At 36.8% G+C, this 576,716-nt stretch overlaps 2 protein-coding genes and 1 pseudogene across 2 annotated transcripts; 1 reads left to right on the forward strand and 2 right to left on the reverse strand.

Annotated features, from left to right (window-relative positions):
• Nucleotides 1-56,799: 56,799 nt before the first annotated feature.
• LOC114086287 (MORN repeat-containing protein 4 pseudogene) lies at nucleotides 56,800-57,239 on the reverse strand (annotated as a pseudogene).
• Nucleotides 57,240-213,241: 156,002 nt separating this feature from the next.
• Kctd16 (potassium channel tetramerization domain containing 16) lies at nucleotides 213,242-479,384 on the reverse strand. Its single transcript, XM_027927857.2, has 2 exons — nucleotides 478,553-479,384; nucleotides 213,242-213,693 (listed from the first exon to the last, which is right to left on the reverse strand). Exons 1-2 carry the CDS (start codon nucleotides 479,382-479,384, stop codon nucleotides 213,242-213,244), a joined length of 1,284 nt encoding a protein of 427 aa, XP_027783658.1.
• A 34,958-nt stretch (nucleotides 479,385-514,342) lies between these two features.
• On the forward strand, nucleotides 514,343-527,478 carry Yipf5 (Yip1 domain family member 5). The gene is made up of 6 exons (XM_027927885.2): nucleotides 514,343-514,479; nucleotides 514,986-515,105; nucleotides 521,512-521,684; nucleotides 522,803-522,948; nucleotides 524,957-525,138; nucleotides 526,506-527,478. The coding sequence occupies exons 2-6, from the start codon at nucleotides 514,996-514,998 to the stop codon at nucleotides 526,666-526,668; spliced, it is 774 nt and encodes a 257-aa protein (XP_027783686.2). The 5' UTR covers nucleotides 514,343-514,479; nucleotides 514,986-514,995; the 3' UTR covers nucleotides 526,669-527,478.
• Nucleotides 527,479-576,716: the final 49,238 nt, after the last annotated feature.

Consider the following 576,716-nt stretch of genomic DNA (forward strand, 5'->3'; position numbering starts at 1 on the left):
GAAGTGTACCACTATTACAAGGGCATGTTGAAATGGCTGTTCTCATGCTTTCCCTCTTGTGGACCTTGACTGTCCTTTCCTTCCCCATGCTCCACTGCCTATCCTATACTATCTCATTGCTGTCAGTCAAAAGTCACCAGGTGGACTTGGGCAAGACTCTCTGGAAACTTCTCTGGGAGAGATGAGCTTTCCCTCTCTTCTACTCCCTCTCTTCAGAGTGTCCCCTTGCTCCTTTCCTATCCCTTCAATAAACTCATGCCTGCTATTCTGAGCAACACCTGAAATCTTCCTGGCGTAATCACAAGAACTGGTGAGAGAGGACCTTCTTGGCTGCCTAACTTCTGCAACAGGTTGTTGCCCTATAACAATGGGGCAAAGGAGAGGTGACAAAGCTAGAAGTCATTGTCAACTTAATAACAACTATTTAACTTTCTGGACAAAAATCTTACTGGATTAGAAGGAGAAGAGAGGGGAAAGAGAGGGAGCCAGCACTGTGCAAATGAGCATCCACATAAGATTGCCGTGTTTATCTTCTTCATTGCCTGTTTTCTCTGTAGGGCAAATCTAGTCTGATCTTAAAAGGATTTTTGATAGGAAAGGGAACAGAAAAATTATGGCATAGTACTTGAAGGTTTAATTTTTTACTTTAAAATTGATATTAAAATGTTTGTTTGCCTATGGAATTTCTGATAATGATAAAAATAAGCTTCATTGCAATGGGTTGCTATGCTTTGAATGTCAGTGAAATCCTGGATAAAACTTCTCAAAAGTTCAGTAAGCACACTTCATAATTAAAAAGTTAGGCTAAATAGGAATCTTGACCCTGTCCAAAGTAAACCTAGACACATTAGTTAAACTTTCTGAGTCATTGTTTTTTCATACATTAAATGGCATGATAATGGGATTTTTAAGGGCAGAAAAGTGATAATATACATAAACCATATGGAAGCCTCCTAGACATACTAAGCATTCAATAATTGAGAGGAATTATTACCATTGCTATTTAGTATTTGACTGTTAATACTGTTAATACCTTCTTCCCTCAGTGGGGTGGCCTATTAGGATTTCAGCTGCACCAAAGAGAAACATTTCTGTCTTGACTTTGTCCTTATTTGTGTGCCTCTAGTTCCCAGCCAGACCCTAATGCCCTTTCCCATTTCAAAGCACTACAGGGGATATAGCCAGGGGGATGGAACAGCTGTGTGCCTGGCCTCACACAGAAACCTATTGAGTTAATGTCATTTTAAACATAGTTTTCTTTTGTGTAAATTAGCTTGCAGATTTTCAAGCTTCCTACCACTAATTACTAGATTAGCTGGAGTTACCCTGCAGGGAAAGCAGCAATGCGGAAGACAAACACGGCATTCTTATGTGAATGCTCATTTGCATAGTGCACATAACTCTGTGCTTACAGGAAGACAGCACCCTGCTTCTCCCAGTTATATCTAACATGGCATTTACAGTTACACACAAGAATATTAGGCAACAAATTAGCCCAAAGCTACAATTAATCATAATCCAGAGTCAACCCAAGGGAATAGAGAACTAAACAAATAAATCTTTTAACATTTAGCGTTCTTCTTGACCCATACAATCTGGCAAGATAATTTTCTGACTCATGAAATGCTGACTAAAATTTCAACCAAGAAGCTTTGACAAGAACGTGGTGTCATGCACAATTTCAGATATACAATCACGTGAAATCAGTACCTAACTTCAAATCTCAACTCCCACAAACTGACTTTTTACATTGACTGAATCTATTAGCAGGGCAAGCTTTTATGCAAGGAAGAACAAAAGTTCAATTCAAACAGCATAAGCCATGGTACACTTAAAAGGGAAAGGTGAGAGGAAAAAGGACTTTGGGCTTGACTGGATTGCAAGGGCTCCAGGGATATTATTGACAGCAGGCTTCTCTCTCCCTTGGCTCTGCTTTCTTCTGTATACAATGTCATTACTACTACCAGTCTCAGCAAGAAAACAGATCTTTCTATCTTCGCAGCATAAAAGTGTTGCCAGAATTGAGTCATATGCCCAGCTCTGCACTAGTCACAGTGGCCTGTGTTGTGCCATTGACCAGCCAGGCCTGGGTCACATGCCTAACACTTAAAGACAAAGGTGAAGTTGTTATGCCAGATTCATGGGACCTCCAAGAACCGAATCCAATGCAATCACACAAGAGTTATTATTGCAAGCTCGAGCCTGGACTCACAACTGTTCCTGACGCAGTGGTCCCAGGGAGTGAGTCCAGGTCCTTTGTTCAGTGAGATTTTATAGGTTTTGGGGGGATACTCTATGCGTCACAACATCACACAGCAAATCATTCCATACCTCGGGAAAATCAAACAACAACTCTTAACATTGATTAGCACATTCACTGGAGGGAACAAGTTGGGTAAGGGTGATTGGTTAGTACAAGAAGGGGGTTCATTTGAATTGATTGGTTTAGGCCACGAGGGGTGTATGTGCTAAACTACATAGTTTCCCAACATGTTATCAACCACCATAAACTACTTGGGGGTCATCTGGCATTCCAGATATTTTCCCTGTCTCATGCTGATTGGAGGTTGCTAGGGGGGTTGCTGTGGGTCCTCACCTAGCCTAACTGAGTCAGGGACACCTGGCGCCTCAGACCTCTACTGTTATCAACAAACAACTCATCAGGGTGGGTATGTGCTTAGGAGTGGTGCTCTGTGGGTCTTTCCAAGGACAAGGGTCATGCCCCCTTCCTTAGGACAGGCCTTGAGGTAGAAGCTGCTGTTATTTATTTATTTTTAAAAATGGAGTCACATCAGTTTCTCAAAGTCACCTGCACCACAGGGAGGGTGCTAATGTTTTTTGCCACAGGTGGAAAAATCAAGATGTTGTTATAACCCCAAGAAAAAAAGGGTAAGTTGAGGCTAGGAAGGAAAAATACACAAAAAGTTTTCACTGTTGCAAACAATTTAATTGTTCCAAGTTTTAGTTTTCATATTTGTACAAATAGGAATAATTATTATTATAATAGCACCAACCTTAGTCCATTTTGTGCTGTTATAATCTAATACCAGGGACTATAATTTATAAAAGAGTAGGCACATATTTCTCATAATTCTAGAGACTGGGAAAACCAAGACCTAGGAACTGGCATCTGGTGAAAGCCTTTGTGCTGCACCCTCACATGATAAAAGAGCAGAGGAGAGCAAACCGGCCCCTGAGGGCACTACATCATTCATGAAGGCTTCATTCCACCTCCTACTAGTCACTGCCTCTTGACACTATTGATTAGGGGATTAAATTTTCAACACATGAATTGAGGGAGAAACATTCAGATTGTGCTACCTTTTGGGGTAAGAGCATTTGGCAAACATTAAAAGCTAAGTAACTGTATTTGATTCACACTGCTTTCTCAAAGTTATTATGTGTTTGTATTGTTTGTATTGTTATGTGTTTCAATTGCTCTAGCAACTGATTTTGCTCTATCTTTTCATTACTTTAATTACATATTACATTCTGGGTTATAAATTAATTGTTATCCTGTTTCACAGGCATAAAAGGTAAGGTAATTTTCAAGGCCACACATCATATTGAAAGCATGGTTAGTGTTAAGCCTTCTAGTCCATCAAGCTCACTCTATTCTTTCTCTTCTTAGATGAGTCAAGAGAATTTTGTTGAAATCAGGGAGATCAAACACTAGGTCCCATCATCTATAAAATCCCTGATGATTCAGCCCACATAAGGGAATCATATATTTTATTTTTCATTGAAGCACTACCCACATAGGTACCATATATTTTGTTTTGATTTTCAATGTTTGGTAGGCCTTATATATAAACAAAAAGTAGAACTGCATGAAAGGGATGTTCTCTGTACAGATTGGGGTGGTATCTTTAAAAGGAGCAGAAAAACTCAATTCATATTGGCATTAGTAATAAAGAGAATTCATTGACCCACATACCTAGATAATCCAAAGGAAAGGTAAGATTAAGGATCAGTTTGAATGGGTTCCTGTCCCATTTCTCTGCAAATGACTTGGCTTCTCTCTCCTCCATTTTTCATTTTCTGAACCGACTGGCAGATTGAGACATACGTCCACATATTGGGCCTCACATCCACATATGCACCATCAACAGACAGAGAGGGCAATGATCATCAATGATCAAGAGATGAAAAACAAGAAAGCAGAGGCTGGATTATTAAAACTCCGGTTCAGAAACCATGACAAACATGGTTTTGGTGTGTCCTTGGTCTTCAAATGACCTCATATCCTTCCCAGGTGGAAGCATGTGCCGATTGGCTTAGGTTATTCAGGTTCCATCTGTGATGTTGCCCTAGAGGAATGCAAGCCAATTGGAGATGGAATCAGCAATTAAAGTAAAATCAGAGCACTGTGACCAGAAAAAGACAGAAGATTGAGTGGTAAATACTTTCCATTAGGAGTCTCATAGGAGAACAAACAAATAAAACACATGCTTTCTCAGGATTACTAAGCTATTACTAAAATGCCAGAAGTAAGGTTCTATGGGTTACCAGTCAGTATTACAAAAATCTTCTTGTTTACCTTTTACATTCCATTTTAAGATTATTTTTAATTTACATACAATGAAATTCCTTTTTAGATGGAGTACAGTTTTATGACACAAACTTCGATTCAGATAACCATGATCACAAACAACATTCAGAACAACTACTTCACTGTCAAATATTCCCTCAGGCGGGCCCTTTTTTGCAAACTCTCCTTTCCTGTTTAATCCCAGGCAATCACTGATCTTTTTTCCATACCCAGAGTTTTACCTTATCTGCTCTATCATATAAAGCGAACCATAGAGTATGTAGCTCTTTGAGGCTGCTTTATTGTTCTTTTTGTTCAACAAAATCCATAAAACTGTCATCTATTGTTGTTTGTATCAATGTCTAATTTCATTTTATCTCTGAGTAATATTTGAGTAAAGAATGTATGAGATGTTATCAGTTTTTAGTAATTATGAATCATGAACTTATTTTTTTATAAGCATGTGTTTTTATTTTTCTAGAAGTAGGATTACTAAATCATATGGTAAGTGTATCTGTAACTTTATAAGAAACTGTCAAAACTATTATAATATTTTGCTTCTTCAGTAGCAATGTGCAAGGCTTCTAGTTGTTCTACTTTCTGCTCAAAACAGGATAATGTCATCTTTCATGGTTATTACTGCTCCCATCGTGTATTTTAGGCAGTGTTAACTCTTGGAATTACCTTCAGCTTCCTTAGTAACTAATGACATTGAATAGTTTCCATGTACTTATTTGCCAGGTAATTTTCTTTGGTGAAATTTTTGCATTTCACCCCCTTTTTAAATTTGTTGGCTGTTTTTTTTTTTTTTCTTTTGCTAAATTTTGAGGGGTTTTGGTTAACATATGATTTGCAAATATTTTCTCACAACCTATGGCATGTCTTTCCATTTTTAATCAGGGTCTTTATAGCTAAAATGATTTAATTCAGTTTATCTTTTTTTAAAAATATTTTGTGACTCATAATTTTTATGTTATACATAAGAACTCAAGTCATGAAAACTATAAAATAAGACTTTTGTAGTTTTTATTTTATATTTAAGTATGCAATCCATTTTAAGTTTTATTTTAGTGATTTATTAATATCAAAGTTAACCATTTTAAAGTGTATAATTCAGTGGGATTGAATATATTCACAACGTCCTGACAAAACAACATCCATCCAGTTCTACGGCATTTCCATCACTCCATAGAAAACAACTTTTCTATTAAGGAATTTTTTTCCATTTCCTTCTCCCTTAATGTCTATAAAACATCAATCTGTATTTGGTCTATATGGATATATCTGTTCTGAATATTTCATATAAATGGATTTGTATCATATGCCACCTCTTAAGTCTATATTCTTTCACTTAGCATAATGTATTGGAGATTTATCCACATTAGAGCATGCATCAGTACTTCATTTCTTTTCATGGTTGAATAATTCCATTGCTTTTATATATCACATCTTGTTTATCGATTCCTCCATTGTTAGCATTTAGATTGTTTCCATCTTTTTTTTTTTTTTTTTTAAAGAGAGAGCGAGAGTGGGGGGAGAGAGAGAGAGAGAAGTTTAATATTTATTTTTTAGTTATCGGCGGACACAACATCTTTGTTTGTATGTGGTGCTGAGGATCGAACTCGGGCCGCACGCATGCCAGGCGAGCACGCTACCGCTTGAGCCACATCCCCAGCCCCTCCATCTTTTAATTTCAGTGAATATTGATACTTTTATCATGCCTTCATATGTACTTATTGGAATACTGACTTTTAATTATTTGGAGTATATAGCTGGGAGTAGAACCACAGAGTCATATAGTATGCTTATGCTTATTTCTTTGAGGAACTGCCACGCTGTTTTACACATTGGGTGAATCATTTGTATTACCACCAATAACTCACAAGGTGCCAATATCTCCACCTCCTTGCCAATGCATGTTATCTTCTATGGGTAGCCCTCCTAATAGATGTAAAGTGATATTCTATTGTCTGTTTTACACTTTCCTAGTGACTAAAGACGTCAAGCATCTCTTCATGTATTTGTTAACCATTTGTATATCTTCTCTGTAGGAATACCTATTGAAGTCCTTCGCATATTGTTTTTCCTTTTGTTGTTGAGTCATAAAGTTCTTTGTATATTTTGGATCACAGGCCAGATATATGATTAAATATATGATTTGCAAACAGTTTTATGTATTCTATAGGTTGTCTTTTTATGTTTTTGATAATCCTTTGATGCACAAAAGTTCTTATTTTAACATAGTCAAATTGAGTCTATTTTTTTCTTTTGTTGCTCTTAGTGTCATAACTAAAATTCTACTGCCAAATCCAAGGTCATGAATATTCAAATTTATGCTTTTTTCTAGGATTTTCATGTTTTAGCTCTTATGTTAGGTAACAACCATTTTGAGCTAATTTTTGTGTACGGTAGAGGTTCAGTTTCATTCTTTTACATAGGTATCTTAGCATTTGTTGAAAGATTATGCTTTCTTCATTGAATGGTCCTGATTCTCTTGTCAAAAATCAACTGGCCATAGATGTATAGATTTATTTCTGGACTCTCAAATATATACCAGTAGTTTGCCTCACTATGCTTATAACAGTACCATGCTGTTTTGCTTTTTTACTATCGCTTTGTGGTAAGTTTTAAAACCAGCAATTTTTAGTCTTCCAACTTTGTTTTTCTTTTCTTTTTTAGATTTTCTTTGGGAGAGGGCTATTTTTCACCCTTTGCAATTCCATTTGAAATTTTGAATCAAAACACTTCCATTGCTCTCAAAAAGATAGTTGGAATTTTGACGGAACTTGCCTTAAATCTGCTGATTAAATTTTCCAATTTATGATCATGGACTATCTTCCCATTTATTTAGATCTTATAAAGTTTCTTTCAGAATAACCTTTGCTATACTGAGCCTAGTCAGTTATGTGGATGAACAGCACATCAACTTTAGACACAAATTTACAGGATCCTTTTCTCTAACTCCATCTTCTTCATGGTTTCCTGCAATTGTCCTGGCTCTCAGAATCATTTTCTTAGTGCCCTGGCTAAAGAGCTTATCTCTGAGATTCAATGTGCTGTAGTGTAGTTCCCAAAATTGTGATAGCCTCTGGGCATAGCAGAAAGAAAAAGGAGCCAGTGGGGCCGGTGTTCTCACTGTTGCCAATCTCTGTGCCAACAACTGCTGCCACCTACAGAGATGAAACTTCATCATAGGCTTTGCCTGGGATTAGTCTGGGATCGTTAAAAAAAATTCCATCCAAAACAGACACCCTTTCCTTGGTCTTCTGGTGTTAGAGAAATTGGTTTTGTTTTGTTCTTTTTTTAGTGGTGGTGGTGGGAGCTATTTTTATACTTTCTGTGCAGTTTCAGGGCTCTGGCTGTCCTAGAGTCTACTTCAAGATCTATAGAAATGAAGAATAACTGCGGGCTTTTGATTTCAGCTCTGAAAAATAGTTTGAAAGTTGTCATTCCCAGCCTCAAAATAAGCAAAATTCTGACAAACAAAGTATGTGACTTTTTTTGGCCCTGTATTTTATTAGCATTTACTATTTCTATTAGCATTTCCTTGACTGTGTATTTTACTAGTAAATTTGATCAGTTTTTGGAGGCTGAATGCCACCTAGCACAAGAACTTGAAACTCCCAAGAGCAATAACCATAGGGAACTTCTCCATCTTTTGTGAATTTTATTTTCAGGAACTCTACCAGCTTTTCCTGGAATACATCTGAGAAAATCTTGCTTCCCTGGCAGAGGAAAGAAATCCATCCTGAAACACTTTTCAGATTCTTCTCTACAACAAAGGCCTGGACTTTAGTGTGAAGAATTCATTCATAAGCAATTCTGAATTCCACCTCAATCTAGTATGCTACAGACTAGAAGTTAATAGTCAACAGGGCTTCAAGGAAATGGATTGAAGATTGTGCCGCTAGAAAAGGAAGGAGGCAGGGAGAGAAGAGCTCTTCACACTTGTGAAAGCCACATTGCTGTATCATAGGTCCACTAAAAGACAACTTAATGCAATTATTGAATATTATGCTTCTCCCTTACAATTCAACTATGCCAACCAGTATGATGACTATGGATTAATGACTAAAATATCTCACTTAAGGAATTATTCTATTTTCTTTTTCATTTACTATAAATATGGGATTGCTTCTTTTTTCTTTGATAGATGATTAATTACTAAGAACAAAAGACAACAAATGGTGGGTTGAGGAGGCAGAAGAGAATGACATTTATTTTAATTAACTGAGATCATTAAAAAAATTTAAATATTTTTGAAACATTTCACGTATCCTGCATTTCTTATAGGAATTATTTAACTCATAGAAATAGGTCTTCTTTAGATTTCTAGAATGCAAATAGCACTATGTATCTATTCTTTATTATACTTATTACAGTAATGTACGTGAAATGTTTCAAAAATATTTAAATTTTTTAATGGCAGCAAATCAAATGGATAATAGCCAAATGATGTTTATCTCATAAAGGCAAGTTTGCTTCAATCTTTGAAAATCAATCAATGTAATTTGTCCCAGTAAAGAATAAGAGAGGAAAATTATATAATGATCTTAATGCATGCAGGAAAATAATTTGAAAATTTGCAAGTTCAAAGCTAGGAAAAGCAAGGCACTAAGCAACTCAGTGAGACTGTCTGTAAATAAATTTTAAAAAGTACAAAATAGAGCTGGGGATATGGCTCAATGGTGGAGTGCCCTTGAGTTCAATCCCCTGCGCATGCATACACACACACACACACACACACACACAAATCAATCTAAAGTCTCTCTGCAAAATAAGAATCAAAAGAAACCTGCTCACCTCATTAGCATCATCTAAAAAGTTCTGAAGGTTGTCATCATATTTAATAGTAAGAAGGAATAAGGCAAGAAAGTCTGTTAAAATGACTTCTAGACAACATTGTTCTGGTGGTTCTTGCCCAGAACAATAAACTTATAGATTAGAAAGAAAGGAGTTAAAAACATTTTTTTAAAAAATTGGTTGCAAATGACATGATTGTTTAGGTAAAAGACTGAATGTAAGAAAACTGTAACCAACATACGACTTTGGAAAAGATGAAAGACACATGACTCATATACAAAAATAATGTTTCTTTATATTAGCAAAAATAATTACAAAATCAAATGAAACAATACTATTTACAATAAGGCCTAAAACATAATATATCAGGGAAAATTGTAACAAATGCGCAAAACTTCTAAAAATTATTAAAAATTCCTACAAGCAATTTAAACAAGTTCTAAATTAAGTGAATAAAAATACAATATTCATGAAATGAAAGACTCAATATTTTTGGCATGTCTAGTCCTCTTAAACTGATTAGATTCAACACAATTCCCTTCTAAATTACAACAGGCCTTAATGAAGAAATTAACAAACTGATCTTAAAATACATATGGAAATGTAAATGATCTTGAAGAGCTAAAATAATTTTTAAAAAAGAAATCAAGATGGACAACTTACATTATTTGATTTAATGATTTAACATAAAACTACAAAATAAAAACCAGTTGAACTAGCCTAAAGACACAGATATATATATATATAAAGTTTATAAATAGAGTGTCACTATATGGTCAATATAGTTTCTAACAGTGTAAACTCAATTCCTTTTTGTTCTATTGGAAGTGGGTGGGGGATACTCTTAGGTTTAAAGAAAGGTTGTGGACAGCACAAAGAATTCATGCATATTCTTCACTCCATTACTTCTTGTTTTGGCATCTTTCACAATGATGCTACATTTGTCAAAACTTACAAAAAGAAAACAATATTGGTGCATTTTTAACTGAACTATAGTCATTACTTGGCTTCCACTAGTTTTTAATACTCCTTTTGATAATTTTACTATTGTTTCAGTACTTAGTCCAGGATGTCTGACTGGGTTTAGCCATGCTGTCTCCTTACTCTCCTCTGGTTTATGATCCTTTATCTTCATTTTTTAAATGATAGTTTTGAGTACTAGTCAGTTATTTCATAGAAAGTCTTACCATTAAAATTTGTCTTTTTTTTTTTTTTTTTTTTTGCGTGTGTGTCGGGGGAAGTTCAGCTGAGGTTATGGGCATCTAGGAAGAATACCACAGAAATAAATTGCCCTTTTCCTTGAATATCTGGAATACCTGTTGTTGATATGACCGTGGCAACAATCACCAGCCAAGGTCTTGCTAGGCTTCTCTGCTGCATGCTGTCAGTTTCCGGACATGAGTCACTAAGTGTAGACCACACTCCATGGTGTGGAAAGATTCTTTTTACTACCTGGAAGAGGGCATTTCTACATAAGTTATTTGGAATTCAGCAGTTCTCAAACATTTATGACTTTGTTCAATCACCTACCTTTATTTTGTGCTAGGATCCAATATTGCACTATTAACTTTTTTTGCCTCAATTGTTTCAGTTTGAACCAAGGGGTTCTCCTTTCAGTCTGGCTTCTCTATCATTTTGGTAAGCCCCATCCTTTTGATTTTTGAGCACTTTCTTTTAAGCACTAGAAGAAGCTTTTTAGGTTCAAGTTGTAGTTTTGTCTTCCTTGGCCCCAGAAGCAATGAGTTTCCCAAAAGTCCATATGCCTTTTATTGAAGGAGGATATCTAGAAACCAAAATTTGGGTGCTGAGTATGCTCAGTACTACTGGGATAATCACTGCTTCTCAGCTCTCATGTTGGGCAGAACTAAGAAATTTATATATGTATACCAACTGAAGTACACACATATATCTATAATTATTTTTGGGTGTCTCCATCTGTATTTATGCTAAACTAAACATATGTCAGTGCAAATGCCTCAACTCTAATCTAGGAACATATAGTTTATTCTAGCCTTTCCCCTCTTCTTATCTATAAAGTTTCTTTTCAACAAGGAGTAGCCTGTGTCCTACCATAATTCATATCTATTTATTTATTTGACCCCAGTATACAAATAAGGCATTTTCAAAATTGCTAACCTGTCCTCCCATGATAAACTTTACCAATTAAAGTACAAACTTTATGTTCAGTTCATTTTTTCTCTTTAGCCTTACACTTTCTATTTAAAACAAACAAGCAAACAAACCAACCAACCTGTCTTCTGAAGCTACTTAGGTCAAGTCCTTTCGTCTTACTTCCTATAGTGGGGTTATGCCATACCTTGCAATTCAGATAGATTCTTCTGGCACAGTCTACATTTCTTCTTGGGATTTCCCCCAAGAAATCTGCTGGTTGATTTCTCAAGTTAATTTTTATATACTGAAGTTTTTTCTCTGCTTTGTAAAGTTTAACAAATCTTCACCATCCCAGCACCACAGAGAGTGGATTTATCACCTAAATCCCCCTCTTCCCCCCACATTATGTCCTTTTTGTAATCAACCACTCTCTCCTCCCACAACTCCTGGAAACTTCTGATCTGTCTTTTGCTATTTCAGTTTTTCCTTTTTATCAAAATGTCATGTGAATGGAATCATAAGAAATGGATTTGGGTTCTTTGACTTAGTATTTAAGATTAATCCATGTTATATAGCAATAGTTTATTCCTTTCACTGGTCACTAAAATTCCATTGTATATCCAGTCACCTATTGAAGATATTTTTATTCATAATTTCCTTGAGATTGAAGAAATTATGAATAAAGCATTTATAAACATTCACACATAGGTTTCTGTATGAATATTTTCTGTTCAAGTTGGTGAACACTGAGAAGGGTGTTAGCTGGGTCATATGGTGAATCTGTTTGCTTTTATAAGAACCAAAGCATCTACCAAAGTGGCTACACCATTGTGCATTCTGATCCACAATAAATCACGGTTCATTAGGCTCTGCTGCCTCACCAGCATTTGACACTGTGTTTTTAAAAATGTTTTCACCCATTATAGGGATCTGCTTACAGAAAACACGAGTAAATATAATTCCCATGACTTGGCGTAAGTCAAACTGTTTTGACCAGGGCTAATTAGGAAAATACCAGTCTAAATAGCTTTGAAAAGATTCACTTTATAAATATTTTAAGAAGTTACATATCATGAAGAAGAAAAAGTAAAACAGGAAAATAGTTCATCTCACATGACCATCATGATTAGTTTTTAGAGGTATGCTTGCAAATTTCTAAGGATTCTGAGACTACATGTGACCTCACTCAGAAAAAAATGCTGTAAACAATTAGCAGTGTTTGGTATAAATAAAACAGCAGGCACTAGAACTCAGCACAGTTTCTAAGATCTGGGCTAATTCTAGTGTTAATCTAATAAAGATGCCTGCAAAGACCCATTATGGTAGACAGATTAATGGCCTCCAAAGATATTCATGTCCTAATGCCCAAAACCTGAAAATATGCGATGTTACATATTCAAACAATATTTATGGCAAGGGGAAAATAGGACAGAATATGGAATAAAAGTGTGCTAATCACCTGATTCTCCACTGCGGAGATTATTCTGGATTATCCATGTGCTCCCTAAGAGACTTACAGTGCCGAAGAAAAAAGCAGAAAAGCCAGTGGGAGAGTGAGGGGATGTGACAAAGAGTTGACTGGCCCTTGCTGGCTTTGAAGATGCAGATGCTAGGAGCCAAGGAATGTGGTGAACTTCCAGAAGCTTGGAGAGGCAAGAGCATGGGTCCTGTCGTACAGCCACCAGACAGGAATGCAGCCCTGGTTATTCAACTAAAAATACCCACATGAGAACTCTGACTTTTAGAACCTCAAGATAATAAATGTGTGTTGTTTGAAGATACCAACTTTCTGGTAATATGTCATAGCAGTCATAAAATACTAATAGATCTACTACATAAATACCAATAGATAATTAGAAAAAGAGGTTGAAGATTATAGTGTTAACCGTTTAGCTAAAAACAGGAAAAGTTAAAAGGTTAAAGTCCTTAAAATTTCTAGTCAGTTTAGACAGTTTCTCAGCAACTTATTCCTTTCTTAAAAGATTATTTTAAAAGTAAGTTTCAGATGTATTTCTTTCCATTTATCTCTAATTTGAAAGTGGTTATGTATACACTAATGGGGTTTTCTTCTACTGCAAATAAGCCATCTTGGGGCCACTTAAAACTTATAGTATCATTCTGTCACAGTATCTGCAAAAATGGCCAAATGTCATATGAGGATCACTTGAAAGATGAACATGGCTATTAGTGCTCCTCTGTGTTGGGTGGGACCCAGTCTTGGCTTTTACACCCAGCCCCCAGAGTAAGAACAGCATACAGTTACAATTTAGACAAAATCTGCCATTCTCATGATAATCTCTACATCTTATTTATGATCCTGGGTTTGTGTCAACACATAATGAATGCTGCTACTAATTTCCTATGTGTCCCTGGGGGTTTACGGGTTTCATTTGCTTTATATTAGTGATGGATTCGCCATCCTCCCTCACCTCCCATTCCACACCTCCTTTTTTCCCCTTCAGATGGCATTGGAGGTGAGGGGAGAGTGAGATCATGCTGTAAGCACAGCTGTGTTTGCTCATAGCTGTGAGCCGTATCCTTTTTATTAAATTCAAAACTGCACCTAAGGGAACAAAGGCTGCATCTTGGATGATGAAGGGAGGGCTGCTTACTTCATAGTAATAGAAAATAAAGTCCACCAGCTATGCACACCACTAACAGGGCATCTTTATGGAAATATTTAAAAACCCAAAACAATCTCAATATCATAGCTGCAGGCTATGCCAAAGAAAAATAAGTTATTAAATAGGTATCTAAAATTTTAAATTGAAAGAGGTAACTATAAAAAAGGAGGGAACTTTTTGTTGTTGTTCTTTATTTATTTGTTTTTCCCCACAACAAGGCTAAAAGAATCTTTTCCAGCTCCAAAAAGGAAACAATCAAGACTAACAGGAACATTAACACAGGAGAAGCATCAGGGGAACTGTTCGCATGCCCTTCTAGGAGGCAGGTAGGAGGGAGAAGGCCCAAGGGCTAGAGGAACGTCCCACAGAGCAGTTAAAAGCTGCCTGAGAAGAAAAAACATCCTCTTATGAATTTAGGGCTCATATCCAAAGAGGCACTTCCTGTTATTGAAACTTTTTTTTGTATGCTGTTTTGCTTTATTTATTTATTTAGCCAAAAGTATTCATGGAAAACAGTTACTATAACTGCTACCTTGAGTTCTCAAGGATTCTGTTTTTCATCCTTAGAAGAAATGACTGATATTACAACTGGTAAAAATGTGGTAAAATACAAATTGTTGCCAAGATACCTAGAGATAATGTTTGTCCCACACTGAAAGCTTAATATTTTGGAAGCCTAGGGGTGCTTTGATACATCTAAACAGCAGAATACCCCTTCATTGCCTAGAGATATCAATGAGATATTCTAAGGGTCTTGAAAAATAAAGAGGATAAATACAAGAGTGTTCCTTGTATTCACAGAAAGAGTAGGTAGGACATGGCAAAAAAGAAAAAAAAGTTTAACTTACAAATAAAGTAACATATTATCTGGTTATTTAAGAACATATAAGTAAAACAGCATCAATTTTTTTTCATTTTTCTGATTCTGTTATTGTGTTAAAACCACATGTGGCAGGTTACAGAGGATCCAGGGAAAAACATAGAAGACTCAGACTGAAATGATGATGTTACTGTTTACTACCAGGATGAACTTTGACAAATGGCTTGAATTCTGTGCCTGTTTCCTCATCTGCAATGTGTGTGTGTGTGTGTGTGTGTGTGTGTGTGTGTGTGTGTGTGAGAGAGAGAGAGAGAGAGAGAGAGAGAGAGGTGGTGGTGGTAAGAGCTAACTAATGAAGCCTGGCTCATTATAGGCACTTAATAGTTACTGAATAACTGAAAATGAATGAATGAATAAATGAATGAATTTAGGGAATTCCAGATGTTCTTCTCCAAACAATTCCACCCACAGCTTTCTCTGTCTCAGTAGATAACCACCCTGTTAAGCATATTTCACTTTTAATCTGTCAGGAAATCCTGGGGATCCACCCAGAACGTGGCCTCTCTTCACCATCTCCATTGACACTACCAGATCTAATTAGTGTAGATTTCTGTAATAATTGACTAATAGATATTCTTCCTTCCACCTTTGTCACCTGACAGTCTAATCTCAGAAGAATTCTTTCAGAATAAAGGATATACCAAGGCCGTCTCTGCTCAAAAATTTACTTTGATCAAAATAAAAATCAAGGTTCTTATAATGTCCTACAAACCCTATGGGATCTAGCTCACAGCTTTTTTTCTAGCCTTATCTCCTTCCGGTCTCCCTCTCTCTCCTTTGTTGGCTTCTGTCACATTGGTCATTTTGCTAACCTCAAACTTGCTGAGCACCTGTCTGCTTCAGGGTCTTTGCACCAACTGACCCTCTGCCTGGAACATTCTTCTTTTAGTTGTACACTTGCAATTTCATCACTTCCATCCCTGATCTTTATGCTTACACTTACCACCCCAGTAATATAACAGCATCCCCTACCCCACATTTCCCACTTCCTTCCTTTTCCTTCTAAATAGCCTTATTACTAAGCAATACACTATTCTATTATTTACTTTTATGTTTACTGTTTATCATTTCTTGTTTTTCTCCCCCTGCTAGAATAAAAGCTCTCTGAAGATTGGGCTTATAAAGATGCATTCTAAGAGTCTGGGACATAGGATATGCTCAATAAATTCTTCTTGAATTAATATATACCGTTATTATTGTGCTCGATTTTTATTGTGGATAATTTTGTCACATAGTTGTCACACACACAGTGGTATACTATACTTCCTAAATTTCTTAAGGACATCAGTGACAAAAATAAATAAATAAAAACAAGATGCTTGAAGCATGGAACTTTTGGCACCAGAAGTTCTGTCCCTGGGGGATGGAGAGCTATTTTCTTTTTCCTGACATGTGAAAATCAAGCCGTTTTCTTTGATGCATATCCCCAGGGTTTTAGACTCAGTACCAATCAAGGAGCCAGGGAAACTCCTGATAATGGAATCAAATCACATATCAGTATCAAAGTCATCTCCAGGAAGAGAAAATAAACAAGGAGGAAAACATCAAACTTTTGGCATCAGGGGAGAAATCTAATAAAGAAAAACCAGTGAAAAGCTCAGGGCAAAATGAAAATCCATATAGCTCTCACTTTTTTTTTTCCAAGTTAAGAAACAATTTATAGTATTTCTACTATAGAAATAGTAGGGATGGGGAAGGAATTACTCATATTTTTTTTGTTTTCAATGATCCTCTGATCAGCAGTGATGAGTACAAGTTCTTGGGTCAGACTCTCTGCGTGATTTTAGGAAATCACAGAGATAGGGTTGTTTCTTGTGAGGATTGTGTTATATTCATGAAGCTGTTAGCATGGTGTTCAACACATGGCAAATTTTCAGTTCTAATTTGTATTATAACAGCTCATGTTTTGTACAGGTATGGCTCAGGGTCTTCAGTCACAGGCTGTCAGTCTGTGGACACTGGTCCCACGGAATCTTTCTGCAATGAAAGAAGAAGGGGCTTAGTAACCAGACACCATGCCCTGGGCAAGCAATGCAAGTGTGAAGAGTTTCTTTACAAATCAAATGGGGATAACAATCCCTCCCCAATGTAGTCTAGAGTGGAGACAATGCACAAGGACAGTGCCTCGTACACATGAAGCGTTCATTATTATTATTACTTTTATTGTGATGATCATGCCCACCAAAAGAATATTCCTGTGATGCCCTCCCCACCTGTTTATAAATATAGATCTCCCTTCTTTCCTCTTTTTACTCCTCTGAGTTGTCGCTGGTCTTTTCCATTGGACTCACTCCCTGCTGTTCAAGAAACAATCTGCCCTTCTTGGTACCCTCACCAATGTTAATGCTACTGGCAGATCCCCATCTCTTGTCTGACCTTCACTCTGTCCCCACTCAGAAGGCTCATGGCCCCTAATTCCAAGTCATCCTAATCAGATGTCAAGAAGCACAAAGACCTTCATCTGTTTTACCTCTGGGGAAACAAGGATGCCACTTTATACTGCTGTCCATATGAAGATTCATTGTTAGCATTTCCAGCACACGTCTGTCATATTTGTCTATCCAGCCTCAATTTTCCTTTACTTTGGTAATAGGGGTTCTTCCTGGAGCTACCCATACCCCACTCAAAGCCTTGTGCTGTGAGGTGGCCATTATTTCATTCCCTGTGTCAAGAGGGGATATGTGACTGCTTTAGTATCCAAACAGAGAAGTTTGAAAAGAAGATGCAGAACAGGCTGAGAAGGAGAATAGAGCAAGAGTCAGAGTCAGTTGGCAGTCTTTTTAATTTTTTTTGTACCAGGGATAGAGCCCAGGGGCAGTTAACGACTGAACCACATCACCAGTCCTTTTATTTTATTTTGAGACAGACATTAAGTTGCCTAAGGCTGGCTTTGAATTTGCTATCCTCCTGCCTCAGACTTCTAGCCACTGGGATTACAGGTATTCGCCACCACGCACAGGTTACAAGTCATTTTTAATGACATTGTTTGAGCCCTTAATTAGACCAACCCTCAATTTGTCAAATGTATCAGCCAATTCAGTATGTTCTTCATTTTGCTGCTTAACCCATGAAAAGTGAATTTTCTGCCCTTTGCAAGTGGATCTTAGTACTTGATCTACAGGTGATCATTTTTTAATTTAACATTTTTCAGTACATCTCAATTATTAGAATCACAGGTTTCCTTATGACATATTTATGCACACAAAAAGTATAGTTTGATCAGTGTCACTCCCCAGTACCCTCTCACCTTCCCCCATCCATCCCCTCATCCTCCTTCCCCTAGCATAAGGTGATCCTTCTACTTTCATGGTGTCACATTTTTTGGCCCCTGTTTTTAAATTTCCCATTAGCTTTCACATAAGAGGGAAAACAAGAGTCTGCCTTAATTTGCTCAAAATTATGGTTTCTAGTTCCATCCATTTTATGTAAATGATATTATTTTGTTCTTCCTTATGACTAAATAATACTCCATTATGTATATCTGTACACCAGATTTTCATTATCCATTAATTAATTGACAGACGCCTAGGTTGATTCCATAACTTGGTAACTGTGAATTGTGCTGTAATAAACATGGGTGAGTTAGTCGACTTTACGTTGCTGTGACCAAAAGAGAGAGATGACTCATAAAATTAGAGATGAAATGGAGATAGTACAACAGACATGACTAAAATTCAGAGTATCACTAGCGACTATTTTTAAATTTTTATATTTCAGTAAATTAGAAAATTTAGAATAAATAGCTGTTTCTAGACACATACTATCAAAACTGAACAAAGAGGATATAGAAAACCTAAACAGACCAATAACAAGCAATGAGATTGAAATAGTAATAAAAAGCCTTGCAACTAAGAAAACTCAGGACCAGATGGATTCACAGATTACCAGATGTTTACATAGGAACTAATATCAGTATTCCTCAAATTGGTCCATAAAATTAAAAGAGATGAAATGCTTCCAAACTGGAAGCAGACAAGTAAAGAAAGCTATGAACTCATGAACATAGATGCAAAAAAATTCAATAAAATATTAACATACAGCTAGCTGTATACTTGAGTTGAATATAGGAAATAGTGTGTAGCTTTGTGTCACTATGACTAAAAGACATAATGAGAACAACTTAGAGGAAGAGAAGTTTATTTTGGCTCATGGTTTCAGAGGTTTAGTCCGTGGTCAGCTAAATGTGCTGTTCTGGGTCCAAGGTGAGGCAGAACATAGTGCTGGCAAGGTGTGGGGAGGAACACTGCTTACTTAACGGCAGTGGAGAAACAGAGAGAGAGAGAGAAAGAGGGTAAGGGGTTGCAGGGACAGTGAGCCTTTCTAGGGCATGCCTCCTAGTGACCTACCTCCTTCAGCCACACTCCACTTGCCTAAACTTACCACCCAGTCACTCTGGATAGACTGATAAGGTCACAGCTCTGATAATCTAATCGTTGTACTTCTGAGTATTTCTGCATTAACCCAGGGACATTTGGGGGGCTCCTCATATCCAAACCATAACAGAGAGAAGAAAATTGACACTGCCAATCAGTTCTCCAATCAGTCAATTAAGATAGGAAAGTTCCAATAGTGTGCTGATTTTAGTTCTTTTTGGGTAAATACCAAGGAGTGGAATCTCTGGATCATATGATAGTTCCATTCCTAGCCTTTTGAGGAATCTCCATACTGATTTCCATAGTGAATATACTAATTTGTAGTCACAAACAATATATAAATGTTCCTTTCTCCCCACATACTTGCCAGCATTTATTGTTATTTATACTCTTGACACTCGCCATTCTCACTGGGGTAAGAGGAAAACTCAGTGTCATTTTTTGAATTTTCCTGATTGCTAAGGATGTTGAACATTTTTAAAAATATATATATGTATTTGTTGGTCATTAGTACTTCTTTTGATAAATGTCTGTTTAGTTCATTTGTGCATTTATTAATTGCTTATTACTTCTTGTGTACATGTGTGTGTTTGTATTTGTGTTTGTGTCCGTAAAAGTTTCTTGAGTTTTTGGCAAGTTCTGGATATGAATTCTCTGAAGAAGAGTACCTGGCAAAGATTTTCTCCTGTTCTATAGGCTCACTTTTCGTGTACTTAATTTCCTTAGCTGCAGAAAAGTTTTAAACTTGATGTCATCAAACTTATTAGCTCTTGGTTTTATTTTTTTTAAGTTTTAGAAGTCTTACTAAAGAAAGTGGTGCCTAAGCCTATATGCTGAATTGTGGACTGTATTATTTCTCCTAGGTGTTGAAAATTTTCTGGTCTAAATCCTATGGTTTTGATCCACTTTTAGTTGACTTTTGCACAGAATGGTAGAGAAGAGTAGACTTTTACTCTTCTACATATGGCTATCCTGTTTTCCCAGTACATTTGTTTAAAAGATTGCATTTTCTTCAAGGCATATTTTTGTTAACTTTGTCAAAGATTAGATGACTATATCTGTGTGGATTTTTCTCCATTTCTTATATTCAGTTCCACTGGTCTTAGTGTCTGTTTTTATGCCAATACCATGTTGTTTTTGTTACTATAGCTCTGTACTAAAATTTGAGATCAGGTATTATGATGCCTCCTGCCCTATTATTACTCATAATTACTTTGGCTATTCTGAGTTTTGTATTCTTCCATATGAATTTTATGCTTGTTTCCTTCTAGTTCTGTGAAAAACAACATTGGTATTTTGATGGGAATTGCACAGAGTTTGTAGATCAGTATACAATAGTGATACGTACATTCTAATGTTTATAGCAGTACAACTCACAATAGCCAAGTTAAGGAACCAACCTAGGCATCCATCAACAGGCAATAGATTAAAAAAATGTGATATATATATATATATATATATATATATATATATATATATATATATATATAAATAAAATAGAGGTTTACTCCACCCTAAAGATGAAAGCAGTGTCCTTTTCTGGTAAATTGATGCAGCCAGAGAATATCATGTCGGTGAAATAAGCCAGTCTCAGAAAATCAAGGGTGGAATGTTTATAGTCATGTGTAGAAGCCAGAGAGATAAAAGGAATTTTTTAAAAAGGTATCACATGAAGTTAGAAGGGAGACCAGTAGAGTAGAGAATGGGAGCAGGCAGGTAGGGAAGAAGGAAGGAAAAAGGAAGATTCAGGAGAATGAAATGATGCTATATGCAAGTATGGTTATAGCAAAGAGAATCTTGCTTTTATGTCTAATAATGATGCACCAATAAATAAATAAAAGTGAGGATGGGGATCAGGGTGAAGAAGGAGAAGAGGTAAAGAGGAGGAGTTAGAGAATTAAATGGAGCAGATGATGTTATATGCATGTATGAATATACAGTGAATCCTACTATATGTAGAATTTCAATGCACCAATAAAACATTTCTAAAAGGCCAATTTTTATAAAGATATGAAAATTCATATTGTCAAATCAATTTGTTATAAACATTTCTTATTGTTCTTGATTTTATTTAATTTTAAAGGAAAGTTTCAAACACATACAAAATAGACAAACTAGTATAGTGGACCTCCTGTACCCATCAGCCAGTTTCAACAATTATCAAAAATATCCAATATTGTTTCATCTATATCACTTCCTTTAATTTTTTAATATTTTTTTTTAAGTTCAGATGAAGTTGACATAGTGTAAAAATCAACTATCTCACTGTGAAAATTTCAGTAGCATATTCACAATATTTTCCAACTACCACCTCTAGTTCTAAAACACTTTCATCACCCTTGAAGAAACACCACACTTTTTAAAGAGGTCCTCTCCATTCTGCTCTCTTCCCAGCTGTTGGCAACCACCAACCAGTATTCTGTCTCTATGAATTTATTTATTCTGATATTTCATAAACATTGAATATTGTCATTTGTAACATTTCTCTGGCTTCTTTTACTTAACATAATGTTTTCAAGGTCATTCACATTGTAGCATATATGAATTCCTCATTTACTTTTGTGACCATATTATTTTGTTGCATGAATACAATACCATTTGCTTATCCATTCATCATTGGAGAACTGTGCAATTTCCACTTTTTGTTTATTATGAATAATGCCACTGTGAATATGTATTTGAATGTACTTTTTTGAGTACCTCTTTTCAATTATTTTGGGTATATGGTAATTCTGTGTTTGGCATAATTCTTTGAGTGAGTTTGCTGGGTTAAATTGTGATTCTGTGATTACCTTTTTGTTTTCTTATTTTTTTTTTCTTTTTTAACAGTCTGGGGATTGAACCCAGGGGTGCTTTATCACTGAGGTACAATATCCCCAGTCCTTTTTATTTTTTGAGACAATGTCTTGCTAATTTGCCCAGGCTACTCTTGAACTTTGATTCTCCTCCATTAGCCTCCCGAGTACCTAGGATTATAGACATGCACCACAATGCTCAGCTTGTGTTTAGATTTTTGAGGAACTATCAAACTGTTTTCACAGTGGCTAAGCCATCTTATATACCCATTAGCAATGTATGAGGGTTCCAATTTCTCCACATCCTCACCAACACAGCATTGTTTTATTGTTGACATTCTGGTGGCTGTGATGTGGGACCCCACTGTGGGTTTGATTTTTCTTTGTCTAGTGAGCATCTAATGATTTTGAACATCTTTTCATATGCTTATTTGTCATTTGTATATCTTATTTGAAGAAAGGACTATGAAAGTCTTTTACTCATTTCTAAATGAGTTGTTTATTCTTTTGTAATTGAATTATAAGAGTTCTTATAATTTCTTTACACACTAGAACTTGATAAAATATATAATATGCAAACAATTTCATCATCTAGGTTGAATTCATTTTTTTGACAATGTCCTTTAATAAAAAAGCACTTTAATTTTGATATAATCAAATGCATTCCTCTTATCTTTTGTTGCTCAAGGTTTTGGTGATGTACCTAAGAATACATTGTCAAATCCAAAGGCATCAAGATTTGACCAGGTTTTCTTTCAATAGTCCTATGGATTTAGCTCTTACATTTAGGTCACTGGTTCATTTTGCAGCTAATATTTTTGAGCATTTGTTATGTAGCTAGAACTTCACATAAATAATCTCATTTAATCCTTACAAGAATGCTTTGAGTTAGGTTTTATTATTTCCATTTTACACACAAAGAAATTGTGGTTTAGAGAGTTTAAGAAATTTACTCAAGCTCTCTTAGCTAGTAAGTAGGAGAGAGCAGTTGAACACAACTTTTAACTCCAGAGTCTGAGTTATTTATCAATTTTCAAAAGAAGTGGAAAAGGGAAGCATTGGTTGGGAAAATACGTTTATTCGTGGCCACTGACTCTTTGAAATGTGTTGTGCTCCTCTCAGGTTTATATGCTGAGTTAAGTGATAAGGATGCACAGAGAACTTTAAGATGTCCCCAGAATAGAGCGAAAGTCATTCTGGGCACCCACTGAAGACTAGGACTAGAAATGTTTTTACATTTTTTAATGATATGAATCCTTATGCTCCCGACTCTTTACAGTCTCTCATTGTGTGTGATGTTGATTGTGCTCTTTGATTACTGACATCCCTCCCTACACTTCTCCTGCCCTGGGGGCAGAACTCTATGCATAACATCATCTGAGATCTTTTGTCCTCTGGATTCCATAGGCCAATGAGAGAAAATGACAGACTCAGAGGATGAGCTTGAGAGAAGTCTTCCTGTGTTCTCTTTGCTTCTGTACTGGGCTATGAAAGAGGCTGTGCTTCTTTGTGACCATGGCTCCTTTGGGTGACCTGACCTTTATATATTGTACTACTCATAGGACACTGAGAATGTTTTTTCCTTTCCCACCTCTTCAGGCCTAGATATGGGAGTGGGAAATATAGAACTCTAAATGCAATGTGATTTGTTCTATGATGCAAATAAAACAGGGTTGGTGAGATGTAAGAGAAGCTAATCATCATTTATAATATTGTTTATATGGAAACTGATTTTTTGAATCTCAAACAAAAAACATACAAGTTAGTTTCTGGAAAGAAACCTGTTTGTTGGATTGCGGTTCCTCTGTTATTTGTCTGCCTCTTTCTCTCAGCAGCCTGCAGGAAAGAGTACAACACATTACCTCCTATAAGGAATTGCCTTTCAAAAAATGAGCTTGAAATGCATTCTGAATTTATGGAGTTAGAAGAGGCCCTGATTAGCACAACTATTAACTTTGAAAGATTAGCTAGTTCTAAAATGAATAGAAGTAGAAGGAAAGCTCATTCATTCTATAAATTCTATGACGAGGGTCAACCTTTTAAAAAGACATAAAAGAAAAAAAATAGAAATGCATTTAAACTTTTGCATGGAAAATAAAACACCACAAGTAATTTTGGGGGAAAAAATGACAAATGGGAGAACAAGAAAACCACAATTTATACTATGTATAAAGAACTAATCTCTCTAATATACAAAAAGCTCCAAGCTAAAATCAAGAAACAAATACTGACAATCTAAAAGAAAAATGGGTAAGAGATATGAACAGATCATAGGCAAAAATGTTCTACCTCATTCATAATAAGAGAAATGCAAATTAAAACCCACTCAATGCCTTATACCAAAAGGTTCAGAAATCCATAGTTGCAACAACATTCTATTTTGTCAAGACTATAGGAAATTAGTTATATTATTTGTAAAAATGGCCTTGATTATTCCCCTTCCTCTAGACACTCTCCTTGCAAATGTGACTTTGCAACTTCTCCCAGAAAGATGTAGAATCCATTCCCCCAATATAGGCTGCCATTGTGACTATCTGGAAAATAGAATACAGCAGATGCAGTATCAGGCCAGGTCTGTGGAAGGACACCTGCATACTTCCACTTGTTCTCTTTTAATTCTACCCACTCCTGATATGAACATGCTTGGGTTTTTGTTCTGGATAATGAGAAACACCTAGCTTGGTCACCCTGCTTCAACCCAAAGGAATGGCCAGCTAGCCACAAAGCTTGACCTGCTGTTAACCGCAGATCCATTGCAGTGCTGAACTGAAAACAACAGAAAAAAAATTAGTGTTTTAAGCAAATAAATTTTGAAATGGCACTTTATACAGCACTAGACAATTACAAAAAAATAGGTAATCTTGGTCATAGTTTGTAGGAGTATATAGTTTCCCTATGAAGGGAAACCTGACAATGTCTATCAAAACTACATATGAATTTACCCTTTGACCAACAATTCTACTTATAAAAGTCTATCTTAAATTAAAGGTGTATCTGTAAAAGTATGAAACGGATTATGTGGCAGGTTATTCTTGTGACATTATAATAGCAAATGATTAGGAAGAACACAAATATTCATCAATAGAAAATTGGTTGAATAAATGATGGAAGAAGCACACATCACAGTGATATCTGGTTGTAAATATACCATGAAGGCCTCTGTGTACAGATATGATGTAAACTCCATATATATAGTTAAGTGAAAAATGCAAGATACAAAAGAAGGGCTCAGCCAAACAGTTCATTAGGCTGCATTTTGTGTAAAAAGAGAGAGAGAAAATTATACATATGTATATATGCTTCTGCTTAAAAAATTACTGGCAAAAGTGAATCAAAAGATAATAAAAAGGTAATGGAAGAGTTAGGGTAAAGGAAACAGGAAAAACATGAGAGCTACCTAATTGTACCATCTCATATAAACTTTATTCTTAAACCAAGTAGGCATTCTATAAATTTTTAAAAAATCAGCAGATATATAATAACAGAAAAATAATTATTTGTGTGCTTTTAAAGTATAGAGTTTTGACTAAATATATATATATATATATATATATATATATATATATATATATATATACACATATATATGATGAGATATATACAGAAGACAAAAATAACTATAGGAATAATAGCTTGTTCAATATTTTTAAATGTAATCTAAGACTATTTTATAGATATGGCAGTGTTGAGAGCCACAGCCGAAGGGGCCCCAGCAAACTTCCAGCTGCCGGCTGATGATTGGCTCACAGCGGCCCCAGCAACATCTAGCTGATTGGCTCCTCGGCCCCAGCAACATTTAGCTGATTGGCTCCTCTGCGGTGATGCTCATTGGACTGTTTCCCTGCCCTTTCAGACCACGGAGCTGCTCATTGGGGGACTTTTTTGGCTCCACCCACGTGACCCAGCCAATCGGCCTCAAGAGCAGGAGGATTGGGGGAGGTGGAGAGAAGCTTGTGAGGGGAGAGACAGGCTTGTGGAAAGCCGGTGGTGGCAGTTGAGGCTCTGAGGATTTTTCCTGAGAGGCTGTTTTGTTTGGCGTGTGTGGTTCTAAAAATAAAGTTACTTTCTTTTGACAAGTGGCTTCTGATTGTGCCCAGCCAGACTGCGGCATTTGGTGGCCCGTACGGGGAACGAACCCGCGACCTTGGCGTTATCAGCATGGCAGAAAAATATAAATGAACAATACGCTAATATTATTAGAACTTATGTATTTTCAAACTAAGAAAGTATAAAATAAAGATGTTGAATATAAACTTAAAGTCAATATGATTTTATGATTTTTACACATATACGCACATGCATGTCTCAGCTTGGTCTTTTAAGATTCTGAAGGCAATATCATCTCAGTCCTGGATTTTTGTCTCTAAACATCATTTGTATTTATAGAACTTGAGCTCTTGTGAGAAAGAGTTGATTATGGGCCTGAAGAAGGGAGGGTAACAGATGTACCTGGGTCTTTTGTCTGAAAACAGAAAGCTTTGAGAGTCTAATTGAATTGTTTTAAAAGGACAGAGGAGGTAAATGGAATAAAATAACTTAACTTGGATCCTGAGCATTAAGAAGAAAACTAATTGGTTAGAAATATTGATATACACATATATACAGGAATATACGGCAAATGTACACACAAATAGCAAAGTATTAAGAATTGTTCAATATAGTGTGTGAATATATGAATGATCATTTTATTACCTCTACTTCTCTGTATTAAAATATCTACAATATGTGTGTGAGTGAAAAAAAAAAAATAACAGAGCCTTCTACCAGCACTAATTCTACTATGGTTTACACTCCTGTAAAATTCTACTTCTAAGAAGATCACATAGTAGAGTGACCTATGATCTTACTTATCCCTATATCTACTCATGAGTAAATTAAATTTTTGATAAGTGGTATCTCAGTTTGAATAGGATACATTAGAGTTAAATGAGATAATACCGTGTGCTTAGTAACTGGCAACCATTCAATACACTTTAGCTATAATTGTTATCACCTTCATAATCATCATAATGCCAATAGCACTTTCCATGAAATATGCTATTTCACATAACAAATAGGTAACTTAATCCTGCTGCCATTTTTCAAAGGAGGATGAATTTGTCAAATGGGTAAATTGAATTCTTTCTAATTCTCTAAGTCATTGCTTCTCAAATTGTATTCTATATAAATCTCATTTTAGGAGATATTAGCATACACATCATCAAACAAAACAATTCTACAACAAACACCACAAGATATTCAAATTAGTTTGGGAAAAGAATACCTCCAGAAATGAATAACAAGATGAACTTTGGAAACTATGCAAACGTGGAAATTTAACAACATACTTCTGAATAACCAATGAAGAAATTAAGAAGGAAATTTTAAATTTTCTTGGAACAAATGAAAATGAAAACACAACATAAAAATGCATAGGATACAGCAAGAGCAGCAGTTTGAGGGAAGTTTATAGCAATTAGCACCTGCAGCCAGGAAACAGAAAGAGTTTAAATTAAAAAAAAGAATCAAAAAGGAAAAAAAAACCAACAACCTATCATCATATCTAAAAGAATAAGAAAGACTTGAACAAACCAAACTTAATACAGGGAAAAATTAATAAATATTGGACATAAATCAATGAAACAAATTATAAAAAATAAAAATTAACAAAATGAATAGTTGTATTTGTTTTTCAAGAAGATAAATAAAATTGACAAGCCCTAACTAGACTAAAAAGAGGACAAGAATTTCAATAAATTAAATGGGGGATGAAAAAGACACACTGACAGCACAGATGAGATATATGAAGGATTATTAGAGATTATAATGAATAACTACACATCACAAAAACGATGACTTCAAAGAACTGAAGAAGTTCCTAGACACAAACACCTTGGTAAAGAAATAGAAATGCTGAATAGACCAATAATGAGTAAATTAATAATAATGTTTTTAAAAAGTCCAGGACCAGATGTCTTCACTGATGATTTCTATAAAACACTTAAAGAAGAATTAATAACAATTCTTTGTAAATTGTTTCAAAATACTAAAAAGAAAGGAATTCTTGCAAACTCATTCTACAATGCCACAAAATTACCCTGATGCCAAAACCAGATAAGGACACAACAACAACAAAACAATACAACTGCAGGACAATATCCTTGAACAAAGAGGCAAAAAATCTTTAATAGGATGGTGTCCGAACTGAATCCAATAGCACATTAAAAAGAGTATTTTCCAGGATCAAATGAGGTTCATGCCAGGGTGCAGGGATGATTCAAATCAATAAATGTAAATTTATGCAAATCAATAAATGTTGATTTATGCAAATTAATAAATGTTGACACCTCATATCAACAGAATGAAGAACAAAAACCATATTATCATCTCAATAGAATCAGAAAAAGTATTTGGTAAAATTCAACATACTTCATGAGAACAAATCTGGGTAGCATAGCAAGACCTCATCTTTAAAAAAAAAAAAAAAGAGAGAGAGAGAAAGGAGGGGAGGAAAAGAAAAGAAAGAGACATTTCTTTTAAGAAGTAGGCTCTGGGTTCAATCTCTAATATGACCAAAAAAAGAAAGGAAGAAAAGCAGACATACAAATGGTCAACAGGCATATGAAAAGATGTTCATAGTCACTAATCTCCAGGGAAGTGAAAATCAAAACCATACTGAGATATCACCGCACCCCAGTAAGAATCAGGATTATCGAAAAGATAAAAGGTAACAATTGCAGGTAAGGATGTAGAGAAAAGAGGATCTTTGCACAATGTTAGGGAAAAAAAGTTGTGTAGTCATTATTGAAAGCAGCATGAAGGTCCTTCAAAATTAAAAATAGAGCTACACACAGTGGCACATGCATGTAATTCCAGCTACCCTGGAGGCTCAGGAGCATTCCAATTTTGAGGCCAGCCTGGGCAACTTAGAATACCTTGCCTCACAATTTAAAAAAAGACTGGTATTATAGCTCCTTGGTAGAGTACCTCTGTGTTTAATCCCCAATACTATAAAAAAATAAATAAATAAAAAGTGCTATATGATGCAGCAATCCCTCTATTAGGTATATACTCAAAGAAAATTAAATCAACATATTGAAAAGATATTGTCACTCTCATGTTTATTACAGCACTATTATTTTTTTCAATAGCCAAAAACCCCAAACAATCTGTGTCTATGAACTAACAAATGTATTAATATGTATACACACATGTGTATATTAATTCTGTTAATGCTAATATGAAATACTCTTACATTAAGTGAAATAAGCCAGGCACAAAAGGACAAGTGGACCACATTGTCTCACTCATTCATGGATTCCAAACAATTTGATTTCATAGAAGTTGAGAGTCAAATATTGACCTCAGGAGGCTGAGGAGAGCAGCAGGGAGGAAGGCATGGCGATATGTTGTTCCACAGGTACTAAGTCATAGTTGCACAGGGTGAGTAAGTTCTCGTGTTTTATTACACGGTAGGGTGACAACGGATAACGGGAATGTTCTCTGTACTTCAACAAAGCTAGAAGAAAGGATTTTGAAAGTTTTCACCACAAATAAGTGATAAATATTTGAGGAGATACCTACATTTACCTGGACTTGAATCTTACACACTGTAGGGCTATCGAAACATCACATGGTACCCCATAAATACATACAATATTTACCTTCAAATTAAAGTATAAATAAACCATCCACATGCACAGAAATAAAGATCAGAACTTGTTCCAGCCTCAAATATGACTTTAATATTGAACCAATATTAAAAAATGAATAAGGTAGTTCATTTTATGTTTGGGAATTTTTCCCCAAAACATTATGAGTATTTTCACAACGTGTAATACACTCCCAAATGTTCTGTTGAATACAACAAAAGGAGACTATATCTCCTTGCTGAATTCCAAGCTCAAAAATAAATCCTTGAATGGTTCAGCTTTCAATCAACAAGGAAAAAAAAAAAAAAGAAAAGATGATAGAAAGGTTACTTTTAAGTTGTCCCTAAAGTTCAGTGGTGTTCTCTCACTGGTGTGTGATTATAGGTTATTGAAAAAACTGGGAATAGACAAGTTTGAGTTTTAAAACTCTATATGAATCCTATGTTATTTCAGAGAAACCATTTCCTCTCTCTGTATTTCTCAGTATAGTCAAAGAATTGATAGAATCCAAAACTATTTTGAGAAAAAAATTGCAGCCCACTGAATTTTCTGGGGAGATGTCTGCTGTAATAGTCTAAATCTTCCATTGGATTCACAATAGTAATGATCTTACGGTAATAATCGAGTTATTTTGCATTCAATCTAATTCTATTGGTGCTGAGCTCCACTGACAGTGGCTACTTAATGAATTCTCTCTGAATGAAACATTTCATTGGAGACAGAAGCTTCTTGATTTTTAATCTAAATTTAAATGCTTCATCCCCAGAGTTAAGAGATGATAGTAAAAGCTGGTTGTGAAATAAAATCATAATTGGATTCAAGATAGACAGCCTTCTCATCAGCCAAATGTTTTATGCACTATTCAAATATAAAAAAAATCATCAACGAACAGTTTAATTTTCATCATAATATAGTGTACATCAGGTACTCATGCCCTAAACATCTGGATAATACGAGTCTAGCTGACATAAATTTTTATGTATATCTTACCTTCAGAAAATATGTTTTGAGTAAATTGGGGGTTTTCTTTTCCCTTTCCCAATTAGGAAAGGGAATGTTCAAGTTGTGGGAAGTTATGAGAAGAGGATTGGTACACAAGTAAGAAAAATCTCTATAAAGATGAAACATATTGGAGTTTTCAGTCTAGAAGTTCTCATCTCCCTCCTGTAATAATTATGAAAATTGTCCGGTATAAAACCCAGAGTGAAACACTTGCTTTGGTAAATACAGTTTTACCTGCAAACTGGATCACAAGTACCATAAATTTTATCACAGAACATATAGGGAAAAGAGGGTATCCATTCACTAAGGTCTTACCACATGCTACAGTGGACTATGTGTTCTACCCTCATCCCACCTGAAGGACACTTCATATATCATGAAGATAAATAACATGATATTTTCCTTTGTGTTCTCACAATGTTATTCTTATCAATTACACACACACACACACACAAACACACATATATATTAATCTTGGTGATACTTACAATTCTCCTTGTCATTGGTAGGATTTTCTGGATAGACTTCAAGGGACTAACAAGATATTTGAGAAATTAGACTAGGATATATGTAAGTTTAATGTGATACCACTAAAAAAAAAAACTTAGAGGAAAATTTTCAAAGATTCATAGTAGTCCAAATATGTTTAGAATAAATATCATCATATACTATGAAAGATGACATTTAAGAAAGGAATATTGACTGCTTTCCATGAAGTGCACATAAATTGGGGTGTCTGATTGTTGTATAAAATTTCCAAACCTGCTAGACTCCATTCCCTATCACCACTTTTTTCTATTAATATATCCCAAAGGCTTGTTAGAGAGGAGGATATTGACCCAAGCTGACAGCATAATGATACATCCCTCCTTCCCTCACCACAGTTCCTGGTCCAATGTGTGAGAAGGCAACCTAAACAGCACCATTCAGACTCCTTGCTCAGGAGTTTCCAGAATCAAGCTATGCCTGGAGAAACTTCCTAAACTAATGAAAGCATGTGGTCATGGGCCATGGTGCATGGAAAAGACCTATCCATAGTAGAAGTGCGGAGATCATCAGACAAGGGAGAGAGAGATGGGAAGAATGTTGATCAAGTCCTACTTCTCCTTGATTTTGATGACCCCTCCATGAACCTAATCTTTTGTTTCTGTCACCTGCATCCAATTATGTCAAGGACATAATAGTCACTTAATAACAACTGAGCAAGAGAAAGAGTCATTGAATGAATGGATTTAGGGGAAGATGAGAGTGCAGAATAAGGAGTGTGTGAGCTCCTGAGTCACAGGACCTGTGAAATCTGTGAGAGCATGGAGGAAAATTCAGTTCTTCTCAAGAAGAACCTGACAGCATTGCATTGCCCCATCAGTAGTTCCACTGCAGTCTACTTGGTGGGTCAGCCGCCATCCTCTTTGGGAAGTTGAAAGGCATTAGAGGCATCACATTCTCACCTTGCCCTTCCTGGCCCCAGAACATCTTTTGGAAGAAATAGCTATGAGGATGCAGGTGCCTGTTTTCGAGACCACTCTGGCTTCCTAGCTGTAATCCTCCCAAGATTAGCTGGCCACCTGCACATTTAATGAAGCCCACAGGCACACAGAAGAGCAGCACAGAAAGCAGGGCAGACCAAGATCCTTTCTTGTTCCCTATGCCATAGTGTGTTTTAACAAGAGCCAAGAGACAAGCAAGACAGAAGTTCAGGATCCTTCTGTTTCCCTTTCTTAGCTTCATTGCCAAAGGTCACTGCCAAAGCTCTCTCTCTCTCTCTCTTTGCTTGTCACTGCTCAGACTATGAAGATTCACATGCAGCCTATAAAGGAAAGATTAAGTGGGAAATCGGGTCATTGTGCCTACTCATCTTCACTCATACACACTACCTTTTGCTTTTGAATTCATGAGACCTAGATACAGATGATGAAATGATGCCTATTTATGGGAAAGTATTATAGCAGTCACTGTGATACTTACAGCTAATTGAGCACTTAAGTCTGTTCTAAGTGCTCTATATACAATGTATAATAAATACTATTGTAAATTTCATTTCATAAATGAGGAAGTAGAATTTTTAAAAGTTATTTAATACCTCAAGGGCATGTAGCTCCATAGTAGTTAATTTAGGAACGAAATCCAGGTTTCTTTGACATACAAAAACCATGTTTTCAATCAATGTGTGTAATCACTCTGCATGTTATAAAATGTTAACCAGAGACTAGTGTCTTTTGTAATCTTTTATTAATGATTTCTGGGAGCCTTCTCAACAATACTTCTACAAAGACATCGAGCGTGACAGTTATTATTTAAGACTCAACATATGTGAACACATAAAATATACACATTCAGCAAGTTTCCAATAATAATTTTAGCATGATTATTTACCAGTTTGGTAATTGTTTTTACTATGATATATTTGATCGAATTGCCAACAACTTCAAGTTGAATTTTAAATGGGTTTTTGCAGAGCTGTCAGTTGTAGGATATCACTTTATATGTGGCCAGATTTCTTGGGCTAGGCAGAAGTCTTTGAACACCACAAGTTTAGATGACAATCCAGAGTACGAAAATGCCTACCTCTGTACCATTTAGGATCTTAGAAAGAAACAGATGGCAAACACAAATTGGGTAACTTAAGAAGAGCAATACATTTAGGCAGGGTAAGAAAAAAAAAGTTTGAGGTATTTCATCATTAACATCTCTGGGCATAAAAGGGAGAGGTAATGGAGCTATGCCAGAAACTAGAGACAGAGCTGGGTAGAAATGGTCACGTGAATGTAGCATAAGCTTTGGGTAAGGGAAGCAGGTCTGGTGATGTGGCAGGGATGGACCCAGGGAGACCAGTACCAGCACCACACTCTTCCCTCACATATGTCAGGGGGAAAGAGATCCCCCCTTCCAAGGCACACAGTTTGGTGGGGAAGGACAGAGGATATCTCTAGAAAGGCCACTGGAGACCCTCAGCACACACATTGGACAGCAATACTACTAGGATTTTCCAGGCCACAAATCAGGGCAAGCCATTAAGAAACCTGCATTTAACTGGGGAAAAAAATCTGAAATAATAAAAAAAGATTTTCACAGAATATTAACAGAGGAAGTAAGATCATAGATGACATATATTAAGTCTACATTCTTGACTTACTAACGGTAGAGTGGGGGAGGAAATAATGAATTATTCAGGGCTTAATGAAGTATCCAGTTTGGAGATAGGTGAAGGGGGTGGGAGATTTTCCCCATCTGCACCATCTGGATTTAGAGTCAGAGAGAACTGGTCTCAAAGACAAATCAGAGTAATGTCCACCCAAGAGGGGAAATTGGTATTGAGTAGGCAAAAAAGACATTCACCATACTGGGTATTGTGCACATACTTGCAATCCCAGCAATGAGGGAAAATGAGGCAGGAGGATTTCAAGTTTGATATCAGCCTAGGCCACACACACACAAAAGGCCCACCGCATCACATTAGAAAATTCTTCTAAAATCTGCTCCATGCTCATATGCCTTTGTCTTAACTTGGCCTTCAGAGTCACCTGGAGATCATCTCCCTCCACTGCACAAATCCCTTCACGTACCTGAAAACATCTCTCATAGTCCTAGGTCATACCAAGCCTTCAGAGTCAGCATTAGCTTTTATAGTCTTCATGGGACATTTCTAGACCTTATGTTCTTCTAGATACTTTCCTCTCTTATGGGCAGCTTGTCAATGACTTTCTCAAGGAATAGTGCCCACAGAAGAACACCAAGTGAGAAACTCACAGAGGAATTAAAAAGTGAACATTTGTTGACTATTCCAGAAATGTTACATATCATCAATCTTCTGAAGCAGTTGCTATTATTATTGCTATTTCATGAAGTACGAAGAGATTTAGTAATTAGCAAAAGGTCACTCAAGTAATAAGAGGAATGTCATAAGTTCAAACGCAAACAATTTTGCTCCCAACCATGTAGCTGTGATCTATTAGAAGAACTGAAAGGCCCATCAAAGGTACATACACCTGTGAGGGATAATTTTCAATTATCTTAGTAAACAAACAAATGAAAATTCTTCTAATGTAAGCGACCACTTTTAACTACCAAATCATGGTAATGTTTTAATAATAATAACAGCCGAAATTGGTTGGTAGGAAGCACAAGCTCTTTTATGCTGCTAAGGGAAGTCATTTAACAGTTTTTCAAAGCAATTTGGCATGATGTAATTAGAATCTCAGGAGCATATTTTTTAGAAATAGCCTATGGAAGTATTAAAGTCTATAACTACAACAATGCATAATGGTATGAATAACAAACATCCAAACAATACAACATTTAGCTCTTGGGGATTGGTTAAATAATTATAATGATTTTTAAATAAGAAAAAAATATTGTTCAGGGAAAAAAAGAATTAAATCTCTGAACCTGTGAAAGCTGAGGACTAGACAACCTAAATAAATTGTATCACATGAGTACTCTAGTAGCTAGTTGGCTAATGTTGCCTCATTAGGCAATTTCTATGACTTCTATGCCTGAGGAAGTCTTTCTTTGAAGCACTTACATTACTTATTAAAAATAAGAATATTAAAATAAAGAAGTTTGAGGCATTCACAAATGGAATTCAGAGCAGCCACTGAAATGCTGATGTACAACAGTAAATAATACACAAATGTGAACTTTTCTGGTCCCCTTAGTCATGTGGCTTTAAGAAGTCCAGATGCCTGGCCTTGAGAAGTGAGGTTTTCTGACAGCCTTCAGAGAAACTGAATAAAACAGGCCGCCACACAAGACCCCTGGCCCAGCCACCACTATGCAGGACCTCTGCTTCCAGCTCCCCATCTACCAATGAGGATTCACCTGGACACCTCCATCTTGGGACATTGCAATCACTGTCATAGCCCCCTCGTCCTGGTAGCCTCTACCTTGAGACACAGAACAGAGCCTGAAAGCAGCCACGGGCAATAGCACTGCCTACCACAATGCAGCATCTCCAAACAGGCCACTCAATGCCACCACATGGCCTGGTATTGCTGCCCCATATCTGAAAGTGGTCGCCTCCATCTTGGGAAGCCTCTGATGCCATCTTGGGTTACCTCTGCAGCTGACATCACCATGTTTAGTGGGGAAACTTCCATCTTGGGACACTGACCAGGGACTGGAAGCCCAATATCAAGGTACCTTACAAGTTAGCTGCTGCAACCACCATCAACTAGGGACACAGCTACTTCCATCTAGGGACAACAGTCAGGGCCTGGTAGACCATCACCAATGCTCTGCAGGCTTGGTTACATCTAAGTCTCCCTTCTAGGTGTATAAATAGCCACCAACTTGTTGCAAAGGCAGGAGAGAAGTTTGCACAGGGTTGGTATGTTGTAAGAGGGTGTGAGGGCATCTTGATTGCAGCTTTCCCCCCCAACTAGCCAGGCACCAATAGGGTTCTGAGGGCTAATTTGGGCCACATTTGATGGCACTCGATACCAGCCCAGTCCCCAATTCCCTCCCCAAACCGCATCTACACATCACCCAGTCCTCTGATTTGGCAATCACAGGGTCCCCTGGCTCACCAATATCCAGTTTCCCAAACCCCCCAGCCACCAACCCAACCCAACACTTGCAGCTATATGGCTCGCCTGCAGCTCTCAATGCCTGGTCTGATCTGCCCCATATAAAAGAGCTCTCTACGACAGGTGCACAGGTCCCAAGGCTCAGCCCTCAGGACCTCCAGAGAGAGAGGTTCCTGACTGGTAAATCAAAAGGGTGGGGGCGAGAGAGATACATTTTAGGAACTAAAGTAGAGACCAGAAATTGTGGGGCCCACAGGTGATGTAAATGGCTAAGACCAGGCTCCCACATCACACAAATGGATCCCAAAGGAGATTCCTGGGGTGCAGTCTTCTAATGGGTACTGGCAACTTCCATACCCTGCCTCCAGGAAGGAGTTCTACCTCCAAGACTAATCCACCAGCCTAGTAACCTTCACCACCTGAGGGTGGAGACATCAGCAAACTCCAGACAACCCCACCTATTGGATGAAAAGGGAAACAGGGAAGATACTACCCCAACAAAATAATTGTTCAATTTTCCTTCGAGATTTTTTTTTCTTTTCCCTCCCTCACATCCCCAACATTGTGAAACTAAGTACTTTTCATGTATCATGCTACTGAGTTCTAGAATGTCTGTATAGTATATTACAAGTTTATTGTATATTCTTTTATTTTTTTACATTTTTTCTTTTTCTTTTTTTAATTTTACTGTCTTTATATATTTTCCTCCTACTTATATGTCTCCCCAGAGTCTCTCTCTCTTTTTTCCTGCTAATAGCCAACTTCTGATTCCTCCTTCACTCTTCTATGATCTAATACCCCTATATTCTCACTTCCTACCTCATTCACATCTCATCCTACACCTTCCCAGTTCTCTTTGTCCACCATTAGAAACTGTATATCCTTTCTCAAACCTACTATTTATATTGAAGATAATAATCAAACCCATCATTGCTGTTTACTGTGACAAAACTGTAAATGGGTTAATAGGAGCTATTTGGTTTAAGGCTACATATTGTTTGCATTGGGTGCTATTAATATTGATCTTCCCTTTAAAGGTGAGGTATTGGAAACAAACTGCATGTACACTATAATTCTATAGGGTAGAAATTGTTATAAATCAGATCCACACTGCTGGAGGAGAAGACACATGAACAATATGAAAAAAAAAAAAAAAAAAAAAACAAGGGAAGAAAGTGCCCCAAACATACCAAGATACCACAATAATAGAATCTATTGACAGCACAATAGAAGAAATGTCAGAAAAGGAGTTCAGAATGTACATAATTAAAATGATCTATGAAGTAAAGGATGATATAAGAGCAAAAATAGGCAGCAAAAAATCACTTCAATAAAGAGATAAGAGTAAATGCAGGAAGGAAAATATCACTTCAGTAAAGAAATAGAGATTCTAAAACAAACAAACAAAAACAAAATGGAAATCCTTGAAATGAAGGAAACAATAAACCAAATTAAAAACTCAATAGAAAACATCACCAACAGACTAGACCACTTGGAAGACAGAACTTCAGGTAATGAAGACAAAAATATATAATCTTGAAAATAAAGTTGACTGCACAACGAAGATGTAAGAAATCATGAACAGAACTTCCAAGAATTATGGGATAACATGAAAAGATCAGATTTAAGAATTATCAGGATAGAGGAAGGCAGAGAGATAAAATCCAAAAGAATGAACAATCTTTTTTAATGAAATAATATTAAAATTCCCAAACCTGAAAAATGAAATTGAAAATTCAGTACAGGACATCAAATATACAAAATTACAAGACATCTACACTAAGGCACATTATAATGAAAATGCCTAGCACACAGAATAAGGATATAATTTTAAAGGCCACAAGAGAAAAGTATCAGATTACATATAGGGGAAAAACAATTTGGATTTCATCAGATTTCTCAAACCCAGACCCTCAAGGCTAGGAGATCCTGGAACAATGTATACAAAGCTGTAAAAGACAATGGATGCCAACCAAGAATCTTATATGCAGCAAAATTAAGCTTCAGATTTGATGACGAAATAAAAATCTTCCATGATAAACAAAAGTTAAAAGAATTTACAATTAGAAAGCGTACACTGCAGAACATCCTTAGCAAAATATTACATGAGGAGGAAATGAAAAACAATGAAAATCAGCAAAGGGTGGAACTACACTAAAGGAAAAGAAAATCAAAGGAGAAACCAAGTCAAGTTGAAAACCAAAAATAAAACAAAATGACCAGGAAGACAAATCATGTCTCAATAATAACCTGAATGTTAATGGCCTAAACTCATCAATCAAAAGACTGGCAGATTGGATTTTAAAAAAAGCCAACAGTATGCTGCCTTCAAGAGACTCATCTCATAGGGAAAGACATCCACAGACTTAAGGTGAAAGGTGGGGGAAAAATTACAACACTCACATGGACTGTCTGAACAAGCAGGGGTTTCCATCTTCATATCAGATAAAGTGGACTTCAAGCCAAAGTTTGTTAGAAGGGATACAGAAGGACATTCACACTGCTTAAGGGAATAACACCTCAACATAATAATACTGGGTGGTTTTAACAAACCTCTCTCACCACTGAATAGATATTGCAAACAAATCTAAACAAAGAAACTGTAGAACTCAATAATATAATCAATAATTTTGACTTAATATATATATATATATATATATATATATATATATATATATATATATATAATATTCCATCCATCAACAAATGAACACACTTTCTTCTCAAGAGCACATGGATGCTTCTCTAAGATAGACTGTATGTTATACTTCAAAACAACTCTCAATAAATACAAAAAATAGAGATACTACCCTGCATTCTATCAGATCATAATGGATGAAATTAGAAATCAATGATAAGATAAAAAATAGAAGCTACTTCAAAATCTGGAGTCTAAATAAAATGCTATCGAATGAACAATGGATAGCAAAAGACATCAGGGAGGAGATTTAAAAAAATTCTCAGAGGTAAATGAGAACATTGATACAATATATCAAAATCTCTAGGACAAGATTAAGGCAGTGCTAAGAGGAAAGTTCATTGCATTGAGTTCATTCATTAAAAGAATAAAATCAACAAATAAATGACCTATATTACACCTCAAAGCCCTAAAAAAGGGGGAACAAATCAACACCAAAGTAGTAGAAGACAGAAAATAATTAAAATCAGAACTGAAATCAATGAAATTGAAACAAAAGAAACAATTAAAAAAATTGACAAAACAAAAAATTGGTTCTTTGAAAAAGTAAATAAAATTGATAAACCCTTAGCCACATTAACAAAGAGAAGAAGAGAGAGAAAATTCAAATTACTAAAATTTGTGGATGAAAAAGAAGATATCACAATGGGCACTGTTGAAAAACAGAGGATAATTAGAAAATATTTTGAAATTTATACTCCCCCCCCAAAAAATATAAAATCTCAAAGAAATCCATGAATTTCTAGAAACATGATCTACTCAAACTGAATCAAAAGGACATACACAATTTAAACAGATCAATTTCAAGCAGTGAAATAGAAGACACCATCAAAAACCTACCAACAAAGGAAAGCCCTGGACCAGATGGATTCTCAGCTGAGCTCTACAAGGCCTTCAAAGAAGAACTAATAGCAATACTCCTCAAATTATTCCATGAAATAGAAAAGGAGGGAACACTTCCAAATTCATTCTATGAGGCTAGTATCACCCGCATACCAAATTCAGTCAAAGCACATGTGACTAATATCCCCAATGAACATAGATGCAAAAATTCTCAATAAAATTCTGACAAATCACAAATAAAACATATTGAAAACATAGTGCACCATGATCAAGTGTGGTTCATCCCAGGGATGCAAAGTTGGTTCAACATATGGAAATCAGTAAAAATAATTCATCACATTAATAGACTTAAAGATAAGAAACATATGATCATCTCAATAGATGCAGAAGAAGCATTTAACAATATATAGCACACTTTCATGTTCAAAACACTAGAAAAACTGGGGATAACAGGAACATACCTCAATATTATAAAAGCTATCTATGCTAAACCCAAGGCAACATCATTCTAAATGGAGAAAAATTGAAAGCATTCACCCTAAAAACTGAAACAAGACAGGGATACCCTCTTTCACCACTTCTATTCAACATAGTCCTTGAACCCCTAGCCAGAGCAATTAGACAGATGAAAAAAATTAAAGGAATACAAATAGGAAAAGAAGAACTCAACTATCATTATTTGCTGATGACATGATTATTTACTTACAGGATCCAAAAAATTTCACCAGAAAACTTCCAGAACTAATAAATGAATTCAGCAAAGTAGCAAAATATAAAATCAACACCTATAAATCAAATACATTCCTGTACATTGGTGATGAATAATCTGAAAGAGAAATTAGGAAAACTACATCATTTACAATAGCTTCAAAATAAATAAATAAAATGCTTGGGAATCAACCTAACAAAAACAGTGAAAAGCCTCTATTATGAAAACTATAGAACACTAAAAATATAAATTAAAGAAGAAATCAGAAGACGGAATGATCTCCCTTGTTCTTGGATAGGCAGAATTAATATTGTCAAAATGGTCATACTACCAAAAATATTATACAGTTTTAATGCAATTCCAATTAAAATCCCATGACATTTCTCATAGAAATGGAAAAAGCAATCATGAAATTCACCTAGAATAATAAGAGACCCAGAATAGCTAAAGCAATCTTTAGCAAGAAGTGTAGAGCAGCAAGCATCACCATACCACACCTTAAACTATACTACAGAGCAATAGTAACAAAAAAAGTTCTACTTTTGGCACCAAAACAGACACAGAGGCCAATGGTATAAAATAAAGGACACAGAGACAATCCACATAAATATGGTTATCTCATACTAGACAAAGGCACCAAAAAGATACATTGGAGAAAAGATAGCCTCAACAAATGGTGCTGAGAAAACTGGAACTCCATATGCAGCAAAATGAAATTAATCCCTTGTCTCTCACCCTGCACAAAACTCAACTCAAAATGTATCAAGAACCTAGGAATTATACCAGAAACCCTATGCCTAATAGAAGAAAAAGTAAGCCCAAATCTTCATCATGTCAGCATGGGTCCTGACTTTCTTGACAAGAATCCTAAAGTACAAGAAATAAGTTCAAGAATCAATAAATGGGATGGATTCAAATTAAAAAGCTCCTTCTCAGCAAAGAAATAACGTGAAGAGAGAGCATACAGAATGGGAGAAAATCTTTACCACATGCACATCAGATAGAGCACTAATTTCTATGCTATATAAAGAACTCAAAAAACTTAACACCAAAAAAACAAATAACCCTATCAAGAAATGGTTCACAGAACTGAACAGACACTTCTCAGAAGATATACAATTGACCATCAAATATAAAAAATGTTCAACATCTCTAGTAATTAGAGAAACACAAATCAAAATTACTCTAAGATTTCATCTTGCTCCAGTCAGAATGGCAATTATCAAGAATACAAGCAACGTAACTATTAGCTAGGAATTTTGGAAAAAAGTACCCTCATACATTGCTGGTGGCACTGCAAATTGGTGCAACCACTATGGAAAGCAGTATGAAGATTCTTCAGAAAACTTGGAATGGAACCACCATTTGACCCAGCTATTCCATCCTTAGTCTATAACCAAAGGACTTAAAATCAGAATACTATAGCAACGCAGCCATGTCAATGTTTATATCAGCTCAATTTACAATAGTTAAACTGTGCAACCAACCTAGATACCCTTTAATAGATGAATGGATAAAGAAACTATGGTAATATACACAATGGAATATTACTCATCATTAAAAGAGAATAAAATTATGCCATATGCAGGTAAATTGATGGATTGTAGAATATCATGTTAAATGAAGTAAGCCAAACCTGAAGACCAAAGACCAAATGTTTTCTCTGGTAAGTAGATATTGATCTATGATGGGGGGGAAGGGGTATGGGAAGAATGGAGGAACTTTGGATTGGGTAAAGGGGAGAAAGGGGAAGGGAAGGAGTATGGAGGCAGGAAAGATGGTGCAGTGTGAAGGATACCATTACCTTAGGTATATGTATGATTTCACAAATGGTGCGACTCTATATAATATACAACCAAAGAAATGGAAAGCTTTCCTACCTTTGTGTACAATGAAACAAAATGCATTCTGCTGTCATGTATAACTAATAATAATAAATAAACAAATAAATAAATAAGTAGAATACGAGCAACAATAAGGATTGGCAAGGACATGGGGGAAAATGTATACTCATTCACTGTTGGTGGGACTGCAAATTGTTGCAACAACTGTGGAAGGCAGTATGGAGATTCCTTAGAAAACTATGGAACCACCATTTGACCCAGCTATTCCACTCCTCAGTCCATACCCAAAGGACTTAAAATCAGCAAACTATAGTGACGCAGCCACATCGACGTTTATAATAGTTCAATTCACAATAACTAAACTGTAGAACCAACCTAGGTGCCCTGCAACATTTGAATGGATAAAGAAACTGCAGTGTAGATATACACGATGGACTTTTACTCAGCTTTAAAGAAGAAGGAAATTATGGCATTTTCAAGTAAATGGATGGAGTTGGAGAATATCCTGCTAAGAGAAGTAAGCAAATCCCAATAAACCAAAGGCCAAATGTTTTCTCTAATAAGTAGATGGCAAGGGAAGAATGGAGGAACTTTGGTTTCAGCAGAGAGGAGTGAGGGGAGAGAAGGGGGTATGGGAGTGGGAAAGATGGTGGAATGAGACAGACATTATTACCCTATATATATGTATGATTGCATGAATGGTGTGACTCTACATCATATACAGCCAGAGAAATGAGAAGTTGTGCTCCATTTGTGTACAATGAGTCAAGATGCATTCTGCTACCATGTATGACTAATTAGAACAAATAAAAAAACACAAATGTGTTCATTCTATGTTGTTGAACAAGCTGAAAGAATATTCCTCAAAAAGTAAACTGAGATTGGCCTGAGGCAGGATGATCACAAGTTCAAAGCCAGCCTTAGAAACTTAGTGAGGCTCTGAGCAACTTAGTGAGACCCTGTCTCAAAAAAAAAAAAAAAAAAAAAAAACAGGCTGGGGATGTGGCTCAGTGGTAAGTACCCATGAGTTCAGTTGATGTGGCTCTATGGTTGAGTGTCCCTGAGTTCAATCCCTGGTACCCTGAAACAATAACAAAACAAATCCTTAAGAGGTGGAAATAGGTGGGAATTTGTGTATACTTTTCTGGAAACCCCAATAAAACTGGAGTGCAGGAGAGGCACAAGTTCTCTGCTCTCTGAGAAGAACCGCTCTCTCCCTTGAGAGTGTCTCTTTCCATTTTTCTCTGTCTTCAATAAACTTATGCCTCTGACTTTGTAAAACTAAAAAATAAGAAAAGTAAACTGAGAAAACGTGGAAAGAGGAGGAAGAACTAATTACACAGAATAGCTAATATCTTACACAGATTCTCAACAGAATTACTTCATATAGCAAGATTCCTTAATAATTCAATTCATAGAAATGTGAGTCCTACAAATATTTCTTTACATATAAGTCTGTTACAGAAGGTTCATTTATCTGAACTGAAGATTATTCATGCCTGTACTCTACCTTAGCAATGGTCCTTATTTACCAGGCTCTTATGCTTTGGTGTTTACCATAGTCAGAAATAAAGAAAAATGAGTTCTCTGCCTTCCTTCACTGTGAGAGGAAATCTCTGGTAGGACCTCACATGCCACATTTGAACTTAGTTTCTAGACGAGGATCTCTAGTACTTTTAGAAGAAGATTTGGAGAGGTAGAAATAAAAGTATTTGTGTCTTTGCTCCACTGAGATCTTCCTCATTTTGTTTCTGAATGAAATTGAAAACAGAAGTCTTGATCCTACCCAGGGAGACTTCCCTGCTCACCTTCTTTATTCTAGTCAAGCCATACAAAATGAGGCATAATATTTTTATATAGAAAATAATTCCATGTTTATTGTAGAAAACATTAAAGACAAGGATAGTGTTCTAAAAAATGAAAGAAAGTTATTCACAATCCTATTAGCCGTGCTGCTTTTAATGTTCTGTGCATATATTTCTAGAATTTTCCCCCTGGTAGTATGTACTTTTTTGTTTTACAAACATGAACTCACACTCTGCTTCTTCTGCTATATTCCTTTACACTTACTAAATAGGATAAATATCCTTACACTATCACATATTCTAAAGCAGTTTATTTACCACATAGATGCAAGTCTATTTGTAGAAAAGCTAAGCATTCACAAGTGAAGAAATCAAGACTCCTTTGATACCTTTGGGATGTGTTAATATTATAATTGCCACAAAAAGCAATTGTGAATGAGGGATAAGGAAAGAACAAGAAGAGATCTGATATTTATTACAAATAGGACCTTTTACTAAGTACTTTACCTTCATTGACTCATCTCAATCATAACAACTTGAGGTAGGAGTGTTTATTCCCTATTTCCCACATGAAGAAAGTGATGCTTTAAAAGGTTATGCAACTTGCCCAAGGTTATGTTACTACCAAATGCAGAATTTGCTGTGCCTGACTTCAATTCTGTTTCTATAAAATGGAAGGACAAGAATATAAATTTGGTTGGCTCTCATTCAGCACCTTTATGTCATTTCACTTATCACTGCTTCCTAGAAATTCTTTGTAGACAAAGGCATTTTGTTGTTGTGGCTGGACAAATATCTATTAAGTGCCTACTATTTCCAGGCACTGTGTTACGAACTGTACAAGCAAAACTAACATGCTGAAAAAAGTTCTTTGATGAATCTTACATGCTAGAGAGGGCGATAGGAAATAGGCAGGTGGATACCTAAGCCACTGATACAGCAAATAGATGCTCCCACCCCAGTGCTCCCAGGGTCAGGAGGCCCGAGATTTCAGCCTTCCTACAGGTTGTCTAGTCTGGTGTGGTGGTGCAGTCCTGTAATCCCAGCAGCTTGGGAGGCTGAAGTAGGAAGATCACCAGTTCAAAGCCAGCCTCAGCAACTTAGGGAGGTCCTAAGCAACTCAGCAAGACCCTCTAAATAAAATACAAACAAGGGCTGGAGATGTGACTCAGTGGTTCAGTGCCCCTGGGTTCAATCCCCAGTATGAAAAAAAGTACTTAGAAATTGTATAAATCAAAGAACTATGTTCTGAAACTATTAGCATCTGGTTAGTTCAGCATCCAACCATGATCAAGCCCTTAAATGTTTCACCACCAAATCCTTTGACTTAGTAATGGATGACAATGTGGTGAAGCCCCAGTGGAGTTCATATCAGGGAAAGTTTTCCTTCTAAATCAACATTCATAGAACTTTATGATCAAGAGAAAGAAAAACAACAGTCTAAATCATTAGACTGTATTGCATACTGCTCAGCCACATAAGTTCTGGAGACCAAATGCTTAGGTTCAAAGCCTTTAGAGTCTTTATTTGGGAAAACTTGAGCAAGCTATTGAGTAATCTGAGACTTGATGTTCTCTATTTGTCAAGAAGGAAATAATAAAAGACCTTATTTCATAGGTTATTGTAAACATAAAAACATGTAGAGAAACTTGAACAGTGCCAGGTACATAATAAATGCCTTTGAAATTCCATTACCATAGCATCAAGTTATGATCGTCCTGGGACACAGGACACTGGAGGCACACCCCAATATTAGGAGCAATGGAGTACTCTTCAGCTTGACATGAATGCAGGCCCTGCCACTCATCATCTGAGCAACACTGAACACAGTACTTAATTTCTCTAAATTTTATTTTACCCATCTTGAACATGGAGATTTTCATAGTACCTATGTAAGGAGATTTTTTTGAAAATTTAATGAGATAATGTGAAAAAAAAACTGAATTAACATCCTACTAAATGTTAACTGCAATTAAACTTACAGTCCCTTCTGTTCCCACAGCCCCATTGTACTCAGAAGAAAAATATCTCACCTTCTGTCAGGAAAAGTGTTTCCTAAATAAGCTAAATCTGAAAGTTAAGGTATAACAGTAAGTGTATGTGGATGCACATGTCTGTATATATTAAAGAAATGGATGATCATTATAGTCTGAGAGTGTCCCTTTCTGCTTGTAGATCACAGCAGACTCGCCTTACAGTGTGTTCTTTGTTGTCATCATTTCTAATATTTCAGAGCAAAATATAGCATCAGAATCACTTTCTTCTTATGACACTATGGAAATACTACCTAAAAGAAGAAAAGAAATGGTTGTGCCTTGGGATTTGATGTGCTCTTGTGGAATCCCCATAACACTGTATCATGCTAACAAAAGTAGCATATTGTATTAGTCAGCTTTCTGTCACTGTGAGAAAATTCAACTTAAAGGGAAATATTTATTTGGGTTCAAGGTTTCAGAGTTTCCAGCCTATGGTCAACTGACTCTATTGTTATTGGCCTGTGGCAAGACAGAACATCATAGTAGGTAGCACAAGGAAAAATTAAGCTGTTCACTTCACAGTAACTAGGAGGCAGAGTGACAGTGTTGGGGGCAAAAGGAGAAAATATATCCTTCAAGAGCATATTCCCAATGACCTACCTCTTCCAACTAGGACTCACCATCTAGACTTCCCTCCACCTTCCAGTAGCCTATTTAGCTATCAGTTATCAGGCCAGAGCCCTCACAATCAAAGGCCCTAACTCTGAACACTACTATACTGGGAAGGAAGTCTTCAACACATGAGCTTTGGGGGTTACTTGAGGTTCAAACCAGAAAACACGTGTTACTGTTGTCAAGTGACAGTACCAGGCAGTTTCAGATAATCAAGTAAACTCTGCCTCTTTACCTTTCTTATGCTTCATATGCGGCTCTTGGCTGGGTGCAGTGGTGCACACTGGTTTAGGAGGCTGAGGCAGGAAGATTGCGAATTCAAAGCCAGCCTCAGCAATGGTGAGGTGCTAAGGAACTCAGCGAGACCCTGTCTCTAAATAAAATACGAAATAGGGCTGGGGAGGTGGCTCGGTTGTTGAGTGCTCTTGAGTTCAATCCTTGGTACTAAAAAGTAATTCTGCCTCTGGTTTTGCCTTTTTACAATTTGCATGTCCAAGCTATGATTCTCAGGCATGGATACCATGGATATAATAGAATCTTATTTTGCATGGAGGCACTAAAAGCAACTTCTCTTGTAATATTTTTCTCCATTGCAATATCCATCTGGATATCTAACAAGGTTTTACTAAAGTAAGGTTTACTGTACAGTGCACTAGGGATTCAACATTGAACAAGAGGAGTGTGAGTTCCCCACCTTACTAATTACACATTCCAGTGGAGGATATAGGTAATTCATAAAAACAAACATAAATGCGAAAAATGCTATCCAGAAAATGCAAAGTGGGAGTGAACAGAGTTGCTGACTTTGAGTGAGAGACACAGTAGCATAGACTTCCCCAGGGAGGCAATTCCTGAACGAATGACATTCAAGAGAGAGAGACAGTAGCAAAGACTTCCTCAGGGAGGTAATTCCTGAATACAACATTCAAGAAAGAGACAATAGTGAAAAACTGAAGGAAACAGCGAAAAAAAAAAAAAAGCAAGTGCAGTATCCTTGAGGTGGGAACAAGTTTATCTTATTAAGGCACAAAACGAAGACCTGTGTGTTTGAGCATAGTTAGCAATGGAGGGAAAGTATACTGGTTCATGATGTCATCTTTTTCTTATTTGTTAACCTTTCAGTAAAGTATCTGGAGGTGAGAGAAAGACATCCTCAATGAGACAGGTGCATGATTGTCCTATCACTACTATATAAACCATGCAATGCCATTTTCTACAACTTTGTGAAATAAGCATGTATCAATCTTTATTTGAGTCCACATCACAATCTCACACTGTGATCTTCAAAGGCAGGAAACAGGAACCCTCCACTTCAATGGGTTTGTCTAAGCCTTAGGTTCATCATCTGCAGAATGGGGCTAACAGTAACATCATATCATTATGAGCACATAACATCCACAGCATCAAGCTGCAACGTACTGATAAACACATTAAAACCTGCATTTCCGAGATAGCAGGGTGTTAATCTTTATTTTGGTTTCTGCACTTACACAGCAGCTGAGAAAACTGCCTTCCTAGAAATCCAGTGTTGTGCTCATGGGCATGAATGACTCCACAATTCATATTCAAGGAATAAATCATTTCTCTTTACCTTTTTTATGCTTCATAATGATGCTAATGGCTGAAAGGTCACCAGTTTCCTGGATGTTTATAGTCAGCAGGGTTAATTTTTTCAAGTGGTCAGAAAATGTCAAGCCAATCAGTAGCATTATTCACTTCATTAGCTAATGGAGTATAATTTAATATTTGGGGGAATCAAAGAAAAAGACACATTGGAAGAATACCTTGGAATAAGACCAAGCATATTACTCAGAAGAGAAATCCTTTCCTTAAATTACCATCATCACTGCAGCTGATTATCTTTTCTCAGAAAATGACCTCATATGTCTGTATGTCAAATAACTGCATATATCATTTTCCAAATAGCCCTGAGCCAAGCTTAAAAAAACCTTTAGTACCATTATATAATCATTCTAATAGAAAATATTTATTAAGCTTTTAATATGTGCAATGCTCTGAGATATGCATTTTAAATAAATTGCCTCACAGAATACTCTGGCATTGTCATGAGAAGAAACTATTGCTCCCATTTTGTAAATGAGGAAATGGATGCTTTGAAAGTCTAGCTGGGGGAAGGTCACTATGCCTTTAAAGACTCACTGATGGAGGCTTAAGGTGAAGTATGGGCTCCGGCCTTGCCTGGCCAAAATAAAGAGAAATGGTTTTCAAGGTTTTGATAGTCATGAAAGAGCATGTTATCCCTTTCAGATTTGTATACAACTCTGTACCAGCTTTTCCCCCAGCTTTCTCCTTTTCAACCAAATCAATTTTACAGGAAAGGTAACTATTGAGAGAAGAAGACATCACTGCCCTGGGATATACCCATATCATCTGCCATAATCTAGTCCATGGCTACATCTTGGGACATGTTTTCTAATCCCTTTCTCTTTCCACATCTTGCTTCCGTCACCCTAGTTTCTATTCTTAGCATGTGATATAATACTAGCACATAGTAGGTACTCAAAAAAAAAATCCTGTTAAATGCATCATTAAATCCTACAGTGGGAAAAGATAATGCATAAAGGCACTTATGATCCTTTAATTATAACACAGTTTTTAAAATTTTATTTTTATCCCTCCTTGAACATTACATCCAGGGCACAGAAATTAATACAAAGGCAAAGCAAGGTGCAGAATTTGCTCAGGTGCTGAAGTACAGATTGTCATCTGACACTCTAATTGAAAACGTATTCTTGGCATAATATGATAGCAATGAAAGCAATAGTATTGACTTTGACTCAAAAAGAAAGAGACCTGCAGGTGAGAAATCCTCCAGTATAGCATGATACAAACTAAAACCAGCTGAAAAAAAAAGTTAAGTCATTTTTACTGCTTTTACATAAGATTTCCAAAATATCCTAACAAGGAAAAAAAATCATTCTGATAGCATAATTCCATGCAGGAAAAGTAAACCAAAAATAAAATGGTAACAGTGTTAGACAGTGGTATCATTTTAACGATTCTTTAAATAGGTTAGGTGGATACTCCAGCAACATTTGTCCCATTTTTTTTTCTTATTTTGGTAATTATTTTCTTTTTCTGTTATGCGCTAAATTGTTGAAAAATAATTTTGTTGTGTTTTTAATCAGTGTTGTTTATAGCCCAGTAAATCTAATACCCCAGAGGTGTCACTGAAATATTGGTCCCAACCACCCAAGTAAATTCTCACCTTTCCTATTCCTGTTCTGTGAGCAGGGGAAATCTACCTTAAGCACTCAGAGATGGTAAACCTTACAGGATGAGATGAACGACTGGATAGCCACGAGTATGCAAGGAGGTATGGAATGAGAAACTCTGCAATCTTACAGTTTTTTCAAGCTTTGTAAAATGGATAAAAAAAGAGGTTTATTATTAGATTTAATAATACTTCACATTAAAAGCAAAAGGGGATTACCTGAAAAAAAGAAAGGAACAAGAGAAAGAAGAGGGGCAGGGAAAAGAGAGGGATGGAAAGCAAGCAAGGAGGAAGGAAGCAAACTTGCACCATGATCCACTGGCCTAGATGAGTTGTCCAGAGCTCAAGACTTGAATTTGTGGTAGCTCAGACACCTGCCAAGTTTAAGGCTTAGGAACAGCTTAAACACTATGGACCCAAGCTTTCTCCTTTTTAAAATGGAATAGTAACAATTTCTATTTCAGGAACATTTTAATGATAAGAGAAACAAAGACTATTTACAAAGAAAGAGCTTTGTATGATAAAATGTGCCCTCTGAAGCAGATTCTATCCTGGTTAAGAATGATGGAATTAGTCCATTCTGGCTGAAATTCCAACAGGTGAGCTCCTCTCCAGTGACTCTTGCTCTCTCAGAATCTTAGTTTCCTTACCTTACAATGGGAAGAGCCACTGTGGTCTCCAGGCTGCCTATTTCTATTTGTCCCCCACCATCACACCCCATGCATGCCCACCCTGCCCTCTGTTCTGGACATGGCCTCTGTGAAGTGAATCAGTAGGTTGTCTGCTATCTGACAGGATGAATGTGGCCCATGGGAAGCAGAGATGAGCAGAAAGTGGGCAGAAAGTGTGGGGTGAGTATATTGATCCCTTTGGATCTCTTCCTATCAGTTTCCAATGGTTTAGCTGCAACTTTCTACCCAACCCAAAGCTCTAGTTAAATGTTCTTCTCTTATAACTCTATCCATTCTCTCTGGATTCTGTAGTGACTTCTGACCTTTGCCCTTTCCGCTTAGAGGTGGAAACAGGTGACAACAGGTCAGACTAGACCATATCTATTATCTTCCCTCAACTATGACCACAGTATTGTAAATTGTCCTTTTATTCAAACCTCCTAAATTACCTCCATGTAAATGTCTCATTTGTTTCCTGCTAAGATCACAACTACCACAATAGGAAGAGCATGAGGGATGCAGACCATCAGATGGAATTCTGAGGATAGGGTGGAAATATTATTTGAAATGTACAGATAGTAGATATTCTCCTTGTAGGTCAATGGGGCACCAATATTCCATGAAATTGGTGTGAAAATGACTTGAGCTATCACTGAATGAGGGCTGGGATGAAGCCCAGAATGGAAAGCAAGAAATGAAGAGATAAGTGGCTGTGGCACTGAGTTTCTGTGGTGACAGGATTTATCAAAACATTTAGGAGTTAGTGAGCTGCCTCAGGAATCCTTGGAGAACTGATCAATCCCCAGAAAGAGGGAGAGTTGAAGCCTTTCACTTCCCAGCTCATATCTTCTGAAAAATAAGAAAGCCTTGGAGATAACTTTGCAGTAGCCTCATTTCCCCTGTAGTCACCAGGCTGTTTGTCCATGAAGGAACCCAGGGCCTAACTGCAAGCGATGCTGAGTCTGGATAATAAGCGAGTGCTTGAACTGCCAGGTCATTTATGCAATGGCACTGATGATAGAGGGAGGGTGCTTGGGACATGAGATGGCTGCCTTTGGGCAGAACCCAGATGAGCTGAGAGCCTGGCATTCCTAAATCTCCCTGACAGAGGCAGAAAGACTGAATACCAAAAGAAGACTTCAGTCCTTATAAATTGCCCCTTTTTTATATTTTTTATTTATTCTTTTTAGATATACATGATAGTAGAATATATTTTGACATATTATACATATGGGGAGTATAACTTATTTTAATTAGGATCCCATCCTTGTGGTTATACGTGATGTGGAGTTACACTGGTCATGTATGAACATAGGAAAGTTATGTCCAATTCATTCTACTATCTTAACTATTCCCATTTACCATCCCTTCCCTTCATTCCCCTTTGTCCAATCCAATGAACTTCTATTCTACTCCCCTCCCCCTAATTGTGTGTTGGCATCCACATATCAGAGAGAACATTTAGCCTTTGATTGTTTGGTGGTGGGGGGTGTTGGCTTATTTCACTTAGCAATTCCATCTTTTACTGGCAAATGCCATAATGTCATTCTTCTTTATGGCTGAGTAGTATCCCATTGTGTATACATATCACAGTTTCTTTATCCATTCATCTGTTGAAGGACACCCCAACTATTGTGAATTGAGCTGCTATAAATATTGTTATTGCTGTCCCACTATAGTATGCTGACTTTAAATCCTTTGGGTATATGCCCAGCAGTGGGATGTCTGGGTCAAATGGTGGCTCCATACTAAGTTTTCTGAGGAATTTACATACTCCTTTCCAGAGTGGTTGAACCAATTTGCAGCAATGTATGAGCGTATCTTTTCCCCCAAACCCTCACTAACATTTATTTTAAATTGTCTCTTTTATAAACTTTATGTTTTTGTATTTGAGAAGACCTTTACAGAATGGTAAATCCTAGCATAGCCAAGGCAGAGAACTGTGACACTTGTCCTGGATGGATAAAGTGTGTATGCCCAAAGAGCTGTGGGACATTGCCAACTGGCATCAGGAGGAGGGACTGAGGCTACCATGCATGGGAGAGGACTCCAAGGCTGTTAGATCAGTGATGGCAAATAATATGATTGCATAATGAGTCCATTGTATTGGTATGAGTCCACTTACCTCACTAGGAATGGAATTTAAATAGTCTACTTGGTTGGCTACTTAAAATTGAAGTCAGTAATGTTCCAAAGCCAATGAGGTTGAAATTTCAGAAATTCCGTGTCATAATTACAGGGAAAAATGTCAGAAGATTCAGGGAGATGGTAATGGTAGGATGGATCTCATATGTGTATCTAACCCAGCTACCGGACCACCTCAACTCCAGGAGAACCCAGAGGACACTCGCTTTACCAAAATCTCAAAATGAGGAATATTTGGCCTCTTTTGAAAACTACATGTTGTCTATGTTCTTTGTCTAGGCACAACTGAAGGTATTGCAAGAAAAAATTTTTTTTTTCCTGTTTTCAACAGGAAAATGGGATCCTGGAGTCTTAAGTCCAACTAGGACTTGAACATTGAGGATGAAGGTTTTGGATCACCCCACCAGGTACAGAATTTGTCCAGCCAAAGTGCAGGCAGAAGGGAAGCATATAATGGCTGGTAAAATAGAAAGTCTTGATGCCAAGCCTAGACATCATATTCAATCATAGCAGCCGAGATTATAGCAGCTGTACTTGTTCATAAATACACCTTTTTTCATTCTGTCTCATAGAGAGCTTTCTATCCAATGTGTTCTTCCAAGGACACAATTCTATTTGAGAAGCCCTCTGGCCTAGCTGTAGCTACTCTGTCTTGATTCTAATGATTTCTCCATTTTGGGACCCCACGAGCCAGTGATGGGTCTATCTTCTTGACCACCACCTGCTGATTTTTCTTAAGCTGTCCACACCTTTGTAAGTGGTCTGACTTATAAACTCTTGTTATTTGTCTAATTTGAATATACTGTTTCTTTTTCTTTTTTTTAAATTATTTTTATCTTTAAATTTTTTAAAATTTATTTTTATTCTAATTTGTTATATATGACAACAGAATGAGAATATAGTGTTTCTTTCTGAGACTTTGTCATAATATCTCCCTAGGCTATTGTGAAGATCAAATTATTAATAAATAATGTCCTATGGTGTCTGGCACTATTGATACTATTATTGCAACTTCTTGTTTAATATTATTGTTATTATATTTGAAGGAGTTAGATAATCTATTGACAAGATCTCATGACAGCATAGAGGATTAATGTGATGCCTGATAAAAAGAAACACTACACAGATTTTAATAATATTAAATTTTTAGTATTTACAAAGGTTCTACTAATAGTCATTGAAACAATGAGCCTCCCTCCCATAAAACCTCTTTCTCCTATTATAAATGTTCATTCTCACCAATTAGCTGATCGAACCACATGACTTTATAAGGAGCTCTTTAGACTTTAGTTCTGACACTGACAACCCAATTTCCCCAGGGCCGCCTGTCTCAGAAAAATCTAGGTGGCTCCCTAACAATGTGTTGGCTGAGGAATTGTAAGTTAGAAAGACATGCAAACAAACTGTGTCTCAAGTAAAATAATATTTAAAATTCACAAGCCTGTGTAGGTCTGGCACCATAAAATTATAGCAGCAATAACAATCATATAAAATTGATATAGCTTTTCTACACCATCACAGACGAGCCATAACTTGGGTCAGTGTAGAAAAGAAATCGAATATAGAAAAGAAATTCAATCCGCCAGTTGAATAGAGGCTTATATTGTGGAGGGAGGATTGGAAAAAAAATGTATTTTCAAGATCTCTTTAAATAATACGGACAAGTTTGTGACCAGGATCGATAAAAGAAAGCTCCACTTACATCACTAAGCCCAGCAACTACCATCAAAGGCTCGTCCCTAAACAGATCACTTACCCCATGATCTAATTTAGTTCTTAGTATTAAACAGGAAACCTAAGGGAGAAAGCAATGATTTTAGATAGATTAAGTGTCCTGTCATTTAATGTAATTCTGAATTTTTTTCCCCTTTTGCCCAGTGAGATGCCTAGGAACCCTGATGCTGGAGATCTATCAATATTACATAAAATGGCCCACCTGAATTTGGAGTGGAGAGTTTCATTAATAATCTAAAGCCTACCAATGTCTTCTCCTCTTTGCCCTGAGATTTTTATTAGAAAATTTTCTTTGATACAAAATGGAAATGAGATATGTATCCCCCTCCTTAGTTTCTAACACAGATTGATAATTTTTTTTCAGTTGATATTTGGAATAATCAGTGAGGATGTTTTGTTTTGTTTTGTTTTGTTTTGTTTCTGAACTTCATCTCCCTAGAAGACTGCTTGGTTACTGCTGCCTGGGCCCTCCCACACAAGTCAAAGAGGCTCAGAACACTTGGCCTATTTCTGTGAAGTTGAGGTTTCCAGTAAGTTCTCTGGGAACAGAGCCCAACATCATTTGGAATGTCTCTGAAAGTACATATTCTGTTAGATAATCTATGGTAAGTCCCAGGTGTACCAAGAGTCAAAAAGGAGGGCGTCTTCGCTGGAAGAGAAATACAAAATAAAAAAGAAACCAAAGCACTCAGAGTCCCAGAGCTAACCCTTCCAAGGTTATAAATGAATGTAAGTTTTAGGTATCAGGCAATTTGTCCCAGTTGCTGAAAGGCACAGAACTTTAAAATCACAGGTGATTGTTTTAGAAGTTGACCTGAAAATAGAATAGTGATTGCTAGGAATTGGAAAGGGTGCTGGGGATTGTGGGGACAGGAGGCAAGAAGGATAGTTGAATATGATAAAGGGATGCTTGTCTCAGTGTATGGAAATATCACACTGAATCTCATTAAATGCATATAATTGATTTGTGAAAATTAGAAAAAAAAAAACAAGAACTCAAGGTAAACCTTTTTTTTAGGCAGATCTGGTGATTTGTTTATTCTATGAACACTTGATTCTACAATACAGTTCACAGAATAAATAGAGGCACACAGTTATAATTTCCACCACAGTCTGCTGTTGAGGGAGATTCAGTGTGAGAGGATGGGAGCTGGGAGTGTGTCTGGGTCCTGCAGTAACTGGAGGCCTCATGATGAACTGTACAGGGATTCCACCTGCCAAGAACTGACCAAGGCCTGAAGATCAAGGCTCTTGGTGGGAGAGTCATAGCAAGCCAAATGCGAGGAACAGCCAATGCTTTTAGTTCACCGCAGTCCCAGGGTGGGTGTGAGTCTACCTCCACCCAGGGGTGTAGGTGAGTCTGATCTACCACCAACAGGGAAAGAACTGTGTTGATGCAGGCCTTCCCCAACACTCAGTCCACTCCCTAGGAAGGCCTTGAGGCTGGATATGTCTGCCCCTTAACCTGGAGTGAGAAACGAATACAATTTACAAGGTTACATCAGTTTCTTTCTTGATTATGCCACAAAGGGATTATGTCTGATAGACTAAGGATGGAGAGACACAAATGGGGATTGGATTATATGCCCTAACTCAAGTAAGGAACATGACTTGTAAAGTCAAGGAAGAAGAAAACAACACTCTTACCAGATCTTTCACAGGGAAAATAAGCAGACACAAAGACTACTCTGATCAGACAAAGTGGGAGCCTGGAGCCAGGATTCAAACTGCACTGAATGGGGGGCTCTGGCCCAACTTTCACTGGGTCACTGTACTGTCTATCTTGTTCCTCATTTTTCCAGGGCAGCACACAGCATTGGCCCTAGGGGGTTAGGATCATGTGCCCCAAACATAGGCAGAATGAGGAGATTCTGAACCACTTGGCAGTAAATGGAATGAAGGCCGCAGCCAGTCTGTACTGGGTAACCCCAGGTCTCAGGAACAGGGAATGTCGGAAAGTAAGAAAACTCAGCTCCTGTCTTTAGCAAATAAGCATCAGGAAAAGGCAGAACTGCTAACCACTGTGGGGTCTTTGGGCCCAAATCCTTAGCACTTTCTGTGATCAAATTGCTGATTGGCAGGTGATAGGGTATATCACAGGCTTCGGAGCTGTGATCATCCTCATCTCATCTGAGATCTGGCTCATTCTGTTCATCTCAGGTGGTCATGGGCTTTACTGACACTTGCCCCATCAAGCAGTAAGGTTTCTGGCGGACTTGGAGGCACTCTGGTCCGCTGAACCACCGTGGAACACTTCTCCCACCGCAGCAGCTTATTGTTCTCAAATAGACCTTGGTTGCGGGGTATTCCATGAAAACCATCAGGGAAAGTCAGCAGGCCAAAACCATCTACTCTGCCATTTTTAAATTCCCCCTCAAAGATCATGCTGTCATGCCGAACGAAGACTCCGACGCCATTAAACTTGCCCTGGGCAAACTCCCCCTCATACCTTGAACCATCTGAAAAGGTCAGTACCCCAAAGCCATTAAAGAGCCCATTCTCAAAAAGACCCAGATAAGTGCCACCATCTGCAAACAGTAATTGACCAAAACCATGCCTGCGGCCCTCCTTCCACTCGCCACGATATTCCTCCCCACTGGAGTAGGTGTAAGAACCTTTTGTCAGGGTCATGGTGACAGCTTACAGAAGAAAAAGATGAAATTTTTCCTAAAGGCTACATGAAACTTCCAGAGTGGTATCCCATCTTGTTCCAGAGAAACTAGTATAAGGTCCCTGGGTTTGCTCTCCAGCCCCGCAGGTTTCTTCTGTTCACACAGTTCTCTGCCGCGGAAGCCCAGCGTTGGGGTGCGACAGTAGTCCCTAAAGGCTGAGCCCCGGTTGGCTGGCAGCACGGGTGAGAGGGGGCTGCGAGAGAATGGTCAGCCAGGTAGGGACAGAGGAGCCAAGCAGATGACCCAGGCTGGGGAGCGTGGCTTCATCCTGATGCCCTGACCCGAGGCGGCTGCCTGGGGAGGGTACCAAGCCCAGCACTCGAGTTTAGACCACTCATCGAGACTCTGTAGAGCGCGCAGCACCCGGGTTAGCTAGCTGTCAGAGCATGAGGGGCTACGTCTGGAAGGAATGACAGAACTGTGTGAACAGAAGGTAAACCTTTTTGTTTAAAGAGTTTTGAATAAAATCCTGAAGGCAGGTATATCACAAAATGCCTTTTCTGTAATAATCAAGCAATTTTTAAAACCTATAACATAGACCCCATCAGAAATCAGGAGAGGAGTGAAAGAAATCATTTACATAAAGAAAAAAATGGGGGGCAGAAGAGGAGCAGCGGCCTGCTGAGAGGCAGAGCCGCCCCCTCCCCCTGCGCCGGCAAGGTATACGGAACTGTGACCACCCACAGAGCAGGCCCAGCGGCCTGCTGAGGGGCAGAGCCGCCCCCCACCCCCCGCGCCTGCCAGGTAAGCAGAACTGTGACCACCGACAGAAAAGGCCCAGTGGCCCGCGGAGGGGCAGAGCTTCCAATCACTCCTGTAAGGTAGGCGGGCCTGCGACCAAACGGCAAAAGAGGAGCAGCGGCCTGCTGAGAGGCAGAGCCGCCCCCTCCCCCTGTGCCGGCAAGGTAGACGGAACTGTGACCACCAACAGAACACGCCAGACCTGCAACTGACAGACAGAACAGGCCCAGTGGCCTGAGGAAGGGTAGAGCCGCCCTCCCCCCGCGCCTGCAAGGTAGGCGGACCTGCGACCCACTGGCAGAACAGCCCCAGAGGCCTGCAGAGGGGCAGTGCCACTGCCTGCGCCTGCAAAGTAGGCAGAACTGCGACCACTGACAGAACAAGCCTAGCGGCCCGCAGAGGGACAGAGCCGCCACCTGCGCCTGCAAGGTAGGTGGACCTGCTACCGACCGGCAGAGCAGGCCCAGCGGCCTGCCGGCGTGGTAGGCACATTGCCCCAATTGGAGGAGGGGCAGAGCCGCCGCCCGTGCCTGCAAGGGAGACTTTGCAACTATACAAGACCAATATAAATATATAGGGGGAAAATTCAATAGCACAGCAGTTTCACCAAGTAGAAAGGAACGCGAACAGTATGAAGAGACAAGGAAAGAAAGGTCCACAAGCAATGCAGGTCAACTCAACGTTAGAAGAGGTAATAGCTGCAGCTGATGGAATGTCAGATAAAGAATTCAGGATATACATGCTTCAGATGATCTGGAGTCTCAAGGAAGACATCAGACAGCAAAATCAGACAATGAAAGATCACTTCAACAATGAATTACATAAACAAATCCAAGAAGCAAAAGATCAACTATACAGGGAGATAGAGGTTATAAAAAACAAACAAACAGAAATCCTAGAAATGCAGGAAGCAATAAACCAACTTAAAAACTCAATTGAGAATACTACCAGCAGAGTAGAACACTTAGAAGATAGAACATCAGACAATGAAGATAAAGTATTTCAACTTGAAAAGAACATAGACAGCTCAGCAAGACTGTTAAGAAACCATGAGCAGAACATCCAAGAAATATGGGATAACATCAAGAGACCAAATTTAAGAGTCATTGGGATACAGGAAGGGACAGAGTTTCAAACCAAAGGAATGAGCAATCTATTCAATGAAATAATTCGAGAAAACTTCCCAGACTTGAAGAATGAGACAGAATCCCAAATCCTAGAAGCCTACAGGACGCCGAATGTGCAAAATCATAAGAGACCCACACCTAGACACATTATAATGAAGATGCCCAACATACAGAATAAGGAGAGAATTTTAAAAGCTACAAGAGAAAGGAAGCAGATCACATTTAGGGGTAAGCCAATCAGGATAACAGCTGATCTTTCAACACAGACTCTGAAAGCTAGAAGATCCTGGAATAACATATTTCAAACACTGAAAGAAAATGGGTTCCAACCAAGAATTGTGTTTCCAGGTAAATTAAGCTTCAGGATGGAAGATGAAATTAAAACCTTCCATGATAAACAAAAGTTAAAAGAATTTGCAGCTAGAAAACCATCTCTTCAAAACATCCTTGGCAAAACATTACAGGAAGACGAAATGGAAAATAACAATGAAAACCAACAGTGGGAGGTAGGACAGTAAAGGGGGGAAAATAATCAAAGAGGAAAACAAACCATGTTTAGTAACATAAATAAACAAATATGGCTGGAAGAACAACCCATATCTCAATAATAACCCTAAATGTTAATGGCTTAAACTTACCAATCAAGAGACACAGGCTAGTAGAATGGATCACAAAACAAGACCCAACAATATGCTGCCTACAGGAGACGCATTTGATAGGAAAAGACATACATAGGCTGAAGGTGAAAGGTTGGGAAAAATCATATCACTCATATGGACTTCGGAAACAAGCAGGAGTGTCCATACTCATATCAAATAAAATAGATTTCAAGCCAAAGTTAATCCAAAGGGATAAAGAGGGACACTACATACTGCTTAAGGGAACCATACACCAACAAGACATAACAATCATAAATATATATGCCCCAAACAATGGTGCAGCTATGTTCATCAAACAAACTCTTCTCAAGTTCAAGAGTCTAATAGACCACCATACAATAATCATGGGAGACTTCAACACACCTCTCTCGCCACTGGACAGATCTTCCAAACAAAAGTTGAATAAAGAAACTATAGAACTCAATAACACAATTAATAACCTAGACTTAACTGACATATATAGAATATACCACCCAACATCAAGCAGTTACACTTTTTTCTCAGCAGCACATGGATCCTTCTCAAAAATAGATCATATATTATGTCACAGGGCAACTCTTAGACAATATAAAGGAGTGGAGATAATACCATGCATCCTATCTGATCATAATGGAATGGAACTGAAAATCAATGATAAAAGAAGGAAGGAAAAAGAATATATCACTTGGAGAATGAACAATAGGTTACTGAATGATCAATGGGTTATAGAAGACATCAAGGAGGAAATTAAAAAATTCTTAGAGATTAATGAAAACACAGACACAACATATCGGAATCTATGGGACACATTGAAAGCAGTTCTAAGAGGAAAATTCATTGCTTGGAGTTCATTCCTTAAAAAAAGAAAAAAACAACAAATAAATGATCTCATACTTCATCTCAAAATCCTAGAAAAAGAAGAGCAAAACAACAGCAAAAGAAGTAGAAGGCAAGAAATAATGAAAATCAGAGCTGAAATTAATGAAATCGAAACAAAAGAAACAATTGAAAAAATTGACAAAACTAAAAGTTGGTTCTTTGAAAAAATAAACAAAATCGACAGACCCTTAGCCATGCTAGCGAAGAGAAGAAGAGAGAGAACTCAAATTACTAGCATACGGGATGAAAAAGGCAATATCACAACAGACACTTCAGATATACAGAAGATAATCAAAAATTATTTTGAATCCTTATACTCCAATAAATTAGAAGATAGTGAAGGCATCGATAAATTTCTTAAGTCATATGATCTGCCCAGATTGAGTCAGGAGGATATAGACAACCTTAACAGACCAATATCAATTGAGGAAATAGAAGAAACCATCAAAAGACTACCAACTAAGAAAAGCCCAGGACTGGATGGGTATACAGCAGAGTTTTACAAAACCTTTAAAGAGGAACTAATACCAATACTTTTCAAGCTACTTCAGGAAATAGAAAAAGAGGGAGAACTTCCAAATTCATTCTGTGAGGCCAACATCACCCTGATACCTAAACCAGATAAAGACACTTCAAAGAAAGAAAACTACAGACCAATATCTCTAATGAACCTAGATGCAAAAATCCTCAATAAAATTCTGGCGAATCGGATACAAAAACATATCAAAAAAATTGTGCACCATGATCAAGTAGGATTCATCCCTGGGATGCAAGGCTGGTTCAATATACGGAAATCAATAAATGTTATTCACCACATCAATAGACTTAAAAATAAGAACCATATGATCATCTCGATAGATGCGGAAAAAGCATTCGACAAAGTACAGCATCCCTTTATGTTCAAAACTCTAGAAAAACTAGGGATAACAGGAACATACCTCAATATTGTAAAAGCAATCTATGCTAAGCCTCAGGCTAGCATCATTCTGAATGGAGAAAAATTGAAGGCATTCCCTCTAAAATCTGGAACAAGACAGGGATGCCCTCTCTCACCACTTCTGTTCAACATAGTTCTTGAAACACTGGCCAGAGCAATTAGACAGACTAAAGAAATTAAAGGCATCAAAATAGGAAAAGAAGAACTTAAATTATCACTATTTGCAGATGATATGATTCTATACCTAGCAGACCCAAAAGGGTCTACAAAGAAATTATTAGAGCTAATAAATGAATTCAGCAAAGTGTCAGGATATAAAATCAACACGCATAAATCAAAGGCATTCCTGTATATCAGCAACAAATCCTCTGAAATGGAAATGAGGACAACCACTCCATTCACAATATCTTCAAAAAAAATAAAATACTTGGGAATCAACCTAACAAAAGAGGTGAAAGACTTATACAATGAAAACTACAGAACCCTAAAGAGAGAAATAGAAGAAGATCTTAGAAGATGGAAAAATATACCCTGTTCATGGATAGGCAGAACTAACATCATCAAAATGGCGATATTACCAAAAGTTCTCTATAGGTTTAATGCAATGCCAATCAAAATCCCAACGGCATTTCTTGTAGAAATAGAGAAAGCAATCATGAAATTCATATGGAAAAATAAAAGACCCAGAATAGCAAAAACAATGCTAAGCAGGAAGTGTGAATCAGGCGGTACAGCGATACCAGACTTCAAACTATACTGCAGAGCAATAGTAACAAAAACAGCATGATACTGGTACCAAAACAGGCGGGTGGACCAATGGTACAGAATAGAGGACACAGAAACCAATCCACAAAACTACAACTATCTTATATTTGATAAAGGGGCTAAAAGCATGCAATGGAGGAAGGATAGCATCTTCAACAAATGGTGCTGGGAAAACTGGAAATCCATATGCAACAAAATGAAACTGAATCCCTTTCTCTCGCCATGCACAAAAGTGAATTCAAAATGGATCAAGGAGCTTGATATCAAATCAGAGACACGCCGTCTGATAGAAGAAAAAGTTGGCTACAATCTACATAATGTGGGGTCGGGCTCCAAATTCCTCAATAGGACACCCATAGCACAAAAGTTAATAACTAGAATCAACAAATGGGACTTACTCAAACTAAAAAGTTTTTTCTCAGCAAAAGAAACAATAAGAGAGGTAAATAGAGAGCCTACATCCTGGGAACAAATCTTTACTCCTCACACTTCAGATAGAGCCCTAATATCCAGAGTATACAAAGAACTCAAAAAATTAGACAATAAGAGAACAAACAACCCAATCAACAAATGGGCCAAGGACCTGAACAGACACTTCTCAGAGGAGGACATACAATCAATCAACAAGTACATGAAAAAATGCTCACCATCTCTAGCAGTCAGAGAAATGCAAATCAAAACCACCCTAAGATACCATCTCACTCCAGTTAGATTGGCAGCCATTATGAAGTCAAACAACAACAAGTGCTGGCGAGGATGTGGGGAAAAGGGTACACTTGTACATTGCTGGTGGGACTGCAAATTGGTGCAGCCAATTTGGAAAGCAGTATGGAGATTTCTTGGAAGGCTGGGAATGGAGCCACCATTTGACCCAGCTATTTCCCTTCTCGGTCTATTCCCTAAAGACCTAAAAAGAGCACGCTACAGGGACACTGCTACATCGATGTTCATAGCAGCACAATTCACAATAGCAAGACTGTGGAACCAACCTAGATGCCCTTCAATAGATGAATGGATAAAAAAATGTGGCATTTATACACAATGGAGTATTACTCTGCATTAAAAAATGACAAAATCATAAATTTACAGGGAAATGGATGGCATTAGAGCAGATTATGCTAAGTGAAGCTAGCCAATCCCTAAAAAACAAATGCCAAATGTCTTCTTTGATATAAGGAGAGTAACTAAGAACAGAGTAGGGTCGAAGAGCATGAGAAGAAGATTAACATTAAACAGGGATGAGAGGTGGGAGGGAAAGGGAGAGAGAAGGGAAATTGCATGGAAATGGAAGGAGACCCTCAGAGTTATACAAAAGTACATACAAGAGGAAGTGAGGGGAAAGGGAAAAATAATACAAGGGGGACAAATGAATGTCAGTAGAGGGGGCAGAGAGAGAAGAGGGGAGGGGAGGGGAGGGGAGGGGGGATAGTAGAGGATAGGAAAGGCAGCAGAACACAACAGACACTAGTATGGCAATATGTAAATCAATGGATGTGTAACTGATGTGATTCTGCAATCTGTATATGGGGTAAAAACGGGAGCTCATAACCCACTTGAAACAAAATGTGAAATATGATATAGCAAGAACTATGTAATGTTTTGAACAGCCAACAATAAAAAATTATAAAAAAAAAGAAAAAAATGGGGCCAGGTTAGGACAGAGGAGAGGGTTATCTTCTTGCTACGGTATCCATGGCCAGTGCCCAGGAGATGCTTGACATACAGCAGGTGTCTGATCCCACCTTTTGAATGAATACACAGAGAGAAGAGGGAGAATTGGCTGAATATTTTTGGAAGACAATCCCACCAATATTATTCATCATCTCTAAACAAGCTGAGGTTCAAGGCATCATAAAGTCTTTCTCTGGGATAGTATAGTTCTTTGAGAACGCTTTTTAATTTTGCTTATAGCCTAAATGGAAACAAAAAAGGTCAGTTACTATTTCTCAGTTTTTCTTAAAACAACTATTTCTCCACAACCTCTCCAGGATTTCATCCAAGAGGTCGTTTGATTGTATAATATATTATTCTACTCTCCAGGAAAAAAATTTGTGGAAATAAATACCCCTTACCAAGGGTTCCAATTATATTCCTCTGTATATTCAAATAAATGTCTCGTACCCTCTTTCCTATCTGTCTCCCTTCCCTTTTCCTGTCCTTATTTTCCTTCAACAATTCGTTCATGTCAAGCATTTCTCTCCCTACATTGTAATAAAATATTCCCTATCTCCTCTGATTCTTTTATTTAAATATCATTCAGGTTTCTTTGATGTAATGGTTTAATTACTCTTTCTAGAAAAGGCTGTATCTAATCTTAATTTTTCTCCCTTTCTCATAATAGGATAATTACACATTTGGTAGCTTAATCAGTTAATTGTGCATGCTCAAAAAATGTTTTAATATTTTAAAGACACTGTGTTATTTAGTTGTTAGCAAAAGGGATTAATGTTTGGTTTTAGAGGATTTGTGAGTAGATTATTTTATAGCTTCCACATACTGTTAGCAGCAACTGGGGTAAAACACGACTTCTATTTTTAATGAGGTGATGACTTGTTATATAGACTTTGGAAATACAAGAAAAATTGAATGGAGCATATTTCTTAAAAATTTGTGTTTTTCCTGGCATTGGGGTATCATGGTTGTTTAATTGATTTCTAAATCAGTCACAACCCCTTTGTGGAAATGGTAGAAAGTGTATAGAACCCAGGGCATTCCTAGAAAAGGTCAGAGAGCTTGTTTGGGAACTGAATTTGTAAGGTTTCTCTGCTAAAAATTCATGATTGAACACCCTTGGATCTAGAAGTTAATTGATTTTTTTTCCCTCACCATGGATAAAACATACTGTCAAAAAAAATTAAAAGGTGTCCTTCCAACACTAATCTTGGATCATTGGGAAAGTTCCCAATGGAGAATGGACTTGAAAGGAACCATTTGTTACTTGACCTCTGCTGTGGTTAGATGTTTTTAAAAGTGAATTCAGGGCTAGGGAGGTTGCTCAGCAGTAGAGCATGTGCACACTTGCCTTGTATGTATAAGACTCTGGGTTTCATTCCCAACCCTGAAATGATAGATGATAGATAGACAGGTAGATAGATAGATAGAGGTAAATTCATCTTATGAGTATCAGGTGGGTTAGATGACATCCTGTTACTTTTATAGCCCTGTTAAGGCTTTAAAAGTCTGTCCCCTCCTTTTCTATCATCTGCTCAGAGATGGTGAAGAGGAATGGGTCAGTTTCTGGATCCCTGTAAATACTCCAGAACACAATAAAGGCAATTCTACCTGCCCCAAAGCACAGTCAGCCTTGCTAAATGCTGCACACCCATTAGGGTAGTGCCTTTGACTTATCCAACTTGGTGCCTCTAGTGCTCAGCAAAGGACACACTGTGACCAAGGATCACGTAACAAAAGAAGCTAAAAACCAGATGGGGAGAAGCAAAGATGGAAGGAAATAAGGAAAGAAGAGAAGGAAATAAAGATGAAAGGATACAGGTGAGGTAGAAAGAGGCAGAAAGAAGGCAAAAGAAAGATTAAAAAGTGAAAAATCTGGTATGAAAGAAGTGCTTAAACTTAGAAATAAGATATACCTGGTCGCATTTTTTCTTCATCTGAAAGCTGGGACTGAAACTATCTATTGTACAAGTTTTGAGTATGGGAAATCATTTCTCACAAAAGCCTACCTATGTCTCAGTTCATTTCCATGCTGGTCAGGGATGAGACTTTTGCTCCTTTAATTTATTTCTCCTCAATGAATCTGAGACTCGAATAGGGAAGCAGAAAGCATTTAGTAATCTTCTGGCTATAAAAAAGGAGATTGTCCAAAGGAGATGTGTTAGAGCTAAGACAGTTTAGGGACAAAATTAAGCAGATGACTGGTGGTTACAATTGGACCTGAATGGAGGGCCACAAGAAAGAGCTTTGTACAAATACACTTCTCTTTAAGAGTCTCTTGCAGGAACAGTCCTTGCTCCAGAAAGGTAAAGTTTCAAAATTTCACCCTCTATTTCCACAGGATTCTTCTTCCCCTCCATCTTGAATTTAAATCTCTCTGTCCTTGCTTAACCTAAGGAGTTTTGCTTACTTCTTGGTTGTTTCGTAGTTTCATATCTGCAGATTTGACTTCTGCTTGCTAGTGAGTGCTTGCCTGTAACTGGTGACTGAGAGAAACAGAAAATGTGTCAGGGTATAAGAACTGCAGAGGCCTGAGAGAAGCTGGGAAGAAATTGACACATTAATACTTTAAAATGTTTCCCTGTGTCTTATTTCTAGAAGCAGGCACATGGGAGATGCTCAAAGATAGCTATTCTGATTCACCAAAATAAGATGGACCTGGTGTTCAGTGAACTGATAATATATTAAGAGAATACTCAAATGCAAGAATAGCTATTAAGGTCAACTGTAAAGGTGAATGGATCACTACTCAAAGATAGTTCCATTGTCAAGACTTAAGACATCACATGTGCACAAGAGCATATGAGAGTTCATCAGTTACATAATTGAGTCTACAAGTGGGCTTCACAGGAACGTTCAAAATGGTTTGAGAGAGCAAGGGAACGTGAATGGCTCAGAGGCCGATACTGCAGATATACAACTTGGGTTGTGTATCTTCAGAATTTATTGCCTCTGAAGATTATAAAGATAACCCAGTTTAGATAAATATAAAATACTGCCAAAGAAGACCTAGAATACATGGTATGGGGAATAACTGCTGTAGCAATTCAAAGAAGTTAGCATTTCCAAACAAACTGGAATTTTCAGGAGAGATACTACATTAAATAATATGGATTAGATGCATTTATTTCAAAATCATATGTTGAGTCAAGCATTATGGATAGAAAGTTAAATATGACATTGGTTTCCTTCTGAAGGAACCCAAAGGCCAGTGTTGGATAGAAAAAATACACAAATAACTATAATAGATACACCTTATTTAATAAGCACAATTGAAGTATTTCAATGTTGCTGTACAGAATCCTAGAGAGGTGAATGATTAATTCTCTCATTTGTGTGTTAGAAAGATTTCTTTATCCATTAGAAGAGAGGAAAAAAGGAAAGAACTGGTGAGAGACTGACTGAGCTGAGGTCCATGACAATGGAAGGCTTTGGTGGAGCAAAACACCTTTGCTGAGCCCCGTGGTCTCTCTGTCCACTTGGGCAACTCCTTATAATAGCCACTTACAGCCTCTTGGACAGAGCTACGTCTGGGCATATGCAAAAGGAAAACCCTAAACTTCTCTCAAAACAAAAACAAAAACAAGCTGCATATGGACACCTTAGAACCTTCTTCTTATAGAATAAATACAAGTTCATTGGAAATATTCTTTAATTTATCAGAGAGATTAAATGCTATCTATTAAAAACCTCTATACCTTAGATTCTAACATGGTCATTTTTGTGTGTTCCTATCTTCTTATCAAGTCAACCAGGTGCTCTTTATCACTAAAGGTGATCAAAAACCAAAAAGCCATATTGTAAAATGTCTTCACAATTTTTAATCTAAGCTCTTTCAGATACAGACATGGTTGCAGAGTACTATTTTAGGACTTTGTTCACTTTAAAATCTTGTAGTAGTATCATACGTTACAAACCAGTATCAAAAAAAGTCTAAAACAAAAGAACCCCCCCTCCCACTACACACACACACACACACACACACACACAGTTCAATTCTAAAAATAATATGTATCCACATATTCTCAAATAAAACTTAGATCAAATACCCCAACATCCATAGGCATAAGAAATAAAAAATGAATAAAGATAGCTACAAAATAGTTCAGTGTACTAGACATTTTAATTTAACAGCATGAATCTGACAATAATGTCTCTTAGATTGAAGCAGAAAGAAATCCAGTATGAGACCAAAGCTAAGTTCCCTTGAGCATCCCATTATTTATAAGCAAAGAGACAAAGATCAAGAGAAATAATTGTTCATTGAGCTGAACACTAATTGGTCTCAATCAGTCAAGTTTTGCCTAGGGCAATGGAAATCACTTTGCCAACTATACTGAAGTAAAAATGGTTGCTGATAGTTTTTCTTGAGTTCTCTCATGTTACCACACCCTCCCTTCAGTTCAAACAAGAGCAAATCCACTTATAGACAGATCATCAATGGGCCAAGATTCTTGGTCTTTTGATGGACCATCAAATGTCTACTGTTCTGCAGTGGCTTCTGAAGAATGGCAATACAAATAAACCAGTTTCAGATTACACCCAGCATGGGACTGGCACTCATGGCCCCAGGTTTCAGGACCCCCAAAACCAAATCACCCCTGTAGCACCAGTCAGATTATCACTAGCCCAGACTCTAAACTAATCTCAGGTCTCAGGCTCCAGGTCTTCCCCAGATTCCTGACCAGTCCAGAGTCAGGTGAGCCCATACAGCACCAGTTTCTAGCCCTTCCCCCAAACCTGGTTGGCACCTGTGTCCTCCAGCACCAGGCCAGCATTCACAGATACAGGCTCCAGTGCTTCATGGCCTCAAGCTAAAGCCATTCATGGAGACACCAAGTTCAGGCAGACCCCAGGTATAGGCCTGCTCAAGCAGAACCAGGGTCTTATCTTTCTCCCACTGACCCAAGCTCTATACCACTTCTGAGTCTGAGGGAGCACCTAAGCCTTAGTCCTCAAGGACCTAGTCTTCAGTATCCCTAAGCACCACACACTTAGTTTCTAACCAAAGAATATAGGGTGGTGGTTGCCTATAAGAGACTCACTTCACCTTTAATGACACACATAAATTTAAAGTGAAAGTTCAGAAAAAGATATTCTATGTAAATGGAAACAAAAACAGGGATAGTTATCTCATGGAAGTTAGACTTTATAAAATGAATGGGCAACTTCATCAAGAGAATGTAACAATTGTAAATAATATATACACCCAACTTTAAAGTACCTAAATATATGAAACAAATATTAACAGATCTGAAGATATAGGTCTAATAATAGCAAGAGACTTCAGTACCTCATTTTTAGCAATGGGCAGATTGTTCAATGGAAAATCCAATAAGAAAACATCAGCTATAAACTGTTCTGTATATCAAGTAGAAAAAAATGTATGTACAGAACATCTCATCCAACAGCAACAAAATACAAATTCTTCTAAAGCAAACATGGAGATCCTTCAGGAGAGAGTATACATTAGGTTACAAAACAAAGTCTTAACAAATATAAGAAGATTTAAATTATGTAAAGCATCTTTTATGATCACAATAGTTGGTGTTTTAGTTGGCTAAGCTTCACTGTGACTAGAACGCCCAACAAGAATAACTTGAGGGAAAAAAGTTTATTTGGGCTCACGGTTTCAAAAGGTCAGTCCAAGGTCAGCTGACTGCATAGCTCTGGGCCCAAGATGAGGCAGAGCATCACGGTGGAAATGTGTGATGGAGGAAAATAGCACAGGACATGGCAACCAGGAAGCAGAGAGTTCTACTCACCAGAAAGAGAATATATATTCAAAAACCACATCCCAGTGACCTATTTTTTTTTTCCAAATACACCCTATTTGTCTACAGTTACAACCCGGTTAATTTGTATGAAAAGGATTAATCCACCAATTATGTTTCAACTCTCAGAAACTATTCAATTCATCTCTGAACATCCTTGCATTGTCTCACAGGTGAGCTTTGGAAGGATACCTAATATCAAAATCATAGCATTCCACTCCTGGTCCCCCCAAAATTCATGTCCATCTCATAATACAAGATACATTTAGTCAATTTCCTAGAGTCCTCATAGTCTTAAGAGTTCCAGAATTGTCCCAAAGTCCAAGTCCAAAATATTATCTGAGACTCAAGACAAACTATTGTATGTTTTCCCCTGTAAATATCAAAAGCAAGTTGGCAAGATAAGCATCAGAAAGTCCAAAATACAAGATGGACTCTTCTAGGGTTCAAGACTAAGCATAAGGGGGCATTGCACCATCCATGTGATCTAGTTCGAGGAAATGTAAAGACATCAGTGAAACCAAAGATTGACTTGGCACACACACTAACAAAATAGGAGCTGTGCCCCCAGGAGAGACATGGAGGAGGATGAGGTTGAAAGTGATGGATTTGGGATTAGAACTGGGAGTTGAGGCTAGCTGGGCTGGGTTTAGATTAAAGAATTCTGTCCTTGTTTTCTGCTTCAGTAACCAAACTTCAAGCCTCTTCAAGTGTCACTGTTTATGTTGACACTTAGAGCATATACCAAATATATCATGACACAAAGTAAACATTTCCATTTTACAAGGGAAAAATAGGGGCATGAAAAAGGGATAGAACAAAATCCAGCTAGGGAAATAAGTCCTGTAGCTCCAAGTCCAACATCTGGGGCATATGACATCATAATGTTCTTTGCAAAGGGCTGGCAGACCTCTGTCTCCACAGCCTTGCAGTCTGCAGGCCTTGTAGTTTCTTGTTTGGCTAGTCTTCACTTGCTTCCTTCTGCTTTCCTAACAAATGCTCCGTATTACTGGCATCTCTTAATCTCAGGGGTCTCCACCACAGCTTTGATTTCCTTCTCATATTTTATGCATCACCTTCACCAGGGATCTGCCTGCAGGGATCCCACTGATGCTATACTTTTCTTGGCCTCCCAGGTCTTCCTTATTAATCTCAGTGAAAATCTCGAAGACCTCCAAACTCCAGCATCATAAGTTCCTGCATACCAGTACTACATGGTTGATACCAAGGTCTACTGACATATTAAGCAGTAGCTAATATGGTTACCACCCAATTAATCCAAACCTCCTGGGATCATGACTATGCAGCCTCTGAGTGCCTAGTTGGATAAGCATGATGAAAAAAACTTCCTAGGACTTTCTGTGCATGCAGGATACATGCATGGTTTCTTCTCAAATGATTTTTTTTACTTCTACACCCTTAAACCTGAGATGGGTATGGTCTTGCCCATTCTTGAGATGCCCTCAAACTATAATTTCTATTGTTTCTGGCTAAAGTACTTAGCAGTTCTTTAGTGGCTATCCTCTCTTTAACAAGCATAACACACTTACACACTTTGTCCCAGTTTTACTCACACTGTTGTGGCCAAACTACAACCTTCTCAGATCTTTTTTTCTTTTGCTTTCTACCCCTGATTATTACAGTTAACTTTGCTTAAAAGTTTCCATACCACTTCCTGAATGCTGTTCTGCCTTGAAATTTCCTTCACCAGTTTAATTAGTCCATCACTTTTAAATTCAGTCTCTCAGAAATTCTCAGAACTTGGGAAAAATGTAGACAGATTCTTTTCCAGAATGTAACATGAATGGTCAATTTTCAATAGAGTCCTCCTGTCATAAATCCAGTCTTTATGGTACACAGTCCTATTGGCATTCTGGTCTTCTAAATTCACACTAGAATTTCCCGTTAAACTCTGCTTACAACTTTCTAGAGATTTTCCAGCTTATATCTGTGAACTTTTCAAAATTTCTTACTCTACAAACTAGTTCCAAAGGCTTTTGAATCACGTGTTCAAGTTAGTCACAGCAATGACCCTGCTTCTTGGTATTACTTTTTATTTTAGTCAGCTTTGTATCAGTGTGACCAAAAGACCAAACAAGGATAATTTAAAGGAGGGAAAGTTCATTTTGTCTCATTGTTTCAGAAGTCTCAACCCATGGCCATCTGACTCCCTAACTCTGAACATGCAGTGGGGAAGAACATCACAGCAGAAGGATGTGTCAGAGGAAAGCAGCTCAGAGTGTGGCAACCAGGAAGCAAAGAGAACTCAGCTCACCATGGAGAAAACATACACCCCAAAAGCACACCTCCAGTGACCAACTTCTTCCACTCACATCCCACCTGCCTATGGTTACCACCCAATTAATCCATATCAGTGGATTAATCCACTGATTAGTTGACAACTCTCATAATCTAATCATTTCATCTATGAATATTCTTACATTTTTCTCACACAGGAATTTTTAGTGACACTTCATATCTAAACCATAACAGCATAAAACTAGAAATCAATTAACAGGAAGAATTCAGGAAAGGTTGAATATACATGGAAGGCAAGCAACGATGCTTATGAAAAACCAAAGTATCAAAAAATAAATTAAAATAGTAATTAAAAAAATACACTGAGACAAACAAAAATGGACACATAATGTTCTAAAACATGTGGGATATGGCCAAAGCAATTCTAGGATGGAGGTTCATGTAATAAATAATTAATTTAAAAAGAGAAAAAAAATCTCAAAAACTCATATTACAAATCAACTAAAAAAATGAGAACAAACAAAACCCCAAACCAGTAAAAGGAAGGAAATAATAGAAATCAGAGTAGAGATAAATAAACTAGAGCCTAATAATAATAATAATAAATAAATAAAACAATAGAAAGAAATAACAAATCTGATTTGGTTCTCTAAAATGATAAATGAAATTGAATACTCTTTCATCAGACTGAGAAAAACAAGGAAAACCTCTAAAATAAAATTGGAAAAGAAAGAGGAAGAATTTTACAAAATTTACAAAAAAGGAAAGGATCATAAGAGACTATGATGAGCTATAATTCCCCCCTAAGGTGGATAACTGAAGAGAAATGTATAAGTTTATATATATATATATATATATATATATATATATATATATATATATATATATATTCTACCAAACCTCAATAATGAAGAGGAAGAAAATATGACAAAACCAATTACAATTAAAAACACTGACTCAACAATGAAAGAAGAAAGAAAAAACCTTCTCATTAAAGAAAATCTCAAGAACTGATGGCTTCACTGCTGACTTCCACCAAACACTTAAAAAACAAATACCAACGTTTCTCAAAGTATTCCAAAAAAATTGAAGGGGAGAAAATAATTCCAAACTCATTTTATAAGATCAGTGTTACTCTGATAATAAAGCTAGATGAGGACACAACAATATCTACCAATATCCATGATGAACATAGATGTGAAAATCCTCAACAAAATATTAGCAGACTGGATTCAAAATTAAAAAAAAAAAAATCAAAAGAATTGTTCATTTTGTTAAAGTCAGATATATCCCAAGAAGCAAAGATGTTTCAATATGAACAAACCATGAGTATGATATACCACATTACCCAAAACGATATGATCATCTCAATAGATGCAGAAAGAGCATTTGACAACATCTGTATCTTTTTGTAATAACAACTCACAACCCATTAAGTATTCAGTATGAAAAAAATGTGCCTCAACACAATACAGGGTATGTATGGAAAACACAGCTAACCTAATCAACTGTGTAGAGTTCAAAGCTTTTCCTCTAAGATTATGACAACAGCGATGCCTACTCTTGCTACGTTTATTAGTTATACTAACTGGAAACCTATCTAAAGCAATAAATTACACGAGAGAAATAAAAGGCATCCAAACTGGAAAGGAAAATTTAAGTTGTGCCTATCTGCAGGTAATCTTATCTTCTATATGGAAAACCCTAAAAATTTCACCGAAAACAAATTAGAAATAATTTAAAAATTCAGTAATTACAAGATGCACAATTAGCAAAGACTACTAGTGTTTTTATACCCTGGCAACAAAGTATCCCAAACAAAAAACAATCATTTATTGCCGTAGTCCGGCTGGGCTAAATAACCGAGAGGTGACAAGCAACTTGAAGGTTGAAGGGGGAACTACTTTATTGCGAGTAAACTCAGCAGGAACTGAGCGAGAACTCAAAGTAGCAGGCACCCGAGGTAGCAGGAGCCACTTCTCTGCCGGACAGCAGAGGTATATATACTTAACTAATTACACATAGCCTAACTTAATTAACATCATCTAGATACAGAAGTCAGCCAAAAAGGAATCCTCATCATCTCAATGGCTCACTGGCCTTGCTTCACAAACCACTCCTCCTGGCAAAGTGCCAGGCGCCATCTTGACTTGATTTGCATTCCCAACAATTTATAACAACTACAAAACTACCATGTTTTTAGTCAGCTTTTTTTTTTTTTTGACTTTTATTTGTCTTATTTTAGGTTTGGCTAAAAACAGAGCTTGGCACATAGTAGGGGCTAAATAATTCTTGATTAAATGATGTATAGGTACACATATTTTGGTGCTTTGGCAATTAACACTCTCTCACGGAATCCAAACAAAGACAATCACATATGAAAATCTTCTTTTTATCAGTTGCTCAAAACATTACAATGATCTTGACATATCATATATCATACATTTGATTCCAATGGGGTATGAATTCTTATTTTTTCCACGTGTACAGACTGCAGGATCACTGATGTGATTGAAAGACGCAGCTGGAACAACTGTAGCGGAGGAAAGGTTTGTTTGGGGGCTCATGGTTTCAGAGATCTCAATCCATAGACAGCAGACTTCACTCTTTGGGACTAAAGGTAAGCTGAACATCATGGCAGAAGAGTGTGGCAGAGGGAAGCAGCTCACATGATGATCAAGAAGCAGAGAAAGATTCCACTTGCCAGATACAAATATATACCCCAAAGTCACACCCCCAATTAACCACTTCCTCTAGCTACACCCCACCTGCCTCCAGTTACCACTCAGTTAATCCATAAGGGATTGCTTACACAATTAGGTTAAGGCTATAAGTCAATTATGTCTCCTCCAAACCTTCTTGCATTGTTAACATGTTAGCATTTAGGAGACACCATATCTAAACCATAACAAACCATATAGATATAAATTTAACCAAAAAACTGAAAAATCTGTACAATGAAAGCTGTAAAATGCTGATGGAAAAAAATTTAAAAGACAAATAATTTGAAAGATATTCCATGTATATAGATTGGAAAAAATAATATTGTTGCAATGTAAAGTAACAAAAGTAAATTATAGATTCAATGCAATTTCTATCAAAATTTTAATAATATTTTTTCTCAGATATAGAAAAAATATCCTAAGACTCATATCAAACCAAAAAAGACCTGAAATAGTCAAAGTGATTTTGAGAAAAAAGAACAAACTTAGAGACATCTTACCACATGACTTCAATATATATGACAAAGCTATATCAACAAAAATGGCATGATACTTGCCTAAAAACAGATACATAGACCAATGTGACAGAAATAAAGAGCTTACAAATATGTCCACCCATTTACTGTCACTTGATTTTTTTTATTGCCAGTTGATTTTTTGACAGATGCCAAGAACACTTACCATCGCTTCCATAAATGATGTTGGGGAAATTGTACAGCCACATTCAGAATGAAATTACACCCTTCTCTCACACCATACACAAAAAAGCAACTCAAAAATGGATTAAAGACTAAAATATATGACTTGGAATTATAAAAGTACTAGAACAATATTAAGAAAAAGCCCCATAATATTGAGCTGGACAATCATTTTTTAGATATGATTCTAGAGGAACAGGTAACAAAAGCAAAAATAAACATATGAGATTACATCAAACTGAAAACCTTTTTCATGGACAAGGGAACAGTCAAAAAAGTGACAAGATAATCTACAGAATATAAGAAAATATCTGTAAACCATATATCTGGTAAGCAGTCAATATCTAAAATATATGTGAAACTCAACTCAATAACATGAAAGTAAAGAGCCTGATTAAAAAACAGGGAAAAGTGCTGAAGACATATTTCTCCAAAAAAAAAAAAAGACCTTAAATTATCACTATGAAAAAAAAGGTTCAACATTACTACTTATCAGGGAAACAAATTAAAACCACAATGAGATAGATGTTTTCTACACCTGTGAGAATGACTGTTAATCAAAAGACATGTGGTAAGTGTTGGTGAAGGAGGAGAAAGGAGAACACCTGCACACTGTTGGTGGAAGGTCATTCAGAACAGCCATTAGGGGAAAAAAGTCTGAAGCTTCTGCAATTTGTATTTGGGGTAAAAATGGGAGTTCATAACCCACGTGAATCAAATGTATGAAAGATGATATGTCATGAGCTTTGTAATGTTTTGAACAACCAATTAAAAAAAAAAACTAAAAATAGATCTAACCATAGGATCTCATATTCCCTGTACTGGGTTTTACTCAAATTAAATGAAATCAGTGTCTCAAAAAGATATTCACACTACTATGTTCACTGCAGCATTGCTTACTCTAGCCAAGATATGCAATCAACCTCAGTGTCCATCAATAGAGGAATGGATGAAGAAATTGTGGTATATGCACACAATGGAAAACTATTCAGCCTACAGTAAAAGAAATGTTGTCATTTGCAGGAATGTGAATGAACTTGGAGGACATTTTTTTAATATATTTTTTATTGTTGGTTGTTCAAAACATTACATAGTTCTTGATATATCATATTTCACATTTTGATTCAAGTGGGTTATGAACTCCCATTTTTACCCCGTATACAGATTGCAGAATCACATCGGTTACACATCCACTGATTTACATATTGTGGAGGACATTTTTATAAGTGAAATAAGCCAGACACAGAAGGACCAAATCTACATGCTCTCACTTAATATATGGAATCTAGGCAAGTTGAACTCACTGAAGCCGAGAATAGAATGGTAATTTCTTCCACATGGGGTGGATAGTTGAGCAGATGTTGGTTAAAGGATCTGAAATTATAATTGGAGAAATAAGTTCAAGATATCTATTGTATACACAGTGACAACCTTTTGTTCTTGAGAACTCCTGAGTGAATTTTAAGTATTTTCCCCATAAAAAAATAGTAGCATGAATTAGTAGATGTGTAAATTAATTCAATTTAGTCATTCCACAATGTTACATATTTCAAAAGATCATCTTGAAGATAAAAAATGTATACAATTTTTATTTCCCCCATTTAAATAAGTAAATATAATAGGAAAATAGTCAAGCCAGGCATGGTAGCACACACCTGCAATCCCATTATCTTAGGAGGCTGAGCCAGTGGTGGTATCTCAGGTTTGAAGGCAGCCTCAGCAATTTAGCAAGGCTTAAAGCAACCTAGTGAGATTTAAAACATTTAAAAAAGGGCTGGGGATGTGGCTCAGTGGTTAAATTCCCTTAGGTTCTACCCCTGGTACCAAAACTAACCTAAATTAAACTAGCCAAATTATAGGATCAGAAAGACTAAAGATGTTTACCAAGAGCTAGAGGGAAGAAAAGGCAGAATTAGAGTTCTTAAATTAATTAATTTTATTCATTATCTTTATTTATATATACAATTAGGATTAGTTCATCAAAATTATAAAAATAGAATATAATTTTTCTAATTTAGTCCACAGTACTTCCCCTTTCCCTTCTCTCCATCCTTCCTTTCTCTCTTTCCCTCTGCTGATCTTTCTGCTGTTTACATATTTATGTCTGTGTGTGTATGAATATATGTAAATTAGCACCTTGTGGGTATGCATAATGGTGAAGCTCATAGTGGTATTTTCAAATATGTACTCAGAAAAGTTAGGCCAGATCACAGAATTAGAGTTTTAATGTTGCAAGATGAAAAATTTCTAGAAAACTATCATAGAATAGTGTACACATTCTCAACAGACTAAACTGGGCACTTAAAAATAGTTCAAGTTTACTCTAGATAGGGCAAAGAGGAGGAAGGGGAAAGGAGGGGGTATGGGGGTAGTAAAAATAGCGAAATGAGATGGACATCATCACCTATATGAAGACATGAATGATGTGATTTTACTTTGTGTATAACCAGAGATATGAAAAATTGTGCTCTATATGTATAATATGAATTATAATGTGTTGGGGGCCGCAATCAAGTCAAGATGGCGCCTGGCAGTTTGCCAAGAGGAGTGGTTTGTGAGGCAACACCACCGAGCCATTAAGATGGTGGGGATTCCTTATTGGATGAATGCTGTACCTAGATGATGCTAATTGAGTCAAGCTATGTGTAATCAGTTAGGTATATATACCTCTGCTGTTACGCAATAAAGCAGTTCCCGCTTCAACCTTCAAGTTGCTTGTCACCTCCTGGTTATTTTGCCCAGCCGGACTGCAGCAATAATGAATTCTGCTATCATATATAACAAATTAAAATTTAAAAAAGGAGAAAATAGTTCAGGTGATAAATTTAATGCTATATGATTTTTAGCACAATAAAAAAATCCCATTAGAAAATAGGCAATCAAAAGAGTGAAAAGATAAGACAAAAACTGGGAGAAAATATTTTCAAGATATCCTATCTGAAAAGAACCATTATCCAAAATACACAAAGGACACTTTTTTTTTGGTCAAGAATAGAAAGCCAAATAATCTAATTTACAAAATGGGCCAAAGGCCTCAGTAGATTCTTCATCAAAGAAGATAAACAGATGGCATGTAAGCATACAAAATGAAGTTCTATGTGAGTGATCAGGAAATGCAAATTAAAACTACAATGAGATACTATTATGCATTTATTAGAATGACTAAAATGTAGAACATGAACAGCAAATACAGATGTTGAGCAACAAGTTCAAATTCCGATGTTGAGCAACAAGTTCAAATTCCGATGTTGAGCAACACGTTCAAATTAACTGCATTCAAAGTGCAATACAAAATGGTACAGCCACTTTAGAAGACATTTTAACAGTTTCTTTCAAAACTGATCACACTTTTACCATCAATCTGTCAGTGCTGCTCCTTAGTATTTATCCAGAGGAGCTGAAACTTGTGATCATACAAAGTAGGGATGTTTATAACAGATATATTCATAATTGCCAAAACTAGGATGCCTTTTGTCCTTTGGCAGGTGAATAGATATACTGTAGTACATCTCTACAGCTGAATATTATTGGACAGGAATGAACTACCAACCCCTGAAAAGACATAAAAGAAATTAAATGTTCATTATTAAGATAGAGAATTTGAAAGGCTACCTACTGCATGATTCCAAGTCTATGACTTTCTGGAAAAGGCAAAACGATAGAGATAATAAGGAGATTGATGGCTTCCAAGAGTTAAGTGGATGGGAGGAATGAATAGGAGATTCTTAGGGGAGTAATTATTAAAATGTTGACTATATGGCATTATTAGTATATCCAAACCTACAGATTATCTAACACCCAAAGTAGACCTTAAAATAAACTATGGACTATTAAGTGATATGCCAATGTAAGTTCATCAACTGTAATCAATATGCCACTGTAGTAGGGAATGTTGGCAATGGGGGAGTCTGTGCATGTCTTAGGGCAGGTGGCATGAGAAAGATTGTGCAGAGATCTTTTATTCAATCTTGCTGTGAACCAAATTTTTCTTAAAAAATAAAATATAGAAAATAAAGAAAATGGAAATAATATAGGAAGAAACATTTTGTTATATAGGATACATAGATGACAAATAAACACATAAAATATCTGATATCAATAGTGATTTGGAAGTGCAACTTAAATCTACAGTGGTATAATAATGTATAGCCATCAGAGTGGCTAATGTAAGTTGTAACAACACCAAATTCTGGCAAGGATGTACAGAAACTGATTCATTCATACATTACTGGTAGAAGTGTAAAATCATATAATAACTATGGAAAATAGTTTCAGAGTACATTTTAAACATAATGAATCCACCATAAAGACTAACAATTGCACTCTTAGGCACGTGTCCCAGAGAAATGAAATTTGTTTCATGCAGAAACTTGTACTCAATTATTTGTAGTAGCTGTATTTCTAATAATCAAAACCAGGAAACTAACTAAATATCCTTCAGTGGGTAAATGGTTAAACAAAATGTGATAATAATCCATACCACAAAATACTGCTTTAGTTAAAAAAAAAACCCACACTATTTATATATACAATATATTGGATGAAACTTGAGGAAATTATACAAAATGAAAAAAGTCAATATCAAAAGGCACTATTCTGCACAATTCCTTATATAATATTTATGAAAAAACACAATTATAGAAATGTGTTGGTGATTGCTATGAATTAGGAATAGAGAAGAAGAGAGGTATATGACTAGAAAGGGTAGAAATGAGAGTCTGGTTATGATGATTAAGTGTCTTTATTGATGTAGTGGTTACACAAAGGTACAAAAGGATAAAATAGCATACAACTATACATACATTCACATGCATACATGCACACATACCACATATCAAGCCTGCACACAAATGAGTGTGTGTGTGTGTGTGTGTGTGTGTGTTTATCTCATTGGTAGTGTCTGAATAAGAGTTACAGTTTGTACCCAGGTCATTTTCCTGACTTTGCTATTGTACTATAGTCAAGCCAGGGAGTGGCATCAAGGAAGGATGCACATAGGATATACAGAATCTTCCTGCACCTGCCTTTATAACTTTCTGTGAATCTTCAATTATTTTGAAATACTCTTCTTGTATTGAGTAAATTAAAACTTTTCAATCTAGGCAAGGTGATGTAGATCTATTTTTACTGCCCTTTTCTAGTAACTACAGCTATAAATCTTGAAAATGATGAGAGACAATGGAGTTTGAAAGGTGTTAAAAAGGGGAAGTGGTTTAGGAGCATAGGTATTGAAGAATAGCACAGTGGGGGATATCTTGGTTCTGACACCAGACAGATTGCTTCACAGGGCTGGGGTTTCCCCCATACTTAGCAACAGAAGGTAGCCATGTGGGCTCATTCCTCTCCCAATAGAACAAAGGTTCCTCTGACAACATCAGGCAAGCCTGATACAAAAGGCAATAGGGATTCATTAACAGCCTTAACCAAAACTAGGCATCCAGGAAAAGCACTCTCCTCTATTGGTATTAAACTCCCACTTTATGCCAAGAGACACCCAGGTGGGCAAGCAGAACTCACAAGAGACACGCAGAAGCTCAGTCTGAGGAGCCACTTTGCCTTGAGGGATCAAAGCTCTCCTACACCATCCAGATACACGAAGGTAAAGGACAGAACAGTCAAAGTAGATCCAGCTACAGCTTTCTGATCTGGGAAACCTCAGCTGTATGAAAAACAAAATAAATAAACAAAATACCTAACAATGGCAAAAATAATACATCTAGAAGGCGGGGAAAGGAATGAACAGACCTTTCTGTGAAGAGAACACACATGCCAAATAAGTTCATGGAAGATGTTCAGCATCATTAGCCATCAGGTAAATGCAAATTAAAACTTCTAAAATATATGAGAATGTCTTATATATAATATATAAGATATCAGAATGACTAAAGCAAAAAAATAATAATAATAACATCAAGGATGTAAAGAAAGTGACTCATTCATGGATTGCTGATGGGAATATAAAAAGGCTATACCAGCTGTAGAAAACAGGTTGTTACATTCTTACAAAACAAAATATGAAACTATCATAGGTTCTAGCAATTGCATCCTTAGGTATTTGTCTCAGAGAAATGAAAACCTATTATTTTATATAAAAAAGTAGACACTAATGTTCATAACAGTTTTATTTATAATTGTCCCAAACTGGAATCAGCCCATGTATCTTTCAGCCGGTGAAAATAAACAAACAATGGTATATCTATAGCATGCATTATCACTTAGCAATAAAAATTATTTATACATGCAAGAACTATTTAATTTCCCAGTAGTTGTGTTGAGTGGAAAACCAATCACCAAAGGTCACTTATTGAATGATTTCCCTTATATAATAGTTGTTAAGTGACAAAAACTTATAAATGGAGGACACATTCATGGCTTTAATACATGGGGAAAGAGTAAGGAGAGTGGTTGTATGGTTTTAAGTGGGGAACTTTTATGTTAGAACTGTTTAATATATTGATTATGGTGATGGATATAGTAACCTACACATGTGAAAATGGCATATACTTAATGAACACATGTGATTACAAGTAAAAATGGGGAAATCTGAATAAGATCAGTTCATTGTATCAGTATCAGAATCTTATAATTTAATATCACAAAATATTGCCATTGAGAAAAATGGGCAAAATATATGTGATTTCTCCACAATTTCTTAAAATCACATGTGAGCACACAAAAAATTAAACTGAAAAGAGAGAAATCAAAGTTATATGATTATAGAATTAGAAACAAATTGTAATGGAAACTTTCAATCTGTCACCCCAGAGTCGGAGCCTGACAAGCTCTCCAAGGCAAGGAGATCCTCAATGGCCAGCATCTGACAATAAATTTCTTTTGTCCATTTCCATCTCTTTAAGTTATAAAATGTCTACCCAGTAAACAGACCTTTAGACTCTGCCTCCATTTTACATCAGTCTCCTTACTCATTCTGTTCCAACAACCTTGACTACTTTATAAATTCCCATTTCATCTGACTCCAATTAGAACAGCAATCATCAAGAATACAAGCAAAAATAAGTGTTGGCGAGGATGCAGGGGAAAAGTACACTCATGCATTGCTGGTGGAACTGCAAATTGGTGCAACCACTATGGAAGGCAGTATGAGATTCCTTAAAAAACTTGAAATGGAATCACCCTTTGACCCAGCTATCCCACTCCTCAGTCTATACCCAAAGAACTTAAAATCAGCATACTATAATAATGCAGCCACATCAATGTTTATAGCAGCTCAATTTGTAATAGCTAAACTATGGAGCCAATCTAGGTGTCCCTCAATAGATGAATGGATAAAGAAATACACACACACACACACACACACACACACACACTAGAATACTATTCAGCCTTAAAGGAGAATTAAAATATAGCATTTGCAGGTAAATGGATGAAGCTGGAGAATAACATGCTAAGTGAAGTTAGCAAATCCCCAAACACCTAAGGCCAAATGTTTTCTCTAATAAGTGGATGGTGATCCATAAAGGGATGAGGGAACAAGGGAAAATAGTGGAACTTTGGATAGGGCAGAGAGGAGTGAGGGGAGGGGAGGGGGTTTGTGGATGGGAAAGATGGTGGAATGAGACAGACAGTATTACCCTATGTATGTGTATGATTGCACAAATGGTGTAACTCTGCATCATGTACATCCAGAGAAATGAATAGTTGAGCTCCATTTGTGTACGATGAGTTGAAATGCATCCCATTGTCATGTATAAATAATTTGAACAAAAAAAAAAGAAAGAAAAAGAAAAGGAATCCCTGAAAAGTAATACTTTCCCACCACAGGGTCTGCATTTGCTCTTCCACCTGGTTACTTCGTCCCTTGGTCATCTATCTGCATAGCATGATCATTTATTTTCCTTCAAATCTCTGCTCAAAAACCATCTGATCAAAGAGGCTTTCCCTAACTATGCTAAATAAAACAGCACCAGTTCTCCCCAGGCAATGTGGTCTCCTGTATTCTGCTTTATTGTGCTTTACAACACTTATAATGCCAGAAATGCTGGACATCTGTTTTCTGTCTGTCTCCCCATGTTAGAATATGTTCTCAAAGTCAGGAACTTCGAATTCACTAGAGTCTAGGAAATGTTGGGGGAAAGGACAAGAGATTCAATATTAGAACTGCAGCCATACATTTTTCTGAGCACGTGGAACAGAGTTGGGTACAGAGTTCGAACTAGTAAATTTCTATTGAATAAAATATTGAGCAAATAACATCCCCTTCTCACTGCTAGGATCCTTAAGGATATGAGTGACTCATCATTAGATTGTATGTAGGGGAGGGAACTGGTGGGAAAATTCTTCAGATTTTATTGTCATCTTGTAACTTAAGATTTTTTTAAACTTCATTTTTTTCTTAATCAAAGATCACTCATTGTTTTGTTTACTTACATTGTGCTAGTACAGCAATAAATAGGAAACATCTACAAAGATTCTTGGGGTTTACATTATTAGTTTTAGATATACAAAGAAGTGCTAATTTAGCTGATTTACATTGTCCTAGGATCCATGTAGTATAATTGCAGGCAGCTAGTGGCAGGGTGTGGGTATAGAATCCTGACAGTTGACTCGGTGGCTAAATCATTATCAGAACTAAGGTTTCAGCAACAATATTGCATACTATTGTATGATCAGCTTGTATTTTTCTCTACTGTACTTTATCACAAACTAAAGCATGTCCTGTTTTAGTTTGAGACTATGTAACTTAATAACATGTAAAAAAGAACATTTCAGACAACTCCTAATTGCTCCTGTATTGAACCTTCCAAATCATTGTTTTCTTCCTCCTTCTCTACAAAACTAAAATTCAAAAGCAAATTGCTTTTCCTGGTATTACCTTTCCACTTACCACTTAACTTTTCTTCTCGCTCTCCATCATGCAACAACTCAGATAAATGTAAGGCTGCAGTTCTTATGTTGACTCTCATGTCCTTCCCCGCCCCCCAACATTTCCTAGACTCCAGTTTTGTCCTCTTATTAAGGACCCTGCTCTGTTCTCTGCTATTTTCTGCACAAAACAACCCTTTATCTTCTGCAGCCTCTCATTTCAGGAGATTTTTATGAATGTTATTATCAGATGCCAATGATGTGAAAGGTGAAGACATTCTATTGATGTTCTCTTGGCTTATATACATGTGTCCCCTGGCGAAGATTTTTCTTATCAAATTGCTTCTCTTGTGCCTTTAAAGGACAAATGAAATGAGTTGAAACAATTATTCAGAAACTCTAGGCTTAAAGAGCAACAGCTGCTACTGATAATGAAGTAGGATTTTGTTCTGAACTATGTCACCATTAATCACATCTCCTAGATAAGTTCTTGACCCTCTACTTGGCCTCAATGGAAGAAACAGTGAGTAGGACACTAGAGCTGGGAACGGGAACGTAGAAAAGAGTTAACTCAGTAACTTAACAAATCAATTGTAGTTGCTTTTGAATTTTAACCTCTGAATACAGTAATTTAATTGATTACATAGAGAAATAAGCTCTTAAAATTCTGACAAACCTAAATGATAGCTATGTCTCTCCCCTGTATTTTATTGGTCTTTTTGTTAAGCTGCATGAAACAAGAGTTTCAAAAAGTAAAGTAGGTTCTTGCTTCAGGAGCACCTTGGAACAATACAGAGTAGATTTATACTGCTCTGTACAAATGACCTGCAAATTCATGAAATAGTCTATGTTTTCCTAAGAGGTATCAATGACACAGGACTTTTTACAAAGAAGACGACATGTCAAAAGACATCTTTACAGAAGACAAAGAGGAATCTATCTCAAGAGATGAACAAGTCCAAGATCTTTAAAATCCTGAGGAAACAGGCAGATAAGGCTCCTTGCAAAAGTTACAATCTCCCAACAAAAGAACATACAGACATAAAAGTGAATGAAATTCCAGAGAAAAAATTTAAGACATTGATTATTACAGTGATTGATGAGTTCAAAGAAGATCTAAGAAACAAATTAAGGAATAAATGAAGAGAGTGCTTATAGGAGGTGAAAGACCATTTCAATAAAGAAATATAGATTCTGAAAATAGAAATGAAATGAATAGAAATGAAAGATACAGTAAAGCAAATTAAAAAAAATTCACTTGGAAAACATCACCAACTGACTAAGTAGAAAACAGAACCTCAGGTGTTGAATACAGGATATTTGAGCTGGGATACTCAGTAGGCAGTAAGAAAAAAAAACAGAAAGATCATCATCAAAACATACAAGAACTCTTGAGACAATATTAAGCAACAAACTTAAGAGTTCTTGGCATAGATATAGACACAGAAATATGGGCCAGTGGCATTAAGAATCTTTGCCATGAAGTAATAGCCAAAAATTGCCCAAAGCATAGGAACAAGATGGATATCCAGATGTAGTAATCATATAGAACCCCAAATAGACAAGATCAAAAAAGAACCTGAGACACATCATAATCAAGATGCCCAACATAGAGAATAAAGAATAAACATAAAAATCCATAAGAAGTCATATTTACAAGTAGACCAGTAACACTCACTTCAGACTTCTCAACTCAGTATGTAAAAGTCAGAACGGTTGGAATGATATAATCCAAGCTCTAAAAAACATAACTGCCAGCCAAGGTTGCTACATCTAGCAAAGCTATCATTCAAAATTGAAGAAGAAATAAAACTTTCCATGATAAGAATAAACTGAAAGAATTCATGACCATTAAGCTACACTTAAGAAATACTATACCAAGAACTCAAAAACAAACTCAGAGCTCTCAAAAGGATAAGACTCTCTAGAAGACTAATTAAGCAAATGAAAATTAAGTGCAAATTAAATCTATGAAACCATCCAAAATGACTGGAATAAACATCTTTTCATAATTCTGACTGCAAATGGTCTCAACTCTCCAATTAAAAGACACAGACTGCCAGAATGAATTAAAAAGAAAAAAAAAACAACCATATGCTGTTAGCAAGTGTTAGCAAGAAAGTCATCTTATACATAAAGATCCACAGATTGAAAGTAAAGGGATGGGGAAGACATTCCATGATAACAGTTTAAAAACAAGCAGGAGTGGCTATTCTTATATCTGACAAAGGAGATTTCAAGCAAAACTTAATCAGAAGAGACAAGGAAAGGCATCATATACTGTTAAAGAGAACATTCCAACAAAAAGATATAATGTTAGTAGATATTTATGCCCCAAATGTTGGTCATCCTGATTACATAAAACAAACACTTCTGACTTTAAGTCCCAGATAGATCCAATGCAGTCATACTTGGTGATTTCAACACAACACTCTCAATAGTCAAAGCAATTCTGAGCAACAAGAGCAAGACTGGAGGCATTGCAATACTTGATCTCAAATTATGCTATAGTGCTACGGAAACATAAACAGCATGGTATTTGCACAAAAACATAAATGACACCAATGATATAGTCTAGAAGACAGACAAATACAGTCCTCTGGTCTTTCACAAAACTGCCAAAAGAATATGTTGGAAAAAGATAGGCTTTTAAATAAATAGATCTAGGAAAACAGGACAACTATATGTAGAAGAATGAAATGAAATCACTTCCTATCACCATGTACAAAAGTCAACCCAAAAGGGATAAAAGAGACCTAGGAATTAGACCAGAAACAGTAAAACTCTAGACAAAAATGTAGAAGCAAAATTCCAAAATATTGGTGCAGGCACCAACTTCCTTAACAGTGTGAGAAATAAAACCAAGAATTAATAGGTGAGATATGATTAAATGTAAGAGTTTCTGCGCAGCAAAGAAAACAAGAGTATAAAGAGAGAGCCTGTAATTAAGATCTTTGCCAACTCCTCTACTGACAGGGGATTAATAACCAGAATATATTAAAAATTCAAAAATTTATCAACAACAACAACAAAAAAATTCACTCAATAAATGGGCAAAAATCTAATGAGAAATTTCTCAAAAGAAGAAATACAAAATGACCAACAAATATATGAAAGAAAAGTCAAATATCCTTAGTAATCAAAGAAATGCAAATCAAAACTACACTGATTTCATCTCATCCCAGTTAGACTGGCGGTCTTCAAGAATAAAAATAACAATACTGCTGGTGAGGATGTGGGGGAAATTACATTTATACATTGTTAGTGGGATTGTAAATTAGTACAATCACTTTAGAAAGCAGTAGGGATATTCCTCAGAAGACTAGGAATGCAACCATGATATGACCCAGCTATCCTATACCTTGGTATTTGTTCAAAAGAACTAAAATCAGCATATACTAAGGATGCATGCATAGTGATGTTATAGCAGCACAATCCACAATAGCCAAGTTATGGAACCAACCTAGTTGCCCCTCAACAGACAAATGGATAAAGAAAATGTGATACACACACACAGACACACACACACACACACACACAATGGAGTTCTATTCATCCACAAAGAAAAATGAAATTATATAATATGCTGGATAGAACTGGAGAACATCATGCTAAATAAAATAAGATAGACTCAAATTGTCAAGGATGGAATGTGTTTTTTTAATATGTGGAAATGAAACACAAGAAAGGAAATAAGAAAGGAGACCTCATGGAAATAGAAAAGGGATGAGTAGAGCAGAAGCAGTGTACAAAAGGGAGGGAGGAGGGTGTGGAAGGGGGAAAACTGGTGTATGAATTTCACCAAATTTATTCTAGTTGTGTGTATAAATATACCACAATACATTCAAATTTTATATATAATTATAACACTCAATTAAAAAGTAAAAAGAAAAAAATGAATGCCTAGAAGGTAGACCAGTAGAAGAGAGAAAGGGGATCTGGGGGAGGCAGGAGGAGAGGGAAGGGGTTAGTACAGGGCATTGAAATGGAAACCACTGTGCTATATGCACATATGAATATGTCATAATCAACCCCACTCTGTGTATAAAATTTTTAAAAATTAAAAGAAGAACCACAAAAATAGTAAAGTATAAGCGAAGGTGTTTGTAAAGCTCTTCTCACCTGAGTTCATTATTTAGCAATTTCAGTGAAAGTGTTTTAGGGACTTGGGATTGCTTGCTTTCTACACTTGAGATGACTAGAAACAACCTGTGCCTGAAACAAATCTCCATCAGCATCTGCTGCAGCAAAAAGCAGACTGTACATGCTGCTTTCCTAATAGGTGGACCCAAGTGCCCCCTAGTAAGAAGATTTCAGCTTGGAGTCACTTGCGTATCCGCCACTTGCTGATAAAATTCATGTTTCAACAGTGGGAGAAATTGCTGTGGTCACAACTGCCAAATCAACAACTTCTGGGCCAGTTTGCTGAAGCTGAGCTGCTAATAAACTCCCCTTGCTTCCGCAATGATAAAAGGCAAGGATGGGCCTGTGGCAACAACATTGTCCAACCATCAATTAAGGCAGATAGAGGGGAAAAAATGGAATATATATGAGTTTTGTTTAGTTATTTTTAAAATAAAAATATAAGAAGCTGAGCAGAGTGGTTCATGCCTGTAAACCCAGCTACTTGGGAGGCTGAGGTAGGAGGATTGCAAGTTTGAGGCCAGCTTGGGAAACTTAGTAAGACCCTGTCTCAAATTTTTGAAAAGTGGGGCTGCGGGATGCAGCTCAATGGCAAAGCACCCCCGGATTCAATATCCTGTAACGATAGATAGATAGATAGATAGATAGATAGATAGATAGATAGATAGGCAAGCAAGCAAGCAAGCAGAGCCCAGAGAAAGAAAGTATCAAACTTTGATAAAAATATTTTGAGCACTTACTAAATATCAGGCACTTTTCAGGGGCTGGGTGAGGAACCAGTAACAGGCTCTGCTGCATGAAGCTCATATACAGGTGACTAAAAGCAAATATGCAAGTAAATAACACATAAGTGAGAAAATTTCAGATCATGATTAATATTACAGAGTTCATAAAACAGGATGATGCAACTGAGGATGAGTATGGTGAGAAAGGCAGCAGGAAAGAGTAAGCATGAAAGACAGCTAAGGTGATGCCTGAGCCAAGCTCTTACTGAGCAGGATATTACTGTGGGTGGCCACAGGAATGCAGCACTCCTAATAAAGGGAACAGCAGGTAAGGACAACTTGAGTGGAAACAAGCTAGGATCAGAAAGGTCAGACTACCTAAGGGGTACTGTCAAAGTAAAAATTTTACCAGTCAAAAGTAAACAGATAAGGAAGACATTATTTAAGGCTCTTATAATAAGGAATAGAGACCAGAAGGCAATCTGAATTCAATTCCACTGAAAAAGGAATAGGAAATAAAAAAAAAAAAAAACTGGCCTGGGGAAGTTGTAGGTCACCTGTATTTGCTAACTGATCTTTCCCAAAGGGAAAAATAAACTTAAAAATGTGTTTATGACAGAAGATAATTTTCCATCTTGCCGCAAAGCACCCAGGAAGGTAAGTGCCCAACTTCCCACAGAAACTGGGAGATAGTGAACTTCTTCTGGATTACACTACAAAGGCATGGCTCCAGGGTCCTTGAAAAGTCAGTCCTGAGCTGTAGAACTAGCAAGAGGCTTTCAAACAGATTTACATTTACAGTGTCAAAGAAATAATTTACAATGAGATTGTTTTCTAAGGAATACACTCTAAGAAACAGGAGAGTAAGGCCTCAGGATCAGAAACAACCTGGCCTAAAGCTTGGTCTAGCTGAGGATAGTGTTAAGCCATCCTGATCAATAAAAAATAGGGGATGAGTGGAGGGATGAGAAGAAGTTATACAGACAGGCAGGACAACACTGAACACCGTGGTAGTCATAGAGAGGCCAATTTTATTCCACATGTACAGGAAGCCATTTGATGGTGTTAATCAGAACAACAAAAAAAATTTACTCTTGGCTACTCTCGTTTTTACAGATATTTGGTGTAAAGAGAATTAATATACATCAAGTGCTTATGAAGTCTGGCACAGGCATTATTTTCTTTGATCCTTGTAACCTTGGTGATATATTGAAAAGATAAGCCTAGATAACTTTAAGAGTTGGGGGTTGATCTCATAGAAACATGTCAATTTAAATGTCATCCCCATTTTAAAGTTGAAAGAATGGAAACTCAGAAAGGTTAAGCAACTTGTTCAAAATTAGCAAGCTACTAAGTGTCATCTCATTTCCCCACCGCTTAATGATGAAGAACCAGGTGATTCCTATCATTTTAAAAAAATCAACATGTAGTTCATTAGCAAGTTCATGCAATCTCATGACTTTAAATGGCATCCATATGCTAATGACTCAAAGTTTTTACCTCCAGTTCAGGGATCTCTCTTTTGGCTAGGTGATATCATGTGATGTAGGTGCAGACACTGAGAATGAATTCTTCTGTGGGTGAGCGGTTCTGAAAAATAATTTCCACTCTAATAAAAAGAAAAAAGAAAGATGCATGAGGACAACTTTCTGGGCCAACCCATTAAAAATATATTGTTGGCCAAGGATGTGAGGGGAACTATTATGTGACCCTGTTAGCATAAGGTTGAAGGAGATAAAAAATGGGGACACCTTAGGTCTTTGATGATTAGTGAAGCAATAAAGCCTTCCATGACCATTGTCTTGATTCATTTTTATTATGGTAGAGACTATTAAATCCCAGTTGCTTAAGTCTCATTTGCTTGGGTAATCTAGCACTTGCACCTGAAAGCAACCTAGACTTTAGGCCATAATTAGAGCCTGTGATCTAGCCAATCCAGCTGTCTCACTATTCAGTATGATTATTGTCATATGTTTACTTCCTGAGGCATATTCCAAAAAAGTCCAAGTCATTGCCACCCTAAGTCTCTTCTATAGTAAATACCTTGAAATGAATTTTTTTCTGTTTTCATTCAACAAATATTCAACTTCTTTTATGGCCAAGTATTAGTAAAGTCTCTCAGACTGCAATAGCAATGAATAAATGACAAATGTCCTGGATTTCAAAGTCACCTCATGAAGAACAATAGTCCCAGAGAATCAGTCCATATATTTTCTATTTTGCATGAGAGAGAGAGAAAAAAGCTTTATTATTCTCAACTCCTGAGATTTTGTAGTTGAATTTTTATTTTCTACCCTAATTAATACAATGTGTTAGATGGCACATTTCATTATAAACCTTTTTTTTAAAAATACTATTTTCTTATATAAATGTATGTTTCTCTGCAAAATTTACAACTTATCTTCTCTAAACATAATACATTATTTTAGTTTCAGTGTGTGTGATACACAGACACACACATACTGAACAAAATGATTATAAGTCAAGTCAGATTCTGATTCTTATGTCATTGGCTACAACTTCCTACAGAATACATTTGCTCCTGTTCTGAAAACCAGAAAGTAATGGCCATAGAATCTATGCATTTAAAATATTTCAGGGCACTGGGGACAGAAAAAAAATTTAGACCAGATTAGTTGATATTTAGAATAGAAATTGAAACCAGAGAGAATAGTGAATTTAGTTAATTTCTGTAGAATAATGAGTGACAAGTGACTCTCTACCATGTCTCCCCCTGCCAGGGCTTTTTAATAGGACTCTCTGAATGTCCCAGGAAACTAAGCGCCCATCTGTCATTCCAGGACATTATTCTGTTGTGAACAGTCCTTCATTTCAGCTATTTTTTAAAAAGCTTTTCCTCCATGATTTTTTTCCACTCCTAATTATTTACTACTTTAGCCTTTCTGCAAAATTTCAAGGACTAAATTCATCATGTCATAACATGTTTTTGAAATAAAATAGATTAACTCTCAATATAACATGCAACATCATTTTTCTTATACCAATAACCAGTATTTCCTTCTTTCTCCAGAGAGTCTCGAGGGGAGACTTTTTTGTTTCAAAATGGATAAAATTTTTCTAAAATCCTCAAAACAGGAAGTCCCTTTGGAAGGCTCCATGAACACAGGGAACAAACCTGCATCATCCACTGCTGCGTCTCCAGGGCCTAGGGAAGCATTTGTACAGAATGGAAATTCAGTAAAACTCTAAAACAATGAATTAATATATAAATTCAGATGACTCTCTGATTGGAACTCTATTGTCCTTAGTTTGATTTTATGTCATCCTGGCCCCATTTTTCAAAATTATCAGTACTTTTAAAAAGTTGAAATAAGAATCGTGTTCCACACCACTGTAAAGATTATGCCAGAGAAGCCTATCGAAATACAGCTTTATTAACTCAACTTTATTTGTTCATGCATCTGTCCTTTTTCTGTGTATGTGTTGTGAGTGTGTTTTTCTGAAGTAACAAAGCGAGAGAAGGCTGGGGAGATTGCTGACAATTAATGAATCTATAGTGGGTCACGAATGTGTTTGGTATCCTACTATGGTGCACAGAATAAGGGATCCTGAAGATGACCATGACCCGATTCCCAGAACTTGTAAATGTGTTATCTTACCCGGCATGGCAAAGGATATGACAATGCAGTTAAGGGTCTTGAGGTGGGGGAGATGAACCTGGAAAATCCGAGTAAGCCCAATGCATTCACAAGCATCCCTAAAATGGAAACAGGGAGGCAAGAGATTCAGAGAAGATGTGAGGGTAGAAGCAAGAGTCAGAGCAGAGATAGATACAAAGTTGAAGATGAAAGAAGAGTCCATGAGCCAAAGAATAAAGGTGGCTTTTAAAAGTAGAAAAAAAGACAAAGAAACAGATTCTCTCCTGGAGTCTCCTAACAAAACACAGTTCTGTTGACTCATTTAAAAGACTCTGTCCTTCAAAACTGTAAGGTAATATATTTGTTAAGCCACTAAGTTTGTGTCATTGTGTTACAGTTGCAGTAGAAAACTAGTACAACTACTATTTTAAGTCTTCCACCAATTTAAAATTTTTCAAAATTTAAAATTGGGGAAAATATTGACTTTAACATAACAGCTTCACCAGTCATTTTGGGCAACTCTTCCAATACTTTTTGCTAATTTGAGATATAATTTACATAAAATAAAACAGATTATAGCTATTCCATCTGATGATCTTTGACAATATATAAATTTGTGCACTCGTCACTCAAAGAATAAAACTTGCTAGATAACTCAAGAAGTTCCCTGTGCTGCTTTCCAGTTAAGGTTCATAGGAACAGCTACTCTTAGTTTTTTTTTTCCTTCATTTCATATTACATCTCATTTTATAATTTATGTAAACATAATTAGACTCTTTTGTATCTGATATCTTTTGTTCAACAAAATTACTTTGAGATTCATCCACGTTATCACACATACAAGTAGTTTATTTTTTGCAGACTAGTTTTTATCATATAAAAGAAATTATAATTTGTTTCTCCATCCACCTTCTAGTAAGCCATTCCATTGTTTGAGGTACTAAGTTAAAAGTGGAATTGCTATGAACAAATCTTGCAGAACAAATTGTGCGCATGCACACACACACACATATTCACACACACTTGGTAGTCTGCCATTGTATTTATTTAATAGCATCTTTTGGTGGGCAGACACATTTCATTTTAATGATGTTCCATTCACAATTTATTTTATGGTTTGTGTTTTTGAGAGCTTTTAAACATATCCTTCACTACATCAATGTTGAAGTTTCTTTTTTTACTTTATGTTCTTCTAAAGGAACACATAGTTTTAAATTTTACACTCAGGCCTATGTTCCAGTTTAAATTTGATTTTGTTTATATATTAATAGGGTCACATTTCAATTTTTCCTATAAGACCATCTAGTTTTTTCATTTTTGTTGACTGTAAATATTGCCTGTTCACAGATGACATGGGTGTTGTATTCTGTCACATGATTGTTGTATATTTTTTGAAATAATCATGAAATCGTTTGTGTTTTTTCTGTTATTATACTGAATTACATTATTGGATTCTTCCCCTGTCCCCAGTGTTGGACCAACTCTGAATTCTTCTGATAAAATCCACTGGGACATAATATATTTTTCCAATTTTTATATATTGCTGTTTTTTTTTCTTGCCAACATTTTGATGAAGTTCTTTGTGTTCATGTTCATGAGCAATTTTAGTCAGTAATTTTATTCTCTTTTTTTTCTTTCCTCATTTTCTTTCTCTCCTCTCACCTGCCCTCTTCTTTTACTTCTTGAGATCTAAACTTGGTGTTGACAAATAAATAAGTTATAAAATATTCTCTACAAAGGCAGGAAATATAATTCATTGGTATAGTGTACAATTAGCTTGTGTAAGGTCCTGGGTTCAATCAGTAGCACCACCCCACCTGGCCCCCCAAAATAAAAATCCCTTCATGATTTTTATTATGGAGAAGTCTGTATATGGGTTTTTTTTCTGGGCACAGTGCAAATCACCTGTAATTCCAGCTACTCAGGAGGCTAAAGCAGGAGGTTTGCAAGTTTGAGGCCAGCCTGGGCAACTTAGTAAAATCCTGTCTCAAAATAAAAAAATAAAAATGGGAATGTAGCTCAGTAGTAGAGTGTCCCTGTGTTCAATCCTCAGTAATATAAGAACAAGGGGAAAAAAAAAAAAAAGATGGGTCTTATTTTTTTTCCTTTGAAATTCAAGAGTATTTACCAATAAAACCATTTTGGGCCTTGTTTCATTTTTGTTGAAATCACAAGCTCAATTTTTTAATAGATATAAACTAACAATATTTCATATTTCTTCTACAATAAGTTTAGATAAGTTTGGTTTTCCAAAATACCCAATTATTTCCTCACAGTTGTGAAATTTATAAGCATAAACTCATTCATAATATTTCATTATAATTGTTTTAATACATGGTAGAGCTACCCTTTTTTTATTTTTGGTACTTGTAATATGGCTGTTTTTGTTATTTTCTTGCTTAGTTTTGCCAGATATTTAGAAATTGTGTACTTATGTAAATTTTTTCCTACAGTTTGACTTTTTAAAATTTCATTTATATTTGCTTTTATTTATATTCATTTTCTACCATATAAGTTGAGTTTAATTTTTGATACTTAACCTTTTATAACTATAAAATTCTCCTCTTTATATAAGGTGATATTTCTTGGTTTAAACACAGTTTTTAATGATATAAAAAGATCCATGTTAGATTTTTTTATGATTCAAGTTTATACATTATCTCTTTATCTCTTTGTTTTCAAATTATGTATTTACATTTAAAGTTTCTTTTTTACAGATCACACACACACACACACATACACACACACACATACACACACACTTTTTTAGCCATTCTAACAATTTCTTTTTACATGGAAGTGTCCAGTCTAATTTTCACCTAATAAAATTATTGATATGATTGGGTTTCAAGCTCTCATCTTTGTGTATTAAACTATTATATTTTCCTTTTTTAAAAAAAATCTTTATTTTTATTCAAGTATCTGCTAGCTTTGTGTCCCTCTCCCATGCTTTCAAATAGCAATTTTATATGTCTCCTTTGACCTTTATAATTTCTAATAGCAGAACTGTTAGTCAAATAAAATCAGTACTACCAATTATTCAAAGAATTCCTAGAAAAACATTTTAGATAAGTCCCTGAAATATAAAACTTACGCAAAAATAAATTACAGACACTACAAATGAAGAGATTCTCAATTTAGTCAATCATTTCCATCTACCTGTAAGCTTATAGGAAAAGCAAAATTAAGATAAACCAAACCACTCAGCAAAAGTAAGTTCAGAATGTGCAATTAGCATTCTACAGGAAAAGTGACTAATTTCTCCAGGTAAGTAAGAGCATAGTTATATAGGATAAAACTGACAATGATACATAGCAATCAAATGTATAACTGGTCCTAGTTTATAGTTTGATTTTTTAAAGTAAATTATAAAAGGACACATTTTAGATAATGAAAGAAATTTGCAAATGGACTGAGAATTAGATAAAACTGGGGAACTATTATTTTTTTTTTAAATATGCAACAATAGCATTGTGGTGATGCTAGCATAATCTTATCAGCTAAAGATATGGGAATTTTAGTAGTAAGATGATACAATGTCTGGACCATATTCTAAACCTTAACAGGAAAAGCAGATGGTGAGTGGAATGAAAGAGCATTAGCAAAATATCGAAGTTTTAGAATAGGTATGTAAAAGTTGATTTTACCATTCTTTTTAATTTTAGGTATATTTGACATTTTTATCCTGAACATAGTTCAAAGTAGCAAATGCATAATGTACTCAAGGTTTTTACTTAAGCCAGAAATAGCAAAAATGTGGTATGTGTGCAGTCATTCCTGCCTTCTGTGCCCAGGAAAGACAGTGTGAGATGGAGAAGGCATTTCCCCAGTGAGGAAGATGAACTCCCAGCCAAGCTCACTGGATGGCTTCAAAGAAACAATAAGGCAAAACATCTTTGCAAGTGTCCTTTAATTCTATATTATTTTCTCTTTCTCTCTTTATGAGCCAACATTTCTCTGATGTTTTCATGAGGTTTTTGCTCTGCATACCCAAGAGTCTTCTGGGGAGGAGACTGGAGAAGATATTATTGGAACTGACCACACCATTTTCCACTTGTGGGTCCACATAAATATTTTCTTGAATTGTTAAGAACAAAAACAAATGTAACTTGTATTTCTGAATGACAAGATAGAGGACAGTTGGCCTGATACATTGTTTGGAACCACAGAAGTCTTGGGGTCGACAAGAAATAGCATTTAGTCCAGGCGTGGTGGCACACACCTGTAATCCCAGCGGCTTGGGAGACGGAGGCAGGAGGATGGTCAGTTGAGAGCTATCTTCAGCAACTTACTGAGGCCCTAAGCAACTCAGTAAGACGGACCTCTAAATAAAATATATGAACAAAGGACTAGGGATGTGGTTAAGTGCCCCTGGACTCAACCTTAAGTACCAAATAATAATAATAATAATAATAATAATAATAATAATAATTAATTATGTTTACCACTGATATTTGAAAGGGTGGTGTTGTTACTGATCCACCTACAAAGAAAGACTAACTTATTTAATAAGTGAGTAAGTAGAAATGGTAATATTCATCATTGGTATGGAATGATCAAAAATGGGGTATTTTAAAATTGTATAGTATTTTTATTAATATACTATATAGTTATTAACTAATGCTATTAATTAGGTGCTGATTATGTGTTACACATTTCACTTTGTGTTTTTTAAGAATTTATTTTCACATGGAAACAAGGAAAGCATTACATTTTACACACAAGTAATTTGAGGCTCAGAAAATAATAATATAAATAATTTTTTCATGTTCATCTAGCTAGAAATTAAAGATTCCAGAATTTGAAACTAAATCTATATAATTTTGAAGCCCATGCTCTTACCACAGTACTGTAGGCTCTTTGCAGTTAAATGTGGAGCCTATATTTTTATTGTATCCCCTAGTATACTTGATAAAAATACTAAGTCCACATTTTATTCAGCACAAGTCAACTACAATGAACAAATGCATTTTTAAAATTCATTTTTTATTGGTGCCAGATAATTATACATAGTGGGATTCATTATGCCATATTTGTATAACACATTACATAATTTCCTCCATCTCCTTGGCCAATACCTTCCCTTTCACTCCTCTCCTCCCTTCCCAGGGTTCATTTGATCTACTCTACAGATTTCCCTATCATCATCATCATCATCATCATCATCATCATCAGGGCATTATCATTATATGTATAAGTGGGATTTGTTGTGGTATATTTGCACACAGACATAACGTAGTTTAGTAATTTTGTTACCAGTTCTTTCCCATAACCTCCTCTACTCTCTCCTTCTTGATACCTTTTCTCTACTCTATTGGTCCCCCTTCTATTTTCTTGAGATATTCCTACTTTTTAATATTCCTTCTTATTTTTTTCCTCTCTCTCTTTCCCTCCTTCTCCCTCTCTTTATTGCTTCTGCAATGGAAACATTCCATCCTTGATTATCAAGTCTAGCTTATTTCACTTAGCATGTTGTTCTCCAGCTCCATCCATTTACCAGCAAAGGGCACAATTTTCTTCTTCTTTATAGCTAAATAAAATTCTATTATATGTAAATACCACATTTTATTTACCTGTTCATATGTTGATGGGCACCTAGACTGAGTCCATAATTTGGCTACTGTGGATTATGCGTGCATGCCAACGTTTATAGCAGAGCAATTCACAACAGCCCCAAACAAATACAATTAACTACAGGAAATAAACAAGTTTTAGAAAATCGATTGGGAGAAGGAAGTTCACTAACTAATTAGAAGTTGTCTCTGTTCCATATTTTAAACCAATCATTACTGGGTGGAAGATCCTGTATGGTACATTGCTAAGTATACCTAGTTTTTTAAGAATTCACAGTTTAAACAAACAAGTTGCATGTAAGGTTGGGAATATTAAAGGAATCTCTCTCATATGCTGTTTACAAACATACATTGAGAGTTACAAGTACTACAGCAACAGAGTCATGGCTAATATTTACCACTTGATAATGAACCAGACATGGTGATAACTGCTTTTTATATATCACTTCATTTAACACTCAAGTAGGACTGTGCTACTAGTACTACAATTATTCACACAGACAGGTCAGAAAAACTAGACTCAGGAGAGTCAAAAGACTTGCCCAACATTACACATGAGTTAAGTGGTCCAAGCACTGCTCTGAGTCTAGAGCATACCTTCTTATTTACAAACACCCTCATTCAGCATTACTCATTCTGTTTCCCTATGCAGTCTAAATCCATGCAAAGACACTTTGGTAAAATGAGATCTTTGGTAGAAGTTGGAATGCTGGTGAAAACCACAAAAGTTTTGATTTATTTCTGTTTAGAAATGTTTTACTTTTATTCATATGAAAGCCACTTCTTGAATTTTCTCTTAGGCAAAATTTGTGACTTATCCAAGAATTCCTAAAAGTACGACTAAATTCATAGGAGCACCTCAATGGAGATAAACAAATATGAATAAGGATCCCACGTGACTTAGAGAATGTGGGGCTGCTTATGCAAACAAGTCAGCAAGATCAAGACCTAAATTAACACAGACATTACTTTCCCATTCAACTCAAACTTTGGCCACCCCCTTCTCTAGCATTGATTGTCCATTTCTGAGCTTTAGAAAAAGTAGTTGGAAACAAAAATAAAAGATTTAAATGTAATACTGATGAATCATATTACATCCTAGACTTAGAATATAGTTAATGTTATCATGTAGTTCAACTCCCTCATTAAACAAATGAGAAGAGGGGTCTTGTGACCAAATAATTATACGAAGTCATTATTTTCAGAAGATGTAGTGTATGCAACAAGCTTCAATTTAAACATGGCAAGGTTGTGACTAGGTGGGAAATCCTACTAGAAGTACTTAAAGAAAAGAATAGAAAATAATTTCAGGGATTCCTCCTCTATAAGTCTGAAAAATCCAAGTGATTTTCACCAACATGAAATGACAACCATACAGTCCACATTATAGCCAATCAATACTCATTCATTTTTTAAACATATGTCTATGGAATGCTTCTAAGTGACCCAAGTGATGTTTTACTTTAAAGTAACAAATAATATAATAAATGTACCTGTTATTGCGAAGTTTATATTTTAATGAGATCACTTAAAATTTTAACTTTAACTATTAAATATTATATTAAGTGTTAAATTTAGATAACTTTAAATCACTAGATTAATCCATTTTTTGAATGGACTAACTGGGTGTAACAAAGGCACATAGTGTATGACTGGAAGAAGTAGGTCACTGGGGTGTCCCTTGGGTTTTATATTTCATCCTTGGTGCTCTTTCTCTGCTTCTTGCCACTGTGGCCTGAGTGGCCTTCCTCTGCTACACTCTTCTTCCATGATGTTTTGCCTTCTCTCAGGCTCAGAGCACCATTCTAGATTGTGAGTGACACAAATCCATGGTCAACTATGGATTGAATCTCTGAAATAGTGAGCCAAGATGAACTTTTCTTTCACTAAGTTGTTCTTGTCAGATATTTTGGCCACAGAGAAAAACACACACACACACACACACACACACACATTAATATTAATAAATTAATTAATTTGGATGCAAATAAGCTTCATGGTCATCTGAGCAATGAAATATATTTTTCATCTTTACTTACCATGTCTTGATACTCTCACCCTTGTCTTTCAATTTCTCTACCATTATCTTCTTAAGCATTTTAATTTTCTTTTTTCACTCTAATTTCTTTAGTGCTTTTATGGGGATGTCCATCTGGCCCAACTTAAAAATCTATAAGGAGATTCTAATCTTTTAATAACCAACCACTAGAGGTATTCTCTATACACATTCAATTTCAGTACTGCTATAATTATCAATCTGATTTCTGATACAGGCAAAGAACCAACATCTCCATGTGTGTAGACAGATGGAAAAGAAATGTCTAATACCCTATCCCACAGAGAGTCTCTTCAATAATTCCCTGACCACCATACCCATGGGACAAAGGGAGTAAAGACTTCATGATTTAAGACCTATGGTGATAGAGCCTACTGATTAGCATTGTTAGTGTGCATTGCCAGCATGCCAGCCTCGAGTTTCTACCCTCTTATGTACCATGAATGGACCTGTTCTAGGTGCCATAGAGATTACAAATTAAAACCAAAATGATGTCCCTCTCTTGCTTTAAAATTGTAATATTGTTCTTATCTGAAGGTAGAAAACAGATTTTATACTCTTTATAGCATTCTATACATTCAATAATTTCTTTATTAGCATATAAGTTATAGCTAAATATCCATGTAAAAAAAATAATATCCTGTACTAAATGTTAAGTTCTTCGGTGTCAATAAACATCTCTCACAATGACACCTACTAGGTGCCAATCAAAACTCTTAGAGAAGTGAAAAAATTAAATACACATGCTTGTGTCACTCACATCTAGAATGTTGCTAGTCTCTTTGGATTTGGAAAAGGACGTGAATAGATAGGAGGTGAGGCAGTATTAATTTACTCACCAAATGTTTGAGTAACTGTTGTGTTCAGCAGTGTGTTAGGAATACAATAGTGAGCAAAGTCAGAAAAGGTCTCCTTTAATCTAATCTGACTGTGGAACTAGACACCAATCAAATAATCATGCTAACAAATAGAACAGCACAACTTAGGAAAAATGCCATGAAGTTTCTGAATGAAGACTGATTTATGTTTCAGGAGCTCTAAGGAAGAGATTGCCAATGTAAAAGTCAGGTCAGTTGCCACTCCACAGCTATGCAGATAGAGCTTTGATTTGTCTCCTGAATTCTTTTCAGTCAATGGCCAAAGGCAATGTAGAACCCATTACTATATTTTTTAGCAAGCAAGACACTCTGCAAGCTTTGCATTCCACCACCCTTTGAAATCTTTCTTCCTGATTTCTATCAAACATCATCATGTCTGGATCCTATATCTTTTCTTGGTCCCTCTGATTGGACATCACAATTTTGGGCACTTTACCTTGCTTTCAGTTTAGGTCAGACTTTAGGTCTTGGTTTCTTCCTCCCCATCTTTGCTTGGCAGCTGTGTAGACCAGTCTTAGATAATCCCAGCAACCAATCTGTACCTCAGAATCCCAATACTAAGCTCTTATTTGTACTGGAGGGGAGTCATGACTTCTTGTGTCATATTCTTTGCTGCCTCCATATCTGTATGTACCCTCCATTCCTCTCAGCTTCTCCAAAACTAATTCAATTTGCTCAAGTCTAATCTGTTTCCGGTTTTTGATAACTCCCTAAAATATGGACTGTAGCTTCGCTCAGCAATAAAAGTACTACTTTAAAAATGTAAAGCACTCAATGTCATTTCCTGCTTCAAACTCTCTCATGGATCCACTTTCTACTCAAAACAAAGTCCAAACCCCTTATCATCCCCTACAGGATCCTACTTGATTTGCCACTCCTGTCTTCTCTGATGACATCCACTATTACTTCATCACTTCCATTACTAAGTTTCTACAATTGGCTTTCTTTAGTTTTTTTGAAATATGTCAACCTTATTTTCATCCAATGGCACTGGAATGTGCTGTTCCTTTTGCCTGCAAAACTTTCTCAATCTCCAGATCATTGCCTGTTGGCTACTTTTGTCAATCTACTATTTTTTTTCTGCTCTGAGGGTCCAACCCTGAGCATTCACTCCCAATTTACTCTTGGGGGTTTGTTCTTACCCTAGTCACACTCTATTAAGTGGTCCATATTGTTTTACTCATGATCTTATCGCTCTTTCAAATTAACCTATTTACTTACAGAAGTATAAGCGGACATTCTAATGAGATTGTAAGGTGGCCAGCCAATCTTGGTTACTGAGAAGGATGAATGCTTCTTATTGTGGTTGGTCACTTACATCTTCCTTGGACACAGGCATCAGGCATCCGTTGATACACAAGTTCTTTCAGCTAAGATCTGTTCAAACTTCCCTGTAGCCTCCTAGTTAGGAATTAATTCATCACACCCCCGCCCCACACTTCCTTGCACATTGGATCCATGGGAATATTCAAGTGTTATGAACTTCCCTGTACTTGAAAAATGAGGGCTACTCAATGCTCTGTCAGTTCACTGTCACAGCAGTTGCCAACCACATCATTCACTTTTGGGTTTTCCAGGAGGAATCAGACACCAGTGTACTGTGTTCCTCAAACATTTAGAAACCATATGAATCTCTGGTTTCCTTTAAACCACTCTTAACATTAGATGAAGAGGGAAGCAACCTCACCTCTCCCTGAGGAAGAGGAGGAGAACAGAGAAACCCAAATACCCTTGCTAAAAATATCTCTTCTTTGGCTTCAGATGATGTCATTTAGGTGTGCTCATTTCACATCTCACTAAGGGATGTAGAGAAATGCATTTAATATACCATTTAATATACCACATTTGAAATGTTTGTGTCATGGCCTTGCATTTCACTTTGGAAAACAGCACTTATTATCATAGTGCTTCATTCAAAACTTTCATTTCAACATTGCTAATTAATTATCTATCTCCATAATTACACTCAAGATCTTTAACCGCAAAAATAGCACAGAAACCTACAAATGGAACTGACTGAAAACAATCAGTACAACTATAATATTTCATAGTAAATGTTAACAACCCTCTCTGCCTCCTGCTACTAAAATCTATGCTCCATGAAAGTAAGAGGTTTTTCTGTCTTATTCACCACTGTATATTCATTGAGTCCAAAACAATAGTTGAGGGACTGGAAATATAGCTCAGTTGGTAGAATGGTTGCCTCACATGCACCTCAGTTGGTAGAATGCTTGCCTCTTAGCATCACACACACACACACACACACACACACAATAGTTGAAACAGACTACCTATTCATATCTGTAAAATGAATTGAATGAATAAACCTTTAATTTGTGCCAGGCAACAATGATGAAAATCTTACATTAAAATACATAAATAAAGGTAGCTATTGTTCTTTTAAGTGACATGTCTGAGGTTATGTATGTAAAAATGTATAAGTTTAGGCAATCTAACTCAAGAACTTTTCACTTATTCTGTTAGACTCTTAGGTGAAAATCTACTAGCACAGTGTACTATTAACCTTCCAGGCCTGGAACTGAGCCTGGTACTTCTTATATTTTAACTTGAAATGGGACACCAATAACTACCATATAATGTGGAATTCACATGCTGCAAGACTCTAGGAGGCATAATCACACTTCACTGGGCAGGTATACTTTCAGAACAGATTCTGAAAGATTGTGGCTTCCTGGATTTATCTGAGAAGATGTTTTCAATTTCAGTAGCTGTAGAGAGAAAGGAAAAGCATTCTAGGAGAATGAAATGCCAAGATTATGATAAGAACAGAAGGAAGAGAATCAGAAAAGCCTTGCAGACTACTCTATCATACTCAGTGACTGATCCAATGCTGCAGACAAGGAAAGAGTAATTGATTACAGATGTAAGGACTTAAGAGCTCCAATTAGAAATAGGGAACCAGAAAGAAAATGTGACTATTAAGAGAAATACAGCCTTGATGATAATTTGGAATAAAAGCTAAAGGAGTCCTTAGGACCAAATACCTAAATAAAAGGATAATCTAAAATCTTTGGGGGTTTACCCAAAGCACTGGATTAACAAATATATAATGGACCTAAATAGCATCTTTCAAGAGTTACAGCTTTAATTTTAGAAAATGGAGAAATTGGTTAATCAAGCAATTTTTTTCCATATAAAGATAAGAGATGGTAATGGGGCCAAAATTTTCTTTGTGAATCCTGAAAAGTCTTGACCATTTCTGTTTTTTTTTCAATGTTTGGCAGATGTACACAGATGATGTTTAATTTTCTGGTTGCCTCAAGGTTGTACATGACCTTGGCTTTTTATGTGTGATCACAGGATAGGTTTGATAATTGCCTTCCCACCAAGAACAACCTGGAATAAACAAAGGGAAAACTGTAAGTTCCCATATAACATCAAAAATTTCACATTAGAATAATTATGCAGAAGTGTTTACAACTGAGTTTATAGTAAAAAAAATTGTCAGGTATTTGTAAACTTTCATATATTAATCTATATTTATAAGTATAGGTAAGTTTATACTGTATCTATTATTCCTTTTCCAAAATAACAAACAGGGCTTTATTCCTGAAAGTACTTGAGTCATGTGAATATGACAAATTAGAGAAAGGTCTCCTATCACCCAGGACATGCTGAAATTGATAAATATCACTGGATTTTAGTTCTGGATTTCCTTTAGGATCCTTAGATACCGCCATAAAGTAGTGTGTGTTGGTGGAGGGTTCTCAGCTCATATGGTGACTGTCTAAATGGGAACGGCTGCCCTTCCCCAAGTTACCCTTCCCTCGTCATGCTTGCAGTTTATTTGAATGATGAAAGTTAAAACAACTTGGGGATTTTATTGTCATTGTTGGCCTGATCTTGGCAATCAGCAAAAATTGGTTCAATGTTTCAAGTGACTTCTGTGAAAACAACAAGAATATATGGGGAATAATCACTGAACCCAGGGTTGAGCCCTATATAATTTTTGCCATGTAAGAAAGATGGGGTGGATAAAGCAAAATCCATAACCAGAAAATGAAAGTTCCAGTTTCACACCTGCAGGTTTGAAATAATATTTTTCTCTGCCAACTTCCCAAGGTTGTTCTGGAGGGGAAATGTTATAGTGCATACAAAACTTTGCAATGAAATCATTTTATCCACCCATCTTTAAATGTTTTTATTGAACAGATATTTACTGAGATTCATTTTTGCCCAGTATTATACTAGTCTCTAGGTGTACATTGGTGGGAAAACCAGAAATTGTTCCTGATCTTATGACTCTTCCTTGCTAACAGTGGTCTAGCCACCTAAAACTAGAGCATTACTATGTCATGCATAAGCCTTATCCTAATCTGAAAATCATGTACATAATTATGAAATACATAGCTCTGTTCAGGGGTTGTTCTTTGGGAGGTAAGATTGGAGACAAGCAGACCTGTGTATGTAAGCAGGCTCCATCACTTACTAGAATGACCTGGAAATTTTACTCAATTTATACAATGCTTTGGAGTCTTAATACATACAATTGAGATTGCTCATAATAATGATTGCTTAGAGTTACTAGAATATAATGTATTAAAGTTTATTAAGCACTCTATATATCAACTGGCACACATAGCTTAATATCAACTTCACATTTTTACTTGGTTGAAATACTCCAGTCACAAAAAGAGAAATATTATATGATGCACTTATATGAGGTACTTAGCATAGTAACTAATCATAGAGACAGGGAGTATAAGGGTGGTTGCCAGTGGTAGGGGGCTGGAGGGAGGAATGTTTAGTTAATGTATAATGAGCAGAGTTTTAATTTTTCAAGATGAAGTTCCAGTTTCGGAAATGAGTAGTGGTCACTGTTGTCCATTATGAAAGTATTTAATACTACTGTCCTGTAGACTCAAAAATTATTAAGATAGTAAATGTTATGTATATTTTACCACAGTTATAAAAAATGAAAAAAAATACTGACTAGAAGATGCTCTCTTCTGAACACAATCACAGTCAGGTGGACTGTCTCCTCTCCCAGCTCTCTAGCTGAAGCTTGTCACCAAGGATTACTCTAAAGGATCACTCAATAATTCACATGGCCAGAGGCAGGCTCAGACACAGGCACAGAAACTATTTCAGCCTGCCTGATTTCAATTCATTCCTAGGCAGGATTCTAAGGATCTGACACCCCCATAAATAACCTAAAGCTGCCAAGGTACATACATCCACTCCCAGATCCCCTGGCCAGCTCCACGGGGTGCTCCCCTGCAGTAGCCTGAAATTGAGTCAAATGGGTCAAATTCCACCTCCAGTGGAGAAGCCACTCCAGGGGAGTGACTGCTTCTCTTCCATGGGGGAATGGCTACCTCCCACAGGCCAATGGACAGGACCAAAAAGAGAAAGCTAACTGTCCTGCCAGCCTACCTTGGAGGCTGTCCTGAGCCTGACAGCCTGCCCGTGCTGCTGCTGCTGAGGTCCCTCCTCTGGTGTAGCAGCCTTTCACACCCCATCTCCGACAGCCAATAAGAAAACCACCAAGGTTTGGTGAGGGGAGACTGAAGGAAGTAAACCTGCCAGAGTGTCAGGGGCAGCAGGGTCTCATGAAGAGTGTCACACTCTGTCAGCTCCTGCCGCTTGAAAGCCATTGAAGCAGGCCCTACATTAATGTGCATTGTTCCTCCTTTAAACTGCATTGATCTAAGAGTGGAAAACGCCACAACCACGGGAGCTTTTCATGAACTTATTCTCCAGAGTTTTGCCTCTCTCAGGGACACCCACTACCAAAAACCTGGAGGCTGGGATTTCCAGGTAATTTGCAGAGGTTTTGAATGATAAGGGCACAGATGATGAAATGTTCTTTTCTCATAGGTGTATCTGGAATTCTTTTCTTTTGGATTATAGCAATAATACTATTTTAAAGTACTCAGGGTGGGTACTAAATGACTAGGGCTGCTGTAACAAAGTGCCACAAACAGGGCAGCTTTAAACAAGAGAAATTAGGGCTGGAGACGTGACATGGTGGTAGAGTGCTTGCCTAGCATGCGTGAGGCCCTGGGTTGGATCCTCAGAACTGAGGGGGAAAAAAAGAAAAGAAAAGAACACCACATACTCAGAGAAATTTATTTTTTCACACCTCTGAGATGAGCAGTCTGAAATCAAGGTATGTGCAAGTGGTTTCCTTCTGGGGCTATGAGGGGAAATCTGCTCTGTGGAGCTCCCCAAGCTTCTGTGGTTGCAAACAATGCTTGGGTTAGCTGCTTTATAATAGGGAAATACCAGTCTCTGCCTGGATCTTCATGTGACCTTGTTTTCTAAGTGACTCCTGGATGTCTCCATGTTTCCAAGTTTCCCTTTCTTATAAGGACAATAGTCAATGGAGTGAGGGTCCTCTGTATCCATCATCACCTCTTAATTACATCTGCAAAGACCTGTTTCCAAATAGAGGCACATTCATATGGACTGAGAATTAGGACTGCAATCATCTTTTCGAGGGACCCATGGGAACCCACTCAGGGTAGGAGAGAGGACTATCCAGAGGTCAGTTCCATCCTCAGAGCTGCCTCCTCAGGAAGGTCCCTTGTTTTCATCCAAAAAGCTCCTGGTGAAATTGATGCCAGAATTCAGGTTCATGGCTGTCTACCTCATAACCAGAGAAAGGCACAGGCAAATGCTATGGCAATTTTCATTATTTGTAGTACTTCTTTCTTAAAAAGATATCTTGAACATAGAGGTAGCAATTACTATTCTGCTGCTGCTGGGGGCAGGGGTGGGGGGAACAGGAATTTTCCTGTAATCTTCTGGTCACATTCTTTGTCAATTGATCGATATATAGCTTTGTTTTGTGTATTTCTAGTTAAAGACACCTTACTTAATATATATTGTTGATTCTGTAACATTGAACTTATGGTAGACAACTCTGCAACCAGTACCTGAAAGAAGCTTACCTAACAGGCATCTTATTTCCATAAGATACATCACATCTCATACTTATGAGCACTAGAGAGCACCATGCGTGGATGTCATTTCATACAGTAAAATCGCCAGTAAAAATATTTTATTTAAAAATAATTTTAAAAAATCAGCACCAAACTTACCCCCAAATGATACTTGCTTAGCACATTAGAGCAGAGAGGAGCACTGCCTGAGTGGGTTTCCATGGGTCCCTTGGAAAGATACTGCAGTTCTAATTCTCAGTCCATATGAATGCGCCTTTATTTGGAAACAGGGTCTTTGCAGATAAATCTTTGCATTGACCTGAGCTGAGCTGGGAACATGCTTATCAGGGAACTCATTTTGTTGTTGTTGTTGTTGTTACTCTGAGGACATCTGGATGTGACCACAAAAGCACCATGACTATTTATTTTAGAATCAGAAATAAATTATACGTAGTAGAAAAATTTACAAATATAGACTCTTTAAATAACGAGGATTGACAGATATTGCAGCCATTCCCAGCAGGTTCCCAGCACAGGTGCTCCCATCTCAGCTGCAGATGCCATCCTGAATGGAGGCAGGCTGTCTGCCAGTGTGATAGTATTATCACATCTTGGTGGTGCCCAGAGTAGATCTATGCAAACCAAACAACAGGACACACATTCTCACAATACTGCAATCATAAATAACCTGTCAATGATAAAATCTATACAAGGGAAGAGGATGGGGTGGGGAGGACTCTGAATTTGATGACTCCACGTATAAGTGTAAAAATTACAGAGTTGCTTGAAATCAACCAGAGTTATTTCTTTCTGTCATCGGGTAAAAGGGAGACATGAGTGAGAGGTTGAGTCACAGAAAAATAGTTAAAACGTGTTGTCACTCATTCTGGGGACTGTGAAACATACACAATACACAACAAATATTTATATTGAATGCCTTTTATGAAGCAGGGAATATGCAGAATACTAAGGACATAAGAGTGAATAATATAGATATAGGCACCAAAAAAGCTGTGATGTATCTATGGGGAAAATATGGGTAGAGGGAACTAAGTGAGTTAGAAGAAAGAAAAATTTAATGGGACTGCAGAATAGGTTTGAGGAGGGGAACAGTTCAAAATAGGCCATGAGAGGCATAAAATTTAAAAGAAAGGGCTGGGGAGATAGCTTAGTTGGTAGAGTTCTTGTCTTGCATGCATAAGGCTGGGGGTTCCATCCCTAACACCAAAAACAAACAAACAAACAAACAAAAGAATGCTAACAACCTTAAGAAGTTTGGCATTAGAAGTGTTTACTTTAAAATGTAGTTTAGGTATCAGAAAGATCAGTAGAACAGAGGGAAGGGAACAGGGCAAGGGAAATGGGAAGTAGTAGAGACCGTATTAGAAAAATTATATTCCATACTTTTATAATTATGTCACAATAAATCCTAATGTTATGTATATCTAATAAGAACCAATAATAATAAGAAAAAAAGAATAGGTTCAATATAAAGAAAAAAAAAAAGGAATGTAGGATCAACGTCAAATGCCTCTACAACAGGAAAAGGCAGCTTGCTGTAGACTAGCAATTCTTTTGTGAACACCCAAGTCCCCCACAGATCCATGAGATCAACACTGTTCATAACAATAAGATATGACTTGCTTTTGTCGTGCGTTGACATGTGTAGTGATGAGATAAAAGCATTGGTGGGTAGAACTGCTGGTTCCTTTGTATAAATCAAGAGAGGAACACCACACTGTACTAGTTGGTAACCACGGCATCCTTCACCACTGTGCACTTTCACTAGAAACAAACAATGTCACCAGAGAATATCCTTGTTGGAGCAGTATAAGGGAACCAAACCTCAGTCTTGATGTCATGTCTTTTTAGTATTTCACACGATGAAAGGATGAAGTGGGGAGTGTACAAAAGGCTCGAGGCCTTTCTGCAGCTCACCTGAAGTAGGAAGACTATCTCCAAGGAAAAGACGGGTGAGCATTTCAGCTGCAAGCTGAGCTAACTAATTTATGCATTTTTTTCATGATATGTAAATTCTGGTAGTTTAGAAATTTGGCATACAGATATTTTCTTTAGAATAATGAAGTAAACCCAAACCTTCAAAGAAAGCAAATGACAACTTTATGGTTAAAGATGAAATTTGAACAGAAAATGAGAGTTTTGAAAACTGGCTGCAGCCACAGATTTGACAGCTTCCTACCACATAAAGACTTTTGAGGATATTAGTGGTGCCATTAACTAATGTGATTTTTATACTATATAATGAGATGTGGTGACATTTAGATATTCAAAACTCAGGGAATCAATATTTTCCAGATGACCATAGTATATTGTCATAAAATCATTCATTGATAAAATATTCATTCAAAATATAAGATAACTAATGTTTTTAGTGTAACAGCATTTAAAAAGTGTACAGATTCAATACCACAATTGACCTTTGAGAAACCGTTCTTTGTTGAATTTTGGTATAGTATCAAAGAAAAATATCAATAATTATATGTTAAGGTTATTAATATATGCGAACTTTTCCAACTATATATCTTATTAGTTCAAATTTTCTTCACACAGTTCATTCAATACATCATATTGTAACAGGCTGAATACAGACAAAAATATGACATTCTAGTTTTCTTCTTTCTTTTAAACCAAGCATTAAAGAGATACTTAAAATGCAAATAAACATCCCTGTTCTCACTTTTTTGTTTTGGAAAACATTGTTTTTAAAATATAATAATGTACAAAAATGTTATTTATATTCTCATGTAATTACTTTCCTGGTAAATACTATTATTTAATGTGAAATAAAAATAATATTTTAAAATTTTATCAGTTTTAAAATTTACTATTTTTTCCAGGACTTATATCTATAGGTCTTTGGGATCCTCAATAACTGGGAATCCCCAGGCAAATATGTTTAAGAACCACAGATATAAGGGAAAGAACACGGACTCTTAAAGTCAAGGGCCAGAACCCACTTCTTCTAACTAACTAGTAGACAGACCCAAGATAAGTCACTGAACTTTTCACATCAGGTTCTTCATCTGCAAAATGAGGGTAAAAATTATCATAAATGCTCACAGGGTCACTACTAGAAGAGAAAGTGTACCCATAGAGGTAGAGGTACTTTTTACTCTTCAAATCACTGCACAAAGGTTATTTACTTATCATTATCTATGACGATGAGAATTTGTGCTAAAATTTAATGAATCATATCAATAATAATTACCTTCCTGTGATAAAGTTGAAAGCATACTAATGGATCAACCACATCACGATGCCAGAATGTTTTTATCTCATCCCAAACACAGGCTTGTTTATTTGGTTTTCATTATGTTTTCAAAGTCTTTAGAAACCTCAGAAATTCTGGTGATAGATAAAGCTAATTTAGGAAATGGTTTTTTGAATATCTATTTGGATGGACATGTGGGTATTTCAGCAAAACTCAGGAAAAGATTCACAATGTTTAGAAAGTATGTGGCTACATAGACTATCTAGGAGATGCAAACTGAGAGATCCTCCAATTGCTTATTTCTCACTACTTGGAGCAAATGTTAGCATCAGAAGCAACATTCAGCAGCTTTATACAATGCCTTATCTAAAGCAAGAATCTCTTCTAATAACCTCAGATATGTGATCCTAACTCTATTTAATATTTCTAGTTGTTGGACACATAAAGCCTCAGAAGGCAGTTCATTTTGTGTGGTAGGCTTTTTTTTTTCATTATACACATCTAATAATACAAAAAAGGAATGATTTATTTGTTTTTTCAGTAAGTTTCCAGGTCCTGCTACTGATAATCAAGGAGTGCATTTTGAGGACCTCTGGTCCAGGCATCTGACTGCAATTCCTCACAAACCTTGTTGGAGAACATGTTCTGAGTTCCATGTGATTAACTTGCAACAGTGCTCATTCACGTATTGAAGCTAACTGTGTAGTGAACTATGAGTAACGTTTTGTTAATAGGAGAGCAGTGGTGTGAATAATCCACTACTGTGGATAATCCAAAAGCCATTTCAGTTTGGTTTTGGAAAGTGTTCAAGTTGGATTTTAATTTTGCAGTAGTGCTGGATTTGCCTTCATAAATAGGTTTTGCTGAGGCCAATGTTAAAACTGAGTGACTGTTTCCTGGGTAAACACATGCTTTCCACAGTGAGGGAAGCAAGAAGGCTAGCGTGCTAGTTGTGGAGACCAACCCAGCCTTCATAATTCACAAAGCAGGTTGCCTCCCAAAAGGAAAGTAAAAGCTGAGTAAGGGTAGAACACTTCAAAAGCTGTAGTTCCTACAAATATGCATGGAAGTTGGAAAAACTCACCAGTTTTTTTTTTTTTTTTCTATACATTGCCCTATTAATTAAACTCATGTAGCCTAATGGCATTTTAATTATTACCCTGTATCCTCTGCCTAATGCAAAAACAAACAAATTACAAAAAAAAAATTATAAATAAAACAAAACAATAAACAATCAAGCAAGAACAAAAAATACAAAGGAAGAAAAGAAAAACCTATGTGTGAGTGGTGTGTGTGTATCTTTGTGTCTGAGAATGTGAGTGTATTTAAATACATTCTTATGATTTCAGCTTTATAAAGGTCATAAGAAAACTGCTACCCCAAAGATCATCAATCCTGTTGTTATGACACTTGTGGTTACATGTCATTATAGTCTATAAAATCATTTTTCAAATGTCAGTTTGTGGATGGTTTGTATAAAAATAAACTGGGAACGTAGAAACAGATTCCTCCCCTGCTACCCCATGGCTGAGACTGTGTTAGTAGGTGTCTTTATCTGCCCCTCTTCTGACAGCCTAGTTCTTTCTCTTCCATTTCAGTGATTCATCTCTAACACAGAAAGAATCAGTTAAAGCTTCACCAACATGTGGATATTTTGAACAGAATTTATTGGAAATAAAACCTTGACCACACAGAGATGTAGAATAATCCTCAGAAATGGGAAAAATACTAATATTACTGTTATGGTTTGGATGTGAGGTGTCCTCCAAAAGCTCATGTGTGAGATAATACAAGAAGATTTGAAGGAGAAATGATTTGGTTATAGGCTTAATCTAACCAGTGAATTGATGTCTGATGGGATTAACTGGGTGGTGGCTGGAGGCAGGTGGGAGTTTGGCTAGAGGAAGTAATTCATTGGGGGCATGGCTATGGGGTATATATTTTGAATCTAGAGAATGGAGTCTTTCTCTCTGCTCTCTGATCATCATGTGAGCTGTTTCCCTCTGCTACACGGCTCTGCCATGATGTCCTGCTTCACCTTGAGCCCCAAGGAAGGCAGCTGGCTTTTTATGTACTAAAGACCTCCAAAACTGTTAGCCCCTCTATAAACCTTTCCTCCTTTATAGTTGTTCTGGTATGTTCCTCTAGTTGCAGCAGTGAAAAAGCTGACTACAACAATTACCTACCAATTTCTGAGTCCTTATTGTAGGTCATATACTGTACTCAATGTCACATAGCCTCAAAAACCCCTATAATGTAAACCCCTTTCTTAGCCTAGTTTAATAGGTGAGAAGACTGTAGCCCAAGTTACACTGCTGGGGAATGGCTGAGGTAGGATTAGAAACCTCCTTTGCCAGACTCAAAACCTATTCTATTTACCACTGTGCAATATCCCTGCCCAAGTGGACTGTAAATTATGGTATATTTATTTTTAAAAATGCCTCCTTATAAATTAACTTGTATACTAAACACCTCTTACATACTGCTTTAGATTTTCTTGGTCTCATCTGGCTATTGTCCCAGCCCCAGTTACCTGACCACCTGGACCCAACTTCCCAACAGCATCACATCTTGACTGTGCACTGTGTGCTGCTTACCTGTGTTCTGGGGTCTCTCCCTTGGATGCTGAAGTGATAGATGCTGCTGAGAAGTGTGAAGGAATTAGTCCTCCACAGCAGTGAAAGTTGGACCAATGGTAATCTACGGGGATCAGATAAATGCTTTTTTTGTCCCTTTGAATAAACTGCTCTGAGCAGCTGTCTATAAACTTCTCTAAAGACAGCCCTTTGTGTTGGAGCTATCTGTTCCACTTGATACAAAGAGGTTGGTAACTAGATAACATATGTTCATATTAGATCAGTAATTCTCATTCCTTCCTTGCTTTATACTCCTTCTCCTTCAATAATGCTCCACAGAACTGCATCCCCTCAAATAATAATACTCTAAAAGTCCTTGTTCAGGTTCTCCCTGACCCCTTGGAAACTCAGGCTAAGTCAATTAGGAATTTCCTAGTATCTCAGTGTATGCAAGGCAGTTTTGCTTTTAGCCCTGTTGGAGAGATGGGGCAGAAGAAGCACAGTGGGGAAAAATGGAAAAAAAAAAAAATGAATTATCGGACTGCAGTTTGCCTCTTTCAAAACTATTTCTGAAAAAAAGGATTTCTCTGCTTTAAGCCATTCAACAAAAATATTGCCACAGCTTTGTAAGCAAGGAGGGACACAATTGCAAATAGGCAAATAGTGAATGCCTTGTTTTTCTTTTGTTACAGAGAGGTTCCTACTCATTGCCTCTAGTCCTGCATAAAATTCTTTGTCCTGGGAATCCCGTATATTTTGGCAATGCCTTGTAAAAGGCCCTCCCAGTGAAAGGAAAGAGATGAGCCTCCTGAAATGAACATCAGCAACTAAAATGACCCTTTTAAGATGAGATTGAAAAACATGGCTATTTCCCCCAAATTAAGCAATCTGTAGAAAGTATGAGCCAGAGCTAGAAATGAACAAGTGTGCCTCAGGAGACAGTTCTCCGCACCTTCCCTAGGTGAACAACTGTAACATGTGTTTCCTATCTCCTCTGTACTAGGAAAACCTGTCCAATGGACCCAGAAAAAGAAAAAAAAGATAAAGGAAAGGAAAATAGTTATTTTAGAAATCCTTAGAAAGCATGTACTGATAGGCTCAATGAAATGTAGAGCTGAAACATGTTTCTAAATAACCAAGTTCCAAATATATTGGCCTGGCCTGACTTTTCAGATATGAAAGTGTTGGATAATTGTGTTCTTTATTGCATGTTCCTTTACTTAATGCATTTTGATAGGATATTTAAATTCACCAGAGTTTCTCATAACCAGAATGACCCAAGTTCTGAGCAATAGATCAGATAAGTGAATAGTTACCAATGTGATCTGGTCAGGAATAGAATAATAATGTAAGTGTGTGTGTGTGTGTGTGTGTTTTAAATTCAATACATATTTTCTGAATAAATATTGGATTTAAAAATGGATGGTAGGCTATTATGATACTATGATTCAGAAAATATATAGTAAGTTTGGATAACATGGCATGTTCTATGCTAGGATTACTTTATAATAATAAACACACATAAAGAATGATCCCAGAATTAAATAAAGTCAATGAATTAACACACATAAAATATAATCCTAGCAGTCAATGAACTCATAGGCTAACAGAATATGATGGTTATTAGTACTGCTATGAGATTGTTTGGTACATTTATTGAATACTTACAATGGTATTATATTTCTTTGGCTATATTTTCTTACTCCTCTCATTTTACAATAAAGAAACAAAGAGGTTAAATGACCCAATTCTGTTTGCCCAGTTAATGGGGGAACTATTACTTAAACTTTTGTTCCCTTTGATCTCAAGTTTAGAGCTTTTTCTCCCACCAAGTATGGTCCCCTGTAGTCTGGAGTTCCTTATTCCACTTTTATAATCAGTACCTTTGACATCAAGTAGCTCTGGAGCTTGATCTTCCCTTCACTAAAGATTGTGGGAGATGTTGTCATGGAAATCTGCAAGGTGTCAGTCATGGTAGACTAAACATCTACCCTCCTCCTTTGCAAGTGTACATTTAACATGCTCCAACCCCTATGTCTATAGCTGATTAATCCGTAGGTAAGCAACTAACTCAAGATACAATGACCACCTCCATTCCCTGAAACTTGTGCACTTGGGACTACAGACAGAGTCTGGGACTTTTCTTTCTGGAGACTGAAGCCATATAGATTCAGAACTCAAAAGCTGCTGGTTCCAGTCTACGACAGAGAATGAATCTAACCCCCTTAGAAAGAAGCAGTTTTGGGAGTCAGAGGAAAGATGTTGGTAGTCCTTGAGTTCCTGGGTCCATTTGTTCCTGCAGAGTAGTTGTTTTTCTGTCTTTTGTGCTTATTCAACCTTTCCTTTAATCATGTGAGTTAACAAATTTCCCTCTTGGACCAAGCTTAATTCAAGTTTTGTGTCTCTTATAACAAAAAATGTCTCATCCAATGAAACATTTGAGATCCAATGAGAAAAGAAGATTTAAAAATCCACTTAAAAATCTCCAAATTAATTATGAAAGTTCATGATTATTATATTGGGTCCCATCTTTGTGACCGAATTGGACCCTCACTTACTGTCTGACTCACCCAGTCTCAGCCCCTCTAGTCCTTCAGAGCCCACATGCTTTGTCCATGTGTGTGCGCGTGTGCGGCACCATCAGGCAACCAGAGGATAGCACTCCCTGCTCCCATGCCACCTTGCACATAGTGCCATTTTAGAGCCATCATTTTCCACTTTGTAATGACAGGTTACGTATCAACTGTTGCCATCCCTGATGGTTACTTCCTAGGGGATTCAAATGTAAACTTTGGAGCATGGAGATCTATATCCTATACTTGTGGAATGACGAAGGCCTGCACAGTAGAGTTCTGAAGCTGGAGGGTGGAAATGGGATTATCTTTTTTGGGTCCCCTGGATATGAACCTGAGATAAGAGGTTTGAAGTGCATATTTTATGGAGGAAATACTTTAGTATTTCCAGGGCCACACTCCTTCTCCATTAGGTCCTGCCATGGCAAAGGTGAATTGCCTAGGCTGAAAGTTTCAGCTTTCACTGAAGTTTTGCTAACATTCCAGTTATGTCCCTTTTATGGTCTTCAGTTCCTCTATCCTACCGCTGTGGGTGATGTGGGTCTCTCTGCTGCCAAGGAGGACCTTTGATCCTCCAGTTTTATTTTAAGTTGGTTATCCATGTCTGAGTTTGACATTTTCTCTCTTCAAAGCATCAATGACAGTCATAAATAATTAGCAATAATTTTCATGTTATTAATGTTTTCCTACATCTTTCAAATTCTACAGGTGTTGCATGAGTCAGTGAGCTCCTTCCCCCTGTGTCCTGTGCTGAGTCACCCCAGCTGCACTGCTCACCAGGTGCACTGCAACCTCATATGGAGCCTGCTGCTGCTCCATCTGCTTCAGTGACACCATCCTCACTACCAACTGACTGGTGGGTTATCAAACTGCAAAATTACATGCTATGGAGATGCTTCCCAGGACTACTTGTGGTACCAACTCTTGTTGGTACAGGTACTCACCTGTAAAACTCAGGATTCCTAGTGGCAGAAACAAAGATAAGAACTCAGGTCTCAAGGGAATACTCTCTTGGTTGCCTTTTTTCTAGCATCCCATGATTCTGTGCTGGTGCTTCTCTCTGTATATCTACTTGACTGCCCCCATCCGTAATCCTCCCTTCTCCCTCTTCTTCCTTTCTCTCACTTTCAAGGCAAATTTCTGAAATTCTCAAGTGCACAGAGCCAAGAATAACAGTCTAAAACCAGTTTAAACCTCTTCTCTTCCAACAGGAAAAAGTCTTTTCTGTATCTCTAATTTCTAATTATAAACTCTAGATTGAGAAAAATAATCCAATTGACCTAGCTACTTTAGGAATCAATCAGCCCTGACCATGAAGTTGAGAGGGTGATATGGCTAGTAAAGACACAAGCTGGGCCTGTTCTTGTGGACAGGTGGAACTTGGAGAAGAGAACCAAAGGTTAGGGGACTCACTAAACTTTCCTATTAAAGTGTCCTTCTCTAGCAATATACCAGCCTGAAGACTAACATGAACGTTAGAGTGCTTACACAGAATGAAGTGCACCAGAATTATTTGGCAAAATGTCTCTCTAGAGACCATGCTGTCTTGAGTAAAGACTAGTTGAATGGAAGCTCCCTGAAGGCAGAAACTTTGTTCAATAATGTATTCCCAGCACTGACATAATTATCTAGGTCACAGTTGTCAGTAAGTTTCTCAGATGAGTGAATAAATGAATAAATGCCTAATGACATAAAGATCTGTTTTATAATCCTCAGTGCACACATTGAATTCTGACTCAGTTTTCTTTTCTCACCTGTAAAACAGGGATAACAACAGTACCTATTTTATGAGGTTCCTGTGAGGGTTCTGTTAATATGGACTCTAACATAAGGACCACAGTTGCAAGTACATAGTAACTACTCATTAAATGATAGCTAGCATGAACAGAGAGTCAGGATACAATAATGCCTTCTACAATGAAGTAAAGCTATAGAATGTCGGGTAAATTACATTTTCCCTAGAGGGAGATGTGTTTCCCTTTTTAGGTGTGTTGAGATAATAAGATGGATAAGTAATTGGAGCAGAATCAAAGGCAGTCATCCCTGACAAAGTGATCCTTCCAATTGGTCAGAGAAAATTAACTAAAAATAACAGCAGCTCCAAACAACAGTAAAACTGTTTGCATTAAGTCTCTTCTGAGGGTTCTGCCTCTGCCTCTGAAGAACCAGTGGTCTTTGTCTGGCGTCCTCCACAAAAACTGTTAGATGTGCCTGTGGGAGTGAAGAGAAAAGCGGGTGTACTACACATGCTGCCTATACTGTGTAAGCAGGCGGCTTTCTGTGTACAGCTCAGAGAGCCTAATTTTGAGCTAATCGTTGCTAGAATGAAGAACATGTCTCTCTTCAACCTGCCTTTTTTTTTTCTTTTTCTCTCTGCCCCTTGAAACAGCACAGATGGGGAATAGAAAAGCAGACGATTCAAACTGGTACATTACGTGGGCACAAACAAGTTAGGGAAAAACATCTTTACATGGTGAGAAAAATTCCACTCCTTTCTTGGACAATTTCTGAACTATTGGAAACCATGGCAACTAATATAAATGTAGCCAGCGCATTGTACATTCTCAGTCTGAACAATAAAAAACAAACTTAATCTGTTAAAAAAAAAGTTAAAAATAAACATAACTTGGACAACAGACTTCAACAAGCTTCTTATTCCCTCTGATGAAAACTTATGAAGAGTGGGCATTTTGAAAGAAAAAGAGCTATTTATACTTGACTTTTCAATCTAAAAATTACATGTCCTTACATAATATATATATATATATATATATATATATATATATATATGATGCATATATTATTATATATGTATATATAATAATATGTAAAGATATAATGTTGTGTATATATAATAATGCATACATGATATATATGCAGATAGTATGTGTATGTGTGCATATATATATTTTATATATATAATTTATATATATGATTTATATATATTGTTTATATATATATAAAATATGCTCATGCACAACACCAGGGTTAAGAATATTACTAAATCATAGCATTGTTGAATAATAATTATTACACATTAGTAAATGTAGTATATAATTACATTGAAAAGGATATATACTATGTAATTAATATTACTCACCAATATCATATATTGGAAAAAAAATTGACAATGAGAACATAGGAATTATCAAATATGGTTCCTGGACTCTTAATGTATACAGACTAGTGAGAGGAAATATTCATTAGTTACATAATCAAAAGAACAAATTCATAATTAAAAACAACAGTGAATTCAGGGAAGAGAAAACTCATGGTAACATAAACGTCACATGTGATCTAATTTAAGTGGGGGTTTAGAAAATTTGTTTAGAAAAGTTAGGTACTAATTTTTGGAAGTATGAAAAAAAACACTGTACATTGTTTTGGACACAGTTGTAATCATCTCATGATGCAGAAGAAAAGATATTTAATTAGTAAAAGAGTAAAGAGAGACTGGCCCCTGGCTGGCTCTCATTAGAGAAAGCTAACAGAGGGATCAATTAATTTCATTAGAGGAAAGAAAAAAGTTGTTAGGTCTGTGTTGCAGCATGGAAAATTCTACCTAAATGCTTGAAAAACATCATCAGAATCATTTGGTGATGGAACAGTTGATGATGGAATCAACTTCTCTGGGGAAGCCAGAGGTGGTGGAAGGAGCAAACGTTACTTAAAGAATTTAATTTTTCAAAGATCATGAAAAGACAATTTCTATGCCCTCAGGGATCATGTAAGTCATGTCATAAAATTTTGTGTTTCATTATATTGGATGGGCCCATCTTGCTTTTATCTATATCTTGGTTTTGGACCTCAAAGATCAGTAGGTAGTTTAGTCAAAATTCCTCTCTTACCAGGAGGTATTATTAAATATATTTTTCTAAACAGTAAATGAAACAAGTGATTTCCTTTGGGTCTTTCAACAGAGTTGTTGATTGGCCCAGGAATAGAGTTCATATATTTGGACTCTGACTTTTGTGTATTCACGAGGACTATGTTTCTTGCCCTACATTGGGAACTGAAAACTTAATGCTGGCTTGAGAAATAAAATAAAAACAGCAAGTAAACCATACACTTGAGAAATTATCTTCACATTATGTTGAGTTTTTCACATCCTGAAACAGCCTGTTTCCTACCTTTAACAAGTTTAAGTTTGCTGTGCTCAGCATAATTGGACACAGCTGCCTGCATGTTCTGCCTGGGTGTGAGAGAAAATGGAGTTATTATTAGCGCTTGGTAAAGCAACCTGCCTGGTCAATGTAAATCTTAAGATTCAAGTGTTTATTGGTTGTGAATTTTCCATTGTAAGGGCACCTAGGAAATCTCATCACTAATAGGAATCTGGAGGAGCAGGTTGAAAAGCACCGAGTATCCAATCAGAAAATTAATTGGTTGACCCATCCATAATGTCAGAGTCAACAATAGAGACATCAGACCACACAAAATTGGGCTATCCTCAAAATGAATAACTGCAGGCAGCAATTTCTAGGGCTTACAAGGGAAGTTGGCAATGCTTTAAGTTAGAGGCCTTTAGAAAAGTATTGCTTTCATGGAGGAATAGGTCTGAAATCAGTCTTGGCTTGAAATGCCCCAGAAGCACACTCTGAGACAATGATTCAAGTACAAGTAACTTCTTTGGGGAATGCAGCAAACATTAGGGAAGAGAATAGTGGGAATGGAAAGCAGTCAATAAAGGGAGCTACCACAATGAGCAAATTGAGGTTGAGGTCACTAAAGGTGACTCATAATGAACCTACCCAAAAGGCAAGGGAGCAAGGGTATTTATATACCAACTCCTGAGCCTTCTCCTAGGAGTGTTAATTCCTTGGCATTTCTGGCCTGCCATGTATGGAGGGGGCCATTTTTAGTTTTGGGAAAGCCCTCAGGTAAAAAGATAGGTGGATACTGGCAGTGGAAGTGAAATAGAACACACTAGAAGGCTGGAAAAATAGAATTGGTGGACATGAGCAGAATGCCTCAAACACTCTTCTAACTGTGAAGACGTACAGTCAAAAATTTCGGCTCCACTAGATTGATAGTAACTTTTAGGATCACTATGTTGATGGAATTCTAAGGCAGATGGAAAAGGATTCTTCTTTTAAATCATTAAAGATATCTCCTGTGGGCAGGATAGGGTAGAAGTCAGCATATATGCCATGCATTTGTTACCCTTCATCTAGATTAGGAATTGGCCGATTCTCTGTAAAGGGTCAGATAGTCAATATTGTAGGCATTGCAGCTTACCTTTCACCCTGTCATACATGCTTGTTTTCTGTTTTACAAGTCACATAAAAAATGGGAAACGTATCTCAGCTTGCAGGGCATACAAAAAACAGGCTGATGTCTGGTTTGTACCATTGGTCAGTTTTATAACCTCTGATCTATAAATTAATATTTCCCTGGCCTTTTCCTGTATGAATACTACTTTTTATTGTCAAAAATGTCTTTAAAGCAAGATTTCTACAAAATAGCCTGTGAGTTTTACATATTTTTCTTTAAAATTATATTCTAAACATGAATGTTTAGATCTTGGGAACCACAGCTGTTCCTCCACTGTGCCAGTATGGCACTCTGCACCCAGGCCGAAGTCCACTGACCTGGCTCACATGCCTGCATTTACAGTAGAGGAGACTGAGACCTAGTCCTTTACAGAAGGAAAAAAAGGACTTGTCTAAGCTTAAATGCTTAGTAGTTCATCCGCCAAATAATGTTTAGTGGGAGACAAGGTCCTTATCAACCCAGAACACCATGAAGCTATGTAAAAAATCCTAATTTTATATTCCATATGGTGCAAATTTGAGCCATCTAGGTCTAGAGGAAAAATACATAGGGTTGAAATACTAAGGGAAGGGCTCATGAATAAAGACTTTCACAGGAAAGGGTAAAATAGTCATGTTTCACATTCATCCGAGTAGAAGTATGAATTGAGTTCCAAAACTGTGTCAAGGAATATATAAACAGCACAGAGCTCCAGGATACAGGTACTATGAAAAATAAGAGTCACATAAATTGAATGTAGTGTGTTTCTGGCTCAGGTATTATTTATTGAAAAAATATCTTTTTTTTTTGCTTCTGGACAACTTGTTGGCACCAGACAAGAAGTGAAGACAGTGAAAGAGCAACACAAAAGACATCTATGAGGAAGCAGTGGAAAACAGCACTGGGGAGCTGTGTGGGAAGCAGGTAGAATAAAAACAAGCTACTTAAGACTTTGATGTTTGGTGGCAAAGATGTTAAGGTTGCCCAGGCAGGATGCACACACTATAATCTCAGCTACTTGGGAGGCTGAGGCAAGAGGATTGTAGGTTCAAGGCAGATCTCAGCAAATTAGTGAGACCCTGCCTCAAAAGTAAAAAGGATTGGGGATGCTGGGATGTAGCTCACTGGTAAGGCACCCCTGGGTTCAATGCCCAGTATTTGGGGAGAGGGTGAAAAGGAGGGACGGGACGGAGGGTGAGAAAGAAAGGGGGAGGGAAAGGAGGAAGGGAGGGAAGGAAGGAGGGAGGGAAAAAGGAGAGAGAGAAAAGACGTTATAGCTGCACTAAATCTCATTGAAGTCTTAATTACTGGAAGATATTGGTAAACACTTTTACTTTGACTAATGGCTTAGAAAAATGAGACAAAACCTACATGCAGGCAAAGTTAAGATCGTCACTGGCAGTGGTTTTCTGCTCTGTAAGTAGCAAAAATATTAGTTTCTACCTTATGAAGATAGATTTATGAGGATAGATTTAAATATATTGCACAATATTTGTCATATCATAGGTTCAAATATATCTAAAAGAACAAATCAAGTCACATAAATTAAGCATTTAGAAATATCAATTTATAATAGCTAACATTATGATGTATATGTATATCTATGTATTTATGACAGATACATTACATATAATAATGTTATATATAGTTATATTCTTTTTTTTTTTTGTACTGCTGGGTATTGAACCTAGGGCTTTGTACATGCAAGGCAAGCAAGCACTTTACCAAGTGAGCTATATCCCCAGCACATAGCTATATTCTATATAGGCACTATGCAGCAAACTACATTTTGTATGTATGTATATTTATTTGTATACTATATTTTGTATTTAAGAAGGAAAAATTGAACAGTATTGCCTAGTGATAAATATGGAGAATAAAAGGCAAAACGTGAAGTAGTGGGAAATAGATGCATCTACTATTGCTTGCAAAGCACAAAATCAATCATTTATATATCACAAACCCAGGAAAGGTAAATTCCTATTTCCATTTTACAGAAGCATGATCTGAAATCTTTCCCCACAGATTCCATGGAAAATGGGGTCAGATTACTTTGTTTGCTATCATATTATCAACATCTAGCTGGAAGAATACTTTGCATATGAACCCCAGTTAATGATTTTTCAATACATAAAGTGTTTAAACAGCAATTTTGGTTCAGAGAAAACATCACAATTGCAATTACTCATATCATTAACAATAGGGTCCTTTCTTACTTTTTATGCATCCATATTTTATAAATTTGTTAAGAATGGGTTCTTAGCATCTGGAGGAGCAAACTGATGTTCCTAGTCTATGACATGTATCCTGGCTCAGGAAGAGCCTCAACTAATGTTAATCATTCTTTATTTTCTGTGTATTTGGCCAGTCCTTGGCAAATATAGGAATAAAAAAGGATTACATTGGTCAAGAAAACCAACCCAAACATCCAGTGATGTGGAGAATAATATCTCAGTACAGCAGCAGTACCTGGTTGCCAAATAATTAGGGGGGGGGCAGGTAGGGAATGACATGGTTGCCAAGATTTGTTGGGCAAGAAGCCAAGAACAAATACACAACACACTGAGCTCAGCAGAATACTAATGAGAGATTCCATAATCCTGTGGTTTTCCTTAAAGTGAAGAGCTGTCCAAGGGGCCAAACCCTTTAAGCATTTCAGTCAGCTAATGCACAGCACCCACAGGTGTGAGATGTGACATACATGTGATTTTTAAACCAAACAACACTGTAGTATTATTCTATATATTTAGAAAGCAAGTGGCCTCAGGAAATGGGTTTATTAAACTATAATTAAATCCCATTATTCTAGTTATTTTTGGATATAAATCAACAACATTTGTTATGCTCACAGACTGTGAATCAAAAGACAGACAAGGCACAGTAGGGATATTTGGGTCCTCATCTGGGAACACTAGCATGGCATTCCACTAGGACACCTGAGATAGGAATCTTTTAGAGGATTGAGTCTTCATCTACATGTCTAACAGCAGGGCTGAAATACTTGAACTGCAACAACTTGAACACTCCCATCAGCTGGGACTGTCAACCAGGACTGCTTACATGTGGCCTCTCCAGATGGCTTGGGTTTTCTCACAGCATGGCATCCTCAAGTTATTTGGACTTCCCTCATGGCAGTCCAGGGCTCTATGAGCAGATTGTCCATACGGCAGGGAAGCATGGCCTTTTATGCCTCAGTTTTGGAAGTCACATGTATCAATTTCACCATCCTCCCCAGATTCAACTGAAGGTTATATCCCACACTTTTCCATGAGGGACTGTTGGTATCTTGTGGCCATGTTTTCAAATGACCACGCCCGTTGATATCTGATATAAAATGGACTCTGATTCTAGTATAGCAAAGTGGCTAAATGACTGTTGGGTCAGTGTCACTTCTACCACTTACTGGCTCTGTAGACAGGAATGGTAATCACCAGACTAACTCATAGGGCATTACATGAATTACTGCAAAAATTATTCAGACAGTAACCAAGACAAGGAAGCCCAGTAAATTTAGCTACTATTGGCTAGTGATTTGTTTGTTAAAATATCAACATAGTGGACAGCTTACTCTGTGCCACTGATCATGACAGTTTCCAGGACTACAAGGATGAATAATACAAAGATGAGATCACTGATGCTGAGACCTGATAATCAAATTAGGAGATTCCTTAAAATTACAAGAACACGTAATATGCATCTATCAAAGATAAGGTTGAATAAGGAGGGAAATGAAAGAGGAGTCAGAAGATTCAGTATCAGAATCCGACACTTTCAGGTTGTGTTTTGCCTTCTCAATCCACTCAGCCTTTTCAAACTTTATTTTTCCTCACCTATGAAGGAGAACAGTGCAGCATTTCAAAGTTAGTGTGAAGATTAGTGGAATAGTGCTTATTAGAGACTCCTAAACTCAACCACGTGTGCAGCTGGGAGCCACCATCCTTGCCTAGGCTTCCCACTGAGCCTATCTGTGGGGACTTGATTACCTGAAACCCAGTTCTTTGAGGAGCTCCTGAGAATCTGTTTCAGTTCAGTAGTTCAAGTCTTTTGTTCATACTGTTTCAAAGTACTTTTTAGCCAAATATTGACAAACTTTTTCTTCTGCCATGCACCAAGCAGATAATTTGGTGGGCAGCAGAGGCGTTAGAAGAAATTACACAAATCACTTGAGAAACCATAAGTGTCATTTTGCACTTGTGATCAGTATTAAGAAAGAGGTAAATGCCAGAATGTGGTACACTGGGAGTGATTACAAATAAAAATATTAAGATTTACATCTTTATACTGTTTAAATACTTACAACATCACTAACCTAGAGTGGAAAGAGATGGTAGTTGAAAGAAATATACTGTCACCATGCAAAGTAGGTATTTTGTGTTATGAAATGTCTATGTAATATGTAAATATGAATAGTGCCTTCAGAATGTTTACACAAAGTGGAAATCGGCCTTGAATAGGCTTGTCCATATCATTGCTAATGAGAAAGCAATTGCAGTAGGTTCATGTCCCATCAGATAGATGGGAGAGAATACTACATGGGATGGTTTTTATTAAGGAGAGACTAGGCCCAAGGTAGAGATGACAGAGAACCCTGAAAGAATGCCAAAATCATGAATGGCAAAATTGATGGCATTTGGCTACTGGTGGATATGGAAAGAGAAAAAAAAAGATTCTAAGATATGGGGCATCTCTACCAGGAGTCTTATGAATAGTGTCTATCAAGTAGTTGAAGGAAAAGTTGAGATCTCAGAAGGAAGTGCTCAAAGTGAAAAATGAAGGTTCAAGGGTCATCAGTATGGCACAGTGACAAGTACTGAACCTCTTCCATCAGGGAGAACATAAGGAAGCAGTTTCTGGAAGCACCAAAGACCTTGGAGAGAGGAAGGAATCTGAGGAGCTAAGAGAACTGGAAAACAATTAATTAGAAAATAAGGGCAGTGAATAGGAACTCAAAGGCAGAAAGGGTTTCCAGAATGCAGAAGGATTGTGTAATAATGCCATAGGATACCAGAAGGGGCATAATTAAAGCTTTGAAGAGCACTAGGTGTGGTACTTTCTAAAGAAGGTGTTCATAGAAAAAGCTTGGCAGTTGAGGGTTGAGGTGAGGATAATAAAGATACACCAGGCATCCTTTCTCAAAGGAAGAATTTTCAAGAAAGGGGTACATGGGTAAAATTTCTATCTGAGGAAAAGGAATGAGTGGGAAAAAGGACCCAGAGAAACAGGACATTGGATAGAGATTCCTTATTAGGAAAAACAGTAAGGAGGAACAGAAAGAAAAGTGAGAGTAAAAGTTTGAATGTAGATAAAGGGAAACTGGAGGAAATCATGGAATTCATACTGAATTGACTTGGTCTTCTTCGTAAAGTGTTCCGTGGTCCTGTGATAGTTAGAAAAGACCTGAGATGGATGCTAAACATACCATAATAGGAAGTTGACTAGAAAAATAACAAAATTATATATTTCTGTAAAACATGTGGTATGGGTAGCATATGTGGTGTAATAACATGCTAAGTATATATATAATTTGTAGCATATTACAAAATACATGAGATTGAGCGTGGTGGCTCACCCTGTAATCCAAGGGGCTCAGGAGGTGTAGGCCAGAGGACTGGGAGTTCAAAGTCAGCCTCAGCAACAGTAAGTCGATAAGCAATTCAGTGAGACCCTGTTTCTAAATAAAATACAAAATAGGGCTGGAGATGTGGCTCAGCAGTTGAGTGCCCCTGGGTTCAGTCACCGGTACCCCTTAAAACTATATACATGTATGTGATAACAGGTAATCCTTGAATAAGGTTATTTCCCTGCTTCAACAAAAAATGTCATGTGGGTGTTTTACTAAAAAAAAAAAAAAAAAAAAAAAAAAAAAATCCTCATCAGCAATTTAAATAAGAAGGATGCCAGAGATGTCAAAGGGTTTCTGCTAAGTGATCTGCAGGAAGGAATGGAAGACAACAAGGAATGGAGGACCTCTCTGTGAGGAAGAAGGCTTCCTGAAGAAGGGAGGGTCTTCTCCACTAAATCCGATGTGTCCCATAAATGAGAGAGGAGCAACCTTAGTGCTGCAGTATGCAACAGTGACAGACTGCAGGAGGCAGGACTTCCTTCCAGAGAAGGGACATCACCTGAGACTCTCCTCTCTAGCCAAACAGAAGAACTACTGTATACCTAAAATGCAGTTCAGGAAAGAGTATTTTTGTGAAGACAAGGAAAAGAAAATAAATCAAAGGAGATTCTCACATAGGTCAGTGGTAAAAATTGGCAAGAGCATTTTAAAGAATTTCTAGTGTGTACTTCCAAAAAGATTCTAGAGAACATTTGAAACTGAAGCTATGAATTTATTTTGAAAGAAACATTCTAAAATTAGTAAAGATTACATAAAAATTTTAAAAAGAATATTGGCATACTACACGGCAAGTTGGACACCCCATATGAATTTAGTTAATGTACATGATAAACTCAAGAAAGTCATAAATGATATGAAAAATATTAAGATGATAAAAAAATGAGAGAAAAGATAAATGTATAACAAAAGTCCCCAAAGAGAGAAGAGAAATATATAATAATAAATAATACAATAAAGTAAAAAATAAAATTTTGCTGAGGGCAGGAAAGACAGAAGTTTGCAATCTGCACAGCCAGTTTAAGTACAATAAAGTAATGAATATATAAAAAAAATTGTGATACTTTTAATTCCAAGGATGAAAAAAAACCCTCATACATAAGAAAAGGCATTTGCTAAAATAGAATCCATAAACTCTTCTCAAAAAATAAATTACTTGGTGATATATAGAAACTTTCTACAGATGAATCAAAAAATACATCTCTCGGAGGGACTCGTTATTACATAAGGCTTAACTGTGAGCAATGAAACTAAATTAAATAAAGGAACAGTGATATGATTTTTGTCAGTATGGTTTTAAAATACAATGCATGAGTCCAATAGTTTTAGGTTTGACACATAATTTAGCAAATCGCAAATAACTAGTAATAATTCGCTGTTAAAAATCTGATTTGTAAAAAACCAGGAGAGTGAGTTGAAGTTAGAAATAAGAACTGAACTAAAATTTCTACCTTACACTGTCAAATCAATTTTTTATTTCAGTATAGATCTTGTGAAATGAAAATAAATTTGAACACTTTTAAAATTAGAAGTAACCACAATTAGAATAAAAGTATGATATATATATATATATATATATATATATATATATATATATATATATATATATATATATATATTGTTCCACAAACTCAGGGTTTTAAACACAGTTACATCTCTTTATTTTCCTATTTAATTGGTCTAACCAAAAAAATGCCCACTGACAGGAGGTTTGATAGTTCCCTCTCGAATCTTGCTCTCCTGGGAATCCAGGAGCCATCTGGGTTGTGCAGATACAAGGGGGTGAGTGTGCAGGACCTGCAGGATAGAGAATGCCATAGACAAGTGTGCACCACCACTGTTCCTTCCCATTTGCACAAGGGGTTGCCATTGAACAGTAGCTATCCACAAAGTAAAAAGTATTCTGGCTCGCCCCCAGGAGGATTATTCACTGACTCACAATGCTGTGACAACTGTCTTGATGCCCCTAGAAGCATGATCAAGGAAGGACTGGGCATGGGAATCCAGGTTTGATCTTCTAGGGCTACAGCTTTAGAGCTCAATGGTGAGCTCCAGGCCACCACCTCTCGGGCTCAGAAGCACGCCCCTCTTCCTAGAGTGTATTATTTTAAATTGTTCAAAGAATGTTCTGGTAACACCCAGCCTCTGATAAATGAGCTTCTCATCTGATCCCCTATGAAAGACTCCCTCAGCATCTCCTGGGAGGGCAAATAATTCTGAGGGAGCCCAGGATAAGATCAACCTTTGTGTACTTCTAAGCATGCCCCTCCAAGGGATTAGATTGAGACGAAGCTTTTTGTTCTATTGTTTAAAAATAAAACACAAATGTATGCTGATAAATCTCTACTGTAAAGAGCTTAACTATCAAATCACTAATAAAAAAGTAAAACACTGCATGTATGTTATTTGTTTGTGGGTACTATCAAGGAGTACCCAATAAAAACATTTCAAGGAAAAAATTGGGCTAGAAAATTTATCAAACTGTGAATAAAATAAAAGTCTAAATAAAATAAAGCCATTAATGTTAATAAAAGTAAATAAAAAATAAAATATTTTAAAAGGCAAATTATGAATGTTCCAGTAGAAAATAACATGTTGAAATACAGTAATCAAGAACTACAAGAATTACAGAAAGAATGAGATTGTCAGAAATACAATAAAGTGGGAAAATTTAACAAACCATTTTTAGCTTTTGACAGAACAAACCCAAAGGTCTATATGCAAACAGTATATAAAGGTTTCAAATATAATGCATGATTATGTATAGAATAGCTTTTGCATGACAAGTATCCATCTGATTTTGCAATGATTACAGAACATTTACCAAAATTGCGTTATATTCTGTGGCAATAGGACTTGCATTAATTCTCAAAGGTAGAAATTATACACCACTTTATCTAATAACAATCCAATAAAGGGAGAATTAAACCATAAAAGTATACTTTTAAACCTACCTAAGGAAATTTTTTGAAAGAGGAAAATCAAAACTATAATTACAAGCTATTTAGAAAATAATGACAATGAGATTACTATAATATGGAAAATAGCCAGAGCTAAAAGAAATTCATACCTTTGAATTAGACCAGTATTTTAAATGAAAGAAAATATACTAGATTTTTAACTTCAAGATTTAGAAAAGAAACATTAAAATGTGTTTGACCATGTTTTAGTCAGCTTATTCATTGCCATGACCAAAAGACTTGAAAAGAACAATTTTAGAAGAGGAAAAGTTTATTTGGCTCTCATGGTTTCAGAGGATTCAAGTCCATAGACAATGAACTCCAATGCTCTGGCCCCAAGGTGAGGCAGAACAACATGGTGGAAGAGTATAGTAGAGGAAAACAGCTCTGGACATAGCACCAGCAAACAGAGAGAGTATTCTGCTCAACAAAGACAAAATATATACTTCAAAGGCACAACACAGTGATACACCTCTAGTCATGCTCTATCTACAGCTACCACCCACTTAATCCATTCAAGTTGATTATTTCACTAATTAGGTTAATGCTCTCATAATCCAATTGTTTTACCTCTACACTTTCCCATTGTCTCACACATGAGATTTGGGGTGCCACCTCATACATAAATCATAACAGAGGAAAACTGAAAGGAAATAACTCATTAAAAACTAAATAATCACAAAAATGCATTCATTCAAACAAACAAACAAAATGATATATGAGTCTAAAGGGTAGTTTTGAGTGAGGTACAGGGGATCTGATGAAAGAAAAGCACCCCCCCAAAAAAAAAAAAAAGAGAATGAAGAAAATAAAAATGAAGAAAAAATAAAACATAGGACAATACATTTAATATTTCTATTTTTATCTATCTGCTTATCTGGATATATGTCATACAGGTAGGTCTGTACGTATGCATTAACATACATATGCAGTGCATAGCTGGGCATGGTGAGGCATACCTGAAATCCCAGTGGCTCTGGAAGCTGAGGCAGTAGAATCTCAAATTCAAAGCCAATCTCAGCAACTCAGCGAGGACCCAGGTAACTTAAAAAGATCCTAACTCAAAATGAAAAATAAAAAGGAAATGGAGTGTGGCTCAATGGTTAAGCGTTACTGGGTTTAATCCCTAGTACAACAACAACAACAAAAGACTATATAAATTAAAAGAGGACAAGTTCTAGAAAAACAAAATGAGCAATACCTCATTTAAAAATAGAAAACTTGAAATCAATGTCAACATTGGAAACAATAGGAAAATATGCTGAAGACTTGCTTCTAAACTAACTGCTGTGTTAAAATAACTTTGTAAGGTACAGTTGTTGATAATAAGTGAAGTATAACTTCTGTTCTCCATCCCCTCTCTAAAATGACATGGGGGAAAGTTTAAACTCTCTATTCCATTTTATGAAGCCAAAGTAACTATTACACCAAAATTTATGGATGTATTGAAAAAGGTTTCAGCGATCTGTCAGGGAACTAAACCTATTATAAAATAGTGGGTTAAGAGTACCCTTAGCTGGGTTCAGTGGTGCATGCCTATAATCCCAGCATCTCAGGAGGCTGACACAGGAGGATTGCAAAGCCAGCCTCAGCAAAAGCAAGGCACTAAGTAACTCAGTGAGACCCTGTCTCTAATAAAATACAACAATTGGACTGGGGATGTGGCTCAGTTGTTGAGTTCAATCCCTGGTAACAACCCCCACCCTGAAAAAAAGAGTACCCTGAAACTGGGCACAGTGGCACACACCTGTAATCCCAGGAGACTCAGGAGGCTGAGGCAGGAGGATCATGAGTTCAAAGCCAGACTCCGTAAAAGCAAGGTACTTAGTAACTCAGTGAGACCCTGTCTCTAATTAAAATAAAAATAGGGCTGGGGAAGTGACTCTGTGGTCAAGTGAACCTGAGTTCAATCCCTGGTATATCCCCCTCCCCCAAAAAGAATACACTTAACCCATAAAAAGGCAAATTTCCCATGTACACTACTTTTGAACTTCAACAACTGAACCTGCACAAGTCTCCTTTTCCTCAACTTCAAAATATTAGTATCACTAAATTCATAGTATTGTGCTGTGAGTTGAAAAAGATAACATATATAAAATATTTAATAATATCTATTGAGTGTTTACCAACAAATAGACTGGTAGACTCTCAAAAAGTATAACTTTTCTTATTTTAATTTTAGCTTATCAGAAATTTGTTTAAGAAATATGTGGAGAGTGTGACTGGGATCATGGTCTCTGAATGCCTCATGGCAGCCCTTGTGCTGGGAACTTCCTGTGTAAAGGTATAGGTCAAGATTGCCCAGTTGCTATGGTGATGCCCTGCCCGAGGGGGCTCTGTACAAAAGCATGAAGCTATATCAGTCTGAATCTTGAGGTCAGATACCAGCTGCCAGGGATAGAGAGTTCTGGGCACAATACGATTACCACAATGTCTTGCAAGTGACCATGACCTTCAAGGCTGTTTTGCAGATACTTTCCCACACATAACGTTTTGATGATAAAACCTATATAATGAATGTGCTGTGTTAGCTCTGGGCCATTGTTCCTCCATCAGAGGATGATGTCCCACTTGGTTCCAGCTTTCTCTCTATAAAGGTTTGTGTGTCCTTTTAACCACCCCCATCAACCCTCACCAGTTTTCTAAAGTTAGACAGTGCAGGTCACAGCAGTTGGCACCTGAACAGGGTCTGGACAAGTGAATTAGATGAGTGGATACTCCTGAGGATGCTTTAGATAAAGAAAGGTAAGGAGTACAGAATGGCCAGGTTAAACATGGGACATGCAGGATACAAAAAATGAGATCTCTATGTTGCTATGCTTAGAGTAACACTTAAAGCTGGAGGAGTAAAGTAAAAGAAATAATGGTTAAAATGCTCTATACGTGAGATTTTGCCTCTCAAGATCAAAACAGAAGTTTTCCTTACTTTTTAGCTTCTGCCAGATCTCTTTTAGGCTTACATTTAAAATGTAAATTGCAGAGGCAATTATTCAAAACCAGTTTGAGACCAAAGGAAAAAAAGGTGCCACTTTTAAATCTAAGACTTTCGTGACATTTATGTCTGGCTATCTTATCTGCTCTCATACTCTACCACCATGCTTTCTTACTAAGTTCCTTCCTAAACACTACAGCACAGGGAAAAACAAGTAGAATAATCTTATATACACAAGGTTTTTTTACTTTAAAATTTTTTACCTGAGAATTTCTTTAGATATCTAAACTGACTCTAATCTAAGCCAAAAGTAAACTCTGATCTGATAAAGACTATTATCTTCTGATATCCTGGTTTTTGAAGTTAAAATGAGTAAATTAGCCTTAATATAAATGAGATTAATCTTCATAAATGTGTTTGTTAAAGGGGACATCTGATTAATTTACGAAGTTAAAGTGCTAAAATATCAACTGCTAAATATAAAATTAAGTACTCTTAGCTTCTTAAATTCCATAAGGTAATATATTTAAACATAAGGTAGTATATTTAAATGCAATTGTAAGTGAAAAAAGGTTTGAGATCACTTTGTTTCTATATCTTCACTAAAAACAAGGTTACTAAGAGTTAAGATTCTATCAAGTATAATTCTACATAAAAAGAGTACAAAAGACTGTTAGGCTTCAATTAAATAACCATTAAAAGACACAAAGTATTCCATCTTATTAAAGTGGAGTAATTTGTCTAAAATGAGAAAATTTCATAAGGGTTGTTTCAGAATGTAAATTTAAAAAGAGGTCAGCAGCTAGAAAAGAGATATAAGAAAGTTCTAGGTATGGAAATATATTCTGGCATAAAAAGTAAAAGAAAAAAGGAAATGTTTCTGGATTTAAAAAAAAAAGTCTTTTGTATACTAAAGTAAAAAGTTGTAGAGTGTCTACGTAAGTTATAGTAGATTTGTAAAGGGAAAATTTCAAAAATTTGATTTATTTCAGGGCATTAATATTTGATCTTAGGAAAAAGCCTTGAATAACTTTAACTGATTTTTGTAACTATACATAGCCAACTTAGTTCATAACTATATACAAACTCAATATGTTTTTACTCTTGTTAATTTCAGTTTGTATTTTCCTTATAAATTTTATCATTATAGTCTGTTAATCCCTTAAAGAAACAATTTCTTATCTCTTACACCTCCTGACTAAAAAAAAAAAAATATGCTGGTCGCTATGGTCATCATCATATTTATTTATTTTGTATTAATCTCATGCCAGTGCTCATGTCTTCTTGTTTCTCTCATAGAATGACCCATCTCTGAGATGACTTTACAACCTGTTTTTTTCTGAACCAGACTTTTACCATGTACCCCTCGAGTGACCAAAACATTTCTAAAAGAAAGCCCAGCTGCTTGCTTTCCCTCTGTCGTGCCCTCTCAGCTGGAAACAGCCAGAGTAGTCAAGTGGTCATCATACATTTTCCCTTATAATAGTAAGGGTTCCCTTGCTCAGAGGGGAAAATGAGACGAGGACACAAGACAGGTAGCTAATTGTTAAAAAAAAAAAAAAAAAAAAAAAGAAGAAGAAGGAAGGAACTGGGTAGAGAGCACCCTATTCAGCAATGCTTTTGCACAGAATACTTCAAGAGCCCTCTGAAATCAGGAAGCTATTGATAAAAAACTTAAGGCTAAGCCAAATACCTTAGAGGCTACTGTAATGGGCTTGGGTGATCAGATACAAAGTCTAAAGGTCAGACAAGAATTGCAATGTCATGTTGCTTATCAATTTATTTGTGCAACACTTATTTTATATAGTTTCCAATGGGACTGGGAAAAGATAAGATGCATCTATTAGAAATTTGGAGTTCTAATCCATTGTTAGGATTATTTTACAACTATACTGTTACATCCAAATCATATAAAAAAGTAAGATTCCCAGGTTATCTCCTGCCAGTTTTACAAAAAAGCTATTAGAACACCTAAATGGTTTCAATCCTTAAAACATACTACATGATATCTCTTAGGACTTATTTCCTTGCTCTTAATTCTGTGTTGTTTTCTCCAGGTCAGCTGCAAGTTCATCTGATACAAGTTTCGGCACTTCAGATTAAACATGCATCAGTCACATTTAAAAAATAAAAAAAAAGGAGAAGATGTGGAGAGCAGTGACTTGGGCCATGGTCTCTGTCTACCTCATGGCATTTGTGCTAGGAACTTCCCATGCAAAGGTATAGGTCAAGATTGCCCAGTTGCTATGATGATGCCTTGCCTGAGGAGGCTCTGTGAAAAGGCATAGAGGTATCTAAGTCTGGACCTTGAGCTCAGACACTAGCTGCCAGGATAGAGAATTTTGAGCATAATAAGATAACCACAGTGTCTTGCAAGTGACTAGGACCTTCAAGCCTGTCTGCCTTACAGAAACTTTCCAATAAATAACATTTTGATGATAAAATCTGTATAATAAACATGCTGTGCTAGCTCTGGGTCATGTTCCTCCATCATGATGTCCTACCTGGTTCCAGCTTTCTCTCTGTAAATGTTGGTGTGTCCTTGGTAATCCCTCATCACCCCTTGCCAGTTTTCTAAGGGTTGGCTGTGCAGGTCATGGCAGAAATGCAAGGAAGATGTCATAGTAAATGTGTACTAATATATTTTATTTTACAACAATAGGTCAAAGCACTAAAAATGTGTGAACTTTTTAGTATATTCCAAATAGCATTACTAAAATTTAGTATGTATTCTTCTTAAAATGATAGGTTTAAAAAATGAGAACTGTACAATAAGCATTGGACAAATTGAAAATTTATTCTTGGAATCCAAAAATACTGAATATGCTTCATCACCAACTTTCAGTTTGAAAATGAAGCCATTAAGTGAACATTCCAACATTTCTCTTCCAATAAGTCATCTAAAAGCAACAAAGAAAGCATACACATTCCATTTCAGTTAAATCAAGAGACAGAAAGCCTCACATCATAAGATATGTCAGAGGACTCCCTAAAGCCATGGAGGGAAAGCAGGAACTCACATAGGTTCCTTCTAATCATGAACTCCAATAAATAGCTTGTTCAGGAAAAAAAATCACTGTATGAAAAATGAGTAATCAAAAAAAGAAACATCCCCAAATTGGTACAAGAACTGAGGAGGGGCAAACTTAAATAAATAAATAGATAGATTATAGATAGATAGATAGATTGCCAGCCAGCCAGCTGGCTGGTTAAGAAAAATGCAGTAGAAAATGTGGCCATAAATCTATCATGAATACTAAAAAATTAAATGTAACCAGAACTATGAAATATTAACACAAAGCAAAGTCCCAGGAGCTCAGAAAACTCATGTTAAGGAAACAAAGAAATGAAACACGAGCTGGCACAATTCAGGGGGAAAGAAGGAAGAACAACTAAAACTATATCTAATGACAGTGCAATCAGGAAAAACACTGGGAAATTGCTTATAGATGATAAAAGACGTGAGTGAAGCAGTATACACAATTAACACAAGGAATCCATAGTTGCCATATATACAAAAAACAAGTTACGACTAAAACCCATTTAAAGTTGAAATTCCCCTCCCTGCACCAAAACCACATAGTACCTAGGAAATACATCAACTAGAAAATGAAAAGGATCTCAACTAAGTGGAGTTATCCAGCAATGCAAGTTTAAGGGATCCTGAAGGTTGTAAAAGAGGATTTTAAGTTAAAAACATGCCATGTTCTATGATAGGAAGATTCAACATTATAAAAATTCAGTTCTATCTAAAGTAATCTATACATTTAACCAAATCCTAAAACAAAAAACAAAAGCATACTAAATTTTAAAATATTTAATAAAATATTCACTGAGAGAATTCAGTAATATTTTCAAATGATTAGTTTTTTCGTTAAACTAATACTAAAGGAAAAATAAGGAAGCCAGAATATTTAGGAAATTTTTGTAAAAGAAAAATAATAAATAAAACTAATTAAAACAAATAAAAAAATTAAAAAATAATAAGTGAGATGGGCTTGATAGTGCATGAAAGTTTTCTTTAAATATGTAATAATTAAAATACTATTTTGGTTCATGGATACAAAAAAAAATTGACAGTACTCTGTCAAATGACCAAAGTATTATTTACTAAAAAATTGCAAATTGAAAATCACAGATAGTGTTTAACAGTAGGTAATTATTCAAGAAAAAAATAACACTTGTTATGGTTTGGATATGATGTATCTCCTCACAAAATTTCTGTTAATGCAGGAATATTGAGGTAAAAAGATTGGAATGTAAGAGCTGTAACCTAATGAGTCCATACTAGTTGGAATGGACTGAGTTGGTAGTAACTATAGACAGATGGGTATTTCTGGAGGAGATGGGTATAGCCAAATGGGTTATGGTGGACGAAGTGGGTCATTTGGAGTAATGCACCTAGAAGGGTGCACCTTCCCTGTGGCTCTTTCTCAGCTTTCTCTTTTCTTCCTGACCCTGCCAATACCTGAGCAACTTTCCTCTACAAAGCTCTTCCCAGCATGATATACAGCCTCACCTTGGAACCCAAGAAATGGAGTCTACTGTCTATGGACTGAAACCTCTGAAACTGTAAACCCCAAATAAACTTTTCCTTCTCTCAGTTGTTTTTGCCAGGTATTTTGGTCACAGTCATAAAAATCTGACTAAACTAACACTTAAGACTGGCAAAAGTTTAGTGAAATAGGAAATCTCAGGCACTAGGTAAATTGATACAAAAATTTAGGAACTGAGTAATTTATTACCTACCTAACATTTTAAACAAATTCCTACTGTTGAATTGCAACACTTCAATTTCTTTAAAAAAGAGAGTTTTAAGAACGCAGTAAATAATCATTGAACCATAATTTAAAACTAATAGAGGATAAGTCAAATAAACTTTAATTCTTTCAAAAAATGGAACATTTTGTTGTCCTCTTTGTGTAAGAAATTATATCTATATTTCTGAATATTATATTTCTCATGTAAATGAGAAAAGAACAAAAATCAGATTAAAAATGTACACAGGGTATGAACAAGAAACTTGTAGAAAGGAACTCATAGATGTATAATCAGCATATAAAGACTTTCTCAAATTCACCAGCATCAAGAAATACAAATTAGAATTAAATCTAACATTTTTAAATTTCAAAAAGTTTCAACAAATCTGAATCATACCTATATTTAGTATAAATATGGTGAAATAAATGTCCTTCAAGCACTACTTATAAGAGGCTGAACTAGTTAGTCCACATACGCCCCAAAACTATCTGACATTACTTGTAGAAATTCAATTTGTTCCTGCCTTATGACTGATAGATCGTACTCTATGTACAGAGTCCAGGGTAATTCTCACTGGAGTCCTTAAAGGAACATGTTCAACATTATTCTTCACATCATTGTTTATATTGTTTCCAACTATAAAGTTCTACTAGTTAAATACCATCTGATGAGTTATCAGTAGGAGTGCTATGAAGTGGTTAAATATAGTTAGAAAAAACTGATGGTAGATGTATACATATATACATACATCTTAAAAATACAGTATGACGGGGCTGGGGTTGTAGTTTAGTGGCAGAGTGCTTGCCTAACATGTGTGAGGCATTGAGTTTGATCCTCAGCACCACATAAAAATAAATTGAAACTAGGTACCCTGGTTAAAATCATGTATACAGTATGAGTGAAAAATACTAGAAACAAGTCTGGCCTTTAGCATAATTTAAGAATTTGGGAAACATTTAATATTTTATTTGTAACATTAATTTTATAAGAACAGCCACATATCCAGGGTGTTTACAAGACACACAAGAATGGGTATTTATGTGAGTAGGTGGAAAAGGGTGTTGAACAGAAATCAGCAATGAAGAAGACCCGATAAACTGAAAATGAGCATGTTCCTTGAAATCTCAGCACCAGAGGTTTAGAACAATGGGAAATCATGATTTAAAGGTAATGTATTGCTTAGAATATGTATATAATTAAATTAAAGTGAGTAAAATCATTAAGCAGAATTCTATATATGGATTATCCCACTCAAACATACATACACACTCACATACTCATACCCAATACACTCACATATATAGACTTACACACTCATACATGAATACTGTCAGACATGATCACTCAAACACACTCAAACATACACATACAAATCAACACACATTATATATGTATAACCTCTCACACATTCACACATATACTCTCACACATACACTCACAATGCATACTCACAATTAATCACACACATTCACACTCACATACACACTCACACTAAGAAGACACATTCATGCTTGTACACACATAGACACAAACTTTCACAGTCACACAAATACACTCAAACCTACAATCAAATATATACACTCCCACATTCACACACACTTACATATATATACAGTCACGCTCACTCTCACGTATACATACAGTCACACACATATAATTCAACATACACACATAAACAAATACACTCACATGCATATAAAATCACACACACTCATACACATAAACATACACATACACACAATTACATACATACTAACACACATTACACACAATTACACTCAACAAACATTCACACTTGCCGCAGTCCGGCTGCAGCAAAATAACCGGGGGGTGACGAACAACTTGTGTACATTGATACAGCAGGAGTGGAAGCCCTTTATTGTAGGACAGGAGCGGTGTTTATACATTCCACACAGCTTATCTTAATTAGCATAAACTAGATACATCAGTCAACCAATAAGGAATCTCCACACTTAATGGCTCGCTGGCTTTACTTCACAAACCACTCCCTCTGGCAAAATGCCAGGCACCATCCAGACTTGTTTACAGACCTTAACACACACTCAAATATATATGCACACTCACATACAAATTCACACATACATATTCACACTCACGTTCACACTCACACACTCACACTCTCAAGCTTACACACTCACAAACCCTTCCACCTAGTCCTACTGATAGACCCAATCTGATCTTTTCTTAAAATTGGGAGCCATCTTGCCACAAAGCCATGAAAAGATAATTTCAGCTTTACTATAAATTACTGCAAATTCTGAACCTGCTTGGAATGCCTGCCCGTGCCTTGAACTCACCCATGCCTGGCTCTCTTACCAGATAGCAGCCCTCTCTGAAACTTTAGTGACGCCTCACAAATCTTGGCCTTCCCTGGCCAGACAACGACCCTCTCTGAGGCTCTAATGGTCCTCATAAATTCTGATGTTGGGGCCAGCAAAAAATGTAAACTACCATCAGTGTTATGCTCGTCAGAGTTCTGTTATCTGTAACCCCCCTTTGTGTAACTTTCTGGGCTATAAAGCTGGGCTGCAGGAAAGCTGGGGCTGCTATCTTGTTCCCGCCATTTGGGGAGGGAGAGGCAGCCTGGCTGGTCAAAATAATAGAGAGGCAGCCTGGCCGGTCGAAATAATAAGCTTGCTTTAATTTGATTTTAATTGGAGTCAGTGGTTTTTTCTTGCGTCCTGGTCTAACACCACACATAACACACATGCTCAGACACAACCACACACACACTCAAACACACACATACACTCACACTTTCACACACTTGCTCACACTAACAGCCTCATGCATATTCCCACACAATTACACACTCACATATGCTTCACACAATTAACTACCACACATTCACATATATACACACATATACAATCACACTCACCCATTCAATCCCACACATTCACACAGCCATGTGTATGCTGCATGTATTATATATGATTTATGCACATTGCAAATTGTGCTTGTATGTATTTTATATGTATGTGACATGTGTGTTATGTGAATGTTGTTTGTCTCCTGCATGTTATGTATTGTGATTTATATATGTTGTATGCTAAAGGCATGCAAGGTGTAGGTTGTACGTCAAATGTGTTGCATGTATGTCTCATGTGTGTTGTATATTATGTATATGTTGTACATTAAATTGTGTTGTATGCATGTTATATGCATTGCATATTGTGTGCCGCAGTCTGGCTAGGCACAAAATAACCGAGCCACCACAAAAGCCTTGTAGATTCAAACAGCAACTCTTTATTCCCGAACTCTCACTGACACTCTACATGCATGTTCTGGGAAAATACACTCCCTCCACCGGGCTCTGCATACCAATACTCTCAGAACCCCGCGAGAACTCAACTGGAACTCAAGGATTGGGCGCCTGAGGCGGCAGGATACGCCCTATTCCCAGCAGGATCCACCCTAAACCTGGAACCACCCTAATCCAGCAGGATCCACCCTAAACCTGGAGCCACCCTAATCCAGCAGGATCCACCCTAAACCCGAAGCCACCCTAATCCCTGAGCAGGGTCACCTTTCAACCAAAAATGCCATGAGTCATGGCTCTCAGCAATTGTGAGCAGGTTGTATTGCATGTATCTTATGTGCTGTGTGTTATGTGTATGTTGCATGTTTATTGTGTGTGTAGGTTAAATGCATGTTGTGTTTCCTCCTTGCATAGCCTCAGTCTGAAAACAAAACTGTTCAACGTGCACATGTACACACAAATACAGGTACATGCACACACAAACAGGCACACAAATTCATGCACACACATAATAAACATGAAGACATGCTTGCCCACTTAGGCACACCAAAAAAAGTACACACATACAAACGCTGCAAACAAACAAAAACACACAGAGAAACACACATTTGCAAAAGCATACACCCACTTGCACATGCACACACTAATAAAGCTGCACTCAAACACTAACACACACAAATATGCAACATGAACACATGTGCACAAACATGAACACACATTACTACACATATGATCACAGTAATGCACACACATATGCAAACACACAGATTCAAATTCACTCACATGTGCAAACATGCACAAAATCACAAGCACACACATGCACATGCACAAATACAAACACATGCATTCACAAACATACACTCAAAGACATATGCAAAATACACAAACTCTCATATACATACACCAGAACACACTGACACATACAAACATGTGCAAACATAGTGAAAGATACATCCACAAACATACAAACATGCATGGATACACAAATACACACAGAAACACAAACAGGGGCATACACACATAAAAACGTACATACACATATAAATACTTCACACATGCACAAACAAACAAGCATACACACAAACACAAAAGCATACATGTGCACTCACACAGGCATAACAAACACACACAAATAGACAAATGGACACACACAAACACAAATACAAACACAAAAATACCCAATTGCATGCATATGCACACACCCACAAAAGAAGAACATGCACATGCACATACCCACAAAAACAAACACACAAGCACATGCACACAAACACACACAAAATCACAAACAAGTACAAAAAACCAACATATAGACACACACATAAGTGACCACATACACAAACCTCCGACTCACACACAGAAGCACACTTGAGCACATACATAAACAGACCACAAATACACATACTACACAAAAATGCACAAAGGCAGAAATACTTGCACACACAAAACACACACAAACATGTGCATACATGCGCAAGTACACACAGGTACACAAGCATACACATATGTGAGCACTCACAATACACATGCACACATATACATAAACATGTGTGTCCAGAAAATAAATTGTATATAAATACACACAGGCACAAATATACAAACACATGTGCATGCACACTCAAAACAATGTGCACCAAAACAAACAGGCAAACTCACATTCATGTGCACACACACAAACACACACACAAACACCAGAGGAGGCAAAAACAAAAACATTCACACAAACACTAACACATGCACATGTACATAAGCACACACAAAGAAACACACATGCACACAAAACCAAACAACATGTAAGTCATGCACACACACAAATATGCATGCATGCACACATATGCACAAATGCTTACACACTAACATCTTTTCACACTGATTCACTTTCACTGATGTACATGTTTACACATTCTTACATATCTGCTCACTTTCTTTATTACAGATTTATATGCTTACACACTCATACATGCTTGCATGGTAACATGGTTTCACAGTTATATGCTTATACACTTAAATGCCTGCACTCATACTCACATATGCACATACATGCTCACACACACAAGATCATATTCATATACACACACACTAACATTCTCACAATTACCAGTATGATTTCTTACATGTTGCACACTAATGGATGCTTGCATGCTTCCATACTTACACCCTTATTTGCTTGGAAACTCCCACATGCTTACAGACTTAAAAACTTACATGCTTACACATTTATATGTTTATGCAGTAACACAGATCGTCTTGAATTTTTAGGCACTTACATGATTACAAATGCATACATACTTATATTCTCATGCACTTACATATACATTTACATGCTTAAACAAGTGCAATGTCAAACACATGTTGCACAACTTAAACCTTACATGTCTACACTCTTGCACACTCATACATGCTTGCACACTCACATACCCACACATTTATGCCTTACTACACATAAACACACACAAAATTGTCCACAACCCAAAACTCCACAAACACAAAAACACGTGCACAATTACAAACAGATCCAGACTCATAAACAGACACAGAAACGCAAAACACTGCACACACCCACAAACACATGTGCATTCATGTGCATATGCATATACTCACATTCTCTGTGAAAACACAAACTCACACAAACTCACATAAATATGTGTACTTTATAAAAAGTACAAACACATAGATGTAAGCAAACACAGAAACTATACACATATGCACACACCAAAAACCAGTGGCATGCACACACAAATACAATCACACATACAAACATGTGAATGCATGCACAAACAGGGGCTAGCACACAACCATACATAAATACACTCACACTCGAACACATACCAGTAGACACAAACAAAAACATTTGGACATGTCCACACAAACACACAGGCACACAGCAACACACACAACCACAACCACATATGCACATGCATGCAGCACAGAACAAACACAAAGATACACACATGCATATCCATTCACACCAATAAACTCATGCACAAACACAAATATGCAAACAAGCTCATTCACATGCACACACAAACATATGAAAACAAACACTCATACAAACCACATAAACATACACATGCATACACACAAACATATATTCATGTGCACACTCACAAGCATACATGTGCAGAAACACACACAAACACGTGCACCCACAAAACCACACACACACGAGTTTGCACACATACAACACACACATCTACATAAACACACAAACGTACGCAAGCATACACATGCACACAGATAAAGCTCATGCACACAGATAAAGCACAGAAACATACATGCAGATGCACTCACACAGAAATATTACAAAAAACACATGCACACAAACAAGAACATAAACACACACACATTTGCCAACACAAACACACATACTCAGACACACCACAAAAATACACATAGAAAATGCACGCAAACGTGTACACATGCCCACACAACTGTGTGCACAAATACACACACACATGTTTGTCTACATGCACACTCATACCCACTAACAGCTTCACATATACATTAACACTCACACTTGTATAAATATATACTCATATGCTCACATGTATACACACATACACTTGGAAACTCACAAACACACATAAATGCACAGAAAAAGAGAGGATATTTACACCAATTTATATCTGAGTTGTGAGAAGCTTTGATTTTTTTCTTTTTACTTTTGAGAAATTTCATTTTGTATTAAAACCTTTGATTTTATAATAAAATTAATAGTAACTGTTAAAGGAAAAATTGTGAAAGAGCACTAGAGAACTAAAGAATGCCTATTTTTAAATCCAAGCTCTCTGATTCATCACCCTGTAGCTCTGCCTTTGCATCTGAAAACTGGGTGCAGCAGCAATGCACTCATCACATCCCAGGATTATTGGGAAAATTACTCAAGGTTATACAAGGAATTATTTAGAAATCAAAAGTTACATCCACAAAAAATTTTATATGAGACATTTGAAGCTAAACATGCTTCAGAATTCAGAATTTTTCTGTTTTAGTCCTATAATATATAGGAATAACATATGTGTCATCCCAAAACAGGTCAAGGGAACTAGCTGGTAAATATATATGTCTTCAATAGAATATTAATATGTTCATTATGCAGAATGGGTAAATAATATCCCTAGATCAATTCAGGTTAAGATTTTCTGTAAAAAGCTATTTTAAGACATACTGAATCTGCACCAACTAAATTAGAAATCATTTAATTTTGAGAACATTTTTAATATCATATTTGCAGATAAGAGATTCAGACTAATAATCTTATTGGTCTGTCTATGAAATTAGAAAAGATCAACCCATCTTCTTCACATAAATTAATATACCAATAAACATCTAGGTTGTTTCAATAAAATTGAGAATGTAAGTTATTTAGAATTGGACATCAAGTTTTTTAGTCAACTTTTTTGCTGCTTCAACTAAAAGGCCCAACCAGCCCAATTGTAGGGGAGGGAAAGTTTATTCGAGGGCACAGGGTTTTAGAGGTCTTAGTCCATACAAGGCTGGCTCCATTCCTCAAGACTCCAGGTGAGGCAGGACTTCATGGTGGAAGAGTGTGGCAGAGGGAAGCAGCTCACATTATGATCCGAAGCAGAGAGAGAGAGACTCCACTCTCCAGATACACATATATGCCCAAAGTCATGCCCCAATACCACTACTCCAGCCATACCCTAACCACTTCAGTTAACACTCAGTTAATCCTTACCAGGGGATTAATTCACTGATTGGGTCAAGGCTCTCACAACCCAACCATTTCTCTCTGAACCTTCTTGCACTGTCTCACATGTGAGCTTCTGGGGGATACCTCACATCCAAACCATAATATCAAATGATTAAAGGGATCCAGCTGAGTGGGCGTGAGCACCCAGACAAGAAAGGCTTGAGGCTTTGAGGTTGTAGTGAGTCCCAAGATCAGGTTTATATACAGTGAAGACAAGTGAGAAGATGGTGCTGGAGAGGGGTTCCGAGTTTCAAACCTTGCATAGACATAAAATACAACCACTGTTCACAAGCTCTCCAGCCATACTCAACTGTGCATTTATCCTCTGTAAAGTAAATCCTGGCTCCTCCACTGAGCAATGTTGTCAACTCTCACAGTTGCCAAGCCAACAGATGGTGTGGACCTGTGTCACCAGCAGTTTCCAAATGCAAAAATATAGTCATTTAGATGTTTTCTGTGTACCACCATTTCCTCATTAATCTTCTAAGCGCAGCTGCAAAGGGATAATTTCCGTGTGAAGCATAGTGGTATTCTGGTACCTTCATTCACATACTTTCAGACCACCTGCCATATCTCCAGAACAATGCTAGAACTAGAGGTGTGCAAAGAACACAGGACAAAGTCCCTCTTGTATTTCTCTCTGTCTAGTGAATATCTCCCCAGCTATACTTAAATGTCTTTGCACAGAGGGCCCATTTACTTCTTTTTGTTCTGTTTTTGTTTTACTCCCAGGTAGCATAGGGCAGCACTTACAAGTTAGTGAATAATTTTAAAATTGATTCCAAATCAAATCTAATTTGAAAGAAGTGACTATGGCAAGAAAAAGAAGCATGTGTGCACACACACACTAAAAAAAAAAAAAAAAAAAAAAAAAAAAACTAGATCAATCTAAAAAAATTTACAAATTGTAAAGCCAAATACAAATGATATGAATCACTGCTTTGGGTTTGTAATCACTATTAGAAGAAATAATTGGAAGTTATTAATCCATCGATTCCCTCCCACCTTGAGGCTAGTAAGAGTCTCATTAGAATCTATGCCAGTAATGCTTCCCTTCTCCAATTCGTCTTTAAATTCTGACCAAAGTGATCTCTTCGAAGCACATATCCAATTTTTCTAGCTTAGACCTCTAAAGATTTTCTATTATCCACCGAAAAGCATTCCAAACCCTTTCCCTAGCAGTTTTTCAATATTGGAACCCATACTGAATTTTCAATAACATCTTTTTTACTCTTCTAGTTGAAAACTGGGCACCTTGGGTGAAAAATGCTTAAAAATATCCCTATCACCATGTGTATGTTGAAATCTTTCATGCAGTTTGTTAACACCTCAAAATGCACTCAGTTGTTTTCTCTCACTTTGAAGTTGTTTACCTCATGAAGAAGGAAAGAAAAAACTGGTAAGAGAACTAAGGAATAAAACAGGAAAATAATATTAAGCCAAAGATTGTACTTAAGGAAACCACAGAGAGTATTCTTAATTGCCTATTGAGACAGCCAATATAAATGGTAGTATAAAGAAAATGACTCCAGTATTTTTTAAATAGATATTACAAAAATAAGCCAAGGGCTGGGAGCAGTGGCACTTGTCTGTAATCCCAGCAGCTCAGGAGGCTGAGGCAGGAAGATTGTGAGTTCAAAGCCAGCCTCAACAATTTAGCAAGGCCCTAAACAACTCAGTAAGACCCTGTCTCAACATAAAATGTAAAACAGGGCTGGGGCGCCCCTGGGTTCAATCACTGGTACAAAATAAACAAATAAATAAACAAACAAACCAAGTACCATAATCACTGTTGTCACATAATATTTTCCAGCCCATACCCTGTCCTTTGTCAAAAGTTCAAGGAATTATATTCAAATGCCTTCTGGAAAGATTCATTTGTTTATTCATATAGGCACTTCAAATTGAACACAGTCTAAACAAACCCAGGATCATTGTATCCACAGACATATGCTACTGACTCCTAATTTCTATTTCAGTTATTAAAACCAGACTCCAATCAGTTGCCCCAGTCAGAAATCCTTAAGTTGTCTCTCATCATCCTCATTCAGAGAGTTACTAAGTCCTGCAGATTCAAACCCAGGTCATAAATTGTCAACTCTTATCCTGGGGATTATATTCTGTCTAGAGATGCGCAATTGTGTGTTTTGTTGACCCATTAGCATTAGTCCACACAGTATTACAGGTTTAAAATTTGAGAGATTTTACATAAAATTTAAGCTTTTGGGCTTTTTTTCTGGAAAAATCAGCTGACAATGCTGGGGCCACAGTCTCACAAAGCAATAATTGTTTAGAAATGAGTGTGCGTGGGATCTTGACATAGAGGAACAATGTTACAGTACTTACATTGCCCAGCTTCCTCTGATCCTATGCTCAAGCTGCTCTCACCTTGGCATGGTATGATTGTGTGTGTGGGCAGCATGGGCATGGAGTGCAGACACCTGTTATGAATCCTCATGCATTTTCTCCTTGTCATCCCCTTGCCCCTGGAAGTCCCCTGCCCATGAGGAACTAATATTGCTCTCTTTTTTGGTGTTATATTTTATTGTTACATTTGCTAAAATTTAATATATATAAATTGTATAGTAAGTGCAATTTTATTTTACTTCCTTTGCACAGTAAAAGGTTCGTGATTCATCTTTGGTGCTTTTTATTGCAGGCTAAGTTCCATTGAACCAAATATACTAAAATTTGTTTACCACTCTTGTTGATGAATATTTGAGTTGTGTTCAGTCTTGATCTACCATAGAGCTCTTTGAACATCATGTACAAATATTCATGTAAATACATACTTTAATTTGTCTTGCATTTATATCTATCTGTTGAATCACTGGTTCTTATTATATATTTATTTTTACACACACAGGAAGCCATTAAACTGTTTTCCAAAATGGTTGTCCAATTTTGAGAAATGGACGGCCGATCCGGGTGTTCTACATTCTCAACCATACTTGGTATTGTTAGTTGGCCATTCTATTGGTACATAGGATTAGCCAATGATTATTTTATTTTGTATTTCCTGATGGCTAATGATGATAACTAATTTCTCAGGTAATTATTGGTCGTTCACATATTTTTTTTCATAAAGAATCTGTCAAAAATTGCATCCATTATTAACAGTCAATTGTCTTATGAAACTTGTTAGAGTTTAAATACTGTGAATACTCAGTGGTAGCATAAAAATTCACTGATGAATATATTTTAGCAAATATGTATTTTCCATACTGAAGTTAATTGCCACATTTGTTGAAAATCAATTAATCAGGTATATGTGGGTATATTCATAAAGTATCAATTCTATCTGTATGTCTATTATAATACCAATATAATACCTTTTAATTGATTACTATAGCTCCCCCCCCTTTTTTAACCTTTTCTTTCTTTCCTTCCTTCCTTCCTTCCTTCCTTCCTTCCTTCCTTCCTTCCTTCCTTCCTTTCTTTCTTTCTTTCTTTCTTTCTTTAAAGCAGGTCTTGCCATATTTTCCAGGCTTGCCCTGAACAAACCTCTTGCTAGCTGGGACTGCAGGTGTGTACCACCACACCCTGTGGTTACTTGGCTTATATAGATTATCCTGAAACCAGATAATAGAAGCTACTCAAATTAACTCTTGCCTTTAAAAATCATTTTGACTATTCTAGGCCAATATACTTCTTAAAGTCACCTTGTCTTTTTCTACAAAGATACCTACTGGGATTTAAATTATTATTTCTTTGATTCTGTAATTCAATTTTGGGAAAAATGGTATCTAACAATATTGAGCCTCCAAATTCATGAAAACATTATCACTCTATAATTGTGATGTTATTATTTGTGCCTCCTTTAACATTTCTTAGAAATGTTTTATAATTTTCAGTAAATAGAACTCACATATTTGGTGAAGTTATTTTTTTAGTATTTCAATTTTGACGTTAATTTAAATATTATTTTTATTTTGTATTCTGATAATTTGTTGCTACTATATAGAGATACAATTTCCTGTATTTGAATTTAGATTACTTTTGTGGAAAATTTTTATTTATGAATATATTATCCTAATAAGATATAATGTTAGACAGTTCTACTTATGTTCAGGTCAGTTTGAATAATTTGTAGCTTTCAAGAAATGTGTCATTTCATTTATGCTCTCAAAGTAGCACGAAATTGTTCTCTTATTTTCCCTTCATGTCTTAGGATATATAGTGACGCCTCGTCTTTTACCCTGTTATTTGCTCTTTATGCCACCTTCTTTTATTCTGTAAAGTGTGAGGTTTGTCAATTATACTGATTATTTCAAAGAACTGGTTTTTTTTTTCATTTCATTTTTTTTGTATTATCTACTAATTAATTTTTACCTTTTATTGTTTTATTCCTTTCTTTTATATTATTTTATTCTCCTTTTTCTAGAGTCTAAAAGTATAAATATAAACCACTGAGGTTTACCTTTCCCTATTCTTATTTTGTTTTCAAACTTACTGTCGTTTCCTTCTGGTTTTGCGGTTTTTAATCTACCACACACCCTTCCTGTAAATTTCTCATTGCAGATACTATATTTCTTTACCTTGAAAAGTGTAAGGCTTTTATATAATCTTTAGTTGATGGGTCCACAGGAGCCTTTCTCTGGTATTAAATTACCATTCCCCTGAAATTGTGCCCTTTGTTTCTCTACTGAATGCTCAGGGTGTTCAACAAGGTATCTGCTTTGAGACTGATGTGTGTTCTGGAAATTTTTGGTTTGCTCAGCCTTGTGAAGTTGTCCTTAAGCCCTGTTATAGTTTAGATGTGGTGTTCTCCCAAAGCTCACATGTGACAATGCAAGAAGGCACGGAGGAGAAATGATTGGATTATACCCTCAGCCTAGTCGTTTGATTAATCCCTGATGGGATTGACTGAGTGGCAGCTGGAGGCAGTGGTTTAGTGGGGGCTTTGAGGAATATATTTTGTATCTGGAGAGTGGAATCTTCCTCTCTGTTTTCTGATCACCATGTGAGCTGCTTCCTTCTGCCACACTCTTCCACCATGATGTTTGGCCTCACCTTGAGCCCCAAGAAATGGAGGCTGCTGTCTGTGGATTGAGACCTCTGAATAAATAACTCCAAATAAACTTTTCCTCTTCTACAATTGGGTTAATCAGGTCTTTAAGTCACAGTGGTGAAAAAGCTGACTAAAACAGCCAGCACCATTTATTGGTTAGAAACAAACCCAAAGGTACCATTATGTAGATTTCTGGATCTCTGTATTCTGTATAGCTCCTTCCTCTCCAACAGTTTTCTCGCAAATGTCAGCTGCCCAATCGCCAAACCTCTCAAATCTCTGTGTTCTCAGCCTTGTGGGGCTATTCTACTTTGCTTGTGTTCCCTGAGCATGGTAATTTAACATGGGACTCCAGGCAGAAAGCCAGGTTAATTGTAGAGCTCCCCTCATCTGTGTTGTTATTTCATGGATCACAGTCCTATGCTGATTGTGGCACAATGAGAGAAAACAGCTATTTTGTGTATTTTTTCCAGTTTTCTGTTGTTTATAGTGAAAGTGGAAGTCTGCCACCACCTAGTAGGTCATTGACAGAGGCAAAAGAGTCATTAAATATCTTATACATAGCTCATTACAGCGTTTATCATATTGATTGACAATTATTGTTTCACCTTCTGTCTCTTCTATTAGCCTTGGGCTTCCAGAGGGCAGAAGTACCTCAGAACCCCCAGGTTAGCCTTTGAAACATAAAGGTGTTGAGTGTCTGTGACTGTATGAATGATGGACAGAGCAAGCATATATTGTTTCAAAAATGTCCCCAGTTGTCCACAGGGAGATTTATTTAATATTCTGACCACTCTTCATTGAAATCAAATAGACTTATTAAGAAGTGTCTATCAAGGAAAGGACAACAGTTACCTCACAAAGTGGGTAAGTTCTCATAGTGAGAGTCTAGTCTCCCACCAGTTCAAAGCACAGGTCAAAACTGCTTCCTTTAACCCTATGTAAAAATGAGCAAAGGTACGTTCTCCTCTGTATTACAGAGAAAATTCACTCTCATTTGTTTGTATGGAATCCCTCTGTTTATTTTTAAAATCTCTCTCTCTCTCTCTCTCTCTCTCTCTCTCTCTCTCTCTCTCTCTGTCAGGGTTTCTCTATGCTCCCAGGTTGACCTCAAACTCCTGGGCTCAAGGGACCCATCTGCCTCAAGTAGTCAGGACTACAGGAAAGCATCACTAGGCCTGTCTATTTCTTTACTTTGGAATTTTGCAAGTTAAAACACTTTTATAAAAATATACAGAAAAATAAGTCACCTAAAACCTCAAGCCATGATTAAGAACTTCATTTTGTGCTACATATGTAGCACTGTAAAATTACACAAATAATAAATAAATGCAGTCTCATTAGAGAAAATTTTGATGATTAAAAAATAGTTAAAAATCCTCCCCCTTAAACTGACCTAATCTTAATTATGAATTTAGTATAAGCTTCCTTTTTATATTACACACACTTGTACAAATGAGTGTCTGGGTATATCTTTTAGTACTGACTATATTATTTTCTGCTCTACATATTTACATAATTAGTATTATGCTACTTATTTTTCTTGGATTGTGTTGGTATTTGACCCACATGGTTTTATAGATCTATATATTCCTTTTTTATATACATAATTTACTACATATATTTTTATCCATTCCCCTATTTATAACAATTTATATCAAAGCCCTTCTTGCACTTGTTGGCTATGAATATGGATATATATCTCTCTGTATTACCAAGCACACCTAAGTTATCCCATCAATACCCAAAAAATATTGGGCTCATGGCTACATAGATGTTTTCTCTCCTAACAGTGCATGAGAACCCAGTTTTCCCACACTCTGGTGTAGAAGTCCTCTTCTGTATAGGACAAATGAGTCCCCTTCCCCTTCTACCAGCTATAAAACCAGAAAGGTGGGGAGCCCAATTTGAAAGACCAAAGCATCAAATCATAGAATCCTGAACTGTCTTTTTATGCATCTTCCAGTATCTCTTCTAAACTGTGTCCCCACAGAGAAAGATATCAAGACACAAACACACACCCCCCCACACACATACACACACACACACACACACACACACCAAACATGTCTTGATTGACAGCTTCAGTCATGTGTTATGACTTTCAAGTTATCTTGCCCTTAGGCTTGATTTTAGGACTTTGAATCTATTCCTTGTTCTCTAACTCTGGGTTTAGATTTTTTTTTATTCTGTCACATATTCTGGCCTACATGACCTATAATCTAGTTTACCTGCCAACGAAGTTGCTACATAAAAATATCTATAAGTAAAGGTATATCTCTGGCCAAATGTTTACCGTATTTTCAGTCTACTCTCCTTAATTCTGGCAGCACAAACTTTCTTCATCATGTTCTAGTCAAATGCCTTTTTTCCCCCTCTATTACAGCCATAAACAAAATTCCCAAGATTTTAAGTCAGCATCTGAAACAACATATCTTGGATTCAATTTCAGCTCATAAGTCCCCTTTCCTCCCAGTCCCATCTCTTGGAAAAAACTTGTATCCTCTTGACATGGACATATCTGGCCAATTTATTTTAAAAAGTCAGCTGAAATCTTTTTTCATCGGTGGTGGTAGAATGTAGATTGAAACAAAGAGTGAACTTACTTTTTAAAAATATTTATTTATTTTTTAGTTGTGGTTGGACACAATCCCTTTAGATTATTTATTTATTTATTTGTTTGTTTGTTTGTTTATTTATTTATTTTTTGTGATGCTGAGGATCAAACCCAGGGTCTCGCACTTGCTAGGCAAGCACTCTACTGCTGAGCCACAACCCCAGCCCAGGAACTCACTGTTCACATTCAACTGTTTCCTCTCTGAGTATATAGATTCAACCTTTTATCATTTATTTATTATACAATGATTGAGTATGTAGATTCAAACTTTCATCATTTATTTACTATACAATAATTTTTTTAAAATGCTTTGGTATATAATTACGGCCTACCATGTCTTTCTTAGAGGTGCCAGGAGAAGGGCTGGGTTAGGGCGGGGTGGGACAGAGGTGTTTTGGCAAGAGACAATGACTATCGACAGCTGGTTGAAGAGGGAGATGCTGCCCAGTTGGCAGTGTTTGAATGGACAGGTGGGTGGGTCTGGCTGTTGTCACCAGAGCTTGTTGGATCTTGGCCAGAAAACTGGGTAGATTTAATACCATAAGATGGCAGCCAAGGAGGTGAGCTACAGATACAGAGAGTTGAACTGAAGCCAAGCATAGGTTCTGCCAAACTCAGTGGGCTTAAAATGAACAGGAACAGGTGGTCAGAAGGGAAAGGAAGATGAATGGAGCTTGCCTGTGAAGAGCCATTATGGAGGCATATTGGTGCCTACGAAATAGGGAAATGGGAAGAGCACACCTGGGTGTAGTAGGAAACATAAGACTTGAACAAACCCAAGTTCAGTGCCTTTACCAATTTAAACTTTGTGAGAGTTATTGAATTTTTTTATTGTTATTTTCTTCAACTATTAATAATGGGGTAAATAATGGTACTTCTTCAGTTTGCTGTGAAAGTTCAGGGACAAATAATTTATAAAGATTATGTTAATTATAAAATGTTGCAAATAATATTAGCTATTATGTTTTGTCATAGATGAAGGTGTCCTTTGAAGTACAGTACTAGGAAAAAGAGACAGTTGAACAATAATAACTAAATATATCAACACCCCACCTTCAATAATAGGTAGGACTGCTAGATTAAAGATGAGCAAGGAAATACAAAACTTGAACAGCATTTTTAGCCAGGCATCTATTGAGCACACCACCGACAAAAGCAAAATAAAACATAAGACTGTTTAGGACAAATCACATTTCCAGCCACAAAATAAGTGAATAAGTCTCAATAAATTTGAAATCATATAAAGTATATTCTCTGACCACAATGGAATGATATTAGACATAGACATCAATAACAAAAAGAGAATTTGGAAATTTCACAACATGTGGTAATAAACAACACACTCCTACATAACCATTAGATCAAAAAAAGAAATCACAAGGGAAATTAGGAAATACTTTGAAATGATTGACAATGAAAACATAACATACCACAGCTTATAGGATGTAGGGAAAGCAGTTCTCAGAGAGAAATTTCTTGCTATAAAAACCTACAGTAAAACAAGAAAAATATCTCAAATTAATAAGCTAACCTTCCACCTTAAGAAACTAAGAACAGAAAGGAAACAAAGCTCTCAGGATGCATAAGGAAAGCAATAAGTTTAGAGTAAAAATAAATGAAATAGAGGATAGGAAAAAAAAAAAAAAACAGAATCAACAAAACAGAAAGTTGGTCCTTTTCCCCCAAAGATTAATGAATTTGGCAAATCATTAGCTAGACTGATTAAAGAGAAAAACAACAAAGAGGACACAAATCACAAAAATTGGGAATGAAAGTGGAGATACTATTCTTGATCATAGAGAAAAAAAGCAAAAGTTCTAATCACCAGTGTGAGGACATTCAGGATTATTGTAACATACCCCACCTTCAATAATAGGTAGGACTGCTAGCTTAAAGATGAGCAAGGAAATATAAAACTTGAACATTTTTAGCCAGGTTGGTAAATCCTACTGTACATGAATTTACTGAATTAAAATGTGCTTCCACTAAGCTTTATAGTCCTTCCCTTGGTTTATAAATTTATATTTTATCTACCAAAGAGGTATCATTCTAAAAAAAAATCTGGAAAAGAATTAGACTTAAACCTTGGTACTAGGCAAAAACGTTTTTCTACATGTGTTCTTGGTACAATTTATAGCCAGTCATAACAATATTTTCTTGAAATAGTAATTTCTGAGCATCCTGATATTTATAGTTTATATAAGTGTATAAAATATCTAAATTTGGATCTATCCATGAAGAGAAGACAAAACAAAACTGGAAGTGCCTAATAAAGAAGAATATTTGCTCCCAAAGGAACAAATGTCAATTCTTTTTGTCTGAACCTATTGAGATAATCATGTGGTTTCTATTTCTCCACTATTACTGTGCTATGTTGCCATGATTGGTGTATTTTGAACAGGCCTTGCATACCTGGGATAAATCTACTTTGTCATGATGTATAATCATTTTAATGGGCCTCTGAAGTTTTTGATGGTATTTTATTGAAGAACTTCGCATTTATGTTCATCAGTAATGACTTGTAATTTTCTTCCTTAGGGTGTCATTATCTGGTTTTGGTATTCAGGTAATGCTAGACTCATAGAATAAATTTGGAATTGTTTCCTCTTCCATTTTCTTGGAAGATTCTAAGAAGGATTAGTACTAATTCTTCTTTGGATATTAGGTAAAATTTTCCTGTGAGCCCATCTTGTTCTAGAATTTACCTTGTTGGGAGTTTGTTAATAACTCTTATCATTATTATTATTACTATTATTATTATTTGTTATTGCTCTGGTATTGCTCTGTTTCACAAAAGATTCCAAATAATCAAACTAGTCTTGTCTCAGAGGTAGAAAACTAGAGGCATCACACTTCTTGATTTCAAAATAGATTACAAATCTACAGTAATCCAAATAGTCTGGTACTCGCATAAAAACAGACACAAAGAACAATGGAACAGAGTTAAAAGATCAGAAATAAATATACATGTTTGTGATTAACAGATCTTTGATATGGGATCTGAGACCACACAATGGTAAGAGGATAGTCTCGTAAATAAATTATGTTAGGGAGACTAGGTATCTACACAAGGTTAGAACTAGATGATTATCTCACACCATTTACAAAAATGACCTCAAATGAATTAAAGACTTAAATTCAAGGCACCAAACTGTAGAACTACTGAAAGTAATAGGGAAAAGGCTCTGACCTCAGTCTGGACAGTGAGTTATTGAATGACACTAAAATTACAGATAACAAAAGTAAAAATAGACACATTTGGTCTGATTGCATCAGGCCAAAAACGCTTCTGTACAGTGAAGGACACAGTTAACAGAGTAAAGGGGCAGTATACAGAATGGGAGAAAATATTGTCAAACCATTCGTCCAATAAGGAGTTCATATATAAAATGCATAATGATCTCAATCAATGCATCAGCAAAATAAAAAGAAATCACCAGTTCTTAAAAAATGGTTGAAGGACTTAAAGAGATTTTTTTTTCAAAAGAAGACATATGAATGGCTACCAAGCACATGAAAATGCTTTCAACATCACTAGTCATCAGAGAAATGCAAGTCAAAACCACAGTATCACATTATACCTGTAAAAATGGTTATTACCAGAAAGACAAAGACAAGGAATGTCGGTAAGGTTGTAAAAAAAAAAAAAAAAAGAGAGAACCCTTGTAAACTGTAAACTGTTTCTAGGGACTTAAATTAATTAAGTCATTACAGAAAATAGTATGTAGGTACCTTAAAAAATTAAAAATATACCTATCTTATGATCCAATGTCTAGATAAGTATCCAAATGAAATTAAAACAGTACAGTATGACAAATGTATATCTGCACATGTTCATTATAGAATTTTTCACAATATCCAAGTATTCATAAAGATGAATAGATGCCAGGCATGGTGGCCCACATCTATAATCCCAGCTACTTGGGAGTCTGAGGCAAGAGGATAGCAAGTACAAGGTTATCCTTGGTAACTTAGAAACATCCTGTCTCAAAAATGGAATTTAAAAATGGCTGGGGATTTAACTTAATGTAGAGCACTAGTCTAGCATGTGTGAGGCCCAAAATGAATAGAGAATGAAAATTTCTCTCCCCCTGCCCCCCCCAACACAGGATCATTCAGTCCTTAAAAAGGATGATCTCCTGTCATTTACAACAAAATTAATGAACCAGAAGGACATGATGTTAAGTGAAAAAAGTTAGAAAAAGACAAATACTACATAAAGATAAATACTGCACAGTCTCATTTATGTGGGAAATTTTAAAAGGTCAAGCTCATATAAACAGAAAGTAAAAAAGTAGTTACTAGGGTCAGGATCTGGGGAAAATGAGTTTTCAAAAGAAACAAACTTTCAGTTATAAGATGAATAGGTTTTGGAGACCTAATTACAGCATGGTGACTCCACTTGAGAACAATGCATGATGCACTTGAAATTTGCTGAAAGGATAGATCTTAAGTGTTCTTACTACAGAAAAGAAAGAAAAAATAAAGCAACAGTATGAGCAGATGAAAAACACAATGGTTAACTATGTTAGGTAATAGACATGTTAATTAGATTTATTTCACAATGAAAATGCATCAAGTTGTATACCTTAAATATGTACAGTTTTGTCTCAACAAAGCTTTTAAAGAAGATAAAATACTAATCTTTTAAAACACATTGATTATATTTTTTTTTATTTCATAATCATAAAAGAGAGATGTCTTTGCAACATTAAAACATCCTGTCCTCTGGGAGACTAACTCTGTTACTTCACACACAGAATGTCCACATTCACAAAAGCAACCCTGACTAAACAATATTTTGCCATCACAGCAATGATGATTATGTAATAGTTGAATATAACTGAAAAGTACAGAACAATTTCTGGGTGCTTTTGCTAGAAAATTCATGTACTCATAAATCATCATTTATGTTACAATAATTGAAAGACTATGTTTTCACTGGAAGTAGGGTAAGAGAAGAAATGAACACTCTCATTTTTGCAATGCAGGAACATCCAATGCACAGCAAATCAGTACTCCTTACATTTTTTTTTTTGAGTGGAATTGAATACTGTCAATGAGATAAGATATAGATTTTATAAATGCAGGAATTTAGGTAGTCCAGAAGAGCTTATCCAGCCCATGAAAGATTCAAATTGGACTTGAAAAAACTCAGACACTTTAGGTAGGTAAATAGAAATGGCAAAGATACAAGAGAAGTTTGAGCGGACACTCAATAGGGAAATAAAAAGGAAAGAGTGGACTTCAACTACAATCTGTACCAAGTGGACCTGTAGACATACAGAGAACATACCATCCAACTGCTGTGCATCCAACAGAATGCCCATTCTTCTCCACCACACATGGGATATTCTTCAGGAAAGATCAGGGAGCAATATCACCTTAAATGCCTTGCGCTGAGACCTAGGGAGTGGCCTCATCATGGCCTTCAATAGACACGCAGGAACTTTAAGAATTCCTCATCCTTCTCGATAGAGGTGTAACAAGGTGCAGGTGGTGAGTCACTCATAGTTCTCCCCACTTGCCCATCTCCTTCTTTTTGGAATGCTGTTTCTTAGTCACCCTCAAAATTCCCCTCAGAGAGAAGGCAGTATCTATGAAAGAAGCCTTAAAAAAAACTAAAGAACCCTAGAAATCTTGTCAATGCAATCAGCAGCTTACATGTCCTGAACTTTATCCTAAATAAACATATGAGGTTGATGTGCAGCAACTTGGAAAATGTCCGATCTTAAGTCCACAGACTGCAAGAAGAAATTTGTTCAGAATCAAGCTCCTTACAAAGGAACACATTTTACCCCAAATCACCAACTACTTCCCTCTCATGCACAACAAGAAATGTACCTTTTAATGTCAGTCTTTCCAGGGTCCTATGTTCTTTATTATATTCATGAAAACCAGCTCTAGTCATTTCTAACATTGTTAGTGAAAAGATCATGAAGTTCATGCCTTTGAAGACCTCAAATTGTCTAATTTCCATAGAACAGAACAGAAACCAGATTCCCTTGAGGGTCATGAAAAACTTTAGGCAACAAAGATAAGGAGAATTAACTGGAATGTCTTAAAACAATTATCAAGATGAATAGAATGAGCAAAGGGAAGGTTTATAAGTATATTTCTTGGCATTCATCTTATCAGACTTTAAAATAATTTCCAAGCCCATAAAAAAAAGGGGAGGGTAGAAGAGAATTTATAAAGGCTTCAGTTGACCTACGTGATTTACTTCATTCTGTCACTGTAAAAGCTTTTGTCACTTCAACATGTGTGAACTCGTGTGTTGTGCAAGGAGCACCCACAGGCCCTCAAACAAAAAGCAGGGAAGTCCCTGGGGGTTTCAAATTCAAAGACCAATAGGGCTCAAGGTCTGTCTTTCAAGCAGCTCACCATGTACCACACGAGACAAACAAGTAGGTCCTGGATTTTGAAGCAGAGGGGTGAGGGTCTTTCTAGCACCAGAGGACATGAGAACACACATGAGCTAGATAGGGAGGAGAAGTTGGATAGTGAAGGGAAATGTTATCTGAGATGAATCTTGCATATAGCATGTACACTAACCAAAGGAAGACACGAGGAGTGAGAAGGAACTATATCAGGCAGGCAGAAGAAACAGCATGTGAAAGTAACCTTGGCAATTGTGAACAGGTTGCACGGAGAGAGATGTAGGAGTTTTGGAAGGCTAGATGGTAGTTGCCAGGAGAAGTGTGGGAGATGAAAGCCTGGTGCATAATGGAGTCATTCACAGCCATAGGGAACGTGAGAGGAGGCGCAAGTTGGGAGGAAGGTGGGTGGCATTGTAAGTCAGAAGGGTTTGATATCAATGAATATCATTGAACAACAAGATTTTAATGTAAAACATCTTTCTTGGGGCAAGATTTAGACTATATTTGTTTTATAGCAAAGCAACTTCATATATTCCTCAGGATTGTTGATTTAGACACCTTAAATGTATTAATTCATTTAAAAAGTACAAGTACAGCATGGACCATTATTGTAAATTCCCTCTTCTGCTTCTATTAGCAAACTGTTTTACAACCATGTTGACTTTTAAGAAGTAATTATTACCTGCTCCTCGTGGGGTTTGTTAATTGAATTATTGAATACTGCTGCACACAAAGGTCAAAGGCAGGATTTGCTATGCATGACATGCTCTACTTTCCATTGCTTGAGTAGGACAGAATTATTTAGGTGGCCCTTACTGCAGCAAAGGGATACCAATGAACAGCAACTTATAAAAGAAAAGCAACTAATAATTCAAGTATTCTTATTCACATTTCCAAAACAGACACAAAAAGCACAGAGAAAAAAGTCATCATGACAAAAACGAGACACATTGAAAATGTGGAACAGAATCAATATTCTCAGAGTTTATGGAGTTGTCATACTGCACCAAAGTAGATAAGATGAGAAGGTCACATGATCCTTATGACAAAATTCTGTTAGAGTTGATTGAATATACAAATGTCTCTCCTCTACAGATACTCTATGACGAGAGTATCTACCCGTCATGTATAAAACAAAGGTCATTGTCCAACAGATTCCAAGCTAATCATTATCCCTCAAGAGACAATTTTGCACTGTCTTTTAGAGAAAAAATGGACTCAATTCATTGGTTTTTTAACATAAAAATGTTAAGTCACACTTGTCTTTTGGTTAATCTTAAATTTGTCTGAATAAAAGCAATCCTTCCAACATATTTAAAGCATTTTGCAGTATCAGATGTTGCTTCCAGCTGCAAGAAAATTTATCCTTTATGCTTCTTTATACTCTAAACAATTTGGAATGTTTACATCTGCACAAACATTAGCTCCATGTGGAGCCCAGCACCCAAGACTTGGTGTTTCTATATGTTATTGGACTTGATCAAAGACAGCATTGTCAAGTACTTAATGACTGGCTTTTCATGTGGGTCCCAACATTTCAACAGTCTTTATTATTCATACCAATCTGGCTTTAGTTCATCTTCCATAGATACTCCAGATTACATTTTCTTCATTATCATTACAGAACTAGATGAATAAGTGGCACATCTGTTCATGAAGTGGTTTATTATCTGTTCAGATGAGGTTTGGGATGAATAGAAAAATAACTATGGAGGAGACAAATGCAACTAGGTTTATGCCCGCTATGAAATTCAAGGCCAGCCATGTTATCTCAGAAAATTCTTCAGTATTCCCCTTCCACTGAATAGGAAATTATTAGCTAATGAGCTGATACCATTTGTCATGAGAAAAAATGCAAAGCAAATAGGAACCAAACCCAAACAAATGTACGGAAACCTGGCAAGGGACAAAGGCCTAATGAAGACCTCACATTGTTTCATGGAATTTCTAGCCCATCCTTCCAAAAGAAAATTTGAAGATCTGTAAATATTTTACCAACAATCCCATATAAGATATTTCTCATGCAAAACAAGACTGTATAAATAAATCTGTTGATTATGAAGACATCAACACATTACAGCTGTGCCATTCACATGGGCTTACAGCCAAATATTTTCTATTGCTATTAGGCCTATATCTTCCATTGCAGAACCATACCAGATCTAGACAGTCTGAAGAACTTGTATCAGCCCTGAGCAAGCCTCCATTCAGATGTTTGTCTATAATAAAGCTCAACCATAATCTACAATTTGCTGGAGCTCAGCCATAGAGGATAAAGTGGTTGAAGAAATAGGTGTGAATGGTTCATTTCTGCAAATTCTAGAATAACAATAACTTCCACATCTAAAGCAAATCACTTGAGAATCTTAAAATACAGATTTTGATTTAGTAGGTATGGGGTGAGCCTTATGATTGCATTTTTCACAAATTTCTAAACTTACTGATGCTGCTGCCCCTAAGAGCATATCAGCAAGGGAACAGAACAATGATGTGTAATAATGCTAGTCAGTGCTGGCTACTGAGCTCTCAAGCTGCAGCTACTCAAATATAGATGTGCCAAAAGTACAAAATACACATCAGATTTCAAAGACTAAGAAAAAAAAGAAAAATAGAAAAATAGGTCAATAGTCTTATACTGGTTAATTATTAAGTTTTAGATGTATAAGGTTAAATTAGACACATTGTTAAGATTGATCTTACCTACTTATTTCCACATCACATTTACACATGACTATTTGAAAATTTTTAATTCTCTCTCTCTCTCTCTCTCTCTCTCTCTCTCTCTATATATATATATATATATATATATATATATTACACATTTTTACATTACTGAAATAGACAATTCATGGTTTTGTTTTACCATGTATATAAATGTTTTATTTTAGCATGTATATATATAATATATATATTATACATATATCACCACACCTGATAAAATATCTCTTGAACATGCATGCATGAAGGTATGAAGTTTAACTATTTTTACTCCAACTGAGTATATGAATCCATTAAAATTCTCTCCTCAGTAAGGAAAACCAAACTGTATTAAGCTATCAGGAAAAGTATTTCTTAGGTAATTCTGGAATGCATAATTTGGGAAATCTGTCTCCATTTTTTTTTCACTTTTGTTAAGTGTGATTCTGTGCTCAGACCAAATGGCCCATCTGCAACTGGTAAAAACTAATCCAGAGAAAGAAGAGATGACTTCCTCTCTAAATCTCTATTTTAACAGCCAGGAAATGTTCAAAATCCACCAGTAAACATTGCCCACATACTATTACTTCAAGCCAATTCAGCTTTCCATTGTGCACCTAACCCTATGGCCTAAAATTTGACATGTCCCCTGGCTGGAGCTGGAGCTGAATGGCAGAGCTTGCCTAGCATGCGTGAGGCACTGGGTTTGATCCTCAGCACCACATAAAAATAAACAAGTAAAATAAAGGCATTCTGTCCATCTACATATACAAAATTTTTTTTAATTATTATTATTATTATTTATAATTATTATTACCTTATTATTATTACATTATTATTATTATTATTATTATTATTATTATTATACCTTATTATTATTACCTTAAGCAGAATTTTCTGAATCAATCACTGGTTTTAAAAAAAGATGGAATTAACAAAATTAGAAGGAACAAATTTAATATTCAAATTTAAATTCAAATTCAAATATAAATATATATACATACATATATATAAATATATATACACACATATATATCACTCAAAATAGCACTCAAATAGAACTCAAAATCCCATCACTTAATAATAATAATAATAATAATAATAATATATCAGCGACTCCCCTTCTAGACAGCATTTTTGGCATGCACATATGCATACATTTTTTAGGCTATGTGTAGTTAATTATTATAATCATTTTCATGTTCAACTTTTTAATGCTAATACATTTAGATATACACCATCATTTTGCCAGCTAAAATAGCTCCATTATGTGTACATACCATCATTCAGAAATTTCCAGTCACTGATCCATGAACAGACTTGAGGTATGCCTCAAGATTTTGATCTACTGAGTCCTCGGGGAGGCAAGGTGGAGCCAGAGACTCCTCTGTGTACAATTGTATCAGAGAAAGATTCTGATGAATCTTGATATTATCCTTGATGATAAAATTCGTGAAGGATAGCCATTCACTACTACTATTTTTGGATGTTTATATTGTCTTGAGTTTTTCATTAATAAAATAAATTATTACAAACATTGTTATATATATATTACAGTTATAGAATATAATAAAATATTAGACACTTGCATCTCAGCAGGTTCTTAAGGCTACAAGAAAAAATACATGAATAATGCTACTCAAGCTTATAAATATTCGTTGTTGAGTTATGAGGAAATGTAAGGAAATCATGGCTATATCCCTGTCAGTTGTCCATAAAGTTCTCCATCAAATTCACTTGCTATCATTTAGGATAACAACTAAAACTGTCCCATTTCTCTAGATTTAGCAATATTTCTATATCCTAAACCAGTTATTGCAAAACCAAAACGGAGGAGGCTGGCTTTCCTCATGCTCTGCTAACTTGTGGTTGCTTTGATCCAGTACTTGCTCCATGGATAGCAGAGGTGGTTTCATTCACATTCCCCATTGCTGTGTGTTTATGTATATGTATGTGTATGCAAGTGTTTATGTTGCATGAATACATGAGAGAGGAAGGAAAAAACAGACAGGCAGGTAGGCCAACAACACTGACAAGCAACACTTTATAATGAAATGGCCTGTGGTTAAAATTCGTTATAAAAAGTTGGAAAACTAAAGCAATATTCTTCCAAACGTAGGTATTATGACCTCCATTTTACAATAAATGTAAGTGAGGTTCTGAGAGTAATAAACCCAGAAAGTTTTGAGAAGAATCTTTGATTCAAAATTCGATATTCAATTCAAGGCCTATATGGGTGCCATTGGGGAAATTGTGGTAAAACGTGCCTGTTGATTTGGATGGAACTTGACCTTGATAGGGTAGACCAATGTGGCAAGTTCATATTCAGTGAGCTATGAGATGCAGATGCCAGACCCACTTCATCACAGCACAGTCAGAGTGCTACCATAGTCCTCTGTGGAAAATGGCTGTGCTAGTGATTGCCTAGGGAGACTTGGTGGGAACGTCCCTGGGAGACCTGAACAGCTCAGCACTGGGTAAGCCAGTCTTCTTTTGTGGTACACATCATTGTCTTATATATTTAGACAACAGAAATTTTGCCAATAAGCAGGTATAAAATTACCTGGGCAAGTCATGGTGCTCCCTAACTCAGATTGAGGAATAATAGCTAACTCGCTTGGACTAAAGAATTAGTAAAAATAAAGAACAGCCTGTGAAGTGGGCCAGGGAGTAAGAGAAAGCCTAAGCTCAGGGAACTGCAAAGTTTCTGGGGTGGAGGTAATGTAAAGTCTAAGAAGAGGTCAAAGAAATAAACTGTCAGCATATCACAAGCACTAAAGCAAGTTAAGGAATTTGGACATTATTCTGAGGGCAATCGAAGTAGGTAGGCAGATAAAACACAGGAGGCCCCGCTAAACTTGAACTTCAAATGAAAAATGAATTATTTTTTAGGATGTTTTAAATATCGCCTGGAACATGCTTATACTAAAATGGAAAATAATTGTTTATCTGAAATGCAAATTTGCCTAGGTATTTGGCATTTTATTCATTTAATATGACAACCTTGTTGGGAAGCCAGGACAGGTGTTCAAGCAGGAGAGCAAGGTGATGTAACTTGAGCTTTAGAAAGATCCCCCCCAAAACAAATGCTGAATGTTTTCTTTGATATAAGGAGGCTGACTCATAGTGGGGTAGGGAGGGGGAGCATGGGAGAAATAGATAAATTCTAGATAGGGCAGAGGGGTGGGAGGGAAAGGGAAGAGGCAGGGGATTAGCAAGGATGGTGGAATGGATAGACATCATTATCCAAAGTTCATGTATAAAGACATGAATTGGGGTCAACATACTTTATATACAATCAGAGATATGAAAAATTGTGCTATATACATGTAATAAGAATTTTAATGCATCCTACTGTCATTTATTTTTTTTTAAAAATCAATATTAAAAAGTCATTCACCTGTTCACTTATAATATTATTTCTAACAGCCACCTTATGTACTAGACCAAGGTTTAGATAAGAAACAAGTGTCATGATTTCAAGTAAAATTAGGGTAGTGTCTCTGGAGTGGTGTCCTCTCTATTTATGCCATAGCATCTCTTCTGTATTGACAGTTAAGAGGTATTATAGTAGATAGATTAGTGAAGTACATGATTATGGAGCCAGAGAATCTGGATTCAGCCTGTGACTTCTACTACTCATGAAACATGCAACAGTGACATCTAAACACATGTCTCAGTGTCCACACTGGGAAATGGGAATATAACAATATTTTCCGAAAATTGTGAGGATCAAATGAGCTAATGTATGTAAAGAACCTAGAAAAATGACTGATAGAATAAATGTCATGAAGACATTTAACCCTACTGTATCTATTGCCTCTTTTTTTCTTCAAGTGGAATCATTCTCACTTAAATAAACTTACCTTAAAGCAAAACCTTATATCATTATGATAATGAAAAACCAATTTCATCTGCCATGATTATAAGGTAGTTTAAAAAATAAATATGATAATAACAACAAAACAATCACACCAGATTTACTCTTTTACAAAATAGCAATGAGCCATACTTTTTTAAGTCTAACCAACACAATTTATGGAAGAGGGAAATGGGGCTCTGAAGGAAAGAGAATTAACACACACTTGGGGTTTGTGCCTGTGCTCATTAATTACTACAACAGGGCTTTCTCCAGTATACCTATGCTGCCCTATCAGATGGCTTTAGCATACATACCTCCAGAGCTACATAGGCTCAGACCTCCAATTATCCTGAAAATCTTGTCGTCTAGTCTCACTGCCACCTCCAAGCCTTCCTGTTGCTGACTGCCTCCCTCTTCTCCCTCCCTCCTTCCCTCCCACCCCCTTTCTTCCTCTCTCTTTCGTTCTTTCTAAAGATTGCTTTCTTTCTGTTCTTAAGGGAGAGCACACTGGGTCAGCAGATTATGTCTCTAGACAAAATTCCAAGTTCCAAGTCAGGGAATATAGGCACTCCTTGAGTGGAAAAGATTCTGGGAAGCTACTCTATAAATGTAGACACATGCACACCTACATCCATGACTCCTTACATTCAGGAGCTTCCCAGGCTCTGATGTCTTTCTTTCAATATTAGATCCCTTCTTCCTCCTCCTCTTCCTCCTCCTCTTCTTCTTCTCCTTCTCCTTCTTCTTTCACTTACATTGACTTGTCTCATTTTTACTCCCCATTTTATTCCCTTTCCCTGCTTCTGTACCTCTGAAGGCAAGGAAAGTAGGAAGGAGGTAGCCCAGCACATGCCTGTAATTCCAACGACTCGAAGGCTGAGTCGGATCACAAGTTCAAGGACAACTTTCACAACTTAGTGAGGCTCTGAGAAACTTAGTGAGATACTGTTTTCAAATAAAAATAAATACATAAATAAAAAAGCCTGTGGATGTAGCTCAGTGGTAAAGGGCCCCTGAGTTCAATCCTCAGTACGCCTACCCTTAAAAAAAAAAATGAAAGTAGAAAATAAACTACTTCTGCAGGCTTAATGCAAAGATGCACAAAAATTACAGATGCCCAAATCAAAATATTCACTTCTGTACTGTCAAAAATCACCTTGGATAACATACTTCAGAAAACCCTGCTGCGAAGAATTCTGTTCTGAAATTCAGGCAAACAAGGAGTGAACGGTTGAAGCCTCCTTTGTCTGACACAGAGAAAGCAACACCTCTCCAAGCAGCTATGCTGATGACCAAGGACGAACCTTTTATTTTTCCATGGCAGGTCTTTTCACACGAAGTGATGATTTATGAGCTTCCAGAATATACAATATCCCAATAACGCCAAGTACACATGCCTAGCATCATCTGGTTTTCTGTATCTATTTGCTAGATTTTACAAGTCAAGGCAGTCCTCATAATGATTCTGATAAAGAAACGTGATTCATACCTGGATGGCTGCAAAGAGCATTTAAAATATAAAATCCATTTAGTACCGATTAGCCTTAGAACATTATTTATGTAATCTGTCACAATGGCAGATATTAGAAAGAACATTTTTCTCTTTCCGTTCATACAGTTTATCAATCACCCTTGCTCCTGACAAGCCCTTAGGAGGAGAACATTTATCAGAGTATATTAGAAGACTCTAAAAATAAAGGCTGAAACTGGTGTTTATAAGGAGAATACAGGCTGATTGCAGAGACTTGAGAAAAGACTGTTTAGTCTCTGAGTCACTTCAGGCAACAGGAAAAGTCAAGCTTGCAGAGATGCATTGGTAGTGCTCTGGAGGAGGAGGAAGAAGTCTACTGGGGGACTCTTACAATTTGTAATGTACAGAGATGAGGGAGTTATACAATACAGTGATTAATACCTAGTTTCCAACAAGTTACATGAAATGTATTGATAATTTGGTGCTTTTGAAATTTGCAAATGTCACAGAATTCAGGTTACCCAGTGGAATCAAACAAGTAATAAAAGCTTTGTCTGAAGAATGATAATACTCAATTATTGCACGTTATTGAGCTATTCATCTTGAAAATGGGAAGTGAACAACACCTCACAGAGCAGCAATCTAGAAGTCTTCCACTAAAGTCACATTCCTCTTTGCAGTCACTTAACTTCTTTAAGACCTCTATTCCAGTTTTGCTACAACAACTTCTAGACATGACCTCCAGGGACCCAAATTTAAAGGTTTTCTAAAATGGAAGCAAATTAGAATGACTTAGGAATCTATAAAAAAGAACAACTAAACACCACTCCAAACTGACTAAGAAAGATTCTTCAATGGTGAAGTCTGAATATCTTTTTATTGTTGTTGGACTTAAACATCTCAAGTGAGAATAATGTCCAATTAAAGTTGAGAATCGTTGTCTTGGAATAGTGGTTCTCAAGATCATAGCTGGGCATGATGGCACACTCCTAATCCCAACACCTCAGAAGGCTCAGCCAAGAGGATTACAGGTTTGAGGCCAGCCTCAGGAACTTAGAGAGGCCCTATGAAACTTAGTGAGATCCTGTCTTAAAATAAAATATAAAATAAAAAGGGCTTGAGATGTCACTAAGAGGTAAAGCACTCTGGGTTCAATCCCCATGCTACCACCAACCCTCAAAAGAAAAAAAGAAAGAAAACACATTTGCTACATACTGAGACATTGTAAAAATTCAAATAATCAGGTCACAATATAAATTAGAGTTTCTATGACAGACTCAAACATTAGTATTTCATAAAGCTTCTCTAAGTGATTTCCATGTATAGCCCACTATGAGCCAGTCTAGATTATTACATCTCAAACTTTAAATTGTAATGGATATCTAGGAAAACAAGCCTAACTTGTTCCATAGTTGATGCATATTCTTTGCACTTCTCAACCACTTCCCCAAGGACCTAGCTTTTGCTGCTTTGTGGACTGTATTTGAGGTAGCAAAGGAATTCCTGGAACATCAACTGCAAACATCTTACAGAAATAGAAAAGTCATCCATGTTCATAAGGAACCTCATGTGAACAGCTCTGGACGAAGACCCAAACGCTTTTACATAGTACCTTCTCGCCCTCACAAAATCTACAAGCGTATTTTTCCAGTATTTGTTTACATCCCTTCTCTTAGAAGATACAGGTAATGGGGAAACAAAGGAAGAGTACTATAAGAGTCGTTTGAAACTATCCTTGGGTATCTGGTCACACCTCTGGCCTGGATCCATCCACTGCCTGAAGAGAATTAGCACAATGTCATTTGTAACTCAAGTGTTAAGCTGTGTGCAAGTCACCCTTGAGTCTTGTGCCCCAAGCCCTATGACCTACACTCTGAATCTCCCATTATAAATGAGGGTTGGACAGAGGTTCATAGCTCTTGCAACTTGTGTATTTCAGAAACAATAGAACTCAGCATGAGAAAAGTCCTTAAAATGTAAAACAATGGCAGGAAGTAGCTGAGAAAATACACAAGACTTTCAATAGATTATCTTATATGTTATCCTTCCTTTGATTTTTATAATAATCACTTTTGTGCAGACTTTTCTAACTGGCTTTCCCATCTCCAATTGTTTACCTACTCCATTGCATTGCCCAGACTGCTATGCCAGTAATATTGCTAAAATACTGCTTTTATTTTCATACTACACCTAAAATTAGTCAGTAGTCTCCATTGTCAATCAGGTGACCATTGTTGGAGGACTGCATTGGAAGAAGATCTGAGGACCCCACAATCATGTTCCCAGAGAGAAAAGCCAGCTAGCAAGCTTCCAAAGCACAGAGGATCTGATGCCAGATTAAAACTATACCATCTACTGAGTGTCCTGGAATCTCTGACGCCCCAATGGCAATAATCATGATGGGTGACTAGATTCTGATTTCCAATATCATCTCTAGTCATAGGAACCAGGGCTCCTGTGGAAATGGCTGATTATCAGGGATAATACAAATATGAGTTTAAAGCATTTAGTAGTGTATAAAATAAGGAAGCACACAAAAATCAAAAGGATGGGGTTTCTCAAGAGACACAGGACACATACAACCTGCTGAAGTTCCCAATGCAAAGGTAGAACAATTCAAAATAAAATAACATATATAGTATTGGAGAATAACTCACAGTGTATAGTAAATATGCATCTCCATTCTCATATAAGTAAGGGATGGTTTAGAGATTTAATATACACATATAGATAGATAGAATTTCAAATATTTATGTATACATGCCAAGAGGTGAAGCTTAGTTCCCCTCCCCACTTTTGAATGTAGGTTGCACTTAGTATGTAGCTTCAAGAATACAGTAATGATCAAGGTTAACATCACCAATAATGTCTTGTTCACATGTTCTTAACTTGCACTCAGAGGTAATATAACGTCAAAGACACTTTGCCTCTGCGATCTTTATAAAAACTCATAATCCCAGTCTAATGAGCACAATATCAGATGCATCTAAGTTAAGGGAGATTCTACAAAATGATTAGTAGATCTTAAAACTGTTAAGGTCAGAAATAACAAGGAAAGGCTCAGAAACTTTCTCAGGCCAGAGGAGGTGAAGAAGACATAACAAATAAATGTGCATGGTGTGTCAGATGTGAACCAAAAACAGGTGAATAGATTTTAGTGGGGAACTTGAAAATCTGAATAAAGTGTAGAATCTGTTTAGGTTATGTGACAGTGTTGGTTTCTTAATTATAACAGATGCAATGGATCATTCAAGTAAGAGGTTAACCTTAGGGAAAACTGAATTAAGTGTATGCGAGAACTATCTTACTATCTTTGCAACTCTTCTGGAAATGAAACTTTTAAATAAAATGTTTACTTAAAGCATACTAATTATGTAAGATTTCACCCTTTTTCCTCTTAATTACTCTCTGTTCCATCTTGGATCTGACCCAAGTCAATAGATGTGTGTGTGTGGGGGGGGGGGAGGGTGGAGCGGGGAGAAGGAACAAAAAGGAGAATAAGTTTTGCAGCTACACAGAGCCTGGCACATAGAAACCACTTGAATTTTTATTAAAGAAGAGATTTTTTAAAAATTTAGATTATACCCACAGTTATGAAAGGATGGTTTAGAGATTCAATATACACATGAACTGATGTCTTGTGTGGTCTGCCAGAGAAGATAAGGTACAGGGATCAGGAAGAACACCCTAGAAAGGGGGTGAGTTGTGCCATCAGCATTCTGTGAACATCTAGAAGCATCTGTCCTAACTGCAGGGTCCACAGCCACCATCTCATCAGACTCACAAGAGTATGTGGACAGACTTGAGTATTTTCATTTCATAGTTGAGGAGACGCAGACAAAGGAAGGTTAAGTGCTTTGCGTGAGGTCTCCTGGTATCCTTCACCAAGGATTTCAGCAAACTTCAGTGAAGGTGAATTTGTCCTAGGCCCTTATCAAGCTCATGGAATGTAAATGACATAAAATCGCCCATCTCTAACACCTAAGAGTTTCTTAATTAGCAAGTGTAAAAGCTGCCAGATTGTGTTGATCAAATAACAATGGGCAGAGTCTATGAGTTATACTAACCAGCAGAGAGTGTTAGCCCAGTCCAGGCTTTTGAAGTATAGGAATTCATGTGTGACTTGTACAAATGTGAACATGAGTCCCAAGTAAGATAATCTGACTCCCCAGAGTTATTTCCAACCATTGTGCAAAATTTTGAACCTTCTCCAGATCACAACTCAAACTCAAACATTAATTAGGCAAGTTGAGGGTACCGTAACCAAAATGCTTGGGGTCAGAGGGTTTCAGATTTCAGATTCAAATTGAAACTTAAAAATATGAAGTTCTCGGGGCTGGGGATGTGGCTCAAGTGATAGCACGCTCGCCTGGCACGCGTGGGGTGCTAGGTTCGATTCTCAGCACCACATAAAAATAAAGATGTTGTGTCCACTGAAAACTAAAAAATAAATATTAAAAAATTCTCTCTCTCTCTCTTCAAAAAAAAATCAGAAGTTCTCAAACTTCTTGAGCATTGAACTGATCCTCATTTTTTTTTGGGGGGGGGCGATGGGGGGCTAGATTTTTGGATGAGGGATCCTCAATATGAGCCATCTTCTTTCCCAGCTAGCATCTCACTAACAGGCTTTAGGCTCTCTCACAGGTATGACTCACCACCTTTGAAGGGTAAAGAAGGGCAGTGAAGGGGCAGAAGGAAAGCCACCTTTGCTGGTAAACGACATTTTCGCCACCCTGCTGTCCCCCACGCAGTGTCTTGTCTGTATAGGCCCAGTCCTGGCCAAGGACCTGCAGAGATCACTTCAAGGAAAGAGACTGCATAGTTGTCATCACTGACTTTGAAAACTCTTCAGGTTATTGGAAGCCTAGTGTCATCTTTTTAGAAACAAAAACCAAACCAACATAATACCAAACTCTTTTTAGATCAGGAGCACTTCCTATAGAAAAGAGTCCTGGGTTCTAAAGTTAAGAATTGTCCTGCCTCAGATCTTTTTCTCCTGTCAGAGTGAAATGTTGCCTCCTTTATTGCTATGATAATTGTCTATATCCTATTATCATCATCACAATTAATAATTGCAACCTTTTGGAGGAGTCTTTGTTCCATGCAATCTGTGTGCATTATATCCTTCAGTCTTAAAAATAATGACCCTATGTGGTAAGTGCTATTACTACTAACCCCATTTTACAAAGGACAAATTTATCCTAACTCCAGGAAATGGTAGAACCCTGATATAAACACCAATTCAGAGCCCAAGCTCTTACCACTTGGGCAATATGTTTTCACAGACTAGGGGGAAAAAAAGATACAGTAAGTTTCCCACCTGTATTAGGTTAGATTCTTTCTCAATGCCTTTCTAACTTTGGTAGCAAAATACTGTCATATTCATCATCTTCTTTTTCTTTTTCTTTCTTTCTCATTGCTGTGTTCCCAGTGCTGGAGAAATGCTGGACACTAAACAGGTTCTTAATAACTCTTTATTGTATCAACAATTAAAAACACTCTATGGAGGCAGTAGACTATATTTCAAAACCTGGAAACTTGGAGTCAGACAAACTTTTATATTTCCAGAGTAAATTACTTTTAGGTAGAGCCAGAAAAATAAGCATTGCACAATCATGCAATTCTTAATGTTGACAACATATTCTGAGAAATCATTAGATGAATTAATTGTGCAAACCCTCACAGACTGCACCTATTCAAATCTAGATGGTCTACATGGGGTAGCCTATTGTTCCTAGGTTACAAACCTTTACACCATGTCACTGTACTGAACACCATAGGCAATTGCAACACAATGGAAAGTATCTGTGTATCTAAATGTATGTAAACATGGAAAAAATACAGTAAAAATTCTAGGTAGTAGGACTTTTTCAGCTCCATTGTAAATCTTATGGAACCACTGTTATGTATACATCATTATATAGTGCATGGCTGTAATTCCATACAGGTAACTCTCAAAGAATGATGAGAAATATAAGTAAAATACCACAGAACTGGGACACTGTTAGCCTTACTGTTGTTGCATGTGAACAGAAATTTCCTTTCATTTCCTGTTTCTATCTTCTAACTAGTTTTATTATTAGAAATCATATATGCAAATTTTAATATGCCCCTTGATAAAATCTGGCTTCCTCATTCACTGGTCAAAGCCCATCTGTGAATATTTTAAAGATGATTTTGGATTCTGGCTTCACAAACAAAAATACCCTCGCCAGAATCATCAATGGAATCTGTCTGAATGCAGATGATAAGCCAGTGTGATGACTCTGATCAGTGAAGAGCAAAGATGGGTTGGCTTTCATTTGAGGCAAGAAGAGACAAGTGCATTCATGGGAAACAGAAGTTATTGGTCTGAAGGAAAAAGATATTGCAACAAAAGAGGCTATTATGGTTGATGACATGTATCTCCTATAAAGTACCTCAGAGAGTAGACTTTTTTTCATTCCTTGAAAATAAAGCAGCATGTGCCAGTTGGAACTCTCAGCAGAAATGTGTCTATGTCCAACCTAAGCTTTTGACAAATGAAGAAAAACAGCTTCAGCACAGATTACGAGACCATGTCTTCTAAGGAAGGGAAAGAAAGCTGAGGTTTGCCCCAAAATCTTTTTTATTGACAAGCATCCACAACTTTTTGCCTTTTCTCTCTTATTTCCTATGTTCTTCTGGGTACCAGCTCAGTAGATCTGGAAGCCAGTTTCTCCTTGGTGGAAACTGGCACTATAGCTGATCCGTGTGCTCCAGGCTGCACAGCACCAGGCAGTTTGTCTACCCCCAGCAGATGTTGCAAAAGGCAGTCCAGATTCGCCATCCTTTTTTGCTGGCAGCTTTTCTGCTTTCCTTTCTGTGGTCTGATGTTTCCTTGCAGGACACAGTGAACATGTGAGGAGCAGATATAATTCACAGGGTTCTTTTTCTAAGTCATTTTCCACTATTGTTTGCTGATTAAACCCCAGAATGGTCACTGAACAGATTCGGCACAAATGGGAGGGAACAGGATTTATTCAAAACTATCATCTGACAACTGAAAATTATGTAATTGCTTTCCATGAAAAAAATTAATAACATCTTATTTCATAAGTAAAGCTGTTCTCGAAGGAGATGCAAGAGAGGATATAAAATGCTCTTTATATGATGAAAAACACTAAAATTAGTCTTAACTATCTTTAAAGGTAACTTTTGGGGTCCAAAAAATACACTGGGTATGCTAAGTACAAAAAATATATGGTAGCCAGGTGTGGCCATGCATGCCTGTAATCCCAGTGGTTCAGTGGGAGGCTGAAGCAGGAGGATTTGGAGTTTAAAGCCAGCCTCAGTGATGGTGAGGCACTAAGCAACTCAGTGAGACCCTCTCTCTAAATAATACAAAATAGGACTGGGGATGTGACTCAGTGGTAGAGTGCCCCTGAGTTCAATTTCTGGTTCTCGGGGGAAAATTATATATCTCCAGATATAGATGCAAATTTATCAAAACACTAGTTCTCTGTGCTGTTCTCCTTCTGTGTTGTCTTCTAGTCTCTTGACTATGATAGCAAATCAAAAATGCAACTATATAATTTCCCGGGAAGGTGTACTATGGAGAGCATTTTTTACAGGTGCTCTATTTACCATTCACAAGCATTTTTATGGATGCAAGACAAATCTTGGAGGAAAAAAATCAAGAAACAATGACTTCTCCATTTCATGCAGTACTCTGGATAATTGCAGTCACGGTGAACAAGAGAGCCATTCAGGTTCCTTCAAAGGAGGGAGCGTGCACCGTAAGGACAGACACAAACTGCAGGGCAGAAGAGTAGAGTGACCCAGATCCAAGCCAGCCTGAGGGACTGCCTATTCTCCTGTCTCCTCTCAGGGCTCCACGGCTTCTCCATCAGGATAATTCTGCTTCTCTCTGCATGAATTCTGCATTTTCTCCCTCTACTGGCTTGCTCCCCTCTTCTCTAGCCTGGTGTGAAATTATGTGTGGATTTATCTTATGCATATTCATCTTAAAGTGCTTCTCACATACACACAGAAGTGAGCATAGGAAGGGTGTCCTGAAACTGCTGTTTTCTTAGTCACTTTCAGTTTCCAGGTGCCTCCCATACTGTGATCATCTCACTTCACTGAGTGTAATTCTGGTATTAAAAGATACATATTTTCATTAAAGCATGGCCCTTTAACGCAAGCCAACTACTTTATCTGGCACTCCAAGGAAGAAGCAATACTCTTTTTCAAATTTGTTGGAAAACCATACTATGTTGAGTTTACCAGAATGCAATATGCTTGTCCCCAAAGTGACACGTTATAAGGAAATTTTAAGGGCAAATTTGGCTGCCTGTAATACCAACTGTTTTTGGAACCAACCTCCAAACACACAACTCCGCGTTCTCAAAACTTTGGGACCCAGCACTTGTATAACATTCTCTTTTTCCTTTTTGCCTTCCATATCACATCTCAGTCTCACAGTTTCCAAATTCCAAGTTCTAGAGAATCTGATCAGCTTACCTCACTTTTTATTCCAGGAAAGTCCAACATTTACCAGTCATTTACTGACCAATCTCTAGAATTGTTGTTTATCAAGTGTTCATAGGAGTCCCATTTCCTCAGGTACAGGAGAGAGGGGTGGAGATGGCTGTCACAGATTGGAAATTGCAGCCAGTGCCATTTTCTATAAAAACATTAAGAAAGGCACATGTGATAGTAACCAAAATGTTTAGTGTGTAGAGGCTTTAACCAAACGGCAATAAATCTACCTTTAGAGATAAGTGAATGCTTATTTCATAAGAAGGTAAGCAGCTCAAATCATCTTTTCCAATGGTTCTAAAAAAAAAGAAGAAGAAGAATAGAAAAAAGAAGAAGAAGAAATTCAGGGAAAGAGCGAAGTTATTTTCCTCCTTAAATGCAAATTCATTTATGGGCTAACGATTTAATTAACAAGCTAAAACCAGATGCCACTGGAAGTATATCACATGGTAGACATGGAACACACCCACAAGGCTTTCCTTTCTTCAGAATTTTCAAAGAATGATCAAGCACGTATTAGAGATCACCTCTAATGCAAAATACAACCCAATGACTGTGTGAACAGAGATATAAAACAGGTGCTTTGGGAAACTGGGACTTTGAATATACGAAGTCCAGATGGGAAGAATTTGTGAAGGAAGCAATAATTGAACCAGATTTAGAAGGTAAGTAGGAATCATACTTGAAAAAGTGGAGGAGAAAGAGATTCCAGGTTAATGCTAGAGCACTGAGTAAGTAAAAGAGAACTCAGTGAAATAAGTTTGAGCTGAAAGAGCATGAAATTTTGAAATTCAGAAAAGGAAATGAATTTATGTTTTATTCAACAAGTCAAGGCAAGGCCAGAGGCGAGGACAGGTGGGATCACACTTGTGCCATGGTGTTAAATCATCAAAGAATAAGAAGAAAGACATGAAGGGCAGAAGTAGGCAAACAAGTTAGGCACCCATTGCAATTTCACTTAAAACGAAAATGTATCCGACAGAAATACAAACACAACCATACAAAAATGTTAGTTGTAAAATGGAAAAAAAATCACTTAGCTATCAATTCATAGGGAATTTTTAACTGAATAATTATCTATCTGATTTGCACAAAATACCATATGACCATTTAAAAGAATGAGATACTTTGCTATAAGAACAAATATTCAGTGATTCAGTGGGGGTGCAGTGGCACACACCTTAATTCCCTGCAACTTGGGAGGATGAGGCAGGAGGATTGCAAATCTGAGGCCAGCCTCAAGAACTTAGGGAGACCCTAAGCAACTTAGTGAGAACCTGTGCCAATATAAAATAAATACATAAATAAATAGAGTTGGGAATATAGCTCAGTGGTAAAGTACTCACGGATTTATTTCCAAGTACAAAACAAAAAACAAAAGAAATAATAAATCTAATATTTTCTTGAATAAAAGGAAAGAATTTGCAAAAGTGTATATAATTGTATTTTTATTTTAGAAATCAAATAATGCTTTCTATGTAGAGTAGGGACAGAATTTGAAGATATAAAGTTAAATCCGTTGACATCAGAATTCTTATTCAACTTCTTATCTGCTAGTACATTAAAGATAATAAAAATATATATTTTAAAGAGATGACATGAAAAAATATGTAAATACTTAACACATTACTTCTGGATTAAATTAATTGATCTATAAATATTAGCTAATATTCTGACTCTGATTCAGACACTTATATGGATATAGGATACTAATACATGAAGATATATAAAAATAATATAGGGGAATAATAAAATCAGGAAATAACCACTATTACTAATTACAACAATTAGGAAGTGAGATTAACAGAAACAAACTCTTCTATTTTTATTCTGAGCACTTCTGTTTGATATGAATTCATTTCCAAAAAAAAGTATGCATTACTCTTACACTTAAAATGAATTTGAACCCCTTCTTTAAAGAAAAGAAATTATCTGATATGAAACTGAACTTCAGGTGAAGAGAAAAAGAATAGACAATAGAAAGCCTAAAGTTGACTCAACAGAATGCACTTACCCACTGATAGGAATCAAAGGCAAAGAAGAAGAAAAAATTAAAGATAATACGGATACTTGGAGTCTCGATGACCAGAAGAACAGCTAAAATTCCCAACAGCAACAGAGGAGGAAGAGTTTGGGAGCAAAGCCCATGAGTTTTGCGTGTCATTTATTGATGAGACTGTAATGATTACATAGTCATTCATTCCTTTTAAATAAATAAAATTGTCCTAATGGAATTTTTACTCTGCCTGATGAGAAAGCTGAAGTGGAGATGTAATTTTAAGGTTAGTCTTTTATAATGTAAATTCTCTCATTTTTTCTGCAAATATTTTTACAAAACTAAAATCTGATTTTCCAAGTCCCAATTCTTACAAGTGGTTTCTGTGTTAATCAAGTCAATGTGACATCAAACATCTAAATGTTTAAAAGGAGGTGCTGTCAATGGTCCAGATGTTTCCAAGTGATCAGTTACTTGGCATTGTGTGTACAGCTGGTTCCAGAAACATTTAATTGATTGATAGAGCTTTTTAATTTTTCATCCACATGTCCTGGATCAGATAAACACATCTACCTTCACTTTAACATCTTTATCCATTCGATGCTTATAATAAAACATATGAACACTAAAGTTTCAGATTCAACAATGCTGCGGTGATTGTGAGTGAATGCAGATGCTACTTTAAGCCTGTTAACTAAAATTATATTGGGTGAAAGAATATATTCTTCTAGGTAGAAGCAATAAGAAATCTAATTATTGACTGTGTTGAGTTTCTTTTTTTGTAATGCTGTCATTATAGTTTTACCTTCTCCAAGTCTGTATTCAGATTTTGAATCTTATTTATGAAGTAGTTTCTTGACATAACAGATAAGAGAACAATTTCAGTAGAAATTTTTTTGGCTCCAGATTTTTAGAGCTTAAATTTATACAATAGCAGAGCTTCATAGATAATCTAATACTGCTAAGAAGAATTGTGTGGAAAAGCTGGCTTATTGAGAATGAAATTGATGTTTAAGGATGATCAGATTATCAATTGTTTTAACATGTGTACAGTATATACTTTGTGCCAAGCTATTACTGCAACGTACCCAGAGGTACGAAGCTATAGTTGGTGTGCCAGAGTCAACTATAATGCAGTTGAGCTATGAGTGGTCTTTCTAGTGCAATAGAATACAATTCAGTTGACCTATGGAGCTGTAGTGCTTATACTGAAGCTCATTACAATATGCTTGACCTATGGAACTGTAAACCTTACAATAAAGTAAATTAGAACACAGTTGACATATAGAGTAGTAATCCTTGCAGTAGAGTACACTACAATTCAGTTGACCTATGAAGCTAGTTTTTGCATGACATTAGTTTACAGTAAAGATGAAAGGATTAGACATTATGTGAGAAAATATAAGCAATTGTGTAAGGATAAAGTCTGACCCCTATGTAAGAACTGAATAAAGTTATTGAGAATTCTATCAATTCAGATTGGAAAGGTCGGAACACGGTTGGAGATTAGAAATATGGAGAGGTATAAAGGACAAAATTATTTTAAGAAGAAGGTGAACTACTACTGAAATCTCAAGGGAAGTTTTTTCACCTCTCTCTTCTAGCTGTAGAATATAATTGGAAAATGAGGGATGAAATTACTGTACAAAAGGCCCAATTCTAGGATGACTGGCTCTTGGTTCACCTACATACTGTACTTTCCCTGACAAATCAAAGAACAGAGAGTATGTGCAGTTGCCCCTGACTCCTCAATAATTTCATACTACTTTTGCACTTAGGTCCCTGTAGTTTAGTTTCTACAGTGTGAAACTAACTTTAATCAATATAACTTTGCTGCCTTTCAGATAGACACTGCTATAACTTCCTTATAATTCATCCTGAATTGGATAGCTACAAACACCATAGCATTAGCAGGACTAAGCTATAGAAAGTCACCACCTTTCCCAATGTTCTGACCTTTGGGAGGGCTACTGCTAGCATTAGCTTTCATGGGGCACTACTGATAATGACAGTCAAGTTTACCAACAGAACCAGGAGCATTTCCAATAAATTTAAGTTACATCCATCCCTGGAGATTTGGGCCTTCTAGTCTGACTTTCCCAGTGCAATCAGGAGCAGCCACAAAGAGCAATGAGCCAACACTGTCCTCATACTGAGCACAGTGAGGAAGACAGATTATTATCAGCATACATATACCCCAGACAAGCAGAAAGGAGTCATCTTGTATGGAGTGACTATAACATAACAATGCATCAAGCAGATCATGCATTCTTTTGTACAAAGCATAACCATATAGAGATTAGAATATTATTCTTTCCAGGTGTCTACAGCTGCAGGTTAGTGAACATGCTTTATCCTCCAGGAACCACTATATTGGAGAATAGACAATTACCATTTCAGTGTGAATAGACCCCCTCTGAATGCATGGATCAGCCTTCTCAAGAACAACCTTTGAAAGCATAATACCTTATGCCTGAATGTTTGCTTAATTAAGGTTGACACAACCTCAAAAAATATCTCAAGGGCAAAGAAAAGCAGATTAATGGGGACAGTCATAGAAGGGCACATATAGCCACTGACAAGAGAATATATATGTGAAAATAAAAATAACAGTTTTGAGCTCTTACCATGCATGAGGCACTGTGAAAAAATGTTTTACATAAAGCACATTATATAATCTTTCAAATAATGCTACAATGCAATTACCATTATTATGTCCCCTTTTATAGATAAAAAACGATACACAGACAGTTTAAGTAATTTACATAAGGTCACTCAGAATGCTGGTTTTGTGCTGTGTTCATTTAGTTAACCTGGAAGTGCATTTTCCATAATTCTTTTCCACATATAGCTCCAGGTTAGGATTATTCACAAGAGATATTAGTCTTAATTGGGGGTGGGGACATGAATCAGCAGCCAGTTTACTTTGAAGTTCCTTATTGGTTGAGAGAAATTCAAAGCATTCCTTTATTTTTCTCCAGTCTGAGTCCAGTTTTTCCTCTTGACTGAGGTTCAACGGCAACCCCAGGCCTACTGCTTCTTTGAAAGTAGCTGAACTAGCTGCTTCTCTGAAATCCTGCTGAAGCAATCCCACAAAGATCCAGCAACCTGTCACAGACTTCTACTCTCAGCCCCGTGCCAGTTCTGCTGCCAGAAGCTAGATGTGCTGTCTCACAGGTTCCAGCTTATCCACTTACTCCACACTGGCCTGCTGTGCCAGTGACATTTCTCTCCTTTTTTTTTTTTTTTTTTTTTTGACCTCTTGACCCATATTTACCTACAATAGGGTCAAAGTGATTCTGTATCCCTAATTAGCTATAACTGAAACAGAGAATTAACAAGTAATGGAGCTAGGATCCTGATATCAAGATGTTTTCATGGATAGGCTCCCAAATCATCCACTGTCCACTATCTAAAACAGTATTAGGACTTATTTGTTAAAACTGTCCTTTATTTTGCCGAGAAAAGTGTGCAAAGTATTACATGGATTACTCCTATGGATATCTTATTATATAGAATACCTCCTGATGTTTCCAATAATCTCAAGGATAAGAGCAAAATACTGCTAAATAATGACGTACACATTTAAGTGAGATTCTATTGGTTAACTGCATCTTATTATTAAACTTTCCTTAAATGTCATAAATGGAAATAGTGTGCCCACAAAAGAGCTAGCCTATATACTTCATTTTATGTAATTCAAACTTATTTTATCCCAGAGAATTCATGAAGATCTCATGCCTGAAATTATAATATCTATATGAGCACAGGCCACCCTTCTGGGCATGACAGAGGTCCCTGATACTACTGGAGCTTGATGGGTGCTGGTAGACAATGTGAAGTTTGTTCATCATTCTCAGTATTCCCATGATTGCTCAGGATGATTTTTCCAATGACAATACATTTCTTGTATCCCTCCCTCCCTTTCTTTACTGGGTCTGAATCATAAGAAGCTATCCCCTCTGAGTTTTAGCGACATGCCTTCAAAGACAATTGTATTTTTAGCTCAAATTTGGGGTAATTTTCTTTATCCCTAACAGAGTCAAAGCCATAAACATTATTTTGAAAAATGAGTGTATCACCTCTTCAGGCAGACATAGGAATACTGAGGAGAATACAAAACTAAAAGAGATTGGAGATAAGGTACAAAGAGGATTTCAGTCAAATGTTCACTGTATATGAGGAAATATTTTGATTTGAGAAGTTATTGTACCCTTATTCATCTTCTCAGGGATTGAATTCTATTGTTGAGTACCTCTGGCAGGTATGCATAGCCAGAATCATCTAAATGGACACTTGATGGAGCAAGGATTCTTGCATACATGACATAAAGTCAATCTGGAGGACTTGAACTAGAATAATAAATGTATAGCTTGGTGTTCCAGGCTTTAAGAGAGAACTTCCAAAGCTCATCATTAGAACTTTTATGTTTGAAATTACTATAACAGCTATCACTTAGGAAGGTTCCAGTCTTTTGCTACACACTCCATGAGGTGCTGGGCATTAGCATTGTATAAGACTTTTGTATTTGGAAAAAAAGTAAAACCAGGATGAGCTCAATTAAAAAATAGCAGTAAGAATATTTTCCATAACATCCTCCTCACAAGGATGTAATCACCTGGAAGATAGACATTACTATTGTTATTTTCTCCACTTTACAGGGGAAGAAATTAAAATCGAAACTCAGGGAGATTTATTGAGCTTTCAGGGCACCAAAACTCAGTGATAAAGACTTGATCAGATCTACCTTCCTTGACTACCAATTCTATACTTTTTCCATTCTTCTACCCTATTCTTCTAGAAATGCACTTACTACTTTGGGTCCTCAAAGACTCAAGCTTCAGATAAGACACATTATCTGAAAAAATAAAACTTGCAAACTCCTGTCAGCTTCAAGTAATAGTCTATACTCTGTTGATTATTCTAATGTTAAAATCTATAGAGAAAAATATTGATGTTCTTTAGCTTGAGAAATTCCTGGAAGGATATTCAGGCACAAGGATGAACAATAAGCTTTGCAATAATAAACATATTGGGGGATTATCTGTGCAAACAATATCATGTTGTCTCTTTTTTCCAAAACTCTCTCCCTTAATTATCTGATGCAGTCCATTTTGGCTAACCATTATGTTTAGATTAGCTGCACCAGTGAAACTCATGAAAACTATTGCACTAGATTATATGCTAATAACTATGCAAATATTCCCTCATCCAGATAATAAAATTCTCATGAAGATTTAGGAGAGAACCATTATAAAACAAAATTTGGAGAAAATTAAGATCATTTAACTGCAAGGTAGTATAGCAATATTTTCTATCATTTAAATACCTGATCTGGGATTTATTAAGGCATAACAAAAGAGGCTATTAGTCATATATCAACAGTGCAATTAAAAGCAAAAATAATAATTGTAGCACTCCATAAAACATACATATTGTGCGTGTGTGTGTGTGTGTGTGTGTGTGTATTATAATGACAAAAGGCCATGACATTTTAAATTGGTTTTGGGCATACATCAGCAAACTATGAGATTCATAAATATAAGTATCCTTCCTTATCTTTGTATCCCCAGATATATGAAAAATATTTTATAGATGTTTAATAAATAAATAAGTGAGAATTCATTTCATGTATGTATCTACTTTTTGAGATGAGGGTTCTCACTATATATCCAAGCCAGTCTCAAACTCAGGGACTCAGAAGACACTTCCCTCAGCCTCCCAAGTAATAAATAAGATTTTAAATCAAGACATTAACATTTACAAGAGAGAGAAAATTTAGAGTACAAAAACTAAACTTTGTCATATGAAATAGATTGAACCTTAGGAATACTGATCTTCTTATTTAGGTCATAGGAAATTTAAGATATCATTCCAAGTAAGAATTTAAACTTTGGACACTGAAAGAACTGGATTCAAATTTCAGTATCCCCACTTAGTATATCTGATTTCAAACAAACCAACTGTATATAGATTTCATCATGAATAAAATGAGAAAATAGTACCTGTTTGGTCATCTATAGTGCAAAACAGATTATTGCAATATATGATAATAATATATAAAAATATGTAATAATAATGATAATTATTTGTTATTTCTAACACTTTCTGTGGGTCAGAAATAAGGGAGTAGGTTGGCTCTGTAGTTCCGTTTTGGTTCTAATCTCAGAATGTGACTGCATTTGGGGACAGGATCCTTAAAGAGGTCATTAAGGTTATAAGAGAAAGGCCCTAAGCCATCCAATTGTAGTATTTTGCCATGGCAACCCTAGTGAACTAACATACGCATCATTGGTATAATTTGCATTTTCTTGGCTATTAGTGATTTTGCTGTTGACTCCCTGAAACACTGAAAGAAACTAGATTGTTTTTGTATACATATATCCAGAATTATTATATGTGTAATTCTCTGTCCTATTACTTAGAGCCTTTCCTTTAAAGACACCTTAATACCTCTTGTAGTTCTGTCCATCTAACATTAATATTATAAGAACTGTATTGAGGTCAGCTGTGCACAAAGCTATATGCTCAAAGCCATCCTCAGATGACCAACAAATACTAGCTGCCCATATCTAAAACTGTGTAGACTGGATTACCTTGGAAAAACCACTGACTTAATTCCCAATTGGAAAAGAAACTACACAGGACTACTTTATTATTCCTGGAAATCAAAATTTGATGAAAAGTAAGCCAACTACCTTGTATCACTCTGTGACTGTCATACCAATAGGCAAACAGAAGCCAATTGGCTTTGGAGTTATAAATGATACAATTGGAAACAAGAGCTTTCCCTAGTTGCATTGAGTAACAGTTTATAGATCACTTCAGTTCATTTGTTTTCCAATACACTCATTCCCAATGCAATGTCTCATTAAAGCAGATTCCACTTTAATCTAGAATTTGGTATAACCTAGGTCTTGGACTTTATCTGATTCCATTTTTATCATTAAAATTATCCAAAGACCTTATTGTAAGGTGACTTTATTTTCTCCTGTAAAATGGTACTACTGTAGAGATGACCCTTAAAGATTTTATAGACCTATTACTGAAAAAGGAATTGATTTCTAAGACACACAGCCAAACCACAAATGCCATACACAAAATAACCTCAAAAACAATAGCCAATGGAGCTAAGGACATTTAGACAAGCTAGGGAAAAGGATTTCTATAAATTCAGCAAGATATCTTCCTGTTTCTATTAGATCTATCGGAGAGAAAGAGTATTCCCTGCAGTATCCTAGAAAATAGTGGCTATAAACAAAGAGATAGGGCAGATTGAAATTGGACTCTCCGGAAATTCATTTAATGACACTTCGAGTTATTTTCAGTAAATTGGCAAATGTGTGAGTTCAATCAATTCTTAACAGGGGACCCGATCAAATAAGGAAATAGCAGTTTCTTGACTTTCATTTCACTCATCAGAAAGCATTTCAGTGGAACTGACTACTTCTAAGTCTTTGCCTTACTGACAGAGATTTATTCTGCTTTTTCTTTATCATAACACTATGAATTAGCACTTGTTGAGACAGATTCTCCCTGGGCCTAAGCTATTTTCCTCAAAAAGAAAATTGGGGTGGGATGTCTGGGATACTGCCAAGCTAGCATCCAAGGAGAACAGCTGAATCCAGGATTCTGGTTGCCAGTGGCTCCTGTGGCTGCCTTCACAGTTTGATCAGAGCCACTGATCACTTAGGTTATGCACTGTGTACACAGCTGATGGGGGGAACTTCTGGATTGGGCTGCCTGGAAATGAATACCAACCAATTCTGCTCCTTCCTGGGGAAACAAAATGAATTATTATTTTTTTTAACCCAGAGAGTGTTTTCATTTTTCCCTCTATAACATAGGGAGTTTTAACATTTTCAGGTCGGGTGGTTGCAAGAATTAGATTAATACCTCCCACAGCCTGGCATAGTGTGTGGTGCACTACAGGGACTCACGGAAGGTCAGATGCTTACAGAAGTAGTCTTTGTGATGGTAGAACTGATGTGGGGGAGGAAGTGTTCATGGTGGAGGCCTTGGTGGGGTTGATGCTGGTGTGACAGGAGTAGTAGTAGCGATGTTATTGAAGTGCTGTGATTCAGCACTGAATATGATGAAAAGAGTGAAGATTGAACAAGAATGAGGATCCAATGCTCCATTCATACAACCTCTTAAAAGCATCAAGCATTTTAAGTAATGACTACTGAGATCTTCATAGCAGACCTTAGTACATATCTCAGAATCTTCTAAAGATGAATTCATTGATTACCTGTTACATGCCTCATATTTTTGACATATTGCTTAATGTAATCCCTACTAGAATTCATCAAGGTATTGTTTTAACTTTACAAATGAGGAAACTGAGGCTCAGAGAGCGTAAGTGATTATCCCAGAGTCAATAGAGTAGGATATAGTTAAGGCAGTTTTTAAACTTCAAAATGACCTGCATTCACATCCTGAACTCTTACCAACTGCTACTCACAATCTTTTATGGACATAAGAGTATGTAGTATACTGGGCGCGGTGGCACAAGCCTGTAACCCCAGTGGATGGGGAGGCTGAGACAGGATGATTGTGATTTCAAATCCAGCCTCAGCAATAGAGAGGCACTAGCAACTCAGTGAGACCCTGTCTCTAAGTAAAATACAAAATAGGGCTGAGGATGTGATTCACTGGCTGAATGCCCCTGAGATCATTCCAGGTACCCACCTCCCAAAAAAACAGTGTGTTATAATATAGTACTTGGCTCATAGAGATGAGTTATTTTTTAACTCTATAACACCATGGGAATATGTGTCCGTAGAAGACTTACAGAACATCCAGAATCACTCAGTACTGCTTATTAAACTATCTTTTTTCTCTACATGTCACCTGTTACATACAACCTGATATTGTTTTTATATTTATTAATTTTTTTGTCTCAACATCATACTAAAATGTCAGCTCCATAAAGGAAAGAGTTTCTGGTTCTCATTTATATGACCACTGTTTAACACAGTGCAGGTCATAGAGCTGATTTTGGCTGGATGAGTGATATATTTATTTATTTATTTTTAAATAGAAACAGCATTTATAGACAATGGCAATCCTTTTTGCAGGTGAACATTTTGCAACACTCTAGCTTGGCTGAATATGCACCACAATCTTAAAACTACTGTTGTTCAAAGGTTATGTAACTTACTTAAAACGCTTAGTGATTTTGAAGAGGATATTGGATCTTCATCTGACTGACCAAATCTTTACTCCTTTCCTTAGATTTAGTGCTATATTGCAGCTCTTCAGTGTTTACCTCAAATAGGAACTGGTGAGGGAAGTACTGTAGTGTGCTTATAAAACATTGCTTTAAATAAAATCTCTCCACCTTGATCATGGCTTTTTCAAACTAAGAGCAAACCTTCATCTTCTCATTAAGGTCTTTGCCCATCTAGCACTGCACAACAGACAGTGCTCGCGCTCATTGTTAAGGTCAATGAGCAAGAATTATTCAAACAAGGCCCACCCCAAATTCACTCTTTCCTGTTATTAACCTGTTTTTCAGTCTTTGGCCTTTCAGGGGGAAAAAACAATTCTTTATCCTCAGCAAAGGGGACTGTATAGACATGGGGAACATCTCATGTCTGTGGACGTTCTTTCCACCTGGATCTGTCTTCACTCCCTACAGGCAGTTTACTGTTTATTTCACTCAACTTGATAGAGTGTGAGTAGGTGAGTATTTTCAGATGATTTGTCAATATCAACTGATGTTTTCTTGTCACAGATAAACAGCCCTTGCCATGAATCAATAGTGTGTCAGCAACACTGTCACCATCCCCCCTAATGTGTGTGCGGTGTATTGACAGCTGATACATTACTGTGAATGTCGGCAAATGTTAAACAGCTCAGCTATGTGTGTGCCACCACCACTCTTTACAAAGTGCCTCTTTACAAAGTAGGGCATTTGTTTCATAGGCGGCCAGGGAACGTGACCACGGCTGTTCCGCCAGCACAATGGCAGACGGCTCCATTCTGTCCTGTTCCAGCTGTAAGTTTCCACTGAACCAATTAGCTGAACTCCATCTAGGCTGTGTGGCTTTGATTACACAGCTGTGCCCAAACAGCACACTGATCTTTTTGTTTACATCAAAGTTATATAGTATACTAAACCAGAGTCCTCAGAATCAGCACTCTGTGTATCCACTACAACAAGGGTCATGAAAATCAGGACAGGGTGCTCTCAACTCAGAATTCTGAGTTAGATAGATTTTCTCTAAAGTAGAGCTCAAGTGCAGGGCTCCTGATCCCAGAGCCATCAATATCACTAATTCAGACGGAGAAATCAATGCCAGATGAGTCCATCCTGAAATGTGCGTTGGCATCTTCAACAATGTCTGTGGTAGACAGCGTAATACTTTAGAATGTGTGCTTTAAAATTTGACTAATCTTTTATTTCCCTTCACTCACTACCTATATGATCCTGGGCAAATTGTTTCATCTCCGTTTTCTTATTTCACAATAGTTATCATACAAATAGAACCTGCTTATCATGAGGACTAAATGAGATACTGTATGTAAAAATTTAGCCCATAGCCTGGCACTAACTAAGCATATTCTTAAAACTCAGAAAACATTACCCAGAAAATAAATGAATAAATAAATAAATAAACAAACAAACAAGCTAAAAGGATGTGATGGCAAGAGTTTAGTGCATGTCCTTAGAAAATGGAACTGAAAGTGTGGCCCTCATGTGCAAATGAGAGACCAATATTTTATGATGACTTTGTTAAATTAATGCCCTTTTCATTTCACTTCATACATGTATTAAAATTTTAACATGCTTTAGGAGATCAGAAAGGCAAAGAAGAAAACATTTTTAGAATCCTATTCTTGGAGGCTTATTTTTTTTAATATTTATTTTTTAGTTGTAGTTGGACACAATACCTTTATTTCACTTGTTTATTTTTATGTGGTGCTGAGGATCAAACCCAGGGTCTCGCATGTGTGAGGCGAGTGCTCTACCGCTGAGCCAGCTCCAGCCCCTAGAGGCTTATCTTAATAGAGTTTCCTAGCTACTTGTAATTGATATGTGGTGATAGCAATATATCCTCTTATTCACACTTTGATTCCTTTATTAATACACACACACACACAAGAAACCAACCCAGGCAAACAAGACACTCTATTTTTGCAGGTTTTTTTGCTCCTTTAATATCAAGCTTTTATCCAAATTATGAATATATACTGAAAAGATAATATAATCTTACTGTTTTGTTTTCCTTAAGAATATTATATGTATTTAAGAGGTAATGTTCCCATTTATCAAGTAAGATATGCAATGACAAAGTCATATATACAACACTGTCCTTACTCCCAGTCGAGAAGGAACCGTGCTTTGGGTTCCATGCATGGGAGAGACCTGCATATCACAAGCACAAAGCAAATTTAATGCAGCACTCAGACCTGGCACAGCTAGAACCCAAATCTTAAACATCCACTCTCCCACCTAACATTCTGCAGGCCAAAGAAACAAGTCTCCACCTTTCTTGCCCTGAATCCTCTAAAAAGATAATTATGTCTAAAAGCTGAATGTTTGTGGTTGCTGGTGTTGGAGACAGGTGCTGCTTCAGAGAAAGGGCAGGATTTGAGAAGCAAAACCACTTAGGTTTGACAAACTGATTGACTTCTGGAATCCTTGTTCTCAGATAGTATGAAAGCAATAGATTTCAGGTTAACAAAGTATCCTTTCCCCAGAGTGTGTCCCTTTTTCTGTTTCTGTTTGTTTTCCAATTCATAATTCCAGAGGGTCTATGAATGAGAGAAGGATTTGCAATGTGGTCACTGAGGGTCATTCTGAAATATCAAACAACTCATACTACTCTTAAATTCCTACTGATACCATGCCATTTAGATGACTGAATGACAGAATTTTTATGTTAATAAAACTATTTGATAAGAGGTAATTAAATTTTCAAAATATAATCTGATTTAAAAGATTATTTACTTAAAATTATTTTTCAGTGTTGAGGTTCATTATTGATATTTTGAGCTCTCCCTTTTAATTTTTGCAATTTAGAAAATCATAACTTTTTCAAAACATATGAAAACATATGACATATTACATTTATTGTAATTTACATATTCTGGAAAAATATAATCAAATTGTAGAAAAATACATTGGATAAAATTATATTTTTAGGCTTTAGAAGTTACTGTTAATAAAGCCAAATTATTTGAAAAAAAATCTTGATTATAAGAATTGTTACTGCTTTGGTTGATATAAAGAAAAATTGGATAAATGAGTATAAAATAGCTTATTAGTTGTGCATAGATTTATTACTCATTTAAATTTTGCCAACCTATTAGCAAAACATCCAGATATACCTCATAGTAATTAAATCTTTAAACATGTAGACATGGCATGCTGACTTCCATGTACTCCTGTACAGGCCCTATAAATGTTAGGGCTGGGTCTGAGCACACAGTAAGGAGCTGCCTTGAAAGAAACCTCAAATCCCTCCTTTTAGGAACCCATGTGTTTCTTCTGTGTGCTAGGCCTCCCCGTGATGGTTCTTTTTAGACTTTTTCTCAGGCAAAAGTCATTGATATTTTGTCATGTAGGCATGAGATGAAATCTTAACATAGTTTTGATTGGCATTTCTCTAGAAATGCTAGAGATGTTGAACATTTTTCATATATTTGTTGATCAATTACATTTCTTCTTCTGAGAAGTATCTGTTCAGCTCCTTAGCCCATTTATTGATTGGGTTTTTTTTATTATTTTTTTGGTGTTTTTTGAGTTTTGTCTTTTAAGTTCTTTATATATTCTGGAGATTAGTGCTCTATCTGACTGCATGTGGCAAAAATTTGCTCTGAAAATGTAGGTTCTCTCTTCACCTCATTGATAGTTTCTTTTGCAGAGAAGAAGATTTTTAATTTGAATCCATCCAATTTATTGATTCTTGATTTTACCTCTTATGCTTTAGGAGTCTTGTTAAGAAAGTCGGGGCCTAACCTGATGTGATGAAGATTTGGGCCTACTTTTTTCTCTGTTAAGCACAGGGTCTCTGGTTTAATTCCTAGGTCCTTGATCCACTTTGAGTTGAGTTTTATGCATGGTGAGAGATAGAGGTTTAGTTTCATTTTGCTGTATATGGATTCCTGGTTCTCCCAGCAGTTATTAGGAATACAAACAACAATAAATGTTGGTGAGGATGTGGGGGCGGGGAGGGAAGACATACCCATACATTGCTGGTGCGACTGAAAATTGGTGCAACCAATCTGGTAAGCAGTATGGAGATTCCTTAGAAAAGTTGGAATGGAACCACCACTTGACCCAGCTATCCCACTCCTTGTACTATACCCAAAGGACTTAAAATCAGCATACTACAGTAACACAGCCATGTTAATGTTTATAGCATCACAATTCACAATAGCTAAACTGTGGAAGCAACCTAGATGCCTTTCAATGGATAAAGATCACTCAACATTAAAAGAGAATAAAATTATGGCATCTGAAGGTAGATAAATTGAGATGGAGAATATCATGCTAAGCAAAGTAAGCCAATCCCCAAAATCAAAGGCTGAATGTTCTCTCTGATAAGTGGATGCTAATCCATAATGGAGGGGAGGGGCAGGGGGAAAAGGGAGAAATTTGGGGGGGGGGAGAGGGGAGGGACATGGGGGCAGGAAAGGTGGTGGAATGAGATGGACATCATGACCCTAGGTAGATGTGACTACACATATGGTGCAATGCTATATCCTGTACAATCAGAGAAATGAAAAGTTGTGCTTCAGTTGTGTACAATGAATCAAAGTGCATTCTGCTGTCATATATACCTAACTAAAATAAATAAGTAAGTCTAAAAAAAAAGTCCCACTCCCCCTGTCTGTGAGAGGGTGGCAGCAAAGGACAAAGAGAAAGATTCAAAGCACGCTCTGTTCCAGTGGCAGGAAATAAAGTCATGGTTGGTCCTAGCAGAAGGACCCCCCTCCTCCACCACACACAGACACACAAGCAGGCACACACACTTGCCCATCTCACCCTCTGAAGAGCACCATCACACCATCACAATAACCTCTCAGTCTTCCTTCAAACCAAAAAAAAAAAAAAAAAATATATATATATATATATATATATATATATATATATATATATATATATATATATAAAATCTTGTTAAACTCAAACTTTTAATTTCAACACAGAAGCTCGTGCTGTTCTTTACCATGGCTTTTGGACACCCTGCCTCTGCTAACAGGTTACCTGCTGGCATGGAATTCAGACTTAGAACTCTTATCTTCAGCTGAGTCCCTGCCCTTTACTAGTTCTGCAACCTCAAGCCAGTTACTAAGCTCTCTGGGCTTGGCTTCTTGCCAAGTCTGGAGTGAGTGTGTAAATATCAGAGCTGCGATAACCTGAGAAGGTGAAAGTAGTTTGATAATTCTTGTGGAAGTAGAGACCAAATCTTGCTGAGTGGTGTGTCTCTACCCCTAATACAAATCCAAAATAACACCCACCCAACCACCCCTTCCTCTAATCTGATAAACAAACACAGTGTTAATATGGGCTAATATATTCATGCATTGGTTGCTCCCAAGTACATTTGCATTTTAACAAGAGTCATTCACTCTTGACAAGGGGTGTGATTGTGAAGATAGGGCTTGCTGGTGGGCTTATTGGTGCAACCCAGTGTACTGGGTTACAGATGTCTGAAACCATAGGTTGCAAGGGGCTGCCTCTAAACACATTAATATGTGTCTCCCACACTTACAACTCCCTCAAATTTACTGCTAACATCAAATTATTCATCCTCCCAGACTGAGATCATTTACTATAATGGTTGAAAATCCCTGGAGAGTTATTTTGAGAGCCTAATAACCAAGTGAGACAGACTCCTGGGCTCTTGGCCCAGCACTTAGCTCAGTGGCATTACTAGCTGCTCCACTTACCACCCACCTGTCTTACAGAAGGTTGGTTGGGAAAAGGGCCACTCAAGCCTGGGTTAGCCTCTTTTCCATCTCTAGGCCAGGATTTCACGTCCTCTGTCTCTGTTGATCCAGCCAGAAAAATAAAAATCAGGGAGTTTGTATTCCAAAGGAACATTATCCATTTGCTTGTAAATTAGTACCCAATAATGACTTGGTGTCATTTCTATGCAGCTATTTCTTGCAAATAAAAGGGTATTTATTTTTTTACATTTCAAAATAAAAAATGATAAAAATGATACTCAGCATTTATGAAATGTCTATTGATTTTCTTAGTCTGTGTGCCTTAAATAAATCTTCACAGAAAACCCATGTATCATCTCTATTTTACAGATAGAGGAAATAGGATCTATGGGAAGATAAAAAATGAAAGAAATCAGGTCACTTACGTTGAAATTCTGACTCTCCTACTATCATGCTGACACTGGTAGGGTAAATTAACCTCTCCGAGTCTCGCATGTAATATAGAGGTACTGATACCTACTTGCAGCTATGATGAGGACTAAATAAAAGAAAGATATGGAAGTATCTAGCAAATAAGAGAGTGTTCATTTTCTTCCCTTTTCCTTTGTTTTATAGATAATAGAGGAAGAGTTCTGGAGCTGTTCGATGGTCTGTCCAGGGTTCCCAGTGAGTTCCATATGTCAGAACAAGACAGGATCCTCACCATCAGACAGGATCCCTACTGCTCCTATCCATTCAGCTGAGTGGCTCTTTTTCACAAGGAGCTTGGGTGGGTGTTTGTCTAACTGCCCATTTGGGATAATTAACTTACCAGTTTTTTACATCTAAATTTCTTTAGAACTAATTGTATCGTACCCTAACTGTTTTATAGGTATGTTCCCACTCTGCAACATAGTCTATTTGAATGGTATGGACCTTTGTGCTGCAAAAGGAAGTTTTGTGTTGCAAATCATGGTGAACCAAACTAAGACATCATCTGTGCTCACACACACACACACACACACACACACACATATACACACATAACTACCTGCTCACAGTTGTGATGTCACCCTTGGCACTGTTGGCATTCTTTGCTATGGGGGACTGTCTCATCCACTGCAGACTGTTGAGAAGCACCCCTGGCTCCTATCTATAGGACACCAGTAGTATCTCTACCTGACCCATAAAGACTACAGGCCCCTCCAGACATGAATGCCTCCAGGAAGCAGATGGCTGTAATTTATAACCACTGGCTTGCATGATTTCAAAGGGCTTCTGAGTGCCAGTTTTTTCAGAGTCTACCTCAGAGTCTACTTCAGCACAAGGTGGCAGACAGATGAGGTCTGGTGTCACCAGTTATTTCCTTCTCTCCTAGATTTCTGTAACAGACTGTTCTGAGGCTTGGAATGGCATCAAGAATTCAAAGGATGACTCCTGGCCTTTGTAGGAGGTAATCAAGTGATTGCCAGTCAGGAGCATGACACCACAGACAGCCTCCTTTAAGGCAACCTGTGAGGTCCCAGTCAAAGCTAATTTCCCTTTTCTAATTTACAAAGAAACATTTCACACAGTAGCAAAAGGTGGGAGGAAGTAGGGTAAGTCACTTTCATTTCTTGAATACAGTTAATATATGGGGAAATAAGGGAAAGAAATTTAGTAAAGCCAAGGGAGGAGGAGGAGAAAGAGAAGGAGGAGGAGGAGGAGGAGGAGGAGGAGGAGGAGGAGGAGGAGGAGGAGGAGGAGGAGGAGACATTTCAAAGAAAGCCAGGGTTAGCAAAACACCATTTATGCAATACAACTATAAAAAGATCCACTTTTAAAACAAACTCTTTAAGCACTAAATTTTACAGAATTGATCTCGGTGGAATGGAAATGCAGTAGTCCATCATCTTTTTCTAGTTTGCACATTTTGATCTTCTGGGATTTTTATTTTAACAAATATATATTATATTGGTTAAGAATGGAGAAAGGCCATTTTAAAAAGAAACAAAACATTTAGGGAGACATATATAGTAAAAGGATAATAGTAATTGACACTCTGTAGTTTCCAAAATTTTAATACTGTAAGGTGTTTCAACTTAAGATGGAGTTACAATCAGATGAATGTATTATAGATTTGAAATGTCAAAAAAGCTGAAAATGTATTTGACACACTTAAACATCATAGGTTGGCACTGGTTGCTCTAGAATAGTAACGACAGTTCTTATTTCTAACAGCCTCACCTAGTTCTGCTTGTTTTGAACATTGCCTTAACAGAAACGTCAAGTGGGCATTTCATTTGTATCTAGTCTACTCTTGAATAGCATTTAGGATGGTTTCCAGTGTGAAACTCTCATTGAAATCTCCCGATAATGCTGAACAGATTTTGAAAGTAACTATATTTCTTCATTCATCCACCAGCATTGTCTGCAAGTTCTCATTGCTCTGCATCATTGCCAACGTTTGGCATAGTGAATCTTTTCATTTTTTTTTTTGGAAACAGGATCTCACTAAGTTGCCCAGGCTGACCTTGAACTTGTGATCCTCCTGCCTCCAGCCACCCAAGTAGTTGGATTATAGCTGTGTGTCTAGTCAAATAATATTTTTAAAAACCACTATTATTAATTTTTAAAAAACTTCCTAAAATTTACTTGTATAAAAAGTCAAATATGTTGTAACCAGTAAACAAATGTTACAACAGATCATTTACATTCCCATCAATATATAATAAATCCATTATTATCTATAAATCATAGAGTATATTAATATTAATTGCTTGTCATTTATGCATATGCTTTGTGGCTAATTAATATGCTAAAAATAAATATTTTACCTAATTGAATAGAGTATATATTGGGAAAGTAGACAACATAGGGTGAAATATTAACTATAATAATGTCTGTTTGTTGTAATTATAGTTTATTATCTTATTTTTATTTATAGTTGACTGCCAAACTTTTTCATTGGAACAAAGTGTGTGACTCCATCCACCAGTGGTGTCTCATCCACTGCAGACTATTTTGCCCATATGACAACCTCCAGAAATTACCTGATGCCCTCTCAGAACACTTCTCCACCCCTTATACACCTGCTCCTCAACCTCTTCTTTTTGCCTTTGGGGCTATCAGTATTCATTTTGCCATTCTGCGTAGACTGATGTTTCTCAAACTTTAATGTGTATGCGACACTCCTGAGTTCTATTAAAACTCAGATTCTGGTCCAGTAGGTCTTGGTAGGACATTGGTCCTGATACAACTGCAATTTTATGCTGTTTATTCACAAAGTGGGATTCAAGGAGCATGGCACTAGACCTTCTTTTTCCTTTTCTTTTCGGAAGTTATTCATCCCTACTCCTTGCTGCCCATTTTCTGCCTCTTTTCTAGGGTTACTTTAGGAAATTTCACTAAGATAATCAAAGAAGAAACAGCAATGGCCTCAGAGAGAGGGAAACTCTGGAGGAAGAAGAAACTTGGGCTAGGTCAATGAAGCTGGGTCCATGAAAAGTAGTAGCTAGTGGGGTATAATTGTCAGTGCTTGTCGTTTTTTCCCCCTCTATCTTTCCTATATTTTAGAAAGATAATCCTCAGAACTCTGCACTTATGTTGAGACTTCTTCCAGCTTAGCCCTTGAGATTGATGGACTACTTAAAGGAGTATTTGGATCCAAGTTGGAGACCTCTTTCTGTTTGGGTGTTTTCACTATTTTGAAATGAAAAGGATCTCTATTGACTATGTGTCATAAACCAGAAAATAATTAATTTTCTCCATTCAATCAAGAAGACAGCTTTTGTATGTTTTTGTAGCTGGTTGACATTTATTTATTAACAAAGAGTATTATCAAATATGGAGAACATCTGGCATGGGGATGTTTCTATATAATTTTTTTTAACATTTAATCTTCTATGTTTCTAGCATTTCCTCAAAGTATCACACATATCAATGCAAGATACTTGATAGCTGTACAGACCCATGACAAGTTATGTTATGAGAAATATGATGCAATTCTGTCCAAATCTCAAGCTTTCTATTCAGCTTTCAAAAACTTTAGTTGAACAAACAAGCTCTCTGCAAAATTTAAGGTGTCAGTCAGAAGATATTGTGGACTTCATCCCATTGTGAGCATAGAGCCTGGGTTTTGCAAAGGAACCTCCAGCATCCCTCTAAAGATAATTCAAGGAAATCATCAAGTTATTCATTTGCATTAACAAGGAAAATCTCATGCCTCAGGTAGGTAGACCTGATTGACACTAACATCTCTCTTTCCTTCTCATACTGTCTCACATTTATTAATTTCATGTGCAGAGAGAATAGGTCATTTATCTCCTTAGTTTAAAAAAAATATGACAGTTTATTATTTTTAGGCACTCAGGGCTACTCTACCCAGGGGCAAGAGGTAAAAAGTAATTTGCTTTCAATTAAAAACAGTTCTCATCTCAAGCTAAGCTTATTACCTTCACACCCTTCCTAAACCCTTCCTTTCTACTTGTGTTGAAGATAAAATGGAAACTGATGCTAGACTTTCTGAAACAAAAGGTGGAGCTCTGGGAAATGCCAAAAATGAGTCATTCAACCTGTGCTTGTAGAAATTAGCAGAGTAAGGTCTTGCGTGTCCACTTCACCCAGGAGGGAAGAGTTCACAATAACTGTGAAATTACATAATTTTAAAGGATCTAGGATCTAACCACATCAAATTCAATTCCACTTAATTCTTCATTTCCTGTTAGGTAAACCTCAGACTAAAACAATTTGGTCAACCAAAGCCTCCTCTGTTCTTCCTCCAAGTTGGAGACCAGCCATGGCCTGGGTGAAAATTAGTAAAGAGGAGAGATAGCAAAATAACGGGCAAGGAACATCTCCTTCAAAGTCCTCATTTACAGATCAGATGAGGATACTAAGGCCTAGAGAGAATGGTGTGGGGGGTGTGCTGTGACTTATTATTGTACTGGATGCAGAAAGAACAGGAGGAAGAGAGAGAAATAGAAATGAACAGATACAAGTGGAGAGTCCAGGAGGATGAAGAAAAGAAAGGCTTTATTGTGCCATGAGATACATGTAGGTTGGTTAGTTTAGGTCTCTGACATACTGGAGTTCATTGATTCATATCCACCAGGGAGCAGATTGGCTCCCTGAGAGCTCAGACCTAGTCACAGAGGAGGAGCAATCCTGTTTCAATGCACCAGCTATCTTCAGGGCATGCAGGACATTTTGTTTCCTGTTACCCTAAAAAATAGAGCATGTAGTAGGGTAGAAGAAAGAAAAACAAAGTGAGGACCAAGCTTCATACCCAGATTTTTCTTTCATGACATAGTTGCTAAGAACAAGTAATGGCTCTGTGGGGTGCAAGCGGAGATTTCTGGTATATGGACATTTGAAAAACAGTGCCCTTCTTGGCCTTTGCTGCTGAGGTATTGTGACTTTTAAGCCTGGCAAGGTGAGGCTGACTTATTTAAGGCAGAAGCTGTTCTGCCTGGCTAGGAGACTTTGCCAGCCCCCTACTGGGCTAACCACCTATTGTGACCTGTTTCAAGGCAGCTGCCAGGGTGTGGAGATTGATGGGCACTCTCAATGCTGTGCAGGCATGGGAAGGAATGCTGCCTTTGGACTGAAACTGGAGGGGAGGAGAAGCATTGTCTGAGAAGGTTGTGGTTTTGCATATCTCACCCTCCTCATTCCACAAACTATGATTTTTCTGAGCAAGTCCTGTTCAACTCACTTTGTCAGGATAGGTTTTTTTGGACAGTGGCCGTGTACAGGCACCAGCTCGTTGTAATACTCTGTTGAGGTGAATAAGAAATATTCCATCCAAATATCTCCAAACAGCACAAGTGGGAAGCATTATGCAGATCCACATCGGTATATTACTGGCTGGGATCATGGGTAAGTCCACAGAGTAACCTGTGTACTAATCACCCATGTCACAGTGACTCTAGAGTGTCCTCATGACCCTCAATTTGTGGAAAAAACTCACTTCTGTACTAGGTGGAAGAATAGTGACAAATTCCTTGCTCGTGCTCATCTTTGAAGGCTCTAATCCATTATCTGCATCCACATTTTCCTCTTGATGTTGATCCTTTTCCTTCTGATTTGGTGGAGGCAAAGTCTTTCCTTGTGATCTGAATCTAATGAAATTGTGGCTCTCTTTAAGCAATTTCTGGAACTTTGGGCATCATTAAGATCACAATTTCCCAATAGGGGTTTTCTCTGTCATCTTTTCAGTGGAAAGCCCCTTTCTCCCTACTTAAGAATTCATAGAAGGGCTGGGGTTGTGGCTCAGTGGTAGAGTACTTGTCTAGCACTGGGGTTGATGCTCAGCACCACATTAAAAATTTTTTTTCATCGGAAATTTCACTTTCACCACTTTGGTCTGTGTGGGCTCTTATTTCACCACTGGGCTGAGGTTCAGCATGGTCTAGCATCTGTGTCATCCTATGAAGGCAAAGCAGAACCAACCCCATTCCTAAGGCAATTCAGTGGTGTCTGAATCTGAAGGATTCCTGCACACTGGATCCTTACCTTTCTCCTGCTTGGTTTTTAGAACTCATGTAACCCTAAAATTGATCTGTGCAGGGAAGATGCTCTAGATGCTCTTCTGACTCTAGAATAGATTTCAGAATAACCCCATTACTATTGCTTGTCATTTACATGAGAATGGTTCAGGAGAGACTTCCCTAGCCTGAGTCACAACCCAGGACTGAGTTCCCAACCTGAGTCCAAACCCAGGATTTTCATACTTACAACATATCCCATCCCCTTTTTGGATCTCAGCTTGTCCCTCCTGTACAAGGAAGGTACTGGACTAGATCAGCACTTCCCCAACTGTGTACCTCAAAGTTACAAGTATCTTTGGTGAGAGAAGTCTGGGAGATGCTAGGTTAAAATTTAAAAGTTCCTTTACTATAAAAATCTAGAGGGCTTTAAATATGATAAAGAGTATTTAAAAATTACAAAGTGGTATTTGTAAAACAGGTTATATTTCTCAAACTGTACATCATCCAATTCCTTCCATCTTTTGAGTACACATTATGGGAGAAGTGTTCTCTGGAAAACACTTCACAGTAGCAAAAGGCCAAATTATTTCTAAGCTCTTCCAAATTGAATGATCATTTTTTTTCTATATATAATTTATCCTTTTGATTAAAAAAACCTTACTGAATATCTAGTTCTATAGGCAATGTCATTAATGGGTAAGGAGAAAAAAATAAATAAACTTAGATATTTAGAGTGTTGAAGCCACACTAAAGTTTACGTATTTGGGTAACAGTAATTAGTAGATGCAAATTATTAAGCATCTGTTTAATGTGCTATACACTGTGATAAATGCATTACTTTGATTATCTAATTTAATTCTCATAGGAATCTTAAGATCTATTATTTTTTATTTCCTATTTACAGATGAAGAAACTAGGACTTAAAGAGTTTTGATAAATAACAAATAAATAGTGCAAAGCTACCAGTTAACAAGAGGCAGATGTAGTACCTTCACCCACTGCAGTTTCATTCTAAGTATATTAAAAAATCCATTTATCAAGTTTCCTCCCTTTTTATGCCAAAATTCAGCAAGCTGCCCCCAGCTAATTAGAAATAAACTAATTGCAACACCAATTATCTTTCATATAAAGTTCTTGAGTTAGCATGAAATAATGTTGCACCATCAGTCTCATGCATACTGAAAATAAATATTATATATATGTATATATAACAGCTAAATGTTACCAAATGATTTATTATGATTGGTGCTAAATTACAATGTATATGAAATGGAGTCATTTATGGAAACACATAAAAAATAGTTACCTATTTCTGTAATTATATTCACACAAGAATCTGAAATATAGTTTCTGTTCTGCCTTTTAAAATATATCCATAGAATGACTTTTGTAGTTTTCACCACACAATGTTACAATACTGGTACTACACCTGTATCATCTACCATACTATAAGAACTAAGCAGAATATGAAAGCAGTTAATAGCAAATTAATTTTTTTTCATATCAATCAGTGATTTCAAAGAAAATAGTTGTTTACATTGGCAGTAAAGATAGATGGTAGTAATTAGCAGTGTAGATACTGCATACATAAATGTGTATATATGTATATATATATGTTGCTTGGGGCTGTTGTTCCATCTATACGCATTTGCCTTTTGAGTGGCCCAATGATTGCCAAAGTGGTGTGCAAATCCATTGGGACATTATAGTACTATTTTTTTATCATTTTCTCTCGCAAAAACAAATAGGTAAGAAAGAAATACAGCAGGCTAAGATCTACAGTATTACATACCAAGGTAAAACAGTTAATGAGTTCTTAGAGTCACAGTAGTTTATGTATATTTCCCATTCACAGACTGCAGACTTTTTGCTGAATAACCGAGTTGCCGGGAATTGACAACGTGTAGACATGCATTCATGTGAGTCCATAATTAATGATGTTTATACTGTAATAAGCACATTCATTTTAACACCATTCAGTAAACAGATTCCTTTAAAGTTTAAGCTAAGTCTGCTATCACAATTATACACAAAAAGAACCTGTAAACAATTTGACATTACACTTATGTACAAGCAAACTGCATTGGAAAAGAGAAGAGGTAATTTCAATGGGTGTCACTTGGTATACATCAATGTGCAACAAACTGACCCAATTCATCAAGTGCTTCAATGAGGTCAGGAAAAAGTAACATGAGCAAGGCCCCAGTAAATCACCACCCAGTGTTAGTTCCAGCAAAACTCAACACTTCTCTGTCTGTGGTGACACCACATTCAAAGCATTAGAGACATGTAAAGAGGATCTTGGTAATCCCTGGCAAAATGTATTTGGAGATCTCCAGGTAACCTAAGCAACAGCGCCCTTCACTTCAAAAGTGCTGATATTGTTTAAACATGACAATATATTTGGGACAAATTATTTTGTTTCTCAAGTTCTACCCAGTGTTCTGCTGGTTGTGAAAGATGTGGGAAACAAGAATTCTACTAAGGTTTTTATTTAGGTTTCTTCAGCCAACACAAAGATTATTTATTTTCCAGACTAGGCTGAACCCTATTACCAGTCAAAGGAGTGACTCACTTAAAGCAGATCCCATTAATAATTTTCCATGGGATTTTCTGAAAAGCAGATCCCCTAAGTCAATACTTTGATGTTTTGAATAGGATACCTTTCCAATAATGCGTGAGTCCATTTCCTTAGAGCAGAAAAAGGGTCATGAAGGGTTTGGCACCCCTACCCCTCAAAATTTAAGAAAAATAGATTAATCTGTTTTTAATATAAATTAAGCAGCATATTTTAAGAAAACCTCTCTTGATTCAACTTGTTCCTTTGGAATTAAAAAATATGTAAATGAAAGAAAATAGCATGGGAACTTAAAGCCAGATGATGTAAAATATCCTGTGTCCCAATTTTGGGGGGGAAACAATCACTTCTTTTAGTGTCCTTAAACTTAATTAGAAAATTTAATTACTAATATATATTTAATTACTATGTTTTATATATATATATATATATATATATATATATATGTGTGTGTGTGTGTGTGTGTGTGTATATATATATTTCACTAATGAATATATATATATATCTTTCTCATGTTTTTAAGACCACATTGACAGGAGGCCTATGGAAGAAGTAAATGACCTTATTTGATTAGTTCACAAGTGCTTCTGGTTGTGTGCACACCCTGATGAGTCCCTGGGAGGAAGAATCTGTGCTTGGTTTGTCAGCCTAGACTGAGCTGGGAGCCAGGCTAAGTATCTGGAGGGATAGGGTTGTGTGCATGATCCCAGGGAGCACCAGGGAAGATCTGTTTGCATAGGTTGACTTCAATCACTTTTCACATTCTCCAGTGGAAAATACATGGCTATGAAGTGAGAACACAACTTACTGTACCCTGAATAATGTCCAAAATGCAGTCGTTTGGTTGTTTGTCTAGAGGATGCCAAAACAGGCAAGTAATGTTTTCTTCCATTTCACTATATTTTGTTCCTTCTTTGAGCAACTGTTTTGGTATTTGTATAAACAGACTGGAAGGGCTATTTTCAGGGGACAGGAGAGTGTTTGGTTAATATTCAATGTACCCTTGAGCTTTAGTATCTATTTACAATATGCATATTATAAATTATTTACTGTACCTTCAAAGTAATTAAACAGATAATAAACTCTACCTACAAATCATATAAGCCACAGAAACTCCCATGAATGATAAACTGAAATCAACCAGGAGATAGTAAATTAACCAATAGGCAAGTGAAATACCTACATTTTCTTTTTTCTTTTCTTCCTAAATATTATCACTGTTCATTTGGTGGATGTTTTTAATGAACAGGTTTGAAAACACATAATTTAAAATTCCAACAAATGGTTTGATAAGAAAGCCAGTTTTTACACGTTTGGCATTTTGTTTGGTTTTGTATTCATACATGTTAAATCTAGGAATTTTGATCATTTTTCTGCACATAAATACATACAAACATTCATAGTGGGAGAGATTTTAGAAATCAAAACTATATTACACCTTCTAGGAAACCAAATAAAAATTATAATAATAATAAATTTCCCAAACTCAGAATTTCAAACTATGAGTTTTCTTTATGAGTGTATATATATGAAGATATTTATATGCATATATATATATATATATATATATATATATATATACACACACACACATTTAGATAGATGTACACACATATATACATATATACATGTAATTTTATACACAAACAAAACACACATATATGCATTCTCACACCCCCTCACATATTTCAATGCAGTTTCTTCTCTGCAGCTGCCTTTCTTTTCCCCCCAACTTAGAAAAGTAATCATGAGATTTTGGAGGCAGCTGACTCATTTTTGAATTTCTGATTTGAATTGAATAAAAACCCGATCTTTTTATAAAAGTCCAAACATGAAGAGAAGATACATAGATGCATGTAAGTATCAATACATGTACCATCCATGGGTATACACCATTGGTGCTTCTCCCAAAACTCTCCCTGGTGACCTAGTGCAGCAGAGCATGCAGTCCAGGTGCCATTCTCCTGATATGGAAGCTAGCTTACCACTTTGGGTTTGGGAGGAATCAGTACTTGCCAGACACCTGTTCTACTTGTTTCCTGCCCCTTGGTAGGGTTTGTGGCATAAATGACAGCTGGTTGCAAGAACAACTACCCCTCCAAATTTGCCTTTTCTTTATCTCTTCTGCAGATGCATATCTATTAGGATTTGCAATTTAAAATAGCCAATGACTTCCAGTAAGGGTGTCAGGTGGAGTTTACCCTGGCTACCCTTTACTTAAGAGTAGAAGAGATGAGAAAGTGGCAAGGTCCAGAGAATAAAGAGGATATACAATGAGATGGTTAAGCCATCAGCCTTTATGTGCTATTTTCTTTTTCTGAACGTCACAACCTCATTTATAAGGAGGATGGTGGCAAACCCTACTTCATTGGGTTATCATAGGATTAAATGAGAAAAGGTATGCGAAACACTGTAGAGGTTTCTGGCATGTAACAATAAATCTTTAATAAATGTTATTTATAACAATATTTAAACCACAATTATAGAATGTTGATCATAGCTACATACAGAAATAATGTTAGTCTAGAATTTGGATGACACGAATTCAACCTCTTTATTCCAAATTTGATTCCCTAGGGGATTATAAAGTTCATTATAGTGCTCTGTCCATGGTATGTACTCAATACATCATTGATGAACACATACATGAAACAAATAAATGAATGAATGAATGACTTAAATTCTTGGTTCTTAGATTCCCTTATTAAAAAAAAAAATAGGAATAAAATGCTCTGGCCTTTTATCCATCCTTTGGATGTGGGTAGATGAATTAAAAGAAAAACATCCAATTATCTGAGATTGCAAATGTGCTTTGTGTCCTAATAAAGTCAGCATATTCATACCAAATAATAAGGGTCAGCAGCCAGGGGTTGTGCTCAGACTTGTTGCACCTTTGAAAACAGGGTGTGGCAGCCACCCCAGGTGCATCTGAGAAACATATTCTCCAAGATTGAAGTGCCTCTTTAGTGAGTCGCTGTTCGACCCCAAGGAAATAAAGTAAACAATGAGCATTAAGAATGATGAAATCATTGGCCTACTCTAAAACTTTTCTCTTTCTTACTGGCTTCATTTCTGAGAGCATTTTGTTGCCTACTATTGATCAGCTTGAAAACATGTTCAACAAGGTTATGTAAACTGAAAATGCTCCCAAAGTGCTTCCCAACAAACATAGTTGGCTGTTCTGAGGTTGACAACATCAATGAAGTATGATTTTTCTCAGGCAGAAAGATTGAAGTAGAAGACAGACACCTAAACTATAGGACTGCCCCATCACTAACAGAATCCTAGAAAAAGTTACATATTTTTCTCCCAAAAATATCAGCCTCCACAAAGAGATAACTGTATCTAAATTCAAATAAACAGTGTCTACATTTGAGTTGGCAACTATTATTTTTATATTTTATCCTATCTTCAGGACGTGATACAGAAAGAATACCTCAGAAAACTTACACCAACACTTAATTTAGAGTGTCTCAACCTAAGCACTATTGACATTGGGGCAGAATAGTTCTTTGTTTTGAGGGGCATTCCTATGCATTGCAGGATTTTTAGCAGCATCTCTCCCCTATACCCATTAGATATCAGCAATACACCTTTATCATGACACTCAGAGATATCTCAGGCATTGCCAAAATATCTCTAGGTCACAAAACCACCCCTGGTTTAGAACCAAATGTTTTACATGCATTGAACCCATGCAAAATAAAGAAAAGATTTTCTGAAAGTGTTTCTGTTTCTCTCAAAGAAGGAAACCATTGACCATTGGTCACACACAGTTCAGAAAAACTGATAATGAACAATGGGAATTCTATGTAAATTTTAGCTTTCAAAAAAATGCATTTTTAGGGGCTGGAGGTACAGATTGGTGGTAGAGCATTTCCCTACTATGTGTAAGGGTCTGTGTTTAATCCCCAGGATCACATTCTTTTTCTTTCCTTTATACATTTATGTGTGTGTGTGTGTGTGTGTGTGTGTGTGTGTGTGTGAGAGAGAGAGAGAGAGAGAGAGAGAGAGAGAGAGAGAGATGCCACTCTTGACCATATAGATTGAAAGGACTTTAATTTTGCCCCAGAAATCTGTCATGTTTGGATTTCATATCAGAACAGCTTTACTCAACATTCTCAAGGACTGATACCCACAGTAAAAGTCAACTATTTTTCACAACTAAAAAGCTATTAAACTTTGTAACCAAACACTTTTTTCCAAGCACTCAGATAACACACACATGGACATTAACCACTGACCCAACACTAACCTAAAAATTGCACATGGCCTTATGCACAAACATATATAGTCACAACAGAAATGCAGCTTTGAAACAACTCTGCACTACTTCATGCTACATCAATTTTCTTCCATTTGTGATGGATAGAACCAGCATCTACAAGAAGAGAATCTGAAGTTATGTTGATTTTTATTGTGCAAATGCAGATAAAGGGATTATATTTGAAAGGCAGATAAAATGGCAAAGGAATCATGGAAATCTACTGTGCATTAGCCCTAGATGTTTTTCTTTAGGCCCTTTTTCTTAAAGTGATGAAAATACATGCTTTGACTTATTTGTAGTGGGAAGAAAATGAGAAGACATGCCACTAGGAGGTGAGAGAAATGTTGATCTAACACTAAACAATAGTTTCTCAATGTAAGGTCCATAGACCAATCTCACCAAAATCATTAAGAATAAACTGATAAGACAGAGCAGATCACTGGGAGAGACTTACTAAATCTTTAGTTGGCTCATAAGTGCTTTTATAAAGCTGATTAACAGGAAAAGTATTCCCCACCCTTCTCCCAAGACAAACCCCTTGATAATTGCTGGGCAAGGGCATGATTTTGTTTATCCTTTTAAAAGTAGCTTCCCTAAATAATGCAAAGATGACAGTCTGGGCCATAAAATTCATTGCCCAACTAACAATACAATTTGTTCACAAACAAGATAAAATTTTTTTAAAGCTTAGAAAGTTGGGGTAGAAGGAAGTGTAGGAAAGCAGGAAACAAACTGAATCATATTGAACCATTTTGTTTTTATATTGACCAAATCTTAATTAGCTGCTCAAGTTCATCAATTCCATTAACTATTCATCAATTAACTATTTCCTTTGGCAGTAATCTTTGCTTAAATATTCACAGACAATCATGATTAGCCATTCTTTCCCTCTTTAAGTCATTCATTCTCTATTTCTTATAAAATGGGAATTTAGCATCTATTCAGTTATTTTATTATATGGATAGGGCTAACTGGGTCTATAATTGTAACCTTCCAGATTTTTTTTTTTTTTTTTTTTTTTTTTTTGCTAAATAATCATTGTATTGGCATCTCCACTGGTCAGAGAGACTAGAAAATTGCAGGACTTCATTTCCCTTTATATCATTACATGTGCATTGTTACCATTTTAAAATTCACTCCTTATTTCTTTCTTTTGCATTTATTCTCATACATGAGCTTTTGCTTTGAGATTTTAGTTGGTGTTAGAGGTCAGGAATGTCATTATCTGAGAGCTTCATAGTCCTGCTTGAATTAAATTGGGCAAACTAAGTAGTTCAATGGCTCAGGACTTTATTGATGTGAAGCAGCTGAATTCATTCACCACTTCCATATTCACTATGATGATATTTGTACATACCATCAATAGAACCACCTTTGGGGCCATACACATCATTAAATTATAGAACACTCTCAGTTCTCTGACTTGCACTGAGCAAGGAAACGAATAGTTCTCCTTGAGAAAGGTCAATATTCTTATTCCTTATTGGGTGTCATAAGGATACATCTCACTCAGAGACATGTTCCCTTCTACCCAGGGATAAAACTTAAATGATACAAGCTTGTGATTTGGGGAAAAAAGGCACACACCAAACCTTCTAAGGAAGGGATTATATTTGGAAGGCAGATAAAATGGCAAAGGAATCATGGAAATCTACTGTGCATTAGCCCTAGATGTTTTTCTTTAGGCCCTTTTTCTTAAGGTGATGAAAATATATGCTTTGACTTATTTGTAGTGGGAAGAAAATGAGAAGACATGCCACTAGGAGGTGAGAGAAATGTTGATCTAACACTAAACAATAGTTTCTCAATGTAAGGTCCATAGACCAATCTCACCAAAATCATGAAGAATACAAGCTGAAATGCTGATTCCTTGGCTCTGCTCTTTGGATTTAGGGTGAAGGAAATCTGGAAAAAGTGCTACAAATGATTTTTTGTGCATACTATATATTGAGAATTGCTGCTAAATTGTTTGCTATGGAGGTCACCGGGTAAAGAATCTCCACTCCAATGTATACAGCAAGAAGAGAAAAACAGGCATTTCAAACAAATAAGCTCTGTGGTTGTATCACAAGGCTATGATTATTAAAGTTTAAGACTCTTTTTCGTTTAGCAGGGGTGGAGAGCAATAACCATTTCATCTAGAACCAGAATGATGAAGGCAATATAAATCAAACCCATTCCAGCAGGTTTCATTTGGTCTAATTTCTCTAAAGATATTAATCATTGTACAGTCCTGTACAAATGACAACTAACTCCATTGTAACTTCAAATACAGAATGCTCAGTCTAAATCTTTCTCTAGTGTGTTATTTTGACAATGTAAAAGAAAATAAATAAATTGGAACAGTGGGCCATCAAGATTACAAGACACCAACAATACCAAGACATTAAGGAAAGAAATGGCCCATGCTAAACCTATAAGCCAGCATGCAAATTGGCAAAACATTGATCTGCCACAGAGGCACCAGGGGAAAAAAATAACTCCCTTCATTTTTCCTTAGAAAATTGCTATGTCAAGTGGAGTTGACAAAGAATTCTTCCTGAAAGTTCATGGAAAACGTCTTATTAATTCTAGCAAAGATCATCTAGAAAGCCAAAGTTAGTCAAACTCCACAGCATTGTATCTAGTGGCAAAAACAAACAAACAAACAAACAAAAAACAGCACTCAAATGCTTTGGGTTAATCCACGCTAGTGGATAAGAAATTGGAAGAATAAAATGGTAGCCAAGGAAGACAGGTGAGAATCAATGTCTGACTTCCACTGTGAAAACTGGTGTCAAACAATTTTGTGAAACACCACATATGCCTTTCCTTTTTCTCAATAGAGCATGTTTTACTTGGCATATACAAAGGATACTCAGAGTGGCATATAAAGCCCAGAGAAGCAAAAGTAATCCAGAAGCATGAGCAGTGGTAAATAAGAAAAATCCAGAATGAGCTACACACCTCCGAGTATGGATAAACCTGCCTCAAAATCAAACAAGCCCGATAGAAAAGTGAAAAATTCTATGGCCGACCCCTTTAATCAATGTATGTCCCCCAAATGAATCCACTGGAACAGATTTCACTATGGAGGGATAAAGAACAAAGGGAATGCTTGTGGATTGTGCTCCCCCTGCCCTTTTATTTTAAATCACCATGCGTGCATTTCCTGGAAGGTATCTGTGACTGTAATTACAAAGGAAAACACCACTGCATACTTTGGGAGCCACCTTACTTGGTTGTTTCCATGACCACATCTCAGTGTGATTTTTTTTTTTTTTTGAGGAAGAGGAGAAAGAGCACACTGCTTCAATGAGTCAGTGTTTTTATTTCCTGTCTTCCTCTTTTCCTTCTGAATGTAGAGCACTCCTATTAGATAGAGGATAGAGAACTTTGTAAGTGTTTCTGACTTGGGGACACCCACGTGCCTTTAGGGAATGACCTCTCCCACCTCATTGAATTTAGCATTGCCAGATTTTCCAGGACACAGCCTAAGTTGGGAGTCTACACATATGATCTCCTACTCATTGACCCATCAGTTACCATTAGTTTTGTCATATCAATACTTTATGGCCCTTATCTAACCAATCTTCAATAGTCAACCACATATGTTGTTCTGTCCAAAATTGAACTAAAAGTTCCGAAAACTATTTTAACTTCAGTGAAAGAGACCTGACTTCCAGGACTTTTAGAGCATTTAATTTTGTCATTCACTTACCCCAAACTTATTTCCAGTACTACATGCCACCTGGACCCTGTGTGGTGATAACTACACTCACAGTAGGACTGAAGACTTTCATGTTTCCTTACACCCTTTTACTAACCCAGTCTACATTCATCTCTATACCAAGACCCACACAAATGAACACCATGTTGTTGTCTTAAATATTTAAGACTTTTTTTTTTTTAAACCGTGGAATGGGTGCCAATTTAGAACCAACCCAGAATAAAAATGTTGTGTCATTGTTTTTAACAGATTTCCTGCTAGTAGTTTTACTCATTGGAGGTATAAAGAATGCCTGCACAGAAAAAGAAATCACAACAGTTCAGGGAGTAGAGGAATAGTGCTATGAATTCCTTTTTTTTTTTTTAATCTTTCTTTCTTTTTTCAGCATTTAATTTTCTATTTGAAGTATACTGTTGAAGCAGTGGGTTGACTGCCAGGCCAGTTCTTCAATTCTTATCAGGGCATCTCTCTATCTTGATGTCGTTACAGTTAGGTCTGACATTTAAGGAAGTCAGGATTTTGGCCAATTTACTTAGGCCCCCAATTTTTTTGACAGCCCTTCCAGAGTGACCCCAACAATCATTTGACTGACATGGACATTAAATGCAACTTCTTCTTGACCCATTGATCTCTGTAATTCTTTGCAATATGTTCTCTTATTAGAATGATGGTATTTTGATGCACCATCAAGAAACATTGAAAAGAATGAAGACATATTGGTAGGTTTTACAAACAAAGCTATGTTGTAGTTAAGATCAAATATATGCTAATATATTAACACATAAAAGAACACCATTTGAATTCATAAATTATAGTTCTCTTGACATCTCAACTTCCAAAATAAACTTTCTTTTTCACTTAAGTAAAACTTAAACTCCATTTGAACCATTAGAACAAGAAAACATTGGCTAAGTCTATTGCCCGGGTGTGAAGGCAAGAGTTACAAAAATTCAGAAAGATATCCAGATACTAATGGGCACTAACAGAAATCAATACAGAACCTCTTACATAGTAAATGCACATCAGTGAAAGATTTCCAAGAGAAGAAATTGATCATAGTTTTTCCCTCCTAGAGACATCCAGTTGCCTTTATTACCTATGATTACACACACACACACACACACACACACACACACACACACAATGAAAAAAATTAGAAGTGCTTGGCACACAATTAATAATCAATAAATTATTTTTCAGTTACTACTGAAATGCATAAGAAATGCTGAAAATTAAAACTGTTCTGTTAACCTTCATTAAGCACAAGTCTACAAAGGAGCTATTGGTACATTAATAGAATACAGAGTCACATGAATGGGTGGCTATTAAGTTTCTTTTTGGCTGTGTCTGTACAGGTAAAGGATGTGATTTGTAAAGATAGCTTAGAAAGCCAACATCTTAGTTTCAGATCCCCAATTGCCTACTTGGGTTATGATTAATAGAAATGACAACTAAATCTGAGTACAGACACAGCCAATCCCAGAAACACAAAGGCAACCAAAACTAGCCCTAAGCAATAACAGTGTAGCACTGTCCTTTAAAATCCTTATGAGAAATTATTGGGAGAATGTGTGGAATGCAATTCTAAAACAAACAAATGAAAGGCCGGGCCCTTACTCAAATTCTGTCTGTTTTTCTTAGCTCCACAGCTGTACAGGAGTACAGAGAACTTTGGGTGAATTATGTGGAAAGACCACAGCATGAAAGTGTTGGTATTGAGAGGAGGGTGATAATCCAACTCAGGGTAGAGAAGGCTGAGTGTGGGATCATTTAGTAGTTTTTTTTTTTCCCCCTGTGGCTATGAGTGTTTCTTTTTTTTTTTTTTTTCTAATACAAAAAGAAGGTTGTACTAGCTCTTCTCACCTTTTCCAAATACGGAGAAAGAACAAAACAGGAAAGTGGAGCCTGAAGGTATTAATTTCAAAATAAGGAAGACAATTTGTTGATGATGAAGGTTATTCAATGTTTGAAAGTGTTGCCAAGAGTTGCTGGGAAATCTGCCCAGGAGGGTTTTAAGAAAGAGGCAGAGGTGCATCCGTGTCAAGTGCTTTAGGAGGGACTGCTGGCAGCAGGGCACAGCCCTTAGGATGCCCAGGCCCTGGGTCATGTGCATTGTGTCTATATACAGACTTAGTTGTGCTTGTGTGGCACAAATACTCATGCATACGGAGTCAATATAAACTGGCACATAGAGATTTAAGTGAAAAGTCATATAAATCTGCCATTCCCCCCTAACCCCTTAAACAAAGGAAAAGGAAAATTTTAAAAATCCAAACCTATGCCATTGGGCCAGATCTCACTCTACCATGTATCCTTGATCAAAGGAGGGAGGTAGAAGATGAGAGGAAAAAACCCAGTTTGGGATAGATGACTCCCAAAGCCTGTCAGCCCCTCTGCTGTAGCTGGTTTTCATCATGTGTAAGATACCCAGCACACGGGACCAAGTTAACAAACAAACAAATGAACAACAACAAGAGTTTTCATGTGTTTCCACATCTGGAAAGAAATCTACCCTGTGGATTTACACGTTAAGGTGAACTAGGTAAAGTAGGCAGTAGTTTATTAATGGACTATCGTGTTCTAACAAATGTGTGTCATTACTTGTTCTTTTCCTTTAAAATATGCTTTTTTAGGAGGTTTATTTTAAAATGGTGACTCATTTTCTGTTCTTTTCTTCTCCTACCCCCCTGCCCTCCCCTATAGATGATACTTCCGTAAAAGTTCAGACTGCCAAGGGTGCTTTCTCTCAGGGAACCGATCTGGAATTTTGATCTTTAGGAAATCCTGGATGCATTTCTCTAGCTCCTCCTCAATGGAGAGCTTTTCCTTAACAGCTTTTTTTTTGCTGCTCATGTTCGACTCCCTAGAGCCCGAAGTCAGAGTCCGGAGCAGATCACTTTTCCGTCGCATCTCTGACTGTTGGATCAGCTGGACTGGGCCCTTCTTGATGGGACGGTCCAGAGTCTGGATGTTGGTCTGGCGTGTCACGGGCCCACAGATGACCGTCTCCTGGGGAGAGCTGGCCTCAGACTGGCTGTCACAGCTGGAGGTGGAGAGGTCGTTGCAGGACGTGCCGCTCTCCCCTTCTTTGTCACCCTTGCCGTTCTTACAGCAGCAATCACAATGCGAGGACCACCGGGAAGGCTCACCTGCAAGGGAAGCACAGACCACGGGATGAGTGCCAGGCAGCTCAGTTGAGCGGCAAGCACAGCGCTCAAACACAGCGGTGTCACCAGCAATGCTTCCAGAAGTGGGTGGCACACAGGTGAGTGGCAGCAACGGCACCCAGAAGCCATGTCCACCAGGGGAGGCGGTGAGTGATAGTGCCCCGTGGAAAATATAATATGAATGACACTCAGGCCCACGGGCACCAGGGTCAGGCAGCCCTAGGGTGGAACATCCAGCACACCATCTAGTGACACTGTCACCTTGGCAGACCCCCTGAATTTCTAAAGCTCCAGTTCCCTCATCAATGAGATGCTAACAACTTTCCTGCTCTATAGAGGGAGGATTTAGGAAGGTCAAGTGAGAGGTACTCTGTGACACACAGGAAGTATGCAGTAAGTGCCAGTCTGCTTTCCCTGGCTGATGCTGACCCCTAACCCAAAACTTGACCTTCAGGTACAGCAGGGGGAGGTGATGACTCTGGGGTGACAGCAACCAGTGAGGAAGGGCTTACTTTCTGCCAGCCCCGTCTACTCCCTAGATACCCATCCTCTCACTGGCTCTTAAGATAATTCCATGGACTCTATAGTTCCAATTCCAATTTCCACACATGGAAATGAAGACCCTGGAAGTTTAAGAAACTTGCCACGGCTTGTGCAGTTCTTAACTGACAGAGCTGAGATCTGAATAAAGATCTCCTAAAAGTCATAACCAAGGCAATGAACTCTATCTTCTCTTTAATTTACCTATCTGTAAAATTCTTACTTGTTTTTCAAAAAAATGTTTAAACTCTATGTTTCCTCTGAAGTCTTTGTCCACCTCCTCAGAAATAGTTGCCTTTCCCCTCTCTGAGTCAGGGTTATATTTTTGTAAGTGCTTCTATTATTGCATATAATACATTCTAATTCATTTTACTGTATGCATCTCAGTTCCCTGATGTGGAGATAGTGAAATATTCATTGCTATAATCCCAGAAAAGAGCCCAAGGAAAAGTATAGAATTCAGTAAAAGACTGCATCCTAATAATAATTTCTAAGTACCTGGATCTAGCCATACCTGAAGCTAGTCTTGTCAGTGGGTGTTTCAGTTATATGATCCACTAAACTCTTTTTTCTTTCTTAAGGCAGTGTGTCCTTCTGTCCCTATTCCCTTAAGTCTTGATGCATAGAACTGCATTCAGCAATTTTGAAACAGAGTGAATTTTCAGATACACAGTTGGTGACTTAGTGAACCAGAAAACCCCACAATTATGGCACAAAGGAACTTTCTAAACATAAGTCACTGCTCTTAACCTTCCACCCTCTGAAGATTCAGTCTTCCCAGATTCATGAACTCAATGCTACTTACTGATCACTGGGCATTTCATACAGTTCATTGTACTGAAGCCGTAAAATAAATAAATAAATAAACAAACAAACAATTCCTTTTTTTATATACTAATACTAAAGACAAGGATAATGTAGTATCTCCATATGTTTTGGAGAAGACCCAGTTTTGTTTTCACTGTGTCTTATTCTCATTAGTAATAGGTCACATTACAACATGATCCTAATTTATTATGATTTCTAATATGGTCAGGGTAGGGAAAAAACATGCAAACTACTAGGTTAAAAAAAAGACAGGACGGAATTTCCCTATCTAAGTGATTTGATTATTTATTGATCTTATTTTGATACAGTGTCCCAGGAATTGAAAAAAAAAAAGTCCCGGTAAATCACATCTCCAGAAGTATCTCTAACATGTGCCCCCTTTCCAAGTTCCTTTCCAAAATGGGATTGAAAAATCCTTGTATTATATAGTCATTAAATTAGAAGCAGCAGTCCAATGGGCAACAATAGAAACCTCCTAGTTATCCTAGGCCATTACAAATAAATATCTCCCATGCAACATAAAAACAGTTTGACATGGAGCAGCTGGGGACTGAAAACATCAGCAATGGAAAATAGCTTCTGTCTGCTAGCATGGACTTCAGGGGGTCCATCTCTCACCTTTGGCAGGCAGAATCTGCCTCTGCCCCACCCCCTAAACTCAGCCAGCCCTGTGCTAATATGACTCAACTGAGAAAGGGTTCTAATGAATTGGGCTAGAGCACAGTAATAACATCAGACCAGAGCAGATGTAATTTGGTCCTTTCTGGAAAAGTTCTGAAATTGAATTTTGCCTTGAAGAAAAGAAAAAGGAGGAGGAAAGGAAGTACAGAAAGATATATACATGCATATATCTCCAAGACCTACTTGCCCATTACCTTTAAGCAAGATGATAAATATTTTGTCCACAAACCCTGCTGGACCCGTAGAAGTGCAAGCCCTGAGTCTTTCTGCCCAAGAGTTCCCTTCCCAGTTGAAGTCACTCCATTCAGTGGACTCCAGAGGAAATGGGAGTCTTCTCTAAAGCTCATCTTAACAATGTGACTCCGAGGCATGAGGGATCCCTCTATATTCCCATGGAAAGCTCCTACAACCTTCCACTGTACAGCAAGCCAGGAACCTGGCTCTGCTGCAGTTCTGCTCCCTGAGCTGCTGGGACCGTCATGTACTTAAATGTCAGCTGGATCCTCCTGCTTCAGGGCAAATAGAAATCTTACTTTTCACTTATTCAAAGCACTATCACTATTAAAGGGAAACTGAACAACTTAATTTGAGTGTAGCCTGCCATGCTACCACATGTTTCAATATTTTATGAGAATATTTGAATGCTTTACCATTTTGGCAAGATCATTTACAAGATGGCTTTTGAAGTCTATATATTATTTCAAAATCAAGTAAGAAAATAGGTTTAATCCAGTCCAGCTAAAGCACTATGTGAAGAGTCATTGTGAAATCTGAAAAATAATCAAGGGTGAGAAGAAAACCACTCCATCTCTCTTTTGGAAGCATTGTCTGCTTTGATACCCTCTTCCCAAGAACTTAACCACAAGCAAAGAGGTTCTAAATCAAACATGAATGTGGTATAAGTACCAGGCCCCTTCGCCCTTGCAGTCCCGCTGATATATGCTCACAGGTCCCATAAAAGAGACCCATGAAAGATCAACTATGTAACTGAAGGTATTCTAGTATCCCCACTCCCTAATCACAGCAAACAGTGATTTGATAAATGCCTTAGTGCTTCAAATTGCAACATACTTTGACTTCTAATTTGCTGAGGTTTCAATACTGGCTGGAATAATAATTCTCTCCATTTTGGGGGAAAAATAGGTTGCAATTGATTAGCCATATGTGGGAAGAAAACTATTTCATTCTAAGAAAAGTCTGATTTATTGACATTTTAAAAAGCAGAAAACCTATTCCCTTTTGGTAGAGTTATTAACTACTTGCTGGTCAAAAAGTCTAATAGTTCCACCTTATTTCTGAATAAGCCATTGCTGAATTTGTTGGATATTATAGCATTTTTTTTTTTTTTTGGTGTCTGGCACATAGAGAAGGTTTGCTAAATGTCTGATGAATGAATGAATGAACTAAACACATATATTGAATTATTTAAGTTGACAAAAAACACGGCAGAGCAAATCTCAAGTTCCACAGTCAAGTCTCACAATTTGTCAGCTGTGGTATACTGGAGAAAAAAATCTGAGACTCTGTTTCCTTATCTGAAAAATAAGGTGAATAGTCTCTTCTTCACCGATCTTTTAAGAAAATTAAATGAAGTAGTTAATATATATGATGTTTCATAGTTTGTGTAATACAACAAGCATTCTGTTCATTCAAACTCTTCATGGTAGTCCTTACTGAGAAGAAGTAAAAGAAGAAAGATGACAGAATATTTCTCCCCTATGAAAAATTCAAGCCCAGCTGAGTGAACATGACTTAGCAAACTCACAAAGTGCTTATGCATTTTTAAAAGAGGCAGCTCTGCAATCTACCCACACTTCAAACTCTCCACCTGCTAATGGCTGTGCGCACAATGCACATCATTTACAGCAACAGCTGGGAAAACTGCTTTCTCCTGTCTTTTCTGTCAATGATGTAGGAGCCTTCCAGTCTGGGAACTAGGTGGCCAGATCTAATTTATCAGGGCTGCTGAAAGACTTTCTTGGTATCCCAGTTGAAAAGTCAATAATGGCCAAATTGATGTTTTTATAATTCTGCTAACCTTGGAAAAGATATTGCAAAGTGGAGATTGGTAATAGGCAGACTGTGTAAGCTTCTGGAAAAAGGAATGCACCTTCAAGTTTGGCAGCCTTTCTTATTTGTGGATGATCTTTTCCACTCACGGCCATTTGGCCTAGGAAGGGCCCAGCTGGGGTTCCTCATCAGGAGGTGGTATGCATGGACAGGAGCAGCTAAACCACCCATATCTCAGTCAGAACCAGTCAGAAAGATAGACACCCTACCAGTTATTTTAACAGGGGGAAATTAATATCAGAAATTGGTTAAACAGAGATTGGAGGAGTGAACACACAAAAAGGTGATACGAAAGAGAAAAAGATAGTGACTGCAGGGTGATAGAGAATGCAGTTATTAGAGCCCCAAAGCTTAGGAGAAGCATCCTGTGGAGGAGGGACCCAGGCATCTGAGAAAAGCATGCTGCTCTGCTGGTGCTGGTACCTCTGAAATGGGAGCGGAGAAAAGAAAACTGAAGCCAACTGCTTTGGGAGTAAAGAAAAGCTGGGTTGATGCTCACAGGCACAAGGAACAAACTAGAAGCCTTCCTTCCCCTCCTGTCTCACAGGCTTCCTCTAGCAGCCCCTACTGACAGAACTTCTTGGGAAGCCAGCTGGGCAAAGGAGCAGTGGCCAGTGCAGTGCACCTGGATCCCACGCCTGACATCACACAGAAGAGTGCATGGGGTGGATTTGGAGCTGAGACACACCCTAATAACCAACACACTAAAGCTGCAAGGGATTAAAAAAAAATGGAAGACTGCTCTTGATCTGCTAGAATGTTTCATCTCATAGAGGAGTTAGGAAATGGAAATAAAAGAAAGCCATGACCTCAGTTCAGATCCTGCCCTGCTGCCTGGTCGTACCTCGGAGTTTTAGATTTCCTCTTCTTTTGTCAGCACTGCATACCTACCGATTGTCACCTGCATAATTCTACCTCAACCTCATGAACTCAGCCAAAATATAACTTCTCGAAGTGATCTTACCTGTTCATCCCCCCAGTTTAAGCTTCCACTAATCCCCTGGCCTTTGCTTTCAAAACACTATAATGTATAATTATGGTTGTTTCTAGGTTTATTGCTTTGATGTCTGTTTTCCACACTGGGCTGTAGGGGCTGTGCTCATTTCCTTCTGAATTCTAGTGCACACTGCCAGGCACACACAGGTCAGGCTGTCAAGGCAGGTGGTAGTAGGTGCTCAGTAAATACCTACAGAATAAATGAATGGAACAGAAGACTAACTGAAGCTCTATATGGAAAGTTTAGTTGTGTGTGTGTGTGTGTGTGTGTGTGTGTGTGTGTACCCAAGAAATTAAAACTTTCACCATAAAAAAGGATAGAAAATTCAGATATGCTAAGGTTATTAGAATAAAAGATATTTAGGTATATCACTAGACATTAAGTGACAAAAACATGCTAACAAAAATAATGGCAATTCCACAGGCCTATCCAAAAATTTGAAAGCATATGTTTGCATCTGCATGCATGTATATGTGTAAATTAATCATCACCTATAATTATTTATTAATGTAAAAATCCCTAATATATTACATGCTTTAAATAAAAATTAACTTTTCTAAGCACTCCAATTTTAAACACTCTATTTTTCACAGTTTTCATATTTTGAAATACTCAGACATACCCTCCCAGTTCAGATTTTTTTACCTGCAAGGTTTTACAGCAATGCAATGATTTGCATAAAGCATGAAATCCTAAATTTTCACTCCCTGGTATATTGTCCTGTTCTTTCAGGCATCCCTTGACAACAGCATATTTATTCCATTTTCCAAGTCATTATGTTCTTTTCTTGTTTCCTTTCTCATTTTATTTCTTCATCTTAGCATTAGCTTTTTTTAACAACAACTTGGCTATCGCTACCCTAAATGTCCTGATTTGATTGCTTCAAATTCTTTAGCCCATCTTCACCTGTTTTCCCTAGTTTCCTCTTTATTATAAAGATTCCCTTTTTCTTTGTTCTTCACCATTTTGTGTAAACTGGAATGAAGTCCCCCAATGCTTCATTTCTCTCAGTCAATATCTAGGCATCTTCTCTCAATCCCCAGTTCATATGCGAAAGAGCCCTCCCAACCACAATGGGTGATTCAGGTGCAAGCATTGGTTCTCTGTGAGACCATGGGGGGCCAAGTTGGGGAGCTGAAAGTGTGATATCCATCTTCAGTAAGAGCTGGAGAAGACACTGGTGTAGCAGTAAGCAGAACAAGGTAGGAACAGCCCAGCAATGGTGAAGAGAAAGAGCCCTACTTCTAGGAGCACATCAAGTTGACCCACTCCTACAGTTATAGTTTTATAAGCCTAAAAACTCTCTTTTTGCTTAATCTAGTGAGTATTAATTTTATGTTATTTACAAGAGTCCTGAACACTATGTCAAATTCATATAAACATACTTTTTTTTTTTTTTTAATTTTTTATTGTGGGTTGTTCAAAACATTACAAATTTCTTGACATATCATATTCCACACTTTGATTCAAGTGGGTTATGAACTCCCACCTTCACCCCATACACAGATTGCAGAATCACATCAGTTACACATCCATTGATTTACAAATTGCCATACTAGTGTCTGTTGTGCTCCACTGCCTTTCCCATCCTCCACCCTCCCCCCTCCCCACCTCTCCCCTCCCCTCCCCTCCTCTCTCTCTACCTCCTCCACTGTATAACCCTGAGGGTCTCCTTCCATTACCATGCAATTTCCCTTCTCTCTCCCTTTCCCTCCCACCTCTCATCCCTGTTAAATGTTAATCTTCTTCTCCTGTTCTTCGTCCCTACACTGTTCTTAGTTACTCTCCTTATATCAAAGAAGACATTTGGCATTTGTTTTTTAGGGATTGGCTAGCTTCACTTAGCATAATCTGCTCTAATGCCATCCATTTCCCTGTAAATTCTATGATTTTGTCATTTTTTAATGCAGAGTAATACTCCATTGTGTATAAATGCCACATTTTTTTTATCCATTCGTCTATTGAAGGGCATCTAGGTTGGTTCCACAGTCTTGCTATTGTGAACTGTGCTGCTATGAACATCGATGTAGCAGTGTCCCTGTAGCATGCTCTTTTTAGGTCTTTAGGGAATAGACCAAGAAGGGGAATAGCTGGGTCAAATGGTGGCTCCATTCCCAGTTTTCCAAGAAATCTCCATACTGCTTTCCAAATTGGCTGCACCAATCTGCAGTCCCACCAGCAATGTACAAGTGTACCCTTTTCCCCACATCCTCGCCAGCACTTGTTGTTGTTTGACTTCCTAATGGCTGACAATCTTACTGGAGTGAGATGGTATCTTAGGGTGGTTTTGATTTGCATTTCTCTGACAGCTAGAGATGTTGAGCATTTTTTCATGTACTTGTTGATTGACTGTATGTCCTCCTCTGAGAAGTGTCTGTTCAGGTCCTTGGCCCATTTGTTGATTGGGTTGTTTGTTTTCTTATTGTCTAATTTTTTGAGTTCTTTGTATACTCTGGATATTAGGGCTCTATCTGAAGTGTGAGGAGTAAAGATTTGTTCCCAGGGTGTAGGCTCCCTATTTACCTCTCTTATTGTTTCTTTTGCTGAGAAAAAACTTTTTAGTTTGAGTAAGTCCCATTTGTTGATTCTAGTTATTAACTTTTGTGCTATGGGTGTCCTATTGAGGAATTTGGAGCCCGACCCCACCGACTGTAGATCGTAGCCAACTTTTTCTTCTATCAGACGGCGCGTCTCTGATTTGATATCAAGCTCCTTGATCCATTTTGAATTCACTTTTGTGCATGGCGAGAGAAAGGGATTTAGTTTCATTTTGTTGCATATGGATTTCCAGTTTTCCCAGCACCATTTGTTGAAGATGCTATCCTTCCTCCATTGCATGCTTTTAGCCCCTTTATCAAATATAAGATAGTTGTAGTTTTGTGGATTGGTTTCTGTGTCCTCTATTCTGTACCATTGGTCCACCCGCCTGTTTTGGTACCAGTACCATGCTGTTTTTGTTACTATTGCTCTGTAGTATAGTTTGAAGTCTGGTATCGCTATACCGCCTGATTCGCACTTCCTGCTTAGCATTGTTTTTGCTATTCTGGGTCTTTTATTTTTCCATATGAATTTCATGATTGCTTTCTCTATTTCTACAAGAAATGCCGTTGGGATTTTGATTGGCATTGCATTAAACCTATAGAGAACTTTTGGTAATATCGCCATTTTGATGATGTTAGTTCTGCCTATCCATGAACAGGGTATATTTTTCCATCTTCTAAGATCTTCTTCTATTTCTCTCTTTAGGGTTCTGTAGTTTTCATTGTATAAGTCTTTCACCTCTTTTGTTAGGTTGATTCCCAAGTATTTTATTTTTTTTGAAGATATTGTGAATGGAGTGGTTGTCCTCATTTCCAATTCAGAGGATTTGTCGCTGATATACAGGAATGCCTTTGATTTATGTGTGTTGATTTTATATCCTGCCACTTTGCTGAATTCATTTATTAGCTCTAATATTTTCTTTGTAGAGCCTTTTGGGTCTGCTAGGTATAGAATCATATCATCTGCAAATAGTGATAATTTAAGTTCTTCTTTTCCTATTTTTATGCCTTTAATTTCTTTCGTCTGTCTAATTGCTCTGGCCAGTGTTTCGAGAACTATGTTGAACAGAAGTGGAGAGAGAGGGCATCCCTGTCTAGTTCCAGATTTTAGAGGGAATGCCTTCAGTTTTTCTCCATTCAGAATGATGCTAGCCTGAGGCTTAGCATAGATTGCTTTTACAATATTGAGGTATGTTCCTGTTATCCCTAGTTTTTCTAGAGTTTTGAACATAAAGGGATGCTGTACTTTGTCAAATGCTTTTTCCGCATCTATCGAGATGATCATATGGTTCTTATTTTTAAGTCTATTGATGTGGTGAATAACATTTATTGATTTCCGTATATTGAACCAGCCTTGCATCCCAGGGATGAATCCTACTTGATCATGGTGTACAATTTTTTTGATATGTTTTTGTATCCGATTCGCCAGAATTTTATTGAGGATTTTTGCATCTAGGTTCATTAGAGATATTGGTCTGTAGTTTTCTTTCTTTGAAGTGTCTTTGTCTGGTTTAGGTATCAGGGTGATGTTGGCCTCATAGAATGAATTTGGAAGTTCTCCCTCCTTTTCTATTTCCTGAAGTAGCTTGAAAAGTATTGGTATTAGTTCTTCTTTAAAGGTTTTGTAAAATTCTGCTGTATACCCATCTGGACCTGGGCTTTTCTTAGTTGGTAGTCTTTTTATGGTTTCTTCTATTTCCTCAATTGATATTGGTCTGTTTAGGTTTTCTATATCCTCCTGACTCAATCTGGGCAGATCATATGACTTAAGAAATTTATCTATGCCTTCACTATCTTCTAATTTATTGGAGTATAAGGATTCAAAATAGTTTTTGATTATCTTCTGTATTTCTGAAGTGTCTGTTGTGATATTGCCTTTTTCATCCCGTATGCTAGTAATTTGAGTTCTCTCTCTTCTTCTCTTCGCTAGCATCGCTAAGGGTCTGTCGATTTTGTTTATTTTTTCAAAGAACCAACTTTTAGTTTTGTCAATTTTTTCAATTGTTTCTTTTGTTTCGATTTCATTAATTTCAGCTCTGATTTTAATTATTTCTTGCCTTCTACTTCTTTTGCTGTTGTTTTGCTCTTCATTTTCCAGGATTTTGAGATGAAGTATGAGATCATTTATTTGTTGGTTTTTTCTTTTTTTAAGGAATGAACTCCAAGCAATGAATTTTCCTCTTAGAACTGCTTTCAATGTGTCCCATAGATTCCGATATGTTGTGTCTGTGTTTTCATTTATCTCTAAGAATTTTTTGATTTCCTTGTTGATGTCTTCTATAACCCATTGATCGTTCAGTAACCTATTGTTCATTCTCCAAGTGATGTATGCTTTTTCCTTCCTTCTTTTATCGTTGATTTTCAGTTTCATTCCATTATGATCAGATAAGATGCATGGTATTATCTCTACTCCTTTATATTGTCTAAGAGTTGCCCTGTGACATAATATATGATCTATTTTTGAGAAGGATCCATGTGCTGCTGAGAAAAAAGTGTAACTGCTTGATGTTGGGTGGTATATTCTATATATGTCAATTAGGTCTAGGTTATTAATAGTGTTATTGAGTTCTATAGTTTCCTTATTCAACTTTTGTTTGGAAGATCTGTCCAGTGGCGAGAGAGGTGTGTTGAAATCTCCCATGATTATGGTATGGTGGTCTATTAGACTCTTGAACTTGAGAAGAGTTTGTTTGACGAATATAGCTGCACCATTGTTTGGGGCATAAATATTTATGATTGTTATGTCTTGTTGGTGTATGGTTCCCTTAAGCAGTATGTAGTGTCCCTCTTTATCTCTTTTGATTAACTTTGGCTTGAAATCTATTTTATTTGATATGAGTATGGACACTCCTGCTTGTTTCCGAAGTCCATATGAGTGATATGATTTTTCCCAACCTTTCACCTTCAGCCTATGTATGTCCTTTCCTATCAAATGCGTCTCCTGTAGGCAGCATATTGTTGGGTCTTGTTTTGTGATCCATTCTACTAGCCTGTGTCTCTTAATTGGTGAGTTTAAGCCATTAACATTTAGGGTTATTATTGAGATATGGGTTGTTCTTCCAGCCATATTTGTTTATTTCTGTTACTAAACATGGTTTGTTTTCCTCTTTGATTATCCCCCCCCCTTTACTGTCCTACCTCCCACTGTTGGTTTTCATTGTTATTTTCCATTTCCTCTTCCTGTAATGCTTTGGCGAGGATGTTTTGAAGAGATGGTTTTCTAGCTGCGAATTCTTTAAACTTTTGTTTATCGTGGAAGGTTTTAATTTCATCCTCCATCCTGAAGCTTAATTTCGCTGGATACACAATTCTTGGTTGGAACCCATTTTCTTTCAGTGTTTGAAATATGTTATTCCAGGATCTTCTAGCTTTCAGAGTCTGTGTTGACAGATCAGCTGTTATCCTGATTGGCTTACCCCTAAATGTAATCTGCTTCCTTTCTCTTGTAGCTTTTAAAATTCTCTCCTTATTCTGTATGTTGGGCATCTTCATTATAATGTGTCTAGGTGTGGATCTCTTATGATTTTGCACATTCGGCGTCCTGTAGGCTTCTAGGATTTGGGATTCTGTCTCATTCTTCAAGTCTGGGAAGTTTTCTTGTATTATTTCATTGAATAGACTTCTCATTCCTTTGGTTTGGAGCTCTGTACCTTCCTGTATCCCAATGACTCTTAAATTTGATCTCTTAATGTTATCCCATATTTCTTGGATGTTCTGCTCATGGTTTCTTAACAGTCTTGCTGAGCTGTCTATGTTCTTTTCCAGTTGAAATACTTTGTCTTCATTGTCTGATGTTCTATCTTCTAAGTGTTCTACTCTGCTGGTAGTATTCTCCATTGAGTTTTTAAGTTGGTTTATTGCTTCCTGCATTTCTAGGATTTCTGTTTGTTTGTTTTTTATAACCTCTATCTCCCTGTATAGTTGATCCTTTGCTTCCTGGATTTGTTTGCGTAATTCGTTGTCGAAGTGATCTTTCATTGTCTGATTTTGCTGTTTAATGTCTTCCTTGATACTCCAGATCATCTGAAGCATGTATATCCTGAATTCTTTATCTGACATTCCATCTGCTGCAGCTGTTACCTCTTCTAAAGTTGCGTTGACCTGCATTGCTTGTGGTCCTTTCTTTCCTTGTCTTTTCATACTGCTTGCGTATCTTTCCTGCAGGTGCGGACGGCGGCTCTGCTCTCTTCTTATTCCAATTGGGGTGTCGTGGCTACCACGCCGGCAGGTCACTGGGCCTGTTCTGGGAGCTGGCGGCGGCTCTGTTCTGCCCCTACTCCAATTGGGGTGACGAGTGTACCACGCCGGCAGGCCACTGGGCCTGATCCGCCGGTCGGTTGCAGGTTTGCCTACCCTGCAGGCGCGGGCGGCGGCTCTACTCTGCCCCTACTGCAAATGGGGTGACGTGTCTGTCGTACCGGCAGGCCACTGGGCCTGTCCCGCTGGTCGGTCGCAGATCTGCCCACCTTTCGGGCACGGGTGAAGGCTCTGCTCTGCCCCTACTCCAATTGGGGTGTCGTGACTACCCCACCTGCAGGACACTGGGCCTGTTCCTGGCACGGGCGGCGACTCTGCTCTGCCACTACTCCAATTAGGGTGGTGTTTGTACCACGCCGGCAGGCTCCTGGGCCTGATCCGCAGGTCTGTTGTAGGTCTGCCTACCTTGGAGGCGCGGGCGGCGGATCTGCCCTGCCCCTCCTACCACGCCTGCGGACCCCTGGGCCTGATCTACAGGTTGATCACTGGTCTGCTCACCCTGCGGGCACGGGTGGCGGTTCTGCTCCGCCCCCGATTGGGGTCACGTGACCACCACACCGGCAGGGCCTGATCCGGGCGTGGGAGAAGGATCTGCTCTGCCCCTACTCCAGTTGGGGTGACGTGTGTACCACACTGGCAGGCCACTGGGCCTGACCCGCCAGGCTGTCACAGGTCTGTTTACCTTGCACGCTCATTCGTCACAGCGCGAACCGTGGCTCTGCCCTGCCCCTCCTACCACGCCCATGTACCACTGGGTCGCGGGTCTGCCCACCTTGCGGTTGCGGGTGGCGGCTCCGCTCCGCCCCCTCTCCAATTGGGGTCACCCGGTCACCACGCTGGCAAGCCGCTGGGCCTGCTCCGGGCGCTGGCGGCGGCCCGGCTCCTTCCCTCTGGCTCGACGACAAATTGAGGAGACTCGGGTGACTGTGCCTCACCCCCCCTACCAGGAGACCAACTGCTTATGTCACCACTGGTATTGATGAAGTTCCCTCCTCCGCCGCTTTCTGCAGACATCAGATCTCTGCCATGTTGGTATCCTATGCGAATGGCAGCATTTCGTTCCCCTTGCCGGGCAACCAAAGCACCGGGTGAGTCCTGACCGGCCCTCAGCAGGACCCGGACCGAGAAGCAGTTTCCGCGGGCTCCTAGCCCCGGGCCAGGGAAGTTCCGGGAGCCGGAACTCGGCCACTCCGTGCTCGGTGTAAGCTCCTATAAATGTAAGCTCCAAGAAGCAGTCCCCGCGGGCTCAGTTCCGGGAGCCGTAATTCGGCTGCTTAGTGCTTGTTGTATGCTCTGGTAGGCGCAGGGTCCAAGAAGCAGCCTCCGCGGGCTCAGCAGCCGCTCCGCGCTGGGTATTCACTCCGATAAGATCAGTTTCTAAGAAGCACCCAGGCGCTGAGCCCTAGCAATCTGTCTGCAAGCCGCAGGCGAATTGCAGCCTGAAATTACCTGTTCTATGGCTGAATGAGCTGCGGTCAGTCGAAAACAGCGGTGGTGACGTCAGTTTACCAACATGGTGGCTGCTGGCCTCCTCTGTGGTCTGACCGGTGTGGAGAACCGAGATGGACCGCTTCCTTCCCCCGTCTCGAACCCAGAATTTAGCCCTGAGTACGGTGCTTGCGCGGCTGGCAGAAACTGCAGCGCTGTAACCCTGTGTCTCTATCCCAGCGCACGCTGCAGATTCTAGCCTCGGGCCGATTTGCTGAATAAGCAGTGCGACAAACCTCTCGCGTTTGAGTCCCCGTAGCTGATCCTCGTGCGATGGAAATCCTTCCTCCAGGTTCCGGAGCACCCCACTATTGCTGGAAATTCCTAACAAGATATCCTTTAGCCGTCCTGACTTGTCATACTCCCACACAGTGAAGCAGCACACGGGGGCAATGCACTCCCCTCGCCGCCATCTTCCATATAAACATACTTAATATCTGCTCAGTTTGTCCTTTTCATCCTCTATTATGGTTTAGATTATTTGTCCCTCAAAAGCTCATGTGTCAGATAATGCAAGATGGTTTAGAAGTGAAATGATTGGGTTTTGAGAACCTTAACCCAATCCATGAATTAATCCCCTGACAAAAATAAATTGGATGGTAACTGTAGCCAGGTAGAGTGTGGTTGAAGTTTGTGGGTCATTGGGGGCATGCCTTGGGGGATATATTTTGTATGAGGTGAGCGGAGACTCTCTCCTTCTGCTTCCTGGTGTGACGTCTTGAGCTACATCTACCCCCCGCCCCCCAAACACACACACTCTTCCACCATGATGTTCAGCCTTACCTCAAGCCCCAAGGAATGGTCTGGCTCCATGGGCTGAGATCTCTGAAACTGTGAGCCCCCAAATAAACTTTTCTTCCTCTAAAATTGTTGTCAGGTCTTTTGGTCACAGCAGTGAGAAAAAAAACTGATGAAAATACCCTCTAGGCTCATATAACTCCAGAATTAAGGCTTTAGGGAACAAGCACTACTATTGTTAAGCTACTTATTTATAATGTTTCTCCTCTAGAATGGCAGCCTCTTTGATACACTACTCCAAACAAATTGACTAACATCTAAAAAGGGATATTGGGGTTCTCTTGCCACCTGTTGTACATAGAGATTCCAATAGTGAATAATGTCATAGTTATCCCTCCAAAATAAGAAACATAGTAATATAATAATAATACATATAATTTATCAATGATGCCCTGTTTGCCTGTTATTATGCTCAGCAATTGCCATGAGTTAGTCTTCACAATAATTTTCTCAGGTGATATTATTGTTTATTTCTTTCCACAGAGGAGGAAACCATAGCTGAATGAGGTGAATTGCCTGACTCAAGTTATAAAGTAGACAAATGGTAAGAATTCAAACCCAGATCTATTTAAATGCAAAGCTTCTGCTCATTTTGGTGGATACGTGATCCAATATCATGGAAATTTTCTGTAAGAGATATTTAAAAGTACTGACATCCTGAAAAGGTTAGAGTTGATTTTAAGACCTGACCATCCAACTGATTCCAACCCTTCAGCAATTTCTAAAAGTAATCAACTAAGAACAACTTGAAAGTCCAGGCTTTCTTAGGTCTTTTATCTTTATATATGTAAGAGATTTCAATTCCCTTCCCCCAGTTCATTGGAAATAATTGAAAATGACTGAAGGAAGCATGAAGCATCCCTGATGCTTTCTCTGATGTGGGTGCATCACACACATCCTTCCACCTTTAGTCAGTTTTACTAGGGCTGCTCTGGTAGCAATCAGTGGTGTTTGAAGTGTGCACTTAATTATCTCATGAAAAAATCCCTTTGCCAGTTAACGAAGATATAATATTTGCTAATACTGCTTAATGAATATTCAACAATGAACTAGCATGTGATATCTCCTTAAAGGGAGAAAAAAGCAAACACAACAATCTATGTTTATTGGCAAATGCAAACTTAAACTTCTATTGATCCTCCTGATGAAAAAAAAAAGTCAAATTACCCCAGAGCAATTGTTCAAGAGCTAGAGAACCCTATGAATTTTATGAGACACAGAGATGAAATAAAAGAACTGTCTTAAAATATTTATGAGTCATAAATTACTTTGAAGGAAGTTGGGCTGACCAGAAAATTTTGAATGCATGAGACTCATGGCAATAAGAAGGCCAACTGGGATTGCAATGCAGAACAGTACTGTTGGTGGACCCAGATGCCACAGCAGTGGTTTGGAAACAGAATTGTAGTGAGTCATGGAAGGGACCTGGAAGCCACTGACTGCCTCATTTTATAATGAGGAATCCCATAGCAGTGTGCATGCCCAGTTCCTTTCTGGAACTGTTTGGGACTATTCCAGGGACACAGCTGGGAAGGTGTGGAGCCATGTGAGTAAAAGGTAGATAAATCATACCCAGATGGAGGATTTCCCATCTGACAGTCTATCGTTTGGGTGTGTGGCTCTTAGAAAGAGACTATTTTTTTTTGTTGAGTACAGTGACGTTAAATACATGACAGGGGAGTTTGGAGTAAGAAGTTTCCTGCAACGTGACTGTACATCTAATCCAGAGAGAGGGAGAAGCTACGTGAGGATAACACTGACCTACATTTGTGCAGCAGCTCCCTATGTTAGACACTGGGCTGCTCACTTCACCTGCACCATCTTGTGGGATCCTCACTGCCAGGGAAGGGGGGTGGAACTATGATGCCTGATTCCTACTCCCTAGGGTAAATAGGTAGCTAGAGAGGACACATGGTTCCTAGGTACCAGGAAAGCTGACATTCTATCAGAGAGCTACTCATAATTAATATTTTTAAAACCTTTCTTTTTTAATTGCATATGCCCTTTAAAGAAGTCCAAATCTCAGACACTGCCATGTGAATTAATTTACTGCACTGCTTGTACCCCACCCAGGAGGAAGCCTCGGAGCTCACATTAGTGAGCTGTCATAGTCTGGATCTAAAAGTGTCCCCCCCAAAGAACTCAAGTGTTAGGCAATGCAAGAAAGTTCAGAGGTGAAATTATTAGATTATAAGAGCTGTAACCACATAAGTGAATTAATCCAGCCATTGAATTTACTACTGAGTGATAAATGAAGGCAGATAGGATGTGACTGGAGGAAGTCACTAAGGCAGGGGTAGCCTGGATAATATCATCCACAGCTCTTTACTCTCTTGCCATCTCTGCTCCCTAGCTGCCATGAGCCAAGAAGCTTTATTCCACCACATCATTCTACCATGTTCTGTGTCACCTCAGGCCCAGAGCATAGGAGTTGGTTGACCATGGACTGAGACGTCTGAAGCTATGAGTATTTTGGTCACAGCAATTAAAAACAGGCTAACATGGGGGCAGTGCCTGGAAAATGGTACTTAGAATTACTTGCTGAGTTAATGAACTGCAAACACCTGTTATGTGCCATGTGTGATGCTAAGTGATGTACAAATATTTCATTTATTCTAACACTGAGTCAGGGTGTCTCAACCTCAGCACTATTGGAGTTTGGGATCCATAATTTCACATGGGAGACTGTTCTGTGCACTGGGGCATACGTGGCAGCATTCCCACTCTCCATTCACTGGTTACCAGTAGACCCCCTCCTCTCTTCAGTCAAGGCAATAGAAAATCTCTCCTGACACTGCTGGGGGTTGGGGGGTGGCAAAATCACCTCTAGTTGAGAACTGTTCTTCTGAAATAAATATTATTATTTTATGGATGAGTAAACTAAATTTCATAAACTTTTACTAAATGGTTCACTGTTTGCAAAGCTAATAAAAGGCGAAACTAGGATTTGACCTTTGGTTAACTCTGCCTGTTCCAATACTATTTTGATGCTCCAGTAAAACACTGCTTTTCTCTCAGAAGCTTCTCGAGTAAAGACCCAACCATGCCATTTCCAATAAGTTCCCAAAGAAGCTCAGTACAAAACGATGAAGGGAATTGAATTGTCCTTTCACTTTTCACAAAATGGGAAGAATGCTTCATTTTCACCAGGCTGTCTTCAGATGATAACAGAGTAGAAAGACTTACAGAATTTAGCAGCTCTGCCTAAGCAAGTATCTCTGCTTATTGGCCACTAATTAAATGCTAGTCTTTTAATTAGGATTTCAAAATAGGACAAAAGTAGAGCTAAGTAAAATTTTTTCCCATATAGCCAACAACTATATTATGCAACAATAATGGTCAACATTAATTGTTAACTGCCTTGACACACGTTATTGTCTGCACTTTCCTCTCAGAGGCTCATTTGAGATAGACAGCATCCCTGTGAAGAGGCTCTGATGACATTCACATTTTGCAAGAAAGCAAACTGAGGCACAGAGAGCTTAAGTAACTAATGCAACATCTTAGTCATCTTTTAAGATGGAGCTATGATGCAGACTCAGGCAGTCTGAACCCAGAATCTCCACAGAGAGGCAGGCAGCAATGTGCACTACTTCAGACTTTTTGCTTCAACTCAAAGAAATAGGAATGGAGCACAGTTCTGCTGACGTCTTGCAGTTTCTTCTTTGGAAAATGTTGGGGAAAAAACAATACTTTTCCGGTAAAAGAGTGAGAACTGGATGATCTGATTTATCTACAGAGTGGTTACAATGCCTAGAACATAATGATGCTCGTTGAACAATGTTTTTTAAAAGGCAGTACATTACTTTTTATACTTTACTTGGCAATGTTAATATTAATCACCATGTTTGAATACTTAAAAAAACACAATGAAGATAACTAAATAGATAATTTCTTGTTTCTTCTACTTTTTTTTTTTGAACATATATATGTCTACCCAAAGCATCTTTCATATTACTTAACCAGTATCTCTGCTTTGTACTCTCATCATGGGATATCTACCAAAGAATTGATTTCATTTGCATAGATTGATAATATTGGAGGAAACATCACTTAGGCACAAAGCAATTTACGTAGAAATCTTCCTCCTCTTGGCACAGTGGGAGAAAGTTAGCAATATTTGACCTACAGTGACTGACGCTATGGATGAGAATGCTTGAAAGAGGTGCTAAATTGTGCATTATGAGGAAGATCTGTTGTTAACCCTTTATATGGATTTCCCTGTCATTACTACATCATATCAGTATGATGTATCAAATCTTTGGGAGATTGCTTGATTCCTGCCAGAGGAGGAGAAATATTCTTCAAGCATGGAACCCACCATTACCTACATGATTGATTCACTTAAAAAGAGTCTTTGAAGTAGTTTGCTGATGTATTCTATGAGAAATGAAAACCAAGGAGTGTAGCCAAAATAAATTAGCACTAATAATATTCAGACTAGGGGGGATAGAAAATAAATAATATGAGCCCGTGATAACCATGGGGAAGATGGAGAGATATTTCAGTTCTATCTTGTTTGATCTCTATTTATTAAACATATTCTTCTACCTATGTTGATAATTAAACCCTTGGCAATACACTCTTAGTCATTAACATTTAGAAAATAGATGGAAAAGACATTAAAACGAAGAGAGAGAAGGATTCCAGATTCTGGTGACTGGACTTTTCACTCTACTTTTCTTCAGACAGAAAATGTGCTCTTTATCATCACCTTTCATTGATCCTAAGGGAGACAAGATTTCCTGAAGGGGGGGGACACGTTTAATTCTAATTAAAAGCTCCAAAGTTAAGCAAATGCTTCATCAGATTATTGAGTTGACAGTTACTGAATCATTTGATTTAGAAATGTTCTAAATTCTATTTCATAACGTTGGTTACCTTGGCCTAGCGTGAGAGGACTTGGAGACTGGAGAGGAGGGAAGGGAAGAGAGTAAGAGGAGGAACAGAAATACAAATAGTAGCATCAGAGACAAAGAAATACAAATACTGGCACCAAAGTGAAGATTAAGGAAGTAAATATGAGATAGTAAAGGAAGCTAGAAGGAGGCAGCAATGGAAGAAACATGGAGGTAAAATAAGAAATGCCAGGGCAGGCCACGGACGCCTAATCAATTCCCAAGAAGATTCTGGAAAACAGATGACATGACCCAGAGTTGCATTCGAGAAAAGTAAAATTCAGTTGCCAAGACAATAGTGCCAGGGCTCCCAGTGTGACTTCGGGGAGTTAGCCAAGTTCCCGCAGTCTTGCTGGAGGAAATGTCATCTGGTTTCAGACAAGAATGAGGAATAAATAGAGTTTAGTTAAGGAGAAAAGACTTGTAAAGATTGTGTGAGATATCAAAAATAGTGTTCGCTAAGCCAGGGGTGAGAGAAGCATGCCGCATTCGGGATGCGAGAGCAGTTCGCTGGTGGCTGAGGTGCAAAGGTTGGTTGGCAAAGGCAGGAGATAGGTAGAGCTGGATCAATCTTTTAGGAACCACTGGAGAGTGACCAGATTATCAGTGTGGTTTAAAAGGGTGGAGAATGGATAGCTATAAGAAAAGATGGGGGTTGGAGATGAGTTAGGAGACTTAAAATAATCTAGGTTAAGCAAAAGTCATAGCAAAAGCTATTGGTACACAACAGTGGAAAGAATCAGCCAGACCCCAGAGCTTTCTAAGAGGTAGTGGTTACTGATGTGGGTGAGAGGAGGAGAGAGGGCAAGGAGTGCTCCCAGAGGTTCTTGGCTTGGGTGGTGGTACATGGTGCTTTCATTCTCTGAGGCAGACACCTGGGAAGAGGAAGAGGTTGTGGGAGAATAAAGATAGGAAGATCAGTCATCGGGGACTGTAGAGCACCTAAGTTGATACATCCTAGACTCTTGTCTTGAAGACACTATTGTAAATTCTTTCTTCTCCTGGAATTCCATAAAGATCTATGTTTTGATAATTCTGTGCAACATGCATGTAATCACACCAATGTAAGCTCAGCATAAGGCAAAACAGAAAACTAAATTCACAAAATGAATGCTGGGTAGCTTACTTTTTTCCTTTTGTGGTAAGAGAATTAATCTTACTCTTGTTCTAAACTTGTCTGTCATGAGACTATTAGTTATAAACTTCTGAAAAGTAAGTTCCCTTTGAAGGAGAGTGCCTGGCTGAAAATTAGGCTCATTTCACTTTAGCAAAGATTCGAGAAGAGCCACAACTTAGCAGAAGATGAGAAATCATAACACCTGGTATTTGTATTCATTGTACCTCATTTGATCTCACATTTGTTCACTCAGCACCCAACTAATACTTGTTTGCTCTCTGCCAAACACTCTGTGGGTATACAGCTGGCCACATGGAGTTGATATTCTAGTAAAAAGTTAAGCAAATAAACAAATGAGAGGTAAAATTTCAAGTACTCTTGAGGGCTGTGAAGAAAATAAAACAGGATATTATATGGTGGAGTAAGTTGAGGTGAGGTAGCTGTAGTCAATAGGCTGGTGGTCAGATGACATCTACAGGTAAATTGATATTTGTATGAAGACCAAATGTCTAAAAGAAGCCGCCTATGATGATCATATAGAAGCCATTACTGGTAAAAAGAACAGCATATGCAAAGTCCTGAGGTGAACTAAAATGATAGTGCAAGAAATAGAAAGGAGGCCTGCATGACCTAGAGCATGATTAAAGGGGAGGAATATTAAAAGATGAGATTAAAAAGGGAGGCAGGAGCCAAATCATGTAGGGCTTCAAAGGCTGCACTATGGAGGTAGAATTTTGAATGAGGGCAAAAAGGATGTTTTCACCAAAGAAGTTACATTATATAACTGTGCTAATCATAAGCTTCCTCTGGTTGCTATCTAGAAAATAGATTATGGGTGAGTGAGAATTGAGGTAGGAGGGCCAAATTGGAGGCCATTACGGACATCCAGGTGAAAGAAGATGGTGACTCCTAAGAGTGAAGAGGGGAGCGAAGAATATATGATGTAGATTTCCTGGTTCCCCTTTTATGGATGAGGAAAGTGAGGCTCGTGGATTAGTTATCTCAATATCCTGGTGATTTACAAGAAGATGCACTCTCTGTCTCCAGCTCCTGAATACCAAGCATTTACTTGGTTAGTCCTTTTGCTGATCTGCACCTGTTGGGGTTGCTTGATTGACTTTGCAAACTAGAGCCTGGAGTTTAATTCTACAATCAGGAATCATTATATTGTTTGTAAACAATGACAGACTATGATAAATATGCATTCTGGTTAATTACTGCCTTCCCATGTGCCGTCTTCCCTTGCTCATTTCCATCATCCTGTCACATCTTAATACCTGAGTGTGTGTTCTCTACAACAGGGAGAGAGAAAATAGCTGCAAACACATTGAAATGCAAGAAGACAGCCATGTGCCCTGATAGCTTCTTAGGAACAGGAGGCAAACCTAAAGTTCAAACTCTACCAAAAACCAACAGGCTTTCAGTACGTTCAACTTGATGTCATTCCTTTGGCTTGTATATTAGGGCTTTATTCAAGGGACAGAGTTTCCGTTAGATTTCCATGACAGCCAGCCCTTGGAGCTAAATTAATAGCAAATAATAAACCCAGTTCCATTAGAAAATAAGACACTTGTTCTTTCTTCTTCTATTTCTTTTTCTTTTCTTCTTTCTCTTTTTTTTACATAGCAGGACCAGAGAGCAGTTAGTAACATTCCGGGATGGAGTCCCTTTATCTATAGAACAGCACCCTCCTCCCTGGAATTCTTAAAACAGAGGTATAATTCTCCATGTGGCTTATTAAGCACCAACAATTCACATATGGTGCAGTACAGGTGTTACATAACCTGAGGGGCAGTACATGGGAAAGGCAATGCTTCAGATGCTGAAGAACACAAACTGTGAGGTCAGAGGAACATCGGAATGAATCACCTCTGTTACCCATCACTTGGGTGAAGTGAGCAAGCTACGGAATCTCAGTCTAGTCAGCTGTGGGGGCAATAGCAAAATCTGCCACAGGGGTTGTTTGAGAAGTAAATGCAAAGTTTTCTGCTTGGTACTAGGCTTCTGAATACTGTACTCATTACCAGTGTCTCTTATGACTATTACTAAACTGTCAGTTTCCCAAGGATTTTTCCTTATTCTGTCTCTCTCACTTGAAAAAAAAATGAGTTTTCACATAAAGTAGGTGCTTTTTCCCCATCTATGGGCTTGGATTTCTTATACTCCAAGCCCCTCTACAAAGTGATGGTCCTTCCGACCACTCCAAGTGTGAGAAGATGGCTGGCCTGGGATTAGTGAAGGCCTCAAGCAAAGGTATTTCTTTTGCACAGTGGGTAGTTATACTGTACCAGTCTTGGCATAAGGCCTGCATCCTGGGCCCAGTTTGTATAACTAACAAGTTATACAGCATTTACTAAATTCCTAATATCCCTAATTTTTTTCTCGTCCCTAGTTTTGACAATCTTTATGGCTTGCTTTAAACCTACCATAGTTTATGTCAAATAAGGAAGTTATTGAAGCATTCTGCAAAATAATAATAACATTGCAACATATATACTTGAGATGGAATTCAAATCCTTGGTATTATTACCATAGCTATTGTCAGTCTTCACTTTGGTCTCATTGACACTGGATTACTCTCCTTAGCCGTAGAGAAGAGACTCTTAAACAGTATTTTATTCTATTATTAATCATGTCTCCTTGCCTTCCCTGTATCACTCCTTAATGTTTGTATATTAGGTTTCTAGCCTCATTGACTTTATTCAGATTGTTCTTTTTGTCTAAAATGTTCTTCCCTTTGTCTGGCTAACTCATTAATGAAGAGTCAGCTTAGTTACTCTTTCCAGGGTATCTCTTGATTTCCATCATGCTCAACCTCATGACCCTGGATGCCAAATCTGTGACTGCTTCTTTGCCCTCCCATCCACGTGGGGCACATCTCTCTTGCATATTCAACATTGCTTGTAAGTGCAGCCTGTGTTAGACTGTAAGCCTCTTACCAGCAGAGAGCATGCTTGTCCATCTTCTGTCTCTACAGCAAAGCAGATATCAGTCTCCCCAGTCATTTGAGTGAGCAAATCAGTGAAACATTTTAATTGATTAAGTTACCTGATCACAGATTTCTTTAGTACTCATTACATTTAAATACATGTAGACCAGTAATAATCACTTTTCCATACAAGTTTGTGTTTCATCTAAGTTCATTTTAATTTGTTTCCTCCACTATAACAGTTGAAGTTTAAAATTCATCTTCCTTCAATGGTTAGGTGGATGTTTTATTTAGAATGTTTCTGTATTCCCCCTTTCTCAGACCTTCACAACTTCTCAATAAGAGCACTCCATAAAATGTAAGATGTGACAATATTAAGGGAAAGACAATTTCAAAGGGTTTGTCTTTTTAAATGCTCATATTTATAGTCATTACAAGAGAATTGTTATTGTTTGTTTATTTTTATACCCATCAGGGGGAAAGAGAGCTTGTGGCATAGTATTAAAGACAGTGTTTCCCATGTACAATTATTATGTGTCAATCAAAAAATAAAATGAGAAAAAAAGATAGTGTTGTCAACTGAATTCAAAAACCTAGATCTACCCAAACATAAATTTATCAGTCAAAAATACATTCACCAGTTAAATGAAGTCATTGAATCATGCATTAAGGAAATGAATAGTAAACCCGAGACCATGACAATTTACTTTCCTCAACTGAATGAAAAATAGGCTGAAGTTTGATATCCAAATTGCTTTATAATATGTGCCTAATGAGTCTAGTCTGGGATAAATGGTGTGTGTGTGTGTGTGTGTGTGTGTGTGTGTGTGTGTGTGTAGGGAGCATGTAGAAGAACAAAGTGAAAGAACAATTCAGAGGAAAAAGAAGTACATAGTGAGAACTATTATTTTCACTCATAGTTGACTTTACTTTTGAAAAAGCATATATGGTTTTGTTGCATATTTTAAATTAAAATGTTAGGGCTGATGAAATTTCAGTCCCAAATTTATGCCAGTCTAAAATCAATCGAGTAGGCAGCTACTACAGGATTTAATATTAGAATTTTTATAGAGGCAGCCCTTTTTCTCTGTCAAAAAAAGAACACTTCTTTTTAGGGGCAGACCAAGAATTCCACCATGATAAAAATCATAATGCTAAAAGCAATTATTCAATGTTGAAGTTTATTACTGGATTTTTATAGGTATAATAATATCTTACTTATCCTGTGGAAATAAATAATATTTCTTCCATTTACCAAACGAATAAATTGAGATTCACATTACTAAAGAACTTTCAAGATGGGTTCCAAGATTGGTTAATTAATGTGAACTCAAACTGGGGGTTCTAACACTCATTCCATCATCATTTCTTTCAAGACATTTCGTCCTCCAGACTCTCCTATCAAAATCCATGTGGATCAGAAAGACATCTCCAAGTGATGAGGAGAGACTGACAACTCAGGGTGAAGGAGCTGCTTTCCAGCACTAAGGTGAGAGGAAGCCTAGAGTAATGGGGTGTATTTCAGACCACTGTTGATAGGGGGAAAGCTGATCAGACTCAGAAGTCCATGCAGGCTCGTTGGGAAATTTCAGAAGAGGACTCTGAGACACCAAAGGCGACCAGGGACACTAGGAGCCTCAAGAACAAAGGAATATGAACACTAGCGGGTAGGGATGCCAGGATGAAGGGATGAATCACTGCCCTTTATACTCTGCCTAGGTCAGTTCTAATTATAAATAATTGTACCAACAGTGCACCAGTGATGCACTTAGCTACATCTTCAGGGAAGACAGGCTAGAAGGACCACACTTCTGCATGATGGACACATTCCTCATTTCCTCCCAAGCCTTCTACTGTTGTCTCTATGGTCACACTAGGCTGAATGATTTTACCACCCAATTCTCCATCTCAGGTATGATTGGTGAGACATGCTTCAGATATCCTATATTATCCTTCAAATAATGGGCTATGAAACACCTGGAACTTCAGAGAAATGCAGCTTGATCTCAGTCCACTGATGTAAGCACATGGGGAAAGTCCAGGGAATTCTCTGTACTTCTTTTTGTTGTGCTATATTTTTCTTTCTTTTTCTCACTCAGCCTTTGTGCTCTATCTTCACAGTGATGAAAGACTATTTCATTTTGATCCAGATTTGGCAGCCAATTTGGCAAATGATCCAGTTCCTCTGGTCATTTTCAAATGCTCAAAGTGGATGTCCCAGAATAACTCCCATATTTTTAAACTTAGGTACTCTACTTTCCTCTTCCAAAGCTCTTTCTCTCTGCTCTCCCTCCTCCCCTCCCTCAATCTCTTCTGTATTAACATTAATCAGGCACATTTTCTGTGTGATCCACATTCTCTCTCTCCCCTCCTCTGCCATGGACAAGGATTATTCTGTGTCACTGGACAGTGTCACTCTTGAATCTGTACTTCACTTAGGGTTCATTCTTTTTCTTGATTTACCAATCTTATTAGTTAAAAATGGATTAAATATTATATAGTGTGTTTAAATGCAGATTATCCTGAGAATTTATCACATGTTAAGTCTCAGGATTATGCTAGATTCAATGTTTCCCAATATTAAATTACCTCTTAGAAGGTGAAATATATATATATATATATATATATATATATATATATATATATATATATATATATATATTATAATGTGGAGGAAAATGGTGCATGTTTCTACTCATTATGGCCAATGAGGAAGTATTTAGAATCTGTTAAAGGTTTAGATAGAAGAGAGAAGTGTCCATTTGAGTGCCAAAAAGAATCGACCAAGAGAAATTAATATGCTATGACTAACCCAGTTCCATCTTAACTGCAACCTCTCTCCCTCTCACTCCCTCTTGAATATTCACACTGCCAAGGGAGATATCTGAGGCCCTTCTTGCAGTTAATGAGTAAGGATGCTCAAGAGAAGTTTCTCAGAATACCTGCTTCTGAGCCAGGGCGTTCAAGTGATGAAACCCCAGTTCTAAATTGCCTCGGGAAATGCAGCACATTCATGTTCCAAGTTCAAAGCCCCTCAGACTCACTTTGAAAGTTTGCTTAGAGTCTAAATAAATCAAACTGAAAGACTTAATTATAAAATCCCAGAGTTGGTCATGAGGATAATAAAGTGCCTGAATCTTTGTTTCAATAGAAGTGTTAATATTTTAGCAGCTCCTAACTGCCAGTGTGCTATTTCACAATTCATGATTAAAGTTTGATTTTAGCTGAGCTTCCACAGAAAGTGTGACTTGTGCTTCAGTCCTTATTATAGCACTGGTTGTCTCCCTCTTAGCCATTATCTCTTGGTGGGGCAGAAGCAGCATAATCAAAGCTGAACCCTAGGGGGCAACCTGGGCCACATCACACAAAAACAAAGGACCAGCAGTTGTTCTCCCCAGAGTCTCCAGTGCCACCTATCCCAGGTAGAGGTTTGAGAATAAAAACAATTTTAATCAACTGACTATGCTGCTTTAAAAAAATGTATTCTCTAATTAGGAATTGTGACTTGAGACTTCTACAGAATTGAAGAGTGAAGGGAGGCAGGCTAAATTGTGCTAACATAGTCATCAGATTCTTCAATTCAGATGAAAAGTACGAAAAGGATAATATATTCTAACATTTTCTCAATGGAGTATTTTAATAGTTTCACTAAATGATAATTGACATAAAATACTGCACATGCTTAATGCACACAGTTTGATGAGTTTGGACTGTTGCATGCATCTGATGTTCTACCACAACCAAAGTATTAGCACACCCCATCACCTCCCCAAGTCATTTTGCATAACTTTGTTGTTTGTCCTTGTTTTGTGAACACTTAAGATGAATTCTACCCTCTTAACAAAATTCAAGTACTGAGATGCTATGTTGTTTTGCTTATGGCGTAGAGCAGATTTCTAAAACTAATTCATTCTGCGTTAACTAAAACTTTGATTCTGAGTATCAGCTCCTTGTTTCCCCATCTTCCCAATCCCTGGAAACCACTGTTGAATGATCTATTTCTGGAATTTGACTCTTGCACATCATATTTAGATGGCATTACACAGTATCTGTTCTTCCATTACTGTCATTTTTTTTCCCTCAGTATAAAGTCCTCCAGATTCATCTACAATGTTCCAAGTGGCAGGATATCCTTCCACTTTAAAGACTGAATAATTCCACTATGTGTGTATTCAGTCTAAAGACTGAATAATTCCACATTATTTTTAATCCATCCCCTATATTAGTGGGCATTTTTATTTCCATATGTTGACTATCGTGCATAGTGTTGTAATAAATACAGGAATATGGATCTCTTTTGGAGATCTTAATTTCAATTCTTTTGGATTACACTCAGAAGTGGGGTTTCTAGATCATATGGTAGCTCTATTTTTAAGAAAAATCCACACTGTTTTCTATAACTTGCACCATTTTACGATCCTACCAACAGTGTACAATGGTTGCAATTTCTCCACATCCATGCCAACACTTTATTTTTTGTTCTGTTTTATAATAGCTATCCTAAAAGGTGTGAGATCATATCTAATTTTTGCTGTGACTTATAATTCTTTGATTATTAGTGATGGTGAGCCCCTCTTTTATGCCAGGTAGCAATTTATATATCTTATTTGGTGAAATACACACACACACACACACACACACACACACACACACACCACATATTCCTTTGCCCATTTTAAAACTGGCTTACTCATTTTCTTGTTATTGAGTTGTAGGATTCTCTTATATATTTTAGATATTAATCCCTTAATCACTAAAATGGTCTGCAAATATTTTCTCTCATTATGTAGCTTATCTTTTTCTCTCTGTTCATTGTTTCTTTTGATGATCCTACTTGTCTATTTTTACTTTGGTTGCCTGTGTGTTCAGTGCCACATCCAAGAAAGTATTGCCAAGACCAATATCAAGAAGATTCACACACACACTTCTTAAGTGTTTTAAAATTCTTGTCTCATGTTTAAGTCTTTAATCCATTTTGAGTTGATTTTTGTCTGTGATGTGTAATTCTTTTGCATGTGATATCTGGTTTTCCCAACTTCATTTATTGAAGAGATTATCCTTTTCTCCATTATGTATTCTTGGCATTCTTGTGGAAGATTAGTTAACCATACATGCCTGGATATTTCTGGATTCTATTCTCTTTCCTTGGTCTGTATGTCTGTCTCTAAGCCAGGACCAAACTGTTTTTATTACTATGGATCTGCATCTATTTTTAAGTTAAGAAGTATGATGTTTCCAGGCTTGATCTCTCACAAAATTACTTTAGCTATTCTGGATCTTTCTGTGGGGCCATATGAGTTTTAGTACTTTTATTGTATTTCTATAAAAAATGTCATCAAAATTTTGATGGAGGTAACACTGAATCTGTAGATTTCTTTGGGTAGTATAAAAATTTTAACAATATAAGATTTTCAATCCATAAACACAACATCTTTCAATTTGTTTGTTTCTTCTTTAATTTCTTTCACCAATGTTTTATAATTTTCAGTACACAAGATTTCCTTGGTTAAACTTATTCCTAAGTCTTGAAAATGGCAACTTCTACTATCTTGGAGGAATACTCTCTAAGAAGACCTAATTTCCTTATAGGTGTGTGTGTGTGTGTGTGTGTGTGTGTGTGTGTGTGTGTGTGTAGATAGATAACAGATAGGCAAATAGATAGGATGTAAGAAAATCACAAAAGTTGGATAAGAGCATTGAAAAAAAAAGTAAAGCCCCCTTACTCCTATAATAGAGGTAACTATTTTTGTGTGAATACTTCAGACATCATTTCCTCTGTCCCCAAGTGTTTTAAAGATGAATTTCTGACATTATTTTTAACAGCTTCCTGGTGATTCTCTGGTTGTCCTGAAAGTTTATCTTATTTCAAACCAAGATGAGTTGCTTAGTGTCTATTGGGACCTAATGCAATACAATAAAAGCCATTAGGAAAAAGTGGTTTCTCATTTTTCCTGAGGGTGGAAGCATTAAGAAAAGAAGATTTGATTAAGAGAATATGGAGACAAATCAAAATCTTTAATCCAGGGCTTAGCCTTTGGAATCATGATTTAATCTAAAACAGGAAGCCTCCTTAGAACTGTCATTTAAAAAATATGCTAGCTCTTGTCTCTGATGCTGTTTTAATGCAACTGCTGATAAGAATCCACTCCTCACAAGACCAGTGCCAGGCCAAGCATACTTTAAAGTGGCAGATCTAATTTCCAACTTCAGGCTCAGTGTTATGAATATAAATCATCGGCTAGAGAAGTAAACTACCCTATGGATATACTGGTGAGAAACTTGTTCTTCTCAAGAAACCTTCCAAAGACCAACATTTAGTCTGCATAGATCCATGGAGATACCTAGGAAGAGCTGAAGCCTCACCTCCAAGCAGGAGTTGACTTATATACTCACATAATTAGGGTTCACACTGGGCCCAGTACAGAAAAAAACAAACGAACAACAACAACAACAAAAATAATAATAAATTTCAAACAGATTGGTCATTTTCCCTGCCTGTGATAGAAGAAAATAATTGTTATAGTCTTCAGATCCACTACCCATAATTTATATGATGATTATCAAGTAAACAGTCATTTTGGGAGAAAGAAGTAATTCCAAGTAGAAATAAAATATTATATGCAAAGAAACAAGAGATAACCAGGGTAGTGAATTTTAGTAACTACAAAATGTATGATGTGATTGAAGCATGTATTGCCCCTGAGTTTGTCAGAAAGCAACAGGATAGAAGAAGTAGACAGAAGCCAGATAGGTTGTAAATGCCTACTAGTCAGAGGTCTCAATCACTGGAATTACCTGGGGAGCTTTAAAAACTACTGCCATCCAGCCTCATCTCAGAACTGCTAATTTAATGGATCAGGATTGTGAAAAGTACTCTAAGTCATTCTAATAGAAAACAAAGGCTGTAAACCACTCCTTTAGGCCATTATAAGAAGGCTGGGCTTCATCTGAGAATAATAAAAATATGTAGAAGCATTATTTTTAAAGTAAGAAAGTGTCATATTTGGATGTTATATTTTTAAAATATTACTTTGCAGGACTTGGGAGTACATGGCAGGAATGGCACCATTATTTTCAATCACTTCATATACCCACATCAAAACAAAACCATTCACCAAAGCAAAACTCATGGATAACATTTTGACAAAATTAGCTGACATGATATGCTCACAAATACTAAAACACAGGAAGAAAGAAGAAATCACCTTCATCGCAATACTTACATGTTAAGGGTATCTGGTAGAAAAGGAAGAAAGCAACATGGTGGGACTTAAAGGACTTAAGGACCAAAGCACCCCAAAATAGCCAAAATATGTACTGGAAAGTACAGTCAGCCAATCTGAGACCTGAAGCACAGAATGCGAGAACTAGTTCCTCCTCTCCTAACATAAGGGAGCAAACTAAAGACTGAGAGGACTGAGCAGTCCAGCCCTCTAAACCCTGAGTACTCACCTATCATACTCCTTTCTAAGATAGGGCCACACATTGAGAAGAAAGCCCTGGCATTAGTCTACAATTTGGACAAGACAGGGAGAACATATAGGAAAGAAAAAGGAGATCTAGGCCAAAATGAGAAAAAGGAAACTGAGAGGTCTCAGAAAGTAACCAACCATGTTTCTGAACATTATAGCAGAACAATAGAAGAGGGAGTTGTGTGGAATGAGAAGAAAATTCCTGAACTCCATTTCATTTTAAAAGTTCAGAAAAGATAGGCATAAATAAGCAACATAAAACTATTGAACTCAAATTCTGTGCAAAGGTACAATAAAAAAGAGACTATGACAGAAAAACAATTTCCATACAAAGATATAATAAAGAAAAGAATAAAAGGAGCAGAATAATAGCCCTACAATGAATTCATGCTCTAGTAACATTCACATAAAAAGGACTAAAAATGTAATTCACTACTCCAAACTAAGATCAAATATACTAACCAATTGATACAAAACATTGAAGAATAACACAAATTGGAACTAGAAAAGACTCAGAATTTAGATGAAAATATTTATAAAAGAATTATAAAATAATTAACAATTTAAAAATAAATAAAAGTAGAAAAATGCAAAAAATCATAAATATGTCTTAGACATAAAGGATGAAAAGGTATAATTTTAAAATGAAAATTAAGTGAATAAGAAGGTTCTAGAAAAATTGACAAAAGAACACCCAAATTCAATAAGAGTCCCCAAGTAAAAAAATAAGAGAACAAAGGAAATGCCAAAATCTAGAAATCAAGAAAAATTTAATTGTCTCATGTATATGTTTATGTGTATATATGAAATATCTAATATATGTAATACAATGACATTATAAAATACAGATTTTATATATTTTATATTATATATTTAAAAATCATATGTTGAAAGACCATACATACCATGAAGATCAGAATAACAAGATATAATGGACAATGTCAATACATTTCTAGAAAAATTCCTAAAAAATGACTTACTAGTGAAAGAATATTAGGTTGTCATCAGAGTTTTGGGAAGTAAGATTTTATTCCAAAAGAAAATATAGCATCATATTAAGATATTTGATTGAAGAAAGTGGAAGCCAACAATTTTATATTTAATAAAAATAACATGTTCAAATGACACAAACTGTTATCAACTGTCAGTAAATATACATTCTTTAAAGAATACTTTGAGATATGATTGACATACAAAAAGTTGAACATATTTAATGTATACAACTTGAGAAATTTAGCTTGAAAGCTTTTTTTGGAAATCCATAATAGAACAAGATTTAGCTTTTCAAAATAAGCATTAAATACATATTTTCTCGAAATGGTAGCTAATTACTGAAAACCATGATTTTCAATGTGAAAGAAAGAAGTTCAAATGTAATTTAGAAGAGTTTAAAATAAAAACCAGTGGCTTTTCAGTTGACTTGGAAGTACCTTCGTGAATTTATGAATTGTTTTACCTTTGTGTGTATATTTATGCATTTGGCTTTGTCCCCTGAAAAGTCATAGAAACAATGGCTACCCCAGTACTGGTAAGTATCCCTAAAATTCAGACTGTGATCTTGAAATACCATGTCACAGGAAGATCAATGAGACCTTCTTAGAGAAGATTAACTCTAGATCTATGCTAGCAAATTTACAAGATGAGCCTGGAATACTCTAGCATACCCATTAGCAAAGTGACTGTCAACAACTACTGAAGCTATATCAAATAGACTTAGAAGCAATCTGAAGCAGCTCTCAGTGGCCAAAGATAGAACCAGAGATTTAAAACCATCAAACCTATTTAAATTCATGAGTTCATGATGATAACAAGAAAAAAAGTAACTCATTTTACATGGAGCATTGACAGAAAACCAAACCATTGTCTTGAATACCATCTATTTAATAAAAATATCAAATTGTCATCTTCTGGGCTGGGGTTGTGGCTCAGAGGTAGAGTGCTCACCTAGCATGCATGAGGCACTAGGTTGATCCTCAGCCCCACATAAAGTAAAATAAAGACATTGTGTTCACCTATAACTAAAAAATAAATATTAAAAAAAGTCATCATCCTTCTTAATGTAAACAATATCACTAAGTAAATATATAGTAAATAAAGGAAGTATATCTTTATAAATATACAAATGAATAATATAGTAGGAAGATTTCTTAGAATAATGGAGTTAGAAGATTGTCAGACTCTCCAGTAAAGTAATAACTTAACTGGTACATAATTAATTAAAATTAATTATTAAAATATCTAGATATTGTCATGATTACATACAGCAAATGAAGAAACATTGATTCATTAAAAATTTACTAAATTTTATAAGAACAATGGCATTTGAGCCATGAACCTCCCAAATATATCCCCTCCATCCTAAAATCTTGGAGTAATGGAAGTACTACATACACTAAATGTGTGCAACCTAGAAGATGCATTATTTATATCGCAGTTTACAGTTACAGTTTTATTTAAAGGTACAGACTACCAGAATTTCTCATACTCTCTCCCATAGACCTCTAAAGTAAAAGTTAAATTCTAGGTGAAATGGTCAAGAGAATCTTGTCTCTCTTTCTCCATCAAGTTCTTTCTTGTATAGAGGAAGTTCCACTCGAGTCAAACAAGGCTGGGATTACTGGGGCCACAATTGCTTCATAACCATCTTGCTCAGGTTGTGGAAGTTCTTTGCCAGAAGTGAAAAGCCAAGAAAAGCAAGTGCTGGAAACTTCCCCCTCCCTACTCATTAAGAAGAGTATTATCCTTGGCTATGTTCCGTAAAGACTAAGCCCCACAACTATCCCTGATAGAACTGAATTTATGTGGAATAGAGAATGGAGAATTCCATGCCTAGGAGAATTAGCAAAAGCAATAGAGACTTTGGAGGAGAGCAATTCAGAAGGGCAGTAGTTCCAATACAAGCAAAATGGCACAGCAGCCATGAGTTTTAGAGAGAACCCCCCCCCCCACACACACACACACAAAAGGAGCCAAGAGGGTCCTCCTTATTTTTCCATCAGAAAGGCTATGGTGTATGCTAGGAAGCACCTAATCAAGAGCAATCAGAGCGAAACCTGGGACTATGTATTCAAAGCATGTCCCAAAACTTCATTCAGACACATCAACAAAGCTAAAGCCTCACAGTCACAAAGCACCTGAACACAACTGCTACTTTGATCCAGGGGCAACTCCAAGGAAGTCAGACTTTAAAATATTACAACCATTTCTAGAAGTTTAGAAGCCTGTATGCATATTCAAGGCAGGTTCCTCACAGAAATCATCAAAGAAAACACCTGTAAATTACTAATCCCTGGCTGAACATGAAGCAAAAAGACTGTAAACTCCATACATAAACTATAGTAATGGCCTACAGATAACTTATAAATGTAATGTTAATGAGTTGCAAATCTGGGTAATGATGTTTAAGCACAAAATTTAAACAGTATGTTACTCTTGGCAAACTTAGATTAATCCCTAGGTTTCTAGGCAAAATGAAAATATGAGGAAGAAACAGAAGAAATTTTTGATATGACAATTTTATATTTTTATATCATACACTCTGAGGGAAATAAATTTCATAGTATTACTTCAGTGAAGTGAATAAATAAATAAATTTAAATGTCTAAGCAAAAAAAAAGCCACAAAAACTTATGTAGAAGGTAGACCCAACTATATACTTTCTACAAGAGACTTACTACTATATTATCTAAAATAACCAGATTTCAAAATATTATAAGGCATATAAATAAATAAATAGGAAAGTATGATCTATGTACAGGATTTTTTTTTTAAATCAGGCAAAAGAAACTGCCTTTGAGGGGTTCAGAGAGTGGACTTAGTATACTAAGATTTCAAAACTGCTATTATCAATATGCTCAAAGAACTAAAGGAAAACACTAAAAAGAAGAAAATGAAGTATGACAATAATGTCTTATCAAATAGAAAGTATCAAAGAGTTAAAAATTATTTAAAAGAAGAGCCAAAGGAAAATTCTAGGGTGGAAAGATATAATAGACAAAAGAAAAAATTTACCATGGAGATTCAACAGTAATTTGGAACCAACAGAAGACTGAAAAATCTTCAAAAAACGTCAATAGAGATTATTGAATCTAAAGGAAAGAGAAGGGGAGAAAATAAGAAAACTATAACCTCAGAGAAATATAAAATATAATTAAGCACATAAAAATATATTTAATAGAAGTAACCAAAGAGTCAAACAAAGGGACAGAAAAATAGCTGAAGAAACAATTATTGATTTCAATTTTGATAGAAAACATTAATTTACATATTCAAGAACCTTAATAAACTCAAAATATTATAAATGCAAACACATTCACATCAAAATACATTTTAATAAAATTGTTGAAAGACAAAGAAAAAAATTTCAAAAGCAGCATAAGAATAATGACTCATGATGTACAAAGAACTCCAATAAGGTTAACAGCTGATTTTCTATTAGAAACAATGGTGGCCGGAAAGGCATGGGATAACATAGTTAAAGTGATGAAAGCAGGAAAAAACAAAGTTAGCAAAGACTCCTAGATCCAGCAAAACAGTTTTAAAAATAATAGCGAAATAAATATTTACAGACAGACAAAAAAACTGAGAGACTTTGTTGTTATAATACCTGTCTTACCAAAAAACTAGAGAAAGTTCTTCATGCTGAAAGAAAATAATACCAGATGGTTATTTGAATCCACAAGGAAAAAAAAAAGTGTCGTTAAAGGTAATTATATAGGTAATTACAAAGACAGTGTAATTACATATCTCATTTTCTCTGTTCCCTTTACTAATTTGAAAAACAATAACATCAAACAATATGAACATAATTATAATGTTGGGCCTATAACATACAAAAATATAACATATTTGGCAATAACAACACAATGGAGACTAGTTGGAACAAAGTTTTATTGAAGTAAGGAAATGAACCAGATGGTAACTCAAATCAAAGGAAAGAAATGAAGAGAATCAATAAGCATAAATAAGAAGGTTAATATAACAAATTTTATAAATGTATACATGATTTCTTTTATTATATCAGCTTTTTAAAAGATGTAATATACAGAGTAAAAAAATACAATATATTTTTTTGATTTATAACATGGACATACGCATAATAGTAATTGCAAAAAATGGTAAGAAGAAAATTAAGCCATAAAAAAGCAAAATTTCTATATTTTTCTTGAACTAGGAATATAGTGAAATAGATTCTGGTAAGTTAAAATTTATATTAAGTCCTAGATAAAAAAATAATCAAGTAGTTGGAATATTATATTTACTACAAAAATATTACAGTGAATATACAGAAAGCAATGAAGGAGAAAAATGATTTTTAAATAAATACAAGATGCATATAAAGAACAAAAAGAAAAATGGCAGATGTGAACCTACCCATGTAGGTGTTTAATGATCCAATTTAAAGGCAGAGATTGGGAAATTGGGTAGAAAAACAAGGTGTAGCTATATGGCTTCTATAGGATACACATCTTTGGTGAAAAATACAAAAAGCACAGGTGAAAAAGATGGACCATGTAAACATAATACATAAAAATGCTCAACATTATTAGTCTAGAGAAATGAAAATCAAGACATTGATGATATATTACTTTATACCCAGTAGTTAGCTTACTAAAAAGCCAGATACCTTAAGTATTGGTGAAGTTATGGAGAAATTAGTCCCCTCATGTATTGGGAGTGAAAATAAAAGTGGTACTGCTCATTTAGAAGTTAGTCTTAGTAGGCCGTCAAAAAGTTACACAAAAAATTGCCATATGACATAGCAAATTCACTCCTAGTTAGATACCCAAAATACAATGTTTCCACATAAAACCTTGTACACAAATATGTATAGCAACATTATTCCTAACAGCCAAAAAGAAGGAACTCAAATATCCATCATCTGATGAATAAACAAAATAGATTATATCCATACAATGAAATGTTATTCATTGTTAAAACAAAACAAGAACCATACATGCTCCAGTGTGGATATACCTTTAAAACATTATGCTAAATGAAAGAAAAGAGTTACAAAAGACCACAAACTGTATTATTCTATTTGTATGAAATTTTCAGAATAGGCAAATCTATGGAAAGAGAAAATCGACTGAGAATATAAAGTAACTCCTTTTGATCACAGGGTTTCTTTCTGGAGGAACAAAATATTCTAAAATCAGCAATGACAGCTGCACAACTATGTGACTATATTATACAGTTTGAGTTGGTGACTTGTATGTGAATTATATCTCAATATTGGATACAAATAATGTAACAATGGAAAATTACTGAATAAGCCTGTCACCCATTTTATAATTCACAATGAATTAATAGATATAGGGACTAAACGTTATTGACTACTAATCGCCAAAAGAGATACAAGACATGTGTTTCCATAATCTAGCCAAAGCATCTCCTGTGAGTCAGATCCAGTCTCTGAATCCAGCTAATATATTTGAATAAAATACAGAGAAGAGTAGAGCATATTGAATTGTGCCAATCACATGCAACCAGCCACATCTGAACTGTGAGTAACATCACAGTTCAAATAGCATGCACTTTCTCTCCCTTCCTTCCATGCCAGGGATTGAAATTGGGAACTTGTACATGCTAAATATACACTACCTACCTATACCTACCACTGAGCTATATCTCAGTCCAGTCTGCATTTTGAACAAGTAAAGTGAAAGAAAGAAGAAATGGAGGAATAACCAAAAAAATGTCAAGGAAATGCTTAGGGGTTGTGTTTGGGATGGGGCAGCTAGAAGGGGTACCTCTGGCAGTGTTCTTTATCTTGACCTAGTTGTATTAGGTTATAAGAATGTGACCTAATGTTTGCTCTCTGAACAATTTAGTCATGCATTGTGTTTTGGGCAGTTTTATGCACCTGTTATTTTTATTAAAATATTTTAATAAAATAAATACTCTGGAAGTAGTATGAAGAAGAAATTTTTTTAATTGTAGCAAGATGAGATTAGAATCAGAGAGAATAGATGGGGAGCATGTGCAAGACTCAAGGGAATCTGGGGTATTTATGAAACTGAAAAGCAAATTAATAGGATTTCGTGACAACTGGATTAAGTATGTAAAGATAGAGTAAGATGAGTTATGTGTTTTTGCTCAGGTGAGCGTGAGATAAAGAACAAAGGAAAAGGAGCCTAGTTTCTCCCACCTCTGATAGGCTTTTATTATTTTTTCCTGCTCAGAAATCATTCTTCCTTGTTCTGGTAAAAGAATGGACACTTTCCTTGGTGACCCTCATTCTCAGTCCATGGACTTTGAACAGCTGACTCTGCGAGTGCTCTAGGGAGCATTAGGAATCCAGGCAGGCGGGGCTGATCTAAGCATCATATTCCATGACACAGTGATTGGTGCAAGTGTGGGAAGAACCTGAGCTAAGTTAAGACTGGAGGCCTGAGATCATTGGCCACCCTAAGAGGCATAAAGCTATACAGACTTACAATTACTGTGGTTCCTACGAAGTGAGAACTTGCCTGGGAGTGAACAGAGCAGATATGGACACCCAAAGTCCACATGTACACTCACAGAGTGTTAAAAACCATTTAGCTCCTGGATCCAGTCAAGCCTGGATTCTTGCACTTTTCAACTATGTGTGAGCCATTATATTTCAATTACCTTATTTTTTAAAGAAGGGGTTGAGGATGATTTATGTCAATTAAAAAATGTAAGTATCTTGATTAATACAGAGATGAAGGAAGTTTAACTGCTTCAAAACTACTCACCTGGGCTGGGGAGGTGGCTCAGTGGTAGCGCACTTGCCTGGCATGTGTGAGGCACTGAGTTCGATTCTCAGCACCACATATTAATAAATAAAATAAAGGTCTATAAACAACTAAAAATATTAAAAAAAAAAAACTACTCAGCTACATAGGTACTATAACCCCGCACCAGCCAATAGAAATGTAATATGAACCACATATCATCTTAAGTTTTCTAGAACCACATGAAAAAAAGAAGAAATGGGTGAAATTGATTTTAATTAAAATTTTAATTTGTACATATTATTTAACCTAATATCTACAAATCATTTCAATATGTAATCAAAATTTTAATATTATTACTAGGTTACTTTAGACTCTTACTTTTTGTACTAATTCTTTGCAATGGAGTGCATTTAAGCTTACTGTACATCTCAATTTGAACTAGCTTTATCAAGTGCTCAGTGTCCACTTATGGCCAATGGCAAGCTGCAGGCCATTGCCTGCCTTTTTTTTTTTTTTTTTCTGGAAGAGTCTACCTTCTTCTGAGTCTCCTTCACAGCATCTTAGAATTTTAAGATACCTTAAAATTCACGTGGTCCACATCTCTCATCTTATAGAAGAAGAAAGCAATAATAGCCCATCTTGATGAAAGCAAGTTAGTGTCTGAGCTGGAATTCTGAAAAAGCCATAAGAAAAACTATCAGATACATGGGGCTAGAGGAATGGCTCAGTGGTAGAGAACTAGCATGTATGAGGTTCTGGATTCAACCTCTAGCACTGCAAAAATAAATATATAAATAAACAATCAGGTACTCAATGCTTACCATGATTCAGTATTGATATTAATTTTTTGTAAGTTTTATGTATGGCTATCCAGAATTAAGTCCTCCCTTTGTGGAAAATTTAATATTAAGAGAGAACATCTATTAAATTTATAATATGTCAGATATTGTTCTAAGAACTTCATGCATTCCAATTTATTTGATGCTCAAAATAACCCTAATGAGTTATGTAACTTAACCATCCCCATTTCACCCATAAAAACAAATGGATAAGTAGCAGGCTGGTAGTAGAACTCAGGGTGCCTGGATCCTGAATCCACATGGTAATCATTCTGCCATTGTTGTTTTGCAGGCTCATTGTAGGCCACATTATGTTTTCCATTGTGGAAGACAAATGACAGGGTTACTCATTCCCTTGTCCTCTGGAAGCCCAGTATGGATACTTAACTCAGCTTGGACAATGTATTACTCATGCTCCAAAATTTAAAGTTTGGGGGAATGCTACAAACACACAGGATGTGTGAGAATTTATTCAGTGTAGAGGCCAAGGGCAGCAGGCAAGACACTCTAGCCAGATCAAGTCTGTGGCCTAGCTTCCTGAAGAAATGAATTCCTGCCTGATTTACAAAATTTAGCCTATAGCCTTCTGTTTATCTGTGAAGTCCTGATATCCTTAAAATAAACAACATTTGCCTAAAACATCCAGAGTCAATATTTATTATCTACAAGTAAGAATGTGAATGGACACCAGTAGGAAGTATTACAAGCATTTATACAGGAAGAAACTAAAGTTTCCACAAGTTGACAAATTTCCCCAGAATTACCAAAGGAAGAAATCTGAACACAGGCCTCTAATCTGTAATTATTTTCTATCTATGGACTAAAATTTAAGTCTTTTGAATCCAAGATCAGTTTTCTTTCCATGATTCTAATCCCCCAAGCCACAAACAATTAAATTTTTTGAACGGCAGCCGAGGACTAAAATAAATTATGCAGTTTTATTATATTGTCCCTAAAAGTTAAATCTATAGGTAAGAATATTCAATACTATAGCAAACCTGTGCAAGAGATATTTAAGAAGCCAGATACTCATAATGAGTAGCTGGCCATCAACTCTATTTACTGCCACACCAGGTCTGCCTACCCAAAACTACAAACATTCATTTGGTCCACAGGATTTTAGCTTCATCCTAAGAGAGAGGAAGAATAGAGTTGAGACTTAGCTTCCACCTTGTGGTCACATCTGCACAACAGGTCACCTAGTTAAAACTCAAGTGGTTTCCATTGGAAGCTTGACAGAGCACTTCTATAAATACATTCGTATAAACACAGCTGTACCTTGCCCATTTGGTGTGTGGATGGCGAAAAGCAATGTGGCAGAGAATGCTGGAGAGATGGGACTCAAGGCCAGTGAAATAGCAGCACAATACTAATGTACTAGCACTAAGTGTAGGAGAGAAAATACAAGTTACAGAATTCTTAGAGAACACGTTTAGAATGAAACTATGTATGTGTGTATACACACACACACACACACACACACACACACATGCCCTGCAGAACATGCAAGAGTACACATCTGGGGGAAAAAGAAAAACTCTGCAAAACAAAATCAACATCATCTATATTGAAAAAAAAAATGTTAGGAAAACAAAATTCTGAAATCCTGTTAAGTATAAATAAGTTCAAATTATTAAAATATAAATATATGAATCCTTTATTTTAACAATCTCATTTGTGGTAATGTGGAATATGTCCAAGGACATTTATTGTAGAATTTTTTTATAATATCTAATTATGGAAATAAGGTAAATGCCCATTAGAAGTGGACTGATAAGTACAGTACATTCACATAATGGAATATAAAACAGACCTTAAAAGAATGGGGTAGCTCTACATGTAGGACATGAAGGGTATTCATGATAAACTGGTATAGGGAAAGGAAGCAGAGAAGAATGTAGGGAGTTAGATCAATAGACAGGTAAGCTGACCTGGAAAGACATTGCCATAAGTGGTTTCCATATGTTAATTCATTTAAATCTCACAAGAAATTTATGAAGGTGATATCATTGTTACCTTTGATAGATAAAGAAAGAAAGCAAGCTAAGAGAGATAAAATACCTTAACCAAGTTCATATTTACTCAATAGAATGGAGATCATAAGGAGCCAATTATCAGTTTTTCCTTTTCTTAGTTCCATATTGCTTATTTTTTTCTTAAAAAAGCTAACTTTTTAAATGAAGCTTTAGAAACACCATGGAAATCCTTCAAAAAATCATAAAACTATGGACCTCCAGATTCTTCCCATTTATTCTGGACCAGAAGTTTCCTTAGCTCCCTTCTTCATTGTGTTTCTCTCCTCCACTTTAAAATGAGGAACACTGATGCTCTTATTTCCCCTGAGAGAGCATTCCACCATCTAATAGCTGTGATTGTTAGAAAATATGTGTTAATATTCAGACTAAAGGCTCCTTGGTTTGGTTGTGCCAAGGCGTCCCCTGATGTCGTGGCTGTATTTATAATATATTAGAAATGGAGAACAAAGCTTTTGTGTACCATTCAGTGATAACAACCACCACTATGATCCAACTGTGCCATGACACATATTTTAGATAGTGGGTTAGGCTAATATTCTAATCATCCCAATTAAAATGAAGGAATTGACTTTGGTTAATTGTTTCAAAATGTTATCGGCTTTACCTTGTTGCAATCTATTCCTTGTACCATATCCAAAAGGATGTGATATACAACATTACATTAACTGATGAAAACATGGGTGTAAGTAAATGAGGTGAAGTTTGGGGCAATGGGGTTTAATCTTCCTCCCTCTGGCCTTTTAAGAGGATTACCATAATCTACATCAGCAGTACTATCCCATGATATACACCCTCCTCATTTAAGATCTACATTCTGAATATTATGATATCCCTCTGTGGAATACAATTAATTTAGCTTTTAATTCTGGAACCAACTATAAGCGCATGACTACCTCTGATACCAAATAAGAGGAAATCACTTCTGTAGTTGGGGAGTGGACATCAGATTTTAAAACAGTTGACAAGCTCACCAGGAAGGTAAAGTACTTATGTGGTCAGCTTACTCACTAAGGTTAATAATGTCCAAACAATAAACATTTAACCACCCTAGGGATAAGCGGGCTGTCACAGTCGAGTAATCTCCCAGCTCCACAAACTGGCTCAGTGGATAGTTTTGTTTCATTAAGAAAGCAATTAGCTTTCAGCGTGCTGGAAAGTGGGAAACAATTTCACAGATTAGTAGAGCCAAGGGCTCTGTCTGCCGGTGAAGTTAGTATAAGGCAAGAACACTTCCCAGGTTCTTTCTGGGCCAGTATAATCAGTTGATGATAACAGAACACACAGGAGTAGCTGCTCCACTCATAGGGTCCTCACCAACAGAATGCATTATCTGAAAACCTGATGGCAATAACTGTAATATCACATTTGTTTTCCCAAGTAAAAGGATGAGATGCAGAATTTACAGCAAGAAAAACAAAGTGTTAAGCACTATCAGCCTTGTCATTATTGGAGAAATGCTAGCTCTACCAGGCCTTTAAGAAGGAACACAGAGATATAGTAATGCATGTAAGAGGAGCTTATCCCAGCCTACCTGGAAATTCAGAAAAGGTAGATGCTCTGTCATATGCTGACTTTCTATATGTTTTCAAATATCAAATAAATGATAATGCTAGAGGTAGAAAAGCAGTTATATAGAAATTTCATTGGGCTTCAAACATGTTTTATTTAGCTGATAATTTGTTTAAAAATTATAAACCAATTTTTTAAATTAGATGTTAAATAAAAATATGAGTTCCAGCTTTCTTTGAAGAAAAATCAGAAAATGTGATTCATGTCGTAGTTGTCTTAAGTGATGTAATGTCTGAGACCCAGTTCACTTTTGTGTGCACCACATACTTTGACACCAGGGTTGAGCACCAGTTCCAATTTATCACTGTGCTTGACCTGTCATTTTATAATAGCAAAGAAATCTTTCTCTGTACTCAGGTCTGTAGCCAAAGTGGGAAAAGAAGATAGTCAAGTATTTAAGTCTTACTCCTGGTTGCTGTACTCCTCTTCATGACCAGTCTGCTTCTGTGATGAGTTTTTGAGGCCTACTCTAGAAGACAGGAAGCTACAGGATCAAACTTTCCAAGACAGACTTGGATGCCAGCTCGGGTACTGCCATTCATATTGTTGACTTTGAATAGTCATTTATGCTCTCTACAAATCTGTTTTTTCATGAGTAAAATGAGAATAATTATGTCAATAATGTCTATCTCCTGTGTCAATTGTGAAGATTACACATATAAAATTGGTGGTTAGAACATAAGAACATAAAAAATATTAGAGAAGAAAGGCTATTAAGATTTAAGGAAATGTCATCTGGACAAGAGATGATAAAATCAGATTAGCAGAGGCAAGCAATTTGTTTGTGTAAACTGAATAGTTTTTTCAGTACCCTATTTTTTCCTTCCAAAATATCCAGTACACACTTATGTAATATACACTTATATAATCAGGGCTTTGTTTTGTGCTTTGCCACTGAGGTATGAATCTAATCCAATAAGAAATCTAATCTATTTTCTCTGGCCCAGGAATATTATTGATACTATAGTCATTGATATCTGAAGGTTTTATTTCAAGGTATCATTTCAGTAACTCCTGGGAACATGTGTGCTGGTAAAGAGTTATTTAACATGTGAGGTAAGTCAGTTCCAGCTCTACTATCTACGAACTAAGTCACTTTGAGAAATGTATTTCTCCAGATCTGTCCCTTCATACATAAAATGGGTGCAGCAATTGCTTTGCAAAGTGCTGTGGTGGGGCCTACTCAGCAAAGTGACTGTAAAGCTCCTGTCATGTTCCCAGCATAAAAAGGATCTGAACTCTTGATAATTCCCTTTATCTTTCTCCTGCTGATTACTCTGGAAAGCATTCTACTTAGATTATAAAGAAAGATGGTGACAATTTTATTTTTAAATGAAAACCAGAGTAATTTCAAAAATAGATGAAATGGCATTAAGATGACCTAAATGTACATATTATCAAACAGCATCTGTTTACCAAGTGCATTAGAATAATAAAAGGATGATCCCCATTATCTATTTCATCTTGAATTATAGAACATACATAGCTTCTTTCATCATATTAGAAAATGAGCAGCTTAAAATGATCAACATATTGAAAAAACAGAGTATATGAAATTTAGTTGTGACTCTTAAGACATATGGTTTGGTGTTAACATTTTCCATAACTTCATGTATTATGGTGTGCAATGCTCTGCAAAATGTTTCTAAACCCAGCCAATTCTCCTGTGACGCACTAAAGCAGGAATAATTCAAGTTATTGAATGAACTTATTAAGTATCTATTTTGTATCAGAATAAAACCAAGTCTGATATGATCTTTGGCTCACACTAGCAAACCTTCCATTGCAATGCTTTTTAAAGTATAATCTGGGAAACACCTGTATGAGAATCACCAGAAGGAGTTTTTTTGTTTTGTTTTGTTTTTTGTTTTAATGCAAATTTCTTGGCTTCTCTCACAGACTCAGAGATACAAAATTTTTCAACTTGGACCTGGCAATCTGTAGTCAAACACACCTCAAGCAATTTATACACATTCTAAGATTTAAAGCCACTCATTCTATTAAAACTGAGTTAAAGAGCTAAACATGATTCCATTAGTAAGTGGTACACTAATGAATTATTTAACTATATACTAGAATACCAAAAGCATTACAACTGTCACAGACCTTAACAAGTAATTCATACAATCACTTTATTGTGAGGAAATTAATGCAGGTATCTTTATCTATCTAAAACAACTGGCTATGTAACTCAATTACTATCATACTTAAGTGAAACAACCAATTAGTAATTTAAGAAAGAAATATCCCCTGATTTTTAATGGACTAAACATGTTACATGTATAAGCAAGTGGGCTGCTAGTTTTAACAGAGGCAACTTTATTTAAGTAAGTAATGAGATTTGTTTTCTAACTTCTCAATTTTTATTAGGAATATCCTAACATACCAATAAGGTGACATTACATTTAATACTAAGGGTACTTATTTTGGAATCCATGACCTCCAGAGCTTCCTTATGGATACCAGTTTGGTATTCAGAAGGACTATGAACGTCCTGATGTTCTTTGCTAAGCATGGTGTATTGACGATCTTTGAGAGATGTCTGTGGCTATTATTAGATTCTCAAGGACTATGCAACAAAAATAGCTGCAAACCACTACAAAAAGTTGAAAAAGTACGAAAGCAATGGGCAGAAAACTCATTTCAGGGACATTGTCAGTGAAGACTGAGAGACCATCTATCTGGTTGGAGAGATGGGAGACTGAACCAGCTTCCTCAGATTTCCCCAGGGGGAAATGCCTCATCTGTCACATGAAAAAATCCCTGCAAACAAATTCCCACCAAAGCACTATGATAGATGATGGTTTAACACACCACCTAGCTCACTGCTGGATGTCCTTCCCATGGAATCCAGACACACCCGGCTCACTGCTGATTGATCAGAATTGGTACACACAATGGAACAATTTGCCATCCCTGATGTAATTCAGTCTTTCTCATTTTGGAGATAAAAAAAATTGAGATCCAGGGAGAAGAAATGATGTTTGAGCAAGGTGGCACCCTAGCCTGGTCTAGACACCAGCCCTGAGGACTCTATTGATTAAAGTATCTGCTACAGACAAGCTGACAGGCACACAGCCCCATTGTTCCTCCACTGCCTGGACTTTGCCCATCTTTCCTTTATCCTTCTCTCCTGGGTGTTTTCTGCTGCTTTAGTTTGACAGAAATTCCTGTTCCAATTTTTTTTACATTTTTGAGTTTTGTCTATGGAATATAAAATTTAACTGGAAGATAAGCATATTTATAAAGTTAGAAGAGAAAACAAGGCCTCTGATATTGCTTTCTATGTTAAAAATAATTTTTAAAATGAACACCCAAGGAGCTTGTAGAGGGACCATGTCCACTGGGGTACTATACGTAGACAGGGGAGCTTGCACATCTGGTGTCATATCTCCTGCTCTTCCTGTGGCTATCACCTTTGTCATCATTAACCTCGTCAATTTGTCGTCCCATGAAATTAGACCTATCTGATCTCTTTGCAATCGGTTTCCTTCTTTTCCTTTTTTTCTCCTTCTTTCTTTCTTTTCAAAAAAACATATTTCCACTGTTTGCTTCAATCTCTAGGTATAAAGGTATTTGTGCACACCTCTTGGTTCCCTGAGAGGACATACGTGCCTTGAGGGCAGTGTATATCCCTGTCTGCCTGATTTAACTTTGTATCCCTCATTTCAGTTCCCTCCAGTTTTTGTTCAGAGAAAGCTTGCCCGATATCACTCCCCATTACTACTCCCAGCCTTTTCAGGGACTGTTTCAGGGAACAGCTTCTTTATGACTCAAAACGTGGTTCTCTTGGTAACAGTCAATAAAGGTACCCTGCTACCACCAACAATGGGTGTATGAAGAGAGCTTGCCCCTCTCAGCCTACCATTCCCACATGCATGGTCAGTTAAGGGAAGGTACACGACTCAAGCTGGGCCAGAATTCTTCCCAAGACTGTTAAAGTTGAGCATTCTGAGAAAACTCTGCATTCTGAGTTATTCAAATAAAATGGTGTTTCCTTCGGACGGAGGCTGTAGCTCAGTGGTAGAGCACTTGCCCAGCATATGTGAGGCACCGGGTTCAATCCGCAGCACAACATAAAAATAAATAAATAAATAAATAAATAAATGTATTGCATCCGTCTACAACAATAATTTTTTTTAAATAATGTTGGTTCACTCCCTCATTCCATGTTGCTCCGGTAAGTACTTCCTGGTAGAAAGAAGGAATGCAATTTGCAGAGAGAAGAAAGAACCAGCTGTCCTCTCTTCTCTATTCTGTAAGCTACACCAGTATCCTTTTCAATAAATTCATTATTTTGTTAAGCTTCCCCAAGGTGGAATTTTGACACCTTCACCAAAACATCCTAACAAATACATTCACAGTGATTTGCCCTAAATGAGAACTCAATAAAGAATTACTGAAGTTTTTTTCTTTTGAGTTAATTTCTTCCATTCTCTCATCTCTACTTCTTTAGATTTCACCTTCTTTCCTGCCTACCCTTATCTTCTTTTCTATTTTCTCCTCCAGGAGTAGCTCTTTTGCTGCCCCCCTGCTGCAGGTATTTTTATACAAGCTGTCAGTGGGTGGGTACCAAGCAGCAGAACAGACAATTCTGAAAGACATTTCAGGAAAAAAGGAAATATTACTCTTGTCACATGATGTTGGCTAAAGCAAAAGTTGAGGGGAGAGGGAAATACATTGTGTTCAGCTTTGAAACATCCAAAATCAATCCTTTAGGAAACAGCATCTGCTCTCCTCCCTGGGCACCTTTTCTTCTTGAACTTGACTGTTGCTTACTCAACTTTTCACTGTGCTCATGTCATTGGAGTGTTTATTCCAACTCCACAAACACCTGGGAGATTGCTTCCTTTTGGAGAGCACCACCTTTGGCTTCAGCTTCCTAGACCTATTATTTCTCATGCTGTATCCCAATAATGGAGCAGCAGGGCTTGAAAATCATATTGCTTATTATTCACAGAGTACATAAAGAATGGCTTGGCTTGAAGTTTAGAGATAAGGTAATCCTTGTAAAATGACAATTTGATTTAAGTCATTCACTCAGGCAAACATGGTTCCTGGAACACCCTGCCAAAACCACACAAAAATTAAAGGTCTTGTGATGGATGAGGGAGCAGGGTCTAATTGGTGTTTTAATAAATGTATTCTGACTTGGAAATCCACCTAGATTTATCAACAGAAAATGCCCCTGTCTAAATCAAATTACCAAGTTATGGTATAAAAACAATGACAAATGCCTTGTAATTGGCTGTTATACAAGTACTGGCATCAGGAAAACAAACAGGATATCGGTGTCTGGAATTGTTTTCAAGAAGCTGAGCAACAGGCTCACAGCAGCAAAGGAGGGTTGACTGCCATTTTATCTATTTCAGAAGGTCTTGAGCTAGAACATGTACCAATGCAGACTCCAAGTGAGGAAGCTTACCTGGAATACAGAGCTTGGGGGATACTGCCAAATACGTGGTCATCCTTCTGTGGGGTGTTAGGAGGGAAGAAGGACCCACAACAATGAATAGAGAAACCATGCCTTTTCTGCTGCCACACGTCAGGGGCTGGGGAGGGAAAGCCAGTATTCCTTGAACTCTTTTCTGTGCCATGTACTGGCCCAGGCTATTTCAGTCACTACAACCATTGCTGGAATAGCTATTATTACCTTAATTTTATTGATGAATGAACTACAGGTTAAGAATGGGTAATTTGACCAAATTTACAAACTAGGAAATGGAAAAACATCTCCATCTGGGGAATATTCCAAAGCTGAAAGCAGATTTATCTAATTACAAAGTTTGTATGATTTCCATTTCAATTTTATATCTTAGCTACAGAAGTATAATCTGAGATATTGTTTCTCAAACTTGACTGTACCTTAGAATCACCTGGGAAGTTTCCAGACTGTGTTCCTTCTACCAAGTATACTCTGCTACACACTCACTTTGTACAACTGCTAAACTCTTTATAAATTAGTTCAAAGTGTTTCCGGAACAGGGACTCAAGAATGCAGAAAACTTACTGGGAACAAATCTGGCATATACATGGAAAAGAAAATGGTCAATGTATTCAGAGACTACTCCTCAAGGCAGAGAACAGTCCCTGCTGAGGCTGGAGGGATGAGCACAGCCAGTACAAACTGGGCATTGAGGACCAAGGCCTTTGGATTTGTTCTATGTAGCTGGGTAGCCAGTGGAGGGTTTTATAGTCGCTTATTTAGTAAAAATTTGAAGAATGTGCATCAAACTCACTCACTTCCACATTCAGTGCATGAATATCCCTATAAGTAGCTGTTTAAATTTCTCAAGATCATTGATTATCCCGTTAAACAATCCTAGCTGGCTCTATAAGCGACCAGATATTAACTTAATTATGTTTCATTGGCCACTTTGATGTTTCTCAGAGCAACAGAGTAAACAAAAAGATCAGGGTTTAGGTCAGTAAATATTGAAATGGATAACTCTGAGCTTAACTTCTATAATTTTCACAGAAGCTCAATGTTGTGAAGGGTCCTGGATTCCCTGTTCTGTCATGTAACTATGGATCCTTATTCAGGCTTTCTTACCTCACTATGAAGCAAGATTCCCAGAGAATGGCTCTTTATTCCTTTCTTCTTCTCACCTTTTCATCCAATCTCTTAGCAAGGCCTGTTCACTTTATCTGCAGAACGTGTTCAAAATTTACCACTTCTCTCATTCCCACTGGGAATGCTCCAGCCCAGGGTTTCTCAATCTGGGCACTATCAACATTTTGTGCTTGATAATTCTTTGTTGCAAGGGACTGCCCTGTGCATTGTGAAATGCTTAGTAGCATTCCTGGTCTCTGCCTATTAAATGCCAGCCCTTCCTGCATAACAAAAGAATGTCTGAAGACATTGTCAAGTGCCCGGGTCAGTGATCTAGGTTAAGGAACCACTATCTTTCTCCCCCAGGATTGTTATATCTTCTAACAGGCCTGATTGTCTCTATACCTCTTCCGGACAGTTTATTCTATATATAGTAGCCAGAGTGCTATTTCAAGAGCATAAATTAAATCATGTTACTCCCTTGCTTAAAGCTGGCTTTCTATGTTCCCACAAAGGAATTCCAGCCTAACTTTACCTGATTAGATGCCTCCCTCCTTTCTTATCTTCTACCCTTCTACCCTTGGCCACCTCACTCTAGCAGTCCTCCTGTTCCTTAAGAACACCGAGTTCCCTCCCACCTCAGGTCATTTGCATTCAGTGTTCTCTGTGCAGAGAATGCTATTCTTTCATTTTCACTGGCTCCACCAGTGGAGCTGGCTCAAATGTCACAATCTTAAGTGAATGTTCATTATGTGCTTGATTATTATCTGTCTCTTCCACTCAACTCTTATGAAAAAAGTTTTTGCCAGTCTTTACCTTGTAGGTGCTCATATAAATGAACATATGGATGAAATATGGGATACAGTTACTTTCACCTCCAAATATTTTGTACAGAAGTTCTTACTGATGGCTGTAATCTACTGTTTTCACTTAGCACTGGAATATGATTATCTCCCCATGTCACTAGATAATCTTTCTAAACATAGTCTTCTACAGAATACCATAGTATACTTAACAGATTATCTAGTGTTGAGTATTCTTCTTTTTAAAAATTCCCTGATTATATACATACTTTTATCATCTATTTAGTAGACAAAGAAGACAGAAGAATTTGACTTTTGATGTTTCCTAATAGTATCACACATTTCACCAACCAGACAGTAAAGTCGGACACACAGAACTGTATTATTTGGAGACAGAGTGGAGATGGATCTGTACCAAGCAACGAGAATAAATAGCACTTGGTGAAATTTTTCAGTACAGCATGTCGTATTTTTCACGGAAATAGGGGAGCATAAATACTTCCACTTGTGGATCTGTTTGAAATTTTTAAAATGTAGATGTTCTAACTTTCAAGCTGCCTAAGTAAGTGGGAAGATGAGTACATAGCATACCACTTCAATTCCCAAATCAACACACGATCAAATAGAAACAGTAGATGGAAATCAACAGCTCAGAAAGCCTGATCCTAGTCTCTCTTTGACAAACACTAGACCAGAGCTTTGATGATTATCAGCTCAGCAAAGTTAATGACACTCTCAGGTCTTACATGCTGAGCAGCCCAGAGTCTACCCAGACAATCTGTTTCCAGTCTCACATTCTCTGCTTTATCACTCAAAAAGCAGAGATTTTAGATGACATTTACAAGTCAGAGAATGTGATAAATAGATGAGGGGCAATGAGAGAAATTCTACCAGGAAACCCATGCCAGGCTTTTTGATTAATGTTCCACCACACATGTAGACAAATATTTTCCTATTCAGGACCTTCATGGCCAACCTGATACCCCAAGCCCAATCATTTCAGTACCTATCAGATAACATGATCAAATCCCTATGCAAGTTTCATCTACTAAATATGCAAAGCTTCAGGTCTTGCTCATCAAAGAGTGTCCCAGTTTCTTCCTGGCATCCCCATGATTGACAGGTTGCTTAAGTGCAAGTTTCCTTGAATTGCTCCTCTTTATCATCATTCCTACAGTGTCCAGGGCCATGCTTTGCAAGTGCTCAAGGCTGCAGTCCTAGAGTGGTCAGAGTAACTGTAATGTCTATATGACAGTTGAAACTGACTGAGGTCCTGTCCCTGTATCTCTGCAACATTCTCTCACCTATGCCTTTGAAAAACAAATTCTTTTGGTTCTGGCTCACCCTCTGACTCTACTGGCATCTACACCCAGTCCAATGAACCAGGTGGAATACTGGCAGGATGTCATTCTGTCTTGTTTCAGGCCCCAGACACATACAAAATGATTCTTCCTACTCCTTTATCCAACACAGCAGCCTGTTACAGTCAAATGGATGCCTGGATGGATTCCTAGGTCAACAGATGCACACACAGACCAATTATAGGTTTGGGCCCAAGGGAACATCTCTTTCATGCAAATCATAAATCACCTTCTCTCAGGGAGAAATGTTGCTTGAGAGTCTCACTTGATTTCACTTGAGATCCTTTTAAAAAATGTTTTGATATGATTTTAAGGATCTTAGGAAATATCCACATTAAGCCATTCGAAATTAAGGATAAAAAATTCATATATGTTCTGCATTAGATATCACAATTATAAAAGCAGCCAACAGGTCTTGCCCTGAGGCCTGCCACACCACAGCTGGGGAGAGATCTGGGAACTGGAATAACGAAGTGGAGATTAACCCCTCAACACCCTCCCAGGTGGATAGAGGGAGAGCACAGAGATGCTTGAGATGCTGGAATAGAGAAGATACCAGAGCAGATTACACTAATCTCTTTTCCTCTGCCCAAATTCCTCCCATGGGTTTTGAGATGGCTTACATCAAGCGTGAAATTCACATTCAGAGGGCAATCTGAACTGGATCCATGAGTGAAGTTACTTCGAGGGTTATCTGTGAGCACAAGTCAGCCCTATTTGTTTCAGTCTCTCTCCTTTGACAGGATCTCCAAGAATGTTATCCTCTAGAGTGTGTTAAGGCTAATTTAATTGTGTTTTCTTTTAGTCTTACCAGTCTTCAAGCAAAAGCTTGGACCCACATGAATGCATCCATACATGTTGCATCAGGTTCTTCAAATAAAGCCACTCCCCAAAGAAAAATTAAAGGCAGTTCTCCTCCCTGAGAATATCCAAATGTGCATTTGGTCCTCAGCCTGTTCAAGAAAACTATGGCTGCCCTATTTTTACCACAGTCTCTTGGGAAGCAGAACACACACACACACACACACACACACACACACACTTTATGAAGTCCTTCCTTCCTTCCTTCCTTCCTTCCTTCCTTTCTTTCTTTCTTTCTTTCTTTCTTTCTATGTAATGCTGAGGATTGAACCCAGTGCCTTACATGTGCTAGGCAAGGGCTCTACTACTGAGCCACAACCCAGGCTTATGAAGTCCTTTGAAGTCATCTTTTATTCCTCCTTCTTTTTTACTACCCTTCCCCATCTAATCACTTACCAAGTTTTATCAGTGTCATTTTCTAAATATCTAAACATCTTCCTGGATTACTTCATACATAATGCTACTCATTTATTAGCTATTCTCGTTGCTTTGACCTATCCTGTGTATTTTGTAGCACCATTCCTACTTTTTATCTAGTTCAGGGATCATAATTGCAAAAGTTGGAGCTACCCTATTTAATATGGTAGTTACAAAACACATTTTCAGTTACTATTTAAATTACTTAAAATGAAATAAAATTAAAACTCCAGGCAGTTCTTCATCATGATATTATTTTGAGTACTCAATAATCACACCTTATTAGGATTTCTGCAAAATGTTCTATTGAACAGTGCTGGCCTGTAGAGATCTGGTAGGTTATTCTTTCCTGGTCTCCATGGGTAACAACTGGGAATAAAGTGCATCCTACCTCTGCCCTCAGAATATTCCCAGTCTTGATCAAAAAAAAAAAAGGATTAAAAACATGTTTAGCAACCATGGAAGAAACATTTTCATTCAAATTAGACACACAGGAGAGAAATGTTGTTGAGTCGGCAACGGTTTACCTTGTTGCCAAAGGAGTATTTCACTGGTTGACCGGGAGGGAAATGTTACTTTGCAGCACAATTTCTTACTTATTTTGTTAGTTCGATAATAAGAGAAAGCAGGTAAAGTAGGCTAAATGGTCAACTAAGCAACAGAATTCAGAAAATGCATGTCACAAAGAATCCCATTAACTTTTCAAAGGTTATTTGAAAAAGTAATGAGGTCTAGGCATATGAATCAAGGTGGAAAATTGCATCAGTGCAGGGTCTTCCTCCAAAATACATTGGAGACTGAGCAAAAAACATACATTGAATTGGCACAATGGTAAACAAAACAAGACAAAAAAACAAATAAAAAAAACTAACCAAGATCAAAAGAGCAGTACTGTAAGCAACAAAGTGTCTTGATAAGACTGTGTTTTAGGAAGAATCCTCCAACTACCTTAAGGAGTACAGCAGGGGAAAGGAGACAGAGGGATGATGAGTTGTATAGCTAAGTACATTGTGGTGCAATGGAATGAGCAGGGCTTTGCAGGATGAGAGTTCAAAACATAACTGCAATATTAATGGGTTGCAGGAGGTTTGGTGTGCTTTATCTTAACGGCATGTCTTCTCTACAATGGAGTAAAAAATTTGTGGGATTATTATATGACTCAGAAATCGTAGATACATCTCCTCTCACACAGTGTGCTACCCAGAAGGTCTGTTGGTAAATAGAAGATATTTTTTTTTATTGGTGTATTAACCTCCATGGTTCAGACTCCATTTCTCTACTTATAAACAATAACTGGTTCCCTCTGTTCCTCTAGGTCTGGGAAAAGCAAGTAATAGCAAAAATAAAAGTATGTTAACTCATATATCTAAGGCCTCATGAGATATATTATTCTCACTAAGAGAATTCAATGTAGAAAAAGAGTTCCTTCAACAAATAATACTGAAACAACATGCAAAATAATTAAGTTGGACCCCTGCCTCAGAACATGAACAAAAATTAATTTAAAAGGATCAACTGCCTAATACACAAGGCTAAAACCATATAATTTTTAAAAGAAAATAGAGGGGTAAATTGCTTGACCTTGAATTTCACAACTGATATGACTCCAAAAGCATAAGCAACAAAAGAAAAAAATAAATTGTAGCTCATCAAAATTTAAAATTTTTGTACAAAGAACATACCAAAAACTGAAAAGGTAATCCACATATTGAATTATCTAGCATCCAGAATACATATATAAACTCAATAATGAATGACAAAGAACTAGGCTTAAATATAACCAAAGAACTTAAATAGAAAGTCCTTCTAAAAATGTACAATTGGCAAACAAATACATGAAAGATGTTTATTCTTGTTAGTTATTAGGGAAATGCAAATTTAAATTAAATTAGATAAAATTAAAATGTTCTCACCTTCTCTATCTTCCAACTACCATAATTCAACATGTTCACAGATTATTTCAACTGAATAATAAAGAAGGCTCACCTATCCCTATATTTCAGTTTCTCTTCCAAATGTTTGAGTTAAAGAAAACATAATTAAATGTTTGGAGCTGGAAGGACTGAGTTTGTGTTCTGCACTGTTGTCTACTCCCTGAAAAACACTGAGGAAATTATTCCATGTCCTCAAATCCTGCTTTCCTCATCTGTACAACAAGAGAAGCAATGTCACCTCCCTCAGAGATGTTATAAGGATTAAGTGGGACTACAAATTGGTACAACCACTCTAGAAAGCAGTATGGAGATTCCTCAGAAAACTTGGAATGGAATAACCATCTGACCCAGTTATCCCAACACCTCAGTCTATACCCAAAGACTTAAAAACAACATACTATAGTGACACAGCCACATCTATGTTTACAGCAGCTCAACTCACAATAACCAAGCCATGGAAACAACCTAAGCATCCTTCAACAGATGAATGGATAAAGAAAATGTGATATATATACACAATGGAATATTACTTAGCCACAAAGAAGAATGGCATTTGTCAGTAAATGGATAGAACTGGAGACTCATGCCAAGTGAAATAAGCCAATCTCAGAAAACCAAAAGCTGAATATTCTCGCTGATTTGCAGATGCTAACCCAAAATAAGGGAGGTTGGGGAATAATAGAAATAGACTGGAGTAGACAAAAGGTAATGAATGGAAGGGATGGGGGAGGGAAATAGGAAAGAGCAGAATTAATTGGTCATAACTTTCTTAGCCTTGTATTTGTATGTATGACCAGGTTAAATCCACATCATGTACAACCATAAGAATGAGAACCTAATAAAATAAGTCATATTTTATATATGTATATTTTACCAAAATACATTCTACTATCATGTATAACTAAAAATAATTTTTAAAAGTATAAAAAATACCACTGAGCATATGGTCAGTAAATGATAATTTATTAATATTACTATTAAAATTCCTTCACAGTACTAAAGAATAAGCCCTGAATGAATAGCAGAATAAGTTCACTTTTGGAACACATGTTAGACTTTTAGAAAGCAGCTTCAGTTTCTTTCTTTTTTTTTTTTAGTTTCTTTTGACTCAACAAAATAGTATTCTGCATTGTATGGTTTCCTTTAATCTGAGACATTGAATAATTGAGATAGTAGGTAGATATAATAAGATTAGTAGCTTCCAGTTAAAACACTCTTATTCAGCATCATTTTCAGTTACCACTGTCAACATTCTAATAGCTAGCTGCAGAAGAGTTTTGTATTTTACAAAATACTTCAAACGTATATTTTCAAGCTTGGTTCTGTTAATACTAGGAAGGCTCAGAATAATTGGCCTCATTTTTCCAAGAGAGGCTTGTCCAAAATCAAGCAGCCAGAAGTTTTTCCATAGACAAGGATTCATTCCATAATGCCTCAAGTCTTTTGGAGGGACCTATTTTCTATGGATATGCTTCATGTTGCAAGTGACATAAATGCAACCTGTCTGTCTTAAATGTTAAGAGAATTTATTAACTCATGAAGTCAATTAATTGAGAGGTAGGAGTTTCGAAAAATGCTACCAGGTTCTACTTTACCCCTTTCCTGGACTCTGTTCTACAACATCAGACTATCCTTAGACTCCACTGATGGTAATATGGTTGCCAACAACTTCCTACCAATCAACATGAATATTAAAAAATCAGCAAGAAAGGAGTGTGTGCCTCTATCAGAAGTATGCTTTCACATAACTGGTTCACATGTCTTTCCCTGAATCTATTAATGTGGCCATAGGAATACACTGTTCTCCTTGGCCACACTCAAGTCTCATGCCCACTCATGTGACTTTGGAAAGAATGACATCAACCAAACCCTCTGACAAACATTTGGAGAGAAGGTGATATCTCAGAATAAAACTGTGAGTAGATCTGGTCCAGCAAAAATAATAACTACTTTTATTTTACTACACTAAATAAAACTTTGCCAAAGCACACTGGTTAAGTCTTTTATGTTAGAGATCATGTACAAACAAGGAATTCTGATATTTATTCATTCATAGAAAAAAAATCCATGCATTACGTGCCCACTTTAATGCAAACCCTAGGGATTCAATGATTAAGATGACATCACCCCTGCCCAAAGTAAGCTATAAAGTGAGGATCTGAGCAGGAGGACTTCCTACCTTCATACTATTATTGGTTCCAGCTTCCCCACTGCAAATATAACATGAAAAGTTTTGCAGTGCCACACAAGCCATGTGCTCCTATTATGCTCTGCAAAAGAGAAATGTCATCAGTTGCCATGACAACTTGTTTGGGTTCTGAGGTTATGTGGCATTTTTCACATTATAAATCAGAAGCTAGGTTTATTTCACAATAATGTACAATGTCAATACCATGGAGAAGAAAATATGAATGAAATAACTAGAAGGGCACTGGAAAATTATATTTTATAATTCCTCCACTGATACCTTGAAAGTTTAGAAGCTCAGCTAAGTTTTGCTTACATATTGAGTTCTAAAACTTGTAACCATATAGATTGCTTTAAAACCCACTTTTTCAGTCTTATAAGTGTGAAATGTTTCTCAAGCACACTTACTTACTGGGGACACTTACTGTGAATTTTTATAATAGAATGGTCATGGAGGCCAATCTACTCTTAGCTCACAGATGAAGATTGAGAACCACAGAGAAAAAGTGGAGTGCCCCAGGTTCCACCAGCAAAGGGACAGACGTCAGCCAGACCTGGATGTTCAGATTCCTAGACTGATGCCCATTCTACACCAACGGGTCAAACCACTGATGACCTGTCGATTCAGAAAAGAGTGCTTACAAAATTTGTCAATTTTGAGCTGTACATTCATTACAAAACATGTTACAGTTTGAACTGAGTCAACCATGGCCTTGAGATGTGAAGATTGACCAGTGTTATTACATGAAATATTACAGTTGCTGTTAAGTGATCCTTTTCATATTCCTGACTTCCTGCCCCTTCAAGAGGATCATGTGGTCTTGTCAGGGAGGACTGATGACGTTCTTCACATCAAAGTATAATAATGTGTTCCTGAAGAATGCACATAAACATTTTCTCCTTTAATCAACAAAATATATACTAGGTTAGTTTATAAATGAATGAATTGCATGTGATCTTCAATAGATATTTTAAAGAACTTTACATGTACTTGTATTAGTTTGCCAGGGCTCTCATAACAAAGTACCATAAGGTAGGTGGTACTTTGTTATGACAGCAACAGAACTCAACAACAGAACATTTTTTTCTCAGTTTTAAAAGCTGAAGGTGAAGATCAAGGTGTCAGCTAGGTTGTTTGTTTGAGGCCTCTATCCTTGGCTTGTAGATGACTGACTTCCCTTTTCATGGAGTGCTTCCTTTGTTCAGGTCAGTGTCCTAGTATCCTCTTATTATGAGGAGATCAGTCCATATTGATGACAGAAATGAATGGCTTCATTTTAACATAATTGTTCAATCAGTATCTCCAAATACAATCACATTTTGAGGCACTTGGGATTAGGACTTCAACATATGAATCTGGGGGAAGAGAGACTGCTAATACTCAGCCCACCACAGAGCCATATTTAGATGCATTGAAAACAAAGTTTCAAGTTATTAGAGTATTACAAATAATCACGAGAGATAATATCTTTTCTTTTGTTTATAGGCATGTTCAAGGCTTTAAGAAAAATAAGATCCAAGAAATGCCATTTTCCCAAAAGTACATTGCTTAGTAACCAAACCCTAGTACCATGACAACATGGGCTCAGAACTTGGGGAACTCAACACATCAGATCAAGCAGGATAAAGACCAAATGTCACATTACTAAAGAACAAGCCCAGAATGAATAGCAGAATAAGTTCAACTTTGGAACACACATAAGGTTGCTACTGGGAATTGGCAGTGTTTGAAGAAAAATTTGAACTTCTCTACAAAGAGTCCTCCGGGATTATTCCAGTTAAATATGTGGTTGTATGTAGGATATTGTGAAAGTCAAATGAAATAGCAAACCAGTAATAATCTTCTCTATTTTAATAGAAATAGATTCAATAAGTAGTATTATATAGAAAAAATAATTTAACAGCTGCATAAACCAAATAATTTATCATGTTCTGGACAAAATATCTGGGAAGAGGCAAATCAAGATTTCCTTCTTCAGGAATCAGACAGTCAACCAGCCAAAGACAACCTCCCTGTGCTTTGCCAGGGCCTTATGGTGAAGCTCAGCCACATGTATTCAGCCTCTACTGCAAAACTTGCTGAGACATGTCATGTCCCTTCTCCCTTAGAGGCTTCCTCAAACATTAGTGCCTCTTCCTAGGACACCCTTCCCCTTCTCAACCTTACCTGAGTAACAGTGCCCTGTCTCAGGTCGTATCTGCGCTGTCCAGTACCAGGAAGATCTCCCAAAAGCCTAACACTGTGCCTGGTTCTCAAAGAATGTTTATGGAATGAAATATATATATATATTTGTCTCAAGAACTCAAAGCCTCAGTAATGCAAGCTGTTTATTGATGAGACTATCACAGATACAATTCCTAACTTATAATACACATGTGAGTCTTTCATGATCATAAAGCAAAACAGAATTCACTGGTGCATAACCCATATACAAATTTAAAAGCAGATGTAAAACTAATATTAGAAATCTGATTTGAAAAAGGATTTTTTTCTCTCTTTTACAAAAACCAAAGCTAAAGCCAATAGCATTTTAAGAATAAATGCAGTTTAGTAATAGGAGAGATGGACCAGAACGAAGATCTTTTAACTTTCAGTTCATTCAACCATTCAGTAGCAGTAAGGGTTTGTATGTGCCAGGTAATGGAGATATAAAGCTGAATAAGAGAAGCAAGGACTTAGTCCTCATAGGCTTATATTCTTGTATGGGAAGACAGGCAATAGGTAAAAATGAATCACAAAAAAATGATTCAGTAAAGAGCTTGATGCTACCTTCTTACAATGTGGTCAAGGGGAGGTCTTTCTGAGAAGATGATATTTGACCTGAAGTTAAAACAAACAAACAAACAAAAAAACCCCGAAAAACAACTATTAGGTATGTGAAAGCTGAAGCTCTGGAGTAAAATCAGGAAGGTGAGAATGGCAGGATCATAGGGACCAAAGAGGGAAAATCATGAAAGATGAGTTGCAGCTTCTGACAGGGCCTTATCTTGTGGGGCTCACAGGCCTGAGTTAGGGGGCTAGACACATTCCAAGTGCCATGGGAAGTTCTGAGAAGGAGAGACATAATTGAGATTCCTCCACCTCTAAGACAGTTCCTACCAAAGAAGTGTCTTTTTAACTCAGTCATCATTGTTGAGATTGTATATGAACTGGGATGAACCATTTAGGGAAAGTGAGACTTAATTATACCTGTGTGAAAATTCATTCTGAGAGCAATCTGATGGTAACTCAAGACTATACGCTGGAGAAGCTCAGCCTTGTGAATTCCACAAAATCACACTATGCAAAATGGTGTTCTGGTGAGGACTGCCTCTGCCAGGGGGATGAAAAGCCAGCGATTACTTACCAAGATTATGCAAATACCAGACCTTCTGCTCCTGGCTTTGTGCTTTATCCCAGCTGGCTGAAGTGCCAAAGAGCAATGGTGAGAAAATGTAGAGGGTTTTACACTTTACCTTCAAAAACACTCATCACCCACACCACCAAACTTTACATAAAACATCAGTTCAGTGATCTTATGTGATGAATTTCTGAAGAAACCATAAGTGAGATTGTTTTCAGTCTTATGTATTCTACTATGTTCAACAATAAAATTTTGTTGGTAGAATAGAAGAATTAATAAATGAAGACTAGGAGAAACAGGACAATCTACAGTTCTGAGACACAGATGAGGCTACGTGTGTTCCAAATGCTCCGTTCCCTCCCACTCCTGTCAAAGGCATGGATGTGACTGTGCAGTGTCTACTCCAGGGACAAACTAACATCTTTCAGTGACAATAAATTTGAGATTGACTAAGGTACTAACTAACTAAAAGCCTGCTTCCTGTTTATTCACCTAACCAAGTTTGAACTGTACATAGCTAAAAATCCTGTCCTTGTGCCCTCTATTGGAATTTGATCAGGAATAATACAATTTCAACTTCCAAATTCAGGGAAATATCAAGTTAGAGAACACTCAATGAGTTTTCTTGCCATACAGTTTCTCTGAGAGGCTTGGGGCAGGTAAAGAAAATATTCCCCAGGCTTGTATCAATTGGCACATTACTGACTTAGTTGGAATATCCCCTCTCTGAATGTGGTGCCCTTTCCTGTCTAACAGCTTTAACTCTGCATCTACCATCCAACCATGCTGATACCTCCATTGGCTGCTTCTGAATGACTATTGCTGGCCAGGCTTTTGTGAAGCAGGTGCCCACTTGATTATGCACCAATGTGATGTATATGCTATTATGAAAAGAGATGAACCATAACTACTGCATCTGGACCACAGGATAATAAGGAGGGAATAATTTTTGCCTTTTCACAACCAGGGGAGAAAAGGTGTCACTTATTAGCAGAGATTTCACAAACAGATCATTGTAAAGCATTCAAAAGATACCCTACCACACCACTGATTTTATATGTCTTTCCTCTCAGTTCAAATCATTAATAACTGTCTGACCTTTAAGGGTTGTTTCTTTCCCCCAAGTTGGCATATTGTAACAAACTAACATCTTTCAGTGACAATAAATTTGAGATTGACTAAGGAACTAACTAACTGTGCTTCACAAAGGGAAAATATCAATTGGGAAAACATCAATTGCTGCCTCTCAGCCGCTGCTGAGGGGTAGAACAGCCTTGTCCAAACTAAAACACTGTGTGCTTGGGGTGAGTTTCCCTTTATTAGGCTGAAATAGCTTTGAGGATTCTCAGAGTGCTTCCTAGTCATCTAAATAAATACCTTTGTGGTAAGGCACAATGGATAGTCATATCATTTGTTAATGCAAATAGTTTGCCTTGTTTACAAGGTACTTACAACATCATTATGAACAACGAGCTCTGTATTTTACCAGCATTAAATAGTGTATTGATATTTTTTTCCTATGTTTCAGCAAATCTTCCCCCATAAATAAGTCAAGCTCAGCTTTGTTTTTAATCCACTCCATTGGAAAGTCAAAATTAACAGAGATTTCCAGTTGGGCATAGTACCACCAATGATTTCCAAATGGCTACTTGAGGGAGAGAAGACTCACAGCCTGTCCAGAGAGCCCTATTGTCTTGGGTCTTTCCAGTTATTATATTTGAGATCCCCACTGATCTCTTCTGTACCCCAATCAATTGCATGAAAAAACAGACCTACTTTCTAACAAAAGCTAAGCCAAACCAGCATCTTCAGGGAAGCAGTTTCCTGCAGATATGATGCTTGCTAGAATGGTCGGTCCTGGAGCTACCACTTCAGAGCTACCTGGTGAGCTATGAAAAGTGGAGAAGCTAAGTCTCCATCTTAGCAGGAAGAGGCTTCTCATGTGTTATAGAGAAACAAAACTAAGATGGGGTCTGTCAAAGAGTTGTCAATTACAATGAAAGTTCATTTTACAGAATCAGTTACTGGCATGTCTCCATCTCTACTGAGGACAGAACAAGAGGAATGAGATGCATGCTGTGACAGCAGGCATTAAGGCATCCTAGAAAGTAATTTTCTAAACATCACAGGGTCCTAGAAAAGTCTTTTCAGCTCATAACATTCCCATTGGCCTGAATTCACCCCAATCTCCAGCAAAATGTGGTCTGTAGGAAACCAGGCTTCAGTGTTCAACTTCATTGTACCATATTTTCATATTACATTTTCCAGAGGAAGTACCAAAACTAAGTGCATTTTATTTAACACAGATCTCCAATTTCCACAGGCAACTATAGTACACCAATTTCAAATTTAGTCTTTGGAGTTAGGAAGTCCTGCCTTTGGTATTTAATATCTGTGATCCTGGGCATTTAAATTACTTGTCTTCTGTCTCCTTTTGAGGAAAATATTAATGTGTGAAGTACCAAGGAGTGTGTCCGTTACCCTAAAGCATGCCACAATTAATAACTAAATACTACTATTACCATTCACTTCTGAATTCTAGGTACAGTACAGGAAAGATCTGGTTTAATTCCTTTTTGATAAAGAATGGAAGTGAAAGCTTGGACTCCCTGATAGTAACTTTCAGGCCAGCTCTGTATCTCCTCAAATGGAGAGTTGTTTAGCCATGTCTGACTGTGTAAATGGACCTGGTACCAGGAAGTCTCCCCTACATGTGTCTCTAGTACAAATGTCCCACCAACATAATTAGTACCAAGCAACCAGCCACTTCTCTTATGGTACAGAATGTTTCCAACTTGCCATAATGTCAAATTTCCCATTCTGCTTTCTCAACAAAGAATGAGCCCCACTGGTTTTGCCTACTCAATATTCCTTTATAATTACACATTTCTGCTTTTCACTTTCCAAAACATGCTGACATCTCTTAACTCATATGCATCATGGTCTTAGTATTCTGTGACACCAACTGGAAAGGAGATATTGCACACAATTGATCCTTGAAGAATAGTCCTCATTGTTAAATATTTACCAAACAGGGAATGCACTTCTCTTCTTTCCCAAATTAACAGAGAAGATATTCATTGGATATGAAGGACAGTTGAATATCCAAGCATGCAGAGTATGGGGAAAGAAAAAATATAGCTTATAATATAGTAATAAAAACATCAGTATTAATTATAATTTATTGAATATCTGATACTAATGAATGTTGATGTTCTATGTTTCCATATCTGTCTTCAGGGAATAACATTTTTTTTTCTCTTCTGCCAATGAGTGAAAGGGTTACTTCATAGAAATTTACCAAATTTTTGTATGTATCTTATTACTCTGTCTTCCCAGAAAGAGATGTTTATATTAAATGGATTGGGTAGTGCCCCAGACATTCTCAGGCCATGTTTTTAAGCAGTGCATGAGAGTGTTCTATGTTAAAGATGGGATTCTACCCTCTGTCCTTCCAGAGGCACACCATATGAAGGCAGTAAGGTCCCATGGGGGTAACCAGGCCTATCTTCCTGCCATTCCTACTACCTCTTGCTCTTCATACATGTACAAGATGGACTAAGTAGGTTAGAAATTTGTTCTTCTGACCTAGAATAAGAATGATGTTTTAGGATTCCTTACTTACCCTCACTTTTAGTACTATGGCTTATCTTTTGGTTCTATTTACTAGAGAGTTCTACACTGGGGAAGAGTAGTGGAAGAAGAACAGAGCACTGTTTACCTGTGGCAGGTGGACTGAATAATGGCTCCCCAGAGATATTCAGGTCCTAATTCCCAGAACTTGTGAATATGCTGTTTTACATGGTATATTAGTTTCCTAGAGCTACTATAATAAATTATCACAATCTTGTGGCTTAAGATAATGGGAATTTCTTCACTCAGTTATGGAGGCCATAAATATAAAATTAAGATGTGGGTAGGGTGATTCCTTCTAGAGGCCTCAGAGGAAAACCTGTTCCATGCCTTTTTTCTAGCTTCTTGTGAATGCTGAAAATCCTTTGGCTACCTTGACTTGAGACACATCACTCCAGCCTTTTCCCCTGTTGTCACGTGATATTCTGCCTTTGTGTCACCTCCTCCTAACTTCACATGGTTTTATCCTCTTGGGATAATTGTGACCAAATCTCTTGTCTTATTAGGACACCCGTCATTGGATTAAGAGTATCCAGTATGATTATGACTTTAACATGATCACATCTACAATGACCCCAATTCCAAATAAGATCTGTGTTCCTAATAAGGAATGTATCTACCAGGGGTTAGAACATCGTTTTTTTTTTTTTTTTTTTTTTTAAATTAACCCATAGCACCTGGGAAAAGGGGCTTCTCAAATGTGATTAAGAACCTTGAGATGGCCATATCTTGGATTATCTAGGTATGCACAATTTAACCACAAGGTCTTTTATAAGAAGGAGATAGGAGGATCATAGGTCAGAGAGGGATGGCTATTTGACCAGGAAGGCAGAGATTGAAATGACAAATTCATGAACCAAGGAATTCTAGCATTCCTCAAATCTGGAAGAGGAAAGGACAGTAAGCTAGATATATAAATGGTGTACAAATTCCACATCTGCCATTTGTCTCCATAAAAAAAGAAATAATTTTTGTTTTCCAGACACCTAAGGGGGGAGGTAAAAGAAAGACTCAGTAAACATCTTCCTGCCTCAGACGCTATTGTGAGCTAATCAATCATCCCAGAAAAGCCTCCCTAAGGCCACTGAATGGGTAACAGTACCAGAATCCATATAGCAGAAGAGGAATAAGAGTCTCTGGTACTACCTATGCCAGAGGATCCTGACTCACAGACTAACTTGACCTGTCTTTTTGAAAAACTGAATGTGAGAGCATCTGTCCCCTTCCTCTTTTCTTTGAGCTATTTCTGAGTGACTGGGAGATTCTGCAGCTTCCTAGTGGCACCTTGTCTGTTGTCTCACTTCTGTTCTCAGAGCCCAGTGCAGGTCTTGGATATAAGTGTTCAACAAATATTGGTAAGTGAAAAAAGCAGGAGCTGGATATGCTTAGATCCACACTGTACTTCTTTTACATAATTCTGTTACATACTTCTGTTAACTAATTCACTTCACCTTATTGAACTTGTTTCCACATCTGTGATACTCATATTTAAATCTGAACAGTAATGATTTTCTTATGAAGCTTTGAAGACTTACAATGCTTAGCAATTATGTTCTGCACATAAGCTATTTCTGTTTTAAATTTTATTTTTTATTTGACAAATAATAATTGTATATATGCATAAGATGCAATGTGATGTTTCAATACCTGCATACCTTGTAGAATGATTAAATTAAGCTAATTAACATATCCATCACCTCACATACTTATGCTTTCTTTGTATAAGAACACAGAAGGGTATGGGATGATATATTCAAAATCCTGAAAAGAAAAAGTATAAAACTGTCAACCAGGAATACTATACACAGCAATACTGTCTTTTGAAAATGAAGGAACAATACTCTCAGACAAACAGAAGCTGAGAAAGTTTGTCACCACTAGATGTTAGCAGAAGATCTTCAAGATGAAGGAAGAGGACACTATTAGTAACATATAGAAATGATTTCTTAATATGTGTTCACAAGTAAGTCAATGGATGAATGGAGTTTAAAGGCAAATTGAGTACATATTTGTTGCCCCAAGTGATGCTAATATTGTAGTATCCATTCATCTGTGGCAGAACTTCCAGAAAATCCTGTCGGCTCCCTCTTCTGAATGCTGCTAGTGGACTCAAGATGGCCCTAAAAACATTCCCTGGGGCCACCAGTTATGTCAGAGTTACATAGAAACAAATGAGAAGTTTAATATGGCTGATTTTACCTCCTTTTTACACCATTGGTTTGTAGGTCTGTTTGTGTTTATAGGCTCTGTGTGTATTTTAGTCTAACATATGAAGAAATATGTATGATTCTATACCACTTAGAATAAGGTGACTATGCCGGTTTCTAGTGTCCCCACTATCCCTGGGAGTGCTCTCACTTCTTTTATTTATTATCACCATTTCTGCCAATAATTTCATGTGATTGATGCTATGACGATCCTTAGGAGATATTAAAATCAATATGCCACATCAGAATTTAAGTGAACCCCAGCCTCAGCAAGAAAGTGATGCAATAGACACAGAGGTCATTACAGTGACCAGAGCTGTCAATAACTACACTGTTCAAGATGTGTTGCCTCTCGGAGCTTCATCTTTTCTGTTTTTAAAAAGAGGAATTGACACTTGATCCTTCCCTTGGCCTACAAAAGGTCCTGCCTTACTTTCCAAACTTTGGCTCTTTACTCTCCCCTTCACTACTCAACCCCAAACACATGAGGTTTACTTTTCTCTGTGCCTAAGTGTTTAGCTTTTTTGCACCTCAGGCCACTGTATTTCTTCCCTCTGCCTAGAAATGATCTTTCCACATACTTTCACATCACTGGGTGCTTTTCTTCCATCAGGTCTCAGTTCATAGTTTCCTTAGTGGAGAGGTCTTTCCTAAAATGGCTACCTAATTATTTCACATGATCTTATTTTTCTTTGTAGCACTTATGAATGCCTAGTATTTCCTTGATGTTTTTGTTTGCTTGCTTTCCTTAGACTGTAAGATCCACATAGTTATTGCACATGGTGGTAAATAACTGTAATCCCAGTTATTTGAAAGACAGGCAGGAAGATCATAAGTTCCGGGATAGCTCCTGCAACTTAATGAGATCCTGCCTCAAAATTAAAACTAAAAAGAGCTGGGGATGTAGCTCTGTGATAGACCTCAATGCACTGAGGTCATGAGTGCTCTAAGGCTCAGTCTGCACAGTGATGGCATCTCTGGGTTCAATCCCTAGTACAAAAAAAAAAAAAAATGTAGGTAGGACTTTATCTGCCTTTATCAAGGAAACACAAGCCCCTAAATCATTGCCTGGCATAAAAATGATATAGAGTGATTTCTAAGGTTCCTCTCTATATATTCTATCATGTTATAATCTATTGCCACTCATATTCTACATCTCTCTTCTTGAGAACACTATCTCCAACAATAAAACTAAATAGATGCTGCTATGCTACATGAGAATTCATATGGTGGGAGTGCCCTGCAACTGTAGCCTGGACATGAGGTTTTGATATAAGTTCAGTGCTTTAGAACTATGCCTGATTGCCAGAGAGGTCCCCCTGTCCACCTCCTCCCTCTGGCAGGCTCTGGATCCCTCTCTTTTCTCAAGCCGGTAGGGATATCACATCTGTGTGAGCACTTCTCAGGGACACATTCCAGGTGTTCTCTCTTCTTCCCTGAAAGACCCTTTCTCTGTCCAGCGGGCACTCACTTTTACAAGGACTCTATCTTGGTTGAGTCAAACTCAAATGCTTCAAACTTTTCCTTGCTTGAAAGAGAATAGAAAGAAACTCTCTGTTTTAAATGAAGAATTAATTTGTATCATGCACATAAATCAATCAATATATTGCTAAATGTATTAAAAAATTAAAAAATAAGAAAAATACCAATGGCTATATTACCATTGGTAAATATGAGAACTGGTAATGAGATGATAGCTGCATTTGCTTTTTGGTTGGGGCTTATGAATATGTAAAATGGGAGTATAAGTTAAAGGAAAAGCTGAAATAACTGAATTTGAATTCAAATTTATGGATTATCAAAAGAAGCTGCAGCACTTCGAATTCATTCCTCTTCTCAGCTTCCAGAGTTGAGTCAATCTCAAATCCATCCTTGTGTTGAGATTTAGGAAAAACTGAGCTATAGTACTGCTTTGCTTCCAGAAGAAGGGCACAGGATAAGGATATGAGATGAGTGTGAGAATAACAGAGCAATTTTTGCTGTATTCATAAGATACTCATTTCTATGTATGAAATTCTATTTGTTCATCTGATTTATCAAACAGACTAGTGAAGATTACAATGAATGTATTTCATAGACTGGGTAGCCATCATTGATATATATTTTAATATTTCAATCAAATATCCAGAATGAGAATGTTCATATATTTTCATTATCTATTCAAATGTTGTACTTCAAAAATTATATTTGTAATTGATATGGAAGTTGAAAAAAATAAATCACTTGGCTTGTGAACAACTAGTGCTATTTAGAAATGAATAGAAGAAACAATTTTAAAAGCCAGGAAATTCTTGATACTGTCTATATTGAAGGAGGGGGAAGAGAAGGAGAAGGAGGAGAAAAAAACATAGGAGGAGGAGGCAGGGGAGGAGGGGGAGAAGAAGAAAATATTCTAGTTTGGCACTAGTACCATATTCAACCAAAAAAAAAAAAAATCCAGAAGAAAAAGTGAGTTGTGGGCTGCTTATAATTCAGTAAATAAAGGAGACAGAAATGACCTAGGTGACTTGGAAACAAAATATAATTTCATGTGAATTACCTTGCATGCTAGATAACCTGGGTAAAACAATGCATGAGGTCATGAGTGCTCCTAAGGCTTAATCTGCACAGTAATGGTATCTCTTTAATTTTCCGATATCCCTAGCAACAAGAATCATGCTTCACCATAGTAGGAATTCTGTCAACATTCGCTTCAAGAGAATACAAATCAGCATTTGTACTAGCAAATGCTGCCATTTTGCTCTGGTTCTTAGAGATCATAGATTTTCAATCATAAGAACCCATTGAGAATCTTGTATTACACCTTTGCAGCACAGATGCTAAAAGTGAGTTTATGTAGGATAAAAATGCAAAGAATTACTGAAATACACAACAAAGAACATGGTTGTTCATATTGCAGAAAATTCCTAAATCTTGAAGAAATAAAAATATTATGAAAAAGTACTAAAATACATAGTTAAAAAAGGAAAAATCTGTACCAGAGTTTCCTCTCTCTCTAGGGTAAATTTATATAAATGTGTGTGTGTGTGTGTGTGTGTGTAAAATAAATTCAAAAGTATTTATATCAGGAGCTTATTTGTATAAATATTCTAAATCCTTTTTAGAAGGAAGCATTTTCACATCTATCCAACCTTCAAAACTTGTGAAAAAATTTTAAAAACAACTTGGGAATATAATATAGCTAATATTTTTAGAGCTCATACTGGGGGCACTTAATGGGTAATTAGCAATGAAGAAAAGAAAACTCTCACTGTTTCTTAACACTTTGTATTTGTGCTCTATGTAAATTAGCACATGAGCTCAAAATTATGTTGGCCCAAAATAAATCAGTTTGGACATAAACATAAGAAAATTGAGGAGGGCGGGGGATGTGGCTCAAGTGGTAGCACGCTTGCCTGGCATGCGTGCGGCCCGGGTTCGATCCTCAGCACCACATACAAACAAAGATGTTGTGTCCGCCGAAAACTAAAAAATAAATATTAAAAATTCTCTCTCTCTCTCTGGACTCTCTCTTTAAAAAAAAAAAAAAGAAAGAAAGAAAGAAAGAAAATTGAGGAAAACTAGGATTCAATAAAAATGTTAATATATATATAATTTCATATATACATATATATAAAATAACAGGCACAATTTTTTTACTATCTGCTATATTACCATTGGTAAATATGAGAACTGGTAATGAATACCATCTTTAAGTAGTTTTAAAACCCACAAATTAACAAAATACCTAGTCACTACTAGAAAATCAAAAGCCGAGCAGAATATTGTTGAGTTTTGCTGTGGGAATTTCATTTCTCTTAAGGTAGTCAATTCACCATATAGTCCCTTAGGTTTGAGTATTAAAAATGCAAGATAAAGCCATAGTTTCATTCAGGTTTCAGCAATTTTGATTACTGTTTGCTCAATAAACCAGCCTACCTACATGGTGACACAACCAGTTACTAGAGCAAGGGCTGGGACTTGATGTGATATGACTGAAACAGTATAGCCATTCACTCTTATTAGTTTTGTTCATCTCACGGGGTCTTGAGACATGTTCTCTGGATGAGCACATGGGATAGATTACTTTTTATCGTACGCTAGTTTGTGTCTCCATCATTTCCAAAATAATACAGGACAAATACTTCTAAAAAGTAAAGTCGACAATGTTGAGAAATGGATACATAAATAATAAATGAAATACTTGAGTGAGAGAAGTTACAGGTCAGTTTACATCTCAGAGATTGAAAGAAAGATGATTCTTTTCTGACACATCAGAATACTTGAGCCTGCTTGAAGGTGGCAGAGTAGTACTTGGATTTTTTGATTTGCCACAGTACAGGTTAGGTTTGACATGAAGGTCTGATGTGAACTTGAGAAGTGCTTAAAGTGTATTATTTGAGCAAGCCACCCATAGACTACCTTAGAAAGCTTTTGTGCTTATTTCCTTAAATTGAGCCTGTGACTTTTCATATCATATAAGTAAGAATGAGCTGAGAATTAATTTATTTCACCAGGAGTGGTCCTACATCTTCCCCAAATCAAGAGCCAGGTGAATCATCTGAGAGTTATTTAACTATGTAAACACAGATGTCTTTGGTTATAGATCATGAATTTTGGCCAAGGAACTAAGGTGACAAATAAAAGACAACAAAATGAGGAAGAAGACCAAAACTATGTGTTTTCAAAATGGGTGACCAAGACTTGAGATGACTCTTGAACAACTCATTTATATCAAGAGGAGAAGGGTATCAAGGACTGGGAGGCAAATAGATGATTTTGTACAGGGATTTCTTGGATAGAGTTGCTACCATGTTGCCATCCACTTTCCTTTAAAGTGAGGGGTTGGGGTGCTTCAAGGAAACTAACTACTTATGAGAGATTCATAAATCTCTGGAGTTGAGGAGACAAAGTGGACAAGGGTCTAATCTGACTGACTTCCCATTTCTCTCTTTGTATACTCCACTACAACCCACCCCACACTCAATATTTAGAAGAAAGTTGGCAAACTCTTTCTACAGAGCCAAATAGCAAATATTTTAGACTTTGCAATCCACACCTCTTGCCCACTATAACATAAAAGCAACCATATGCTATATATAAACTAATGAATATGGCTGTGTTCCAATGAAACCTTACCCACAAAAAAAAAAAAAAAAAAAAAAAAACAGGCAGCAGGCCAGAGCTGTCTCATGGATGAGAGTTTGCCAAGGCCTGAGAGGCTGAGGGGGAGGCTGACAGATACCTTGGGCAGCAGAGTCCAGAGAATATTTGCTGTGTTACTATTTGTCTTCTTGACCACAGCTGTGGGACAAGGACACTTGAGGGTTTCCCATGGCCCATATCAGCACCATGTTGGGAAGAGAACACCAGTCTGAAACTACTGGACTCTACCCAGAAGGACTACCTGGGAGGGCAATGGAAATTAAACAGGGAGATTATGATGGAGGGAACTACCAGAGTGAAAAGATATAAGCAGAAAATGTAACACAGCACAAGTGCTGACTAGGCAGGGTGGGAATGAGGAAGGATAAAGAAGGTACTTACTATAGGTTCCCACATGTAGCCTGCCCAGCTGAGTTTGAAGACAGACCTAACAACCATGTGGAGACCTGATTGGCCTTAAAGTGTCCATAACTTAACACTATATCAGAACATACAGGGGGCCTCCAGGGGCTCTCCATACAAGGCAAGGACCTTCATTCAGTGGATAAATCTTGAAGTTTAGAAAACAAAAAATATATTTGGCATTTTGATTGTATCATATTAATTATCTGTTCAATTATCAGACACAGAAATATTACCTTCTCATCGTACAAGTGAAAAATGAAATAGTTATTGGAACAACTGTCAACCCAATTAAATAACACTGCCACGATGCTCCAATTCTTCAGTTGCTGCTTTAGTTCTGCAGTGGTTCTCAAACTTTAGGAGGCATTAGAATCACATAAAGAGTTATTTAAAATGCAGAGTTTCTGGTTCAATAAGACTGGAGTAGGATCTGAGAACTTGCATTTCTAAGAGGACACCAAGTGACATTCTTGCTTGTGATACAGGACTATACTTTGAGAACCACTGATTTAAGCCAAGCCTGATTTTCTGCTATGACCTGTCATCTCAGCAAGAAAAGACCTTCTAGTGTTCATTGGTACATACCAATACTTTAGTCACATTCAGCTCAGTTTTCAGAGAATAATGAGAACTATAAAATGATTCATTTGTGTTGCCAACACTGTTCATCTCTTCTGATACCATAGGCCACTTTTCTCAAGGAAGCTGGACTTTCTGGTGTTACTTCTCCTTTGCTCATATATGGCATGAAGTTAGTTATCTGCCAATACCAAGCATTTTACATAATGTCACCAATCTATCCAATGCAAAAAAAAAAAAAAAAAAGGATATTGAAGGGAGTTTACTGACATATTGTCTGACATTGTCATGATCCATGAGTGGAGGAAAATAGACACCCAGTGAGTAGGCAGATTTCCATCTGGCAAGAAGATGGCTGTAATGAGCACCAATGTAAAATGACAGATAGTAATAGAAACTAGAAAGTCGATGGGAAAATTAGCTTTCCTCGTTCACATCTGCACGACAGGGGGAGATGCCAATCATGGTCTCCAGAGAGAGACTTATCTGGGTTCCCAACCACGTGCAAAGCCATGTTCTCCTAAGTTTAAAAAAACAGGGAAAAAAACAGCATAAAAAAAAAATAGAACCAGTCTGTTAGAGAGCTTTAAACAAATGTGGAGCTGCGAAACAAGCTGTCACAAATTGGCACAGAGAATGCAGAAAATCAATGTGAAATGAAAGCTGCCTCTCCCAACAAAATAAAGCCGGCAATTAACTCTTCCCATTCTTGCTGCAGCAAAAAAAAAGCCATCTAAACCCCAGAACACAGGTTGCCAAGGAGTGGGCCAATGCTTTAAATACACAGCCTATTCTCTCCTACAGCATGGATAAGTGGGTAAGAAATAGGCATGCAGGTGGCAAGGAAGAACCAGTTTGACTTTCTAAAAATATATATGTGCATGTGTGTGTGTGTGTGTGTGTGTATAAAACATGTATGTAAATATATAAATGCATATGTAAACAAAAACATATGAATGCATGTTCACACTCTATTGGCACATGAAACTAAGAACAGATGTTATACCTTTTGCATAGATTGAGGAGGAATGACACAGGGATAGAAAAAATATATTGTAAGTCTTAATATTTATATAGAAAATCATATAAATTCACCACCACTTTAAAAAACAAATTAGAGAATATAGTAATTCAAACTTCCCCTATGTCTACATTTTCAATTCTGTCTCTGCTTCAAATGATGTGTAGATGATAGTAAGTAAAGGAGGCAACTAAAACAATTACAAAAGTCTTGAAAAGGTCCTATATTTAAAAATCAGGTTATTGGTATATTTCTTTAATGAATGCCACAGGAATAGTGCTCTGAATCAGAATATAAACAGGTGTGACAAAGGTGAGCTGAAATCTACAAACAGAATTCAGAAGTGTTAAGTGCTAATAAAAGTACTATAGGTGGTGAAAAATTCTATGATCACTCATTATAGCATCAACATACTTGCAAAAATGAAGTTTATTTGAAAATTAATTAGTATACTTATGTGTTATGGCTTAAATATGAAATGTTCCACAAAAGCTCATGTATAAGACAATGCAAGGAAGCTTAGAGGTGAATGACTGGGTTATGAGAGGTGTAACCTAATTAGAGCATTAGTTCCCTGATAAGGATTAACTGAGTGGTAGTTGAAGGTCTGTGGGGAGTGGTGGGAGGAGGTGGGTTTACTGGGGACATACCTTTGTAATTTATATTTTTCCCTGGTATCAGAAGCACACCATTCCTCCCTCTCTCCCTTATTCCTGATTGAAGCATCCTGAGCTATTTGCCTCCACCATACTCTTCCACGATGATGTTCTGCTTCACCTTGGGCCCAGAGCTATGGAGCTGGCTGTATATGGACACAGACCTATGAAACAATGAGCCAAATGAACTTTTCCTCCTCTATAATTGTTCTTGGCAGGTCTTTTGGCCTCAGCAGCTAAAACGCTGACTAGAACATTATGTGTGAGCACAGTACCAGTCAAGACAATTTTCTCTGCAATAAAAAAGAACATCTCAGTGATGGAGCACATTCACTGTTGGTCAGCAGGGGACTCTGTTAGTCCTCATTACTTGGGGGTTCACATGGAAGGAGGCTCCACTTAGACATGTGTCTCCACTCACATTAAGGCAGGAGATAGATACCGAACAGAAAATTACACATTGTACTTAAACTTCTCTCCAGAAAAGATTCAAGTTCTCTTTCAAAGTTCCTTGGACCAAGCAATTTTGAAAGGTTCATGTCTACCTTTGGAATAAACTGAAGAATAAAATCCTGCTGTGCTCCAGAGAAAGGAGGACTAGATATATAAGATGAACAGTACCAATGAGAGCCACATTTACCCTCAGTTCTTGCTTGGACCATTGCAACAAACTCTTAGCTACTCTCCCTGTTTTCACATATCCCTGCCTCTAATCTGTTCACAAAGCACCAGAGTGTGAGGCCTGCTCCTCTTTAACATGACTCTAGTAGTTCTACCAGCCTCAGGCTTCCATGCCTTTGTGTCTAACTCCTAACAAGATTGAACATCTTTTTTTCTGGGGATCCAACCCAGGGACTCACACATGCCAGGCAAATACTGTACCACTGGGCCACATCTCTGCCCTAAAACTGAGCATCCTAACCATGGCTTTCAGAGCTGTGCATGGACCTAATCCTTCCAACCACATGGCTTCATCCTCTCATCTAAGATCTGACACACTGGGCACTTTTCACTGCTCACCATCTTGTGGGCCCTGTGGTGTCTACGTTTCCTTCATTCCATGTGCTGCTCTCTGAGTCCTTTCCTCCTTCCTCATGGGCTCACCACTGCTTCTTTTTTCCATGTTAGGCTTTTGCCTAACATCTCTCTCTCACAGGAGTTTTATCCCAACATGCTTTTAATTATAAATTTATAATTACATGGTAATCCATGTTTGTTTAATACGTTTCTCCCTCTGTACATTCACCACGGGAAGCAACAATGAGTTTTTTCCCCACTGTTTATACACAGCTCTTAGCACACAACCTTTCACAGAGCAGGCACTCACTACCACGAGAAGTAAATTCAGCACAGTTCTGCTGTTAATGTCTGATAGAGAGCAACAAATCAGTTAAAATTTGTGTGGCAGAAAGCCACTAATCTGGGATTTGAAACAAAAAATCCAAATGTTAGAATTAAATATGCCGTTATGTCTTTGTCTCTACTTCACAGCTTATAAAGAACATTCACATCCATTATAGCAAATGATCCTTCAGATCCACAGGAGGTAGGCCAGGTTGCACAGTTACCATTTCATAATGAGAGTATGGAAGCTGAAGGAACTGAAGAGACTCGCTCAAGATCGTGCTGCTGGTATTGGCAATGCCAGAAGGTGAATTAGAGGCTTCTGACTGTACTTCTGCTTCTGGCTGCTCACACCATCCTGTCTCTCAATTCAAGAAGGTCAGCCTTAGAAGTATTCATGTGGGGACAGTGTTAATGAAAGGAAAATTATTAATACAACACCCGGGCCAGATTCCGAATAGACATGCAGAGGATGACCTTCAGTTTCGCTGTTCATTTCAGAATCTCTGCCCAAAGGAATTGATCGGGGTGAAAGAAGAACTTCATCAAGGGCTTAGCTTCATAAATATATCTCTTCCCAATGTCTCTAAGGACCTTGAAGTCACCACCATTAGTTTATGGCAAAGAATGTTTCTAAGAGGCAGTTATGAAATGCCTGTGGTGTCTGGCAGGGGTTACATATTAAGCTCTGGCCACATTTATTCAAGAAGTATATTTTGAGAGGCTGGGGTTGTGGCTCAGTGGTAGAGCACTTGCCTAGCATGTGTGAGGCACTGGGTTCAATCCTCAGCACCACATAAAAATAAATACATAAAATAGAGGTATGTGTCCATCTTCAACTTAAAACTTTTTTAAAAAAGAAATATATTTTGAGCACCTACTTAGTGTGAAATGAAAGGTACATGCAATATGACAGGTTGGCTGGGAACTGAGTCAGGAGCCTTCTGATTATAGTGTGAGTCCAGAGTAGGTCCCGGTAGAATCTCATGGGGAAAGGTACAAGGAGGAGATGAGCAGTAAATGAGGAAATGGGGTTTTTCATAAGGGCACCAGCCACCTTGGAACAAAAAGAAGAAATAGCTAAAGGAGAGGGGGAAAGGAGAACACAGGAATCCTGTAAATATTGTAATTGTGTTCTAAATGTAACTAATCAACTCATCCTGGGTTGAAAAGAACACTTCTTATAGCCTGAGTTCTTCTGAAACAGTCCAGCTTAACAACTGAATTTTCAGCCACTGCAAACATGAGGTCACCCCCAACCCCCAAATACAAACCCTTCTGATAGTCCAGGGAACCAACCCCTCAAACTTTCTCCCTCTCCCTCAGTTCACCTCTCATCTCCCCCTTTCCTTTACACACATCACTATTTCCACTTCCTGCCACAAGGTGCCCCCAGTGTACACGTTCTCAGTGTTCCCAAAAAGATTTAAAATAGGGTTAGGTAGGACTGGACTAGAAACAAGGAAACCCACCAGGCAAGGCAGGTACACACAGGAAAGGGTACTGAATAGTTAGATTGGCTCCAATTCTGCTCATATCCACATAAAAGAACTATATGAAATATTAAATGTGTGTAGCCACTTGCTTCAGAGACAAATGATAAGACTCATTAGTCTTGACAAAAGAATGTTTTAAAAATATGAGACTGGGTAATGAGTAATCCCACGAGGTACCATAGAGAGAATGCACATTCAGAGAAAGGCTATATGTTGAAATCCAATTTTAATTAGGGCATTGCAATAACCAAAACTTTTAGAAGTAAGAGAAACTAACTTCCTTTTCCCCAGCAAGGAAAGGGTCAAATCACTTTTGAACCTAAAACTTTCATGACCAACAGAAAGGGAAGCTTGATAGAACCCAGAGAATTTTTTTGGCAGCATGCTTGCACATAACACTTTATTCATGCTGCTTGTCATTCTTCTTTCTGGGCCTCACAGATGATTTCTACCTTTGACAATCATTTATTTTGAATGACTTTTTCACAGAGCAGATGTCCACCCATGTTGGGACCCATTTCATCTGCTACAATAGGCAACTTTAGAGGAAGCCTGCCCCATGAGGAGGAGGAAAGGGTGCTACCTTCAGATGCTAACTTCATGCAGCTCTCATGAGGTCCTCCATGCCTACCCTTTGCAGAATGCTCTCCTAATACATTTCTCCCCACACTTACCTACTTTATTTTCTGTATGGCATTGACTACCCCTTATATACATCAACATCTATTTTATCTACCAGAATGAGAGTTGCATGAGAATCAAGTCTTTGTTCATTGATACAATGTCTGTGTCTTGAAGAGTGTACCCCAAACATTGTAGATGTTCCATAATTATTTTATAAGTAAATATTTTCCCTGTGTTGCTGTCTCAGAATGGCGGTGAAAAAAAAAAAAAGGACAGATAACAGAACTAAATCATATGACAAAAAAACAATTACATTTTATCCCAAATCACAGGGACTGAAACATAGTGGGTCCATGGTTTTCATGGACAGCTAAGACTACATAAGTTGCATATGTAGGGTTAAAATGGGAGTTTCCTTCAGCACTGACTGATAATTATTCCATGGTATATAATTTTCAAATGGAGCTATATTGAGGACCAAATGCTCCCGCATAGGGGTTAAACTCTAGATAATCTTCAGAGTGAACTAATAAAGGATAAAGATCAGTAGATTGGTGACAAAAGGAAAGCAACTAGACAAAAGTTTATTTTAAAAGCTTTCTCTAAACTCTGACCTGGGACATTAAAGCTAATTTCGCCTCCAGCATCATCTGATGGGAATATTCCTATGTAAAGAAATATTAGAAGGAAGCTAGTTAATAATTTCTACAAATGAAATATGTGATTAATAAAAAGGCTTGCTCTAAAATTGAAATCTGGTTTATTTTCCTGATTATTAATAAATTATGTGTTCTATATATTTGACCTTAAAAATGACAAAATTAATGGAGAGACCAGAAATGCTAACTCTGCTGCTTATTAGTATGTGCCCTTAGGCAAATATTTCTAAGCATCTCTGAAACCAGAACTTCTGGTAAGGTAAAAGGAAGTGGGAGAAGGGCTCTAGCAAATTTCTAATTTATAGTGCTATTGATAAATACTTACCCCTATAGGCTGGACAATAGAGTGTATCCACCTGATAGCAAAGCTCTTACTGGGTCATGCTTCAAAGGTGAAGAAATCTATCTTAAAAACTACACCTACTAAGTCATTCATGTTAGTAACAGAAATTCCTACACTCCTGAGCTCTTTAATCCTGCAGCTTTCACCAGAAACCCCAATGCCTACACAGAAGCTTATGTGCAACTCTGGTGTTTGTAGTTTGGTTGATTTCCTTTTCAAAAAAAAAAAAATCAACAGAATACTGGAGTCTTTCTTTACATTTTGGATAAATATGAAGTATCATTACTCTTAAAAATGGAAGACTATTACCCCAGAACATTCCTTCTAGTGTGGAGGAAAGAATTCAGACTTAAGTTCCAAAAAACAGAACTTGAACCTTGTCTTTATTATTAAACATGTGACCTAGAAACAATTATCTTCCCTAAGTAAAACTGTTTCTTCAGCTGTAAAATGGAAATAACAAAAATACCACCTTCATGAGGTTGTTGAGAAAACAGTTGGGAAATTACACATGGAGTGCTTTGCAAAGGTTAAAGGACTTTACAGATGCAAGCTACTCTCCTCAGGTGAGCTTGGAAGTATTTTTTGTGATAAGAATAATACTCCTTTTTTCAGCTTGCCAAATACTCTCATGTGCATTAACTCATTCAAATCAATATAGTCTGAGTTCTCATGATTAGTTCTAAGTCTTTGAGGAATGGCTAGTTTTGTTTTTTCCCAAATAAAGCCTCCAAAGCACTTTGGGATATTTCCATTTTTATCCCCTACCTATACCAGCAGGTATTAACTGAAAATATCTTAGAAGCACTGCATTAAGCAAAGACATTTTGCTATTGCAGACACACATGTTCATTCTGTCATTGCATATTCATTCATCATATTCATTCATCCAGTAAACACATGACATGTAGAATAGACTACCCAGCCATGGGTGCAAATACAGTCTAAAGTAGAAAGTTGTGAAAATGACAGAGCAAAAAAGAACAAGTATGACCAAATACTACTCATAGTATTTCCCACAGAGTGGTTAACAACTACCTGAGAACAATAAGAAATGTACCAACCTCAAATGGTCAATCACAAGTATTTTTATAATGTGTAGAAATTTCCAGAAACATGCTTTCAAGAAACTTCTCTTGTCACTAACTTTATGAAGGTATTTGAGGTTCCCTGGGATGCTTATCATATGACTGGGGGACTGTAGTAATGGCTCTGACATTCAGCATGTATGAGACACCAATCCCAGTCACTTATTCCATTTACCACCAAGGTCCTTTTCCAACCAACTCAGAGGAAAAGTCAGTAGTTATTCAGCTCAGTAGCAGAAAAGAGATTAAAGATTATTTGTCTTGCTCTTAATTAAGTTTTCCTATCAATCCACTCAATGTATCAATTTTATCATTTTCTGTCTATATACATTTCTAGAAATACTCTCTCTCTCAGTGGCATCAAGATGACATAAAAACCTTATAAGAGCAATACTTAAAATCCCAAACAATGATTACCAGACAGCACAGCCTCACTCTTCACCATCATTTTTAATGAAGAGCAGATACCTTTTTAAAAACAACCTTGATGTCTTTTAAAAAATTATTTAAATCTATTTTATTTTTATTGGTTCTTTATAGTTATACATTACAATAGAATTAATCTTGATATAATTATGCAAGCATGTAATATACCTTATTCTAATTAAGACACCAATGTAAATAGAAGTTAATATTAGGCCCCATTAGGCCTACATTGGAAGTTGTGCATTCCAACTTATAGGGAACTGTGTTCCATCCTGTGTAACCCCTGCTTCTCCAACCTAATAAATACATATCCCTGCATTATTTGAGTAGGAGCAATGCTATGCAACATGGGCACTGGTCATGATACAGTTACTAGTACAGAGGCAGATGTATATATGTTGATTCATTGGTCCAGAGGTTCACATACATATGTTCTTAAAAATATGGGATTGGGGTCAAGAGTTGATTCATTATTTTTGGGTGGCTAGACAAGTAATACCTGAACTTGAGAACTTATGGTGGCCACATTTTCCCATGAGAACAAGAAGCAGAAAAAATATATTAAGTAACAGAATGGCATGAAGCAAATATCTGTGGAAAAAAATAGAGATTTAATAAGGAGAAAAGATACTCTTTTATCTATTGTACCCATTGCCAGTGAAATTGGAGTAAGATTCTAAATAAAACAGAGAGCTGTATTCAGCAGTGGCAATGGATATGATATACAAATCTCCATGGCTTGACTCCACACTTCTTACTAAAAACTACAAAAACAAATATGGAAAAATAAACAACAAATACATATGTCTATTCCTGATTAAATCTCTGTTGTCAATGATTTATGGATATTAGGCAATAATTCTATCTTTACTGAAGTCATCAGTACCTACAATTATTTTTCTGAATTTGTACACCTTATATTTTACTGAAAGGTTATAGCCTCAATCAACATTTCCCTTTAGTGACAGCTATAATCAGGGCAAACAGTTTATATATTATTATCTCACAATAAACTATGAAGAAAATCATAATTCACGTGTTTGCTTATTGTCAGCTGCAGACATCATTCCCTTTAGCCAAAACACAAAAACTATAATGCCTCACTTATCCTAATGTCACACTTCCAACAATGGGGCCAAAAAGGATGAGCTTCTACATGGCCAAATGGATGTCACAAAGTGTATGTGCTCTATTCCATAGAAGGGGCCCTCCTACAATCATAGTGACTCTTACTTTACAGTCATTTTATGTAACACACTTGCTTACCTACTTAACTTTACAGAATAGCCATCATATTAAAAAAAAGAGAGATAAAATCTAGAAGATGCTAAAAATTGGCCACAATTACCATAAAAGTCCATTAATTCAGTATAGTCAGTCTCTTCACTAAATGAATAATACTATACACATTAATAAAATCTACAGAACTATTGAATGTTTGTGAGACCCATCCTGAGTCATCAGGAAAAGGCTAAATTATGTTCAATATATTTTGTAGTAAAATGTTAACATAGTAAGCAAAATACTTGGGAGGATTTATATTTCCCAGGGAATTTTATTTTGAAGTTACTTGGAAAATGTTATTTGATTTTAAAATTTATTCATGAGGTATCAGTATATTTCAGCAGGAATGCAGTTATAGCTGCCATTTTAAACAGATTTTGGAAGGAAACAATAGAGAAAATATTTCAAGTATGGACTGAACAATTTCTTGCTCACCCTCAAGTTCTGCCAGGTAGAGAGAGGTGATGGGAGGGGAGGGGGGGATAGGAAGGGCAACAGAATACAACAGACACTAGTATTGTTGTATGTATAAACATGGCTGTATAACCAATGTGATCCTGCAATCGTACATGTGGAAAAAGGAGAATTCATATCCCATTTGAATCAAATGTATGATATGTCAAGATCATTGTATTGTCTTGAGCAACTAATAATAATAATAATAAAAAAGTTCTGCCTCCTTACCAGCTTTTCAGACTTGTAATGGTGCCGGAAGAGCATATGGAACAGGATCAGTTATCTATCTCTGTTACAAGGAAATTGTGGGCAACCTATTTTGTAAAAGATTCAGAAAAGAGCCATCATGTGCTACTTAATCTGCATGAAACAGCAGAAAAGAAGGGTGTAAGTCATATAAATCTTCCATCATAAACTCTCTGCCACTTCAATGGCTTCCACTCACCTTCCAAATCAAACTCAGCTTTCTCTTAAAAAATAAGTACCTTTGTTTTCATAAAACAAAGACTAATTTTTCACTGGAGTAAAGCATCTTTTCATTACTGTCAATTCATAGCTGCCACATTTACCAATTTGGTTTTCCTGATCACAGAAATATCTATACCTCATCAATTTTAATGCATAGATTTTTATATATGTATCATAATATTGGTTCTAAACTGAATGCTTCAAACCTTACAGTACTGTTGCTAAGCTTCAGGCTCAGATGGTCATGACAGCAAATGACATAACTAGAACCCAACCAGTAACTGGAAACAAATGAGCAAGATAAGCCAATGGCTGGTCATGATAATGCATTCTAAATCTTTATATATATATATATATATATATATATATATATATATATATATATATATATGACTCTTATGCAACACTATAATGAAAAACGACCAGCCACCATTCACTTTGCAAACATGGATACTTGAGCCTCATGGGCTATTGTAAAACAGAGGGAAAAAACTCTCCTGAGACAATATTGCAGTTTTAGGAAAGAAATGTTTTCAGCTGCTGTAATCATTCTAATTACTTCAGAATGTTTCTTTTTTTCCCCTTCACCCTCTAGGGCCTTTTTGCCTTCAAATCAGCTACAGAAACAAAGCAATTTAGCACAGTAAAAAGCTTATTAACACATGATGCAGTTCAGTGGCATGAGAAAATGCTGGGGAGAAAACAAGGAACCCATCTCCTGAAAAAAAAAATGTAGATCTGAATATTTCAAATCAAAGAAGCTGAGCTGGAGAATGAATAACTCAACAAAATGTGAAAATAAAGGTCAAAATGGGGGCTCTGACTGCAGAGAAATCTCAGCTCTGTGGGATGAAAGATGGCAGTTTAATTCTTCAACTTGGCCAGCAAGTATAGTTTACAGCTAAGGTGGTGATTTTCTAAATCCTCATTTATCATCTAACAAGAGTCCCCAGGTTCTCTTCAACTATAGATTCTTCTGCTTTTCTTGGCTTCCTTGTGGGACACCAGGAAAGATGAAATGGTCCCATTTTTCTGTGGCAAGTCAATGTGAGGATTCTGCTTATCTACAGAGGTATAGTAAGGAAGAGAAGGTATAGAAGTAAAGTGCTCAAGACATTTTCTCAGGGCATAAGAAGAAAATCAACCTAAGCTCTCTATTTGATGATTTTGAGCGCTTTGAACAGAAAAAAAAAGAAATGTATAGAATAATATGTAAGGTGTGTTGGGCATATAAGTTGGGCAAAGAAATATGAGAAAGTTTGATGACATTGCCACAGTCTTATTTTCTTTATTCAAGAAAAACACATTTTGAATAACTCGATGCATCTCCTACAAAAGAGCATAAGGAAATTCTGAGGTAAAAGAAGTGAACATCAAAGACCTTACAGTGGATCCAGAGATGCCCTGAATTTAACCTTTTTCTCCTCAAGATGAAACAGTTCTTCATTTACCACTTGGCTATTGGGAATCTGTTCTACATTAGACATGGTAGTAGCTTCTGTATATGTGGATATGAATAAAGTAAATTTCCAGTTTCCTTGGAGCTTGTAGTCTAATATGAGAGAAAGGTCTCAATATATTGAATATTCATTCAATATATGTATATTGTATATTGATCACAGACAACACAGTGGCCAATATATGTCATATTGACCTTACTATATGTAGTTGCTCAATACACTTTGTGCATACACAATATGTTACTCAATATGCTAAGGTCAATAATAGGAACAAAAGTATGATGTCAGAGGAAAGGGGCATGGGATCTAGGAGCTTATTAGAGGTGCTGATGTCTTAGCTGAACCTTGAAAGTGAATTCCACATCACAGTGAATGGGATTCTAGGCAGAAGAAACCAAAACAATGCTTACAATTTCATGCTTGCTTTAAAATTGGCATATTGCAGGGGCACAGGTTTGTATGTGACAAAAAGGAGAAAAAATAAATACACAGACTATTTTATGATATAGTGCATACTAGTCGTGGAAATACTTAGATGTTTGGTTTATTTAAATGCAATTTCCTAAGACTATTCATTATGCCAATAGTAAGGATATGAAAGTACAACTACTGATTAATCCTAGATAAAATTCTCAATATCAGACACGAACCAAAGGGGAAAGGGCATGATTCATCTTATTGGATGCATTTGTAGAGGTTATCTTTGTGTAGCCTCAGTTAATAGTCCCAGATTGGTATTTTTGAACTGAACCTTACATATAAATCTAAAAATGTTGACAGTTGACAGTGATGTCTTCAAAACTAAAATAATAAGTACAGCTAGGACTGAAGCATGCTCTGAATCCTTCTAATGAATTCCTTTAATCTGAACTACTATGATGATGTCTATCAGGACACCTTCCAAAAGTATCTTCCAAAGCCTTCCTCAGAAATTCACTCTGTTGTCTCAGAGTCCCAAGGTCACAAAGCTTATTTATAGAACACCTAGCTTCATTGTATTGCGATTCCAAACCTACTTCAGTTAAGTCCTTCCTCTTCAGGAGCAAGAAATGTCTCTTATTAATTCTCCAATTATCATCCAAAGTCCAACCCAATATGGAAACATAGAATAAATAATAAGAGTTCCTCTTTCATGTCTGTTTTGACATGGAAGTGGAAACAATTTAGCCCCCAGGTAGCCTTAGGAATGAAAAACACAATAGGTAGGTGTTTTACTCAGCTTTTTTGCAGCTGTGACTAAAGGATCTGAGCAGAACAATTTTAGGGAAGAAAAGTTTATTTGGGGGCTCACAGTTTCAGAGGTTTCAGAGTTTTAATCCATTGATAGCAGACTCCATTCCTTAGGGTTTGAGGTGAGGCAGAACATCATGGTGGAAGAGTGTGGCAGATGGAAATAGCTCAAATGATGATCAGAAAGCAGAGAGAGAGAATCCACTCTCCAGATACAAATATATACCCACAGCCATGCCCCCAATGAACCACTTCTTCCAGCCACACCATACCTGCCTCCAGTAACCACTTATTTAATCCCATCAGGCATTAGTTAACTGATTGGGTTAAGGCTATAACCCAATCATTTCTACTCTGAATTTTCTTACATTGTCTTATACATGAGCTTTTCGGGACACCACATCTAAATCATAACAGTAGAAAAGAAGGAAGAGATAGGTAGTGATGAAAGGCATGTGTCTTTCATGGAATCATTTCATGATAAACACAATCTAGTTTTGAGCACTAATATACTAAAGGTAGAAAATTCACCTGGAAATAGTCAAAGGTCAATATTCTAGTATGTATCTTTCCATAGATGATGAATGAACAAGTGCTCTAAAACCAAGGCCTGTAGGAAGAAATCTTAGAATTAATAGAGAAAAATCCCATTTCATGGATGTTTGTATTTTCTCCTATGACACGTTAGTATAAGATCAATGCAGAGCACAAAGTCATTTAAGACAAAGCAATCATCTGTCAACGTGTAGTGAAGCGGAGAGAAAAACCAAATAATACATTGGTCCAGCTCAGTTGATGCCTGGTACATTAGCTATTTACTTGAATAATTTAAAAATCCAAGCCCATTATATTTCTTTGACCAGAGATAAGCCTAATGAAGTCAATGTGCCACTGCTGACCTGTGTGAAATAATTTTAATGTGCTTAGAACACGTTGTTTAAATTATAAAATAAGGTAACAAAGGCATAGAAATGACAGTCAGTAAAGCTGGATTCCTAAAAGTAAACAGCATATTAACTTCACTTTGTACATCTGAAACTAAGTAATTACTTCTTAACTTTATTATAGAAATGGAAACCAGTCCATAACTAGCTAGATATAAGACTTCAGTAGACTAAGAACATACAGTGACTGAAATCTAGGATCTTGATGAGATAAAAAATAAGGTTGATTGTATAAATCCTCTATCACTTGTCAATGACCTGACGAAACAAGGAACCAAATTTGCTCTATTTTCTACTTGACAGTATATATTGTTTAGCCCCTATGTCTGAATATTCATTAGTTCTAAGTTCTTTTATTACTTTCCACTACATATTACCTCTCTAAGCATAACTATCCACCCCAGCCTTTTATGTAGCAATGTCCCTTCACCTGGGGAAGAAGAAAGGGGCAAAGGAGGGAGCCATGGACTTTTACATTCATGGAAGCATCTTTAAGCCCCAAGCCACCCATAGAAAATTGCATAGATTCATTTTTTGATGCTAGGGATTGACCACAGAGCTAATCACATACTTTAACCACTGATCAGCCCCAGCCCCAGCCTCAAACAAGTTTTTTTATTCCAAATTAATGCAATCTTCCAACAAAGTGAAAGTTATATGTAAGTACTATGTAGAAGAGGACACACATGCACACACTTTCCCCTAGTTGTATAGAAGAAAATAAAAGAAAAAAATCTCATTTATAAGATGAAAAGACAGGAAAAACAACCAGTCTACCACACAGCACACTAGCATGGTGAAAAAAGAGGCTTGCCAGGTTTGGAGGGATGGAGGGAATTGTTATTATTGCTCACTTTCCTCTCTCTCTATTCATTACTAGGTCTGGTAACTTTGTTAACTTGTGATAACACTTTCAGAACAGCTGCCTGCAGAAGACCTGTCAGCAGGATGCGGATGCGGTTCTTGGCACTTTGAAAGCATTGATTGATATTTAGATAAGCTTCCCAGAGGCCTAACTTTTAGGAGGACTTCTCCTTCTCAGTCTCCAACCAGCAGAATTTTAAATGTGTGCAGCAACTTGGATGAGTTTGGAAAAGAAAGTGTTAAGCCAAGGTTGATCTTTTAGATTGACGATGGCTCCAAAGATGTACTTTCTTTAATTGTATGATGAAATATATTTACTAAGTGTTATGGTTTAAATATGAGGTATTCCCCAAAAGTTCATGTGTGAGGCAACTCAACAAAGTATGGAAGTGAAATGATTGAGTTATGATAGCCCCAGCCTAATCATTGTGTTAGTCCACTTGAAAACATTAACTGGGTGATAACTGTAGGCAAGTAGGGTATGAGGTGAAGGTGTAGGTTACTTGGTTATAGTCCTTGGTTATACATTTTGTCCCAGTAAGGTATTTCTTATTTCCATGTTCTGAGCTTCTTTCTTCCACAATACTCTTTTTCAAGGATGTTCTGTCTTTTTGATAAAGACTATACCTCTTATATATACAGTAAAAAATAGAACCATGTATCTATGATGAGTTAGTGATCAACCAACCAGCAGGAAGGTGAATTATAAATGAAAAGTACCTGGACCTAGACATCCCATGAGAAGGCAAAAGGATGTAAAACAAGAGAATAAAAGTAGAAGTGAATCAGAATGAGGATGGCTTGGCTAATAAAAAAGACTTGATGTGGTCATCCTTGAACACTGGTCCTAGAATCCCCATCTTGGAGTTTCACCTTTGCATTTTCAGATGTTAACACTGAGGCAAAAGCCTGTGCTCCAAAAATGACCCATAAATACAATTGATGAAATAACAAAGAATTCTTTTTCTCTCACATGACAGGAGAGCAATTTTACTCCATAGGTCTTTCTGGTACTCAGCTTCCATGCATCTGCTATTTCCACCATCCCCTGGGATATTGTCCTCATTCGCCAAGTCAAAATGGCATTGACATCCTATATCCTAGATTTTGGGAAAAAGACAGGAGGTCCAGGTCAAGAATTTTCCTTTTAAGTAAATGACTTAAAAAAAATCACTTTAAAAAAAAAATCACCTTGCATGGGTGAGAGGAAGTCACATTTTACTTATTTGTAGAAAGTATATGATGGCAGCCTCCAATTATTTAGCTGAAATTCCATTATAATGAAAAAAAGTGGGAAATACACTAGGTGAGGGACAACTTGCACGTGTGTGGAGGTATTAAGAAAGTAAAAGACTTGCAGAGATGATGTACTACTCCAACTGTTTGCTAGCCAAGGGCTTTGGCAGTGCTTCTCTATGGGTCTCCTGTCTCAAAGATCTGGGCAGAGAAGACCAGAAGCTGAGAGGATTTATGGGACCTTCAGCAACTGAATAAAAAGATTCTGAATGAAAGTCTCTCAGTACAGATCCTGGCTGGCCTGCCTGGATGTGGGCAATCCTCTTGTCAGGAATAGAGTTTCCCTCACCACAGATCTGGAGGTGTTTACCATGGTGTATCACTGCTGGGGAGAGACATGAAAGGCAGTGAGAAGGAGGCGTCATATGATTTTGGTTGAGTAGAAGGTAAGAAAGAAGAATATTTTTAACCTGTGCATCTAAACCCCAATGGAATTACAACACAGCAGAAACATTGGAGTCATTAGGGTTATAGGCGTAGGATTCATATTTGCCAAACAAAACTTCCTTACAAAATACAAAAAGTCATTTTAAAAAATTTTTTAGGATATACAAAAGGCCACAGGACACTGAAAGAAATGAAAGCCAGAGGAGTTAACATCTGGTACAGCTCTGTTCTCCTTTTCACCACAAACACCACTTCCATGGGAAAGAAGCAAAAAGGGTTCTGGTCTGAGATCTTATTCTAGAAAGAAAAAGGTTTCTCAAGAAATCTGAGTAATTTTCCCTTCTCTCTCTCATTTAAACTGCATTGTGGCATTTAGCAGGTGAAGCTGTTTGATTTTATGAATCTTTGTACCACTGCAAATATGAGCCTCACTCTTACCTTCCTCTAACAGTGATGAGATCTGTTCATCATCTCTCCTATATCCCATAGTACACAGAAGAATGCATCAGACATCATTCATTGTCATCTATTTCAAATCAACAGGATGGTACTGATCCTAATTCATGTCTATTCTTTCAATGTTGTTTCATTTTTGAAATATTTTTTCATGTGGTAAGCTGAGTAATCACCCCCCACACACACACACACACAAGAGTTCATATTTTAACACCCAAAACCAGTGAATCTGTTGTCTTTCATGGCACAAAGGCCTTTGCAGATATGATGAAGTCAGGATCTTGACATGGGGAGATGACCTTGGATTGTTCATATAATTCCTAAATGTAATTATAAAAGTCTGGATGAGTAAGCAGGGGTGTCAAGAAGGAAGAAAACGAAGTGCTGACCAAAACAGAAATTGCAGTGTTGCAACTAGGAAACAAAGACCTCTGGATACCTCTAGAAGCTGGAAGAAGCAAGAAAAGGATTGTCTCCTGAAGCATCTAGAGGAGCCAACTTTAATTTTAGTTCCTTAGACTCATTTTGTGCTTTTGACCTCCAGAGCTGTAAAAGCATAAATTTGTTCTGTTTTAGGCCAATAAGTTTATAGTTAATTTGTTACAGCAGCAATAGGAAACTTATACATATATCCACTCAATTAGCAATGTAATCACAAGGGCTAACTAACCTTATCTTATCAATCATCAGACATAAATCAAACAGGAAGAATTGATTCACCATTTGTAGATGCCTGAGCCAAACTCTACATGCAGGAAGTTTACCTGAGGATATTTACACAATAGGATTTCAGTCATACATTAAAAAGAATGATAAAGATGTACAAACATTGACATATATGCTGGGATACAGAAGACATACTTATCATGTAAACAGTAATAAACAGCAGCAGACACACAAGGACTGAGAATGCATTTCAAGCAGCATGGAAGGATATAAACCAAATTGGACAGACTGATTATGTGTAGATGGTGGGATTACAGAACGACCTTCATTTCTTCAATGCTTAACCCATCTTTTTACAATGAACATTTATTATACTAACAGTTTAAAAATGGATGGATATTTTTCTATCTTTCAGTAAAGAAAGGTTTTATTTTCCCATGGAGGGTTGACTTAGCCCCTAACTTTCTGGGATTGCAGTATTTGCCGCTCAGGTCTTAGATTTGCTATCCTTCATATCTGGGTCCTTCTGTTTTTAGCACATTATTACCAGACACACCATTAATCTATTTCAGGGGAGACATGAAGGAAAAACAAAGAATGTAGTACATGAGCCTCCTCCATCTTCTCCTCTTCCCAGTCTGTGTCCTGTTTTTCCCTTCAGTTAATGATACCACTACCTCCTGAACTACCTAAATTAGGATACTGGGGTTGTTCTTAACTCTCTTTACACCTACCTCCCAGCTTTCAGCAATAAACCCCATTGTATGTCATAATTTTCTCTTGAATCTACTGCTTCTACTCTATTACAATTATTAGAATATTCATATCAGGTTGCTTAATCTTTTCTTCCCCAGTCTATTATAAAACCCTTTTAAATGGGTTTGTTGACTCTATTCTGAATTTGACCCATTCCACTCCTCAGAAGCAAAATAAGATAAACTCTCACCCTTCTTCTTGCAACTTTTCACAGGCTCCTCATTCTGGGTCGAGAGTCCTCCAAAGGGTATGGTACCTTATTTCACCATTTGGTACGTCTAATTTCCATCTTCTTTTTTTACACTCTTCCCTTGCTAGTCTTCTAGGTCCAATTGCTTTAATAACACAGAACTTTTCCTCTCACTGCCAAGACTTTACAATTGCATGTCCACCTGGTCTCTCCAATGTCTCTTTGCCCTTCCAGATTTGGCCCTGGTGTTGTCTTCTTTGTAAAGATGCAGCAAAATTAGGCACCTCATCCCTAAATTCTCAGAATACTTTGTAACACATTATGGACATACCTCTAAACTAGATCATTTGCCAATGAGCTATAATTAACTACCTACAGAGTCTGCAGTATTACCCTATCCAAATGATGAACCCCTAAAGAAAACACGGGGCTTTATTTATTTTGTGTTGCCTCAGTATACAATGACTATCACAAACAGGAAATTAATAAATTGTTGCTAAATAAATGATAAATGAAAGGATAGCAAATATATTGGAGGCTTACTCTGTAGCAGGCATAGTATATAATTTGCAATTGAATCCTTTCAATGAAATGGATAATAATTTTAATTATATTTCAGAACACTAATGCACTGAGGGGCTAAATAAATTTCTCAAATTCACCTATTTAGAAGTTATCTATAAATGGAGACTAACTCTAGTACTTTAACCTCTATACTACAGTGAATGAGTAAATGAAAGAACAGTTTCCAGAGCCTTCTGATTAGTGTTGAACATGTGGGACTATGGCCTAAACTTTAACTCATCATTTAGACAGATTTTTCCAATCCATTGTTCTTTATATGGGAGAAATGTATGATTAAACAGAGAACAAGAGGAAAACTCACTGACAGTTGGTAGGAGGAGAGAAAGAAGGTTTGGGGCCATTAAGTATTAATTATTCATTAGTAGTTAAGTTGTGGCTCTTGCCTAGCATCTATCACCATATATGATCTAACAGGAGAAAAGAAATATTTTGATCAAATATTTCTTAGACATAAATTAAAAACTAATTCCACTTGGTGACACACATAGAATCAGCAGATTTGGGGGGTGTAGGCTTGGTGACTAGAAATATGGAATATCAAGAAACCTTTCCTGGTGGGTACATGGGGAAGTAATTAATATATATTCATGTTATGAGAGAGGCACAGAAAGCCTGAGAGGTTGAAATGGGGGTCAAATGTTGTGGTAATTTAGTTTTGATTTTAAAACAAGGATAATTTTCATTATTCCATATCACACACAAAAATTTGAGAATGAGGATTGATCTACATGAAATAATAATCTAAAATAAGTATATAGAGAATTTGGGTGAAGAGAAGGGTATACATTAGGTTGGCATGCCCATCTTTGTCAAAGTAGATTGAGGCAGAAATTTTTGGATTCAGGTAGCAAAATACCCCAGCATAGACAGTATACCATACAGAGTAGAATTAGAAGTCCAATTAGCAAACCAAAGGGTGAGAAGGATAGGGTAGCCAAAACCAGAGACTCATCTTCAATAGAATGTTCTCCATCTTTGTGTCTCAAATGATGGCTTCCATGAGGAAATGGAACGGTATCATTTTTATTTTCAGGACAGTGATGGATGGTTGGTAGAACAATGGGATCCCCTAAAGCTTTTAAGTGTATTTCTATTTTTTAAAAAATATATTTGTTTCTGATATATAATGGAGATCATGCCAGTAAGCAAGAGAGCTGTTAGAGGTCATTAGCCAGTTCACCCTCAATCTGTATTGCCATATAAATGCAATTTGTAGTACCATAAAAAAGATTATGTATAATGCCCATTCTCCAAAGAGATACCTAAGGATTTGTAGCAGACTCTCCTTTCTAACAGTTCTTTTAAGTTACAGAATTCCCAGATCTTGTATATGGGACAGGCAACTGTGGGAGAAAGTGCAGAAAAGACTATTATTTCTAACAAGACTCTTAGTCATATACTAATTCAGATTCCCTAGCTTGTGTCATTTTTAAAACGTATGCCAAAAGTCATATCAGAAACTCTTTAAACAAAGTTTTACTAGGCCAAATATGCAGAATTGTAACTAAGAGAATTGCAGCAAGAACAGCTGCCCACCCTGAGAACATTCTCTGCAGGAAGCTTTCCAGCTACTGGAAATTTTTAAAATATGCAACATGTTATCATGGTTTTTAAGATTAGGGTGATGAAGTAGCTGGGGTATGGCTTATTGGTGGAGCACATGCTTCATATATGTGAAGCTGTGGGTTCAATCTCCAGAACCAAAAAAATCAATAATAATAATAATAATAATAATAATAGTAATAATAATTAAAAGACTAGGGTGATGAAATATAAGAAGCAATATAGAAGCAAAAGCCTGAGACTGACAGAATGGAATTCTACAATTTATACCTTTCCCTGTGTTTGTTCTCTATCGTGTGTTAATGCAGGACCTGAAGTCTCACCTCATCCTCTACTGAGGCTACATTCCTACACTACATCTGCAGGAGTCACAGACCCAGATGGTGTTCAAGTCTTACCATTAGTTAGCTGTGAGACCTTGGAGAAATCATTTAACTTCTCCCTTCCAAGTTTATTTACCTGTAGAACAATGAGGTTCCCTAGGTCCCCTCTGATACCAACCTTCTGTTCTTCCATGTGGGGCTCAAGTAACTCCTGCCACCACAAAATAAATGAGTTCCTCAGTGGACAGCCTGCTTGCAGGTAAAGCAATTTTGCAAGACAACATCACTCCCCTAGGCCACAAGGTAGCACATTTATTTTTCCTTCTGTTTTGGTAGAACTAGGAAAAAAAAAATTGAGGGGGGTCACATTTGACATGAGAGATTTCAATCTTCTTTGTCAGGGAATTTTATCTACCCTTGCCCTTAGCTGCCTTCACATTCACCTCATTGTATTCCTCAGGAGATCAAGATCTTTTCTCTTTATTCATCTTCTAATGTCCTTTTTGTAAGTAATCTGATAAACTGAAAAAATGTCACAATGAAACAGAGAGTCACAGGTTTCCCATAAACTGCCTTCACGCCATCTCACTATCTTTGTGCATTCTATATATTATTATGTAATTATAATTTTGCCTTCCATTGACACACTACTTTTACTTTCTATTGATTTTAGCCTCATTGGGAATCATGCAATTAATGTGCTATGTTTTCTTATAATTCATATTAAAATACATAAATATTAAAATGATATGCTCATCTGTGAATCAGTTTAACTCCCTTCCATGGAATACATTTTACACATGGGAAATGCTGTACTAGAATGTGAATGACAAATTCTTCTCACCAGGGATATTAGATTTAGACTGAAGGAAAACCCCAACACCCTTTATTTACTAGCTATTTTCTTATAACAATGTGTATTACAGAGGTGTCAGGGGAACAATGATAAAGATAGCATTCTCTCTCTCTCTCTCTCTCTCTCTCTCTCTCTCTCTCTCACACACACACACACACACACACACACACACCACATTTTACAGGATGTTAAACTTAAATTAAAAGAATGGAAAGGTCCCTTAATTGTGATTGAAGAATTCATTTTGGAGGTAGGAAGCTTTCTCCATGACCCTGAAATAATAATGTAATAATAATGGTGGTAATAATCACAAGAATGGCTGCTGCTGCATATTAAGTGTGGACTATATGTTGGGGCTCAGAGAGCTGCCCTACCTGCCCTTATTTGTATTCCTGTCTGCACCAGTGGCTGCCATCTCATAGAGAAGACCTGGGAGACCTTTTTCATGCCTGCCCTTACTTCATCTCTAAAAACAAACAGTAGGGGGGAAAATAGCCAAAGCAAACTCCATGCACCATGTCTCTCAGGCTTCAGCGCAAAACCCCATTTCATGCTTCAGAGCCTGGACTATGACGAGATGCTCAGGTTGCCAAGCAGGGCAGGCGCCAGGCCCCAGATGAGCTCTCGCCACGGGCTGACGGAGGCTAAATTGGCCCGTGGGGCAGTACAGCCACTTTCTGCAGGTGCAGAGCTGCTGTCTGGCTCTTTTTCTCTCTCAGAAAACAGCAAGCAGAAAGAGGATAAGATGAATTATATACCTAGCATAATAGTCCATGGGGCTCAATGTACCTACTGGGATGATGAAGTAGCCCTCATTTCTAGTTGCCATCGTTTGACAACTTAGTTGATAAAAAATATTGGTTTGAACCCATCATAGAAAAACCTAGATTCAAGTCCTGGCTCTGCCAATTACCAAACTCTCTTGTTTTGAACCAGCTGCATAACCTCTCTGAGCCATGATTTCCTCCACTGTAGCAAAGATACACACACCCCTACTTCCCAAGATCTCTTGATGATTTTGGTAGAGTGACTATAAAGAACTTAACACCATGCTTAGGATCCACTTGTATTAGTTTTCTATCCATACTGTAACTAATTACCAGAAAGTAAGAGACTTTAAACACCACACACTTATTATCACTCAGTTTGTATGGGTCAGAAGGTCCAGGCACAATGGGGCTTATCTGGGTTTCTACTGTGTCTCACAAAGCCAAAATAAAGGTGTTGGCTCCACTAAGCTCTTATCTGAAGGCTTGGGGAGATAATCTGCTTTTGAGCTGCTCATCCAGGTTGTTGGCAGAATCACATTCCTTGTGGATGTAGGTCTGAGGTCCCTGACTCCTTGCTGACTGTGAGCCCAGGGCCACACTCTAGGCCAGAAAGCAGCACACATTTTTTCTCCCCTTCCCCTCCCCATGCTGAACTCAGCAATACTACACCTCACCTCTGGAATCTCTGACTCCCCCATACCACCTTCTTTTCTGCTTTAATTAGATGGGGCCCACCTGGATAATCCAGAATTATCTCCCTATTTTAAGGTCAACTGATTAATATCTTTAATTCCACCTGCAAATTCATTTGTGCATGTTAACATTAGAGACAAAGGTCATGGGGGCTAAAAATTTTGCTTATCATACATAGTAATCAACTCCTGTTAATCATTATTCACAGTTCAGCTCTACAAAGGAGCACAATTTATTTACTATGACTGCCTAGTATGCATAAGGATTCAAAAGCAGATTCTAAATCCATTGTTTTGATCTTTACAATTGCCCCTAAGTAGGGGAGGAACTTTGTTATTCCCATTCTGCAGATGTTAGAATACAATGGAATCATTTGATATTTTAGGATTTAGAAAGATTCCAGGGTAGAGTAAAATAATATGGATTACTTTCCTCAATAGGATTTTTTGCAAGGCATTGCCTGGCTGTACATTGTGGCCCACTTGGAGCCACAGAAGAGTCCTCTGGGTCTCAGTACTTCTGAGAACGAGATGCACAGCCGTGGCCATCACAGAAAGCTGATGTTCACAGAAAGTTTATTCATGGCTCTCTTCATTTTAAGTAATGAAAATCCCCTTGATAAAATATGAATAAAAATAAGGAAGTGTTTTAAGATTTAATGTTAAGGGTCCAAGGAATAGAACCAGAAATGAGAACGAAAGCCTCAGTAGCCCACGCAACCTCTCCTGTGTGGCCACTCATCTTTGCATACCTTCTTCGTTCTTTGCTCCTGGCATATCTGCTTTTCTGCACAGCCTGCACCCATCCTTCCCCCAAATCCAAAGTTTATCTGTCTGAAATTCAGGTAACCAACTTGACCAGGGTTCTAAACCCCAATTTGAAATTCAAGGGAGAAAACTGAAGTCAGTTATCCTTTTCTTTTCTAGTCAGCTATAACCACAGGGACAAAGCCACATAGGATGGACATGACCATCAGGTCCAAAAGTGTGTGAATGTAGGAAGCCAGAAGTCATGAGCTGGATAGACATTGACAAATGGATTTTCTTAGCATTCTTTTCAATATAGCCAGAGCTCAAGGGATCTACTGTCATTATATATTTGTGAGGAATTCTACTCCTTTCAAGTGATGAGCTGATTGCATCTCATTGCCACCACCCATCTGAGTGACCCTATTAGGCCACAGACCTTGAAGGTGACTGGCTTCCTTTGTAGCCAGCCCACATGTGGCTGCTTAGATCCCTTGGTTTGCACTCCCATTCAGTCACTTGTGACTAGAGTTGCAGGATTAGTTTCCTTCTGAATACACAGTGTGAACCCCAGAGAAATAATAAAAGGACATCTTTAGCATTCTTTAGAAGAGGGTCAAACTCATCAGCAAACTGAAGGTTCATAGATTTCCCATGAATGCAGAGTTATCAAATGGCTGAGCTGCATCTTTATTCCAAGTGTTGGAATACCAAATTGCCTATTCTTCCAATTCCCTATCCTAGAAAAGTCATTGGAATGTATGGGGACTGCTCACATCACATGCTCTGTTTGCAGCAAAAAGTGATAGTAAACAGTGTCAGGGAGAATAGACCTGATGAAGTAATATCTGACATTAAAAATCAGTATTCTTTTCAGTAATATCCTTACACACTTTCTTGAGATCTGCATATTAACAAGAATATGAAGGTCAGTTTTGCCAGCATCAGTGATTTTTAGCAGACAAATTGTTGACAGAATACTTGGGATTATGGGTGGTAACAGTTTCTATTATGGGCCAGCTTTTTTTTTTTTTCAAATTTTAAATTTGTTCTTTCTAGATACGCATAACAGCAGAATGTATTTTGACATATTACACATACATGAGTATAAATGATTCTAATTAGAATCCCATTCTTGTGGTTGTACCTGATGTGGAGTTTAACTGATGGTGTATTCATATATGTACTAGGAAAGTTATGTCTGACTCATTATACTGAATTTTCTATTTCAATTCCTATTCCCTTCCCTTAATTCCCTTTTGACTAATCCTATGAACTTCTACTCTTCCTTTCCCACCCACTTTTTTTCATGTGTTAGCATCTGCATATCAGAGAGAATATCTGGATGGGCCAGCTTTTAGATGACTAACACCAACAAAAGTTAATTTTCACTGAATATTCATTGGTATCAGGTATTATTTGAATCTATGTAAATAGCTATAGGTGTACATGTATACTCCAAGTAGGTAAAAATATGCTTATGTAAAAATAGATGAATATGTAAATAAAATGGTAAAATGTACACCTTCTCTCATCCCAATCCCATGATTTCTTCCCAAGAATAAACTTTGCTACCAATGTGTTGAGTAACTTTCAAGTAATAATGCTTGTATAATAGCCAAATAATACTCTAACATTTCTTCATGAGTCTTTTTTCTTAACACTAAATTTGAAAATTGTTTCAACTGAATATCTGAGAACATGTTTATTTAGGCCTTTATAACAAATAGCAAATATATAGTCTAACATGTCTCCACCTGCCCTACAAAACCATAACCCTTTACTGAGTTATGCATTAATTGTAACTTGGCACAGATGAACACATTCATTCATATCCTGAGAAATTGCAGCATTCTGTCTTATTATTATTCACATCTCACTTGCCTTTTATATCACCTGCAACATGAGGATTTTTTAAAGAAAATAATAGGCTAAAGTAACCTCAAGCAACTAATAAAGAGTATTGATCTCTATTGGTTTTGTTTCTTAAGATCCATGCACTTACATTACCTGAATTTGAAATGAGAATAAGAAATGAGTAGGAAAAAAATGTTCAGCCTACATGGGCTTAATTAGTTTACAACTGTCTTTTTTTTTAAAAATAACTTGAGAACAAAAGAAGCTCCCTATTGATCGAATTAGAAGTAGTAATTAAATAAATAAAATTTAAATAAATAAATTGCACATTTGTAGAACACAAGATAGTTTAAAGGAACTTCTTGTGTAAATGAATTATCTTTTTCTACTCCTTTTCCAGTACCAAGTAAATTAGTAGCTATGGTAAATCAAAATATCTCTAAGGGAAATCTTTTAAATCCTTTTCTAGAAAGAACATCTCACAACAAGGAACTTTGAGCATAAAAAAAGAGTTGTCTTGACAATTATTAAAAATAGAAAATGGAAATGCCTCTAGAATTGATAAGCTCACTGCTGGGTTTGTGGTAATGATAAATTTGTCATCGAGGAAACAACTAAAGGAGATTCAAAAATAATAACAAATAAGGTTTTGCTCTGTTCTGAATTAACTTGCACCCCATTGTGAAAGCAACCTCTAACGATAAAGACTGAGTTACAAGTAGGATTTGTTCTGTGGAAATCAGCCCACTGCCCAAATTGCTTAAAGTAAAAGAGAAAAAATAAATAGTGTGGAATCTGTTTGATGTGACTACAGGGCTTCCAATAGCTAGTGTACATCGCCTATCAAATGAAATATTCATCTGTTTATCTCCAGTTGTTTTACATGGAATAATTCCTTTCCCAAAATAATTATAAGGCAATTACTTGCCAGTTTTCACTTTATTGGTTACTACTTTTATTCAAAGAATAGCAATTACTACATAATTACAGTACACGGTTATCTGAACAGTCTTAACTGTGCCTACCTACAATAAATTATACAGTCAGCGTAGCACTAATCATGTATTCTATAGAGCATAAATATGTAATGACTGTGTAGTTACATATTAATAAGTCCCTCTTTATTTCTCAGAGTCTACTACAATAAAATGTTATTGGGTTGACTTCCATGTGGTAACCTGTGGAGTCATGCTTATTGTTCTCCTTGGCTTTCTGGAAGCCTGCACACTGCAATGTGTGTTCAGCATTGCACACTAATTCTCAATTTCATTCAAGTACACTCACTGGGGCAGAGAGAAAATTTTAAAAAAATGAAAAGTAAAAATGCTTTTTTAATCCTCCTTTCTATTCTGTGTCCTTTTTGATGGGAAACCAGCATCTCTGGCTTGGATTCAAGAATTGCAGGTGCAGAAGCTCTACAGTGTTGCTGCAGTCTTACCTTCATATAATTACTCCATATAGAACTCCTGGATTCAAAAGCAGGGAAGGGACCTGAACTTGATTTTGAACCATGATTTTGTTGTTTATGTTCTTAGGATATAATTTTGGTTCCAAAAGTGACCAAAGGGAATCAAGTATCTGAGAACAGAGAATTTAAGAATGCAATCCTTTAATAAACTATAAAAATAATTTTCCTTAATTATAGAACTAAATTTCTCCAAAATCTCTATTGCATGTAAAATTATGTCATCACAAATCTAAATCAAGTCTAGCAATCTGCATTACAGCTGAGCTACCCTATAAAATCTGGGAGCAGTACGTATCACTATCGTTTGAGTACAAAAAGAGAATGTGTGGGAAGAAAGAGCTTCAAAGAAGCACAAGGTAAAGGACAAAAATGCAGCTCTCCCAGAAGTTACAGATCACCTCTGGATGGTGTCACAACAGAGACTTAGATCCTGCCATGCACAGGTGAAGGGACAGAAAATTAGAGTAGCCAACTTAGCAACACACCTTGCTACCCTCCAGTGAGCACACACCCTTTCCAGGGTCAATCATCATCTAAAAACATGTCCTCTCCTGCTGGACCCTGATGTTCCCAGAGCAGAGATTATTGTGACTTATTAAGCATTCAAGATACAGGGGAGAGCCTGTCACAAAGGAGCAGGAAGAGACAAGGAAAAAGAAAGTTGAGGCCACTACTACAGGGATCACCAAGAAAGGCAGAGATGGGTTACATTAAATATTGTTCCTGTCCTCCTTGGAAACTGGCCTTGGGGTCTAGATTCAGGTTAGCACACAATAAACATTTTATAATGAGGAAGTAATTGAATGAATGGCACTATAGAAGTTTTCAACATTGTAAGTCAAGCAAATTGAAAGAATGAAGAGAAAATATATCTAGAGTAGATATCAATGTGTAAAAAGCACTTTATGTATACCATCCTCTTGTATCACTGCAAAAATGTTCTGAAGTGTGTATTATTATTTTAATTTAACTGATAAGGAAGCTGAGCCAGGTCTGATGAATTCATTTGCCCTTAATAAGTGCCAGGGCTTGGGTTTGAGCCCATGTTTGTTGGACTCTAATACCTGTGCTTTTTCAGCTATAACACTCACTTCCAACAACACCTGAGTTAACTTTTAAAAAGTATTTACTAGGCAGCAGATGCTTCATACACATCATTTTAATTGATCCTGTTTAATAATTCCATTAAATAGTTACAATTCTATTACCATTCTCAATCTACAGATGAGGAAATTGAGCCTCAAGGAAGTAAACACTCTTACTCAAAATGATTTAGTAAGTCCTAGATCTGGGACTCCAACCCAGATCTAGCAGCAAAGCCCATGTCCTTGGTCACCACCCTCTGGCACTCTTATATCACAGATTCAGAGAGAAGAGATGATTTCTTGCACCAAAGAAATAATACTCTAGGGAGGAGTTCTAATGTTCCCTCAGGAAGTTTATCTTCTCAGAGGAATTTATTGCTTAATTATATTCAAAGAGTGAAGGAATACATTTTTCTTCTCTTTGTGTCACTTGTCTTCTCTTTTTCCCCTGGCTGTGCTAAGAGACACCTTTCCACACACTCCTGGCACCCTGGATGTTGACTTTGCCTACTGAGCCCTGAGATCCTTGGGATCTGAAAAGCTAATTCTCATGTCTGTACCTACAAGGCCATGTACAGGGCCTGGCTGGGAGCAGGTAACCAATCACTCAGAGAGATCAATGAGTGAAAGAATGAATGAAAACATGGAATGTTAAACCAGAAGGAATTTTAAAGAAAACTGATTCCAACTTCCTCATGTTACAGAATTATTTTCCTAGAATCTGAAAAATGTTACATGAATTGCCCAGAAGCGATGGTGAGATCAATATATGATACACTCGGGTGTGCATACACATACAACTTATACTAATAGTACCGGCCCATATCAACAGACTAAAATATATGCCTCTCTTGGGACCACACTTTATGCCGATTCTGAATTTTTACAGGTTTTTTAACTATATAGGCCACAGATTGTGATGAGAACACACCCTAATTTGGCAAGTGTTTCATATCCATAATGAGATTTCTAAATGTCATCTGTTTTTAGTACATAAGGATATCCTGAGTAAAATATTTAACATAATTATGGCACTTGTCTTACCATCCTCCCTCCCTCCATCCATGCCCCCAAATGATTCCATAGCCTGAGTTGGTAGTCAGCAATGAAGGGGTTCTATATATCTGAGTATTTATTATGCATGGATTTTAAACATACAATTTATACCTTGGCAGAGAAGAATTCTTCAAAAACATAAGGAGAATTGAAATGGACACCATATATCAGAATAGTGGCTTTATAACTTTTTATTCAAACCAGGACCCGGACACATTTGAGAGTGAAGGAGGGGTGTTATTGGTCATTAGGTATGTCATTCCCCAAGCATCCCAGGAGAGATGGTGACCCTATTCACCTAGAAGCATTTACAGAAAAATACTTTAAATAAGTTTTCAACAAAGGTAAGAATCATGGTTTGATTTAAAAAAAAAAAAAAACAGTGTGGGAAAATATTCTTGGTATGGGACATGACACAGTTTTGTGACTTACCGCCTTTGAGGAATTTGAGAATCTGATAAAAACTACAGTACTTTTTCACCAGACAATGTGCATATACACACGAATTCATATAAATTTTTTAGAAGTTTATGAATTCCATGAAGTCCATCTATAGATCCCTAGACTCTAGAATAAGACCTCCCCCAAGTTAAGAATCCTGCTTGTACATTGAGATTTCTCAACCTTGTCACTATTAACACACCAAGCCATGCTGTGTATCGGAGGCTGTCTGTGCACTGTAGGGAGTCTCACAGCCTCTCTAACCTTCCCCACTAAAGGTTTGTAGCAAAAATTCCCAGCTGTGACTGCAATAAGTGTCCCAGACATGACCAACTGTCTCCTGAGGGCAATATTGTCCCTAGTTGAGTTCCAGAGGCAGAAACGTGAAAATCTCATATGAGGGATAAAAAGCAGATAGATCCATTCATCTACTGAAGGGCATTTAGGTTGGTTCCATAGTTTAGCTATTGTGAATTGTGTGGCATATATACACAATGGAATATTACTCACCAATAAAAGAGAATAAAATCATGTCATTTGCAGGTAAATGGATGGAGTTGGAAAAGATAATGCTAAGTGATGTTAGCCAATCCCCCCAAAAAACAAATGCCGAATACTTTCTCTGATATAGGAGGCTGATTTATAGTCGGGTACAAAGGGGGAGCATGGGAGGAATAGACAAACTCTAGATAGGGCAGAGGGGTGGAAGGGGAAGGGAAGGGGCAGGGGGTAGAATTGATGGGTTATGTGATACATCATTATCTAAAGTACATGTATGAAGACATGAATTAATGTGAATATAATTTGTATACAGCCAGAGATATGAAAACTTGTGCTCTATATGTGTAATATGAATTGTAATGCATTCTGCTGTAATATATAAAAAATCAATAAAAAAACAAGAAATTAATTAATTAACATAAAATAAAAAGCAGATAGAATTTACTAGTGTTTAACATATAGCAAATTGGAATTTAATGTAAAAGCAAAGGTAGTATAAAATTTTCAAAATTTACCTTTCAGTCTGTTTTTTTATTTCATGACAGATATGGCTCTTTTTTTTCCACAAAAGAAGGTTAATGACGACCTACTTAGAAGAATCTGACTCCACTGAAGGGTTCCTACCTCCTCATGCCACTGTCTTGACAGGTGTTAAGCAGGAATGATTCTGCAAAACATTCTGAAGTGTTTGTAATAAAGAGAACTTGAAACCTAAACTGTGAGAAACATTCTGGAAAAAATGTTCCATTTATAGTGAGTCCTGCAGAGAGAGGGCGACTTAGACACCTGCAGAAGTGAACTTTCCAATTTGATAAGTGTTTATTTTGCATGACTGCATTAGAAAAATGAGGGAGGGGTCACTTTCTGAAACTTCTGAGCCTCAGTTTCCTCTGTAATGAGAGTGGACAACTAGATAGCAAGTCCAAAGGGTGGGTTTGCAGATTAGTATTTAGTGAGACACGTAGGGTGTCTGCTATTGTCTGAATGTTTGCTTTTTCATCCCACCCCCAAATTAATCATGTTGAAAATCCTAACGCTCAATGTCATAAATTGAGAAGTGAGGATTTTAGGAGCTGGAACTCTTGTGAATTTTGCTATACTCTTAATAAAACAAGCCCAAGGGAACATGCTAAACATTTCCACCCTCTGTGGTCACAACAAGAAGACTCTGAACCATGAAACGAACCCTCACCAGAAACCAAGCCTACTGACACCTTGATTTTGGACATTCAGCCTCCAGGACTGTGATAAATGAATTTCTATTGCTTTTAAGCCATGTTTTTATTATGTTCATGATAGTTTGTTACAATAGCCTAAAAGAACACAGATAATGCTCACAAGGAATTTGTTAATAGGGCTAAATGTGGGAAGGGATAGGGACTCAGGTTGTCATTTTCCCCTGGTTCCCACATTTACAAAAGGCCTCAAATGTTAACCTTTTGCGCTATCACTAACTGAGATGGTATATACCATCTATTCTTTTTTTAATTTATTTTTTAAAAAATAAATGACAGCAGAATGCATTACATTTCTTATTACACATATACAGCACAATTTTTCATATCTCTGGTGGTATATAAAGTATGTTGACACCAATTCATGTCTTCATACATGTACTTTGGATAATGATGTCTATCACATTTCACCATCCTTGCTAACCCCCTGCCCCCTCCCATTCCCTCCCACCCCCTGCCCTATCTAGAGTTTGTCTATTCCTCCCATGCTCCCCCTCCTACCCCACTATGAATCAGCCTCCTTATATCAGAGAAAACATATGGCATTTGTTTTTTGGGGATTGGCTAACTTCACACTTAGCATTATCTTCTCCAATGCCATCCATTTACCTGCAAATGCTATGATTTTATTGCTGAGTAAAATTCCACTATTTATATATGCCACATTTTTTTAATCCATTCATCTACTGAAGGGCATCTAGGTTGGTCCCCAGTTTAGCTATTATGAATTGTGCTTCTATAAACATTGATGTGGCTGTGTCCCTATAGTATGCTGAGTTTAAGTCCTTTGGGTATAGTCTGAGGAGAGGGATAGCTGGGTCAAATGGTAGTTCCATTCCCAGATTTCCAAAGAATCTCCATACTGCTTTCCATAATGGCTGCACCAATTTGCAGTCCCACCAGCAGTGTATGAGTGTACCTTTTTCCCCACATCCTCGCCAACACTTATTGTTATTTGTCTTCATAATAGTTGCCATTCTGACTGGTGTGAGATGACATGTTAGAGTAGTTTTGATTTGCATTTCTCTAATAGCTAGAGATGATGAGCATTTTTTCACATATTTGTTGATTGATTGTATATCCTCTTTTGAGAAGTGTCTGTTTAGGTCCCTGGCCCATTTATTAATTAGGTCTTTTGTTTTTTTTTTTTTTTTTTGTGTGTGTGTGCTTAGCTTTTTGAACTCTTTATATACTCTAGAGATTACTGCTATATACCCTAGAGATTAGTGCTCCATTCATTCTTAACATGGGTTAAAATAATAAATTTGCTAAACGTAAGCATATTAAAAATCATGGTTTTTTTCACCCTTTTGGTGGCATTTCTTCAATTTTAATATACTCAAAGCTTCAAAAAATGAAAGTAGCTTAAACCTTCCACAACCTATGTACATTATTCTTCAAAGCCAAGCTCAACAATTACCCACTCTGAAGCCCTGCAGATAGTCTCCTGTTTCATCAGCAATTGTGACATCAACTGAGCTGGAAATCTAGAGCACATATTGGTTATATATTATTTATCTCTGCTTACCCAGACTCTGATAATAGAGCCTGGCACTAAACATACTCAATAACATTAATGGCTGGAGTATTTATATTACTCTTTTCTTTCCTATTAAATTGTCCTAGAAGTTCCAAATTTCAAGGAAGGGCCACAGATTCTAACCCTACATTGCCTATCATTACTTAAGAGGAAATGCTCTGGAGTTCTAGGGAGGCTAGAGATCTAGCTGCAGAGTGGGGATAGGACTCTAGCTTCAGATTCCTCACAACAGGTAACTGTTGAGAGCCACAGCCGAGTCGGAATGGCCCCTGGCATTTTGCCAGAAGTAATGGTTGAGAGGCAAGCCATTAAGATGATGCTGGATTGATTCAACTGTATATTAGAACTTTACTGTCCGGTAATAGGATGGCTCTTGCTGCATCAGATACCCGCTACTTTGGAGTTCCAGTTGAGTTCTCACAGGGTTCCGAGAGTGAGTGTGGGCGCAGCCCGGGAGAGGGAGTTTTGGTTGGTGAGTGGTGTTCCTAGAGGAGCCGCATGGGTGGAGTTTGGGAGAGTTCCCAGGGGAGAGTGTGTGGAGTGTGCTGGTGGAGTTTAGAAATAAAGTTTGTTCCTGCTTGAGTGGCTCGTGATTTGTGCCCAGCCAGACTGCGGCAGGTAATAAAGACTGCAAGTAGAACACAGGTTTGGATTCCCTATCCTTTTAACACTTCAGTTAAATGCCATTAAGTAGAATCACTCTGCACAACCATTAGTGGCTGGCAGCCTATGATATAACTTTTTCTCTCATTATATAGACATGTCTGGTGTTGGCATTTTCAACTTGACAATGAAATTATAATCTGCAATACCCGACTACAGTCAGAGTTTAATGTTTCATCCATGCTATAGAATCCCACAGAGAGCATACCATAACTTATGTCAAAAACTTGAGAATGCAGACTCACTTTCTCTACTTCTTCAGTCCAGTTGAGCAGATCTGTCTTTGTTCATAATCCTTGTGAGACTGTAAAACTAATCTAACAAAGCAAATATCCCAATTCAAATAAAAAGGGCAGGCTGGACAGTTGCAGTGGACCAAAAAGAGCAACTAATTCCTAATCCAAGGGTCCTTTCCCTTCTGTTTAGGGGCCAAGTGTTATCAAAAATGCAATAAACTTCTAGATGTTACCACTTCCATGAAAAGGCAAAGCCACTGAAAGCTTGAATCATATGCCAACTACTGTTATTTAATCTCTTTGAACTGGGTTCTTTAATGTGCAAAGAGCATGATTTATATGTCCTACTAACATGATTATATGTTTACTAATAAAAGAAAGCATGAAAGAGAAAGAAAAAGAAGGGAATGGAAGTAAAAGTAAGGAAAGATATTGACAGAAGGGAAAGAAGGGGAAATGGGAGAGCTTATTTTTCTGGATTGCTTTCAGTGCTAAGTGTAAGGGAGAAAATAAATTCTCTGTTTCTCAGACTCTCCCCACAAGTAAAAAGAAATAAAAGAATAAATTTACATCTCAATTCTATCTCCAGTTCTTGATGGTAAGGGTTAGGCTGAATGAATCAGTATTTGCACAGAAAGCAATGGGGAATAAACCAAGCACTGCAACTCAAAAGGAAAATCTGAAACTGCCCTTTCAGATTCATTCGAAATGGCTGTCTTTTGATCTGAATGATTGTCAAGCAAATGAATCCAGCTGAACATTCACTTGCTATGAAGCTAACTGAAAAGATTCTCCTCCAGGATCAAGAACCCAATTATAGGATACTTGACTACAGCAAGCTCCTCAACCATCCAGTCAGGTGGCATAATCTTCCCAAGTGAATGTCAAGAATGTTCTCTGGAAGGAGGTCCAACAGTTGGCTCCTAATAGCACCTTTCTGATATCCCCAATTCAAGTCTCAGTCATGAGCAGACCTTGTCAGTCATCATCCTTTCTATACTTTTATAAGCATTGTAGATCTGTTATTCAGCCCTTCCTTCATTGCTGTTTCCAAAAACAATTTACACGAGAAAAGGGTTGTTTTTGCTCACTGTTACAGAGGATTCACTCTGAGCTCAGCTGGCTCCATTTCTTCAAGCCCAAGATGAGACACAGCATCATGGCAGAGGTTGTAGCACAGGAAGCTGCTCAGCTAATGGCAGCAGGAAAGGAGAGAGAGAGAGAGAGAGAGAGAGAGAGAGAGAGAGAGAGAGAGACCCTGTACAAGTTAAATCCTTCTAGGACATGCTCCTAGCACTTCCTTTAACTAGGTCCCACCTCCCAGTAGTTCATTCATTCATCAATGGATTAATCCACTGATAAGGTCGAAGCCCTAATGATCCAACCATTGCCTTTAAGGCCCCATCTCTGAACTTTACTGCAAGTGCAACATACTTACTGCAACATACTTTCAACACATGAGCTTAGGGGGAACAGTCCAGATCTAAACCAGAACAGTCTAAAATGCCAGTCATTACTCTGTATGGAAGCACACTTTTCCATCTGCTTTAACTCAAAATTGTAAGTATTTTGTAGGATGCCCCTCAAATAGTACAGGTTTAATAAATATTCCTAAATGTTTTAAACAACTGATAGCTGAAGTGAATTAAAATTTGCTAAGAAATTTGTGAAGAAATTAATAAGATACCTTATTCTGAGGTGTTTTTTCTTTTCTTTTTTTTTACTTCAAGAGAGACTCTAAATTTGGAGGTAAGGTAGGATAGAAGGAATAAGAAATAGTCAGAAAGGAAACATAAAGGAAGGACAACAAATAAGATTTTTTAACTCAGAAATTCTGTGTACTTTCCTAGGCCAGCCTCTCCTGCAGGTCTGTCGCTCCCAAATTCCTTGGAAATCTGTTAATCTACCTGTGCATTGTTAATTAAACCCCCAATAAATCAATTAAGTAAAGAGGGATATGATATTTCAAGAAACCTATGCATTTGAGGAATTCTAAAGGCTATCTATTGATCAGATAATAGAAGATGAAATAAATGAAGATGACATCAGTCTCAGGATCCTGAGTTTGGCTGGACCAGCAGAAACGATCTTGTGATCTCAGCCTGACAACATTCCTATTACCTGTTTATACCCACCCCTTGGCAAGTTTTCTTTAAAAGAAGAGCCAGGAACACCAATCCATGTTTCTCACTCTCAGGATGTTCCTTATTCTCCCTTGAATGTATCCTCCTTGCTTTACCCCCAAAGTTCTCTCTCTCTTGAGATTGCCCTCCCTTGACAGTATACTACCTCCTAAATAAACCTCCATCTGTGACTCTGACTGGCATGTTGTTGATATTCTTTTTTTTTTCTGTCACATATACCAAAACCCCCACTATTCCTGAGTCAAGTTCCCTCTTTTCTCCCAGAAATCTTTGTACCCTTCTTCAGGATATGTCTTCTCCCATGACAGGCATACCTATTAGAAAATCTTTTGGAAAAAGGATCCTTGAATACTGGTCCCTACCACTTCTTTCCTGACATACACAGTGAAACGTTGAAAGGCCTCCTATAAAAAATGAAAACCATTTGTTCTGATTCAAATATGCAAAGGCAATTAAAGGCATGTTTCTATGAGTGTTTGTTCTACCTGTATATACTTAGCTATATACACGGGTATAGACATATTTAAAGAAAAGCACATTTCTTACATTTTTTAGTTTCCTATTCAGAAAGATTTTTTTCAATTCTATGAGAGGATATATTACCTAAAAATGGACAATGTAAAACAAAAATACTCATGTATTTTTCACTAAGTAAACCTGCAATAAGTTCTAACCATGTTATATAGGCCCCTGCTTCAAAATGTTAAAAGTATCCTTAAAAAAAATAATCACATATAAAACAAGAGAGCAATAAACTCAGTAGAAATCAAAACTTAATTATGTTCTGTAAACTCTCAAGAGGGAGGTCAACAGGACTAGAATCTGTATTTTTAACATCTCAAAAGCTAACAGAGATATTTCTCCCAAATGGGCTGACCTTACTAGTTTTATGTTGATTTAGAAGAATAGAATAGGATTTTTACAGATTGAGCAGGAAGAGTATTATGGGAAAGGGAAATAGCCAAAGCAAAAGAAAAAGGAAATGTCCTTCTTTGTCCTTTCTGACTAGCTCTGGCTTGAAGTTCACTTTATCTGACATAAGGATGGACACCCCTGGTTGTTTACATGGTCCACGTGAGTGATTTTTCCCCCCATCTTTTCACCTTCAAGTGAAAATGGATGTGGATGTCTTTGCCTATGACGTGAGTCTTTTGGAGACAGCATATTGTTGGGTCTTGCTTTTTAATCCAACCTGTCAATGTATATCTTTTGATTAATGAGTATAGGCCATTAACATTCAGGGTTATTATTGAAGAATAATTTGTATTCATAAATTCATTTTGGTTTATTTCTGGTTTTAAATTTGACTTAGTTTTTTCTTTGATTATCTTTTCCTTTAGTGTAGTTCCTCCCTTTGCTGTTTTTTGTTGTTGTTGTTTTGTTTTGTTTTTTGTTGTTGTTGTTTCATTTCCTTGTGGAATATTCTGCTGAGAATGTTCTATAGTGCTGGATTCCTAGTTGTGAATTCTTTCAACTTTTGTTTATCATGGAAGGTTTTTATTTCATTTGCTGGATATAAAATTCTTGACTGGCATCCATTCTCTTTCAGAGCTTGGTATATGTTGTTCCAAGACCTCCTAGGTTTGAGGGTCTGGGTTGAGAAGTAGGCTGAGATGGAAGCTAGTTTCCCCCTATATGTAATCTGATACTTTTATCTTGTGGCCTATGACTTAAAAGCTGAAGCAGGAGGATTGCAAGTTCAAAGCCAGCCTCAGCAAGTTAGCAATGCCCTAAGCAACTTAGCAAGACCCTGTCTCAAAAAAAAAAAAAAAAAAAAAGGCCCGGGATGTGGCTTAGTGGTTAAGCTCTTCTGGGTTTAATTCCTGGTACAAACAAAAGAAGTTTATTGTAAACTAGCTTACTGTGTTATGTGGTAGTCTCATGCATTTCATGTTTACCTTGCCATGTGATTAAACCATTTTTCCCTTGTGCTTGAAAAAAAGAAAGGAAGGAAGGAAGAAAAAGGAAACCAGAAATTTGCTTGGTATATTCCTACACATACTGTAAAGGACCTGAATAAATATGAAAGAAAGGAAAGGGGGAAGCAGGATGGAGACTGTGATGAAGGAGCTACTGTCAGAAACTATATATAAAATTATTTGTTAAAAATAAAAGAAATGAACTGTGGGGTGATATATTAATTTGAGAACTATGATTGAATTTAGGATTGTACTCTGCCCATAATTTTGTAGAGGAAAACCAAGACCAGGGTTGGGTCTCTGCCTGCCCCTTCCCAATGGTTGGTTCTCCTCCAAAGCATCACATTTCCTAACATCAAAATTTAGTTTGAGAGTTTGAAGATTTGATACTCCTCAAATGTAAATGGCCATCTTCTGTATATTATTTCTACAGCCTCTGAACTGAAAAGGGAGAGCATAAATTTAGAGATTCTCTTTATTTGATGTTGTTTCTAGTTTTGTTTTCATTGCAACGTTAAGACCATACAAAGAGCAACTAGCCAGAGAACTAGATATCTCAAGAAAAAAAAAATGTTGATTTGCCATCTGAAAATGCCTATCTATACAGTGGCTAGAGGACAGGCAACAGACTTGGGAGTAATGAATTGATTGCAACTTTGGACAACTCACTTAATCTCTACAAAATGCAATTCCTCTACCTGTAAAATTAGGTTGATAAAATCACCCATCTCATGGGGAACAAATAAGAAAAGGACTTATAAATTATTCAATAAAGAGTCCAGCAAATCTTAAATTCTCAACAAGTGTTAACTATTTATTATAATATCTTCAAATACATGGTTTTTCTAAAAAAAAAAAGAAAGTTATACTTTAGATGATTCTGTGCTGATTTCCATGTCATATGAAATTCACTTAGCAATTTATTTGCTTTGGGGTTAACATGTGAAGGCTATTTTTATATTAACCAATAGACTGAGCAAGTGCTTCAGTCCCATTAAAGAAAAAATCCCCACAAATGATATATTGCTCTATTGAATGAATTTATTATGAATTTTATAATAAGAATATCTAAAAGTGAGATCGTTTAACTTTGACATGTATTAAAGTTCTGTGTTTTACAATTTGTTATGGGTTTTGCGTGTGGTTAAATATGAAAGAAAATTATTGTAAAGTTTAAGGGCACTAAGTGTCTATGACTGGCCATAGGTGGGTGAAAGGCTCTAGAAGTGACTCCAGGGAAACCATGAAGTCCTTAATGGATGCACATCTTGGATGCTTGATAATGTTTCTAGGAAACTGTATATAGCTATGATCAAATTCTTAAAGGATTTCATGTCAATAAAAGCTTAAGTTATTTTTAACCAATATAAACTAGGCAATGATCAAATTAACATGTCATGCATATAGATAGACTTATCAATAGTAGTTCTTACACCTGGGTAGATCTGTATATACTGACACTGGATAAGTCTATGATATATTAAATGATAAAAGTTACAAAATTATTTTTTAAATTGCAGAATGAAGTTTATAGTAAAAATTTTATATATGCTAAATACCCAAGTATTTCTAAGCAGATATATGTTTAATATGTAGCAAATGTTTTTATGATATAATTTAAAATTTTGTATATACATATACTATGCACATATTTCAGAGAGCCTGGAAAACATATATTAATGGTTAATAATGGTTATCTGTAGGTACTAAAATGTATGAGGGATTCATTTTAACTACCATATATTTTCAAGTTGCTTTTTTCACACATTTTAACATTTATGAAATCAGAATTGACCTTATAATTAAAATATGCATTCAATGAAGTATTTCTTCACCAAAATATCCTACTGATAAATCATGTAATTGAAGGTGAGTTCAAATCGAAAAGATATAGTATGTACAAATCTCTGAACTACTTAACTTCTTTTCAAGAAGCAAATATCTATTTTTGACTTGTTTTTCTAAAACAACCACCAGAGTAGGTAAGTTTTAAGTCCCTTGTTTCTTTTCCATGTTATATTTAAATAAAGTAGGTCACAGAAATTTGTACCTACATATAAAAATGTATTATTTGCATGTATTTGCATATCAGTCAGTATCATTAAATGTTATTTCCCTAAGCCTTTGGTAAAATACCACTACCACAAATGTTGGAGCCAGAAGGTCTTTCATTACCTCTCAAATGGACAAAAATAATGATAAATGTATAGTCATAAATTTCTCAAATATTTCAGGTACTGATTTAAGTACTTCATATGTATTATCTGAATTTTCAAAATAATGATATGAAATAAATTCAGTATATTAACTCAAATTTATAATTAGAGTTACTGAGGCACAGAGACTGAAAATTATGCTATGTCCCAGAACTAGTATGAAGCAGGGTCAGGAATCCCAACAATCTGTCCACTTTGAGTGTCACTCTTATCTATTGCGCTGTTCCTTCTCACGTGTTCTAGTTCCATCCTTTGGGCCAGGAAAAAAAAAAAAAAACAGCATAAATGTACCTGGAAAATATTGTTTGTGTTCAACTGTGGTTAAGCCAGAGTGTTTCCAGAATGGGAAAAGAATGAGCATTAAAAACACAGGGAAAACCAGTGTAAGGAATGTATTCTAAGGTTTCTCAAAAGTATTCTTTAATTAAACAAAACCTTTAAAGCATAATTTGTAATGATTATATAACAGCCCATAGTACATGTGTTGGCTTGTAGATGTTCATTTGTAGTGACTAAAATAAATAATAGTAGCCTAATAGAGCATTAAAAAAAACAAAGAAAAAGTGAATGTGTTCACCAGCCTTTACCTCCCCTAGAACGCACCAGGATCTAACAGGCAGTACCACCATGTCTAGGGGTTCCTACTGGCTTGGCAAAAGTAGGCGGTAAATATTAGCCCTGGTCTACATCTAATTAAGATTTTGTCACACCTTTTCCTATTTAGGTTACATAGAGGTATGCAGCTTAAAAGGCATACTACCTTCTTAGAAGCTGTGGAATGAACAAAGTCGAATTAAGTTTGATGTACTGGTTGATTCAGTATTTATAAGCAGACATCTCACTGGCTTTGGAAGTGTGTGTTGGTATCAGCAGAGCAGAGGATATTCATGGAAGTTAAAAATATATGGCTACAAGATTAGGCTCAAAAACCTGTTAGTGCTAAGTCAGATGATTTATTTCCATAAATCATTCCAATGTTCAGATTTTATATATTAAAATAATTCAAAACTAATTTTGCACTGCCTTTTGATATGAAATCATACCAAGTGCTGCCACTGAAACAGATGAAAAATTAAGTGTCTCCATCTCTTCAGAAACAGGACACAACCAAATTGTTCTATCGTAAATTTTAACATCCACAACTAAGTGTTCTGTAGAGACTGTGCTCAATTTGCTAGGTTTTGCTACTACAGAAACCAAAGAGCAATTAACTACAGGACAGAAAACCTGAAATGAAAGCCTTGGGGACAGAAAGGACACTCAAAAGTATGTTCCAAGTAGCCTCAATTTCAGGGGAGAGAATAAGAGAAAGATTATGTGTGTCACAGGTGTTTGAGCTGGAAGCAATCAGCTGGCAGAATTGTCTACATTTGCTCAGCTATCATCCTCTGCCTGCACCTCTCTTGGTTCTCCATATGAACGTTGCAGTTTTCTGTCATCTGCAGTCCATTCACATGTTCAACCTGAATACCTTCTTCTATTCTTGGTACTCGTACCCAAGTCTAAAATAATAAACAACTCTAGTTTCTTATTTGTCATTGATTTTTCTGAGAAGTGGAGATGATCATATTGTGCCCCTGAACTCTTTCATTTATTTATTTTTAAATTGACAAGTAAAATTGTATGTATTTATCATGCACAACATGTTTCAATATATGTATACATTGTGTAATGACTAAATCAAGTTACTTAAAAGAAGTATTACCTCACATACTTACTATGTTGTGGTATAAACACTTAAAATCTACTATTAGCAAATTTCCACATGCACAATATAGTGTTATTGTACAATATAGTACAACAGATTTCTTTAAAGTATTTCCATCTTGCTAAATCTTATGTCCTTTGACCAATATTTCCCTGTCTCTGCATCTTTTTGGTAACTACCCTGTTCCTCTGTTTCTGGGTTCAATCCACATATAAGTGGGATAATGTGGTATCTGTCTCTCGGTGTCTGTCTTATTTCACTGAAAAAAAATGTCCTCCAGATTCATCCATGTTGTTGCAAATGCTACTAGTACCTTATTTCTTAAGCTTGCATGATATTCCACTGTGCATACCACATTTTCTTTATTCACTCATCTGTTTATGGACATTTAGATTGATTCCATATCAACTATTTAAATAATGCTGAAATTAACACAGGAAAAGAGATGTCTCTTTGACATACTGATTTTGTATTCTTTGGCTATATACCTAATAGCATTGGTGGATCATATTGCAGTTCTGTTTTTAGTAACTTTTTTTTTTTTTTTTACAGTTCTGGTAATTGAACTCAGGACCTCGTACATGCTAGGCAAGTTCTCTACTAGTGAGCTACATCCCCAGCCTGTTTTTAATTTCTTGAGGAACCTCCATACTGCTTTCCACAATGACTGTACTAATTTCCATGGTGTGCAAGTGTTCCCTTTTCTACACATCCTTCTAGCACTTGCCTTCTTTCATCTTTTTGATTGTAGCTATTCTAATAGGCATGAGTTCATATCTCATTGTGGTTTCAATTTGCATTTTTCTGATGATTAGCGATGTTGTATGGTCCTGCTTTTAAAAGTTTGCTAGCTCCTTATTGCCTACAGAAATTAAAATCCATTAGCATAGTATAAACAAACTTTCACATTTAGTCTCACTCTCTTTTTCCAGAGGCATCACCCGCAGTGAAAAATCCACCCCCCCATTCTCCAAACACAATGTGCATTTTCAAATCTTTAGATCATTGTTCATATTACTCTCTATACCTAACATGCTCTTTTCCTGACCTCTCATTCTGGGGCTAATGAAATCTCATTGTTCTAGGACTGAGTTCAATGTCAACTCCTTGGGAAAACTTTCTGGAGTAGAATTAAATGGTCCTCTTCTTTGTGCAAATGGCACATTAATCAAATCATAGTTATTTATACCACATTACACTGTTCTCAGCCTAACTACATAGTATCTCTATTCACCAGAGTGAACTCCCTGAAGACGGGATGCCATTGCTGACCCATCTCTGTGCAACATGATCAACATATGCTTACAAAATGAATAAAGAAAAGAGGGATGAAGAAAGAGACAGAGAACAAAGACCAGCATTAAGAATATTCTCCATATAGTGTTTTGAATGGAAGTAATAGGTGCTCATGATCATAAGCATTTTCACATATTATTCACCAGACACACATATTCTATTTCAGCTTGTAACCATTTTTGAAAAATACTTTGCTTCAGTGGTGTCCAGATCTTAAAATGACATTAAAATGCAGGTGAGGATGTAGCTCAGTAGTAGACTGTTTACCCTGCATGTGTAAAGCCCCAGAATCGGTATCTGTAAAACAAATGCACACCCATATGGAGTTGTCTTGTTTCTTACAAATTATTTTTTCTTACATATCTGGATTTAGGGGTAGTTGAATTAATCAAGAAATCTTTATACAAATTGCATAACACTCATAATTTTCTGATAAGAAAGCAAAATATCTGAGAGTCAAGTATTCAAATAGCCAACTATGATAGAGGGGACCAATAATAATGGCTGTCTATGTATATATCAGAGGAGTAAAGAGAAGAAGAAAGAAAACATCCCTGCAGGTTTACCTTTAAAACGAAATAACACAGTCTTATTAAGATACCAGTTGACTAATGCTGCCAGAAATATTTTGTTTTCTGAACATGCACATTCAGAATTCTGAGTACCAAGATTCCAGTAGCCCGAACATGAAAAGTTTATTATTCATGGTGAATCTTCATTTAATGTGGATTTACTACAATAAGAGGAACAGCATGGGATTAAAAACTCTAAAGCTTACCAAAGAATTTGGAAAAAAGTATTATATTCAGGTGTTTCATCCTTTAATACTGAAAATATTATGTATGTCCATGTCCTATGTCTTCATGCCAGAACAGACTTCCCAAGAATATAATATTCATTATTCCTCTTATAAGAATAACAACCAATCCTAGTGTTTAGAGTTCTAGATTCTTAGCTCTGGGAAGCAACTCAATTTTTGTGGTTTGAAACCTAAAACCAGGTATCTGAATTACTATGGTTTAGATATGGTTTAAAGATGTTCCCCAGTAATTCATTTGTTGGAAGCCCAATCCCCACTGTGGCAATGTTGGGAGGTGATTTAACTTTTAATAGGTAAAACTCAGTGGAAGGTAGTATTATGATTTGGATATGAGATGTCTCCCACAATGTTGGACATTGTAGAAATGTTTAGAGGCAAAATGATTAGATTATGAGAGCTGTAACCTAATTAGTGGATCGATCACTTGAGGAATTAATAATTCAAAAGGACTAGTGTACTGGTGGTAGATGTAGGCAGACAGGGTATGGCTAGAGGAAATAGGTCACTGGGGATATACCCCTAGGGATTATATTTTGTCCTTGACTCCTTGTGAATGTTCTTGTTCCCTCTTTGCATGCCCTCCTCTCTCCTGCTTCCTGGCTGCCACAAGGTGAACAGCTTTCCTCCGCCATACCCTTTCACCATGATGTTATGCCTTACCTCTGACCCAGGGCAATGGAGTCAGCCAACTATGAACTGAACTTCTGAACTATGAGCCCCAAACAAACTTTTCCTCCTCTAAGTTTTTCTTGTCAGATATTTTGGGCACAGTAATGAAAAGCTGACAAACACAGATAGTTAGGTCATGAGAGGTCTGCCCTGGAAGAAATTAATATAGTTCTCATGAAAACCCATTTCCTGTGAATTGTATATACATATAACAAGAGCACTCCTGTCCCTGAGTCCCACTTGATTCCTATCTCACAATGGGTTTGCTCTCTCTTGCACTCACATCCATTATGATGCCATTCACTGTGTTATGATGTAGGTAGAGGGAAATTTCCAGAGGCCAGAGGGGTCTACCCAAGCTAATACTTTCAGCTTCCACAACTCTGAACTAAATAAACCTTTTCTTAGACATCACCTAGCCTCAGACATTTTATACCAGCAGAAAATGGACTAATATAGGAATAGTAGAATAAGGACTGATGAAGCATTATACCTTAAAGAAAATCTTCACCCAGGTTTTGTTTGAGGACTGTGTTTAAAAAACTGAAGTACCAATAGGGATCATGACATACATCTTTGAATTATTCTGGCTATAAAACAAAAGGTCTGCATAAGTCCTATTGCCAAACTGGAGAGTCAAACTCTGTCCTAAGTTATTCAAGTTCAAAATTTTTAAAATAGACTTCATAGTAAAATATTCTGAAACTGGCATCCTGCTGCCTGTTTGAAGTATGTGTTGAGTTGCATCAATGTGATGAAATTGTACTGCCCTAGGGGAAATGTTTGGAAGCTTTGTGACTGTGAGATTGAAGAAAGTCAACATACTACTCAGGCAAAACAGAGATCGATCTGGAATCCAGAAGTGGAATTTCAAAAGTCCATGGTCAAAGAGCTCAGGACCTCAGTTTTACATAGTACACTGTGATGGAGAGGCTACATGGGAGCATCAGGTCAGGTGATAGGACTCCAGTGCAGGGCAGTAGCAGATGGGTGGGAAATCATCAGCTCTCAACATGGCAGGCATCATAGTGGGAATTACAGTGACAAGCACAGACTGGCCCCTCTCTCTTCTGGACTTAGTTCTGGGTTAGTTATAAATGAAGAGATCCACAAAATTATATCACTTGGATATTCCTGCCAATCTTAGGAAGTGAGAGCTCAAGTTGGATTTGATTCGAGAAAGAGAAAAAGAAAAGTTTGTCATATTCTTGCACTATATAGCAAGCTACAGCTTTTTAATGAATAATATTCATAATGACCATTTGTTAATCACTTGTGTATTTCTTTACATTAATCCATTTAGTGTTGAACAATCTTATCTGTCAAATTCTATTACTGTTTCTACAAAAGAGGAAACTGAGGCATGGAGAGGTTAAGTTTGCCTAAGTCACACACCAGGCCAAGAGGTAGAGCTAGATTTCAAATGCAGGTAGTTAAAAAAGAGGCAGAATATGTGAGCTATATACTACATCACCTCTCAGGCTTAAATGACAGTCCTTTTCTCACAGGACTGTCTTGAGTTTCAATATTTATGAAAGAATTAGGAGAGGTGTATAAAAACTGTTCATTAGTTTTATACTCAAGATGTACAAACAGGATTACAGTGTAAGCTCCTGTATCCCATATGGACATGATCATTCCTTCAACCTTCCTGTGAACCAGAGGCTCCTGATGAATAGAAGACTGAGCAGTCACAGCCCAGCTTTGTTCCAGCCCAGAGGTTCCTGATGAAGAGAAGAGTGAGCAGTCACAGCCCAATCCTCTCCCCCAGAATGTCTACCACTGCCTGCACCTGGGCTGGTCTCTTCTCTAACCTTCAGATGCTGTATTAAAGTAGAAGACAGTGGGTGCTGGTAGGTATTAATCAGGATTGATGGAGGAAAGGCCTGTCTTCTCAGAATAGGACTGTGAACTAGAATAAGCAAACAAATGCAAATCACTATTTCTAAAGCTCAAGAGATCTAGAAAAGATGCATTTTGAGAATTCATAGTAGTCTATAAGAGAAATTTCAAATTTAGTGTTTTAATTTCAGTTTAAAATGTTAACAATAAATAAAGCATGTTCTAAATTATTCAGAATATCATCTCTCTGTTACCATGACTAGGACTGACTACAATGATGGGCATGTGAATGAATATGGAGAAAGCACCTTCTCAAGAGAAGAGACAATTTGTTCAAATTCAACTATTCATTACTGATTTACGGAGAAACAATTTACTTTAATACTAATTTCTTATTGTACATATTTGTTATAATCTCTTACATTTCTCAGGAGATTCTGATTATTGTTTGAGATGTTCTACATAAACATTCATACTGTTTGTGAGGAGAAAAAAGAGAGAGAGACCATTTGGATTCCTCCAGCTCTCAAATTTGAGAATTCACTGGCTGAACAGTACAATTAGGCTGAAATTGAGGGTTGGTCAGGGTATTTGGGTCAGATAAGGGTCAGACAGGGTATTCGGGAAAAGCACTGGATTCCACATCAGATATCCTGGCTATGCCATTTACCACCTAAGTGATTTGGACCAAGGCATTGCCTCTCCTGAGTGCAAATAACGATAATGGTACTGATAAATGATTATGATTTTAATAATACCAGCCACATCTCAAATACCAAATGTCCAATTTTTCCTATCTGTGAAAATACATTGTGTTGCTACAGAAAAATAACACTAGAAAACAGAGATGTGCATTCTGTGAGATGCTGTAGGGAGAAGTCAGTGTCCTGGAGAGGACACAGGTTGGGTGGGGAGGTAGAATAAGAAAGTTAATAGGCATTGGACTGCAGATAAAGAGTCCAATGAAAGGAATCAAGTTCTCTCTCCAGAGAAATCAGAAAAGATTTAGATGCAGCAAATGTCTCCTCTGCTGCCTGTGGATACTTGGAGTGTGAGAAGATAAAAGAAGGCACATGGAACTGCCAGGATGTGATTGGGGTCAGCTTTGTGCACCAGCTGCTGTACAGAGTAAAGATGGCAGCTCAGCTGGTGCAGATCCGAGTGGGGCCTTCCTAGTCACTCACAGCCTGGCTAGAACTAGTCCTTGCAGAAGAGAGGATTTGTCATGTGAAAGTAGGCATCTCTAGCCCTGGTGTGTACCTGGGAAGAGATAAGTATATGGGCCAGTCATTGCACTCCTGAGAAACCTCAGGCATGGCCTTGACACTTGCTGTTCCCACTGCCTGAAATCCTCTCCTTTCAACCCCTCACAGGTCTGTCTCCACCTCATCCAGTATCCATCCTAATACCTGCCAAGTGAAGCCAGTCTCTGACAGTGCCCACACCACATCACCTGCTTATTTCCTCTATAGCACTCACCTCAGTTTGGATATATCCTGGTTTTGTATTGACTTGTTTAAAATCAGTCTCTCCCACCAGTACAGGGCTTTCCATTTTGGTAGTCACTATTCCAAAATTGGTATTTAAATTTAAAATTAAATAATTCTAAAACATCATCTTCTCTGTTGCACTATCTATATCTCAAAGGCTCAATAGTCACATGTGGTTAGTGGCTACTCTATTGCAGACAGCAAATCACTTCCTAATCCAATAACACTAAACAATTTCCATCATCACAGAAATGTCTACTGGACTACGCTGATAGAGATATAAGTTCCATAAGAGCAGCTCCCTTGCCTATCTTTTCACTGTTGAATTCTCATTACCCAAGACACTTCCTGGCCTAGATAGGTGCTCAGTAAATAGTTTTTGAATCAATTAATAGATTGCAAAAGAACAAACCAAGGTTTTGCATCCTTCCTGAGTAAGAATAAAGATACATCATGTGGTTAAGGACAATGGACTTATAAATGGAAATCATCCAGGAATTTTCAAGATTTAATCTGTATGCAGCCTATATAATTAATGTTTAACATGTGCATTATAATGCATTTCTTGCTAATTAAGTTTCTTAACATAACTTTGTGGCCAGTTCCATATTTAAGATATCCCCAAAAGATCACTGAAAGAACAGGGAAGACAACAATTACTGCTAAAAAATTTCCCTGTAATGACTTACATAAAAGACTTCATGAAACTCATTCACCAAATCCCATTATTACAAAAATGTGCGCTATTAATGGGTGACAAAGAATGAAAGAATAACATTTATATTTCCTGTGGGGCTAGGAATACTCAGCTTATTCATTTAATGAATATATGAGCATCTGCCACAGGAAACAGGGAGTACTCTGGTCCTTAAAATCTACCCTGTGTATCTTGCTGTGGTTGAGAAATAAGAGTTCAGAGTGGCTGAAGTCTCCTCTCATAATGCATTGAATCAACCAGTTAGAAGTAGGTGAACTTACGCAAGCTGTTTCTGCTTTTTGAAATTGAAAATCAACTATGTATTCTTTTGAAAGTACCCCCACACATACACACACTTTTTTTTTTTGCAATGAAATTACTTCCTTCTGCCTAGAACAGAGCCCTGTTCATTGAAGATGTTCAGATCTGTGTTGAGAAAAATAGGTCTTTCACTCTTAGATCACATTTACTATTGGAATGGGTCTGTGGGATGGGGCTAAGGATATGCCTAGAGAGAAGCACCTTTTTAGTGTTCATCACCCAGTCTCTATCAGAACTACTCCTGGTGCATGGTCTGATTTGGAAAATACTATCTCCACAGTAAGCAAGGAAAGATAGTATCATTTTAGCCCCCTTTCACCCCAGCCAGGAGAGAAAAAGGATCTTTCCTGATCTTGTCAGTAGTTCACCAAAGCCATATGACCATGTTGTTAGAGAAATTTGATATCTTAAGCAAGTCAGGTTACTGTAACAAAATATTGTAGACTAGGTAGCTTAAGCAATAAAAACTTTTCTCTCTGGCTGGGGTTTTGGCTCAGTGGTAGAGTGCTCGCCTGGCATGCATGAGGCACTGGGTTCTATCCTCAGCACCACATAAATGTAAAATAAAGATATTGTATCCATCTACAACTAAAAAAATAAATATTAAAAAAGTTGCAACATTTAAAAAAAAACTTATATCTTGTAAGTTCTGAAAGATGGGAAATCCAAGATCCAAGTGGCACCAGATTCAGTTCTTAGTGAGGGCTCTCTCTCTTTCTCTGGCTTGCAGATGGTCACCTTCTCCCTGCCCCTTCACAGAGTGGAGAGAGAAGGTCTGGTGTCTTTTCTTATAAGGACATTAGTTCCACCATGGGGCTCCTCCCCCAAGGCCTTGTCTCTAATGCCATCACATTGGGGCTTATGACCTCAATTTCAACATATTAATTGTTGGGAAAGGCACAAATATCCAGTCCAAAACTCTTGGACACATACACACACTGTGCTTAATAACCACAACTGCCTAATCCAACTCCCAAGGTTCTCCACAAGCTCATTTTGTCCAACTCTACCTTGCAGATCTCAATTTGTAATCATAATCAAAGAATCATACCTGTCCTTACCGCAAGATGTCTTGTCACTGGAAGGAATGGAATGGGTGAGAATTACCTAAATTCCTTTCTCCCTTTATGTAATTATTGGTGTTGAGCTTCTTGCTCATAGTAGGTTCTGTCTAGTATTTTTACAAAGGCCACAGTGATGAACACTATATTACTAACCACTGAGTGAGGGATAAGTGTTGAGCAGCAGTCTGCAGGAGATGTGTATTGCATTTGACAATGGATCAGAAGCATGTTTTAATTACATTTATTTGGTGTGTGTGTGTGTGTGTGTGTGTGCGCGCGCGCGCGCGTGCATTTTATTGTATCTCTAGCTCCCAACATTGTTTGATTGTGGGGGAGGTGATATTCATAGGGCAAATACTTATGGAAGGAAGGAAGAAAAAGATCATAGAAGGGTGATAGGGAAGGAGAGGAAGAAAAGCAAGAAAGAATGTTCCTACCTCTGGGGCTTCAGTAAAATATCCTGAATTTATTCAGTTCCTTGATAGGACTGGACCACATCTAACAAGATCAGGTATTTTCTGAGTACTTTTCCAAGGCTGTGGCATTACGGGAAATTTAAAACAAAAAGAGAAAACTCAGTACTGCTGAGTGCTTAGTACACTGTACAAATTCCACAAATGTTGAGAGATTGAGTGCACAAGTGAGGCTTAGAAAATCAGTACAAAGAATGCAGGGATAAAGGGAATACAACACACTTAGGGGAAGTAGGAGAGAAAAGACAGCAATTGAACAATGATTGCACAAGGAGGTTGTACAAAGATTCTGTTAGACTGTGGTTTTGGAGACAGGCAGTCCCAGGTTTAAATCCAGCCTCAGTACCTTCTAGTTGTGCATCCACTCCAAATTTTAGTTCCATCATTTTTAAAATGAGAATAAATGTGTCAACTTGCTTTTGGAGTGACTGAGAGCATCAAATGAGGTAATGTACATAATGCACTAGGCAGAGTACCTAGTACAAAGTTCCTGATAAATGGTAGATGGTGATGCTGATCAAATATGATGCTTTTCTAGGCAACACAGATGTCTCATGCATGTGTCAAAGCATTTCCCTGGAACAATTCTTGCCTCAAGCCCCATGGGATGAATATATAGAGATAATCTCTCTTCAATGCTTCAGAGAGCACAGTGTTAGCATCTTTCTTGTTAATTACCACCAAATTGTTGTATACAGTCTAAGTGCCTCTGCTCTGTTTGAAAGACCCTAATAAAAGCAAGAGGAATCAAAACTATCTCAATGCATCTCAGAGAGCAACCCTTTGGTGTTCCACCATCAGAACTCAAGCCTGACCTTTTAGTTCATTTTCCATCACTCCTGTACCTCAGCAATCCACTCCACTCATTTAAAGTGGTATCATATTTAATCAGCAGTATCATTGACCATTTATCAGGCACTTATTTGGTATAGGTTCTCTGCCTAGTACATTATGTACATTACCTCATTTAATTCCCTTGATAACCAGCCTCCAGAGCAAGTGACATATTTATCCTACATGGTTCATGCCATGCAATCCGAGTTGAAGTTCTCTCTAACTCTAAAATCTATCACTTACAGATCAGTTCAAACTTACCTGTTCTCTGAACCCATTGGATTTTTTTCTCTCCTCAGGCAGTAACTAAAATCCCACTCATCCAAAAAAGAATATCTCATGCATATTTATCAATACTATTTTAACTTATTGGATGTGTGATGTTCCATTAACCTTACATATATATTTCAACTCATTTAATTCTCCAAGCAACCCTACAAGGACTGGAGGCAGAATTTGAACCTGAACCAAACCATTTTCCATGCTTTATGCCAATATTCCTTGCTATTACTTAGTATGTATGTTTATTTCTTATCCCCTGAATTCAGTGCCCTGAGAGGAATAATATTTGGGGACTTTTCTCCATGGACATGATAATTTATCTTAGTAACTTAATATATAAGTGTTTTTTTTAAATGGTGTATATTGACTACACAGCATAGTGAATTGCACTGTAGCATATTCACATGCACACAACATAAATTGACCAATTTCACTCCCTATTGCCTCTCTTTCCCCTTCCCAATTTCAATGATGCCCTTTTCTTGCCCTCTTCTAGCTTCCACATGGAAGACAACATGTGACACTCATCTTTCTGGGTCTGACTTATTTTGTTTAACTTGATGATTTCTAGTTCTATCCATTTTCCTATAAATTACATAATTCCATTCTTCTTTATGGCTATTACTCCATTGTGGACATAGACTATAATTTCTTTATCCACTCACCTCTTATTAAGATTCTCCACTGATTTTATAACATAATAACTATTATGCATTGTGCCACAATAAGTGTGGGTATGCAGGTATTAATATAGAAGATTCTTGACCAATATTCCTTGAAACATCAGGAAGGGCTATAACCAGCAGGGCTAGGACAGGGAAGAATTAGGAAGATGGCCCAATCTTCCTTCTTTATTTCTTCTCAGGCCTTATGTCTCTCTAATATTCACATTCCCTAAAATAATTACTATATTTCTATAGTTATAGCTTTTTAGGATAGCATAGTTCTAAGTCCTCTACTTGTACTAATCATTTTAATACTCACGAATGTCCTTTAGACTGGGTGTTTTATTGTCCCCCATTTCATTCAAAGCACATAATAGGTGACCAGGATCTACACCCAGTCAAGCTCTACAGCTCCTATTCTCTCTCACTACTCTGCCCCAGTTATGCACAGGTAGGTCAGAGATAGTGTCTCTCTCTCTCTCTCTCTCTCTCTCTCTCTCTCTCTCTCTCTCTCTCTCTTTCTCTCAGCTGTACACAAGCAGGTCAGAGCTGCTCTAAGAAGCTGACAGTTGAGCAAAACACTGAATAATAGTGAGAAGGAGCAGGTCTTACTAAGAGTTGGAGAAAAACAGTTTGAGACACAAGCAATTACTGTCTACATGTCTAACATTGCACTCAAGGCATACAAGTGAATAATATCTGCACCATTTAAAGTATTCATTAAGTTTTGTGAGAAAAACTAACAGACACCCAATATATAAAGATATACCCAATATATAAAGATATAGGTAAACCACGTACAAAATAGAAAATACAAACACCAAGTGCGTGCTTGGGAAAATGTTCATTCTTCCTACTAATCATGGAATTTCAAATTAAGGCTATTTGTAATACCATTGTATGGCCAATGTATTAGAACAACAAAAAACAAAAGCCCTTAATATCATAGAAAACTAGTGGGAAAATCCAGGTAAAATTGGTACGTACACATTCTTGTGATGACTTCCCTGTCGTTTTGTGACTACAAAGGGCATGTGTGAGTGTAGGGGTGCATGTGGGGATGATATGTGCCTCCTACAATGAGTGCAGCAGGTTTCAAAAGCAAGGAGAGTGAACATATGGGTGACAGTGGATTCATCACATGTGAAAAGGCATTTTCTTTCTTAGAACTACTCTGATAGAACAGTTCGTCTCTTTCATCATCAAGAAATCATAGAAACAGGCTTTTCAAGTGCCCACTGTTAAAACCTGGCAACATCTTTAATTTAAAAAGGTGAGAAATAACCAGGGATTTAAAATAATGTCTTGGATGTAACCAGAGCACAGCAGTGATGGCCTCAGGCCATCCATCGTGCCTGGGACCAGGAGCAAAGTGGTTTCTGCAGCATTTTCAGGCTAATAAAAGCAAAAGACACAAGAGGGAGTCCACAGTGGCAGCCTGTTTACTAATTCACAGCATGCACATGCAGATGCTCCTCTTGGCTTCCGAGTTGTCTCCTTCTTGTACTACCCGTTCCAGTCCTGGAGCAGCAGACTTCTGCACAACTGTGGATCAGAGCTCAGGCTTGCACATGCCGTCATGCTGTGCTCGTTACCCTCCCTGCTGTTATAGGCACCAGGGTCAGGACAGCACATGTGCCACTGGGGCAATGGCCCAGCTCTTCCAGGATCAGCAAAGAGGAAGAAAAACAGAATTGCCCAGAAATAGATTCCACAGTAGCACCTTTGACAAGGGCCGATACACAAGTCAACCTGTCTGCCTGGGTTCTGTCAGCGTGAGGATGCCTTGCAGCTAGGTAGATGGCACTGGACATATGCTGCCACCACTATGCCTCCTGATATCAGTCCTATTAAAATCATGGGCTTACCCTGACCAATAGTGAACTCAAACATTTTACCATTGTACCATTTACTTACTGATGGATTTTCAGGATCTTAACATTGACTGCTCACATTTTGCGAGCTACATCTCCATTTTCTCTGCATGATCCTATCTGATCTGGTCCCTGTTTGCCTCTTGATACTCTTCTCATCATGCCTTCACTCCTCCAACTCCATCTTGCACCTGCCATGGCCTCCTCATCTCTTAACACTTGGCATTCACTAAACACTCTCCTATTTTTTCCGTATATTTGTTAGTTTTTCTTCCTGAGGAATCCCTCTTCAATCTTCATGACTCCTTTGTATTTCTAGAATTAGTTCCTGTCTCCAACCCCTGAATCCGAATAAAGTCAGCTTTATTAGAGCCCTGTGTCATGCTGCATCATTGGTGTGTGTGTGTGTGTGTGTGTGCCCGCACGCGCGCGTACATTTCACTAGAATCTGAGCTCCTTTAGAGCAAAGCAAGGACTGCCTTACTCATTTCTCTACCAGCTGAAACATTCTCATAGTAGACTCCCAATATGTGATTGTTGAGCCAAGAAATAAAAGTCATTTTCATGTACATAGTCATTCAGTCTCCTCTCAATCCCACCTACCCCCTGCCCTGCATCCATCCTGGCTGTTCATTATTTACTTTGTTTTTTGTGTGGCCCACACTATTGTTAAGTCTTCTTTCTCTATCTTATTCTTACCCTCACTTTTAGCAAAGTGCTGCACATAGCAGGTGCTTAATGATGATTAGTGATGGTCACATGTGTTCTATTTGATGTAACCTGCTATGCCATGGCAATTATTTGTGAAGGTGAATCCTCTGCAAAATGCAGAAGGCACAGTGGCAAAGGACAGCCATCATATACAGCAGAAGAAGGGCAGTCAAGAAAACTGGCTCTTGAAGATTCTTTACTTTTTAAATTTGCTCTTTTTAGATATACATGACAGTATAGTACATTTTCCCATATTATACACACATGGAGTATAACTTATTCTAATTAGGATGGTGGTACCACCATCCAGCTAACTGCCAGATGCTTCTCAATGTATTCCTTTTAGTACCATGTGAAATTGGTTAAGTTAGTTGTCCTTTCTAGAACCCAGGTTCTATAAACCAGACATAATGTTAGCTTCCATATCATTGCCATGAAGACTAAGTAAAATTATGGAAGTAAAGTGCTCAACACAGTGCCTGGCACAAAGTACACAAAGGACAGTCATCCCTACCACGAGGGTGACTTCTTGCCATAATATTGAAATAATAACATGTTTTTAATTGGTCTAGAATTTTATACTTTTATATTAGTGCCACCAAATGGGATTTGCCTTATTTAATCATAAAGTCTACAAGATAGGTTTTCAATATGAGTTTTCATGAAAAGAAGCAGAAGTCAAGTCATTTTTCAAGGTCACCCAATTTGAGCCCTGAAGCCAAGTACTGAGATGTCTGTTCCACCAGAATACTACCCTGTATGTGGTCCACGAGATGGACCTGAGGAAGTGTCAATGTGATTTTATCACTTCTGCTCTGAATGAGGAATTGTGAATTCAGCTCAGTGTTGATGAACCCTTTATAACCACGTTTCAAAGAGCAGTGGGTTGCTGTATAAATGGGTTCTCTCCAACCCTTAAGGGATTTCTCATATTCTGGTTTCAAGGTGAATTACACATTTAAATAAACTGATAAAAAAATATACAGCACGGGGTCCTTTCAGCCAAGGATAAATTGTTGAGTAAAGATAACACAAAATTCTACATTCCCTATATTTTGCAGGGTGAGGTCCACATGCAAGAGGAGGGAATATTTTAGACTCAGGTGTGGTAGACTGACATCATCAATGGACTCAATTCTTCACCTATTCTAGACTCAGCCATGTGACCTGCTTTGGCCACTGAGACATTAGCAGATATGATATAAGCAGAGGCATGAAAATCACTTATACATTGAGACATGCTTTCACATGCCTTCTCTGCTTTTGTCATAAACATGCCCAGATTACAGTGCTGGAGAATGAGACACATGAAGCAGAACTGAGCTGCCTCCATTTTTCCATGCTGACAGTTTTAGACCAGCCAGCATCTGACTGGCCTCTGAACACACAGAGCTCCTCAGAGTGGGAGCACAGGCAGGATGCACACAGCCGCTGGGTGCACCTGCAGCAGCCCACAGACACCTAAGCCCAGTGAGCCCAGCCAGCACCAGAATAACCACCACACTGGCTAGCATTCTTGAACTAAAAAAAGGCTTGTTGTCCTGAGCCACTGAGCTTTGGGGTGGTTTCTTCAGTAGCACTGTTGTGGCAATACATAATAATTGATACTCCAGGAGCCAAGTGGCAAGAACAGACAAACGCCACATTAAAGGAGCAAAGGCACATTACTTTTCAACAGCATGTGGTTGGAGAACTCCATGTGACGCTCTCTCTGCACAATTAGAAGCTCAGGGCTTCTAATTCTATAGATTAAAGAAATATCCTTAGATTAAGTATATCACTTCAGAGATTCTAAAGTACACAAAGCAATTCCTTTTCTGAAACGTTGTTTGGGGGCAAAAGGGCAAATAGCATGACAATATATTTACTGATGGGTTTTACAACAGCCTGATCAAATGGAGATGGGGCTAATCCTTTGGGGGATGCTGAAGGTTAGTGTTTTCAGTGTCTTCCCTTCCCTCATTGGGCAGATTAGTTTGTCTAAAGAAGAATCCTCCAGTTTCTTGCCCTGCTATCAATAGCTCTGGGAGATAAGTAGCAGACAAAAGTTGAGGGTTTTGTGAGTCACTGTGTAGATTTTTAACTTAATCCTGCTATTTTCAGTATTAGTATCTCAATTGCCCTCTGCTGAGCTGTTTTCTTAAACCCAGAGCTTTCCAGGGTTGATTAATCTGAAGAAAATCCTCCTTGCTCCCACCAGGTGGGGAAGTGAATTTCTTGGTTTCACAGGGTGCCTCTGGTTCCAGCCCTTTCCTTTCCAGGTTTCCCCATGACCTGGAATCTCCAGGCCCCCTGAGCTGGCCATAGACTTAATCTCTTTGGCGTCTCTTCTCTACTCAATTAATTATCACTTGTGCATCCAATTTCTGATTTCCAAAATGTTGACATTTCTCATCTGATAACACTTTCTGGGCCATTCTCTTCATCTTTGTAGTTATGACATTTTATTCTTCTTTTGTTTTAGGGGTCCATAACAGGGATGGGTGAGGGGAAGAAAACCTGTGTGTTTAATCTGCTCTCTTTTATCCAAAGGCCTCCTTCTTTATGTTTTAGCTTCCTTTAACATTCCCAGCATGTTCCTATAATCTTAGAGATCCAAAGGTCACAAACTCTAAGTGAAGGAATTATTTTTAAGCTCCAAACAGCATAAAGGAGTTTGTCAAGTAAAACTTGAGGAGTACGAAAATTCCAGTTTGAAAGTAAGAGTATAACTCAATTACACCAAGGTATTTTCTGAATAATTATACTCAGTACATTCCTCTTCTTTCTTCCAGTAAACTCTGGGACTTCTTTAGAGAGACAGTACTCCCAGGATATTGTTGGGTTTTCTCAGGCTCTTGATGATATGACATCAATATTGTTGAGTGATAGCAGTATTGTACCTTCAACGAAAAGACCTCAAAGCCTCCAAATCTGTAGGAAAATGGACAGACTCCCTGTCCCCCACCCACAGCGATGCTTCACATCTAGCACAATAATTGTTTGACAATTGACAACTGTCTTCTTGCTCCTAGGTAATTATTATGTTACTCCCTGCTTCTTAACCAATACTGTTTGTTTCCAGTGTGGATCAGATGACAATCTGAAGCCTTTTTGAATATTTAAGTAGCAATTGTCACAGTGTGGAAAGCCAATAAAACCTAAGAACAATACTTTGAAATTCGTAAGCTTAGGGTACTTCTATGCCTACTGGGTTACTGAAACCACCAGTCCAGTGATGGTGTGGTGTTCTGAGGTCTGATTACCACAAAAGTTAGAGGAACTCTTTCGAGCTTAAAAGCAAAAGGCAGGAACATGCCAACTCTATAATCCCAGGTGCACACCACTGGTACACTACCATGAACTCTATGAGAACTCAATAAGCTGCTGGTATCCAATGAACACTTTCTGCACATCCCAGAGCAGAAATTTTCAAATATGCTTCATGCTTTTGCCCAGATTTTCTTTTCTTCTGGAATGACTTTTTTCCTTCTTTGACAAGAAAAATTCTAGGGCTATTTTAAGAACCAAGTTTAATTTCATCCAAGGCGTCATTTCTTATTGCCTTCAGTTTGGGCTCTTATAATACTCCATTTGTTCTTTTGTTATTAAACTTCCCTATTATATTGCCAAGGTATTTGTTTCTGTGTCTGTCTACCCCAGGCCATGAGCCAGGGAGTAAAGCATGGGAAGAAGATTTACAGAGAGGCCCAAAAGTGTGGTCTTTGGGAATCACACCGGATCTTGAATGCAATTCAGGTCCGCCATGTACCAGCTTAACCTTGGAACTCAGCTTCAACTACCTTGTCTGGAAAATACAGATAGTAAGAGAACCTACATCATCAAAAGGGGCTGTTGAAAATAAGTGCTTTATAATGTGTCTGAAGTGATTATCATAAATTAGCATCAGTTATATTGTTTAATTATTTCACTATGACTCTTAAAAGCCGTGGCTATGTGTTATTCATCCTCTATAGTACTGTGCCTGGTACATAGAAAACACTGGCAAATTTCAAGTGAATAAGGTGAAGGAATGGATGAATAGTACTATAAGAGTCAAATCATTTGTATAATCCCAATAAATAAAGCCATAGATGACTGATTTTAAGTAACTGAACCATCCATGTGGATTTTCCATATTATTTCAATAGGCTGAATAACCAAAAATAGAGACTTTACTTTGTGTTTCCAAAGATTAGTTTTATCCTATAGACTTGGTGGATTTAGAGCTGAAGCATGTGTGGCTTTCCTGTTCGTTTCTGAAGTTACAAAATGTCACACACACATAAGAGACAAGAAATCCATCTACGAGAATACCAACCTCGTAGGACTCAATGCCTCTGAACTTCAATATACCCTCATGTCTCAAACGGAATGAGTACAAATCACACCTGCCACATGTTCTTTCTAAGGTGGGTGGATAGAACATATGAAATATGTAGAAGTATTTTGCAAACTTGTAAGACCTATGCAAATACTCATGTCTGTGTGTTTGTTTGTTTGATTGATTGTTTATTTGTAGAAGCTTATTTCTTGGCACCTCCTGAAAATTCCTATCCAACTTCACTAATATCCACATTCCTTCAAATATATTTAACAGATTGATTCAAGGCCACCAACAAAATCTGTTGCTGTTTTGGTACAAAATAGAGCTTTGTGATTTCCTGTAGTAAAACCCAAGAGGGCCAATAAAATGTTTTCATTGATTGCAGTGTCAGTTTTAGATGCTGAGATGGCTCTGAACAAGGGCCATCTTTTAGCACTCTGCTGTGGATTTACTTTTTTTATGGTCCTGGGATCTAGTGGGTAAATAAGGCTTCTGCATTAACACTAACCTGAAGAGACAAACCTCTCAGGAGGACCATCTCATCTTTATGCTTTTCCAAACCTGGGGCCATAAATCTTATCAGCCTTAGAGAAGAAGCATCCTAAAGATTACAGGGGCACTAAGGTGCTCTTTGAGTGAACCTAGGTAATAAAAATTAAAATTCAAAGTCACTGAGTAATCTAGGACATGCATTACACCTGCACTGGTCCAGTCAGGGTTGATCAGCCAAACAGGCATCAGGCCAGTGAGCAGGAAAAAGTAAATACTTAGAGATTCACCTTGTCTTTCCCAGGGGAGTCAGCATTGTAGCATGCAAATAATATTTCAAATAAATATGCCTTGAAAAGCACTGGAGGTCTTTAAAGAGAAGTACTCTGAGTTTCCAGGCTGGAGTACAGATGGGTGGCATATTTACAGTTCATTTGCTGAAAAATAGGGTACAGATTAAAAATCACTATGGCAGCCCATATGAAATAAGTATGATAGGCCTTAATCAATTAGATGACAAGAAACCAAGTGCTGATTATATAACAAGTGCTACAGCAAAGAATTTTTCAGCAACAAGACTCAGGAAGATGAGGATTCTTTTCACAATGGAAGAGGGTAGTATGGTCCGATTCCAGAAAGCAGGTCAGTGAAACCCACAGTAGGTCTCTAGCTGTCAGGAGCCGTTGGAAGTAGGTGGGAGCAGGACACACACCCTTGAGGCCCAACCATGGAGAGCCACAATGGTCAGGCTGGAGAACTGAGAGACTACACATTAGGCCTTGGAGCCACAATCAGTTTTCATGTGGATGATACAATGCACACTGAAAAATGACAAAATAAAATTAATGTTTCAGCACTTAATACGTCAGGGGTCATACTTCTTGCTTGGGGTAAAAAAGAGAATATTCACCTCTCCTTTCCTGCCCCTTCTCATACTCAGATTACTAGGCAGAGCATCTGCTGGCCCCAGTGGATAGCCCACTCTGAAAGAAAGGAGATACAGATTGACTTTGCTAAAGTCTCTTCTACCTCTCTCTGGGCTTCTAAATAAGATTAAGGAAGAGAAAGTATGTAATTGCCTGATGAATTCACAACTACAGGCACACCTTCCCATGAATTATCAAATTTGTCTGGGTGTCTTAGTAAAGTGTGACTTTAATATTGCCACTGACGTAACTCTGATGGTACAACATAAGCTAAAATTGAGCAGAACTTTTCATTCTCTATTTCTTCCTTCTGCAAATATTTATTAAGCACTGTTAGCAGAGATCAAGAAATAAAAAGCACTGCTCTACACTCAATTCTCTCACCAGCTAGGTGGAAGAGAGATCAAAGTAGACAAATTATTTATATTCAGTATAATGCTGTTGGTAGCAGAATAATTGATATGACTTATTTCGTAGAGTTGACCTACAAATATTAAATAAGAATATGCCCTGAAATCCCACTGTTTGGGATATATCTTGGAACTATTGTGCAGAAGTTCACTGGGATTGTTCATTACAGTGTTTACAAAACAGAAAGTTGCAAACAATTTGCTATAGAACATCCATAAAATGGAATTACTAGACAAGTCTTTAAAAAATGAGGTAGACCTATATGTGTTCATAGAAATACATCCAACATAGAGTAAAAGTATGGTGAAAATATTATCAAAATATAATCTTTTGTGTGTGATTTTATAAATCTATGTTTATATTCAGGTAGATGTGTAGCAATAACATGCAGAATTTCTGCTTTAGGGGACAAATTAGGAAAACTAACCCAGTCACAATAGCCTCAAAGAAAATGGAATATTTGGGAATCAATCTAACAAAAAGAGTAAAAGTCCTCTACAATAAAAACTACAGAACACTAAAAAATTAATTGAAGAAGACCCCAGAAAATGGAAAGATCTCCCATGTTCTTGGATAGGCAGAATTAACATTGTCAAAATGGCCATCCTACCAAAAGGGCTGTACAGATTTAATGCAATTCATATTAAAATTCTAATGATGTTCTTCATAGAAATTTTTTTTAAAAAGTCATGAAATTCATTTGGAAAAATAAGAGATCCCTAATAGCCAAAGCAATCCTCAGCGAGAAAAGTAAAGCAGGAGGTATAATATACCAGATCTTAAATTATACTAACTACAGAGCTATAGTAACAAAAACAACATGGTATTGGCACCAAAATTGACCTGAAAACCAATGGTACAGAATAGAAGACACAAAGAAAAACTCACAAAAATCCAGTTACCTCATACTAGATAAAGGTGCTATAAACACATCAGAGAAAAGATAGCCTCTTCAACAAATATTGCTGGGAAGACTGGAAATCCATATATAGTAAAATGAAATTAGACCCCTATTTTACACCCTGCACAAAACTCAACTAAGAGTAGATCAAGGACTCTAGGTATTAGACTAGAGACCCTGTGCCTACTCGAAGAAGATGTAGGCTCAAATCTCCATTATGTTGGCTTACGAACCAAATTCTTCAACAAGACTCCAAGAGTGCAAGAAGTAAATCAAGAATCAATAAATGGGGGGCGGGGAGCTGAGTTTGTGGCTTAGTGGCAGCGCACTTGCCTAGCATGTGTGATGCTCTGGGTTCGATTCTCAGCACCATATATAAATAAATAAAATAAAGGTCCATCAAAAACTAAAAAAATATTTTTTTAAAAAAAGAATCAATAAATGGGGTAGTTTCAAAATAAAAAGCTTTTTCACAGCAAAGAAAATAGTCAAGAATGTGAAGAGACAGCCTACAGAATGGGAGAAAATCTTTGCCACCTGCTCCTCATTAATCTCTAGGATATATAAAGAACTCAAAAAACTTAACACCAGAAAAATAAATATCCCAGCCAATAAATGGGCAAATGAACTGAATAGATACTTCACAGAAGAAGAAATGCAATTGGTCAATAAATATATGGAAAAAATGTTCAATATCTATAGCAATTAGAGAAATGCAAATTAAAACTACACTGAGATTTCATCTCACTCCAGTCAGAATGGTAATTGTCAAGAATACAAATAACATTAAATGTTGGTGAGGATGTGGGGAAAAAGGTATACTCATACATTGTCAGTGGGACTGCAAATTGGTGCAACCACTCTGGAAAGAATGAAGTATGGAGATTTCTCAGAAAACTTGGAATGGAACTACCATTTCACCCAATTATCTCACTCCTTGGCATATACCCAAAGAACTTAAAATCAGCATACTGTAGTGATGTAGTCACATTAATGTTCATAGCAGCTTAATTCACAATAGCTAAGCTATGGAACCATCTTAGGCCCTTCAATGGATGAATGGATAAAGAAAATGTGGTACATACACACAATGGAATATTACTCAGCCATAAAAAAGAATGAAATTATGGCATTTGCTGCTAAATGGATGGAACTGGAGATTATTGTGCCAAGTGCAATAAGTCAATACCAACAAACCAAAGGCCAAATACTCTTTCTGATAATATGAATGCAACTCACATTAAGTGGGGGGGCAGAATAGTAGTTCATGGGTTAGAAAAATGAGAATGAAGGGAAGAGAGGGAGGATGGGAATAGAAAAGACTGTAGAATGAAATGGACATAACTTTCCTATATTCATGTATGAATACATGACCAGCGTAACTCCACATCATGTACAACCACAAGAAAGGGAAGTAATACTCTATGTATATATGCTATGTCAAAATACATTCCACTGTCATGTATAACTAAAACAACAACAACAAAAATCTGATTCATGAGAAGAAACACAAGAAACTCTTAATAGTAATTATCTATAAGAAGAGGGACTTAGGTACACAAAGCACCAAATAAAATTAATTATTTAAAAACACTATATCGTATGTGTACACAGCTCTAGATTGGGTGCCGTGGAAACATAAGGTAAGGTATGAGAATTCTAATGGGAAAGAGAAAGAAGGTCATGAAAGCTTTCCAAAATAGGTAACAGTAGAAAGGAAAACCAATGTTCTACCTACGAGACCAAAAAGAAAGGCCCAAGTACATGTTCTAGAAGATGGATCCTGGAGGAAATACTGAACCTTCAAATTAGTAGATGTCTGTCACGCATAGTAAGGTCAGGCACTCAATTCAAAACAAATAACTTTCCAGTTCCATAAATCACCAAAACATATGCTCTTAGCTGCAAGTCTCTAATGTCATTAAGCTATAGAAAATACCATGTACTTATTTCTGAGAAAATGCTGTCATGTCTGGACCTAGAGGCAAAATCAACATTGTTGCCAAAATTGTCTGTCATACCTTTCTGCCATAAATATTTTGCTTCCACAATAAATTCAAAGTGGATGATTTAATTCTGTCTTTATTAAAAGTTTAGTTTTCTTCAAGCTCCCAAACTTTTAAAAATTTTTCTCAGAGATTTTTAACAATACTGAATTTAACCATAAGCTAAGTACTTTTGAATATGTGCAATGCGACCAAAACATTATACTATGGGTAAATGGAAATGGAAGGAGACCCTCATCGTTATACAAAATCACATATAAGAGGAAGTGAGGGGAAAGTGGAAAAAAAAACAAGGGGGAGAAATGAATGACAGTAGATGGGGTAGAGAGAGAAGATGGGAGGGGAGGGGAGGGGAGGGGAGGGGGGATAGTAGAGGATAGAAAGGGCAGCAGAATACAACAGTCACTAGTATGGCAATATGTAAAAACGTGGATGTGTAACCGATGTGATTCTGCAATCTGTATACAGGGGAAAAATGGGAGTTCATAACCCACTTGAATCAAATGTATGAAATATGATATGTCAAGAGCTATGTAATGATTTGAACAACTAATAAAAAAGCTGTAAATTATAGTCACTACACTTTTTTATAGAGTCTTATATATTGAAGTTAATATTTTTCAAAATACTTAGTTTTCCAAAATGCTTTCCTGGGGTAATTCATTCTCTAAAAGACAAAGAATTAGACCTTAGAGGCACCTAAAGAGAATTGTACTTTTTTCCTTTGAGTGCATCTAAACTGATTTTCAAACCAAGTGTTTAAAATATGGCTCAGAAGACCCCATAACCTCCTGAAGTTATCTTAAGTCAAGAAGAGAACAGTAGACAGCATTAAAACTAGGAGACATAATTCACTATAAGGTCCAGTTTCATCTGTGACAAGTAAGTGTTTCCATTTCAAATTAAATGCTTTGAATTGCACATGTTGAATGGAGTTTGATAAACTAGATGGAAATATTTCAACTCATCATAAACTAGTACACTTGATGAAAAATATTTTAAACATATTTTTCAAATTCACAATATCGATAGATGTGTTTGTTCCTCTCTCAGATAATTATTTTCTATTGTTCTTCTGGTGTCTGACATTCATCCTCTCTGATCACACTGATTTCTATATTTACTGTCACTTTCTCAAAGTCAATTTGCTCCATGGATTTCACTGTCACAGACTTGTGCGTGCATCTTAGGATTCGGTGGAAAGGAAGAAGCCCATGGTAACAGATGGGCAAAAATGTCACAGATCTATACCATTTTGATGTTTTCCTTTTAATACGTGTAAAACATCCTATAAAATATAATTGCCTTCATGGGTGACTTCAGTTCTATGTTAGAACAAGACATTTTATTATATCAATAAAATAACTATTAAAAATCTTTGATGGGGATATGTTATCATTATCATCATAAACTATCAATCCCCTTTTACTAAGGTTCTTTATGAAAATGAAGTAGAATCTACATGGAACATAGTCTCCACATGAAACATGAAACCTTTCATTAACAAAACAAATGTCTACTGACTGCCTATTGTGTGCCAATCATTGTCTGGACACAGGTGATTTGGCCATGAACAAGACATAGCTCCTGAGTTCATGGTCCTCACCGTCCAGGGGAGAGGGGGAACAGACAAATCCAGAGGCTATGACACCATGTGATGTGGACTTTGATGGGGAAGGTACCTGGTGTCCTGAAAGCTCATGGGCAGGGTGTCTCCCCAGGAATGCTTCCTGAAGGCACTCATGTCCATGCTGAAACTTGAAAAAAGTAATAAATGTCTAGGCTGAAAGGATGGAGAAAGTGAATGAGAAAAGAAGGAAGACTGTTCCAAAGAGAAGAATTTGTTCAAAGGCCCAGAAGTGGGAAAACCCAGGGCACATAATTCAGTACACGTTGAACACAGAATCCACAATGGAAATGGAAGGTCAGGTGGAGAATACAGGGAGGGAGGGTCAGGAGATGGAAATAGAAGACATGAGAGACCTTTTAGTCCTGTTAAGTGTCCCAAATCTTTCTGACATGATAAGATCTCCTGCTAGACAGCTGGAGATTTTCCTAGAGCCAGAGAAGTTGAAGAGGAATCCATCACAGCCATCTTGACATGAGATAATTGTGACTTGCTTGAATGACTGAGGTAGCAGATGGGTGAGGGGGAGAAGTGTGTGTGCATGTGTATGTTTATGTGGGTGCTCACACGCACAGGTGGGAGGGTTATATTAGCCATAATTTTTGTTCAAACAATCAGAGGGAAGATATCTGGCCTATAAAACTGATTTTAACCATAGGTAGCCCAGAAAGTTAGTCCCTTAAAAACAAAATTGCTTTGGTGCATTCTTTATAAGCCCATTTGAGTGGTTACTGCTAGTAAATGGCTCAGAGATAGGAATTAATTACAGGCATTAACTCTCAGGCTGCCCAGAAAATACTTGGCTGGAACTAGGTAATATTTTGGTAAATGTAAGAGACATAAAGGAGGCAGTTAGTAGAAGAGAGAGTATGTTTCCTGTGACCACTTCTCCATAAACCATTGCCAAGTATCAACCAATGGAAAGAGAATGACTTTGGAAACAGGTAGAAAGTAAAATTCACATAGAACTTGCTTGTCATTAATGCTAAGAAGCAGATTAGACCATTAATATAGTGTCCTAAATCTCCAAATCAAGCTGCTTTTATTTCAACTCAAGTGAGTACTTACATATGACAGGATGTGAGGATGCTATGGTAAAGCGTTAGTGAAGCAGCTCCCACAGTGCAAAGTGACAGGAGCAACCCCTACAGGTTCTATTCATCACTCAAAGGAAGGACTGGAGCACTGTGGTGTAGGTAAAAGGACAAGTGTCAGTTAATGCGAATCACAGCACAGGAGGACTAAATGAGTGGCCGTTCTAATTGTTTTAGTCCCTGTGCATGGCATATTGAGAGGAAAATAAAGCCAATTCGTACCAATAATAAGGAATCAGGCATGTGTCCAAGGCCCTGGGCTCATCCTTGGCATCTCAAAATATAAGAAAATAACTCAGCAAAATGCAAACGGAACTGTTGACAGCAGTTCTCAGAAGGACATGGAAAGCCAAATAAAGAGGGTTTGAGTTACTTTAAAAAAAGAATTAAGCAAAATGGCAGTTGTACAGAGCTCAAAGAAGAGACCACATGGATATGGGCTCAGAAACCAAAGAAGAAATCACAGGGTAAGAAGAAGCAACTGCTCTGCCCAGAACACAGCCTAGAAAGGAGGCAGAAAGGGCCATGATCCCAGGAGACGATCCTCAACTCATGGGTGTGACTAGCCTTTCCATGTCAATAGCCTAGACCAAAACAGGGTCCCAGAAAAGTCTCAAAAATTCCCCCAAAGTATAGATTATCTCTTCAGTTCATCAGCAAAGTCACTCTTTCAAGTGCTTTCACATTTTACATCTAACTAAGGATTACTTTCTAATAACACAGAAAATAATTAGAAGTTAATAAAATAATATATTCACAATCGAAAATTAACCCATTATGAGGCTGGAGTTGTGGTTCAGTGGTAGAGAGCTTGCCTAACGTGTGAGGTTTGATCCTCAGCACCACATAAAAATGAAATAAAGATATCGTGTCTACCACTTACAACAAAAATATATAAAAAATTAACTCATTATTGTTATTGAGAAGCAGGAGTTACAATATACTACAAATTATAAAGCTCTTGTGCTCATATTCCTACAGAGATATGTAATTGACATAATTTTCTTTTTACCTTTTTAACATCTATGAACAATCGTTGTGCACATCTCTGAGGGACAGTATGATAATTCAATACATGTATACAACATGTAATGATCAAATAGGGTGATTAGCATTTCTCACTCCTTAAATATTTATCATTTCTTAGTATTGAAAAGCTTCAAACTTCTCTCTTGTAGTTCTTTATAAAATATGAGATAAAATGTAGTCAACTATAGTCACTCTACCTGTGATAGAACATTAGAATTTGATCCTCCTATCTAATTATATCTTGATACTTATTGTCTAGCCCCCCTCTGGTCCCCTCTTTCCCTACCCTTCCTAGTCTGTAGTGAACATGATTCTACCCTCTACTGCTAGAAACCAATGTTTTTGTTTTTTGTTTTTAACTTCCACATATAAGTAAGAACATGGAATATTTATTTTTCTGTGCTTGGAATTGCCACAATTTTAAAGTAGAATGCTGTGCTGTCAATGTGCCAAAATATTTACTGATGCCAACTATGTCAGCCGTGGTGCTAAGTGCTAAGGTGACATCAGTGAATGACAGTGACACAATCTCTGCTTATGTGAAGTTGACTACCTGTTGGGAGAGTATGTCAGCATTGTCTAAGTTGTTCATGGTTTTAACTGATGTTGCTCTTGATTTTAATTAAAATAAGTTACTGTTAATCTTCCTTATTATCAGTTTTTATGATCACGTACTGATAGTGTAGAGATACAAATTTTAATGCATAGAGATTGGGTTTGTGATTTTTAAATAACATACTTTAATTTACGATTGGGAATATGTTAAATGAAAACCTTTACTAGTCTGTGGAATCAAGGAAGTATCATCTGATCTGATCAATTTTTAAAAAAAAATATTTATTTATTTTTTGATTACAGTTCTGAATACACCATTATACAATAATTTATCATATCTCTGATTATATATAAGGTATGTTGATACCAAATTCACATCTTCATACATGTATTTTGTATAATGATGAGGGTCTCCTTTCACCATCCATGCTATTCAGCTGATCAATTTATTTTCAAACTGAAAAGAGAAGGAGGAGTATGAAGCAAACATACAGGAATGGTGAAAGGGAAACAGAAATCCAGACAGAGGGGATGCTTAGAGGACTAGAGTAGGTACAGAAGGGTGTTTTTGAGGTACCAAACTCTTTAGACTGAGCCAAACTCTTTGATGATATAAAATTAATCATTTCCAATCTATTATTTAGATCCAGTCTTGAAATATGGACCTATGGGTTCAAGATTTCACAAAATCTTCATATCTGTCACCATCATCATCACCACCAACACCACTATAAACAATAATTGAGCACTTGGTAGAGACCAAGCCCTCTGCTAAGCACCACCTATAGTTCATCTCATTTCATTTTCACAACCAAGAAGGGCTACTATTATCCCCATTTCATGTTTAAAGCACATTGAAACTAAATGATTTGTTTAGTCATACCATTAAGCAATAGGGCAAAGACTTTAATAGGGATGCTTTAATGCCCAAGACCATGCTTTTAATGCAACACTACATGGGTAGAATTTATAATAAAAGTCTAGATATGTGTGATGGCTGTGAAAATTCCTCCCATTACAGGGAGCAGAGCTGACCGAGGGCCTTTGTTGCTACACTCTGAAATATGTTTGCATGATGAGGCCACACTTTCCATGGACTACTCCAACCCAAGATGGAGGGCAGTCTAGTCACCAGAGCAGGCTGAACCCTAGGAGACATCAGGACTCCTCTTACACTTGATTTTGGCTTCAGGAACTCTTGAAAGGCTTGCAGAACCTAGGACACTTCTACCCATTGTTTCTTTCTTTCTTCTTCCCTGAGGGTCAGACTTGTATTACAGTCTAATTATTCTCCCATCTTTTCCTGACTTCCAAACAATTTTCTTTCATTAGTGTTTTTCCCCTATGAAACTCTCTCACATTTTATCCTTTTTTGACATCTGTTTCCTGGAGGACCCAGCTTTATATAGTATTCAATAAAACATGTATATAACCAGAGAAGGTTAAAAGAAAAAAAATGTTCTCAAGGATTTTTAGAACCCCAGTTGGTCCATTATCTCAGTTGGTTAGAGGATGGATAGTCCTTAGATTATGGATTGTAAACCATTTATTTTCAATCTATTCCATATTTTCAGTCTCAGTCTCCCTGGAACAGTCTCAGTTAAACATCTGCTTAGTTAAACACTCCTTTCCCTCTCAAATTTTATCCAGTAAAATGACGTCTAAGATTCATTTCAAAACAATATTTAAGCCAGGCTTGGTGGTGCATGCCTATAATCCCAGAAGCTCAGGAGGCTGAGGCAGGAGGACCACAAATTGAAGCCAACCTCAGCAATTTAGTGAGCCCTCAGCAACCCAGCAAGATCCTGTCTCTAAATAAAATATTAAAAATGGGTGGGGATGTGGCTCAGTGGTTAAGTGCCCCTGGGTTCAATTCCTGATACTCCAAAACAAAACAAAACAAAAAACAATATTGGGGTGGGAGGAGTTGCTGGGATATAGATGAAGCATGATTGGCCAATGAGTAGTGATGGGTTCATGGGAGTTTATTTTACTATCCTGTTTACTTTTGTTTAGATTTAAAACTCTACATAATCAAAGGATAAGGGTCAAAAGTGTTCTAGGTAGTATGATCCACTATATGGTCATCCTACCTTTATCCCAGGCCAGTTACTAATAAATCTATTCCACTGGTCACAATAGAGACCTGGGAGAATTCCTGAAAAACTTACTACAAACCCATTCCCATCTTGGGAAGCTTCTGAGTTCAGAAGGTTTTTATATTTTTAAGGTGTTTTTGTTGTTTTTGCAAGTGATAGAAGCTTCACTCACAATGGTTTAAGAAAAAAATTAAACGAAAAATATATAATATTTTGATAGTATAGTGGTAAAAAAAAAATAATGATATTTGACTACAGGCATGACTGGATACAGAGTCTTAAATTTTGTCATCAGGGGTTAGTTTCAAACCCCCATTCTGTCAACCCTAGCTTTTTATCTGTGATGGTAGATATCCCTTTCATGGTGGCAAAATAAATGTCAGTCACTCCAAATTTATGCCCAAATTCTTAGTACATGTATTTTCCAATTTTTCAAGAAATTCCTACAATTAGCTTGGGTTGGGCCAATTTACATCATATAATATCCTTACATCTCAGGAGAATGGAATATGCTGGTTGGTCAAAACTGGACTGTCTGTCCAACTATGGAAACTGAAGTTGGTTTCCATGTAGACTAGTGGATGCTGGGGAGGTAGACAGAAATCCCTTTCTCTTCTTTCCTAGTACCAACTGCTTAACCATGTAAATGAAGATCAAGATACATTTTTTAGGTGAGAAAATATGACTTTACTTAGAAACTAGAACCATTAAAATATTCTACTTATAAAATTATTACTTGAGCTTGAGCTTCATTATAAGCGTACTACTGTACAAAATTTATATTGCTTCTACTCTTTCCCTTTGTTATCTGCAAAGACTTTGTTTTGATTTACCTGTATTTTTAAAAAATAAAATGAAATTGAATTTTTACCTCCCTAATTATGTACAATACACAGCTAATTGTGATAGCAAGGATAGAGTTAAGAGCAGAACAAAGAGAAGGCTTTTCAATACATGTATTATTCTTTTTTCCTCAGAGAAGACATGCTTGAAACTGAATTTTAAACACTTCAGCACTGATGAAACAAATTAATAATGGCTCAGACACAGAGGTGTTGCATATTATTCATGATCTTGAAATTATTAATGTAACACTGAGCCATTATTACCACATATTGCCATCAGAGTAATTAACACATCTTATCTAATAGAATAAGGCCGTCAAATCAAACTAAGAAGTAATTAAGTTACATAACTACACAGCTGAGGCAGAGAGATGCATGTCAAATGAATTAAAAACTGCAGCTCACCTAGCTGGATTTGAATAGCCAAGCATGGTAGTTTGTTATTTACTGCCTAGGAAATCACTCCATTGTATTGTGCCTTGGTGTCTATGTACCCTGGGGAGATTAAAGTTATAACTAAACTCTAGTGATCATAAGAATCACCTTGAGAGCTTCTAATAAATTTATATTTTTCTGGTCTCCATTGGAGATACTATAATCTACAATAGAGATCTGAAATCTGTATTTTTAACATTCCCAGAAATTTTGAAGCAGATGATTCATGACCCACATTTTGAAAAATCATAGAAGATTTTCAAATGTTTCTTCCGGTCTTAGTTATCAATGATGAGATAACTGGCTTTTTCAGATATGGTAGAAAGTTTTTTGTCAGGAATTGGCATCTGCATTATATGTGAAATGCCCGTGGTACCTATCATCTATTGTGGTCTGACCTCTCTCTTCACTGAAACTAGTGTAGAAAGAATCAAAAGCAAATGAAGAGGAAAAAATAACCATTTTCACATTTAAGAAATGTCACTCAGCTCTGAAATTATTCTAAACCCTAACATCTGTGTCCTATCGCAGCTATCAAATGAGTTATACCAAAGAGCAAATGTGAAGAAGAATTTATAATTTTAATCAAACTGTATAATATATTCTCCCAAATGCCTTTTTTCTTTAGCCTTCAGATTTTGCAGAAGGAAACAAGTCAGAGAGAAATGCATACAGTGTTAAATTTTAAAATTAGGAATTAGAAGCTCCTGGTATCCTGAGAGTCCCCAAAGATCTGAGGAAAGGCTTTTGAGACTATGACCAGGTTTTATTTATCAGGTTGTGAGACTTAATCAATATTTAGCCCATTCCTACTGTCCTGGAAAATAGGACGTTATGCCTGGCTCTGCACAGTCACACTATAAATATAAAAAGCAAACATAGAGGAGGGAAGCTTTTGATGAATGTAAATGTATAACTCTTTGCCAATATAAGAGAAATAGATAAATGTCAACTTATAATATTAGTTACTGCATTTATATGTAAAATCACCAACCTAAAATGGCATATTAATTTTGAAAAACACTCACTTTACTCCAGAGTTTTCATATGTGCCTCTGACATTTGCATCTTTATGACCATCACAACCATTTTCAGAGGCAAGCAACACAGCTGTTGAGAGTAAAGTGTCATCAGCGCTATTAGACTTCTTTGAGATGAACTACTGTTTGGCTCAATATATAATAAGCTCTCCAGAAATCTTAAGCCATGACATCACGTTTCACAACATTGTTGATGAAGCTGAAGAATTCCCCTTGAGAGGATAGAAAATTAGGCTTGTACAGAAATTTATAAAATTTCACAAAATGCACGTTGTTTAATCAGGCAAGCGCTAACATAACCAGTGCACTATATTGGCAGCGTATTCATCACAGTGGAGTAAGTTGAGCTAATGTTTAACATGTTGGTACATTTATAACACCTTAGGGAATCCAGGTGGAACTGGAAATAAAGACCCCATTTTGACTTTTAATTTTTTTGAATACAAAGAAGTACACTTGGCGCATGGGGTTTGGCGGCAGAGTGGAGATCTAACACCACTAGCTGTGTGGCTCTACACAAGTTATTTTCTATTTTGCCTCATTTCCTTCATTTATAAAATGAAGATCAAATGTCAATACTGTAGTCAAAATCAAATAAAATACTGTATGTTAGACTTCTCAAACGGCAGCTGAGAAGCATATGATAAATTTTAGTCACTGTTACAATTTTCATTACTCATTCTTTCATTTCAGTAAATATCTATTAAAACCTGCTATGTATCAGGAACTATAGTTACTGGATTACCAAGTTAATTACTGTAGCCGTTTCCTTATCAATTTTTAATACTATTTTCTTAAATATTCCCTTAAAATATCTACTTCTAAACTTAATAGCTACTTTAACTTCCCCCATGAACCTTAAATCTGTGAAATCAGAAGCCTTAATAGCTAGTTTTATTTTTTCTTATTACAATTTGTAAATGTTTATCTGTGAACCACCTAAAATCATTAGAGGTATCCACATTTCACTTTGGGGAACATACAATAAAGAGATAAAACAGATTTTGTTCGCTGAGGTTTTGTTTTATTTTGTTTTGTTTTTCTTCATCAAGCAATCCTATGGCCACACAGGCAAGCCTACACACTGGCTTAGGAGCATGTTGGGGACCACTGTCAGGCAGGATCAATGAGATACATGGTCTGGTGGAAAGATCCCCTCAGGAAAATAGTGCTTAAGTGAGCAGGGCTCACAAATCTGAACTCAGGGTTCCCTTTAATAAGTCTGAAAGTAGCAGAGTAAAGCAATTACCTCACTGGTACAGAGTATCTGCTGTGGTCCCCAAGAATCCCATTGTGCCCACAGGCCAGTATCTGCCTAGAATACATTACCACCTAGTGAATTAAACCATACATTTCTTCAGCATCACCTGCTGTCACACAAATATCCCCTTATTGCATTATACGTTAGTCTCTGGCAATGTACAGTGAACAAGGTACCATCCACATCAACCAAGCTAGATCAAAGTCAGTGGTAACACATACACACAATCCTCCTCTTAGTCCCTGGCTGCAAAGAGAAGGTAACAACAAAGGCTTGAGCAGGCAACTTGGGGCTGTGCCTTTGATCCCTCTTTTAAATCTAGAAAGAGATTTGCAAGGATGGCCCCTGAAAGAAGCCTCCTTTCCTTCAATCTCCCTCACCAGGGACTAAAAGGCAGGACTGCACTGCCAGGAGAATGCATCACAGTGAGAGAATATTCATGCTTCCAGCCTCAGCATGGTGGGAGACTTAATAGAAAGCAGGCTTCCCCTAGATTGTTCTTTCACTCATTCAGCAAATATTTGTTCAGAATTGTTATTTGCCAAGAATTGGGAAAGATGCTGGGGAAACACAGATGAGTAAAACCCACCTCTGCCCTCCCAGATTTCACAGTATAGTAGGCACAACACACAGGTAAAAATGAAATTGCAAATCTGGGTGGCACATGCTTAAAAGTAGCTTGTACAGTGTGGGCTATGGGGGAACAATTAAGTCAGAGTGAAGGGAGGGCTCAGCTCCACTTTAGGAGATAAGCAGACCAGTGAGGGATCAGAGAGAAGAGGGCATAAGTAAGCATTTGAAGGGATTTTCTCAGTAGTCTAAGAAAGGAAAACATTAGGGTGCACATTCCAAGAACAAGGAACAAAGTCAGAGGAACTGAAGCCAAAAAAAGAAAAGAGAAGAAAATAAAAAATACAGCAAGTTCAAACAATGATCTGTTTGTTTGGAAAAATGGTGGGTCAGGTCCAGATCTTATAGGGCCCCAAGGACCATGCTAATAAGGTTCAGCTCTCTCTGATTGACCAATAGTTCTTAAACTTCACTGTGTCCACACTAGCTTGATGAATCCAGGACCCATTCTTAAGATTCTGAGGCCTAGAAATCTACACTTTACAAGGAAAAGTGTAGGTGGTGTCTGATAGCAGGTGGTCTATAGACCATACTTTGAGAAGTGCTGCTATTTATAAAAATCAGTGAAAAGCACTTTTTTCTAATGTTGGTCCAGTCTCCAGGGAGTGGCTTTACTATTTTTCCTTCTTCATCGCACTCCTTAATGTTTGTGGTTCAAAGACTTGTTCATGGCTTTTTCTGTTCGCTTATATTTATTTTGAGGGGGTTTTTGTTTTGATTTGTTGTCCGTTTATCTATCTATCTATCTATCTATCTATCTATCTATCTATCTACCTATATATTTATTTATTTTTGGTGTGGGAATTGAATCCAGGCTTTGTGCATGCTAAATACATGCTCTACCACCAAGCTATACCACCAGCACCTCATTTGTGTTTTAAGACTGATATGAGGTAATGGGAATTCATATACAAAAGATGCAAAACAATAAGAGGGAAAAAGACACAGGTGAATGGGCTTTCATGAACCCACACTCATAGATAAATGAGAAAGAAACAGAGCCCCTTTGGTGAGTCACTTTCGCAAGGGAGCCTCTTAGTATGTTTGATAACTGCACTGTTCCTGGCTTGCAGGCAGAAGATCTTCACTGAGTCTGACTTTGCCAGTTCACCTACAGGACTACCTCTCGTGATAAGAAGTCCAGGCTGATGGCTAGCACAGTGCTGAGTGCTTAGAGCTGGTAAACCTAGGGACTTCTGCCCACATTTGTTGTAACATTTACTTACCATGAAACAATGGCTTTCTCTTACCCTATCCCAATACTGTAATAACTTAGTTTCTTTCAAAATCACACAAACTAGTAAAACATAAGAACAAAAAGAAAACAGAGTCACTTGTTCAAAAACAAAATTAAAATTGCATCGGAGTGATTCCATAAAGGAGACCATCTTTAAAAAAAGAAAAAATTTACTTATCCCACTGTAAATTTGCAACACTTGAAAATTATACCATGAATGATCCTTGTGTCACGTCAAAGAATCCACATGAATGTACATTTTTAAGTTAAAATAAAATCTTAGGGTGGGAATGGTTCATCCTTCATGATTTCTTTCTTGAAATCTTTGAATAATGCTCCCTGTGACTATCCCTGATCCTATTAAATCAGTAAATAGGCAGAGACATCACTATTTTCATATTGTAATTAGAATCCAGGTTCTCTACTTACTACCACTATGGCAATGTACAGGTAACTTAACCTTCTCTTCCCCAAGTCTATCATGCACTGAACATGGAATCATTGTGACAAATATATATGTGAATGCATTAAAGGTTAGCTTGGCACATAATGTTTAATGTCATTGTGTCATTTAATGTTTTATTATCTTCATCATTATATTTGGAATGAGATTTCATTCCATTTATATTATTTCATTTCATTTTTAATCTTAAATACTTCTTCATTGTTTAAAGTTTTGCAAGTAATATATCATTTATTCTTCGAAGAGCTAATGATACTCATATTTTGAAAATGGCTGGGAAAAAGGAAAGTACTATTTAGCATAGATAAATAAAATGTTCAGTGTATATTAGGAAATTGTTTCAAATAGAGAAACAGTAGGAAAATATAACAAATATGCTATCTGTACTCAGTTGGATTTGTTCAGGGATGATTGCCCACAGTAGGATTTATCAGAAGAAGCATTCAGGAAAGGATATTTAGGAGAGACACTAATGCTCCAAATTCAGTCACATGATGTTATAGGAAGCCTGTGGTCTCCATGAAACATGGATCTCCCCATGATGGCATTTCATGGTGTGGAGATGTATGTGTCTCGAAAATAACTTTTAATATCAGAAACCCAGAAGGATGATCCAAAATGCAGGTCAGTCTAATAACTGACAATAGTTAGGCCTTTCCATAAGTCAATGACCCCCAAGCTGTTTAGAACACACCCATCCTGATGCATCCTTCATATTACTGCATATCTCTATTGGAGCTGTAGTAGGAGAAAAGCCTGGGAAGGAAGGTGAGACTGAGGAATGAATACAGGCAGACATGCGCTTTGGCCCTTTTGATTAACCACCAATTTTGTTTTTTAAAAAATGAGATTTCCAGGGTTTGAATATACTACTTTACATTATGTGCATTCATGCATATACATAAAGTTCAGTAGATAAGGAAAACAAAAAAGACTCATGCTTTCAAATAAAATGATAAAGTACCTATTTTAAAAGAAAGTTTCTCAGGATCCACAGAGGTGTTATTCCAGGCCCCACACTTCCCAGTCCATGCACAGAAACTAGGCATGCTCAAATCCTTACATATCCTGTGTATATCCTCACATGCACTTTCAATGGTCCGTAGGTTATTTGAAATAGATAATGCAATGTAAATGACACACAAGTGTTGTCTTGGTCAGCTTTCTGTCACTATTAAAAAATACCTGAAAAAATCAATTTTAAAAAGGAGAGGTTTATTTTGGTTTACTTTGGTTTCAGCCCTTGGCTACTGAGCCCATTGCTTTAGGCATTTGGTGAAGCAAAACATCATGAAAGGTTCAGATAAATAAGTGTAAAATGTTATTTGAGCAATGTTGCTATGTAAACAATAAAGCTTGAGTGGATTTGTACAAACAAAAATGGCAGCAAGCACAGGGTGGAGCAAAGATGCAGAGAGAAGAAGAGAAATTAAGGGGCAGGGCCTGCAAGTATCCAGAACAGACACAATTCTTTTTTTCAAATATTTTTGATCCATGATTGCTTGAATCCACAGATGCAGAACCAGTGCACTTGGAGATCAAATGGAGAAAACACTGCCAGATTCCTTTCATGCCTTCCCTCTTCACATTCTTCCTTCCTCCGGTCCCTGTCTCCTCCACCTGTCCCTAAAATGCTTCAGTGCCTAACATGATGTGTGCTGGGTGATGAATAGGAACCTACATGGGGGCACGTAGTGAATTTGTTTTCAGGCTCTATCAAGAATTACGTTGCTGACTAGCTTCTCTTAAGCTAAAGCACAAGGCACACTTCTGCAGTTCTTTACCAAGCAGGTAGACTGCAAGAACAGCAGAGGAGACAGCCTAAAAACTTCTGTGAGAAATTTCCCTGGCTCAAGTCTTCATTATTTCTAAGACAGTTATGCTTTATCTCTATTTGCTGTAGCTGAATGTCCCCTGATGTTCCAAAGAATTCATGTCTCACCATCACAAAATAAAAATTAAAAACAGAAAAATGTATTTCTATTGCCACCCAAATACTTTGGGGTTTGAATATAATATTTGCATTAATCTCCTGCATTGGATAATAAACCTGATAATTGCCAAATTTCTTTTGTTCCAAGTGAACTGAAAATAAGAAGGAAAATTTTAGGCCATTCCATTCTTTCATGTGATTCTTATAAATGTGAGTTTAGTTACAGAGAGTCAATATTAGACTTTTTTAAGTCAAATCCTCTATTTATGGCCATATGGTCTTAAATTAAATTACCTCTCAAAGTCCCAGTTTCTGGTGGGCAAAATGCAGAAATAATAATGGCATCTATGCCAATGGCTGATGACAAAATGAGATAATACATACCAAATACTAATTCCAGAATCTCTCAATGTGAAAATAACTTACAATGTCTGGCACACTGTGGGCACAAAAAATATTACTATTATTTCTACTATTGATACTTACACTACTACTATGACTACTTTTTGTGAAAGCAAAAACAATTTAAGAGATTCTGAATATCTTAGATTGTCTACCCACGTGGACAAATTCTATGACATAAGTGTTCAGCTAATCATTATGAGAATGTGATGATTACAAAGAAGGTAAATATCACTCCCTGTTCCCAGAGAGTAGTACTTTTTTTAATAAAATTTAACTACATTCTGGGTGCCATTACTATAAAAGCATCCATAAACCTGAATCACTGTTTCCTGTTAACATAATTTAAAAAAAAATTGCAGCTGTACTTTCCAAATTCTGATCAGTTCTCTAATAATAAAACCTTATGGTAGATTTTGCAATCTCATATCTATTTAATCCTTGTTCATAAAATAGCGACCTCCAAGACCATCAAATCTATAGCTGAAGATGCTACAAACATGCTGGCAGAACATTTATAAAATGTTATGAATGGTCCATTATCGCCCAACAGTAGATAGATGCTATATGAACCTCACCCACCCATTAATGCTGGTGTGACTTTTTGTTTCACCATATTTTATATTTCTGCTCTTTGTTTGAATCTGAGTTCTCATCTCATCAGTCACATTAAACAAGACCCCAGAGTATTCCAACTCACTTTTGCCACCAATTCAAAACCATGTTTTTTCAATTTTTCTCCACATCCTAAAAATGCTTTGAATAGAGACCATAAAGACACTGCTGGGCTCTTCATAACTTTTTTCTTAACTCCTCTTTCATTTATCCACCCCTCTATCATTACCATGCTTGCCTTCCTACCCACACTTTTCAACTTGAGGCAATTAGTAAAAGTATAGTTATTAAAATCTTACTCTAAAGACTGCTGAGGAGAGACATTTGTGACAACTTTTCTTAAGATGAAAACAAGTTTATTTGGCCTTGTCACTTCCCCTTCCAGGAGGTGGCAACTATGTTTTACACAGAGTTTCAACACCATTCCAAGTACCAGGAGATGTGCTAGAGAAAGGGGTAACAGGGAGCCCTTCCTACCCCTTCTCAATGAAGGTCCCTCCTGCACTTTGCCAACAACACATTATCTTCCATTGTCCTTTGTGATCGACGCCTTCTTATTTGAGAAGAAGCCAATTCAAAAATAAAATAATTTCCTCCTATTCTGTGTATTAGACTGCAAGCATTATTTAATGGTGAGACTATACTAATGCAGTAAACAAACTGAACACAAATACTTAACTACTCCAGTTAAATTCCAAAATTATTTTAAATTAACTGAGAATAGACTTGACTTCCTTTCACAAGTACAGGTAGCTCCAGAATTTCTATATTGGGGCGGGTGGAAGGGGTAGAGACAGTAATCTGATTGGAAGGGGAGGAAGAAGATTTATCTTGAAGCTGCATTGGAAGTCACTTTTATTTTTACTTCAATTGTATATGTTTAATCAGAGTGATAAGTGCTAAGGATGAAGGCCGATGCACATGACTGATGGGGCTAAGCATTTGTCCTGAAGCCTTTGTTTCAGCCACTGTTCACAAACCAGAGTGACATGTAGAGATAAGATTCCCCAGTTCCCACCCCATTTGGGAGAGACTAGCAATCCAATGCATGTTCCTGCTCTTTGATTTGAGATGATTTGTTACAGTCAACTCCAAAAGATGCCTTTTGTGAACCACCTAGCAAAGTGCCTGCCACCTCTTAGCTGTTTATCAATATCTGCTGAGTGGAGCTAAATGAGAATCTCACCTGAAATCTGCAGTAATTTAAACAATATCTATGTTTAGTGGGGTTTTTGTTTGCTTTTGTTTTTGAGACAGGGCCTTGCTATGTTGCCCTGGTCTGGAATTCTGACCTCAAGTAATTCTCCCACCTCAGCACCCCAAGCAGCTGGGAACTACAGGGTTATGCCACCATGCCTAGCTATGTTTAGTACTTTTAAGTTATACAAAGCAATGCATGGTCATAGAGGGAATATTTTTGAAATGTTTATCAATAGGAAATAGAAATCATCCTTTTTGACTAAGTTTTTTTCTCCCAGATTTTCATTAGTATTTTGTAAGCAAGATTAAAGATAATTCTATTTTACTCTTTAATATCTCTATTTTTCTGAATTAAAAACAGTTAGCTTTATTTGTATACCTTTTAAAAGTCTGTAATTTTGTAAAACATCTTCTATTTTGGCTGAATATAATGTCTGATTGCATATGTAATACACACATACACACACACACTCACGCCTTTGGAAAATAACCTATTGTTTATAATATAATATATCACAAAATGCTTATCATTTCTCAAAATAAAATTTGATTACATAATTTTAATGGTTTCAAGGCATCTCTTTGGGTGAGACTTCAATGTTAGCTATTCCCATATTCTTGTATAATAGGATCCGGTTTGGAAGTAATACTGTGATGAGCATCTACCTGTATCTCTGTTTTCAGCGTACTATCTGGAAGTAAAGTGTCTGAATCAAAAGCTGAGCAGATTTCTAAAAACAATAATAAACCTGACAAAGGAGATGCAATTACATGGCTGGCTAGAATGGTAGAGATCAACTACAATGAACATTGGGAAATATGTCATAACATCTCCTATACTGCTCTCTGAAATGACCAAACTATATCAGGAGGTAGTTTGGAACAGTGCACCTGGGCACTTTGGTTAATGTATGCTCTTACTCCCCAGAGACACCTAATGGGAATCAGCATTAGGTGAAAACAAGCAAAGAGGGACAAGAAGGAAATAGAGTCTGAGGGCTCTCAGTGCATTTCCATTTGGGAATTTTCAATTATCAACAACCAGTTGAGCTCCTCACAACCACAAAAGTAGAAAAAAATAGGAAGTAGAAAAAACAAATGAACTTGGCTCTAAATTCATGGGACTCTTGTGTATTGGAAAAGTTAGTCATGAATCAGACTTCAATATCTAGCTTTTATAACTAGGAAAAGTTATTGTTTAAAAAAATAAACACAAAACTTGTGTTTTTGTTGGCTTAAAACAAAGCATACTTGGAAATAAAGAAAAATTCATAAAAGACCAGAAAAGATTTCACAAATTATGTTTTAAATATACACAATGACATCATGAAGAACCAAAAATAAATTATACTGCACTGTATACAAATTCTCCTGCCCTCCTCTCTCCTCCCACATTTCTTCTGCTTCTATGCTCCTCAGTTAAAACTTAAGGATATAAATTCCTCCAAATAATTGCATCTCTGCATGTCCCACTAATCATACCCCAAAATATCTCATTTCTCTTAGGACTCTTCTTGGGATTCTCTTGAACTTAGGGACAGTATATATGAGTTATTTAAGCTCTTTGTGGATTGGCTAAGCAGATGCATGGGCTGTAGGTAATGCCTTTGAGGTGTACTCTGTCATCTGTATCCAGACATCCAGAGGATTGAATACTAATATTTTGGCTCAAAACAGTAACAGAATTTTGTCTGGTCTCAGGACTCTGTCATCAAGATTACAGTTTATTCTGGCCTATTTCCCAATCTTGCAAGGCTTAGAAGACTAAAATATTAACAACTGATGAAGACTTCATTCAAAACATGCCAAGAATGTGTCAACCCATATTGCACCTCTTGGGTTTTACAGGCAATTGGCTTGACCTTGAACCAATATTATCTTTTCTGCCTGAAAAGACATGGAGGAAACATGAATGCCCCGGGAATCCAGTCAAAAGAATATTACCATAAGTAGATATCTTCCTTTCTGGAGTTGTGGGATGTTGATTAAGAGCTTTGAATTTTGGATTTCTAAGAGTGCAGAAAGTGCTTTGGGCAGTTTGGCATAAAACTGCCCATTAAACACAGCAGTAAAGGAGAAAGTATTGATTTCCTCTAACATTTCACCTCTCACTACTAATTGGTTTGTTTCTGAAAAAAAAAATAGGCAGTATAAAATGCATTAAGAATTATGACAGCTAGTCAAAGCAAAGGTGAGCATTAGAATCAGATTAGACTATCTTGGATGTCAACCCACCATTTACAATCTGTGTGACTTTGGCTGCATTATATGTTCTGGCTCTTGGTTTTCTCTTCTGTGAATCAAGGACTAGGAAACCTATCTCAAAGGCCTAGTATGAGAATTCAGAGAGGCCCTCGGTGAAGATTACTCAACACTGAGTAGGTACTCACACCAAAGGGGGAGGAGAAGCTGTCCCATTTTGTCCTCTTTCGCCTTCCCTGTTTCTTTTCTATATCAAGACATTCTTTCTCTTGCTATATCCAACAGCATGATTTGAGGATGAAGGCAGGTTTAACTTCCTTTGTATCTGACTAGGTTTGTCCATTGAGTTTAGTGGATCTCAATATAGTAGAAAGATGGATGGCTATATATGCACACACACACACACACACACACACACACACACACACACACATATATATATATATATATATATATATATATATATATATATATATATATATATAATCCTAACCTGCACTGGTCTGATTGATAATGCCCTGACATACACTCCAGACCAGTGCAGGAAGGGACTCACTAAGACTCCAAACTTCCACAGAACAGACCTTGACTATCCTACTGAGGTGATGTCAGCCTGGAATATCTGGATGTCCTAGCAATTCAAACAGCCCAGTCATAAAAATCAACACCTGCCCACCAGCCTCAGCAGACTAAATTTTGCCTAGTCTGAATTAGAATCTGCCCACTAAGCCAACAAAAATAAAGCCAAGGGATAGCAAATTTCCTCAGAATGAATGCTTACCTGACTTGTTGGTGGTAACCATTTTTGATGCTATGTGTGAACTGTAACTGGGAACCATCCTGCGTGTGGGACCGGAATGTGGGCATATATTTGAAATGCACTGATGGGGGTGAGTATTATGATAAAAGGAAAAAGGTCAGTGTCCTGAACAAGTAGAATAAAGGCAATTAAAACTTCAGAGAGCCTAACCTTTTCTTCTAGCTATTAATAAGATTCCTGGTCTAAGCCTATATCTTATATTATTCCCTCCAAACTAATAGGTAAACAGCAGTGAACTTGTGAGATAGGAAGAGCCTGTTCAAGAGCCCAGGTCAGGCAGACCATCTGTCAACATGATTAATGTGCTGGTTAACATTCAGCTGTTCTTTCCTTAGCATGGAAAATGCATCCAACACATCACCTTTGTTCAGCTACTGCATGGCTGGGTCAAGATCAGCAATGTACCTTGCTCTTTAATGACACTCTAGGGTTCTTAATCTCCCTGAGCCTCTATTAGGCAACCTTCTTGGCCAGGTTTAGAGGAAGAAGTTAGGATCAGCAGCTGCTGCTGCAGCAGTAGCAATCATGACAGGGAGATGTTGCATGAATTCACCTTAAGGTGAACAATTCTTAAAATGAAAAGGCTTTTGAATCCAGATTAATGTAGCATTCGTATATTGAGTATCTGAGGTGGGCAATCTAGATTTAGTGGAAAGAAGAATGGACTTTAAAGTCAGAGAGAAATAGGTTCAAATTCAGTCTCCACCATTTATAAACTGTGTAATCTTGGGAATGATTTATTTAACCTTTAAGTTTTAGTTGCTTCATTTAAAAATTATTGACTATTAAATGAAATAATATCTTTTGAGCTTATAGCATATAGCCTGGCACATGATTAGTGCTTAAAAATATTATTATTCAAAAAGCACTGGATGGGTGCTAGAAGAATATAAAGGAAGACAAGATGCTGCCTCAGGCCTCAAGGAGATTAGTGAAGGATTAATGACTGAGGCTGGAGGATTGCAAGTTCAAGGCTAGCCTCAGCAACTTAGCAAGACCCTGTCTCAAAAAATAAAAATAAAAAGGGCTGGTGATGTGACTCAGTGGTAAAGCACCTTGGGTTCAATTTCTGGGTACCAACCAAACAAAAAACACTTAATAGGAATGAAGCTGGATTGGGGATATAGCTCAGTTGGTAGAGTACTTGCCTAGCATGCACAAGGCTCTGGATTCAATCCCCAATACCACTACCAAAAATTTTTAAAAATGAAGCTATGAGCAAAGCCTGTCCTCTAATGGGGTCATACAGACTGATGGAGAAGGGATTCATTCCAATTTGGGAGATTGAGCAGGTTTCTATGGAGGAGATGACGCTTGATCCAGGATTTCAAAAGTGGATAGAATGTAAATGAGATGGTAAAGAGAAGAAAGGGGACATTGGACAAGTAAAGGCATGGGAAATAATGACTGAACAAGGACAAGCAGGCTTATGAAGCTAGCATAACATTAAAGATAAAGCCAGAAAAAAGGGCTGGTCACACAGAGACATGAAAAATTGTGCTCTATATGTGTAATAAAAATTATAATGCATTCCACTGTAATGTATTTAAAAATAAAATATTTTTTTTAAAAAAGGGCTGGTGACAGATTAGAAAACTGGGGAAAACCAATTAAGGAACTATGGCTTTATTTTGTAAGGACATACTGAGTGAGTACCCCTAATCTGAAAATTTTAAATCCAAAATGTTCCAAAATTCAAGAATATTTGAGGACTGATATTCTATTAAATAGAAAATTCAATACCATGAAATTTTAAAATATTTTAAGTAAATATTTTAAAATATTTTAAAATAAAATATTACATAAAATTGCCTTCAGGCTCTATTTATAAAGCATATATGAAACATAAATAAATTTTTCATTCACAATTGGTTCCTGTTCCCAAGATATCTCATTATATATACATGCAAATATTCTAACTGCTCTCCCCAATCTGAAACCCAATATTTTTCTTGTCCCTAGCAATTCAGATAAGGGAAATTCAACCTCTAGCAGAAACATCAACCATTTCAGGATAAGATCAAGGAAATAAATTTTTCTTTGGTTCTAGTATATTAAGAATAACTGGAATTGAATGGGTTTTGTCCACAGCATACCAAGGAAGTTCTCGGGAGGGAGAAACTCTGACCTTTGTAAGTAATAGCTAGAATATCCAATCCCATTTTCATGCCTTTAGAAAGGTTGTTAGCAACAGACAAGATCCTGTGGGGCAGTGGATTGAGCAGGTAAGATTCATCAGTGCTAACAGTCAGTCCTACATTACCAGGCAATCCCAAGGTAGATCAGTCAAGCCCGAGTCCATCAGGAAATTGAGGAATCAATGTGAGCAAATCAGGACTAAGGGAAAGTCACCTAGTCCCTATCGGGTCTATGTTTATCAAGGAGTTTGCAAAGCCCACTTCACAGTAAAGCCAGTGCCAGAAGCAATCACTGGCATGGAGTGGGTTGTAAGTTTAAAGAATAGCTCTACCAGTAGTAGTCAGAGATGGGGAAGCACCCAAAGGAAAACAAGACCATCAATGCTGAGAAACTGGTGGCAGGATGGAGGGAGCAGTGGAAGTGGTTCTGACAGGTTCTTCTATCACAGAAGCTAGAGCTGCAAAGGTACAGACTGCTATGACTTCCCCCCCCCCCCGCCCTTCCCTGAAGTTTCTGCCCCAACCAAGTACACAGCAGAGAACGTTTAGAATAGTTTTGGAGTAAACTTGAGCTGCTATATTCTTGGCTCCATCCCTAGAAAAGCACAATACTTGGATCCTCTTAAGGTTTAGTTATTATATTGCATAATATTTTAGTCCTTAAAGCTTGTGTGTGAGACAATACAAGAGTTTTCAGAAGCAAAATGATTAGATTATGAGAGGTATGACATAATCAGTGAATTAATCCATTGCTGTGGACTCAATGGCGGGATAATTTTAGGCAGGTAGGATGTGACTAGAGGAGGTGAGTCACATGGGTGTGACTGGAGGGTTTATAATTTGTCCCTTTCCACTTCCTGATTGCTATGTCCTGAGCTGCCTTTATCCTCCTTACCCTTCTGCCTTGATATTTTTTTCTCTCATCTGGGGCCCAGAGCAATGGAATCAGCTGCCTATGGACTAAAACCTCTGAAACCATGAGCCCCAAATAAATGTTTCCTCCTCTGTGTTGTTCTTGACAGTCTTCTGGTCATAGCATTAAAAAAGCTGACTAAAACAGATCCAGTTATACACTCCTAGCCAGGGCAGACTATAGTTACATAAGTGTCTATATAATCATCACCTACTATTGTCATAGATAATGGTAATGATTATGGCTTAGCTTACAATAAACCTCATTGTTTCAAAAGAAATATTCAACATTTATATTCATTTTCTAGGACTGTTATAACAAAATACCAGAGATCGATAGTTTAAGCAAGAGAATTTATTTTCTCATAATCTAGAGTTTGGTAGGATTGGACTCATCTGAGGTCTCTCTCCTTGACCTACAGATAATCTCCTTGTTAAGTCATCCACATGTTCTTTCTTCAATGCATATGCATCCCTAGTTTCTTTCTGTGTATCTAAATTCTCTCCTTATAAGATCACCAGTCAGATTAGATTAGGCTCATCCTTATGGCTCCATTTTAATTTAATGGCTTCTTTAAAGGCTCTCTCTGTATCTCCAAATATAGCCATATTTAGAGGCATTGGATGTTCAGGGTCCAAATATGAATCTTATAGGGGCATCATTAGCCTGTAATATCATCTTGGCTGGTAGACCCTCTTACCAATCTTAAACCAAGTAACTCCCACCTTGTCTCAAGGTATAGATGAACACTTAACCAGGAAAGAAATAACAGAATTTCTCTCCTGGGAATTTGGGATGAGGTTAAGAGATGGTCCATCAGTTTGATCTCTTACTCTAAGGAATGTTAAGTGTGGAGTTTCCTGTATGCCATATAAATCAGACAGAGCAGGCAACCAGGAGATAAAAAATGAAACCTGGTGGCCCAGGACAGCAAAACTCAGGGGAAAATAGGCTTTGATATTCTCAGGGTCCTTGAGGTTTCTGTATCTATCACTTCAAGGAAAACATTGGCTCTTGTGTGCTGTTAGAGCTGCTACTATGAATAGGGGGCAAACAAAAGGTGGTAGTAATGTGGATGAGGTTGATGATGATGATGTTGACAATGATAATGATGATGATGACCATGACATCAATGTGACAGTCACAGACCTGGGCACTCAAACATCCCACCGTACCTTCAGGAAAACCAGAGCTATCTCTTCCCTTTTCTGTATTTGATCATCACCTGGGACCAAAATATCTCTCCGTAGATTCTTCTAGTATTTTACCACCCCACTGTGAAAGGAACCATTCTCCCCCATACACAATCACATCTCCATTGCTTTCAGTTAAGCTCACTTATTCCAGCTGTCTCCACTCACAGATAGAAAACAACTTTACACTTTCAACATGAAAACACATCCTATCCCTGAGAAGTAATCAAACAAAATTCTTCCCTGCTCATCTTCAGGCTGATCTATTCACATTCCTTTAGGTTTTCCTCAAATAAAACAAATTCCCATTTTTTAAAGTTCTGGGCACTTCCCAGATTTTTCATATCCATATGAAGGGCCATTGACCCCATCTGGATACTCCTATATTGGGGATCAGACCAAAGCTGAGTGCTTGCTGGTGCTGGGCCACATGTTCTTCCTGTTGCCTTTTGGGATTATGTTGCTCTTTTCCTTTCCCCATAACAATGCTGTCCACACCAGATATTCACATTAAATTTATATTTAACCATGACACCCTGGTCTGTTTTAGTTTTGTCTAAACTTAGTTGGTTTTTATCTTTGTATGATCGCTCGGTCACTTTTTCCCTTACTATCAAACATTTTATTTAGGTCTTTCATTCCTTCTTTCAATTTAAATACTTTTTCAGAGCCATAAAATTTAGAGTCATAAAGGGAAAAATTTAGAGTATATAGCCTAGGAGTGGTGAACTGTCAGCTTTGGGCCAAATAGGACCATACGTGTATTTTCTATGACAGCATGGCATCTCAGTTTAAATCCCAAATCCAACCAGATCTTATGAAACAAAGGGTGAGAGCTGGAGAGAACTCAATTCACCTGCATCACAGAGCAGGACTTGTGCCCCAACCTGGAGATCCCTTCCCACCCCAGTCCAGCCCTCCCATCCTCCTTCTTATAGGCAAAAAAAAAATTAATAACAAAGCGCTTTAGATATTTCAAATATTTCTGATGATGACCAAATTGCTGCAGATGACTCTCAGGACAAACATAAAAAGCTTTTAAAAAGTGGCTGAAAGTTTAACTGTTCCCATTTCTCTTGTCACACAACCAAGAGTTCTACTTCCAGTTTGGGGTTAACCCCTACCCATCTGGGGAGGTCTTAAAAGTACTATAACTGATTTATTTTTTTCACAAATTACATTGGATCTAACAGAGATATCATGGGTCTTATACAACTATTCAGTTTTGCTATCCCTCTACAGAAAGAATCATGTTAAGGCTTAGGTAAGTAACAGTTATTTGAAGCTTAGAAAGCTTTTATCTGAAGTATTATAATTCCAATGAGACACACAAGGGAAAAATATGAGTTAACTAGAAAGATAGCCACTCTGCTGTCCATAGAAAATTTGCTTGTATTCTTAGGTGTGCTGTCCTTGACATGCCCATCAAGGTTGCTAAGGACAAGCAAATCACATGACTCCTGAAGGTAGGATCTAATGCTCTAAGGATGCCAATTATATAACCAAATAGTATACCAAAACAAGGGAGATAAAAGACTAAAATGATGGATAGAGGTCATTAGGATTCCTTTCTACAATATAGAATTTTTTTCTACTTTCCAAAACACCCTGTTGCTCATGCTAAAGGATTCATCTCTTTTCCACTGGTTATAGCCAACCCAAAGGGAGCTGAATTGAAGAGACAGAATAATAAAGAAGAGGCAAGTGGACTTGTAAATCATTCTATCTTATGATACAAACCATTCTGTCCTTCATATAAACTATGGCATAATCTAATATACTATCTTAAAACATATTTATATACCAGAGCAATTGCTGACATTTCATAGTTAATTCATTCTTTCTTTGATACCATATTGAAGTATGATAATGAGTATTCAGAAAGCTAAAGCCATTTATGCTGATTCTAACCAGCAAGGAAAAACAGAGAATGAACATTTATGAATTTGTTAATAGGTCCAGAAATAGTCTGGGAGTAAGAGAAGCTGCAATCCACAAAAATAATCATACTCTAAGTGCACAGTATTTCTATGCCAAGGATCGAACTTAAGCCAAGGTCCCTCATTCATTCCCTGCTATAAAATCCTCCTTTGTCTATGCCTTTCATATTTCATTTCATTCAAAAATATTTATTACACATTTTACTGTGACATTATGCATTTTTATTTCAAACTGAGTTCTTTGTCTCTCCTTCACTCCTTTCTTCCTTTTCATTTTTTTCTTCTTTTGAAGCCTGCCCAGAGTCACTCAAAATCCATAAAGCCACCACAGTGATGCTCTCTGGGTCCAAAACGCTTTACCACTGTGTTCTGCTAATCCAGCTTATTTCTTCACTTTTTATAATGACCATTTATGAAAGTACTTTAGGGTCAGAAAACCAGGATCTGAAGCTCTGTGGCCTCTAGCTAGTTGCATTGTCTGTGTTCTGATCTTTTCATTTTAAAAATGGAAGAGTGATAAAACCTGCTTCATAGTGTTTGTGTAAAAACTAAATGAGAACAGGTCCCCGGAGTGTTTAGAAGAATGACTAGTACTAAGTAAGTATTCAATAAGTAAAACATTGTTATGAGAAACAATAATAAAATGAAATGAAATGGAAAATGAAATAAAATAATGCTTTTGAGAATTTTTATTTCCACCTTGATGGATCCTAATAGTATCTAAAACTAAAAGCTTTTATTAGCCAGGCACATACCTATAATCCCAGAGACTTTAGAGACTGAGGCAGGAGGATGGTAAATTCCAAGCCATCCTAGAAAACTTAGCAAAACCTTGTCTCAAAAAAATAAAAAGAGTGGAGGGGCTGGGGTTGTGGCTCAGTGGCAGAGTGCTGCCTGCCATGTGCGAGGCACTGGATTCAATTCTCAGCATCACATATAAATGAATAAAACAAAAATATCCACAACTAGAAAAAAAATTAATTAAAAAAAATAAATAAAAAGGGTGGAGACATGGCTCAGGGGTCAAGCACCCCTGATATCAATCTCCATTAATACACACACAAAGAAAAGGTATAATGTTAAAAATCCAAAAAGATAAGGGTTTTTGATGGATCAACTGCTAAGCATTTGGTTGCTAATAGAAACATCAAGATACCTTTTGGCTCATAGAATAATACACAAAGTGGTAATATCCATACAGCTAAAAATGACAGCACTTTATCAAGGTACCCTATTCACTGGATCTAGACCAAATCATCCAAGTGAATTTTTAATGTAGTTTTCTAATATACTAAATAAAGCAAGAATTTTCTTTTTTTCCTTTTTTCTTCTTTTTTGCATTACAATTCTTATTACACATATATACCACAATTTTTCATATCTCCGTTTATATATAAAGTATGTTGACACCTAATTCCAGTCTTCATACATGTATTTTGGATAATGATGTCCATGACATTCCACAGCCTTTGCTAATCCCCTGCCCCCCTCCTTTCCTTCCCACCCCTCTTCCCTACCTACAATTCATCTAATCCTCCCATTAAAGCAAGAATTTTCTAAGTACCTATTTCATACATAGAATTTTGGGAAAAAAACAAAGAGAAAGATACAAGAAGAAAATATTATACTTAATATTCAACAGGGGCTTAAGGTTTTTTCTGAGGAGTCAGGACATGCATCCTTGTCTTCAGAATCCCCAATCTCTCTTCTTATCTACTTACATAGCCTTCTACAATTGCTCTTCTTATCCTTGGTCTCACTGCCTTTCAGTTCAATCTCCACCAGGCTGCTGATCCAATTATTTCTCTGTCTAAAATCCTTTCCACTGACTTCAGAACAAATTCTACCTCCTATAGCATCAGATTCAAGGTCCTTCACAATTATAGTGATTCTGTCCTTCTTGCTTTTCTCTTTTCACCTGCTCATAATGTACTCCAGTCTAACTTTCACCATTTTCTGAGTGTGGCTAGTCCTTACTCTGCACCTGCTAGGTATTCCACGTGGGGCCTGTCTTTTTCCACTTATCTCAGCAAACCTCTGCTTAGTACTTGAGAGGGGTATCTCATAGTGTGAAATCCTTTGGGGTGATTCTCCTATTTTCCTCAGCTACATTATACATTAAGTGTGAACTTACATGGCTCTATCTCACGAGAGTGTTGAGGTTTCACTAGTAGAATATACCTTCTTTATCTCATATCACTTATAATTACCATGACTTCTGTGATAGGTAGGGTAAAATCATAAGTATTCACTGAATGACTCTATCTATAAAGTCAATTATAACTTGCGTATTATATTGCAAAATGCCCCATGGATCACAAAATGCCTCCTGTTACACTATCTCAATGAAATAGTACAAAGTAATTTGTGCTCTACTAAATGGTACAACTGATTATCTGGATCCAAAACAACTAGCAAGTTCTATAAAAAGTGGGTATTCAAAATTAGCAGAAGCATTCAGGAAAGGTTGCAAGAATTTGCAAGAAAATAACTTGAAGGGTGGCAGTAAAGCAGAAATGTTTTGTGATGCCAGATACAAAATATTTACATCTATTTTTGCAAAGGGGTAACTGGCTACATCAGGAACCATGACATTTCCCCAAACTTTTCTGCATTACCAGATGTGTGATTTTAATCTCTTGCCTTAGAGAGGTAGAAAACTATTTTGTGGTAATGCAAACATGTGCCCTGGTTATATCTGAGTGCAGCAGAATGGTTCCATTAGAGTGACTCACAATCACTAAACTCAACTGGTTTAGAAGCAATGCCAGTTGTATTGACTATGAAATAATCTGTATTGATTTCTATAATAGTCAGCTATGAAAGATTACTGGTAAAATTTTCTAGACTGCAATCCCTTCATTTTTTGATGTAAGGTAAAACTCAACTTTGTGCTGGCATTATGTTCCTTATTTTTGTTGCAAGACAATGAATAAAGGTCATTGTGCTTTTTGTTGTTAAAAATGAAATTATAAGTTTGTATTGTGTTTACTTGTGAATACATTCCCTTTCTGTTTAGTTTCCTCTCCCTACACACTTATTTCTTTCTATTATTCTAAGCCTCACTTTAGGCATATTATTCAAAATGACAGAACAGAGGATGTGGCTATCAACAGTAAAAGAAAAGCTTTACTTTCTCAATATTTTTAAAGGTGAAAATAAAATGGGACACTTCTTAATTTTCAGTAGATTCTAGTCAAAGATGGAATGTGAATGTTTTGGTCCTACACCATGGATTTGTTGAAATGAAAAATTCTTATTTGCTTACATGTTTTCCAGGATCATTTTCCATAAAGATATTGTATATACTAACACCATTAAAAGGCTTTATGATGCAGTGGTTATTAACAATTGTGTGATTTTAATCAAGTTACTTAACTCTGTAACTCTCTCATCTAAAAAGAAAATGAAAATAAGAATAATGATAGTAATGTTCACATCAGAGGGTTGTATGCGGATTTCATAAGATAATTTGTGAAATGCATAGCATATTAAGTTTTTTGCTCTTAGTTTTTTTTTTCATTTTTACCTATACTTAATATAAAATAAATCCAAAATTCTCCCCTTGAAAAAGTATTTTCAAGCAGGCACAGTCATGGGTCAATAAAAAGTTCCAAACACTCTTCCGTTGGCTTGGTTCTCTCTCATCCTCATTCCGCCTGTGCTTTCTGTCAACTGAACTCTGGTGGCTTTGGTCTTCTGATTGCTATCAAGAGAAATTGGTATAGACTTCTCTTCCAAGCAGTCTCCTTGATAAACAATAACCAGAAATGGAATTGTCCTTCTACCTCATACTCTGTTAGGGAAATAAAAGCCTTACACCCTCCGTTCACACGCCAATAGTCAACCAATACCCAATTGCAAAGCACAGAACCTTGGCTCTCTCTGTTAAGATCTAACTGTCCCAAAGTAGTGAAAGACTTAGGTAGAGATGTCTTCACATTCAACAAAAAGTTATATAAGGTATTTAACATAAAGGGACCAGGATTTTTTTTACCTAGTTTCTTCTAGTTTCATTGAAAAGAATAGCACTCAAAAGCATAATCATCAGTATTGTCCCCAAAGTACAGGGAACTAGTTGACTTTATTCTGCAATTAAGTGTCTGTATGAGCATTTTCTTTCAGACAATACACACAAAAAACTAAAGTGATAACATTAATGGCAGATGTAACCAATTCTTTCAAAACTAGAGGGCAAGCTGGTACAGTCAGGCAAGTGGCAAAGGAGAAATGGAATCTAAACAGGGTACCCATTTATATTTACAATGTTAGAAGAGAGAGTAAAAACATTAAAACAAAAAAGGAGCTTGGGTCTGTGTGATCACCATCACCCATGGGCAGGAGAAAATTAAAACCCTCTTGAGAAAGACAAAAAATAGTATGTTTAAGATCAGTGGGACCTCTTTCTTCCCTGAACTCTTTATCAATCTATTTTTATGTAAGTCTTGGGTGTTATTCTAATAGAGCAATTCTGAGAGCAAAGCAGGTTAGATCCTCATGATGAACAATCTCACTTCCTTTCTTGATCCTCCTTAGGGAAGGGATGGAAAGAAATCTTGAAGATTTTTTACCAAAATGTTATCTAGAATGCTTAAAAAAGAAGGAGGAGAAGAAGAAAGGGGGAAGTACTATTCTATTTTACTTATTTTTTCATTCTACTTTATTCCTGGCCTCTTAAGGGAATTCTGCATAAGCCCTCTTCATTTCTGAAGACCCGTTGTACTGATCAGGATATTGGGTGGAAAGGAAACCCAAGCCTTGATGTGCTAAACTTATCTGTGTAATAAAGAGCTGCATTTGAAAGGAAAAAAAAGGACTAGAGAAAGGACTTACACTAGGCCTATGCAGAGGAAAGAGTGGACTCTAATGTGAGCAGTTGTGACAACTGGAGAGGAATTCAGAGAGGTGAAGGTGAAGGAATGGAAATGGTTTACATATTTTTCAGGGCCATACAAAATAGTTTCCTTTGGTCTTCTTTTAGAGAATCATTAAATTTTATTTGGATATTTTACTCCTGGGTCTTAAATATGGTAACACAGTAGAAAACTACCTCCAAAAGAATTACATCTCATAAGGCTTGAGATTGGTGCATGTGTAGGTATTGGACTAAGCACTCACTATTTCATTTTACCATCAAAACTATCAGGGGTTCTGTATCCAAAAGCCACCATCATCCCTTCACCTTCCTCCTTACTGAAGAGTCAGTTTCTTAAGGTGAAGACAGAAAATAGTGGCTTTTCCAAGAACGTTGCTTATGAGACATAGTATGTGATCCCAGGAGGAGTAAGCTGGACAACAGTTTGGGCCCCTTCAAAAGGTTAATTCCTTTGGGGGGAAAAAAAAAACCTTATTGAAGTAAAATTTTTTCTTCATCATGTGCAGTGTACATCTGGATGTATCTGAACCACTTGTGACCATGAGAACCTTGAGGAGAGACAACTCTGGCCTGCTACAGTAGTCAATGGAAATTGGAAAAAGACAGGTTTTAGCATGAATCCTGGGTCTTCCCTGTCTCCAGACATCTTCTTAGAACTAATAAACCCCTTATTGTCTATTTTGGTTGGATTTTCTATTATTTGCAGCCAAAAGCATTCTTCCTGATGAAGCATTTAAATCTAATAGAGACCCTCCCACAATGGTATAATTATACTCTTCATGCAGCAATAAAATTATTATTGACACAAAAAAAATCAGGGAAGGAAAAGAAGTCACTAAAAGGTGATAAAAAGGGAAGCTAGAGTCAAAGGCAATATTGACTTGTTGCTAGGAGCATCTGCCAGCCTGGCTCCCATAATCTCTGACATTCCATGATACTAGATTTAAACGCTCTTTCGTGGTTAGGTGATCTGTAACCATGTACATTGCAGAAATCATGTTCCAGAGTTCAGAATATGAGAAAACTCATTTCCTTTATGTTTGATTTTCCAATACGCTTTCTTTTGCTGAATCTTGAACACATGGATGTGGAATCAGTCATTCATATATACAGATTTTATTCTGTGCTTACCATAAGAAAAAAAATACATTCAGGATTCTTGCTGAGTCACAAATTGTGAGCAAAGAGACAGTGGAGAGGAAAGATAGCCATCCAAAAGTGAGAAATATTCCTTTAGCTTATTTTTCTTGACCTTGACTTCTCAAAACATTTGTTTCTTAAAGATGCTCCTTTTCCATTTTCTAGGTAGTTTTGTTTTGTTTTTCTGCCAAGTAAACCAAATGCTCCAGAGGATGATGAATTCTCCAGCTGGTTAGTTACAGCAGCTTACAAGTCAGGATCTTATAATGCAATAAAATTCTCCAAAGAGTTGTTGAATTTTCTGGATGATTTCTATAGCATGGACATAGCTTTAAAGTTGCTTATTTTTGAGATATATATATATATATATATATATATATATATATATATATATATATATATATATATCTTACTTTTCTAATCCACTGGCTCCTAAAAGTAATTTCTGGGCTTTGTCTAATTTGATCCATTTGGTACAGGTAATTCCTATACCTGTAACCATTCTTCAGAGAAGTTTCTTTGGGCTACTAGTTACTTTGTACACAAAAGCAGAGAGCAAAGAATGAAGTGTCTAGGTGTTTTTGTCTCCATGTAAGTTTTCTGTTGCCTTCATAACAGATGATTACAAATTTAATGGCTTTAACAATGCAACTATACTACCTTAAATTACTATAGGTCAGAAGTCAGACACAATTCTCTCTGAATTTTCTCAGGTTATATTTCCTTCTGGAGGTTATAAGAGAGATTCCATTTCCTAGTCTTTTCCAGATTCTAAAGGCCTCCCCGAGTCCTTGACTCATGGTTTCCTTCCTCCATTTCCAAGTCAGTAGTGATTTTCTTCTGACCCTTCTGTCTGAAGAATATCTCTCTGACCTCAGAGAAGATTTTCCACTTTTAAGAACTCATGTGACTAGTTGGGGCCATATGGAGAGTCTAGCATAATTTCCCTAATTCAAAGTCCACACTCCAATTCCATCAGCAAAGTTTTTTTTACACAGGTTACAGGGAGTAGGGAATGAACATCTTTGGGGGCCACTATTCTGTCCAACACTGTTCCCCAGGCTAGTAGACCTTAGTAGACTGACAGGTACAGAAGTGTGAAGACAGAAAACATGTCCTTGAGTCTGCTAGGAGGAGAGGAGTATCTTACCCTTCAGAGTCTCCTAAAGAATCAGTCTTTCTCCACTGAACTTAGCCTGAATCCAACTGATATTTGGCTCCTTTTGCTTTCTTGTACTGCTTTCTCTGATCCTTTACCAGTTCCTTCTCAGTAAACTTCCTTAATTATTTTCACAAATTCTTATATAGTAGTTTGCTTATTAAAAAAAAACCTACATAGGACAACAGCCTTATATGTGCCAGGTAGTAAGTTTGCTACACTCTGGAGCAAACCTTTAGTGGCTGATTGGAGACATATTACTACTATTAGAACATTACTACTAGTAATAATAAAATGTTTAGCTTATATTGAACCTTTATTATAGATTGGCCCTTAACTAATACCAGGTCATTTGCATAAGCTAATATGATAGACACTCTTATAATTTTCCATTTCCCTGTAAGATCTACCAAGTGAAAGACAACATTTACCTAGCTGTTTGCATATTGCCTTCCAATTATTAAATGCACAATAAATAGGGTTGAATGAAGAAATGGATATTAAAATAAAGCAACTGAGGTTTACAGAGGTTAAATTAGCATAAGCATATCATGAATACTGAAGCAAAAATTAGATAAATTAGAACCCTGTTCCACTAATTTCAAAGCCCATGCTGCATTTTCCCATCTGAATTCAGTTGTGCCATTCAAAGGGAACACTGGTTAGCTTTGCATTGTTATAACCAAAATACCTGACAAGAACAACTAAGAGGAGGAAAATTTATTTTGTCTCACACAGTTCCAGAAGTTTAGTCCATGTGCAGTGATGTCTGTTGCTCTAGGTCCAAGGTCAGGAAGAACAACATGGTGGAAGGACACGGTGGAGGAGTGTTACTCCATTCCCAGTGGTCAGAAAGCAGAGACAGGTAAAGGGAAAGGGGCCATGGGTAAGATGAACCCTTCCAGGGTACACCCTCAGTGACCTACTTCCTCTCACCACATCCTACCTGCTTGCAGTTACCACAGTCCATTCAAACTAGGATGAATTGATTAGCTTACAGCTCTTCTAATGTAGTCATTTCACCTCCAAACATTCCTGCATTAATACAGAGCTTTTAAGGGACACCTCATATCCAAGCAATAACAATGTGGATGAAGATTATCTATGGAAGCAAGAAGAAAAGGTTTCATCCTCTCCCCAAGGTTCCTGTTCTGAAGTGAAAGTATGTACAAAAAGATTCCTCCACAGCTACCAGCCTTTAAGACTCTGATTAGGAACAAGCATACTTACGAGAAATCCTATGAATTATTTGTGAACATGCAAAATATCAATTAGGTAATGTAATAAGGTAGTAAATCAAGAAAAATCTCCCCCATATGAAAAAAAAAATAAAGTTCATGTACAAATATGCCACATATACCCAGAATGTTAGGTTTCTGTGACTGTGGACACCTTTAAACATCTCTGTGAATCCCAGTTAAAAAGAAAGCTATACTGAATCATAGGGTTATCAGTATATCTTTGATGAGTAGCAACTGAAAGTACATCAATAGCTATTTAAATATTCAATATAATCTGTTTGAGGTTTTCTGTCATTATTTTCATTTTAGTGTTAGCAAAGGCAAAATAAAATATGACCTTATTGGTATTCACTCAAAAAATACTGCAGTATTAATTTAAGGGGATGCAGAGTTTATAATCTAGTTAAATCACTTGATAATCTTCTAAAAACATTTGATATTATATGCAAAATGTAATTGGTTTCTTGTTTAATCACATAAAAAACTGACTAATTAGATGAAATGGATATTATGCTTTATTAAACTATGCTTTGTGGATAGTTCATCTTTGAAATTGGCATGGACCTAAGGGGTTTTGGAATTCCAGATGCAGTATACACTAAGTAGGTTACTACCTTTCCTGCTCAATATGATACTCTTGAAGATCTCTTTAGATGGATTGAGTTTCAATCAAAATCATAAGATACTTCAAAATAAAATTTCATTTGGGGTCAGAGACAGTAATGACATATAAGATTAAAGTCCAGTGTGTCCTTATAAGAGCAAATCCTTTTAAGTAAGCATTTACATTTTTTAATAAAAAAGTCAAATTTAAAAAATTATGAAAATGAGGAACATAGAACATTAAAAGATTGGGATATGTTAAATAGCAGCCTTCAGAATGGTTCCTTAAACTTTTGCAAAAGAAACAAATAAGAGGATCAGTTAATTTCAGAGGTTTCAGAATTTTGATACCATAGGAAAAAAATGTAAAAGCTTGAAATAATTAGTATAATACTGCAAAACCTGAAAAGAGCCACAAACCACTGAATAAAAGGTTACAGAGAGGAAAGAGAACAATGGGAAGAGCAAAAGGAGCCTGAGTGATCCAATAGAGAGCAGCCTTAGTGGAAAGAATAAAATTTGGATTCCATGAGATGTGTAGAAAGTGAGGCCCAGTAAAGAGAACTGACCAAGAATCTACTTAGAGTTAAGTGATCTGGCCTGTAGCATCACTAGACCTCCATTACAAACAGGCAAAGAATGGCAGAGTGCTTATGTAGCATGCTCAATGTCTGGCTTCAACCCCTAACACTGCAGTGTGGAGAAGGCAAAGGAATTGTGTGCCTTGAGCTTCACCATTTGAGGACAACCTGGGTCCTGAGTGCATCACTACTGAGCATCAACCATTCCTAGACAGGACAATTCTCTCCTAAAACATGTGCCAGCTATCACTTGGGATCCTGTTACCTCCAAGGCTAAATGCTGGCCAAAGAGAGGTAGGAAAATGAGACTTCTCTATTGATCCCAAGTCTTTCTCCCTATTAGACTCTTCTGTTTCTGCTTTTTCTATTGATAAGCTACTTTATTCTTTTGATTTCATATCTTCTCTCTGTATTGATGAATTCCAAACCCTTAGGTTCATACTGAGTCTAAAAACCTTTATGTAAATAACTTTCCTATATACATACATGATTACACCACAGTGATGTACATCCACATCATGTACAACCACAGGACTGATAACATAATTAGACTAAGACATACTCCATGTTTCTAAAAATGTCAAAATATACTGTACTGTCTGTCATGTATAACTAAAAAGAACACATAAAAAATAAGTTACAGAATTTTGATTCTAAAATTGAGCTCTTCGTCTTTTCCACCTAATAACATTATTTTTGAGACTATTTCTTTCATTTCATCTGTGTACTGTTCACCTTAATTCCTAATAGCTACCAACTTTGACCTGACCTCCTCATCTGAAACCTGGGTAAATTCCTAAATGAGCTCTACCTTCACTCTACTCGAAACAGAACAGATAGGCCAATTTTCCTAAACAATAACAACAACAACAAAAAAACTTCATCAAACCATTCCCTGCTCAGTGGCATCCTGGATTACCTTAAATTACCATACGATTCCTCTGAACCGGCTTCACATGGGCACTCCCAACATCCTTGCATCGTTGTTGAGATTACAGCAAAAATGATGTTAATCATTTTTGTGCCAAATATCACTTCAATAGGTTGGTGAATAACCTATGAACTCTCTCTCATAATAAGGTTTTTTAATGCGTAAGATACAAAAGTTACCAGGGAAACCAATTATATTGAAAAATATTTAAAATATTTTAAAATCTGAGTAAAAATGTTTCTTCATTAATATATTAAATAGCAAGATCTAGAAGCAGTGTAATAATTACCCTAATTTTGAAGAAGTGATCTTAAACAATGTTTTAAGAAACTGAAATAACTAATACAATGTAATTTTTTTGTTAATTTCTTTTAATGCAAAGGTTTGAGATACTGTTAATATTACACTTTATTATCCACTGCTCACCCCAGTTCATATTTAGCTTTTCTCTTTCTCTTGTTGTTCTGCATTATTTTAACATAATTCAATGTTACATTTTTGTAATCCATGTTAAAATACTTTTTAAACAAGTGGCTACAAATGAATTAAAAAATATTTTAAAATCTTTGTGGCTCTATGTGAATACAAAGATAATTGCTTGTCATGAAATCACAGTTCAAGGGAAACTGCATGGAATGATTCAAACACTTAAATTATAATATCCAAGGACATTAGCTGAAATTACTTGAAGGTGAAAACTACCCTTCTTGACAGGCATTAAGACAAAATAAAAATAGGACATTTTTGGAAGCAAATGTCTTGGCAATGCTACATTGCCAAAAGAGAAAATTTGACATCTGTCTGTAAGGCACATCACTGATGGATTCTCAGGAAGAAAGAGCGTATTGATACAGAAGAGCAAGAGATTTTTGAAAACAGAAGTCATTATGGAAACTGCCTCTCCCTAGACGTATACTATTCTAGTAATTGGGATACATTCAGGCATATGGACTCAATTATAAATGTGTTTAAGATGAATAATCTGAGGAATACTTCTTATTGCAAAAGAAAAATTCTAGTACAAAAAGTAATTGCAATAATAGATATATTATTAAAAATTTTCCCCAAAGGCCTGTTAAAATAGTGATTTTTATTGTCTGGTTTTATATACTTGAGTGTTTATTAAGAGTTTACACTTGGATTTTTTTTTTTTTTTTTTTTACTTTATTTGTTTCTGGCAGCTATCTTGACTTCATGCTATAAAGTGCATTTCAGAAACATTTTTAATTTATAATGTTTTACTAATTGGAAGTTGGGATCAGTATGAAAAAGAACTTAATGTGTAACTATAATCTAATAGCCAATGAGGTCTTGAGAAAGGGGTTGTTTCTATCTTGTCCTCATTATAGTAGATAGGGCATATATTATTGCCCTCGGTTTACGGATAAAGAGAACAAAGCTCAGGGCAACTAAGCAGCTTTCTCCTTTGTTAAGATTCTTGGCTCAAGAACACAAGGAAGAGGAGAAAAGCAAGGGCATTTGGGCAAGAGGGAGCACCATGGGAGTGCCCTCTTGGTGGGTAGCCCTCTTCTACTACACTGTTTCCCAGGCTGACAAAGGAAGTGTAAGTAAAGTGAGACCAGTGTTAAGGAATCTCTTCAGACAGGTAGAATGTTAATGACAGGCACATTGCTGTTTTAAACTGCAGTCCTCTTAAATCCTTGGAAGACAGGCATTCGAGCTGATCCTTGTGATGTGCTTTCATGAGATGTCAGAACATTAGATATCCCAGGGTAAAATGTACTAAGCTACAGGTTCTGGACACATTCCGGTTCCCCTAGGAAGCTAAGGAAGAGACAAGCAATAAATGAAAATTTTCTTCATCTTCTACACCATCTTGATTTACTATGACTTCATTTTTAAAGGCATCAGTAGTAATGCCATGAGGAAAGAAAAAAAGTGTACCAATGAAATGCCTTTTTAAAGATTCCATTTCTAAGCTTCCCATACAACCAAGATATTCCCTAAAGACCTAATGTGACTTATTATAGAAATAAAAGAGAAATTCATTTTTTGATTTATTGGCTATGTAGTCAGTGACCAAAAGACATTTCTCTTTTTCCTACCTGGATTCATGGACAGGTACCAAACATGCCTAAATATGAAATATTTGACATATCCACAAATATCCAGACTCCACTAATCACCTGTTGACACAATCAGAGAAGGATGCTATTGATGAGGGCACCACTATGAGGAGGGGTTACTATAACCTGCATTTGTACAATTTTCCCAGAGTTTCAAGCAATTTAGTCCAAAAGGAATTCAAAACAACCTGGTGAGTCCTATGTGGTTCATTATGGTTGTTATTATCCCCATTTGCAAATTTGTAAACTGGGTTTCATGAATTTAAGCAACTGTTCCAAGTTCTTATAACTAGAAATTTGCATAATCAGAATTTAAACTACTCTTTTGTTCCTCCAAGCCAAGTATTCTTTCTCTAGAGCAGTGTTTGTAAAAGTCTGATTGGAGGATCATTTGCAAAGGATCACTAGGGATGACTCTGAAAAAATGTAAATCCTGAAGCCTGACTCCAGACCTACTGAGCTCAATCTGGAGGTAAGGGGCTTTTCTGAATCTTCAGTAAGTCCCTGTGGTGATTTCATGCATACTAAATTAAGTTAGGAAATACTTCTCTAGACTGTCATATAGTGCTTCATACTTTATAAATCACTGTAAATTTTTTTGTTGAAATAGTATTAAAGAAAATAACATCTTATCAAACTATAACCTTGAGAGCTGATCTAATGATTACTAGCATAGAGTGTGATACCAGATGGCTGCCATTGGTTGGAATTCTGGCTCTGACACTTACCTTAAAGTAATTCATCTTTGCCAAATCAATCTCTTCATTACCTTACTTTTCTCCTCTGTAAAATGCAGCTGTGAGATTGCATCTACAGACCTCTAACTACAGGAAATACAACTGCTAAGTTCCTATGCAGCTGTGCTCTGAAGTTCATAGAAGCATTTGCACCAGAGCCCTGCCTCATACAGGTTTTCTCCCAACAGAGAGAGAATACAAGAAGGGTATTAAGACTGGCCCCTTTCTAGAAGATATGAGACTGCTTTAATGGCAAATTTTGACTCAAGAACTCCCTGACCATATTGTCTTAACTTTCTGCTGATCTGTGGCAACCTAGGATGCTTCCATTTATCCTTCCTACCTTCCTGATTTACCTGCAGGTGAGACTTGGACAGTTATCTCATAAACCTCCTAGCTTCTCCCCACTTTCTCATCACAAACATTTTCCCTAGCAAAATCCTTACATAGTCAATCCAATCTTAATATCTACCTCTGGGAAGAATTAGACTAATACAAAAGGATTGAGTGGGGGCAAACCATAAGATATATTTAGAACTGTGCCTGGTACATGTTAAGTGTTCACAAGTGTTTGACATATTATCATTGTTCTTACTATTGAACTATTACTGCTTTTGCCACAATTATTATAGAAGATAGTTCCTCACCAACCCTGCTAAACAACGTACCATGATATCATTAATCCACCTCAAAATAACTCAATGTAAAAAAAGTTTGCAGATTTTCTTAAAATTAAGAATAGAGACAATTTCTCTAATACTGTATTTTATAGTAGAATTAAGTGACAAACTGTAGAGAATCAGATGTAACTGCGTTACTATTACTGTCCTTGATGGAGTCTGCCTGCAAACAGGATATTCTGTCAAGGTATAGATAGGTAACAGCGGACATGCTTGAAAACGAGGTGTCTGCTGTCCTTGGGAGGGCCTACTTGCAAAGGAGAGGCTCCTTCAAGGTTTAGATAAGGTAACTGTGGACATGCTTGAAAACAAGGTGTCTGCTGTCCTTGGGAGGACTTGCCTGCAAACGGGATGTTCTGCCAAGTGGGCTAGGAGGGCGCTGAGAAAAATTTTATTATCTGTTCTTAACAAAGAGCAGAGCTCAACATACTCCAGGCCGAGAATAGATTAGCCATGAGAAGCGGGTCACTTCTGATTAGAAAGTAAAACTTCTGTATGCTATGTTTAATTAGCTGAAAGACCTGATTTATTGATGTTGGAAGGCTGACTTCTTTGTTCACAAGACTATAAAAAGATTGCTTGTACACAATAAAGGACTTTTTTTTCTGCTGCTGCTTTGCTTGCTCTGCTTCTTCTTTCTTTTCTCATGCTGACCTGCAAGTGAATTACTGCAACATTTGGCGTAGTCGGCAGGATCCAGCACCGAAAGGGTAAGCACCCCGGGTTAAGAAAACGAAAGGGGGACTTTCGGGATTAACAAAATATCGAAAGGTATCGCCCCAGGTTGAAAGAGACTTTAGGGGGACTTTCAGAACTAACAAATATCGAAAGGTATCGCCCCAGGTTGAAAGAGACTTTAGGGGGACTTTCAGAACTAACAAATATCGAAAGGTATCGCCCCAAGTTGAAAGAGACTTTAGGGGGACTTTCAGAACTAACATGGGAAACTCCCAGTCCTTAAAGGAACAATATGTGGAGTTACTACAAGGATTATTATATTCCATAGGTGTGAAAATATCTCATAAGAGACTCAAGGAGTTATTTAAAATTGTAGAATGTCTTTGTCACTGGTTCCAGTATCAAACTAAGGTCCAGTTAAATTTAGGAGAATAAAAATTGGTTCAAAAAGAGCTCCGTAAGCAACATCAGGCTGGGAATATTATTTCTTTTAAGATTTGGACATTGTGTAGCGCTATTACTCAAGCATTACAATTATTAGAAAGCAATAATAAAAAGAGCTCTCTTTGTGAAAGACAAGTTAATACATCAGAATCTGATAATAAGGTTAACAAAACGGAGCCCAAAAAAGATATTTGTGATACTATAGATGACTCTCCTAAATCAGATCTGGGCGATGAGAAAGATTCAAAAAGTTCAGATAGTGACTCCAGTATGAAAATTATGGAGGCCTTTGTGGATAAAATAAAATTAAAAAAAAAAAAAAGGTCCTCTCTTAAACCTACTACTCCTTCTAATGCTTCTCTCTTTCCAATGACAGAGTATAGAGTTAATGTGGGTAGAAAACAACAATGTTTTTCATTTCCTCTTACTATGACACATGATGATGATGATCTTGCAGCTCCTCCTGGTTCTTTTGTTGATCCACCACATTTGTTTCCTATAACTAGACAACAAAACCTTCAAAATCCCCCAATGATTGATGTTCACTATACTACAGTGAAATACAAGTTTATAAAAGATTTAAAAGCTACAGTCTTTCAATATGGCCCTCAGTCTCCTTTTGTGTTAGATATGTTAAAAAATTTGGGAACTTCTAAATTACTTATTTCTTTGGATTGGGAGGCATTAGCCAAAACAGTTTTGGAGGGATCTCAGTGGTTACAATTGAAAAGTTGATGAAAAGATGAGGCACAAAAACAAGCTGGAGAGAGTGAAGCTCAAAATCCCCCGGGACCTATGGAGGATAAGTTAATGGGGAAAGGTAATTACCGTGCCTTTAGAGACAGGCTCATATACAGATCCAGATCTTCAACAAGTTTGACAGGTTTTCTTAAGAGCTTAGAGATGTGTGATACCCACTGGTCAGGCACAACCTTCCTTTACTAAAACTATACAAGGGGCTACTGAACCTTACACTGATTTTCTTGCGAGACCGCGTACTTTGGTAATGAGGGCAATGGGTCAAGATCAAATAGCAAAGGTATTATTAATAGCAAAGGTATTATTAGAAACATTAGCATTTAAAAATGCAAATCCTAAATGTAAGCATATTTGGGGGCCGTTAAAAGGGCAAAACGCCTCATTGAGTAAATATGTGAGAGCTTGTGCTGGAGTGGGAGGAATTGAACATCAAAGTTTCTGTTTTTGCTGCAGCCATGGCTGGAGCCCTTAAACCCAATAAATCAGGAACCTGTTTCAACTGTGGTAAAGCAGGTCATTTAAAAAAAAATTGTAAAAATTAAAATAAAATCAATCAATAAATTTTATGATACTTTCTAATTACCAGCCGGTCATTTTTTCTAGGACTCTTGCTTTTTCCTAGATTCTGTATTTTTTGAGCTCATAATTTTGATCCTACACACCTAAGTTAATGCTTTTCTGATCAGTTCTATTTTTGATCAACTGTGAAATATTTAAACATTACAATGGAAATTTCACCTAAAATAGCTACAAGGCCTTTATCACTGTGTTATGTGTGCACATTTGTATTATGTGTTGTATGTCTGTTTGTGCGTATGTCCATATATCATGTACATGATATAAAGATTGATATATATGTAAAGAGTGCTCATAAAAAATTTAAAAAAAAATAGATTCAAATATTTTTAATTCACTGATTTAAATGGTTCAATTTAAATTGGGTAAACAGATAAAAATAAGATGTCTTTAACATGTTAATGACTGATATGCTCTGATTCTAGGACTTTTCTTCAACAACAACAACAAAAAATGGCTAAGACTGTTCATTATACTTGTCTAATGTTTTGATAAAATAAGTAAATTAATTAGACATAAGATTACTTGTTTATGAGTACTTTTGTTAAATATCGGGTTGATTTACAAGGTTAATATGCTAAATGTTAAATATACCATTAAATACTTTTAACTCCTTAAATTACATGAGATAACATTATTAATAATTTTTTAAGTTGGTAAATAATAAAAATAAATAAATAAATAAATGGTTGCTTTGTCATCCCTAATATTTAGACACTATATTTTCATAGTATGGTAAACAAATGTGATTAATTGTGTACTACAAATAACAAAATATCTCTTATTAAAATGGAATAATTTGCTTAAATTCAAAAATTTACAAGGATTATTTCAAAGTGTGAATAAAGAAGAGGTTAAAAAAATTAGAAGGTTCTAGTTATGGATTTAATAAGAAAAAATGTGTTCCTAGAAGTGAGTAAATAAAAGGGTTTAAACAAGTGATAAAGAAGGTCTATATACGTTGGCTATATATGTAAGTTTTTTAAGCAAATAATCTTGAAGAAATTAAAGATTATACAACTATGGTTAAACAACAACTATTATTTTGCAATATTCTAATATGTTATTTCTTTTAGAGCTAAACTTAATTAATATAAAAACATCAATAGTAATTATGGTACTATTACTCTTCTTTGTATATTAAATTTGTTCATATTTTCCAGGTATATGTCATTAAGATAGAAACTTTAAAAAAAATTATATCAAGCTGGTATTCTCCAAAAGGTTACATGGTAATTTTAGGCTTATAAAAATAACATATTGGAGATTTATTTATATCATTTAATTTCTATAACTGGGCCTATTATCAATAAGATATATAAAGTTTTGTGTTATTTTTTACACTGAGGTACAATTTAAATGTATTTTTTAGTTAATGAGAGCCTAATCTACATAAAGGTTAATATTATAAAAAACAAAAACATTTTTCTATTTTTCTACAAAAAGCTAAAAGCTTTCAGCCTTTCTTTACTACATGTTTTAGATGTGTTATCATATTGTGTTAGTTTTTACTCAAATAAACTTAAACAATTATTTATATAAAATTTATAATCTAATATTTAATAAAAACAAAAATAAACTTTAAAACAACAACACTTTACTTAAATTTATAAAGAGCCCTACTTACCTAAGATAAGACTCTATGTCCTATCTGACTACATGTAAAAATACAACAAAAATAGTAGGCCAAATCTCTGTATATTTTACTCATATTAGAGCACATTCTACACTGCCAGGACCATTAACTAAAAAAAAAAAAATCAAAATATTGATCAACTATTATTCCCCTTACAAAAGGCTCATCTAGAACATGTTTTACATCATACAAACACTAAAGGACTTTATAAAAAATACAAAATAACTCAAAAACAAACGTGAAATTATAGCTAACTGTTCATCATGTGCTCCTTTTAATATTCCTTATTGTCCTCCTGGTGTTAATCCAAGGGGACTCCATTCTATTGCTCTTTAACAAATTGATGTTGTTATAATTCAGTCATTTGGACAACTAAGATATGTACATCATACTATTGACACTCATACTCATTTTCTATGGGCCACAGTTTATCTTAAAAAAAAAAAAAGCTGATGCAATCATTTCTCATTTATTATCTTGTTTTTGCTCTCATGGGAATTCCTTAAGAACTTAAAACTGACAATGCACCTACATATACCTCACAAAAATCACATTCATTTTTACAAAAATATGACATTACACATACATTTGGCATACCTTATAATAGTCAGGGTCAAGCTATTATAAAAAAGACACATCATACATTAAAAAAAATTTATACTAAAAATAAAAAGGGGGGATATGGCTATGGCTTATACACCTCAAAATATACTTCATAAAACTTTACTAACTTTAAATTTTTTAAATGTCTGGTCAGCTTCCGTGGTTCCTGCAGCTCAGCAACATTCTCTACATTTAAATCTCAACCATTATTTCTAAAATCGGAAATACCTATGTGGTACAGGAATGATAATAAAGAATGGATTTCTGGGTTGTTGCACCACATGGGAAGGGGGTTTGCTCTTATTTCTACAGGTAAGACACCTTTCTGGGTACCTTCAAAACTTATCAAATTGCAGAATGAGTGACCTATTTGTCAGACAATTTCAGGAGCTGGCAATGCAGAGAACTTTTACGATGGCAACGAGAACAGCAGACCCCCAACATGGGGACAGATAAAAAAGCTGACTCAAGAAGCTAAAAAAAAAAAAAAACTTTTCAAAAGGCAAATCAGCCTTTAAATCCTGTTAATCTTTTATTAACTATGCTTGCAGTTATTAATTGCCAGGTAAGTATAGTTTTTGCTCATTCTTCTGCTTTTTGGGCCTATGTTCCTAACCCTCTTTTGGTGCACAATGTTTCCTGGGGAGAACCTAAAGTTCGTGTGTGTACTAATAATACTAATTTCCCCCCCTCCTGTATGTGGGGGAATTAAAGATATTCCATTCCATAAAAATCTGTATAATATTTCAAATATTACTGTAGCTGTTGAAGGAGTCCCATTGTGTATAGGGGCTCGTTCTTTCTGTTTGCCTCTTATAACACATAATGACACTCATTCCTATAATACTTGGGGAGTTAATTATCGTAGTTATTCTACTGCTGTTTTTACTGTCATGATATCTTCCCGAGGATTTAATAACTCTGGTGTGTATGTTAATCAATCATCCCTATCATCTGAAGAATGCTTTGTCAGAACTCATCTTCCTTTATGTTCAGCTAAATATTTTGAAACCTTTTTAACTCATTTAGAGTGGGAAAAATGCCGTGATCATCACCCTAAAACAGTAGTCAAATATCAAAATATCACTATAGTTGATTGGAGTCCTGATCATTCTAAATTTATAGAAAGTTGGTCAAATCGTACTTTAAGATGGCATCGACATAATGGGACAATAAATGCTTAGGGTAATGAGACAATTAAAATGCAACATTATGCTTTGGTCCCTCCAATGTTACAGCATATAAGGTTTTCCAATATTCAAGGGGATATATGGAAATTATGGGCAGTATCTGGGAAACTCACTGTATGGACTAGAAATTTCACGTTAGATGTATCCCATTCCTCTCCTTTTGAAGTACATCTACATAATAATCTGACTTATTTTGCTTCTACATGTGTTAAATTCCCTTATTCTCTTATGATTGAAAACTGGGAATGGAATGTAACTTGGGGAACAATATCATGTATAGACTGTTATCTTACTCAATGTGTAAATAGAACTAATTGGGAATTAATAGAAATTAATAATTATTCTTTAGTTATTGTTAAAGCTCGCACAGAATTGTGGGTGCCTATTAATTTGACTCATCCTTGCTCTGATTCATTGTCTGTTACTCATTTGTACAATGCTGTTCAAGTTTTGTTACATCGCTCTCTACGATTAATAGAAATAGTTATAGCTTCATTCCTTGCAGTTGCTTCTGTAACTGCCACTGCTACAGTAGCTGGAGTTGCTTCACATCAAGACATTCAAACTGCGAATTTCGTGAGAACATAGCATCAAGATGCTCATTTATTATGACAACAACAAAAGGACTTAAACTCTCAATTGGCTACAGACGTGATCAATTTACAACATACTGTTTCCTGGCTTGGCGTTCAAGTGACTATCTTGGCTACCAGAAGTGTTCTGAAGTGTGACTGAAATTCTTCTCATGTTTGTGTGACTCCCGTGCCATATAATACCAGTGATTTCTGGGAAACTGTTAAAAGACGGTTAAATGGACATCAAAATTTAACTTTTAAAATTATAAATTAAAAAAAAAAAACTATTATGGATACCTTTAGTAGGACATTACCTGAACTAACAGGATCTGACATTTTACAAAAATTGTCTTCAAGTATTGCTAATTTAAATCCTTTAAGTCATTTCTCTACCTTGTTGTCAACTTCTTTAGGTAACACTGTAATAATTTCTGTTTTGTGTTTTGTTTTGTATATAGTCTTCCAATGCTAGAAAGAGCGAAGGAAACTGAAACATGAAACCTTTCTTTTCGCTTCTGCTATGGCTCATTTACAAAAACAAAAGGAGGGAGATGTAGAGAATCAGATGTAACTGCGTTACTATTACTGTCCTTGATGGAGTCTGCCTGCAAACAGGATATTCTGTCAAGGTATAGATAGGTAACAGCGGACATGCTTGAAAACGAGGTGTCTGCTGTCCTTGGGAGGGCCTACTTGCAAAGGAGAGGCTCCTTCAAGGTTTAGATAAGGTAACCGTGGACATGCTTGAAAACAAGGTGTCTGCTGTCCTTGGGAGGACTTGCCTGCAAACGGGATGTTCTGCCAAGTGGGCTAGGAGGGCGCTGAGAAAAATTTTATTATCTGTTCTTAACAAAGAGCAGAGCTCAACATACTCCGGGCCGAGAATAGATTAGCCATGAGAAGCGGGTCACTTCTGATTAGAAAGTAAAACTTCTGTATGCTATGTTTAATTAGCTGAAAGACCTGATTTATTGATGTTGGAAGGCTGACTTCTTTGTTCACAAGACTATAAAAAGATTGCTTGTACACAATAAAGGACTTTTTTTTCTGCTGCTGCTTTGCTTGCTCTGCTTCTTCTTTCTTTTCCCATGCTGACCTGCAAGTGAATTACTGCAACACAAACTAAAGCACAATACAGACTATCAATGAGTGATGGCATTTGTTTCTTTGCTATAGCCCCAATGCCTAAAGACAACATCTTATTTATCTCCACAGTAGCAACATCTCTCATGGTAGCTGGATCATGGCAGACATTTAAAAGTATTTGTTAAATTGAACTGTTAAATTATGTAACTCAATCTAAGGCTTGAAATATAAGGCGTAAAGAATACACTACTTGTTAAGTGATTTATTTTTCCATCACAAATCTTAGATTTCTTTGAGAATGGATATACACTTCTATGGATTAAGAACAACCAGGTTAATTCTTGAAAATGACAGTGGAGATCAAAACAATGCCTCTGTGAGAGATTCTATAGGGCTGTTCACATCTGTAATTCATTATATTAGAAAAAAATATAAAATAAATGTATTTTTAGATGATAAGGATATCTTCACTTACATACGTGTGAGGTATATAAGGTTTGACCACTATTTAAAACACATTTATATAATTTTATTTGCACAAAGCTAGTGTACAATCCAAACTAGTCTATAGTGATAAAAATCAAAATGATGGTCACCTAAAGGGTGTTGTGTACAGAGAGCTTTCTGTAGAAATAGAAATGTTCTGTATTTAGAACAAGATGTTGTTTACATGTAGGTATACACTTGTCAAAACCCATTGAATCTTACATTTAAGATCTGTGCACTGTAATGTAGGTTAATTTTATCTTAATAAAATATTTAAAAGCATAAAATATTCTAGCTCACTAGTCAAAAGGCAATGCTGAGCCAGGCACAGTGGCTCACACCTGTTATCCCAGCAGCTTAGGAGGCTGAGACTGGAGAATTGTGAGTTCAAAGCCAGCCTCAGCAACTGTGAGGCACTAAGCAACTCAGTGAGACCCTGTCTCTAAATAAACAACAAAATATGGCTGGCTGCGGATGTGGCTCAGTGGTCAAGTGCCCCTGAGTTCAATCTCTGATACCAAAAAAAAAAAAAAAAAGAAAGAAAAAAGAAAAAAAAAGTCACTGCTGAAATGGCATCATATTAAAAATCTGAGTCTTCAAAGATAGAATACTTATGATGAATTGTGTGATATTTGAAAACCTAAGGTTTGTTAGGTGATGACTTAACATAACACAGTCTTAACCAATGCTTCAAAATTAAAATGTATTGTCCTTACATATTTTACTATTGACATCACCACATGGGTACTAAAGGATAATCCACCTTTTCCCAAATTACATTACCAGGTCATGTGAGATAGAGGCACAGGTCTGGAATCCAAAGTGTTAGTCCATCACGAGGTATGGACAAGAGAGTATGGAAATCAATAAAGGTCTGATCTGTATTTCTGTGCCCATCAAAAAGCAGAGGGATCTCCCAGAATTGTGTCAGAGGTGTTCAAGTGTGGTTACTACCTTCACACTCAGGGAAACTGAGAAGTAAAGCCAAGGAGCCATATGCGTCCTGTAAAGGTCCAAATCATGACCACTATCTTAAATAAAGCAATCAGAGACATAAATAAATTAAGAGCTCTATCTAAAAACAGGACAAAATAAACAATCCAAAACTTTATCCCTAAACCTCTAGGTTTCATATCAAATTAGTTCTGCTTGGCAATTGGCAAAAATTCAAAATGAATTTTTTAAAAAATATCATTATACCAATGATTTAAATATTTTATTTAGGAAAAAAAGGTTATATTGACAGCCACTACAATTATCTGTTTTTCAAAGACTCAGATTTATGGTTGAAACAATATTCTGTGCTTTCAAAAATTGTTCTATCTGGTACTTGAGTTTTGAAGAGGTGGAAGGAAAATAACTTACAAATGGTTTGGGTTCTTACCTATGGGTGTGTTGTCTTGTCAGGTCATCAGAATATCAACCACAAAATACCATTATTAGAGATTATAGCCCTGCATTTTCAAAATAGAAAGCAATGTAGAATGTAATTTTAAAAGTAGAACTGCTTCTTTCGGGATTCATCAATCTTACATTTTCAGAGGAAAATGTCACATGTGCCTCATAAAAGAATTTTGAATAGAACCTAGTGAAAGAGCTGCAGTACATTTATGGTGTGCTGAGAAAAATTCAGTCACTGAGTTCCAAAATGGACATCCGTATCCCAAAAATCACGCTAAGACCCTGTGACTCTACATAAGCCAGAGGTAAAAAGAGAACTGTGAGGACAGAGAATGATAGGGACAGAACTGAAAGAACAAAAAGAGGTGCTAAGTAGAAGTTTGCTTCTGAGATGTTTCAGGCAGTTTAAGATAGCTGTACCAACTACTCTATATGTTATACTTTGAATTAAATGTTACAGTATTTGTTTCATTATTATCTCTTTTTCTTCTTAAGGCAAAAGATGTTGAGGGCTAATTTTTGGTTCTCAAATTTTCTCAAGTGCTGAACAGTCACAGCAGGAAATATGTTTCAATCTCTGGGCTTTTTCTTGGTTCCCAGGAAGAGTGTGTGTGTGTGTGTGTGTGTGTGTGTGTGTGTGTGTGTGTATGAGAGAGAGAGAGAGAGAGAAAGAGAGAGAGAGAGAGAGAGAGAGGCCACCCCTCAACAGCTTCACATCTGACTCCTTGCCAAGACCTTCTTCACATCATCCTGCAAACAACCTCTTCTTGTATGCACAGACACTCAATCTTTCGTGAAGCAATTTTGTCTCCAAGCTCCTCACCTCCATGCACCATTGGCAGCTGAATAGTGGTGGTTTACGTGAGGTGCTTCCATGATGGCGTGTTTGAGATGATCACTTGGGGATTCTGGCTGTAATACTCAACTCTGAATCTTGAGTAAACCCGTTTATATTGAGAGTTATGGAACAGGACAGAGGGGCATCCATAACTTTAGAAGTACCCATCCATCCTATTCTTCCACATTCTTTCTTTCAACCAATATTCTGCTTTTAATTTCTAGTGATTTTTTTCATAACTATAAAGATTTTGACATAAAAAGTAGATGTGATGCACTTTTTAACTTGAAAAGCAATCTTTTTAAACTCAAAATCCATTCCTTATAATTTTTTATAAGTAACAAAATACAGCAGGTAGCAATTAGTGAAAGAAAGAAGCATGGCCTGTCTTTTGTATATGCCATTCAATATCACTGGAGAATGCATTTACTATACATGTCGGTGCTAAAAATCAGTGACAAAAACTCAGCATATTCACTTCCCCCCCTGGATGCAAGAGAATTGTTATTGTTAGAGGTTTAGAAAACCAGCCTTTGAGCTTTCCTTCTCACATAAAATAGGCTTCTAAGCCATACTGTGAAGTAAGAGAAGTTTCTTTTCATAGTTTCCATCTTTCTTTCAACATCGCCTACATGGTGGATACTCTTGTTTTGCTTTTACAGAATCAATGTCCCTTCTTAAGTTCATTCGACCTCAAATTTCTCAGAGCATTTGCTCTTTCCTCACTGGTATCCATATTATTTGCAAGGATGAAGTCCACTTGCTGGTTCAAGACCAATGAAAATGTAGTTCAATCCAGGCTAATCAACATGAACCTTCAAATTTCAATTGTGTTTTGCTGGATTTACTCTCACTGAAGATTATAAATCTGAAGATTCTAAGCTCTTACCCTATCATAGTAATCATTTGACAAAGAATTCAGCCATTAGAATGCTTATAAAAACCATTAAAGGAGAAAGACATATTCCTGGCTACATAATTTGAATAACTGGATCCAATCATTTCTAAAGCCATACCCCCTATATTTGAACATACAGTTCTTTTCTTAGCCTAAGTCAAATATTGTTAGGCTTCTGAAATTGCAAACAAAAGGATACATACTGATATAAATTTACCTGTTAATTTACATACCCCTAATAAAGTTTTTATTTTCCTTTATTTACTCAGGAACATACATTTTCATGTGCTTTAGAAAACCAGTCTCCAGGATTCTCTTCTGATTAGCATAAAGAAATTTCAATTCCCTACTTTTTTTTTCTTTACTTGTTATCTCTGGGTTATTATTGATGCAAATAATTATCTATTAAACTGATTAAAATTAAGAGACAATTGGCTGAAAAGAGTTGGGTATTGTTTATGAATCAGCTACATTTCTTAAAAGTAACATGGGGATATCATATATAATAATTAAACAAGTTAATAGGTTTTGTTGACCAGGGGGCACTGACAGTGGGGAAAGTCTACAGAGGTGTCCACAGCATGACTTAAGAGGTGTTATTTCCAGCTCAGAAGTAGTATACTCATTCCATACTTTCTCTCCTATTTATTGCAGCTAAAACTACTGGTCAGCACACATAAAGAAACTGTCTGATAACACTGAAAGTAAATAAAGAACTGGAATCACCACCAATATGGTAGAAATTTCTGCTTTTTCCCCCCTCCCATACTTCCCCTACAAAAGCCTGAATCCCAAGGCTACACAGTAGGAGTAATGAGAAAACAGTATAAGAGCAATACTCTTCCCTATCCTTGAGGTCACAGAATCAAGAAAAGGGGACTTTAGGGGATGTATACTGATTTAATTTCTCTTTTTTGTTCTATTTAGCTTCACTTAGGCAAGACTCAGCCATGTGGCTGTTCCCTTGTGAAGACTTTCAGATAACCTGTGATAATATATTTCTCTATTACCAGAAGAATTGAAAAAAGGGGCCTCTATGGTTTGAAGAGTCTTCCTTCTCTTATTCCTTTGTTACCATGTCAGACCTGGTTATAGGAATAGGTTGTATAAAGAACAAGATAAAGTACACTTCAGGGCAAGAAAAATTATCATATAAGAAATAGGAAAAACCAAAGTGTTTTTCCTTCTCTGTTCTCCACCCAGTGTAATACTTCTGACACCAGATGTGAGAGGTCATTTTCCCTCTTCGACCCACAAGACTGTCCCTCATTTCAGCTGTCAATCCAAAGTGGTATATTGTAACCTACAATTCTGGCCATATATAAATTATGCCTTCCTTCTTGGATTTTAGGATTTTGCTGCTGCAGCAGCTCACAAAACTCAGGGAAACACTTTACTTGCATATATCAGTTATTAATAAAGGAAATTATAAAGGGCATAAACAGCCAAGTAAGTAGAAAGAGCAGGGCATATAGGGAAGGCATAGAGCTTCCATGCTCTCCTGGGCAAGCCACCCTCTTAGCACTTCCTTGTGTTCAGTTATATGGAAGCTCTCTGAGTTAGTCCTTTGAGGTTTTTATGGAGGCTTTACTATGTAGCCATGATTGATTAAATCATTAGCCACTGGTAGTAAATTCAACCTTCAGTCTTTTCCTCCTGTCTCCTCTCTGGAGGTTGCGGGGTGGGACTGAAAGTCCTAATCATCCAATTCTACTTTGGCCTCTCCCATGACCAGGACTCCTCCTGAAGCTTTCCAGAGACTCTGGGTCACCAATCACTTCATTAGCATACAAAATATGATATTATTCCAAAGAGTTAAAGGGTTTTAAGAGCATTGTGCCAGGTATCTGGGAGGAAGAACAAAAATTTAAGAGGGACATTACAAAGTTATAAAAAGGATCAATGCATCCAGAACAAATAAAATTCCTAAGTATGCCTGGACCAATTAACAGATATTTTAAAACAGATGAAGCAAAAAACCACATCAAACCTAACCAAAACAACAACAACAATATAAGCATAAAAGAAAGGAAAAATGAGAAATCTACAATTATTTGAGACTTCGACATTCAATTATGAGTAATCAAAAGATTAAGTAGAGAGAAAGTCAACAAGGATATATAAGTGCTAAACAACACTGTCAATCAACTTGATGCAATTAACATTTATAAAGCACTCCACTCAACAATAACAGACTACATTTTCAAGTGTACATGGAACATTGAATTAGAGAGATTATAGGCTACATCATAAAACTTAACTTTGAAATATTTTAATTGAAATAATTCAAGGTATTATTCTCTGATTATTATCAAACTAAACTGGAAATCAAGAACAAAAAGAGGTTTGCAAAATCCCCAAATATTTGAAAGTTAAATGACACATTTCTAAATAATCTAAAAGTCAAAGAGAAAGTCTCAAAATAAGGTAAAATATACAACATATCAAAATTTATGGGGTGTATCTGAATAAATGCTTTGAGGAAAAAGTATAACATTTAATCTTATATTAGAAAGGAAGAAAATTCTCAAATCTATAATTAAAATTCCTATCTCAATAAATTCGAAAAAAGAGCATATGGAAATTAAGGAGAAAGAAGTAAGGAATAAAAATGAAATAGAAATTGGAAAATTTAAAACAAGAAAAATCAATGAAGCTAAAAGCAGTTTCTTTGAAAATATTAATAAACATGTACTCAGACTGATAAAGAAAAAAAGAAACAAAACTTAAATTACCAAAATCTGAATACATCAGACACTACAAGCATAAGAAAAATTACAGAATAATATTAAGAATAGCTTTATGGCCATAAATTCAATAACACAGATAAAATGGACCAAGCAAAAAACACACAACCAAAAACCCCTCTGGAAAAAAACAAGTAATTTGATTATTTCTATGTCCATTTTTTTTAAACTTTAATTCACAATTTAAAAATGGTAGCAAAAATATATACCCAGTACAGTCCTCTTTCCTCTGAAGCTTGGTCAGTGACAAGGCACTCACTATTGGGCGTGTTCCTAGGTATGCAGACTAAAATCTTCTAGAGAGAACATACCCCTGGTGCAGGCAACATCCCACATTCACCTGTTCAATGAGGAACAGCATACTGCCCCAACTCATTTGATGAGAGCTGAGAAGAATTAACAAACTTAAGTTATGACCCAATATCTCTCACATAAGTGGCCAATGGCAAACTTAGAAGACCCACAGAGAAGCACTTACCATCACCTCAGCTAAAAGAAACTTTTTAACTTTCTGTGTCAACTCTTTTTATTTTATGTTTTTTTTATTAATTTTAGTGCATTTATTTTTTTATTTGAATTTTTTCTTTTTTCTCATTTTTTTTCCATTTTAAAAATACTGTTTTCCCTCTTCTTATGTTTTATTCATCTATTTTTTTTTAATTATTTCTCTTTTTCTGTCTACCTCTCTCTTTCACTTCTGGTGTGGTACCTGAGCCCAGGACCTCATATACATGGGGTAGGTGCTTTAGCCTCTGAGCTACACTCCCAGATCAGTTGGGAGGAATTAAGCCCAGCTATGACCACAACCCAGTCCTGCTTGAACTGTGTAGTACACTTCTACTTAGAGAAAGGGGGAGATATAAATTTCCAATTGTCCATCCATCTCCAGACAGGTATGGATAGAGGAAGGCTAAGGTCCAGCTTCTGAGCAGATACCCCACAGTAGAAACAGAGAGGAAACACACAGCAGTGAATAACATCACAACTATGAAGACTGTCTACATCAACTGCAGCCACACCTGATCTAATGATGCAGGACTGATAATCTGAAGGTGAGTCCCACAGAAAGGTTCTGTGATTCCAGCCTCTAATGCTTCCCAAGAAGCACCTAGTCTTCAATCAGAGGACAAGAGGTTCAGGTCCTTCAACACAATTGGAACAATCAGCATCAGGATCTTTTCAAGTAACAGAGCTACTATCAACAGTGTGATAGAAATCTTCATTTCCTAATAGGGGCTACCACTCCCATAAAATGAATAACCACAGAGTATACAATCCACATACTCTGCTGCTTATATCATATCTGCCTGAAATACCAGAGTGTCCCTATTCTTTCAAGTATTGCAGAGATAGTCTTTCTGACCTTCATACAGAATGCTCTGTGTCAAAACTCACAAAGTGCAACCAGAGATGCCACAAGGAGATTTCATTACAGAGTCCAGTAGGAAATAAGTACTCAAGATAAGTACAAAGTAAGGAAATCCATGACCACTAGACCAGCATTATCAAAGATGGGTAAGGGAATTCTTCACCTAGAAAAGGAATAAAAACAAACACAATTATGAGAGTAGGTTAAAATAAATAAATAAATTGTACTAGAAGAATGGCATACTAATGAGAAATGGGGAATAATAAACTACTATCAATACAGTAAATCACCAAACTTCTAAAATGAAAAAGAAAGAAATGAATATAGACTAGTCAAACAACAAGAAGAAATTCAACAAAATGACTGGAACAAGCACATACTCTTCAATAATAACACTATATTTAAATGGTCTTAATTCTCCCACTAAAAGACATAGACAGCAATATACTAAACACAAAATCTCACCTTACCTGCAAAGACATCCAAAGACTGAAAATAAAAGAATGGAAATTGATATTCCAAGCAAATAAAATATGGAAGCAAATAGGAGTAGGTACAATTATATCTGACAAAACACATTTTAAGACAAAATCGTAAGAGATAAAAAAAGGTCCTTTGCCAAGTGTGCTGGCACATGACTGTGATCCCAGTGACTCAGAAGGCTGAGGAAGGATTATGTTTTCAAAGTCATCCTCAGCAACTTAATGAGGCCCTAAGCAACTTAGTGAGACCCTGTCTCAGAATAAAAATAAAAAGATCTGGTGACATGGTTTGTGATTAAGCACCCCTAGGTACCAAACAAACAAAATCACTATCTATTGATCATGGAACAATACATCAAGAAGATATAACAGTTATATACTTATGCATAAAATGTGAGAGCACTAAACTTCATAACACAAACACTACTAGTCTTAAAGGGTGAGATAGATCTCAATATAATAAGAGTGGGTAATTTCAATACCCTACTTTCTCAGAGAGATCATCCAGTCCAAAACTCAACAAGAAAATATGAAGCTAAATTAGACTATCTCTCTAATGGAATTAACCAATGTCTACAGAAAATTCCATCCAGCCGTTGCAGAATTTATCCTGTTCATTAGCACATGGAACTTTTTCCAAATTATACTGTATGAAGATACAAAGCAATTCTTAACAAAGTCAAAAATAATTGAAATAATTTCTTGTATCTTATCTGATAACAATGGCATGAAACTAGAAATTAATAGTAAGGAAACCTGCAGAAATTATACAAACACAGACAAATTATGTAACACTGCATTAGTGAATGAATAATAGATACCTGAAGAAATCTCTCAGGAAATTTAAAAAATTTCTTGAATCAAACAAAAATAGAAACACAACATATCCAAACCTGTAGGATATAGCAAAAGCAGTATTAATAAAATAATACCTAGCATTGAGTACCTAAATTTAAAAAAATAGATCTCAAATAAATGACCTAATGATGCATCTGAAGGCCTTAGGGGGAAAAAAAACAGAAAGTAAATAAACCAAATATCAATAGAATAAAAGAAATAATAAAGATCAGAACAGAAACAAATAAAACAGAAGCTAAAAGAATAATGCAGAGAATCAATGAAATTAAGAGTAGTTCTTTGAAAAGATAAACAAAATTGAAAAACCTTTAGCTAAACTGAGAGAGAAGATTCAAATAAATAAAATAGTGATTAAAAAGGAGACATTACAACACTTACCACTGAAATTCAAAGGTCAACAGGGAATATTTTAAAAATTATATGCCAATAAATTGGAAAGTGTAGAAGAAAATGGAAAAATTTCTGGCATATATAACCTAATGAAATTGAACCAAGGAGATATAAAAAATTCAAGTAGATCCATAACAAATAAGAGATTAAAGCAATTATACAAAGTCTTCTAACAAAGAAAATGCCAGGATCAGATGGAATTACTACTAAAACTTTACCAGACTTTTAAAGAAATCATCAGTGGACCTCAAACTATTGTATAAAATAGAAATGGAAGGAATACTTCCAAACTTATTCTATAAAGCCAACGTTACTGTGGTATCAAAACCTGACAAGAATACAAGAACAGAAAACTAAAGGCCAACATTCTCAATAAGCATATATGCAAAAATCCTCAGCAAAAGACGTGCAAATCAAACAACAGCACATTAAAAACATCACACTCTATGATCAAGTTGTTTTCAGTTCAGGAATACAAGAAAGTTATAACATATGCAAATCAATAAGTACAATACAGCCCAAAAGTAGAAACAAGGATAAAAACCTCATGACCATCTCAATGCAGAAAAAAAAATTGATAAAATCCAAAATTCTCTTAGCTAAACTAAGAGAGTGAGAAGATTCAAATATAATAAAATATGTAAATATATCAGGTATGTTGAGAAAAATACCTCAACATTAGGTAGTCTATGTATAACAAACCCACAGCCAACATCATGCTGCCTGGGGAAAACTGAAGACATTTCCTTTAATATTAGGAATAAGACTTTTAACCACTCATACTTTAAATAATATTATTAGAAATCCAAGCCAGGGCAATCAAGCAAGAAAAAGAATAAAGGGCATACAAATAGGGAAAAAAAGTCAAATTATGCCTCTTTGCAGGTGATAAGAGTGTATATAGTGAAAATCCTAAAAACTGCACCAAAAGACTTTCAAAACTGATAAACAAATTCAGTAAAGTAGCAGGATACAAAATCATCATACAAAAATCAGTGACTTTCCTCAGACTAATAATAAACTAGTTGATAAATATATCATAAAAGTAACCACATTCACAATAATCACACAAAAAATGAAATAGAAATAGATCCTTGGAATAAACCTAAGGATGAGAAAGATCTCTACAGTGAAAATTACAAGACACCGAAGAAAGACATTGAAACACTAGAGGAAAGATCAGTATCATCAATAAATGACACTGGAAAAATGAATATTCACATGTATTGAAACTAGAGCCCTCTCTCAGCCTATATAAAAAAAAAAACAACTCAAAATAGATCAAAGCTCTTCATATGAGACTTGAAACTTTTAAATCACTACCAAAAAAAAAAAAAAAAAAAAAAACCTAGAGGAAACACTTCAAGACTTTAAGATATTGACATAGGCAGTGATTTCTTTCTGTAGGACAGGAAACAAAAGCAAAAATTAAAAAAGGATATTACATTATATTAAAATAAAAAACTGCTAAACATTAAAGGGAACCATCAATAAGGATGAAACAATTGTGGAATGGGAGAAAAAAATTGCCAGATATTTGACAGATAATTAATATTTGAATATATAATAAACTAAAAAATCTTAGATACTAAGTAATACAATCAGTAAATTGATAAATGATCTAAACAGACACTTCACAAATGCTTTGAGACATCTCCAAAAAAGCTCCTTGAGCTAAGAAGTTATTCAGCATAGTGACCAGAGTCAGTCAATGCTCAAAAATCAGTTGCATTTCCTCAGTATAAGAAATAAACAACTGGAAACCAAAATAATAATAGTAATAATAATAAGATGTCTCCAAAAGATGAAAGCCTTAGTGATAAATCTAACAAAATGTATCCCAAATCAATTGCTGAAAATCATAGAAGACTGATGAAAGAAAGTAAAGAATTAAAATAAATACAGAAGTATCTATGTACATAGATTAAAAACCTTAATAATTTTAAATTTTAATTTTTCCAATCTTCCACCAAATTAATTTATAGATATAGCACGATTCCAGTAAAAATTATAGCAGGATTTTTTTGAGGTATTGACAAGCAAATTCTAATTTTGTAATGATGAAGCAAAGTTACTAAACTACCCAAAACAATTTTTGAAAAAGTAAGAACAAACTGAGAATACTCACAGTAATTTTTTTTTTTTTTTTTTTTTTGATACCAGGGATTGAAACCAGGTGCTCAAACTCTGGGTGCTCAACTTCTGAGCCATATCCCCAGCACCTTTTTCAAGAGACAGGGTCTCACTAAGTTGTATTTTTTTTTTTAAGAATTTAACCTTTATTTTATTTATTTACTTGGTGGTGTTTATTTGTGTTTATGTGGTGCTGAGGATCAAACTCAGGGCCTTACCCATCCTAGGCAAGTACTCTACCACTGAGTCATAACCCCAACCCCTAAGCTGTATTTTTTTTTTTAGTTTCTTTTTTTTTTTTATTGGTTGTTCAAAACATTACAAAGCTCTTGACATATCATATTTCATACATTAGATTCAAGTTGGTTATGAACTCCCAATTTTACCCCAAATAATTTTTAATACATTGTAAAACTTTAATAGATAGTATGGTATAAAAGGAAGGATAGTTATATAGACTGATGGAACAAAATAAGGGTTAGAGAAATAAACTCAATGAATAGATTTCTGACAGCAGTGCAAAAGCACGTCATTGGAGAAGGAATAATCATTTCAACAAATAGTGCTGGATAACTGAATGTCCTTAAGCAAAAAAAAAAAAAAAAAAATCTCTATTTATACCTCACACATTTAAAAAAATGAACTCAAAATGAACCCTATACTTAAATAGAAAATATAGAACTATTGCAGCTGTAGAAAACAGCATCAGACACTTTGTTAGGCAAAGAGCCCTTAGATAAACCATAAAGCACAACTCATTGTTACATTAAAATAAATTTGGTTTGATGATGGCTGTGTATGCAAGCCCTTACATAAGAAACTGCAAGCTAACTTAGTACAAAACTAACTGGAAACCTAAAGGAGGAGGAACAAACTGAGCCTCAGCCAACCACAGCACCCAGGCTTGAGTCAATTAGAGGTGCCTACTTTTCAGACCCTGTACAAACAAGGCAAACACAGAGACCAATCACCAGTCTCCACACCCTATTTCTGTTTCTATACCTCATTTCCATTTTCTGACCATAAAGTTCTCAAACCACATGGCAGACCCAAAGTTTTCTAAACCTCTCCAGGTTGTGAGGGCTGCTAGATTCTAGAATTACAGATAAAAGCCAATTAATGTTTTTTAATTTTCTTGTAATTTCACCTTTTAACATGGTACAATAAAAAGTGATAAATTTGACTTCAAAATTAAAAACTTTTGCTCTGAAAAAAAATTGAAAAAAAAAATAGCGGGAACAAATAGCTATAAGTCACATATCCAACAAAGTCCTTATATCCTGGTTATGTATTTTCATACTTCAAAGCTCAACAGAAAAGGAAAAAAATAATCTAATTAAAAGATTAATAAAATATTTTAACAGGTATTTCCTCCCTATCTTCATCAAAAATATAGATGGCAAATAAGCACATGAAAGCACGCTCAACACCATTAGTCTTTAAGAAAACGTGAAACAAAGCCACAATGATATAGCCTGCACACACATCCATTGATTAAAATCTACACACCAACAATGGCAAGTGTTGGAGAAGATGTAGATAACTGTTCTGGTAGGATTGCAAAATGGTATAATCACTCTGGTAAATAGTTCGGGAATTTCTTATTACATTAAGTATATATTAACTGTGTGAGCCAGCAATTCCACATCTAGTTATTGACCCTAGAGAAATACAATCTTAAATTACTACAAGAGCTAACACAAAGATATTTGTAGCAGCATTATTTATAGTCAACAAAAGATAGAAATAATCCAAATGTCCTCCAGTAAGTAGATGGATAAACAAAACTGTGGTACATCCATACAGTGGAACACTTCTGAGAAACAAAAGGGAACAACACATGTTTAACATAATCTGCAAAATGGGCAGGTCTTAAATATATTATGTAAGTGAAAGGAGCCAGGCTTAAAAGGTTAAATCTTGTATGCTTCCATTTATATAAAATCCTGGAAATTGCAAAACTATTTTAGAGATCAATAGTTGTTAAGGGTTTGGGGTTCAGGTTAGAATTTGAGTACAAAGTAAAAGCTAGTAATTTTGGGAATTATGAAACTCTTCTGTATCCTAATTGTGTCAAGTAATTTGTCAAAGTTCACTGTATTGTATACCAAAAAAAGAGAAAATAATTTCATTTTTATGCAAATTTTTTAAAAATAAATTTAAAAAAATCTGGCGGACAATGCTGGCCCAGCCTTGCTATGTGATCTTGGACAGGATATATTACCTTCTTGAGATTCTTCTTTTTTGATGTTATATGAGGATGTTGGTCTGAATTCTTTTCCAAATTTAGCAGTGAATAATTGAAATTGTAATGCACAAATGCCTATCTGTTCTCTTAATTGAGCTTCCCTGAACTGAACAGCAGGAAATTATTCAGTAATTTATAGGGTCATGATCAGCCCAATATGTATCACCATTGTTATCATCATTGTCTATCTACAATGTCTGCATTCACCAAATAATTCTACATATCTAGACAGTGAGACCAAAGATCATATTATTTCTGCTGAAACAAACTTTCCAAAGAGATACAAAACACTTCAGGGAAAAATATAGAGTGAGGTTTTCACCCACCAAACAGAATATGGTATCTATAGATAAGCAGCAACACCGAAAAAAATCATATTATCTAAACATTCAAAGCTCTATTTCACTCTCTGTCATTACATTGTGGATGAAACACAGGATATGACTGTCATTATTATATAATTTCTTGCAACACTGTTATTTTTAATTACATAGGTTATGAAACAGAATTTTAACAGGGAACAAGATCTCTCCTTCCAGGAAATCAGAATCTAATGGTCAAAAAGAAATCTTTTTAGGTCTCTGCTAAAACAAGTAGGCTGGAAAAAGGGGGCAAATTCCTTGAAAAAATAGCATCATAGTAGTTCCATTTCAAAGTATTTACTGTGGGGACTCAGAAAACAATACTCCCAACCATGGGACTTTGGCATGCTGAATACTTGGAAAGAAAGAGCCCCTAAAGACTCTCAGAAGCAAGGTCTTTCTGATCTTGTTCCTCCCCAAAAGCAAGTTTTACACACCAGAATTCCTCTTCTCCAAGATAGGTCATTGAAACTAGAACCTCTCTTCCCCAAAGCAAGCCATAAAATCTAGAAAGGTCCCTTTTCTACTGAAGACTGTAGTTCCAGAAAGTTTCTCATATCAGAAAGGAAGAAATGCTTCAGAGAGGCCAGGAAGCATTTTAACAGACAGCCTTGCTGAGTTCCCCCTCTCAGCCCATTACCCTTTTGTCTAACCCCATTTCTACATGACTGTCAATTCTACATTGAATCTAAGTGTAAAACCAAACAGTTTTCCCTGGGTCTTAAGGTCTTCATTTCTGAAGCTCTGGCGTCATGTAAAACTTCGATTAAACAAGTTTGGTATGCTTCTCCTTGTTTACCTGTCTTTGGTTGCGGGAGTATTGTCTGCAAGCCTTATGATGGATGAAAAAAGGTACCACCCTCCCACCCAGTGTCACCTTAATAGGAACCACATGCAACAATCTACCTTATAGCATTATTTGTAATTGTGAAGAATTATAAAATAATCTAAATGTCCACCATTAATAATTCGTTAGATAAACTGTGATATGATTGATACTGTTCTTGGAAATCAGGTTCCGCATCCTGAAGATATTAACATGCCATTTTCCTTTGAATCAGCTTCCATCTTCCAACCCGATCATCTATCTACACTGGCTGCCTTTCTTTTGTTCTTAACTTTACAATCATGAGATCATAAAGTTAAATAATTGAATTAAGATTATTACCATCATAATTGATAGGCCTGGAAGAAAGATTATTGAGAGACAAAAATCATACTGCGGAATGATGTCATTCTTTTAAAAAAAAACACACAAACACAACATATACATTTTCTATAGATGTATCTTGGCATTTTCTTGAAGGATATAAATCAAATTTGACTCTAGGGAGAAGAGGAAGGTACAGAGCCTAAGGCCAAAGAGTCTGAGTGGAAAAGTTGTCAGGTATTATTTGTATAACTAAAAATTACTTTTTAAAATGAAGATTACAGTGAAGGGCATCAAAGACACCTATTTCATCAGGAAACTTTCCCAAGGCCACTCACTCAAAAAGGTCTGAAGGAAGATCACTAGGCACACAATGTCAGGACGAATGGCCCAGCTTGCCACATTATAGCCTGTTGTGAGAATATTAATCTCACAGGGGACCCACATTTTAGGGATTAGGGGCCCCCTCAACCCTGTTCGTAAGAAACCACCCATTTCCACAGTGATCTTCAGCCCTCCGTGTTCAAGTTCCTGGATCAGGTCCTCATTTCATTACTTAACTCACACCCACAGCCTCCCCCAGTACTCACAGCCCTCTTCCTTCACCAGTCAGTGTTCCCAAACTGGAGTGACACATACTTATTTTTAAATTTGGAGTGAATTAAACTAATTTTGTTTTGAGAATCCCATGACACTCTTTGGAATAATTAGAAGGACCCTGTGGTGTCACAAAAGCAGAACTAGGAAAGCATTAGCTTGTGCTGTTGCCATGGGGATATGCCTCCTGCCACACTCCAGTTCTGAAGACAGCAGGAGGAAGGGGAGAAATCTCCAACAGGCTGGAAATAGGGCAAGGCAGCATCCCAAAGTAAATGGTGCCAGAGGCTCCAGAGCTTTGCTGTGCCCTGTCTGTCCTGGAAGAATGAAATGTAAGGAAGAAAGAAAAGCTACCATGGCTAGGAGTCTCTTCACAGGACTAAGTGCAGAGAACCAGGAGCAGCTGGGAGGTGGAAATGTATTCCTGGGAAGTTGTCCAGACCTGGTCACTGGCCCTGTGGATGATTAGAATTCTAGGGGCCTGAAGCTCTGCTTTCTTCTCTGCCTAGAAAAGCCTGGGCCCCTCCATGGAGGTGTATTATGTTTCCCCATTTTAATTTTAGCATCTACACTTCAGCAATTTGCATTTAAATGTGTTGTCAGGGAACTTCCAGAAATCTTTAATAGGAAGACCGATTTGCATTTTAATATGCTGTTAAAGAATTTCAAAAATATCTTTTTTTAGTGTGAATACATATTACCAGAGGAATGGCCACCATTAAAGAAATTATAATTACCTGGGCTCAATTTAAACAGCTAGCTTTCAGAAGTGCTGTGGCTTTGTTGGACTCAGTTAGAACTTCCCTATAAAACAAAGTCCAAAAGAAAAAGGAACCCTTCTGATCTAGGAGGCTTTAAAGGTGGGATTGACACCTTCAGTATAGAAATTCAAAGAAAGAAGCAAGTGAATACACAAGGGTGGGGGTGGGGGTGGGGGTGGGGGTTAGGTGTATTAAAGGAAGATATGCTCAAGGAGAAAATAGGAAGATATCATTTTCTTTGCTCTTCCTTACCAGCATCCCCACTCCACTTGTTTAACATGCTGAAATTGAAGGCTGAATTCAGAGACAGGTGGAATCCCTGAAAATGTGGAATGAACATTCCTGCTCACTAATCTCATTTAATATTTTCCCAAGATTAACCATGACCCTGAATGAGCACTACAGTATGTATATGACACATTTTGCTTATTTATTCATCAGTCCATGGACACTGGGTTGCTTTCATGTTTTAATTTTTGTGAATGCAATAGCTGTAAACGTGAATGTGCCTAAGTTTCTTTGTTTCATTCTTTGGGGTATGTACCCCAAGGTGGAACCCCAGGATTATAGGGCAATGATATATATATAAAATAATAATAATATTTTTTTTTACTTTTCTAATGAACTGTCATACTGTCTTCCACAGAGGCTGTCAGAATTTGACATTGCCACCAATGTCACAACCAACAGCACAAAAGGGTTCCAGTTCCTCCACATCCTCACCAGCATTTGTTATAGTCTATGATTTTGAAAGTCACCATCCTAAAGGGTATGAGTGGTATCTTACCTACTTTTGATCTGTACTTCCTTAACAACTAAAGATGTTGAACATCTCTTCACATGCTTATTGACCACTTATATATCTTTTTGGGAGAAGTGTTATTCAAGTCCATCGCCCATACTTGAATTGTGTGGTTTGTTCTTTTGTTAAGTTTTAGGGGTCCTCTATATAATCTGGACATGTTGTTTTGTTTTGAGGTTCTGGAGGTCATACATAGGGCCTTGTGCATGAGCACCGTACCACCAAGCTATCCATCCAGCCCTATCCTGGATATTAATCTCTTGTCAGATATATGATTCACAAATATTTTGCCCATTCTGTGGATTGACTTTTTATTCTGCTGATATTGCCTTTTTTATGCATTTTTTTTTGAAATTTTCAAGAAGTTCCAATTTTTAGGATTTTTGTTGTTATTGCTGCCTGTGTCTTTGGTGTCATGTCCTAAATATCTGCTAAATTCTATATCATAAATCTTTTACTCTATGTTCTCTTCTAAGACTGTTAGACTTTGGGGTCTTAAAATTAGGTCTCTGTAGCATTTTGAATTGATTTTTGTAAAAGGTATTAGGTAAGAGCCCATTCTTTTGCATGTAGATAGTTTTCCTAAAAAAAAAAAATTCTTGAAAACTCTGTCCTTTACCCCACTGAATGGTCATGGTACTTTTGTCAAAAATTGCATAATTGGAGGGAAGAAAGTAGCTCATTTATAGAGCACCTATCTACTATGTGCAAGACCCTGGGTTCCATCCCAGCACCACAAAAACATGTGGTAGAAAGAGATTGAACCTAGGGGCACTTAACCACTGAGCCACATACCCAGACTTGTTTTTTTGAAATATTTTATTTAGAGACATGATCTCACTAAGTTGATGACATTGTCTTTGAACTCACAATCCTCCTGCCTTAGCCTTCTAAGCCACTGGGATTCTAAGTATACACCACCATGCCTAGATTGCTTATTCTAGTCCGTTGATATGTACATCCAACTTTATTCCAAAACCATGCTGTTTGAAACTACTTAGCTTTGTAGTGAGTTTTGAAATCAGGAAGTATGAGTTTTCTAGATTTGTTCTTTTTCAAAATTGCTGTGCTAAACAATATGTTAAGTCTCTCAATCTACATACATACCATTTATTTTTGTCTTTGATTTCTTTTAGCACCGCCTTTTAGGTTTTGTTATACAATTCTTTCATCTCCTTGGTTAATGGGGAAGTTGTTTGAGTACTATTATAGATGGAATTGTTTTTGTAACTTTCATTTCAGATTCTTCACTGTATCTTTTTTCATAGCCCATCTAGGTAAAGGTTTGTCAATTTTGTTGAAGTTTTCATAAAAACAAACATTTGGTTTCATTGATTTTCTTTATTTTCTCGCTTCCATTTTGTTTATATCTGCTTTAATCTTGTTTCCTCCCTCCTGCCATCTTTGGAGTTAGTTCATTCCTCTCTTTCTAGCTCCTTTGCCTGTAAGTTACACTATTGATATGAGATTTTTAAATTAAGTGGGTACAGTACAGACTTCCTTTGGGGTACTCTTCTTTCTGTATGTCATAAGTTTTTTTTTAAATTTTAATATTTTGTTTTCATTTGTCTCTAAGCATTTCTAATTTCCCTTGTAATTTCTTCTTTGATCCATGGGTTGTTTAAGAAAGTTGTTTACCTTTCATGAATTTGTGAATTTTCCAGTTCACATCTATTACGGATTTCTAATTTCACCCTGTTTGGTCAGAGAAGATACTTTGCACGGTAGCTATCTTTTTCAATCTATCAAGACGTTACTTTTGTGACCTAATATATAAACCATGGACCCTTGAGAATATTACACACGCTGTTGTTCTTGAATATTCTATGTAAGGTTATTAGATCTAGCTGGTTTATAGTGTTGTCTAACTCCTGTATCTCCTTATTTTCTGTCTACTTGTTTATCTGTTATTAAACGGGACATACTGAAGTCTCCAATTATGATTGCAGAAATATTCATTTCTCTCTTTGCCAGTTTTTGCATCGAATATTTTTATGTTCTGCTGGTAAAAGTATGAATGTTTATATTGTTATATCTTCTTGCTGTATGAAAACTTTTATTAGCATATAATGTCTTTCTTTGTCTCTTATAATTTTTTTAATTTAAAATCTATTTTGTCTGTAGTGATTATAACCACCCTTGATCTCTTTTGGTTATTTTTTACATTTATTTTCATATTATTTTACTTTCAACTTATTCATTGATTGAAAGTGAGTCTCTTATAGAAAGCATGTAATTGGATGGTGAGTTTTTATCTGTTCCATCCATTAATTTTTTTTTTTTTTTGTATTGGGTATTGAACCCAGGGATGCTTAACTACTGAGCCACATACATAGCCATTTTTATTTATTTATTTATTTTTAAATTTTTAGACAGGGTCTTACTAAGTTATTTAGGGCCTTGCTAAATTACTGAGAATGGCCTCTAACTGCAAACCTCCTGCTTCATCCCCCTGAGCTTCTGGGAATACAGATTTGTGCCAACAGGCCCAGCTGATCTAAAATAATTATTCATAAGAAATGGTTTGCCTCTGCCATTTTACTCTTTGTTACACATATATACCTCATATCTTTTTTCTTTTCTTTTTGTTCCTCACTTAATTTAATAAAGATTTCATTTGTAATTAGTTGACCTTTTATAGGGAAATGTCTAAGTTCTTTTCTCATTTCCTTTTGTTTTTATTTTATAGACATTTTCTTTCTGGTTGAGATGGGAATTACATTTATGCCTGAAAGTTATAACACTCTAATTAGATTTATTCCAGTTTAAATTCAATAGCATTTAAAATTTCTATTTTTTTCCCCAGGGAGACAGGGTACTGGGGATTGAACTCAGGGCCACTGGACTGCTGAACCACATCCCCAGTCTCAAGCCATATTTTGTATTTTACTTAGACACAGGGTTTCACTGAGTTGCTTACCATCTTGCTTTTGCTGAGGCTGGCTTTAAAATTGTAATCCTCCTGCCTCAGCCTCCCCAGCCTCTGGAATTACAGACATGCACCGCTGTGTCTGGCAAAATTTCTATTTTTTTACTACATTGCCTATCTTCATGTGTTAATGCAACAAAAAAATCACATCCTTATATTTTGTATGTTGAAATGCTTTTGTCTACTAAATTATATAGAAACCAAAATGTGAGGTTATAAACCAAAATTAAAATAATATTAAGCTGTAGACTAATAATTTTAATGTACTTGTCTCTTAAATCACATAGAAAAAAAAAGTAGAGTTACAAATTGTTATTACAATAAAACTAACTTTTTTTTTACAAGTATTTACCTTTATTGAGATCTCTATTTCTTCATATAGATTCAGTTACTGTCTAGTGTCCTTTCATTTCACTTTTCAGCTTTCCCTTGAGTATTTCTTGGAGGGAAGATCTAGCAATGACAAATTCCTTCAGCTTTTGTTTAATTGGGAATATCTTTATTCTTTCTCACCTTTGAAAGACAGTTTTTCCAAGCAGGTTTCGGTTAACTGTGTGTGAGTGTGTGTGTGTGTGTGTGTGTGTGTGTGTGTGTGTGTGTGTACTTTGAATGCACTTTGAATATATTGACCTGCTAGCTTCTGGTCTCCAAAATTTATAACAAAATCATGCTGATATTCCTACTGAGAATTCCTTGTTTGTGAAAATAGTTTTTTATCTTGCTGCTTTCAAGATTCTCTTTGTTCTTTGAAAGTTTAATTATAACACATCTTGGTGTCTTTTCAGTGCATCTCAAAATACATTGAACTTCTTGGATATTGAAATTCATGTCTTTCATCAAATTTGGGAAGTTGAGCCATTATATCTTTAATTATTCTGTCCCCTTGTCTATCTTTTTTCTAAGGCTTCCACATTTCATATGTTGGTCTGCTTGATGATGTCCCATAGGCTCTGTTCAATTCTTTTTCAATCTTTCCTTATTTTCTCCTCAAACTTGTTAATCTCCATTACTTCTTCTTCAACTTTGCTGATTCTTTTGCCTATTTAAATCTCCTTGAACTCCTTCTAGTTAATTTTTTTTTATTTCTGTTTTTGCACTTTTCAAATCAAGTATTTATTTTAAGCTGTTTTTTAGGTTTATTGGTATTTCCATTTTTATGTATATTTTTTAACTTTCTCAAAATCTCCCTTTAGTTCTTAGCATTTTTAAAATAGTAGTTTTAAAATATGATCTGCCATAAGGGATTTTTCTGGAATAGCTTCTGTAGATTTATTTTTTTCTTTGAATTTGCCATACTTTTTTGTTTCTTTAGATATTTTGTGATCTTTGGTTAAGAAATGGATATTTAAATCTAAAATATGGTAATTCTGAAATTCACATTCTCCCTCTTCCCCAGGATTTTGGGGTTTTTGTTTTGTTTCTGCTCATTGTTTTTTCTTGGTATTGATTACTATAGGTTGTTTCTGTGTCAAAGATGATCCTGAGGTGTAAACATCATGAAAATAAAGAAAGAGCTCTAGCCCTTTAAATTTCCTGGAAGTTTACTTAGGTGGAAAGGAAGGGGCATGTAACAGTGTGCAGCAACAACTGCTTTCAGCATAGGGACAGCACTCCAACACATTAGTAGATTAGTAGATACGCATCAATTTCCTTAACAACATCCTTGAAGCTCAAGAAATAAAACCAAGTTTCAATAAGTGAGACAGCATCAAATTAAAAAGCTTCTACATGTAAAGGAAGCAATTAGGAGCATAAAGAGAGAAAGCCTACAATAGGAGAAAATCTTTGCCAGTTACTCCTATGATAGGGGATTAATATCCAGAATATATTAAGATCTCAAAAAAACTTAATAACAAAAAAATAACCAAATCAATAAAAATGGCAAAAGGACTAAACAGACATTTCTCAAAAGAAGAAATATAAATGACCAATAAAAAAATGAAAAACTGCTCTAGAAATCAGAGAAATGAAAATTAAAACTATGTTCAGATTTAATTTTGCTCCAGTTAGAATAGTGATCACCAAGAATACAAATAATAATAAATGGTGATGAGAATGTGGGGGAAACGGTACACTTATACATTATTGGTAGGACTGCAAATTGATGCAACCACTCTGGAAATTAATATGGATATTCCCCAAAAATCGATGAGTGCAACCACCATATGACTCAGCTATCCTACTCCTTGGCTTTTAATCCCCCTCAGAAAATAAAATAAGCATATTATAGTCTTAGAGGCACATTAATGTTTATATTAGGACAATTCACAATATCCAAGTTATGGAACCAGCTCAGGTGCTCATCAACAGATGAATGGATTAAGAAAATGTGGTATTTATACATAATGGAGTTTTACTTACCCAAAATAAAGATTGAAACTATGGAATTTGCTGGTAAATGGATGGAAATGGAGAACATGTAAGTGAAATAACCCAGACTCAGAAAGTCAAAAAACATTCAAAAACGCTGTAATGTTTTCTCCAACATACAAAAGCTAGAGCAAAATTAAGAAAAAGGAGCTGGGGGAACATCACGAAAATAAAAGATCAATGGAGTAGAGGATAAGGATTGAGGGGGAAGGAGGGAGGAAAAGGGAGCAACTGCAGAATGAAATTGAAGAAATTGTGCTAGATAGAGATATATATATGAAGATTCCATAGTCAACTCCACCTTTATGTGTACCTACAAAGCACCAATTTAAGAATAAAATAAATAAATATAAGACCAGTAAAATAGTGGAAGGTAAATATGCTGAGGGAGAAGAAGAGGTAAAAAGGAAGTACTGGGGATTGAAATGTACCAAATTATATCCAATGCATATATGATTATGTCAAAAAGAACCTCACCATTATTATAGCTATATCACACTAATAAAATCATTTTTAAAAAACCGCTGTCTGCCTCTGCACCTCTGTCAATATAAATGGCAATCAGTAATTGAAGCACAGATCCCTGTTGCTTTGAGGAGAAAGTGCTTTTGTCCCCACCCTATCTTCTGCAAGCTGTGTGCAAGCTGCTCCAGTAACCTAGCTGCCTATCACAGAACTGAGGATGAGGAATGGGTCACTACTACTGTGCCAAGAGATGAACTTGAGTGGAGCAGGCCAGAATTTACTATCTCAGCCTTCCCTTGAAGTTGAAAGCATTCCATAGACTCCAGAGTTCCAAAATCATGAGCACAGATTCTGCCAGTGCAATTGTTTAGGTGGGAGAAAGATTCCTGGTGCTTACTTATTCCCAGAATCCACTCTTTCATGTGGTTTTAAATAACCACCATCTCCTTTTATTGAGAGAAACTCCCTTTTAAAGCTTTTGGATACACTTATTTTATAGAGTGCTTTTGTATAAAGTGATGTCTGTGAACAAGCAGAAAAGTAAAAACTCAAAAAAGTCACATCAGCTCAAATTGGTCACTATACATTTGTCACCTGAGGGAAAGAACGATATCTAATTTGACAAATTGCCTATTTATTTTGCTTCCTCCACTGATCATCACATCCTCTGTGAGAACTTCTGGGTAAGAAAGTGATGACCCATTAAATACAGCCTGCAGAGATGGAAAGCAGAATAAATCAGAAGCAGCTACAACCACAGCTTTGGGGTAAAAACCCAAGGAAGCACCCATTCGTTTATTCAATCAATATGTGCTACCTGCTTTCTGCATGCCAGGAAGAAGAGCTTCACTTAGCAAGTGTGCTAGGACAGACAGAGCATAATTGAGAGCAGCTGTCATTTCAAAGTGCTTCCCCTGTGCCAGTCTTTCCCTAAGTGACTTCCATTTACCAACATAATCCTCAAAATAACCTCCTTAGAGCAGAACAATTATTATCTGCAGTTAATAGGCAAGGAAGTTGAGACAGAAAAGTTAAAGAAGGTGCTCAGTGTCACTCAGCTCATATGTGGTAGGCCAGATATGATCCAGAGCCCATACTTTTGCCACAAAGACAATCTTGTCTGTCTTCTCTAAGGATTACTATCTTTGTCAAATATTTAGCATCCTCCTTGGGAGTGGTAATAGAATTTCATGAATCATTCCTATTTTCCTCCCATTTCACTGTGTGACCAGAGAAACAGATTTTAAGATTAGCATATGTAAGGTACATATGTCAAGAAACACAAATCAGTGAAATAAAATGCTTTGGGTGAAATTCATACTTAAAGACCAGGTAAACTAAAATATCTTTAGCATAGTAAAGGGAATATAAGCCAGCAAAGAGGTTATATAAAATATCTGATTCAATGAATTTTTTGCAGAGACAAGCACTGTGCCCTACAGCTGACTGATAAAGAAAAACAAAAATGTTAAATTCTTAACTTAGCTGATGTACTTTTACACACAAGGTGGACAATTACAACAAACTCATCATTTGTGTATTACAAGTTTTTCTCCAAAAAACAAAAACAAAACAGGTTGGGGAAGGGTGCCCAGCCAAAGCCTTTATGTACTTCTCTTTAGAATTTTAAAAATAATAGTTAGATTCCCAGGCTTTTGGGTGAGTTTGCTATTTTGATGAAACATTACCAAGTGAACTATTTATAAAGCTGAAGGAAACTGCAAACTCTGGCAAACAGATCTTTTTGATGTCTTCATTTCCTGAAGGGCTAGTGTCACTCTCTGCTCCCTTCCGGATATTCTGGGCTCTCTTTGGCTACAACTGCCCCTTTACCTCACAAAGTAGCCCAACTGCTGAAGAGAAATGGAAGGTGGGGAGGAGAAACCAAGTTAAGATGTCCCTCTGAGCCCTTTAGTGCCCCCCAGCTGCCAGAGTAGTGAAGAAAAGTTAGGCAATGGAGATGCTAGATGGGTGGAAACACAGTACACATTTGAACATGGTTTTTCAAAGAGATCCTACAATGTCTGACACTCATTGAAAGCTTTCACCTACCTCCTGAAGTAAACCACTGGAAAAAATCTGTTTCACAATTCCAGGATTTGGTTTTCTTTTTTTTTTTTTTAAGTAATGTTATTATTTTCTGACAGCATAAAAGAACCTCATTCTGCATTCAAACTATTACAGTTTTCCCATTTCATATAAAAAGTACTTTCTGAGACCATATAACTCTTTTCTGGTCTGTGGAAGAAAAAAACCTGAATTATTGACATCACACATATCTAGCTCTGAATCCCAGTCCTATCCCTGTGTGAACTTGGCATATTACCTATTTTGAGTCTATTTTTTCAATAGGAAAATACAGATATTGAAAACTACAGATTAGAGTTGCTGTGAGAACTAGAATTGGTGTATTAAATCACAGTGCCAGATACATCTTGACTGTTTAATAAATTGTGGTTGTTATGATGATGGTTCATTATTCCAACCATAAAAATATTCTTGAATTTTCTAAGAGCCAAATATAGTTTCAGGCACAGAGAATACAGCCAGTGTCATAGACCCCTAGTCCTCTTAGACATAACAATCTTCAAAATTGTTAGTATTTTGGGGCTGGGGATGTGGCTCAAGCAGTAGCGTGCTTGCCTGGCATGTGCAGGGCGCTAGGTTCGATCCTCAGCACCACTTAAAAATAAAATAAAGATGTTGTGTCCACTGAAAGATACATTTTTAAAAAATTGTTAGTATTTTGGTTGAATGGAACCAGAGGAATGGACAGGAGTTTGTTTTCAGATCACTGGTTATCTCCTTAACCTCAATTTGTTTCTAGACTACATTCTATAATGAGACCATATTATCCCCACTGCACTCACCATACAATATTAAAATCAGGTGATGGTGTAGTCATTTCCTTTCTTGAAAGAGAAAACCTTGGGGAAAATGGAGCTGTCAGTGGAAGAACAGTTTATTGTATTAGTGTAGAGTGGTTGTCATTGTTGCTGTTTGTATTTTTTAACCATCTTACCTGCTGGTGATTAAGGTAATAATGTTACACCACACTAATGTCCTTCTGCTTTAGAAAATATGTAAATACACGTTTCTGACACCTGTACCGTTCTTATGAGTAGATAATTATCTCCCTGCACCTGTTGGCTTGATGCAGCAATAGAGCTAAAGCTGTTTCCACTCACTAAGAATTAGAACACAAATCAATCTGCTATGGTTTTATTTTTCTATAGTAGGGAGGTAAGGTTGCTAAGAGATGGAAAGCATGTGTCTCTGGTCAGGTTTTTAGAAAGCAGGGATTTAAATGAACAATTTCCAAAAGTAAGCTTCACTCATTTCTCTTGCACTTACTAATTAGAACTAAAATGTTATGAAGTTTTATTTAGTAAAGATGTACCTTAAATTATTTGATAAAGATAGGGCTAAATATTGCATATATATATATATATATATATATATATATATATATATATATAAAATTTTGAGAACATTAAACTTTTAAGTACTCAAAAAGATTTCAACCTATTGTTTTTAGTAAACAAAACCATAGCCCCTTTATTTTATGTAAATCTAGATTTACACATGTGGTAACATTTTGATATTCAAAATGATCCCATTTGTAAAAGGACAAAGTGAAAAAAGAAATATATAGCAAATGTGTTTGTCCCTGAACTGTGGTATTCTACATAATTTTTATTTTCATCTTTATGCTGTTATGCATTTTCCAATACCTCATTTCAACAATGAGTATACTCAATTCTTTCAATGAGCAAAAAATTATACAATAAGTAAAATTAAAATTTTATACATAAAACATTTTTTCCTAAATTGTTTCAAAGTCATTTCATGTCAACATTTCCAAATAAATGGGGACCCTAACATTAAGGTCAGAAAGGTTGGGACTACATACTAAATATTTGTATCTCCTCAGAATTCTTATCTTGAAGCCTTAACTCCCAGTGTGATGGTATTAAGAGGTGGGGCTTTTAGAAGGTTCAGTTTAGATGAGATTGCTAGGACAGAGCTGTTGTGATGGGATTAGTGCCTTTACAAGAACACATGTGACTGTGTGAAAGCTAGAGGGAGAACCCTCACTAAGAATCCAACCATGCTGGGCCCCCATCTTGGATTACCCTATCTGCAGAACCATGAGAAATACAGATCTGTTGTTTAAATCACCAAGTCTATGGTATTTTCTTATTGTATCATAAGCTAAGAGAGTTAGGAATCATTGGTCTAAATTATTTTCCCAAATTATTGTCTTTTGTACATCAACTCCATAATTTTTGCCCAAAATCTATATACAATCTTTATATATTTTAAATCTTAACTATATATCTTTATTTCAAATATTCTTTTAAGAAATTAAACTTTATATCCCAATCCTACCCAGAAAATGATCATGCTTAGCCATCAAAAGAAGAATAAAAATAAACATAATTAATGTTATAATATATTCCAGTGAAATGCCATTTTTTTTTTTTCCAGAGTGGAAAGTAGAAGTTTATTAAAGGACAGCAGAAAATACTTCTCCCGGAGGAAGAAGGGGACCCAAGAGATGGAATCCCCATTTTCTTTTTTTTTTTAGTGTGTTCTTTTTAGGTTACATCAAATTAGAATATATTTTGACATATCATACATACATGGAATATGACTTCTCATTCTTGTGGTTGTACATGATGTGGAGTTACACAGGCCATGTATTCAGATATGAACATAGGAAAGTTATGTCCAATCCATTCTACGGTATTTCCCATTTCCATCCCTCCTTCCTTCCCCCAACCCCACCCCACCCTCTGACCAATCCAGTGAACCTACATTCCTCCCTCCCCACCTCACCTTCACACCTATTGTGAGTCAGCATTCACATATCAGACAAAATTTGACCCTTGTTTTTTTTTTTTTTTTTAGGATTGGCTTATTTCACTTAGTATGATTGCCTCCAGTTCCATCCATTTACAGGCAAATGCCATAATTTCATTCTTATTTAAGGTTGAGTAATCTTCCAATGTGTGCATGTACCACATTTTCTTTATCCATTCATCTGTTGAAGGGCACCTAGTTTCGTTCCATAGTTTAGCTATTGTGAATTGAGCTGCTAGCAATAAACATTGATGTAGCTATGTAACTATAATATGTTGATTTTAAGTCCTTTGGGTATATGTCAAAGAGTGGGATAGCTGTGTCAAATGGTAGTTCCATTCCAAGTTTTCTGAGAAATTTCCATACTGCTTTCCAGAGTGGTTGCACCAATTTTCAGTCCCACCCGCAATGTATGAGTGTACAGTTTTTCCCCACATCCTTGCCAAACATTTATGGTTACTTGTATTCATGATAATTGCCCTTTTGACTAAAAGTGAGGTGAAATTTCAGTGTCGTTTTAATTTACATGAAATGCCATTTTCTATACAAAGAAAATGGCATTTCATGTAAATTAAATTTTCTATACAAAATTCCAAAGTTGTTCACATAAAAAGATAGCTAATTATCAGGGATTAGAGGGGTTAAAGATAATGAAGCATCAAATTGAAACTTCCTTTTGTAATCATTAGGAAGATTAAAAAAGATTGAAAAGAGAATTTTGTTATGAGAGTGTGGATCAGTATGATTTAACTTTGATTCTCTTGTCACCTACAAATGTCTCCTATACGTCATATCTCCCATGCTTTGAGAACCATTGCTCTAAACCACTTGGGCAACTGAGGTACTAGTGTTTTCCAAAAGACCTCCAAAATTGGAATGTTTACAATTCTTCTAATAATTTATTACAATGTTTACTAAGGTGACCATACATCCCAGTTTACCATGGCCAAATTGATGTTATACATCTTGTCCTAGGATAATCATTTATAGTAACTTTTTTTTCATACTCAAATGTGTACAGACTTACAAAAAATCCATTACACAGGCACCAGTAATTAATCATTTATCTGTCCATCACTTCTTGAGCAACAACTCTGGACCTGGCTCTGTGAGAATGACTGGAAAAACAAAGTTGAGAAAGATGGTTTCCAGTCCTCAAAGAAACCATAAATGGTAGAATAAGGCAAGAGGAGTCACTTAAGAACAAAACAAAGTGGTAAAGGTCACAAGGGGGTCTGTACAATGTGCTATAGAGATCACAGAGAAGGACAGATGAATCTGAGGATCGCTGCAGGTCCCTAAGCCAGAAGAGCAAGAAAGCCATTTACCAACAATGCAGAGGACCAGTCTGTTTCCTTGGGTCTCCACAGAGCTAGGAAGGTCTTTCCCTGTTAAAGCAATGATTTACTCTGTGTTTCTGAATGTTCAGAGAACTGATGTGGTACAGATTGAAATGAAAAGCACACACAGTTTCCTACTCAAATTTCTTCCATGATCATAAAGCATAGGAATACCTGCCCTGTACAATGAATCATTTAATATGTAAAGGTGGAGGGAAATCTTTTCAAAGCAAGGATACTGTCCATAATTTACTGTTTTCAAACATAAATCTACCATTAATATGTACAATTTTATATTTTCATGGACCAGTTTAAAATAAATTTAATTATTTTTTAAAAATAAATTTAATCATGTTACTTCCATACTTAAAACCCATAACAGATTAATTAATGTTTTCACAATAAAATCCACAATCAATCCCAGGGCCCACACATTCTGCCCTTCCTCTGTTGCTTCATCTCCTGCTGGTCTTGCCCTGCTCACTAAGCTTTAGCCATGTTCTAACATGCCAAGTTTTTTCCCATTTGAGCTCTTGTCTTTACGTCCACTCTTCCCTCCAGGTGTTGGAAGTCTGACTTACTATCATGTTGCAGGACTCAGTTAAAATGCCATCTGCCTAGAGGGACCTTCCCTGATCTATCCATTCATCCCCAACCCAGCTCTGACGTCTGTTGTCTTCATGGCACTGACCACATAGTATCTGGTTCTTGCTTATTGTCTTTCTCATGAAGGAGAGACAAGGTTGCAGCATCCCTTGTGTCTAGCACAGTTAGTGGCAACAAAAAATGTTCAATAAACATTTGTTAAATGGATTAATAGAAGAAAAAGAGAAAATAGGTACAGTAGTTATTTAATCCGTTTTTATTTAATGGATTCATAAAAATCTGTGTGTGTGTGTGTGTGTGTGTGTGTGTATGTATGTGTTCCTGAGGAATGAACCGAGGGAAACTACATCCTCAGCACTTTTTATTTTTTTTATTTTGAGACAAATTCTCACTAAATGGCATAAGGCCTTGCTAAGTTGCTAAGACTGGCCTTGTTAACCTCCTGCATCAGCCTCCCAAGTTGCTGGGATTATAGCACATGTCACAGCACCCAGCTCATAAAAATCTTAAGAAGTATTATTTTCTGTTCTCACTCAGCTTTGGGGACTGATAAGAAAAAGGAGGTAAAGACTGAAGTCTGGGTTCCCACATATGGGGTGTTTGCTGGGGTTGGGAGAAGGCCAACTGGTAGGAGCCTCAATGTAAAGATTAAAGAAAACTATTTGTCCCTCAGCAGTCCACACCAAGGGTTGCAAAGAGCCTGGATCTGCAGGGAGATTGCAATGTATTTTTACACTTTGAATATCCATTTCCAGATTACTCAAAGGACATCTCCGTTGACCTTGAATAAGCCATTGAGGTAAGTTTCTGTGTTACTTAAATGAACCATCTCCATGGAGAAAAGTGATGAGGCTTGTTAATTTACATTTGTAAAAACACTTTGAAATATCTGGATGAAAGAATTGCTGCAGAGAGGTACAAAGGGCGAGGTAACATGTTGGGTCAAATTCTACCCTTTTATAGAAGCAGAGAGGTAGCAGGCAGACTCCAGGACACTTGAGGGACGCCTCCGGCACATTATTTTTCAAATTAATCTTCTAATAAAAAACCCTACTTCCAGTACATAGAGTGTTTTAATCACATGTATGTCATTAATCTAGTAATTATTTTCTTTTAACATTTCTCTCCTTAAGTCCCAGCTTTGTCTAAAGGAAATCTTTGGGGTATTTGCCTGTGAGGTTTTCCCTTTATAACTCATTCTTTAGTTTGTTAATTTTTACCCTATATCAATGATATTCAGTTCCTAAGTGTAACAGCCCTTGTTGCTTAGTTAATTGGGACACAAATGGGGTCATTTAATCAATTCTAGACAGATATTTACACATTACAGTCAGATAATACAGTAAGTGCAAGGAGACAAAAAGAAAAAAACTCTAAAGAAAGCTGCCAGCCTATAAGTTAATTATATCCATTTACAAAAATGATATTGATTGTTACTTAAGACATACTATCAGTAGAAAAGAAAACTTTCTTGGAATAATGATCTCTTTCAGCAAGATAAATATGAACTCAAAGATACAACATTAATTGTAAAAGGCAAAAACCAGGCTTACAAAAAAAAAAAAATAGAAATACACAAACTACCCTTTTCAAAATGCTGCACCAATTATACACTTGCAATTGTGCCCAGATGACAATATAATTTCCTTTATGTTTTTCTTGACCTTCTAATTTTGTTTTCTTTGGGAAGGGAGCAATAAACAATTTTATTACTTGCTCTCACAGAGAATAGGAATGATTAATTTGTCTCACTGTGCTTTGCCCTTTATTAAAAAGAACTGAGTTCCTTGTCCCTTTAGATGGCTCCAAACAAAATACTTATCCTGGGGAACTGCTCCTTCAGAAGCCTGCAGATCTTAGCATTCTTTCTCTGTTCATCAAATTGTTAACACTTTACTCCTGAAATCTCTTCTTCTTTCCCTCTGCCCAGGGAATACTGCCCATGAACCTTGCAGAGTTGGATTCTGGACTGTCCAAATCCTGCCTGCTCGCAGTGAGCACGCACCAGTTATTACAGGGTGAACTATCCATAGTATATATCCCTGGTCATCTGAATACTGCACATGGAGCCACAGGGGACAATGGCTACAGCCTGAGAACCCAGGATTTCTCCTAGTCTCCTCATCTGTGAATGGAGGGGTTAATCTACTCTAAGGCCACTAGGTGTGTCAAATTTTCCTTTGCGTTTCAACTAATCCTGAGAGATGAACTATATCACTCCATGCTGGTTGCAAAGATGGAATACAAAGTCTCTAGGGACTGATTTGTAAATGTTTGTCTCATTTTCTGATTCATCACCCTGATGATGTGGTATTCAACTTCATGATATGATAGAGAATAGTTGATCCATTAAATTCTATTAATTCCTTCATGTAGGGTACCCTATATGAAGATAAAGAAGTGACTTCTGGATAGCTGCAGGTTTTCTCTATCTTTTGACAGATTAGTTATTTGTATCCATTTGATTGGCAAAGAGTATAATGGTCTTAACTTTAAAGAGTTCAGGGTATCACCCACTTAACCAACATCAAATGTTTACTAAGCATCCACTGAATCCAAAGCATGTTACAGTATGCCCTAAGAAAACATATTCTGCATAAAGGAAAGTACTCTTTTTAAAAATATTTTTTAGTTGTCAATGGACGTTTATTTTATTTATTTATATATGGTGCTGGGAATCAAACCCAATGCCTCACACATGCTAGGCAAACACTCTATCACTGAGCCACAATCCCAGCCCTCTTTAAAGGATTGATCTAAATTGAACACTCACTTGTTTATCACTTACACAATATTAACTGACAGGTTTGGAGTATCTAAAGAGAGCTAGCTATAAAATGTGCAAATGGTACATCTTTGAAATCAACTGCTGGTTCTGTTATCATCTCAGAATCTTCTACATTAAAAAAGTGACATCAAAATTCTGCAGAAGAAAAAAAAGGACATACCATTTGTTTAGAAGAAGTTATGAGTTGGATAATAACCAGGTAGTATTTGTGTTCTGACCTGTTAACCCATTAACTATTCTCAAAATAATGCGCTTAATGCTTTCTTTTATGACTGAGTAATTTCCAGTAGTAGTGTGACATGGCAAAAGAGTGAGACTTTGTGACCGACTGAGATCCAAGTACAGCTTCACCACTTAATTAGAGTCATATCTGTAGAAGAATGACCGAAGCTTGCTCCCATTCCCTCACCTCTGAACTTATATAATAGCACTGAATTCATTTAACCGTGCAAAGGAATTGAAATAAAATTTTAAAAACTTAGTAATATATATCCTTAACACAATAGTCAAGGAAAATGAGAAATTTTCATCCTTCTTCTTAAATTAATATGTCAGTGAATTAAGATCACAAGAACTTTAAGCAATAACAATTTCTTCTCCTAAGAATTTGTATGTACTGTGTTTATAATCTATTTTAATTATATAACTACATATAATAATGTATAATCTTCTGTTATTTAATGTTTTAATCATACTACACATTGGTTATATCTTAACTATGCTAAACATTGTCTTACCAGTTGAATGAAGGGTTCTTGAGCACAAAGCCTATACACATCTTTTACACCTGGACTTTTTTGGATACATTTAGTGCCTAATTTATATTTTTCTAATGTCTAATCTGAATAATTGATAAATAGCCATGATCAAACCATAACACCTATTTATTCATTGTAAGTTTTTCTATTTTTTTTCTTGTGTGAGTAAGAACTACAGTGTACAGGTACTCACTAAAGATCCAGTGGATACTCGACATTCCTCCCATCTCATTTCCTACTAGTGTTTATATGACTCATTTCAGCATTTCTAGGACCTAGCATGTTGTATTCTTGTGCACAGAAATGGTCTATATGTGAAAAATAGCCTAAATAGTGTAAATTATTGGTATTGATGAAATGAAACACTGGAGTATAGCTCTGTGTGTGACATAAGATGGACATTCAGTAGTCAAAGTGTGGTTATAGCTATTCTAAACAGCTTCAGGCACCTAGGTCTTACTGAGCTCCTCAATTTTAGTGGGATTGGTAGCTGATGCTGTGTTGTCCCAAGGTCAGACCCAAATATTTCACTACCCAGCCTGAGAAGCTAAACTCTAAGAGTCTAACAAGAAATGTTGTCTTTGTTTCTGATGATTACTCCATAGGATGAATAAAAGAGACATGGTTGTTTAACATTATTTTAGAATTCCCAAACTTGAAATAAATCTGTCTTTCTTATTGGTTCACTCACTATCAGAGTTCTTAAATGGACGGCCCTGCTTTGTAGATAAAAGTTGTTCATTTACAAACAGCTTTTTCTTATAGTTCTATGAAACTGAGGTTCTTCTACTATGGAGGTGGTGGGAGTGTTTTAGAATAAAAGTAATTTCTTGAATTCAGTTATTTTATATGTGTATGGCATTATGCTTCTGGATAATATGAGGGTAAATAATGCACATACCCTTGTCTTTAAGAACTCACAATTTGATAGGGTGCAGATACATATGTAGATAACTCAATTATAAGGTAGAACAATAAATAATATATAAAAATTTAAGTATCTTGATGAATATGATCTACTTATTACTTTACAAAAAATGCCACATTATTCACCTTGAATATTATGAATTCTCCCTCTTCCCCACTCAGAAAGACAATTAATAGCTTAGAAATTTTAAGATATTACTAAACATCTTTTCAAGTTCTATATTGATGTTAATAATACCTATTATCTGGTCTTCAATTTAACCAAATATAAAATCTACTGAATACACATATTTGTTACCTGCACTAATGGGACTGAAGTACTACAGTTTCCAGTAAACAATGGTTTTCCTTTAGTGGCATGATGAATGGTCTCAAACTTACTTTGGTCACTAGACCCTCAAGGAATTCTTATGGCTTTTATAGAGTTTTGTTTTGTTTTGTTTTGTTTTTGCTGGCGTGGTATGTGTTTGTTTTGTGGTGCTGGGTATCCAGTTTAGGGCCTTTCACATACTAAGCAAACACTACCACTGAGTTATAACTCTGTTCTTTTTAATTTTATTTGATACAGGGTCTTGCTAAGTTCCACAGCTTGCCTTGAATTTGTGATCCTCCTCCTCAGCCTACTGAATAACTGGGATTACAGGCATGCACCACTGCACTTGGCTGTAGTGTTTTTAAGAAGGCACTTCTCTCCACCAAGCCCCAAGGGAAATCATGCAGACTCTCACTATTAAGACTCCTTGGGAATTTCTGGAAGGTCTTAGCTGCAGGCCTTTCCTGATATTGTCCTTCCTGTTGCAATGCAAGAAGTAATGAACTTTCTGTAGGTAAAATATAACCTATGGGTGATTCTCTTTGCTGAACCCCAAACAGGTGTTCTGACAATCTTTGCACCAGACTTTGTAACTTTTTTAAATGGAAAAAAAAAAAACAAAGGGGCTGGGGATGTGGCTCAAGCGGTAGCGCGCTCACCTGGCGTGCCTGTGGCCCGGGTTCGATCCTCAGCACCACATACAAACAAAGATGTTGTGTCCGCCAATAACTAAAAAATAAATATTAAAAATTCTCTCTCTCTCTCTCTCTCTCTCTCTCTCTCTCTCTCTCTTTAAAAAAAAAAGAAAAAAGAAAAAAAAAAAACAAAGACACATAGAAGTCCATTGTTTTGGCTGAAATTACAGTGTTTCCAATAGTTGAAGAGTTTCTCTGATTATAGTTCCAAATAATAGAAAGAGAATATAGAATGTCACATTCATATTTCCACAAAAAACAATAATTGAGTTTTTTGTTTTGTCCAAATAATGCTGGACCTATTCACACAGGCAATGCCCCGTTAGTGAGAAATAGAGTTGAGTTTAATAAAGGTGGCTTCTAGAACCAAAGTTCCTGTATTCCAATCTGACAACAATAACATAATGACTATAACTGCATTTTGTCTTTATAAATTGGAGGCTGGAAAGAATCCCAGTACAACCTGTGGAAGCAAAAATAGATAATACTAACCTGGTATTTACAGTATTAATATCTCCCTGAGCGATGAGGATGCAGCAGGAGCTTACTGCTACATCAACTTCTACCAAAAAGAACTTGGATGACCTCACCCAAGTCACTTAATTTCTTCACATCTCCACCGTATCATCATATAAGCATCAAACCTTTTCTAAGTTTGTCTTTATCTCTAACATCATATAACCGAGCTTTTTCTTTGCTAAATGTTGGTATTTTTACATGTTCCTGTATTTTTCTAAAGCAAAGTGAAGTGATTTTAAAACTGAACTCACCTTCAGATCCTAAGAAATTATTTTCAATGTCAAAGACACTTTGGCCTCTGCACTTAATATCATAAATCAGTTGAAAAAAATGGACTAAGGCTTCGAACACACATTTCTCCAAAGAAGATATACATAAAGCCATTAGGTATATGAAAAGATACTCAGTGCCACTAGTCATAGGGAAATGCAAATAAAAACTACAATGAGACATAATTTCAAACTTGTCAGGAGAGATATTATCAAAAGGACAAAGATAACAAGTGTCACAGAGGATGGAGAAAAATTAGAACCCTGCAGGAATGCAAAATTGTGCCCCTACTATGGGAAATAGAATGGAAATTCTTCAAAAATTAAAAGTAGAATCACCATATCATCAAGCAATCCCACCTCTGGGTATTTATCCTGAAAATTTTAAATCAATTTGAGGATCTCTAAGAAATATTTGCATTCCCAAGTTCAATGCAGCATAATTCACAATAGCGAAGATATGGAAAGAGCCTGAATGTTCACTGACAAATAAATGATTAAAAAATAGAATATATATACATGAGTATAATGGAATAGTATTCAGACTTAAAACAGAGGAAATCTACAGTGCACATCAACATGTATGACATCATGCTAAGTGAAATAAGGAAATCACAAAAGGACAAATACTGCATGCTTCCACTTACATAACTTAAAAAGTCAAAGACAAAGAACCAAATAATAGAATGAGGGAGGGAAAATGAGTTACTTACAAATGGGTGTAAAATTTGACTCAAGCAAGATTAATAGGCCCTAAAGATGTGCTATACAATATTATACCTATAGGCAGCAATATCATGCTACAGACTTAAAACTTTGTTAAGTGGGCAGATCTCATATTAAGTGTTCTTATAACCAATTTTTTAAATGAGTCCATATAATACAACACATTTAAAAATAGGAAGATGGTCTTCTTGTTAGCTGATTCTCAAATGCAAACAAAGTATTTCCAGATAAGGCAGCACACATTAGGATATTCTTTTGCCAACCAGACTGGTTTTCTCCAGAGGCCCATGCAGGCCTTAGATACAGGGCAGTAGACAACAGGTTGTCACCCTAGAGATACTGGTAACCAAATGCCTACTTCTTCCCTAAGACCCATGTGGAAAGCAGTGTGATGGGGATTTAGTGAAAACGCAGCAGACAACAGCCTTCTTATTTTATTAATCCATAATAAAAAAACCATTCTTTATATGAAGCTTTTAAAGTTCTAAGTGTAAAACATGCTTCTAGATTCCATCAGCATTAATTTGGTAAGAGAAAATATCTATCTCATAGATATAAATAGATATAGATACAGATATATGTCTCTATCTCCCACCACCACCTCACTTGTAGATGCATTTAGTCTCTCAGGGTCAAATACCTTCAGTCACAATCTTGACTTGTAATAAAAGACTTATTTCAATAGAGGTAAAAGAGCCCATTATAAGTCTCTCTCCACTAAACAGGTATAACATCTTAGAAAACTATAGAAATATATTCACCTTTTCAAAAAATTAATTGTTACTTTTCACAACCACACATCAGCAACAACTTCCTTTCTGAACCAAAAAGGCCAGGAGGAGGGCTCAAATAGTGAAATTATATGAAGTTGACTCTTATTTTTAAAAGAGAAATGAATACATTTGCTAAGCAAGCAATTGGCTCTGATAAACAAATGTATAAAATATTTGCTTTGTGTGAGTCACAGTTCTGAGGCTCATCTTCATGAACACATGGACTTCATAAAGCCCAAGAAGCATAGGGGTTTTATATGATAGTCAATTTTCAAATATGTTTATAACTTTTTGTAATGAAAATGGTTTAATGACATCCAGATTCTAAAGTTACATGGCTAGAAAAATGTGGCAAGTGGATTATCAATCTGTAAAATACAGTTATGGATTAAATATGCAATACAGGTAGATAGATATGTGTCTTCCTATAAGAAAGAAAAGAATATTGTAGCTTGGAGATAAGGATGACAATGAATAGGGGATTCAATTTGGGGCTAGTATAAAATATCATGGATGTAACTAGTGAACCCTCCCCAAATAGATTCTTCTAAGTTATACTAACTCTTCCTGCTTTATTAAGAGAATTAGAAATTACAAGCAGGTCTAACTTTAAAAAATAGATCACAGATGTCTAAAGGATATCCTAATTTTAGACAAACAAACTTATAATAAGGAAGGAAAGGAGAAAAGAGGAAGGAGGGGGTGGGGAAATAAGAGGAGGAAAAAATAACCTTTCCTAGGCTGCAATACAATAAGAACAATGCTGTAAGCACTGAGTTAGAGAAGGTAGAAGTGGAAGAAACATCCCAGTCTCCAACTGGAGATGTACATGACAAACCATGACCTAATTGCATAACATTTCCAGCAAAATGTTCCATTTAGGCCTTCTGACATGAGCCTCATAATCTTCCTGGAATGCCAAGAACTCAGTGGAATGTTCCTTTGTAATCTGGTTGAACAACAGTGAGGAAAAATTTCACCAGTGAAACTGCAGATGCCAACTGTCATCCTAGCCTAGCCTAATCAAAGATGAACCCCTGGGGTTCTTTTGGGTTCTCCTAGGGAAGTGGCATTCCTATTCATTATTCATCTACTTTGAGTTCTCATGTAAAGCACTAACATCATCTGTCAAACGTTTGCCCCTAAAGGAAATGGACACACTTAAAATTAATACTGACAGAGTGAAATATCTGTATATTTTCTGGAAAGAAACAAAAAGGAAAATTTCAAGATAAACTCTGATTTGTCTTTAGAAAGTGTATTCATAGTGGTAATAATTAGTAAGCACTATTTATGCATCCCTGTGCCCACTCAAATAATTAACACTTGATTTTCTTATCATTGGTCTAAAGGTAAAATGTTTAAGTTATAAAGGATGAATATGTTCTAGAGACCTAATATACACACACTGACTATAGGTAATCATGTTATATTGTATATAAGTTTGCTAAAGCTGCTAATAGTAGATCCTAAATGCTCTCACCATATGAACACACATAAAGTAACTATATGAGGTGATGGATGTATTAGTTTAAACACAATAATCTTTTCACAATGTATAGATAGGTCAGAGCATCACATCAGATACCTTAAATACATACAATTTTATTTGTTAATTATACTTCAATAAAGATGGAAAAAGAAGAAAGATGATACATGGGGAGTTTATAACTTTTGCATTTAAAAAAATTTACTAATGATAGCTTTTTCTAAAGAAAGACTTCTCTGTGTGCTTAAAATATTCAATTTACAAAAGCTAATATATATACTCAACTTTTCAGGAAGAGATTTACTATATGAACTGTATTGATGTATCACAAATTATATGCTGCCATTGGTGTGACTGCATATGCAAATTGCATCTGTCCAAGTCACTTTGCATAAAACTCTTAAAGTCACCTTCAGCTAGAAGTTGACTATGTAAATGGTCAGGAAATTCTTAGAGAAAAAACAAATTTGGGGTGATTTGAGAAGTGGTTTAAAATGTCATTTTTTATTACTGTCTTACTCAAAATTCATTGGCACATTGATTTTAGTAATAAATTAGCAGGGAAATGGCTGCCTGTTGTTTCTGCCACCTGTAAATCAACTACTCAGTTCTATTCAAATAGTAACAATAACCATTTTTTTTCAGTGCTTTTCCAGGCTTTCAGCTAATAATGAATGTGTAACATAATACTCACAATAACCCTATGATATTTATAATATTATTACCAATGAGAAAACTGAGGTAGAGATTTTATAATTTGCCCAAAGCATGCAGCAGTACAAAGTAATAACTGGGGTATGAACCCAAGTAGTTTACCTCCAGAATTCCCTTTTTAACAACACCATCCTTCACCTCCTGTCCACACAGTTTCCTGAACTTAATATTTAAACTCTTTAGTTTCTCCTTACTTGACCTTCTAGATTTATCTCCTACATTTTAAGACTTCTCCATATAGAACCCAGACTCTCATCAAATTAAGACCGGCCCTGTTGCCAAATGTATTGAACTTTCCTTTACAACTTTACTAATAGTATTTATTCAATGTTAAATTCCATCACTTATAGAGAGCAGAGAAGAAATAGACACCATTTTAAGACATGTAAAGGTCTATAATTGTAAAGGCTAACATTGATTGACTAATTATTATATTCTAAGAACTTTGTTCATTCATTTTCAAAAATACACGATGAATGCAATTATGTATAATATTTATACTATTATACTACCTCGTGTATAACATAAATTGCATATATTATTTTATATATTATTTATTATGTTATATTATTTACATGTAATAATATTATATATGTATATATCATATATAATAAAATAATATAATTATATATAATATTTCACATATATATATTATATATATATGTATATGAAATACAAAACCTTCATGTGAAATGAAGAAAACATGTCTCAGGAGATTAAGTATCTTGTCCAAAACAGCCCAATAATAAGTGACACAGTCACAACATAAACTCAAGTCTGTCTGATCCAAGCAGTAAGTTTTACCTATACATTCTAAGCTGCATCTATTTAAGAACTCTAATTTGCATTATAATTATTTCAGAGCAAGCTTAAGATTCCCTATTAGGGCTATATATGCTTGAGACAAAGGCTCGATTTTGCTTCTCTGAATTCCCCACAGGATACAGGATACCTACTTTGCTTTCACAAATATTGAGTACAATGTTTGTCAAACTTAAGTAAACGAAGGCAAAGAATTTCAAAGTAAAATGTCAATTGTGTGACTTCCTGGGTATACACGCTCTGGGAGGAGCCCATCTCCCAGTCCACACCACTCCACTCCAAGCACCACCTCTGTTAAAGTGTGGGTTATTTTTGCCCGTGAGTAGGTTAATACGGAAGCAAACAATATCAGAAATAGCCAGTATGTGGTGAGCTCTCTTCTGTATAACTTTGCCAGAAATAACCCAAGGTGGAAATGGCTCACAATCCCTCACCTTGTGAAAAGTGCTGTGGAAAGGGTTGTGGTTTGTGGAACATACTGAAACCAACAATTAGTTCTGTCTTCTCAAAGATTATAAAGCTCCCAGAGACTGTAAAATTGGTAAAAATTTGAAAAGGAAAATGATTCCTGTGACAGGTCTTGTATTCCCAGTTACATTATCAGTAGCCAGAGTCTGAGAAATATGTATGTAAATTAAAGAAAGTTCTTTAAACATTCCAGAGCCAGAAGATATTAATAAATCTGATTTTGGTTCTAAAAATGGGCAAAGACTCAAGTCAGCAAAATTTGAGACCACTGCTAATTTTATCTGACCCATTTGGTTATATGCTGCTGCTTGTGATAGCATCATTGTCTGTGGTACCATAAAGACCTATATGTGTATATGGTGTATAGAAAGAACACAATTCAAAGTCAAGATGCAAAGTCAAGAGACATCAATTCAAGGTCATGTCAGAGTATGTCACTTAAAAGCATAGTAAGCTTTAAGAAGTTTTCTGGTTCCTGGGATCCTCGTTTCCATATGAAAAGCAGGGATAACCTGACCTATTGATTTTGTGTTATTAATACAAAATCCCACATGAAATACTTTGCAATGAGTAATGTCTACAACCTAAAATGTATTAATCATTGGTAGAAAAATCATAGTCAACATAAAAAATGTTTTTTTAAGAAAACTTATTATTATAAAATAGAACAGGGTTTTTTTTCTCTTCATTACTCCTTTATTTCTTACCCCCATACACAGGTTCAGCAAATATTTACTTAGTGTCTAATCTATGCCAGACACTACTGGGAATATGGTGGCAAATAAGTCTAATGACGAGGCTGAGGAGAGGATGGAGACAATCAATAAGCATGCAAATAAATAAATGAATAATTTTGGAAGATGAGAAGTGCTGTAAAGATAATGAGTACTAAAGAACTTCTAAAATAACACATGGGCTGCAATCTGAATAATCATAAGGGCTTCTTGCACAGAAAAAAAACCAAGAAGGGTATTTCAAACAGATAGAGTAGCAACTGCATATCTCTAAAACCAAATTGATTTTGGCATGTCTACAGATCAGAAATAAGGACCTTCTGTTAGCAGTAAGGTGAATGAAGAGGAGAGTATTTCAAGTTAGGGTAGACAGGTGGTACACATAGAAAGGACCTCAGGACAAATAAATTTAGAATTATTCTAAATGGAGTAATAAATAATTTTAAGGACAATGAATTTGTATGATATACATGATCTGGATCTTTGCTAAGACAAAGAGGCAAAGGCTTTTTTAGTGTTTTAACACTGATTTTGTTGTTTTTGTGAGGGGTAGGTAATATTTATATTTAAAAAGAGGTTAACATCTCAAACTCAACATGTCCAAAATTAAAAATATTCTCCACCCCTGCTCCTCTGACTGTCTTCCCTCTCGCAAATATGGTCAATACGTGCTTCTAGCTTTCAGAATAGATGAAGGCATTCTTGATGTGTCCAAGTTATCAGTGAAGTCCAAGGGTCTTTTCTCATCTTGATTGCTAGTACCCTGACCTAAGTCATACCCATCCCCTGCTCAGATGATTAGAATGATCCCCAAACTGCTCTCCTGCTTTCAACCATCTCTTTTCAGTCTATTTTCAACACAGCTGTCAGAGGGAGCCTGTTACAAGGAAGATCAGATGATGTTATTTTTCTGCCCACAAATCCTTCATTGTGCTCCCATCTCCAAGTCAGAATCAGAGTCTTCACAATATCCCCCGGAGGCCTGATATCACTATCAAGACAAAGACCCATATATGCATGTCAGTTTGCATATGTGTGTGTTTATGTGTGTGTGTGTGTACACACATAGGTCCAGCATTTCATTCCAGTCCACATTCTGCGAGTTTCCTCCACCCCCATTAACTCTGCTACAGCCACACCTGTCTTCTTGATGTGATTTGAGCATTCAACTACTGTTACCTCAGGCCTTTCCTATTCCTGGTTAATCTGTATAAAACACATTCTCTAGCTCTCCATAAGATTTCATCTCTTGTCTCTTTTAAGCTTTTGTGGATATTCCATCTTCAATGAGGTCATCCTTGGTTACCCTCTCTCACCATTACCCCCAACACTCTCTCAAGTTTCTGCTTTACGTTTTCCACAGGACTTATGCCCACATACCATAATGTCTATTTTAATTACTTATCTGTCCCATTATTAAATTCTCCAAACTAGAATGTAAGCTCATAGGACAAGGTTGTCTGTTAATTCATTACTGTATTCCAAGTGTCACATAAAAGGAGCTTAGTAAATATTTATGACATAAATGAAGAATCTAACATTCACAAGCTTTCTCCTAAGGCCAATGTAGCTGAATATGGAAATAGCCCAGCTTATTTCTTAGCACCACGTGTAAGAAACGAACCCAATGCCTCATACATGCTAAATGTGGTTTGAGGGGAGGGTAGTAGGCAGAAAAGATGGAAGGAAAATTAGAGAGAAATGGAAGTATCTTGAAAGAAAAGACACTCATGGATGCTCATCGATGACAGCTTTGGCAGGAAAATATAGAATAGTCTACAACATCTGGACTTCATGTATGTTCCTAATCCATACAATTGATTTTTATTGGCTTTACTTTCCTGGTAAGGTACTATATAAAAATTACTTTGTAAGACAGGTAACAATGATAATATTCATGATCATGATGTTAATGTCTAGAACTCACTGAAAACTATTACAGTTGCTACTAATATCTGATTACCTCAAACCCAGCTTAAAAACACTTTATTGTATTCATAGTTTCTATGATTAGGAACTCAAATGATATAATGGGAATAGTTCATCTGTACTCTATGATTCTGGGTCTTCAGTTGGGAAGAAGTGATTGCTGGGAACTAAAGTCATTCAGAGGTCTCTTCACTAACACAACAGCAGTCAGATCAAGCTTTTGGCTGGAACCACAGCTGGAGCTATTGGCCAGGCCTCCATGTGGACATCTCTGTGTGTCTGGGTTTCCTCAGAATAATTAGGTTACTTTTATGGAAGCTCAGGGCTCTAAAACGAAGTGTCTCAGGATAGAAGTCAGAAGTGGCAGTGCTTTTTATGACCTAGTGTTAGAGGTCACTTATCATTTTCATCATACTCAAAACTCAAAATAGCCACAAGTCACCAAGGAGAAATGAAATCTACCTTTTGATTTCAGGTCAGTTGGTCACATTGGAAAAGATCATAATGGATGGGAAATATTGTTGCAGTCATATTTAATAATTATAATCTCACAGAAATAATGATAATCACTTTAAACAAAACCTAATTCAGTTCCCACAGTATCCCTATATGATAGTATTATCTCACATTCAAACTTAAGGAAAACGAACTACAGAAAGGTTAAATAATTTGCTCAAGATCACACTATTGATATTTGTCATTGCTGAGAGCCAAGCAATGTATAACTGACTCTAGGGTTCATGCTTTTCCTACTAAATCTTTCCTGGGGCCAGAGAAGGTAATAAAGAACAAGTTCAATAAACAACATGATGTGGGAATTGAAGAAATGACCCAGAAATCAGTGGGCCTCAAAAGGGAAATGGGTTGGGAAAAAAAATTCAGTACAGGTAGGGCAGTATGATGTATCTGTCAATGTTCAATTATCATCAGTGATTTGATGCTTTATTTGAGGAGATATGGAGATCTCAGACAATATCCCACATCTAGTTTCTCTGAGTAAATATTCAAAATGTTAATAAAATGTGCGTGTCATCAAAGTTCTACACTATACATTTTATTCCATTGTATTTTTAAATGTGTTGTGTATATGTGGTACTGGAGACTAAACCCAGGGACACTCTACCACTGAGCTACACCCCCAGCCCCTTTTAAAAAAAATTAGACGTTGATGGACCTTTATTTTATTTATTTACATGTGGTGCTAAGAATCGAACCCAGTGCCTCACACATGCTAAGCAAGAGCTCTACCACAAGCCACAAGCCACAAACCACAACACCAACCCCCACCCTCAACCCCTTTTGAAATTTTATTTTTGACACAGATTTCAACTAAGTTGCTGAGGCTAACCTCAAAATTGTAATCCTCTGGCCTCAGCCTCCCAAGTCACTGGAATTATAGGTATGTGCCACTGTGCTCAGCTTGTATTGTAAATGTTTTAAAAGAAGAAATTTAATCATTTGTATATTTCCAATATTTTGTTTCTTAAATGAATGTTCAATGGATATAGCTCAAAACCAGATTTGGCTTATTTTTATCCTAATCACTTGTGCAAAACAGCCACTATTTATTCATTCAATGAAAGGGAATAGTGTGATAGTTTCATATTACCTGGTATTATATTCAGTGTCTTTTTGATAATGCATTCCTAGGCAAAAATTCACAAATCTCACTCTGTGTTGAAGAGTTCACCTTAAATTACTCTCTCTTTATAGAACATGGAAAACTCAACTATTTGATATAAAGTTTGATAAAGACCCTCTCTCCATGCCAACATCACCTGATCTCCAGGATGCAGCATCCTCACTCATTAGATCATTATCCTGAATACTTCAAGGGCTTCCCACTCTTCTCGTGTTGAAGACCAGAATTCTTGCCATGGCCCACAGTTCTACAGGTTCTTCATGCTTCATGTCTCTTGATCCCATTTTCGGTCCTGGCCTTCTAGTCATCCTTGACTTCCTTGACCTCTCAACAAGACCAAGCCTTCCATCTCCTCATTATATACTATTATAGTAAGATCTTTTTAGTCCTTTCCTTCAAAGTCTGAGTTGGGACTCATACATTTGTTAATTTGATTCTTTGGTTAATTTTTACCTCCCTGCTGTGCTGTAAGCTTCTTGAAGTCACAGATTATGTGCATATTTTCTCTCTAATTCTCAGCAGCCAACACAGAGATAAGTCCATTGTAGATAGTCATAATTATTTATTAAATAAATAAATGGATTGATAAATGTTAAAATGAATATTTTTAAAAAAACACAATTCAGGTTTCTGAGGCTCTCTATCACTTGTCACAGAATACTTACTATTGTCTTCCCATATCCAGAGCTTTCTAATCTTATCATTATCCCCAAGGTTCACAATCCCAAAATAATATTTAAAATTTAACAAATCACTTGTGATTTTTCAGCTCTTAAGGAGCTTCATGTCATGACTACATTTCATTTGATCCTTAAAACTTCCCAAGATTTGTTATTGGTTTTATTACTAAAAAGGAATCTTTAGCTCAAAATGATACAAAATTAAGGCTAGAATTCTGAACAGACCAAAGATCCTGGCAGATCTGACTAGGGAAGGTGAGGAACTGGGAATTGGGTCCACTTTTGAAGATACATTGAGAAATTTATCTAACAATAGAGGTACCACCCCAACCCCCAAGGAAAAAATAAACATATTTAACATATATATAGGATTACTGAAATATACTTGGTCACATATCAACCTGATTGGAAGTATATCTGATAGGGAAGTGTAAAAATGGAAAAGTCAATTGGTCCAATTCCATAGAAATTACTTAGTAACCCTCACCAATTTCTCCTTTATGTGACTGTTTTGTAATTATTCTTCATATTGTACAGCACCAAGTGAAAACAGACTTGTCTATTCTCTAGTTATCTATACAATGCAATTTAGTACTTCATTATTCAATCTGCTCTCAGTGTTTCCTGTATGTATGTGTGTGTAGGTGACAACTATGCCATAGTTCAAGTCAGTGCCCCACACTGGATTTTTTTTCTAAGTATAAGCTCTTTTATTTTTATTTGTTGTTTTTAAATATAAATGACAGTAGGGTGTATTCTGACATATTATACATACATGGAGCATAACTTCCCACTCTTGTGGTTGAACATGATTGAAGTTACACTGGTCATGTATTCATAGATAAACATAGGAAAGGTATGTCTGAGTCATTCTACTGCTTTCCTAGTCTCATCTACCTCCCTTCCCTCCATTCTCTTTTGTCTAATCCAAGGAGCTTCTATAAGTCCATACCCTCCATACCCTCCATTGTTATGGGTTAGTATCCACATATCAGAGACAATATTAGGCCTTTCAGTTTGGGGGAATTGCCTTATTTCACTTAGAATGATAGTCTCTAAATATATCTACTTACCAGAAAATGCCATAATTTCATTCTTCTGTATGACTGAGTAATATTCCATTGTGTAAATATAGCACATTTTCTTTATCCATTCATCTGTTGCAGGTACCTAGGTTGGTTCCATAGCTTGGCTATTGTGACTTGAGCTGCTATGAATAATGATGTGGCTGTGTCACTATAGTATGCTGAATTTAAGTTCTTTAGGTATATGCCAAGGAGTGGGATATCTGTGTCAAATGGTGGTTCCATTTGAAGTTTTCTAAAGAATCTCCATACTGCTTTCCAGAGTGATTGTACTAATTTGCAGTCCCACCAGCAATGTATGTGTGTCCCTTGTCCCCCACATCCTTGCCAAAAGTTATTGTTATTTGTACTCTTGATAATTGCCCTTTTGACTGGAGTGAGATGAAATCTCAGTGTAGTTTTAATTTTCATTTCTCTAATTGATAGAGATGTTGAACATTTTTCATATATGTTTTGACCATTTGTATTATTCTGTGAAGTGCCTGTTCAAACGTCTTATAGATCATTTGACACAAGCACCTCTTTTTGCAAAAGCTGTTGGGCATCTGCCAATCCCAAAAGAGATTGCTGAGAAATTAGGCAGAGATTTTGTGAGAAAGAAATTGGAGTTCATCAAGGTAAAGAAGCCCTAGAGACTCTTCATGTTGTGGTTTGAGTAACCCAAAGGAGTTGCATACCATAAATAGATCTTCTCCAAGACAGAAGTCCTCCTTCAACTCATTGCAGTCCTTGAATTTGGGTTATAATAACCCAGGATCCCTAACTTCCAACTGGAAGCAAAATTAAATCCTCCCTGGAAGAAGACCATTGTAGACTCACTTAACCCTTGACTTTTTTCAAATAAATGAGCAATTTAATGAAAAATAACACAGGCAGATGAAGGGATAAGATAAATTGTTAGAAAAGTAATATTTTTAAAAACAATATAAACAAAACCACATGAAATCCAGATAATAAAGTTATCAGACCCAGACCATTTTTAATATATACAAAAAGGTAACAGGCATGATTGAAAAATCTTGACAAAGAATTGGAACTGTGAAAAAAAAGAATCAAGTGGAAAATACACCAATCAAGATTAGAAGGAAAAGGATAATTTCAACAGAACAATAAATCCAGATGAAGAAAGAGTTAGTGAACTAGAACATAGGCCATAAGGAAATCTCTAAAACAAGATACAAAGAAACAAATGTCTTTATAAAATGAAATTTTAAAATGTAATTGCTATAGATTATTGTAGAATAGAATAAAACAATCTAATTGCATTGCAAATGTATGAAACAATCTCACTGAAGAGGACAGAGAAAAAAAGGATATAAGAAACTTTGCAATTGAATGGAATGTAAGACTAAAAGCAAAAGAAACTGTACATAAGCATTGTACTCTAGTTGGTAAAATTGTGTCCCACTGAATTTGTTATTCATGCATAATGGAAGTGAAAAAGAAAGTAAACGAATATAGAGAGTGGAAGCAGGTTTGCTACCATTGGAGAGGGAGTTCACAGATAAGCAAGAGAAGGAGACTAGAATAATCCATGCAGTAATGAATTAGAGTTGGAGAAATCAGTATGAACTCATGCTTAATTTAATATAGATACAAATGGTTATGTATAATATTCATAAGTACATATGTATATAATTATAATGCCTAGAAAGATGTGTGTGTGTGTGTGTGTGTATACACTGCTTAGTGTATGCATTATATGTTCTTCAGCTGAGGTGGCCTAGAAGCAGCATTACCCTAGTAGCAATAAATACATCGAACATCCAGTTAACCATTTCTAATACAATTATCCAATAACAGAAACAAGGAATCCTTGGTACAATGGTTGATCTAGATGTTACATAGAAAGTTTTACTGGAAGACTTTATAGGACCAGAAAATCATGAAATGCCCCCCACAACAACAACCATTATGGCAAAACTCACAAGGATGATGATAGGTCACAGGAACAAAGGAGCCAACAGAAAGAGCTATCAAAAAGCTGAAACAACTTGAGTAACAAAATAGTATAAAAGCATATACAACACACATTATTGAATAAAGAAATAATTGGGGCTGATGGGATAGCTCCATGGTAGAGCACTTGTCTACTATATGGAAGACCCTGTATCCTATATGGATGAGGAGAACAAAGGAGGAAAGGAAAGAAGGAAGAAAGGAAGAAATCTCCTATGTAAAAGAATTCCAAATAATTTATTGAACACTCTGCCCTTGGAGAGAAGCATAAATCATCACACCTTAAGGATGGGCTACACATAGAGACTTCTTCTCAATGAAGAAGGAGAAAAAGAGCATGATGCTGGAGATACCTCACAAGAACTATCTCAGCCAAATGGTCAAGACTGACATCAAAAGTGATGGCATAATGGGCTGGGGCTGGGGTTCAATGGCAGAGTGCCTGCCCAGCACATGTGAGGCACCGGGTTCCATCCTCAGCACCACATATAAATAAAATAAAGGTATTGTGTTTATCTACAGCCAAAAATACATATATTTTTAAAAGTGATGTCAAAGTTATGCTGATTATGGGAGTGATGAAAATGGCACTTTCCTTCTGTTGTCTTCCTACCAGAAGTTCATCACCCCAGTGTAACTATGAGAAAAATATCAGCTGAGAAGAGCCTAAGTAGAAGACAATGTAATGCACTCTGGTTTCCTGAATGGGATCCCAGAACAGAAAAAGAATAGGTAAAAACTGAAGAAATGAGAAAATTATGAACTTTAATTAACAATAACTTATGAATACTGGTTCATAATAAATGCTAAATATATAAAATAATGATAATGGCCAGTAGGATATATACAATTAAAATTCATGTCAACAAAAACACATTAGTTAGGAATTTTGCAAATGTATTATCCAGGGAGAAAAAGTATATCATTTTCTAGGGTATATGTTATTTTTTCAATAATAATAATAATAATAATAATAAAATTTGTATTGTGGTAAAATGTTTACCATTTTCTACAAAAGCCACCTGCTAAGAATTGTATTTTTTTGTTGGACAAGATTAATACAACTTCTGTTTATAAATTAGAATGTCAGTTTATGGTACCAGATAAGTAAGGGGTTTCCTGAGCTAACAGAAGTCCAAGCAATATGTCTCGCCTTAATATCTCTTTATGCTTACAATAGAAAGCTTCTAAAACATAAGACACATTACAGAAACAGCCTTCCATTTATAAAAAAAACAAAAAGAAAAAAGAACCCTCTTTAGGTTGTCAGCTCTACTTCTGAATTTACAAATTTTAACTTACAACTTTTAGAGAAAATAGACAAAGTAGGTAATGCACTGTTCCTCTGAACAGTGAAAGGGAAGTCTTCAATTCTCAACTACAACATGGCTCCCATCATATCATAGACAGGGCACCAGTTAAATGAAGCATGACACTGAAATGAGATTCTTTTCACGTTTCATAGAACACAGGGATTTGTGGGGTTTTCCCTTGGGGGGGTAACAATTGAATGTAATATTTCAATCATACTTGAAAGAACATGAGTTAATATTTCATAGCTACTTAATCCACTCATTCAGAAATGGTAATGCAAATGTTCAAATATTTATGCTTTGTAGGCAAAACATGGCACCCTGAATTATTGCATTGTGCTCTCTTCTGCCACTAACTTAGGATTCATTTCAGATCAGGTAACCATAAAATCACTGTATTCAATAGGGGAGCGATAGCAATAAAGTCTTTATGCTTACAATCCTTTCATTTTTATTCATACACAAGTCCTATTTGCCTCTCTGAATAAAATTAAAATATCCACCAAAGTCGGTGACTAAAGGATTAGTGTACAAATATTGTGCCTTTAAATGATCTGATGTAATTTCTAGTCTACATTATATGTAAAATTCAAAGGCTCTTGTGAAAAGAGTGATTCTATTATAATATGCTGCTATTCCTCAACATGATGAGTGCCTCCAACATAAACTTTCCACATTAACCATAAAAGCCATGTGTCAGGTTTTCAACCTTTCCTCTAATACTCCAAAAAGTGTTTTGAAAGCATGAGTAAGGTCAGAGAGGAACTGTATTACTTAGAATGCTTTTTACTCATTTAGTGTCCCTCTTTCTAATATCAACATATTCCAGGCTGTCAAAGCAGAAAAACAGATCCCAACAAAGCTCAAGACCCATCAGAGTAAACTTCAGAGTGAGGATTTCAGGTACCGTGCCTTTTAGAATAGGGGACTCTTGCCCTATTTGACAATGCAGGAGTTTTGAAGTATGGAGGATAAGATACAGGGAGAAAAGCACACCTTCCCACTCCAATCCTAGTACCTCAGTCCTATCTATTCTCTTCAGAGATACATCTCCATTTTGTTGTTTTAAATCTCCTCACTAGACTAAACAGTCTAGGAATATTGAAAGGCATTTTGAAACCACCTATTGCTAGCAAGTGTCCCCAGGTATGAAGCACTGAGCAAGAACATTACCTCCCTGACACACTCCCAATAATGCATAATTCTCAATCTAATCATAAGAAAAATATCAATTCAAACTGAAAAGCATTAGAAAAAATAGCTGACAAGTGATCTTTAAAATTTTCAGAGTCCTGAAAGACAAAGAGAGATGGAGAGAATGTAAGGATTGAAGGAGACCATGGATACGTGATGACTAAATGCACACTGGGAAAATGAACCAGATCCTCCAGCAGAAAAAGGACATTCCTGGAAAAATTGAAGAAATTCAAACAAATTTTGTACTTTAGCTATAAATAATATAGTTTGGTAAACTTCTTAAAGAAGTTTTGGCTACTGCTCTATTGTTATGTCAAATGTCAAAAGAAGAGGAGTATAGATAAATGGTATACAGGGACTCTGCTACTTTTAATTTTTTTTCATTTTTAGTTATACATGATATTAAAGTATATTTTGGCATAATATACATACATAATGTATAACTTATTCTATTAGGTGTCCACTCTTGTGGTCGTACATGATGTAGAGTTATCCTGGTCGTGTATACAAATACAAGACTAGGAAAGTTATAATCAATTAATTCTATTGTTCTTCCTATTCCCCTCCCCCTCTTCCCTTCATTACCCTTTGTCTAGTCTGATCTTTTTTTAACTCTTCTGTTAGATTTACATTATCTCAAATTTTAAAAATTACTAGAAGTAAAAAAGCAAAAAAAATAAAAAATAAAACCCAAAACATCACTTTGTGATGAAGAAAAGAGAGAAAGAAAAAGGAAGGAAAAAGGATGATTCTAATTTCAAGAGTTATTGAGAGGTTTAAAAATGCTAATTTTTCCATAAATTGAGATACTCATTTAAGAACTTTCTGACACAAACAGAAATTACCATAACATGGTGGTTAATAAAGATTCAGACATATCTGGATTTGAAACCTGAGTTTCCCACTTAATACCTGTGGGTCTAAGGTTAATCTCTCTGAACCTTGATTTTCTGGTATAAAATAGGGATGCTAATAGTACCAACTTCATAGAGGTGTTCTGAAAACTCTGTCAGGTAATCCATGTAAAGATTTTAGCATGTGAATAAATAGAAGCAATTAGTATTATCCCAGAAACCGGCACTATGCATTCTGCTCATTTCCAATGTCCATACCTCTCCTTTCACTTGTAAGGATTAATAATCCTCCACTGCAGTTAGTTTTATCCAAATCCCATCCATCCTTCAAGTGCCAATAGATGCTCCCCGCCTCCATAAACCTGTTATGTTCTCTAACTCCCAGTTTTGCATATGGTTTATGTATTGCATACACTGTCATTTGCTATTATGATTTTATGTGGAGTGATCATTTTTCATCAATTGGATTAAAAGATCTTTGATGATATAAAAATATATGTTTCATATATTTTCCTTAATGCAGAGTATATCATGGGCATTCAAATAGTCTTGATATTTTATGATCACAGTATTTTTGTTTAAATCTGGTGATAACATGGATTTAGTCATTAGAAATTTAGTTACTTGTCAAAACAGGACTTACAGAGGTAAATATATAATTAAAACCCTTTAAAGAAGAAATAAGTCTTTCAGAATCCTCTTTACTCTAAATACAAACTAAATCAGATTTTTTACCACTACATCTGGGGCCTATGTCATATGTTTTTGTCTAACAAAGAAGAAAGCCTATCAGAGACTTCTATAGACATATCCCTTTGGCTGAAATCTATTCTCTCAGGAAACTTACCCAAAATTCATAATAAATTTTAACAAAGATACCAAGCCTATGCATAACACCAGGAAGAACACATCATTTAACAATTCCCTTACATAGCATTATGGTTTCCTAAGTGCTTTTAAGTGCATTGTTTCAATTGATTCTCATAAATACTCTGAGATGCTATCTGGAAAGTATAATTATTCCCAGTTTGCAGATGAGACAACCGAGGTCCAGACTTGCCAAAAATCATACAACTAGTAAGCTGCAATTTAGGACTCTTTTCTCACTCAATAATCATTTAATGTGTGTCTCCCATGGGCTTCCTTGTTTGCTTTCTCGGCCCCAGAGGCCTGTTCCTATCACAGGAATGAGCTTATTATGAGGGATTGCAGTAATCTACCTATTTTTTTTGTCTCCTCTCCTGGACTATGAGCTTCTTACAGCTAGCATCTGTTTTTCCCTAGTTATATTCCTAGTATGTAGCACCAAGTACATACTCAATAAACATTTGTGAAATAGAAGAATAGAATAGCTCAAAAAATGATGCTGGAAGATGTGCCAAAAGAGCTTAAATAAATTGTTTTGTATAAATGCTAATTATATCATTCCTTTTCCAGATCTTAGTGTCTTATAGCCCAATTCTTCACAACAGAGAGCATGGCTGTGGAAGAGACAAACAACAATGCATTCTTAGGGAAGAAGCAAGATCAACCCTTGGGCTGAGCCAATAAGACCCAGTGATCACGGAGGAGCATGATATGAAGCCTCACCCTTTCCAGGTAAAGCTGTTTACATGGACAAGTTTCAATTCTGACTCTTTCACATTTCCCAGGCAACTCTTGTTTCCCCCCCAAAAAAGTGTAGAAGTGACAGACTTTGACTTAAAGTTACCAAACTAAAAGGAACTAATTCTCCTAAATGAAAATAAGAAGAGCTCATGAACTCTCGGGGTAATGGAGTACTGAATGAAATCCTACGGGACCCTGAGAAGTCGGTCACTGGAAATCATCAAGAAGACAATACACACTTACCTGAAATATTTTCCCCCTGAATCTTTTTCAACACTAGCATCCAGTGACCTACTTCTCTTGTTATCCCACATTCAGAAATTAACTCTTCGATGTTTGCTCCTGCCTCCTTCATTGCAAAGATATCTCTTTTTCAATTCACAGCCATCTGGTTGCAAAAACCCCAACTTCAGAATCAGAACCATGAAATGGTTGCAGAACTTGTGGTTTTTCAGAAAGTTGGCAGACGGTTTGTTCTCCACATGATGGCATCAATTTCCCCAAGAGGGAAAAATGCCAGTTGCTAGTAACAGTATCTGATACTAAGCTACTGGAATGGTTCCAGGAGGCTGTGTGGTGTCTGAAAAGTGTACCAAATAGCAACCCGAAGATACAGGACTGGCCTTGACTCTCTCACAGTCTTTAATGTGACCTTGGGTAAGTCACTCAGCTTCTCTGTTGCTGTGTTGCTTTATCTTCTCTAAAGTGAGCATAGGGCTTCTGAATCCTATGTGTTAAGCTCTGTTTTGTGACTGATAATTTGTACCTAGGTGACAGGTGGGTAGAAGGTATGATTAGAAATCTAGACAACCAAAACCTTTTTTCTTCCAGACAAATCGCCAGTGTGGATTAGTTGTATTCCTATCCCCTCCACCCTCCCCCCAAAAAACTGGAAATCAAGTGTGTAACAACAGGCTTAGAGGAGATAATCTGGGCCAAATAGAGGAAAAATATGTATTAATTAAAATCAAAGGCTACCCTAAAAGGATGAGGAATAGAAGACACCATTTATAATCACTGAAAATATAAAAGTCACAAAGAAAAATGATGCAAAGTCACTATATTTAACCTGCTTTAAATAACAGTAACCAACAGATAAGTTCACCGTTTCGACCATCTGCATCTGATGAGCGTAAGTTTAAATCCTGGTACCATCTGTTCAAATGGAATTTAATACTCTATCAATATGCCAAATAAAAATTATGATAGCAAGGACAGCAGCTTCATGGCTCATGATCTAAACAGTGACCATTCTTCAATGGGATGAGAAACCAGAGTGGAGACAACTTGTTTGGAAATTATTTTTGAGCTTGATATTCATCCTGTTAAGACCAAAGAGAGGCATGTTATTGACAAAGCCATAAGCAAAGAGACTTTCAGAGCAGGGAAACCATTCTGGCTAGGGGATCCCAGAATGTCAAAGAACCTAGGGCCCAGAGAAGAATAATGAAGGAAATCAAGCAGAGGTTTCATATTTCTCTCCATCCTGGGATAATCACTGGTGCCTGACTACCGGCATGTATTAGTCAGAGGGTATTTTTCAGATAGGGAAAAGGCAAGCCATTAAAACATAGTCCACTGCTGAGGTAGCCACTGTCAATATGATGAATCCATACATTTTGAGATTTTTCTCAAAATCACCTAGTGCAAAGCACTTACTGAGTACAAAAGGTTGAGCAGCTTCCCCAGGTCATCATCCAGTTGGTAGAAGAAAAAAATCTCCTTCCTTCCAGACCAATACATATCCCACCATGCCTCCCCAGAGTCCTAGTGCTAAATGCACTTGCAAAAATCTTCACCTCTTTGTGGCACTAGGCCATGTATTCTTCAAGTCACTCACTCTAATGCCTTTTCTAAACAGCTTACTTTACTAACCTAAAAGCAAGTTTCTCTTAAGATGTCACTTTCATAGTCTTTAGCCAATGTCACAAAATAGAAGTTAGGTTTATTTTGTATCTCTACATTACTATGAAAATCTACATCCATGATTTTTTAGGTAAGTGTAATTAATAACATCATCTTTTATTGTCATTTTTTTCTATACATGCCAGATTACCCACCAATTCCACAAAACATAAGGAACCATCTTTTCAAGTTTCCCCATTCCACATCCCCACTTGCCAAATCAATAGCTATTCATCTTCTCCAGAGCTTTTCCTGATGTTGCCCAATAGCCAGAATTGATTTTACCTTCTGCATTTTAATTGTGCTCTCAACTATAACTCTTACTAGTTATTTCATAATTATTTTTATATGGGACTTGTGTCTATGTGGGCAGTGACAGGTTTTCATGTATTCTCAGCATCTGATAGTACCTAGCATAGTACTACGTATTAGATCCTAAGAGGATCATGATAAGTGTTTTGCTGCTTAATAATGTGGATGCTTTAATAGAATCATTAGAATTTTTCTAATTCTAGGCTCCAAATATTCACAATGACTCTTTGGTATAAAAATTATCATCGTAAGTATGGGACCAATACTGCTAAAACATGCAGTGTGAAGATATTTCATAGAACACAGTAGGAATGAAGACTTTCATGCTCTTAAGTTTTTTAAACTCCTATGGTAGACTTCATGCCCTTTAAAATAAGAGCTGGATATTAAAATTCTTTCGTTGAGAATGTGGCTTATTCCCAGAGGCATGCATTTTCAATAGTGAATCTCAAAAGACATACCTAAAGTTTGATAGGGAATAGGGCACATTATAATTTTTAATCAAAAGACTTTAAAACCTTTCATTTCCATAATAGCAATAATAATAATGAAAGCTAACATTTATTGAGGGCTTATCATAAGCAAGGATCATCACTAAACATTTCCTGATGATTCTTTCATTTAACCCTCTTAGCAACTACAAAAAGTAGGTATTCTCATCATTCTCACTTTATAAGTAAAAAAGAAACAGTCATCAACAGTTTGGGTAACTTGTGTACACAAGGACAAACAAGCAATATGTGGCGAAGTGAGGATCTAAACCCAGTCAAGCAGACTCCAGTCCCTGCTCCAGTTAAATTAAAACCATGGAGACGAAGAGCTGAACAATCTCACTGAAGCTCTCTGGGTTCAGCAGGCTACAGAGTGCTTCAGCTTCAATTAGCTTATGGACCAGGCAGCCTCACCTTTGGGAGAGGCACATAGAACTTCCCAAGAGAAGGGAAGCCTGAGACTTCATTGCAAATCAATCAGGAATAAAGGATTAAGAGGTTGAAATCACTGAATCAGACCATACTTTGTGCACAAAAACAAGATTATCACCCATGCAAAATGATTCTTCCCTAAAAGCAAAGCTGAGGACATTTTATTCCATCAACTGGGTGTGCTTATATATTTTCACGGGGTAGAAACTGAGCTCCACTTTAGTGAGCCTAGTGTGTACATTTCCTGGCAATCATTTATTTATTGCTGATCAGGAGGCTTTTAGCTTTCATTTGGAAGAGACAGAGTTAGAAATGTATTTCTGTTTTTATCAGGAAAGAGAGGAAAGGGCTGGGATCCCTCTAGAGAGACATTGGTTTCTGCATCATCTCAGCAACTTTTATCTGCAGGAAAGGGAGGGATTATGACATGAATGATGCACACAACTTCTTTGTACTGTGCTCTGTATTTTACTAGACATTTTGCTATAAACATCATCTTATTTAACACATTACAACAACATAGCAAGGTGAGTGGATTTGTTCCCACTTTTTGCAAGAAAACCCAATACTCATTCTAGTACCTTGTCCTCCTACCTGGTTAAGTAGCATAACTAGGGGTGAATTCTAGCCTTCTGACTTCAAGTCCAGGACCTTCCACTACTGTAACTACTGTAGAGTTAGTTATCTCACTAATTCAATGCCTCTAATGGTACATAAATAACTTGTTACCCAGGATAGGAAAGATATGGTTGGTAAACATAATGTGGTTTGAGCAAGCCTGGCTCACTTAAAGAGGTTTTTGCATATCACATTTCTCACAAGTAAGTTAACATCTAAACTTTCTCCAGTGGAATGACACTGGGGAGCACCCATTTTTGAGATAAAAGGCCTATGTCTCTTCCAGGTAGGGAGGTTTGAACAATTCATCTTGACTTTTGAATTTGGAAACTCCAAAGACAACATCAAAAGCAAAAAATAACTCATTTCTTCCCCATTGCTGGGACTTGGCTGCTAATATAGCACCTGTTTGGCATCAGATGACTGGGAATGCAAATGCTTCTGTACAAAAGCACAATACAATAATTGAAGATTATATTCTTTTCAATGGATCATCTCTTCCTGCTGTTAATTTTTTTCTTATGCAGAAAATATTACAATTGTGTTTTAATCCTGGGAGACTTTTGTCTAGTAAATAGTATGGTTTCCTAGGTGCAAAGTAGAATCTGCAGGAATTAAATGGTGAGTACTAATTAATAGGTTTTTTATTCCTCCCTCTTCTCTTCCCCTTCCCTAGGATCCACTGCCAGGGCAGGAACAGATTTGTGGTAACCAGATAAAACTGGTCAGCATAATTCAAACACCTGGGCAATTTTGCCTTATCTTCCCAGGTAGGCTGCATTCTTTTGTATGCATTATCTGTCCTGTTTATGAAAGATCTAAAGGGTGCAAAACAAGAACAACCCAACTGTAACAATGGATTCATTTAAAGTACAAATAATGAAATTGTACAGCTCTTTGGGGACCAGACTCTAACTGACAGAACCTGAGGCCATTATCACTAAACTCTTTGTTTTTTACTATAGAATAAAATAAAGTGAGGGTGGAATAGAGAAAAGAAAAAAGAACTTTGAGGAAGCTAACATGCAAACCTCATACATTTCTTTTCTTTTATATTTTTTTTTTCCTTTTTCACTGACTTAGGAAGATAGCTCTGTTAGGTAAGACTCCTTGCTGATTGTAAAACTCAGATGGAAATAAAGTTGACCTCCATGGTACCAAGCCCTCACAGTGTACATTTCAATGTAATAAGGCAAAGAATTAAAAATAATGGAATCAGAATTTCTCCTGAGATGAAAGAAAAATGACAAGGATCAAAATCTTCATCCTACCCCGTGCCTACAAGAATAACAAAAAAAGTTGACTCACACTTGAGCTCACTGTTTAATCAGGGGACATGGCTCCCTTTATGCATCTGAAGGCCCATTCAAGGTGGAAGTACACCTGCAAAACACTTAGAAAAATCTAGAAGGCATAGTTGCTCTGCTTAAAGCAAAAATTATATGTTTAAATGCAATCTTGCATTTAGAAAGTAATCCTAACATCTCAGTTCTACTTAAAAATCTATAAGTGATGGTAATGAGCTACTTTAGAACAGGACCTGCTACAGTTGTATGTTCTAAAACAGTAGCCATTAGCTACATGTGGCCATTGAGCACTGAAAATATGAAGAGTGTGGCTAAAGAACTACATTTTAAATTTTATTTAGTTTTAATGACTTTATCATAAAATTTGAAGCAATAAAAATATTAAATATGTTAACACGATAATATTTTTTGTATGTTGGATTAAAACATTTTATTCAAATTAATTTTAATGTTAGGTTCTACTTCTTTTTGTGGTTGCTATAAAATTTTGATTGGTATACATGGCTCCCCTTATTGAATAGTGCTACTCTAAAGACTGCAGCATCTACCTTGGGGAGAGAACTATCTGGGACTTCATCAAAAGGAATTTGTTGGCCAGAAATAAAAGGACAGGTAGATTGGCCTTCTGGGAACATAGTCACATATCACAGAAAGGTTGGGACCTCTGGGACCCTGTGGTCTAAATCCTAGCTCTGCCTGTCACTAGCTATGTGACCTTGAACAATTTGCTTAATCACTCTGAGCCCATTACTTTTCAGCTTCAGATAATGGTATCTCATATGCCAGGCAAGTAAGTACTCAAAAATATTAGCTATTACTATTGTTATTAAAATAAGCAGATTTGTTATTTGAACATTATTGACCTTATGGCTAAGAAATGAGGTGTTCCACAAAAGCTCATGTGTGCGACAACGTAAGAAAGTTTAGAGGTGAAATGATTGGGCTATGAGAGGTTTAACCTACTGAGTACAATCCACTTGAATGGATTAAGTGGTGGCAACTGCAGACAGGTAGGGTGTGGCTGGAGGAGGTAGGTCACTAGGGGTACCTTTGGGAAATATATTTTATCCCTAGTGAGCAGAGTTCTCTCTCTTCTTCCTGATTGTCATGCCCTGAGCTATTTTACTCTGCCATAATGTTCCACCTCACCTTGAGCCCAAAGCAATGGTGTTGACCATTTATGGATTGAGACATTGGAAACCATGAGCCAAATAAACTATTCTCCTCTAATTGTTCTCGTCAGGCCTTTTGGTCACAATGATGAAAAAGCTGACCCACACAATTGGGGACATATATGAAATTCCAAAAACAAGTTTAAGAAAAATCATATGCATTATATATGTGAATTTACAAAGAAAGAGTAATTTGAATAATTTATCCTTTGACAAATTTTCAAGTAGCAAGAACATGCAAGAGTTGAGAATAGTTTCATCTTTTTAATGAAGAGTTGGTGATACAATTGGGATGTTTTTTTGTTTTGTTTTGTTTTTTCCTTTTTTGTTGTTGTTGGTTTTTTGTTTTTGTTTTTGTTTTTTTTATGTAGCGCTTCCATTTCTGGAACACTCTTAGCTCCAGAAGGCATAGTGGAGAAGAGGAGATTTTATCAACTTCACAGCTTTACTGAAGTAAACCTTAGAGGCAATGTTCATGGATAGTGATTTAAACTAATACTGTCTTAGCTCATCTAACTTGGGTAGTAGGAATATACACCACAGAATATCACTAGATTAATGCGTAGTTAAAAAGATGAGCCACAAACTAGGAATGACAGTTTTACTATGAGAAATCAACATAAGAAAACGTAATATTTGCAATTTGCCTATCAATCTATCTCCCTCTCTAGAATGTAAGTTTCATGACAGAAGTAGCCCTTCACCCCAACTCCCATGTTCTGAGAGCACATCTGCTAGATAGTGGACAATTAATAAAGATTTATCAAATAAATGAACAAGAATATTCAGGCATATCATTTATGAGGATGGCTGTAAAGAGTGTACCCTAAACTATACCATTAGATATTGCAATGTGTTAAATACTTATCAAACAATGGTGCTGTAAACTTTTCTAGTACTAAATTAGCAATGAAGATGGCTTGGCACCTGCTCATTAGATGCCTGTCACACTGCTCCCTATACTCAGCGTTTGACAAGCTCCTTTCCCATGCTATATGGCTTTAAGACCTCAGGGAAGGTTCCCCTGATCATTCCACATAGAAGTAAGCACTTTTTCTTCTACTTTTTCCCAGAATCTATCACTGCTATATTATAAAAGTACTCTACATATTCATAAATAATAAATCCCTGAAGATATGTATAAAGGTCTAGCTGCATAAATCAAACTAGAGATGTTACACCTTATATAATTGGCATTACCTAATAAGAAAAAAATTAATATCATGCTTAATTATATCTCCCTTTCTACATAGTATCTTTGAAATATGGTTCCAACAATTTGTACATTTTTAACTATGATTTTTTTTCCTCCTAATTGAAAACTTATTCAACTGGCTTAAATCCAGTGATATCCACTTAAGGCTAAGGATTTGCCTATTTCAGCATGCCTAAAGATTTCTATCTATGTCTCAATTATATTAAGTTTATGAGATAGATGGTTCTTATCTCCAATATCAGCACTTTCATTTTCTATTCTTTACTCATTTTTTATAAGATAATAGGAACAAGATGCTATGAAATATTCAAATAATTATTCAAACACTTTCTTACTGGCAAAGATAATACAGCTGAAAATGAGTTCTCAAATATAATTCTACATGATACATTTTATCCTTGCAACCCCGGAGCATGGAATGATGCAGTGCACTGCTCTTTAGTGGGTATTCCATAAATCCATTTTGGAGGTTGAGGTGTAACTCAATGGTAAGGCATGTGTTATCATAGAACAGGCCTTTATTCAATCTCCAGTACCTAAATAAATAAGTAAATCTATGGTGAATGATAAGAGTTGGTAGGCAAATGACACAAGACATTTGAAAGTCTCCCAAGCCCTCTAAATTGGCCATGGCATAGAAGCAACAAAACATATCCTACAGAAGCCATTATGAGAGTGGTAAGACAGATGTATCTTACAGACCTGATTCAAGTCCTAGTGCTACTATCCCTAGTTTGGGATCCTAGGAATTATTTAATCACTCTTAGCCTCAATTTTTCTCTCTAAAATCAAGATGACAGAGCCATGGTGAAGACAAAATAAGACTTGGTGCTTTCAATACCTACATAGATACATACTTACTAACACCTGCAAATTTCTAACTCTTTCTCTTTCAAAAGCATACCCGCCCCTTAGTCATCCTCTTTCATGGTCATACCCTGAACAACATCATTAGTAATTTTTTGATCCACCATAAGCTCAAGTCTAAACAGCTACCATCTCCTCTGAGGTCCTCCAGCACATTTATTCCAGCACTATATTCCATGGAGATACTTGACACCATAAGCATATGTGATCCATTGATCTTACACCTTTTCATTGTCCCTCATTTCCATGTCCTCACAGAAATTCTTAATGTATAAGCTCAATGGTCAATCATTTTAACAACTTTCACATATTTTTTCAATACTTCTACCTCTCCTTTGAAAAACCTCTTGCCCCCTGGTTAGTACCATATCTGAACCTACATCCCACCAGCATCCATGCAGCTTGATAATGGCAGAGAAAAATGGCCAATCATGATGAATCATCTCACTTGAAATGGATGAGCATTTATTTGTTTCAAGTGAGTCATTAATGCTCTACTGGTCAGTAATACATTTCTGCAGTTCATTTACTTTCCCACATTACTGGATTAATATTTTATACTACTCTTTTTTTTCAAACCTCAAGTACTTCCTTCCCAAAATACTTGTGCATGTGTGTGTATATGTGTTTGTACGTACATACACATATACATGTATATATGTATAGATAAGGTACATATGTATAGATAGAGTACGTATAATGACATACCTCTGCATGTATGTCATTATATGTACTGTAACTACTACCTACCAATTCTATATCCCTATGTCCTATTCCTATGGATACAGTGACAAGGCTCATATCTAAGAATAAACTCTGCATTTGATCTCATTCCCTCTTACTTATCCAAGGGTATCACTCTAGCTGCCTTTTCTCTCTTTCTTGTATTATTGATTTTTTTTCCTAACCACAGTACTTCCCTTTCATCAAACATGCAATTCATTCTTTTTTTTAAAATCATGTTTCACTCTCACTTTCTCTTCTATCATCAAACTTCTCTATTTCACTGTATATCAAAGCTTTTTGAAAGCAATCTCTACACGCACTTTTCCCAGTTCCTCTATTCTTGTTCTCTCCCAAATACATTGTAATGAGGCTTTTGTCCTCTGGTTCACCAAAACTTCTGTTGCCAAATTTACCAATGACCTCCATATTGGCATATCCAGTGTGTATCGCACCTCAAAGAATTTACTCTTTCATCAGTATGTGACTCACTAATCCCTCCATAGTACTCAAAGCATCGTGTTTTCATTTAACTTCCAGAACACCACACTTACCCAGCTCTCCCTGCATGTCCCTGGTCATTAATTTTGAGTCTCTTTTGCAGGTTCTTCCCAAGACCTAACACTTGAGAGTTCAGGCCTCAGGGTCATGACCCTACTCTCTGCTCCCCCTACATATCTCCTTTGGTATCATACAGCCTCTTCAGTTTCAATGCTTTCTACCTGCTGCTGACGACTCCCAAATTTTATATCTAAAGCCCCACCCTTTACCCTTCTCAACCACAGACCCATATCTCCCACTTCCTACTTCATACATCCACATAAATGTCTAATGAGCATCTCTCACTTAACATGCCCAGAATTTGAGTTCCTTATTACCTCCCAAACCTGCTCTTTCCTCAGTCTTCCTTATCTGGGTTTGGAGTAATTCCATTCTTCCAAGTTGTTTAAGTTAGAAATCTTGGAACAGTCCTTTTTCTAACACAAACTGTCCTTGCCACACATCCAGAATTGGGTCATTCTCACCCTCTCCACTCTTGACCTGGTCTGAGCCGGCACCGTCTCACAGCTGGATCATTACAGTGGTCATCTATTTGACAGCCCTGCTTCTTCCCTTGATCCTATCAGTCTGTTCTCAAAACAGCAGCCAGAGTCAAATATGTCTAGCTTGTAAAAATATAGGTCAAATTTCTAATTCCACACAGCAGGCAGCTTTTTAAAATAGGACAGATCATGTCACTTACCTGCTCAAAACCCAACAATGGCTGTCCACATCTCCCAGAGCTGAAGCCAGAGAACTTACACAGGTCTACAGGTCTCAACACAGTCTGGCTCCCTGGGACCTCTCTGGTCTCCTTTCATTCTAGCCTCTCTCTGCCTTACCTGCTCTAGCTGAAGGGGCCATTCTAAGCTATTTTTCCAACAGTCCAGCACTTTCTTACCCCAGAGCCTTGGTACATGCTATTGCTTTTCCCTGTAAGATGCCCCATATTTTGCAACCTTTTTTCCTACAAACCTTTATTTAAATATCACCATTGAAGACTTACCTGCTTTCTATCTGGAATTGGAGGACATATACTGCTAATGCCACCCTGCCTCATTCTCATCTCTGTATCCATGTGGCATGATCGACCTTTACTTATGGTTTCTTGTCATGCATTCCCAGCACTCCCCTAACACACACATATATCCACACATGCCCTAGAATAAAAGCTCCCTGAAGGTGGAAAATCATGTTTGTTTTATTCAGTGCTGAATTTATTCTCAGTGCCTAGAATACTGCTTGGCATGCAGTAGCTGTTTAATAAAATTTGCTGAGTAAATGAATATTGCATGAAGCCCTTAGCACAAAGCCTGGCAAAAATAAACCAACCCCATAAATGTTAACTGTTATTATGTATTCATACACAGATTTTTCTCCTCAGAGTCAAACTCATAATCACTTGAGGCTCAGTCTCACAGTAGACAATAAAAGAAACAAGTCCCATTTTATTTAGTGAACTCACATTGCATTCACAATGTTCTAGTGATTATCCTGAATGCTTTAAGAATAATAACTCATGGACAAGAAAGATCTGCACTCTATGGACAATCCATTGTAACTGAAAGTTCTTAAAGTTTTATTTTATAGTCTTTGGAGTCAGACAGATTTAACTGGAGTCTGAATCATGGGTTTTGCATTAATTAGCTGTGAACTTGAGTAAGGATTTTCCTTTATCTCCGTGTTCTCATCTGTAAAATGGGGAAAGTAGACCCTATCTCCTAATTGTTCTAATGATTATCCTAGTGTTGTTAAAAGAGGACATTATAATATTATCAAAAGCACTTATGTGACTTGCATTTATCCAGTGCCATCTCCAATTCATTTTAGACAAAAGTAACAAATGAGAGGAAAAAACTTAAGACATGAAGGAAAACAAGAGTCTATACTTCCCTGTCTCTAGAGTTCTAGGATTTTCATCAGGATTCAGAAGGGAAAGAGGAAAAGAGAGTCAACTGGTTTTACATTTGAGAACCAACCTTTCTCGTCCATGTGTGGTTGCAGGCTTGCTACAGTAATAGGCTTCTAAAGTAATGGAAAGCTTCATTAACATAGAGCGCTCAGACCTAAATTACATTCCCAGATAACTCTCCCAAGTGCAAAACTGGAAACTGTACTAAAGAAGAGTTCATTTTCAGGATATTTTATGATTTAAACAGATTTTCAGGTCGCTCATAGGTTCATGCTTCAACATCTTTTCTCTGAGAAGCAAGAATGCCTGCCAAAGCAGTTGGATTTCTATTGCTTAAGATACCTCACTTAAGATGCCTTGGTACTGATTCCAGAAACCTTTAATGTGTGTGTGTGTGTGTGTTGTGTGTGTGTGTGTGTGTACATATATAAGAAGACATAATATATACTCATATATTTTATTTATTTTCTGCATAGGTATTTGATGGGATAGAGAAAGACAAGGACAAATTCTTTTTGATTTCAACTGTTTTTGACATCTTTTTTTGTACAATGAAATCTTGTGCCTTTTCATATCCATGGTACCTAAGAAATCAAATTCTTAAAAATAATGCTGTGTAGGAGTCTCTAGGAGAAGAGATTGTATCCCAGAATTTCTGTGTGGGTAACTGAGGACAGATTTGCAGACTTCGGCCCAATCTGGTTTAATTTTTTTGAAGCTGTATCACCGGGAAATCGTGTTCATACAACTTGAAACTTGAAGAGGAAGAGAAAGGAAAATCAGCTGTTGAGCACCTTCTACCATCCACACACCCTGCTAGAGGCTTTATGTGGGCTTCTCATTTAATCTTGTGAGGTGGTTCCCTTGAATAGCTGCTTTGACAGCTCAAAAAAGACAGCACTGCCATCTGGTATTTCTGTGGTATGGCATGACAGTTAAGAATGCCAGAATTGGGGTCAGGACAATTGAGGTTTGAATTTTGCTTGTACTAATTATTAGATACTATGGCAGTGATGTGAATCTGTGGTGTAGAGAGTTATTTTAAATTCAGCTTCATCACCAGGCTTGATCTCTCTCAGTCTACCCTCATCCTGTTGTTAATATGAACCAATGAACTTTTTTAAACTTGAAGCCACACAGACCCTACCAAATGCCCTCTACAAATAAACTCTGAGGCAGCCACTAACCATGTGATGTTGACTATGTTAAACCTCTCTGGGCCTGTTCCTCCTTATACAGGTTTTGTGAGGATTATATAAGAAACACTTTACGTAATATATGTTACACTGTTGAGTAAAGGATACTTATGATTATGATTTACATCTCAGAATTTAAATAGACACTATTGTCTACCTGTGTCTTTTATTTCTATCTGAAGTCAGAAGGACTTCTGTAGCGAGTGAAGAGACGAATTATTTGATTACACTGCATCTGGTTGTTTTGAAGAAAACTTCTTCTCCCATAAAAGGAAGAAAATTACCAATGCAAATCAGAGACTATAAAAAAATATAAAAATATAGCTATGATAAAAAGAAAGTGCCCCTGCTGATTTTATGCAAAAGAATATGGCTGGTATGAGAGATTATTTTTGAATACCCTCAAAATAAACTTTTTTTGTGTGTACAATTAATTCTTCATGTCAAGCTAGAAAGCACCATTTTAACCAGAGGTTTTACCACAGTTCTTTAAGCTCTTTGAAAGAAATATTTATTATATAAATGTAATAGAATAATATACCAAACTTAGCCTTTATTTACAATATGAAAACTATTTCCAACTAGTTGGCAGATAGCATATAAATTCAGTCTAGAAATTGTTTTCCACGCCCCCTTTTCAATAGAAACAATGCCCATTGCTTGTTATTACAAAAAATAGATAATTAAGATAACTTTCTTTGAAATATGCCAAAGATAGAAACAAAAGTAACTTTGCTCTTTAATTTTTCTAACAATTGCCTTGATATAGACTTGTTCTAAGAATATAACACAAGTCTAATGAAAACAAAATGAGCAAAAATGAACATACAGCTAACAACTTAACCAAAAATACAAAAGGCCAATTTCTCAAGAGGACAGTTCATCATTTTAGAATATTCGGGTCAGACTTTTTTCAACAACTACATCATGAGTGCTAGGTTTCTTAGAATTGCTCCAAGGGCCACCAGGAGGAAAATGGGGATGGGGGGGGGGGTAAATTATACCTATACCCAATAACCACTCAATCAAAAAAGCAACACTTTAAAAGAATGTGTATGTCGGCTTCTACCCAGGACTTCTTTTAAAGTTTGGTAACTCATCAAGGATGATGTGTCATGAAATCAAAGTATGCCCTCCACCCCAGCCAGGATGCTCTGATTTTATAAAAGTATCCAGCATTATAGTATATAGGGCTTAACTAAGCAACTTGTTTTTATCCATTTGGCCAGTATCTCACACAGCACACATGTATGAACATTGTACAATGGAGGAAACAAAATGTATCCTACATATTTTGATTGGATGTTGCCCAACCTTACACAATTATAGTGCTGGTGCTGCAGTCTTGTTAAACCTGCTTGCCTATTTTGACTACTAATGTCTAAATGCTTTAACATCTTTCTAAATGTGAAGACTAAATCTCCCCCCACCTTGGTTGCAGCTACCTGTCCTTAAGATGTTCTATAGATGTTCCATTGTGGTCTGATCAAGCAACAGAATCACTTTACATATGCCCTCTTATTTGCTAAATATCCTATGAGACTCTTAAATAGATCCACTATCTCTGTCATACAATTAAGGTCTCTGAAGATTGGAGAGGTTAAGTGACTTTCCAAAGCAACTTTCCCCATGGTTGTCTACAACTCTTACACTCTCAAGATTTAAATTGCCTTTTGTCTTTTTTCTCTCATTTGTTTCCACTACACTAACAAGATCTATATGTAGGGCCTAGGGTTGTTTCTCAGAGGTAAAGAACTTGCCTAGCATGTGTAAAGCTGGGTTCAATCCTCAGCACCACATAAAAATAGATACACAAAATAAAGGCATTGGGTCCCTCTACAGCGAAAAAAAATAAAAATAAAAATAAAAGATCTCTGTGATGCCTAATCATATACACATATATGTTATATTTTATACATATTATCATATATTACATATTATGTGCTGTAGACAATATACATATATAATGTTTTTATATATGTATATATGCATACTTGACTTCAACATGGGAGGGAATTTTATTATTATAATTTTACATGGTGGGACAGGCAAGATAGAAAAAATCTAACTTATTGAGGGTCTCTTATATGCCAGGTATTGTGCTCAGTGCCAAGGATACAAAAGAGGAAGACAAATATAGCTCCTGCCTCCTTGAAGCTTCTATCTACAGAAAGAGAGGAACAATGAACAAGCAAATTGAACAAATACTTACAGATGTGAACAGTGCTGTATGGAAAAAAGCAAGGTGCTGTGTAGAGTGCAACTAAGACAACTCTGGCTACTTCTGCTGGGAAGGTGGCAGAAGGCCTTTTAAGGAAAAGGCATTAGGCCTGACCCTGAAGGATAAGTAGGACACAGAAAGGTCAGTGGCAGGAGGAAGAGTGTTTTGGCAGAGGACACACAAGTGCAGCATGTTGAGGTGCAGAAGAGGCCATCCAGTTGTAAAAACTGACAAATGACCAGTTCAGGGGACACTGCAGATAGACAAGTGCCTTCATAAAGGCAAGAGAGATGAGCCAAGGGAGCCAGAGGAGCATGTGTTGCAGGATTAACTTTTCTTTCTTTGAGATCATGAAGTAATTGTCCAGAGTGATACTGGTGAGTACCACTCAGCTTCTGTTTTGAAGGTGGGCAAGTTCCACTCTACAGGGTCCACATTCTCAGTTTCTCCTGGGTCAAAAAACACCTTTTTTGTAAGATGAACTAAAAAGAATCTACCAATGAAATGCCTGGCTACTGATGTGAGCAAAGCTGGTAAAATGGCTCATGCTTGGCTTAGATCTCACAACACCACCTTGAGAGTAGCTTCCTCATCCTCCAGCTACAGATAAGCAATTTGAGGAGTACAGAAGTTAACACATTTTCTCTGGTATAAATAATGGAACCAAGACTTTTACCCAAACAGTTTGATATTGTTGGTATGTTCAACCATATTTTTATCGTTGCTCATAAGATACATTCATGATTAAAAGTAAATATCAAGTAAAACAGCAAATCTCATTCATTTTACATTTTACATTTTCTTTCTTTAAAATGTGGTCATGAATTTATTCATTCATTTAACAAATATTTATTGAACACCTCCTGTATGTTCCACACTGTGGAAGTCACTGGGAAAGATTTATGCATTAGATTGACAAAGTAAATCATTAATCCTTAAAGTTAAAATAATAATGATGATGATAATGACACATACCATTTTAAGAGTCTTTATAAAAGGAACTACAGATATAATTATAAAGTACTTTTGAAATCAATAACTAGCTGTGCATGTTTGTGCATATCTGTAATACCAGTGGCTTGGGAAGCTAAAGCAGGAGGATCACGAGTCCAAGATCAGCCTCAGCAACTTAGCATGGCCTAAGCAACTTAGTGAGACCCTGAATCAAAATTAAAAAAAGAAAATACCCCTGAGTTCAATCCCTGGTACCAATAAAATAAAATAAATTCAATGGCTAGTCATAGGCTATCATTTGGACTCTGACTTTGCTCATACACTTTGATAAGGAAAAGTTTTCAACAGAAGAGAGAATTGAAGAGTTTTTTTTCTTTAATTGTTTTCAGTTGTAGATGGACACAATACCTCCATTTTATGTATATTTTATGTGGTGCTGAGAATCAAACCCAGTGTTTCACAAGTGCTAGGTGAGCACTCTATCACTGAGCCCAAAACCCAGCCTGAGGATTGAAGAGGTTTTTTTGTTTGTTTTGTTTTGTTTTTAAAATTTTTTCACCATTGTAGATGCCTTTATTTTATTTAATTTTATGTTGTGCTAAGGATGGAACTCAGTGCCTCACATGTGTTAGGCAAGCGCTCTGCTCGCTGAGCCGTAGCCCCAGCCCCTGATTGAAGAGTTTTAAAGGACAATACTGGTTCCTGGCATAATTGAAATCGTTCACTTAGGTATTGTTGGAAAAAATTCAACTAAATAAGAAATTACAAGATTGTTAATGATCTTAAAGTTTTCCAAAGCCATCTTAGTAGATAACTTTTATGACTTCCTCAATCAGTAAGCATCTTAAAGTCAACAAATGCATTAAGGATTTCAGCATTTTGTCCTCTCTAAGCATTAATATTAAATCTACTTTAAGTTCCTGACACTCCCAAGTTCAGATTAGGAGCTCCCTCTCTATTCTCATATATTCAATCTAGTATGTGGGAAAGAGAGCTCTCTCTTTGAAATTTTCCCATTTATTAATCTGACTGCTCCCCAGATCACATGCCCTGTGATATCACTGACCTTATATGAATATCCTCATGCAATTTTGAGTACAACAAATATTTCTAGAAGTGTCTAAGCCTACTTGTAAGATGTCTAGGATCTTAATATACACAAAAGCAAAAGGCAGAGTAAGGTCACAGTGCCTGGTCTTCACCGTGTGGTTAGAAAGTGGTGAACAGAACTCTCAACAAATAACTAAGGCTAGACTTAAATCTGCCTATTGCAAAAGGTCATTCTGATAAAAGGATGTCAAGATGTTTTAGAAAACAAAATTATACTTCACTGCATTTTTTTTAACATGTGAAGGGTACAGATGAAGGAAAGTTTGAAGTGCCTGCAGTTTCCAATCAATGAAGTCTGGGCAGATTGTTAATCACTTCTCTGGCAGATTGTGGATAAATACTAGAAAATTATTAGCATGAAGAGTTTATGAATCAGAATCCTGATTCTTTGCATACAGATTTCTACCCATCTCAAGTGGACAGTCCTATAGAAAGGTACTTTATATAAGACAGATCCTCACTAAGTATGAATCAATATAGACTTTTCAAACAAATATAGTAAATATTTTATAATTTTGAGCATACAAAGCAGGCCTAAAACTGTTGAAGGTACCATACATTTTACTATCAACCATTACCTCTTTGTGCCACAGGAATATCTATGCAGAAAAGCCAAGCAAAAAAATTGCTCAGTTTCAGAGGCATGCTTTCACTGGACAAATAGGAATTAATATCTTCCCTTTTTATTACTGCAGCTTGACAAAATTGAACCACACAGGTATCCCTCTGTTTAAGGGGGAAAACAGATATTTCATCTAATTGACTAGAAAGCAATTTCATAAACTGAATCCTATTTTTCACTTGCATTACCGTGTAAATTTGCAGGCACAGACTCCCAGGAAAATGTCTTCAACCGATGTAACCAAATGCTTAAGCTGTAAGAAAATCAGCAGTGATGCCTGACCAGTGCTCCATATGCTCTGCATTATAGGTCAGCTCTTCTGTCTGGGGTATTTTCAGAATGCTGCAACACTTCTCCAAGTCAAGAATATTCTCTTGGTTTTAATTCCACGCCTCTGCCACACTCTAACATCCATATGCCCCATTTCTATTGTCCTAATCACTAGAATTTCTCTGCACTTTCATGTCCCCATAAGAAAAAAAAACTGTTTCAGTCAGCTTTCTGGGTCTGTGACCAAAAGACCCAACAAGAACAATTTTAGAGGAGGAAAAATTTATGTGAGGCTCACAGTTTCAGAGTTCTCAGTCCATAGAGGGATGACTCCATTCCTCAGGGCTTCAGGTGAAGCAGAACATCATGGCAGAAGTATGTGGCAAAGAAAGCAAGTGAAAAGCAGAGAGAGAGCCTATTCCACTCACAGAGATAAAATATAAACCCCCAAATCATGTCCCAAACAACCCACATCCTCCAGCCACACCCTACCCTACCAGTTACCACCCCGTAAATCCCTATCAGTGAATTAATGCACTGATTAGGTTAAGGCTTTCATAACCCAATCATTTCACCTCTAAACTCTCTTACCTGTTCTATTGGGGGGTACACCTCATATCTAAATCATAACACTGTTACCAGAGTTCAGCTCTCCTTTTCTCTATTTACTTGCCTCATGGTGTTGATCTGATCAGTTCACAGTGTTGTCTAAAACTCAGTATACAATAGCCTGAGAGCCTCTTCAGGTTGCCACCAAATTATATACAATGGGTTTCCTTCTAATTTTATCAATGTAACTAGTTCATAATCACATTATATCAGATTTACTTAGAATAAAAGGTTGCTATAAAGTGGGCTGGAGAAATTACCCCAACTTTTTGCTTTGGAATGAGGCTGATGAATAAAAGTATAAATTTCTTCACATGGGGTAGCTTTTGAATGGGTCACATGATATTGCCCCCCATTAACAATCTAATTTCCTTTCAATGCCACAATGGACTGCCATGAGCAGTGCAGAGCAAAATGTCTTGTTTTCATTTCTGGAGCAATTTAAGTGGTCCTATTGTCAGTGGCAGACTCAATAACCATTTTCTGTCACCATAAAAAATACCCTCTAGGCTGAGATTCATAAAAGGTGATTCTAGTTTGGCAGTGACTGAATATGTAATTTAAATTGCATTTTTAAATTTCAATTCCACCATATCTTATTCTAGGTTCTGAAAAGTCACAGGTTGAAATCTAGGTGGGGAGAAGGCCATTGTTAATGAATTCCATTTTGGAATGGCTAAGAGAAAATACAGAGTTACTTGACTATAAAGCCTTTATTGTCCATTCATTTTTAATTACTAATACGTATTTTTAAATTGACATAGTAATTTTATGAATTTATTGAGGTATGGTGTGACATTTAATTTGAAGCCTTTTACTTCAAATTGATGGGTTTACTTTTATGTTTATTCCTATACAATTAGAAATAAATAGCCAGAACTGGGCATGGTAGTGCACTCCTGTAATACCAGCAACTTGGGAGGCTGAGGCAGAAGACTGCAAGTTTGAGACTAGCTCAACAATTTTACAAAGCCCTAAGTAACTTAGCAAGACCCTGTCTCGAGATGAAAATAAAAAGGGCTGGGGATGTGGCTCAGTTGTAAAGCAGCAATGGATTCAATCCTCAATACCAAAATAAACAAATAAGTAGCCAGAATTTCCTTTTATCAAATAAATTTTAAAATTTTTGTTTGTCTTAACATGCATAGATTAAAAGACTAGACAAAGTAGCCAAGAGGATTATCAGAAAGAATCAGATAAGTTACTTTAAGGAAGTGCCTGAGACTGATCTATGCTGGTGTTCCAGGATGGGTGTACTTAATGACATTCCTGAAGCACTGGGTGCTAGGCACTATTTTAAGTACTTCCTGTCTACTTATTGAATCTCACAATGTTATGGGTCAAGTACTTATTCTTATCTTCATTTTGCACATAAAGAAAGAAGGGAATTTGCTAATGATCATCTAGCTAGTAGGCAAAGCAGGGAGTTGACCTCCAACATTCTTTTATTGGGGGCAAATAGCAAACTTTAATCTGGGCTCAGAAATCCAAGCTCTTAACCATCATATCATGCTACCTCTATGTTTAAGAAATGGTCATTAACATTTATGGGAAGAGAAGAAGGGAGAAAATGGAACACTTCAGCAGCAAGAAAATTAAGAAGCAATTCTCACAGCACACTCTATATTCTTTTTTTTTTATAATTCTTTTCCTTTGGGGGCTACTTTATCAATTTTGAAGTACTCTTCCAAATCTTCAGTCCCTCATGGGCTTTTCCTTAAGCACTGGCCCCACCCAGTTCAATTTGATCCTGCTTGGATGAAGCATCTAAAAGGAGACCACAGGAGATTTTTGCTGCTGGCAAATATGTTTCTCAGTTCCCTAGAGCTGGAATCTTTGTACAGGTGCTGAGAGTGGAACACATGCAGTGAGAATTCCAGTTTGTTTGTAAAATGCTTAGCACTCAGAGAAACTTAGGAAATATCATTATTGTTATTATTAAAGGCATACTATCATTGTTTTCTAGTTCTGCTGAGATTTTTATCTTGATACATTTGAGATAGTACAATTTATTATCATAACAGAATATTTCGGTAGGCCTTTTTCTTCTCCTCCTTCTCCTTCTTCTTATTCAAGAAATATTTACAGAATACCTACATTTGCACTAGATAAGTACCAAGTACTATGATGACTTGATGGACACAGTTTCTATCTTCACAGAGCTTACATTTGGAAAGACAGGTAAATAAGCATATCAATTATTATTTATACAATGGTGGAGGAAAGTAGGGACCTATGAGATAAAGAAAAAAGGTTCCCTACCCAGATATGGTAGGCTTAGAAGGCTTCTTAGAAAATGCTCTAGTCAGGACCTTAAATATTTAGTTAAATCAAAGCAGAGGGGATACCATGTACAAAACTGAAGAAGCACATGTGTACCAGGAACTGAAAGAGATCTATTACAGCTAAGTTTAAAATGCAAGGGGCAGGATGACAACAGTAGAGACAGGAGATGGAAGCAGAGGTCACCTTATAAAGGGCAGCGGTTCATGTGAAGGAGCTTGTGTTTAGGTAGAAAAATAGTAGTTGTGAGGCAATGAAGAACTTTCAACCAAGGAGTGACAGGGTCAAACTCCCAGTTGAGAAATCTTACCATATTTGCAACAGGGAGAATAGATCCAAAGAAGACAACACTGGAAGGGGTGGAGAAGACAATTTAAGTTTCTTTGAAGTAGTCTAAAAAAGCACCACTGATGGCCTGGGCCAGAGCAGCAGCAGTAAGGTTAGAAAGAAGTGAATAAACCTAAGGAAATTGAAGGAGGAGAAACCAGGGGACTGGTCATAGATAAGAGAAAGTTACTGAGGAAAAGGAAGACTAAGCGACATCATCTAGGTTTCATTCTTCCTTTGGCAGCTGGTGACTGATGATGCCATTTACTGAGATAAGAAACACAGAGAGAGAAGAGATTTGGGAAACACAGATGGTGAATTCATTGGAGCTTCAGCACAGTTGAAAGAATCCAAAGATACTCAAATGTAAAATTAGAATAGGCAGAAGGTGAACTTTCCCATCCAAAATGATTCCTGCTCACAGTCAACAGGACAGAGTACATATCTTGGCAAGCTCACTGTACCCCTAATGGCAGCCCAGTCCAAAGATGAGAACAACTATGGAATACTAGATTGTTCTTGAATGACTGGAAGGAAAAGTAGGGGCTTCTTGAATCACTTGTTTTCTCCTAGGAATCAACTTGGACAATGGAGAGAAAAGACCCAATTGCTATTTATTCATCTAATGAATATGTGAAAGCTAACAATAAAAAAGATGTTTTTACCTTGCCTCCATAACATATAGCATTTCAGTTCACCAACATAAATTAAAAATGCACTTGCCATCACCAATGAATATTTCTTGCCAGAAATACTGAAACCAAATCAGATCAAGCTTCTAGAATCTAGTCTAGATCTAAAAAGTTTATGGGGGAAAAAATAGTATCAGTGACATCACAGAGATTTCAGAAACAGATCAGTAAAACACAAAATGTAAGATAGTTGATATGGGAAAAAAAACTGATTCTTAGAACAAATAGATTGTCAAAAACAAAAACAAAAAACAGCATAAAAACAGAGGCAGAAAGGGATGTACGTATTTTGCCATTTTGTTGCATATAAGTTATGCAACTTTTTTAATTATGAAAGAGAATAAAGAAATAAAGCAACCAAGTATAACTGATGGGCTTCACTTGGATTTGTCTTGACTGAAACAAAACAACTTTAAGAGACTTCAGGAAACTTTGAACACTGACTAGATATCTGATGGTAGCTAAGAATTCTTAATTTTATATGTAATAATGATATTGTGTTGTTTTAAATTTGTTACATTTTAGAAATATGTACTTTAGTATTTGTGGATGAATTCAATGATTGATATCTGGCATTTGCTTCAAAAATAATTCAGTGTGTACTGGAGGGAAAGCATGTAGAAATATAGATGAAGCAAGATCATCCTATACTGATAATTGTGATTATGGAGATGGATATTAGTTAATACATGGAAGTTCATTTTACTATTATCTCTACTTTATTTGCATTTAAAATTTTTATGTAATAAAAAAAATCTAAACTTACTTCCTAAGAAATTCAGGACTTCAGGAAAGCCATAGTAAAGACAGAAGAAGAAAAAGAGCAACAGTGAGTCATGATGCAAAAGCTGAGCATTGGTCTATCAATTTCAGCACAGCTTCTTCCTGAGCGTTGGCCTGGTTACTCTCATAAGCAGTCGTTTCTCTCCATGTTCTGTGTTTGGAGGTGTTCGGAGGTGTTTTGTGTCTGGAGCTTTGTGGCAGTCTCAGCTGCTCCATTTCTGATTTCTTTGATAAAATCTAAACCTAATTAGACTGTCAGGAATATGCGGTCCTCTCTTTCCAATCATAAATGCTTTTTTTTTTTTTAACATATCAGGACACTCGATGGCAGACTCTGAGACCTTCTCCCTTTTCTGATTAGATACTGACAGTCTCTTGCTGCCAAATTCATTCAGTGATGCCACAGGCCCAGGAAGAAACTGTTTTAATCGCTTCGCACAAGGGATTGAGCTTGGGTAATGGATCTTATTTGTTGTGCAAGTGAAAACAGCATAATAAAATATTTTACTAACATGTTTTGTCACTATCATATTAAGATTCTCAGGGCACAGCATCTTAAAGAAATAAGAAAAATTACAACATTACTCCTGCACGGTTACCATCCAATACCTGCCTGAGCAGCAGGTCTAGACAGACTTCATGATGTAACTGTGTACTCAAATTGTGCATTTTCTTAAATTATAAATTAAGAAGCCTCAATTCTTAAGAACATTTCTTTATAGCTAAAAGGCTGCCTGATACTCAACTATTAAAAGTGCTCTTAGGCACAAGTATCTCTAGGGAAAGTTGCCCTGAGCCTTGAAAGCATTCTAAGTGTAATGACAGAGCAGAAGTCATCCTGACAAGTTGTGATTATAGCATGGGGAGAAAGAACTTGGTAGCAGGAGTGACTTGAGCAGAAGGTAAAAAGAGCACTTAAGTTGAGAGGACATAAAAAAGCTACAGAAAGCAGAGATGGAGATGGAGGTGTTGGTAGAGACCCAGGCTCACATTCTTCACAGTTCTGGCTACCTTCTCCCTGCTGTTCCATTTTGAATGTACCAACATTGTATCTCTATGGCAATAACAATTGAAGACATCAGTATCTTTCAAGTAATCAGGAGAAAAAGAGGTAGAATCATTTCAAGATAGATGTACTCCCCCCTGCTTTGCTTTGAAAGTATACCCTTTAATTGAAAGTTTTATGATCAATATCAAGTAAATTATTCATAGTGGACATAACCATATATTTTTCCCCAGTACAAAAACACAGCTGAATTCTAAGTGGGAAATAATTTCCTGATTTACTTTTTGCCAACACCCTATCTTAATCAACAGGCCTGAAGATATATACTGTGTATGTAATTTAGAGACTTTTGTGGAAACAACCCTTTAAATTTAAGGAAATAAAGTGAAGAAAGGTTAAAAGAAACCTACAAACATTCATTTGTGGAAAAGATGATAAATAGGGTTCTGTTTCTATAACTCACAGAATTTAGAGTGTGTATTTTTGTAGTAAAGTGTCCCATGAATTAAGTTCCTTACTTGTGGTCATGTTATCAAGATTTTATTAGAGGCAAATGCCTTTGAATCAAAGTACTTTCAGGTATTCATCTGAAGTAGTTCACTCATGAGCAGGCTTAAAGAAATGTGCATCATTCTCTTAAACCAAGAACAATCTTTCTACTCCTTTAGGAATTGGAAGATGGTACTGGAAAGACGGGGTTCATTTGTTTCCATGCATCTGTGATTTTGTTCCTAAGTGATGTGATGGTTTTGGAGCGTCTATCTCAAAATCAAGATTTCTCTTTCTAAATTACTTAACTCCCTTTTTATTTAGAGGTGAAGCAAGAAGAATTGTCTAATGTTTATGATATCACCTTCTATGTAATATGTGAAGAAAAAGGAGATATTATTTAACCAATTGTGTGGGAAAGGATAAAAGGTATCTTAATATTATTAAAACATAATAAAATATAATATTATTAAAACATAATAAAAACAAAGGGCATATTTTGAAGCAATGCTAAGACAGGTGCTTATCTATGTTCCAGAGAGGTGAATCATAGTCCATAGTATATCACATATCATATTTTGGTGTGTGAGTGATGTAAACAAACATACAAGTACCAGTTGTTTTTACATTGTTCTTAGGTCTACATTAACAAAATACTGAAATTTACCCAATGCTAACCACCAGTTCTAACTGCCCATGAAAATTTCAATGAGGTAAGACTCTAACCTCTTAATAACTGATAGGCAGATTTTTGTCTCCCAAATTCCTCATGGAAGATTTGGATGGAAAACAGGTAAATGGAGAAAGAAGAGGTCTTCCCCAATGGCTGTCAAACACCATATGCAAAGCACAAAGATCTTGTTTCTTTCTTTCTTTTTTTTTTTTTTTAACTAAGATGTGGACCCAGGCAAAGTGATTTTGCATTATTATTGGGATATTGGAAGGGTCTGATTGCTTGGAATTAATTTTCTGGATCTAAGAAGTGTGTGTGTGTGTGTGTGTTCCTCCCCTTCCCCATTCAACTCAGGAGGAAGTTGAGTTCCTCTGTGAAAAGGATCTCTGCATGCAGTCAACTCCCTGCTTTAGAGCACCTCCCATGGTTTCAGCCCATTAACTCGTATACAACAGCTTGATGAATTAATGCTTATATAGGCACAGTTGGCAGCTTCTAATTAAATAATTATGGCTAAGCAGCTGCACAGAAGCTGTTATGCACCCTAGAAAGCCAGCTGTCAGTTTATTGGTCCTAAGACAGAGGAAGAGTTAACATTTAACTCTTGGTGTTGGGTACAAAGGAGAAATGTATGATTGGCAAGATATATACTGTTGGTATGTGCATTTTTACTAGCCTATGCATGGAAAGATGAAGAGTAAACTATTACCTCCATAACCTCTCAGCAATCCAACAAAGAAGGAAGCAATTATATGATCAGGAGAACAGAGTGTTTCCAGAGCAATCTAAAGAGAACATAATGTTAAGCGGATGAGCTCTTGATGAACACTGAACTAATAGGAAAATACATTTATGATTGAGTGTCCCATTTATGTAGGCAAGTGATTAAAAAACTCACGGTGGTCCTTTTGGAGGGTATGAGTGATATGTTTTCATTTATTTGATAGAAGCTTCTTGAAAGAATAAGTTTTCATATATTAGAAATTGGAGACATGGTGGGTATCGCAAAGCTGTATTTGAACTCTCTAAGATGCATTATCCCCAAAAGTTTGGAAAAGATATTTGTTCTACAGAATCACAGATAACGCCAGTTTCTTTACAGAAGGCTAAAAAGCCAGGGTCTTATCTCTATGCTAGTGAGAAATATGCCAGAAGGAAGAAAGCAGTATCTGGTAACTACACTCTGGCATACAGGAAGATATAGATTATAGATAAAGGCCATAGATAGGGTTATTGGACCAAATAATGTTTGTTATTACACATCAGTGTCTCCTGAACTTATTTAATTTTTCCACACAGGCTGTTTTGTCTATGCAATTCACATGTCTTCACTTCTAAAATAACCAAATGTGTGATAACCCTGTCATCTCTATCAGGATGGCCAATATGATCTCCAAATGAATAAAAACAACTGTAGGCAAAAACAGTTCAAGAAATTCAGTTTCACTTTTATGTTCAAAGAAATTTAGACATTTGTTTTCAAATGATAATATAGACAATTAAATATTAACACTAGAAACATATTCTTTATGGAATTCACTTCACCTAATCCCTAGGCTACTGAAAATCAGCAGTTAGACCAAGCAGAAAACAGTATAGGCTGATTTACTATCCTTCCTATAGAGATCAATGGCTTGCAGTTTATAATTTTGAATAATGCCATTTCAAAAACACAATGCAATCTGCACCATAAGTCTTTATTTAAGCAAAAAAACGAACTCTAAGAATCCCTACTTAAAAGTCATCAGTATATCCATTTCCTTTTTTTCCCACTCTGGTCTCTTTTTATGTCAGTAACTCTATCACCTCAGCTGTCTGAAGGTGTTTGCCTGTGATTGACAATTCTCAAGGATGTAGTTCCTTTCAGATGGATCTTAAATGAAGTTCAGCTTAATTAAGTCTGCAGTGCAACTCAAGTCTCAGTACAAAATGCGAACGAATCAAACAGCAGATTTGTAAAACCCATAAAAAGCCAATTTCAGACTTGGGGGGAGGAAAGGGGATTTTCAGCAGTCTGTACTGCCATCTAGCCAAGACCACATCACTCAGTGCAACATGCATTTGTGTTCTCAGAGTCCCTGATGAAAGAAAGTCTTTACGAATCGGCTTAATGGACCCCAAAGTTCAGCTCAAAGAGAAGACAGCAGTACTTTCTCCACTCTGACACTACCAAACCCCCGTGGACCAACAGCCAAGTTATAATCACCAATCTTACCTTCATAATTTGATATCTGGCAAAAAAGACAAAAATGCTTGTTTTCATCCACATATTACCTACACCAATATCTGTACCTTGTGATTTCTGAGGCCTTTGACTATTTTGTGAGCTTAGAAGTTGCTATAAGTAAACCATGAGAGCTTAATTGTAATCTCTAGTACTCTAGCTATAGTTCAAGAGGTATAGCAATCCCAAATGGTAGTCCTTAGATACTGACAGAACATGTAGCCCAAATGTATCTATGAAGAGAATTGATATACACCCAAAAAATGAATAGAAGCCTTTGTACTTACGGTAGAAGACGTATTCAGTGTAGCTTGACCAGATCTTGTCATCTGTATATTGGTTGACGAAAGATGCTGTCACCGATGAGTTACAGGCCACCATGTGGAATCCACACTCTGACAACATATCAAAAGCCCTTTCCAGATGCTTGAATTTGAGATAAAATCTGGAGGTGTATCTTTCTGGGGCTCGGTCAGGGTCTCTGCTTTCATTCAAAGTTTCTCCAAAGACTTCCTTTGCCAAGGAAATCCTTCCACACACCAAAATCCGGGGAACTCTCCGAAACTTGGCATCTGCCTGCCCCTCTCTGCCCAAGGTGCAGGATCCCCTGTAACCCACAGTAATGAAGCCCCACTTGCGATCAGCAGGGAGCATGGAGGAAGTGGGGCAGATTCTTGTGTCACTTCCCTGGGAGGCATCTTCAAAGTCACTGTGGCAGAATTCATCCGGGCTTTGCTTGATTTCCTCTGGGGTCAGGAGTTTGACCAAGTCTGGAAGCTGGAAGTACTCAGCCTCCCTTTTCAGTCTTCCCCGTTCTGGAAAGTGATCAGGCAGGACCACCTGCCTGTCCCTGAGATAGTCCAGAATATAACGGAACAAGAATCCATCTCTATCAATGAAAAACCTTCCCTTGGAGTCCTTGGCTAGATCGTTAGCTGTGTCTCTCTTTGGGGAAAACATTTTCCACAGGAGGGAATGAGGGATGCTTATTAATGTGGAATGGCGAGTGAAATAAACTTGACCCCCGACATTCAGCTCTATGACTTCAGGGAAGGAGTTGGGAACTGCAGCCCCTTGTTCTCGAGGATAATAACGACTACAGTTTCCACTCAGAGCCATTGTCCCTTTCTTCTTCTGCAATTTTAACTTAAAGGTGCAGTCCAATGGAGTCACAGCCTTATCCTTTGCATTCACTTGTAAGGAAGGGGAAAGGATGCTAATTTGTTAAAAATGATCTCCTCTTACCCCAGGTTTTTTCCCCCCAGTAAAGAAAAATTTAGAAGAGTCCACAGGTGAAGTGATGCTGAAAAAGTACTTTGAACCCTGGCTGATGTTGAGCTATCACTTCATGGAATACAATCAACTCATCTACATCAGATCTTCCATCAAGCTTAGTAGCCAAGGCAGGCCAAGTTCCCAGGTACTCAGAGATCTGAAGGAAAAGAGACAAAATTATGTCCTCAAACCCAGAATGAGTCAGAAAAAGAGAGACCTCTGGAGAGAGGAAAGAGAGGGGGAGGGAGGGGGAAAGAGATGGAGGGAGAGAGATTATTTTACATAAGCAGCCCTGGTACTACCGATTTCAGCCATTTCTCAACTAAATTGTAGCTTCTCTTATGGTATTTTGTGTCTATATGTTTACCCATAAGCTTCTGTCTCAAGCAATTAGTAATAAAAACAACCCCATTTGAATTTCTGCATTAAAAAGGAATATACAATTTTCAACTTCTAAAAGGGGATCTTTTTTCATCAGGACAGGAAAGGCAGTAAGTCTTGGAGCTTACCTTGGTGAATGCTGGAGACCCAATTCTTGTGAAGAAATAATCATTTGAAAGCAATCAGAATCCACAGCCACACTGAGTCTGGATCTTGTCAAATTCCGAACAGGTAAAGGACAGAGGTATCAATGAAAAGTGCCAGAGAGATGTGCTCTTGGGAAAGAATAATTGTATATTATATATTTATATATGTATTTATATATGTATGTATGTAAGTATATATGTGTATTTTTATATATGCAGGTATGTGTATGTATTCACTCTCGATCTCAAGTTAAAACAAGTCACAAAAAAGTTAAACGATGATGAGAAGAGGTTGGGTTGAAGAAGTAAAACAGTAAAAATATTCAACCAAAGCTTCTCCAGAAAAAAAACAAACCTTCAAAAAGGATCCTTAAAACAGGAGAGTTGCAAGAGGTACCGGGACTTAGAAGCTTTTCAGAAAGCCCAGCAGGAGAAAGACAGACAGATGTGCCGGGCTGGGGTCCCAGGTAGCCAGCCCACCTGCCGGCAAGGGCAAAGGGACTCCCATGTTCGCACCGGTGGGAGCCCAGCCGGAGGCCGCAGCAGCGCGGAGAGGCCGGCGGGGGGCTCGCGGCTCCGGCTTCTCCAGCGACGGAGCTGGGTGGTTCCACAGTTCCCAGTGCAGTTCGGATGCTGTTGTTTCAGCAGTGCAGGCAAGAAACCATCCAGGGAAATGACTATTACATCATCTTAAAGGAATATGCTTAGAGAAAGCGGAGGCAGCTCCGAGTCACGTCCTCCTCAGTGACAGGTTGCCAGGACTGACGGGGACGCTGCACCCAGTGGTGGGCACGCGACTTCCAGGCGCTTAGCTCCGGGCTTGGGGCTGGGACGCTGAGAGGCTCAGCCACTTCCCTCCCTGTCCTGTCCTGGAGTCTGGAGTTTCCAAGGGCCTTTTCTTTGCCATTTCTTTCTTGTCCTTACCCCCACCCCAACACCCCCAACAGCCCAACACTGACACACACAGCAATAACCCTCCACTCCGAAATGAGATTGACACAAGTGATTTTCATTTGAAAAATCTTCAAACAAATCATTTCCACATACACTGAATTTCTGCTAAAGGGCACATTTCCCCTCTAAAGCTCTTTTTAAAAAAATCCCACTGAATGACCCAATATGCAAGCCATAGTGTTTTTATTCCTTTGATTAAAATCATATTCACTCAAATACCCTCCTCATCCAATCGAATACTCTATTTTTTTTCATCCATCTGCCACTGCCACTCCCAGCAAAGAAAAACCAGAAAATAAAAACCATATAGGAATTAATGATGCTCTTTCAAAATGAAGCATTGACACCCATAGAAAAAGAATGCCCACAATTTATAACAGTAAGTCATTATCTCTTGGCTTACCTGTAAGAAATTGCTACCTGCAACCATTTCTGGGCTATTTCCTTACTGAGTATCTTTGGACATAGCCCTGCCCCCTCCCAACTTATCCCAAGAGGACTCTGGTGGAAGGCATGCCTGCTAAGAGACATTTTACTCTTGTCCCAGAGGGCTCCCTTAAGTGCATCATTAGAGTGTCAGGAAGGCATTTCCAGGGCAACCTAATCCACTAACAAAGTGCTTCCAGTTGAGCCTGCCAGTCAATAATGGTCCAGCCAACAGCTTACAGTAAGTCTGCCATTTCCCCTTTAAAACACCAGTATCTTAGGGCTCACATTCCTGATGAGAATATACTACTTCATCAATGAATAATATATGTGAGGCATACTCCATCCCAAACAATTGCTATTTAAAAAAATAAAAACCAAAAATGGAGAGGAATGTATGAATTGGATGCATTTATCTGATGGGATACCTGTGTTTATGGCCAACCTTGTCCCCAGAATTAGCTTGAAGATGGACTCAAAAGTTGGATAAGTTAATTTCTGTTTTAACAATTTTTTTTCTTTCAATAAGCATTGGGTTACTGAACACATTCAGAATATTAGCTAACACTCCAACACCTGATTATATTTGACTTCGTTTCCTTAACTAATGCATTAACCTGTTCTGGCCTCAATCATCAGGATTTTACTGCTGGACCAATCAAGGAAATATTTGTTATGTGGTGCACTTATATCGCCATCTAGTGCCCCAAAGTACCAGTGCAGATCCAATACATGGGAACTCAGCAGAGCCAAAAAATTTTTTTAAACAAACTTTGCTTTTATTTTTAAGTTTTTAATAGTGATTTGAGTTTACTTGACATGCACTATTCACAATGACAATGAAATAAACATTTAATTACCAACTTGTTAAGGAAAAATAAATCTAAATCTAGGCCTATTAAGTGCTGGTTTTGGTTAAAGTAGGCAAATGCTTTTGTTTTCTTTCATTCTTAAAAGAGTGGATCAGTACACCATGACAATAGCTTTGAAGGTCAGGTATTAAAATATTATGGAACTAGTATGGCAAGAGGTAGAGAAGAGAGTAAGAAAAATCAGTCTTTCAAATCTAAAAAAAGACTTGAGAAATGGACATTAACCATTCCAATTTAAATTGCAAGCCATTAAAGACAGAAACTAAGAATCAAAGAGGGACATAATTTCCAGAGTCTGCTGCAGAGTAGCAGAATAGGCTTCAGTCCACTGCACATTTGGTATGATCAATGTCTTATTTTCAACCTTATATATTTCAGACGAGGGATAAGAAGACATAAGTAAAGAAAATGAAAAGAATATCAAAATTACTATATGTTTTTAAAAGCAAGTAATTTTAATCAATCAATTTAAATTGCAAGCCTAAAAGATTTTACAATTTAAAAGAATAATATTCTTAATTTCATAAATGAAGAGTTCTATTTATTGGAGATTAAGTTATTTTTGAGATAAGTAATTGTTAATTTTTTAAATGGTCTGATGAGATCTAAGAAATTAACACAAAGCATATGTTAATGTCAGGACGGAGGCTCACAGAAAGAGCTGAGTAAAAGAGGAGCCAGGTGAGCCAGTGATTCACACCTCAAGAAACCTCAAATTTTTACTATAAAACTTCTTTTGAAATATGCTTACACATACACTCACAGAGACATACTCTGAAGACAGAGAAACATAAAACGTTCACCAGACTACCATAAGCTTGTAGCCTGTGATGTGCTGAGGTATCTAAAACACAGTCTGAATTTTTAATAAACAACAACAACAATAATAATAAATATTCACAAATATTCTGTTTTCCAGTTATATTGCATTATATTGTTTTGTGCCAACATGCTCCCTATTAATAACGAAGAACTGCTTTGGCAGCTCTCTTTGGGAATGTCTACTTTTTAAATCACACAGAGCCTCAAGAATTCAAGATACCTGAGCCTTTCCCCTCCTGAGGAATCAGGGGGTTGTTTAGAGATTGGCCTGCAGCCTGCTCCTGTTGGGTCCACAGACCTCAGGTTAACCATCTTGATGTGAGTTAGTCCTTGTTCTTTTTGTCTCAGGGACTCAAACAAAGGAGGGGTGAGATTTAGAAGATAAAAGGCTTGAAGGAAAGAAAGCCATACACCATTCAGAGAGACTTAAATAGTGCTGGGGTAAGCAGGCCAGTGTGTCTCTGGGAGGCTGTCAGTGAACCTTCAGAGGAGGCAGGGAGCCAAGCCCAGGCTGCAAGCGTATTCCTGTCCTTCCTGTCAGCAGATAGCACCACTAGTGTTATTATTCTCTCCTGGCAGCTCCCTCTGCTGAAACACTGGGATGGCACATTTGGCCGAAGGCTGAATAACAGACAGTAACAGATTTCTCTTAGGGGAAAAGCAAGAAAGAACACTCCATCCTTCTTTCACGATATTCGGGCTCCTAGAACTTCAAGACGTAACCCAGGTAAATTGTAAAATTGATACGATGAATCTTAGCTTCTGCTTCCTCACCCCTTCTTTTCATACACTCCTATAGCTGAATGTTGTAGGGTTTATTCTCAAAAGGACAAAATAATTTGAAATCATGTGATCATTTCCCACATCCTCACACCTAACACACCCTTGTATCTCCGTGCCATCAAGCGAAGATAGGTTTTTTGCTGACTATCCTTGCTCTCAGAGAGGGAATTGATCCCATAAACTTATTCATACAAAGATGCTGTGCACTCAGGGTGTTACGTACCCCCAAGCAATCCTGCATTATGGCCATCATCTAATAGCTTTTGTTTATGGAGGGGAAGCATCAAATACTCGTTTCAGTCATCAGTCCTTTTTGAGCCCTTCCTGGCCAGCTATGTGACTTTGACCAAGGGATTCAATGTCTCTCAGCCAGAGCAAGATGGCAATAAGATCTGCATCCCATGTGTATTGTGCAGATTAAACATTATGACGCATTTAAATACTCTGGCACATTATATAGCTTTTAGTGAATACTTAATACATGCCATTAGTATTCATAACAGTGGTAAAAGTAGTTGTAGTCATTGTTGTTAGACCCCAGTAGAGGCATAAGAAAATTATGAAACATGTTCAAAGATTGAAATTCAATTCTACTTCCAAAATCATTGGAGGATTTTCAGGCTTTGGTGAATGAGACAGGGCAACAGCATTGGGGAACTGAAACTAATTAGTATTCCAATGGTCAAAAATGGAAACACCACCATCTTTTGCAAGGGATGTTACTTACCTGGCACTATTCTATTCATTCCATGTGGATACATGAAGTGCCTGTGTGGCATCTAGCATGATGCTAGAAAGTTGAGATACAGAGCTGGATTTGATATAATCTTTGAATCCAAGCAATCACATGCAAGCACACACTCAAATTCAAAATCATACCATTGAAAAAATAACTTAAAAGTCATAGATTCTTGAGCACTGAATTTTATGTCCCAAAATATGCCTGATGCTATACGCATCCTTTGGTCCTAGGTAGTTCACTTATGATTTGGACAGACCGTTTAACCTCAGGTGGCCTCTGCTACCCTATCTATAAAATGAAACTGTCTCTCTTTAAAGAGATCCTGTGACTGATGACAAAATAAAGATAAAATACAGCTGCCAAGTCTTCAAAGACATCCCAGGAAGTAATTTGCTACGTAAGAAACAAACGATGAAGGCAGCAAACAGCAATCCTTCTTGTTAATGTAAAGCCTTACGAGAAAGAATTTAGATGAGACTAGAATAACCTTAGAGTTGAAGGAGGAGGCACTTCCAGGTCACCCTCCCTAGCCTCTGATCCAGTTAAAGGTCTGAAGTAATCGAAAACGTGTAGTCTAGTCATTTCTCTCAGTCTCTCCCTGAAGATACTCTTGAAATCGACTCTCACAAAATACAAATGAAAGCAAAAGCTGTTTGGATCACCATGGTGCCTCTGAATGGACGCCTACAGGATACAAAGTTCTTTCAAGTGAGCTATCATTTTGAGATCTCATTTTTACAAGTAAAATAAAAATGCTGCTATGAAAAAAGTACTGCTCTTCAGATGTAAAGGCAATATTCCTGACTGTATTCATAGTTTTGGAATGTGTATATGTCTGTACTCATTTCTGTAGAAGGAAGTGTTTCTGAAACAAATGGTCCAGGTTAGGACTGTACAGTTTAACCATGAAGTTGATTATTATGGTTTGGGTATGGGGTGTCCCCCAAAAGCTCCTGTGCTAATTCAGGAATAGATTAGATTATAAGAACTTTAACCTAATTAGTCCTTTCTAGTTTGAATGAACTGACTGGTGGCATTTGTAGGCAGGTGGGCATGGCTGAAGGAGGTGGGTCATTGGGGTTGTGTCCTAGAAGGGTGCATATTCCCTACAGCCCCTTTCTCCGTCTTGAACTAAGCAGTTGTCTTGCATTGGGCCCTTCCTCTATGATGTCTGGCTCTCCTGGGACCCAGAGCAACAAAGTCAGCCACCTATGGACTGAGACCTCTGAAACCATGAGCCCCCAGTATACTTTTCCACTTCTAAATTGTTCTTATGGAGTATGTTGGTCACAGTGACACAAAAGCAGACTAAAATATTGATTAAATCCAACTTCTATGAATGTGTTTGAAAACTGTGATCTCATTAGCAGGAAGCAGAGCCAAGAGAAATAGTGACCCACCCACCCTTCCTTTCTTTCTTTTTTAGACAGGTCTCACTAAGTTGCTGAGGCTGATTTAAACGTGTGCTTCTCCTGCCTCTGCCTCTTTAGTAACTGAGATTACAAGTGCATGCCACTGCACCCAACTTGATTCTATTTCTTAAAATAGATTGGCAAATGAGGAAAAATAAAATATAGTTCCTCATCAAACACTTGGTTCCATTAAATACACATGTACTATTTTAGTAGTAGCTATAAAACAAACAAACAAAAGAGGTCTGCCCAATACTCCTACAATTCTTTCCCTACTGTTTAACCATGTCTGTTATTCACTGTATAATGCCTGTTATATATGTTAAGTTATATGTGTTGCACTCTTTCTCATGATGTTTGCTATACATTGTGTAGTGCATCTTATCTCTTAGTCAAGGAAGAGTGTATTTCTGGGCCGATACTTATCAAATTTTTATCTCCTGCATAGGACACCCATTTTTCAAAAGACATCGGCAAGGTCGGGAGTAAATAGCTTTGCCTCTCTGAGAATATTCTCATGTATACATTAGGAATAATATATTATTCCTCTTCCTCTGCAGAATAGATGTAAGGATTAGAGATAATGTTCTGAAACTGCTTGGCAGATAGCAAGTGTTCAATAAGTAATGGGCAACATTATATTTATGCTTAACTCGATCACCACTTCCTAACTTCCTCCGATTTCAGTACATACCCCACAGGTGTGTGTGAGAGGTAGATGGAAGGGAACTGAGTTACTCATTCATGCTGGTGATGTTACTGGTCCCTTTTCTGAGAGCCCGTTCTCCCTGCTAAGATGGGAGTAGAAGAAAGCAGAAGTGATACTGGGAACTCTAATCATGTTTGTCCTTAGAGTTTGGATAATTAGTTAATTTTAAAACTCACACCCTAAATTGGAAGGTAACTGCATCTTTCAAAGAATGATGAATAGAGGAAAGTAAATGAACAGGCTGGCTCATTCAAAATATCTCACATCATTTTATAGTGATTCAGCACTGTCACTTTGGGGTAGCAATTGTTCATAGAAGGCATTTTTTCCAACTAAATCAAGACATGTCATATAAGTTGGTTGAAATGAATTGTACCGGTGTCATCCACAGATGGAAAGCAGTAGGAAGAAAAAAGGACAAAGACCACGTAATGAGTAGAAAGATTCAGTTCGAGGAGAACAATTGAATTGTTTTAACAGAGAACTTGAGATGTCAAAACTGGGGATTGCAGGTATGCTCTGAACACCATCTTTTTTTCTTATCTTTTGTGTTATTTCTGAGATAACTTAAAAATGGGGCTAGATCATTTTTCATTCATCTTGGTATCCCCTAGAAGGTAGCACAAGGTGTGACATCTGAAAGATGCTCAATTAATTAATGTTTGCTGAATTTAGTTGCAGGAGCAAGAATGATATCTTCAGAATGGCCCAAGAAATTGATATGTTAAAAAGCTGACTGGGTTATGTCTGAACAAGCAATGGGTTGGGAACATAAGGTAATTCATTCCAGTTTATTTCTCAAGGCACTTGAATTCTGCATACTAGCAAGGACCTTTTTGTTTGATTGGGCCCCAGAGAAATAAACTGGATGCAAAAACTAGCCTCTTTGAGCCCAGTACTGCAAAGAGGTTATTCAAGTGCTCCACGTGAAATGAAACTGTAATGGAAGAAAGACAGACAATTAATAGAAACATTCTGAAAGAGTAATATTTTACAAAACTGTACTGACACAAGTTTCTTAAAATAAAACCATGCCTGTGGCTAAACAAATTAACAAGATTAATAAGTAAAACTGACCCTAACTGCCAGACAATTTCATACATACCATCTCTTCTTAATTCCTGTAACAATCCTAAACTGTTGGTATTGTGGGGAGAATAAAAGAGTTTCCAAGAGGTTAGGTTGCCAGCAGCGGATCACATAAAGCCTATTTTACCCCAAAGGCTCTCTTGACTATACTGAACCTATTCAGGCATGTTATTTTCTTTATTAAATATCCTCAATGTGTACCCAATACTTGGGTTTGGCATCACGTAGCAATAACACATTTCTAGCTAAATCACCACTGTATCTTCAGTTCTAGTTCAGTGCCAGGCAGAGAGAAAGCACTCTATAAGTCTTTATCAAAAAAAAATGATCATTAGAATGAATTAGCTAATGAATGAGTGAATAAATAAATAAATTAAAGGATAAGCTAGCAATGGGAACATTGATATCTAAAAATTTCAGCTGGATACAGCAAGAGTGCAATCTCATGTGGCACATTTAATTTTCTTCACTTCCAAAATGTTAGTTCCAAATGGGAGAATAATTCAAGGGTTACAAAAAATAAACAGTTTCTTAACATAGCATCAGAGGACTGGCCCTTCATGCATACAAAAGGGTGAGCAATATAGAGGTATCTTTTTTCTTCAGAATTTAGAAGTCTATAGAAATAAGAGATTGTTTTTTGGAATAAGAATCTCCCACAGAGCAATAAAATCCTACTTTTTTAACTGTTAAGATGCTGGGAAAAGTATTTACTTTAAAAATATTTTGAGATGGTTTCATACATTATTCACTATGCATCTTTTCCAAAAACATACAGGAAAATAGGGTAGAAGGCCTGGTACTGATTGACCTACACAGAAACATGTATTGGGCATAAGATTTTAGGGGCAAAGCACACCATTCAAATATGAGAGCGAAAACATCATCCTTTGTTGTACAATGCAGATTTGCAGAACTTCTGCCAAAGAAATTGCATGTTACCATTGTAGACAATGATCTGAACTTCAAGCACATCTCACAATTACCCTAGGGTGTCTCAAAATGACAGGCTGGTGTGCAATGTGCAGTTCCAATCACTACCTGAGGACATCATGCAATCATTTGAGAGGGAGCCAGTGTTGTATAACTTCCTGAAAAATCGGGTTGCCATTCATCAGGAAAAAGAATGCTTGTGAACAAATGGAGTGACATGCAAAAAAATATTTATGTATCTGATAGAAACTGGATTCGACCTGATTCCTCCTGACCTGACTCTTGAATTTTTCATATATTTAAATTATGTTTCAAGAGTAGTTATATACAACTATGCTGTTGAAGAGCCATCATACTGGACACAGAAGCTACACTTACCCCGGGTAAGACATTTAATAAAATCATAAATTAAGATGAAAACTTGGATAAATGGGCTAGCTACAGAGAAATACTAAATGTCTTATTTGCACCAAAGAGTAAGCAAATACATCCCTTTTACTGCCATTCTATCCAAAGACAATTATATCTGTTAAGTGTAAAATCAGAGAAAGTAATTACCTAAAGGAAGTAACAGATGGAGTCCAAGATGAGAACATCAGTGTTTCATAATAATAACAACAAAGTCACTTCCCTTTAAAAACAAATTCACTTACAGAGCCACTGGCTAAGGCTTGGTATATCTCGGTTGGCAGATTGAATGCTATGTGTAAGCCCCCGAATTCAATCCCAAGCACCACAAAAGAAAAAGAGTTAGAAAGAGCCCCTGGCTTATCAGAGTCCTTTCCCACAGGTCCAGTTCCACTTAGTAATGACAAATTTTGGGTTTTTGTTGTTGTTGTTGACAAAGGTTGTTTAAGTCCAACAAAAGCAGCTTTGGGCTCCTTTCAACTCCTTCTCTTCTTTGTCTCTTATTGTCACTCACTTACTTCAATATTTATGAATCATGTATTGTCTTTACAAGAAACCATCAGGCACTCTAAAAGAGATAATGATGATTCAGACATAAATTTTACCTTCCATAAGCTTGTTATCCAGTAGGAAACAAACCAAAGCGTTTTGGAGACAACTGAAACACAGAAAAGGAGATGATTGCTCCAAAGAGAACTTGGGAAAGTTCGATGAGAAGTTTAGATCCAACCAAAGACAAAGTCATTTTTCGAAATACTAAGGAACATCATGCTTAGCCCAAAGTACCCATTAATAAATTATTGATGGGCTAAAGAAAGTGCCACCTTGCATCACTATACATTTCCTGGGTATGAAGTCAAAGAGGCACTCATCTAGAATTCATTTAGAACCACTCCAGATGGGGCTGGTTCATTAAGGGACTGGTGATCTCAGAAATATTTTATATGTGTATATAAATATAAGTCCATTGCAGCAGTGGACCCAACAGCAAATTTATATTTGGTTCTCAGCCAATTAAGCTAAGAGCCATTTGAGTGGCCCTTCCCAGGCTGTTTACATACTTCTCCAGGGCCCGCTTTCTGCCATTACTTGTACATCTGCAATCTCTTTGGTTCAAGATGGCTGACAAAAGGTGTGTGAGCTACAGTGTTGGGGATGCTACAAAAGATGGTGGAAGATGCTGGATGGAACAAGCAGGTTTCAGTGCAACAACTCCAAATGCTTCTGAGGAGATTGTCTAAGACACCCATTTAGCAGTCAGTTGATGCCTGGTAGAAATCTTTTGACATGTTGAAGGACAACATAAGCCTCCCTATAGCTCAGAAAGATGTGAATAAATCTATAGCCAGAGGCATATCACATCACAACATCAGGAGGCATGAAGAGAAAGAGGGACCATTTCCTAAGATTGATTTCAGCAGCACATACCCAGCCTACTGTATTGCAATACTTATGCATAGCACCAATCTAGTTAATATGATCATTTCCAGGAACAGATTTCTACACTAAAGAGGATATGCCTATAGATTAAGGATGGAGGTGGGGGGAAAGAATTCCAAATACTATTTCTATTTTAACTACTTAGGAAACCCTATGGTTAAAGATATCCTGAGGATCTGGGGAAGCTGACTTCGTGTTGGCCATAGTAGTTCCTCAAGCAACGTATAATACCAGAAGTCTAATAGAGGAATATAATCACACACACACATAAACACACATTCACAGACAATGTTGGAGCAATTGTGGTCAACTTTCATGACTGCAAATAAAGTTTGTCTGACTTGTTGACTTAATGTTCACAAGTTTGGGATAGAAAAGGAAAGAAATTTATCAAGAAATACTGAAAATTAATGATTACTTTAAACAGCAAAGCCATGGGACAATCATGTTGGACTTTGGAACTAGGAAACTCTAGGGCTGAACCCCAGCTTCATAATTTACAAACTGGGAAAGTCATCTCACCTCTCTGAGTCACAATTTTTCATCTATGCAGTAGGAATAACAACTGTACTTCCTTTATACAGGGTTTGTAAGAACTAATATGATAATGTATATTAAGTGATTAGTTACCTACCTACTCCATAGAAAGAGATCAATAAATATAGCTTTTGGTATTATATTATGTACCTAATGCTTAGTGTATTTTTAAAATGCATTTTCCTTCCAAACTTATTTACATTATTAGCTCCATGAAAACCTATCACTAATGTTGGCCAGTCCTTACTCTGAACCCCTTATAGATCCAAAGGGAAGGAAACAAAGCAATTGCTTACATCTCCTTTGGACATAGACCTCCTATTGAAAGATGTTTGGGGCAGGTCAAAGGGCACCCTATGTCAGTGTTGTAATTATTCTCATCTGGATAACATACTTCCAATTGTCGGTGTTAACCACCTCTCACCCCATAAGCTCCAGGCTTGCTCTTCAATTGTTAGATGTCACTTGTCCCAGCATGGTCCCTTGTCCACAAGGATGGTTGGGCTAAAATGTGCACATTTTTTTAAGTTCTCTCTCCCCTTTTCTGAACTAATTCATCATCACTATGCAAATGACCCCAAAATCTAAATTTTTGTCTGATCTTTTCCCAACATTTATATGCCTATTAGACATCTTCACAGGGAACTACCAGCACTTTATACTCATTTTCAGAGCCAAATATCTCTTTGTAACTGCATCCATTTTATTCTACCAACTTCTCCATCTCTGTTAATGGCATCACTGGCTTTCTCCCTCTCTCTCTCTCTCATGCAAGTGAAAACTCATTAACTGATTTCTCTTTGTTAGAGAGTTTGGCTGCTGTAACAAAGTACCTGAGATAATCAACTTATACAGAGAAAATATTTATTTTGGCTCAAAATTTTTGAGGTTGTAGTTCATGATTTGTTAACTCCATTGCTTTTAGCCTGGGGCAAGGCAGCACATCATGGCAGAAGCATATGACAGAGCAAAATCTCTTGTGATATGAGCCTGGGAACAATGAGAAAAAGAATAAGAGGTCAGGGTCCCATAATCCCCTTTGGGGACAGTTCCCAATTACCTAAGAACCTCCCTCTAGGCCCTGCCTGTCAAAGGTTCTGCCACCTCCCGATAACACACCCTGGGGACTAAACTTTTAAGACATGGATGGGCCTTTGGAGGACATTTAGCATCCCAACTATAGCAGGCCCTTTTCTTTGGTTCCCAATAATGAAATCTGTCCACTTTATCTCTAGCATAATTCTTTTAGGTATTTCTTCTTCTATTTGTCCTACCCAGTACTTTGCCTTCTTCCTAAATTTGTTTATTCAACAAATAATAATTGAGCATTCTCCATGATCCTGGTAAAGCAGTAAACTGTATGATCAACCTATTGGGGACCCAGAGATGAACAACATAGTCAGGTCTTTTCCTTCAGAAGACTTCCATTCTCAGCCAAAAACACAGATTCTAAACAAGTGAACAAATAAAAGAGGAATGTAATTTCAAATAGCTGTGTGCATTATGAATAAAACAGAAGGTAAGTGGTAGGAAAGGTATGTCTTGGATAAAGGGCCAAGGAGAAAAGGATGGATACTGCCGGCTGGGACTCTCTAAGAATGTGAGCTGAGATAAGAAGTCAGCTCGGAAATCCTGAGACCCGTGTATCCTTGGCTGAAGAAGTGCAGGAATAAGGCTCAGACAGCTGATGTGAGACTGAACTTGATGTTCAAGGAACTGAGAAAAACCACTGGACTGAATGCTGGAGCCTTGCATACCACACTAGGAGTGTAGGAGTGTAGATTTCATTCTAAGTGTGATGGAAGTCATTGGTGAGTTTAGTTGCAAGTGATGTATGTTCTGGTTTACTTGTTTGTTTGTTTGTTTTTAATGATGCTTGCTATGGGAATAATTGGTTCTTAGGGAAGCAAAATTCATAGTAGGGAAATTAGTGAGAAGAATATTCAGGATCCAGTGATAAATTATGAAGATTTACACTAGAGTTGAGGAAAAATTAGTGAGGAAAAGCTGTCCATGATTGTGGATGACTTGTGGCGGTAGGGGGGAAGTGGGAGTGAGTGGTATTAGCACATGACCTGCTAACTTTCTCTCTCCTTCCAAGCTTTTCATCCAGTTCATTAAACACAAAGCCAACAGTGTGGTCTTTCTAAGGATGCATTCTTTGCCCATATATATTAGTTGGCTCCTCATTGCTTATAGAGTAAAGACCAAAGTCCTTGATAAAGGTTCAAAGCCCCATGCTGTCTGGCTACTTTAAAGATACATACAAATATAAAGAAAAAAAAAAAAGAATAACAAAGCAGTCCTTAATTCTGAAAGAAATCTTTGCACAAACATGAAATTCATAGAAAATGGTACTAGCTTTTGATATGTGAGCTCTTTACCTGCTCTTAAAACCTGAAAGTTCTGTCAATGAAAGAGCCACAATATGTCAAGTAGTAAACTTTAACTCCCAAGGAAAGAAATAAGAAAGCTTTGGGAACTGAAAGAAATCGAATAACTTTTTGGACACAAATGAATTTATGAATTAATTTTTTGACGACCCTCAATTTCATCCATTCCCGTATTTATAATCTCCAGAGAAAACACAGGTCAAAGGAATACCTTACTACAAAATGTAATGATCTAGTTAGTTAATCATATGGAGAGAGAAAAATTGATAGAATAAGTTCATTCATCACATTGAAACTATGATCTGCTTTCCCCTCTGCCTGAAACAAGCATTTTTTAGAAATTGAAAATTCATGTCAGGATCATTAAGCCAACTTGAGAAGTCACTGGAAGTAACAGAGTGACAGAAGAGGGCAGTGCTGTCACAGTCCTTGCATGGACTTGAGGCCTTAACAAAGGGAAACTGAAAGCTCCCCTGAGTAACATGGCTCATTTTTTTTTAACCCAGGGTCTGAAGTGAGTCTCAGTTTCAATTGCTTATTTCTTCCAACTAGCTGAGTCTCAAGCCCCCAAAGAGAGCAATGAGATCCCCTGTGTCTGCCACCCAGATATACCTTGCCATCTCAGTGTGGCCTTAAGAAATATAAGCTCATCTCTATACTTACGTTAGTAATCAATTGTTTGGTTTTTTACAAAACATGTGGTGAAAGAAATTTACCTGACCTGATCATATAAGAAAAATTTTCCATATTTAACATGGAATCATTCAACAGGCCCTAAAGTTTCTTTCTACGAAGAGAAAAATGAATATATGCAGCTTTATACCCAAGCACTTCCTCAAAAAATGTTTGATGACTGCTTCTTTACATAAAATACCAAGACATAAAGGGTCCTGGTCCTCAAGATGACTTAATAGACAAGCTTGGACAAGGGTTAATCAATGGAGAGAGGCTGCCAAGTCTCCCACAAGAGTGGTAAAAGTTACTTAGGGAGGAATGTAGCTTCATGCAGAGCTCATCACCCCTGCCTACTGCCACACTCTCATTTCTCTGAGAAGGGACTTCCACCAATGACTTCAAGTCAGAAGCCCCACTGAAGGGTATGGCTTTCATGGGAAAGTTCTAATCAATTTACATTTTGATAACAGTTTCAGAAATATTTCCACTCCCTACCCCTATTACAAAAGAAAGGGAAATTAATGGAAAATATGTTCTTATAACCATTTGGCAAGTGAAGGAATATATGCATTTAATGCATAACATTGTTGACAATTAGGGGAGTTCAACTGTGGCAGAGAATGGGGATTATTGTGTGTAGTGTGGTGCATGTGTGTATCCATTCACTCAAATGATAAATATTCGTTGAGTGTGTTCCATGCACCAGGCATTGATCAAGGCATTAAGAATATAGCAGTGGACATAAAATAGTCAAAGCCTCTCCTTCATGGAGTTTATATCCTAGACAATTAATAAGCACAACAAATGTGAAATCATGATAAGTACTGTAGAGAAAAATAAAATCAGGAAAGAAAGATATTAATTACCACATTGCATAAAAGGGGCATTAACAGAAAGAGGTCAGAGGGGACAAGGAAAGAGGTAAGGGGAAGTGTGTTCTTTAGTAGTGTAAGCTAAAAAAAGCTTTGTCTAGGCAGGTGAACAAGGAGACATAAAGGAGAGACATTTTCATATAACAATCAACAGTAATAATAGACATAATAATAGATACCAACTATTAAAATGATATTTAGTGACTATCACTTTGCTAACCATTATTCAATTTATTCATTACAATAAACCTTATTAGTATAACATTTTGGTGCAAGGAAATTAAAACATCAAAAGAGAGAAAGAAGGAAGACAGGAGGGAGCATATAAAAAAAAGCAAGAAAGAAAAGGAAGAAGAAGAAGAGAGAGAAAACCAAGGCTCAGGGAAGTCTCTTGCCCCAGGTATCCTATGCTGATGTACAGAGTATGAATTTAGGGGAGTTGACAGCCTGACTCCAAAGCCTGTACTTAACCCAGACACTGGATTGGGGTACAGATAAGTTGGGGTACAATATTCATGGACTTTGCCTTGGAATTGCTCATAGACTATAAGAGAGACAAGCTTCTAGAGACATAATGCCAGTGCAGTGAGAGGAGCCATGATGGGGTTCCATAGAGTTAAGGAGACACAGAGGAAATGGCGATTCTGTGCCCGACGAAGGATGGGTGAGGCTCATCCAATGCAGACATACTCACTATGTCTGCATTTATGTTTTATGTAATTCATGGCTCTCTCTGGACCTGGTTACCCACAACTAATCTGCAGTTCCTTCTAAAGCTTCTTTCCGGTGGATTTCCCCTGGCTGGCCTCTCAGGTTGTGGTTAGTCAGCCTCATCCTGCACATAAGAAGTCATTCTGACACAGGAGCTACACAAACTCTTTACAGCCACTCCGAAGAAGGAAGAAAAATAACAAGATAGCAACTACCTTAAGTACCCAAATAAAAGAATAAAGAATATGAGAAACATGTGGATTAAAATGAGATGGCTGTACTATGTTATAATAGAAGTGAAAAGGGTAAAGATTCTGGCAAGCCACTCATAATAACTCAAAGCCACAGCTATCTACAATCACTCAGAGAGGAAACTTGTATTCTGGTGAACATTCTCATGACCCAGCACAATTTGATTTAAACCTTAAGTCCTTAAACCAGATCCATGTATGAATATCACAAAGTTCATGAATTCCCTGGAACTATATGCAAAACAATGTACCTGTTGTGCACTTTCTAGAAATTCCAAACAACTTATCCAAATTTCAATAGAGTATGTGTTCCCCAAATAGGTTAAGTAAGAGCTGTGCTTTGAATATTTTCACAATGGTTGGTCAAAGTTTAAATAATTTAGAAATTTCAAAAATCCTAAGTGAGCATTTTGATATCATTGTTATTCATCACTTTTATCAAAGTGTTTGCAAATTCATGTGCCACTTATATCCCCACACATGAGTATGAGGCATTAACATGATCCCAGAGCTTGCCTTTGATTATGTTGTGCATTATTGACCTTCTATCTTCCTTTTGGAACTTCTGTGTAGGAAGATTAGCTCATCAAAGAAGGTGTCAGTCAGTTCAGTAGTGGTTCCCAGCCTCCATATATGTTGGCAATGAGGGTTGACAGATGGGATGGATATTTGATTGGAAAGGACAGAATCACCTCACCTATCTGGTGTTTTCAAGCTATTCACACCCTTCCACCCAAGACTTCTCCATCTCACTACTCCTATTCCAGTCCTTACTATCATTAATTCAAGTTTCTATTGATACTTTCTCCTTATGTATATTTTGATCACTCTAGGCATAATAACTTAATTTAGTTAGTCATCTCTTTGTTAAATTTGTTCTCTAGTCATTGAAGAGGTGTATAGAATAGTGGAGAATCTTTCACCTCTTAACTGATGCTGCTCAAAGGCAAACTTTCCAGAGCTTGTAATGTTCTACCTACCAAGCACCAACCTCGCCAATTTTAAGGATCCTTAGAGGTTTAAGAAATGAGTTTAGAGTTATAAAATCCACCTCCAGCTATATATAACTCTATACTCCACCAGAAAAATGAATCGTTGAAACTATATTCTATTGAAAGACCTAAGAAAAGATAATCTGAGAATTTAGCCTCAATGATTTCTTAGCTACAAGATAACAGAAATCATGGGGAAAATATAGGGCAAATATTTATTAGCTTTTCAGAAGTACTAGCAAAAGAAAATTTGCAGAAAAAGTATCACATTAATAGAAAACCAGATAAAATCAAAAGTTCATTATTGACAAAAATTTGCCTAACATCTTCTTTCTACATCAAGGAAATCTTTTGGTTGTGACAAGAAGCAAGAAACCTATAACGACTGGTGATTACTAGAGTTTTTACCTCCCCTAGTGAAGAACAACTCAAAATATATAATTTCCCAGTCTTCCTGTATGTATAAGCTATTCTCCATGGTAAGTGTGCTGCATACTAAATCAAGCACATCAACTTCTGGGGTCAGGGTAGGCTGGAGCAGTGGTTACTGAAGAACTGACATGTGCAAATATCTTTCTAAGAAACCTCAGCCTGAGGCAGAATAGCTGCTAGCAACAATATTCTAATCTTCCTTCTGGCTGGTTCTCAGTAAATAGCCTCCTCCTTAAACATTTAATACAACTTAAAGACATCTCGCATTTGTAGAATAGTTTTTACAGGTGAAACTAAAGATTGCACAGAAGATTTAAATAATGACATAACTCTGAGGTATAAAATTCAGAAATCACCTGCCAAAGAAGAAATTCAATGAGCAAGTAAGCAATTAAAAATTCTACTTCCTGCTACCCCTGGATCATTAATGACTCAGTGAAGACATATCATCTTCACATCTTTGTCTGTATATGTTCTATCAATAAAAACTTAAATTTGAAGAGAAGGGAGAACCCAAGTGATATTCTGATATAGCTAAAAAATAAACAGCATCTCTCTTTTCTCTTTCTCAGTCATCAGCATCAACTTTTGCATTTCAAACACTAAATTTAATGTGAAGAAAACTTTAATATCACAATGACCTTTCTAGACTTTAGGATGGGACCCTGTTATTTTTCCATTTCTACCTTTAGAAAGATAAAGGCAGTTCTAAGAATGTGATGAAAATGATGCCTGAAATTATGCATTCAATAGACATAGTAACTATGATTACAATAATGAACCAGGACAATGTGTTATGTTATTGACAGGTAGAAAATTGTCATAAGTGGTTTGCAATATCCATGGCTAATAGTCTGGTGAAAACGAGTCTAAGAAATAAATGAGATTTGTCAGATCTCTCAAATACATACATAAAATTTGTGCCCTGTGAATTATGCTTTTTATATTTATGTATCTGCAATTTCAGAACTCAGAAGTCCTAAGGAGTATCTTGACACCTTGCTGAGTGATTATATGAATAATGTTTGTCTCCACCAACAATAATGTAAGCTCTGCAAAGGAAGGAATAATGTCTATTTGTGTTTGTCACTGTAACCTGTCCCTAGCATCTGGCACAATGTCTGACACATAATGGGTCTTCAATAAAGGGTCATTGAATTGATGGATGAATTAACACATTGCCAGTCCTTCCTTCCCTCCATCCTTCCTCCAACCCCTCTCTTTATCGCTCTCTGTCAATTTTCTGGTGAGGAAAGTGATGCCATGAAAAGTTTCATGGGTGATATCACAACAAATTGTTAAAGTGAATCTACAACTCGGGCTCTTCTTCTTCTAGCCACCCTGTACTTTAGGTGATCCTATCTCCTTCCCATTCTTTAGTAAGAACTATAATTCTCATCACCTCTTGATAGTATGACATCTCTAAAAGAAAATGTAAAAATCTTGCCTTGAACATTGTTTGCAAGATGCTAAAACTCGAACAAACATGTGGTATATTGCCTTGGAAGCTCAGTCTGGTGTTGGGAGTGTGTTGAAGAAAAAATGAGAATACCTGAAGAAGAGTTGAATATTTGTCTAAACAAACTGGTTAAAATCTCCTTCTGCTTTCTTTTAACTAGTGAAAGAATTATGAATGAGACTTTGCAACTATTTCTTAAAACTACAAAACTAGAATATCATTAAAAGATTTATTCAGAAAAAAGTCAATGTTTATGATGATGAAGAGCTCTGACTGGCAACATGGATAACTTATTACTTAAACTTTCAACCACATTTCATTACGCTCTGAACAGGGACTACAGGTCATTGATTCTTCTTTTCCTTTTTAAAATTAGGATCTAGCACAAACTTGATACAATAAATTTTATACTTATATATTTTCCCCTTAAATCTATAGAGTTTAGATACTAGTATCAGTCATAATTATTTTCTGGGTTGACCAAATGATGGTGTCTGATGCCTTTTTTGATTGTGAACATCAGGCATTGACATAATTGATGGAAATTAATCAAGCAATGGATTCCTTCTTGCAATACAGACAATTTGAATTTAATTTTCCATAAACTACAATCCAATTTTATACAGAAGAGGCATCCAGGAAGAAAGCACAAAAGAAGATGAGGATAATATTTTTAAAATACTGAGTGTCACAAAAGCAAAACAATGTGGTTAAGTACAGAGATTCTAAAGCCAATTACTTGGGTACTAGTCCTGGCTCCACTGCCCTGCATCATGTGACTTTGGATAAACCACTTCTCTATGCTTCTGTCTTCCCCTGCAAACTGAGGATAGTGATAGTATCCATCTTAAGGGAAAGTTTTGAGGATTAAGCATCGTATGTGTGTGGTACTTAAGATAGTGCCTGGCATATAACAAGTGCAAGTTTTTGTTATTATTATCATTATTGCTCATATCTTAAATAAATAATGATATGGCACATTAAATGAGAAGGAAAATGGCTTTTATCATATTGTTAAGATTTTTCTGTATACAGAGAAGGTAACTGATGAACTGAAAGCGACTGTTTGTAGCAAAGGACTTAAATAGGAATTTCTCCATGGAAGATAAACAAGTGGCTAACAAGCATCAATGCTCAACATCACCAGTCTTTAGGAAAATGCAATGAGCTCTCACCTCACCCCCATCGGATGGCTGCTATGAAAACAAACAAACAAAACAACACGTGTGGGCCAGAAAGTAGAGAAACTGGAACATTTGTACACTGTTGTTGAAAATGTTAAATAGTGTAACTGCTATGAAAAAGAGTATGGCAGTTTCTCAGTAAATTAAAAATAAAATTACCATGTGATCTAGCACACCTGTTTATATGTACAAAAGAACTGAAATCAGGGTCTCAAAGAGCTATTTGTATACGCATGTTCATAGCAGCAATTATTCACTACAGGTAAAAGATGGAAGCAACTTAAACATCTATCCATCAATGGATGATGGGATAAATAAAATATATATAAATAAAATATAGTATAAACTTTTATTTTTATGATTTAGCAAATATTTTATGAACACCTCCCATTTGTTAGGCACTGTTCTTGTTCATCAATTAACAATCCTGCCTGTCCTTCTGAGGCTTATTTCTAATATAATACATAATTTCTAGGTCTAGCAGGATATGTGACAGTCTGACAGTCTTACTACCAAAAGTTCTCTGGGTTTCATTTTTCTCATCAGTAAAATGAAGTATGTGTGGTAAGGAACAAAATGATACTTTTCCTTTGTGCATCTGAAAGGATTGGAAAAATGATATGCAAATACCATATGAATGAAGATATAAAAAACCACTAGGGGGCAAGATGAGCATGGTGTAAACATTCTACTGATAGGAAATTCTAGAAACAAACAGGAGCATTTCATTATGCATCATGAAAAAATAAGCAAATAGCAAAGGCTGGATATCACTGGATGTAGGCAGAGTGCTACAGAATAGTTTTCCAAATGTGCTTGATTCTGCCAACAAAAGTATTTGATTAGAGACTATGTTTTTATGAGTAATAGCTGTGCAAGAAGCAGAATGCTTAATTTCATAATTGACTAGAATCTATAAATGCATATAATAATAGTAAGACTGTGTCTACAGAACCACAAAAAAAACCACCAATATATTCAAATTTGAAGTAGCTCTTTATTCATGAGTTAGGATCTAAATAATACACATGTGGAATTCTTTCTTTTACTTTTTTTTTTGGTAGGGGGATAAGTGGTGTACCCACTCTTACATTTTTAACTTTTGCATTTTTTATAGTATAAATTTAAGGTACATGACACAATGTTCTAATATACATATATGTAACAAAATGATTATTAGTAGAGATAAGCAATTTAACACATCCAATATGTCAGAGTTAACTTTTGTGTGATAAGAGCACCTAAAATCTACTCCAGGAGAATTTCTAGTACATAATGCAATATTATTGACTACAGCCCTCATGCTATATTTTAGACTTCCAGATTTATTTGTCCTATATAACTTCTACTCTCTACCCCTTGACCTACATCTCCTCAGTATTCCCCCCTCCTGTCTCTGATAACCACTCATCTACTTACACCTTCACATGTTCAAGTTATTAGAGTTTTTTAGATTGTATGTTTTTATAATAGAAATCATACGATATTTTTCTTTTGTGTCTGGCTTATTTTTCTTAATATAATATACTTCAATTTCACCATGTTGTCATAAATGGCAGAATCTGTCCTTTTTTTTAACTGAGCAATGTGTTTGTGTGTGTGCTACAATTTCTTTTTTCATTGATATTCATTTAGGTTTTTCCCTTTTTTTGGCTATTCTGAATAATTCTGCAATGAACATGGAGTGCAGATGTTTCTACAAGATGCTGATTTCATTTCCTCGGGTAGGTATTCACAAGAGGGATTGCTGAACAGAGATTGCTGCTAACTAGTACCAACATCTCTGATCGCAAAACAACATTTTTCCCACTTTCATCCCATTGGAAAGTGGTAGTTTTAAAACTTGTCAAAAATCTTTGACCAGTCTTCCCATCAAAAGTTGGAGTTCTCTAATTCCTTTTTTTTTTTTTTAATACAGTGCTGAGGATCAAACACAGCTTTGTATATGCTAGGCAAATGCTCTGTCAGTAAGCTATACCGGACTACCACCACCACCACCCACCCTTCCCTTTCACTCACACTTGTTAAACGAGCTACTTGGGAGTCAGAGGCAGGAGAGTTGCAAGTTCCAGGACCTGGGCAACTTAGGGAGACTCTTGCTCAAAATAACATAAAATGAGCTGGAGATGTAGGTCAGTGCTAAAGCACTTCTTAGCATGTGGAAGACCTTGGATTCATACTCATAAACCCTCCCCCCAGGACACACCACTCCTTTCTAGCCTATACAATGCATATGAAGTGATGTGTGACTTCCCAGGATAGTGTAGAAACTTTCATTTGATTCTCAGGATGCTCTCAGGATAGATGCTCTTCCTTAGGATCTAGCCACTGCACTTTGAGAAAGCCTATGACATATGGAGAAGCAGGGTACAGGTGCTCTGGGTGAGAGCTCTAGTGAAGATTCCAGCAGTCATCATCAGCAGCAGCAGTGGTCAGATATGTGAGTGAGAGGCTCGGGAGCCTGAGGCAGGAGGATCCCAAGTTCAAAAACAGCCTGAACAATTTAATGAGGCCCTAAACAACTCAGTGAGACCCTGTCTCTAAACATAATATTTTAAAAAGGGCTGGGGATTTAAACTCCCCTGGGTTCAATTCCTGGCATCAAAAAATGAATAAATAAAAATATATGTGACTCAGTGAGTTTTCAGATGATTCCAACACCAGCAAAGTTGTGTGGAGCAGGGATAAGATGATCCTGGCAAGCCCTTTCCCAGATTAGATTTGTGAGGAAATAGAATGATGTATAGTTGTTTAAACCAAAAAGTTTTGAGCATTTCTTGGTATTTTTCTTTTCTTTTAGTTGTTTTTCTGCTTTTGTTTTGTTTTTTACAAAATGATAGGTAACAGGAACATAGGATTATGAAAGAGGAATTTAAGAAAATAAACTGCCAAGGAATTAACACTTTTGTGGATTCCCATTGGCATGGATCCATGATGCCTGCTCTTAAAAATATTTAAAAGTTCTCAAGATATGCTGTCCCTCATTGTTCATCCCATGTGCTTTGTATACCAGTACTCAGAACTATGTGTCCTGGAAACAGATGATGACTTCTCATTTGGTGAGGTTATTATCAATGACAGGAAGGCCACCACTGACAGATATTGTAAACATTCTCCCGGGGAGCAGGTCTGCAAATGAGAGCCTATTGCTGGTCCAGATCTCCCAGATCACAAAGAATAGTACTTCAGTCAACTTCGCATCACTGTGAGAAAATAGCTGAGAAAAACAATTTAGAAGAGGAAAGAATGATTTGGGTTCACAGTTTCACAGGTTTCAGTTTGTAATCACTTGGTCCCATTGCTGTGGACTTGGAGTGAGGCAGGACTTATGGAGGAAGGGTGTAGTAGGGAAAAGCTGCTTACCTCATAGCAAACAGGAAGCAGAGGGAGGAAGGAAGGGGCATGGGATAAGATATCCCTTTCGAAGGCACAACTCCACTGACCCATCCTTTCAATTAGACCCCACCTCCCCAAGTTTCACTACCTCCTCATAATGTCTTCAACTATGAGCCCAGCAATGGCTTAATCAAGGATCATGAGGGCTCTGTCCAATCACCTCCCAAGAGCTCCTCTGAACATTGCTGCACTGAGGATCAAAACTTCAACACAAGTCTTTGGGGAACACCTCATATCCACACTTAAAACAAATGATGGGTGTATTGGATAGAAACTCCGCAGTGGCCTTATCAAGTTGGAAACACTGAGGAACAGATTCATCCAGGAAGCTTGCATCCAACTTGTAGGAGAAACAGAAGAAGACTTCTTTGAACTTAGACTACCAATGAGCTGACAAGAGTCTATATTGCATGTAGAGCCTGGCACATGACCGAATCTCAGTACATATTTATTAAATAAATGAATAAATACCACAAATACAGCATTGTTCTATGCCATAGTTAGGATACGAAACTATAACATGTCCTTAGTGCTAATATGCCGCGACCAGCTAACGGAGCCGAGTCCGGCGAGGGACGGCGGGGTTAAAAATACGCAGGACACCAAGGTTCTTCATCCAGGAGGGAGCATGTGCGCGCTTTATTGCCAAATTTGTCCCCCTTATATATCTTTTTAACAGCTGCGGGAAATCACTCAAAAGTGAGGAGGGAAGAATAATAACTGCGTCCTTGGGTTACCATCACGTCACCGTCCCCTATAAGGAGGCTCGAACAGGTCAAGATGTTCCCGAGAGACACATATGCTCGAGGCAGATAAACAGGGAACCGCAAGCCCGTGTCATGGCCTTGTGAGCTGGCCACATTGACATGCATAACAAAGAACTGGGGGTTGAGTCCCCAGGGGCCAGGGCGGGCCTGCTACCAGCACTAATAGAGCTTCTAATGTAATTAGATGGTTACCTTGCCTACTTACCATCTAATCTTTGTCATGTACCAGCTGAAAGTCATAGAAAAGATATCTGTTGGCTCTGATACTAACCATTATTAATAAAAATCTATCAGAGTCTTCTTTCTGATCACATATTTACCCTGCTGGTGGAAGAAGGGTCCTCCTCACTAAATGGGACCATCCTCTCCCCTAAATAGGACCAGAGGACTGAAAACATGGTATACTTGACTCTGGAAAGATGAGACTGTCAGCAGTTTATTAATCACGTGTACTCCCATCTAGATGAGAAAGAGACTATGCCAGGCAGGGCCACATGGGGTTTGCATTCAGAAATAGCATGAACAAGAACAGGCTGTGGCTTATAATATTTGAAGGACTGAGTAACACTAGGTTTCCACAGGTGAATAGAATTGACTTTTGTAAATACATTCACTAGTTTATAGGGTGGTAAAAGTGCTCAGACTGAAGCCTCTGGTAGGGTGCAGCTGCTATGATTGACAGGAACCAGCCAGGTGGGGAACCTTGCCTATTTTATAGTGGGCAATCTGGCAGGAGCAGGTGAAATGATGAGTGACCTCTGGGGACTCTACAAGGATCAAAATGTCAAGGGAGGAGTTGCAGTTTTAGGTCCTACATGTTCCTTCATTTCTCTTGGCCTCAGATCCTCATTTGTAAAATCAGAGGGTAGGGCATAAATTATATCCTGTCAGATTTAATTCTCTTTAATTCCCATTATGTGAAGCCAGTTAAATGAAGAGCATTTTGGCCATTTTCTGAGGTATTTAACTGTCCTGATTTTTATGTGAAGATCAGTCTATTTTTGTTTTCTATGAAGATCAGAGCTGTCTCAGTGAATTCAGGCTAATCTCCTAGGGCCCTCCCAAGAATTCAATACAAAGTTGAGATACTTAATTTCCAGGGAGTAGGAAGGAGAGTGTGTTAGAGAAAGTGATATTTACAAACCTAAAACCAAATAAATTTTAAATGAAGTTAATCTATCCAAAATAAAATTTTAGCAAGGGTCAAGAATGTTTATACTCCCTTCCATGATCTCAGACAGCAGGGAAATTTTGAAATTTTTAATTTCATTAAATTGTGCAAAATTATAAGTACAGGGAAAGAGTAAAGAATATCTTGACAGCTTAATGTAAAACCCAAGGCAAAAATATGTTTTGACTTCCATAACTAAGTATGCAAAATTTAACAAAGATCATAAGTTTGATTTCACATGTCTTTAATTGTTTTAAAACAAAATAATCTTTAAGTAAACCTCAGTAAAGTTAAGCTGGTAATTCTTAACAAAAAAAAATGTAACCAAATATCTAATCTATGTACGTGAAACATATTATGGTTAGGCCAAAATAACTTTTTTCTCCAAGGGAGAAAATTTAAAAATGAAAAAAGTTCTAATTTAAATTATTAGAAATCACCATTAATTTAAAAAATTAACATTTCCTTTTGGCAAGACTTTATCATTTATAATTAGTGGCCGCTTAATTTGTTAAGGAAACTGATGAAAATATTTTTCCAGTACTCATCCTTATATATGCATATGAATTACTTTAAGCCAAATGCAGAGAATATACTTTGAGCCAAAAGAATGGATTTAGAAATTCCATTGCCATGGATTTTATTCAAAAGGCTTATCACTCATTATAGTAGTGACAAAAAATTGACATTGACATGAACAGGTAATCAAAAGGGGAAAAAAATCAGATTATTGTTCATTTGAACCTGTAATAGCAAAAGATTTGTTTATGTTTGGACAAAGGAATTCAGTACGAACATAAGACTGTGTGTGTTATGGGTTTGATTATGTTTTCCAAAAGTGATATGTTAAAACTTCTTATCCCCATTACATCATGTGACAGTTGGTCTGAATTGTCCACTTGATTGGATTCAGAGATACCTAAGGTTAAGAGGCTTCAGGGTGTGTCCTTGAGGGTATTTCTAGGAATGACTGGCCTGTGGAATAGCAAACTGAGGCAGAGACCCACCCTAAGTGTGGATAGCACAGTCCAATAGGTTGGGAGCTTGGATGGAACAAAAGTTGCAAGACCAAGGAAGCAGAAGCAGATGCAAGGTTAATTCTTCTTAAACAGGTTCTTTACTGCTGTGATCACCTGAGAACATTCCATCCTTCAACACAAACTCTGACTAGTGACACTCCTGGGAGTTTCCAGGCCTTCAGTCCTGGACTAAGGCTACATCATCGATCCCTCTCATTGTGAGGCTCCAGCATCTTCATTTGGTTCCTTTAGTTCTCTAGCCTGTAGATGGCCATTGTGAGATTATCCAGGTTCTGGTCATGTAAACCAATCAATAAATCTCCTTTTAATAATCACACATAGGTAATATATACATATTCTGTTGTTTCTGCTCCTCTTGAGAATGTGATCTTATTTGTAAATGGAATCTTTACAGAGTTAATCAAGCTTAAATGATAACATTAAGGTGGGCCTTCATTCAATATAATTGGTGTCCTTATAAAAAGGAATTCTGGACACCGATATGTACAAAGGGAAGACTTTGTGCAGAAACACAGAGAGTGTTATGGGATGATGGAGGCAGAGGTTGGAGGGCGACATCTTCAAGTCAATAACGCTGAAGATTCCCAGAAACCACCAGAAGCTAGGAGAGAAGCACGAAGGGATTCTTCTTTACAGCTCCCAGAAGAAAGAAACTCTACCAACTCCTTATTTTAGACTTATATAGTCTCTAGAAGTGTAGGACAAAACATTTGTTTACTACACCACCCTGGTTGTGGTACTTTGTTATAGCAGCCTTAAGAAACTAATACAGGCTGAATAATTTTTTTCCCCAACAGTCAGTTCAGTTGTCTTCTTTCCATTCCTCAACAGCAGTGAAAGTTTCCTCCTCACCAATTATTTCTGCACAAGTTACAATGAAAGCACATGCCTGCATCATAATTATTGTGCAACACAGTTACTGACCATGGCATTTTTTTTTCCTTTTTAAAATTTGTTTTAATTAGTTACACATAACACTACAATGATCTTGACATATCATACATTTGAATTGGATGGGATATAATTTCTTTTTTCTGAGCGTACAGGTTGCAGAATCACATTGGACATGCAGTCACGTATATACACACAGAAATAATAATGTCTATTTTATTCTGCTGTCCTTCCATTCCCCCCTTCCTCTCCCCTCCCCTCCCCTCCCATCACTTCTCTCTACCCAATCTAATGTGACTCACTCCTTTTTTTTTTTTTTCCTGACATTGTCAAACCTGGATTCTATATAACGAAGGGGGTCTCCTTCCCTCTTCCATGCAATTCCCCTTCTCCCTCCCCTTCCCTCCCACCTCTCTTCCCTATCTAGAGGTAATTTTCTTCTCATGCTCTTCCTCCCTACCCCATTTTGAGTCATTTCCCTTATATCAGAGAAGACATTCGGCATTTGCTTTTTTGGGATTGGCTAACTTCACTTAGCATAATCTGCTCTAATGCCATCCATTTCCCTGCAAATGCCATGATCTTGTTATTTTTTAGTGCTGAGTAATATTCCTTTGTGTATAAATGCCTCATTTTTTTTATCCATTCATCCACTGAAGGGCATCTAGGCTGGTTCCACAGTCTAGCTATTGTCAATTGTGCTGCTATAAACATTGATGTGGCTGTGTCCCTGTAGTATGCCGTTTTTAGGTCTTTTGAGTATAGTCCGAGAAGAGGAATAGCTGGGTCAAATGGTGGTTCTATTCCCAGTTTTCCAAGGAATCTCCATACTGCTTTCCAAATTGGCTGCACCAATCCCACCAGCAATGTATGAGTGTACCTTTTTCTCCACATCCTCGGACCATGGTATTTTTTAAAGTAATTCTTTCTTCAGGTGTCCTTTTATTTTTTAAAACATTTTTGTGAAGATTTGGGAAATACATAGGACATTTGAGATGAACTTTGGTTTAAACCTTAGTTATAAAACATACATGCACTTGTATTTTTACATAATGCATTCTGTGTGACCTTAGCTGAGTTACTTAACATGGTAAGCCACACTCTACTCATTGGTCAAATGAAAATAAATATAACCTCTTAGGCTGAAGCAAATAAAATTTCCCCTTTTGTAGATAAAATATCAGCAATTTCATAAAGTCCAACCACTGTGAAAATGGTGATATAGGGAATAAGCCTAGAAAACTTGGCACAGTATAAAAGCTCAGTATATGGTAATTCTCTTACACTTGTTTGTCTCATTAATAAGCTCACGGTAACAAAAGAGTTGCTAATAAATGCTATTTAATATTTATCAGTAACAAGAAGAGCTAAATGCTTTTCTTCATAATGCACAGACATATGCCCCCTGCCCTTCTAATCAGCAGAGCACAGTAATGATCTAAGCAAGCTTTTTCATTCTCTGCTTTGGTAACATGCATTTGTTAACATTTAGAACAGAAATAAGTAAAAAATGTGTGTGCTGCTATATATGGGCAATAAGCTAGGATGCTCTCCCACAAATTCTACTTGCCTCATATCTAGTGACCTGACTCATATTCTGGTGAGATACTGTTATTATCAACATATTAATGTGAAAATCAGATCAAAATGAAAAATTAGAACACTATGGCTTTAACATGTATACTTCAAAATATGTAAAGATAAATAACAATGAAAACTGATCTGGCTTAAAGCTCCTGGTGCAACAAAGTCTATCCCTAGAAATGATGTCTTATAATAAAATAGAGTTTAATATGACATTCCTCATATCAGCAAATACTTAAAATGTAATGATAAGCAGAGGTAGCTTATAGTATATGTAATTGAGAAGGTCATAAAGAATTCTAACAGAAAAATATAAAAGGTACACTGCTAAAAGGAAGGCTGGCCATGATATATTACACTTGCAGTAACTTTCAGGCTTTCCTTTCATTGAGTGTAGTAAACCCTGAGCCCTCTTGATTGTAAGAAACATTACGTATTAAAATTTTTGTGAAAACTGTTCCATTTGACTGGGAAATTTCATTTTCTTAAAAATAAAACATCTTTCATAACATAATTCATCTTATTTACTGTCTCCTGATAAATTCCTTGTGTTAGAGGAAGAGGAGAGACAGAATAAGAAGAAACAAGAAAATATTTTCTTTAGTGTTTGAAATACCACAAAACACATCAAGAACATCAAATATAAATAGCACTGTTCACAGTTTTCAAATACAATTATTCTAATATATGGGTAGTTCTTAAAACAATAGTGTTTGATATCAAAAATTATGACAGCAAACAAGTCAACTATGGTAAATTTTGCACAGAGGGTAAAAAAAAGTATATTTTTAGTAAAATTTACAGTATCAAAAAAGAAATTACAAAGCAATACAGAATATGCAGGAGAAGAAACAGTAAATATGTGTAATTGATATTAAGTAGTTTGTTCAAACCTAATCCTTATAAATTTTCAAAATTCCATTTTTATTCCTGATGAAATCATATTGCTTCTATAGCTATATGATACTACAGCAATAATAACAACTGCAAACATTTATTTAGTACTTAGTACTTAGACAATAACATTTACATGCATTATCTCATATAATTCTCCTACCAACTTTACAAGAAGAATACTGCTACTATCTTGTTTTTATGGATAATAAAATTGAAGCACAAGGAGTTTAAGTAAATTACCAAAGATCCATGGCTAATAAGTGCTAGAGGATATAAATCCACACAGCTCCAGTGCTTGCATACTTAAACACTACGCAATATTAATTAAAATCAGGACTAATAAAAGGTGAACTTAAACATAAATTGATCCACCATTTCCTCAGCGAAAAGATTATAAAATATATTTTTATAAACTTGAACATATACACATGGGAATTTAGATGCAAATGTCAAATATCTAATAGCAATTTTAACTTATATACATATAAAATACACATAACCACACATCAGATTAAGTAGCATATTAATTAGAATTAATGCCTTTCCTACCTTCACATTATAACACAATAACAAGGCTGCCCAGTGGTTTAGCACAAGGACTCAAGGCCCAGATTGTATGAGTAAAAATGTCTGGTTTAGTATTTCCTAGCCTAATGCTGCTTGACAAATTACCTACCATCTTCACAGTTTCCTGTGTCAAACTGGAGTTACACAGTACCTACCTCACTGGGTTGCAGAAGGACTATTTGAGTTAAATGTTGCAAACTGCTTGGAGTAGAGCCTGGCACACAGTATGTGTAGTTATTAACTTCACAATGTACAAATGCTTCATTTTTACCTTCACTGTGCATCAGTGGCTTTGCCATCACTAGGGACCAGTACAGGTTGTCTGATGCTAGTTCTTTTACATTACCTCTCTTTCTGTCTAAATAACTGGAGACTCCTAGGACTTCCAATGCTGTCACTGAAGTTCTTATCCCAAACCACAATATATGTTTATCTAAGATTAGAAATGTTTTCGTTATTAAGAGAGTATTTATGATCTATACAATGAAACTATTTACAGAATTGTTTTTAAAATTATCTTTAAAGGCTTTTGTTAAACAACAGACTTGCAATATCAAAGTTCCAAAAATAATTATTAAATCAGCTTTAAATTTCTTTTGACATCTGAAAAATAGTTCTATCCAAAAGTATTATGTATCATTACAGGAAAATCTATCTTGCCAAAACAACAATTTACTGTAAAATAATTAAAATAACAGAAGCAGAATTTGAATAACAGCTCTAATACAGGGGATTGAATGAGGGAACTCTTTTTAAGAGATTATAATTTGGGGAAAACAGTAGTCATATTTGAGATATGTGGAAATAGTGAAAAAAGACATTGGGCAATTATATTGGCTTTTACTGTTATCAAGTTTCATTATGGAACTTGATATGATACAAGTACAAATGCCAAATCTCCATCTCAAGTGGTGTTTGGGGATATCATTGAATAATAGGAGAAAACTTCCCATGTTCAAACTATCTTTTCTAGCACATGACATTATTACTATAAAACAGAGGTAAAGAAGGTAGTTCTAAAATACTGACAAACAATTTTGCTGCTATTCTAAGAAATCAAAGTTATTTTATGTGTGCTTGTGAAGTACTTATATTAGTGTTACACTAGTATGACTGTCAACCAAATTAAAATGTTATTCATGATTAGAATGTCTTTTCCATTTTTGTTACAAGTTTGGTGATTGGTACCTTGTATCCCACAGCAGGAGAAAGCAGCAGTCCCAGAGCCCATTTCATGTTCCATCTTGTGACCTGGCTAAGGCTTTCTGCTGGTAAATAAGTCAGCTTGATGACTTTAACAGAGGACAGCACATTTACCAGTTTCCTATAACTCTCTGGAGCCTATCCCAGACAGGAAAAGCAACTTCAATTTTTTATTTTTTCCAAAAAGAAAGACCCATATGTCTAGCCATGAAATTAATCGATCCTCTCAAAATCTCCAAGGAACTTCTGCAAGATATCTTGGCTTATGTTTCAAAGTCAAAAAATATGGAAGATTTAATCAGGCAACTCAGTTTTCTTACTTGGTTTCTCAGTTGGGGCAGAAGTTGGAGGAGAAGACATTTAAACAAATATGGTAATTGCTTTCACATACAAAAGCAGAATTTGAATAAAATTTATGCTCAATAATTCATTCCTAAGCAGACATTTATTGTTCATATTCTTCTATTTCATTAAAATTTGGGAGTGGTACACCTCTTTTGAACTGGAAGAAATAGAAATATCAGATGAAAGAAGAGAGATTAGAATTTTTTCAACCATAAGATCACTAAGTGATGGATTATTGCATATTGTTAATAAACAGAAACTTAGCTTCATGGATAAAGTAGCTTAAAGAGCATAACCATATAATTTGTGAACCAAGAGTAGATATTCTTGAGAATGAAAAGGGGACACTATTAATAATGTTGGGGGGGGAACAGGCATAAAATGAGACAATGAGACTATCTCCAGCAAATCATAATATATGCTCTTTCTATCTGCTGGGAGCCATTAGCCAAGTAGGTATGACAATTTCCTTGCCAGCGTACCCCATGTTGCTGACATGTTGCAGCGACATTGAATGTAGGTGACCTTGCTCAAGGACCAAGGCAGATTAGGGTGTTCCCGGTTTTAAGATAATCGTGTTTAGGGCGTTCCCAGTTTAGGTTCCAGGTTTAAGGTTTAAGATTATTCCTCCTGGGAATAGGGCGTATCCTGCTGCCTGAGTTCCCCTTGAGTTCTCACGGGATTCAGACAGTATATTTTGGAGATAGAAGCCCAGTGGAGGTGGAGTTGGGCAGAGAACGTGGATTTGGGCAGAGAACGTGGATTTCCCCAGAACGTGATTGTAGACGGCTGGTGTGAGTTCGGGAATAAAGAGTTGCTGTTTGAATCTACAAGCTGTGTGGTGGCTCGTGATTGTGTGCCCAGCCAGACTGCGGCATTTGTGCCCAGCCAGACTGCAGCATCTATCTAAAGTTATGCAGAAGATACCTACATCAATAAATGCTAAAGTGATTGGCAAACAGTGGTAAATTAAACAGTTTGATGAGCAATTTCAGAAATTCACACTGATGGAGCTGGAACTTGTAAAGGTGGCTAGCTGTTTATTGTACTCTATGTTATACATGTTATTTGGTTTAGACGCTATGTTCTTTTCCTGTTACTACTTTAGTTTGAAGCAGAATGTTTTGCACTTGTTTTATTTTGAAGTGTTTATGTGTGCCCAGAGAAAAGTTTCAACCAGTGAAATTTTATTATTCCTTTGGAAATTGGTCCCGGAGCAATGGTCTGGCTTCTTTTGTGAGGACCACAGTTTTTTGATCCCAGTATATAATGAAAAGGCTCACTATATAAATTTAAGTACTGTACCCTCAAAGACGGTTCTGTTCTGCTTATTGGTTAATAGCATGGTATTGAAGTGACAGTATTCAAGATTCCACCACCTTGGTAAAAGTGACTGGAAATTGTGATTCTAGGAAATGTCTGAAGCCATTTTAGTCACAACTCAGGGGAAGGGGTACTACTGGAAATCTAGTGGATAGAGGTCAGAATGCTCCCAAACATCTTACAATTCACAAGGCACTACCTGCCCCCAGAAAGAACCGTCTAAACCAAAATGACAGTAGTGCAAAGGCTCAGAAAGCCCGATTTACACCTTTGCTCACACCATGCTTTTCCTCATTCCGGGCTTTGCACATGCTATTCTCTCTGCCTGAAACACTCAAGCTCTCCTTCCATCCTCTGCCATTATCCTTCCCTCTTCCTTTTTCCCTCAAGTTAACAACCTTTTGATCATCACCCTTTCTAAGCGGCTGTTAAGGCTCTTTTTTTTCCCCCAAATGAATATTACACCTTTCGAAAAATTATAAGACATTAAAAATATCAATAACAATTTATTTGTATGTGCTTAATTAGCCCTCTAGCCCAGAAGGACGGTTACCATAAATCTAATAGTCACTATTGTATTCCCAGTAGGTAGCACAAAATGAACACTCACAAACGTAAAGTAAGAGGGTAACCATCTCATTAGTTTGCAAAGATTAAATACTTTAAACTGTTAGTACCGCGCCTGAATCACTGCACTTCCAGAGAGACCGCGGCTCTGTAGCTAGCACAGGAAAGGGAATCCCTAGGTTTCATCTCGCGGCTTCCCGTCCATTCTCCTAGCTCCGGGACGAGGGAGGAATTCTCCCTCCTCCCACCAAGTAATCAGCAATTGCTGCGCCTGCGCCTTCTTCCTCCGCCGTTCAGCCGGTGCCAGAAGTACTTTCCCTCTTCCCATTGGCCCGTCAAGACCTTGCGCATGCTCTATATCTAGCACCGCCCCCTCCACCGCGACCCGGACTTCAACAGAATATAATCCTGCCAACACGCCTGCGCGAGCGGGCGTGCCCCGGAAGCAGTTTTTTGGCCCTGTGACACGTAGCAACGGGGCTACTACAGGGTCTGGAACTGAGTTGGGGGTTATTTGGGGCCGCTGGAGGTACATCTGCTTCCGCCGCTGCCGCCCCCGCAATTGGTGAGTGTCTCCGGTCTGTGGCACACTCTTTGGCTTCTCCCGATAGTAGTGCGGCTCGGCTTGTTGCCCTCTTTGGGCGCTTTTCTCTAGACCCTTACTCCCTTTTCAACTCCTTCTGCCGCGGTCTCAGCACCTTAGGCGCGACCTTCTAGGATTCTGCACTTTGCTGACAGGCCATGAGCCTTGGTTTGCAAGGAGACTGCCGTGTTGTCAGCTGTACGCCTCTGAGGAATCATCTTTTTTAACTGATCTTGTAGATCCTTGTGGGGTCACCCCTCCCACGACCTCGCCCCTACCAAAAGCTTATCAGCTCCTTAAGATAGAAGTGTCTTCCACGGCCTCGACTTAGAAACTAGATATTTTCATACTCCCTTTCCACCTTCCAAATGCTGCTTTCCACAATTACTGGGGAATAAATGTTTACTGTCTTCTGACTATTTGCTTAAGCAAAGTGCAACGAATGATTTCAATAGAGCCTTGGGCATGCTTTTTCTCTTCTATTTCAGATCATTTGCAATGTCAGGCTTTGAGAACTTAAACACGGATTTCTACCAGACAAGTTACAGCATCGATGACCAATCTCAGCCGTCCTATGATTATGGAGGAAGTGGAGGACCCTATAGCAAGTAACCTTTCAACTTTGGCGATTTATTTAGTTTACATTGCATTGAAAGCATGTATTCAGAATATTTGGTTCTGTCTAAAACTGAATGTGTGAATGTGTCCCTTTTCAGCAATGTGATTATTAATAAATTTCTTTTCTGGAGAGATCTGTGACACTAATTTGAGTTTGAAGAGATTATCCTATTTAGAATTTGGTATCTTCTGCAAAATCTTCAGGTATGCCAGGGTACAAAAGTAGCTTATTGAGGTAGTTACGGTATTTCTGTATCCTTTAAAATAAGGATGCAAACTTCAAGTACCTAGAAATAGGCTACTACCTAGTCCCACTGGACTGTCAAAACCTTTTGATGGCTTGTGTGGTAAAACAGTCCAACTTTCTGATTTTATCAGGTAATTGATGTTGGCTCGTAATCCCAGCAGCTGAGGAGGCTGAGACAGGAGGATCAGGAGTTCAAAACCAGCCTCAGCAACTTAGTGAGACCCTGTCTTAATTTTTTTTTTTAAAAGCGAGGATGGGGAGGTGGGGGATGAGGCTCAGTGGTTGAGTGCCTCTGGGTTCAATTCCCATTACCACCTCCCCCCCGAAAAAAGAAGCTATCAACTCTAATTGAAAGTGCTTGGTGACACTGTTTAAGACTGTTTAACAATGGAAGCTCCCTGTTATGAGTCATCAGGTGATTTTCATATAGCAATTGATAATCATTTTTATTATTGCTCACACTGAAGCAGACATTATCAGTTGCAGATTCAATAGGAATATTGAAGTTCTTTCAGTCTGAACTGTTAAAAATAGAATGAAATCTTATTATAGTATCTGGAGTTTGGGGCAAAAATATGTTAACTGAAGTTTTTTCCCAATTTCTTCTAGAACTATCCTATCTTTAGTCTCTTAGAACCTTAGAGATAAATCTCATTGTTCTTCTGGCAAATGAAGGAGTTTTCTACATTAGGGTTCCTAAACAATTTTAGGTAGTCCTGGACCACTTTGAGAATCTTATGAAAACTGTGGACCCATTTTTCGGAAGTACATGCATAAACTCCCCAAATAAATGTGTGTATAACTGTAGACAATCCATGTGTCATCTGTTGTTCATCTATGGATCCTGGATTTAAAACCCCATGAAGACTTTTCCATGATGAGGGGAAAGATTGTGTATCTAGTCAGTCTGTGAGAAGTGTGTAGTACTAGAATGCATTGCATTAATGTATCTGAGTGAAAGTGCCAATGATTTTTAAAAAAGAAAAATTCAGCCCCACTATGGACCTTTTTGTAACCTATAGACTATTCAAGTCTGATAAATTTGAGATGTAAATACATAACCTGTTGAACAGTAGGGGCGAACATGTAAAAATACCCTCTATGAATTATCTTTTTCCTTTTGTGTAGTGCTCAGTTACATACCTATGAGTATTTATCCCTTTTGATCTAACAATTGAGTAGAATGGGAAAATCATGTTTAGAGGTTTCCAATCATTAATTTACCTAAATATGTATTTTTGATAATTGCTTTGTGTATCGGAGGGCCAAAGATTGACCAGAGACTTAGGCTCTCCAACGCTTGACTGCTACTAGCTATCTCTATATGCCAGCCTGTTTTTAACCAAAAGATCTTAATGTTTAGACTTGTAGAAGTATTCCATTTAGATGCAACCTCCTAGGTCTGTCTACCTCAGCATTTCTTCTTTTTAACCATCTTTAGACTTATAGAAGTATTCCATTTAGATTGCAGCTTCCTAAGTTTATCTACCTCAGCATTTATTTTATAACCTGTCCATATTTGTATCACTTAATAATGTGTGCTGGGCACAGTGGCACATGCCTGTAATCCCAGCTGCTTAGGAGGCTGAGGCAGGAAGATCATGAGTTCAAAGCCAGCCTCAGCAAAAGTGAGGCACTAAGCAACTCAGTGAGACCCCGTCTCTAAAATAGGGCTGGGGATGTGGCTCAGTAACCATATGCCCCTGAGTTCAATCCCCGGTATGCCTCCCCCCAAAATAAAAAACAATAAATAAAAAGGTGGCTTATCTTCTTACTCCTCTTAGAATCATCTAATTGCAGTTCTCCATTTGGAAGTTGTATAGATATTCTGTTGCTAACTATTTTCATAATTCCATTCCAACCAAATCATGGTTTACTAAGCTTTGCTTCAGTATTTGTGAAGAAGGTTTTTTTTTTTTTTTTCCTCCTTATGTAATTATATAGCCATTGCTGCCAGTTAACAAGGGTTTATAGATAATACTTAGGAAAACAAAAGGTGTTATATATTAGCAGTAATAAATATGTGTTTCTTAGCTTTATAAGTTCTTTAGCTTTATAAGTTGTGCTTTTCCACTCTGTATGTATCTGAAAATAGATCTGCAACCTTATGATATTTTAAAACTTTATCTTAGCTTACCAAGTGTTATCTGTGTGGTTTGCTAACTTGTTAACAAATATCAGCTGATAACTCTTTGTTGTTGAAAATCTAAATTCAAAAGGCATAATATTTGGATTGTCTTCAAGTTTGGCTTATTAGTCTATCATTAGCATTTTCCATATGATGTCAGCTTTAACAGTTTCTGGTGTCTTCTATGGGTGCTTCACAGATATCACTGATAACACTCATATACCAAATGAAACAAACAAAAACCAAAAGTAAATATTCTTTTATCATAACTTATTTTTTGTTATTTTATTTTGTTTTGTTTTGACATGTGTGATATTGAATAGATCCCACATTGTATTCTAGATATACTTCTAAAATATATAGCAACAGCAATCATTTATGTTTTTTTTCCAATCACTTAAAAAAAAAAAACACAGAGCTTTTGTTTTCATCTTTGACTTAACTGATAATACCTTTGTGGAATAAGAGGCTTTGTCTTTGTTCAACAACAAAGACATAAAGTACTTTTTCAGAGATTGATTTAGCATATGCTACTTTTCCTGCTGTGAAACTGTTGCTAATCTGTAAAGATTATGTCTGCCATACCATGTCTTCCTTTAAAAGGAGTGAGTCAGTTTTCTTCCACAGGTCCTGTCAGAAAAGGGAGGTAGTAAAATGCCACAGTGTTGTCTTTCTCATGTAGCATCCTGAAGATGGAATGATGATGCCAGGTCAATTGCTCTCAGTGTTTCTCTTACTTACTTTTAATTTGTGAATCTAAATTAGTATTTCTCAGTGTGGACGACAAACCCTAGAGGATCTTTGAGACTTTTCAGGGGGCCTTTAAAGCCAAAAGTTACTTTCTTGGTAATACTAAGACATTCTGTATGCTTTTTAGATGTATTAACATTTGCACTGATGTAGTAAAAATGTGTTTGGTAAAACTGCTGTTATCTAAGTATAAATCATCACAGGAGCATCAAATTGTTCTAGTAGTTGTATTTTTCAAGGCCACACACCTGTAGAAGAGCAGAGGGAGTCAGTTTCATTTAAGTATTCCCTTAATGAAGCAATAACATTTGTTGTTTTGTTAAATCCTGACCCATTAGTACACACATTTCTTTAATATTTTGTTGACAAAATGGGAAACAGTTGTAAAGCACATCTATTACATACTGAAATTATGGTATCTCTAAGAAGCGCTCATGTACAATTTGAGTTGCAAGCTGAACCAGTTTGCAACCAGCTTTTTCATGGAGACCATTTTTATTTGAAATAATAGCTGACAAATTGCAGTTATTTAACTTGGGTGTTTAACAGATATATTCTGAAAAATTAGTAACTGAGCCTGTCATTTCAAAGAAAGCAACTGACAGTATATGTCTTCAATGATCAGTTTTGAGTTTTCAGGTGAAAGAGATTTTTTTTTTTTTTTTTTACCCTGAAATTGTCAGCTTCCTAATAATTATTTTTCTGATGAGAACAATGATGATATTAAATGATCTTTTAATATTGTAGAATAAAATGCCAGTAGTTGGAAGATAAGCAAAATTAATAAAATTAATACTGACTTTTTTTCTAAATGGCCAATGCATAATGTTTACAGAATGATGTAAGAATAAAGGAACCGTTCAGAGTGTTACTTCAATGTAATAGTACAAAAAGTTCAATGATGGTATTTCAAGTTCCATGTTGCAACTTGAATTTTCGATGTAGCATCAAAAAGAACATTCATGATAATTCAAAAAGATTATTATAGTACTCTTTTTTTTTTCCTAGCTACATGTCTGCAGAATGGGTTTTCTTCAGGTACTTCACCTAAAACCACATATCATAACAGATTAAATTCAGAGGCAGTTCTAAGAATCTAGCTTTTATTAAACCAGCCATTAATGAAATTTTAAAAAATAGAGTGTGACTTTTTCAATACTTTTTTGGTTAGAAAGTTTTTCATAAAAAGGTTAAAATATAATGTATTGGAATTGTCACTTTAAATGAATTTATAAATATTTTAAATGTTTATTAAACATTTATCTTATTATAAATTTTGATAGATAATAGCTTATTTGGGGTTTTCAATACATATTAAGAATACAAAGGGGTTCTAATACCAAAGAGTTTGAGAACTGCTAGTCTGTATTGTTCATTTTGATTTTCTGTTGAGTCACATTTCTTTCCTTCTTTCTCTCTCTCTCAGATATAAAATAGTCTTTGTTAAGCAGATTGTAGAAACCTCCATATGGAGATTTAGTTGTGTTTTCATAGACTCCAATAAATCTTTGCAAAGATCATCACAGTAGTATATTGTGCTAAATCAGGAAATGTGAATTCTTTTTGTAGTTCACCTAGCTAGCCCTGTTGGGTGGTGTACATGTATGGACGGGTATGTATGTAAGTAGAAATCAACATATTTACATAGTGAAAAGGCTGTTAAGTTATCTTAAGTTATCTCCGATATAGGATTTTGAAGTTATTTTTATTACAATTGTTAAGTTGGCCACTGGAGTCAGAAAGCCTAGTTTTGAATCTAGGCACCACCGTGGGCAAATTATTTTAATCTAAATTTCAGTCTCCATATCTTTATAATGAGAAATACAATATCTAATATGGTGTGACTTCATGGGGTTATAGTGAGCATAATTTGAGAGAATTCACATTAAACACTTAAAACAGTGCTTTGCACATAGTAACATTTTAAAGGATTATGATTTGAGAATCACATTGGAGTCTCCAAAAGGACTGTATGTAGCTAAACATTTAATGTTATTTTGATTTTCTTTTAGTTGAGATGTTTAATTAAGAATTTTTATTTTAAAAATCTCAATATTGCTGGCATAGTGGTGCACTCCTGTAATCCCAGTGGTTTGGAAGGCAACTTGGTGAGGCCCTAAGCAACTCAGAGAGACCCTATCTCTAGAAAAAATATTTTTAAAAAGGCCGGGGATCTGGCTCAGTGGTTGAACACACCTGGATTCAATCCCCAGTAACAAAAAAAAAACCCTCATTAGATTTTTGTATTTTTTGAAAAGAGACCAAAAAAATTTAATAGACTAAGTAATTTTTTAAAAAATATTTTACTTTGGGGGCTGGGGTTGTGGTTCAGCTGTTGAGTGCTTGCCCCTCACTTGTGAGGCACTGGGTTCGATCCTCAGCACCACATAAAAATAAATAAACAAAATAAAGGTATTTTTTTAAAAAATTACTTTTAAAATAATTATTTTGCGTCTGTGTTTCTTAATACATAGCTAGATTAGGTACATTTTCCAGAATGTGATCAAACAGGTATTTGAAGGTGTGGCTTCAGTATCTTTTGGTTCCTTCTTGTCATTGTCGCTAAAACATCAGTGGTAAGGTATCTGTCTCCCTCTAAATCCAGGATTTTCTCTAGTACAAATCAAATGAGACAATAGGTATATAACCACTTTGAAAATTTAAAAGTACTATTTGAATGCAAGGTGTACTAATAATGTTTTATTATATTCACAAAGATTTAACAAAAACAAACTTGATTTTTCCATGCTGTGGTTTAAAATAGACTGTTAAAGAGATTTACTCACTTGCAAAAAATAACATCATGAGAAGTAAAAGGATGATTCAATAGGTACACAAATTATGTGGGAAATTATGTAACATGTAAAGTCTGTCATCGTAAGCTTCAGTTCATTCTCTTATGCATAAATTTATTTCATGGAGTATTGTAATATTATGTATCCTCACTAAGAAAATAGAAAAATAGATTTGTGTTTTTATTTGTTGACATTCTAATGTTTGAAAATGTAATAGTTTGTAAACTACTTAAAATACACTGCACAAATGAATACTGGCATCAGGAAGATTCTATATAAAAGCAGGTGACTTTTCAGTGTAGATGATCAGCTTGATCTTTCAATCATTTCAACTAGTATTTATAAGCACTGGCAAAGTTAATATCCTAGAAATAGCATGACCAAGACCTGTCAAATGAAAGTTTAGGAATTTCAAGGATATCAACTGTCAGTGAATTGAAATACTTTTGAACAATTGAACTGTGTTTGATTTGTAGACAGTATGCTGGCTATGACTATGCGCAGCAAGGCCAATTTGTCCCTGCAGACATGATGCAGCCACAACAGCCATACACTGGTCAGATTTTCCAGCCAACTCAGGCATATACTCCAGCTACACCTCAGCCATTCTACGGAAACAACTTTGAGGATGAACCACCTTTATTAGAAGGTAAGATTGGTTGTGTAACATTTTATAGTACAAGTTAAATGTCTTCTATCTGAAAAACATGGGACCAGAAGTGTTCTAGATTTTGAAGTTTTTCAGATGTTAGAGTATTTTTGTAGATGATAGAATATTTTTGTAGATTAGATTTCCTCATCCCTAATCCAAAACTCTGAAATGTTAGATCTTCCAGAATCTGAATTTTTTTGAGAATTGTGCCAAGCATTCAAAGAATTTCAGTTTTGGAGCATTTCAGATTTTGAATTTTCAGGTTAGAGAGATACTCAACCTGTACTTTAGTATCTAGCTGGTCAGTGAAAATAAAACTTAATTTTGAGGAGATGTCGTATCATTAAGAAAATAATCATATATGAAAAAATTTTTTCAACTTAGAAGCTTTTTGTGGGGTGGGGGTACTGGAAATTGAACCCAGCATGCTTAACTCTTGAGCCACATATTTAGCTATTTTTTATATTTAATTTAGACACAGGGTCTTGCTAAGTTGCTGAGGCTGCCTTTGAATTCGCAGTTCTCCTGCCTCAGCCTCCAAGCTGCTGGGATTACAGGTGTGCACTATCACGCCTGGCTAGAAGCTCATTTTGAACAAAGTGTATATGAAACCACATTGGGCCAGAGGCAACAGGATTTTTTTTTTTGTTGTTAACTAATACTAAAGTATATCAGTTTGTAAACACTGACTTTTACTTCGGATTATTAAATTTTATCAGTGAAAGAAATGAAGGAAATAACAGTAGAGATTATTGAACATGGAAATGAACTAATAGACTGATAATGTTACTTAAAAAATATTGTAGTTTTCAAAACCTACAGAGTAGTAGTTCTGACCTTCTTTGTGTGTGTGTGGACTAGATACCCTTAAAAGTCTAAAGAAAGCTGTGAATACTCTCCTCAGAAAAATGAGCACATATGCATAGAGACATAATTTTGTATACAATTTCATGGGGCCACCAGGTGTTCCTGAAGCCTTAGATAAAGAGCCCCTTACTATTACCACTGTCCATGTATTTTTTGCTGTCCAGTCATAGCTGAGAGATGTAATGATTATCTGTTTCATCACATCTGGTACCCTTTCTAGTTTATGTCCTTTTTTTCTTTTCCCTTAGAATTAGGTATCAATTTTGACCACATCTGGCAAAAAACACTAACAGTGCTACATCCATTAAAAGTAGCAGATGGCAGCATTATGAATGAAACTGATTTGGCAGGACCAATGGTTTTTTGCCTTGCCTTTGGAGCCACGTTGTTACTGGTAAGATTTTTAATTTCATCTCTCAGATTTTTAACAATCTTTAAATATTCTATTAAAAGCTATTTTGAAATTTTGCTTATACCTCAAGTCTTTGATGTGTTTTACATAGCATTGAGTTGTTCGAATATATACCTATTCATCATTTCTACATCAGTAGAACCATGTAGTGTATTTAAGAAGTAATTTCTTATTTCAAGAAGTGGTCCAATTAGGGATAAAACAAAACAATAAGGAAAAATTACATAATATGTGGCTTCAGTCCCTCAATCAGTCTCTTTACTTCCTACTTTGCAGGTATTAACAATATTCTCTACCTGTTGCTTTGTCTTTTTTGTATTGGAGATTGAACCCAGAGATGCTTTACCACTGAGCTACATCACCATCTCTTACTATTTTTTGTTTTAAGACAGGGTCTCTCTTAAGTTGCTGAGACTAGCCTCAAACTCGTGATCCCCCTGCTTTTAACCTTCTGAGTCACTGGGATTATAGGTGTATGCCACAGCACCTAGCCTGCTTTGGCTGTTTTTAAATGATAGTATTTTTTGCTTATTGATTTTTAAATGCTAGACCTGGTGGTCAGTGTTTTGTTGTTGGACTCATGATTACTTTCCTAAATATATTTTACCTTGTAATGAATCAAAACATTGAAGAACTATGGGATTTTTCCACCCTATCTTCCAACTCCCAAGAATGTTAAAGTATATTGAGAATGAAAAGAAACACTTTAAAGATAATTGTTACTGTTTTATATTATATCTCTAAATTGCAAGAGATAAATAATGTAGTGAATAAAAATGGAATTTTTACAGAAGAGCTGGGCTTGAACATCTACTTTGTTCTTGACAAAGTTATTTAATCTAACTTCAGCTCCCTCTGATAGATAACCCTGTGCTGCCTACCTAACAGGATTGTTTTGAAGATAAAATATGGCAGAACGCTTTGAAAAGTTAAAAGCACTATGCAAGTGTGGGATTTTATTATTGCTACATGAATGAATTCATCAATGAATTCAGCTGGCTTTTTCAAATTTCCACACTCTTAATGAAGTATTTACAAATATATTTTGTTATAAAAATTCTAAGGATTTTTCATTTTGCTATATGAAATGTAGAAGAATTTTTAAGATTAAATCTTAAATGAGAAGAAAATTTGACAAACCAGGGTCTTTTTGAAGGTTCCTCTATAGCCAGGTTCTAGTGATGGTGTGACATGAATACAGTGATTTTTTTTTTTTTTTTTTTTTTTTTTTACATACCTTGACTAGTGAGGTAGTTCTAATTTACCTACTTTGCTATTCTAAAATTGTCTAGTGATGTCTTTTACCAGAGCAGAATTAAGGTTTTGTTGTTATTTGGTCAGAGAACTGTAAAAAGTAACTATTTTGGAAAATAATGAAAGAAAAAAACGTGCCATTATATTCTTGTTTTTTTTTCCTCCTTTATCCACAGAGCCTGAGCTTAGTGCTTATCCTGACTTCTTTCCTCCTAGCTCTGCTAATATATATTTAAAGTAATTGATAAAATTATTTCTGCTATTAGAAAGATTATGGCTACATCTGCCAGTGAGAATAAGTTGCTTTGGAGCATTTGGGATGAAATCAGGTGCCTTCAACTGATTATTAGCAATTCAAGCATTCTGAATGTCTTTCCTTCATGTCTTTGTGGTTTATTTGCTTAAATTCAATCAAAGTTCTTTTTTAGAAATCCAGCTAGCTTAGGTAATTATACCATGATTTTGTCCTTTTATTTGTTCAATTCTATGCCAAGTTCAGATGTTACCTGGAAAATGGAAAATTAAATATCTGTATTGGGAGGTGATAGCACTTTAAGCTTAAGAAGTATATAAAAACTAGTCTGTTCTTATACTTCCCTAAGTGAAGAATATATACATCTTCAGATTTTGTTGATCTTGAATTCTATATCTTCTAAATGTACTCTTTTAGGGGAAATTATGTCAAAACGAACTTATTTTTTTGCCTTTTAACCTGTTATCTTTTCTTTACCTGTAGGCTGGCAAAATCCAGTTTGGCTACGTATATGGGATCAGTGCAATTGGATGTCTAGGGATGTTTTGTTTATTGAACTTAATGAGTATGACAGGTGTTTCATTTGGTTGTGTGGCAAGTGTCCTGGGATATTGTCTTCTTCCCATGATCCTACTTTCCAGCTTTGCAGTGATATTTTCTTTGCAGTAAGTACTGATCTTTATCTTGGGGTTTAATTGACCAATTCCATGTAGTAGGATTCATCTTATTTTCAGTTTGAAATCACTGATTCAACAAACATATCAAATAGTGGCTCTTGTAGGTAAGAACTTTGCTACATGCTTTTGGGTGATGAGCAATGAAAATGGGAATAAATTTTAAAATCTTTTATGAAAGCTCGTTTTACCTATGAACAAGAATTTTACTTGTTTTGTGTTTATTTACTTAGCAGGGTCATAGCAGTAATGAATAATTGTGATCATTATATCACAAGCAGAAAAGTTTAAGTTATTCATCTTAAAATTATGCTTACCCTTCTTAATATGCTTTAGATCATATCAAATTGTTTGACACCTTTGAGCATATGTGAAATGAATAAATAATAAATACATAGTCTTGATTTGACAGCTTTATAATTGAAAATGAAACATAATCTTTTTATGATAAGAGGCTATTATGAATCCCCATGTTCTCAGATGTACTTGTATATAGCTTTATTTTGTATTTTTTTTTTAAATTTTTTATTGTTGGCTGTTCAAAACATTACATGTATATAGCTTTAAATATGTGTACTTTTTAAATGATCTTTTAGGTTAGATTAAATAGAAAGGTCAATTACTGTTCATGAAGTTCCTCCTTGTGGCCAGTGTGCAAATTCTTTTTCAGTAATTCAAGCACCTCCTTGTGGCTTGTACTGGACATTACCAATGATTAGGCTTTATTTCAGATAGATGGTCAAATGAATGTTTAGGAGAAGAGCAGTAGGAAAAATTTGGCAAGATAATGGCTTTGCAGCATTCTGCCTTTGAACAAATGCTTCAGAAAAGCTGCTTTGTGCTTGTGATTTGTTAAGAATTAATATATTTATATTTGAATTTTATAGAAGTTGCTTTTATACTAAAATGCTAATTTTCATCCAGTAGAGTTTTGCTTCCAGGGGGCATTTGACAATGTTTAGAGACATATTGAAGTCATAGCTGTGGGCAAGCAGGAATGGTAGTATCTTAAAGTTAGAAGCCAGGGATACCTGCTGAATGTTCTAATAATGCACAGAGTAGCTTTTACAACAGAGAAATTTTCAGCCTGAATTTCAAAAGTGCCACAATTAGGAAATCTCATATTTTAAAAGAGCAAAATGTGGTTATAAATTAGCTTTTTATCACATGAAGTATTATTATTCAGCATTATTGAATTTACTGTGAGGTATATTTTAACATTTGAAAAAAAATTCTTGATTATTTCTGTATATGTCTACATGTGGATTAAAATGCTTTTCTTTAGAACAGGTTATTGTAGTATTGTTATACAACTAATCTCATCTGTCACACACCTCCCCCCTTTTTTTTTGTTACAGAGGAATGGTAGGAATCATTCTCACTGCTGGAATTATTGGATGGTGTAGTTTTTCTGCTTCCAAGATTTTTATTTCTGCATTAGCTATGGAAGGACAGCAACTTTTAGTAGCATATCCATGTGCTTTATTATATGGAGTCTTTGCCCTAATTTCCGTCTTTTGAACTGAACTTACTGGGATGTGGACGTCAGTGGGCCAAATACACAAAAAGAACCTTGAACTCTTAAATTGGACCAGCACACTGCTGCAACACAATTCTCGTGCAGATTTACAATAGACTATTGGAGCAGTGGAAGTAAACATGTATGTTTTGTTCATTTTTATAGAACTTTTGAATACTGTATTGGATTTACCTGCAGTGTGACTAGCTTTAAGTGTTTGTGGTTATATAAATAAGAAGTACTATTTCTTTCCTGATCAGCATTCTTTGAAAAACAACTTTTCTTCCTTACAAATTATATTACGATGTTTTTGATAGATTTTTATCAACTGTGGGAAACTAACCACAAAGCTGATAATCTTTCTTAAAAACAACCCAGTTATATATAGTAAACAAGATACAAAACTTATTGCAGAAATATTTTTCCAAGGAATTAGGAAAGAAAAATTACCTGTATTCTCAAATTAAGTACAGTGAAACAACAAAAACAGGATCCAAGCGGAGTGTTGTGAGTTTGCACTTCAGAAGAATTGACAGTCCTGTAAATTATCTCATGAAAATTTTTTGCTAAAATTCAAAGATATGGGAAGTTCACAATAGACATGAAACGTGAACAGCTGTGTAGATGTTAATATTATCTAAACCTGAACTGACCACATTATTGCTTAGTTGGGTCTCCACATTTCCCAGGAGAAAGAAAATCACTAACTTTTTTTGAGAAAAATATTTAAAATTTCACAATTTGAGTATTGCATTTATCAATGTAAAGTACATTTGATGCTTAATAATTAAAGTTTTCCCAATTAATTTTAACTGTGTTGTTGAGTTTACTTTTACTAAACAACTGTTCTTTGTGTCTCATTTTCTGTAATTAGGGTTTGATCTTGACTCTCCACCTTAGATTTAAAAATAGAATTCAGTTAGTATAGAATCGGAAAAAGAAGATTAAATGAGAAGAAATTTATTTTCTTACATTGAATTTATTTGATTTATATTTAAGCTTTCTTACCAGATAATCTGTATGAAAATACTATGCCCTGTATATTGACCACTGGCTTTTTCTAGAGAAACTGCCTCTAATTCTAGATAAAGTTCTGTCACACTTATGAGAAAGTCATGGTATGGAAGAAAAATGTTATTTAAAAAAAAAAAAAAAAGCCAAACTGATGAATTAATGGTTGTTTTTTAGAGCAATTTTTCGAGTATAAAAGGAAGTTGAGGTAAATTAAAACACATTTCCTATAAGATCATAAGTTCTAATTTCTGTCATCACATAAATATGTTTTTCTTCATACTTAATCTTCAGGAGAAACACACTTGCTAATAGTTTTGGTTAGAATAATATATTTTATTGTAATATTTAAATAGTATCTTTACCTTTTTCAGTTTTTTAAATACAGTTCTTTTAAGGCAATGTATGAATGCCTTCTGTTAATATTAAGCTCTCAGGAATAAGGTAGATTATGCTTTAGAAATTAAATTCACTCTTAGTTAACACTGGTCATTATCAGCCACATTCCCCAAATGGATTATCCATTTGCTTTATTATTTGTTGCCTATCCCCACAACAAAATAATTTTTAAACTGTTGTACAGATTTTTGTTGTTGTTTTTTATTTAGCTCCAAAATAATAGTATGTAAAACCAGTTAATATGTAGCTCTGTCAATATAGCCATACAGTGAAATTGCATTTAATGCAAGAGTTTGCTTGGTTATATGAAGAGTCATGTATAGCCAATATTTCCCTTATAAAATTCCAAGTCAAAAATATATATAGCCATATTTATGCATACATTAAAGAATGGTAATCTGTGTCTCAAAAATTGTGGATTTTTTCTTTTTGTCTGGCATTGGAATGGATTTCTGTTTCTTATGTACCAGGTTTCATATCTTTAATGCCCTTTTTATGCCAAAAACATACAAGTACCTTTAAATACTAGAAACCCTCAGCTTAGCTCAGTTCACCCAGTGATTAACATAAATTAACTAAAGCTCACTGTGGGGATGACAGATTGACACATACTGTATCTCATTCCAGGTCATGTTCTCAGTAAGTGGAGTGGCAAGTTAAAGCACATTACTGTGTTATTTACTTGCGAATGCACACATGCCAAGGACATGTAGTTAATTTAACACATGGTGTATATGCATGTTTTATGACTTTACTATCATACTGTATTCACACTTTTTAAGAACTACTTAGTTTTGTTGGAAAAGGCATTCTTTCTTCAGATATAGTAATGCATATGCAAAGTGCTATAAATCTTTAAATGCTATCCTTGGATACTGGCATCCAATCAAAGAGAATTTTTTTAAAAATGTGTCTAATTACAGGACCTTGGCTAGAACTTAAGTAGTACTGTATAATTGACAGTTTGAAAGTATGTATTTTTGACCCTAATAAGCGTTATTTAACTTCTCCAAAGCTAAGAAAGATAAATTTTTTCAATGTTAAAATTATCTTTGTTGGATTAGGCCCCAACTTCCTTAATAAGACTCCTATAGTGCAAGAAATAAAATCAAGAATCTATAAATGGGATGGATTCAAACTAATAAGCTTCTCAGCAAAAGAAAGAATCAGGCGAATAGAGAGCCCACAGAATTAGAGCTACCCAGTTTCAGTTTTTACCTACCAAAAAAAAAGTTAATTTGGTTTGAAATTATATACTCCCCCCACCATATGAATGGGGACTTTAGAGTTTGAATAACACAGGAAATGTAGAAGTTAGAATCTTATTCTGTAGGGCACTTTCATTCAGTCATGGACAAGTAGGACATAAAAACCATGTTTCAAGATCTCTTGTCATATAGAGCAGATCTGAGGTAATGACTCAAGTCAACCTGTTTATCTTGCCCTGTGGGAGGGGAGATTATATATACACACACATATATATACACACAAAACATTTATATAACAGTGTTTAGTCTTTCATAAAATAGTGTCTGAATTTTTCAAAATGTAGCATTTCCCATGGCAAAAGTCTTAACAGGAAGCATGCTTGCCAAAAAAAATAGCACTAAGCCATTCTTTAAAATGCTACCTAGAGCAAGCCTCCTATCCAAATAATGCCCCAAGTTAGTCCTCACAAAGTATCCACTGACACATTTTGTGTTGTCATGTCAGATTTCAACTGCTAGTTACTAAGTGATTTCAATATTTATAAATTCCAGTTTATTTGAAAATAAAAGCTTAAATTATGAAGTTATCTGTATTGAATGATGTGTGTGTCAGAATATGAACTTTAGAAATGAAACATTTAGAATCAAGCAAAAACATAGGTACCTTTTCAAAAGTAGATATATAAAAGTTAACAAGAATCTTTTCTTTTGAGAGTGTATTTAGGATTTTGGAGAATGTGTGATAATAGGTAATTAACACAAATATCAACATTTATTGAAAATGCCTTAAGGAAGGATAGGTTGGTTACATTTTAATGAAAGAATGCTATGTCATTGACTTTTCCAGTATATACTGTTTGTTTCCAGCAGTCTAAATAAAACCTATCCTTGCCTCTTCTACAGTTGAAACTGCTATTATTTTATACCATAATGAAGAATTTTTTTTAAATTAACTCTGCTTCTGCACCATACAAATTACTGATGCTTGAATTGTAATACTGTTACTTGAATTTTAGTAAGTTACTTTGTTCATTGCCAAGTAAATATCCATTTTATAACTGGATGATAGGTAAAATGAAACATTAAATATTTAAATTGTTGGTTTCTAGGGAATGGCAGGGTACTTAATCAAAAATATATTATCATTAATATGCATCTCAGGATGATGACCCTAAAATCAACAAATGGTGACTATAAAATTTGATAGTATTCAGTTCTGATGTTGCATCACAGATGGAAATATTTCTTCTGCTCTTGTGCACAAAGTTCCTACTTTGTTAATGAAGAACATTGCTGATGGAGCACAATGTCCTATGTTTGTGCAAATAAATTAAGGTGATTACATACTCAAATGAGGACTAATTAAATACAGAGCTGTTCTAATTTAAAAGCAAAATACTTTCTTGAGCACATTAGGTTCTAAAAATCGGCGAATACATTTTTTGTGAGCTTAACTAATTAGGCTTACCTTGCATATATAAATTTGGTTTATTTCTGAAACTAGCACTAAATCTGCGGATAATTTGCAGGGTGAATAATTATGTACTAAGGTGTTTTTAGTAGCTTTTCAACATTTGTGATATACACAATTTTAACCAAGTACTGAGTGGTAACATGTAAAATGCTTGTAAATTTTATTTTTTCACTTAGTTGGCTTACTCTGATTTTCCCAAAAGTAAGGAAAACAATATGGTTATTTTTTTCCTAGATAAAATGTAGTTCTGAAAATGTCTTTATTATATTTAATGACATTTGCTTGTGGATTTCAGTTTTATGGTCTTCTATAGTATCAGAGAATTTGGTAGAGTCTTAACCTTTAAAGAATGGTCTCAAAATCCCTTTTATTTTCTGTTTTCCTTTTAAAAGTGGAAACAACTTTATTTCCTTTTCCAATTACACCATCACCATGATAAAAATGAATATTTCTATATGGCAACCTGTTTCAATGTGAATGACCTTCAAAAACATTACGCTAAGTCAAAAAAAGCCAAATATAAAGGACTATATATCATATTCCATTTAAATTAACTTCTAGAATGTGCAAATAAATCTATAGATAGCCAGTTAACATTTGTCAGGAGGTCATGGTGGGAATTGACTGCATTGAGCAAGAGGAAGCTTTTTGAGTGGCCATAGTTACACAACAGTATGTTTACTAAAACCTGTGAAGCACATACTTAAAATAAATTGTGTAAGTAAACTTTGAAATATGGAGAGGGAAAATAGGAGATAGAGCAACTGCTAAAACATCTAAAATATCTTTGTAGAGTTAGAGAGGAGGGTTTATGATGGATTTTATTAAAGGCAGAAATAATAATTTTGCCTAGAAAAAAAAGAGAAAAGCAATACCAGAAAATGGAAGAAAGGGAAGTTGCCCCCCAAATTTCACTTTCCTAACTTCCCTAAAATTTATATGCATTTACTCACTACAGTCAATTCCCACCATGACCTCCTGACAACCACTAACTGTCTATAGATTTATTTGCATGTTCTAGAAGTTAATTTAAATGGAATATGATATATGGGCCTTTATATTTGGCTTTTTTTGACTTAGCGTAATGTTTTTGAAGGCCATCCACATGGAAACAGGTTGCCATATAAAAATACAGGTATTCTCTTTCTCCTCCCAGTGACTTATATACACATTTGAATACACACAGTACACATCTTATTTTTAAAGTTTTCATTATTGAGATAAAATTTGTATAAAAAATGCACCATTTTAGAGTATGACTAAGTGGGTTTTATTATACTTACAGGATTGTACAACAATTACCACTATCTTAAGAATACTTCCATACCCCCAAAAGGAAACACTATACCTCTCACCCCTGCCCTTCCAACCACAATAAAAATTTTGTCTCCAGATTTGCCTATTTAGGACATCTCCTGTGTGTGGAAGCATACAGTATGTGGCCTTTTGTTTCTGGCTTAGTTCACTTAGGATAATGCTTTCAAAGTTTCCCTTTTTAAATTTAGCTCTATGAGCCTCATTATATATGCTGAATATTGAGATTTACTTAATCCTTTTTATTGGCTGGATATCATTTTATTATATGAGTAGAGTTTAGGTCACCAGCCCCTGTTTTCAGACATTGGGGATCTTTGCACTTCCCCCCACCAATGTATGTAGTGCTGTCTCGGTATTGGAATCGTTCATTCCTGGAGTGTGACATTTGCTTTTTTAAAATTTGTTTTAATTAGTTATACATGACAGTAGGATGCATTTATGCACTTTTATATATCATATATAGATAGGATATAATCATTTTTCTCAGTGTACATGTTGCAAAAGCATATTGGTCATGTAGTCACATATATACATACAGTAATAATGTCTGTTTTATTCTATTATCTTTCCTATCCCCACATACCCTCTCCTCCCCTCCCATCACTTCCCTTTACCTAATCTAAGGAAATGCTATTCCCTAGTGACCCCCACCTTATTGTGAATTAGCATCTGCATTTTAGAGAAAACATTTGGCCTTTGGTTTTATGGGATTGACTTATTTCACTTAGCATGATATTCTCCAACTCCATCCGTTTACTGGCAATGCCATAATTTTACTTTTCTTTAAATCTGAGTAATATTCTGTTGAATATATATACCACATTTTCTTTATCCACTCATCTATTGAGGGATGCCTAAGTTGATTCCATAGTCTAGCTATTATGAATTGAGCTGCTATAAACATTGATGTGGCTGTGTCACTATAGTATGCTGATTTTAAGTTCTTTGGGTGTAAACCAAGGAGTAGGATGGCTGGGTCAAATGGTGATTTCATTCCCAATTTTCTAAGGAATCTCCATACTGCTTTCCATAGTGGTTGCACCAATTTGCAGTCCCACCAGCAGTGTATGAGCATACATTTTTCACCACATCCTCTCCAGCATTTATTGTTGCCTGTATTCTTGATGATTGCCATTCTGACAAGAGTGAGATGAAATCTTAGAGTAGTTTAAGAGACTATATTTCTAATATTTAAATGTCAATTTTAAGTCACTCTGAAGAGTCACATTGAACAAGATCTGCTAGTTTAAATGTCCATTCAGGCAATCCTCCTATGTATGGGTCAGCACAGGTCATTCTAAACCCAGGCTAATTTAAAAAAAAAAAAAATTTTGGCACCAGAGATTGAATCCAGAGACACTTAGCCACTGAGCCACATTCCCCAGCCGCCATTATTACTATTATTATTATTATTATTATTATTATTATTATTCTGGGACAGGTTCTCACTAAGTTGCTGAGGCTGACTTTGACTTATCATCCTCCTGAGTTTTGACTTTTCCTGTGAAAGATTCAATCCCAGTGACTTGGGAGGCTGACTCAAGAGGATTACAAGGTGTATGCTACCATGCCCAGCTACCCAATTTCAGTTTTTACCTTCTATTTGAGTCATATTCTGTTTTGACTCTGGTGTAGCTCACAGTCTTCCTGATGGGATAGCTTAGTTTTGGCTTTTCCTGCGAAAGAATCAAACATTTCTCTGGTTTGAATAAAAGATTAAACTGAACTGCAAAAGAGATGGAGGGTGTTTATACATAGTCGTATTTGGACATCTACTCTGAACTAAAGTTAGAATTTAATATTTGACATAAGAGTTACATTGATTTTCTGTTTTTATTCATGTCACAAAAAAATAACAGAATCATTTATGAATAAACCATGGAAACTCTCTTTACCAGAGGCAGAACAAGAGCTGAGTTAAGAGTATGACTTTCATACTTCAAGGGGAACCTATTGTCTTGTGAGAATCAGCAGAAGGACAGTTGAGAAAGATTGTGCTACGACATGCTAAGGAATTTTATTTAATATTTAATTTTAATAAAAAATTTGATGTATCAAAATAAAACTTATGTATCTGGTATAAAAGCAGTAAGTACTAAAAGTCAAAACAGCAGAAAAGCATGTTATGATTCTAAAGCAGTTTTTAAATAGCTGCATAACACAAGCCAATTGTCTTTGATATTAACCTGCTTATAAAACCTCTCAGAAATACATTCCAGCCCTCATGCTGGAAACTTTTTTCTTAACCACTACAATTTTTCATATTGTAATTAGACTTTAAATCTTCTTGTTTTATCTATTTGAAATAGTATCAGGTCACCATTTTTTTAAATCTGAAGTGGCGAACCTATAGATCCTGGCCAAGATCTGGAAGAAAGTATTCATTCACTACCATCCTAGCTGACTTTTTTTCATCCGTCTTCCTTCCCACCCCCTCACCTTGCAGCCAAGCATGCTTTAGCTCCTGATACTGCTCCCCAAATAATTTCCTCCACATTGCTAATGATGATATTCTGGTCAGAATGTTTTTGGACTAAAATCCCATAAAACAATCCCAAACACCACAATCCAGAATATTGAAATCCTGAGAGATCACACCCCCTAAAATTTAAAATCCTTAAAATATAAAATCCAAAAAATGTAATTCTGGAAAAAAATAAACATATTAAAAGACATTTATCTACCTTTTTAATGAAGTTTACTTGAGAAACATAAAAACATGACAGCATTTCATAGCTCACTTCACACAAAAACTTAGGCCATAACGGCATACATATTTTTGCAAGCATACACAGATATACAATGACATTCACTTGAGTATAACTTATGACAAAGGAACCATATTCATAAGTAGGTAAAAAATAAAATGTGTAATACATATCACTATGGTTGGTAATTGTGTGCTCTCAGCTTTATGACCACATTTATCTGAAATACCATGATGGACAGCCTACGCCTTTTGAGGAGAGGAATCAAAAACCACAATGAGTCATACTGAATATGCAGTGGACCCCAAGAGCCAGGATCTTAAGAAATTTAATCTGTCACAAATGCAGATGTACTAAAAGAACGGCTCTTAATTTAGTGAGGAAGTTTCAAGGATTTTACAATGTGCACTATGTTTATTCTGAGACTCTGGAGTGCCAGCAGCATGTCAATCCAAGTCCGCAGTCCACAGAACTAGGGAAGCTGATGGCATCCTTTTAGTGTTTCACCCTTGACTCCTGTCTGTGTCCCTTCCAACTTTGACTCTAATATAGAAATTAAGTAAATTTATAGCATTTATTGTGATTGCCAATAGAGTTTAATGTTGCCTATTTTTAGTTCTTTAACAAAATAATAAACAAACCAAAAATTTCATCTCTAAGTGATGGGGGAAATAATACAAATATATTTTTTTTCCAGGGGCAAGGGAAGGAATGAAGTTTTTGCTTGGGTTTTCCTGGTTCAGCAAATAGAGAAATGTTTTCCATCCTTGCTCAGTGAGCTTTTGGTATCCTTGAACGAAATTCCAGGACATTGAGTACCCACTCTGAACAAAGTTCTGGTTTTGGATTCGTCCTTAACAAGCTGAATATTATCTATTTTAACTTTTTCCCACAATTTATTTTATTTTTCTTATTGTCTTTGGAATCTTCTCTAAAATACCTCCCAAATTCTTCAGATCTTTTTTTTACTTCTGAAATTGAGAACGTTCATGTTTTGTATATTTGGTAATGAGTAGATAAAGGTGACTTCACATTATTTCTTTTTGCATGGCCAAGACAGACACATTTCTTGCCTATTTTTTTGGTTAAGTGATTTTTGTTTTTTTTTTAAAGTGGATAAATCAATTTTTATTTAACTATGATGTTATTCAAATTTTCTAGTCTTTCCCCCCTAGTAATAATATATGTAAGTAGATAAGAAAACTTAATCCACCATAAATGTTAAAAATGACATAAAACCCCCCTCAAATGATGTGGAAAAGCAAATAAATTCAAAGAAAGATTTCATGGCAAAAATAATATATCCTTTTGGGAAGTATTTTCCAAACTGCATTCTTCACACCACTAGTTTTACAGGATATAAAAAGATATGAATTAAAAGATAGGACTTAACAAAATTCAGTTATTTTTCTATACACTGCTGATAAATAATCCAAGAAAAAAATAAGTAATTCCATTTACAATAGTATCCAAAAAATTAGGCTATGATCAACTGTACTAGTAATTAGCCTAATAGGCTATGAAAAAAATTAACTAAGGAGGCTAACTCATGGATACTGAAAACTACAAATATTGTTGAAAAATTTATAGAAGTAATCAATCATAGGAAGATATACATATTCATTAATTGAAAGAATTAATGTTTTTATTGTTACATTTTACTTATACATAGCAGTGTTATTTATTAAAATTTTTGTTCAGCAGCAACAAACTAAGAGTCATTGGCAGTTGAGATTAACACTTGTTTTATGCTGAGCCTAGGTGTGGAGGTTGAGATATACTAACTACAGAGCACTTTAAAAAAGAGATAGCTAAACACCAAAATACACCCTCACACAAAAAAGAAAGAGGAATTCATCAAAAAAAAAAAGTTCCACAAGTTCAAGGCTTCTGAAAACATGAGGAAACAGGCTAATAAATCTTTTCCCCAAATTTACAACCCTCAACAAAGGAACCCACAAATATAGAAGGGAATGAAGTTCTACAGAAAGAGTAGTAAAGTGATTAATGAGTTAAAAGTAGATCTAAGAAATGAATTAAGAGAATGGAGGATGATGCTGAAGTGCAGCACCTCTCTTGGAGAGCTGCTACATCACTCTGAGCAACCATTATGGATCTTCTCTCTGTTTTTGCTGTAGGAACAGATGCCCAAGAGTGGGAACTGAGGCTCCCCTCTAGCCATTCCTGTCTGGTGCCTGGTTGTTGATTTGGGGGTTTTCACTCCCCTATTCTGTATATTAAAATATTTTTGAAATTTGAGTAGAACATGTGTGAGTTCTGGATGTAGCTCAGCAATAGTCTCTACCCTGTGAACTTGCAGAGTCCCAGTTGCTTCCCAGCCCCTCTCAGAAAAATGGGAAACAAACAAGAAGAGTGGTGAACAATGTGTAGCTTTAAAATAAAACAACTGCCCAGTGCCTACTATGATATCTACAACACTAATGTCCACAAAAAAAAAAAAAAAAAAAAGAATGGCAAGGTCAGTGTTAGCAATAGCAATGACAAAAAATAGCCATGAACTTGATATAGCATTAAACACAGGTGTCAACTATGCCACCCACACTACTAACCACAACAATACAAATGGTGGGGACAAGAATTATATAAATGAAATAGTGCTAACAAATAGTAAAATGACTGTTCATTAAGAGAAAAACAATTGTGGCAGGAAAGAACAAAAGTTTAAAATATTCAAAAAGTCTACAGAGGGAAAGCAGAAGAGATGGATTTGAAGAAAGAGCAAGAAAGAACTAAAAATTACAAACTCAACAGAGAAAGAAAAGGGAATTTGCTATAAGGGAAGAAAGGAGAGGAAGAGTTAAAAAAAATAAAAGCAAAAACAAATAAACAGACAAACAAAAAGCTAAATCAACAAAATCTACAATCCTAATCCTACAGAGACAAAATAGTCATAAATAACAAAGAGGTAAAAAATGAAATAGAGCAATCAGTACTAATACATGTGCGTGTACATGCGTGCGCGCGCACACACACACACACACACACACACACACTAAAGGGGAAAAAAAACATAATGAAAAATAAAGGAATTATTTCTTTTGAGGTTGTCAAAGCTATTGACAAGACTGGATGTTCACTGCTTATGTCATACTGTGCTTCTTTCTGTTTCTTCATGGGTTGTACACCCCTTAGAGAGAGTAAGATTTGGGGGATATTCAATCCATCATCTTTGTATTGCTCAGAAATCTGCAAGCTGGAGAAGCCTGGAACCAAAGGACAGAATGGGAAGTACTAATGATTGGAGTTTTGTCTGGACAGACTATATTGAAGCACTCCCAGAGTGGGGCTGGCACAGAGTTCTAAATAGGAAATTTCAGTGGCTGGCAGCTGGTGATAAGAACTTCTGAACTATGTGTGATGGTATCTGCTCCAGAGATATTAGATCCACAATCCCTATTGCTAGGGAAATGCCAATATCTGGAGGACATCTGGATTTCAGGGGTCTCCCAAGAGCCCCACTCATAGGGTGAGGTAACTAACCCTCCATAGGTCTGGAACACTCCATTGCATACAAATGCGGTCCAATCGTGTCCACCCCTCCATCTTCTGGACTATCCCCAGCTGGTCCCATAAGCTGCTAGACCTAAAAGGAAAGCAAGTCACTTTCCTACATATCCCCAGCCTGAATACAATTCTGTGCCTGCTTCAATCACATCCCAGCGGGAACACTAGACCCCACAGCAGCTGCTTGCTAGGATAGTCTGGTGCTCACTATGAACTCCCATTCGGGAGACCCCACAGCAGCCACTTCAAGATGGCCCCCCGCCTAAGCTCTCCTTGACAGCCAAGAAACACAGAGCACTTTCCAAATACCAGCTGGCCCTGCTGTCTCTGGTTCAGTTAAGATCAGACTGCCTCTCTGCTCCACAGTTTCGACCATGCCAAATTTGTTCACTGTGTTTCTCTCCCTGCCTGTGTCACCCCTCGCGGCTGAGGCAAACTTGTGGTGCCACCGTCCAAAAAGTCTACCAGACGGAAAGTGGAAGAGATGGGCATAATAGTAATAAAGAAGATGGGTATAAAGATGGAGGAGTAAGAAATAACTAAAACTTACAAACTCAATAGAGAAAGAAGAGAATTTGGCTATAAGGAAAGAAAGGAGAGAAAGAGTTAAAAATAAAAATAAAAGCAAAAACAAATTAACAGATAAACAAAAAAATCAAATCAACAAAATCAACAATCCTAACCCTACAGAGACAAAACCATCATAAATAGCAAAGAAGTAAAATAAATACATCCCAGAATCTTTCAATGTACTCATTTTTGTCCTCTGTTCAAAGCACCCGAGTTTCTGCTTCTCTATAAGTCTCTAACTGTCCAATACCAAATTTCAGTGAATTCCCTTTATCACCACCTCACTGAGAAGCTGTACTCCTGCTTCTTGAATCCCAAGCCACAACGTTGCTGGAAATCTTGCTCTAATCTTCCATTTTCCCTCTCTCTCTTTCATCCTTTTGAACTGAGAGGGGAAAATACATATCTTAGCATTAATCCTGCTAATAATTTGGTAAGACCTTGATTAAGTCATTCTGTGGTTTAGTTTTCTCTATAAAATGAAGAGGTTGTATTAGATTCTTTAAAGCATTTCAATTCTGAAATTCTATAACTTGTGAGACGGTAATAAAATTTCAATCATATTATGAAAGAATATATATTGATATAATAAAGTGTTCCCTGTATTTATTATTTATTTGGATTTTTTAAAAATTATTTTATTTTATTCATTTATTTTTATATGGTGCTGAGAATTGAACCCAGACCCTCACATGTGCTAGGCAAACACTCTAACACTGAGCCACAAACCCAGCCCCCTATTTATTTGAATCTTATCAGTTTACACAGAAGTCTATATAGTGAATATAGATGTGTCTACATCTATATCTCCACAGAGTTTTCACCTGGAACATTTTATGAAGTGAGAAAATTTGTGACTAAAATTTTTTTCCAGATTTCTTTTGGGGAAAAATATATAATACAATGTATGGAAAAAAACATGATTTTGTTCCAGCAAATCTTAATGAAAAGTTTCCTTTTAAGTGGTTTCCTTTTAGACTAATGGCATTAAAAAGTATTACTATTCAGCAGGCACATCAGCCAGAGGCCATGGCTGGATATTCTACCATTAGCAGACTTCTTTTCTTTTCGGTTCATTAGTGTCCCTCTCAATCTTACAACCTAAATCACTTTAAGGTACCAAGGACTTTTATCTATATTAGGACTGGCCTCCTGGGGAGTAACTAGACTCTTCTCAAAAATTCAGTGGCAATTTCCTTAGTTCAATAACTAAAATGTCTTTCACAAAGTAAAAGCTGTGCTACTCTTGAGGGAGGAAAGGATGTTCATTTCAGCAAGTACAGGAAAGCAGTATGGCTCTCAAAAGGCAAAGCTTATAAAGGAAAGAGAGATTCTTTTAGGTTGTAAAGTTGATTTTTATATTTAAAGTTCATGTTTTATATTTAAATGTTGTGTTTTATATTACCATACAATAAATAAAAAGTAGAATGCATGTACACTGCATTTTAATTGAAATGTGAAAACATTATTAAATGTGGTTAAAAATTAGACAATAAGAGAACAAACAACCCAATCAACAAATGGGCCAAGGACCTGAACAGACACTTCTCAGAGGAGGACATACAGTCAATCAACAAGTACATGAAAAAATGCTCAACATCTCTAGCTGTCAGAGAAATGCAAATCAAAACCACCCTAAGATACCATCTCACTCCAGTAAGATTGGTAGCCATTAGGAAGTCAAACAACAACAAGTGCTGGCGAGGATGTGGGGAAATGGGTACACTTGTACATTGCTGGTGGGATTGCAGATTGGTGCAGCCAATTTGGAAAGCAGTATGGAGATTTCTTGGAAAGCTGGGAATGGAGCCACCATTTGACCCAGCTATTCCCCTTCTTGGTCTATTCCCTAAAGACCTAAAAAGAGCATGCTACAGGGACACTGCTACATCGATGTTCATAGCAGCACAGTTCACAATAGCAAGACTGTGGAACCAACCTAGATGCCCTTCAATAGACGAATGGATAAAAAAAATGTGGCATTTATACACAATGGAGTATTACTCTGCATTAAAAAATGACAAAATCATAGAATTTACAGGGAAATGGATGGCATTAGAGCAGACTATGCTAAGTGAAGCTAGCCAATCCCTAAAAAACAAATGCCAAATGTCTTCTTTGATATAAGGAGAGTAACTAAGAACAGAGTAGGGAGGAAGAGCAGGAGAAGAAGATTAACATTTAACAGGGATGAGAGGTGGGAGGGAAAGGGAGAGAGAAGGGAAATTGCATGGTAATGGAAGGAGACCCTCAGGGTTATACAGTGGAGGGGGTAGAGAGAGGGGAGGGGAGGGGAGAGGTGGGGAGGGGGGAGGGTGGAGGATGGGAAAGGCAGCGGAGCACAACAGACACTAGTATGGCAATTTGTAAATCAATGGATGTGTAACTGATGTGATTCTGCAATCTGTGTATGGGGTGAAGGTGGGAGTTCATAACCCACTTGAATCAAAGTGTGGAATATGATATGTCAAGAAATTTGTCATGTTTTGAACAACCCACAATAAAAAATTAAAAAAAAATGTGGTTGAAACATCCTGCACATATCCTCCATATATTCTAATTGTGATCAATGTCTTTCCAGCAAAATTCACTAATAATCTAAATTTGGAGTTTATTGTTCTTAGCATTCCTTTATTTTTACTGCATTTATGTCTACCCTAAAACTAGGTAATATTAGCATATTTTGTTTTGTTTTCAGTAAAGAATGAACCCAGGGGCCCTTTATACTGAGCTATGTCCCTGGCTCTTTTATTTTTTGTTGTCATAGGGTCTCCTTAAGTTGCGTAGAGCCTTGCTGAGTTGCTGAGGCTGGCCTCAAACTTGTGATCTTCCTGTCTCAGCCTCCCAAGTTGCTGAAATTACAGGCATGCACCACCACAGCTGGATTTTTATAAATTATATCATACTGTGTTATTCTTCTGCAACTTTGGTATTTTTGCCAATAAGTTTGTGAGATTCAAGTATGTGGATACTTGGTGAAGCTGTTTACTGGTATAGAGCATTCCGTGAATGTTACAGGCATTGATCTATTTTCTTTCTCCAATTTCTTATTTTTACAAACAATGGTCTGTGAATAATGTATCTTCCCCTGTGTTTCTGTGCAAGAAATTCTCAGGGAACTTTCATAGGGTTGAACTGCTACATCATTTCATTTATGGGTTTATGAAAAAACATTTTTAAAAAGCCTCAATATTTCCTTCCAAGGATTTTAAAGCTTTACTTTTAACGTTTCAATGTTTTTAATATTGGTATATGGCTCAGAGATCCTTGTTTTCTTCTTTTTGACCATATGCAGGATTAATTATACCATGACTGTTGATGCGATGGTCTATGCAGGTAGGCACTGTAAGGTAGCCATAAGCATTTTTTAGGTTAGCCCTAGGCAGAATGGAAGGGACAAAGAAAACTTTTTTTCCCTCTTAAAGGAAAAGAATCTTCCTTAAAAATGTGTCTATATTTTCCTCCCTCCTCTAGCCTCAGTCTCTCTACCTCTCTGCTCTCACCTTCATAGAATCTGCTTCATTCATAGAAAAGGTGTAACAGGGCTTGAAGGAAACAGTGCCTTGGGACAGCATGGCTTCCTGTCTCCTACACTAGAGGTCAGCAAACATTTTCTGTAAACACCAAATAATGAATATTTAAGTAACGGTTTGTAAGACAAAAAGAAAAATTAGGATACTATGTATAATATGTATGTATATAATATACATAGTATTATAATTGTACATATACATAGTATATATTACATATAGTATAATCATACAACATTGAAGGATAATTGGTGAAAAATAAAATGGAAATTCATGAATTCATTTTCCTCTCCTCTTGTCCTGTTTTCCCTTTCCTTATTTCTCCTTTTCCTTATTTTCCTCTCCTCTTATCTCCCTCTCATATGTGTTAAGTTATAATATCTTCTCATAATGGAATAAAGCAGTGGAAGCCTAGGGGTAGAATTATGATCTTGGAGAATTAGGATTGCTCTTATTGGCCAATACAGCAGCGATCTCAAAGCCAATATCAGTTATTTTAGTGGATAAGTAGCTTTTAGCTTCCTGTCTTCAAATCTATGTTTAACCAGTGTTGCTGCGTGGCTGCTATACAGAGGATTCTATGTGACAATACAGATGAAAACATATCTCTGCCTTTCAGGAGGTCACAACCTCATGAAATTCTTACAATCAAAGCAAAGTTGAAAGAGTACAGAGAAAGCCCAGGTAACCCCATCCAGGACAGGGGACTGTGTCATAGGTGGCACCTTGGATCCTTTATAAAGAGCGATGCAAATCAATCAATCATATCAATTCATAATTGAAGCATGTATTTGATTAGTGGACAACTTGGGTTAATTTCAGCTTTAAGCTAAAAACATTGACAAAAGAGTAATCACCATTTATGTATAAGTCTTCAAATATGCATTTTAATGTACACTCAGAGTAAAATCAGTAATAATCAAAATGTACCTGCCTTGTGTTGAGTTCTCAACCAGATCTGCCACATTCATATCTCATATTGAAATTACAAACCAATGAGGTAGGAGTTAACATCATTTGAGATTATTTTAAATATGCAAAGTATTTGCCCTATGGTGAAGTGGCTAGCAATGAGTACAGCCTTGGTTTGACCCAGACAGTAGTTAGGCAATCCTGAAAATGTAGCAACATTTCAAAAGAATTCATGCTGTTTTATAATTTATTTTCAATCCTAAGAGCAAATTTGAAAGAACTAAATTACATACATAGCACCGAACCGATGAATGAATTACGTTTTTGGCTCTTCCCCAAGGGGCTTTTTTGGCAACAAGTCAAAAGTAGAGTTATCTCGCTGAGGCTTGTATTATGAACTTTAATTCAGTTCTGAAATTAACTAGAGATTTATTTCTATAGTTCTACATTCCAGATAACATAGAACATGAAGCCTCATTCTTACCAGGTGTTACTCACTTTGTTTAGAGGGCTCTTGGAAAATCCCTCTAGGCACTGTGGTGGGCTGTTGCTTTCGCTCACAGGGGAGAAATAAGCAGGTGTGAAAAGTGCTCCGGAGAAGAGCAAAACCCAGATTCTACTTTGGCTGTGCCTCCTAATCCCTCATATGGCTTCAAATAAAGTTTATTTTTATATTTTCTGGAAAATGGTGATTAAAGTGGTTTCCTTGTCCCCTTCATTCACTGAGCAGAATATTAAAAGAGATCATTTATGTGAACCGGTTTAGCATCATCCAAAGGACACCACTCCTGCACAGTACTGCTTTGTAGGTAATGTACCCGCTGTATCCCTATAAGCAGGCAATGGTCAACTGTGGTTGGGGTAAAACCAGAGGCCAAACCAGATGTGCAGAAACAGAGATCTGGCCTTTTCTCTATGCAGCAGTAGGTGAATTTTCTTGGCCTTGTTGATACAAAAGCAAATAGCAGGCTATTTCAGTTATATTCAAAATTCCACACAAACTCTTTATATTTGAAATTCTTATTTGACAGAAGAAAATATAGTGGTTAGGAGTCTAAACTTTGTAATCTGACCAATCGGACCTTAAACATCAGCTTTCACCCCACTATCTTGAGGAAGTGGCCTCTCTTGTTTTCTGTTTCGTTACCTATAAGGCAGGGTAACTATATCACCTGCTTCCTGAGGCCTTCTGAATGAATTGAGCTAAAGAATGCCAAGGACTTCATATCTTGTAAACTAAAAGCATAAGTAGGTAGTAGATAATATTTTTTATTACAGTTGTAGTCGTCTCAGCAACAGTGGTAGCAGAAATATCATGAGGGGCCTTGGAAATCTTTTTCCCTTACAATTGTGAATACAGTAACTTTGGACCTGATTTGCATGTGTTGTAACTAAAGAGTTGACAGTGATATTGCATATAATTTTCATTTGTTTTTGCTAAGTAAAGGATATTACTTAAAAACTTTTATTTCAGTAAAGATTTTTTCTCCTTTTATGCCAAGTATTTTTTTTATTTGCATATAAGTCATTATTATCTGAACCTGGGAGCATCTGTCCAAGTAAAATTATATAAATCTTAGTCATGGCTTTCATTCTGTGGAACTGACTCAAAAAGTCACATAATGTTTGCACCTCATTGCAAAGACTCTTAAAGAAAATTCACTTTAGATTTGCACATTAATGTTTCTTTAATGAGATTAATCCAATTTAGCTCAAATAAAACCAACTGCCTGGCTAATCAACTTGATGTGCCCATCTGAGAAAAAGATTGATGAGATCCAAAGTTGGAATTTTCTTTGTTTCATGAAGATTAATACAGTTGAAGAACAACAAGAGGGATTTAAAGTCCTAATGCATCATTTGAAAGAATATCAACAAGCCTACATTTACTGTAATTGTACTTGGGCAATATCTCATTTCCACTTGCACTTCAGAGCTATAAATAGTTCTAATTTGTTTACTTTGTACACTTACTGGATTAATTACAGTAGAACAAGCCAAATGATATTGTAGCAGTTGGCTAAACTTGACACAAACACAATAATTAAAATGATTGCTTTTTAATTTTCCCCCTTTCAGTAGTTTAATGAGCTGAATTTACAGAGTTATGAGCCTTTAAGAATTTGATTTGAGAATCACTGTGTTTTCTGTTAATGTGTTGTCATTGTTTACATTGGATTTCCGTATTTTTCCGTGTTGTTGGGAGTTTCCTTCAGAAAGGAAACACCTGGGTCCTGCTTCCATGTGATATCTACTTAGTAAAAAGTGTATTGTTTCCATCATACTTGCATCAATAGAGAACAATCATGTTTCCATTTACCTATCCAAATTGATGCTGGTGACACATGCACACACATATATCCTTGTTGGAGAAATTCTGTTCTCTCCCATCAATGAAAGTCACATATGTTTACTTCAACACGTCCTCCAGCAAACTGGTGAATCATCATCACCAAAGACCACAAATGTGCTCAGTGAAACCTCATCCAATCAGTCTCCTCTTTCTAGGTGTCTGATTGCATCAAGAAAGAAATTGGTTTTTGTTAATGTACAAGAGGAAGACAGCTATGAGGCAGGGAAGAGAAAAATGGTTACCACCAAAAGTAGTCCTTTAATGCTAAAAAAAAGGTTGCATTAAGCTACCCTTGATTCTCCCATTGTATTTTTTCATGGTTTGCCAATTAAGTTTTCCAAGTGCTCTGGGGTCAATGTCCTGGATAGCGCTCCTTTGGTTCCCCCTCCCACTGACTCTGCAAAGTTGTTATAAATGCTCTGTACTTCCTTTTTGATTTTCTCTTAGTGGTAGGGTTGCTTTGTAAGAATTTGATGCATAGGCTTAAACAACCTCTTTAAAAAGTGAAAACAAAAGCAAAAGTAGAGGGAAAAGGTACACTCCAATAAACTAGAATGACAGAAAACCTCTGCTGCAAACTTTTTAATTGAAGTATTTGGATTTTTGTTGCTATTGAGAATATTGGGACAGAGCACAATGGAAAAATGAGGATATTTTATTCCTTTTATGTATCTCAGAAGGATTTTTTTCACTTCATACCTGTCTTTGAGGAACTCTCTCTATATAGTCTTCATGTAAAATTTCACCTAGCCTTGAGTAAAGAAGAGTTTAACTGTCAATCAGAGAAGCTTATCACTTGTGAATTTATCTAGCATTCCCAACACTTTTTGACATACTAAATGGGTGATGGGAATGTAGCTCAGTGGTTGGGCACTTGCCTATCTGTGCATAAGGACCTTGGTTCTATATTCCCCAGCATTGAAAAAAACATTTTTTTTAAAGTGAATATTCCCCAGAATCCATTTCTGGTATCTGATTTCTGTCTTTACATCCTGCTTCCAAGACCATTTATGTGCTCTTTCAGATTCAACTCTTAATGCATAACATGGAGGCATCTAAATGTATGTCCCAAACACTGACCTCTCAATCATACCCAAATTGTCTGCTGGAAATTCCCTTCAGATGTCCCAACATAAGCTCAACTTCAGCCTATGTATGACAGATCTCATCTTCTCCCTCTCCCACCCTGACAAGCAGCTCCTCCACATTAGTCTTGTACAATGTCTTCCTCTCTCCTTTCCCTCTCCACCTTCATGTATTTCTCTCTCTCTCTCTCTCTCTCTCTCTCTCTCTCTCTCTCTCTCTCTCTCTCTCACACACACACACACACACACACACACACACACTCCACTAGTCAATGAGACTGCAGAGTCATATTTGATTTCCCTCCTTCTCGCCCATGATTCCTTCCTCTACAACACTATTTGCATTCAGATTATGCAAATGTTCATCCAAACACTGCTTATTAGTCAACTGTACTATACAAGGCACTGTAATGGGCACGCTGGGGATTTGGCAAAAAGGCAGTCTTACACCTGCATTAGCAGTTGTCATAGCAATTGTCTCTGAGTTACAACATTCTCCTAACTGTTATCTCAGAAGATGGTATCCCTCCTCCAAACCATCAGACCACAAATTGCCCAAATACAACTTTCATCATATTTTTCTAAATACCGTATATTCAACTCTCAGTAACGCTAATATATACATGATAATCTAAAACCCTTATATTTTTATGTAGAATATTATAAAAGGCTGTCCTTCTAAGCCACCCTGCTGCAATTTGAATCATGATTGTATGTCTACATGCCAAGTAGAGTACCCTCTCAGCTTCCTCTGCCAGCCTTATTTCCTCCAAACATGGCTACAAATTAAGCAATGCACAGGAGCCTGGAGTCTCACACTGCCAAAAGTAAGACTCTCTGGAGAGGGTCAGAGTGTCTCAGCTCATGAGATCCATGGATTAACTTCTCATGTGAACAAGTGAACACCAATTAGTGTCCAAACCACTTTCTTTACTCATAATTCTAGCTTTGCATCTAAAAAATATGTACAGGAGATTTGTAGATAATTCAACACAGATGGACTATTCTTCTCTGGTCTTAGGACATTGGGAAATCCCTGTAGAAGTGACACTCTGTACTTTCATGTTTGAAGTGTTTTTGTTGTTGTTGTTATTACAGAAGCAATGCAAACATATTATGAATGGATTCAAAGAACATCCAAGTACATGAAGCAGAAATTGATCCTCACCACTGAAAAATTTAAGAACAGTGGGAATTAACAGATGTGAGGAGAGCATGGCCATGTTTCAGGGTCTGGGAAAATGATATACACCACAGTCATTGAAGGGCCCAGGTTCCCTTGTGGGTTTTCACCTATTCTGCTTACAAAAGTGCTACTGAGAGCAAAAAAAATAGGATAAAATGAGTCAGCTGTGTTGGCATATTATTTTTTGCTTTCTTACAATAGGTATTGGGAAAAGGAGAGACACGGTCATGACAAAGAGGCTGAAAGTCTTAGTGAACTTTGTGGTGTAACATGTACTTGGATGTTCTTTGAACATCCTACTAGCATGGATGCTGTTTGACCACTAGGTGGTTCTGTAACCTATCTGATGTAATTCCCACTTGCTGGCTAAAGTGGAGAACAGAAAATGTGAAGGTAGTATTCCTGTCCTCATACATTTCCCATTTGCTTATCTTTATTCTCACCTACTTCTCCATGACCAACCAGATAGAATTTGATCACAAAGCCAATATGTCCAACCTCATCACGGCTGCCTATGTGTTCTCTTCCTGCTAGGGAAGAGAAGAGGGCCATCTCCCTTCACCACATGGGGCTCAGGTGGTGAGGTTATAGTCTGTTTTCCAAGGATGGAGACAAGTGGGAGTCACAGGAACTCTGTCTGGGTTGCAACATAAACCTAAATCTCCTCATGCTTAATCGATGCTTGGTCCAGATGATAAGGAGACAGTGGGTTACCAAATCCTTGAGAGCTTAGCAGTCTTACAGTCAAGCATTAGGGATTCTTGATGTCTTCTTCCCAACACCCATTCCACTTCTCCTGCATCTTGATCTACCTCTGGAGGGCACCTCTCCTTGTCCCTCAACTGTTGGGTGAAGGGTAGAGTGTCTGAGTCCACCTCTGATTTCCTGGGAGTAGGGTACATGGGACTCCATCTAGGCCTAACCATCACAACCACTGCTCACACTAACTGGTTCAGGAACGAGCTGTGGCCTGATCCAGTGAAAAGCAACTTGGGGAATTTTGTTGGGAACAATAAGCTTTTTGATCATTTCTGCCAGTCTGAATATATTGGAAATCACCTTGTCATCACATTAAATATGAAGCTGAATCTGATGCGAGGGAAGGAGAATCGAGAGAGAGAGAGAGAGAGAGAGAGAGAGAGAGAGAGAGAGAGAGAGTTTGTGTTTGTCTGGCCCTAAAGATGGAACTTGAATCTTTGAATCAAAACATGCTTGTCAATAGATTTCAATTTTGTTTGATCTTATCACGTTTTCTGTAGTGTACCAAATAGAACAAATATTATATAATATGATAAATAAAGATACTATTACAATACAACTCTATGGACAAGAAGTATGATAAAATTTGGTACAAATTGTTATTGCTATAAATAAGATACATTTAACTCAGGGAAGGGGTGGCTTCCTTAAATACATTTATTTAATAACTAAATATTGAGTACATTGTTAACTTACTAGTCAGGTGCAATAGCAGCACGTCACAGACTTTAGCATATACAACAGGTTTTTTGGTGTTTATTTTCTCACAGTTCTGGAGGCTAGAAGTCTCAGCCTTGGGGGTTGGCAGAGTCTATTGTTTCTGAGACCACTCTCAGTGCCATCTTCTGTGTCTTCACAGAGTCTCCCTTTTGTACCTATCTGTGTATAAATTTTCTTTTCTTATTAAAATAATATGTATTGTGCTGGGTGCAGTGGCACACACCTGTAATCCCAGCAGCTTGGGATGCTGAGGCAGGAGGATCATGAGTTCAAAGCCAGCCTCAGCAAAAGTGAGGTGCTAAACAACTCAGTGAGACCCTGTCTCTAAATAAAAAATACAAAAAAGGGTTGGGGATGTGGCTCAGTGGTTAAGTGTCCCTGAGTTCAATCCCTGGTATCCCCCCCAAAATAATAATAATAATAATAATAATAATAATAATAATAATAGGTATCAGCAAATATGTAATGCTCTACATTTTAAATAATAATAATAAGTGTTGAAGGCAGCATAAATTAACAAGTTTTGGAAAAGAAGTCACTTTTAGGCAAGGTGGTATTTGAGAAGCCCTTTGAATACTGGGTAGAATTTTAGTCAACAAATAGCAAAATAGATGGGTGTGATGACAATGTGATGCTTTTACTCAAATCACCTGCATACCCTAAATAAGTCACTTTTCTTGCCTATTTCAATGTCTCATAGTATTTAAAGACTTCATTAAATATTAATTTATATATTACTTATTTATTTGTTTCAACTGATAAATAAAAATGTACATATTTATGGATTCCGTGAGATGCTTTGATACATGTATACATTATGTAATGTTCTAATCATAGTAAATATATCAATATATCATTTCTTTATGATTAAAACACCTTTTTGTTGAATTCTTTTTTAAAAGATGACTTTACAAATAATGTTTTCTGGTTCTCTTGCTTTAACTTGTTTTTCTCGTCTTCATTTCACTTGTCTCTGTGAAAAGTTTAAGATTTTTTTTTTCTGCTTTCAAGGTTAGAAGTAAATCTGCCAGAGCTCCATGGGTATTGACAGATGATGTGAGACTCGTGGATAAGAGAAAAAGAACAGTTTATTACTCCCAGACTTTTTTTGCATCATGAAGAAGGCCAGATAATATTTTCACATGCAATGGTATGCTACAGAAGAAAAGACTCATGTTGGAGAGCCTAGATTTTTTTTTATTATAGGCAGATGGCATACCTGGTCTTTATTCTGAGAGAGACACTACCTCTATCTTACAAGTCTGTTCACCATACAAAAGTCCTTCAAAAGATAATCTGAAACAAAATGAGTGCCTTGCTCACAAGATACCCAGAAACCCAAGTGGCCCATGGAGAATTATCTTCCCACAGTTATAAGCAGCCTTGGCCAAACAAATTTCCTGCTTGTTTTTGTGACAAATAAGTCCCAAGCTATCTATACATGGAAGAAATGTTTCATTAAGTCTTAGATTTAGACTCTGGATTTTCCTTGTTTTCATTCTTCCATGGTTTTTGCAAGGAATCTAATTGCCATTCTACAATTCATTCCTTCCCTCTTATCAGCAAATATGTAATGCTCTACACTTTAAACTTGCCTACTCATTATCTTTCTTCAAATTTCTCTATAATATAATAATAGTAATTAACTACCAGGGATCAGCAGCCCTTGTCAGTGGAGCAAAGAATGTTTGTTTGTTTGTTTGTTTTTTGATAGTTTTAAAATATTATAAGAAAAGAAAAGAACATGGATAGAACTTGAATGTGGTCGGTGAAGTCTAAAATATTCACTACCTGGCCTTTCATAGGGAAGGTTTGCCACCCATGTTCTAAATCTTCAGAAATACTACAGTAATGAACCACATCCTCTCTGTCTATTCCCATTCCTTAATTGTTAAGTTAAAATCATGGAAGTTTAGAGTTAGCTTTTCAAAAGCTAGTGAGCTACATATTTACCATTTTTAAAATTTCCTTCATAGTAAATCTGTTTTTATTTTTCTTTCTTCCCTCCCAGGTATTTTTGTCACCTGTTCTATGTATCAAAAGTAGCAATATAACAATAATTAGTATTTGTCAAGAGTTAAATGTTTCATACAAAGTCCTAGAAACTATATGTACATGTTATTACAAAATCTTCGCAGCATCCCTTTGAGGTAAACTCTATCATCCAGATAAAAAATAGGTTAGTGAATAACTTATCAAGGTCATGTAACTTAAAAGTGAGAAATTAGCAAACATGCTTGACTGCTTTTGTCTATCAGTGTTCTGCTTCTTGGGGGCAGAGATCTGCTGTACCAGAAGCCTCCTCTGAACAGTACCAGGAGAGACACTAGACACAGAGGAATAGATAAGAAAGAATCTTTATTGGCCATCCTCTATGTGCGAGGTCTTCAGTTAGGCACTTTGAAAAAAAAAAAGAAAGAAAGAAAGGATACTCTGATTCATCCCTGGCCACAAAAGTGAAGGCTTTCCATCTTTATACATAAAGAAAATGGAACTCAGAGAACTCAAGAAACTCACCCTAGCAAGAGTTAGAATTCACTGTTTATTTCTCTGAGTCAAAACTCATCCCCAGCCTGTGGAATAGGGCTGGGGCTGTACAGTTCATCGGTAGAACATTGTCTGGCATGCATGAGTCCTGGGTTCAATCCCCAGCACTGGAAAACACACACACACACACACACAAAAAAAAAACAACAACAACAACAACAACAAAAAAACATCAAAACTAGCCTGTAAAATGACTGCCATACCACTTGAAGGAGTGGCTGCCCAGAGGCCAATTTGTCCTTCTGTACCCAGCATGTTCAATAGCATAGATTTGGTAAGCAAGTTTAAAAAGCACTCACTGAGAAAAAGAAGATATTGAACGCTTCTGAAAAGAAACATAATAGGACCCCATAGCTTTCCTTCTACAAATTCTGATACTTAGTCAAGTGTAAGACAGAGAAACTAGTATTTTTCAAACCTTGTTGCTATGATTTGAATGTGCCTCCCAAACAATCTCATGTTAGAAATGGAATCCCCAAATACATATGTCAACAGCATTTAGAAGTGGGGCTTTGGAAGGAAATTAGATGTGGTCATTGTGGGTGGCAAATGGAGGGACTTTTTGGCAAAATACCTAACTAAAAAAAGTTTTAAATGATGATAAGCAAAGGAGACAGGGAAACTGTCATAGGTTGGGGAGATCAAGAAGCCCTGAGGACTAAACACAGCATGATATCCTGAATTGCATCCTGAAACAGAAAAATGGCATTGATGGGAAAAAATGGGGAAATCTAAACAGTCCAAAGTTTAGTTGATAGTGCTGTGACAGTACTCTCAGTAAATTTGGTGATTTTTTAAAATGTTACCATGTTCATATAAGACGTCAATATTAGGAGAAGCTCTCTCTTTCTCCCTTGAGGGCGTCCCTTTTCCCTAGTCCTTTCCCTTCTAATAAACTCCTGTCTTATCCTATATGACTAGCTTGAAATTCTTCAGGTAAGAGGGCAAGAAATGGTGGTCATTGATCCCCACAGTCCCTTCATGGCCTCACTGGCAGACACTATCTCCACAGATTTGCTATGAATCTAAAATCAAAACTTAAACAGAGTTTAAGTTCTAGTGGGGCAAGTAAACTAAACAAAATAAGTAAATTATATGGCATCATCAGGACTACATAATTTTGAAGCCTCTGACTCTCCATATGATAAAAGATGCTAAAAGTCCAAAATGGCTACGAACTAGTGGCACAGAAAAAAGGCTGAGTGTGCAACTGTACAACCTTCTGTTAAAAACCCAGAAATATTTAAAAGTCAATGTATTTCATCTCAGAAAAGTTCCCTTTGATATTTTATTGACCATGATTTTTTTTACAAAAATGACATTAAAAGATAATTTGTCTCAATTACTGACTTCTGTAGTATCCCTTAATTTTTATTTTTTGCCCAGGGAAAGTAGATGTACCACTTATAACAGCCCTTGGTCTTATTATCCTTATTTTATAATTAAGGACAGTCAAGTAAATATAGCTAAGTAACACTGTCTAAGTTTGCACAACTGCAAAGTGGCCAAGCTAGAATCCAAAAATCTATGCTCTTGTCCATCTGTAATTAAAAATATATTTTTTAAAACTATATTCCTAAACACTACATTATAACATTTTTCCCCTTATACTGATAACTCAAGAAGACTACTGTGGTTTGGCCCCAGACACCAGAATTTGGTGATTCTGGGACCCTGCTGTCACTTCATTATCTGAACATGTAGTTTCTTAACTCCCACAACCTCCAACCGATCTTCCTGACTGATTGCTAACTGATTGACCTTCATGGCAAAGCACATCACAGACATGGGCTTTTCACTCAGGTCTCAGTTAGTAACCTGATTCCATAGCCCCAAAGCTCTTCTATGAGATACAGGACCCAGATGTTATAATCTATTTCTATCCTCCTCCTCCTCCCCCCCCCCTCCTCCTCCTCCTCCTCCTCCTCTTCTTCTTGGTTTCTTGGTTCATTATAAATTAAGTGGTTTAAGTAACATAGAGTAAATGGCAAATATGGCACATTGTTATACTGACTGTGAATTCTACAACAGTCTTCAATAGATAAAAATTGAATTGATTTGTTTGTGGTCAGTTACCAAGAACACCAGCAAGGTGAAACATTGAAGGGACTATAGTTTTTCATTCAGAAAATTTTATGATATTTTTGTTTAAGGAGAACAAATAATAGATAAACCTCACCTCTCCAAGTTGGTTATTAAAATAATTGGGAAAGGTGGCTTCTATAGTCTTCCTCACTGTAGTATATACAGGTACCCCTAAAAAGATTCTCAGTCCAACTTTACACACTGCCCAGACATACACAATTTCTTCCTCACCAGCTGGCTGTTTTCTGAGAGTCTTAAAATAGAGTACAAAGCCTTTCAATTTGCAATAGGAGTTAGATCTATAATGCTCGTGTCCCTGAAAAAGAGAGAACATGATTTTGACCTCAACTTCTAAATGGAAGACATTAGAATCTTTCACAATGAGAAGAGAAATAGGGGAAAGAGCTTTATGGTGTCCAAAATGAAGGTGGGCTCTGACTGCCTGCAAAACCTTGTGTATGGCTATCCTTAGAAAAGGGGATTTTGCCTGCTCCCAGCATTGGGCAGTAACCCACTACTGAGCATTTTTGTAAGGTTGTAACCATGTATTCTTTTGTGAAGAATTGCAATAATGTTCCAAAAAGCACATGCAATGAACTTTTGCATGTAGAGGGGTCCATTAGTCATGTGGCATCTCTCAAAACCCTAAAGAGCCTCAGATAGCAATATTACTTTGTCAAAAGTTAATCCAGAAGGATCCACGTTATGTTCTTGTCTTTGAAGGTAAGGGGCATGCAAACTTCACTTTGGTTAAAAGATTGGAGCTAGAGCAAAAACAGAGGCTGATTAGCCCATCATATGTTGTGCCAACTCATGAGGTTGACCTGAGGAGGGAGGGTGAAAAGGGGTCAGCACAGGCTGGGTTAAGTCATGATTCAACTATCACATGCTCACTGGTGGTTTTCATTAGCTTTCCTGTTCATAACCAACGAAGACATCATGGTAATAGCAGCTACTATCTCATGAGCTCTTGGGGTATGCCAGACATGGCTATTGGTGCTTTATTTATTTACTCATATAATTGTCACACACTATTACGTGCATTGTGACAGACTCACAGAGGTTAGGTGTCTTGTCAGAGCTCTGGCCTTTTGTGAAGCAGAACAGACCACCAGATCATAAGACCACTGCCCCTGTGCAATTGAAAGAGAGCTCTGCCCGTCCTCAAGGAGGCTCAACTCGGCCCTGCTTCAATGTAGATTTTGGAAGAGTCTCAGACTCTCCAGGCTGCAGGATCCCTTGGTGAAGTATTTACACTCATTGCTCTTTAAGATTATCTGTAAATTGGAAACTCTGATTTGTTACCTGGTCTGCAAAGAGGGACTAGTAATAACAACCTCATATAACTGTGATAAGAATTAAGTGTAACTAAAGTTCCTAGCCCAAGGATTGATACCTGTAGGAGTACAATAAATAGAATTATAAATAAAGATAGGATCAATCTTGATATTAACTTTGACAAACTTCAAAATGAATTCTTTCCTTCACAAATAAGTAAAAGTGAATACATTCGACTACTGTATAGGAGAGACTATCAATTTAGACAGGTCAGTGATTTCTTTATTCTTCCATGTCTTTGGATTAGAGGTTAAGTATGCACCCTTCCCTGATGTGATAGTCAGCCTTCCAAGACAGTCCTCATGATTCTGAAGACCTTTGGTCTCCTACATTGACAGAACAGACTTGGAGATCTGTCCGGAACTTCACCAACCAACAAGAACTCCCCAGGCGAACTCCCCAGGAATCCCACTGGAGAACTCCAAAGTAGCAGGCGCCCTAGGCCAGGTGGACAGCAGGGGTCTATATACAATTGAATACAGAGCTTAACATAACCATCAACATCTCAATGGCTCCCTGGCTTCACCTCTCAACCACTCCTTTCTGGCAAGATGCCATGCCTCATCCAGACTGGGCTGTGGCCCTCAATATCTCCCCCCTTCTGTTTCATTAAACAACAGCATGTGGCTTAGGGACCGTGCCTGTCTTAGGTTGTCCAATAGTACATATGGTCCTTACCCGTCATCGGATGAGCTGACCTCAAGGCGTCAGCCTCCTGTCTTAGGTTGGTACCATTGCCATTGGATCTTACCCATCATTGACTACCGGTCCAGCATACAGCCATACTTGTGGATAGGCCTTTGCACCAGTGTGTGTGTTGGGGGGGTGAGGTTCTTTGCCTCACCTCTGTTGGCTCCCAAATTTGGCCTTGGTGCCAATGGGGGGGTGAGGTTCTTTGCCTCTCCTCTGTTGGCCCCAAAATTTTAGACTATCACAAGCAGAAGGGAGGAGGATGCAAAATGCCACGACACCAAGCCAAGTGATGGTTCCTTTTGGAAAAATTGTACCACCGATGACATCATCAGCCATGCCTCATCCCGACTCGGCTGTGGCCCTCAACAAATAGCCAGAGGAACTGAGGCCCTTGTCACCACCTTGCATGTGATCCTCCAGCCAGGAGGACCCTCCAGCCAGGCCTTCAGGTGGGTGCAGCCCAGCATCCTGAACATAATCTCCCAGAAGGCCCTGAGCCTGAGCTGCCCAGCTCAGTCACTCTCAAATTCCTGGCCTGTAGAAACGCTGAGATAATAAATGTTTTTGTTTTTTTCAAGCCACTTGGTTTGAGGGTAATTTGCAATGCAGCAATAATAGTAAGCACACATAAATTACTGAAAAGATTTAAGAAACAATTTTAATTGAAAATACAGACACATTGGTAGAATCTAATTCAGGCTACTGAAGAACTGTGAATATTGAGAAGGAGGGCAGAAGGAAGAGGGGAGGAGAGACATGAAGAAGTTGAGTTCTCTGTGGCACAGGAGGGAAAGTTCTTGGGACTTCTGGGAATATCTTCTGTGTGGCAGGGTGGATCAGCTGAGTTCACCAGAAATCACTCGGAGGCAGCAGGAGTAGCAGCAAGGGAGATGCATTTGCAAACACATTAAATCAGCCAAGAGCCTTTTACTCAATCAGAAAGTTGAAGGCAATGGTTTGGAATGAGTCTCATTTGGACAGCCACATCGTCATCTTACCAGCTATCTAGTCCTAATGACTTTTGAATAAAAAAAGTTGTTAGAATAATTTTCCACTTAGCAACAACCATTCATGAATGGGCAATGTTACTATTTGTGCCCCTCTGTTAAAAATAGGCTCATTTTCTTGCTTTTAAAAAGCACCGTTGTATATTGTGGATGTGGACTTGGAACACTGTGAAGGCTGGTTAATTCTGTAGCACTTTTTAGTGTGCCAATTTGTAGTACTGCCTCTTAGGAAACTTCCCTGAGACTATTACACAAAAGGTACTCTGTAGAGGGAGTTTACAATTTCCTCTTTTCTTTCAGCTCCTGTCTCTAATGTGCAACCCTAGCATCCACGGCCTGGTTTGCCCTTGTCTGTTTTGTCCATGTAAATACCATTCCTGGTCTCTTGAACTGAGCATCACCTTCCTCTGCTATGTTCTGAAGGAAAGTCAACATGGCCCATGTGTAGTCCTGGCCATTGTTAGTGCCTCATTATTCTCCATGAAAATACTGAGCACATTTCTTCCCTAACAGTCAGGGCAACTTGTAATTATATCTGTTTACTAGCTCTAGAGGCAGGCTACACAGGTTCTAGTCCCATTCTTACCAATCACTACAAGGGCTCAGACAAGACAACATGTTTGTGCTTCAGTTTGGCCTATGTAAAAAAGCAAGACACTCAAGGCTGGGGATCTTAGTGGTAGAGTGCTTTCCTAGCATGTGCGAGGCCCTGGGTTCTGTCCTCAGTCCCACTGGGAAAAAAAGAAACTCCTAAGGTCCTTATGAGGATTAAAAGAGTTAAACCACGTAAAGCACTGAGAACAGTACGTGGCACCCATTTACTGCTATATAAATACTAGATATTATCATTATCTGCCTCCCTAGAACATAAAGTCCACAAATGCAGAGGTCTGCCTTTCTTTTTCATGTCATAGGCCCCAGCAGTGGCCAGGCCCAGAGATGTTTCATGTGGAAACCCAGACACTGCTATTCTCAATTATTTACAACATTCTCATACTAGGAAATTTCACAATCGCCATTTTTCTTCTTGGGTTCTCTTTCTTACCTCTTTGCTCTGGTCTATTTCTTTCCCGAGACCCCAATCTCTTCAAATGTAAGTGCAGACTCCCATTTCTTATAGTTTAACCATGCACAGAAATTACAGCTCTCAACTCCATACCTTGCAAGGTGTTCTAGATCTATCTTTGCACATCCACTGGCCACCAAAACCATAAATGCTGTTCATCTCCTAAAAGGAAGTGGCAATATATATTTTTAACAGGATTTTCCCTTCACTTTATATGTACCTTTCTCATTTTTTAAAAGAATTACTATTAAAGACAATTACATGATAAAAAAACATAAAATTGGAAATTATAGAAATATGCTTAGAATTTATATACTATATTAGATAATACCAAAAATTAGAAAGAAAAATTTACCCATAGATCCACCACACAATCTGTACATATGCAATCACTGTCAACATTTTGATTTTCCTCTATTTACTCACATTCTCTATCTTTGTCTACAACTTTGGCATGCGTGTGTGTGTGTGTGTGTGTGTGTGTGAGCGTGCGTGTGTATGTTAGAGATAGCAGGGGTATAACCAGTCATAGATGATCATGCCCCTTCCATTCACATACTTTTTTCTCAGAAGTAGTGGGGATTGAACCCAGGATTTCATGCAAGGTAGGCTCTACTTTCCCCAGCCCCTCCCCATACTATTTTTAAGGAAATTTATTATTTGTGTATGCATCTCACAGGTATAATTAACACCTACTGAGCATCAGGCCTCACACTGAGTTGCCACCATCAAGACTACAAGGGCTGCCAGATCCTAAAGTTGGAACTCTCGCCCTGCTCACCCACACAGCCTCCATTTCTTCAGACTATTGATTGTGGAGGGTTTAAAGTAGTATCTCAGAGGCAGTTTTATGTAGAAATTCCACACAAGGGTCTCACATAAAAAATCACAAACCTATTTCCTCCAAATGCACTCTGGTTGCTGTAAAACTGAAAGAAGTTTTACCGGGAAACTGTTTTGCTTCCTTCTTATAATGACTGTGCAAACTGAAGAGAATGGATTTTACAGCTCAGGCTAATTGCGTTATTAACACAGTCCTCCCGGGAAAGAAAACCTCAAGAAAAGGCACTTTGTCTGCCTCGGTCACCACCACACCGGCTTCTTTTAGTTCCTTAAAACATCCAGCTCTACAACTAAAAAACAAATATTAAAAAAAAAGTTGAGTTTGATATTTTAGATTTATATTATAAACTCCATGCTCAATATTCATCATTGTATCATTTTTATGTGTAAATGGAAATTATAATAAAGAAAACATAATTTTTATACAGTTGAATTACATAGTAATAATAAAATTTAATGAATTAAAAAAAAAAAAAAAAAAAAAAAAAAAAAAAAAAAAAAAAAAAACATCCAGCTCTGCCCTGCCTCAGAGCTTTGCTCATAGCTTCCCTCTGTGCAGCTACTCTCCCAGAAGCCCACAGTCACGTCTCAGCTCACACAGTGGGGAATACCTCAGAGAAGACTTCCCTAGCCAAATTATGCAAAGATAATTTCTCTTATTTTTCTTGCTCTTAGCATTTGGGGTTTTGTTTTACCCTTATTTCTCTTGTTGAAATTATCCAATATTCGTTTGTTTGCTTTCTGTTTTTGTTTTGTTTAACCCAGGTAGGAGCAGGGATTCCCCTTGGGAAATCTTTTTAATATGTTTAGTATACATACTTTTATTGAATATGATATATATACAGTTTGGGTATATGTATTTTTTTATTTGTACTTGGTTATAGATCTTACTCTGTTCTCTCCTTTTCTCACTTTATTATACACACACATCATTTTTATGATTACTACATAATAATATACGGTATAGATCTACTACATTGCTCTTCCTCCTTCTCCCAGTGGTAGGTAACTCTAGCTTCCTGCCATGTCATCAGAGACAATATTTCTTTGAAAATCCTACACATGTCCTTTCATGGCACAGGAAAATTTATCTACTGGGATGTGGACTCTGGAAAAACACTGGTGGGTCCCCAGGTTGGTGGCTCATGTTGAGATCATTTGACCATGTTGAGTTCAAGTACTCCCCAAAGCTGCAGGGGTTGACACCCTCATCAGCAATACTTGGAGGGTCCTGTATCCCTCATGGTTCCTTCAACCCTTGGTGATTTCCAGCTTCCTAATGGCTGCCAGTTTAAGGGCATAAAGTAACATTTAATTCTTGTAATTTGAGTATCTCTTCATGATCCTGACTCCGAGCAGCTCAATGTAGGTTTGTTATTGGAATTTTCTCTTCTGTACAGTTCCTATTCATATCAGGTACCAACTTGCAATGTTTTATCCTTGAGTTATAAGTTTCTTACGTATTCTAGAAGATATAAATTTCTTCTTGACATGACAAATATCTTTTCACATTCTGTCAGTTTTCTATTAAATACATCCATGGTGCACTCATTAACAGAAAATCCATCTTGATGTAATATAATTCATTACTGTTGAGACCTTACAGTTTGTGGTTTGAAAGGTGTACTTATGATGTCTTTTCTCTGGGTCAGCCCATTTTTCTCCACTGTGTACAGGCTTTTCCCTTGAAATGAGAGAAGAGGACTGCCAACAACTCCAAGATGACGATGTCCCAGCTTTGCAGTCAAGCTATCAAAAGTCCTGGGATTGCCTGGCATGATGGTGCAGACTATAGTCTCAGAGACTTTGGAGGCTGCGGCAGGAGAATGGAAAGTTCAAGGCAAGCTTCAGCAATTTAGCAAGTCCCTAAGCAACTTAGAGAGACCCTGTCTCAAAATAAAAAAAATAAATAAAAAGGGTTGGAGATGTGGCTTAGTGGTTAAGTGCCCATAAGGTCAATCCCAGGACCAAAAAAAACCTAAAATTAAAAATTAAAAAAAAAAAAATCCTGGGATTGATTCCCATTTACTTGGTGTGGGTCCCCAAGCAAAGATAAAATGGGCAGCCAAGCAAAGATAAACACTGCTTACCTCCTAGGTCAGGAGCAAAATGGATTCAACCCTACTCTAAAACTATGGCAAAATAGTTGAAATGGAGTGGTTTCTTGGAGGAATATCAAGATATCACTTTGAAAATGAGGCAAATGAGTGATGAGCGGTACTAGATGTCCATTATAAAATGTCACTGTGTTTCTTACTGTTCATCAGATAAATTAGTATTGTCACATTCTCCATACATCTTTTCTGGGCCCCAGCCCCAGACTTAAACATTTCTTAAACATTTCCCAGCACCCTGCCCTTGTCTGGTGACACTTGAGGACTTAATTCCTCCAATCAGCAATTCAGTTAGGAAGGGACCAAGATCATCTGGACCAATGGTTCCCAAACAAGGCCAAGTATTTGAATCACTAAGTGAACTTAAAAAATAGATTCCCAGGCTTTGCCACAAACCTGCTGAAATTAAAACTTGGCAGAAAAGAAACAAGGAAATTATGTTTTAAAATCTTACTATTGCTAGTTCACTGATGGAGAATCACCCTGAGAACCACAATCCCCTCGTTTCACACATGAGAAAACCTGATCCTGAGGGACCATGCTCAAGAAAATGTAATGAACTTGGAATCCTGTGCCGTTAGGCTCTTGCTGATGTCTCTGTGTGTTTTCTTGCTGCTGGACATCGATCACTCTTTGGCCCCTTTGAAAAAGGAGCCAGTGCATATAAATATAATATCTCAGGATTTACCATCTGACAAGAAAGCTTAGGCTCTCTTCTCTTTATCTTACCCAGAAATCTTGGCAGGGCTGCAACCATGGAAACACATCCTACAGTCCACATCAACTCCAGCCACAGCTGCCCTGGACATGCAGAGAGCAGTCTCCTGAGGCACAGTGAGGCTGTAGGGAGCTTCTCAGGGGTTGCTCTTAGCAGCGCAGGTGTTCAGAAGCCAGTCTCAGGAGTCACCACTCCTGATTCAAATCTTGGCTCTGCCGCTCACCAGGTGTGTAACCTTAGGCACTGCGCTTGTTCTCACTGTGGGGCTGTGTCTTGGGAGCTCTTTGTGAGGGTGAAATAGAATAGTGCTTTTCCAGTGTGTAGACCCAGAACCTCACACATGAAGTGCTCAGTAAATGGTGGGGGAGGCGGTCTTCCTGGGTACTTCCTGTGTGCTAGTTCCCATGCAGGGTGATGAGTGATAGAGAGATGAGTAAAGCATGGTTTCTGCCCTCTGAGCACAGCCACATGAGGCTGAAAGATAACCAGGCAATAATGGGAAAATCTGTGATATCCCCTGGCCTCACCTGCAGAAGAGGCAGACCTGACTGGGAGCCTTAATCCCACATTGATCCCTCATGTCTGCAGCAGGGTCAGTGAGGTGCTCTGGTCCTGAGACATACATTGCCTCTCTGAAGCCAGAACAGTGCTGACCTCCTCCATCAGCCCACATGGAGGCAGCTTGCCAGCAACACAGAGGCTTTGCTTTCCTGTCACCCCTCAGATGCAGTTGGTCACATTTTGCTGTGGAAGACACATCTCATATCCCCTTCCTCAGCCCTCATTCCCCCTGTTTTACATTCGTCTATGTGATAGTTGGATATGGCCACAAGAGGAGACACAGGAGAGGTTCAGGGGAAAATAACATCCATTGTACTTGCTGGTCCTAGAGTCAGGGGGCACAGCAGGCCATGCAGAGTCATGTGGAAAGTCACCAGGCCATCAGGAGGCAGACCAAGGGTGAGGGGTAGGTTAAGCCACTGTCTTTATTGGGACTTCACAGAAAAAGACAATAGATAGTTTAGAATTAGCTAGTTTGCGTAATTACAGGGTCTCTGGGCTACAGGGGTCCCTTGATGCCTTGGCACCTGAAGGCAAAGGAATATTTTCTCTGAGGTGTACAGGCTGAATAAAGGAGGATGCCTCTGAATCTCTGAATTAGTTTCCATAGCAAAGGCCCAGCAAAGATTGGGCCCTTTGCTATCTCTGAGAGTTGGTTTGCCAACTCCTCAGCCTGAAAAGTTTTCTAAGATGTCAAAACATCATAATATGCAGAAAATTTAGAAATATTCACTACGCAACCCAGAGCATAGACTCTGCTCGGCAGTAAAATTTTCCTAATCATTGCTGCATCATTACTGTCATTATATGATTTTCTCTGAGTTAAGACAGATGCTAACTCTGCATATTGTAGAAGCACAGGGACAGAGGGCTCTTACTAGCTGAGGGCTGAGAGAGCACCTATTACAAGATGACAGGGAGACATTTGTATTTTATAGGTCCCTATTTTGGCTCCCATCATGCAAAAGCAGAAGGAAGTCAGTTAGCTTACAAATGAGCTTCTCCAAGCCTCTACTCATCACAATTTTGTTAGTTTCTACTTATTTCTGGCATTTCTCATTGAGAGTGAGAATACATAAATATTTTCAGCTGTAGTTTGTGTACTTGATATGTAAATTTGTTATATTTTTGTGGTGGAAAAATATTTGGAATTAACAGATATGTTTTCCCTGGTGTTTCCTGTTAACACCTTGACTCTTCCCTAAACTGGCCCACCCAAGCTGAGAGACATTGACTTTAGGGAGGAACACTTCCCAAAAACTTTCAAATGTTAAAAACATTGCATTTGAATTTCTAAAATGATTGTTTTTGCATTTCAAATGGTAGGATTTGAGGGGGAGCCAAGCCTAAAAAAGGTAGAAGTAAAGCTTCTCAGCCTCCCAGATTAGAATGTTTGCTTTAATTAGGAGGATGGGGCGAGAAAGGGGGAAGTAAGGACACTTAGGCACCAGTGAATGTCTGGGAAGGTGGCTCTCCCCAACCAGCCCAGGCTCAGGTGGGTGAAATTCTAGGAGTGGTTTGGGGGATGTGAGAGGAAAGCGCAGCTGTGCCCAGCTTCTGATTATGACTTGGAAAAAGGTGAGAGCCCAGAGTAGGAAAGCTATGTGGGGCTTCCAAAAAAATGGACTAAGACAGAAAAGGAAAGAGACGTAGAGATGGCTCAAGAAGAGCAAGATGTTCCCCACTGCTATAATTTGGATAAGGGAACCTGAAAGGCCCAGGTGTAAAAGGCTTAGTCACCAGTCTATGGAGCTTTGGGGAGGTGGTGGAACCTTCAGGAAGTGGGGTCTGAGGACCGAAGTGAAGTCCTTGGCAGGGAAAGCCCTTGCAGGGGATACTGGGGTCCCCAGCTCTCCTCTCCCTTCCTTTGCCTTCTGGCTGTCATGAGGTGAGAGGCTTCCTCCACTGTGCACTCTCACCTCCTTCTGCTGCTCACTACAGGGCCAAAGCCAATGGAGCCAAGTTACTACTGACTGCAACTTCTGAAACCAAAACTGTGGCCAAAATAAATCTTTCCTCATTATAAGTAGATTTCTCTCGAGTGTTTGTAACAGTAGCAGAATGCTGATGAGCACATCCACACACCTGGCAGGGTCCAGGAGTCAGAGACAACTCCAGGAGGTAACCAGTGGCTACCTGTGGTGCCAGAGACTGACTACTAAAGCAGAGGAGAGGGCACAGATAAGGCCTGTCCCACAGTGCCTGGGTCCTACAGTTCTACCACCCAAAGGTAGGTCATCCTTAATTAATTGATACTAGGTTTCTGCCTTATTATAGAAAGAGGCTTATAATAGGAATTAAATTATGAAAACAACTGAATTTCTTGCATACTTCAGTTTGTGTATTGAGATTCATACCTGATGCACTTTGGCGATGTTTGGAATTTAGATAATTTTCACAGTATTGTAATATCTCTTCTATGAATATCAAACATCTGATATTTCTCTAAGTTGCATAGCATGCACTAGCACAAAGCGATATGTGGGATACTTTGTGTGTTGTGGAACCTACGAACTCTCTGGGAATAATGTTTCTAAGTGCATTTTAAAAAAATACAGAATTACAAAGGAAACCAACTAGGAATATAGATTATGGGAGTACTTTTTAAAATATAGTTGTATTATAATAACAAATATGCTTCTTTATGTGTTATTTGAACAAATGTGTGTTATAAGAACAAATATGTTCTTCATGTGTTAAGTAACAAGTTCCAGCAGCAAGTCTAACATTATATTGAAGTAATGATGAATATAAAGAATACTACTTATATCTACAAGTAATATATTTAATTTGTATTTGTGACAAAGTCACAGATTCTGTTAGTACTATTGTGATTTATTGCCTATATATGTAATTGAAGAAATGAGTCACTTTAGTTAGAGGCTAATGTAATTAAAAATTCAAATTTTCCCATCCAAGTTCAGAGATCTCCTGCATTCCACCCATAAACCTTTAAAATGTATAGATACTGTATCAAACAGCTACTACTTGATTGACCAAAAGGTTTAACCTGGGTTTTTCAAAGCCCCATGAGACTCTACTTGAGAGAATAAGAAAAGTCTGGGGCTGTGAAGATGGATAGCACCTTAAGTAATTCCCTCTGAACCAAAGGTCTAGGAGATCCAGGGGTAGTCAGGTCTGAACAGGGACAGATCTCTCTGCAGCAATTCTCAGCCAAGGCCTTGAATTTGGGAGATGATAAACCTGGGCAAGACTACATATGAAAAGTACCCAAGTTGGCCAGGGTACTTCCTCGGCCTTGGATGCTGGATAAGCTTCTGAAAGGCAAGGTTCTGTGTTGTATGGTGTCCTTGGGCAGTAGCTGCAGAATGGTAGACGGTTGACAAAAGCTGTTTGAATAAACTCATAAACTGATGCATCATGTAAAAACACTGAAGTCTGGTCTGCAGCACAGGGAGGAGCCGCCAAGTGTAAACTCCTAAGCAGTGACCTTGGCAGAACAAGAGCTTGATTAATGTCAGCTATTGTTACTTTTACTGTGAAAGGCATATTTTTTTTTGTCTTCCAATATCTAAACCAGTGCCCTTAAAAAACGAATGTAGCTTTCCAGGGGCCTCTTTATCTCTAGGGTTTGGATATTGATTAGATAAAAATAAATGACACAATGTATATAAAGTACATAGCCCAGGACCTGGTAATTAGAAAGTGATCAATAGTTAATTATATTAATGTTAATATAATTCAATATTTGCTAGCACTAATATGATTATTAATATAATCAAGGTAGCAAGTCAAACTTAGTCATGCATTAGAACCACAAAGAATGTTAAAAAGTACTTATTCTCTAAGGGCCCACTGAATCAGTGATTCCCTTGGGGAGGGGCCTCTTCTCATTTCCTTACAACTGTAAGGAAATATAAATCTCTTTCCTCTAGAGATTTATGGAAGGGCAGACAGAGGAGAAAACCAGCTGGAGCTTTCCAGATGTTATGACTCTAATATCATGAAGTAGTTTTACTCACATGGAGGGGAAAAGGCTCAAAATTTGCTTCACACAGATGTCTTTGCATATCAGAGCAAGCGTGCAGGGTCTGTTTTGGTCACTTTGCTCCGTCAGTGTTTGAACTTGGGTATGTGGGCAGGAAGGGTGATAAGGGTCATGGCAGAAACATGTAGGAAGGCAGGTATGTGTATACATTGGATGGGCACATTGCTCTGCCTGCCTGTCATTTCAACTCCACATTCCTGCATGTTCTTCAATGTATTTCACCCTGTCCTACCTATTTGTCCAAGTGAGCCACATGACTTAAGTTGGTCAATTAGAGCATTTCTGTGGGAATTTTGTACTTGGGCTCTAGAGAGTATGTCATTCTATCCTGGAGTCTGGTGAAACTGCAAACCATAAATCAATGTCAACAGTCATGTTTCTGCCATGTAGGCAGCAAGAAAAGCTATCAAAAAATGGAAGAAGGGAGTAGACATGGGAATTAGAAAGCATTTGACTGTGATGCAGTTCAATGGAGACCAGGATTCATCAACTTCTTTTTTGGAGAGTACTGGGGATTGAACCCAGGGCTTCTTAACCTCTGAGAAAGATCTCCAGCCCGTTTAATATTTTATTGAATACAGGGTCTCAATAAGTTGCTTAGGGCCTCACTAAATTGCTGAGGCTGGCTTTGAACTCGTGATTCTTCTGCCTCAGCCTCCAAGCTGCTGGGATTATAGGCATGCACCACCACACCTACCTCAACTTCTTAAGTTCTACAGTAGACTAGCAATGTCACACAAGTGCCACAAATTGTTCCAGCCCGAGGCTAAGTCAAAGGTAAATTCCTTTAGTACAGGAAGCATGTCAGAACTAATACCATACTTGTCTCTCCATAATAGAATGTACTAGAAAAAGAAGTTCGGAGATTCCATTAAATAACAAGAAGACAGCATTCTCAGTTCCTCCCATGGGCCAGAAGGATCAAAATGAAGCAAATAAACCAATCTAATGAGCTAGACCCCAGGTTGATAATATACCTATTATATTTCTCAATGAATCTACCTCTCTCCCTGAAGAAACAAATTGGAGGAATATGTGTGTAAGGAGATGAACACTGAGTGAAGCTCATTTTCATATTGCCCTTCAATTGGGGAAAGATGACTACAGGCTTGCAAGCCCACATTCATCTAGTTCCTGTTTAGAAGCACCTGAATCATAGCTGTTACTTGCTACACAAAACTGTATTACAGTCTGACTTCAGAATTTATCATCTGCATAAATATGGATGGGCTCATTTCTTTCATCGCTGTAATCTTTTCTGTGAGTGTATTGTTTGTGTACTCTGTGGGGGCTTTGCTAGGAGACTAAGCACCCTAATTCAACACCCAGAATTTGCAGAATTCAAATTTAAGAAAATAATGTAGAAGCAAGATGGAAAAAAATGATCTTTCTTGTCTTCGGTTGTAAAAGGAGTCATTGTCTCTCCTCCCTTTGGGAACATTTTACCCTCCATTTATTATTAACATTTATTGAATGCATATTGCTTGCCAGGTGCTGTTTTAAGCAATTCACATGTATGCAACAATTTATTTCTTGCAATATTCTATGAGATAAATAATTTGTTATATGCTTGTATCAGATGAGCATGCTGAGACTCACCTATTAAGTAATAGATGTGGGAGTTGAACCCAGAAAATGACACTTCAAATCCAGAACTTTTGAAAAAATGTTTTATTAGTGCATTATCATTACACATAATAGTGGGGTTCCTTTTGACATAACACATGCACAGAATATAATTTGCTCCATTTCAGTCTCCAGAGCTTCCTCTTTTCCTCTCCTCCTCCCTCCCACTCTTCTCCTTCATGTACTTTACTGTCTTCCTTTTATGTGCTGATTTTTCTCATCAGTGCATTATATATACACATAAAAAATGTAACTTGCTGTGGCATTTTTACATGTACATAACAACTTTTAACCTCTGTGCTATGTAAATTGACAGTCTGTTATCTGTATGCCTGATACTGAGGATGGTGTGGAAAGCAAAGCTGCACACAGGGTGCTCTCATGTAGGTTATTCTCTGGTGGGGAGATGGACATTCATCAACTAATCACAGAGATGTACAGTTATAACTGCAAGAAGCAATGAGAGCTCTGGTGCCTGTCCTGGGGATTGAGAAGGACTTTCCTGGTGAAGTGACATTTGTGTTGAGAGTTCTATGAGAATTAGGAGTCAGATCAATGAAGAAAGAGGAGGGGGAGAAGTGTGGGGAGAGCTCATACAGGCTGTGAGGTGAGAGGGAGGGGGCTTCCTGGTTCACAGGGCAGGCAGTGTGGCTGCAGCAGAGATGGCTGAGCAGGCAGAAGCATGCCTAGGCTGGGTGTGAGGGGAAGGCAAAGCTAGATCCCACAGGGCCTGTAGGCCTTAGGAAGAGTTTGTTCCCAATTCAAGGAATAAAATCATGTGCCAAAGGGTCTGATTTGCACAATAACTTGAGCAAAGTGCTAAGAACAATGAGCCATGGTGACTCCATTGTGGAGCTAGGTTGGTCATAGATGCAGCATCATGCCCACAGGGGGTGGCCCAAGAGAAAAAGAAACCAGGACAAGGGCTACAGGTTCATCCTCATTTTGTACCTTGCGACATCCATAAGAACATGAAGACATAGTCCTATTTGCTGGTTATGACCACACGGGAGGCCACAATCTCACATGTCTTTTCTTTTCCCCTAAATTCATGTGAAGTTTCTATGTAATAGCCACTGTCTGTGTTTCTTGCTTTCCAGCCCAGCCCCAGGGTCTAGACCCCTAGTGGCTGTGCGTGATGAGGTCAGAGTCACAGACATCTATATCCCTGTCCTGTCCCAGTAGGACAAAACCCTCCATTCAGTCAGCTTGTGCATTGCAGTTGTTCATAATGGAGCAAAGATGTGTCTACTCCATCCAACTGATAGTCCGGGATGGCTCATGTAACTCATGCTAGACTAAACCAAAACACAACTAGAAACTCCTCATAGGGTGAAAGAGTGGAAAGCCCAGAAGGGCTGAAAGGAACAGAAATCCTCCCCAATACACTAAAAAGAACAGAGACAGAAGACTTCCCCTCCTTTGAAGACTAGTACAATGGTCTCCACTTCCCTCCAGCCTGGATTCTGGCAGCTGCAAACTCAAGGCCAGAACACAACCTTCCAGGGGGTTCTCGTTTCCCTCCAAGAAGAAAGGGCTGTAGTGCACACCTTATAAAGTACACAGCCAGCTCATACGTATTCCCTTCCTTGTCCCCTATCCAAAGGGTTCAGGCCTGTCTCCAGTCTTCCCTACTGCCCACAAATGCAGTTGATTAGACAACAGTAAATTCTGTAAGAGGGGAGACCCTCCTTTCCCAGGTCTGAAAGTTTCAACCAGGTGGTGGAGATCCTGTCTTTGTGATACTTGAGCCTCCTCCACCCCTTCCTCCCAGGAAGGAGGCACAGGGCAGCTGATGGATTAATGAGTTCCAGGTGAGGACCTGGGCTGCTTGGCTCAGCCTCTCCCTCCTGTGTGCTTTCTGAATTTGCCTTGCCCTTCTCCTTGCTCTTTAGATAAAGGCTCCTGCCCTCATGGGGAAGCCCACTTTACAGCACATTTAAACCACCTCTATTAATAATAAAGTTAACAGGTTACTCCTCTATCTCTCTACTGTTTTTCTCCAGTGTTTGAAAATTTGAGTTGGAAAGTGGGTGTTTGGGGTTGTTGGGGCCTATCAAATCCAACTCAGTCTATTAAACCTAAATTCTTGAGACTGAGGGATCTATGAAATACAAGAGTTTATGGAGCCATTACAGATGCTAGCCAGAAACAACAACAACAACAAAGAAACCAGGTCCTGGGATGAGTTCTCACAACTTCTAGCAACAGAGCTAGAGCGCAGTTGGAAAATGTCCCCCAATCAGAGCTAAGAGCATTTTTGCATAAAACAATTAGGGAAAGGTGGGTATAAGTTGTTTGTGTTTAACTTGGCCATAGATAAGAGCTTGAGAAAGCTTTGGGATAAGAGGGCAGTCCAAAGGGAAAAGTAATGATTGCTTCTGGGTTGATTACATCAGGATGCAGTGGTGCCTGGGGAGCCTGGAGGAGTTTGAGTCCAGGTTTTAACATACATTCACATACAGGGAACAGGGGCTGGGGATATAAAATATAATTCAGTGGTAGAGCTCTTGCCTCGCATGGGCCAGAGTTTGATACCCAGCACTGAAAAATAAAAATAAAAAAAAACTCCTGATATTTTCTTTTGCAACAACAATAACAGTAATCAGTAATGTTAATTGATTAGCCTTCTTCATCTCTCCTCCATTCCATCCTCTGACCTTCATGATTAAATTTAGGACATCTCAGAATTTTTTCCTTATCATGACCAGTGTCTCTTCTCTTGGGATGTGGAATCAGAACAGAGAGACAGATTAGGTCTATCTGAGACATTGAGTGCAAACGTGTCCAGTTGGGAGTTAGGCACAGCTACCTCAGCATCTGATGTGGATCAGAGGTTCAGAGAGGGCTGATCTAATGAAAAAGAGCCAGCAGAGATATGAGGATCCCAAGCAGAGAAGCAGAAGCAGAAGTAGAGAAGGTGCTCTGAGGTTCTGACTCCCAACAATGCCCTTCCTGATGGCCAGGTAACTTGGCCCACTTCATGGGATCCATAGGACCCTATGGTATCTTGAACGTATGTTCCTCATATGGAAGCTTAGACAAGTACAGTTGTCTTTCTACCAAAAGAATCCTAATACTACAGGCAAAGATCTTTATAAGACACTCCCAAGAAAAGTAATTAAACTATACTTTCATTTTTAAAAACATCTGGAAGTTATAGTTTATAATGTGAATGTGTGTACATATAATTCATCACATTTGGTGATTTATAGCTGCAAATTAGAGGCTGAGAGATTGTCTCCCACCCAGGGGATTGCTGATGTGAGAGGTCTCATGGTTTTGAAACAGTGCTATCTGATTTATTCCGGCAACTTTTAGTTCAATTCAAAATAAAGGAGAAAGCTGGAACCCAGATTATGAGTGGGCTCTCACCTTTCTGTTATTCTATAGAGCAAAAGTGAACATATGGATCTGATTTTCCACAACAATGGCATAACAATAATAATGATAATCATCACCATCATCATCTTTTACAAAATGCTCTTATCTCTATTTTCCCATTTTACTACTTTTTACTTCATATTTCCAGATAGAGTTAATGTGAGGTGGTCATGGTTATTAGCTCTACCCTACAGAGGAAGAAATTAAATGTTAGGTGAAATTTTTTATCCAGTTTATGTGGCTGGGAAATGGTACTGACCTGGAATCCTGTGTCCTCTCCAAAGCCCTGTGTTGCTAGGCAAAAGGCTTTCACAGAGCTACACAGGACTGTGCATCTAGAAGAAAAGGATGTTATAGAAATGCATCAAACTAAGCAGCTCACTTTCTGCAGCAAGGAGAATCTCTCCCCAGGACATAGAATTGCTCTGTGTCCAAGTACAGAGAACAACACTCACTCTTCCAGAGCCTACTGGTCTCCCAAAAGTGTCCTGGGAATGACAGAGTTCATAAGACTATAAAGTACTTAGGAGAGTGCTTGGCATATTGTAAGCCTCAATAAATGTTTACTCCATGACTGGATGGGTAAATAAATGAATGAAATGGAGAGAGCAAATGCATTAGCTTTAGATTAGATTGGGTCCAAGATCTTTCTTTTTTTCTTTTTTCTTTTTGGTTCTGATTAGTTATTCATGACAGCAGAATGCATTTTGATTCATTGTACACAAATGAAACACAACTTTTCATTTTTCTGGTTGTATATGATGTGGAATCACACCATCCTTGAAAACATACATGTACCTAGGGTGATGATTCCGTTTCATTCCACCATATTTTCTACCTCCATTCCCCCTCACCTCCCTTCCCTTTGCCAAATCCATAGTTCCTCCATTCTTCCCATTCCCTCCTCATTATGGATCAGCATTCACTTATCAGAGAAAACATTTGGGCTTTGTTTTTTGGGATTGGCTTACTTCACTTAGCATAATATTCTCCAGTTCCATCCATATACCAGCAAATGCCATAATTTTATTCTTCTTTAAAGCTGAGTAATACTCCATTGTGTATATATACCACAGGTTCTTTATCCATTCATCTGTTGAAGGGCATCTAGGTTTCCAGAGTTTAGCTATTGTGGATTGAGGTGCTATAAACATTGATGTGGCTGAATCACTATAGTATGTTGATTTTAAGTCCTTTGGGTAGAGACCAAGGAGTGGGATAGCTGGGTCAAATGGTGGTTCCATTCCAAGTTTTCTAGGAATCTCCATGTTGCTTTCTATAATGGTTGCACAATTTGCAGTCCCACAAGCAATGTATGAGTGTGCCTTTCCCCCCACATCCTCACCAACACTTATTGTTGCTTGTATTCTTGCTAACGGCCATTCTGACAAGAGTGAGATGAAATCTTAGAGTAGTTTTAATCTTCATTTAGAGATGTGGAACATTTTTTCATGTATTTGTTGATTGATTATATATCATCTTCTGAGAAGTGTCTGTTTAGTTCCTGAGCCCATTTATTGATTGAGTTGTTTGTTTGTTTGTTTTGGTGTTAAGTTTTTTCAGTTGTTTATATATCTGGAAATTAGTGCTCTGTCCGATGTATGTACAGATTTTCTCCTACTCTGTAGGCTCTCAGATCCAGAAATCTTAAAGAGATTGATGGGTTTTACGGGACCCATGTAGCCCTAGAAATTCAAATAAAAATTTTGAGTATTATGTGCATGTTTTTGGAAACAGGGTCCTGGGTTTTATCCATCTCAAAAGAATGGCTGAGCCAAAATTTTAAAAAGATGTTACTTATAGAGAAGAAGCACATGTCGAGGAAGAAAAGGTTTCTTTTTACTACCACAGAAGCACATTGTTAGTGTGCTTTTGGATTGAGAAACTGCTATTGTTTGAATGTCCCTTATCAAATTGGATGTACTCTTATCAAAATGTAATTGTCATTGTGAGGGTCTTGACAGGGGGCCTTTAAGAGGAGATTAGGTCACCAGTGCATCCTCCTCATAAATGAGTTTAAGCCTTGTGACTGGATGGGTTAATCATAAAAGGGGGAGTTTGGAACTCTCTCCTGTTTCCCCTCTGCATCACTCTCTCCTTCTCTGCCCTTTTTTCTCCATTCCTTGCTTCTGTCCTCCCTTCCTTCTGCTTTCTTTCCATAGGATAGCTCCACCATGTTACGACATAGTAAGAAGGCCCTCACCAGAAGCCAACACCTTGAATATCGGACTTCCTGTCTTCAGCCTCCAGAATCATAAGCCAAGCAGACTTCAATACTTTACAAATCACCTGGTCTGTGGTGTTCTGTTATAGCAGCAGGAAAAAGACATAGACAGGAACCAAGCTCAGCCATGTTTGACAAGGTCCAGGGGCCCAGGGTTTCTATAGTCTACGAGGGTCATTTTTTTTCCCTGCATACCCAGGGAAAAATCAGTGAGAAAGTTCCTGAGGACTTTATTGCAGGGTTAATGCCTATAAGGTGCACCATTGCTGCCTTGGCTTCAGAATCCTAAACAAAATTTGAAATGAGACAGGAGGATTTTGATTTTCCAAGCCTTGTTTTATATTTGTTTTAAAATAAGCTTACAGTCCATGTATTTGGAAGTTTTAGGGAAAGCTATTCCTGAGGCAAAAGACTGGAGCTAATGATCTATGGAACTGTCTTTCATCTGTATGTTTATAACATAATCTAAAGATTCCTGCTAGAGAATGCCCCTCAGGTTGGGTTTAAATATGATGAATTATATCTTGTTGTTATGGTAACTAATGCACTAAATATAGCATGAAGGCAAAAAAGAATACCACTTACAAGGCAATATGAAATTGTTATGACAACAGTAGTTTTAAAAATAAGTAGATTAATGCTCGTGTTTTTCTTCTTTCTTCCTATAATGAGTTCTACAAAGTCTTAAGCAGGAGTCAGACTTTCAAACTAGCTCACAAATAGTAAACCAAACAGAAATAGTGAACACACTTTGAAATGTTCTCTCCTTAATGGGAGAATAGTTAGACCAATTATGTTGTATATCTATATCTATCTATATATTGATCTATTATATATGTGCACATATATCACAAAATATATAGCAACAATAAAATGCATGTTTTGCATTCATGCCTAAAAAGTCTCTATGGAGACAAATAAAAATATTAATATGATTATCTCTAGGTAATAGTGTTATTCATGACATAATACACACACACACACACACACACACACACACACATACACATACAGCTAGACCTTCAAGTACTTTTGAAGTCTGCTTCATACACCATCAAATTCACCTTTGTGAAGTGTGCAGCTGAGTTGTGCAGCCATTATCCCAGGCTAATTGTAGAAATTTCATCATCACAAAGTGGCATGCTGTGCTTCTCAGTGACTGGGCTCATTTGCTGGCTCGTCACACTCAGCCTAGTCCCTAGAAACTACTAATTTACTTTTTTGTCTATGTGAATTTACCTATTCTAAACATTTCACACAAATGAAATGATACAATATGGAGCCTTTGACTGGCTTCTTTGACTTAACATGTTTTCAAGATTCATCTAGGTTGTAGCATGTGTCAATATTTCATTCATTTTTATTCCTAAATAGTATTTCATTATGTGAATATGTATTTTATTTGTCTATTCATCCATTGATGGACTTTCAAGTTATTCTACCTTTTGGCTATTATGAATCATGTTGCCATGAACAATCATGTACAAATTTTTGTGTAGAATATATGTTTTATCTTGGGGCATGTACCCAAAATGTGTATGTATTTGTGTACGTGTATGTATCTACACATTTCACATGTATGTGTCATATGTTAGAGATCACACATTATAATATTAAAGTGTTAATATAATATCAGAAAAGCGACACAAAACATTAGAAAAAGAACATAGTCATTATTTCTTTGTGATACTATTAAAGTATTAAAGATGGTGTTATTTTCTTATTTTTCAAATTCTTCTAACTAATATAAAGTGTTAGTAATTGTTCTTGTTCATCTTTTTGTTTCCTTGGGGTTTGTGAGGAGGAAACGGAGACGTCCACCACATTAGCCGCAGAAGAAGACAAGTGGCCCAGATGACTGTCACCATCTCTTGGCAATTATGATAGGTAGAAGGGTGAGCAGCTAACCCAGAAGACCATCAATGTCCTTTTCTAGTGTAAGGATGCACACAAAGGGAGAGAAGCATTCACTTTCCCCTGGTTGTGAAGCCTGTGAGCCATAGACTTTGCATTGTTGAAAACCCCTGATCCTACTATGTAAAGAATGCTGCCAACATAGGAGAGAAAAAGAGCACCAGTGAGCGGTTCATCATGGTTTAACCCTCAAGTTCTGTTCTTCCAGTGGGATCACCATAATTCCTTTCTTTAATAAATGAGCGTTTGTTGGGTTGTGTATTGCAACTAAAAGTACATATTATTTTTTCTTAATGAGAAGAAAATTCTCTTTTAGTTCTTTTCCCACTATGTTTCTCTTGGGTGCCTATGTAATTGTACAGAACATTTGTCTCATTAAAAGAAAAAAACCATCATAACTGTCAAATTAATAATTTTCCATATTTTCTCATCATTTCTTCTCCTGAGAAATATGTCTTATACGTCAAGTGCCAATTCCAAAATCAAGTTTGCTGTGGAAAGTATCACTTGTTTCTCATTCTGCTTGTGCAACATTTGGATTGTATCTCTCACTGACTTGCAGCAGGCAATAGCCATTGTCAACCCACAAGTCATTCTATTCTTTTTTCTTCAAACCAAACCCAGCTTTTGCTAAAGTTTTAGGTGGCCCTATAAATAAGAAGAGTTGGATACCCTCCCTATTCCTAGGTGGTAGAATCTGTTTTGGTTTTGATTAAACTTGATGATTTATTCTCTGTTATTAAAGACAGACCTCAGAATAAACAGGTGACCCAGTAACAGCCAACGAAAATCAAAGTTTTCTGGAGGGCATTTGGGACAGCTTTTTCCCACCTAGATCAACACAGTTGCTCTTCTTCTGTTTGGATGTAGTCGTGTGAAGAGGTGAGTCTTAGAGCTGCAGCAGCTCATCTGTAACCTTGAGGGGTTGACCTGGAAGATGAGAGCCAACGTGCTAAGGCTGCCAGCACACAAAGATTTACCAAAACACTTCGCTTTCATTCCACAGAACTGACCAACCCTAGAATTGCCTAAACTTAGACTTCTCATTCTATGAAATATTATGTGTGTGTGTGTGTGTGTGTGTGTGTGTGTCCCATGAGCTTGAGTACAGCTGTGCAGATTTGGCCCTGTGCAAGGCTGTCCTGCTGCGCTCTCTTCACCCCA

Source organism: Marmota flaviventris, chromosome 5 (assembly GCF_047511675.1).
Source record: "Marmota flaviventris isolate mMarFla1 chromosome 5, mMarFla1.hap1, whole genome shotgun sequence".
Classification (NCBI taxonomy): domain Eukaryota; kingdom Metazoa; phylum Chordata; class Mammalia; order Rodentia; family Sciuridae; genus Marmota; species Marmota flaviventris.

Bases quoted from the DNA above. Each gene is read 5' to 3' on its own strand.
- Kctd16 (XM_027927857.2), bottom strand. From the start codon at position 479,384: ATGGCTCTGAGTGGAAACTGTAGTCGTTATTATCCTCGAGAACAAGGG. The intron at 213,694-478,552 runs GTAAGTACAAAG...CTTCCCTTGCAG, and splicing joins CACTGAATACGTCTTCTACC to GTGAGCCTTCCCGGTGGTCC.
- Yipf5 (XM_027927885.2), top strand. From the start codon at position 514,996: ATGTCAGGCTTTGAGAACTTAAACACGGATTTCTACCAGACAAGTTAC. The intron at 515,106-521,511 runs GTAACCTTTCAA...TTTGATTTGTAG, and splicing joins AGTGGAGGACCCTATAGCAA to ACAGTATGCTGGCTATGACT. The intron at 525,139-526,505 runs GTAAGTACTGAT...TTTTTGTTACAG, and splicing joins GCAGTGATATTTTCTTTGCA to AGGAATGGTAGGAATCATTC.